The sequence below is a fragment of the Nesoenas mayeri genome, assembly GCF_963082525.1.
Source record: "Nesoenas mayeri genome assembly, chromosome: 6".
Lineage (NCBI taxonomy): Eukaryota > Metazoa > Chordata > Aves > Columbiformes > Columbidae > Nesoenas > Nesoenas mayeri.
The window spans coordinates 36,362,635-36,939,350 of NC_137545.1; the positions used below are offsets into that span (position 1 = coordinate 36,362,635).

At 40.3% G+C, this 576,716-nt stretch overlaps 3 protein-coding genes across 3 annotated transcripts; 1 reads left to right on the forward strand and 2 right to left on the reverse strand.

Annotated features, from left to right (window-relative positions):
* Positions 1 to 1,108: 1,108 nt before the first annotated feature.
* GPR39 (G protein-coupled receptor 39) lies at positions 1,109 to 83,418 on the forward strand (the record flags this gene model as incomplete). The annotated part of the gene is made up of 2 exons (XM_080346318.1): positions 1,109 to 1,976; positions 82,907 to 83,418. The coding sequence occupies 2 exons, from the start codon at positions 1,109 to 1,111 to the stop codon at positions 83,416 to 83,418; spliced, it is 1,380 nt and encodes a 459-aa protein (XP_080202444.1).
* A 348-nt stretch (positions 83,419 to 83,766) lies between these two features.
* On the reverse strand, positions 83,767 to 99,181 carry LYPD1 (LY6/PLAUR domain containing 1; the record flags this gene model as incomplete). The annotated part of the gene is made up of 3 exons (XM_080346505.1): positions 83,767 to 84,002; positions 97,924 to 98,061; positions 99,130 to 99,181. 3 exons carry the CDS (start codon positions 99,179 to 99,181, stop codon positions 83,767 to 83,769), a joined length of 426 nt encoding a protein of 141 aa, XP_080202631.1.
* Positions 99,182 to 102,033: 2,852 nt separating this feature from the next.
* On the reverse strand, positions 102,034 to 341,190 carry NCKAP5 (NCK associated protein 5; the record flags this gene model as incomplete). The annotated part of the gene is given in 21 exon segments (XM_080346974.1): positions 102,034 to 102,303; positions 127,501 to 127,688; positions 130,363 to 130,492; positions 132,517 to 132,653; positions 134,812 to 135,123; positions 151,848 to 151,926; positions 156,176 to 156,353; positions 157,048 to 160,889; positions 161,390 to 161,581; positions 164,673 to 164,777; positions 184,423 to 184,542; positions 190,815 to 190,853; positions 196,984 to 197,052; positions 221,983 to 222,132; positions 239,070 to 239,160; positions 287,648 to 287,781; positions 313,492 to 313,555; positions 339,718 to 340,121; positions 340,124 to 340,277; positions 340,338 to 340,486; positions 341,158 to 341,190. Coding segments are annotated over 21 exon segments (6,840 nt in total).
* Positions 341,191 to 576,716: the final 235,526 nt, after the last annotated feature.

Sequence of the window (576,716 nt, forward strand, 5' to 3'; positions counted from 1 at the left end):
GGTTACCTTGGGAGCCTTCAGTGCTATGGTGTGAAACTAAAACTAAAAAATGCATTAAATTCATTCCCCCTGGGGTGCAACACAGGAGAGGGAAGTTCATTTTCATCCCCTGCTACTACAGATTATTTGAAAGCATGAGTATGACTGGGATTACTAACTTCATTATTTTTATCTAACGTGAGTAGATGAAAATTTAAAGGGAGACAATCGACGTATCTAAATTTAGAGTTCAGCTTATTTTATAACTTCTGAAAAGACTCTTCACAGCCTAAACAGTTATTTAAGAAGCTACCAGTTCATCAGCAGTATCGAAAAACCAGAACCTCCTGTTGATGTAAATCAGTCCGTGGCTGCACAAACTGCTTAACAAACGCAGCTGCAGCAGATGCTGAGGTTTTCATTAAAAGAAATGTAAAGTAGTGAAGAAATTTGGCATTAGTGCATGTAGAAGTAAAGCCTGAAGCCCAGTTAATGTTAAACTTGTGAGCAGGTACTTTCTCTTCAGTGCCTGTTCACACATTCAGCCTGACCACACCAACCTAACAGGGAAAACACCTGTTTGTTCCTGAGAAAGGGCTCCTATTACAGGAAGTGAATTTCAGACATGGTTGGCTTGCCTTTTTTTTTTGTGTGTGTCTAACCCCGTTTCACTGCCAGTGAGGAGGGACAGGCAAGATTTAGGTTAATGGTTAACAGAGCAGCTATAACCACACAGAAACTGTGACTTCCTCATGCTGGGCCTGAGAGCTGTCTTTGCTTGTACAAGGAAGAGGCGAGTGTTGAAAGCAGAGCAGTTCACACCGAAAAGCACTGAAGAACGGCAGCTTCACTAGATAAAGAGGAGGAAAATCCAAAAGGAGCAAGACACGGTTGTTATTAAGAGAGGTAAGAGCTAAAACACTTTCCTGCTCAGCTTTTTGCCTCAGTGGCTGTTGCTAGCAAAACCCACAGGTGTGGCGAGTTGAGACATGCTCGTTACACCTGACTGCTCGGACCTGTGCATCTTGCTGAGAGGGGCAAAGCAACAAAGGATCTATTTGCTGTAAATTGGAGCACCTGAGAAGGCAGGAAAGCTCTTCCTTCCTTCTCTCTGACCCAGGGGCTTCTCATGGCAAAACAGACATCATCTTCAGAGTGTTCTGATCTCATTGACCACAGCCATGTGCCTGAGTTTGAGGTGTCTTCTTGGATCAAGATCACTTTGGCCTTAGTGTATGTCTGCCTCTTTGTTGCGGGCATTTTGGGCAACAGCATCACTATCAAAGCCACAAGGATCCTGCAGAAGAAAGGCTACCTGCAGAAGGAGGTTACGGACCACATGGTGAGTCTGGCCTGCTCTGATCTGCTGGTCATCCTGCTGGGCATGCCGATGGAGTTCTTCAGTGCCATCTGGAGTCCCTTTTCCACCCCCAATGGCAATGTGGCTTGCAAGCTCTACTACTTCCTTTTTGAAGCCTGCAGTTATGCCACAGTGCTGCATGTGGCCACCCTCAGCTTTGAGAGGTACATAGCTATCTGCCACCCCTTCAAGTTCAAGGCTGTCTCTGGACCCCGCACGGTGAAGCTGCTCATCGCCTTTGTCTGGGGGACATCTGTCATAGTGGCTCTGCCCCTGCTCTTTGCCATGGGCACAGAATATCCCCTGGAAGCCATCGAGGGCTACCAAAGTAAGACTGCCTGCACCACGCCTATGCCCAGGCACCACATCCCTGAGCTGAAGCAGAATTCAACCATCTGTACCAGCCTCTCCTCCCAGTGGCCCGTCTTTCAGGCCAGCATCTTCAGTGCCTTTGCTGTGTACATCATAGTGCTGGGATCTGTCACCTTCATGTGTCGCAGCATGATGAAAGCCCTGATGATCCATAAGGAAGGAACTGTGGCAGTGAAGGGTGGACCGAGACATGAGGAGCAGTACCTAAGGAAAAATGAGAGCTCGGAGGGCAAGAGCAACAGGAGACAGATCATTTTATTTCTGGGTAAGAGCCCTGTCTTCCTCTGCCTCCCCTGCCCCCTTTCCACATGGGAAGGAAGCCTAGAAGCTTTTATTTTATTCCAGCAAGTTTCCTAAAGTTGGTGATGCATGGTTTGAAACCAGTGCAAATTGCGGGAGAGGGATACTTTTGGTTGCAATTATATATTTTAAGAAACTTGATTTTCCTTCATGTACTTTACTCACTCTTTTTGTTGTTAGAACAAGTGGGAGAGAAGAACAAGGGAAAAATCCATTTACAGTCTGTTATTTATGTTGTTTGATTATACTGCATGCTGCAACATGCGTAACAGGGTGCTGCTGCTTGGCCTTTGGGGTAGCAATAGGCAGCGGTTGCCTGGATATTAAGTAGCCCTATTTGCATGTTTTCCCATTAAATTACAAATATGTGCATATTTAGTAAGGCTCTTGATGGGAGGGAAGACTGTCTTGCAAGATCTGAAGCTCATCCCACTCTGAAGGTACATCCCTGTTAATGTGAGGTGCTCCCTGGAGGGTACTTATTTAGCCTCAGCAGTTGTGTCCAAGTGTTAAGAAAGCTGGGCTGGAGAGTTGATTTGGTCTTGCAAATTGCTGTTGCACTCTTTGAGGTTTTTTTTCCTGGATTTATTTGAAGGCCTATAACCTTGGAATTATGGTTGATTCTGATCTCTCTAGCCACATTTGTCAGATGAAAACTAATCAAGCTGTCATTTCGCCAACTTGGAATCTTGCCGGGCTGTGATCCATGTAGTCTCCGCATTTGTTGATGCTCTTAGAGGCACCTTTAATCATGTTCTGGCTGAATTACTGCTAGTTCTTGTTTTGTTGTGTTGCTTAAGATCATGCTGGATATAATAAATGAAACATCTAGAGTATGAGTGGACAGTAAACCTAGTATTTCTGTGTTGCTTTTTGGTGCCCCAGTTGATATTGTGGGGTGGGGGGGTTGGAATTGAAACTCATGGTCTGTCTGCAGCTTTAAGTAGATGAGCTTTTTTTTATGACTTTTTTTTTCCTTTTTTTTTTTTTTTCTTTTTGTACTTGAGAATTCTCTGTTTCCTTTCCTAGTCCTGCCTTTGCCATGGTCTGTGGTTGGGATGTGAAGTTGCAGGGTAAGGAGTGCAGGGGGCATCCAGCTCCTTTTCTGCTGCACCTGTGTGAGAGGTGGGAATATAGTAAAAAAACCTGTCTTGAAGTCAAGACAAATGACTCAGAGCTTTGGGGAAAGGGTGGAGCTGCACCCTGTACCAGCAGACAGGGTGACGAAGGCTTCAAATGGGAGATGTGACACTCCAGGCTGTATAGAGCTCTTCCTTGTGCTCAGGGTGTCATCTAATGTAGAAATAATCTCTTCCTGCAAGGTGTCTGCCAGTCTGGGATGAGAGGCCTCATGTCTGTGTGATTAAAAGGGCTCTTGGTATCCTTACTCCACTAAAAGTACTGATTTTTGGGTAGAGGCTTGGCAGCTAATGCTAAATACAGCACGTTGCGCAAAGCAGGAAAAGAGAGAAAGCTCTGCTCTTTAAGTGCTACTGTGGGATCCTTAAATGTTTGTTGATGTCTCTCCCCTTGTAAATTATATTCCATAGCTGCATTAAAGCCTCGTCTAACATCCGAAACCTGTAGCAAGTTCTACAGGTTGAGAGGTGAAGGTAAATTGCTGTAGATTTTCTTCACCTCCTTGATTATTGTTCTTGCTTGCTGATGGTGTAGTGTGGAATAGGGCAGACCTGGTGCTGCTCGCAAAAGTGTTAAAAAGCTAAATGAAAGGGATTCACTTGTCCCTTAAGAGAATCTGTTGCTAATGTCTGACGCCTTCTCTGTGCTCTCAGCTTCCTGGAGCCAGTAGGTACTTCTATGAATCCTCCAAAATGATTTCAGTGGCAAGATTCTTAATGTGAGTCTTGCTAATTAGCTTGGGTTGTGAAATAAATTAATAAACTGAGAAGAAAGAAACTGTGGCCTGCATCCCTGAGAACAGTGCAAAGCAATTTAATTTGGGGATTTCATAAGAGTGATGCTTTAGGGCAGTTTTAACCCGGAAGAAATGAACATATAAATTGTTTACAAATTGCTGAATTTAACTATAGTGATTTAGAAGTCCTCTTTGTTTTTCATTTAGCAGACAGGTCAAATTAAAACAAATACTTGCACATTCCTAACATATTTCACTTTTAATGTGAAATGTAAATGCCAGTATATAGCATGATGTCTTCGAACATCTAACAGCAATAAAAACATTTTAGCATTTTCATCTTCTAGTTGTTAAAGTGATACATTCTATAAAAGAGATTAAATTCATAAATCTCCTGACGATGAGAAAAAGCTAAATAGAAGGGACACAAGGGGAACCTGGTGTGTTTTAGTGTCATGTTATTGTGTGGCATTTGAGAAAATTCACAAAAATTAATTGCAAATGTGAAAGACTACTTGCTGTAGATAGTGTTGGTACTTGCAGGACAGGCTCCAAATGGGGTAATGCATGTATGATAGTGGAGGAGGAAGGTGGTAAGGGGCCAAATGAGGAGAGCACAGCTGTGCTGGGAAATTGAACTCAGGTGAGGAGGGGCTTTTGCCCAAGGAAGGTGGCTGTGAGGGTCAAATCCTTCAGCTCAAAGCCCAGGCTGTCTGGTTGGGGATTTGAAGTCCCTGATGTAGAGATGTCAATTCCTTCTGGTTTTGGCTACCTTACCATGATGGAGAGGAAGGACTGGCCCACTGGCTGCCAAAATAACTCCATGCATGAAGTTGGAGAGGGAGTACTTCCAGGGGCTGTTCTGCTCACATTTTGGTATATTTGTCCCAGTGGAGGAATGCAAATTTGTCACAGTGTTTTGGAGAAAATCAATTCAGTTGTTATAAAGTAAGCTGTGCAGTGCTGTTCCTTTCAACTTCCTTCCTGCTATTGCTGTTGGCTTCAAGAAAAACACGTAAGTCTTTGCTTAGCGCTTCTCCTCCTGAAATTAGGCATTTTGTGCTTTTGGGTAGACTGGGGCATACTTTCTGCAATCTCCTTGTGTGTAATTTATTTAATCATCTTCTGAGTCATGCACTAGAACTCCAGTGGGTGAGCCCATCCATGTGAGCAGTGTAGCTGGGACTGGTTGACGCTCTGTAACTTCCCCGTGTTTGTTGAATAGCAGGGAAAATGTAGCTGGACTGGGAAAGGGGAGCGGTGTGGGACGAGCCTCCACACAAGCTGCTGGTGGGGTGGGCTTTGGCAGCAGCAGCTCCATGCCAGCTGTGCCTGCTTCTTTGCCATGGCTACATCCTTCTTAATCTAGTCAATAATACAAAGGCACATTTATACAAAAGCAGCTGCATGGTTTATCATCAGATTAAATCTGACCTTAACATGTGCTCTACAATGAAGTAAGTTTTGACTACCCTAGATGAAAAACTTATTGTTTCTGAAGCTTCTGTGGCATCTTCAGTATTATGCTTTTAGCAAAAGCATTAATTATTTTGTATAAAGCAGCCTTGAGCCTACCACAGTAGATACATTGAAATAAAAAAGTCCTTTAGTGTTGCTATACCCTCTGCTTTTCATTGCAGACACTTCCAGTTTGCCCCTTGGAGCAATACTCTCCTGTTTGCACAGCAGGAAGGTCCCACTGCATGTGGCTACTAGGCACTGTGGGTGGTGGCCATTTGCCAGCCAGTATCCAGGCAGAGCCTTTCAGTCTCCTGACTGTGATGCAATGTCTGTCCATCCCAAGGTCTTCCTTCCAGAAGAAAGAAATATCAAAGCAATCTGGCTGCTATGAAAGTGTTCAGGTGGATGCATTGAAGAACTGTTGTAGCTGCAATGGTTGGCAAAAGCCAGAGATGCAGCTGGACCTATCTAATTGGAGACCCTGCTGGTACCAGCCCAGCTCCACCAGTTCCCCTGTGTCAAGTGGGACAGATAATTTTCTCCATTGCCTCTTTTCTATCACTACAGAACTGTAGTTTTTCTGCTTTGGGGACTTTTGCTGTAATATGAATTTCACCTGCATACTTGGACATCAAATATCCTACAGGGAAGGGAAGTGTGTATCATAATCTATGGCAGCACCTCCATCTGAGAAAAGCAGCATGGTGGTGTTTTGTGTGTGTGTGTAGTTTGGGGTTTTTTTAAATTATTTTTACATTTTTTTTCTTTCTGACACTTAAGTATGTCAAATATACCAAGCATCAGCCTGAAGGCAGTAGTAGTGGTGGTTTTGTGTGACATAGTGTGGTACAGGTAACTTCAGGTCTGGTCCGTTTATAGAGCAATAGCAGTTAGGGGCTTTACTGAGACTGGCAAGGGATGCAGAAGGAAAGAGAGTCCCTGTCTCCAAATCCAAGTAAAATGGGCAGAAGGGAAGGACTGGAACAGCTAGACAGAAAGTGGTCAGTGACTTGATCAAGGCCACAAATGCCATGGAGAGTCACAAATGCATCAATGGGATCTCATGCTAGTGCCCTATCTGCTGGACAGCCCGGCCACTCTCCTGCCGCTTTTTTGGTGGTGACTTAAAACAATGCCAGGCTGTTCTATAGCAATACCAATGCCACTGTAAGCACCATCTGCACCTGGCCATAAGCTAAAGCTAGAAAAAAATTTGACTCAGAAAATAAAAAGACCTCTTAGAACTTAAACTGGAGCACATTTTTTTTTTTCTCCATATACTAGTGCTGTCAGGTTAATGTTTTACTCAGAATAAAGGTATTGTGTGTAGAAATAGCCTTTCCAAAGATCACTAAGGAAATGTATTTCACAAGGCACTTGGCAAATGGGTTTTCAGGAGGCAGATTACTTCAAGTGGTTGTGAAAAATACATGGTTGTCATCTAGAAGATGACTCAGGCACAGTACAACTTGACAATGGTAGGACTTCTGTTACAGGAAAATTAGATGCTGCTTCATAGGCTGAAAATTGGCTGGGTTTTTTCCTTACTGCAAGAGGTAAAGCTTGGGGATAGAACAAAACCTGATAGAATAACCTAAATGATCAGACTCCAGAACATAGCTCCAGCACATGTTCTTTAAACCAGGCTTCATTGACCCTTCTTGGTTCATTTCTTAAACCATTCTATTCAGCTGCCTTTCTTCAGATACTTTGTTGGAGAGGTGCCTCAAGATAAATACATTGTAGTCTGGATATGATTTTAATCTCTGTTTTATACAGTGTTTCCATCCATATATTACCCTGAGCAGGGCTTCAAATTACGCAAGACAAGTGGGAGACTAAAGGCCCTGGAATGGGTAGCAGGGCTTGAGCAGGGAGCATGAAACTCTTACACCAACAAACTGGGGTCTGGCCATTCAGCTGAATGGGACACCCATCCTCTCGCACTAGTAAGATTTTTCTTTTAGGTGCTGCTTGCTGGAAGAGAGATAAAAGCAAAGGATTTACCTACTAGTGTTCAGTAAAATTTGCTTTCCTCTTCTCTGCAAAACTATTAACCTGGTGTCAACAGCAAAGGTGATCAATGCTGCTGAATGCTGGTAGCACAAAACTGAAGCTCAGCTATTCAGCAGATGACAATGCAAAGGCTGCATTCAGGGGTTGTGCCTTCTTGGGTCAACTGTGTACAAACAACCTCCTCTGAAGAGCTGTGGGACTTCTGTTGGTTTTAAGGAAAATACATATCCACAGTAAAATAGGCTCAAGGCAAACTTCCAAAATCCAGATACCTGTATGTTCAGTTTTCCTACATTGTAATTTAAAAATGAACATAAGCAGAAACGAGCATAATTTTCCTCTCTATTGTACAGAAAGCAATTTATCTACTGCTGCTTTTAACTGGACTCATGTAATAGAAGATTGTGCTTTTGGCTTAAGTAGACAGTCTTCCTTTCCTCCTACACCGAGGGATGGCAAAATGGTACAGAGAGAAAAAGAATGGAAGAATAGGGACTAATTGAGGCCAGCACCCCTAGGGTATTTAAGTCTTCTGTAGTTTTAATGGAAAAATCAATGTGTGATTACACTTTGCATTAAAGTACTTAAAAATTGCTTCAGCATGAAAAGTCTACAGCTCTAAAAACAACCTAACCCTGCGAATACTGTAGTCATAGAACCAAATTCACCACTAGTGTAATCCATGTAATTCTCCATATGTGATATCCTGGCAGATACAGTTTCTTTGGATACGTGACTACTGTCTTCTGGGCACAAGAAGCCCATGAGCACAATGAGTGCTTTACTGGTGCTTAGTGGAAATTGCAGCCATGCTTCTGTCTTTCAGCTGATGCCTACAAGGGAACTTTATTAATATTTCACCTGGTCTGACAGTGAGCTGTAGGTGTTGGCATGCTGCTTCAGTGTAGTGTACCCTGCAGCATGTACAGGGCAAGTATCTTTCCACTTCTTTGTGCTCTACCATCTGTGTTGTCCAAAGGTTAAGTGGACAGCTGTGATTTCTTAAGTACTTCTGGCTTATATTGCCTTTGCCAAAAGTCTTTAAGCCTCATTAAGGACTGTTACCAGTGTTGTCCTTGAACTTAGTATTATTAATAGTGCTCTCTCTTACAAGCTGTAGATTATAAACCTATCAGCCTGTGATTGTTCTGGCAACCCTAGGTATGTGCTAAGAAGGAGGGAAGTGCAGGCAACATCCCTTCCTGTGGCAGCGTAAGCCAGGAAACAGGCAGGGGACTGATATCTTTGGGGAGCTGAGGTCTGGCTGTGTCATCTCAGTGTCTGGAAAACACACTCTGTATCATGGCAAACCCTCTCTAGGACATGTTCTCTTACAAGTAGAAGCCTTGGAAGCTGTCTCTTTCTTCTAATAGTAGATAAGAAAGCACTAAGATTTATTTACCTCAAAGTGGAGAAATACAGATGTTGTCCCAGGTATGTTCTAGGGTTGTTCAGCCTGGAGAAGAGAACTCTGTGGTGAGACCTTATTGCTGTGTTTCCATACTTAAAGGGGGCTTATACGAAAAATGAGGACAAACTTTAGCAGGGCCTGTAGTGCCAGGACACAGGTATGGTTTTAAACTAAAATTGGGTAGATTTAGACTACATGTAAGGAAGAAATTTCTTAGAGTGAGAGTGGTGAAACACCGTCCCAGGTTGCCCAGAGAGATGGTAGGTGCCCTATCCCTGGAAGCATTCAAGGCCAGGCTGGACAAGGCTCTGAGAAACCTGGTCTAGTTGAAGATGTCACTGTTCATTGCAGGGGACTTGGACTTGGTGACCTTTAAAGGTCCCTTGCCATCCAAACTATTCTATGAATCTGTGAAATGAGTCGAGGGAGATATATGGTCCGCAGACAAAACACAGCAGCCCTGCATTAAGTAACTGTGTCCTGTCAATTTTAGTCTACTGCCTTCATTCTTCGGTCGAGAGATTATTGTCTTAAGCATTAATTTTCTGATTTCTCTCTGTTTTCTTGCTATCTCTTCTGAGCCAGGCACCATGTTAAATGCAGATTGCTCTTGCAGCTTTCCAGTTAGATAGGACTCATTCGTGGCAAATTCACAGATGATTTATTGAAGTCTTCACCTGTGAAAATGAAATGCATTATCTATTTCTCTATTGTTTCATATTCCAATTAAACCACATTTCACAAAATTAAATCTTTTGTTTTCCTTGCTGATGTTAAGACCATTATCTATAAGAATGATTGCTAGCTTGTGAATTTTAATGGAAGCGAGCTTTATTTCTGAGCATTTATTAGTAATGTGAAGCTTTCAATTTTATTGTATATAACTTTTTGGTTTCCTAAAGGCAACATTTGTGTTATAAACTGAGAACCAACCAACTGCCAACCAGTATGTTAAAGATTATTTTCTTCCCTTTCATTGTTATGAGTTCCTAAAGCTATAATTTTACTGGGTAGGTAGTACAGCTGAAAAACTAGTAAGAAGGAATTTTAAAGTTGTGTTTTCCACTGAAGATAAACAGTTAAGATTTCAGCTTACGTTTGGCACAATGTGCTGTAGCGCTCTTTTAGCCTTTTTTGAGGGCATCATAAGAATGTCTAGGTTGCTAGATGCCAGCTCTATATTTAAGTGAGAAAGCAGTTATCCTTCTGATCTCTCTGGATGCATGAATAACATCAAGGCCAAAAGATTATGGATTAAATGAGTCTGCCAAGAATCTCTTAATCATATAAATAGTGACTTACAAGGAAGGGTGAAACTGAGAAAGAGGCCTAGTGTTGTTATGAGCTAACTTTTCCCTGTTTCCCCTTAAGCTATTTTTAGGCCTCTGGCTGCAGTGTTTAATTCTTTCTTAAAAGCACTTGCTGTGTTTGTTTTTATGAATTTCAAAAAGCAGGTATTTCAGTTGCAAGTGCAGCTTATAGGGTTAGAGTTAGGGATCTCTCTGCGAGAAAGCATATACTTGGTATGGAAACATGTAGAGAGAGTTCTGTGAGCACTCAAACACATGGCATCCACCTACAAACAGGTGTGCATATGTAATAATTACCAGGAAACTAAACTTTACACCTCTGTCTGGGTTTCTTTATACTCATGAGTATTAGAGAAGATAACATTGCTTAGCTATCCATCCTTGTCCTCACTCAGCATAAATGGATTTATTTTCTCAGGTTTTATTAGGTAGCATCTGCACAGATACTCAAAAAGCCAGTCTGCTCCAATCTCTAGCTGAACCCTGCAAAAGAGCTCAGATACAGCCCCTTTCAGAGGGTCTTCTAAATACTTTGTTCCTGTTCACATATAATTTCTGCAAATCCACCTTGCTTTGCTCATCCATATTATATTGCCTGCTTGGCTTTTGTTGAATGTAATGATAGTCTTACATAGTTAAAAGAGAGTCTGCCTCAAGCTCAGGCTCTTGTTTTAGTGGTGGATCTGGCATGGTGCTATCTGAAGGTGATTTTGATTTGAAGATATTAAAAGACTGTCCTGATTGCTCCTTCCTAGAAAAATCCCTGGAGTTCAATGTGTGTTTACCTCTTCTATTAAATTGCAATAACTACAATTATTCTAGCACTCCTTCTATCAAGTGTAAAATTTAAATTGTGGAACTTGTTATGGAGGCCAAATGTGAAAGTGGGCTCCAAAAGAGTTTAAATGTAACCTTGAAGGATAGTGCTGTCAAGAACAAGATATAATCTCGACTTCAGAAAGTCCTGATACTTCTGAGTGCCAAAACCTTGGTGTGAATAGCACAGGAAAATCCCTCTATGCTTGTTCCTTCTCCCATAGACGTCTATGTGGGATCAACATAGAGAGAAATGAATGGGCAGATGAGTCCTGGGTCTGTCCCAATATATTTATTCTTACTGTGAAACTTTCTGTACATGCTGAAATAGGTAAGTAATCAGTCACCACCTGCAGCCAGGTACAGGAACGTGAGCTTTTTAAGATGGTAGAACAAAAAGTTAGTTTGGACAAGAAAAAAAATCAATTAAAATGGTCTCTCTCAAATTTTGGTTTTTTTCCTACACTCTTCTGACTCCCCAAACATCAGCTTTTCAAGAAAAAAATGTATTTGTTACTGGGTGTGGGTTTTTTATCTCTGTGTATTTATGTGTGTCAAAATGTTTCTCATTTGATTAGCTCTGGTATTAGTTTTTTCCTTACTGTGCCTCACAATCTGTCTCTGCAATAGAGACAACTTTTGAGCTCCCTGATTTTGAAAATAAAACTGAACTTAAATTTGTCCTTTAACAGCATTAAGAATGAAGGTCCTCACCAACTGAGTCTCTTAGTAATGCTTAAGGATATCTATAGATATGTTCTTGAAACTGATATGACCAGCAATCGGACTTTCAAGTTAACTAAAGATTGCAGTACCCTAGCAATAAGGTACACAGAGATTCAAACAGTGTTGTGGACGTGACTTCAATGTGTCAGGTTTAACCATTAGATAAGAACTAACATGATATGGTGAAGGACAAACAGAAGTCAAAAGCAAGCACACTGGTCAAGTTTGCCCATGCCCTCCTGACAGTGAAATTGCTAAAAGCTTTCTAACTTTCTGTAACAACTTTATTCAACAGATCTGTCTGATGGGTAGACAGAAAAGCAGGTCTAAAATGGATGCAAAGGGTTGTGTCACAGATGTTCAAAAGATGGTGTATAAGTGATCTTTTTGTCTTGACAGCTGAAATACCTGAATTCTAGTGGTAGTGATGATGGCACCAACTCCTGCCAAAATCTGTAAAAGTATCTATTGGTATTTGCAGATGTACACACACCTTTGAAAATCTTGGACAATGATTTTATGGGGGTAACTTAGCTACTGAAGTATAAGGGGTGTATATATATTTTTAAACTTGGAACTTTTTTCAAAAATGTAATATCTAACTACCCATGTTGAGGCTGGAGAAAAGGGCTACTAAGATGACTGAAGAATGTGAAGACAAACCTTTAACAGAAGCTAAACCCAGTTTGTACTTTTGAATGTAGCAAAATGAAGAACACAGCTGGCTTTGAGTTGTTTGTAAGTACATTGGGGCAGTGAGTACCAAGAAAACAATCTTGCAAGAAAAAAATCTTGCAAATCTTGCAAATCATTGTGCAATGAATTAGATGCTGTGCATCTTTAGACACTGCCCAGGGAGCCGAGCCTGTTTAAGTTAGGCTTTATGTCAGGGAGTTTGCAATTGCCTTTGCTTCAGTTGTAGAGCTAAAGGACTTTCTCTCCAGCATGCATGAGTCTTCCTCTTAGAGACTTGAGTCTGAAAGTCATAGTATCCTTGATTAACTCTTAATTTACAAAGCTTAAAATCCATGCTGAGTGTGGATTTGCTAATTGGGTCTATTAAAATATAAAAAAACCAAACCACACAAACAAACAGAACAAACAAACAAAACAAAAACAAAACAAAAAGCCCAAACAAAAACCAAACAAACAAAACCCCCAGCAACAGAACAGCAAAATGAGAAGGTTCTTCTGCAACTGCTGTCTGCTGGTGTGGTGGGTGCAAAGGGCCGTCACTCCTCAGCTGGAGCAGTCTCTGAGCAAAGCCAGAGTAGATCTGATCAGTCATTGCCTCTAGAGGTTTGTGAGTATATACCTACTCTCCCTCACTGCTTCTCTTGTGCCCTTCCTAAAAGATTTTCCCCACTTAGTGTACTTGGAGGCAGCCTTGGGAGCTCATTGTTAAAAGTTAATGTCTGGAGATTGAAACTTTCCATTGTCTTGATTCCTTTCGCTCTTTCTATTCCTGGTCATGTACACGTCTACTGAATTCTGAAAAGCTTTTTGATAGCAACTTGAAATTCAAATGTCCCCTTTCTATCTATCTTCTGGTCCAAGCCAACATTTAAATGCATTCTTTTCTATTATAAAGAACATATTGACAATTTAGGAAACATTGTCCTGGAGTGCAAACGCTCTGAGATTACAAAATATTGTCATGTTCTCTGCATTGATCTAAATGATAGCATTGGCACAAGAACTAATAGGTCTATAGAGGCCATGAATGAGTACAGACAGAAATGAGAAAATTTCTAATCATGAGAAGGACATGTTCAGGGACAGCCTTAAAGTGGAGAGCTGGACCAAACTAGTTTAGTTTCTGGGGCACAGAACACGATCATTTCTGCAAGTCCACAATGCTGCTACCCATGCTGGGACTGGAGGCAAGTCTATGGCCAGAAAGCTTAGGCCTCTACTGGGTTGGAAGGAAGAGGTTATGTATGTCACACCTTGGTGTGGCACTCTGTGACTCTGTATCCTCCTTCGGGAGGGTGCTGGACTTGCAAAGAAGGCCCAGCAAGCTTACCCAAGCTGAACATTTTCTTGGTAAATACCTGTTGCCAAAAGGAGACTTCCAGAAAGCTGACCTTGGACCTTACAGCTTGGTGCATACATGGGTCCCTGCCTGTGCATGAAGAGTCCATTTCCTCGGTGTTTTGGGTGCAATCAAGGGCAAGATTATCACCTGTGCTGCTACTCCTCTTGCTGCTACAGGTCTACTCTGCAGCCTGCCTTGGTACATTCCCTCACAACCTACATGACCGTCAGTCTCTGGTGTTCAAAACCCTGCCTTTGAGTCCATATCTCCAAGAGAAAATTGCTTTAACCTTATTAAATGGAAGAGAAATTTAAAATGTCTTAATGTTTATTTGCTGACAGGCAGGAATGTCCTCTAAATTGACCGTCGCAGCTTGAACACGGTGCTGTGCAACCAAATTGTAAGCTCTTGTTGGCCTTCAATGAAACAATGTTAAGTCTGGGGAGTGGGAATATTATTTTGGCCTCCCTGGTTGTGTGAATAGCATTCTCATTTTGAAGTTTTATACAATGAAGTTATATTTGATATTTGCATAATTCAAATAGATGAAATCCTCAAACAGACACAGAAGACTTGATTTCATTAACTTGGGATGCAGCCATTCCCATCTCTCATGCAAATGGAAAGTGCCTTTCCTGTAAGTATACTTTAAAGATTCATTTCTTTCTCTAATCAAGTGGTGAAATCCTACTCACAGGAACCAGAATTGATTTCTTTTCTCTTCAGACTGAATAGCACAGACCTTATTTGGGTTCGCTTCTGCCATGAAATGTAAGATTAACCCTTCTGCGTGCTGCGAATCAGCTAAATGTGTTTGTTTGCTCCTCCAACACACTGAAAATGTACATGGTGCACTTGTCCTGCAAATGTAGCCATCAGATCAGGGAAGCTCTGCCTATTGTCAACAAGGATCTATTCTTGCTGAGACCCTGACCTTGAAAGCTCATTTTTAAATTTCCTTCTGGGCCTTGAATGCTGTTATTGATTACGGTTGTTTTGCTTTTAGTCTTTAACAATCAAGGTGAAGAATTGCTCCCAAATATCTCAAGATGTCAGGAGGAAGGCAGCTTCCCTGCATCGCATAGACAGTGTCAAGGAACCACAATGGACTCTCACAAGCCATCCACAAAGCAGTGGCTTTTCTGGTTGGAAATGGAAATCAGACAGAAATGCTGTTCTCTCAGAGCTGGCACCTGTGCCTTGCTCTCTGTGGGAGACCTCTGGGGGCATGAGAGCTCCACTGCATTAATGTCATTTAATAGGCATCAGTGGAGAATTATAGGTAACCAGTGTTGGTCCAAGTAGTCTTTAGAAGTAGTCCCACATACTATGTAGTCTGAGCCCAAGGCTGGGACTCATGTCCATAGCAGTGCTTAAGTGAATGTTCTTCTCTCTCTATTGCTGAATTGTCTGCATGTTTTTGTACACTATTTTCTGGTTCACCTTCTTGGTAATAGAGCTCTACGTTTTATTTTCTGTCTGTCTGATGTATTACTTTTCAATTCAATTGTCTTATGTTAGCTGAAAATGGTAGCCTGACCCCTTGACCACTGTGGTTCTCTGAAACATTTCCCAGTGCTTTCATTGAAAGCAGGATGCTTTGCTACATTCTGTTGAAGAGCTGCTTTAAAATTAAAAAAAAAAAAAGAGAGAGAGGAAAATGTATTTCTTGGTAATTTGGGATTCTTAGTTTTCTGGCTCTCTTTGTCTTAGAACAAAAAGTAGTCATTGGGGAAGGCTTTTGCGTGCAGTGAAAGTGAATTGATGGTGTGCTCTGCCCCTCCTGCACACTAGCCTGCCCTGTCGAAGAAAGCAGCAGGAGGTCAGCTGCACTGAACAGCTCAAGAAAAAGTCCTGGGTTTTCCTCTTGTAGTAAAGGAAGATTTTACTCTGGCACTAATTAGAAAACTCTTCCTTAGGTGTATACACCTTTTGTGGTATTTGACCTCTAAAATTCCTGTGTGGGGATGCACACTGGGCAGCAAGCACTGAGCTTGCTCTGGTGTTTTGGTTCCTACATCAGATGTCAGCTGCCTTTCACGAATGAGTTTAAAAGTTCAGCGTAGTGGTTCCCAAGAGCTTTAGATCAGTCTGGCTTCACTGCTTCACTTCATTAAACCTTGCACAGCTCCTTCAAACCTCTGAGTTGCCCACACCGCTGGGGCACACAAGGCCTGATTCCTTTGTTTGAGCTGATACCAGGTAGCAGTAGGCTGAGATATACTGTCTCTGCTTTTCTGGGGGTTCATGTGACACCCAAAAATGTGGCTTTTTTGGCACCAGGGAATGCTGAAATGGTCTATATACACATACACACATGTCTGTGGGTATATATAGGTATGTATATACATATATAGAAGTGTTGACTAATTAGGAGTAGCCATTATCACCAAACCATTTGCCTTATCTCAAGGTGCGTTCCTCATGCTGAGCAGCTTCCTCACACTTCAGAGTCACAGCAGCCCAGAGCCTTCTTGAATGGCAACGTGGTACATTTTACAAGAAAAGCAGCCCAAAATAATGGGGCCTGAAACAATCACTTCGTCTTTGTGTATCTGGAAATTTTGGAGGTTTCATTTCAGTTTTGGGGTGAGTTTTTGGTTTGGTTTGATTGTTTTAGTCTTTAAATAGAATCAGCTCAGGGGCCCCAGATCCCATCCCAAGCAGCCACATTTTGGAAAAAGCCACATTCAGCAAAAGCCCCTAAAGGGCAAGGCAAACACCAAGCTTGTCGGGGTGCACTGAACATCAATGCACTGAGTTCGGTAGGAACTAAAAGTATTTCAGACTTTTGGTGAAAAAAACCTTGTCAACTGAACTCTGCTTTCAAGTCATTTCAGGTCAGGAATAATTGCCGTCTTTACATCATCATTTTCAAATTGTTTCTCCCTTGAAGCAACACTGAGAAAGTCAGTGTCCCTAAGGTTCACATCTTCATTTAATTTTCCTGCTATTTTAATATATCAATAGTTCTGATCATTTTTGCTCAATATGGTTTTGAAGAGAAAATTCTGAGGCGTGAAAAAAAAATCTGTTTAAAGTGAAACGTCACGCATTTGATGCAAGGACTAATGTTCTATAGGAGGAATAGAAACAAAAATCTCATGATAACCCCTCTGCTTTCCTAAAATAGAAAACCTGCCTAGTTAATGAATATAAATGAATGTACATTCACTTCCTTTTTTTTGAGGTTACTAAAGCTGATTAACATTAGGTACTACAATTTATTTAAAGCAGTTGAGTAATTATTCTGCTTCCTATCCCATGAACATGCAACTTATTTATTACTGAGGGGGTTTTTTTTGTTTGTTTAAAATGTATCCTTGAAATCACATTGGGGACAATCTTTGTCATCAGAGTTTTAAAATAAGTATTTTACAGTGAGTAATTCTGGTATACAAGCAAAGAAGAAAAATTGGGCAGTGATATAGAAATTCGATACACTGTGATGCATTGTCTTACAGGAAAGGGCCTGAAATCCTTAGGAGTGAAATAATGTATTGACAATTTGGGGTTACACAAGTAGAATTCAATATACAGCATAATTAAATTAGAAATTGATAGCTTCAGCAAAACAAAACAGTTTTTCATATAAAATTTAAAACCAGTGAAGCTACTTTGCTTTGTCGTGACACTGGGTGGATCAAGGGGCTTTGCCTGCAAATTATTTTCCACCAGATCATCATAAAGTGACTTGTATGTGTTGGCCTTTCCTGTTATGTTAGTCTAATGAGAATTTACTCTCTGCTTGCTAGTAGAGGCTGCCATAGCTTCTGCTGTGTTGTTAAGCCAAGCTGGTTAAGTTACTCTATCTAGGTCTATCTTTACTAAAATTGCCTTTTTCTCCAACCATCCATCCTCAGGATTGAGAAAGACAGAAGTGGGCAGATTCTGGCTGCAGTCAGAGGTGGCCAGGAGTGGTGCAGTTATGAGGACTTTGCACTCTTGTCCCTTATTGTCCCTTTTGTTAAGTTAAATAAGCTTGCTGTTGTACAGAAATCACTTTAACCTGGTTAAAAGTTGTCCTCTAAGTCTGCATAGCTTGAGATACTACAAGAACCTTCTTTGGGCTGGGAGCACTTTAATTCCTCATGCTCGATGACTGTAAGGGCACGTACAATTGTGTATGAAGGAAAAGAAACGGTGAGATTCTTAAACTCAATATTACTATTTTAAAGGTAGTATCACTGTTTTTTATTAACTACCACTACGAAATCAATATCAATATGGAAATTCTATTTCAGGATTAACAACTAAATCATAGGCAACTCTAGCCAAAATAAAGTGTTGATGTGAGCACCATAACTGAGCTGAGAGTTTCAGTATTAGGTATTCCTTCCCACAGGAACACGTGTACAGCTCTCATTAATATTTGCAAGTTCTGTGTATCTACCTGTAGAGGAACATACACCACTTAAAAGCAAGGGGAAAATCAAAACAAATCTGCTCTGGAAGTTTCCCTGCTAAAGCCCTTGAACCTCATCTAAGGGGTATTATGGGACAGAAACAAGTTCCGCAGCTGGGGAACTTCATGGCAAAGTTGCATTTCATCCTCAGACCAGTTTTAAAAAGACAAGTTGAAATAAATCTTCTGTATTCTGCAGATGTGCAGACAATTAATGAATAAAATGTAATTCTGCAAGCAGCCCATTATGGCTATAGTAACAAGTTGAAAAAATTCAAAGCAGCTCATGCTGCTCATTTAGAGTCACCAGCTTCTGAAAGCAATGATATGTCCAGTAGCCTATCCTGACATAGCAGGAGCTGTACTTATTTGTACAAATCTAGGTACTTCAGTAATGTATCTTGCAACTTATTTGTTACATTATAGTATTTTGGAGCCCAATCTGAGATGAGGGGCCCCTTGTATTATGCACTGTGAAGACAAGAATAACTCCTGTCAAACCATATGCAATCTATCTAGTTAAAACCAGAAAAAATGGTAAAAGGGAAATTCAAGATATACAGTTGATCTTCTGTAAGTTTCATTAAAACAGTGGTTGCATATTAAGTGCATATTTTGAAACTACATAAGAAAAGTTTACTTACTGAATAAAAGTGGCCCAGTTACTTCTGCGAACTAGAGGCTACATGACAACCAGGTAGCAAGTGTTAAGTAACTCAGTTTTACATTTTCTGAAAATGCGTGTGCAAGAATCTTTTTTGTAAAAACAATTATTTTTCTTTGAGTCCATCATTACCAGGGGCTCCATTGTGTTGCATTTTTAAAGTTACTCCTCACGTGTTAGTAGATGAAAATGAACTGCAGGAAGTTGTCAAAGCGAGATGGATTTGAGTAGCAAGAAATGCTGCTAGTAGACTTTTGTTGTCAGCCACCTCTGATGCTGGTGTTGGAAGATGAAGAGGATTATTTGCACCAGCTTGTAGCTTCTCAGAGAAAAAAAAAAAACTTCTGTGTATTTGCAGATTAGGCTAGACATAGGCTTTGCTTCTCTGAAGAAAACTCATTAATATAACTTGCATTGAGGCTCTGAAGTGCAGCCTGTTTGTATTTCTCCCTTGGCAGTGTTAGAAAACCTCATCTCTCCCTGATCTGCATTTGAACAGTCTTCATTCTTCTCTATTTTAGATAAAGGACTTCTCTGCTTTAAACACTTCCTCTCTTTCTCTCTCATTTGAGCATGGAGATGTCGGGAGTTTTGTTGTTTGGGGGGTTGGTTGGTTGTTTTTTCATCTTGAGCCTGTGCAGTAGTCTAACTATTTGCTTTAGGGTGTCTCTGGTTTATCACTGATGGGCAGTCATAGTTTCAAATGCACTGACTACAGCTCTCCTGGGTGAGTCTGTTTTGTCTGATTGTGTCTTGGAGTAACACAGAGACAGCCCCTGCAAGCTTGTTTGTTCATAGTCCTCACATTCAGACACACTGGTGCATTAAATGTCTGTGCTTTATGCATTTAGGATGGAAAGTTTCCCATGACACGTACGGTGTAGACTTATAATTTCCAATAAATTTGCAGTTTCATATGCAAAAGAATTATATGGAGTGTAGAAAAATTAAGAGAGCAATGAAACTGTACAGTTTAATTCAGGCACACATCACTCCACAGGAATAGCCATTTGTCTGAGTGATTTTGGTGTCACTTTAATGCTTGCTGCACAGCCAAATATTTTTGACTTTTGAAAAGACCAGCATTTGATGCTAATAGTCCAGGTTTTCTGAGCCCATGACACCACAATGTGCAGAAATTAATCTGAAACTTCTTCTTCCTTTACGTCTTCCACCCATATGCTGGGTCTAGGTCAATACTCAATGAACAAAACATGCGGAATCTCTAAATGGGATAAATGCGTACAGTTTACTACTGGACCTTGGTTGAGACTAAATGTGAGTAATCAATCAGTTTTTGGAGACTGATCTCCCTTTTTGCCCTACCTGCAATCCATTTCTCCTCAGCTGGCTGAACAGCAGTCTCTGAGTATGTACCTGCAAATAATACAAGAAATTGTTTGAAGCCTTCTCTCCCCGAGTGTCTTCCCTGCCTTTAAATTGGTAGTTTATATGTGGAAAATATTATTATATTGACTGTGATTCAACAGAGGGTGTTTTCTCCTTGAATGCCCCTAAGACTGAAAGTGATTTGTGAGGTGTCCACCAGTTTATGCTTCAAAGACAACTTCCTCTTTGTAGCTTATAAAATCCTATAAGCCAGAAATGTCTCATGTTCATAAAATCTATGGCTCCCTCTTGCATCCTAGCCATAAGAGTTTTTATAGGGCTCTTGTGCTCTTCCTCAAGCAGGCAGGACAGTTGCCTGAAAACAAGCACCAAATCTGTTGACTGGAGGTATATGCATAGTCTTACTGAAGAGCTAATATTGTCTGCTCTCATGTTTTGGAGTCAGGCCTAATAGGACTTTTTAATTCTCTGGTTGGAGAATGAGGTGGCAGCTTCATAAAGCTGTATTACTCGTTAACTGTTACAGATGAAGATAATCTGAAACACAAGAACTATCAATAACAAAGAGCACTGGACAGAAGATTTTCTGTATGGGAAATTGCCCATCCACAGCATACTAAAGATTTTATTCCTTTCATAAGTCAGGTTTCTGACGTCACCCAAAGCTTTTAAGACTTCAAATTTTTATCCTCCTGTCCAGCTGCCTGTTTGTTTCTTTTTGAGAACCAGGTAAGGGTTTTCTTTTTGAAACACCTTTTCCATGCCCCAGCACTGAAGTATATGCATATATTTTGCTTACAGTCTGGCTACAATTCTTTATTGTTAAACTTACTTGCAATTAGTGTTCTAAAACCGAAACTAATTTTACCCCTTCACAGCTACAGAGCTCACAGCAATTGTCTCAATGCTCAGTAGTAGCAAACTCTGTCCCCCATTCCCCCCTGCTTCCCCAGATCAAAAGTAAATAGGATTTAATTTCATTCCCCCTGCCTCTAACTTAAGTTGTTCTGTCTCAGTGGCACCATCACCATGACTTTATTTAGGAAGTTTCGTTCTTTGCACCTTTTGAAATATACATGTTTACTAGCAGTAACTTTGCTAAATTTGTGACCCTTGCAATTGGGGACTATGCCCTCAGGGCCTCCGTGTCTTTGCTATGGAAGCATTGGACAGAATTTCAAACAGTGTAGCTGGAAGAACAACGACCTCCTGAGTATCTTTTTCTTTTAAAAAGCAGCAGAAATTATTTCAATGACACACACAAAGATTTGTGTTGTAGAATAGCTGGAAATAGGGTTTCCCTCCATTTGTATTCATGACAGCTTCTACATATCCAACTATCAAAATCTATTATGAAGAGCTGTATTGTAGTGCAGAATAGATTTTTATGCTTGTCATAATACAAATCTATAGGTAAATTTGTCAATGATACATCCGCTGTCATATTGCCACATTTCTTATAGAAAATATTCTTAATGAAAACTACCAAGTTCAATATCCTTACTGTGCAAGTCTGAGTTCATTAGGTTGCTCAGTTTTAAGAAGCATGTTTTAAATTGTCAGGGTTTTTTCAGTTCAGAGCAAATTTAGAAACACAACATTGAAACTAATTTACTGGGCTAGTTACTTTCTACATCCTGGTTTTTAATAAGGTATGTGTGGCCTGACAAGCTTCTTTCTATGACTTTCAGTGCTAGATTTTTTTTTTTGTCCTTCTTCCCATTTATATGAGACGTGTCCAGCCCATGTTAGCAGTTTATTCTGGAAGGAATTTTGACAGGTTGATGAAAACTCAGCCCTCTTTGATTCCCATTTTGAAGCTAGGGTTTGTTTGAGCTCTGACGCTGCCTTCAAAACCTAAAAAAGAAAAATCCTCTGTGTGCTTTTGTTAGAAAATCTCCCAATGAAACCTGTAACTTCCTCCTATGTTTCTCCATTCCCTGTTATGAGCTGAACTGGGGCTGAGGGTGGGGTGACCATATGCTTATGGAGAGAGAGTGAGAGGGGGAGGAATGGGTGTAAAAAGGGACACACGTTTGCTACAGAACTGAAGCTCAGGTTGTTTTTTTCTTATCAAACTGAAGATATTTAGAACAACAATTTTGTTGTTGATTTGGTTTGCTGTTTTGTTTGTTGTTTTTTTTCTCACAAAGATTAAAATAAAAGTTCCTGGTCTCTTTAGGTCAGCACTTCAGAATGCACAGCCCCTAATATATCAAGAAGATAAAGCAAAAAAGCATTGCTATGGTGGTTTGGTCTGGTCTGTAAAATCAACAGTTGAGGTGGTCCGAGTTCCTCCTGCCCCATAAATAGCAAACCCATGTGGGCAGGGGAGAAGAAAGAGCTGAGGGCACAGCCTGGTTTGGGGGTTTTCCAGGTTGTATCACATCCCTGGAGATGCTACGTATCACACTAACCTCACTTCTCACATGCACAAGCCCAGAGGCATGCACCTGCTTTGGTACCAGAAATTAAAGCTGTCACCCTTGAGCTCTGACTAATTTCCTTTCCAAACATAAAAATGACATCAACTGTTGCAACACAAGCTAAGTGATGCCAAGAGGAAAAAGAAATCAGCATTAAAAAGATGAAGGAGGAAAAGGCTGGGAGTGCTGTGTTACAGGTGCTCTGGGGAGGTGACAGGCCCAGCCACACCGGAAAACTCAGGGTGTGTGAATGCGATGGCTCAGCCAGCACAAGTCACTGCCTGTTGACTTGTCCTGGGAGTGGCTGGGGAGCCACCCAAAGAGTGTCTGTATTGAAACAAATGACAATTGCTATTCCCCTCACATGGTGCTTTCCAGAGTCTGGAGCTCTGCAGTGATTTGCAAGGCCTAGTTTTCAAATCAACATGCATTTGTCCACTTGAAACCAAAGCTTATGTATAGACACTGCACTTTGCACATGCAAACAGCCAATGAGGCACCTGTGCAAATATGGTTTGGCAGTCTTGAGCTGGATCTGCCCACAACTGTATGCCTGCTGTATCTGAGATTTCTGTTAGGTCTCTGCATCTGGTTTGGGGTTCATTCACCTTTCCTGGTTGTTCCCTGTCTTTGCATACTCCATCATAGCTTCTGGTTGGCTTGTAAGCACATGCAAAATCCTGCAAATTAGCTTGTTTGTGAGACACAATGTGTAGTTTCCCTGCTGAAGGATTTGCACTCCAAAGAAAATGGCATAATTCTAGTTAGATGAGCCTTTCTGACTCCATTTTACTGGGATTCTTATGTGTTGTTTTATTTTTTTCTTCCCAAATTGCCCTGCGCGTTAAACTACTATTCCACGTTCCCAGTCATTCAGTACACAGTATGGCAACAGCATTCAAGATTAACCCAAATTAGGTCTTTGTCTGCAACAGAGACAAAATAAAAAGAGCAAACTAGTTTAATTACTCCACCTTCAGATGTAATTCAGTTGCATTGTACTAAGAAAAATCAATGCTGCTGGGATGTTATGAGACAATTAGTAAGGTAATGGAAAATACTTAATACCCCTCATGTCTATGAAAGAATGCTCTCCCCTCTGCTTCAGAGTAGTCTTGAAAGGGTTTTCTGAATTGCAATTCCAAGCAAGAATATCTTTTCCCTTTGGAAATAGAACAAAATCCCATCACAGTCCAAAATGGTTATTTACAGTTTGGAAGTCACACAGTTCAAAGAAATCACCTTGGTCCAGAGCCAGCCCCAGGGGGCTGATCCAGTTGCTGTGAGAACTGTCCTCCGGGAACAAGGAGTGATGGGTTACACTTTCTCACCCAGCAGGTTTGATTGCACCCTGTTTTTCCGAGCAGGCACATCTAAGTGTGTCCTCTGGCCTTTCACAGTAACCATTCAAAATAATTCACAAATATCTCAGGCACTCAACATGTGCCACAAGTATCTTCCTTTATTGTGTCAAGGTGGAGGATTTCTTCCTCTTACGCTGTGACAGCAAAGTTAGAACAGCAAATTCACCTGTCACTTGCCAGCTTATCTTCCTAGCACCCCTCAGCTGTAAAGGCACTTGCCCCTCAGCTACAGGGGCTGAGACTCCGGCTCTGTTCCCAGCTCCTCTATGGTCCCACTGAGTGACCTTGTTCAAGCTGTATGGTTTCCCTGTGCCTCGGACACTTCTGCGCCGTAGGGATAACAATTTCCAACTCCTTTGTAAGTGCATTTTATTTGCTGCAGTAGAGTCCAATTATCCTGGCTTTGGCCACTGCAAGAGTTATCAGCTACCAGCACCCGCGGGCACAGCAGGGTGAGCTTGAGCACATGTGTGGGCATTAACGCAGATTTCCTCACTTCTCTTGTTTTGAAGTTCTTCTCTTGGGGTAAGGTTTTGGGGATTTTTTTGGTGTGTGTTAGTCTCTCAGCTGCGCAACTCCCATTAAAAGTCAACCTCCCTGTGCAACTCGATTAAAAAACACCACCCTGTTTAATGTAAGATTAGTTGAGGCTTTTGTACTTGCTTTCCTTGGGACTCTAATGGCAGCCTGAAAAAGAAAATCACCCCTGAGAACATCTAGCACTTTGGGTTTCAAATAAATGTAATCCAATTACGCAAGTCTAGGCCATGCAGAACTGTTTGGTCTGAGGTATACATCAATCTAGGAGAAGCACAATATACTGAACTGAAAGGAAGGCAGATTGGGCATATTTCTTAATAGCATAACACAATGCAATTGCCAAAGGAAAGGCATATGCTTCTGTCCTTTACTACTCAGTGCCTGAACTGAGTAATTTGCGGGGGGAGAGGGATTGAAGTCCTTGCAGGGAGGGATTTTAGAGGTATCTTCCCTGGAGGCCAGTTTTGTAAAGGCATACCATCTGGTGCATTCAAAATGCAAAAAGATTTGTTCTTCAGAAGTCTGAGCCAGGGATAAAAGTCCATCCCTGCCAGGGATGGCTTAGCAGTATCCAGAGAGAGGGATGTGTTTTATCACAAATAGCGAAATTCTCCTTTTCCTCCGCCCTTAACCTCTAATTCAAACATCAAATAGACTGATCTTACTGTAGCTGCTGGTTTCTGTAATGAAAGTTTCTGATGTCCTTGCTTACTGTGAACTGAGCAATGAAGTGTTTCATTACTATTTCTGCTTTGCTTCCAGGCACCTTCATTTCACATGGAGGTCAGAAAGGGGTTAAACACAAATACTGACTTTATCCCAAGCAAAGCCTGTACCGGGACTCAAACTGTCTACTCCTCTCTCATATTACTGTGGTGTAGAAGCTTATGGCTGCTCAGTTTTGGCATCTCTCAGGCCTGAGCTGTAATGATTGAATCTCTTTGCAGGTTTAAGCATTTTTTTGCCTCATGCCTTGCAGGTTAGATTTCAAATTGCCTTTTAGAGGAACAGTTGGATGTTTAGCTTGCCTTGGAGACATCGTTGGCTCTGGTGATAGAAGCCCTCAGTGCATTGCTGTCACAAGTGAAGCTCTCTGCAGAGGCTGCAGACCTGCAGGAGGCAGCTGCTGGATCATGCTTTCTCCAAACACGAGCTATTTAAGGCAAGGGGTGATGGTTTTAAACTAAAGGAGGAGAGATTCAGGCTAGATACGAGGAGGAAATTTTTTACAGTGAGGGTGGTAAAATAACTGGAACAGGTTGCCCAGAGAAGTGGTAGATGCCCTGTCCCTGGAGACATCCCAGACCAGGCTGGACGGGGCTCTGAGCAACCTGATACGGGTGAAGATGTCCCTGCTCATGGCAGCGGGGGTTGGACCAGGTGACCTCTGAAGGTCCCTTCCAACCCAAACAATTCTATGATACAGTGTGCTTAACACTTCTATTAGATGGGCTCAGGCTATTTGCAAATTCACAAACAGAATATGCTAAGTAGAAGTTAAAATTTTACAACAAAAGGTGACGTAACCTCTGGATAAGAAAACACTACTGCATTGTGCCTGGATACTGAGGAATGTGGCTCTCGGTGTAGCTCATGGCTGGGGCATGAGTTTCCCTCTGGAAGCTGGGTCTGGGAGCCATAAGACACAAATTTTGAGATACAGATAAATTATGCTTATCTGTAGCTATTAATGCCATCTATATCTGTGCCTCCACAAAAGCAGCAAGACAAGCACTGTGGGCCATGTCTGCTTTAGCTTAGCAGAGCACAACGCTCCTGTAGCTCCCCAGGTCTCAGGTATCCTGTGTGCACCATGATGTGGTCCCCCTGGACCGCCCTCCTGTCGCTGGTGTCCTGGCAGCCCTGCTCCTGGCTGTTCATGTCTGCAGAGCTTCAAACTTGTATTTATTTTATTAACTTCTCTTTAACATGGAACAAACTGATGTGCTAGTGAGATCTGAGTGCTGCCAATCCTCTTTCAGATGCAGCTTTTTGGTCTAAGCAGATATAAAAAAGCTAACCTTAATCAATTACTTTATTTTAAAACACACCTTACACTGGCTTTTCTCATACTAGGACAAAAAAATCCCATCTGCCAAGTAGAAGAAGCCTATACAATGTCATCTTCCACAGATACTTCTGCAAGTGAAAACTCATAGAAAATAACTTCTGGTCTATTCCTTTAAATTTCTCCTGCTCTTCCTCCAGACTGGTGGATAGACTTTCCCATGTCTTTGAAACTTGATAGCTTTAATCTCATTCCAGGCTTCCTTCAATTTGGGCACCTAATGTGTAATATCATGGACCTCAGAAGGTAGTAACTCACTGAAAACTTATCTGGCATCTTCCTGATGCCCTGTAGCTAACAGATGCTTCAGCCTTGAGGAAGCAAGCTGGGCCAGAGTGGTGATGCTTTGCTTTGTGTTCCCTTTATTTGTTCCTTATTTATCTCAGAAATTCACTTGATGCAATATTATTGAGTTCTAACAACTCCCACATTAAATCTGTGGGCTTTTTTTTGTCACTAGTTTTGTGATGTTTGCTTGGTTAAGCACTTACCTGGGTATAACCACCCCTTTGAACATTGGTCACAGCTTCTGCCTGCCCATATTATTCCTGTCAGTTGAAGGAGAAGAGAGCACAAGAGCAAAATCTGTTTTCTTACTATGATAACTTATGTGAACAGGCAAATTAATGCAAAGTAAATGTGTTACAGAGGAACAGTGCTAACAGAGCCCTGGCGTTGTCCTTTGTGTGGCCATGGTAGGGCTGGCTATTTTGAATAAATCAAATTATTTAAACTGAGGTTTTCCCCTGATAAGTCTTTTCCTATATTCTTTGCCTGTCCTTCCTCTTGCTTGGAGGATTTTTGTACTTGACAGAGCTCAAGAACTGAAGAAAGCTTATTAAAATGTAACTTGTACGGTACAGTTTAACACTGCTCTTCGCTTTCCTTGTGTATATGTTCCCTGTAACACCCACGTCAACTGGTAAAGCACTGTGTCAGTAAGGCCAAAGGAGCATAGTCACTATCAAACTTGAGAGGATGTATTAAAGCCCTCTGAAAACCTATTAAGGATCAAGTTAGAAGCAGTAGTATTCTTCACCTACCTATTCCATTTAAGCTCTTTTCTAACCATCCATGTTGTAAATATCTCTGACCCAGAGGAGTGTTTCAAGTGGAAGTCAGAGCAAAACAAAAAATGTTGCTTAATTTAAGTCTTCCTCAGAAAAAATGTGTTGACCATTACAGCAAAATGCCACAGCACCATTAACAGCTGTAAATACCCTATTAATAAAACACGGTTATTTAGAGTGGTTAGCCCTAATTTGTCATGCTGTACAAAGGACGTGTGATTTAAAACTTTTTTTCCCCCACCTTGTCATCTTGAGTAAGGAAGATCTTGTGGATTAATGGTGAGATGGTGAAGAGGAGAACTGGCAAGAGAAGCTGTTGCTAGAATAAATTACCCTGAACTTTCCACTTTAAAAGTCAGTAGTGCTGCTTTTCACCTTCCTTTCATGGCACCCTTTCCTCCTTAGCACTAAGAAACCCTCTAGAATCTCATTGAGGTCTCAGACAGAAAGGTAAGCTGCTTTTTAGCTTCTTATGTGCCTGGTCTCCTTTTGTGCCATACGGGGTCTTGAGTCATTTTAGCTGTGAGGGTCAAATTTCCTTTCTGTCTCTGGGGATATGACACTTCTAGCAGCCACTGAACTGTTGTTGGTGATGAGCAGGGAAGTGTATGAGTTGATGTGAGTAAATGCCAAGGCTGTAATGATACAGTTTTCCTTCTGTCTCATTCCTTCCTGGAAATGCTCGAGACAGGCAGGACATTTCAAGTGTCTGTAACTGAAGGTGTTAACGTTTTACTCAGCTCTGTTTAAATGGGTGACCTTGAGCATATAGTCCACTGTAATTCTATATTGCTCAATGTTTGATTTTGTGCCTCTGCTCACATAAACTTCCGCTGGAGTTTTTTCAGGCATAAGTAAATCTGAAATGTACAGATCATTGGAGGAAGTATTGAACCATTTACTTGTAGAATAGACATAGATTAACTGGGAATGGATCAGTGTGCTTTTATCAAATAGCTTCGACAGTAAGACTAAGAATTTCTTTGGGATAGGAAAAGAAATAATTACAGTTACAAGGAGACAAGGGACAGCTTGAGAGAGCATGGTGTGAGATGCATGACAGCCTGCATCCTCTAAATGGAAGTAAATATTTGTAAGCAGACTTCAATCCTCCTTGAAGTGAAATTTCAGAAGTAAAACAAAACACTGAGGGGGTACACAGGGAAAAGAGAGTAGCACTGAGCTGCGCTTTCTCCCCTCACCTGCCCAGGTGCTGGTAACTTGTGTCACCAAGTCTCTACCCCCCGGTGTGGTGTGGGGAAGTGTTGCTCCCCCTCCTTCCTTCATGGAGCAACGGCAGCAGGGATCGATTTGGAGGGAGAGTCCTGTGGCCCGTGTTTATTGAGCGGGTCAGACTGGGAGATTATAGTGGTTCATTCTACCTTTCCAATCTAATAACCTGTTTTTATCCAGTTACCCTCTGGACTTCAATTTGAGCTACTATTGGATCAGAGCACAAATAAATGACAGAAACCCTCATGACAGCATGCCAGAGGACATGCTACAAAACCGGAATTAATTGAAAATATGTATTCTAAGAGTGAGAGATGGGCCTTTTTTTCTAATAGACTTAGACTTGGGTATTATTACTGAAATACTGGCAAATTCACTCGTCAATGTAAATTGTCTTGCTGCATCTGTCAACAGGCACCTGAAGCAGTAATAAAGGCAGAATAGCTCCTCATAAATATCCAATATCCTAATTATCAGAGCTTGACTTAACCAATGGCAGGGTAATAAAAATGAGAGTTTTTTGATCTTTTGCCATGAAAAATGCATATGTGTTTCTTTGAAGACTGACTGCAGTGTCACAACTTTTGTGGCAAATAGAGCATGAAGCATATTGTCAAAAATATGGTTAGGGAATATGAAGCCACTAAATATTTTATCTTCCTGGCAACATACTAGTAGAAAAGTATGAAACTTAAATCTATCAGGTTCCTCCTCCCACCTCCCAAACTCTTTTAATAATATAGAAATTCACATTCCTGAGAGAAAAACAACACATCCATTTTCCAGTGTGCTTTGATATAGTGAGCATCATGAATTATGTAATGTTTGCATTGGGGTTTAAAATGTCATCAGTGTATATCTCCAAGAATTGTTTAGAGTTTGCGTATTATGAATGTCCATTTTCTTCCTTTTTACTCAATCGATCGATCAGCACACAGGCTGGTTGAATGCAAACCTCTTCTGACTGGGTGTCCCAGGGGCAGTGGGAGATGGGGGGACAGGAGGGATCCCAGCGAGGGACAGGTGGTCACATCTGCTGCCAGAAAGCGTTGTTCCTCCTGGCAGGGTGAGGCCTCTGCATGCCATCTCTCTCACACAGACACTTTGTCACCGAATCTACTTTCTGAAAACCTGGCGGGACGTCCTGCCTGCTTGGCTGCGGCAGAGCCAGCACCGGCCCAGCAGGATGGGTGCCCTGGCTTTGCGGCACACTGGCCTGTGGGTCAGGCAGCCCTGTGATATAACATGGGCCAGCAAGTTGAATTTCAGCCATGAAATCAACTCTGTGGCAAGGAACAAGCCATGTTCTTCTCTGTAGTTTGCATCTCTCAAAGAGTGAGTGTGGCTATGGTAGCCTTTCACCTTCCTCATCACTCTGTTATGAAAATCAAGCTCTACAATGTATTTCTCCTGTGGGCTTTGTGGTATGGTGTGAGACTTTGCTCTTAAGAGACCCTGTCTTCAATTGCTAGCATGGCCTTTGACTTTGCATGAATAGGGACATGATTTGCTCTGTGTCATTCTTACCTGTCTTACCTTGCTCTGACACCTGATTTTGTTATTAATGAGTATTTGTCTCCAGGTGCTGTTAGGGGGAAGGTAGGAACTGTGGCGCTGGTGGAAGCAGTCATCCCCTGGGTGTCTGTTCAAAGACCCCTCCAGCAAAACAGTGGAGTAACACAATTACACTTTGAAGAGAGATGGATGGAGAGGCTCCAGGAGTAACAGGATCCATCCCATTTTTTTCATCCTGTGGCTGTTGCTGTGGTTGGGAACATATGACTTAGTGAATTGCTGAAAATCAGTACTAAAAACATGAACCTATACTGACCACCTGGATATATGCTGTAGTTCATATTCTAATCTATTAAAACAAAGCACCTTTTTACAGTGTAATCAGGACATATTACCTTCATGGCAAGGATATGTAGGGCTCTTGACTGACTGCTGACGTTCACCTGGCCCTTGTGAAAAAGGTGTGTTGATTGAGAAAGTGTCGGGGTCTTAAAGTAGCTTTCTGCTGTTCATTATTATGTAAAGGGAAAAGAGCATGTGTGTGCCATGTTGGTTGGTGTGAGGACTCCAGTTACACAGCTGAATAACCCAGCCTTCTGCTCTCCAAGTGACTGGGTTTTCTGTTACACCAGTGATACGAGGACAAATTATTTCAGGGTAAGAAGTCAATTCCTGCTTTATAAGTAGGGATCTCTAGACTTAAATGATGCCTTTTCTCTCCTCGGTTTCCTTGAAAGAGCCAAATGGAGGTTTCCCAGACTTTGTCCCACATGTGGCTGTGGTCACAACCTGTATCAGTGTGATGGAGAGGAGACCTGGCCTTCCTCTCGGGGAAGATGTGTGGAGCTCATATCCCCCTTGCAGTCTCAGTGAAAACTCTGGTGTTCGCTGAAATTGTCAAAATCCTGTGCATCAACTACTTCTTGAGGACACCTGGAAACAGGAATACGTGATATACAGATCTTATTGGTGAACTCTGCTCTTCTGGTGCTTTGTACGATGGTGCTGGCATAAATATATTGCATTCACTATCCTCCACATTGTTTGAAATAAAAGGACTTCGAACACATAGTAATGTTTTGACAACAGTGCTTTTTGGGAGGCTTTGTAACAGAAACTGTTGCTTTTTTGATGACAAAAGCTTACAGATGAATGTGCGTAAAGCAGAGGAATCCAATTTTTCACAACCTGGGGAAAAAAAACAGCTCCTTTTCATAACACATCACTCATGCTCTAAGTGTGTTCACCTCTCTATTTTAAAGCACGAGAATGCGTAAAGCTGGGACAGTGCTGAGAGTACGTCCTTAGAAAGGATAGTCTGTCATCTTGTCTCTGGCTTTATACTCCCTGTTGAACAAATCTGCCAACATGACACTGGATACTGATGAGCAATTTGTATGATTATAAAAATAATGGCAGAACTCCATTGTTTTGCTATTTAATTCTTAATTTACATTTTTAATGTGCTGTGTCCTCATTCATATTACAGGTTTTACTCTTCTGTATACTTCTATAATAGAATGATGGGGCTTTTTTCTAAAAAATAATTATGAATACTAAAGAACTGTTATAATTGCACTGTGTTTGAATTAAGGACTGTGCCTGTCTTTTAAGATATGCTTCCTTAGGAAGGGAATACATTTGCAAGGGACAGGGCAAAATAGAGTAGGCATATGGTGCAGAATAGGTATGGTTTGAAGTGTTCTGCCTGAGCTACAGATTGCCTGCCAGTAGTCAGATTGGCCAAAAAAATGTAATAAATTATGGGGACTGGAGACTCAGTCTCTGAATGGCCCATCTCAATGTATTTATTAGTCTCCCCTCCCTCCCTCTTCCTCAGCCCTCAGTTTTTGATGAGAAAGATGACATGTTTTTTGCCAACCCAAGGAAATAAAGACTTAGCAACAGTACCTTCATTCTCTGTATCCAAGCTGTGTTTTTAAATTGCTGTGTCCAGTAAAACTTTTTTACTGGACTATGATTCGTGCTAGAACTAAACTGCTGGTAGCTGGTTTGGTTTTCACCTCCAGATCGACTCACCCACAGAAAGCATCCAAATATCAGTGTATTTTTGTGCTGTATTCACATAACACTTGAGCTGTTAGGGGAGGCAGGGAAATACCATGTCCACTGCCGAAACAGAGGCTGAGGGAGCTGCAGCCACCCAGGTCATGCTCAGTCACAGAATGTCCTGAGTTGAAAGGGACCCACAAGGATCATCGAGTCCAACTCCTGTCCTTGCATGTGACAATCCCACAGTTCACACCGTGTGCCTGAGGGTGTTGTCCAGTCTCTTCTTGAACACTGTCAGGCTTGGGGCTGTGATACCTCCCTGGGGAGCCTGTTTCAGTGCTCCAGCACCCTCCAGGTGAAGAACCTTTTCCTGATGTCCAACTTAAATCTCCTCTGGCACATTTTCCTACCCTTCCCTTGGGTTCTGTCACTGGTCACCAGAGAGAAGAGCTCAGTGCTTGTTCCTCCTCCCCTTGTGAGGAAGCTGTAACCACCATGAGGTCTCCTCTCAGTCTTCTCATCTCCAGGCTGAACAAACCAAGTGACTGTAGCTGCTCCTCATACAGCTTCCCCTCCAAATGTTTCACCAATTTCATAGCCCTCTTCTGGACACTCTCTAGTAGCTTAACATCTTCTTTATCCTGTGGCACCCTGAACTGCACACAGTGCTCCAGGTGAGGCCACACCAGTACAGACCGAGGGGGATAATCACCTCCCTGCCCAGCTGGCCATGCTGTGCTGGATGCACCCAGGACATGGTTGCCCTCTTGGCTACCAGGACACACTGTTGGCTCATGTCCTGCCTGTCCTGTGTGGGAGCTGGGAGCAAGCAGCCCAGCCATGGGCTCACTGCAGCCATGAGCAGCAACAGGTGCCACCTCCTGCATGGAGAAAACAGAGGTGTAAGTTGCTGTAGAGAGGACTGTCTGTGAGCACTTTATCCCACTAAATAGATCATCATTCCTGGTGATTAATGACTTATGGAATATCAATACAGCGAAAACACTAATGGCAGGTTTAAAGGATAATTTAAGGACTTTGCACCCAGAGAAATTACAGCAAACAACTCAATGTGTCCTAGGCTGATAAACTTGCCACTGTGAGAAACAAATGCAAAACACAGGAAGAGAAAACGGATCTGTTCCTGAGAGCAGTGTATGCGCAGGACACCTCAGTGCTCCCACCCCAGTGCTGTGGTTCCTGTGTCCTGCAAATGCACTGAGGAAAACTCATTATTTACAATGCTTTGCTTCAGCAGAGTACTTTAAAATTGTGATGAAACCTTTCATTAGTGCATGCTTTCCCCCAGCGGGGACCATGTATGTGCCTATGCTGAGCGTGCAGCAGCCCATGAGGGTGCAGTAAAGCAATTTTTGCTGTGTAATCGCAGAGGGACTTGCAGGCAGACTTGGAGCAATCCTCTGAAAGTAGGAATTAGACTGGAAACAAGTTTTTACATATGCAGACAGACCCACGCATTTTTATGAGGATTCATTAAGTTGTGGTAGAGATAAAAGGGCTGTGGGGAATGGGAACCAAGTTGTTCAATGGAAGAAATAGGATATTGATTTGATTTGGGACATATAATGAACAGTGTTGAATCAACCAACTCCTCTTTGGGAGGTACTCCTGGGAGAGCTTTCTTGGAAGTTTAAAGCTTGGAATTTGTTCAGAGAACCTGGAAAATAAAAAATACTTTCAGTGAGGCTTCTCACTATGCCGCTGAGGAACTGGAGACTCGCAGGGCACAAGTGGAGGGAGAGGGTGAGCAGAGGGGATCATTAAAGGAGAAGCCCACAGCCCTGCAGTCTGGCTCAGCTCTCACTGAATCCCAGGGTTACCTGTTTGTATATATCCCTCTCCTCCCTTTAAAATCGCTGTGTGCAGATCACAGGGTCATTGGGGCGGTGGGAGCTGGGAGCAGAAGCCCTCCCAGGCATGAGGGGAGCAGAGGAGAACTGGCTGTGGGGTGGGTGTCACCTGCCCATGCCCCATTGGGAGAAGGATGGCACAAAGCGGGGCTTTGGGGCAGGAGCGAACGGGGGCACAGGTGCCCAGCCAGACTGCAGGGCTTTTGTTCTTGTTGCTGTCACAGCACAACTCCCAGGGCACACTGAGCACTTGCAGGTATTGGAGACAGAAATGCTCAATGAAGCCTGGACATCTGGGGAAAAAAGACAAATCTTACTGAACTAGTCCCCTCGTTTGGCACTGACACACCAAAGTTAGGTGTTTGGGAGAGCTCTATGGTGAACATAGTGACCAATTTGTGCAGTCAGCAAAGCATACCTGCACCCTGTACATCAATGTATCTCTCACTGAGCTTTCAAGGTAGGAAAAGATCTGCAGAAACTTGTTTGACCCCTGGCTTATTCTATATTTGTTGTAATATTTTATGATCACAAAAATCTGTGATGAGCCAGTGTACTCGATGGGCCTTTTTCATGAGCCTTTTTCTCAAACCTGCTGAAGTTTGGAAGGAAGTGTTACTGTGTCATTTGGGGGCATTTTGCTGCTAAACGTTGTGTCTGCAAGAATTGTAAAGTAAAGCTCTTTTAAGTCTCTTGTTCTGAACAAATATTAAAAGCTGAAGTCTGATTTAGGAACCCAAGTGGTTTCTTTTACTGAAAAATATTGATGTTGGGTGTTTGCAAACTGGAATAATACTTGTTCTTGTGAGTAGTCCCACAGGTTGCTTAGTAGGAAGATCTTTGTAGAGCACTAAACATTTTCTAGGATGAGGAGCTTACCAGGCAGTTATTTGAAATGAGACTGCTGTCGTTAGATCTGTCTCTAAGATACCCACACTGGTTTTAAGCTGATGTGTTTACCTAAGAGACGTGAAAAAATTAATCTACTCCATTTTGAATTCGCAAGATTCTGTGCATCCTGGACAACTTTTCTTGGATCACTGGAGATCTGTGATATATATCTTAGACCCTAAATGCTCATTGTATGGATTTATATTCTTAATTAATTGTTCAATGCTTTATTGTATTTACAATGAGTAGCCACAATACTGCTAAAAATCAATGGGGGGGCGGGGGAGGTTGAGGGGTAATGTCCAGATTTTGACTTCTCTTCAGTCTACCAGCCTTTTGAAAGCTTTGGTGAACGAAGAACTGGGGCATCCTCTAAGTCACAAGTAGGAGGAGTTTGCCGTCTTGGTGGCACTTTGTTTTTGTTCTACACATGTGAGAGGTTTATGAAAAGAAAGAACATTATTCAAGAGAAATTTCATAAGCCCCATTGAAAGTCTCTTCTCTTCTGTGTGACTTCATATAGCCATACTTGCTTCAGAAACACTAATAGATTGTTCAGGAATTTTTTACAAGTGTCTCTTTCAGTGATTTTCCTCTGAAAAGCAGTGTAAGAGTGCCTGGTAGTGCATGTGGGAGTTGCAGGTGAGATTCTGGACAAGAGCTCTCTGCAGACCTGCTCATTTAGAGCATCCCCCAGGACTATTGGGGGGTGTCATCATCTGGAATGGTACAGGGCGGCCAGCTGCCAGCCCCCTGGGGCCACTGAGCCAGCAGGCAGGAGGGGTGGGCAGTGTTTGGCAGCTCTCAGCAGTGTTTGGCAATGCAAACTCGCTTTCTGTGCTTACCAAGTGGCTACCTCGAAGGCATCCAGGGCGGGAGGGGGATGCACTGGGAAGGGTTAATACCTGCTGCGTGTGCCATCTCCAAGGAAATATATGGGAAATGCCACCCTTGGTTCCCTGGACAAATGCTCTTTTGCTTCTGCAGAGCTGCATGAGGTGTAATAAACTGTTACTGCAGGGAGTCTACTGAGTGCTTTAGCTTTAATTCAAAAGATGTCTTTAATCTTCCTGTTGCTTTGTGTAAGTTGTAAATTACACAACTCTGCAGAAAATTATATGTAAAGTAGGATTACGATCCTCATTTTTATTATGAGACTGTCTCTGCATGGTAAAACCCCAATTCTTGCAATCACTTAATTTTTCATTTCCTCTCCGATTCACATTTCCCTTATTAAATTCCTTAAAATTGGGGTGGATTATTGAAATTTGGATATTCTAAATTTATTTATAAACAAACTAGCTACACAGATGCTGTAGACATCGACTATATATGACCATAATAGTTGAGGCTGACGTACATGTAGCAGCCTCGGTGTGCCAGAGGCTGCTCCTGTGCACACAGCGGTACAGACCAAGAGCTGCTGGGGCTGCAGTTGGAGACGGCCACCAAGGCACAGGGCAGCAGGGTACTTGGTGCTACAGCAAGTGGCACCCCCACACCACCCACTGCCAGCCCTCAGGGAGCTGGTATGGGGTTCAGGGAAGGTTACAAGTCAGATTTTGAAGCAGAGCTGCAGGCTTTTATGGGAAGGCTGCACTGGGAGTGAACAGGGCATAGCAACAGAGGGAGCATCTCAGAAACTTGGCTGCGGGGTGGCAGTGCTGGGGTATGGCAGGGGCTTGATAACATTTAGACTTTTACTGTGTTCTTACTGAGTTCTGCGTTTCTCTGCATCCTCAGCATTTACTGCTTTACTGGCTTGCAGTGGCTCTGACAGGAGAAGAAGAGTGTGATGGGTGAGATGAGGGGCAGAGGGCTTTCCTGAGGGGTGAACTTGAGGTCAGAGTGGCAACAGAGAATCAAAGGGAGGGGAAGAAAAATATAAAATCCTGACAGGACTTTCTGTCCCTGATGCTCCAAATTCTTGCAGGCAGCGGCGGGTGGTTTGGACAGCACAGATGCTGCACCGACCAGTAAACACTTCCCTCTGGGAAGTTCAGCTTCCCCCTGCTGTTGTTTTTCAACTAGCACTGGAGTTATGGCACTAATTGGATCTTTGATTTAAAATGAGAGTAAAAAATCACCTCCAGCTACTATGAAGCAGTGGAACAGGCTGCCCAGGGAAGTGGTGGAGTCACCATCCCTGGAAGGGTTTAAAAGGCATATAGGTGAGGTTCGCAGGGACATGGTTTAGTGTTAGAGTTAGGTTATGGTTGGACTTGATCTTGAGGGTCTCTTCCAACCAAAATCATTCTGTGATTCCATTATTCTCTACTATGCAGTGCCATTTTCTTGCCAGCTGGGTGCCATGGTGCTGTAAGGGGAGGGGAAGTGGGAAGGGCCCAGCGAGGACATTGGGATAACTCCTGACAGCACAGTGCAGGATGAGGGATGCCTTTCGCTGTGGGATGCCCTGGGTGAGACTCAGTGAGTACCTACAGGCTGTGCCCATTGCAGCACTGCCCTGTACCCAGCCCCTGCTGGGGCCAGGCTCTACAGGGTCCCCATCATTTCTCCCTTGCATGTCTTCCTTTCGCCTTATTCCTTTCTGTTCCCTGATCTGTATTGTAACACCCTCTCCTGGGTGCTGAGACTTAACAGCTCCGGCCTCTGAAAAGCACAGAAAGGAAAATCAGGTTTAGGTGATGAACTGCGGCGTCAAGTCATGAGCAACAGTGAAGTCCTGATCAGTCTCTGAGTCAGAGGGTCCCAAACGGCACCGGAAAAATATGCCAGAGACCAGTCCTGTGGTGGGGATGGATGAGGCTGCATCTGCCTTAGGCGGTGGAGGGAAAGCCGATTTGTTTATCTGTGTCCTGGCAATACATAGTTGTATGAATGGCAAGAAGTAACAAAGGAGCTTGAGAGAAGTAAGGAGGCTCAGTAGGACAGGAGAGAAACTGAGGGAAATGAAGAGGAAATAACTCAATACAAGAATAGGAGAAGATATAGTGTAGCACATTAGGTGCTAGCTCAAATAATGTGAAGATCTTCAATGGCTTTCTGAGATTTTAATCCTAAAATAAAATGATTTACAGTATTGCATTATTTCACTGCTAATGTTGAGTGCTCCTCGAATGTTTCCTGACTGTTAGCCATTTCTTCCCACCCGCCTGCCCCCACCCAGGCTGAAGTTCTTGTATTTAGCATTTCCTTTCTTTCCTCTTCCTTGCTTAGTCTCTCTCTCTTTTTCTAATTTAAGCAAAATTGGTTCAGCTGTTTTTGATTTATGCAGGCATGGGGAAAATATGTTTTTCCCATATCTTCAGAATAAAATATGTGCACTCTCATAAGTCTAAGCTGACTGGAACTAGCAATGTCAAATTAGCTTGTTTATAGCCTTCACTGGGGAGTTCCAAGTTTTGGAGAAAATTGGTTCCGTGTTTTTAGGTTCTGAATGCGTTGCAAGTCAGCGTTTTCATGTACACACATTAGGTGAGGTTTGCTTTTTTCTCCTTCCTCTAACGCTTTTAACCTGAATCAGCTTTGAGCATTTAAGGATGCATTGCTAGGAGACTCTTACATTCAGTTCAAGTTGTCTTGCTAAAGCACTTTGGTCACACATGGGTGCAGAAAGTAGCACACTTTCCTTCCTTCTAAATAAATGTCGATGAGAATGCAGGGGGGAATATTGAATAATGCAAGCCTACTGTTTCTAATGCAATGTTAACCATGGGAAATACTTAGTTTTCAGAATGATTGGATTTGTTTCAAAGACCTCTAGCACAATGTTTACAGCAGCTGCTGAATGATATGCTCTGTAGCACACAGTATCAAACAGGTGTACCTATGAGTGCTTTAAACACACCAATGCGTACCACCCCGTTGCATCTGTGTGTTCTTGGGGGAGCCCTGTGCGTACCACCTCGTACCTCCTTCTGGAACTGAATTTGTCCCTGCAGTCCCAGCCACGGCCTCAGCAACCCGGCCAGAGCTCAGACCCTGCTGCTTACTCTGCTTCAAGACTTGGACTCACAGTTAATAAATACAGAACCTTCTTGAGACAAGTATTGGCTGATGTTAACTCTGGGAATAGAGTGCTAAGAGCTGAGGGCTAAAAATATCAAGCAAATTAACCTAACTCAGAAAGTCCTTACCCAGCCTTTTAGCAGTTCCTGGCCTACTTGCTTAGAAAGAGCTTTGCTGGGTGAAGACCCGGCTTCCTCCTGTGGCCATGCTGAGCAAATGCTGCTGCCCCCTCCCAGCCCACACTGCCTCTCTCCAGCTCTTGGGCTTTAGGACCACCACCTTTTGAATGTTAGCATTTCCTTATTTTTATCTGTACATGTTATTTTTTTTTCTCTCCTGTTTAAATTGATCCCTGGCTGCCTTCAAGTGCAAGCAGGTGATAGTACAAAATTTAACAGGGACTCCTATTTGCACAAAATATTTAATGCCTTGGAGCTGTTTTCACTGCAGAAGAGGAAAGAAAATGAGTTGGAGGCTCGCTCTCTTCTCCTCATCTCACTATTCTTCTCTAGCCATTGAGTGGAGCCCCTGATGCCCACCCCTGCCGCTTCCCTCCCTACCCAGGAGGCAGGAGGAGAAAGTGGGGAGGATCACAGCTGGCACAGGAAGGGAAGTGTCAGGCTTGAGGCACATGGTGAAAACCCCTGTAAAAGCAAAGACAAGTCCTGGGAAGGATGGGGTTCAGGATCTGAGTGGCACAGAGGGCATGCAGTGGGCGCTGGGCAGCACAGCATATGCCCATCCACACGCTTTGGTGGCTGCTCCCAAACCCCGGGGAAACACCTTTATACTGCAGTGATTAACCCAAGTGGCTGCATTTGCATGTCTAGGAAAATGATTGAATTTTGTGCTGTATTAACATACTGCATCTCTAGTGTAAAATCTGACAGTTTAACTGTGACTTGGAAAGACAGTTCTTTAAGTCCTGGTGGAGGTATTTGACTTTTGTACATCACAGTGGTTATTGGTAGCCCTTCAGCATAACCTGCTTCTGTGCAAATGTATCCAAAATCCCTCTCTATCATCATTAACATTTATCATGGTTAATGAAATTACTTACTTAATCATCTTAACCTTGATGCTACCCTCGATAGAAGTCCTATGATATATCTGTAAAGGAATAACTACACATTTGATACAGTTGAAAAGATAGCACTAATTTATTTTAGTCTGGTTTATGATTAGTACTGCACAGTGTGAAGCACTCTGCGCTGCTCTGTGCAACACTTAAGGTCTATAGGGTAAATAATTGCTGGATTTGCCATCCCAGAAACTGTGTGTACGGCACTGTGTGTGGTGCCGTGATTTTAATTTCCAAAAAATATGGGTGTGCTTGAGCAATAAAAAAGCAGTTACATTTGCAGTAACAGGTGTTTGCGTTATTGCCCCTGCAGTACGTGTGTGCATAACACCTATTGTGGGTACTGGCGCGGTCCCATTGTGAGGAGACACTGAGCTGAGATCAGACTGAGAGGGTCTGCAGCAGTGTGGAGAGGAGGCCAAGGGGCTTCTGGAGTGCCAGGTATCGACTCCAAAAGAATGTCAGAAAAGGCTTATTCAGGACTTTACACGCTTCTTTTCTTTTAAAATAAGTTACCTCCAAAATTTTTCCCCTTTGGCCAAGAGAATGTCTGCTCAGAGCCCATATTTCCCCAGTAAAGATGCCCAGATTTAAAAGCTGCCTTTGTAATTGTGCCGGGCAGTTTGACAGTGAAGCAAGGTATGCTGTATTATTTTTGGTTCTTAATTTTAATTTAAGATGACTTTTTCAGCTATACCTTAATCATGTAGTGCATCTCCAATCTACAGAGAGGACTGGATCATTAGGATAATTAGAAGCCATTAAGAGTATAGGATGATATCACTATAAAGCTGTACAGATGTTCTGTATTCTTCACGTCTTTATCAAAGGAGGAAATTTAACATATGTCAAGTCCTATCGGTGGTGTCTACTTTATTCTTGTAGCATATAGGAAGCTCAGAGAGATTTGTCATGCTAAACTCATTTTTTCCTTCCTTGTATTCCAGTAAAAAGATGTTTTCTTTTTAAAATGAGTAAAGATACTTTTCTCTCGCTCCATTACCCCCTCCTAGTATTTGGGCTCAGAGGTATGAAACCAGGAGCTCTTGCCAGTTGTTATTTCTGTCTGAATTCCAACTTGCCATTTTGTCTCTTGCATTTATTCAGCCTGCAATCATCAATTCTGTGTTACATGAACCTGTCTAACCTGTCATATTTTACTCCCGTAAATGGAGGGGATGGCTCCGTGTAACCATTCCCATCTGTGGTAGCCATGGCACTGGGACTGGACCTTGTGTACCCACACGTTTGGGCTGGGACAACTGTCCCCACAATATGGTCACACTTTGAACGAGACTTATACCTGGGTGATGCTGGATACTTCTGTGGATAAAGCCAGGTCTTCATGGTTTTATATACTATTTTCAATGAAATGTTTTATTGTTATATATTCAGAGAAACGTGGTTGCTTTGTCATGTCGCAATACATAATATTAGATTTTGCCTTCTCTCAAATATATATTTTAAGGTTGTTATCATTTTTAGCATCTCTGAAATAGATTTCTAGATGATTTGAATGGATACCAAAAGGTATTTTAAGTCTTAATGTTAGATTTGGTTCATATCTTTCGCCTGCTCTCTCTTGCTTGAAAGATGCTTTCAAAATGCAGAGCTCTGGCCCTATAGCTGAGTGATTGGCACAAAGATTTAATAATCTCTTTTGTCTTTATGGCAGTTCCATTTGTAGCAGTTTAAGCATCAGTCTCCAGTGAGCCTGAGTCAAAAACTTTATTTAATATGAGCCAGCTGAATATAATATCCCATTTCTTTGATCTCCCCTGTTTTAATTTGCTTCTTATCAGGTACCTGTAGGGCTAATAGATACGGTTGATGGTTTGCTGCTTACAGAAAGATCTCATTTAAGCTGCATGGATTATTGTTGGTGAGATATTGTGGTATTCTTCTCATTATGGATGTGGGAGTGTAGGTTAGAGATGTTACTGGTAACAAACACTCTGCAGCTGTTGGGGTAAGGCTTCTGATTCTGAATCTCCTTCCAGAAACTTCTGTAAAATATAGAGAAGGAATGTGATGAATGTTATCCAAATTAAGTGCCTGTTGGTTAACACCAGGGTTTGTACCTTGCTAGCCTTAATGTGTCTGCGGAGAGGTGCTGAGTAACCAGAGGCATGCTAAGCTGTCCTGACGATCAAGAGGCTGTGAACACAAGCAGCAGCAGTTGGGATCGCTGGGTCAGGATCAGGCCCCTCAGGCACCCCTGCCCTCTGCCTGGCCCAAGGTCTTGGTGTGGCACTGCGTGCTGCTCTGGGGACATCCCTGGTTAGTAGTCTTAGCTGTGAAGGTGCAGGGAGAGTCCCCCTTCTTTGAATAGTGTCAAATTTGGGTCTAAGCAAGGCAAGGGTGAAAGAAATGCAAAGAAGAATGGAGTGTGGCCATCAGGTGTTCCAGCTACCTGCATTCACCTGCATGTCTCCTTAGCCAGGGCCAGCTTTTGCAAGGAAATTGTGTCCCAAAATGCCTTTTTCAGAGGCAGCTGGGGAAGAGAGGAACATCTAAGCCCCAATTCTTCTTTTGCTGTATCACTTGTTACTTGAAGCAGCAAGAGGCAAGTAGTGCTTCAAAATCCCTGGAGGAATGCATCTTGGGAACCAGTGTAAAATGCAGGAAGGATGAACCAGGCTCAATTGATGTTGCTATTACCTGTGCCCACCAGAGATATAACATGCTGATTGCATTTCCCTTTGCCTGAAGATGAGTGTTAAGAATCAGTGAGGGTAGCTCAGTCGCGGTGTCCTCCTCATCTGTGGAGACCACCCGAGCATGTACTTGTAGAAGAAAAAAGCAGAGTCTTTCACGTTGTGGATTTTCATGCTTCTGTTCAGCAGTCTGATAAGGACCTTGGTGCTTGTGAAGTAGAGATCAGGTGTACGCATGCACGCACAAGTACATTATACTAATTAGAGGCAATTTAAAAACCAAACTCTTCTGCACTATTTAAAACACAATAAACAGCTTTGCTCCCTAAGTGTTAATCATCTCCTGCTGTTCAGTCTCTGAAGCTAAAACCCTCTACTAACTTCAAAACACTCTCAGTAACCAAGTGTGACATCAAGAAAAGGATTTTGAGGACTTCAGTCTGGGAAAAAACAGATGTGTTTAGGAGAATAAAATCACTAAGGTCTTTGGATCTACAAAGAAACTCCAGACAAGAGGAGAAGAAATGAAAAAAACCCTAGTCAGTGTAAGTGTAAGTGCTCTAAAATTAGATTTCTCCAGTCTCCACTGTGTGGGTGCCCGCACACCTGGGAGAAGCGCAGCAGGGCAGGGAGAGGAGCTGTTGGTCCGTGTGTGTTTTGGGGAGCCCCTGCTGTGTGCCACAAGGGGAGGACTCACGGAGGGGATGTATGTCGCTTTTCCTCAAAGTTCTGACGCGAGAGCAGGCGCATACACTCTAGATCAATGATGTGAGAGCTGTGTGCTCCCAACACATTTCATCATCGGGAAGCAATTAATTATCTGCCATATAGATGCACGTCGTGCAGCTGGGGGTGTGGGGCTGCTGGGGTCCTGAACCCGCTGTGGGGTGATGCTGGCGGAGGGGTCCTGTCAGCCAGAGGGAGCTGGTCCCTCCTAGTCTGGCCCCGTCACCTCCTGCTTTCTCAGCCGCTCCGAAGAACACATCCTGCCACACCATCACCATTTGGAGATGGAGTGTGTTATTAAACTGAACCTAGAAATAAAGAAAGGGTTGAAAAATTGCTGCAATCACTGACCCGCACATTTATTATAATTGAGTCCATTAGCCTTAATTTTGTAATTTCTAAATTAACTTTGCACATTTACAAATGGCCTTAATTGCTTGATGGAGGGAATTAGGCTTTAACAAAGCTAAATGCATAAAAACTGTATCAGTTACATCAGTATCACTGGGCCCGTTTGTAATATAATGCTGCCAATTTAGATCAAGCAAATTGTTTAGAAAACGTATTGTTGAAGGTTCAAAGTTACTTTAAGTCATTCTAGCTAGTAAACAACCAAACCAAACCAGACCACCACAAAAAAACCCAACCTCAACTGGATGTTTCCATATCGGGTTCCTCCCTATGCTGAAGCCTTGGTGCATGTTAAGCACCTATTCTAAGCACTATTTTAGTGCTTACAAAAGGCATTAGTGTGCAAACATTGAACCTGAAATTACTTCTCTTGACTAACAGTAGCTTCTCTGCATCAAAGTGCTCATTCATAATTTGGAGTCATTCCCTGGAATGTTGATGCCAGTCTGTGAAGAAAGTTCAATTTTTGTATTATAATCTTCAATGTGGCTTTCTTTTGGACCTGCTGGAAGGACATTCCAGTTTCCAGTCCCACAGCCTGATGAGGGAAGGACATCTAGACAGGAGCTATTTAATCTACAGATGTATATTAGAGGATTTGGAAACAATGTTCTTAGAGAGCAGTGCTGGAGAGCAACCAAATCCCTGATCTTTATTTATCTCTAGCAAATCTAGGGAATAAAAGAAGGTTCCTGCAGCCCATTAAGAGATGTGAAGTGACAAGTGGTTTCAGAGGGCTTATGGGCTCTGCCCACTGGAGATAGCTGGAAGGCAGTAGATGATAAAAAAATCAGTTGTCTTTCAACTTCTGTGCGTGTTTGTTTTTAAGTTCACATAAATGAAAAAAAAAAACCCTTCACCCTTCTTGAAAACCTTACTTTCCTTTTGAGTACGATGCTGAGGCTTGAATTCAGTCCAACTGGCACATTACCCCAAACTGTTGCTGGTTGCAACAGTTGCTGTTGCTGGTGTCCATCTCCTGACATGAGTCTTTTCAGGGCATTTTCATAACTGAGAAATGCCAAACTCTAATGCTGAAATGTCTCTGTTGTCAGTGACTGCAAGGTAAATATTTTAATGTTTTCCCTTAAACTTTGATGTTTGGCGTTCCTCACAGGTAGGCTTTCCTGAAGGCACTGCGAACTGTAAGCCACTGTATGAAGGATCAGCTGCTATGGCCACAAAATTGCTGTTGTACTAAGCTTCTTAGGGCAAGATGTTAAGGTTGAAATTTTACTTCTGAATACTTTTATTTGAAGTAAGAAAGGATATGAATTAGAAGTTGTAATTCTCTCATCTTTAGAGAAAGTAAATTGAAGGGAGTAGAAAAACAAGGCTTGGAAAGTAATTTATTCAAAAGAAAAGAGAATATTATATATTTGGGTTTATTAATGTACACCAGTGGCATCTGTATTTGAGAAGAAAGTGAACATAGAGACTTCAGCAGACAGCTCTGGTACGACGTGTGATGTTATGGTATATTTGATTGTCAGTAGTACTCTCTGACTGCCATCAAATTGGGACAGGCAAGACCAATTTACAGGTTTTTATTTGAAGATGGCAAATGTTTCTTTGCAGATGTGGATGCTTTGATTGAAGCTTAGAAACTGAAGGCTCTTAATAAAGTAGGCAGCAACAAGAGGGGTAGCTAGTTTAACTACTTTTTTCCCTTCCATCTTCCATTTCAAATTATCAGTGCTGTTCTCCTCTTCCGCACTGAGATGAACTCCCTCCACCTTTCCTCCCCTTACTGCCTCTAAAGAAGACTTTCTCTACCTGTAATTTGATGGTAGGGGTGTTGTTGAAGGCAAACAGCAGAGCCAAGGCTATGACCTAGTCTGAACTTCCAGATTATTGGCTATCCTGAGGTTGAGCATTTGTGGCTACATCAGAAATTTCCCTTGTGACTGGATGATCTTTTCCTGGGGAAAGTTTTGTTTAAAACTGTACATACATTTATACAAAAACTTAGGTTCAATACATATTTTTTCTAAGGCTAGGAATGGAGAAAACAAACCTCTGATAGAGAATCCTCTGGAGTTCTGGTCCCAGTGGGACCTGGGTTATTTTCAGAAAACACGGACCTGTTTAATGAGATTTTTATTATTATACTTTAAATAACTTATATTGTTGCTTACTCAGCCGGTTATGAATCTGAAATACCTCTGAGAAAAGGAAAAAAACACAACAAAAAACAAACTCAAAGAACCAGTGTATGGGGAACAGATAATATTTCAGATGCTGATGATTTAAAAGATGTCACCCATGAGCTGTAGCATTCAGGTGCAGATGAGCTCTGGTGCCCCCCACATTTATGCTGCTACATTACTAGTAGCAGGAGTCAGAGAGGGAGTTGAGGAAATCTTTACAGAAGTAGCTCGTTCTGCTGTCACTGTACCAATTTCCACTGCCTAATCTTTCACCTCCACAGCCTCTACTGGATGCTACAGTTCTCTGAAGTGCAGAATAGCAAATATTTCCCAGTGTGCAAGGATGTATCCCAAACCCATTAAATCTTTCAGCTCAATTCTTTTGTTGGAGTACCTGGCCTGGAGGTTATAGCATTAATTTTTTCTAAGCCCACTGAAGGCTTCTTCAGTTACAATTACTGTAAGGAGTCTAAGAGTCTATTTAAACTGTGCATGACCCTTTTGTCTTGATTGCTGACTGACTTCATTTTCATTTGGCTTAGGTTTTACTTTATTTTTGTTAAAGATTGAGACGTTAAAGGCTACAAATACTAAAAGTTTATAGAAAATGGAAAGTAATAGGAAGGAAAGGGTCTAGTTGAGGATTTCTAAAATGCAGAAAGGCAGTTTCTTAATTTTTTTTTCCTCTTTTTCTCAGAGGTAAATGAGCAATGAGAGAGAAATTAGAAGGTCTTCTTGAAGTTTTATTGTCCTGCTCCATTAAGTAAAAAGCATATGCAGAGTTACAGGAAACTGGGCTCTCTGAACAAGACCTATGGAGAGCTGTCATCTCAAGACGGGGTATAAATGAATATAGGTGTAGTCATTACCTAACTGGAAACTACCTTTCTGATTTGCTAGAGGTTGCAGTACAGGTGATAATGTTCAGATTGGAGGCTTTAATGGGATGATTTGTACTGCATCCATTGATGTCTGATAACAATCAACATCCTTTTCTGTTTAGTAATACAGTAACAGCAGCCATGAGCTGTGATTGAACCCCAGTGTGGCCTGAGCCGTAGAGCTAAGTCCATCCTCCTCCTTCCTGCATCTCTTCTGCCCTACTACATCTCACCTGCGTGATGCCTGTTTCCTGAAGAGGCTTGTTAGCTCAGAACAACTCATAGGTGTATAAGTTTGGTCTCTCCATGGCAGTGGTATAAGCTGGAAACCCCCCAATTAAATGTGGGAATTCTGTACCCTAGCCAGCCCTAGAACCACTGCGCTACCATGCAGAGAAGAAATGCCTTTCTCTTCAGTGAGGCTTGGGAAAAGCTGGCACTATATTTTGTGAGGCACCAGAGGTGAAGTGCTCTCTGGAATTTGCCTCCTTAGGGGATTTTTGGGGAAAGGAAAAGCCCCTTACTGGGTCCTCAAGGGACTGAGTGCATGGATGTGACCCCAGTTCATTTCAGACTGGGGAATCAACGTGACCCCATGGTGCCCCATGTGCTCCCACACCTGTGACATCCCACAGTGGCCACCACGCTGGGGCTGGGCACCTCAGCTCAGAGGGGCTTTGCAGCTCCTCTGTGACACTGACATTGAGAGTTCCAGACTCAAGAGGTCTTGGTGACTTTCACCTATCCCAGGTCTTTTCATCTACGAGTCTGCCAACCATAATCTTTGAGATTTAACTTTTTGGATTTAAATAGAGCACTTGGTTTTCATACTTAGAAGATAGAGGAGTCCATGACACGTATGTCCACGACATGTATGTCCACTATAAGCTCATGACTTGTAGAAGGCAGAACTGCACATGAGCTACCTGCGGTTACAGGGGTTTCTTTCAGGCTTCTTAGCAATGAGGCAAATGTGATCCAAGAATAGAGTTGCCAAGAAGCTGGGGAAATGGACGCTTTTTGTGGCAGTGGGCTTTCCTCTGGGATACATTGGGCACATTGGAGGCATTCAAGAAAGGGACTCCAATGGCAATAATGTCCAGATGAACACAGGGATGGTGCGGTTTGGTTGCACAAGGATATCAGAATAGCCTCCTTATTTAACCCAGCATATTGAAAGCGGAGAGAGGATGTGAATTGTTGTCTATAAATACATCAGAGAAGTAAACACCAGGGAGAGAAAGGAGCTAGTTCAGCTGGAGGACAGTGCTGGCACCAGAACAAATTGGTAACAAATTGGCCGTGAATAAATTTTGGATGGAAATTAGAAGCAGCTTTTTAATCAGTAAAATGGTGAGCCTCTGGAAAAGGCTTTCGGTGGGATTTTGGGGGCAAAAACCTAACTAGTTTGCAGATGGATCTTAATCAGTTTATTAAAAGGATTCTGTGATGTGGTTGTCTCCAATATCAAGGGACTGGGCTCCTTGACCTATACGCCCCATAGGTGCTATGTTCCTACATATTATATTTAGTAATTCTCTCTGAATTGCTGAACTGCACTGACGCCAGAGAAATGCTGCATTCTTCCAATGCAATGTTATTTTTCACAAAGCATATCAAACTGTAAATGCACAGGGATAAGCATAGTGCTGGGTACCTTTTTATTTAACCTACTTTAAAATGAAACGTGGGGACTAAATGGCTTTAGTCACTCAGAGGACACTGGCCATATCTCTCCTCGCTCCATAACTGATTTCACTTCTGAAACTTGTACTTCCAGAAAATATTGGCTGCTCAGAATTGGAAGTGTTAGAGAATATATAATATTCAAGGTTACTGCATGATTAAGGACAGCACGCTGCCATGGCATACGCTAAGTGTAAGCACAGCCTTGTCCACAAAAAGACCAAAAACTAATCATTACTGCTTGCTGCTTTCCATAGTGTTAGACACTTCAAGCAACAGAGAAAGCAATTTCTTACTTAGGAATTGTTTTATCTTTTTTCCTTTGAGCATCTAAAAGCATCACTCTCAGGACCCTCCTTTCTGATCGATTGATTGGCAGTTGCAATGGAAAAAGCAGTTGGCTGCTAAAAAAAGCCCAGACCCCTCTCTCTGGTTTTGTACTTGGGAATGTGAGCTTTAAAATGAATCCTGTGAGACTAATTGAATGTGATTGGCATCTGCCACTGATACAGCGAGGAGAGGAAAGACCTCCATTCCCGACTGAGACAAAACAGACAACTTGCAAAAAGCTATTCTTTTTCCTTCATTCATCATGTCTCAGAGTTCACAACAATAGCTAAATAACAGAAAAAAATGTCTCCATTCTGAGTCTTCATTTTGAAATGCTAAAAAGCAAATCAACAGCCTGGTTCTTCCTAGGCTAAGAGGTCACAGAAATTAAGTCAAAATATGATGAATGTACCATAATGCTGAAATTCCAGCAATGATTACTGTGTAAACATTATAAACAACAGTCGGAGGGAATAATTTGTTTTGCATTGAACAGAGTGCTCGAGTTGTGACTGTCAGCAGAATCTAATACTGATCCCAAAACTCATTTTTATTTTAAAAAGGTTGTAATAAGGAGATCAAAGAATGTGAGAGAAGAAAGAAAAAATCTAAATACAACCACATATAGGCTCAGAAATTATCCTCTGCATGAAGAATGTGCAATCATGAAATGCAATTTGTTTTTGCAGGTTTTAAAAGATTTTGTGCATCTTGTTGACTGTTGCGTGTAACAAAGCTTTTTGCATTTGAGTGCTGAATTCTGCTGGGCCACCCTGATGCGGGGAAGCATGTGTGACTCAGAGCTGCTCGTGTTGGCAGGTGTGCAGGTGGAGGGGCTTGTTCATGCAAGTCAGATCTGTTTTGTGTCCCCAGTCGATAATTGCCTCAAATGTCGACAGAGCTCTGCTACATCAGATTTGAGACACATGTGCCAGTTACCTCTGCAACACACATAGAGCAGCTGCTCTGCACATATGGAAACATTGCTGGTTTGAGGCTGTATCTGCAGCAGATACCTGCTCAGAGCACTAGGCATTAGCAGTTCAGTTTCTGGGAAGGAAACAGTAATCTGCTGTCAAAGTACATTGGATTGGTAGGTCTCCTGCAATGACTGGAGATTAGCCCCAGATTTCCCAAATGTTCCAGTCCCTTTAACCAAGTTATTATTTATTGATGTTGGAATCTGTTTTCCTTCTAGCTAAGGGAGAAGTGTTAGCAGGGGAAACCTCAATTACGTGGTGTTTTGCAGGGCTTCACATTTGGAGTGCTTTTCCATCTGATACTCTTGTTCTCTGAAATGCATGGCAAACTTCTTCAAATTTAGTTTGTTGAGCATGATATAAAAATAAGGAATAAAATACTTATTTTTTTAAAATCTCCATTTTTCCAGGGGAAGAAAGGAAATATGGCCCAATGCATGCTTAGGACTCAAACTGGAAAGTGATCTCTCAAACTTTAAACGTTTTTCTTAATGTAGGCACAACTCATTTCATTACCTACTAGGCCAAATTAACGTGTTTTGGGCGTTTCTGTTTGGTGATGCTGTTAACACTCTTGGGTCCTTTGGTATCTATTTTCTGCCCTTTGCAGCCTGACCATGCAGCAATGAGCTTGTGTAAGGGCCCAGCTAAGGGATTTTGACACAAGAAGTTATTTCTGAAAAACATGATGTTGGACTCATCTACCATGGAGCAATCTCCTGCTGCAGTTGATTTTCCTTGTCCCCTGGCAGAGGCTTGTAAGGAAAAGGGAGTGAGTGGGTTTCAAAGCGTCGCTTTGAGGGTGTTGGGGGAGAGGTGCTGCCACAGGAGGGGTGAAGGGAGAGGGTACAGCAGGGGCCACAGCTCCCACCACGTGAGCTGCTCTGCCCCACGTGTAAATACCCAAGTCAGGAGCTAATGCTGAAAAATGGTGAGTAATGGTTGACACTTCATTGGCCTTTTTATTTCCAGAGTGAGAAGGAGCAGAGAGGAGCTGAGATTTTACCTGGGCATACGCCCCTGGAAATGAATGCTCAAGGATAGCCAGCAAATGCTCTGAAGCTCAGGGCCCTTGGAGGCACTGTCCTCTGGGTTGTTGTTGCTCTAGTTAAACCCCAAACTTCCTTGAAGTGTATTTATTCTGTTTTCATTTCAATGTTAAAGAGCAGCAGTATTACAAATGTGCAGTACTAAAGCTCATAGCAGCCCTGGTTGTGTAACCAGCTGCCATACTGTAGGTACAACAATGAATTTTAAAAAGGAATGTAAGCAACCAAACACTGCAAAAAGTTCCATAGGGTTTTGAAAGGTTTATTGAGTAAACTGAGTTCAGTTTGCGAATGTTCACAGTGTGAGGAGATGCATGAGACAGAGAATGAATTTCTAATTAAAACTAAGCAAAGTATAAGAAAGCCTGATGCTATGAGCAGAGGAGATGTGGACACCAATGTCTCATCTGCTAGTGGGGAGTCAATGCTGACTAGGAACAGGCTGCAAACGATGTCCCAACTTGGCATCCCTTCTTTTATTTGCAGTAAGGGATATGTGGGATGGAGAGGTATTCATCTCAGCAGCCTGGGAAAAAGGTCTGTTGAACACTTTGAGTGGATGCAAACAAAGCAGAGCAACATTAGCTAAGGCTGTATTCTGAGAGCTTAGGTCAGTCTGAGGCATTCAGTGAGGATGAAGCCCAGGCTGGGCAGCCCTGCTGGAGCAGAACAGGAGGCTGAGCAGTGGCCAGGGAAATGGGCAGTGATGTGGCTGGGTCTGGAAAAGAGCAGGAAAAGAGGTGCTGGTGAGAAGAGGACTTCAGTTTTTGTTCTAGCCAGACTGCTTGCAAGCTGACAGCTGGACATCCAGGGATATGACTCAGCCTCTTGCTGGGACACATTGAGACAGGTCTGTAATGGAGAGGCAGATCTGAATTGTCAGCATGGAAATAGCAGTGGAATTTGTCCTGGCAGCAGAAGGGGGACCCAGCACAGATCTGTGCACTCCTATAGGAAGAAGAGTGATGAGCTGATTCATCCAGTGATTAAATGAAACAGGAAAAAAATCAGAGTCTGATCTACTTTGGGGTAAGGAATATTTTCCATTTAGCAAAACTCTGTAAGTTTGAAAATAATAATTTTGCATTTTTGAAGCTTTTTCTTGGAAAATGTGTGCCCCAGATAACCAACAGCATCACTTGCTAGAAGGACACAACATCCAACAGGAATGCCCAAACATGAAAATTCACCCTGTGACCAAAGAGCTCTTTCCCATCATCAGCAAAAACAATATGGCACAGGTAGAAGGGCTATAGAAAAAGCTTCAAAACAAAACTGCAAATGATATGTTTTCAACATGCTGATTTGTTGGACCGGCAGTGATGATCAGCTCACTTGTGCAATGGTGCCTGCAGCAAGCTCAGTGGGCTGTTTATGCCCTTGCAATAATGGAGATTTTCTTTTCATATAGCAGGAGCTAGAAAACTGGAGAAGAGCAAAATAGTGTGGTTGGTGTAACGTTCATCCATCGCTCTGCCGCAGGTCCTGTATTCAAACATCAAAACCTACACATGTATTAATGGGGAGGCAAAGATCAAGGAGTACTGGCAGAGCAAATAGCGTGGTGGCAGCTGTACGCACCAGGCCTGCTGCTCCTCTCAAGCCATAATCTACAACAGAGAGAAATGCCCTGCATTGACAGGAGGTATATTTGTCACCATTCAGTAGCGTGACATGGCTTTTAGCAGTGGCGTGTTGTGCTTGCAGCTATTCAAAATCCCATGTCTTATCTTGCCTCAGGTTATCTCTCCCCATACCTGTACCTACAGATCCCTGTTAGGTTTGGCAAGTAGAACAATGGCCAGGAGCTGGCATGTGCTGAGCTTCTGCGTACACCTCCTGGGTGCTAAACCCTGCTTGACTTCCACAGCAGCTGTCAGGCTCGTGCGCTATGGAGATCCACAGTGAGCAAATGCACGCAATAAGGAGAGGGATTGCTCCAGTGACTGTGCAAGGTCCTTCCAGTGCACCAAAATTCCAGGATAAGGTGGGCAAACAGGTGGCCAGATGCCCTGGGCCAGGTGGGGCTGCGAGCAGGATTCCTTGCTAAGCTGTAGCATCCTGATGCTGGGAGGAAGTTTGCCTCACATGTATCTTCTTGTGCCGCTTTGCTTTGGATTTTTTTGAACTTTTTGAGTAGCCTACGATAGCTGTGTAAATTATTAAAGCAAACACAGAGGGCTTGCTTGTGAGAAGGCAGTAGGATGCTTTGCTTTGGAAGATGCCTGGGTCTGGCAGTAGTCTTGGTGGATTCACTAGCTGCTGCAGCAGGAGGTGTGTGGTGGCAGTGATGTAGTAAAGGATTGAATGGGTGCCGCTGCCTCCTTCTTTTCACTGAGAAAAGCTGCCTTTGGCTTCAATATCTTGGTGTGCAGCAAAACACAGAGGAAGGGATACTGAGCTGAGTGCAATCTGTCCCCCAGACCTGCTGGGTGAGAAACTTCATCAAAGGTGGAGCAATGGAGACCCAAGAGCACCAGAGACTGCAAATGAGTTTTAAGGCCAAATCCTACGGCTTTGGGAGTATCATTATCTTTTCAAAGCTATTTCTTAGAAGAAGGAATTCACAGAAACCCAGATGTTTGCATGCAAATCAGTCTGTCAGAGGAAATCAACAGGAAATAAGACTTGTTTAGTGTTTTCCCCTCTGACCCTATTTTTCTATCCTGGCATGATCGCTTGGAAAGGCTTCAGAATGCTTAGGTCTCCCTTGCCACAAAAGCCAACACAGTTGCCATATAATCAAACAGAAGTGCAACAGAAATGTTGCCAGACTACCTTCTGATCATTGGGTTTACTGGGGAGGGAGGAGAGAAAAACCTGTGAAAAGCCATCACTTGAGCAGCGGCGAGAACTGTGTGTACAGAAAACAGACCAAACTGTCATTACTAACCTAATGGTTGCATTGCTGGAGGGTTGCGGGGCTTTTTTTCTATACCAACCAACTGCTGGTTTTATTTACACTATCTTAATTTTTTTATACCTCTTGTTGTTTTCTCTTTTATACAGATAAATAGCAGATTCCCAGCAGCATTAGCTTAGGGACTCTTTGATATTTCCCATGTGCAGTCACAGAGTGCCATGGAAACAATTGCTGGTCCAATTGCAAGACCTTTTTTATTTAAAAAAAAAAAAAAACCACCAAAAAACACCTTTCTCCTGGTTCCTCAGTTATTTTTTATGTTAAAATATTTTGATGTGTGGGAGAAACTTTTAGAAAAAGCAGCAGCAATTGTCTTATGGAATGTAAGTAAATTGCAGAAACAATATCTGCTACAGTACTAGCAAACTATGTTATTAAAGTAATAAAAGTGAAAGAAACAATTTGTCGAGGACAGAATAGAGGAAAGCGCGAGCAGAAAGATAGTTAATGAAAGGCGAGTAAGGGTTTGGCAGCCCTCTACAGGGCACAGTGAAGCTGGCAAAAGTCCAGCTGGAATATGTTTGCTAATTAACTTTAATTCTCCACTTCTAAATTCAGACTGGATTGCAACACTGTCATTTCCCTGTCATACGCATTTCTCTTGCTGAGTTCTTCTCCTGAGCAGAAGTTTTACACTGAATGGTGAGGAAGTAAATAAATATATAAAATCAGTAGCCATGAACCATTTCAGTTTTCGAGACTACAGGATATGCTTTTTAATGCCCCTCTCAGAGCTTCGCGTTCAACTGCGGGAACTTCATTAACACGCTCATTAGCGCTATCTGATTCACTGCTGCAGCCTCTCACTGGGAGCTGTGAGCAGCAGCTGGGAGAGCGGATCAGCTTGAGCTAATGCATATGTTAATAACACTAATGTTGTAGCATTTGGTGCTGCTGAAAGAGCGAGACAGTAAAATATCTGCGCTGTCTCCTGCAACACTTAAAAAGAAAAAAACAAAGACCAATGCAACATAAAATAAAGCTATCTGCTAGGAATGTTTATAGCCAGTATTTATAGATTAGTGCAGTATGTTGGAAAATCAAACACCACAAGGCACACATGAAGACCCATTCAATGAATTATTCAGGAAGATCTATTGTAAAGTGCTCCACTGACAAGGAAAACAAACTAATGTTTCAGCAAGTTGAACTGAATCCGCCACGTGTGACCCGCCAGCCGTGCACCGTCAACAGACCTCTCTCCGCTGGCACTAACCGGGTTTCCCACCTGCTCACGGGGCGTTGCTGGCGGTGGCACCACGGCGGTGCATCTGTGCCTGGGGCCGGTGCTGGAGCTCCTGCGTGTGGTCAGGCAAATTAGCACCTTCTCCACAGCCAGTGGGAAAATGAGCCAGGTTGTTCTGCTCCAAAGCTCACCTGCGTGGCTCCGTATTTGTAGATGTGAAAAATATTTGGTCTAGCACTCTGCGTTTGCTGTGCTGAGTGAAATGACCGAAGTAGGCAGAAAAAGCAACCTGTTCACATTTCAGCAGTATTGTAGGCATCCCAGATGTGTGGGTGTGTGCAGGCCCGTTTGAGTCCAGTCTGCTGTGAATTCCAGTGGTTCCACCATGCAAGGTCAAAGTAGGATCCAAAGTGATGGGTGTTTTTGATTTACCCCTACTAGGCTTTGTGGCTTGTGTCCTTTTCCTGTGGCCTTAGAAGGCCAACATGTGGATCAATGATTGGTGTCTGGTGTTCTCTGCTCATTTCCCACTCGCTAAAATCACGTCAGTGTCACTTTAGCAAATTGCACCTTTGGACAGTGTGGGAGAGCTCTGCCGACAGTAATTGCTTATGGAGGAGACAGAATTAGCCATATGAATAGTTTAAAAAGGCGGCTAGACTTTAATAAAAAGATCTTGTACACACTGCCTTACAAATGTAACTTAATTCTGATGTGAAAGGTGGTCTCAGTGCCTCTGGACACTCACCAGGGCTGAGATACTGAGTAATGTGCACCTCTCAACTCATAAATAAGTGAAACATTAATTTTGCATGAACTCCTTATAGCTAAAATAAGTTTTCACCTGTCTCTGCCTGACTGCAATATTGTTACCTGGTTCCTCTTATTCTCATGGGATAAATCTTCACTTTTGGCCTTCAGTGTATGCTTGAACTTCTGGATTTGTCACGCTATTTACTGTGGTCTTGTTTTCCTGCACATAGTCTCTGTTAAATACTGATACATTTTCAATTATTTTTTTAATCTGATAAAGCTTTCAGCTAATTTTGTTTGAGCTAATAAGCAATCACCCTTCCACACTATGTTTTCAGATCTTTTATCTGGAATCCCAGTCTCCATTGCAAATGCTGCTTTCTGCTCACCCGCTGAGGCTTTGCGCACCGAGATGAAGTAAAGCACAATAGGGTCACTCAGTGACTGTAAACTTGAAAAGTATTTGGTCCAGCACTGGGCATTCTTTTTCCCTTCCGTATCTTTATATTCCATATTTGAATGTATCATGGTGCTGTATTGATATTGCAGCGATGGTGCTGTATTGATATTGCAGCGATAGTGCTGCATTGATATTACAGTGATACTGCCTTTGTACCCACAACATCTTTTGTTGCTGTAAACAAAAGATGCCCTTCAAGTGGCGGTGTGGTGACAAAATCCCAGGTGCTCTGTAGAGCTGTAGTGTGTGAGGAGGACTGGAGTGAAAGGGATGTGGAAAGCCTCAGCTCCTTCCTTCTAATAAATTCATGCCTGGTCTGAGCATCATTTTGGGTATAACCTGTCAGGAGAAGGCTTAGCCAGCGGCAGCTCTGACTGAGTCAACAGCAAATTACTCAGTGACCTGGATATGCTTTTATTGGTACAGGGTGAATGAATTGTATTTAAAATTATGGGAGCTTTCCTATTTACTTCACAAAGTAAAGTGCTCTGGTGTTCCTCATCAGTCTTATGTGGACAACTTGCCTCATGCCGTAACTGCAAACCCGGTTTGTGTGCTGCACAGGTGGGATCTCGCTGTTACAAACCTGATGATTTTCTTTTCTGTGCTCTGTAATTACCAAGTTCAAATAAGGGCCAGGACCCCCTCCGCTGCCCCTGGAGCGCTGGGAATATTGATGTCACGAGGGTGTATATTGTGTGTACTGACCTCTGCTGCTGAGAGGACGTGTATGGGAGGTCAGAGCTGCGGAGCCCAGCGCGGCCACTCCGTCCATCACAAGTCCCCGCAGCGCCCGCTGTGTCCTGTCTGCCGGGCTGGGGTCACTCCTCTGGGGTTTTGTGATGACCCATCCTGCACAGAGTGCTCTGCTATTAAAGCCAGCATGACTATAGCATGTTATGAATTACCTACTGTTTCTGACACATATGGAGACCTTGCATACAAAGTATCACCACAGAGCCAATTTTTACTGTTGAATCAAATCCCTTAGAAACTACTTTCTAATGGAAATTATAATGAAACTTTAATTATAACTGTGCTACTTGGTTCCCTGAGCGTACACATCCCATTAGATGGTTTCTGCTAAGATAGTGACATCTTTCAAGCTCATTTCCAAGCATATTAAAAAAAAAGATTATATTTTACCTGTGACACGTTACAACTGTTGGTATTTTTTCTGGGTTCATCAAAATCACATTAGCATCAATCAGAGATGTGACCAGAGAAATAATATAGTTCCTTGGGTTAAAGACTTAACAGAAATAATTGCATGAGCCAGAAAATATTTTTATGTAGTTTTAGATTTTTGATTTTTAAAGAAATTTTCAGTACAGTAAAAGGACTTGTACAGGTATTTTTTTGGAGGGCAGTGTGCAATACAGGTTTATTCAGGTTATTAAGCATATTGTTCCCGCATGACTAGTAAAGGAAAAATATGGTGTAGTCTTTCCTCACTTATACCTGTATCATCATCCTAGGCAATAGTTTTGCAAAAGGGATATTTAACTTATTTTTAACAAATGAACCATTCCATTAGCTTCAGTTACAGGATCTGTGGGTAGGACTGGCCATTATTAATGAGATAATTTGTAGAGTGGCTACAGATCTTTTCTGCCTGAGAAACACCAAGTAGCGTAATGATTTGCGGGTTAAATGCAGATCGCCGCGTGTCTCTGTTAAGAAATAATCCAGTACTATTCCAGATGTTGGAGTGCATTGGAGTCCGAGCTTGTGCTCGGCTGGGGTGTCCCCTCGTGCCACCCTCTCCTTGGTGGCTTGGCTTATCGTAGGGCTCTGTGCATGGAGGCGAGAGCTGCCAGAGACATAAACAGGTCTTGAAAGGGATTCATCTCTTTAGCCTCAGCACTTTGGGGTGTAGCAAACTCATGTAACACCCCCGGTAATGATGAGCAGCTTTCAGACAGGCGCCCCTGCGTGCTGGTGCTGGATGCAAACAGGCAGGTCAGCCCCAGGCACCGTCTGCTCTCGGGTGTTCCGTGACTCAGCTTGTCTGTCCAGGGTGGCGAGTGGGATTCCGGGTTGTAGAATGATGTGGAATTGAAAAAGAAGAGAAAAAAACCCCAACTGGTGCAATCCTTCTGATGCTGCTGGCTGACAGGGATGGGGGATGCCTTTGCAGCATTATAACATTGGAAAGTTAGGAGAGATTTTTCACTGTTGATTTTTGAAAAGGAGAAGAAAAAAAGGCAGCTGCTCTAGTGCAGGAGAGTGTAAAAAAGGCCGATGTTCTTAGTTTAAAATAGCCCCAGAAAGCAATTACTCTTCTTGTGGGAAGTGCAGGATTCCTGGGTACTTCTTAAGCCTGTCCTGCAGGTACAAATGTGCCTTTTAAAGTTTAACCTTGTCTGTGAATCCTGCTGGGAACTCTGTTTTCTCTCTTTTGCTTTGTTGCTGTATCTCCAGCTTGTCTGTGTGAGCAATGCCAGATTGCAGTATAGAAAAGTTGACATTACAACTTGGAATAAAACCTTCTTCCCTTTGCGAGGCAAGGAGCTTGCTTTTTAGAGATAAGGTTAGCATCTTCAGCTCTAGCAGTACCCTCGAGTTAATGATTATCATATCCCAAACGCAGAGCTAGGGGAATGAAGATGGTGCCAGCAAGGGGAAAGATACTGGAGGGATGTGCTGCCTTTGACATGACAGCATATATCAGCTGTGAGCTGAGGGCTTGATCTGTTATTTAGTGCCTACAATAACCTGGGTGTTACTTTGAGAGCTTTTCCCCCTGCTTTCATTTCAGCTTTGTATTCCAGCTATTAATTTATATAAGATGCTGGGATCGGGAGAAGCGAGGAAAGATAATTCAGCTCAAATACCTCACTACAGGGTCAGGCCTTTGGTCCTTGTCGCTAAGCAAAGTGACAGGGGAATTAATAATGAGCTCCAGGACAAGGTAGATGTAATGTTTCCAGGTTGTGTTACCTGTGCTGTGTGTTCCAAACTCAGCCAGTACTGAAAAAACAAAATTAAAAAAAAAAAAGGAAGAAAACCTCCCCCTGTGTATGCTGCTCAGGCAAACATTTTAACATCTGGAATAGCCAGCCGGTTCGTCAGCTTCCTAATAGGCACTTTCCTTAATGAGCTAATTGGTTGCAACACAAAGTGGGTGTATGAAGTTGGTGTAGGACGTTGCTGCACAGTGGCTGCACAGACACCATGGCTGTAACTGCTTGAATCATCTCACCTCACAGAGGTGCATCTTCACAGGGTCTCAGAGGCCCTGGTCTGCTCCCTGCCTGTCATTGTGCCCTCCCCAGCTCCTGGAGAGGTCCTGTCCCCTGAGGAGCACACAGGGCAGCAGTGTGCCCTCGCTCCTCACTGCCCCGGGCTTTGAACAGGCAGCTGTCTCCCCTCAATGCCTCTCACGGGCACAGGCAAGATACAAGTCTATGTACCGTCCTTGTAGACAGAAAAAACCCAAACATCTCTGCACCTGACAGTCCGTGCACAATGGGTTTTACGTCTGCACTGTCTCAGGAGTATGAGGTTTTGTCATCTCCGTTGTTCCTCCGTGCACAAGGAGACTGACATGCAAAGAGCAGGAGCTCAGGGAGAAGAAGCGGCTATGGGCTCTCACCGGGGTGCAGGAAAAGGTGGGGGGTGCAAAGCAGATTTGCACACACCGCATCCTTTTTCGCGTTGCTTGTGCAGAGCCAAACTAGGAGAGGAATGATGACTAAATATCAGGCAGGTCCAGAAGGGAGAGACACAAAACCAGAGCAGGGATCAGAAAGGAAGAGATGCAGATTCCCCCTGCCTGCACACCAGGGAGTTTGGTCCAGCGCAGAATGCACCCTGTGTGGTGTGCACCCAGGGCACAGGCACCCTGTATGGTATCTGGCCACTGGGGCCGTGGGGAAGGCGGAGAAGCAGGATCGCTCCCAGGAGAATCAGCTTTCAGGGCCCTCGATCCTCCCCTGCCACATGGGGCAGGGACCTTCGGCCATGGAGCAGTGAGCGTTGCAGTGTTCCTGTGCAGTACAGTACTTGGTATGGAGCCCATCCTGTGCTCTGCCACTGCAGAGACTTTCCTCTGGGAACAGAAACTGATCCTGGATGGAAGTGCTCTGTTATTTTATATATATTGGAGGATTTCTCATTTAATAATTTTGTCCTTAACATGGCACTGTTATCTCATGATCTCCTGATTTCAAATGAGCCTGTCTTATGGAGAATCAATATGCATGGAAATCCTTACAAATCTGGGAGAAATGCTCTTTGTGTCTGCATTTTGACTTTCTACTCAAGAAACTTCCTTCAAACATAAATATGTACAATTCCAGTAAAAAAAAAAAATAAAATACTCTGACATATGCATTTTGTTTAAATTAGACTCTAAGGCCCAAGTTTTAGAAACGAATCAGGCCAAAATCTTTAAGGCCTCAGTACCTGATGTCATAAGCCTAAGTCCATGCTTGCAGATTTACCCCTCCAAACATCCCCCAGGGCCCCTTCCTGTCCCACATGCAGGCACCTCCAGCTGAAAAGCCCTGGCACCAGCAGCCTCCCTTCTCTTCAGGGAACAGTCTGGAATCCAGAAAATCTCTGCAAAACAAAGTGCAGATTTTATTATACAACTTCTGAAACACAATTTAGAACACAAAGTGGGGGCCAGCTTCTTTTTAGCTTCTGAAGCTACTGTGAAGACAGATATACTTTTTCTTAATGAAGTATCTAATCTTATATAAATGCCCCTGGTTTTAATTGCTACAGTGTGCCCAGGTGGCCAAAACCATCAACAGCATCCTGGCTTGCATCAGGAATAGTGTGGCCAGCAGGGCTAGAGAAGTGATTTTGCCACTGTATTTGGCACTGGTGAGGTGCCTCCTTGAATCCTGTGTTCAGTTTTGGGCCCCTCATCATAAGAAGACATTGAAATACTGGAGAGAGTGCAGAGGAGATGACAAAGCTGGTGAGGGGTCTGGAGCACAAGTGTGATGAGAAACAGTTGAGGGAACTGGGGCTGTTCAGCCTGGAGAATAGGAGCTGAGGGGAGACCTGATCACTGTCTGCAACTGCCCGAAAGGAGGTTGCAGCATGGACGGTGTTGGTCCCTTCTCCCAAGTAGAGAGTGATAGGACAAGAGGAAATGGCCTCAAGTTGTGCCAGGGGAGGTTTAGATTGGATATTAGGAAAAAATTATTCACAGAAAGGGTTGTCAGGTGTTGAACAGGCTGCCCAGGGCAGTGGTGGAGTCACCATCCCTGGAGGGGTTTAAAAGGTGTTTAGATGAGGTTCTTAGGGATGTGGTTTAGTACTAGAATTAGGTTATGGTTGGACTCAATGATTGCAAGCGTCTCTTGCAACTGAAATGATTCTATGATTCTATGATAGTATGGGAATAACAGAGGATAATACTGACTTGTAGGTTAGGGGCGAGGCAGGGCAAACCCACCTGGCTTTGCAGGGAGGCTCTGCAGAGCCCCTCACAGAGGGGGCACTCTCTCCAGTATTTCAGAATTACTGTGACAGTGAAACCTGATTAACTAGAAGGACAATCTGATTACAGTGCAGACAAGACCAAGATTTTGAGTTAAAAGAAAAGTGTGTATTGGTGCACAAGCAGATACAAATAACCAAAGCCTCTTAATTTGTGGACTTGCAGAGGAATATCTTTCTAAGGTATGCTTTTATAAGCATTAAACAGTTTTTGGCACTCGTGATAATCGCAAGGTCCAAAAAACCAAAGGTAGAAAATTGCCTTTTTCTGGGAAAGAACACTGTTAATATTGAAATCATTAAAGCAGCCAAACTGTGTGAAGGGCATCTTTATTCCCCTTTGGCACATCATGACTACACTTCGATCAATGCAAGCTACATCTCCATGATTTTCTTTGTCTAAACCAGCTTTGATCGACTCAATTGCACAAATTTTTTCACGCTGCCTCTGTAGTAAGGATGTGTGCGCTGGGCTGGTAGCCTGTCCTTATCCATGTGACTCTTATGATGAAGAAATAAGATTTAGAAATGAGATTTTTAGAGGAAGAAACAACACACAGATCTCAGTGGATTCAGCAAAAGGACATGATTGTGAACTGGAGCCACTGGGGTTTATTCCAGCCAGCGGCACAGGGTACCTGTTCCTTTGCATTGCCACTGGCAAAATGTAGCAGCTTCATCCATTTTCAAGAGGGGAGCCATAAACAAAAGACTGATGGTTAAATGGAAATGCCTCCTGTGGTGATGGGCTGAGCAGGCTGAGTGCAGCCACGTTTGGGGAGGTTTTGGTGGGAGCACCTGCAGCACCAGGAAAGGGAGCGAGGGGTCTGTAATGGGGATGATTCAACAGGCAGGAAAAACCACCTGTGTCTAAGGGATGGGCAGAAAGGAGGTTCAGCTGCTAAAACACTTTTGGTTTTAATCTCATGCTCTCACTGGTGGCTTTTATTCTCTCTCCCTTGCTGCTGTCCCCAGCAGAGCAGGGTGCCCGGCCTTGCCCTCTCACCCACCCCGGGCAAAGCAGAGAAGGACACAGGAGACATACAAAACTCTGGCATGCACAGAGAGTAAATCAGGGTGTTAAACAACACCTCTGCTCTCAGCTGGCTAATCTTTCAAAGGAAAACATTTCAAACGCTGAGAGAGATTGTGCAGTTAGCCGGTGATGCAATTACATGGCTGTAAGCTGTAGAAACTCTTTCAATGTGGCACATATTAAACCTTTCAGAGGTAGTGCTTTGATTTTTAATTTTACGCTGTTGGCAGGCAATCAGGGTCTTTAATAGTATGGGGGCCAGAGGGAAAATGTTTCAAAACAGCAAGGATCTTATCATAGTGTGCAATTAATGAATAATTATTAAAAACCAGAAATAGCTGGAAGAGCAGGCAAGAGCTGGCAATGCAATTCTCTAGTTTCAGGCCTATAATGAAATCTCAAGAGAGGGAAGTGTGATATGCAGCTTTGTGCAATTAAAGCTGGGATTTTTTTCCCCCCCGGTTGGAAGATCAGTGGTCTTGAAAAAATATACCTGTCCCTTGGTTTTGTTTTCAAGTCATTTAGTTGTCATGGTAAAGCATTTAACATCTAACAAGCATGGGGACATTCTTCTGTAAATTATGGAATTTGGGGTTTCTTTTTTTAAAAAAACAGTAAGTTTTGATTTTTGTTTTTAAGATGTTTGACAAGAAGTCTGTCAACATGGTCTGAATGTGTTAACCATGGGAAGGGGCTGCAGCAATGCCCTCCCATTGCTCTGGCTGGTAAATTTGTCCAGGAAGACATCAGAGCTGAGAAGGAAAGGCTTCACGAGGACATCCAGGTCTGTTTGATGCTCTGCCATAGGATAGTGCTTTCTCTGTGATTTTGGAGAACTTTCTTTACGCTCATAGTATTTTCTTATTACCAGTCTATTAAAAGAAAAAAGGCAAGAAAAAGTACCTGTCGCATGCACTCATGCAGGCCTCTACAGTTTACATGGGCATTTATCTGTTCTACCTGTTGTCCTGTGCTCAGGCAGGAATTACCTTTCTGGTTTGTGTCTGTGTGTACCCAGCACAGTACAGCTGTGATCCTGCTGAAATAAAGCAGCTTCTTGTCCTTGGTGCCACTGCTGGCGAGTCCTAACTGTACACATTTGGATGTGGGACGCTTGTTCACCCGGGGACAGGTGCGCTCCCCAGCCTGGTGCAATGTCCTGGTCCAAACAGCTCAAGCTATGTGTCAATTAGGAGGCAACAGATGGTGTCCATTGCTCTACTAGCTACATTGTCTTTGCTTCAGCATGATGTAAGAGCCCTTTAAACCAAAACCTACCTTATAGCCTAACCAAAATAACACGAAATGTTAAACTTCTCCACCAAGGAGGCCTTTGGAAGGAGTAACCGTGACCTTCAGATCCAAGGTTATACATTTTTGTTTTTTCTCAAGGGCAGTAATGGCTCTGGTTTTTATCACTAGTCTTGTTTTCCTGGTTAAAGTAAACTTATGGTTTGTATTTTCACTTGGAGAGAATAGAACCTTCTTGCTTGGAAGTGGGAACAATGGGTTTTCTTTTAAAGCTGCATAACAAATCTAATACTTAAAGGTATAACACTCCTGTTTTGTCACCAAATCCATCTGTGGCAAAGTGAGAGTGGCTTTGGCATGCAGACTTGAAGATGCATTTGCTTGTGCAGCTTGTTCTTTTGAGTACTTAACCTCTTTTGCTCACTTCTGTTTCATTATATATGAACTAAACACAAAAGAAAATATTTACAACTATCAGGCATTCCTGCATGCACTATTAAGAGAGCTTTCCCATTAGCTTTGAGATAGAACAGCTTAAATTGGGTGTATATGTGTGTTTCTTGGCTGCAAAGATGTTGCATTCCTGCCTCTGGTGTTATTCCTGTTGCAGTGGCAACCTGCAAGAGTGCCAGATGTTGCACCCTTCTGTACCAATGTGCCCTAGTGCATGGCTGGTATTGACAAAAACAAGCTGGGAACTGCTTGGATCTGCACTGAAGGGGAAAAAAACCCCTCTCTTGGTTCCTTGGAAGGCTTTCTGGCTTGAGCACACTTGTATATTTATTTAGACACTTTGATTGCCACGGAGCATGGCAGCTCTAAAGAACTTCGCAGGCTAGAAAGTGCTTCAAGAAACAATTAGATTTCCCAGACACATTACACTGAAAACCAATGGCACACTGTTGGGGAGGGTGCCAAATTGGCTGGTGGGGGTCAAGCAAAACCCAGAGCGGATCAGCACAAACGAGCTGTGGCATTTTCTTGAAACAGCTTCTAGGAGACAGAAGTCAGTCCTCACCACGGCGCCTGGTTTCCCTGTGCCAGTGTTTTGTTTTCTGGCCTCGAGTCTTTTTCTGTTTTTCTTTTCTCCCAGCCCCAGTGCAGCTTCTTTGCTCCGGGGCACCGGGAACACAGTGTAAATGTTTGCTGGTGAGAGAGGCTCCCAGAGCCCTGTCCTGGCCAGGGACAGGGGCTTCCCGAGGACACGTGGGAGGGGGGACCCTCACCGAGTTTTGCCAGCCAGTGGGGCGAGGGAGCTGCTTCTCTGCATAGGCAACTGCAGGTGTTAGAAAACGGGCCTGTTTTGGCAGAGATTGGCTGTTTCTGACTGTAATCCCAGGCAGGGCAGCGGTGTCCCAGTGGTGTGGTGTGCCCGTGAGTGCTGTGGTACCAAACAGGAGCGGTGTGCGCTCCGTTCTGCACATCTCACTGGTGTTGGGGATGGTCCAGCAGCCTGGGGAAGCGCTTTCAGCCTTGTTTCCAGTTCTCACCAGTCTGTGAGGGTGGCAACCATCGCTCTTCTCCAGGTGTTTGGCTCAGGTCTGAGAGGTACCTGTGGCTCTTGGGCTCGCAGGGAATTCAAATCAGGTTGCTGATGTACATTTGATCCTGAAAGACCTTCTGAAGGCAGTAGCTTTTTTCTTTCTTCTCCTGTAAAATCATCAAGGCAGAGTGTGCACCAATGGAGTTCGTTACAGTGTTGTAACCGGCTTCAGCTCCTGTCATTAATTGATAATCTTGCCAGATCTGCTATAATGCAGTGCCAGCTCAGCAAGCTCCAAGGAACCCTTGGGTAAAGTGCTCTCCATTTTGAGACCATGGTTGGCAGCTTATCACTTGATTTATCTCCTCTTTCCAGGTGTGGAACTAAAAGTAAACTGTCATTGTAAATCACTAATTCAAGCAGAGTGAGAGAACAGTGCACAGTTTGCATATCTCAATACCACTTAATTAGGGAAAAAAAAAATCCCTCGTTCTATACAAATGTACAATGCAAATCCTTTCTCTTAATGAATCAGACGGGTAAAATGTCCTTTTGAGTCTCACATGCTGCTGCTCATCTTGTTACAATAGTTTTTTAATTTTGCCCCTGGGACCAGGTCAGGATGTAGATTTCTTTAAACCCCAATCCAGTATGTGTCTCAATCTGGGCAGGAGTCCCTGCCCGCTGCTGGCACATACACCAGCACCGACACCTCTTCACCCAGCCTTGAGCCTGTTGACCTTATTTATTAATTTTTCCATTAAAAAAACCCTTTTGTTCTTGCTAATTGTGTAACTGCCATTTTACATCCTAGTAGTCCTAGATGAGGTTGAGCTACGTGTCTTCCCTAAAGGTGTTCTCGTCTGGCTCTTGTTCAAAATCAGCTTCCAACTGCAAATCGTGCTTTTGCATGACTAGACCTTCTTCTCTGCCAGCCCGTTATTTCCTTGAAGCCACCACCATGAAAAACAGAATCATTTACTGGATCAGAGGGAATAACATTTTCTTGTGGCATGCCGCTTCAGAAAAATAAGTGATTCTTGATACAATCACTGCCTTCAACCCTCCTCTCTCACCGTCCGCCTCTCCCCTTCTTCCATTACCCTTTACGCTCCCGCTGTGCTGCTGGTTGACTGCACCTCCAGCATTTGCATCTTGGCCCTCCCTCTGCTCTTCATCTTGGCGGTATAAATTGCTCCAGCAACCTCATAATTTTGATCTGCAATCATTTTGCTCCACTAGTTGATGGAAGTGCACAAACCAAACACTTCCTTTCTTTTCAGACCGGGCTGACTCCTGGTGTGCTGATCTCAGAGTAACTTTGGAGCTTTGTGAGGTGCCACGTGCGCCAAAATGGGGATTAAAAGTTAGAAGAGAAAACATCCCTTTTAAGAAAACATCCAGTATTTCTGTTCCTACTTCTTTCCTTTCAGCACTTGCTGGTCCCTGTTTAAACAAAAAATTATAAACCCACTATCCTGTTATAAAATGAAATATCCTGCTTTAGAAAAATGAGCAAACAGTCACACCATCTCTTGATTTATTGATGTGATTTTTCTTTTTCTTCCCCCCAAAGGTGGTCTCTAACAGGCTTTTCTGTTGTGGCTAAAAACATTGCATTGTACGTAAGACTTTCTTGTTCAGATCAATTTGCTAAATTTTCATTTAGTTTCAAAGTGGTTCGTTTTGTTGAGGCTTCATTTTGTTCAGACTAGCGGCTCGAGAGGTTTCCTGTAGCTTAGAGAGATTGCTTTTGAATTGGTACATTATTCAGTCATGAATTGTTTCTTTAGTATATGAGCATCTGAGTGGGGTTTTTATTACAAATATGAGTTTTAGTGCAGAACAACTACTATTTTGGCCAAATAAAGAATGTAAAATTAAGCGTGAGTCTTCATACTATGCCATGATGCTTTTCTACACTGTGTGCATCAGGCTTTTTTTAAGTACTGAGCGAAAACCTCCTGTGGGGCATAGTAATATGATTGACTGCACACAGAATCTAAAAAATAATACAGTATATTGTAGAAATATGGCTACACTGGTAAGAACTGAAATTGCGTTCCTATTTGCAGAAGATACAAGTGAGTAATTTTTGGTCTTTGCGATCAGCTACTAATAAAATAGGTCTTGAGCTGCATTCTGATCCTATGGCGATGTTCTGAGTGAGTGTAACAGGATTTCTGCAGTCACCGATGTAATGATGTGGCACAGGGTAGCAGAGCAAAGCGCAATCCCGGTGTCATGCATCGGCCTTTTAAAATATGGCTTTCCTCGGTGTTTCTTGTTGTTTACCAGTGTACATGATTGCTTGTACCTACCTTGAATTAGTTTCCACCTCCACAGGATTTCTTTGTCTGATAAAGGCAGCTTGGGTAAATGGAAAACACTAGGAAAGAAACTGTTTTTTGAAGATGCTTTCTCTGGATTTAGGGGTATTCCATAGAATGAAGATTCCTGTAGCAAATCAGGCGACATTATTTGCTTGATGTATGGCAGCGAGTTATAATAGATGACCTTGTGTGTTCCAGCTGCCCTGGTGAGGAGATCGAGGGTCCCACCAGTGCCCCAGTGCAGATCTCCTGCCGTGTTTTGCTGTAACAGGCTTTACCGGTGCGGTCACCAAGAACCATTGGTGGGTTCACCGGGGCAGCCCCGCAGCCCGGGGTTCACTGAGCACGATGGCTGGGCCCTTGGCTCTCTGACTGCGAGGAGATAAGAGGCTGCTTTTGCTCTGATACCTTAGGAGAGAGCTGCTCGTCTTTTACTACGTGATGTTAAAGATGTTTGTTGTCACAACAGAAGGTGATTTAGACTTTTTGTTTGAATCTCGGATATTTTAAGAAAAATGAGTTGTATTAGCTCTTGAGAGTTAGGGTTTCACTCATTAGTAGGTTAAAACTTTACAAAGTTCAAAAAGAAGGTATCTAAAAGTTTATCTTCACAAGTCGATAGGTCTGAGTAGGAAAACTTACTTCAAAGTAAGAGACCGTTCTAGGAGGAGGATAAGAAAGGAAAGTCTAGTGGATATAGCTATGTTAATGGGGGCAGAGAAGCGATTTAATTACATAGCAATGTTAGAAGCAATAGGATTATCTGTTTCTGTCATAGTATGGGCCAAACTGAAGACCAGCAGCTGAACTTAAGATGCTATATAAATGCATGGGAAAGTCCCCAAATGCTTACAACTGCCCTCTCCATTGCTGTGAATACCAATATTCAGTGGTCTACTTTTTCTCTTTCATAGTCATATATTTATTATATGTGAAAGGGTTATTGTGAAAGTCTTCTCTCCATCACTGTGGTCCTGTGTGCCCGAAGTTGGTGCCAGCTGCATGAGGCTGAAGCAGAAATGTGTTTTCTAATTTACAGGAGGACAAATTTAGTCCTTGCTAAGATCCCCTGCATCTTCATTGTGCTCCAGAAAACATCATATTTATCATCAGATTCCAGAATTTATATTGAATGAAATGCATTGCCCCATCTTGATTTTTTTTTTTTAATAGGATTTGCTCTAAAAAGCTCTGTCTTGTTCCCATATTTTCTAGGAGAGAGGGAGAGAAGCAGCTGCTGGGTTGTTGGAGCTCTCACTTAATTAGTTTTCTCGGGTCTGCAGTAATATCTTATAGTTCTTAGTATTTCTTGGAAAGGTGCTACAAAAGATAGAGCTGCATGCTCCAATTCCACCTGGAATACTCTAGTTAGCTGTGGATTCACCTCAAGGAAATAAAAGAGAGTTGAAAAGCCAGCAAAAATGTACCCTGTGTGGCTTGGATAAAGAAAGGAACTTGCACTGTTGGTTGGGGTTTTTTTCTGAAGTTAAAAATCATTATAAGGGGGCTTACTTCAAATGAATTATATATAACTAAATAAGCTGACATCTTTTACTAATACTGAGATACAAGACTGCGATTGCACTGTGGAGGAGAAGAAGAAACGCTGCCTGGTATTTGCTGGGAGCTATCGCTGCGTGCCGGCCAGCTGAGAGGTTTTGGAAGTCCCCGGCAGGTATCTGAAAGCAAAGTGCAAATATCAGAGCACAGACACAGGGCTCCCAAACCAAACGGTGCCCGTGTGCTGGCAAATCCTCCTTCAGCTGTTTATTCGAATGCCATTTCGCTGAGCACATTCGCCTTCTCACCTGATATGGGGAGACTTCAAATTAGGCTTCTGTGGCGAGAGGGAGGAACAGTCTTCATCTTGTGTATGCGTTCCTTGAAAAGGTTTGAGAAATACGGTTTTGACATGTTTACACTAATTACAATTCTCTGGACAGCTCTGAAATGTAAATATTAGGAGATTCAGGTGCTAGCGGAGGAGAGACTTTGCTGAAGTGGAAATAGCGCTGCTCCCTGGATGCCTTTCCAGGGAGGAGCTGCAAACAACCTGTGTGTGGCCAGGACTTGCTTCTTAGTGCAAATTCAAGTAGCTTTGCCACTGCCTAAGGCTTTGATCCAAATTACCAAAGGTTGGGCCTAATTTAAAGAGTAAAACTGCCTTGTTGTATAATAGTTACTTTATGTTTTCCTCATCGACGTGGTAGCCAGGATGCGCTTCCAGGAGTCAGGCTGGCATTCAGTCGTCATTCACCCGTGGCATTGGAATTGCTGCTGTGGCTGGACTGGGGGCGGCTGAATCAGAGACTCCCCCTCTCCCCACCCTTTCCAAAAGATAGACGTCTGTTGCCCCAAAATACCTCATTTCATTGCTTGTGACACTGTTTCCAGGTAAGAAAGTCTTCCTCGCTCTCCTGCAGATTATGATCTTTCTTAAACCTTAAAACAAATTGCTTCTGAAGATGTGTGAAACTTCAGCTTTTGTTTTGACTGCATTTGTTTATTGTTTTCCCTCGAATACGAGGAGGAATCAGAGCAGAAAAAGGCTCGCTGTTGTCAGAAACAGGGCTGTTTAGAGGAATGTGAGAGTCCTCCAGGCTGGTGGGAGGTGGGACCTGTTTGCACCCACAGTTTGCTACAGCAGCTGCATCCCCCTCACAGTCCCCTTACAGCACCCTGCGCCCTGCTGCACAGCATCCACCCTCACCTTCTGCTGGACACAGCCTCACCTGTGCCAATAAATACATCAAATGTGTTGTCTTATACAGAAGAGCTGCAAAGGTGTTGAGGGTTCAGATTGCGGGGTGACAATAAAACCCTGGCAGATGTATTGTTAACCCCCTCTCCCCCCCACTTCCCTCCCACTTCCCCCTTTCCCTCTCCCCCCTTCCACTCAGGACAGGCAATGGGCAGGGAAAGAAGGACAGAGAGAGGAGAGCTGGAAAAATTAACAATGTTTTACTAATGCTACTAATAAGAATAGAGAAAATAATACAAAATATACAAAACCAATCTTGAAAGTCTCAGCAACCGCAGAGCCAGCACCCGAAGTCCTGGACTGGACTCTGCAGCCAACCGGAGCTGGATTCAGTCTCTCACTAGGCCTCAGTTCGCAGGGTCGACTAGCAAGGTCCTCTCCTAATGTCGGCCATAGGGAAAAGGGACGAGATCCTCGTGATCTCCCATTTTATATGAAGTATTCACGTGAATGGGATGTTATACACAGTTGGTCAGTTTCTTGGTCACTTGTTTCTTGTCGCCCCTCTCGTGAGATGTCCATCTATGCTTATCAATAAGTTTGCATTCCATTGCTAGGTTTACCAAAACATGTGTCTGGTTCTCCAGGAAAATGCAGTTAATATGAAGGCTTTAGCTGACAGGCAAATTCACTAAAAGAGAAACTTATTTTTAGCAAAACTAGGACATTCCACCCCTTATAATATGCCATTCACTGAATGCTTAAACCTTATCAATACAATCTAATTAATCACTACTACTATATATATATATATACATATGTACATATATAGTGGACCATCCTTTAAAAAGTTCATTAAGTTCATTTTGTCACAACAGTCTCCCAGGGCAGGAAAAATGGTACAAGTGCATCTCACGACCACTGTTTGTGGGTTAAAGACATCAACTTCAAAGAAGGTGTCAGGCGCCACTCGAAGAAGCTAGCTCTTGTTTCATCATCACTGTCTTGACCTGAAAGACACTTATTAAATACTGTTAGTATAGCAATTCATATCCTGCAGTTCAGTACTGAATATTTTCACCTAAGCTCAAATCCCCCTGAGGTATACACCGAACTTCTCCATCCTTAAGCATCACCCACCAGGTGCTGCCAGGCCCCTGGGTAAAAACAATCCCACGAATGGGCTTGCCTTTGCCTGAGGCAGGAGTAACCCAGACTGCCTTTCCTAACAGGTTTTTCATGTGTACTACAGGGACTTTATCTCCTTCTACAGTCCGTAGAATTTCTGATTGGGCAGGTCCGGCTCGATTGGTTGATCCCCCTGGTGTTGACCAACCAAGTGGCTTTTGCTAAATGTGAATCCCAGTTTTTAAAGGTTCCACCACCAAGTGCCTTTAGTGTCGTTTTTAGCAAACCATTGTACCTTTCAATTTTCCCAGAGGCTGGTGCATGATATGGAATATGATATACCCACTCAATACCATGTTCTTTGGCCCAATTGTCTATAAGACTGTTTTTGAAATGAGTACCGTTGTCTGATTCAATTCTTTCTGGCGTACCGTGTCGCCAAAGGACTTGCTTTTCAAGGCCCAAGATAGTATTTCGGGCTGTAGCATGCGGTACAGCATATGTTTCCAACCATCCAGTGTTCGCTTCCACCATTGTAAGTACATAACACTTACCTTGACGTGTTTGTGGAAGTGTAATATAATCAATCTGCCAAGCTTCCCCATACTTATACTTTAACCATCGCCCCCCATACCATACAGGCTTTAACCATTTCGCTTGTTTGATTTCGGCGCAAGTTTCACATTCATGAATAACCTGTGAAATAGTGTCCATAGTTAAATCCACCCCTCGATCGCGAGCTCATTTATATGTTGCATCTCATCTCTCAAAAGGCAAGCCATGGGCAGTAGAGGTCAGCTCCAGAAACAGTCCGCGTGGTGCAATTAACTGTTGTGGCCAGATTGTACATCAGGGTGGAGGAAGAAGCAGGAGGTTTGATCCAGTGCAGCACTTGAACTCTTCTTCCTCCCATCAAGGGAAACTGAGGTACAAGCATCTCACTGCACTGAGACCATCACTTTCCTTGGGGGCAGAGGAGACAATAAATGGGCCTTCAGTCCCAAAGCTCAGGCACCGCTGCTGCCCCGTCTGCCTCTCTGCTGTTCACTGCCTGTATCTCGCGTCCTGTTGCGGGCTTTGGCGTAGAGTTTGGGTAACTGCACATAATTTTTATGGCAATTTGCTTTGGTTTCTCTTCTCACTCAGGCTGCTGAGCATAAACTTCAGTTGCATTTGTTTTTTAAAGTAGCTGGCAAGCAGGATTTTGCTGCCATTTGTGCATCAGTAATTCCATTTTCATCTCACTTGCTAGAAAACTGCAAGTTTTCTTCATTTGAGGATTTTTGGGCCAAAAATCTGACTTGGAGATTGATAATATCTCTCTTGTTTAGGAAGAGTTTTGCTGATTCCCCATGACGATCAGTTCCATATAACATATATCTCAAGCTTGTCTTTCTGGCGGAGCTCATGAGTATCTTATGTATTTGCCGAGCTAATATATTGTCTTTCCGTATTTGTATTCTGCAGTAGAATGTTCAATGATTTCTCCTGCTGAATTGCAATAGATGAGCTGTTTAATGTTGCAACGGCTGATTTTGTAATGTAAAAACAAAAAACCTCTCCATTCCAAATTGTGTTTGCTAGTTAGAACGCAGAATTTAAATGAGATTTATATGGAAGATGTATTTTTCCCATTGTTTTGCCAATGCAGAAAGAAAACAAGTCTTCACTCTTTTTAAAAGAAAATCAAAGCAACCATGGCAAGAATTTGTTTTGCAAGGCAGAAGCATCAATATAAACTGAACTTGCTCCCTTCTGCACATTTATGTCCATATTAATGTTTTTGAAAAGTACTTTTTCAATGCAGAAAGAACAATTTCCAAGAACCATGTCTTTTCTGACAGCTGAAATGTTAAAATTTCTAAAAGGAGCAGTTTAAAATATATTTATTTTACCACGGTATGTCTTCTGGTCCCAGGTCTGTGTATATTTCCATAATACCCTTGAGCTTCTTTTCACCAAAGTAGCCCTGATTTGAAATTTCTTTTATGACTTTACTGGAGAATTGTCGTAGTGAATGGAAACAAATTACTCCAAAGTAGATGCCGCATTTTGTAGCTCTTATTGACAAACTGCAAGAGACGGGCACCCGAATGGGACAGAGTTGACTGTTGCTTCAAATGCCAAGTTGATATTTGCTGTGAGACGTAACGATTTCATGACTGTTTACCCAGCTCCGTGAAGGGAAGCAGCACGGAGGGCCAGGGCGGGTGTGAAATGCTCTTGTTATTATGGCCTTTTTGTTTCATGGCAGCCGTGGCTGTGGGGACGTGCCCGAGGGTCCCTGCACTGCAGGGGTGCTGTTGGGCACCCCACTTCCAAAATGAGTTATCCAGGTACAGTGTCATAGACTAAACCACTTCTGTGCAAAGTTGTGTGCATTGAAGACTGAATTCTAGCTCATGAGGAACACTAGGATGGAGTTTGCGGTGGGAAGATTAAAGCTGAGGAGCAAGATAAACTCATATTTGAAGTACAAATTTTAACATAACAGAAGAAATAAGTGACCATTAAAGGCAGGAACTTGCGTGGGGAAGATTTTCAAAGGTGCTGTCGTCGCTGCATAACAGTGGCTATAAATGTGTTAACGTCTCCATAATAATTTTTAAGCAGTAAAGCTAACGTGATTTCCTCTGGTAATGTTGAGCACACATGGCTTTTAAAAGCATATCATGGCTTTAATCACTGTTTTGCAAAAGGGTCGCTCGTGTTGAGTAACGATAGCTCTGTCATTCCTGGAGAACTTTTATCATTTTACTGGTGTTTGCACTGTGGAATGACAGTATTTAAAAATATTTGAGAAGCAAAACTTGACCCTGTTAAGAACTGAAGATAATCATCAGACATTTTAAATTGCTAAGGAGTAAAACTGTTAACACATGTATCCTCTGTGATTATATTCTCCGCGTCTACGTTCCCCTGACAACTTGTGGTGCACCTGGTGTCACTCTACCTAAGGCTGAGGGCTGTGAAGTGAGAGTGCAAAGCAAAACCAGCTTGTTCTTGCGCAGGGTTCTGTTTGGCAGGGCCTGTGGAGAGCTGTGCGACAGGATTCCCACCAGCGGTTAATGATTTAATGCTGCAGAGTCAGAAAAGATTTTAGTGGAGTGCCCTGTGCGTCCCAGCTGGGTGGATCAATGATGCACAGACGCGAAACTTTGGTTCAGCTCCATGTCTCTCATAATTGTCTCCTTGTTGAATGGGAATGTTTGTGTTTCTCAATCCAATACACTGTTTATCCGTTGTAGAGGACTGAGGTACAACAGAGGCTGGAGCATCAGCACTCTGCAAGAGAACACAGGTATTCTTCTGCAGGTGCCTTCAGCATTAGTTTCTGCTAGAGATCAGGTTGTTGGAAACACGGTATTTGCCTCTCCCTTTGCCCCTGTGTAGCTGGCAGGATATTGCTGTGCTGGATCCAGCCAGGAGCAGCTCTGTGCTGCCACTCAAGAATGAATGTGTGCAGGAGGGCAGGGAGGACCCGAACGGAGCAAATTGTTGAGTGATGCAGGGATTTCAACCGCAAAGAGGAGTTGTGGGCACGCTGTTGTTGTTTTGACCCAATGACAAAACACTGGGCCAAAACATCTGGCGAGCCAGTTTGGGCTCAGTGATCTCGTAGCACCCTGAAGGGTGCTGGATGCGGGGGAGCATAGTCCAGCCCGGGCGAGGGGACGTGCGCTTCAGATTCTGGTAACATCTGGGTCTCAGTGATGATTCACACTGGCAGGTGGTCACTTGTGAGATGAAGTATCAAAAGCAGCTGCGGGTCATTTTCTGATGCCAGAAGTGGCAAATACTTGTGTGAAATTCTCAACATGCCGGACAACTCCAGTTATCTATGGAAGCTTCTAAGGAAAAACATTTCCTGTGTTGCCACTGCCTCGCACTTGAACACTTTGCTATTTTGAGGAAAGAAAGGCTGTTTATGGGAAGAAAGCGTGCATTGCTTTAGCATTTGTGATTTGGCCAGACTCTTAATGGTGTCTTTGGTTGCAAGAAAGACAACAGCAACCTATTAATTAAAACATGCAGGTTTGGTTCATTTATTGCACCAAGAGGCGACTTGGTTCTTCTCAGTGCCTCTCATGCATTGCATCACTTTGTGAGACAGCACGGTCCTGTCACCCAGCTGTGCTCGCTAATGAGACGTGGTCTCATTGTACAGCACCCGGGAGGCCGGGAGGAGCATCGTGAACACTGGACAGACCCCAGTCCCTTTGAAGGCGATGGAAATTGCTGGCTTGTTGTTTATTTGCTGGGAGCTGTTGACAGGATCAGATTTACATGGAGCTGGTTTTCAACTGTTTGTCCCAGGCCGTATGCTTAATCCTTCCAGCACTATTTATAAAGATAACTGGTTTGTTACTGTTCTGCTCAGTTTAAACCCATTCTGAGAAAGGCTGTGGTGTGTTTACCAGCACCTCTCTGTGTGGCTGGAGATTCACTTGCTTGTGCTGGTGACAAGAATGTTGTCTCGCTGCCTCCTTTGTCCCTGTTCTCCCTCCAGGAGCAGGGGCCGGATCTGATCTCGGTTGTGCTTTGCCCCGGGAACCCCTGTCTGTGTGCTGTAGACATGAGGTGGCTCCGCAGCAGCGGCAGCGACTCGCTGATGTGCAGCGATGAGGAAACTCCTGTGGTGTGAGGAGGCTGCACAGCGAGCCCTGATCCCGTGTCACATCCCCGTGTGAGCCTGCAAATCTCCCTGGCGGTTAGAGAAACTGCGATGGGGAAATCACCGGGAGATACACACTGGCCATCTCTTCTGCCTATAGTTACTGCCTGAGTAGGGATAGTTTATTGTCCCCTACCCTTCCGGAGAGGCATTTTTGAAAGGTTAATCTGTGATTCTGAAAGTTGAGGATAAAACGAACAGAGTTGCTGAATAATTTGAGCTTATACAAAATGCATGTGGCAATGCACGTATTGAATTTTTTCAGGGACTATAAAAATTTATTGTCCCTTGAACTAAATATTGACACTGACAAAGATGTATCAATATTTATCTCTCAGGTTAATACATTTTTATATTTACCTCAACATACATCAATATGTGCTTATTATTATTATAATGTTTGTCCTTCAACAGAAGAAACTTGTATGTGGGTGAGAGGAAAAGAGGAGTCTTTTCCTGTTTTAAACACCAGGTGCTTTACCTGGCACATGGAGCACCCTGCAGCCCCCATTCAAACCAAACCCTTGTTGACAGTAGTGACACTCGATGCACTGAATACAGGATTGATTTGGGGAAATGTGAAGTTAAGTGCTGCCAGTGGAAGGGGCAGCAAACCCACCACTTGTGTCTTGCAGACTGGGTGCTTGGTGGCACTTCCCGTAGTAACTCTAAGAGCTACTTCACTGCCCACAGAAAGGGAGGGTGCTGCAGGGGGCAGGACGTGAGCTGACAGAGGCTTTGGTTCCAAGCTCCAGCTGTGAGTCGCTGCCTATGAAACGATGCTGTGATGTTGAACAGGGGACAGCTGCAGATGTTAGGAACCCTGAGGTAAGCCAACCTGAGGCCTGTGTTACAGGTGGCCCTCTGTGCCTGCATACCAACTGGAACTTCAGTTACGGGCTCTCTAACACTGTAGAGAACGCAGTGGCCTATTTGAGCCTCCTGCATTTGTTCTAAGCAGCAAGTTCGTGGTCACTTCACTGTGTCTGAAGGACTATCTTTCTGATCTGTCCCTTTGCCTTTTTATCCTAATTCTTGATCTTAGAGAACAAGAAGACAGAAGTTTCCGAGCTAACGATGAGGGCAGGCTGCACAAAAAGGATGCACGTCTGCACCTGAATGTTGTAAGACTTGGCTGGGATCTATGAAGGCCTTTTAGCTCATGATTTATAGTATGGGGACCTATTTCTGTGTAGATATTGGCTATGACAGACACATTGGAAGTTCCACAGAAGAAATGTTGCTGTTCCCGCTGGATCTTGCTTTTAAACCTCCTGACGTTAAACAACAGGGAGCTGAAGTGGGGGGCAATAACCAGGCTGGGAGCAGCAGTAAGAGGTGTGTTCCTCTCTGCCCCACCTGCACACCCTTCTGCTCATCAACAGCTGGGTGCTGTTGCTCAGACAGAGAGGGGTTTGAGTGACATGGTGACCTGGGGGGTGGCTGAACACCATTCACCAGAAGCTGTTAAAAAGCTGAAAGTTTGGATCTGAAATTCTATCTGGTTGCTGTTAAGCTAGAGAAGCTTCTCTGAGCTGTTACCTGCCAGAAACAGCTCTGGTAGGGAACCCTTGAGGCTGGAGAAGCGCAGTCTGTGTCACTCCTGCTGCCACCGGCTTGGCCGAGCTGTGCCAACAGCCACGTGGTGCCATTCTGGTTGGTTTCTTCGCTGCACTCACAAGTCAAACTCACAGCAATGAAAGGAACAGCTGTTTGTAAACTGATATTTAAATGACAATTGTCAGTAGACAGTAAGCATATGGCAGCTGACTTGTACGTGCAGCAGCAGAGGCACAGCGCAGATGCTGGGAGACAGCACTGCGTCGAGCTGCGCTGGGGAAGGTCATCTCAGTCGCTGAGGGCTGCCTTTTGTGGCTTTTTCTTAAAAGCCAGAAAGACAAAAAAATAATAACTTGTAGCTTTGTTTCTAATGAAAAGCAAGATTTTTGCGTCCTGATTAAAATAACAAGCCTAAGTATGTGCTAAAAACATTGCCTCCTGAAAGTCACAGTTATAGTTAGTACTGGAGTATCTGCTTTTTTCCCTCTCAAGAGTTAGTAGTGACTGATAGTATTATATGACCATCAAGAACCTGATTAGCAAGAAAGTGCATTTGCTTGTGTTTTCAAAGCCGTTTGTAGCAGAATCAAATACTGACCAAGTGTGTTCCTCATGATTCGTGTTGCTTTATGACAGCAAACTTAATAATGAGGGATGCTCTCAGTATTTTCTTCTTTCGGGACCCATGGTTGGAAGGGTTTGTGAGTAAGGCATAGGGCATTAAAGTCACGTCATACGCTTGAATATAGATGGGCCAAATATGTGAAATGAGCACTAAAAAAAATCTCCCTCTGAACCAACCACATTGCTGCCTGCACTTGACTTTTAACTCATAACTCAGTAACCATATGTTTATATTCCTCTGACAATTGCCATTTAAATGTCAGTTTACAAGCAGATGTTGAGACTCTGCCTTTATGCCATGAATTAAATCACAGAAAAGCAAAGTTTGAGGTTGAACGCTGCTCTGGCTCACGATGATGGGTCGCAGCAGTTGGGCAGACGTCGCTGCACCGGGGTGTCAGGGTTCGGTGCCACCGGAGCTCGTACATGGGGGTCACCTTAACAGCCTCGGTCCATGGGCTATGGCAGCCAAATAAAGCGTGTTGTTGGCATTTCCTAGTGACAGTTATAATGTTGTAGACGGTTTTGTGGGATGGCGGGCAGACGCCAGGGTGGAGGGGAAATGTTGGACTATAAAAGCAGATGGGTTTAAGTGCTCAGGTGCAAAAAAAAAAAAGACAAAAACCTATTCAATAGAACAAGCAAAATCTGGAAGGGTGGAGAAGGAAACCTTCTCTACCAGACAGTTGCACGTACTTAAAATCCTTCCCAATAAAGTTCATAATGAATTTAGTTCAGTCCCCTATGGCCCAGAGGAATGTTCCAAGTAATATAAAAGAAGTATTGCTAAGGAACAGATGACTGCCAAACTCCAATTCTGTGTCAGCGATGCATTATTGATATTATTGGCACTTAAATGTTAGGTTTCTTTTACTACATAAATGATCCTTTGCCACATATTAAGAATTAATACTGTAAGAAAGATCCACTTTTGGGAAGGTACAATAACAATTCCAAAATTTAAATCATTGTTACATTTGTATGCTCTGTTGTTAAAGAGGTTTGGGGTGTGGCTGCTTCTGTTGTTGTTTCTCCCCACCCCCAGACTAAAACAGTAGTTGAATGTGATAATTCCTATTTTGGGTAAACTACTTTGTGGCTCCTTTATGGTTAGCTTTAAAAAACAGTTTTAGTCAAGGATCTTTACATCTTGTTGTTGTTGTTATTGTTACCTTGAAATATCTACATCAATGTTAAATGCATTATAAGATCAAACACTTAGTTTAAGGTTGAGATATATTTGCTTAAACATAATCAACCAGATAGCACAAAAGCTCCTGGCTGCTCTTGGCACAGACTAATGCACTTTTGATGATTAAACCGAGTGATTCAAACGTGTGCTGGAAACTTCAAGCACCAGTGAGGTCAGTCGCTGGACCACAGCATTGTTTTGTTTAGAAACGTCATTACTGCATGGAAGATAAATCTCTGCTCTCATCTGGTGTGTCACTTTGGTGCTGTCATTAGGAAAATGGGGGAAAAAAGTGGAGCCACTGTAATGAGAAGGAATGGAAGGGAAATTTGGATATGAGATGAAATGCAGAGGAGTTTAATTCCTAGCAGGCAGCAAGCTCTAGGGGAAAAAGCATCCGCTTACGTTCAAGCTGATATAATGTTCTTTAAGCACCTTCTGCACGTTACAGTACAAGATAAACTTCTACAGCCTGCGTACAAGTTCCGATTGATTCAGTCAAAATATTTAATATGCTAAGGGCTGAACATAACACTTTTCTTCCGATGCACTTCAGTTCACTTTGTACCTCCAAGCGTGAACAGTTGGAAAAAATACTGTGAATTTCACAGCATGTTTATTTCCATGGTGCATCTCCTTTGAATCAAGAAGTGTGGTTTTTTTTTCAAGTGTAAAAACGAACAATTATGCTTCCCTGGAAAACAACAAAGTTTTACGGAGATATCCAGTCTCACCCATGCAGTGCAAGGGCACAAGCAGCTCATTTTCACTCACCATACAGGCAAGGTGTCTGAAGAATGTAAGATGGAATCTTATGCATTTGTCAGTTTGAACTAAAAAGGAAGGTCAGTGGCAAAAAATTCAGCTACAAGCTAAAAAAAAATATCACAAATGTCTAAGCACTGCATTCGCGCTGTGAAGCTGAATGCACGCATTGTTTGCTCACAGTTTTTCCCAGCAGCATTCATAATGTAGGAAACGATTAACCAGCATGCTGAACTATCCTGTTTCTAACGAAGAACAGAAAAAAAATTACACTCTAGGGCTTATTTTCTTTTCCCTTGAAAGAGATCATCTGGGGATATTTGACAAGAATTCTGCAGACCTGAGTTTGTGGGCTTTGTGTCCAAGTTGCACAGGACAAAAAGCCACAACGCAGCAGCCACATTCCTTCACTGTCTCTTTCTAAGGCCTGGCACAAGTCACCTGCTCAGGGCATTTTATTTTCTGTTGGTCCAGGCCAGGACTGCGGCCCCTGTATTTGGGATTCTGACAGCAGAGAAAAGGCACTGAAAGCTAGAAAATTTGCAGGACTAAACCAAAATTCAGATCAGCTGATGCCACAGGTACTGAAAAATGAGCAGGGGAAGAGTAGGGCAGCCAAGCAGAGGGGCATGGGGTTGTGTAGAAATGGGAAAGAGAATGAAGACACTGGCTGAGGAGAGTTGTGGTGGTTAAAGAACAGAAAATGGCAAAGGTAACGGCATTTATCACTTCCCTGCTGAGAACAGCCTTCCAGGGCTCTTAATCTAGCGCTTTAAGTTGAAAATAGACTACCTCCTCACCCCGCCAAAATTATTTTGACATTAAGTAATTACAGAAGCAAATGATAAAAAGACAGCTTTTATTTGGTATCTCAGTGAGATCATAAATTAGTTTAATTATAGCTTTCATTAAGAAAATGAATTAAAAAAGAAAAACAAAACCATTTCATATTTTTCCTTGCTTGGGGCTGGTTGTGGAAAGCATTTGGACATACCCCGTTTAACTCCTGCCTCTCCCACCCTCTCCCCACCCCCTTACATTCATGTCTTCCCACTAGTGAAGTATCATTTTCCTGGCTTGAGAAATTAGTGCGTACTGTTTGAGAATTGCATTCCTACAGTGATCTGTTCAATGGGAGCAAGCTGACTTAGTCTAGACAGGTAAGAATGAAAACGTTTCTGTGCTTCTCTTGAGAAAGGAGGCTAGACACTGGAGATTAAATATAACCAATGCCTACTGAAGTGAAAACTATGCACTTTTGGGATACTGTCCTATTGTTTTATGCCTCTGCAGCAGGGAAACCAACCTGCAACAACTCCTCCCTCTACCTGTTTATATCAGGCATGCTTCCTGCAAAGAGAAAAAAAGTAGGAACAGTAAACTGGTGGCTGTGTTGTTTCACAAATAATGCTTGGTGGGGGGGAGCACTAAGTGGAGTTATTTTGTGTACCTGGTATTTCATGCAAGATGTCAGATTTCCCATGCTTATGTTGCAGCAGAAGTGGTGGAAGCTCCTTCCCCCTGCTCTTCCTCCTGCCCAGGACAGCCCGCTCACATTCACCCGTCTGCTTCTTCGCTGCTGCAACCCTCGGGAACGCTGGTCCAGAGGCAGAATTGTCAGACATCCACCACTTTAGTCACCCCCTTTTTAATGCTATTAGTGATGCAGAAACATGTATTTATATTTACATATAAATACAAAATTGTCAGATACCACATTTTTAAACATAATTTATAATCTGAAACTGCTTACACTTTCATGACTAGGCTTGGGTTTTTCTCATTTACATTCATTATTTAATTCCACTGGAATCTGATTTTTAAGAAAGCCCAACATATCTTAATTACCATAAAAAGATCATACATATTTTACTTAAAAATATCTTCTGTAAGAGGAAATTTACCAAAAATAACACTAAATATATTATGCATACATTTTTTTTTAAAGTACAAACAAGAATCTGATCTCTTCTGGGTATTGCCTGATCCAATATGGCTATAGGTTCTATTTATTTTGTTTGTTTTCCAAAGTAGAGGGAAAGACATAAGTGCAAGAACACAAACCAAAATAAAAATGCGTTCTTTCCAAAGATACAGATATCAATGAAAGAACACTTTGAAAACTAATAAATGACAACGGGTACAAAGAAGCACTATCCAAGCAGTATGCAGTGTTTTGTCAGAGCATGTGCTGCAATGACCTTGCAGCCATTATTAAAAACAACAAAAAAATGCTACTGGCAGAAAAAGCTGTCAAGCAAAACACTGAAAAATCAGTACTATGTCCTAACAAGTAAGTGCAGAACTGATACTAAGTATTTGATGGGGTTTTTTTTCCCCATATATGCACACTTGTTTCTTCCTCTTTCTGTTTGCAGGACTGATTGTTGCAACTCTTGCAATATGCTGGATGCCAAACCAGGTTAGAAGGATCATGGCTGCTGCTAAACCAAAGCAGGACTGGACTGTGCCCTACTTCAGAGCGTACGTCACTCTTCTTCCCATCGCCGACAGCTTCTTCTACCTCAGCTCGGTGCTGAACCCCCTGCTGTACAACATCTCTTCCCAGCAGTTCCGCAGCGTGTTTCTGCAGGTCCTCCGCTGCCGCCTGACGCTAGAGCACGCCAACAAGGAGAAGTTCCTCAGAGCCAACCTGAGCTCCAGCAAAAGGAGCATCAGGTCTCTACGCCCACTGCTGTTCCTTTCCTCTAGGCGCAGTTCTTCTACAAGAGGCAATAACAAAGTTTTCTTGAGTACTTTTCAGAAGGAGACCAAGTCTGATTGCAGTCCAGAGAAACTACCAGAGCCCAGCTTGGAAGTAGTGCCACTAGAGACTAGTGCAGAGCCCAGCCCAGACGCACAGAACGGCCTTTGTGAACACCAAGTATGACTTCATAAGGCAAAGTTAATGATTAGCAATGAACTTAATACCATGGAAATTAAAATGACCAAGGAATTGACTGCATCTTAAAAGGAACAACACAGATGGATTTGTTTCCAATTATGCACAAAGGCAGGAGCTCTGTATCCTGCTGCTGGGATTTTTAAGTGCGCACTGGAAACTCAATCTGCTAACTGAATTCATTAGCTGCCAAAAATATCAGCCCCTCTCTCCCCACAAGCACTGAACTTCCCTTGCTGTTGACAGGGATTTGGAAACAAACAGAAAATAATTGTGGTGTCTGAAGAAAGGAGGAAACAGGACAAACTGTGCCAGGGCAAAAAACTTGCTTGAAGTTTAGCAATACAAAACCAAAAGAGCCATTTTAAGGAGCAGAATGGTGGTTGTCACTTGTGCCCTCGGCACCACGCCAGAATTCCCCCTCTTCTTTGGTCGAGGTCCATTGCAGAGCGGAGTGTTGCAGCAGCTGATGCAAACAGAGTTCACCTTCCCGGGAGAGCAAAAGGACTGGTACCCAGCAGAGGCTATCAGACACGCTGCCGAAGACGCGCAGGATTTGCGATACATGATTCCTGTGACACAGAGCAAAGGTTACTTAGTTTGATATGAACACGGTTTTGCTTTACAACGCAATTCATGCTTGAAAACTTGAAAAAGGAGTTTACATTTCCAAAGCAGTGCTGGTGATTAAGCCAGACACCTCAGCTGTGACACAGCTAACAGCTCTGCGCTGCAGGAGCAGCACAGTCACTCTGGTTTGGATTTTTCTTTTATTTGATTCTGGTTGGAACCAAAAATATTACAAACTTGATTTACATAATGTATATCAAATGATGCATTTTATAACCAGAGTTGTTAATCTTTTGGAATTAGCTGTTTGAATAGCTATAACTGAAATGCAGTTAGTTTGAAAATGGGTTTTGTTTCTGTTGCTGAACATGTCTGAGTTGTTTAAGGTGTCCACAAAATTACAGTTTTCTATGCTATTAATTTTTCTTTAGAGCATGTTTTCCTGTTCTTCTTCATTTGCCACACAGAAACAAGTAACCACAATTGAAAGGAAAATGACTATCAAATGACTATCAGCAAAACTTTCATCTCCCCCTCCTTTTTTTTTTTAAAAAGAAAAACTAAAAGTACTTTTCCAGGTAATCTCAGTTCTTGTTGTCTTTGAAGCTTAATATCCTCAACAACAATTTCCATTTCTACAGAAATGGCTTTTCCAAGTTGAATGTCTTCCCTTTTAAAATGTAATTTAATGTAATCTAATGTTAATTAACAATCAAATTTATAATTTCTCAAATGGTTTTTACCTGAAAAAAAAAATATTTGGATGCACATAGCTGTTACTTTAAAATGGTTTATAAGGGCATTAAAATACACAGTCGCATTTTCCCCTGTCACACTAGAAAATGGTTGTGGCAGTTCTACCTCCCATTATTCTAAAATTTTCCTGCAAGTGATACAGTAGAAATTGTGTGTTGGAAAAACAGAGACGTAACACATAGATAATGGAGGTCTGCTCGTATGGCCTTGCAGTTACGAAAAATGTAAATATTTCTAAGGATAATAAAATCACTAATCTTTTTGAATATGGGATTCTCAAAAGCTTTTTTTCTTCTGAAGGGTAAGGGAGCAGGATTCCCTCGGAGAATGGTGCTTCTGTATCCTGTAGCATGGTCCCAGAATGTTTTTAAATACAAAGTGATCGAGCCATTTTTTTGGAGAAAGTGAAGCAGGAGCATGACCTGCAGGTACTGAACTTAGAGTACCTGCAGATAGTTGTTCAGTCCATGGAGACTTTGGAAATAAGCCCTAGAGCACCTACACAGTCCAGTAAACACCTCTGCAGTAGTGACTGCTAACAAATGCTGTGTATGGCAGCAAAGCACTGGGTTTGGGTTATGCTCAGAAAGAAGGATTTCCTGTCTTCAGAAAATTTTAATTAAAGCAATTCTTCTATACTGTCACAACATTGCTGTCATCCCCAAAATAAGGGGATTTCCTTGTTTTGTCTTCTCCCTCTGCAAATCTAAACTCTGGAACATGTTCTAAGGCTATCTGTCTAGTTAAACTTATGAAGAGAAGCCCTCAAGTCAGTACTAAATCTTCCTCTGTCTCCAGTGAGCTTCAATCAATCAAAACAGCAGGTAGAGCCTTTTCTCAAGAAGGAAGAAGAGCTACAGGCTGTTCTAGTAGTAACAGCAAACGCACACAGACCAAGAGGCATAGTCTTTATTACTATAGCTTGCAAAAAGAAGAGAGCTCTGGTTCCGTTGACAAACCACTGCTGTCAAGGAGCCTCAACTGTGCTGCCACTGATCAACTTACAATACTGAAATCTCAGCTGATATATTCCACAAAGGTCTTTGTCCATGTTCCTCCTCCAAGAGCAGGGGCAGACGTGACCCTTCCTATGGCTATGATTAACTTTCTTCCTTCCCCCTGGAGAAAGGAATCCTGTATTCAACAGAACTAGGCACCTAGGCACAGCAATTGTTCTTATATCTCTAATCCTGTACCTTCTCATCACAGATTCCTTCCCTGCAGCTACAGCCACCCACCAAACTCAGGCATTCCTCAGCCTTCTGTATGAGCAGCAGCGAATCTTAACTTCCTCCTTAAAGACCAAATCTCTAAAAATTTTTTTAGAGTGGCAGATTTCCTATTCCCATTGTTTTATGCATCACATTCTTCCTGCCATCTCCTTTTCACTGGATTCCTGCAACGCTCTGTTCACAATTTGAACTAGTAAGTGATTGATTAGTTTAGATCCCTGAAACATCCTATACTTCGCACTTTTCCTGTTGATTAGGAGCCTAGAATTGGTCAGTATTGTGAACAAAAAGATAATGCCATCTGAGGCACATTTTCACCAGACAACTTCAGGAGAGCTCCTGCAAAAAAAAAAAGTCCCACAGCTTGACTCCATGATTTAAAATAGTGCTCTTCTCCAGGAAATATTCCGCAGAATAATCCTGACCTCCTTTTGAAGTCAAAATACAGTACACCTACACAGATTGAAATTTTACAACTCAAAGTTTCATGCACAGATAGACAATGTTCATGCCTAAGTAGAATAATCTAACTAGTAGTAAAAAAATCCCTCTGTAATGTTTCTCCTGTTGCTTTTCAGTAAATACATTTTACAATAGGAAGTTCCACTCCCAAATAATTGTTTACTTCCATTCCCAGCCCTAGTAATCTGAATAGTAACAAGATTCTTTACATAATTAAAAGTCAGCACTTTTATCAGGTTTTCAATAGCTACTTGGCCAAAGACATACCCTTCACATCCAAGTCTTTCTTCTTTAAGTCCTGATAGCTTCTTTTGAGCTCCCAAATCAGCTGTTAGCATACACTAATGCTGCTTTTTCCAAAACATCAGCTATGAACTAAACTTGATCAGCATAGAAAGGCTGCACTTTTTCTCTAGTTCTGCTGTACCCTTATAGCAAGATAAAATGAAAACGGGCATGGAAAATTGATGGAAAAAAGAGAGAACGCTAGCACTACAGGAATGACATTTTTAAAACACTTCAACTATGACTTCATTTTTTTTTTTAACCACAAGTGTGAAAAAGTAATGATACTTTCAATAGCATGAATTAAAGAAAGGGACAAAAAATAGTCTTAAACCTTCTTCCTATCTTATTGTGATTCTGGTTTAATTGTGGTAGGAAATAACTTAGTACAACTGACTTCCATGGATTGATGACACAAACAGAGCTCACCTTGCTCCAGTAAACAGGATCATCCATACCATACCAACCATACCATACACCCCAGTTACTGCAGCTCACCTAGTGAGCTCAGTTCGGACAGCATTGTCCTTTCCAGGTTAGCTCCGGAGAGTAGCTGCTTTTACAGCTCAAGGATGCCTTTCCTCAGACTCCTCTCTCGCAGTAGTTTATTGTACTGTTGAGCCAGTTCTGAAACTATTTGAGATCTTCCTGAATCAATTGCCACCAGCAGGCTGAACTGCAGACTTCTTCAAAGTGGTTATCTGCCTCACAAGACTCATACCACAGACATAACTGCTAATTACCAGATATTCTTGCTTGAGCAATCAGCTTGATACATTCATTAAGACATCATCTAGAAATATAATTGCAAACCTTTCTGGGAGGTTTTCTTCTACCTCAGATTGTTCCAAGTTGCTGACTAGGGAAGAAGACTACTCATTTTACACTCTGCTTTTACTGGGATGTCTCATTCCCAGCTACCTACAGTTTACACTAGTACTCAATATATTTACCAATAAACAACTACTATATTTACTGCCCAGTCTCCGATGGATGAGTAACAAATACCTCACCCTTTTTCATGGATTCAGCAGCCCCTGACAGCAACATGTGTTATGAATAGGCACAGAAACTATAATGATGTTTTACTCTGAAATACCTACTGCTGACCAATTTACTTTTTTCCTTCAATTTGGCTTCAAGATTTGTGGAGTTGACTGAGGATACAGTTCAAGTACTTTTAAGAGAGGGGAATACACAAGGCTGGAATGTCTGCACGATAATGCAGTAATACCCTCTCCTTCCCCATACTCCTACTACAACTACTAAAAAAAAAAACCCCAAAACAAACAAACCAACTCCAAAAAACTCAAATCCACAAAACCAAAAAACAACCACCAAAACAACATTAAAATGGACTTAAATCAGGCATTGCAAATTTACTCCTAGACTGAGTAACTTGCCCATCATTATATCTCTCTCTGCCCCACCTGTGATCACACATTTAGATAGTGTCGAGGCCCCAACTACTGTTTCTGCAAGAGTTCTGTTTCATTCTATGCAATGAAGTGATGAAGGTGTAAATCTCAAGGCTTTTCTAGATTTCCTGCTTGTCGTACTAATTTTTCTCACCTGGATCCATTCTATACACATACCCCACTGCCAACTGCCAGGCTCAACCCCTCTGCTCAGCTGCAGTCTCATCCTGTGCCCAACATCCTGGCACTCTTTTGGCCACATGCAGCTACATTCAGTCTTTATAGCAACAAACAATTCAAGCTACAATTTATTTAAATCCGAAAGTAGAGGTCTTCTACCTACCCTGTCTGCAGAGCCCAGTACATGTTCTCTTGAATAACAGCTTAACTTGTTACTAGGACAACCAAAAAAGGTGACATCACACCTACTTCTTACACTCTGTGTATGCAGGAAGCACCAGAAGATCCAAGCTTTTCTCTGTTTGAAAAGGACCTCAATTAGGCACTTCCGATTCTTGTGTTACAACAGGTACAGACAAAAAAAACCAAAAGAGCAAGCATAAGCGTGACTCTCCAACCACAGAGCCAACCGTAATCCTAGCAGTGCGTAAATTCAGTTTGCACCTGTCCTCGCAAGACTGTCCTTCAGCAAAATACAGTCTCTGAAGCCCAAATAGGCAACTGGGGTACCACCTTCAAGATCAGTGACCTGATTTCCAAAAAAGACAGTCACCTTCCCACTCTGTGACCCAACTACTCTGAAACTGCTTTCTGCATGGCTCACCTCACCAGGAAATTGCAGCCCTCTGCTTTACCCTGGAACACGGCATCCTTGAGCAATGACAAAACTGCCTTTTCAAGACTGGACCAGGAGCTGGAAGCATATGCAGAGCCATAGCTTCAAGTATGTACAGAAGTTTTATACCTTAAGTAACTCAAAGTTAGCAAGCTGATCAAGACAAGTGTATGACTTTGGCAGAATTTCTCCACTCAACTCTTTTAGATTTGGAGCTTAATCTTGCCCATCTCCTCCAAGCAAACAGCAGAAAACTGGCCAACAGCAGACAATTCATATTGTGGCACACACAATCCATGTGAAGCACCCAACAGTTGTCCCAGCTCAGGTGTGAGCATGCTTTCATGAGCTGTATGTCATTTGTTTTGGGTGTTCTCTTAATGATGTTCATGAAGACAAGCCCAAGGACCACATATACGAACTAAAACTTTCCCTTCGTTTCAGTATCCTGGATAGTTCCTATTATCGTATTTCACTGAAACTTTCAATTATCTGGTCTTGGCGAATCTGCAACTTTTCCTTCCTATTGTGTTTAGACTTGATGTCTGCCTATCTATGCTTGCATTGTGACTTTGATTATATATTTCCTCCTTTATTTCTTGCACTAAACTGTCACTTGCCTCCACTCCACTTGAGTGACATTCAGCACCCAGTAGCAATTATAAAAGATCTTTTTGGGATGTCTGGTGAAATCTAAAATGAGAACTTATACTAGCAAGAACAACATGTAAACATTTAATATCCCTTTCTGAGGTAAATAAAATACACATGTGACTATTTCTGGACTTTACTATATCAGTAATGTTCAAAATTTGATTCAGACTACACACAAAGAGGTTTCTAAATAATGTGTTTTAGTTTCCATATTAGGTTTTATGCCCATCTATTTATGCCTTCAGTAGTTTTGCTATGATAACTGTCCATTCCTTAGCTAGTACTTGTTCACATACATCAGACAGTGACAGACTGCTAAAGGCCCTGTTGTGATTTGCTCTGTATTTTATAGAGAAAGTGAATGTAAGTATTTTATCTTAGAAGGTGACTGAATGTTGAAAAGCAATCATTCTTCTGACATTGTGCTTCCCCAAAGTCATGGGTTTAGTCAAATCTTGTTTTTTATTCGTTTAAAATATGAATTAAGCTTCCCCAACACAAATCCATTCATCTGTGATTGTAAATACACTGTTAAAAAACAGTTTAAGCCAGTATAAAGTATAAGCATATTCAATCATGTCCTCTGTGTTTCATGATTTTACACTATTCCTATCCTCATCTTCTCAGCTTTCTCTCTGGAGCGCACAAATGGTTTAAATAATTTGCACCTTGACAGAAATTTTATCATGAAATTCACTAATTGCCTTATAAACAGCTAATTAAATACTGTAAGCAACCATGATCAGTGTTTTCCAGATTTAAAAAATGGAGGCACTGGGATGAAATGACTTGAAATTTACTGCAAAGCTACATTACAGACCTCCTGATTTTTAATCCTGTGTTTTATGACTGTAGCTGAATCCCCTCTCCCTTTCATGCATTCAGTAGACAAGATAAAAAACTGAGAAAAAACTTCTTCTCAGTAAGGGTGACAGACACTGGAACAGGCTGCCCAGGGGGGTTGTGGAGTCTCCTTCTCTGGAGACATTCAAGACCCACCTGGACATGTTCCTGTGCAACCTCACTTAGGCGTTCCTGCTCCAGCAGGGGGACTGGACTAGATGATCTTTTGAGGTCCCTTCCAATCCAGAACATACTGTGATACTGTGATACAAACCATCCTCATGCCATTAGGCTCTTGTAGAGTATAAAATTTCTATTAAAAAAACTCCCAAAACTAAACTAAAACACCCCCCACCAAACCCCAGCTGCTTGAACTAGCATCTTTTCATTGTGATTTTCTATGAAAACTTACAACTCCTCCATATATTGAGCACTTTTAAGAAGTTGTACTTTTTTGCAGAAACTAATAGAAGGCTTTTGACAAAGCCTGGCTTCCTCACTCTCCTTCTGACCTTAGCTGATGTGACATCTTGCAGAAACTAAATCATCTTACAAAAAAAATGGACAACTGTTGACCAACAGAGGACAAGGGGTTTGATTACCATGGTATCTAAGTCATGCATTCTAATTCTAGTACTGGAAATATGACTCAAACCCGCATTGTTAATAATGTAAATAACAGCACAAAGTAGCCTTTGTCACTGCTTGTAGCATCACAAAGCAGAAGCAAGGCATTAAACTGCTTAAAAATGCCTAGGCTGAGAAAGTTAAGTACAGCTGCTAATGGTAGTATTATCAATTTTTTTTTAAAGCCACAAGAGGCTACAAACCAGAAGCCAAAGCTCAGCTTTAACCCACATATCTAATTCTTTTGTTTTCTACTGTCCTTATTAATTTCTCTGCTCTCTAATGTGGACTTACAGTCAAGCACTAAAATACACGATCTTTCAAACAAAGCTGGGTCACAGCCTTCCATGATCTGTGTTTTCCTGATACAAAGGTATCAAGATTTAAATGACCTTGGATATCAAGACCTAAATGCACTTGATCTTCTAGCAAGAAAGGTGAACTAGGAGTTCATTTTCAGAATTCCGTATGAGCATTTTTCTTGACAATCCTCATCTGCTGAATTGAACTGGAAAGCCACAGTCCTTATGCCATTACAAATGTTAAAATGCTATACTCTTCTAATAAGTCCCATAAATAATTTTACACTTGAGCAGTCTTGTTACATCCTACTAATTAATGTCCTTAGCAATTTCAATGGAATGGCTCATATGTTTACACTCACATGCCAGTATCTTTGAAATCCATTCAGCTTTTATATCTCTAGCTATTTTCACGCTTACAGCTTTACAGCCTGTTCAGAGTATGGACTTGCCCAGTGTTCATATTACTTTTTCCACATTCAAAAACTTATTGGTAATTGGGCAAAATAGGTAATATCAAGTTTTCAAAAAAAAATATCCAGACTACAAAGGAAAAATGGAAATTAAACCAGTCTGGATTAATTAAAGCAAGCTTGCCAATGGTTTGATAAGGTGACTGGGAGCTGAGATGAGTGATATGGTCAGGCGACAAAAAGTTTTTGAAAACAGACTCATCTGTGCATGAAATGCAATAGGAAACTCTTATAGGAGGTCTAAGAGACTCCAGGCTGTGGGCACTGTATCCTCACAAAACTCATTTGTATACCTTTCATACAAGTCTGAGAAATAAACTAACATAAAAGGCTATTGTCCATGTCCTGTGAAAAATGAAATTCAGTGGACCGGATCTCACAACTTCCTTAAAATAATATAGCCCTTCATCACTTGGATCTTTGTTATGACTTTCAAGTCATAAACTACTTGAACTGGTAACTCTGCTGTTGCTTTTCAATATTTAAAGGCAGTCAGAACTCAAATCTACTACATACTGTCTGTAATTCCTCTGTAATTCCACTTAGTCCAGTTCATCCCATATATGGCTGGAAGTTTTCTGAGCAACCCAAAGGTCAGAAGGAATTGATTAGTAAGAAAACAGCTTTGGCACCTGAAAAAAACTGTTTCTGGATGGTGATATGTCCATAGCTCCAAGTCTTCAGCATACAGTACAAATTAACAAAATATATTCTAAGTCTTATTCAGCATCAAAAACTGACTGCGTATTTCCAATATTGGTTACTATGCCTTCATTTCATTGGGCACCTGGTAGCATGAGATACAATGTTGTATGTAACGACTATCACATGCCAAGTTTTTAATTTTGTTTACCCCAGTAAAGATTTATTATATTATACTTTTTACTTTTATTAAAAAAAATAAAAAGTTCTTTTGAGCTATGTTCACATGCTTTGACCAGAAGAGACAGTATAGAAGAAAATCAAAATTAAAAAAAAACCCAAAAAACACTGCTAGCTCAGTGGATGTTTCTTACTGTTTCTAAATGGATACTAGGGATGCAGCTATTACCTATAAAACTTTAATGCCTACAGTGATTCTGAAGACATTAAACTTTGTTTGCTGTTTTAATCATTTTGTCAATAAATATACACCAGAGTAAAATTCTCCCTTGACACAAGTATGCAATTAGCATTAGTACTAATGGATGCTACATATGAAGCCAGAAAAAAGTACGTGCTTCTGTAATCCTTAACAGGCACACATGAATCATAGCAGCAACACAATGAGAAGAGTTACATACATAAATAAATAAAAGGATAGGCCAGTGGTGAGATTATGATCTTGTTCATGAAGTTCCCATGCACTACTTTTAAGTACACAATTACAGCAATTGCTTTAATTACACTGCCGGATTATGTACTATGTAAATACATTAAAAGGACCATTGTAAACCAAAGAGAAGTTTCTTATTGCAGGTTAACAGAAATAGTGAGGTTGTTTCCTAATTCACTTGCTAAAGGAAATTAATAAACAATCTTAGTTTTATATAGATGAACATTTTAAAATCTCAGTCTTGCTACTGTGGATAATTTTTTTCTTTGCAAAAGTTAGTTTCTAAAAGTACACTCACAACTACATTAGAGCACAAAGTAGATTCTTCAAAACATAGAGATGGCAGGTTTACTTATGAGTTCTGAGAACTTCAGACTGCCTGCTTTCTGGGCTGATTGTCTCATGCTTTATTCCTTTCTGATCTATGCTCAGTGCCAGTTTTCATTTTGCTCAGATAGTTCTTGCCTTCAGTAAAAGGTAAAGTTCATTATCAGTATGTTTTCTATGATATATGTATAAAAGCATATATATATTATATACTCATCTACATATCATCAAGATGTTTCATCTGATATATATACCATGGGATCTCTTTGTTCCTACATATATTCTAAAAATGCAGGAGCATGGGAAGGAGAGAGGCACGTGAGAGATGGGAATCTGCCATGGGTATTTCCGCAAAGCATCTGCAAGTGGAATTATTATACACAAGGACTTGGTCAAACATTTCATTTACACAGTTTTAAAACACCTACTTATCCAGTTGAAGAATGAGCTAGAAACATATCCTTTGGGTTAATTTCTGTGAGACAAAAATTACTTGGTGTAGTGCTCAGCACCACTTCCCATGCTCACCATTCTTCCCTCTAAAGGAAGAAAGCACTGACTTTTTTTAAAAAAAATATTAAATTAAAAAATTCATTTTTAAGATTTTGCATTGCAGGCAAAATAAACTACCCTGTACTTCTGTATCTCTCACTGGAAGAGAGCATTAACATAATTGCATAAAACTTGTTCTACCAAAATTTTTAAATACAAATCCACTTAAAGTGAGAAAAATATTGTGTCAGTTACCTGACGGAGCCTCCAATTCTGCACACTGACAGATCCCCAAAGTGCAACTGAAATATAAACTGCCATAGCAAAGTGCACATTTTCAGGGGAGGCAGAATTACACTAGTTCCACATAATCACTTAATCGGATACATGCTTATGTAAGGCTCAATTCTCAATCCATTTTAAAATTGTGAAACAATTTGGTTCCTGATACTACAAACAGCTGTGATGCCAAGCCTGTTGATCTAATTTAAAATATTAGTGACCAATACCTACATTCTTAATTACTCACACCAAAGGTTGTGACAGTAACAGCAACTTCTTAAGCTCTGGGTTAGGAACATGCCTACACTGCTATTATTTCTCACCTGAAGCAGAAAAGTACTTCCTAAGAATGGTTCTCCAGAAACTGAGACAATCTTCTGTGAGAACACAGTAACATTTGAAGCACTAACCCCACTTTTACAGCAACTGAAGAAGAGAGGTTTCTGACTACCATCAGGCATAAGGAACTATTTACACCACCATATTTGAAAACCGCATAGTTGTAGTTCTCCGCTGCATTGGTTGTATAAAGTTTAATACAGAAATGAAGCTGCACCAAAGAGCTGTCATTGCACAACTCAATGAACACTAACAAACACATAAGGAAAAAGGCCACTGGCTACAAGCTGGGCACAATATTGGAGGCACACCACAAAATGTAAGTCAGCCACCCCCTGATAGCAAAACACACACACAGATTAATGGATACTGCAAAGGAAGGGTGACTACATCAATAGGTTACTGATTCAGATCATGAACTTTATCTCAAAATATTGCATTTAACTTTAAAATAAGGTTTAGAAGAACTTGTAACATTTAGCTCACTGGCACAGATATATTTTATTAAGGAGAAAAATGAGTTAGTCTATAAAAATTAAATTGCACTCCTTTGGCTGTATCTAGTCAAGAGGAAAAACTCTAATTATGAGATTGTGTTGTCAAATAAATGCAAATTCACATCTTTCATATTCTGGGTTAAAAATTCAAACTCAAGTCAATTATAAATTTAAATCAATATTTGAAAGACTTCAGCTTCCAATGATAAGCAACAACCAAAATAATCAAGTTACGAAGTATACTGGTAGAAGTAGAATGAATTATTAAATAAAACTTGGGAGAATAAGGCATTTATATTACACACATTTAAATATCAATTAGGAAAAAAACCAATAAAGGATGATGAACTGCATCATCTGTTTTTACAACCAATCCTCTCTAGAACTGGCTGAGGATAACAGAGAAACTAAACTTGCAATGTAAATTTCAGCTAATTTGAAATAGTTAGGTCAAAAATTTAAATTTATTCACTAGCTGAAATTTACAATCTCTAAGCTTAAAATGAATAAGAACTACATTTATAGAAGGAAATTAAATAAAATAAAACAGTGGTACCTGCTATGCACAGCATGTTAGTTACCTCCTAAAGGGAAAATCCAAGGATCTGCCCAGAGACAATATAAAATCACACAGAAAAAAGCCCACCCAGAAGTTTAAGAGCTCCTTATTTACTATATTGCAAAACACTTTCTTCCTAGAAGGAAGGACAAGTTATGCATCAATGTATGTCTAAAAATCTACCCAAACAGTTCCAGTTTGCATTTTCAATGTGTCACAGTCACACTGGCTGTACTGCAGCCTGCTAGTCTGAGAAGAGGTGCTGAACTGACTGTTCCCTGCCACACACACAGCACACAAGTGGCTGTCCCCTAACCTAGCTGCTTACCCAGAAGAGTTGCACTTCAATCTGTGAGGGGTTTACTTGACTGACAACACTTTTCTAACCTTCACCTGAAGGGAAGATTACAGATATGTTTCTGGAAGGCTTGATAGAGAGTGAGCTTGCACTGAGAGGAAAACACGAAGGAAACAGGGAAGATATTTAAAAAAAAACCCCAAAACCCAAACAAACAAGCAATACCAAACAACTGTTAAGAATTAAATGAGAACTGACATTTTTGTCTAGGTCTATATACCATGTTGATAGCCTTTCAAACTGCCACAGCATCCATTCAAACCTATTAAAAACACTATAGAAGCTGTGGTGTACAAATAGCAAAGCCTTCAAACATTCATATAGATATACCTGGACTTTAAAAGTACCTTGCAAACTGTAACTACCTCGCATCCCTGATACCTTTCTCACGTAAACTTGAGATAAAATACTCAACAATACATGGCTTCAAAGAGACTCATCTTTCTTTAAAAATATAACTGTTTACACTGGGGAGCTTCTCGATATTTTACAGAAATACAGTCACTGTGGATGGTGTTACCCAGGATAAAACAGTACCAGCAGTTCAGCTACCACTCTTGATACATATAACAACAATTGTTATTATTTTTCTATGATTCCTAATATCGTGATCTCAATGTACCAGCACAAATGGAACTTGCCGATTGATAAGCACTTTGAAAATACTAATGAACAGTTTCTTAATGCAAAGAACCAATGTCACTGTTCCAGACAGATGGCTGCATACATTTGCTAAGTAGAGAGGCATTCTGCTCTTACTGAAGGACTCACTGAGAAAGGACAGACTACAGCTTAATTTATATTAACAGCAATTGTTTACATCAGTAAACTCCATGGTCTAAAGCACTGACCGCATGTGCGAGATACACAATCCCAGAGAGCAGCTTCCCCTTAAATGAGGGTTCTGAAGTCCTGATCTGCCCTCTGCTCCTTAAGCACACTCCTTGGTACAGAGGTCACACAATGAGCTATTCCTGGCTTGCCCTTTACGATATCCAGTGTCTTAACAGCTGGCTGCAGCAGAGCAGGACTCTACACTGACTAAGACTCCCACAAACACATTTCCTTGCTGCCCCACCCACTCCTGAAGTCCCTAATAGAACTGTAGTCTTCTATTCACTTAGATGGCTACAAAGCAATGTAGCGGTCTAAAAACTGCGACAGTTCTCTGTACAACTCAAAAGTCTTCTATGACACTGAATGAAAAAAGCAATTTCTAGCACAGTTCAAAAGACACCAGAGGGGAGACACAGAATCACAGATAGTTTCCTTTCAAACACATCCATCTCCAAATATGCTAACTGAATATTAATTACAGTATGGGAAAAAAAAAACCTTAGACCTAAAAAATTAGTATGATAAATATATCCACTTGTTTCCTCCCCTACACCCCAAGTTCCCCAAAATGCTTTCTTTATATCCTTCTCTCCCTTTTGCTTGATGTTTTCTTTCATGGATGAAAGCAAAGATGACTACACTTCCCTTAAGATGAACTTTCAGAGAATATGAATTGCTAAAGTAAATAAAAGAAAGGAGGGAATTACTAATTTAATGCTCTTCCATCTCTTGGGGAAAAAGCCCATGTAATTAACTGTAATGAGATTAAACTAACTTGTTGTTATTAATTTCCCAGTGCAGGAAAACTAAATCTGAGACCCATAAGACTGTGTATTAGCAGCTTTATCAACATTTGGCTTGCATCCTTCAGTTTTTACACCATTTTTTGAAGGCAAATTATTAACTTTATTGAGTTGCAAAGTCACTTAGAAGTAGAAGAAATTGAATCTGGTCCCCATAGGTAGGAATGCCAGATTCATCTGTCACTGAAGACAGTAAATACGTGGAGTCAAAAACAACAAACACTATCCAGCACAAATAAACAGATGTATAATTATTAAATTCTTACCAAAACTTTTTTCCATTACTTCTTTCTGACACATATCTTGAACATTCACTGTACAATTCACGATGAACTCTGGAGCAGAGCAATCATTATTTAGCTGGAACTCCTCACACTGGTAGCATTGTATTTGCAAACCCAAACCTGGAACAGATAGAATTTTGCTCTGAATAACAGTAATATTAAGGAAAAAAAAAATCAACACATGCCATAAACCTTCCTCATCTTTCCCTCATCTCATTTTGCTGTTCCTAACTGCTCGACAGCTCAGCAAAAGTATGACTTTGACAAAAATAACGTAAAATAACAGCGTTGGCCACCTCGCTAAGGCTATACCTTATATGCTCAGCACCCGGTACAGAATGAGACTGCTTTCCGTGGGGATTTCAGGGCGGACAGGCAGCTCTTCCGCCGCTCCGGCGCTGGGGACGCTACCGCCAGCAGGCGGCGGGACACCAGCCCCGCACCACTGGCCCCATGCTGCCCTCAGCACAGCGGGTTAAAAACTATCCGCGCTTCAGGGAGAGCAGCCCGGCTAATAGACAGGCTTCGGCTCTTATTTGTGCCGATGGGTTTACTTAGCTGCTAATTAATTACACGTGATTTAATTACTATTATGCCATGCACAATTACAGCTGCAGAGCATCCTTCACCTCCCTCCTTTATCATGCAAACGCGGTGCTCCACACGGCTCTCCGGGAGCCGCTCCTCCCAGCCCTCCACCCGGCTCCTCGCCGCAGCGCGGCGGCTCCCGGAACCCCGTCGGGGAGCAGCGCATCGTCCCGCAGCGCGAACCCCCAGCCTGTGTGTCCCCTCCGCAGGGAGCGCCGCGGCGGCCGGACCGAGCCCGCTCCCCGCAGGGCTGACCGCCAACCCGCCGCCCAGGGCAGGTGTGCGCGGTACAGGCGGTCAGCAGGCGGCATCCTCGGAGTCTGGGACCGGCTGCTGTCTGCGGAGCTCGCCTCGCCCCGTGGCCGGCCAGCGCTGCGGACACCGGGCCGGGCTGCACCCTCGCCGGCGAAGGGGAGCTCTCCGGGCCGCGGGCAGGACGACGGGCTCCGCTGCCCCGCACCATTCCCGCTGCGCGCCCGGCGCCAGCTCCGTCGAGGGACTGCGAGGGGATGAAGCCTCCCCGCGGCCACTGCAGGCAGCGCCGGGCAGACCGAGATCGCCGGAGGCGCCTCCGGGGAGGAGCGGCGCGGAGCCCCTTACCTGGAGCCAGGCACAATCCCCAGAAAGTTGCAGCGAGGAGAAAGAGCCGCATCCTCCCGGAGCCGCGGCCGCCGGGCTGGCGTGCAGTCGCGAAGGGGCATCAGCAGGAGGGAGGCAGCAGAGGCGCCGCGCACTTGTGCCGCTTCCCCGCCGCCTCCGCTGCGGAGAGGCGCCCCGGGAGCAGGCGGGGGAGCCCGCCCGGCTCCCGCCCTGCCCAGCCCCGCACCGCGCTCCAGCCTCGCCGGAGTTGAGCGCTGAGACTGTAAGAAACTGTACGAGAAGCGAGAGCTGGGGGGCGGCTCCCCCTCCCTCCTCCAGCACCATGTGATGCCGGCGGCGCGGGGCGGGGATCCCCACCAGCCGCCCCGCGCCTCGCCTGCCGCGCTTCGGAGACCGACAAAGTTCAGTGACGGAGGAAACACCTCACTCCTGTGCCCGCACCGCCAGCTCGGCGCCGCACTCCCGAGCTCCCGCGACCCTCTGCCCACCGGAGCGGCTCGCTCACCTCCTCCTCCGCAACTCGGGAAGCGGCTGCGAGGCGCTTCGCCCCGGCTCCCCCAGCTTGCCCGCCCGCCCGAAGCCCACAGGTGGCTGCCGGAGCGCAGCTCTGGGCGAGTTACGGGCCGGGCGCGAACAGCGCAGCGGCCCCGCCCGCAGCCGCCCCGCACAGCCACCTTCCCGGGAGGGACCGGGGGAGGCCGCGGCCCCACGGGTGGCCCCTCATGCCGACAGGCGCCGGCCTCTCCCTTCGAGCCCCATGAAAGGGAATTAAAGCGTAAAAACGCGCGGGAAACAGGCCCGAGTGGCCGCGTACGTGTTGGTGCGACACCGCCGTGCTTCCCCGCGGACACCCGCCTGGCTGGGGGCTCAGCAGCCCGCCGCTCGCTGCCCGCGGGCGGTCCCGGGCGCCTGGACCCCTCTCCGCCGGCGGGGCGGGCTGCTGCGGCGGCCGTTGGCGGGGGCGAGCGGGCTGCGCAGAGCCGTTGGCGGGGCGGGCTGAGGCGGCGCGAGCGGCGGCCGTTAGCGGGCCGGGCTGAGGCGGCGCGAGCGGCGGCCGTTAGCGGGCCGGGCTGAGGCGGCGCGAGCGGCGGCCGTTAGCGGGCCGGGCTGAGGCGGCGCGCGCGGCCAGCAGCCGTCGGAGGCGCCGGGGCAGCGCCCGCCCGGGTGCGCTGAGGGAGCCGGGCTGTCGTGGCTGCGGAAACGTTGTTTTTCGCGCTGTTTTAACCGAGCCTGAGGGGGTGACTCGTCTCCCCCCCGACAACCACGTATTTCTCCTCGGTTGTTTCACAGTCTTACCTGCAAGGGAAGAGTCTCAATCAAGCTTAAATTCCTCCTCAGCCGCCGACTCGCGAAATCCTTCAAATGGCGGAATCCCAGCGGCACGTGCGCTGGTCTCAGGTATAGTCTGCACGTGGTCACGTGTGCGGGCGCCTCCTGTGGGGCTGCGCCGACCCCCACCCCGAGCTCGGGGCTCACACCGACCCCCACCCCGAGCTCGGGGCTCACACCGACCCCCACCCCGAGCTCGGGGTTCACACCGGCCCCTCCCGAATACCCCTCTTGAAGCACATGTATGCAAGAGAACTTTTATTTACCAAAGATGTTTCAATGAAAATTTCTTAAAAGTCGAAAAAAAACCCCGATGCGAATATACGGCAGAAATGACTCAAAATATAACAAATTGCACAAAATATTAACACTGATCGTACGATATTTCAAAGATTAACAGGCATGTGCTAAAGAAACTGTAGAGTCTAGAAATATCCCAAATATATCTAGTTTACAGATCGCTGTACAAAAAGCAGTTATAAATACTTCACATCTAGAAAAAATACACAGAACCTTTGAAATAGACTTTCCCTTACATATAAACAACCTTTGTAGAAAAAACAAAAACACCCAATACACACCACCCCCCCTGCTCCTAGATATGTTTGAACTGGTTAGCACCAACATCTTTAAGCGAATCACAAACAGGAGTTTAGGGTTTTAAAAATTATTTTAGCACTTACAATTTAATGAAGACCAAAACGGGGACTACAAAAGATAATACAATACGGTACATTCAGAAAATGATAGGAAATGAGTACAGAGGGGGTGGAAATAAAGAAATTACACTGCAGCCAGAAGGGTGGTTTGTGTTCTCACTCATATGAGACTCCCGGTTGTGTCAGCAGTGAATTATTTGACCCTGATCTTTCAAACAGTTATGCACATGATTTATGAAGTCAATACCAGCAGTATCAGGCCTTTTAATTGATTCATTTTCTTGTCATGTCAAAAGTCAAAACTCTTTCAAAATAAGACACCTGTTGTGAAGTTTTAATAACTGAAATGCACATTTCCCTATAACACCTGTATGGAATTGCACTAGAATTAAAAAATAAAATCTGTTTTGTAAAAGGGAGTCTGAGAAAGTTTATTACAGACAATTTGGCAGGCTCAGGTTTATGGTAACGCAGTGTTTCTACATACAGCTTTAAGACTAGAACAATTATAAATCTTTTTTAAAAATCTACCAACTTTTCTTGTCAATATTAACATTAATTTCTTTAAGTTAGTAATCTGCCATTACAGGAGCATAGCACCAATGTAATAATTATTGCTGTCATTTATCCCTACAAATATATTTTCCCAAGATATTTACATCTGTACAAATATTCACAAAAGTGCAAAATTAAGACTTTTCTTTCTGTGTCACTGTTCACCATGTTCAGTGTTGGGTCTCACGCGGGACGATGACCGCGTCTCGCCTTTCTTATTGCTGTGTGGTGAACAGTACGAACACCCCGCTGTGTATACGGCCATTCAGAGGGAGAATTTTCACCCATCCTTCTCCCCCCTCACTGCCCGCTCACCTTCAGCTCCGTTATGTGCTGCAGTCACAGCCCACTGGGAGAGTCCTCACGCGTCGTTCGAGCCTTGGCTGGCGCAAGAGGAGAAGCTGTCGTATAGAGAATCACTCAGGGATTCTAAATTGTCCACGTCGTGCCTACCCAAGCTATTCAAGGAAGCTTCCTTTGCTTCCTTTTGTCCTTCAACCTCGTTCAGACAGTTCTTCTCTTTTTCTAATAAAAGTACATTATTGCTGTTAAATTTATTGAAAGACTCCAGGGAAATTTTAGATAATCTATTCTGGGAATCCTCTTTTGTTTCTTCAGTTTGCTTCGATTTCTGTAATAAGCAAGGGAAATATTAGAAACATATTTCTTACAAAAAGTTATCCTACTGTACACCACTAATTTCTGTCTTTCCAAAGTTCACAGGGTTAACAGAACTAGATTGTTAGATGCTTATATCTCTGTTACAATTAAATAGAACTTTAATGTTCATTTTAGGATCAATCATAATTTTAATGATTCTGCTGAGACAAATAGGACCCCATTTACAAAACTGTTAAGTGCAATTAACGTCTTAAGTAGCGGATCCTAGGTATGCATGTGTTAAGCACCTCCAGCATCTTCATGGTAATTTGTATCTTCTTCTTTAAGAATACGTTGGGGGGTATGTTTAAATGGGTATTTGTTTAAGTAGAGTTTGGAGCCTACTAAAAACAAGGGTGCACAGACATGTTCAGAGGAGAAAAATAGCATTTTCGATAAATTACAGACGCAAACAAAGCTTGCTAGAGAATAACCTCACGTTTTGCATGTGTAAGCCTATTGATTTCCAGAGATCCAAACCCTCTCTAATAGACAAGAAAGGAACAAGACAGGAAATTATACTGAACTCGGCCAATCCCCACAGACCAGAATCAATCGGATATTGGCCAGGCCTACTCGCAGAAGTGGTGTAATTCTCCTGGAACACCGGACGATGTATTAGCACATTATATTAAAAACGCACTGTAGGATTATACAGGAGTAATTTTATCCCTTTGTTAGCTACCTGTGTTTTCAATCAGAGATCTAAGCAAGGAAAAGTTAGCGAACTGCACAGGGAGCAGTTCAATAAAAATGACCTGCTGTTCATATACAAGGTGTTTCAAAATCTGTATAACTAACTCCTCTTACAGATAAGGTTATCACAGAAACAGGAGATAACATTCAACGTCTTATAGGACTCTTGCAGAGGTACAATGCAAGAATGCTAAGAGATGCTGTCAGAGTGCAACCCATTCCTCATTTTTGGTGTTACCATCAAACAGTGAAGACTGAACCAGTAAATTAACAGAAATCCATGATGAATACTTTGGTTTAGATAGAAAATGAAAAGGACACCGAAAAAAAAGCACACCGAAAACAAAGCATGGCCAGATGTATGGATGATGTGGGTCACTACATACACAGTTGTAAAGGGTCATTAGAATTTTTTGAAAAATTCAGGTTTCAAGTACGTCAAATGTTGCGCACGCTGTGCTGCTTATCCTTGGAAATCTTGGGCAAGAGGAACACAAATTGTTACACAGTTTGCTTCTTTACGATAAAAATCACAATGCCAGTCCGATGACTGCTTAATTTGTGATCTCATCATGTTTCATAAGCCAACAATGTCTGGATTAGGTGAGTTTTTATCAAATGTTTCAAACAAACTTAAAGCAACAGGAGATGCTAAAGTCTAAGTAAATGAAAATTTTCTGTTTGGTTCATTAATTAATCTTCAGCGTAAAAAAATTTAGGAGATGTCATGCTAGATTCTGATTTTAGATGACAGTTAAAACTATGGTCTCCAATATTTGTAGTTACAATGTTTTCTGCAATAGAGGAATATAACTCTTGGTAATGGGAACAAACATAAATTTAGGGCCCTTCAATACACATTTTCCACAATTTCAGCTTAAAATGTTCTTCCCTTTGCCTTCATTTAAAATATTATACAACATTACTGAAACAGTTGTTTCACTTCTCTGTAGGCCAGATGAGAAAATTCTCAGACTTGGCATCAATAAAGTACATATTAGCACTTTTTGCTCTTCAGAGTGCTAAATCTAAAACACATTTTATATAGCAGACTAAATGATTTTTCTTTGTGTGCATTTCTCCCACTTCACACCTTTATAAATTGAATGTTGCTGCTTAGCATAGACTTAGGGCTGCAAGAAGTCAATACTGGTGTTAGTAAGGTCTATGATAAAACTTTTATTGATTCAAAGAAGCCAATTTCAACTTTGGGGTAGGAGGAGCAGAGACACCCAGAGTGTTTGCTGCACAGAGCAGTCCAGATGAAGTATCAAAATAGGAGCAGGTTTAAACCACAGGACAAGACTGAAGTTAATTCAGTGGTATATTCTCTATCTATGCAGGATCAGTAATTTTTTATCCCCTGCAAACACAACCTTGACTGCAACCCTACTTCAATCACACCCTAGTTTGTTATTTAATATAAGGCTAACATCTTATAAAATATATTTGAGAAACTTCAGGGAACAAAAGTATTCTCCACAAATTTTAAGTAAAACCATTGAATCAAATGAAATTGAAGCAAACTGAAGCCCATCAGTGAAACCCACTGGCAAAAGATACACAGAGTAGTGAACAGTACATCTATGATACATCAAAGATTAAAGGAAAAACTAATTCTAAAAGTTGCAGCAAAATTTATTACTAAAATACACAACTCAGAAATAAGCTATTGATATTTTTTTGGACACACAGCTGTCCTTTTAGATGTCTTAATGCCCTGTTACATCCTTTTGTAAAAAAAAAAGAATTTAAAAAAATCTTTTAGTTTCTTTAACACATTACTGCAATAGTATGCAAGTATGCAAAGGTAATTCTCCTGTCATGTGAAAAGCAATACTTTGGTTTTTTGTCATTTGAAGTGCGTGTAATCTGTTTGGCTACAATACAGTGTTTCAGGCCACCTACTGCTCATTTTATAATTGGGTAAGAATGTGACATCTTGATAGGACTTTTGGTAGGGATTTAATATTCTAGAACTCTACTCAGATATCAGATGTACAGTATGTACAATATGATCTTATGATTTTATTAGTACATCTGCACCTAAATAATCTGTTAAATTGTATATAGAATAAAAATGTAGTTAGAAAGTTAAAATATGATATTCAGGTCCTTAACACATTGGAGAAAACTCACATTCCGAGCTCCATAAGCAAAGATGAAAAAACTTTAAGCAGAGATATATTAATATAAGAACCTGCCTAATCAATGAATCATTTTCTCCCAGAATAACAAAATTATGTACATTCCTAGAGTAGAAAAGTCTCTGCTAATTTCTTTAAAGTTGATGTGTCAGAACAAATGTTACCCCAAGTTCTTTAAGAATTTTTTTCTCTAGTTACTATAGATACAATTTTGAAAAAAAATACCAAAGAGTATTTATTTAGATTCATCCTTAATTAAGTTTCTTATTTTTCATGGTAGTCACAACAGCTGCTAGATGAATCAAAAGGCAAAATGAAAGCAACTATAATTAGAATTTGCCTGACAAATTGTGTATGTGGTTAAGTAGTGTCTTTGGTGTTTTTCATGTAGATTTGTTAATAACTTCAGCATAGTCCCAGATATAACAATGAACAAGAGTGAGCCCAAAGATGTTAGCATTGTGCATTTTAAAATAATTAGTTCATTAATGCATTTAAGAGCCACACTAATGTGAACCAGTAGCTTTTGCTGCAGACAGGAACATTTGGCAGCAGATCAGATGCATTTTGTATTCACAAGAACTGGGTGCTATTTGGTAACAGCATAGAGAGCACCCAACCTCTAGGTCACAGGTTCCAATCATATCTTCCTATATTAATAGTGACTCTCTGCATAATGAACAAGTGGTTTTATCACCACAGGGAAATAAAGGACTTGGTGATTTTGTTCAGTGTAGCCAGAAGCACTAAGATGGGACCAACAGTACGTGCTTGCTCTCAGACAGGATCCTTCTCAGAAGAAGGACGTAAAGCCATTGCAACCTGAAGGGGTTGACTTTGCCGCTGACTATTCCGCATCTGTTCTACGAATAAATAAGGTGTCTGCTGCATCCAGTGTGGTCACTATATGTTTCCTTAAATTTTAAATGAAGGGATAAACTTAAAAATATGTAGTAACACATTTTGGTCTAAGAAAAAAAGAAAAGGGGGGGCCTCTGTGTGGAAAAGGACTGTGAATTTCACAGTGTTTCTGTAAAAGTGCTGGCCCATCACCCTAAGGCAGATCAATGTACAGCTTGTTTTACTTATATTAACTATATTTTTGTATAGAAAATCCATACAATTTTAGCCTTAGGGTGGGGGGAGCATTTGTTGTTCTAGTCAGTGTAAGTGGAGAGCTTCCCATCACTGGAGTTTCTTAGCTAGTCAGCGTGGGGTGCTTCATACCACATGAGAGCAGTGACTAGTTGTCAGGAGAAACTCTACCTGACATAATAGAGACATTCATCACGAGTCACATCACTTTGAAATACACTCATGAGTCATGAATCAGAATAATGTTTCCTTGTTGGCAACATCCTAAAGGGAATAACTAAAACCCATTAGTGATATAATAAAATCTGGCATGTCACTTCAAGCACAGCAAATTAGGAAAACAAAAGTAGCCTGCAGTTACACTGATACATTATAAATAGGTGTTATTTCTACATTAATACATCAAATTAGATTTTTTTTTAAACTTTAAAAATGAAAGGTTACATGTGGGTAGAATGCATTTTCAGTGCTGTGTGATCACAGACTAGTCACAGCTGTAGCTGTTCTGAACAGCACAACGACATTGCTGGTCTGATAGGAAGGAGCAGGGAAGGATGGGCAGGTTCAGGGGTGCAGAGCACCCCACCGCTGGCACGCACAAGGGCTGCAACAGCAAGTCCATCTCTTCTAGATGGTAACATGCAGAAGCTCTGATTGCCTGGTGGTCGGGCTGTGCTTATAAGGCATGTCAGTACCCAGAATTAGCAATGAACCATTCTGCAGGAAAAATGCATTTTCCAGCTAAGTTTAGTTAACCAGCACTTCGGAGTGCTCAGAATCAGGTACATACAGTAATAAAATGAACTTTATTTTTGTCTCCCATGCACTGGTCAATTTAGTTTTCAGATTAACACAAAAGCAAGAAGGGCATTGCTTCAAGTGAAGTATAAGAGCAAAACAGTATTGGGTAAAAACAACTAAATTGCTATGAGAATTAAACATAGATCAACAAAATCAATATTTAATTGTATAATTCAAGGTCTTTCATTTCAGATCTGATCTCTAATAGGAGATACAAAATATGTTCACTTTTTATTTTTTTACTTATTATTTAAAACTTTATTGTGAAGGAAAACAATTTTCTTGATTTTTACCCTTTAAAAAATTGTTACATACTTTGCCTGCATATGTTCAAGACAAACTTGATCTCACAATGCCACTGTTCCTTATTTTAAATCCAGAATTTTACCAATTTAGATGTCCTCTAGTCCTATAATTACTTTGTATTTATGAAACAATGGGTCTAAATGGGATATGCAGCTGCAGCATGACATAGGTTGCTTATATATATGACCTGTGGAGCAGAGCATTTTTGGTATGTTCGCAGCTTCTTGTAAAATAGGTGTATTGAGATAGGGAGCAGTATTCTGATCATGGTGTAATCAGAAGTAACATCCCACTGAACTCCATGGTGTTACAGGACCAGTCTGCAGCAGAAAGGTGTAATGTAAAAGGGGTTGGTTTTGAGCTCCTAGGCAGTATCTCTTTCTCAGGCAGCCAGGGCCTAATGTAACAGCAGCCTCTCTGCAGAAGGTGAACAATCTCCAGATTTCATTAAACATCGGATGGACAGGCAACACTCTGCAGTGAAAATAGCTGTACAGTCACATCCAGGAAACTACAAAGGTGGAAGCTGTAACTGCATGACCTCTATGGTATTACAGCTGAGCTAAAATGCGATGTTTGAACTTTCTCTTTAAAGCATAACCTTAAATAATAAGTTAAGCCTTGCTCTCTCTTGTATATTGTCAGAAGCTTTAATCTATTTTCTGGTCTGACAGTAAAATAATTTTTTAAATAATGAATCACTTTTTTCTACTTGAGCAGAAATCCCATGATTATTTTGCTGTAGCAGACAATGGCATTCTCAAAGGCACACCATCAGGTTTTCAAGATAAATAGTAAGTGCCAGTTTATTTTCTTGGGAAAAAGTGCATTGATATAAAGTGTTTTAAAGTTCATTAGTCTGTTCAGCAGTTTATAGGAAAGCCATATATATATATAGGTACATATCATCCGCTTATGGCGTTATGGGTAATATAACAGTGACAAAAGAACCAAAGCCTGCCTTCTCTATTTAAAAGTATAACAATGTACAAATATATTTAAGTTTTAGTATCACAAGGACAACATTTCTGATGATCCTGAATTGTAAGCAAATTACCTTAGAGGAAATAAAGCTCATTAGCACAAACTGTGTACGATTCATAACTGCAGATCTGGACAAAACAGCTATCACTTTAATGAATAGGTTACTGAGGAGCTGAGACTTAATGTCTATAGCTTGAATTCTTGTGTGGTTTAGGAGATAAAAGATAGTGAACTGAGCTTTATGCTTTCAAAAACATAATTTTCATAATGATGAGCTGACTAGGTACATTCAGCATTCTAATGCCAAGAATATCATCCTCATCATTTACAAAGTATATTATTATTTTGTTGATATGATAAGACTGTTTGACCCGATTAGGTATATACCAACCCTCTTTGAACTTTTGCAGAATTTAATAAACCAGGATTTTCAGGTCCTGGTTTCCAGGTCAGGTAAATCTAGCTTTTTACCTTCTGCTCTGTCATGAATGGAATGCCATAAATATAGTTGTTTTCTCGTAGCACTTCAGAATAGCCACTGGATGCATTGACTATGATTGGACAAAGTTTATTTAAAACAGAATATGAACTCTAATTCTAAGTGGCAATACCTTGGAAAATGGTCATGATGCAGGTGCTCAGTCAAGTGTGTTGAGGGGAGTTACTAAAAAGAAAAGCAATTAAGCAGTGGTACATTCTCCAACAGGTACAGCAGGCCTCATTCTGTTCACATGGGCGGAATTACCAATTCTGTTTCACACAGAGGGAATCTACCCACTAAAAGCAACACTTACTGCAATCAGACACTCATCAAAAGGCATTAAGGAAGAAGTATCCTTGGTGAGAAAGGCAGTTGATACTCAGTTAGTAGAACCTGATAGACTGAAAATGAACTAGACTTGCATAGGATACACTTTGCAGAGATCCTTTCAGCTTTACTTGTAGAGGGAGTTAAATGACAAAATTGTTCTGATTTTCTGGAGATGGGAAAAAAATTACAGTGCAAAAAAATTCATATTGAAAGATGAGATTGCTGACAAAGTTACTGAACTTGACGTAACCATTTGAAGTTAAATTCTATTCCTCAACAGAATTATGTTGAGGGTTATGTTGCCAGTGATAACTTCCTGAATGGTGCTGTAACTGTGCAGTTTGAAGTAACTTCACTGTTTCAGTCTTCATCAGACTATTTCACCACAGAGTGTTTAGGTATACAGAGGTTTGTCCTAGTGATTGAAAGTAGTTGTTCCTACGTTGATGAAAGTAAGAGCGATTGTTTCAATAAATAAGGGGCTTTATAAAAAAAGGCTTACAATTTTATCGTAGATTAGAGGTTTGGATTATTTTTTTTTTAATTCAGATACTTAATGAGAACTGAATCATGAAAAGGAAAAAAAAGTATAGTTCAAGAAAGATTTTTAAAATCTAATACAAAATGCAGTCCTTAAAGAGACAGACTCTATCACACATTAGACTGTAGAAAAAATTCTTCTCAAACTGGGTAAATGCAGGATCATATTCACACAACGTATAATCTCACTGACATTTTCAGTAGTTGGGGTCATTTTTGTGTATGACTGAACTGTTCTCAGACTACTATTCCTAAGTATTAGCTGTGTTCTTACCTGTCTTCATCTTACACCTTTGGCTTTTTTGAACAAGACTATTTATTTTAGTAATGACAAAGACACTTATCCTCTCACTCTCTAGTGATGTCTGAGTTCCTGGCCTGCAATGTCTGTATGTCAATCTCCCAGTACACTGATAGAAAATGGAATTGCACTTCAAGACTGTACTACAAATGGAAATTGGTAGTGGGTAATGATTTTCCACACTAGTAATCCTCCCTTTTGAGTACTGGACTAGATTCACCTTAAGTTAGCCTGTGACTATCCAAGATACATTGGCTGACCTAAGGGCAAAAAGACAAAGCAGCAGATAGAGAAGGAGCAATGTTATGTGGCAGCATCAAGAGCCAATTGGCAGTATGAAGAAACCATGCAGAAATAATTCTCCCAGCTATGAAAATTGTCTTGCTGTATGCACTGTGCTGTCTGCAGGTGCATTCAAAGAGTTGGAATCTCTGCTGGAAGACCTGCAAAGGAAAGAACGGGAATGTCCCTTCTAACAAGTTTTAAAGATGATCCATAGAGGTCATTTAAACAAAGGAGTGAACTCCACAGCAAACAGTTTTCTCTGTTTTAGTTCCCAACGAGGACGGTCAGGAAGAGACAAACAACCTTTCCAGACCCAACAGTCCACCTCTGCGTGACTGCATGTTTAGCTGCTGTGGAAGGAGCCTCCATGTTTGCATAGGTGGTGCACACACATCTGAATGATACCTCTTCTAAGCTCTCACCAAACGGAAATACAGAGGTGAGAATTTTCACATTTGGAAGCAAGATCTTTATTCTTAAAAAATTCTGCATTAGCATGCTTCAACCCCACCCCAACAAAATAGGTTTCTTTGGGAGCCTGAAGTTGTCATTCTCCTTCCCACTCCAGATTTTAATCAACTCTTTACATATCAGATTTTTTTACCTCTTATGAATCTAACTCAAACCCATTGCCCTGTCTTTTCCCCTCTGTGACACCTGGCCTCTGGAAGGCACGGATGGAACCCCCCAGGTGTGCTGTACTCTATGAGGACATGGATGCCCCTTCTCTCAGTAGGGGTGAGGGGAAGTAGGTGGGCAATGGTGTCATGTTGTGCACTGGTAAGGGCTCCTGCAGGCAGCACAGGAAGAGGCTGTGGCCCCAGCTGCCTTCCCAGTAAACCTGTTGCAGCCTGAAATACACGTGTACGGTTGTCTGACCCTGTGCAATGAGACTACGAAAGTTCCTTTGTAATCAGAGAAAACTGGGACAGGATAGATGCAAATCATGATGCTGGTTACATGACTGTGCTCACCACCTCTTCAGCTGGCATTATAATCTGCACAATTTTCAGTACTGATTCCAGCAAAGCATGAATTGCAGAATGGAAACCTATGTTTATGTTCATCTGCCATCAAATCCTACATAACAGCACGGTTATTTACATGTACCTTCTAAATTTTTGCAAACAATTTATCTTTGCTGTAGAGCAGAATATTTTGAGGGACAGAGGCACAATATGCACAAAAATCTGAGCAAGAGTTTCGGATATAGGCTGCAGAACAAAATTAAAGTAGAAGGATAAATCCTCTCTTGCAATTTTTAGTTCATTTCAGTACACCAAGTTGTATCAATAAAGAGCCCATAGTATAAGTCAGCTAGAAAATAAATGCTATGAAGGATGTTCCATTTTATGTTGTTTGAATTTGATTAGTGATTAGTCTTGGCGGTTAAACCACATGGGAACAGTAATCAAGGTTTCCCTACTGCGGTTCTGTAACAACTGGAAAACACTGTTGGCTCATGTCCTATACCATGATGGGATATTAACCTAAAATCTAATTAATCTATGAATAAATTATGGTTCTAGAAACATACTACATTATAATCAATTTTAAGTGAGTTCCTAACAGAAGATAAGATGAAGAAAAAGCTGTAAAATTACCAGAGGTTGATAAATTCTGTTTACTATGACTGATGATTTTTATGGAGGATAATTTTACAATCCATCAAACTTTTGTCAGTTCAAGAATCATGCTGCCAAATGTATGCAGTAAATTAATTTTTAAATTTACATATTTATTAAAAATCTTATTGAAAACAGCAGGAAGTAAGCCTTGTTTGAATAATAAAATAACTTGTTATTCTACTGGAAAGAAAACAAAAAAAACAACCAGCCTTCTATTAAGATGATTTTATAGTAAGGCAATAATTATAAACAGCTACATGAATTAGTTAACCAAACAATGTATTAAATAGCCAACCTCAAATTAATCAAGAATTAAAAAAAAAACTGTTGGAAGATAATCAAGTAAAAAAAATGTAATTTAAAAGCTGAGAAATTCATGGCTGAGTTTCAGATGTGCTTGAGGATGTGTTTGTTATCTCAGGCCCACTGGCAGGAGCTGCAGCATTCCCTGTGAAAGTGTGGGGAGCTGCAGGTGTCTGTCCGCACAGCTGACCCACGCACGGTGCTGAAGAGAAAAGGAGGCTCAGCAATCCTCTTGTGCACATGGCACCAGGAACATGCCCAGTGCCACGTGCTGCTGGCTCCAGAACTCATGCTGTCACCCAAGCCTACGCCTCTTCTCACTGAAGTCCACTGCACCCTGGGCACCTCCAGCTAAAAGCTGGACAAGAACCACAGAAACATCTGCTGAACATGGGAATAAACAGAGACAACAAAGGAGCAAGGACCACGGCATGCGGTAGGATGAGGCTTAACTCATGAAGAGAGCAGGAACTACTTCCCCACCATTTATACAAGGAGGGATGAAGAAGAGTGCCAAAATGGTGGAACTGGGAAGGATCGGGATATGATCTGAGAAGCAAGTAAGGCACCTCAGAGACCAGCCGAGCAGAGTTCTTGTCTGTGTCTGCTTGCAAGGTGTCATTTCAGTGTTACCCATCACTTCTGTCACAGAGATTTTCTGCTTCACCTTTGACATGTTACTCCACTGCTGTGATTCCTGTGCTGTTCATATCCCACAGACATGCCCCTGGAATCAAAAGACCACCAGAGGCAGGTCTCATGTCCTCATTGTTTCCTTCCCTGGTCTCACCTCCACAGTTACTGCAGTTTTCTTTGCCCACTACTACTGCTGGGGCCAGCCACTCACACTCTTGAAACGCCTGCTTTGTGTATGCAAAATACATAAGCCGTCCTGTTGGCATCCATCAGAAACAAGACTTGCGTAACAATGACGATTGTGCTTCCTTGCTCAGCCTTCTCACTTGTCTCATGAGAGACCAGAATCAAGGAACAAGCCTTCTAATTTGATTTATAGATTATGGAGTACCTGGTATATGTTCAAACACGGCAGTATGCCCCTGGTACCTGAGAGAATCCGTGTCATTTGGGGCATCTGCCGCAATTACTATGAGAAAGCACTATGCCTGTGCTCGGGTGACAACATCAAGAACAGAAACAGGCTAAAATTAGAGTTAATAATTTATCCACTGGACTAAAAAACATCTTGATGGAAAAAATATAGATCGTAACTAATCTCATGTTTACCAGACAACTCAAGGATACAGTCCTGGGCTGAAAATCAGTAACTGTGTGAATTAATCCAAAAGGAAATGAGAAAAACAGGGCTACCTGCAAGGAATAGGCAATTAATGTAATAAATGCAGATTGTAGACGATATTTGTTTGCCCAGCTCTAAAGGACAATTAAAAAGAAACATTGTGAATTAGCAGAGTAATACTGGGCACCAAGATGACCACTGCTGGAGATGCAGGTGGAAGTTCCTACAGCCAGGGTATTTATGAAGTGTGCCTCCTCACAAAATTAGAGCAGTGATATATGTTTTTATTAATACACATATAATTTGGTTGTGATCTGAGGGGAACTTCAGTTAATTTATGGGCTTAGATTTGTTTGCTTCATCTTTTAGATACAAGTACATCTGTTTGTGGTCATGAGAACCTCTATCCTACTTTGTGGTTCAGCCAGGCATGCAAAATCTCTCTCACTCGGATCTGGCAGGAGGCATTAGCGGTTGTAAGCCCCCTGTGAGGGGTACAGCCTCAAACCAGAACGGAGTCCAAGGAGAAGTGTGCTGGACAGACCTTTGCCTTCTGCCTTTGCCTTCCCTGGATACCAGCAGGGTTCAGGTTAAGCAGCTAACAGGATTGAAAAGCCTGGTAAACATTTGTGCTGAGCCCAGCTGGGCTATAAAAGTCCCCTCTTAGAATGCGAGGTGTTATTTTGACAAGGCTTTGGAGGCTTTTTGGAGAAAAGGAAGCACAGTGAAAATACATATTGGGAAACCCCAATTCTGTGGGGTCTGTTTGGCTGTGAGAAAACCTTTGTTGGGAATGATCAAAGAAGGAATTTGGTGTGAGGAACCAGGACAGGCTCCTGTTCCCACAGTGGGCTTCCTGCAGTGACAGAATAATGTATTTTTTGTATTGATTTTGCTACAATTTGTGTATAAATAAAGAAATGTATACGTGAAGTGAGAGCTAGCCACATGAATGGATTTTCTCGACAAATGCTTTAGAAGATTTATTGACCTTAGCAATCGAGAAATGTTGCTGCAGTATTAATGCTGCAAACTGCTGTGACACACTGGTAATAGAGAACATGTTTCTATGCCCAAAATACAGATTATAATATTGTTAATATAATAGGCCACTAGGAGGACTAAAATACAACTGGAATTCAAGCAGACACAATGTAGAACTAATATGCACTCATTTTTTTGAATGACCAAAGATGATACAAACAGGAAACTTGGATAAAAAAAAAATAAAGCAGTTCCCTGGCCCTATTAGCGGATGCATAATTTGAAGAGTGATGCTGAAAATGAACAGGCATTTGACATTTATTGGAAAAAAAAATCTTTAAAGTGTTGATTTCTTTGATATTTTAGATTATTCAGCATTCAAATACTTGTAAGCATGGAATAAAACTTTCCTTTGTGCGCAGACAGAGCCCTGTATGGACAGCAGGACTGCTGAAGGTGGTGCAGTTCTGCTCATGCAAAACTCTTTGCAGGATCAGAGTGTGAATTTGCTTCTGACATTCTGAACATGCCTCAGCAGAGGCGCGATGTGTTTGTGGTTAGCCCTTGTAGCGCAAGGTCCCATCCTGAGCAAGAATGCCTGATGAGAATATTGAGTGATAATGATTATTTGCTTAGCAGTACTATGGGGCCTTCAAAGCCCTCAAGCAGCCTCCTAATAGTACTGGATTAAATTCTAAATGCAGATGGAAGGTTTTATTTATATTCTTTATTTAAAAAGAGGGAATTAAATAGCAAGAGAACTTCAGCAATTTGGACAGTCAGCCAGAACATCACCCTGACCTCCACAGTCCTGCACTCCTCACTGCTAAGCTTTCTGTCACTATTTGAATGTTTATTCTGTTCTTTGCAGGCAGAAAATTCTCTGTGGAAAAACAGAGGCCTGTATCGTTTTCACTAGAGAGCATGTGAAATACTCTTCAACATACAGGACCTGGCATTTTATCCAGTGTATGCAGTAGTTAATCAAATGTTTTGCACTGACTTCAGTAGACTTTGGATCAGTCTCTTGATGCATTAGAGAGATAAATTATTTAACTTACTGAGTTCCCCTAGAAACAAAATATTGAGCTGCAAACAAAGCTAACAAACACCAAATGGGATACCATCTGCTGCAATGAACGGAACATGACCAGTTTCCCCCATGCTTGAGATTGTTCCAAAACACTATCTGAAATAGGTTTGTTAAACTCCCAACTGTCTCACAAAATTGGCTTAGCACAGGTTAGCAAATGCTAATACCACTCTCAACAGCAAGCCAGACTCCAATATATCAATTGGAGCTGTCTGTGATTTTATTTCTGTTGGACTGCCCTGTGTAAAAGCTCAGGGATTTTCTGCTGTCTAGAGCCTATAGAGCCTATGGAGATATTTCTGTTCATGCACTGTGTCTGAGGGCCTATGGACACCGAGTAGTTTCTGTCCCTGAGTAAATATGAATGGTAATTATCTGTATAATGACGCACTCATCAATCTGGATTCTTCTATCCTTTGACATCCAGACTCCATACCTTATAACCTTCTGGAGGAACAGGATACGGAAGCAAAAGAGGCTCTGTCTCCCACCGGAATGGCAAGAGATTACTTAAATGCCAGGCCCAGAGCATTCCCTACTTGGTATCAAAGATTTTAGCTGTGATGAAGAACAGTTCCCAAACACTCTCACAGGACCAAAGGAGACTGCTCTACTAAATGCAGTGCATGTGACACTAGTGGGTGCCATGAACGTCAGCTCACTTTCCACCAGGAAAACACACTAATGGAGCAACCAAGTAGTTTTTACGTAATGTGAGGAAAAAACGCAATAGTATTTGATCTGTAGAACAAGATTAAAAAAAAAAAAGTCTCCATACCTAAATTTCTGCATAGCCAGACACTTCATCTTCTGGTATCACCAATGCAAGTGATGGAACTACCATGAGCAAAGAGAACCTCCAAAGACTGTTCCCTCTTTAGGAGGTAACCAGAAAGGCTATAGCTCTCCACATTCTGCAGCTCTTTTACATGGTGACTGATGTTCTTTGGCTTGTTCTGCTGACTCTGTTTTCATCATTGTGCTACTAATGATGCCATAATACAGATTCCATGTTTTTACAATGGATTTTATCTATAGAAATGCTGCATTATATATGTTGAACTCTATGGAACCTTGGCTTGTTATAGCAGTTCTCAGAAACATGAAAAGGATGATATTCCAGTAATAGTAATAATAAAAATATTTTGTAAAATTATATAGATTTATAGTTTTAGTATTTTCCAATTGCTCATACTCCAATGGTATGGAAAATGCAATCACGAATTGGGTTTAAAAGACTTTCATTATGATATGATTTTAACTGTAACATCGTAGAACCAGATTAAAAAATACACAGTATCTGTCCTTCCTTCTAACTCAGGGGAAACTGCCTGCTGAGGTTCCATGCTATGGCCCACAGAGCCAACATACAGGAGGAGGGTGCTAGAGATCAAAACTTCCAGATAGAGTGAGAATATCTAAAGCAATTTTCAAGCACCTATGTGAACACCATAATTTTCACAGGATCCAAATACGTGAATGTCAGAGACATCAACAACTGCTGCAGATTTCTAGCACCTTTGAAAACCGGGCAGCTGAAGTGTCTAAATATGAATTTAGGCACAGCCACTAGGAAAGGAAGCTTGAACAAAACAGCCTTTATTTTTAGTGATTAGGGGCCATGAGCAAGAGTCTGCAGCTCTTTCACCAGCCAGCAGGAATCATGTGCTGGCTGCTCAGCTACTTTTGTTCCCTGGTTTCAGGCATTGTCTGAAAAGCTCTTACATATTACCAACAAGTTTCCCAGTCTGCTAACTTTTCTATGAATACAGTGTCTTGGTGAAGTTTGGATACTCCTGTTTTAAGAAATATTATAGACTATTACTGCATGATTAACAGTTTAATTTTACAATGCTCAGCAATATAATATTTTCATATTTAAATTTTTTCATTCCTACCAATTTCTGCTTTACTTTTCATCAACTCAAATCCATCTAATAATGCAATCAAGAGGTACAGCCAACATGGGTTCACAAAGGGAAAGTCCTGTTTAACTGGTTTTATATCCTTTTATCCTTCCAACTGAGTTCTATTCTATTCTTATTCTATTCTATTCTATTCTATTCTATTCTATTCTATTCTATTCTATTCTATTCTATTCTATTCTATTCTATTCTATTCTAATTCTAATTCTAATTCTAATTCTATTATACATTCCGGAACAGAAAATGAATTGCGATTCCAGTTTGCGAGCAATCTGAGGTCTTCTTTTAGAGTATGCTTTACAGAGCACTCAATAACCCATAGGATATGTCCATATGTAATAGGATGTCAGAAAAATAACTTTTAAGTGTTTGACTGGCAATTATTCAGATAATTCTTCAAATAATCACTTGTGGTTTTATTTGCTGAGAATAACATTAGAGTAGTTAAGGGAAGTTCTTAAGGCTATGGCTTTTTATAGCAAGTAAAAGGGCTAGTGATCTCTATTAACAATCAGGCAAGGAATGGAGTAATCCAGAGAAGGCGGCACTAATAGGAGCAGAGATAGCAGGATGTGTCTCAGTCACTGATGGATTGATGGGCAGTTCAGGTTGGGAGGACTCTGATGTGTGCTATGAAACTTTATTCGTTCCTCAGCCTTTGTGAAACATAATTAAACAATTAAGTTACATAGCTATATCTTTAAAACTTCCCAAACTTCCTTGTGTTACTTTATTGCTAATAAGCCTGCTAAATCCCATGATTATTTCTCCTACCAAATACAAATATTACTTCCAATGAAAATAACATGGATGCTGCACAAGGCATTCATGTACCAGGGCCTAACACTAAAGATACCGTAAGAAATATTTCACTTTGGGACTTGCTGTTAGTTAGAGTGTTTGAATTCCCCAAAAATATTTAACAAATACTTTTCTTAAGGATTTAGACAATCTGTGTGTGGAACAAATTTAAACACCTACAAATTAATTCATTACGATTTTTGCAGATATTTGACATAAAATTTGCCTTCTTTTCAAAGAGTATGTTGATTAGGATATTATTATCTGTGTACATATAAAAAGAAATAGCATCCTTTTAAAAAAAAGCAATAGTTTGCTAACATATTTTCAGCATACTGGCACAGTTCCTGCTATCATCAGCTGTATAACTTACTCCTCATGTATTCTGCTCAGAACAGGACTCTCATACTAAAAGATCAGTCATTTCCTACCCTTCCCTGCGTGATGTTTGAGTGCTTTATGCAAAACATATCACTGTTATAGATGGAGAAGGCAAGTTTCAGCTGGAAAAACAATTCAAAAAAATATTAGAGCATTATTCATCTCATTTAACTCTGCTAATCAGATGCTACTCTCGGAGTCAAAATATTTTCTAGCTTCAGAAAACAAACAGTTCACTGACTACCTCTCTGCCCTGCTGCTCTCATCTTGATTGAGTCAATCCAATGTTTATTGTATCCAATTTATTTTTTAGCTTTTTCTTTTATTACTAATATAATTTCTGCCATTAAAACAATTATACTATCTCACAAGCTTACTAATATTTATCACTCATTGCTGTTAATGTGCCCAGAATTCCATTTTGGCCTACAGTATTATTATAATATTCCAATTTAACACAGAGAGAAATGAAACCTAAAGCTTTATTTCCAACGATGGAGGACTGAAGAGTGTCTGGTTACAAATGGCAGAAACATTAGTGCACTTCGGGCCACGCTGCAAATCACAGCAGCTCCATCTGTCAAACCTTTGAAAAACAGCTCAGAATATTTTCCACTCAGAAAACACTAGCAAATGATCATTTTATTCAATACGTACTTTTGGTTCTTATCAGACTAAAGGATCTACCTACTTATACCCAAGAGCCATGGTGTATTTTAAATCCTGATGTAATCTCCAGTTACATAGGTAAATAGCTATAATAGTGCTCAGGGTGTGTCTGCAAGGCACGGTGCAGTGCGATGTGAAGATATTGGTGAGCCAGCTCGGTGGGCTGGGACCAAACTCAGTGGGGTCTCATCACCACTCCGCTTATTTCAGCCACCCAGCCCTGCTGAGAAACAGCCTGAAGTAATTAGGCCACAAGGAGCTGCGCTACCACTGCGCCCAAGCAGGCTGACTGTGAATTAGCTCTGTAGAGCTCTGCCTTGCTCTGGGCATTTGTACACGAGCAGTTTTGGATCGTTTCTCCAGGGACTCCAGCAGATGAGCTGCAGGACGTTTTGTGACATCTGAGCCAGTGTGTAAAGTGGTTATGCGACTCCTACATGCTGAAAAGACAAGGCTCTCTCTGTAATTTAAAATTACTTGCTGAGAAGGTGAGATATGGGGTTTCTGCTCCAGCAGTCTACTCAAAAAAGGGCAAAGCTCTCCCCTCCTTACAGCGCCAAAGGAGTTTATTCAGTGAGCACAACACTCCAGCTGTGGCCACAGGACAGCTCAGTGTGTTGCCTTAAATCAGACAAGCCCACACATCTGCACCTGGCGCTTGGCAAACCACACAGGCACACTTCCCTCGGCGCTGGGGGGATTTACTGTTACATGACATCGTGCCATAGGCACCAGAGCTGCACCTACATGCCAGTGATGCTCCAAGTCCTTAACTTTCCTCCCGTAGCTCCAGCTTTTCACTTCCTCCGCGTCTTCTCTGAGACTCACATCCAAACTATTCTCCTGTTAGCCTTGCACACCATGTGTTTTAAATGCCACACAGCCCGCTCTACTATGCCAAAGACTTTCTGTCCCTCACCAATATCCAAATACTCTTTAAATAAAAACTGTGTTAAAATATATTTGAGTTAAAATGTCGCCACCTACTCGTCCCCATAAATACACTAACCAAACATAAAATAGAACTTTTACACCAGCTGGAGGGCTAGTCAGAATGGGATTTGGTGGCACAGCACTAAAACTACTGAGTCCATTAGTGTTAGAAGCAGAACTGCATCGGCAGATAACAGCTTCCTGTTCTTTTAGGGTATGTTTTTCCCCAAAATATCCCTTGCATACCATTAAAAAAGATATTTTCTCTGATGGACTCTGCCTTCCAAATGTCATTTTGCCTTGCCAGAGCCTTTTAAAAACTTTAAATAGTTATGGAGAACGTTATCATCCTTCTTGCTGAGCTGCTCTCCATTGCTTGATTTTTTACTAAAAGTCTCAGCAGTGTAAGAAGCCTCAGTTGTTTCACCTGCAAGGCACAGGGAGAAAAATGAGTCTCTATATAACTGCAGCTTTTTATTGTTGCCAAGCTAGTTCCTCAGGCTAACTGTAAGAATGTTCTTCCAAACTACACAACATTTCTTTTAAGTGATACACGTCAAGTGAGACTTTGGTCCCAGGAGACTGCCTGGCAGCCTTCAAATTGATTGTTTTGCTGTCTCTTCACTTTACTTTTTGGAGGCAACTTTGATGGCAAGATACTAGAAACAATGAGACCTGATTAGGAATATAAGGCTTGGTAGCAGATCTTGGAACGTGAACCTGCTCTATGGAGGGGGAAAAAAAACATGCAGAGATGTGGGATTTGTTGATGTTTGGAGACATCTTAGCCTATTTCTAATTTCACATTTCCCCACGAGTTGAATCATAACCAAGGCTAGGAAAAATATTTTTAATTCTGTACTACTCCCATGGGTGTTATGGTAAAATCTGTTTTCTTATCAGATCATGCTCCTGTGGTTTTTGTCACTTACATTGTCAAATACTCCTATAAAATTCCCCTGACAACAGATCTTACATCAACTTGGGTAATTACTCAGACAGCCTTTGCTTTGACGGAACAAGTATTGCATCATTCATCTGAGAATCAAAACCCTTTGATTAAACAGAAAGGAAGTCTCACAGCCCCAAGCCTGTCAGTGGGTAAATTCTATTGAGACAATTTTGACAAATGGCAATGTGTAGCTTAAAGACCTCCACGCGTTCCACATGTAGGGAGCCAGGAGGGGCTGCGGTGCAGAGAGCAGCTCCTTTAGTATCGCAGTCCGGGCCCAGCGAGGCCTCACGTGAGTGCTCGCGGTGACCCCCCCGTGGCTGTGGCAGCAGACGTGACCCTGCCCCATGGTGGCAGCACCAGCTCCAGGGGCAGGGGGCCAGGCAGCCCAAGCAGGGATGCGGAGGCGAGGGAGCGCGGGGGCTGCCTGTCTCTGGTCGGGGCTGCCGTGACCAGGCTGAGCACCGACCCCAGCGGGTACGGCTGCAGGGCCCGACACCACCCGGAGAACACTGGCTTGGGTCCCAGCCAATGCGAGCACCCCGCTCCTGCATGCTCCTTTTTTGGGTGAGGCAGTTTGCTCCGCTTTCAAAACAGAGGTGCTGAGACCGAGATGGACATCCAAGTGCGCTGGGTCATCTACTTCCCTTTTGTAACACTGCTCTTTTTAAAACTGCTGCTGGATCTTCTATCTACACCCTGTGCTAACGTGATCTGAGTTTTGAAGATCTCATACAAAAGAATAAATATCGTAAACGTTGTTTTCGGTTTCTGTGGCAGCGAGGATGAAAGGATAGCTGGTCCTGACTGATTTAGAACCTCTGCTTCTAGGCTGGCATCACCTAATGTCTACATTAATAAACCACCTCCCCAAACATACGCAATGATTTTATATACTAATTCCTTACATGAAAGAAAAGCATTGATCTTAAAACTCACAAGCCAGGTGAATGAGTCTGCAGACTTATTCCCTATCTACAAATTGTGCAGTGGTAATATCTTTTTAACATCTTAGTTTCATCAGCGCTAGGCAAGGAAATATAACCGATTCCTTCCTCAGCTTATCATCTGCCTCTGTCTCAAGCCTGGCAAAGAAAACAGCAAAAAGAGGCGAGGTTTCTGGGCTTGATGAACAGTAACTGAATTATACAATCAGTGCACAGAAATCCACAATCAACTAATTCCTGGATTTGATCCAGCCAGATATTTTTGCTTATTGACAAGGCCCACACCTCCCTCCCCACCCCCCGCCCTGTCTTGTATTACTTTCTAGGATAATAACTTGTAAGAGTTACTTCAAATTCTGTATTTGCAGTAACACACATGTAGTACACAACACGCTAAGACCCAAGTCATCTGGAGCATTTGCTGTTTTCATTTTGGTTGTACCATGGAACAGGTATTGCTGTCCCCAATTTACAGACAGTGAAACTGAGATCCTGAGGCCAAGCAACGAGCCAAACACCACCCAGTGCTGCTGCAGCTGCACGAACTCTTGTTGTTATGAAAGTATAAGCAAGGTAATTATTTAGTGCTCACCTGGGCATGCACTGAGATGCAGTTTCACTCTCTAAAACACAAATGGTGGCTACAATAGATGTTTTTTACTAGTTCCCCACAGAGGACAGCTTGGGGCAATGTTCATCTCTTCAATTTTGAGTTGAAAGTTTGGCACTCAGTACAAGCGAGCTGCATAGACTCCCTTTCTCAGGTCAAGGCAAGGAAACAAGTAATTACATGTCAATACCTCCTTCCCACTCTAAACACTCAGGATGCAGCTCTTCTCAACTGCTAATTGGACCTAAATAATGTTCTTATTTTTTTTTCATATGTGATAAACAGAAACCCCCCCTAAGCATACCTGAGAATGTGACCAAGAATTAGTTCTCTGTGAAAGCAGAGTGCACATGGTCTCCCTGGAACTACTTCAGACATTGAAATACGGAGAGTGTCTTTTAAGAGGGGCTCTATTTAAGAGCCTAAGAGCTTCCCTCTTTCAGAGAGAATAAGGCACTCTCAGAAAGTTCATACCCTAGCTCAGCACATACTGATTTTGGTAGGAGACAAGATGCAAGGTGAAGCAGCTCATGCCTTTTTTTGTTTTCCCCTTACTCTTGTTCGGTGTAGCCAGCAGAGGTGTCAAGGCTGCTTTAACTATTGCTGTAATTCAGGAATGCTGGAACATCCTCTGTAGTTTCAGCTTAATGTTCTGGGATCCTTGAAGGATGGCAAGCGTTGTGCAGTTACCAAACTTTCTTATTTCTAGTGCTTTTGCACTCTGTTAATACAATGCATTAGAAGACTTGTGAGCACAATGAGTCAATCATATGGCATTAACTCCCAGACAGCTCACTCTGCTGTAAAAAATCTTGAGTTTATCTGGGAATGCCGCCACGTCAGCCCCATTTGTGAGTGCAGCCAAAGCAGTTCTCTAATTTTTCCTTTTCCTGTATTTGCCATCAAGCTCTAACAGCTACTTGAACTGAGACACACAGTGGTTTCAGCATCTGATCTCCTTCACGAATCATCAGCAACACATACAAACTCTGCTGTGTTGCATAAGACCATAACTTCACATTGCACATCCAAGCCTCGGAGAGAAGTCAAATGAGCCCCCTAGTTAAATTGCTGCTGTACTTAACATTGTAACTGTGACAGAAATGTCACATTACTCATGTATGTCATCACAACTGAGGGAAAGCGAGAGGGTTTAGAAACTTGTGATGGGTACCAACCCCTTCCACAAAGGAGCTTTTCTTTAAAGTGCTCATCAAGTCATGCCTTGAAATACAAGCAAGCCTTGATGGTGACTCAAATTAGAGTAATACACCTAGGGACAAAGGAAAGCAAGAAGGACTGTATTACAGAAAAACAGTATGTGATAGTTGGTTAAGGACAGAGAAGAAAACACATTTTTGATGATACTTTGGGATCATAAGGATGATTAAGTAATAAAATCTTTGACCAACTCAGTTACTTCTCCAAGGGAACAAAGAAGACAACAAAAAGTCTTGTGCCATTTTTCATTTGATCATAAACTAAGTTAATAAACAATGGGCCTGGGTGAGGGAAATTTATCTTGTTTTCTGAATTCCTATGAGAAAAAATAAATCACTGAGCTTTTAAAGCCTGCACAGTAAATTAATTGAAATATGAAATAATTTTTTCATTGCAAAAATGTGTTAGCAATCATGACATCAGCAAACTGCTCAAGGCACTACCAGCTCCTGCTACAAGGAGGGGAGCAGCTGTGTGGTGCAGACCTCACATGGAATAGGTGTCTCCCAGGGGTGACTGCAGTGCACTCTGGATCAGGCACTATGAATGCTTTATTAACTCAGAGAAGTTTCTGTTTAATTAAAATTAATTCAATTGATACATGTAGAAATTATTGTTTCTAGTTTTCAACATACGACAGAAGAAAAATATACCATGGGTGTTATTTTAAGAGGAAGTTTTATGTCCACGATTCAATGCATTTTATTCCCTTATTTGAAATTGTGATTTGTTTTTCTTGTCCAAAATTCTGCAATGTACAAAAGGATGACATTATTTCAGAAGATGATAAATGTAACATCAAATTGGTCTTAGTGCCAAGAGAGTTTAACCAGGAAGCTGTTTTAAGACTTGGCAGATAAGAAACTGGAACTGTACATATTTCTCCTTTCAACGTGTAAAAAAGCCTTTTTTGATTCCTCAAAGTGTCCACTCGGTGTCCCTTTATCATATTCATTGCCCATTGGTTGTTTCTCTTCTGAAACTCCTGCACAGTACTTTTTGTGCTGATAAAACTTGTGTATGTACTTTGGCGGTAATGCTGGTGAATATGCTGGGTGAGGAGACAATTCAAATGACAATAAGTCTGGGTTAACAGAGCTTCCTGCCAGAATTTCTCATTAGAGCACCCAATCTGAAGCCACTACCGTACCGGGGCTGTACAGAGCAATTTAATTGGGCCGAGGGGCTGACACAGCACACTGCTCTTCTGACAAGCAGAGTAAACTCATTCTGTCCATCACGACACTTGGTGTTTTGTAGCTTTTTTTTTTGAAGGCTTCACACACACCATTTGGGAATGAAATTCAAAGCACGTAGAATGGCCTTTTTCAAAATGCCAAATATTCTGTATGAAAGCTGCATTTTTTCCTCCCTCAAAACCTTTTTGTTGTTGTGTTTTTAGAGTTGTTGGCCCTAAGTGCCTCAGTTTCTCATGTCCCCCCTTTTTTTGTGGGTAATGTTCCCGATGAGACAGTTCTAATTTAAACAGACCGTGGGTCTTCTTGGGTTGGACAAATTACAGCTCAGAAAAAATTCACCGTGCAGGTTCAAACAAGGAGTTCAGGGCAACCTGCTTTTCATGGTTACCGCTTCTCATTTGGCATTCTGAAAAGTTTAATACTAATAGGCAAATCTCTAGTGCTTTATTGAGCTTTTGCTGTTCACCGAGAGGCGATGCTGTTTTGAGAGCTTTTGCAGATCCTCAAAAAGTAATCTCAAAAGCCCCCCGATATAATGAATGAAAACTGCTAGTGCTGAGTTACACCTGTTGCCATCTAGTTTAATGATAAGATTTTTATGAGGATCCTAAGGCTATTTCAATGAGTTTTGTTTAAGTTTTGATGCTGATTGGGCCCATTGCAGAGATGTCATATACAAAAAATGCACAAGAACAATGAATTAAAAGTAAATGCAGCTCTAAGCCACTTTTCTATAGTGGATCCAAATCTAATTGCTCTGTTAACAGCAAAAGACCTTGGCCTTCAGAAGGCAGAACTGATTTTTTTAAAAAGTATACACACATACATATATAATTCATGTCATCTGCATAGTTAAGCTATCAATTTATAGATGTTCAAGATGAGGAATTAAGTGGTCGCTCAAATTATTTTCCTTCATCTATAATTTTTAATACTCTTCTGCTACCTTTTTTTTTTTCCTTTTCTTCTTCCCAACTATGAAGCCGGATTCTTTAAAATTGTTTTTTTCTAATACCATGCAAATATATCCAAATTGAAAAATATTCTGGGTACTAGTGAAATTGGGTTGATTGGGAAACGTGGCAGATACATTTCAGGATTTTTCTTCTGAAGTTTGTGAATCAATTTCTATTTGGTTAAGCAGGGTTTTCATGCCAGTGGAGCTGGAATACACAGGGGCACTGCCAGTTTGTTCCACACATTCCTTCTGCACATTTGGCCCAGATTGCTGCAAGCTGTAAGGCTCTTTGGTTAATCACCTCTGAAGTTACAACGCACAGTGATTTTCTGAAACTGAAAACTGGGGTCTGGGAAGAGATAAAAATGCTTCTCCACTTCTCAACTACACCAGCAATGCTGCAAAACAGCAGCTCATTCATTATTTTCTGCTACCACCTTTGTTTATACTGTAAAATACCAAAATGTACCGAGTGCTACACACAAAAATGAAAGAGCTTATATTTCAAAAGAAGAAGAGCTGGGGAAACAGACTGAACATGGAGGCAAAGTGATTACAGGGGATCATGGCTGGGTGGCTCTATTTTCAAACAAATAAGCTTGTTAGCGGAAAGGAGAGAAAAAGTGAGATAGAAGTGTGAGGATGAGAGGAGAAGGCATGAGAAAATAAGGGGAAAAGAGTAGGTTGAGCAGTTGCTTTTCAGGATTACTGAGACTGCATGATGTCAGGTTCAACATTCTCAGAGACAGAAATAGCAAGGGGAGAAAACAAATTTGTTTCAGTTTAGTGTCAAGATCCACTAACCAGATCAAGTGTCAAGATGCACTAACCAGATCAGGACCGATCTTCATCAAAATAATGTTTGAATCCCTCAAATGAGGAGCTAACACCAAGAGTTATTACAAAAGAGACCAGAATATAGCTAACTTCCACAGCATAGTTCCATTTGAATGTTCAGGAATACTACTTCAGATGTTTAAGTCATTTACTGCATGTTGTTCTATACATATTACCTAACCGTATGTGAAGGAGAAGCCTTAAAAGAGAAATTCTATGTTTTCTTGCTAGCCTTAAATTTCAGCTCCTCTCTAATGGCAGAGTGCTAGCGCCAGCCTGTCTCTACTTGTCAATTTTGGAAGTCTAATTCAATGACAGGTGAGCATCAGAATGTAACATGCTGTTCTAACAATATTTAGATCTTTACTCTTCTGCAGGTCATGCTGGTTTTTTCAAGGCTGCCTGGTTTTTGTAATTAATCAACACACTGAGGAAAAAACAAGAGGCAAATGAAAGTAATCGTGAAGAAAATGAGAAGTAATATGAAAATCACAGTAACTCACACTTGGGCTGTCCTTGCCCTTGCTGTCTTTACTGGAAGCTCCACTCAGCTGCTCGATTAAACTGTAATGTGTTAATTGTTCGGGTCCATTCTCTCCAAAACAGCCATAGAGATGGTGTTGGTATAAATCCAAGATTGACATTGGGTTCCCCAGATATGACTTTCTCTGATTTTGTTTTTCCTGTTCAGCTGTAAGAGATGTTAAAAATAATATCGTTATGCCATCTTTAATGGATGAAATGCAGTCTGCATACACTGTTATGTAATTTTACAATTTAAAAATCTATTTCAAATGTTTTAATGTATCTGGAATTCAGTGTAATAAAAGCATTAAAATACTAGCTCTTAACTCTCCAACCAATGCATATACAGGGGACTGTTCATACTTAATATTCAAGGTGAAGGAGATGGTATGAGACAGCCAGAATTAATTTCCTTTGTTTTTAAATTATAGATGAGATGGTTAATTTGGGGGTATTGTTCTACTTATTTATTTGCTGTAAGTTTTTGTTCTTCTCTCTTAATAGCCTTTCATGGCAGATGTGCTAAGTTCCTTCAGCATGTCTTCCAGTTTTACTATATTTGATAATTCTCTAATTTTCTCTACATTTTTAGCTAATTAATACAGCAGTATAAAAAAATAAACTGGTACGGTTAGAAAACAGGCCCTACCCATTTGTTCTAGATCCTACTGTAATACATGGAATATTAGGAATAAAACCTCAGCTTTCAAAGCCTAAGGCTGAAAACTCTTTCAGGAGACAAAACAAAAGGGTGAATTTTTCTGGAGTTCATGAAAACGTGCAGCAGACAGAGGCTCATGTAATCAGTAGCTTCTTTCCTCCCCATTCTTGTTACACAAACTTCAACTCTACCTTGTCACCTAGAGCATTAGAAGAGCTTCTGCCTCCAGCACTTCTAACAGAATCGCATCAGGATAAAACCTTCATGAAACCAGAACCAAAACATTTTCATGGTTGAAATGGAGGAATATTTGGGTTATTCCCTGCTGTTCTACTGACCTTCCCCATAACATTGGGCAATGCACTGGGGGTCTCATCCAAAGCCCACTAAATCAATGAAGGTCTTATCATTGACTTTCAATAGTCTTTGCATCGGGCACTCAGTCTGCCAGTCTTTCTGTTCCTTGCTCATACATGGAAAATGAAAATCACTCCAACATTACAATTGTGCAACCAGTGAAAGTTCATTAATGTTTTAGGGACTCATAAAATAAATATCATTATCTACACATATGAAAATATTCTCTGTGAACCAGTTTGCTGCAGCCCCTGCCCCATGAGGATGTTGTCAGGTTATATCACTTGTGTGCAGAAAGAAGCTAAGATCTTTGAACACGGAATGGAATCAAGTATTGTTATTAATACAATGTCAGAACTGCATTTATAGAGCATAGAACAGAAATCCTGGCCATAAGGAATGACCATAGCAGAAATACGTTTGCAATAAGGTTTTATAATTTTTCTATTTGTCTCAATCACAATTACAAATTCTAGTTCTGTTACTAGCCCAAAAGTTAGGCATATACACAAAAATAATGATTTGCTGTGTAAAATGGTGACTTCAAGTCATGCTTAGGTATCATTAAACTTTGAATATGCTGCCATTTAATACAACTGCTTACACGCTTTTTTTTTTACAAACTGTGATTAATTAAAAAAATTATCTACCTCTTTAACAAAACACATCTCTTTTGTATTAGAACATGATCTGTAAAAGGCAAAATCTGTAACAATAAGTGCTTATGGGCTGAGTTAAATGACTTGCAACATTTCATACAGATTAAAAAGACAAAGTTACAGGAGTAACGTAAATAAACGGTTCAAGCTTCCTACTCTGCTCTCTCTGCGGTGGAATCGCGAAAAATGGATTAGCTCTGAAAATGCCAAATGTTTCAGTCCAACTGCCAGCAGATACTAAAGAGCACAGCATGTCTGCCGACGGTATCTAGCCGCCCATGGCATTTGAACGCATCCATCACTGCACTATCTACTGTAGGTGCTAATCTCTGCTAGGTCAAGCTCTTTGCTGTGCAGGTCAGCACAAATCCTGTGAATCACTGAAGCTACTGCTTAAGCTCTCAGAGCTTCAGAGGTGCTCAGACCTCGCGCTGGCCTTTGCACTCGCCAGAATTCATCTCCTGCCGGGAAGCCATGGGCTGCGTGGGCACGGCCGTGAGCCACGGTCCTCCTGTGCCCGAGGGCACACTGAAAGCTGGCTAGCCGCACAGCAAGCTGGGGGTCAAGAGAAGGCAGCAATTTCTTGGGTTATTAAACACCTAGAAAACTAATAGCTCAAGAAATTCACTTAAGGTGTTCTTATCCACTGGAATTCAGTAAATTCCAAGTTGCCAGAAACTCTTGCAACAAGGTTTGATACTTGAAAATGTCAATATATACATGGAGGACAATGAGACTTTGCTATGGCACCACAACCAACATCACTTTGATACAGAGGTTGGAAAACTATGGCCTTGATCATTGTGTTATTTCAACTGGCTAATATAATTACAAAGGAAAAAGGAGAAGCTATCTTTATAGCCACCTTTTAACTTCTGCAATAATGTAACTGAAGACTTCTTTTTACTGCCACTGCAGGGATTTATGCCTGAAAACCTACAAGTTAAGCTCCTACTAGCAAAAACTGTGGAAGACGGGAAAAAAAGATACACACATAAAATAAAAAGCAAAAAGTAATAAGAAGCTAATGGAAAATTAGACCGAAGAAAGATCTGGGGTTAGAAAGTGAAAACTAGATGGAAAGTTCAATGAAGGACACTATCTGCTGCTGAGTCAGAGTGGAGATGAGGGATAAACATTTTTATGTACAAATTTTCAATTACCTTGTTTGTTGTTCTTTGTTAACTCTATTAAAGTCTCCTCTGCAGTTCTAAAATAATTTGTTTCAAACTCTGGCTCCGGCTCAGTGTCACTGCTGCTTGCAGAATAAGTACACACTCTCAGAGCTCTGTCCTGTACAAATAAGGGTATTGCAATCATTCAAATGATGCATATACATCAAAATAATGTCGAAGATGGTATTAGGAGTGGAAGGTTTTATATTCATCATGTAGTATAAATGGACAGTTCAGCTGGAAAAAAATCTGCATTACCTGTTTAACTAACCACTTCTTCTTCAAGTAAGTAATCATCAGCCTGCCATGGGGGAAATAACACACTCTTGTCTTGCCAAGTCCCCTGAGGCAGTCTGGCAGACACAGTCCAGATTTTACCATATTTTCCACTGTGACATTGTTTTCAAAACCACCAACATTGTCAGATAATTTCATCCACCAAGTTTAATTTTAAAACATCTCAACTATGTTTACTACAGTGTATTTGTAACATGGAAAATTATCACACAATAAATGGTTTGCTGCAAGCAATTCTAGAGACAATTAGGATTGCCAGTAGACACTACTCATGCTTTCTATACCAGTAAATCCTAAGTTCTTCCTAAATTCATGTCTGTCATCCTGGCATTCACATTACAGTTCTGGAGAGCCCTTAATTCGCAGCTGACTCCTATCTCATTGCTCTTTGGGAAGCAGCACTAAGCATTTTCTTCTGGGAGTAAAGAGGAATTCTGGGAGCTCTGGATGGCTTCTGATCACGGAAGGCTCAAACCTTTCAGCAGCTCAGTACAACACAACCCACAAAATGGGTATGGGGAAGCTAAGGCTGATACTCTTCAGCTAATGGCATCTACAGGTGAAAATACCACCTACCCTCCTAATCCCAAGTGCCTATCAGTGGCTCAAAAGTGTTTATAGTTCTGTTTTTCAGAGAGTGATACTAATTTTGCCCTCTTCCCATCCATGGTGGCGTTTTTAACTGATGCAGAGGGACATCCATTTGACAGGAAGCACATAGTCATAGAGAGCGGACCAGACCTGAGGATACCTGCATGTAGCCAGGTATGGCCAACATTACCCGTAAAACTGGGAGAGTATGAGTCATCTGTAGTCCTGAAGCCATTTAGACACATTCACACGTCAGCTACACCCACAGTGACCTTCTGACTGCTAGGCAGACTAATTAGCGGTAACACACGGATCATGGTTTTGGGACTGGAGGTGCTCAGTCATGATCAGCTCCAGGTCAAGACCACAGCACCGCGGTTGTTACTTGGAATCCTACACTACTGCACTACATAGGATTCACCTCCAGTTTGTCAATGACATACAGGACAGGTAATTTTATCTCTCTCTTTCTGTTCTAAATATCCAGAGCATGGGCCACACAAAAATGTGGGATATTCCAGTCAGTAACTACTTGGATAAAGAGGACATGCAAAAAAGTTACACAACAAAATGTTTTTAGCCCCTTGTAACGTAAGGCTTGTTAGCCAGCAGTCCAACAGCTTCCCCTCTTCACGCCCACTTTCTTGATAAAGTTTTCTTCTCTCTTTGCTAACCTGCTGACCCTGTACTTCTCATGGGGCTTAACAGTCTGGCATTCCTGAATATGAATAACTTGACAAGCAGCAGCAGCAGCTTTTACACAGGTACATGTATTTGCCTGTTGGTTCTTTCTGAAGTTTTCATTAAAAGACTAAAGGACAGACAGATCATTGCAGGGATTAACCAAGGATGGGTATCTTCCCATTCACAATACTTTCACAGCACATCTGCTCCAACACTCATACTACATAACCATACAGACAAGGAGACCTGGGCCTGGGGAAATAAAGAGATGAGAATCTCATGGAAAGCCAAAAAACAAGATCAAGTTTCCTGAAGAGAACAACAGGGTAAAAGGTCTCCATTTCCTTGTCTATAAAATGTCTGTCAGGATGTTAATTAAAACATGTTTGTAAACCATCAGGACAAATACCTTTGGGTGCTGCATTATTATTATCAATAAATAATGAGAATGCAAATGAAGGGCAAGAAAGTAAATGTAGCTGTTAGATTGCTAGTTACTCTCCCCACTATATTAAAAACATTCACCACAATACCTATCTCATTTAATAGATTACACTTCTTAACTTATACCTTTGTTTTAGTGGTTTTCTTGGTTGTCCACTCTGGAAGGAGTTTTCTGTTTTCCACCATTTCTTCAGTATGCTCTAATGAGGCAGAGGTCACAGAACTCGGTTCTTGTTCACTATGCTTTGCAAGGTTAATTATTCCTGAATTGAGAGAGACATTATTTAAATTAGCATCTTCATGACAGTGTTTCAATTATAATTCAGAAAAAACTGAGGGCAAGTCATGATACTTTCACGATGTCAAATAATATCTTACAACTTATAGGAACAACATATTAACTTACTCGAACAATTCTAACAAGTACTGTGGCAGAATTTGATCCAAAGCCTTTTCCAGTTAACAAGAGAAGACAAAGGCATGAATTTAAATCCCTCTATTAGTTTGAAAATATAAACTCTTTCAAATAAGAAAAAACATTCAATAACTACTTCTAGGCATTGTAGGATCTGCTTTGCTATTTTATATTCTCAGAGAGAGAACAGTCTGTTAACATAATTAGCAGTACCTTTCTAGCAGAAAGCTAGCCTTTTTATTTGCTATATTTGCACTATGCGAAATCAGAACATCAAAGAAGATATATGGTACACATGAAATAAAGTGATAATTGCAATTTGGATGAGAAAGTGAGGGAGAGAAGAATCAAATGAAAATATTCTAATAAAGAATGAGTTGACCCCACCATCTGATGTATACTACTTTTTTTTAACATCTCTTCATGACAATTTAATTAAGATACAAACCTTACAAGGTTGGTGCAGTGAATATTAGCATTAAGATCAGAACAATCTTACTGCTACTGACTTCTTATGAAGCAATTCAATGCTTGCAGTTTCTGTTCAATTTGTTATAATGACAGTGTTTAATCATGGACTCGACTCTATAGCACACTGCTGAATTGAGGTCACACATGTGGCTATTCAAGCATGTAGCGTATAATCTATAACTAAGATTTCTCTCTGAATCCTTCTTAGCTGTACCATAATTAACAGTACATTTATTTAAAAAATACTAAGTCTTAAAATAACTTTTATTTAGCTTTGATTTGAAACAAGTAGGGGAGTCTTCAATGAAGCATACAATGTGTATTTGCAGTCTATTATACCATTACAATACTGCACGGGGAATATCGCTAAATCAACTGCGTTCTAAGACGTTTAATTAGAATTTTTCTGTTATGCATCTTATGAACATACAAAAGAGACTTCTTTCCTCCTCGGCTCAATATACAGCAGCTCATTAGCAGAACATGTATTTGATGGCCTTAAACTAAACTTAAACTTGATATTTAACCTTATATGCTAATTACATGGAATCTCTCTTACAGACACAGTGACAGAGATTTATGCAAGTTAAACACTCACAACTTTTATAGCAGCAATAAACATGCTGACAAAGTGCTAACAACCATAACCCCAATAAATACACAACGTTGCATTTGGTCAAGATAAAACAATTCTCTTCTCCATTAAACCAATTACTTTTACTGCATTTGGTACCATATCAGCCATGCTGACTACAAAAAATTCCCTGTTACAAATGCTATAGTTAATGATTTCTAATGTTATTGACAAATATATTAATAACTCACAACCCTTCAAAAGTGCATATAGATGGGGAGTGTGCATTTATAAAAAAATGCACAGAGTTCAACAGAACTATTTAACAATACAAAGTTGCTTTGCTGGATTGCTAGTCCTTTGATTCCTTCGTTAGCTTTCGTTCCATAGTTTGAACACACACATATTCAGTAAGTGAAAGTGAAGTATTTTATGTTTATATACAGAAATGTTTTTGTATTCTGTAGTAAAGTAATGAGAGTCTTGTTTGAGGTCAGGGCCAGGTATTCACTGGGAAAGAATTCATGCATTGAGGCCAAATGAGTCTTTAGTTCACATCTGGCTGCAAAAGCAAGCCTTTATGAACATATCTTTCCTATGTCCTGACATGGCTACACTTTGTACTTTGCTGTGAAGCTTGACCCTGAATATTACTGAACATCTGCATTCTTATTCAAGTCAAATTCCAAGGCTGGCATATGTTCTATCTTCAATTACCGTTTCTTGAGAAAAGGGTTTAAGTATTTAGCACATTTTTCCTCCTCAGATAAGCATTATGTGTAACAAAATTTCCATATGGCTCAGGTCACAAACTTGTTAACCTTATGCATTCATAAAAAGAATATTTTCTGCTTCGCATTTAACATTTCTGTTATCAGATGTCATTACTACAGGACTTGTGCTAATCAAAACACATATCAGGGCAGAAATAATGTGATTTTCAGTGTAATTGACATTTTACCTGAGGAAGCTGGTTTTGGAAGGCGACTTTGAAAAGGTCGTATACCTTTGGCAGTCATGGCCGGATCAGATGTTGAGTGACTAATGAGACTTTCCACAGACTCCTGGCTCTTAGCTGTCGAAGGCACTTCTCGCTCAAGAGTTTTGGATTTTACTGAAGGAGCTGGAAGAACTTGCTCAGGCGGTGCAAAGACTCCTGGTTCCAAGGTTGATTCTTGCTTAGAAAGGTGTCGCCCTGTAGATCGGTTCCCTGAGTCGGGGAGGGGGAAGGTTCCAATCCCACTGTCCAGCGTCCTCATCTGGCAGCTAGACTCTACGATACAGGAAAATCGTGTGACAGGGTGGAGCTAAAGATGTCACTGATATTTAAATACAGTGAAAAGGTCTGTGGGAAAAAAGGGCACCTTCAAGGGAAGCTTTCAAGGAAAGAAAATCCTTTTGCATTTTGTGACCTGTCATTTGTATGCTTTTGACACAATACATCTAACTGAATACAATGAAGTACCATTTTGTGGTACAACTAAACTAGCTAACAGATGCCAAAACATTGAAACTGGCGTGCTTCAGAGTTACAACATAATAATGAATAAGAAGTGTGTCCTAGAAAGCGATTACAGCTGGAATTTTTAAATGATTTGGTCTGAAGGCCCACAGAAAGTCTGCAGAGTGCCAATGTGAGGGATTGAGTAGCACAATGCATTTCTTCCTATGTAAGCCCACACTCCACAAAAGCTTGGCCTCTCCATACCTCTGCTTCTTCATTGTTTCTCTTACAACAAGGTGTAAATCAAAATGTATCATTTATTCTTACAACCAAACTAAGACCTACAGACTAGAGATACCTGTCTTTCAGAGCACCCCTAAATCTTGGATAGGATCAGCTTTGCCTTTGTTTACCTTGGTACACTCTGGTTCTGCGTATCTCATTCCAGGTAAGCGCACACTTCCCAACATGATACCAGACAGGGAGACCTTAGGTATCTGGTCTGGAAGCCATACGATCACACGCAGCCCCCAGCTCATCCACCCTGCTGGAAAGGGGCTCTGCTGACCATGGGACAGGGAAAGACTCAAGTGCAGATACGGGCACGTTGCTATTCTAGCAACTCGGATGTAGCAGCACCACCCTGCTCTGTCATTTTCTACCGATTCCCAGGGATTTGCCTCCTGTTTGTATAATAAGCAAATAATATCGAAGGGACTATGATGGTGAGGTCCTTCTGAGAGGGGTAAACACCAAAGAGGGAACTTCAGCAGTAATGGTTGGAAAATGAGCATAGTTTAGGTTAAATGTCTGGAAACATCCCTTGACAGTGAGATCTCCAGTGTGTGGCAGATGCTCCCAAAGGAAGTAGAGAAATTTTCCTTTGCTTTTAACAATTTAAGGCTACACTGGATAAAATATAGAATGCAGTGAACAATTGTACTCAAGCAGGAGATGCAGAATATGACCCAATATATCTTTTCCATCTCTATTTTCTGTGTTCCTATTGATTTTTTTTTTCTATGATATGACCATTTGTTATTTAAGTCTGTTGTAGTTAGCAGCCCTCTGTCAAGTCATTTTCATTATTTTTTCCTCTGCAGTGTTTCTAATACTCTCAGAAATTTGGAAATATTTCTCCTCTATGGGATTTGCCTGGTTTTGAAATAAGAAAATTAACATGGTCATTTTCTGTTAATATCTTAATCTCAGTGGGCCTTATTTGATAGTAAGTAAGAAATTACTTACAGATAAATAAAATGTCTGTTTACATTTCCTGGTTCCTGTCAAAAGAGGAGCAGTCTATACTTACATGGTCCTCATTCCCTTATCACTCAGGATCAAAGACTGCAAGTCATGATGAGCACATTAACCTCACAGGGCCTGGCTGAGCTGCAACAGCAAAACCAACTACACACTATCTATTAAAAGGGCAAAAAGTGACTCTGATTTCTCTCAATTACTGCATCTTGTCTAATTATATCCATAGGTAAAAGAACATAAGGTGTGGAAGCCAGGACTAGCTGGCAACTATGTTTACCATCACATTTTTGAGCTATTGTGCCGTAATGATTTTAGAAGTTGCTGAAGGTTAACCAGGAAATGTAAAAAAGATAATTTGGTTCTGCTGTGTCAAAGGGAGGCATCCCAGGCACTGAACCCTCTGACTCTAGTTAGCTTTCCCCTAAGATATCTATTCTTTTGCTTTTGAATAGTAAAATACCTAGAAAGAAGTGGGTAAACTGTTCCTCTCAGGATATAACAGAGTGCAGAAAAGTAAGTTAACAGGCTAGGTGTCTGTCCTTCCATTTACGCTGTAGATAATAAAGCTTAAACAGTGCTCATGGACAGGCAATGCTTCAACTAGTGACTACCAGTGACAGAATTAGTAAAGAAAGGAAAAAACAGAATAAGAAAAGACTTCTGTTAGTTTCCTCTTGGCCAGAAGAAAGACATTTGTGCAACACTGGTTATGCTGGCCAGGCAGAGTTCTTCAGCAGAGACGGGGACTAAATGGGAAGCATCACAGAAAATAACATCCCGAGAACAAAAGTCTGAAGTCTCCCCTCTGCTGTCTGGATGGTGAATGCTGAACCTGATTTTGCAACATGTTTCCACAGGGACTCTGAATGATTTTGCACTGTTGTTTCCTTTTCAGGAATTCTCTAGGAAACTATGAAGTCAGTCCCTCCTGATTATTACAGGAAAATTAAGTAGACTCAAAGCATATACCAAACAGCAAAACTAAGACTTTTGCTCAGGGTGAGCTTGAAGACGGACACTATTGTATCTTCAAAGGTCGTGTTTCTTAAAATGACAGAAGGATTTGTCTTACCCAGTGTTTCCCTGTGTATGTCTAGGAATGGACCAAATCAAGAGAAAGAAATACTGAGGGCCATACTTCCAAAACTACAGCGTCTTGCTGCTCCTAGAATAATTGGGAAAGTGATGGAGGAGCACACCAGAAGTGTCACATTTAATTAAAAGAAAAAATAGTTTTAATAATTTCAGTCTTTCTTCATAACGACTTTATCCACGATAAAGGAAATACACCATGTGGAAAACATTTTAAAAATAGCTCACTAATTTTTAATTCTGCACAAGTACAAAAGGGTCTGGCTGTCAAAGTGCTCAAACCTCAGCAGCTCCCACCGCGACAGACTCCTGAAAATCCTGTGACTCAACTATGTTGACCAATCCTCAAAAAAACAGCCCTAAATTCACAGAGCATACCACAAAATTCTTCATGGATGTTACTTTTTCACTACTAAAAGTAACTAATTCATAGAATCATAGAATGCTAGGGATTGGAAGGGACCTCGAAAGATCATCCAGTCCAATCCCCCCATGGAGCAGGAACATCCAGATGAGGTTACACAGGAAGGTGTCCAGGCGGGTTTGAATGTCTGCAGAGAAGGAGACTCCACAACCCCCTGGGCAGCCTGTTCCAGGCTCTGGCACCCTCACTGAGAAGTTTCTTCTCAAGTTTAAGTGGAACCTCTTATGTTCCAGCTTAAACCCATTACCCCTTGTCCTACCACTGTTTGTCACCGAGAAGAGCCTGTCTCCACTCTCGTGACACTCACCCTTTGTATATTTGTAAACATTATTCGCCCCTGAAGTTATGTTAAAGGAATAAAAAAGTATCTCTGAGAACAACTGGAATTACTGAATCAATGAATCTTGCATTGTTTTTAAACTTCTACGAAGCAACTGCAAAAACAGTTACACATCTCAGTGACAGCTTTCAAACTGAACCGTCCATGGCCCGTCTGACTTCATCAGCTGCACTGACACTTGCAATGACTGTTATCAGCGAGAGCTGTGCAAGACTACATAATGAAATATGTAAAAGTTAAACATCTGATGCTGCGACAGTGCTACACAATAGATGAAAAATGATTCTGCAAAACATTGAAGTTTGAAGAGAGTTATAAATGAGCTTAATTGCTTTTGCTTGTGAATTTTTCCTGGCATATAAGGCCAATTCCTTGCCTCATTCTGTTTTGTTTTGCCTCTTTCCCCACCAGGGGAGAAAGCAGCTCACTCAATAGTATTAGTTTTTACAGCGGACACAGACAGACTCACCATCTGTCATTTCACTGAACAATCAGACTAGAATCCAAAGTCTGAAACAATGAAAGAGCCCCTTCCCTCCCTCCCATTATGTGGACTTGAGTCTGGGCAGAAAACGAAGTCCCTGGGAGTCCTACTGTAGAGAAACACTTCTCAAAACTGAAAACAGAAATAAGGAAACCTTTAGAGAAATCCTTTGGAGATCACAAAACTCCTGACTGCATGGGAACCTTTTTATGACAGGGTGCTCTAAGAGCTTTTGTGAACAATCTGAGGAAGACCTTTAGCGTTGAGAAGCTTCTCAGCCACTAAGCAAAAGGAGTTAACACTGTATGGAAAGTTTCCTGAACTCCCTACTCCTCAATAATTTTCAGGTTTAATATTTGCACAGGCAAGATGATGCAGTTCAAGTCCCACATCAGCTGGCCAACGTGGTCATTTCTAGAGTTGGACAGATTTTCTTGTATTCCAATATCTCTGGTGTTTCACCAGAGTTTTCTGGTACCAGTAGACTCTTCAACATGGTGTCAGCACCCAAATTAGATGCAATAAAAAGCATATTTGAAAATTGTGCACCATTCTGAGGGTATGGACATGAGGAGAATAGAAAAGGCTGGTATCTATCAGGAATTCTAAAAATTAGATAATTACTGGGGAAAATTACAATAGCAGCTCCTTCTGTGGATTTTTTTACATCTGCCTCTCAAATATAAAAATTAAAGAGTTAGAAGTAAACATAGCTCACTGACAAGAACTGACAACCTAGAATTCATTAAAGTCCTTTAGGGCATTCGCCTGAGCACAGATGATTTAAAAATGCATCTTAAATACCAGCAACAGATCATTAAACCTAATTGTTTTTCGGCTTCTTTATTTGTTCTGAAACATTTGCCGCAAACACACCACCTCTAGCCCAGAAACTACCCTGGGTACAAATCCTTGGAGACCAGGAGGGAACACCCAGGGAAGCTGGTGTTGGTTTTGTGCTCCTTCCAAGGAACTGGTATCGGTCACGCTGAGAGTGAGAACAGCTCTCAGTCAGACCTGGTACCACATTGTTTTACGTTGTTATATATACCCTTTGACTAAGGGGGTTATAATACCACTTTATTGTAAATAAACATTTAACTGAATAACTCAAGAAGGTTTTGAAATGTTTCCTCAGGTAAAGATTCACATTCTAGTGAAGTCTTTTTATACTCTATCTTAAAGAGCTTCACAGATGCTTAACCTATTCACAAATCACACACCAGTCTTTCTTTACATAGGGACTGTTATGCTTTTAACAAGTCCATATATTCACTGACAGTTATTTTGACCATCTAGTTAAAACGATATTATGATGCTTAATCTTCCATAAAAATCTTTACGGAAACCACAAGATCCAAAGTTTTGCCCACAGAGCTAAAATAAGGCATCAATCAGCAATTCTATTAAGTGAGTAAACTGTCTTACATGCATACATAATATTATTCAAAATGGCCAGGCAATTCACCCACTTTGAATGAAACAGAGTGAGACATTTCTGGATGTGGACATACACAGAAGTGTGTATGTCACTTAACTTTGATGGCCAATCTATCTTAACATCAAAAATAAACAGCAATAAAGAGGACAACTGTAGTTCAGGTAAAAAAGATGACAGGTAGTTCTGCTTACATCAGGCTTTCTATGTATAACGCTAGCAGCATAGTTAGTAGTTTTCTTTCAAAGCAGCATCTCACCTCATGAGAAAATGTGAAATTCTCCCCTGTGCTCATCACTACAGCTGGTTTGAGATCTTCCTCACACAAATTTTCAAGTTTTGGACGACAAAACTGTACATGATTGACACAAATTTCAGCTGAAACCTTTGAGTAACCACCAGAATTTTCCGCAGCAAGCCGACATTTTCAGGAAAAAAATAGCAGTCAAAAATAGCTCTGTATCAGGAACAGTTTTTCTGGGAAATTTCCAGCAAGCTGTTTTCAGAAGCACAGACTCACTTAAGCCTTGAAAGAAGGTTTTGAGAGACACGTAACACTTAATGGGCTTTCTTCAAGGAACATCTAGGCCACTAAAAATGAAAGGGCATAATTCCCATCAGAACAGAATACACAAATTCTAACAAATTACCTTTCTTCGCATTAGAAAGTTCAAGACTCTACTAAACTGACACAGGGAATCAGAGAACATGTAGTTGTTTTCTTCTGAAACACAAAAGGAGTATAATTTTTCCAGTATTTTGAAACATGCCAAATTATTAATTAATACTTTTTATTTTTTTTTCAAATGTAAGCAGGTCTCTGCAATATTGCTTTATTAGTTAATAAACATCTTTAACATACATGTGGCATTGGCAGGAAGAACCTAAACTACAGATGGCAAAACAGATCTCTTTATTTGCACATCCTTCTCTTCATCTGCAATGCCAAAGCAACCACAAAAAAAATGAATGTATTTCTGCCAAATCAATGTCAATTTTAAGAAGATTATTCCTTCTGGGTTTACACCATAATTTGATCCAATTAGTTGAAGATGAATGCATTATTGTTTTCTATCTAGATCTAACTAAACTAAAAAACCCCAAAGGTTATGGTAGGTAAAACCAGGAGAGACACAAGTCTTCACAGCTCCAGTGCTCCCATGGGTACCACACTGCTGAAATGGAATTAGCTCTAATGGACACTAAGGAAGGGTAAATGGGAGGAGGACTGTGCAGTGTGCTTTCAAATGATGGATCTACAAGCGAACTTCACTCGTGGCTTCTTGAATCTGGGATTACAATGTATGCTTATTTACAATAACAAAAACAAACGCAACAAATCCAGACTTTACCAACTTAGTGTTCTTTCTATTGCTTCAATATGTCATTTGTCCAGTAGTTTTTCTTCAGAGTTTTCCATGACCACAATCCCATATTTGAAAAGTATTTTCTGAGTCAAAATAGATAATTGCTGCCTCATTTTAATTCCAGTTCCACCTTAAAATACAGTTCTACCAGTAAATCAAAAGATTAGTTTTAATTATTAGCAAGTACTAATAATCTTGTACTCCAATCTGGCAGTTATCTATGTTTTGGTTTTTCATAAGTGCTTCCCATTGCCCTTAAGGCATTTAGATCCCCCTCTTGCACTCTTGGAAAGAATGGCGGCAAGCTACTTGGAACAGGGTTGTTACACAGAACAAAACTTTGAATTAGATGGAAAAAGAACTTGGATAACTCTTGGAATTTTCCACTCCACATCTCTCAGTGTCTATTAAACACACAGGTATTTAATGCAGCTTCCAGCTGGGAAAGTCCCACAACCAGTGATGTCTGGAATGATCTTTCTGTATTACGCTGTTTACTTTCTTTCTAAAAATCAACTTGCTGTTCTCAGGAGACGGGATATTAGAACTAGATACCATTTCAGTACTACTAGAAAAGAAATATTGAGACTTAGAATTCATGTGAAAAGCACCTTTAAGCTCTGTGTAAAAGGTAATTAAATGCAGCCCAGCTGCAGCCCGGCTGTCAATGAGACCAGCCTAGAAATACTTTGAGGAGCCAGCCCTCTTCTTTTTTGGCTGTATAGATCCCCTTTGGTTTTACCTCTGCACTTGCCAATCAGCCTTACAGAAGTCCAACTATCTTTCAGAAATCCTTGTAGATGAGTAATAGGTGAGAAGAAAGAGCAGTCCTCACATCTGATGCAAGATGTGAATCCAAGGTAAGCAACAGCTCTGCTGCAGTGCAGAAATGTGGCTTTTCCAGGGTTTTTCATTGAGAATAGCCTTCTGTTTCCCTTAGTACCCTGAAATGTCAGGGGTGGGAGCCAACGATTGCACACCACCTAAGGAACATGGTACTGGGGATTGCTCGTTCAGGGCCTGGATGAATGCCGGCCTTCGTTTGCCATTCTCTAATAGAAAAGACATGTCCCATCTCCCAGAAACTGAAGCCCAAGAAAGGAGGGTTTATTATCGAACCATGCGCTAGCTAAGGGCTGCCTCAGCCATGCCTTTTCCAGGTAACCACAGCACATCTCTCTCTCTTTATACCTCGGTTCTTCTTAAAACACAGAGCTAATCACACCTCCTCCTTACACAGTGACATCGTGAGGATAAGGAACCCAGGAGTTTGGCAACCAGTACATAACCAACCTGCAACCACCTGAATGAATAACGCTTGTGTAGAAATAACTTTACTCTAGCTCTTTTGGAGGCTCTTCAGGAATTAATAGCAAGCTGCAAACTACTTTTAAGAAACAATAAGGATGTTATTTTGCTGATATTATTAGAGGTTTGACTGTAGTTGGGCAATAACTGCTGCTTTAGACTGCGGTTAGAAAAGAGGTCACACTTTGCATCCCAGATACATGGGCTGTGCACAGTGCCCACGGGAGCATTTGCTGCTGGTATTTGGCTGCTCCATCGAGGGTTTCTGTTCACCGCCTCGTGCATTTGAAGCACTTAAGGATGGAACCACCGATTTACATGCTCTTAAGAAACTCTCCTAAAAATTGGAGTTGGGTTTCACTCACATTGAGACACGTTCTTTGATTTCTATTCCCAACAGACAGGACTAGTGATAGTGCTTTAGGCATAAATGCCGTCTCTGGTAAGCACAGACCAATACATATAAGTGCATAGGAAACTCGAGGCTTTGCAAATGCACATGAGAAAATACTATATTTATTTTAGTAACATCACTGCTTTTTGTTTATTAGTACAAAAAAAGACTGAAGTTAAAACCACATGAATATTAAATGAAGCTTTAAATAATTTACTTTTAGTTCTGCCATGCAGACGGCTTTACTTAAGGGTGCCACTAATAAACAGTTACAAATACACATGCACACCTGAAACGGATTGATTTTATTTCTTAATTAATGAACTGAAAACTCATTAACAGAGTGAGCACAGAGAGCTTTGAGTAACTTTTAAGTGAACTATAATCTTTCAATTCAAGTACTCAAGTTCATCTTCAAACCAGCTGAATCACTGTAAAACTAACTGCATGGAAGCAGAAGCTGGTAAGAAACCGTCATGATTTAAGGCCAGAAGAATGAACAGAGATTTTTTTCAGGAATTCTATTTTTTTGTGAAAAAAAAAAAAAGTATGCAATGTTACATGGTGTTTCAAAACCATGTTGAAGATAGGAAGAAGGGTAATGATTCACCATAAATGTATTTGTTGATTTCTTTTTTCCTCAGAGCAGATTGTCCAAACACTGAGAAATTTTCAAGTTCACCTAGTATCAACAACAATGAATTGTATAAGTATTATTTCACTATTATAGTGGTTTTTCTTTCTAAGAGCTTGTTTTTCTATGACATACTATAATGGCTAATTGTTTAATCAAATGTCAACAATCCAGGTCTTTTACTGAAGACATGAATCAAAGCTCCTCAAACTCAATTAAAAATAGCAAAGACAATAACAAAGCCAGGAGTGGGCATCCTATCTTCAGAGTGAGAATTTGGTAAGGCATATGCCGACACAGCTCAAATATAATTGATAATTCAGGTGAAAATGTATTTTTTTCTAAAAATTGTACTAGCTGTACTTGCAGAAGAGGAGCACGAAGTCCATGGTTGCACAGTTGAAACAAAGGTTTATAGTAACCCAACACATACTCATTTGAAATGCTTTTCAGTTTGCTCCATTGTACGTCAGGTATATAAATTTGAGTGAATAGGAAATGCATGAGTGAAGCTCCACACACACATCTACAGATGGCCCTCGCCAGAAGCAAAACAACATGTGAAGCAGAAAAGGTTCAAATAGAAGGACTCGTACTGTTATATAGAATACTGGCATGTACTATTGTGTTCTAAGTATGATAATCAGGTGCAGTCCTGATTTGAGTGATAACAACAAATATAGATTGGGCCAGGCTGTAAAGCAGTGTAAATCAACACAGCAGCATTTACTTCAGAGTTGAAGAACCCAGCCATCCTGTTTAATTGACATTTTAAGCCTGAATGAGACCAGCAGATTCTTCGTATCTTGAATAATGATTAGACTGTATCCCATATATAACGTGTAAAGAGCCAGATTTCTTCTCATTCAAGTGACAAAATTTGGTATTTCTGGGTGAATAAAGGCAAAGAAGGAAATTAACAGCAAATCATTGTGGCTAATAAGGAAGTGTTGATCTAAAATATTAATTCTCTCCACAGAAGGAAGACAAGCTAGACAGTAGGCTGCAGCAGTGCTGCAGAAGAATTGGCAATTAGACAAGTGCTCTGTGTATTATCTTTTAAAGTACAAAGAAATTATTTGTCTCTGCCAGACTGTGAAGAAGGTAAGCTGACATGAATTAGAACATACTAATGGATGTTAGTTTCTTATTATTCACCTTGGCAAGGTTCTCCATCTTCTTCAAGGAACGTCAGTAACAACTAGAAAAATACACAGAAAAGTTTCACTCTATGATCATAAGCTCCGTTAGACCATCATTTCAAAATTAATCTCTGCACAAGAGTCAAGAACACAGCACAGCAGACACTATTCATCCCATTGCTAGTGGCCCAGACCCACACTCTGCTGTTCCTCTCACAGCTCTCACCATTCTGCAGAGTAGCCTGTTCGCCTTCTCACCTCTCCGAAAAATACGCAGTAATAAAATTGCACTGAGAAGACACAGAGCAACTCAGTAGAAGAAGAGGATATGTAATCAGCTTTATGCATCACTGTGAGCTGTTTCTGATGAGCAAGTCCTGGGATGGTAAATGCAGAATGCTGCTCACGCTGCCCTGGAAGGCCACCCGACAGTGTCACCACACCACATCTTCAGTAACGTGAGTATTGCAGCATAAGAACACCAGACAACTAGATGTTGTGTAAAGTCTCCAATAGAAATGGCACACGGTCATGGACAGATTTAGAACGATATCCTTGAAGAAATTCAAAACTCAGATGATCAAGTCCCTGAGCAAGAAAACTTCCAATCTATGTGCTTCTAAGGGTGTGTTTCTACATGCAAGACCATCAGTTCTTGCAATGGCTGCTGGTTATTAAACAAGATTTCCACTCAGTGATGCCTCATTTTAGCTACTCTGCTTCAGAAAAGAAAGTAACGGACAGACACAGGTCATTTCAGTGGTGCTGAAGGACCAGAAAATGAAGATTTTGAAGTACTAAAGGGGAAGAATAGTGCTTGATAATTGCATTAAAATGTAAATCCTTTGGGGATACTCGAGGGAGGCATGAGATGGCATCAACTATGAGGAACTGGCAGAGGTGTTTAGGTGAGTGATAGTACAAATGTAACTGCTTTTTACCCAGCCGAGCTCAATTCTGTTTATGCATTTTCACATGTCTCCTGTCTGAAGTGTCCCAAAGACATGGCAGGTAAGGACATTGTGAGGTGATCTCCCATATCTTCCAGGCCCTTTATGGCACCTGGTTTTGAGGCTGTTGTTTTGTTTTTTGTTGAACAAGTTTGGATTCTGATACCGCTAGAGGCAAGCAGCTTAGTTTAGTATTTATTCATTAATCTTTGTTTTAGCAACTGGGACGCTAGTCCTTTGGATTAACATCCAGGCTGGTTAGATGCAGCAACTGAGCATGTTGTTAAGTTGCCTGATCCTCTGCAGTCCCATTTCTGAGTTCCAGCCCAGGAAGCATAATTACTAAAGCAACACAGTCAGCACCTACAGGTTAAACACCCACCTCTCAGCTTCCACATGCACACAGGGCTTTAGAAAGTAGCTTTGTTACCGATGCACAAATAAATGCATGCATATTTGTGCCAGCATTCATGTAGACAGGATTCATAACAAATCCAATAGTTTAGCACAACAAAACATTTTTGAGCATGCGTATTGGAAATAGGAACAGACCCAGGTTGGAAACGGATTCGGTGAGAACTGGTTTCATCTGATGGCTTTTACAGACAGCAACCTCACAGGCAGGGACTTCTAGGTACTCCACAGCTTTTCTGGGTGGTGATGGGGAAGATAAAACAAACATTTTTCCTCTATCTGATCATGTGTAAATGAATGATTCAACTGCTACATCAGTGATAGGATGATTGCTAAATGGCTCTTCTCAACTTCTATCAGTGGCCTGATGAAAGGAATTAACACTGACAGTGATAAGTTGTTTCCTCAGGCATTGAGACTTCATGACAAGAGAGGGGTTTTTTTTTTTTATGGTCAAAAGATATTTTATCAGTTGAATATTGTTCTTCATTAAATGTATTAGAGGCGTCCAAGGATTTGCTTGACATTTAAGCAACTTCTGGATTATCCTTTTGCCTCTCCAGAGTGATGTAGATCACCTCTCTTTGCTGAATGCACAGACTGTAATGCAGATCAATTTGTTCACCATCTTTTCTCTGTCACTTATTCTGTTACATTTATCTCAGTAATTCATTACAGAATGTAAATGTGTTTGCTCAAATATGTCAGGCTTAATGGACATGTTTTAGGATGACGCATGTCAAACTTAATGTATTTACCACATTAATCAGGCTTGTTTCCTGTGCATCTATTTCCATTCCCTGAGAATGAGAAAACATGAATTCGATGGCTGTTTACTTAGTACTCCTGTAAAAACACCCAATGTTTTACCCATAATGGTGGGTAAAACCAAGTCTTTTGTTTGGGGGTGTGCAGTATTTTTTCTTCTCTTACTGGAATCTTGGTGCAAGCTTATTAAATAAGCACATGAACCGCTATTATTTTCATCAAGTTTTGGAACAGGCCATTGGATAACTTATATAATTAATTATTATGAGTATGTACCTCAAATGGCACATTCAGAAATAAAATTTGAAGCATACTTTTCCAGCTCAGGTGATCATCAGATCTAGATTTCAGAAAGAAACCAAGAGAAAAAAGGTAGATGGCACTGGAGCAAGGATCTTTTGATTAGAAATGATATGAGTATGGAAACAAAAGGGCAGGCTCTACGTTGTGATCTAGATTTGTGGGGAGTCAGATAGTAGAGCAATAGTGGGCATGACACAAGCAGAAAAGAGTGACCACCACTTTTAAATAATGCGCGTGAACATACAGGAGGGGAAAGGTGAGAAAATAATACCATGGCAGTAAATGGGTATATATGCTGGAAAACCGTGCAGAAGAACCAGAAAGAAAAGAGGAGTCAGAGACAAAATTATCTGGGGTATTAGAAAGAATACAGGTCCTTCTCCTCATAGGAATGTCTGCTTATGAAGTGTGGTTTTTTAATTATAATATATATAGTTTCATAGTGTGGCTACTGGATGCTGAATAAAGCAGTATCAGAATACACACATAAGGCTATCATCTTTAGTATTTTGATACCTCAATACAAGTAATTATAATGCTGACATTCCATTTTAAGACAAACCCACATACATCTACACCATGTTATATGTCCTATGTTTGCTATCAGTACCTCTGTAAAATTGCTACCAAGTTGCTAGCAACTTTCTGTAAAATTGCCTGTGAAGGACATCCCTGGTTTCTACTGAAAATGTAGCTTTGATCACTTTTCTTTCCTGCATATAAAGCTGAAAGAGGTGGCCTTTAAAACACAACACAACACAACACAACACACATAAAATACCAACACCGCTTCCTTTCTGGAACATTAGGCATCCAAGGGATTCAACCAAATGTTCTCTAAGAAGACAAATCTCCAAAAGTTGCTTAAAAAACAAACCTTCCTTCTTCTGACCGGAATGCCTTTAATTTAAACTGCAAAACCCTTCTACAAAGTTTTTCTTGGAAAGTGGAAAAAATGACGATAAAGCCTTCTATAAGGCAGATGATTATCGAGAACTTTAATGGAATTGAGCGCTGGGCTACAGCAGAGCTACAAAAGAATCCCTTGACCTCAGTGTATGTTTTTGTTCCAGCACAAAGCAGCGAAGTCTACAATGCACTTTTAATGTTGCTTTGATAGTGTGCAAACCCAACCCTCTATCTAGCCAGAGACTTTTCAAAACCCTTTTAAGGGTCTGCAGGTGTTTTCTCTGTACTATAGAAATGCCAGTATCCCATTTAACGTTGGATGTATCAATTTTGAGCAACTGACCTCTAATGAAAAGTTGACAAAAATTAGACCCAAGTCTTTTTTAGAAGTTTCAGAAATTCTGACTACATTTATCTTCGTAATCTTTGCCTGGCTCTGAATTTCACCTGAAATACTCCAAACAAACAATGTGAGTCAATGCTACAGTCAGATAATTTCTTTACAAGACTCGTGAATCTTTTCACTGTGGATTCTAACGTCAGCCTGCCTCAGGGAATTAACTTGCCATACAAACCCAGCAGGCATCATCCTCTGCTTCCAGTGGAGCAGATACTACCAACAACACTCAAATATATTTTGGATTGCTACTACCAATTTTTGCGTTATCAAGTATTTGCTTTCTAGAGTACCCACAATGCTCACACAAAATGCAGCTCTGCTCAGATTTATTTCTTTTTTTTTTTAAATTTTGACGAGTGATGTCAGTCAGAGGACAAAACCCACCTGCAGCGATGTCACAGAATCGTTTTGGTTGGAAGAGACCCTCAGGATCATCAAGTCCAACCATAACCTAACTTTAGCACTAAACCACGTCCCTAAGAACCTGATCTAAATGCCTTTTAAACCCCTCCAGGTATGGTGACTCCACCACCACCCTGGGCAGCCTGTTCCAATGCCTGACAACCCTTTCCAGGAAATTTTTTTTCCTAATAGCCAATCTAAACCTCCCCTGGCACAACTTGAGGCCATTTTCTCTTGCCCTATCACTTGCTACTTGAGAGGAGAGACCAACCCCCTCCATGCTCCAACCTCCTTTCAGGCAGTTTCAGACAGTGATCAGGTCTCCCCTCACCTCCTGTTCTCCAGGCTGAACGCCCCAGTTCCTCGGCCGCTCCTCATCACACTTGTGCCCCAGACCCCTCACCAGCTTTGTCGCCCATGTCCCTGCTGTGAAAACTCAACAGGCTTCCTGCAGTGCTGATACAAACCTCTGCTGACGCTCAAAGAGGAAAGACTGAGTGTGCCATTTTCTGAGATATCAACGCTTTGGTGATTTACCAAACCACATGTTTGAAAGCTGAATAATAATAACTTTTTGGATCCAGTTTCCTTTTCACTTTGTCACCCCAAATGGGTGACAAATGGTATATGCTTTTTGCTATTAATATACTCAAGCTTCATACAAAACACAATCTTAGCATATATTCACCAGCCGAAACAGGCTGACAAGAAGTCTCTGAGAAGGTTTCAGATCTACTCTTGAATTTATACTCAGGTGTCAAAGAAATGGGGTTTTATATTTTTTTTTGTCACAGATACTTCTATGTGTAAATATGTTCATTCACCATAGTAGATTTCCAGTGCTCATTTTATCTTTAGCAATTTCTAATTGAATCAAACAAGTGCTTCTGGCCAAAAGGACTGAAGTTCAGGGAGTACATCAAAGCATGGACAGTTCATCTAAAGGAATTATTTTATTGAACTGGGAGGACTTTTGTCTTCATTACAGATACATATAGTCCTAAAGAGAAAACAAGGCTATGAGCCTTTTAATTTGTGTAGGGACCTGTATAGGCAAAAATACTTCTCCTTCATGGTGCCTGTATTTTAGCCTTAACAGCTGAATATTATAAGAAACACAACTGTGCTCCCAAGACACAGGTTTACTAGAAGGGAAATTTTCTATTACTGTGTATTCTTGTATACTTTCAATTTAGCAAATCCAAAGAGTCAGCAAAATACTTAAATTTGTTCAGCTCAACAACTGACAATAAATTAAAAACATAGCAACTGGCATTTTACGCATTTTTTGTTTAACACACCCAGGATCATTTCATTATTAGAAAGTGATGAGCCAGCATTGTCTTACACGATACCAACCTTGAAGACGGTTCAGTTATATGTATCTTGCTTATTAACTAACGGGGCAGAACTGATGTTAATTTAGGTATTTTACAGTGACCACTACAGCAACATGTTTTTCCTATTATTTCTTTACCGTAGTAAAAAGCACCTTCCCTGCTTAATCATAGCCTTTCTATATCTTCTCTACGTTCAGCTCTATTTTGTTAAGCTCAAAAACAATAGAACAAACTCATTAAAGTACATCTACAAAACCACAGTGAACTTTGTTTTCTTGAAACAACTGCTTCTGATGATGAAGAATGCCGTAAGAAATTAACTTACAGCCCACTTAAATTGTCCAGATTTCATAGACGTTCCTGTTCTGGAAGAAGCCCCAACACTGTGAAACTGTCAGGAAAATAACAGACCAAAAGCCTCCACCCGGACCTGCCCTCTTTGATCAGACTAAGGACCTGGCTTAGAGTTTCAGAGTCTGAAGAAAGGACCTGGCAAGAGTTTCAGTCTTGAAGAAAATCAGCATCTTTCTATGAAAACTTTTGTATCAGAAAAATGTCAGAACCTTTGTTAAGGAATTTGGTGAATCTGAGTGAGACCCAGGATAGTTTGCTATCCACAAAGAACAACGTGGACATACAGTAGCAGAAATACCAATGTAAGATAAACAGCCTGATGAGAGAGGAATAAAGCACAGTGAGACACTGCGTTAGGAATACTCAGGAAGTGCACTCGGAGCCATGCTGCTCACTCCCCAGGCTCGTGCTTGCCTTGCTGAAATAAGTAATTAGCGGTACATTCTGCATTAGCACTCTCTGTGCTAATGTTAACAAATTTGCTTAGACTTCTACTATTTTTATGGTGCAAATACTACCTATTGCACATAATGTCTCCCATTATCGAAGAGTTTCCTGACACTAACCACTAGACCCTCAGAGCAAACTTCTTGAGTTATTCTACATGGTTTGACAAGGCAGAGCAGGGATAGACGGCAACCTGTGTTGCACCTTTAAGAGAGGGCATTGACTGGAGAAAACACGACAGTTTCCTAACTGGTCCAGGAACAGAGCTAAATGAATGCCAAAGCTGACATTAGCCGAGCAAATAAATAACAAGAATTAAACATGTTTTTTCCCAAGAATTGAGACAGCAATAAAATCCAGTGTAAAATATAATTTTGTACCTATCACATGACTCTGACATGTAGTCCTTGTCATGGTGTCCTCCTCTTCTTCTTGCGGGTTTTCTGTGACTACTTTAGCCTGTACATAGTACAACAACAACAAAAGTGAAGAACATCTGTGACTCTAGGCATGTTGCTTCTTGACAACTATAAAATATCTTTTCAGAAATAAACCAGAGTAAAGTTACAGGGCAGCTAAGAGTGGAAGTTTATAGCTTCTCTCATTCCATGAACAATATCTGAGGATAACAACTTTAACTTCATTCAAAGTCACAATATGCAGCAGTCAAAAATACCCTTGGAAATGCAATATCTCAAAAGGAGAAGTCTTTTTCTGCATTAAAAAACCAACGAATTATGCTCAGGTCTTCTGACCTCTTGCTTGCTTCTCTCAAGAAATACCATGTTTCAGATTCTATGCTAAAAAAACAAGTTTAAAAGCATTTTTTAGCTAAACAGAGAGAAAAACTTAAGAGTGCAGTGTATACTAAGAGCCCCTGTGTTATTCAAGTGTGTGTTATTCAAATCTCCTAGATACTCTGTTTTTCAGATGAAGGCATATTTTTGCTCTGTTCTTCTGCACTCCTATTTCCAAAGTGTATATATAATCTGAGTATCTTCCTATCAGACAGTGAAAACCCCTTCCATTACATGCCATCAGAGGCCATAATTCAGATCCAGGGACATATTTTCCTGCCATGCTACACAAATCAAACAGAAATGAAGACACTTTCAGGGTGATGAGAGCAGGAAAGCCAGCACTGCAGAAAAAATTACTTTCAATATCTCAGAGATCTTAAATTATTTGTTAATCATTCTCTGCTGTTTTAAACCACTTACAGCACATTCATGATAATGTTAAGTATGTTCTGTAATCTAAACCAGTAGAATTTATCATCATTTGCCTGACGTATCTTTGATCATAGTACATATTCTGCTTGTCTGGCTTACACACGTAGCACTATTGGCCTTTTGTGAGTAGCCTCAGTAAAGAAAGACACGCTCTCTGTACTTATAAAAGTGCATTTATAATCTCTTAATCCCAGGGATTTGATTACGTTTTTTTTCTTCTGAAATGATGCTCTTCAGGCTATGGAAAACGAAGAAGAGAGGGTGGATCATTTGGCATCGAATTACGGATAGAACAATTTCTCACATTTGCAGACTGCATGGCGGTCTGTGGCTCACTGCTGATGTGCCATTTCACAATATTAGGATAGATCTCTGGGTATTCCCCAAACACACAGACTGCAGACAGACAGTGCTATACAGAACTCTCAGTGTCTTGATTTCGGTGCCACACTTCCACCTCACAAAGTAAAGCGCATGGCTTTTCTAAATTACACTGGGCTGTAATAAAATCACAAAGATGAAATGAAACAGTGCGGCACAAAAAATGATTGTATCTCACCTTAAGCTCCAGCCAAGGACATGAAAAAGTATTGGAAAATGTGGAATATCCTTGGTGTGGGCTAAAGGATTATGTATTTCTGTTGGCTGGCCTTTAGAGCAAAGTGCTTTTTTGATGAACACTAACGGGAAGCGCATCCCTCTGAAGGTGAATGCACAAGGCCGCCATCAGCGGGACATTGCTTTTTCCATAAATTCAGTGGCAGTCAAGCAATAACATTCTTTGCAAGAACAGAAATCAGAGGTAATTGGTGCATATGTTATGGCATAACAATGCCCCAAGTCTTTAACTGGCACATCATAAGGGAAGACATCTAATAATCAAAACTTAAATAGGCTTTAAAGGAAAAACTTGCTAGAAAATAAATGCTAAAAAATGCTCTGGCTAGGATTTTAAAAAGCAGAATATATATATATATATATATATATATATATATATATATATATATAAAATATGCAGCTTTGAAATATTGCAGCTTCCGCACTGAACCCCTATGATCGAATGCACTTTGCATTGTTCAAAAAAGAAAAGACATCTTCCTAGTTTAGGGCTTTTCAAAAGATTCATGCTGTTCTCTCCAAAAGCATTCATTTTGTCTTTTTACAAGCAAAAAAAAAAGGCACAACAGGCCATTCTAGCGCATGCGACTGTTTTCAGTCACAGATATCTCCCAGTCCTTTGCAATCTGCTTCAAAGTAAACAGACACCAAAGAATAACTGGAAGTGATAGTAATAAGATGCATGAACTTTGAATTTAAAGACTTTCCATTGGTTTTCTTGTAGAAGTTTGGAGGACAAGATGAAATATCGCATGCTGTGGAATCTCGAGGTATATCTCTTTCGTGAGTTAGCATTAAGAACTGTAAATATGTTTTTATCTCATTATTCTAGATGTCCTCTGTCTTTTGGCACTAGATATTTCTTTCAGGAATTAAATGCCACAAATAACACAATATGAAACTCAAAAAGATGAAGCACATAATGTAACTCAATTTTCAAAACCAATACAAAAATATTTTGACTCCCAGCAAACAAAAGACTATATGGTATAGGATAGGTAATGCTTTTTCCCCAAGACTGACATGTCTGTTAAAACTAAATAGTATAATTACTATTTCTCCATTATTTATGTATATGAAGGACAATCTTTTTAGTTCCCTGGTAAAACTAAGTGTGTTTCTTGAAGGTATACTTGAAATCCTAAATGACTATTATTTCTGCATTTAGAAAGACTTCACAAAACGACAGACAAAAAGCACAGGAAATTATTGCAGCATTAGAAAATAATACGTTAGGAAGAAATCGTAGAAGCAATGTGTAGAGTTTTTTGTACTTCTGTAGAGTGAAGATATACCCTAAGCTGTCAGGACCATATTAAATGGGGCATAGTTAAACTGAGTGGCTCTGATAAGGGGCTCTGCTTTGCTATCAAAGTTCTAGATCAGTTGGATTGAATTTCCTGCATATTGCACATTTCCAGACTTCCATTCTCTCTCTTTCCTTTCAGTGACACTACAAGGACAGCCTTAGATATGCTTATAATTTGTGGTTTTATAATGCAGGAGACATCTACATTTTCAAAGAAGAGATGATACTACAGGAGTCAGGAGTAAAAAGTTTTCCAATACATTCATTCTGCATATGTTCCCCATAAGTTTTAAAAAATGACCTTGCAGATGTTCTTAGGAAAGACATCTGCATTAAAGTAAAACACATATTTGCCTGAAGCTGAAGCCATGTATGGGATACTTTAACTGTAGGCATCCTAAACGTCAGTACTAAGCTCAGAGTTTTTCCAGTTCTCATTATGAAGCTTTTTGAAATTTGTCTTACCCTTGAAAATAATCCCAAAGAATTTGTATTTCAAATACTCTCAGATGAAATAGTTGCATGTGCTGTACTTCAAGAACTCAGTTTTGTCAAAAGTAATAGCCTCAGCTTTATGTTCGGTATTTTATTTGGCACAAGTTTTAAGACTATTTGTGAGAATTGTGATTAATGTTAATATTCATCATAATAATATGGTCAAGACAGGTGTTAGGCATGAGAAAAGAATGCTCATCGAGTTAAATCATCTCTGCTCTCCTGATGCTTCAACTTCAAAACATCATGGCAAAGGCCCTTTCCAGGCAAGAAGTTGCTCACTAAATTCTAAGGTTAATTATTAGAAGCTTCACAAGGAAGGGCATCCATCCAGTCTGACTTTAGGCTACAGTCCTGGACTCTGTGTGGGCTGCAGAAACATGAGCCACTCCTATAACCTTTCAAGAACCAGAATCTAGCAGCTAACAGAAAATAAAATGTTTTTTATTCTAAATTGTGACATTCCTACTCTGTGGGTAAATTAAAGTATCAGCTACAGGTAGTACCTTATTAAGTGTAAAACTATCTACAGGGCATTAACAGGGATTTTGGTGGTACAATGAAAGATGTGGGTCAAATGTATATTCTTCCTTTTGAAAGGCTTCCTCCTACGTGATAAATATTCCCAAATGAGGTCAAATACTTTGCCTTTTCCCCACCAGCAGTGCACATGTAAGGCTTAATGGCTTGTATAATGTTTGGAGGAATGTTCAACACTAGCACGCAATTTTCAAGAAAAGGGGGAAAAATGAGAAAAAGAGAAGAAAATGTTCCTATTATTTCACTCTACTACAGTACGATTATAGCATCGTTGTGCATATATCTCCACTGGAATTGAATTGCCAGCAAAAGCAGTAGTATCTTCATGACTAGCTGTATAATCTGGCCTATAGTCAAGCTGCCAACTTTTGTATTAATTCACAATTCTCTAGCTACACAAAGTGTTTCTATCAAGTACAAACAGTTATTATCCTGTTTGTCTGTACTGGCAATAACGAACACATCCGGAAGTTAAAAAGAAGGTAATAACATTTTTCTGTACTAAAGCACTTACCAGGGTCTGATTCTGCATTTCCATATCAGCTTTTGTGTTGCTGTTTTTCTTGTGGTTTCCTTGAGAGCTGATAGAGTTGCCGTGAAGAGAGGAGCCCTGGGAGCTGCCCTTCGACACACTCCTGTAGGAAACATTATTTGATCCACTTTCTGTCTGCTGAGCTGCTTTCTTATCAACTCTGCAGGTAGAGAGTGATTCCTCTGATAAATTACATTGCCCTTCTTCAATCACTCTACTTTTCCATTCCTTTAATGTTTAAAGTAACCTCTCTGTATCTTTCTGTCTCTAGACCTTTGAGTGATAAATGTTTCTAACTAGCCTTGATCAAATCTGTCACTTGCAATTTCAGGTAGTATATCAATTTAGTCTTTCACATATAATGATTTATATTATATCTGGGACTGCTGTGGGGCAAATGTGAAAACACAGTATAGCAATTGCTAAGTTCTTCTGTGACCAAAGGTTGCAGTAGCCAGAAATGTAATTAATTCTGACTAGTTAACAAATATATGATTGGTGGTTACGATACATGAAGATGGAATACATTAAAACATGTACCTAATTATCCTTCAGCTTTACACGCCATCTGCCTAGATTCTTGATTCTAGAACCATCTGAATTTCTATCAACTTGGATATAACTTGCCATTCTTTATTTCAAAGACCATTGGTTGGTTGACAAAGTAACATGAACAAAACTATCACCTCATTATTAATGTTTTTTCCTATAGAGACTAAAGTCCTGATAATGTACCTACTGATCACTACTACGCATTCCCTGTCTAAAAGGAATATATATTGAACGTGGCATCTGAGCCACTGTAAAGCTACAGTATGCACAAACATATCTCAAATGGTGTTCCAGAGTTTTACCTGTTTAAAAGCTCTTTCATAAAACTGTCTTTTGGTGAGTATGTCGCTGTGGTGGAACCTTTGACTTGTTCACATTCAATCTCACCAGGCATGTCTTGTGAAGGCTTCATCATTTTGCTCTCCATGACATCAGCTAAAATGTCACCGTTGTCTGTTTTCCTGTTAATTTCATTTTCAATTTCACAGTGTTGGTCGGTTTTCTTTCTTTCTTTTCTTCTTTCTAATTTTGCCTGCTTAATTCCAAATCCTGAAACTTTTGCATCTTTTTTTTCTACCTTTGTTTTAGGAACATCAGTTTTCCTGCTACTCAATGCTGGGAGCTTACTCTTTCGAAAGCCAAACCAACTTGCTATAGAGGGCCCAGTCTTTTGTTTACCCTCCACAGTGGGAGACTTGGCTTGTCCCTGGCCCTTTTGCACATTTTCTTGGATGCACAGCATGACTTTCTCCTCTATTGAAGGTTGTAGAGCCGGTGAACTCAGAACATCAGTAACCTTCTCAGAGGCTTCTGCTAACTTTAAAGACATTTGCTGCCTTCGTGACTTCGTTGCTTCTAGTTTATGAGGACACTTTATTCCATCCGAGCTTTGAAATGATGAAATTTGTTTGGAAGATACAGTTGCTGACCCTTGTAACTCCAATTCTGCTGGCAGAACACTTTTTTTACTTAGAGCTTCGTGTTTAATACTTTCAGTGCTTTTCTCACTCTGGACAGATAGACTACGTGCATCTTTCTGAGAAAATGGTTTGCTTCCATCGCATTTTGAAGTGCTGTGAAAGACGTCTACTTTTGGAGATGATCTGAAGGGCAGTTTGCTTGGGCTTCCATGCTGGCTATTGTAACTATTTGTATTTCCAAGAGAACTTTGTCTAGAATAAGAATTTTCTGTGGTTTTAGGACTATGGGAAAGAGCCTCTGGTGTCACCGATGCCGCAGGAATGGCCTTGATTTGTAGTCCTTCTACAGCTGAGTTCTGCCTTGTTAGAGAATTTCCTCTGTCAGAAGTGTTTGTAATAATCTGCGTTCGTACTTTTGCGAGACCTTCTGTCACAGGGGCAGATGGCTTTTCCCCCATATGAATGCTAAAACTCTGACTACGAGCCTTTGCTCCGTTCATGCCCAGAGCTGGCTTCAAGTGTGACTTGTTGCTGGAAGAAACAGATCTCTTAACTAATTTGTTTTCTAATCCATCTACTCTGTCTACCACCAAGTTGCAGTTTTCATGTGAATGAGGTGATGCCGTATCCATGCTAAGTCCCACAGTAAAATTATTTTTCGCTTCGGTATCAGACATAGAGTCTTTAAGTTCAGCATCCGTTGCACCTCTGGTGGTTACACTTACAGAATCATTTTGCTTGTACTTACTTGAACTCACGTTACTTTTGGAAGCGGCGTTTATACTGTCTTTTTCCTGCTTCCCTGGTACAGTAGAGCTCTTTCGGAGAAGTTGGGGAGATTTGACAAATAATTTCAGGCCCACGGGGAGACGGGTTTTCATTCCTTTCTCATTAGAGTTTTGGGTAGCATGTGCAGTGTCACCACCATGAAACAGTGTTGACAACGGGGAATTGTTTACCTGAGATAGTAAAGGCTCACTTGTGCTTGTTGTATGACACTGAGGAGTTGCAGGGAGAACGTTTGGCATCTTTTGTGGCTGATCCATCCCACTGTCACTGCAAATATCTTTTTTGTTGGAATATGTATCTTGTGAAGAAGTTGTTTCCAATGATGCACAACCTAGAGAGAAGGACCTGGCTGTTTTAAAATCTGTGTTGGAAAATTCACGATTCCTGTGGAGACCCAGCTGATTAGGGTTTTTTGGGCAGACTTGCTTTGTGGAAGCTTTGGAAAGTCCTTGGGGTTGCTGAGATACGCATTTATTTTGCATAATTGCTTCTGCATTTTCTTGGAGGTAAGATAATTCAATTTTGGCTCCAGAAGATACATTTTTTGCTTGCATTTCATGACTAGATTGATTATGAAAGCCAGAGTTCACAGTTCCTTTTAATGGTGATGATTTCAGTACGTTTTTTGCTGTTTCACTGGGACCAGTTCCTCCTGACTTTACCACTGCAGGTGGTGAATGAGCATAATTAGGCCGAATCAACAGGGATGTTGACCTGCCTGGAGGAAGGGGTGGGGATGGTGATCGGGCTTGTACAGTTGCTAAATCACAATGAAAGTCTCTGGTTGGAGGTTCCCCACAGTCACTGGGCTCTATAAGGTGCTGAGGCAACAGTGGTGACGCTGGACTCTGACTCTTTGGATACTTCGACCCATCGCCTCTGCCTGGACGTTTCAAGCCGGGCAGGGGATGGGCAGGGGGCTTTGGAACCTGCAAGTCAACTTTTGAGTCAAAATTACGAGGTGGACTTTGTGCCTTTTTGAATCTTGAAAGTTTTACAGGTGGCAGAGCAGGTGATTTTTCAAGGGTTGCAGAGCCCACTGACTGGGCTACCGGTGACTCCTCACTCTCTGTCATCGCAGTTTTTTGGGGAGAAACTTTACCTCTGCTGGGTATTTTAGTCATGTTTGGCTTTTGATTGATTCCTGCACGCACAGTGGAGCTTGAATTGGCCTTGTATGATACATCATACACTGGCCTCACTAGTTTTTGTCGTGGAGTATTTTGCAGTGTCACTCTTGCACAGTGTGAAGATTCACTGCAGGTCACGGGGACAACTGTATTGTTATTCCCTGGCTTATCTTCAAGAGTCTTTTTCTCGGTTTCATCTTCAGGTCTTTCTAAAGCAGTGTGGTTTCTAGCACTGGTTCCTGTCTGCAAGTCAGTTATTCCCTGAGGTATAAGTTCAGTATATTCTGCACTGGACCTAGTTTGTGGCTGCTTGATTGAGATTTCATTTCTTGTTACAGTGACAACTCCAGTTTGATGTGAGCTGAATTCGATAGGCTCACCATCCTCAGCATCAAATATTATGGTAATACACTCTTCAGAAGAGGTCTTTTTTATAACCTTTTGTTGTTTAATGAAATTACATGTCTTTGGCCCCATGTCTGAGTGAGCAGATATCTGGTTTTCCTCTTTGTCCGTAGATACAAACTGAGAATTCTCCACGACTTGAAGCACGTCAGAGGTCTTTGTGTAATTCTCAGTAAAAGGAGTTGCTAATAAATCTGATGGACTTTTCTCATCACTGCTTTCTATATGCAATTCATCCAACACTTCATTGTCATCCGTATCTGAAAGCTGAAAATTAAGGTCCTTCCAGCCTATACCAGCATGGCTTTGATTTAACTGTAACTCAGGCAGCTTTGCTCTGGTGCGTGACTTTGCTTCTGCCTGAAATCCACTGACAAAACTAGTCAATTTTTCAGGTCTTTCCTTTGAATTAAAATATGAACTTCTTTCTGGCAAATGTTTCCTATTAGGATCCCAGTCAAAGAGACTGTCAGAAACGCTGTGAGTTAATTTGTTACAATAGGCCCTGCAGTCTTTGCTTGGAACCTCCGGCAGCAACAGTAAGGATGAAGAGTCATCATCTGCATCATCATGCAAATCTGAATCGTAGGAGAAAGTTTTGCTATGTTCAATGCAAATACTTCCTATTTCCATTGGCTTACAATGAGTCTGTTCGTTATGGCTGCCACATTTAACTCCAGGGGAATATATTCCTTCATTAGAGTTCATGCAGTCTTTGTAACCCCATTTTGATATTACTGAAGGTGATTCAAGTAATATTTTTTGCTTCTGTAATTTCTTCAGCCCTTCTAAGATATGGTTTTCCTTGATACGAGTTGGAGGTAGATCATCTGCAGGACTTGAGAGGTTGCTTGGGAGTGAAGAACCAATGCTTATTCTTTTATCCCAGCTCACGGACGACTGTTAAAACAGAATAAAACTCACATATTACCCACAAGTGCTGTTAATAAAGTGTGCTACCATTTTAGTAAAGAGATTTATGAGTTGCATAGGGCATTACATTTCATCCATGGCTATTAATAGCAATGTTCTTTTTTAATAAAGGATTTCATAGTGGTGTGATGCCTGCAGCGCATTTAAAACCTGTAGGAAGAACAATATGAATGGAAGGATTAAGATAAAGAAGAAGAACAATTTGGACTGTGAAAGAGAGAATAAATGTCAGAGTAAATGAGGAAACTGTAAGTAAATTGGAATTATAAAAGAATTGTTAAAAAAAATTGAAAGAGGGGAGAGAGAGGAGAGAGACGTTGGGGAAAGAACTTACTGAGTTTAGTGACAACTGTTTTAAGTACAAAAGAGAGGAGAAAGTGAAAAAAATTCTAAAATAGACAGCTTTTCAATTAATCTTGTTTCAGATGAACTCAAACTAATACAGGAAGAAAATTAATTTGATTTACCCTTTTGCTGCATGTCTTCCCATCATTCCAAGTGTAGGAGGAACCACTGGAATACTCGCTGCAAGCGCTTGACAGGGAGATTTCACTGCTACTGCAGCTGCTACGGGGATACAGGCGGCTCGGACCTGTCACATTTAGTTGACTCTGGCATTTCAAGACAGGTATACAGGATTTCACATTCTGCTGGCATTCCTAAAATATCAGAAAAAACAGAAATATATTATGGCTGGAAAAAGATCCTTTAAATTCCCCTTATTTAAGAAGGACAAAGACGAGGCAAGTAAGCTACTTACACCTTTCTATTATGCCATTAGTGTATGATGAATTTAACACAGAGAACTAAAGTAAAAATTGGTGACATTTTCATTTGTTGGGGGAAAGCCCCACAACCCTCCATATTTTCTTCTTTATTCTCAAACCTCTATTCTGCTCTTCTTTTGCTGAATATTATTCTGAGTCTATTTGAATTATCCTTTGTACATAAGCAGGGTGCTCCAGTAAGATAGAGAAAACAAAGTTATAAGAATACAAGTGCACCTTGACAACTGCATTATAGCCCTACAAAGTAACAGATGAGGCTGTACACCCTGGACAAGGTAAATTAATTTAGTATCCCAACCAGAATGTCCACTGAGAATGAAATCTCTCCATTACAGTCTAATTTTGGTTTCCTATCTAGTTCAAAGCTTTGTCTAAGAAACTCTCTGACGTAGGACAATCCATCTTTGTGTCGCTCGCAGACAGCTGAAGCCTCTTGCTTATGCAATTTATTGACACTTTATGGCTGCCTTTAGTACTTGTGTAGTTATCGCCCCTCTCCAAATGCAATTTCAGCTGACTGTGACTAAGTGCCAGCTTTGAGGAAGAGAGTAATGAAGAGCAGATAGCACTTTAGGTAAAATATTAAACCTCTGCAGGAGTATCTAGGATGCCTTTAATTTGTTTTCAAACTAATACTCTTGTGCTTAACAGTGTTAGCGCTTCTTTAATGTTAAGTGCCTGCACCATTCTGTTATGCTGTTCTCCGGTTTCCTTACAGAACCAGATATCTTTTTAATTATCAGGAGCACCAGAGTGACATGTTTCTGTTTCATAAAACTTTGCTTTGGATTACATTAAGGCAGAATATAATTGTGCAAGCTCAAACAGTACTTATTGATTTTTGTAAGTAGATATAGCCCAAATTAATTTTACTTGGATCAAAATTTTACCTTTATATTCAGGAAGACATAAAATATCTTAAGTTACAGAACTCACAAAACAATTACCAAAACTGTATATGCAGTGGCCACAGCATCTTCAAGCAAATCTCTGGAAAAATGCTCATTTTATAGGTACTTCTCATACACTAACATGTTTGTTGGGCTTCTGCTAATTTCTTCCATTTATTCCCCCATGTCCTCCCATTTATTACTGCTAGGGTTGAACCTTTTTTAGTTAAATGGGAGAGAGCGGAATTTTTACTGCTAAGGAGTTCATCAGTACAGCTCTTCATTGCTCAGCTGACATAATAATGTTCTGTTTTTGACAAACGTAACTACAGGGCAAATCATTATTCTCTGTCACAGGCAACACCTATGAATGGGAAAATCATTTAGAGGTAGCAAGAGCACATTTCACCTCTGGGAGTTATTGGTTCATGTTCTCCTAGGAAGTTAAATGGATGCAGGAGGAACAGCCTTTAAATCCACTGGCTCTGGGAAGAATACATCTTTCAGCATCAGAGGCAGGCCGATGCCTGTGTTTTTGGCTCTGAAACAGACTTCCTTGCTTTGTTGAGACAAATTACTCTTATTTCTGACATGGTGGTTCCCATGGGAGACCCTCTCTCATCAGCTTCCTCAGCTATTGACAGCGTCAGTCCCTGTAAGGTCAACTGTATAGAGGCCAATGGCAGCGTCTGCTTGTTCTGGCTCTTTCGTTGTCTTTCAACTGTGGCATTGGGAAAACATGTCATGTCAAATTTCTGCCCTTTACACTAGGCTCGTCCCAGTCATCACAGTGCTTGAGGGCAGGATGCCTGTAATCTCCTGCAGGAGAAAAGTGGAGATCACAGCACGCTGACAAGTGCTGCCTTCCCTGCCTGTCACCTTCCACCCCAGCCCCGCACTTGGTTCCCTTCGCACCTAAATAGAGAAGAACGTCCTTGGTCTTACAGCTTTAGCAATGGGAAAAATGAAGATACCAAAGCAAAGCAAAAGAACAGTATATTACTGTAATTTATTGTTTAAGAGATGAGGAAATGTGAAAAGGTATCCTGCCATTACAGATTCTGAAGTAGGATATTGACTGAATTTCTAGATTGCACTCAGATCAGTAGAGTGAAACTTTCTCCTGCAATTTGCCTTTAGTCTCTAAGTTATCCAAGAGAGTACTTTGAACAGAATGTTTAGGATGCACTAATTAAACATATTTAACTTACATACGGTTCTATTAGCTGACATGGTGAAATTTTGTTTTTCTGTAATCATGACTCTTAAGTCATTACCTTTAACGAAATTAGAGTAAAAGGCCTGAATGTAGTATTACAATTTGAATACACAATTTTTGCTAGAAATCACAGAAAATCGAATCATACTATTAAAGACACAAAACTCTACATTAGAAAAACTTAACCTGAAGGCTTAATTACATACAATGCAAAGGGTTGTCAGCATTTTTGTGAACCTTTGAAACAATGCCTTTTTAGTGAAGTATGTATTACAGAGGAGACGACAGTTTTGTTGACACTACTATACTTCAAGATCAAAGCCATACACAGGTTCAATGTTCTGTTCTTATCCTCTTTGTTTCCCTCTATCTTTATGTGACTCTTGTTTTTCAAGCTCCTTTTCTCTTTGACAATGAGACATGAAAGCCACACTGGCTAGCGTTTTGCCAAATAAGCACAAAGCTAACCCCATCTGGAAAAAAAAATGCAGATCCCATGAATTTTTAACAGTTCATACATAATATATCATAAAAGTAGGATGAATAATACGGTGTATGGGCTTTAATAAAAAGCTCCTTGACCATTTCTCAGAGATTCTGAGATGTAATCGATACCCAAAAAGGTATCTTGGGGACATTGCTAAGATTTACGCTTTTTTGCACAGAGTGACACTATCTGCTTACTATATCAACTAAGGACACAATATTGAATTTCAGAGAACAGAAGGAAGAAGTATTGTTATCTGCCTCAACAGTGCTTCAATTCAGAGATCAGGTTCATGGCTCATCCCTGACACGAGAGGCGAAAAGGAGGGTTCCAGATGAGGGGTACAAGGACAGCACAAACACTCACATGAATCTGAGCATCGGCGGTTCGAGATTGCATCAAGCTTCTGTTCCGTTCTACTTCTGAAAGCAGCTCCCCAGATGAGAGGTCCAAGATGCGTGAATGGAGTTTCTGGGGGGGCAGAAGGGAATGAGTCATAAGCATTTGTCAAATATGCAGCAGATCAGCATTTTTAAAATTCTGCACTCCGCTGTTCAATTTCAAGGGAAATTAAGACCCCACAGGTAAAAGAGGAATTGTTTTAATTTGAAATGTTGCTGTTTGTGCTTACTTTGTCCCAGATTTCCTGTCTGCAGAACAGATCATTCTTCATCCCAAACAAACTCTACTTTTTCTTCTAGTCACTATTTTGCAACTTATCATTACTTCACATGCAACAATGACAAATGAACATGAGTCCCACCATCATCCACAGAGTTTGTCGGGTTTCAGGAAAAAAGTATAAAAATGAACTACAAAATTAACATTTATAAATCAATCAACATGATAATGTTGTTTTATTTACGAGCTGTTACACCTTGAGTGAATGATTGCAAAAGTGACCCTATTTTTAAACAGCATCGATCTGCTGAAGGCCTCCTTTGCACACATTTTAACTCAAAGTCATTAATGTCATCTGTTAGGAACAATTAATGTGAATAGAAAATAATTGCATCAGGGAACTAGGGACTCAGAGGATTTTGTGCATTAATATTCACATGCAGTTCGATTATATGCAGGTTTTTTCAGTTTTGCTTGGAAGGATGGCTAAGCTTGTGCCTTTTCCTCCATGTTCACCTGTATACTAATTACTAAGGCTTTCAGTGTGCATTAAGCTTGATTTGTTTTAATTGCAGTTTCAATAAAATCCATGATTTATGTGAATGCCTTGGCCGATGACTTCAAAAGAAGAAATATCTGCAGTCTTGTCAGTCATTGGACCAACATATCATGTAACGCAGTATGGATCTGACTCATAGTCCATTGAAATAAATGAAAAAGGACTTTAAAAAAAAACACAACAAAAGGACTTTAGATGAGGCTCTTTTCATTTTGCCATTAATTCTGCAGGCTTGCAAACTGAGAGACCACATCTACCCCATCCTCAGCACTGGGGCACCCAGCCTGGAGGAACAAGGGGTGCAGATCCCATCAGGGCGCTTGGCCAGGGGGACCCTGGGAGGGATCAAACCATGGGGACACGTGGAGGCCACGCAAGTGGCCCATCACTTTGTCCATCCAAAAAGCCTGGGCAAAGACAGAGAAAGAACCTGTAGCCACAAATGCCTTTCTACACTGTGCAGGAGTAGGAAGGGCAAGACTGTTCTTTGAAGGGCCCTGAGACATCAGTCACGCAGTATTTATGCCCAGCTGCTACCCAGCCCGCTCTCCTGGTACCCACTGCAGAAACTCATCTGCCAGAGAACAAAGCAAGTGGCTGTTCCTATAGCCCCTGTTATCTGAGTGCTGTGCTTCAGGCAGCTATGCCAGACAATCTAGCTTTCTTTTAAAAAAACTACTTATTATAAATTTGGGAGTAATTTCGCAAAAGTTACATATTCATCCAGGAGGTTTCTTCAAGGAGCTACTATCTGTTGCAGACAGATTACGGAAAATATTTTCAATTATCATGTTCTGTATAAACATAGTTTGTCCAATATATTGTTGAATAGATTAAAATGCCACAAGCACTCGGTATCCAATATACTTTTCATTATAAATACTAATTACATCCAGGCTATGTGTTTTTTAACACCAGTGATGCCTATCGCCTAGTTATTCGGTGTGTACCTTTTAAAGTGTTATTACTAGCGTTACTGCCAGGTGTGTGTTTAAGATTTAAGCTCCAGGTAAAATACCTTCCCAAACTCACAGATTTAGTGACTTAGCACAAGTGTTATTCTTGACAATATTTCCAACTATATCATTGAGCCACAAGAGAATTCCCCTGTTTTCAGAAACAGGACCCACTGATATTATGAACAAGTGGTGTCCTCGTGCTTTGCAGAGGAATTAATTACTTTCTCCAGTGAAACCAGTCACCTGGAAGTTACTACAGTCCAATCTTTGCATTAGAGATGATGGCTGAGATGGATGAACATCAATACTTCAACGTTTATTTTCTTAGAAAAAAGTATCCTAGAAATAGTGCTATAGGAGTTTGACAACTGGCTCTTTCCCTCTTTCCAGCAAGGCATTTAGAATACTTCATTACTTAAATGGGAATGTATATGCATCTCAATAATGTAAACTAAATATATCTCTATAACATCAAATGGAATTCAGCGTGTTGGTGCTCTTGTCCATATCAGATCCAATAACAGGTTTCAGCCCAATTGGAACAGGCAGAAAACAGAAGCTATTTTTGCCCAGTGCTAAGACGCAGCCCAGCAGAGCAGCCTGTGCGCAGCTCAGAGTGACGGGGGTCCCCAACACGGGGATCAGAAGGGCTGGGCTGCATGTGGGTCACGCTGCGTTTGAATCATCTTCACCGGCGTTAAACAATACGGGTCCATAAAACCATAATAACGAAGGTGAATCAGAAGACTAAAATGATTAACCAAGACGGAAAGTGTATTCTCAGGGTGTATAATGTGATTATATTTCTGTATCAAACAGAAGATCATCGCATTGGGAATATTCCTCCCCACACAAATGCAAATAAGCTAACAGACACGTGGCCAGCACAATGACTAGCATTAACAAACAGCATAATAAAGTTTGAGATCATTAATTAAATATAGTCACACAGCATTGAAGCAAGTCATCCAATTACAAAAGAAAAATGATAAGAAAATTGTTTTTCTTTCATTTATTTTTTCTTCTCCATTTTCTAATTCAAAAACGGGGAAAACTCTACTATTTGTTAAAAAACTCATTAATGATTCATTTAAAATCAAGTAACAGATTGTGCTAACTATGTATCTTGATTCTGATTTCTTCTCAGATACACAAAATGTACTGTGTCCTTTATGGTTATTTGCAGATGACAGTCACATAACTAGATCAAGGAGTTACTGCTGCCTTGAAAACTGTACAATATTAAAATCACTGTTGATGCTATCGTGATGCAAGCCAACAAAAGGCAGACCAGAGCACAGAATGACCTCCACAGAAAAGATCACATTGGTTTAAATGAATGCTTAAATATGAAAGTGAAGAGTTACAACTATAAATCCAAGTCACCTGCACCATCTGTTGGTACTCGATATAATGATAAGGGGAAAACAGGCAATATTTGTACATAGTGGGGAATGTCTGGGCTCCTCTGAACCCAGGAAACCACCAGGAGCATTGGATGGCAGGACAGAAAACCCCTATGGAATTGCAGCATGAACTGGGCCAACGTGTTTGGAAATTACCCTGTACTGAATACTGCTGGGGAAGGTGCAGAACAAAAGTTCACAGCACGTCAGCTAGACTGGAGCCACGTCTCTACAGCAAGTGGGTGCTGAGAGGCCAGGGCAGAGCACAGAGGGCTCTCTGTGGCTGCCTGTGACCAGCAGCAGCAAAGCTCCTCCTGCACCTGTGAGATGGATGCAGAAAAGGCCGTGCCCTTTGTGGCTCAATGTCAAGATTAACTCCCGTAACCTACATAAAAAATAAAAACAAAGTAATTGATAATTTAGGTGGAAACCTATTATATCAAGTGCAATAGGAAATACAATTATCTGGCAGGCAGATAACCAATCCATCAAACAGGAGGCCAGTTCCCCCGCCCCCAGCAGCATCCTTATTAAGGCTTTCTAGGAAGATAAAGGAAGGCCACTGCCTGCTGCCATGAGGCAATGTCACCGAGAGACTCCTCTAACCATTGTGCCTCTTGACTGTTATCTGTGCAGAATATCTATCAGTTCCCATCTCCTTTTTAAAATGTCTGATGGCCTGCAGCATTGCCAGAACAATTTTCAAAGAATTATGCCAAACTGTACACGGCTCTCCAATATTGGATGAGTTAATTGCTATTAAATCAATTGGCTTTGCTTTTCTCACATGAGCCAAAGTTCATCATTCGCAAGAAGGCAATTGTCTCTTTAGGTTCTAAGGGGACATTTTCATCCTGGTGCTCCGTGCCAGAGGTGTAAATGTTTGTTTGGTGCGTGCGGCCACCTCAAATCTTCGCTGTTATCTGGGGCATCACAAACCTGACCAGGCACACTGTGCACTGCTCTCCCGTATAACCTGAGCACTGTAATTGCACTGTCAGGGAAACCCTTTTCTTCAGCCTTCACATGGCCCATTTTTAATAATTCTCTGCATAAAGAAGATTCCCCTCAAGCCCACAGGCAGCAACACCACCTCTCCAATTCTACCCGTTGTATTGAATGAGTTAAGCCTTAGTAAGTCCACCAAAAACGCGCAAAAAATGAGCAACACGAAAAGAGTGCTGACATGGTGATCTCTTTATAGGTGTGACAGAGGCTCATGAAAAACAAGAGCTCTTTCTAGCTGTTGTGTTTTTTTTTCACAATCATCTGACTTGTCTCACTTTCCTGCCCCCTTGTTCATCTTTGACTGTCATATCCATTAGATGCAGGGTGCAGCTATGAATTAATCACATCTAATTTAATGTTTTCCCTTTGTTGTTGTTTTTCCTTCCTATTAGACTGACTTTGCTAAAAAACCTAGAAGCCTGGTGATACGGAAGATGCTAGACTTTAAATTCAAACCCAGTATTAATAGTGGTTTGTCAGTTTTGCTGGCAAATCCTCCAGGTGAGTTTACTGAGACTTAACTGACAACATCCAAGACAAAGTACAAGAGTACGATATTACAAACATTTGTATGGAAGATTAGGGTGCTAAAACTACATCAGAAAATCCTGTTAACAAGGCAAATCCAGCACAAAAATAAAAACAAAGGTTTCACTCGCGTCTGCTTCAGATTTTTCCAGGCTTGCCGCTCTCTATTATTATTGAGCCATCCAGAGATGGCAAAAACCAGTGAATTAGATTCCAAAGTAACTCAGAAGGCTGGAAACCTATATCCTAGGGTATAAATTGGGAGGTATTAAACAGACATTTGATGCATAAACATAAATAACATAATCTCTCTGTATTCTTCAGAGAGTTTACAACATTAATGTAAGCCTAAAATTACTCCTGTTGCAAATCCCTTAGTTTTATTAATTTTTATAAACTGCTTTAAATAAAAGTTACATTGAAATACACAAAATAATCCTCTCTGATCCTAGTTTTCATTTTATAACTCTATCAGTGTTTTCAAGCTCTGAGGCTCCACAGTGTTAGTTCTCATCTTAATAGCACTACGGTAGGAGTCTGTAAATATTGCAGTAACAATAACATGAGCTAATTTAATTTCTTAGGAAAATGTATGCATAAGTTCCCTGTGGTTTGTAATTACTGTAAAGCCAACAGTTTACATCAATGACTTGGTAATCAGCTAGTCAGAATGTAAATAATTAATGAAAGGAAGGTTTTCAACAAGCTTGCTCGTGGAAGATGCCTTGGACTACGGTGAAACAGCAGTTTTGCGAGAATACCGCTGAAGAACAGTGGAGTCTCTTATTAGCACATATTTGTGTTTTATTTCTCAAAAATTTGCTACAAAACAGTAAATGTTTTTTTGTAAATACCATTCTATTAATCTAATACTAATTAATATGTTAATTCCACTTTGCTAAATGAGTGCCAACATCACATAGGTGCTACGAATTATGGGAACACCAAAGAGTGCAAGGCAGATCCTGCACACCCTGGCACCTTGTTCCACTGCACACAAACCAAAACATCTTTTCCTAACATTTCAGCATGGTCAGAACCAGCCTAGGAAACAACTTCATACTGAACTCCCATGAACGAAAGAACTATATACCATTAATCTTTTATGGCATGTCCTACACATGCTATCTATGCCTTAGCAGTAAAAAGGTGGGCTGTTTTTTATTAATTCACTGTAGTTGAGAAATGCTTTAACATGAAAACACAGTTGAAAAGTACTGATGTTTCAGTCTCATACAACAGGCATTGCATTATCAATCATTACCTGATTAAATGCTGCTCACTAATTTGAACATGCTGGTAAATTGTTGATATGATAGCAGTCAGTGATATTCCTGGTAGCACTACAGAATTTCGGTCTTTGTGATTCCTAGCGTTTAAGAGTCATTTTCACATTCACTTTCTGACTATGTCCCAAAATCATCTAAAGGAATTAGGCAGACCTCAGTACGATCTCGTTATTGACATTTATGTTGATCGATGTTGGCTCTTACAGAATTGGAATCTACAGATCAATTCCCTTATTAGATTCGTTCTCAGTGCTGCCATGATCATTTTATCACAGAAGCTGCTGCCATCAAATGCTGCTTTATCACTTTATAATGGGATAAGCTGAAGCTTTCCTCTACCATATATCTGGAAAAGAAAACTGTCTGAGCTCTAAATATTTCCTTCACGGGTTTTCAAACATATCCTTATTAACTGCATATGACTATTTTAAAAGCTATTTGAAACTCAGTTTACCTAACCAATAATTTTTGCCCACAAGAAAATTCCAGTTCTCCGTATGGTAGGAAAAAAAAGGCTAACACTGGAGACTGCCCTATTAATCACCTTCTTCCTGCTGAGCCTGCCAGTCAGATGACAGAAAAAAAATACGGCTAAGAAAGACAAAATTAGTATGATATGAACAGACAAACACACATGAAAACACTCAAAAAGCGCACAGAACAAATACACACACAAGGTTTGTCACAAGTGTTTTATCTGGTTTTGAAACTATGCATGGCCATGGTATTTTTGTAAGAGTGGTGTTACAGCTCCTGTTGAGAGAGGAGTTCATCGCATTAATTTAAATCTCCGATAAAATAAATTAGCTTTTTTATTGCCGGCTTGAACTATGAGGCTATGATTGTTATGTATTGCTACAATATAAGTCTTAATGGCATTTTAGCCCTGTGGTGGTCAAACAGAAACCATTTCAAACCTTCTAAAGGCTATTAAAACATGTGCAGATGTCTGGAAAATTAATACTATTATCTAACTCTAACCTTTCGCCTGTAGGAAGAAAAGGAGAGAGAGGGCTCAGGGAAGATGCTTTAGATCAATACATGACAACAGAGGAGGGTAAGCACTGTTTCACATGGAAGTTCATTGGCTGCGAACTGGTGATTCAACTGAGCAGATTCATCCTTATTTGGATTTCACTGAAATCATTCATTTACTCAGAAAAAATAATTTAAAAGACATGAGCATCATTTTTAGTCCTTCCTGACTGCTGTTTCCAAGGTCCAGCAAGCTAGACACTGGAAATGTTCATTCATTTAAATGACAAGAGCACGAATTTGTCAAGGTTAATGTTGAACAAGCCATATTTTCCTTGCCCTACTATTATGCATTTAAAAGGTTTCTCCATCCCTCCACCCTCTTTTTGTGTGTATGTGTAATACTGTTGAAATGTCAGATGAACTGAAAAGAGTTTAAAAGTAGGAGGAGGATTTCAAGCAACACTTTTATCATTTAAAGCTTTTACACACATATTTTCTTTCCAACTCCAATGCCTTTTTTTTTTTTTTTGGCTCTGACAGAATAATTTCAAATAAGAAAAGAATTTTAAAGGTTTTATTGAATACCTGGATAGAAGATACTTTCTTCTACCCTTTTTCCTCAAAGCACTTACTTGAGGTATGATTTAGAAAGAATAAGTGGGCAGATTGCCAGCTGCTAAGCATTATTGGCTCTACTCCTTGTATGGAAATTAAAGTAATTTTCTGCCAGATCAGGAATTGTACTATAGACTTCCCAAACTTCTGCTGCTTTTCAGAAATAAAGCTTCCAGAGGGTCACAGTGCCCATGGTGTTGTAGCATTTCATTCTTGAAAATCCCAAATCTGACCACAAGGTCTCCAAATGGCAGTGCAAGCTCTGCAACATTTGTTCTGATACACAAAAATCACTGGGCTTGTGTGCAAGACAGAGTACAATTCTGTAACCTGATGGTTTGCATAAACATGTCAAATCCTGGCTTTAGACCCCTGTAATTCTACTGACCTACTCCAGAGTGGTGAGAAATCGCAAAAGGTTCTCGCAACGAGCCTGGCCTTGCAAGCCAAGAAATCTTAGTATGGCTGAAAGACAGGTGAGGTGGGAGAGCTGGTGCTGGTACCAAAAAGGAGCACGCACCATACTGGACAATACGAGGATACAAACCTGCACCACCCATGTCCCCCTGCACCTTGCTGCTGGTGCTGCAGCCGGCAGGAATACCAAGAAATGGCAAATGAGAAACGCCAGTCGCTGCCCGAGGCCAAGCTGTGCTCTTGCAAGGGAAGGCAGTGGCATCTGGTGACACTGAAGAGTCTCCTGTCCCACCCCGCAGGCAGTACAAGGGCAGCCTGTCCCCTGCTCGCCCAGCTGGGAGCTTTGCCTCCAGCCTCCATAGATGATGGCTGCAGCTGTTTGTGCTCAGAAGAAGTGGTACCAACACTTGATTAGGAATCCGTGCCCCTGTGAATTGATCGTTTTTTCACGGCAGATAAAAGCAGGGCTTAGGAGGTATTCTAGAGGAATTTCAAAAGGGGTCAGCTCCCAGTTCGGCACCAAATAAATAGCTGGATTTTTAAAAGAGCTCAGCACAACGCCTGAACACCTGGAAGTCTGGTCCTTGTGCATGAAGGAATCCAAGACCTAAATTAAAGGTTAATTCCATTTGTTATTCCCCCATGAACTGGTGAATACTGGTAACAGAGCTCAGAGTATTCATATTTCTAATTATTGCCAAGATCTCCTAAGGACCATTTAGTGGAATAAATACTAAAGTACAGTGTTGACCTCTGATTCATGTGCACACTTGCAGTATCTATAACCCACGACATTTGTGCCTAGACCTGTGCCTGTTTCTTGTTGTAAAGGAAAAGTATACATGGCTTGTTTAGAGAAAAAAACAGAGTTAAGAGTAAGCAATAGGAAACTCAGAGAAAAACAGATGGAGTATTTCTGCTTTTAAAATATGACTGAATACAAAAAATTAGAATCAGAACAGTGCAAAATGACGTAGTTGATCTCTGAAACTGTATACCAGAAAGATGAACTGAAGAGTGGGTGTATATTTGACATTTTTAAAGCACTGATATTCATTCAAGATGCCATTACTTTGGCAGTCTGGTTTCTATACTTTTAATGCAGTAAGATGGAGCTTAATTCATAATGTTGAAGATGTCCTTGTAATGCACACAGGACACAGACAAATCACAGCTCATCACTGCTCCTCCCTGCACCCAGACATCGGTGAGTGACTAATGAAACACGGCTGCTCACATCCAGAGGAAGAAACGAGCACGAAAGCAACCTAAAAATGCTAAAAATACAGAAAGACTCGAGTCTGTCAATATCACATTGTTAAAGATTTAATGACAAAGGTAACTTTTCCTTTTAGCTTGTCCTTATCAAAGATGGTAATTTAAGAGTTAAGGCACTAATGGACTCTTCAGTTTCACTAAGCATCAACGTGCTGATTTTATCTCGCAATACAGTATTTCACATTCTCAGCGAAGTCAACAGAGATTTAGTCAATAGTGTCACGGCCTTTGGATGAGGATTTGAATCTTACCAGTATCCAAACCATCATTAAAGAAGATAGGTCATTTGGGAAACAAAGGAGATCATTAGTAAAATTCAATACTAAAAGGTGGGGTTGGTTCAGTAGGTGTTTTATGATTCATTATGAACAACATTTTATTCTAATTACTGCTCCTTTCTTCTATGTGCAGTATCCATAACAGTATACAAAAGTATATCACAGGGAAATTATTTTTTTCATAACAGATGGTGACAAAAAATATTGAGTAATCTTAGGTGCTAAAAACCACTTAGCGTAATGTTGGTTTGATTCATTTGATGGAATGTATAATTTAAAATTACTAGCAAATTACACTGACCTGATGTAATTTGAACACTTTAGATGTTCCCGGGTACTTATTGGCATACCTATTTTTGAGTAATAAAGCCATAATTCCACATTGCTTCATGTGTGCAAAGTGCCACCGCACTTAAATAATAGTAACAAAAACACAATTATAAAGCAAAATATAAATGAAGTTTTATATGTATTGAGTGTAAAAACAGATGAAATTAATCCTTTATCTATTGTTATTTGTTTCATACATGCACACTTTGGCATAGTTACCCTTCATTTAAGCTTTAGTCTTAAGAAAAAAACATACTTAGCTCCATTAGTGCAATAAGAAGAAAATGACACATCTGTAATAATAATGGTTTTATTTCTATAGTGCTTAGAATTTCAATAGTTTCCCGCTTTACCAGAAGAAGCAGCCCTCTAAATCTTTGAATCATTTAATTTTATGCATTCTATTGGTACTTCATTTGGGAGATACGGAGTGTGAAATATGCACCATGATGAGAAAACAATTATCTAGCACACCTGTATTCTCCGCACATCGTATTTAAACAGGGCTTGCAGTGGCTACTATTTTATTCCACTGTGAAATCCAAAATGAGGAGGCTTTAAAAGTTGACCTGCTGACATCAATTTACACTTCTATATGTAACACGTGTCTTGTACTTACCACACCACATACTGTGATAACATCAGACAAATCCATGCTAATTTTTGCTATCAGAATGTTTCTTTTTAGAAAGGAGACAAAAACGACCGACTCTTGACTTAAATACACCAAATATATATAAAAAAATTGTAAGCTTCAAAACCAGAAATGTATCAGACAAAAAAATGGATCGCTTGGTCATCCAAAACATAAACACAAGTAGCTCATAGAGTTTTTTATAAAGTTTACCATCTAGAATAAAGCTGCCTCTAACCAGCCTCTTTACTTACACTTGAAAATTTATGCAGGGATTTACCTGTGAAGTTGCTAATACAGCTTTCTAATAGATTCAGTAAACAGAGCAGGCTGAAGGCATCCAAGAAGTTAAGCATTGTTATAGGTTAAATATAATGGTATGGAATAAAAAAGCTTGTCTTTTTAACCCTTACTAGAAGTTCAAAGCGCAGGGCAAGTTTGGAAAGGATTATAGCAGTCCTATTCCATACCTTGGAAGTCCTTCCTTTTTTCTGAAATTCATTCCCATACTGAATGTACACAATAATAGGAAAAACCACAAAAAACGTTCTTGTACTTAATGAGCCTGCCACATACTTGCTTAGGGTTCCAAATGCCGTATTGGATTCCTGCCATCATGTGCATCATCACTGATAATAAAAATCTATGCATAAAATAAAGAGAAATCTATGGTTCACCTAGTGTCAGTTGCATATTTTTCTTTGTCTAAAAAATAGGCAATAAAATCTTACATTGGTTGTTATGGTCTGTCACATCAGTGCAGTCCCCCAGTTTTCTTGACATGTGCTTACTCTGAAAAGCTGTCTTTGCTCTTCAGAACAATGCCTTTATATTTCTTCAAAACTTAGAAAATATTGCTCTCCTCAGTCAAAATCATTCATAAATACTTCACCAAAGATCATTTGTGGCTTTCCTAAAGAAAATTTGCTCATTTGATTTACTATTTTGCGTATCTCTGTAGGAAGTTATTATCATTAGGATGATGGAAAAGCTCATTTTTAGTTTTAATATCTGAAAATTATGTATTTAAAATTGTATCAGAAAATGTCGTGTTTGTGTAGATATGGAAAGCCTTTCAGAGCTTTTCTTTGGAAGCTCTCAAGTACTTGGACATGTGAAATTCTAGCAGCCGAGGGTAATTTTCTCTTAACAGCATTATCATTCTCATCAGAACTACATGTCTAGTGAACTTTGGTTAATATTTTCTTTTTGTTTGAGAGCAAACTGGTAAGAATTTTGGTGCTGAAATAAGTGACAACAGTCTGACAAGGGGGAGAACCAAAACACAATCTGCAGATGGGGCACACCTATCAGGTCAGTTGATCACCCTCCCACATAATAAAATACTGTTCTCCACTGAAGCCCTTAGCTGTGCTTTGATTGCATTAGTTTCAAATGTTGTGAGGGACAATGCCGTACCTCTCTACTCATACATCATGCCACCATCTATAACAGAAATGTTTGTGATGTTCCTTTATGAGCCTGAATTAGATTTAGATACAGCAAATCATTTTGGCAAATCACAGAATGGTTGGGGTTGGAAGGGACCTCTGGAGACCATCCAGTCCAACCCAGCTGCTAGAGCAGGTTCACCAGAGCAGATCACACAGGAATGTGTCCAGGTGGGTCTTCAATGTCTCCAGAGGAGACTCCACAACCTCTCTGGGCAGCCTGTTCCAGTGCTTAAAACGTTTTAAGAATGAAAGTTTTATAGTTTCCACAGTCAGAAAAGATCATGACAAGATTCCCCTATGTTACAGTCTGGTGATGTTGAGAGGCAAGAAGAGCCACCTGACCCATTTCACTGAAGGGACCTCACAAAGCTTCTTAGAGGTCTACACACCATGGATGTGATTTCGATAGTTACAAGCATGAGTCCCTGTACCTAGAGATGGCCTGGAAAGACACAGCCAGCGATTTTCAGTGTGCTCCCAAAAATCTGCTTCTCTCAGAACCTCCTTCTAGAGCAGGCTGGATATCAGATATCAGCCTAATTCTTTTAAGTATTATGCTTCTGCTGTTCATGCAAAACTAGAAGTCATATGGCTTAACTTAGGGACATTAGATGGAGTTTCTACAGGAAGGGGCTATTTCCTTCTCTCATCACAGACTTTGGTCACCCATTCATCAAGCAGCAGGCTCTCATGAACACTTTATTTCTCTAATGTTTCTTCAGCATGTATTTGGAGCTGCAAACAGGGCAAGTAAGAAATATGGTTGGTAATGTATTATTACATGTTGATGATTTGAGCTGAGACGAAACAGAGATTCGAAGCTTTGTATTTTAGTTTTCTCAGCTGGTAGGTACCAGTTTACTGAGATAATGCAAGACTGGAAATAATGACACCAGCATCTTCACATGAAGAAATGTTCCTTTAACTTGTTCTTGAAAGTCTCAAATATTTTTGCATATTCCTTACTAGATCACTATCTTGACTCCTGATACACAGCAGTGTTCTTATAATTTCTGACTGCTACAAGACTGGATGTTCTTTCTTGGGACAGGGTCTTCATGACAGTCATTGTGCACGTTTGGTAGCCTTGATCTGGAGAAAGCATTCCATCAGGGTTATGGCCTGAAATCTTTTGAGAATGGCTAATCATGTGAAAAACACCACTAGGTGCTCTACTGGTAACATAATTCTTGGATAAAGTTTAATGTACCAGTTTAAAATTAATATATCTCAAACATGCTTTAAATGTATACAATTACCTTTTTGTCTGTTGATACAGCCCTTGAGATTGTCGTAATTCTCAAGCAGTTTTCCACAACTGCTGAAACAATTAGCAGATTCAAAATTAATTTCTCCTTCAACCCACCAGTCCTGATACCCAAGTCAGTAAATATCACTGCAGATACTGTGACATCTGATCTATATTTATATGTTTACTGCGAAGGACAGCATGTGTTCTGAAGCTGGAACTTTTCAGAAGATTTGCAGGTAAGACTACCCTGACAATCTGATGGATACAAAGGAAAAAATGTGAAGCAAGAAAATAAGCAGGTCAACTGCAGGAGTTTCAAAACTTCAAATACAATTTGCTGATCTTGGTCTCAAGTCTGTCTGCTCCATGAAGAGCCCAGAGGCACAAGGCAGCACTAGTAGCTGGCTTCTGTCAGATGGAAATTATCATGCTGCTGCTCAGCATATAACCACCAGTTATTTAAATATACCTTGGACTGCTGACAAACTGTTTTCTAACAGTGTTTGATGATCTTTAGCTTTAATTTCAAACCCTCAGATACTTACTTTCTGAAATACTTAAATATTTCATACGTTTGATTGCTGTAAAGCAATGCAAATTTACTTTTAACCTTCTGCATTCAGATATCATCATGTCTAACGATGTCTGAACCAGGGGTCAGACTCTAAGGCCAGATATTCCATCTCCTTTTGTCAGGTGTTAGGGCAATTAATTGTCCTCTTTTTCTTCCCATATATAATAATGTAATTGGTGCAATTTACCCCTTCCTGCTAAGATGTACAACTGTTTCCAGCTAAGTATGTAGAGCTACACTCTCTCTCATATGTCAGGGCATAGTTGTCAGGTTATTAAAACAGCTAATATCAATGCAATTATAACAAAGCAGTTATTTAAATTGACCTTCTGAGAATCCAGTGGACTGTGCTGTGGCATTCTAGACAAAATTTTAGACATAAAATTAAACAATGTGGATGCTCCGTGAGTAATAAATGGAACTAATTTAGGCAGAGAAACACAAGGAGAAAATTAATGCTTCAAGAGTCCTCCCTGCTTTGTTCTAGAACTGACAAAGTAGAATTTTTATGATGGAAATAAAATGGCAATGAAAATATAGTTTAGGATCAGAGTTACTGTAAATCTTATGATTAGGAATATTATTTTATACTTTACCAACTATGAGAATTTTATTACTTATTTAATCAAATAAATCAATTCAATAAATGTTGCTACTTGCCACTTTTTAAAACATTTCACTGAAGGCTCCCTGCATGCTTTATAGAAGAACTGTGACAGTTTTCATCCATGGGAAGAATTCAACTAACAAACATGTTGAATTTATGTGAACAGAGAAACATTATAAAAACAAATTACTGCAACATCTATCAGAAGGCAAACCCCGACTCCTGTTATCCTTCGTAACTTTATACAAGTCATCATTGTTGTAAAAGAAGCATATGTAATATCAGAATTGGGTTCAATGTCATTAGTTATTTTTTTTAGGCAGGACTGGAAAAATAAGTCTAGCTATAACAGAAGGAAAAGGTCTTTGAAAACATCTGTGTCTCAAGACTGAGCAGCCTATACCTGATAAAGCTAAAACAAGTATGTGAGACAACCTAGCTAAGAAGTGGAAAAGCTGTAATTTGGTGATTTTAGTAGTTTAAAGTTTCTTTGAAGAAAACACTGCATCATTTTAAAAAATAAGGCAAAGACAGAAATACAGTGATACTGACATTCACATTTAAAAATATTTCATAGATGCTATACATAGCCATAGGCAAAGCAGAAGTGTTAAGTTTCATCTAAGGCTTCTTACTCCTACTCTTGTATCCTCTCTTTAGATCTATCTTATCCCTTCAGCAACACTCTGTATATCACAGAATCTCAGAATGGTTGAGGTTGGAAGGGACCTCTGGACATCATCCAGTCCAACCCACCTGCTAAAGCAGGTTCACTACAGGAAGGTGTCCAGGTGGGTTTGAATGTCTCCAGAGAAGGAGACTCCACAGCCTTTCTGGGCAGCCTGTTCAGGGCTCTGGCACCTCAAAGTAAAGCAGTTTCTCCTCATATCCAGATGGAACCTCCTGTGCTTCAGTCTGTGCCTGTTGCGCCTCATCCTATTGTTCAGCACCACTGAATAGAGTCTGGTCCCATCCTCTTGACACCCACCCTTGAGATATTTATAAGCATTGATGAGATCCCCTCTCAGCTTCTCTCCTCCAGACCCAGCTCCCTCAGTCTCTCATTAGAAAGATGCTCCAGACCCCTCACCATCTTCGTATTCCACCACTTGACTCCTTCCAGTAATTCCTTGTCCTTCTTGAACTGGGGAGCCCAGAACTGGGCACAGAACTCCAGATGCAGCCTCACCAGGGCAGAGTAGAGGGAGAGGAGACCCTCCCTCGACCTGCTGGTCACACTCTTATTAATGCACTCCAGGATACCATTGGCCTTCTTGGCCACAAGGGCACCTTGCTGGCTCATGGTCAACCTGTTGTTGACCAGAACTCCCAAGTCCTTCTCTGCAGAGCTGCTTTCCAGCAGGTCCAACCCTGACCTGTACTGGTGCCTGGGGTTGTTCCTCCCCATGTGCTGGACCCTACACTTGCCCTTGTTGAACTTCATCAGGTTCTTCCCTGCCCAGTCCTTCAGCCTGTCCAGGTCTCACTGAATGGCAGCACAGCCTTCTGGTGTGTCAGCCCTTCCTCCCAGTTTGGGATCGTCAGCAAACTTGCTGAGCGTGCACTCAGCCTCTTCATCCAGATCACTGGTGAACAGGTTGAACAAAACTGGAGCTGGTACTGACCCCTGGGGAACCCCACTAACCACAGGTATGCAGCCAGACTCTGCACTGTTGATCACGACCCTCTGAGCTCGGCCATCCAGCCAGTTCATGACCCATCTCACCACACGCTTATCTAGCTCGCACCTCCTGAACTTGCCTGTGGGGATGTTGTGAGAGACTGTGTCCAAAGCCTTGCTGAAGTTAACATAGACAACATCCACTGCTCTCCCCAAATCACCTCCACAAATTCCCTTCTTAACTTACAAGCAGTTTCTCTCTACCAGATTTTAAATCTTAAGTCTTTTATTCCCAACTATTTCTCCCATTGCCAGATGGAATACAAGGTGGCTCACTAACGTGGAGTTCCTGGTTTTCTTTTCCCAAACCTCTCTTGCTATGGCAGGTGGAATTTCATCTCCTTTTAGCAGCTACATTAACCGAGGAAAATGAAGGCTGTTTAGGCAGAAGCTACGCCTCTGTGCTAGTTTTTAATTAAAACTATTGCTCTTTCTCAGATGGTGCTGAGACAGAAACACTTTTCCAAGGCTTCCTTGATTTAAGAAGAGAGATTGGATTAAAAAAAAAATAATTTAAAAATACATGATCAGGCTGCTCTTTATGTATCTATCCTGATATCAGCTCTGTAAAGTACATCCTTCAGCTAAAAAGAATATCCCCAGAAAGACAGGATAGCTCTACAATACTAAAGAGGTGACACACACACACACACACACACAAAGCTCGAGTTATCTCTTTTTTGCTCTTTACATTTTGCATCAGCATTACTTAATCTTTTCATAACATGAATGACACATCCTCTGTGTCACTCGCCCCACAAGCAGTAAGCACAACAGAATTTCTTGTAGCAAAGAACTTATATGTTAATATACATAATCGCATGCCTCAAGAAAACATGCATATTTCTTTTAAAATTCTATTAGGGCCCTCGATTTCATGAGTACTTACACTTCTTGTAAATGCATGCAAGGGTAATACTTCCAATAACAGTTTTACAGTGAAGGATTCCTGAAGCAGTCACAAACAAATTCAGAACACTGTACCAAATCTTTCATTAAAAAAATATGAATGATCTGATTTCTAAGACGATGACATCTGTATCATGGATTGTTTGCTTAAAATCAAATATACAAAAAATAGGTTAACAGTGATTTTTTTTTAAGAAATCTATGTTTCTGTTTAAATCCAAGATGTCAAGAATGATTATGGTTTACAAATAAGTTTACTCTTTAATAGAAGAGTCTTCTAATGTCAATTACAGAATAATTTGATGGTGATATACAATCAAATCACAGAAGCTGATATGCAGAAAAAGTAACTAATACTGTTTATTTTTAGGTTATATCCTCTTCTGCAGCATTCTTTAGGATTATTAATTATACTGTGTGAATACTCATACGATGAGATTAGCATGTAAATAATATTGAACTGTCTTGTATCAGACAGCATAGGGAAGGTGAAATCAACACCACGCATGTGTCGTCGTGTCCCCCCCACGCCCGTCAGCGGTATTTGCCCATTCACTTCTATTAGGGTCATGATTGAACAAGAATGTCCTTAATCACGTATTTAGTACTCTGCTGCAGAATCACAGATTTAAACAAATATTTAGCTACTGCTCTAAATCTGGCATGTATGCATTTCCAAGAACACATAGTCCAAACTGTGCTTCAATTCTATGCAGGCACACAACAGTATTTGCTTAATTTCAGGCCTAAGGAAATACCCTTTTCAGATCTTACGTCTCAGACTGCAAGATCACAGACAGCACAACATTTATTCAAGCCTGGAATACAGTTAGAGGATAATAAATTTTGGAAACTTACAAATTTACTGAGTTTTTTTAGTTTGGTTTGGGGTTTTTTTGGTCAAAAAATGACATATGAATTGTTTGAAGAGATGTTCTTCATTTTCTGACATACACTGCATCTCGTTCTCTGTGTTTCCCCCCCCAGGGGGGTTAAAATCTGTGGACAGCAAGAGCAGGGACATAACAGCAAATTTTGCTGCTGTCTGGGAGACCTGGTCTTTGTGAATCATCTCAATTCTTCCTCCTCAGCCAATAAAGACAAAGCAAGTGAAAAAGGGGGAAAAAAAAATCTATACACATTAGTCCCTGCCAAACTGTGCAGGAACAATGATGTAAAATAGTCTGAATCCCTCAGGAAAACATGCTAGATCATTTGGTTCTTTCTTCCACTTGATGCAGGTTCATCTCTTTGAACTTTTTTCATAGCAGTGACATAATCCAGTTTCACAGAACTCAAGTCAAAGCATTGATCCCACTTTTCAGATGCTATCTAAAGTTTCTATAACATTCCCAGAATAACCTGGCTTTATTATTGCCACATAAGGAACCGGGAAGAAGAGCCATATCTGTAATAAAGAATGTGCAGTATATGACTTAACCCAATACTGACATAGACTAGAGTGGGAAGGGAAGGGAAGGGAAGAAGAGAATAAAGGTCCACGCTGTGGTAGATGTGTCTGAAACTCTAATTGGATAAAGAGAAATCATTCCTACACAGCAGTCAACGAAGGATGAACAAACAGGAAAGCAAGCAGGGGGCAAGGAAGAAGAAATCAGAAGACACAATGTCCTGACCTAGCAACACCTAAATCAACACAAAATCAAGAGACAGAACAAGAACCTGAGGATAATGCGAGAACCCAGATCCTTGTGGTGGTGACCTGGCACCACTCTGCCTGTGCATTAGAGCTTCACAGTAAGCACAGCTATTTGTCCTCCTCGTTGAGCACCAGTGGGTGAGTAGACCATGTCTCCTTGGTGAACAGCCCAAACTGATGAGAGGTACCAGCCCTTAGTTGTGGAGGAACAGCACAAGGGCCAAATTGTACTTGGAGATACAGATGCTCAGCATTAGAGGATTTAAATAACATACACATTTAACATTACTTACCTGACATGACCCAAAATTTCTCCTCCAAAATGAATGAATTTTTCTCTAATAAGAAATAAGATATATTGCTAAAAGCAGAATTTGCCCTATTGTTAGAAACCTGTGAAGTTTTAATTAGTCCTCACTTATTCTTCTCCTACCTCGTAGTCAGATTTGTTGGAATATCTACAAAGCAATTCTACTTCTACAAAAGAATGACAAAGCGATGCATTCATTCACAATAATGGACTTTGCCAAATGGAAAGGGATACTGAAACATATCTTATTATTCCAGAATGGCAAAGGAGTGGGAGATGGGTCAATTGGTTTCTCAGCTATGTCCTCCCATAAAACACTGGAAAAAATAATCACTCTAAGCCTGTGAAGATGTACTTAAGTCCTTGTAACACATGTGGCAAAAGTTAAATAAATGGGCTGTCTTCTCACAGGAAATTACACTGTTCACCATCAAGCAGAATGTTAAGGAATCTGAGCTTCTCCCCTGCAGAGGGATAATGAACCCATATAATTCCATTTATCATAGTGAAGAAGCACCTAAAAAAGTAAGTTACTCTGCGGGTGTGCTCCTTTCTCCACATTTGCACATAATATGTAGTCATAGCTCATTGGCACACAGTTTCAGTTTCAATGGTATCAGATTATAGATAACGGATATTCTTCTAATATATTAAATCTATCAACTGTCATTTCCCTCTTATTGACATAAACTTAAGAAGAAGAAAAATATTTTATAATTGTGAGAAATATAAAGCTCATAGCTTGCTTTCTGCAAAGGCCATTTTGTACCTGAAGAAGGAGGTCAGAAGCTGGTTTGACTCTCTGCTGGAAAAGCACACTTAATGTTCGATTCTGTTGTTCCAAATCAAAAACTCTCGTTTTCAGCTTTATACATTCCTCCCTCAGATCCTGCAGCAGAAGGGAAAACAGAAAGATTAGAAGGAGGTTACAGAAGCACTTTAAAAGCTTTAATAATGTCAGATACTAAGAAGAAACACATACACAACTTTTAAAATAGTACAAATCAGAAAAAATGTGCTACTTCATTTTCTCTGGTTGTTTGATTATCACAGGATAACATTAAAAAAATCTTGTAATGAGAATGAGTTTCATTTTGCAGATGACACAAAGTAGAAAGTGGCAATTAAGATATGGATATTGTAATAAGCATAAGCTAAGGAAGAAGCATCAGCTATACCAAACTACAAAAAGTTCAAAGCGATATTGTGCCTTCAAGGTGCTCTTCTCATTCCCTCCTTGCATTTTCTGGAATAACCAAGTCAGCATTGCTGGCTGGCATACTCTGGATGCTCTGGATCTTCCCTGCTGTAACCTGCCACTGCTGAGCTGGCCAGGCCATGGTCAGATGTTGCTGCACCAGACACATGTGGTTACATGATCCTGCCTGACACTTCCAACATGAGGCACCAAAAAGCCTTTAAACAGGCCATTAGAAGCAGAGGTGGAGTGTAAAAACCACTGCATCTTAGAGCATAGGACATTACAATTGAAACTAAAACCTGCAAGTCTTTTAGCTGAGGCTGAGACAGGTTCATCATGAACAAGACGTTAATGGATTTCAGATACAGCATGCATGTATCTATCTATCTATCTATCTATCTATCTATCTTCAATGTAAAACCTTCTTCTCCTTGCCACTCAAGGGAACATGGGATTCTACCAGAAAGAGGGTTTTGGAGAGAAAGCAGAATCTGACACTCAGACTTCAAGGATAATTTGTGCAGTTGACCATTTTGAAGTATGAGAGCTTCATAAATCAAGAAGATAGGTCTCCCAGTAAAGATTACATGTAGAAATAATAAGCTACAGCCATATCTAGCTTTATCATAAAAAAAAATCTCAAAAATACTTTCCCATGTTCCTTTCAATTTAGGCCAGTTGCTGCCCTGTGGTATTGCCTGGCTGATATTACTTTCCACCATATGAAGGTGGAGAAACAGGCCTCTGGATCCCGATATGCTGCCCTGTCAATACCATTATCAACATGACGGCTTAGCCTTATGAGACAACTTAGAGGAGGAAATTGTAGTCAGATGAGGCTTAAATTCTTGCCTACAGTTGCTCTAGTCTCAACTGTAAGCAGCACTGAGGTTAGAAGAAAATACATTCATCTTGAGACTTGCAGAAAATTCTGAACATCTTTTTATGCATGTATGTCCTGATTTTGTTAAAAACCAAGATCAGTTTCTCTTTTAGTGAATTTTCCTTTCAGCTAAGTTCTTCTAAGTAAATGCACTTTTCTGAAGTTGGCTACATATTTTTGTAAACAGGCACAGCAATGGAATGCAAGGTCGCTGATAAGGATGCCCGCCCCACAAGTGAGAGAGGCAAGGAGGAGCAAACTGAACAGGTGACTAAAACTGACCAACTAAGTATTCCATCCCATCCACGTGATACTTCATATAAAAATGACTATGGCCGGCATCTGGAGAGGATCCTGCCACCCGCCCCTGCAATCTGAGGCCTAGTGATAGATCCTGCATCCTTGAATCCAGTTCCGGTTTTCTGCAGAGTCCAGCCCAGGGCTTCCAGGTGCCTGCTCTGCAGCTGCTGGAGCAGTGCTGAACTTTGCTGGGGAATTCAAGATGGGTTTTGTATATTTTGTATTATTTTCTCTATTTTATTAGTAGCATTAGTAAAACATTTTTAACTTTTTCCAACTTACAAGTCCTCTCTCTCTTTGCCCTCCTATTGCCTTTCCTTACTGGGGAGTGGAGGGGCTAAGCAGGGGGGAAGGGAGGGGGTTAATGAAGCATCTGCCACAGTTTATTGTAAGCCTTGCAATGAAACAGCGACAACATAGTATGTATCAGATGTTATACTACTGGATGAATTCAGTTACTTTCTCTTGACAGTTTCTTAATATTTGTTTCAGGTGGCTGTCAAATGGCTGTTCAAGTAAAATTGCCAGAGCCTTCCAACATCACCCTCAAAAAATCTTGAGTTTGATGTTTTGTAAAGCCTTAAAGCTTTGATTTCTGTGACTGAGACCTCTGATCTCTGGTCTTAAGGCAATCTCTGTTAGGAAACTGCAAGCATCAAGACCCATCATTATCTGCCTTTCACAAATAATCAGAGAACTTAAAAGAGCCTTAGCTGTTAAAAGTGTTTAACATTTCAACACTACTAAGTGCACTGAAAGGGAAAAATTATTGACAGAAACTGACAAAGTTGAAAGAATTAAATCTTAGCAATGCCTCTGCTCAAAACCTTCCTATCTTACAGTTTTAAAACCGTAAGATTTATGTTCCAAACTTCAGAGTTTCTGTGAAAAGTGAAATGTAAGGTACTGGATTACCCACCCCGATGCTATAAACTGTGCCAATGGTAATGATACACATAGTCCAGAGGAGAAATGAGACACATTAAGGTAGCAGTATTCTGGTAAAATAAAGTCTGAGTTTAGAAAGTCGAAGCCCTAAAATTACCAATTAATACAACTACCAAATGTCTGAAGCACATAATTCCTCTCCTGTGGGCAAAACGACCAGCTATTAAGATAGCAATCTCCCAAATATCTAAGGTACCCCTGCGGTCTCACTATAGTAGTCTCAAAGCATGTCTCTATCCTCACATTTTCTCTTCAGTATGAGAATCACCCTTTTCCAAAACAGGACACGATGCCCTCCTCAGAGGTTCTAGAAATATGCTGAAATATATCTGAAGATACTTCTTCTGTTTCAACACTTAATTCTCTCCAGTTCCCAGCACTCTCATGTGATGTGAGAAGTGTTTGGGTGGAAGGAGAAAGGATGGATGCTTCCAGTAAGTATCAGAGTATACAGGTCTGTCTCAAATCATATTGCTGCTTTTCTGAGTTAGATTTCCCAGAGGTAAATTTCTCTATTAGTAAGTGGTAGAAAATCCATACAATTTTGCTACATAGAATTGCGAAATTTTGCTGTGTGGCTAATTCAGCACAAATCTCAATTTAATATAGCTTTTCCATAGTCACAGTGAAAAAAAAAGCCTCTCATATTAGAAAAATTCTATATGTATTGTAACAAATTATATACTTGAAAAATGCACATTTAAGACTGTAATTCCATTTCAAGGTTTCAGTGACATTGATAAATCACTCAAGCTTTGCTCACTCAATTTGTGTCACCGGAATCTCCCAGTGGAATCACGGTCTTTCCACATACTGGTGAGTACACAGTGCTTTATTCATTACATTACAGCATGTACTTGATTTAAACAAAAATTAGTCCTTGAGGGACAATTCCAAATTCACAGCAAGGCCTACGCAGTGTGCGTTACTGTAGAAAATCACTCTTCTCCATTTTCTGAAAGCTCTCAGCTTTTCTTCATGTCTCGCTCTGCCCCAGAGGTGTGTTATCTCACTGTCGCACAACTTGCTCTGTCTCACTGCTTGGCTGCATGACGCTAGATTTATCTGTTTACTAGTTACTATTCGGATTCCAATATCTACCTATTTGGGGCTGAAAAACCCAACTTCTTTATTGTATGTCATTGCGTTCCTGTCTTTTCTTATAAAAGGACTTGTATGAATGGTGTCAGGAGCACTGTAACAGTTAATAATCATTAGCATTTAGAAGAGTACCCTCTTTCCTCTTTCTATGGATATTAAATTAGCTGTTATTACTCAGTAATAGGTAAGCAGCTGTTAAATACCATCAATACCAAGTAAATCACTTTATTAAATGTATTAAAATCTGGTTTTATTGTATCCGTCTGAACTCCTTGGTTCCTCTGGGTTTGGGAGGATTCATTACTGAGAAAGTATGTAGTCATCAAAATGTTTGGTGCCTTTGCAAAGGGACTCAAGAAGCTCCTCTCTTCATTTGGGAAACAACCATAATATTCCCAAATTAGAGATTAATATCTTGAGATTAGCCCTCTGGTAAATGTTTAATCACATACGGTTTTATGTTACAAAATGTGGATGAGGTTTTTGTGTGTATTAATATGAGAGAATGTCTGCATTTCCATTTAAGCTGTACTGAAACACAGATTTGGGATTTTTTTTTTTTCTTTTAAATAGATGAAGTTATGTTTCTAAAAGTTGTTCCAGCAATAGCTCTGCAGACTTGTGATACACAGACCATACAGCATATGTGTATACAGAGTACAGGAAGAGTAATACAGCACCGATAGCAACAGTGCAAGCTTCCCCATATGTTGCGGTTTGCACAAATCACCTCCAAGCTACAGTACTTCTAACTGCTGCAAGGCAATATCCCCCTTCTCCAGTAGAAGGCTTGCTGTGCGTCAAAAAACCATGGGATTGAACAATGATACTTTCAACCTTAACCCGTAATAACAGCTGTGAGGCTGTTTTGTAGCCACGGCTGTCGGGTGAAGAGATTTAGGGAACGTTATTACTTTTGGATTCCTGATGCAAGCTTGGGCCACAGGAATGTATTATCTGTATACCAGGCAGCTGCATTCTCCAGAGCCTTGTACTGCTCACCTACAGGTCACCTGGACATCTCTACCTTCAGGGCAGGATACCCATGAGCAGACTTAAGGGGGTCAGAACATCTCCCTGTGCAACTTTTCATCTATCCAGAACGTCATCAAATTGATTCACAAAAATTCTGCCCAGTAAGGAGGTGAGAAGGGTATCCAGCCTTCTGCCTGATGTGCAGATGGCCAAACGCAACCTTCCACTCACTGAGGTGCAGAGGGCTGTGGGTGAGGATGTTTCCCTACCCTGCTGTTCGGGGCACATTCCCCACTTTTAGGAGTTTAATTTGCGGAGCTCAAGGTCATTGTGTTCACATCTGAGCCCCGCAGCAGCACCCTTGCAGCCACGCCTGCACCCAGCCTCCTGCCTCCTTGACCCTGAGCTGTGTCCTGACCCCCTGGCTCGGCTCGGACCCACCTCCTCCCCACAGACTGGCCCAGTGGCCACAGGACAGAGCTGGACCCTGATTGCTGCCCGCAGGCCTGACACCTGGAGCTCAGCGTCCTGTCTGCCCTGCTGTCACCCTCTGTCCCTGCTCTCCCCCTTTTGTGGGGTGCTCTGAACGATGTTCTGCTGTTCTAAATGATGTCCATAGTGGAGGCTCTGGAGCCAATCCTCAAAACCTAGTCCACTACTTTTGCTATATATGTATCTATAAAGCTTTTGGTGTGAGGCAGAGATTTCTGATTATCTTAGTGTTTCTTGCTGCATTTTAAGACCATTATTTCTTGTCCTGTCATTCAGTGTAGACAAGACACTTTATATTCTTTGTTGCACTATCTGTGCTAAAAGATTGTATTTATGTCTCTTTCAGACTCATCTTTTCAAAGCTAAATGATCCAAAGTATTTTAATAATGCCACATTCATCAAGTGGTCTAGAACTCACAAAGGATCATTTCATGAATACTGAAGGATTCATAGCTTATTATTACAGATCTTTATATTTTGTTCGCCTTCCTCCCCGTCCCCCTCAACAAAATGAATCACTTTCAACTCAAAGACCACTGTTTTGTAGACTTGTCCTACCAGTTATTCCCTCTCTGATTATTTCTGCTTATATGTATTATCCTGCTTTTCTCTCTGTTCAATCTGTTTCATCTTAATTTTTTTTCCAGATCACTTCTTCATTTGGCAAGCCAGTTTTCAATTTCACTCTTCCCACTAGGTTCTATCTGAAACAGCCATATTCCATATCCAACGATGTGGAGTGTGAACTGAAACTTGATGTGATCCAGAACAGACCTTTCTAGAAGCCATAGTGAATCTTTTCATTCTGCCAGGTTTGCAACCACTCTACAAGAATTTTGTCTGCGCTGTGCTGCTCTTGCTTACCCAGAATGGAGCAGCAGGACATGGAGCCTTCTCTTTGACGCAGAGCAGCACACGCCCACACCAGGGAGTCTTTCCTTCCACAGCATGTGATTGTGCCAGCTACTGACATGCACTGTCATTTATCTGGTTTACGTTCCACAGGAACGGACTGTGGGAGTGACATAACTCACTATGGACAGGGAATGGAAAAATCACCATCTGGAGGAAGGATTTGCAGTTGCTACTGTCTCAATAGAGGTAAGCGATGAAAAATGGATATGGATCCTATATGATCAAGCTTTAAAGATGTACAGTCTCACAGATTTTATTCACTTGGGTAAAAAAAAAGTATACTATATATGAACAATGAACATCTGCAAGCTTTAAGTTATATCACAATGCCCAACTACAACTTACCTTTTGAGTAAGTAGAGCCTGAACAACCTGATTGGCTACCTGGAATAAATAAATAAAATAGATTAAGTATGTTATAATGTGTGTTTATATATAACAATACCTTATTTTGAGGCTTTACACTCTGCTTTTTATCTACAACCACCACCAATTTATTTATTTTTATTTTCATTATTTACTAGTATTTTCACCAGATAATACTAATAAGAACACATGAATGCACGTTAACTACTTCTGTCCTAGTCATCATTATAAAGAAACGTGTATCATACCAATTGCAGTGTGACATGACAAACATTTGGTTAACTTCTGTCATCTCTTCTTTGGACTAGATTAAAATGTCCCAGTCCTATACGCAGCTGGTGTGCATCAGCATGGATTGACTGCATTCACTAGAGCTGATTTTTACCAGCCGAGGATGGAGTGCTGAATGTTTTCATGAAGTTTAATTGTTTCTTGATTCAATATTGACAAAATGGTACATCTATCATGACAAGCAGAAACCATAAAGTGCCACAGAAAATTAAAGTACCTACTGTCATCAGAATGTGGCTGGAAGGCATTCACACCACATAGCATAATTGACTCGAACGAGATTACACACCATTGATTAGTAGAACTATATATTCAACAGGGAATTTTCAAAGTTATTTATTTCATACATCCTTTCTAATTTATATTTACCAGCAGGCATAGGGGCAGGGCAGGGGAAGAAGGAGGGGCAGAAACAGGGACTGAGATAAGATTTGCTGCTGATGATATCTAACTTGTTTGTTACGTTTCTAATGTAATTTAAAATTATCTATGCATATATTATCAAACAATGTGTTTGCCTGTATCTTTGCTCTTGTATTTGTGCAGAGCAACCAGAGATGTCACTCTGTGCAAAAAATACAGTGTTCATGATTTCTGGTTTGGTTTTGGGCTTTGAGAAATTACAGTAAAGCACACGCAGTTATCACCCAATCTGCATTTTTTATTCTTACTCTCGGAAAATTCAAGAAAAAACCCCACACCACTGATGTGAACTGAGTTGTGAGGAAAGAGTTGAAACGAATTGATTTCTGTAAATCAGTTCTGTTAGATCCAAAAGTTACATTTGATTCACACTCTCATAAAATGGCCCAGTATCAATTTTCTTCTCCAAACTGGTCCTTAACTTAAGGAAGTCCATGGAACAATGGCCCCATAAAATAGCTCTATACATGATTTAACAGAAGACACAGACTAATATTAGAACAGTAACAACCATCAGAAGTAAATATGTTACAGTTTTGAAAAACCATGTGCCTTGCTCTATAGGCTTTCAGGATCCACATCCGACAGTGTTCCTTCTGGCATGTACTTTTAACATCTGTTTGCTCTACCTGAAAATTGGACAAACCATACTAAATACATTAATTCTTTACTCTCTGACATAGAGTTACTTTACCAAGGAAGAGCTAAAAGGTTCTTTGAAGTATGTACTAGTCACTCACAACAGAATAGCCTACAAAATTACTCCTATAGCTTTATATATTGCACAGAGGAGTGTAAATGGCATAATCTTCCAAATGGGAAAAAACCTGAACTTGACAATGCATATGTGACAAATTTTCCAGCCTTGACTCTATGAAGTTAAGTACCTAACTGAAAGTACCTGCCAGGGATCCACAGCGCCCATAGATCTCAATAAGAGAGATATGTAACTCATTTCTTTATGAAATGAAGTTATTTTATTCCAGTATCTAGCAACTTGGCAAACTGTGTTGCTATTACCATTTAAAGATTTTCAGGTCTATATTCTGGATTTGCAGCAGGAACAGAGGTGGGAAGCCTTCAGTGAAATGTTCTGCAGTTACTAAAATTAACTTAACAGTCAGTAAGTGAAATCATATCCAAACTTTTGCATTTCAGATGAGGCTGCCATTCCACTCCTACAGCAGCGCTAGTGTCCAGATGGAAATAAACTGATAAGCTAGCAGATCAACTTCATTTTCACAAGAGACACCACGATAGGAATGAACAACATAAGCCAGCACTACAAAACTGATGGTTGCAACTACCAAAACCTGAGGAAACTGAGACCACTGAAGGCAGAGGGAATGACTTCTGAGATGCAGAATACGTGAAATTCCCACTGATATGAAGCAGAACTGCGGCTCAATCTGAGTAAAAATCAGGCTGTAAGATGACTTGACCTGTGATTCATGCAGCTAATCAAGGTGAAATAAGGAATACAATAGAGATGGTTGGTTTCTTAGCATGCTATTATGTAGGAGATGACACTACTTGTCTTCGCACTGCCTGCCTTTCCTCTGAATTTAATAGCCAAGATCTTTAGATGAGGTTTCCTTTTGTGGATTGCAATAAGAGAGAAAAGATCCAGCTTCACTTTTTCCTTACAGTTATGTTTACATATACATGTTATAAAGTGGTCTTAACAGAAAAGGTATAAAAGCATTAATCAAAGAAAAGAGACCTAGTGTAACATCTATTATACCTTTTACAAATATTGAGGTTTTACACAGCTGCCTTTAACGTATGGTTTCACACACACACAGACATTTCAAGTGTACTAAAATGAAAGGTCTTACATTTTACTCAAATTTTAAAAAGAGAATGCCTTTTGAGGATAACTTAGTGTTTTTGTGTAGCTACTTCTTAAAATATCAGCAAAATTATCACCTGCCCTAAGTTGCACAATCTCCTGCATGTAAGTATGGTGAAGCTCGACAGAAATCTCAGCTGGCACAGTGATGTGAATAAACATGACATTACCACTTACCAATAAACCCACAGCTGAATTCCAGGATAGGAAACTAGGATTAAGCATGTTAACCTCAAACCCCAAAGGTACAAGACAACCCTGGTTTTTGCATTACATTTTCAGAGACAGAAAGATATTTCTATGGAGTATTTCTGAAATTAAATGAGCTCTTTTCTTATTTATCAAGCACTGGAACATTTCAATGACACCTTCTTTCAAATACTGTTGTAAAGTTGTTTATATCTACACTTCAGAGATGAACAATTACTTTAAAAATCAGTGAATATTTATTAAAATTCATAAAGGACTCACTTCAGCTTGACCTATATTCTTTTCAGATTTTGTTTCTATGAACATTTGAGTTTCATTGAATTTTACCTTGAAAATTCTTACAGAACGTGCATTTTTAAGTCATAGGTGCAAGTATTCATACAATATTAAACATGGGATATTATATCAATCAGAAGAATGATGTGAAATAATTGATTTTTAAAAAAAAAAGAAAAATGAGAGAAAATAATGGCAGGCACAGGTTTAAAAACTCATCTCTGGTATCTTCTTGTCACACACAGACAGAAAAATCACAGTGGTTATTTTTACATCCTTTGTATGCAGCCTAATGCCCACCAGCACCCCAGCAGAAAGCACCCTGTGCATGGCAAGGGTCCTTACCACACCGCTGGGGAGGCCTGAGGGACCGAGCAGGGACACGATGGGCAGGGCGGCCACATTAAATGATGCCTGAGTGCCCTGAGCAGGCTTTGCCTTTGCCCAGGGGAGAGACGCTGCAACATGAACATGCTCAGCAATGAGTGAAAGATGGCAGCATTCTCCCTATAGTTATCAAATGATGTTCCCAATATTAGCTCAAGGGCCTGTCAAGCAACCCAAACATGTAACTAGGCAGAATGGCGAGGGATTAGCTTTGGAGGTGAGTGCTCCCTCTGTGTCAGTCCACGAGAAGTTCAATACACTCAGAGCTAATTGGACTGCAGAGGCAAAATTAAACTAACAGAACTAGGAGGCACTCCAGTTTTTTGGTGGCAGGCTTAATTGTCTCAGGTTTGGGCATGGTCACAGACTCGTGCTCTCAGGAGCGTCTCTGTTCCTCCCTTTAAACCCATCAGGTCTCCCTGGGGCAAAACAGAGCTGTAGCACAGACTGTAGCTCTGGAGGATACATCTGCTCCTAAAAACTACTAAAGAATTCCTGAAGCCCAAACTAAGGACGGCCTGAAGAGATTTTCACCTTCAAGAAGTGGGTATGGTTTAAGGAGAGTTATGAACAGAAGAAGCACCAGACTTAAAGTCTTAAAGAAATTTTCAAGTGGAAGACTTTTTTTCCCATGACAATATTTAAGGAAAGCATTTTATTAAGATCTCCAGTAATAACTGCTGTTTGAAAAGGATTCTGTCACATGCAACACATCCTCAGAAGACTCTGGTTCTCACAGTCATTGATTGAGTTACTCACTAATTACCTTTATGTCTCATCTCCTTTTCTCTTTATTGTTACTATCATAAAGCAGGGTGAGAACATGCAATTTCTTGTGAAGCTGCACCAAGGGAACATACCCAGGTGGGTGCTAACCTGGGACTCCTGTAGAACTTGCAATTATTAACCAAGGTTTTGTTGCCTGAGTCACTGGGTCAGTGATCAGAAAGGCTGAGGTCCAAGTTCATGTCAGCTAAACCAATGCTGGTTACAGTGCCACTGCCAAAGTGTTGTGGAGGCTAGAAGGGGGAGGAGAAGGAAAAAGTGATGCCAAGCCATAGGGAAGGACAAGAGAGGTCACCGCACACAAAACAGAAGACAAAAAAAGAGGAAGAAGACAAACAAATAAAGCAGGGAGGCACAAAACCACAGATGATGAGAAGCAGTTTCTCATTACAAAGTTGAGACAGTGGGAGAAGATGGATACAGCTGTGATAATATGGGAGGACTGAAAACGACCAACATAATGTTGAAGATAATAAAGTTCAGGGAATAGTTTGATATAATTATTCACTCTTTAGACTGCAACAGCATGCAAAACCCACAACCCTGGATCAGAAATCCATCATGCTACTGCAAACACAATAAATCATATCTTCTGTCTTTATAACCTGTATGGAGCATTTTGCTGGAATGGACAATTATGGCGCTTTACTTGTTTCCAAAATTAATTATGTAGGCAGATTTTGTCCCAGACAATCAGAAAATAATTTTAAGTTAAGCTCTGTAATTTAAACTGAAGTTAGTAATTATATGATAATTTCATCCTTATTACCAAGATATCCAAACATCATTCAGGTGTGCACTGAATGCAGTGACTCAGTCCAATGCAGACCAAGGCTCTGACGCTATCCCAGTGCCACAGAACAGACAGGATATAACCAAGCGAAGTGTATCTGCAAGTCCCTTACTCCAGCTCCTTGATAAAATTATGCTATAGTGGCAAAAGTGAGGATTTGCTGATGAAAATCTGCACTAAACTGGAGGCTTCTTGCACCGTAGCTGTATAGCTCATGCTAGTAACACTTCAGCAAATGCTGATTAAAAATTTAAAATGCTGGTATGAAGAGATGAATTGTCACCTGCTATGTGTGGTTTGCACACTCATGCACTCTTTTCTCAAAGGTACAGCTGGTGTAGGTATTTTTTTGTTTGTTTTGTTTTGTTTGTATGTCAGCTAACTACTTACACATTCTTATTATAGAATGGGTAAATGATTTCTACTCAGAAACTCTTCGAGCTACTAAGTCTTAAAACTATTTTAAGCTCTTGCGTATAGTGAAGAGCCTTATTTTAAGACAAATGGGAGGAACAAGTAAGAAACAGTATATATATGGAGAAAAATGGCATGCAATAGGAGATACTAGACATTTCTGGAACGGTGAGCGTTGCTAGAGTGCTCGGACAGTAACTGATGGGTGAATTCTGTAACTGGAAGGTCTGATCAGAAGCTGAGCTGTGCAGTAGTAGAAGGGAGACAACAGCTAGAGAAACCCAGCATAAAAAGCTGTGTATGTAACCCTAAGGGGAAGATGAGATATTCCCTGGTTACAGAATATACTGCATGGGAAAGCTGGGGGATTTTTACCAGAAAAAGCCACTGTCACCTGTGTTCCACTCTACATAAAAGAAGTCCACAAAACCTAATAGGAAAATTATCATTTTCTCACCCTAATGAAACCAAACCTGTTCCAAATATTGGTCACAGGATTATGAACTTTTCAATGAAGAGATGTGGTCAAAACAGCTTACAGCAGAGGTCAGAAAGAACAATACCTATGACTGCCAAAAACACGTTCCTGGAATTAATTAGAATGAGGTAATAGTAGAAAATTGCAGAACAATGTCGACCTTGTAAGAGAGGGAGAGATTCATTTCTATTCATTTAATTATAGTACCAGGTAAGAACAACCTTTTTATCTACCTTACCTCATCAAGACATCTTTCATACTGCTCTCTCTGGTTTTCATTTTCCAGAGCCAGTGCTGAATTCTCTGCCTACAGGAAAGCAGAATAAATAAATACATATGTAAATTAATCAAGGGGGATCTTGTACTGTATGACATTTCATAAAAATTCTCAGGGTGCTTACTTTGGGCACTTCCTCAAGATCCAGAATAAAAGCACTATACAATTTATTTTGCTACAAGTTGCTATTTTGAGTAAAAACAGAAGCAACATTCGTTTATGAGATTATCCACACCGTGCATTACAATTTAGAACAATATCAGAGCAGATACTCCAACTGTGTCCACGATCTCATCTTGTCAGATGCAATAGCAATGAAACATTATAGAAAACAGTGGTAGATCTTTTCTTACTCCCCCTTTTCTGTTTAGAGTGAACTTGCTGAGAAAGCCACTTGGAAGCAAACAGAGGCAGTTACTATTGAAAGGAAACAAAAGGCCATCTTATGTAAACTTCTAACTGTGGCAGCTCCTCATAACCCTGGTTTCTGTCGTGGGTAACTCCAAATGCACTGGTCTTACTATAGCTAATTGTGAACTGCACCCCTTAAATGAACCAGATAAATGTATTAGTCTTTACTTAAAAAAACAATTCCTATCATTTCAATAGTGAGAGGTATTTTACTACATCTAAATGCAATCTTAAAGTCAGGAAGTTTTTCTCTCACATATATCAGTTTAAATATGCTTAAGCTTCCTGTATAGTAGTGCCTTTCATCCATCTTTGATTTCAATTACACTCATACTTTTGCATAGTGCAAACTTCAAAACAGCACAATCTGGTATGTAAAATACAGTAAATCAATGTATTTTTCTATATGTTATGACTTGATGTTAGGAATTCTTTCAGTATTAGAAAATCACTGAAGTGTGCTGTATACAGTTGCATCAGAGCAAGTTTCAACCAGTTTGCTCTTGAAGACAGAGAAACTAAAGCCATATAGAAAAATCTATGAGTTCAAACTGGCTTTAGAAACCTTCCTCCCCCCCACGCAAAACTTCACATCACAAAACCGTAACATCAAAATCAATGCATCCACATAATGACAACTATTATACAATTTACATTATTTGCTTCACTTTAACCTTCTGTCAACCTATAAAAGTTAAACAAATGCTGTTTCAAAAGAATTGTGGTTATACAAATCAGCAGTCATAAATATATCCAACATCTGTAATTTCAGAGAAAAAATTAATGTGTGTACTGTACGGAAAGATTCTGTGGAAAGACACACAGTTCTCTCTTCCTTGTTAAGAAAAGTCAAAGATTCAACAAAATGAAAATCCCAAAGTTCAATAAATTAGTTCACCAACAACAATTTCAAATGTACCTAAATCCTAAAATTAAGATTAGGAAGCAAAAGTAAACAAACATAATTATCCAGCATATTGGAAGAGAGTAACGAATAAAAGGGAGGTAAGAAGCAAGGGCATATAGAGCTTACTTATTTACAAGTCTAAATAAACAACCGTATGGAATCAGTGCTTTATCTTGAGGGTACCATCAAAGCCAGCAAAGGTGGCAGAATGCTCTGCATCAATTTTTCACAATGTCACCTACCAATGGATTCAACATATGGCTATAAAAAGTCTATGGGTGATCCTGCAGAGAGCACCGTGAGATGAGGCAGCAAAAAGTACAGATGCAGAAGAAGCAAAGTAGAAGGAGAAACTGCAAAAGCAGCAGCAAGAAATCAGAAGCTGGAGGGTAAAGAGTCCTCCGTACCGAAGTGCCTTTCATTTACAGTTACCAGTTTGCTTTTACAGACTGTTCTTGCATATTGATTGATGAAAACAAAGAGATGACTGCTGTATAAAAATGCATTTCTATGAGTTAAAGATTTACAGATTATTTCTCCATGACTATCACCCTAAAAGGCCATCCAAAATAAATTCTTCTTACTGTTTTGAAGCAATCATTAAAGGATTAGTCTGCATAGTGTTTAACTCACTCATGTTGGTATATCTGTGGGTTTAATTGCTTTAATTTTCATTTTCACTAACATAAAAATAGATTGTATGATTTTATCTTAAAATTGTTAGGGCAGACTTTTCCCATATAGAGATATGTAGAAGAACTACGCCACGTAGTTGTATTACCCCAAATACCCAGAGAACTCCCTGTATTTCTCTTACTCCATTTTTTAATGCTGTGAGGCTGTAAAATGGAAGCTAAGTCTTCTTGGATCTGTTAGCTGTATCTCTGATTTCAGTGAGCTACTCCTTTACAAACAGGCTACTGAAATTAGGAAATCTGGACTTGACAGCATTATAAATAAATGCTACGTTTTCCCTCTTATCAAGCCACAGTGGAAACATCCGTATAATAAAACCCTTTTTCACAGCACTGGCTTTGAAAGTGTAGTGAAGGGATGTAATGCAGTCAACGTTAGCTTGACTTTTGTGCTTCTTGATTGCTGAGCAAATCATGCCTATTTATGTGGCATTTTTGTAATGAGGACTGCACTAGAAAGGAACACTTGACTGACTTTGCTTAAGATCCTGTGCCAGTACCCACAACACAGGAAAACCAGTACTTGATATACTAAATCACTCTATATTGCAACTGAATACTTGATAATAATCCTCATTCCCCCCAAACTATTCATTTGGAAAATTTGTAATAGCACTTGTGGTCTCAAAACCCTGCCTCTTAATCTAACCCTTCATTTATTTAACATAAACCGCTGGGTTTTGATGTTATTGTAGGCCTGCTTAATTTTTGCTCAGAGGGATCTGTTTACCTCCAGTATTGCATATTCTACTCATCTTTTGCCAGTTAAGCAAAGTAGGTCTCCTTGGAGGAAACCACTATTACATTTTAGTTTCATTTTTATTTTCAGGCCGTACTTAAACCAAGCTAAGGCACAATAAGAAGCCCACACTTCTCACAGCGTGAAAGCTGTTGCACACCTGCAAGCACCCAGAGGCAGCACCCTAATGCAAGCACCCTAATGCAGCCCCTTCTCCCATAAACAGCCTAGCAGGGGACTACACAGGAAAAAAACTCATTACTGAGAACAGTACTCTTAGATATCAACTGATTTCTATAGTGATTTCTTGTAGGTATATCTGTCCTCTAGGAATTTATGTATATTTTATGTTACACATAGAAATAAACTGTCTCTGTCCTTCAGGTTCACAAACACTCCAAGTGATGCAGCCCAGCGAGCTGCTGCAGACAAGCAACACTTAGCACCAGGCAAGCCTGGCTTTTCTTGGGCTCAGCACGCAAAGTACAGTATCATTCTGTCAGCCAAAAGTAACTGTGCCAGAACTTACCATTCAATGAAACATTACATGTTGCTTTTGGATCATTATAGATTCATGGATTCTACAAACGTCAAAACAGAGTTGCTTCCTAGTTCCAACTGGTAAGAAAGCACTTTGCACAATAGTCTCTCCAAACACTGGGAAATTTAAAGATTTCAGTTTTGACTTGGATAATGCTAAAAAACCTTCAACTACCTTAATTACAGGCAACTTTGTTCTGAATTGAGAGACTGACTTTAGGGAAAATCAATTTGAAAGCAAAAACTTCAGACTACTTTGTAGAAAACAGAGGTTGCCTTGTATTGATACCCTTGCTAAGAGAGTCATTGCAAAAGACTTTGTCAACAATGATTGTAATCCCTTTCTCAGGATGGAAAACACAGCCCTGGTAATGATGAAGTTTATCTTTAGGTCAGCTAAGAGCTTTCTCTCCCCTTCACAGATGTTGAAGATCACTCTGGGTTTCCTCCTGCGGGGAAGCTCTTTGCTCTGTTTCATTCCAGGCTGGCAACAGGCTACACACCTGATGCACTAAGGTCTAGTCCTGTTTGCCAAAATGAGTAAGAATCTGACATTTATTTCCATTAATGTAGACACAAGTCAGGTGGAATGAAATAAACTGTATTTGTTTCACAATACACAATGTTTCCTTAAAACTTCTTTGCAGTAAGAGGAAGTTCCTTGGTTCATAACGATTTGTTGTTCATTATGTTATAGAAGAAATAAGGAGACAGACAGTAGCCTTAACTTTTTTCATATCTCTATAACCATGTTACATACTGGACCAGTAAAGGCACGACAATTCATCAGAGCTTTTAAAAAAAATCTAAAATGGTTATAATTAACTTTAGGATAGCTGCAACACCAAAGCACAGGAAGCATCCATGCAAGCAGTACAACCACCTAAACTTCAAATTCTTGTGAAAATACATCTTCACATGAAGTCTAAAATGCATCTTAAATATATTCTTAATGTGGTTATATCTACTTTTTTGTCAATGAACAGCAAAAGACGACAGCTTGTTGCATCATAAGGAAAAAACAAATCCAAACCTCCCATACCCTTGCCCCAACACACAGGGAAAGGTTGTCTTGAAAAGTTATTCATTATCAGTAGGCTGTGGGCCAGAAAGTGCTCTGCCCCTTCCCAGCTCACCATCTTTTTTCCTGAGTTTACACAGTCAAAGTACGAGATCTCCCACCAGTCGCCCTGAGACATTTTGGGGGTTCAGTCCTCACCTGCACTCACAGATCACAGCACCTTTCAGCTGAATAACAGCACCAGACTGCAAATAGCTGAAATAAATACGGATTTATATTCTTACACTGAAACAGACGTTCAGGATTATTTCTTCATTCTCTCTTCTTCCTTTAATGATTTTATAGAGAATTATTACAACAGGCTAAGGATTGTCTACTTACTATACTTTGTTCAGCATTTACTGGTGTTTGGTGTAAGTGGCAGACACATTCTGATGTCTAACAATGTCATGAGACATCCATGTCTCCTCCAGATTTGCCTCTCTAAGTGGCACTTGAGAGGACATCTTTCGCTTAACATCCTGCAAAAGCCATTTCTGTGTGCTTCTTGAAAGAGCAAACTGAAGTGCTTGAAACATGTTTGAAAATAAGATTTGGATTTAAGGCTCTAAAGTGTCTTTCAAAAAGTTTAAACTTCACCTTGATTTATAAAGTCAAGAGAACAGGAACAACCGCATTTTGTTATCTAGCTAGGCTGTTTCAACTATTTATGAATTAGGATGTATTTGGTGCACTGGTGTCTTTAAGTGAAGAATTATTTCTTGTACCTATTAGGAAGTCTTAAACAGACAGTCCTCCACACTTCTAGAACCACAACGACATTAATTAAAACACTGAACTTTCTACTAGAATGTATGAATAAAAGAGAAGCACATAGAAGACAGTTTTTCTTACTCAGCCATTGTAGAACTGAGACAAAAGGATGGAGGAAGGAAGAGAAGAATAGTATGTATTTTGCACTGAGGGAAAAGGAGATCATAGAATCATAGAATTTGGATTGGAAGGGACCTTTAAAGATCAACTAGTTCACCCCCTTGCCATGGGCAGGAGATGAAAGGTCTAAAGGTTGTACGTCAAGTTAACAGCTCAACGTGCTTTGAAGGTATCATCAACAAAGGTCAGGAGGAACAGAGTCATGACAGTGAACTTTAAAATCCCTGACAGAATGTACAACACTGCTTACCACGTGCACTTCTTTGTTATTCATACTAAGCCATTTGTCCATTTATAGAAAGCTCTATTGATTTACACAGACACTCATTTGTCTTGCCCTGTGCAGTGTATTAATAGCTGCCCAAGCACTTCAAAAGTGCTCAGCAGTGTTTTTCCTGCTTTCAGCTTCTGGTTTTGCATGTTTTTGTGGTCACAGCTTCGTACAGCGCACATGAGAGGTCAAAGACAAGGTCAAAGCCTTTTGTTGGTAAAGTAAGAAGTAATGCTGTTGAAATCTTTCCTTAGGTCCTTAGGTATTTTTTTTTGGTAAGCTGCTCTTCTAGGAAGAGTTTACCACTTGAACCATCTCATCTTGGGTCACAGGAACCTGTTTGTATTATTCTGTACATGTTACAAAGAAAATCTGTCCTTTGAAAGACGAACCCAACAAACTGCCAGAGAAGTTTAAGAGCATATTTATGCTGCTTAGAAGTGCTGAAAATCACATTTGTGTTTTTAAATCAACAGAACTATAGCAACAAAAGCCTTAATTAAATTCTAGCACTATAAAAGCATTTCCACTGGCCACTTACTAGTGCAGATTATATTGCTATAGATAACTCTTCGCCAGGAGTAAAATGGGAACCTCATCTCCCAACCTGCCTGTCAACATTTGGATGCTTCCACCTCCTGTGTAACAGTTTCCACCAAGGAGCAACACTGGAGCAACCCCGGAGCATCTCCCTGCAGCCCATGTGTACAGCTTTGCTCCCTGGGCCCCATCCCCAGATGGGAACCAAGGCTGGAGAAAGTCAGGGACTGATGAAGTATGCAGTGAATTTAGTGGACTAATACTTAACAAAATATCACTGTATGTTTTCTCAAATGCCCTAGTCTTAACTATTTCTTCTGCCTCATAGAGATGAGGGAAAAACAACCAAACAACAACAACAACAACAAGTTAGTGATATGATGACTACCAGGCTTTTCACACTTGCTTCAAAACACATGCTCCCTTAGCCATCTGCATCATTTCCACATAAGCCATCTTTTTTAGCATAACAAAATAGCCTATTCTCTTTAACCACACTTAAAAACCATTTGTCACATTTTATCTGAAATACTCAGCCAATGTTCAATTCACATTCAGGTAAAACGTGGCATAAAAGCAACACATTTGTGATGTTAAATAATACAATATAGAACGACACAATTATTAATTATAATTCTGTCTATATAAAGACCATATTAAACCTTACTGAGGAGTACTGATAGGGTTCGTTGTTGCAATTTAAAATTTCAACAGTACATTTTAAAATTCTTTACTGACACAAAAGCAAAGTGACATCAGAACAACCCACGAAGGGATTTCAAAAGCAGCTTATCCCACAGGCCACGCTATGCTATAGCTGGGCTAGCAAAAAAATGGGTTTGTAGCCTCATAGAGGGCGTTGTAACCTTCTTCTTCTAATGTATGCTAGAAATCAGAAGATATTTATTCAACATCAGAAAGGCAACCGCTTAAGATTACATAAAAACTTGGGTTTAAATATTCCCAATAAAAAGCACCCCAAGGTCTGCACAGCTGCATATGAAGTTTTACCAGTTATTGATGACCTGATTCATGCATTTAAACATGAATTTACGTGCAAAATTATGCAACAGCTTTAAAAATTGTATGAATTTCATGCTGAGAGAGATCAGAAACTAGAACTTGCTCCTTTATCTGCAGGTCTGCAGCAGATTGCAGGGAGAGACTGAGGCAGGGCCCTGTGCTGGGCTCCCCAGCACCCAGCGCTTGTCCGGCCTCCCGAGGGCTTCCCAGATCCCACGAGAGGAAACACCACAGGTTCAACCAAAAAGATGAAGCCTTCTTTTTGAAAGATGGGGAGAATCAGAATGTCATCCTTCATATCTGCTTATATTAGATAAACAGAGGAACTTCAGGAGTTGAATTAAACAAACCAAAACCAAATGAGATTCATACACTACTGATGAGACTGTCTGCTAAAAATGACTAAAAGTAAACCTCATATTCCTCGTGAAATACCTATTTTTTTTTTAATTATTATTTTTCAGAAGTTGGGGCCAGACATTTTTAACTGGTTCAAGAATGGTATTTGTCTTTTTTATTTTGGTTGACTCTAAAGTAGTTAAGAATGACAAGCCTTTACAATTGTCACCATTTTCCTTTCTGACACCACAGGAATGTCTGGACTTGACGTTATAAAGAGAAGGTTAGGAACAGATCTAGCAAAACAGACTGCATTGCAAGCAAGGGCTTATCTTTGAGCAAATAAATATCTCAGCTACTCAGAGATACACAATAGCTTTGTATGTTTGCCTGCATGCAAATTGTAGAAAACAGCAAATTCCACCGTTATTTACAGAGAATAAAATAGATATACAATATATTCATAAATAAAGCACTACCAATACAGGCCTTTAAACAAACACATGAAAATAATGAAGGATGCTTTTTTTCCCCAAAATGCTTCCAAATGATCACATATAAAACATTTTTTATTAGGATGAGGATTAAAGGAGATCTAGATAAGCAGAGACAGCATAAATCTGTGTATATTTCCTGAAGCTAAAGACATACGTAATACACATGATGGTCTGTATAATGCATATACACTTGATAGAGCATAGAAGTATGAGTATGGCAAACCAGAAGTCCCAGCAGGACTCCTATGTTTTAGCACTTATAGTCTGAATAAGGCGCTGAGCTGCGTGCCCCAGCGTGGCACACGGTCTGTGCACAGACCAAGACACTCACTTCCCATAAACAATATTCCTAAAGAGAAGCAGCTGCTCTGAATGAGCAGTAGAAGGGCCAGCCAAGGAAAGGCTCCTGGGCAGACAGAGCCGCGGCACCACGCGATGCCAATCCTGCCGTGTCTTGGGCTCTCGGGAAGGAGGAGGAATGCTAAAACTCACCCACTTTGCCCAAAACAGCCCCTTTCTGACAGCACAGGGGGTCTCCCCAGCAGCATCCACACAAATTTAAGATATAAGACTGAATTTTTATGCAAGGAACAGTGTGTTTGTGTTGTGAAATTTATTTAACTTCTGATTTTCCAATATTTACAACATTTGGTGATCCTTCCCCTTGCAAACCGTGAACCAGCAGCAGCTGTTCCATCTCATTCTTTTTTTTCTTTCTTTCTTTCTTGTTTTAAGTGATTTGTTCCCTTATGGAACTGTTCTCTGTTAGCAACTGAGAGCATTTCACTCTGACAGACTTACTGTGCCTCCCCATGTAATATTAACAGGCAGTTATTTCTTCTGTCAAAGAACTAAAAATAAAATCCCTGGTCCATAGAAGAAGTATGAGATCCTGAAATTGTACGCGAAACTCAGATTCTTGCAATTAATGGAGGCAGATAAAGGCAAGCAGCATGATTAATCCTAAAGGGCATTTGGTGTTTGATATCAATTTCTATTTAACATGTGATAAACATCTTTGCATTGAAAACTCTTATATGAATTAATCTTATCACATTTGGCCAGTTGCACTTGTTTCAATTTTTCTTGCAATCAGACCAAACTCTTCAGGAAAAATTCTAATTCTTTGAAATTAATAAAGAGTAGTCGAAAACCACTGACTGTCCATATATTCAAAGCTGAAGCTTGGTGAAAAACTTTTCATTGTGGCCACTTTGAAAGAAAATACTTGCTTTGATTTGAAAGAAAACATTTTGCAGAAGATTTGGATCACATTTAAAACCGACATCGAAACCAGTACAAATATTTCTGGGGCTTTGTGTAGTTCTGAAATGATACATATGGCAACCACTTTTGAAAACATTCACTTGCTAATGACAAAAGAGAATGTTTTTGTTTTTAAATTCAGGTCTTGAGGAAAACTCACATACTTCCAGGAGAGTTTTTCAAGCAGTCAGAACGGCAACTTTAGTATTTACTTTAAATGAGTTATCCTTCAAACCTCTGTGATTTTGCCCATGAGGTTGCTGCCACAGTGACAGTTTTCTGCGTTCTGTGATTCCATTCTCCACACCTTCCTGAGCCGCATACTCACCTTCAAGGTTAATCTGACATAGAGTTTGAAAAGAATAGGGTATTGCACATCTTGATATGAAAATTAATTTTTGGGCACTTTATTCCAAGAGATCTCATTTGTTATTTTTCCCCACTTGTCTAGCTGAGATGTTCACAGTAAATACAGGCAATACAACTGGAAAACAAAGCCCAAGGTGCAAACAGTTTGTCTTTACAAGACACACTTCAATATATAAGTACAGGTATAAGCCACAAAGGTGCCCAAGGTCCCTAAGCCCAAGGTGCTCATTTTCTTCAAAAGCTGAAATTCAAGAATTTAGCTATTCTATTAATTTTCCTTTTCAAGTTTTGGCAGGTCACACTAAAATTTCATTCAGCATTAGAAGATAATTAATTAAAAAAATGAATTATTTTTCTTTAAAAACTAAGATAAATTAAAAATGTTAGTCAATGGAATTAAGTAGAAAATCTTGGAATTAAGTACCAGGAAGCCAAGAGTTACATGTATAAATATATATATATATATATATACACACACTTTTTTTCTACTTTCTAGAAATTCTAGCTATGAAGAGCAGCTCTTCTACTTTAAAGCTGCTTTTATGCATTTTTTCTAATTTCATTGGAATTAATATGAAATATAATTTCATATGTCAATGCAAAAAATGGCCCTAGTGCTACAACTGGTACGTCTAGGCTGCTCCATGGACCTGAACTGAAAGGCTGTTATTAAACAATAGTAATCAGTTCAAATTTGGAGGTAAATTCAGCACCAACTTCAAGGAACATCAACACCAAGCTCCTCCCCGGGAAACTGAGCAACTGAGTTTGCTTGGGGTTGATGATAAAAGGAGAAGATTCAAAACTTTAATGAATTCCTGCGTTTCTTCCCGTGTGTCTTGTAATGTATAATCAACACCACACTTAATTGTCTCCTATAACCAGTTATTTTGTCTCTCACCAGAAGGTGAAAAAACAGCTGTTTTGCTCTGTCTTCAGAGAAAGCAGATGCTGAATTTTTATCAAGAAATATTTTTTCCTAATTATTTATCTTGAGTTTCTTCATTTAGTTCAAACAAAAATAATTATGAAATAAAATGATGCAAACTGACAGCCTGGAAAACTCTGATCCCACATGCTTAAATGTCACATTCACTGGCTGTGTGATGGGAGACTCACATCAGTTCTCTATTATCCAATGATTCTCTAAGTAGGAAAACCTCATTTTTTCTGCTGTAGGACTTCTTTATGAAATGGAAAACAATATACAATTGGTTTTCATTTTTAAAAATATCCCTCGAGCTTATTTTCATTTGAATTCTGGTAAAAAGAATGACTTTTCTTCACTACACTGTGCTACAGATTTAAAGTCTTGCGTGATGTTATAATTGATATTGTCACAAAATATTCTTAAACGTAATAAAATATAAAATACATTCTTTCCCTTCTCCTACGATGAATCATTTTACTCTATTCCTTTAAAGACTTGAGAGTTAAAAGGTTTCCACCACAATAAGCTATTAATGTCAACTGTTTCACAATTCATAACACAAATTTATAACAAGTTTCTCTGTTTCTAACTATACGGGAGCAGGGAGTTATTTCCGAAGGCAATCTTTCCTGTGATTTCACTTTCTTCATCAGAAGTCACCCATAAGTCAATTGCCCCAGGTTTTTCAAAATGAACTTCATTTGATGGCTTCTGTTATTTCTCTCCCTTCCAGCTAAGGAGTCGCAAAGCAAAGCGAAGCAGAACAGGTACCGGTGCTCCCTTCTACGCACAGGATCAAATGCCATATCATGTACAGCAATTGTTTTGTAGCCAATAGCTAACTTGTAGTAACTGAATCACAAAATTACTGCTCATTTCTTGCTAACTGAAATAAAACTCTATGTGCAAACATCACCCTGCTTCCCCTGGAAGCCTGGAACGTTCTTCTCTTTTGTTTTTACAGGCACAGCGAGTAGCAAACAACATCCATTCCACACAGCAATACATGGTAGGTTCATTTCTGAACTGACACTTGTTAAATTAAAAGTTCTGATTCATTTTCTTTTTAATCTCTTAGAGTGGAACGGTGAATTGTCAGAGTAATTGTATTTTGCTTAAAAGAACAACAACCCAGACTCCAAAGTCGGTCTCTTTCAAAAGCGTCACCAGTTGGGAGCTGTGTCTGTTTTGTGCTCACTCCAGACAAGGCGGATGATGAGGGATGAGGATCCCTTACAATCTGTCTAGCGTGACGGTACCAGAATGTCATCCTGACATGTCATATGAAATTTCTCCTTTTGTGTGGCTGCCATCGGGTCTATCTACAGTGGCTTTTTGGCTTGGATGAGCAGTGTGTGTCCTTCTCGAGTGATTTTTCTGATCATCACGCTGACCAGGCTACAATTCACACTGCAGCATGGCCTTGGAGCCAAGGGACTGGGTTTCTTTTATAATGCACAAAATCGGAAGAGGAACCCCAGCCGCTGCTGAGCTTAATGAGAGCTCGGCAGAGTAAACTCCCCAAAATGCACACAAAGTGGACGTCAGGTCCTTAGAACAAACAGCTTAGCTCTGAGGATCAGCTCCTGGTACAAAGAACTCTAAGAGGTTATCTTCAGATCCTACATTCACAGCAATAGAGCTAAGGAAGTCAACGGCCAGGACCAGAACGCACTCCGTAACATCAAAGTAAAAGATAAGCCTGTTGGGAAGACTTTTTCCTACAGAGAGAGATGTGCCAGAGGCTTTTTTTTCACTTGGATAATTTTACAGCTTTTGTACCCGATGAAAATAGAAAATATGAAACTACAAAAACAAACATTAAAGCCAGCTGCATGGAAAGTAAATTCTATTTTAATTATATATTACTAAGTGTTACTGCACAATGCTAAATACTTTCCAATTGTTTACTTAACCTTGCTCCTCAGCATATAAAATTTATCTCAGATTTTCTTCTCTGTACTTACATTTGTTGTACTTACATTGTTACAGCCTAGGAGGTTCAAGAAAAGTGTTAAATTACACACTTTGGGAGAAAGTAGCAAACTGTATAAGTTCTTATAAAAACAAGCTTTGGATGACAATAACGGACTCATACAGAACACACATTAAGATGAAGTTGATGGGATTCGGTGGTGCTCCAGTGAGAAGCTCAAGCATGAAAAGCTCAGCAGCAGCAGCACAAGAGCCCGGCTCAGATCTACATAATGAGCCAAATCCACATCACACACAAGTAAGTGCAACTCAAGTGCAGCCACCAGAACTGCACCCCACTTCACCTGTCCCAATTTGATAGCCAAATACACTAACACTAGTATAAAACATGAAATATTGCTGTTTCTTAATCCAAGCTGCTGTTCAAGAGCAGTATCAGTGATTGATCGATTGGCCTACAGGGAAAATGCGGAAAAAGAACAAAAATAAATCAACGTATGAAATACTATGCAATGTAATATATACCCAGGATCGATCACATTACCGCTCTGTCAGATTGGCCTGCAATTGGGAAATATTCCTGCCTGGCAGAGGTCACTAGCAGGGCAAATCAGTTGCTCAAAAACCATGATAAGTTCTCATCTCTTCTATTCAATTTCTCTGCAAAAAATACAGTTTTTGCCTAATACTTGCAAGTTTTTACAATGAACTAAGAATACCTCTTTTTACCCATCTAACTGGGTAACATCTTGAATAGTTGCCCTGGGGTCACTGTGAAGTGCAAAGTATTTGATAAAAAGAGCACAAAGAAGACCACAACTGGAATAGAAAAGAATATATTCTGCCACGGCAAGAGGAGTCAAGAGGAAGACACGAGTTCTTTCCGTAGCACTGAGGGTATGTCAGTACTACACCAAGCAGCTCTATGAAGATCCGTGAGCGCTGGCTCAGGTTGCTAATGCACTGTTGCAATGGGGCTAATGCCCTGGCTTTCAAGAAGTGTTAATTAGTTCAAAAGAAAACTATGCCATGCAGCTACACTACCTGAACTATCTCGCATGGCAGGGAACTATATATATATATATTTTTATTTTTTTTTTCCCAAAAAGTTTGCAACATGGCCTCTTTCGCTGTTTCACTCATCCTACCTTAATTTAATTAAATTAATGCACATAGGTACAGAACAGCTATCTCTGCATGGCACTAGGGAGACACTACAATGTCTAACAAAATTGGGTTTGTGTTGATACAGATCAGGTTTTAGCTTACAGTTTAAGGTTACACTCATTGCTTATTTAAGAAAAAGAATATTACAACTGTCATTATTGGTAGTAGCAGTTGCAAGTATAACTGCTGTCCCCAAACCAAGGTTCTCTACCCGGTGTGTATGCATATGAGCCAAAATTAACACTCAGAGATGAGATATTGTTTATTACATAGTTGCACAAGACTGGATACAGGAATAAAGCCAGCACACCAGAAAGAAAAGTAACAGTCATTATATACAAAATCTTATCCCTACTCAGGGCAGTCCTACAGAGCCAACTGGTGACACATTTGCCTATTGGGTACATAATCGTTTTGGCATACAATGATATCAAATGCAATACAGAACTGAAATGAATTTTCAATGAGGAGGCAACAGGCTTTTCTCTGGCACATGTCTAAGGTCGAAAGAAACAAACTCCATAATTCTTAAACGAAGAAAAAGAAGGAGCTTTTAGGAGGTAAGTAAGGAGAAACTGTTTCAGCCATACGACCTCTTCACTGAAAAGCCTATCTGCTCTTTTCCAGCTTACCGTAACTGTTACGAGAAATGCTAACCAAGTATTTCAGCAGAAGAGATGCCATATAAGAATATTTTAGCTGCTTCTGTCTAAGTGCACAACATTTTCACACAATGCCCAGCCCTCAGACCCATTTCTTCAGCTGACCTGGAACTGCTGCTGCAGGAACTTTACAGAGGACTTTGCTTAGCAAAGGAACCCATTTGTCATTACTCTTCTTCTTACAGTTTACCAAAAAGCTGAATGACAAACCTAGGTCTTATCTGCTTCCTCTTTGCAGAAGAACTTTCTCCTAAAGAACTTAAACATTAAGACCAAGAACATTTAAAATCAGGACTATTCGGAGGAACAGACCACTTGACTAATTGAAGAAAATAAGGAAACCTGCAGGTTTATTGAAGGGAAACAGTTATAATGAGTGAATGAGCACTTTTCTTTAATAATTTCCAAGTCTTGGCCTTGCAAGAGTACACAGTGACCAGAAGAGGGATAGGAAAATGGGCGCTGTCACCAGGTGTGATGGAAGGCCAGCAGTTCTCCCAGGTGTTCCTGTAGGAAGGGAAGAATCCCTGCCCTCTAGATGGCATTCTGTGCCTGTGTATCCCTGATGCGAGTGGAGAGCCCTGCCAGGCAATCCGAGCATTTCTCCACTGCACGGGAAACATGGGCACGCACGTCAAAAAGATCAGCTGGCAGCTCTTGGTCTCAATGGGAGGGTGACAGCTGCACACTGCTGAGTGCCAGAACAGGGGCTGTCCTGGGGCAGAGACCCTGCTTGAGCTGTTTGATGTGGGCAGCAGAGGAAAGGTGCTCAGCCCGAGATGAAACAGAATGGAGGATCTCCCTGATCCTATATGGGGAAAGGTAACTTAAAATAGGAAGGGATGGGCAATGTGTGAAAACTTATAATTAAAAAAGAGGAAATAAATTGTCCTTATGAAAAAACAAACCTCTCGCCCCACTTGGCATTTAATAGTACTGCAGATCTTAACTAGACAACTTTACATTAAAATGTATGCAGGCATAAACATCCATGCACGTAAGGTTATACTGTACGCATGTAGAGCTGTTTTTACGATAAATTAAAATTAAATAGTTAAGTGAGTAATCCAGTATCTGTGGAACCATCAGTGAAAAACAGAGTCACGTGTAATGGACCAAAGTCAGACTATTCCACATTTGATTTATCTGTTCTCTTTATATATTTATAACTAATCTTAAAATCTGTGCTTGTCACCATGACAGATTAAGCAGACTTAAAAATAATCATTTGAGTATTTTCTGCTGTGAACTATTAAAGCGGCTGCATAATAAAGCCAGTGAATATTGAAGTTCATGAGTATGTTAATCACATAGATTTCACATGTTAGTTAAACATATGGCCAAGACGGGAGCCAAGACCCTTATGTGCAAGAAGTCAGCACAGCTCCAGTAATTCTAGTGACATGACTGGAACTATACCTGCCCAGAATCCCAGCTATAATGTCCAATTCTGTATTTCTACAAGACAAACAAATAAATCACTATCAAATTAAGAAAAAGTGCATCACCACTCAGACCTCATTACTGTTTCATCATTTTCCAAGGCCAGTAAAGAGAAATGATTTTGCTATGTTAAGAGTTGTAAGGGATTCGGCTCTAACAGCTGAGGTAAATTAATTGGGATTTCCTATGGAAAATATGCACAAAATACCGGGATCTTCTTCATAATGCTAGTTTGACGTGAACTGCAGCTACTTATTTAGTTTATGAACTATACGACTGTCATTACTGTCAGCCAAATCGCATGCATTAGTATGTAAATTAAAAATACAAGGCATGATTCTACAGTCTCTGCCACACAGAATCTTTTGGCTGGAAGAGCTGTCACTGTGAGCAATGAGAGGGCTCACAGAACGTGCTTGTGTAGAACCGGGGCTGCAGTGCACACCCGATAGAAACTATTTAAAAAACCTACCGAGTCTCACTCTCTGAAATGATAGATGTGTTGGGATAAACACAGTCACCTAGATCTATAACACGGTGCTGGAAAATCTAATTTCATTCAGCAGGGAGAGTGAATTTTCAATTGTACCATATGCCTGATTGCTAAAAAAGGTAAGTTACATTATCTACTGATTATGTGCAAGAAGGCACGATACATGGAAGGAAGGGCACTGAAAAACTATCATTATTTAAATTATAAAAGTCAGACTGAAATATCAGATTCCTTCACTGCAACCTACCAAGGACTCTTTGCAGAACACAGTTAACATTTATTTCAATAGAGAAAATCTGACAGGTTTAATAAAACCAAGACCATTTTCCTTGACTTCTGTGACTCACCTTTTCTTCACTGACTACATCTATTTCTCAGACCTTCTGGCACCAAATCATTATTCCTGTAGCCATATTCAATACTTTGAACTATTTAAAGAGTGTTTGCTTTGTCAGCCAAGCACCACGGAGCTTTCTCTGTGGTACCTAACTGTAAGAAAAGAGTCATCGTCCTGGAATTCAGAGTATCATAGAAAAAACTGAATTTATAAGCTGCTTTTACAATAAATATACGTAAATACTTTTGGTTTTGCTAAAATGAACATTAAATGCTTATCTGTGCTCTCCTTATTTTTTGTAAAAATTGCAGAGCTTAGTATACTATCTTGAGGATCCTATATTTTATGTTTTCACAACAGCACGCACCATCATTTAGGAAAATAATCAACATTACACATAAACTAAAGCATCTTCTAAACAGTATCCTGACTAAACTATTAACGTGGATTAAAAACCACAGATAAGAGATGTTTCCTCCATTGGCAAGATGCTGGATTCACTGCCCTGGAAAAGGATATTTTATGTCATTCTACCTTAAGAAGGTACACCTTAAGTTACCCACTCTGCCTTTCTCATGTGCCTGTACCTTACTTGGATAGGCTGACGAGCACTGAATTATCTGATGCTAGAAAGCTAGTAACTTCTATTAAAACCTAAATTGACAGCATGAGCGGGCTAAAGGAGAAAAATCCTGATATGCAGAAAAATTCCCTTTATACAAATAGTTGATGGGGTATGACCTGATGTCACACTGAAAACAACTAAACGCAGTTTTAAAACTTCACAGAACAGGACCACTAGTTGGAGCACATTCTGTAGAGCACTTGCTGAATCAGCACATTTCAACAAATTTACTGCTCCATGGGTCTCTCAAAGTAGAAAGCAGAGCCAACCTGAAAGTTTTGATCTTTTCAACACGTAACAAAAACTCAGAAGCTCTGCACCTTGTGACCCAAAACATTTAACTTCTGAATCACTGCTGTAGTGCTTCATATGAGATGCAAGTCAATAATCTTTGTTTTTTCCTTAGTTAGAAAACAATACCATCTGTTACTCAGACTAAAATTCCCAGCAGGTACCACGGTGGATTTTAGAAACTAAGTATTTTAAGCTTTCATTGAACTGAATAGTCAGAAATGCAGATATGCGTGGCCTCCTCCATGCCTCTGCCACCAGTCATGGAGTCAATGACTTGATGGACAGACTTATTTGTATTAAGGTACTCTTCCACTTCAGGAGATGGAACTGTTTGGTTGAACAGTGGACTGGCAGTCTCTCTTGAATGATAACAGCAAAGAAAATCTTAACAGCTCTTCCTACATCCAGTGGGCAGAGCTATTTCCAACCTCCCTGTGAAAATTCATAGCCCTACTAGTTCATCTTGATTTTTTTCATGCCAAAAATGAAATTGCCACGAATTTCAACTGGCTTAGGAAAAAAAAAAAAAAAAGAGTACAAGTAGAGAGGAAAAAAGGAAATTCCTTTTAGATGCCAAATATTTTACATGCCTGCAAGAAGTACGTTCTCTTCTTTTAAATACTCACTACACATTAACTGAATTTAACTCTCTGCCCAGAAGAGGTTTCTATTAGTTTTCATCTTCTATATGAAGATATTATTTCTACTAACATCCCAACTGATAAGATGCATTGACCACTGGAAGCTATTCAGTCTCTGTGCCAACTGCAGAGAACGCAGCTTCACGCGCTCGTGGGCAGCAGCAGAATGGATGGAAAAGCCACAGTGACCAGCAGGAGGGCGTGAGCTGCAGGAGGGAAGGTACAAACATCTGGGCAGATGTTGCATTTAAAGACAGCAGCAGGAGTGGGTGAGGACAGATGGCAAAGAGGAAAGCACCCCAGAGCAGCAAGGCAAGGAGAAACAGGGAGCAGCCGTGAGATCTGGGAATAACCGAGCCACTGAACACCTACGGTTAGAAGAGTTCAAGCAGCAACAGACTATAGAATACATTCAGCTTGATAGTCCTTGTTTGGTTTTAATTCAAAATTTACTCAGTTATTGGGAAGCTAAAACCGTTTGCCAATACTATTACCACTGAAGAGCTGGAATAAACTGGGCTGTTTTTCAAACCAGTGATGCAAGTCAACGCTGATGCATTATCAGCCACTGGGTGAGTTTGCAAATAAGACTTTCCCAGCCTCATTGTCTGATCCATGGCTATTAAAAAACCACAGTTCTTAGGCACAGTTCAGAAAACTAATTCTGAAAGTCTCCCACTGAAAAGATTTAAAAGTAAAATAATCCAATAATTAGGATTAAGTAGGTTGGCCTTTGGTGACTGATCAGCATAATGAAGGTAGTTAGGTGGATGGCCAAGGCATTGGGCTAGGAAGAGGCTTCTGGCTGAATCAGATTAAATGCATTGGCTAGAACAAGACTAGTTGCTACAATATTTCAAAGTTTTGGATTTTTCTATGCATCTAGGTAAAGTGATTCAAATTTCCTATAAACCAAAGTGAAGCAGCTGATTTTCAATAAAGAAGTAGTTTTTCTCACAGTTCTTTTCAGAAACTCAGGCTCTTTGCCCCTGCATGTTGCATGTTTCTTTCCATGGAAAATAATATAACTATTAATTTTCTACCATTTTACATTGTAGAACATGGAAAAAGAGGGAAAAAAAGGGAGGGTATATAATGTAAGAGTAAAACAAACATCAACATGCCCACTCAAAATAAAGTTATCTTCTCAATCCACTAAAAGGAAATATGTACCCTTCTCATATTTCTTTTTTATCTTTTTCTAGTTCATTGATAGCATGTCCTTCTTCCGCTGCAGGGTAGTAAAAACATAATATCGGAAATACTTGACATACTTCCTCATTTGTTTAATGGTGATGATACAAGGGAAATTACCCCTCTAATATATTTGAACATTTAGCTTATTATCCTGAGCGAGTTTTCTCCCAAAGCTCAATTTATTAAAACAAAACACATCTTTCTATGATGAACTGCAAAGGGTAAGAGGGCAAAATTCTATAATTAAAATCAGAGTGGTTTTGTCGCTCTTTCCTAGCAGATACTGCTTCTACTGCAGCTTAGTTTACTGAAACTTTCATTGACTCTCACTCACCCGCAAGCAATGAGATTTTCACACATGAATTAGGCTTTTCATTTGACAACATCAAGGTTACAATTTAATGCTACCCCTTGACTTCTGTGAATTCTTGCTATTTGGTGAAAAACACAAGGTTGTGAGCAGCCTACAATCATTATTTTTTGGGGCCAATGGAACTAGTGCTCATTGCAGAACTTCTGGGAGGGGAGGGGGACACTCAGCAAACCAGGGGAACCACTTCCTTGTTGACAATATTTATTTTAATTTGGATGTAAATGCTGCATTTTTACCAAGGCATTAGTTGTGTGCCACCATAAACTAAGAATCATAGAATCATTTCAGCTGGAAGAGACCCTCAGGATCATCGATTCCAGCCATAACCTAACTCTGGACCATGTCCCTAAGAACCTCGTCTAAACGCCTTTTAAACCCCTCCAGGGATGGTGACTCCACCACCACCCTGGGCAGCCTGTTCCAATGCCTGACAACCCTTTCCAGGAAGAATTTTTTCCTAATATCCAATCTAAATCTCCCCCAGCACAACTTGAGGCCATTTCCTCTTGTCCTATCACTCTCTACTTGGGAGAAGAGACCAACCTCCTCCATGCTACAGCCTCCTTTCAGGTAGTTGTAGACAGTGATCAGGTCTCCCCTCAGCCTCCTCCAGGCTGAACAGCCCCAGTTCCCTCAAGCGCTCATCACACTTGTGCTCCAGGCCCCTCACCAGCTTTGTCACCTCCTCTGCACTCTCTCCAGTATTTCAATGTCAAGGTGGGTAAATCCTCTCTTCTGAAGAGTGGATGCTGCCCCCACATAACCAAGCTCACGAACTCCCAAGGTGGCGGCACGCTGCTCATCTAATGTTTGTCTCCTAGACACAGGCACTGCTCAGCCCATAACAGATGGACACCTTGTCATCAGACAAACCTATTGCACCACAGGATGCCGTGTACGTGCCTGCTCCTGCCATACAGATCAACTCATGAGCCTCACAGGCAGAAGCACACCTGCCCTCTGCTTACGTGAAAGCCTTGTAGTGATTTCTGGGGGGAAGGGCTGTGGGCTCTTCAGAAATGCAGACATGAAGCCAATCCTGTGGTACCAAGGCACAACTAGATCAAACAGACTGTACAGGATGCAGGAAATCTACAGCTGAGATGTGAAATGGATCCAGTCTTCTTGAGTCTTCATCCAACATCTACTCATATTCCCCTTTCTTTTTGAGGAACTGAGAGGACGTGCAACGTGTGAAAGAATATAACCCCACTAACAAAATTTGTGTATCTTACAGAATCTCTCTTTTACTGGCAAAGCTGAGCATCGTCCAACACAACCTCCATTAAGTACTCCTGGGTCGTTTAGTTTGGAGCAATCCCACCAGCTTACTTTCTTCATAATCAACCAAAAGCAAACACTTTCTAAGAAAGCTGCACTGCTGCACTTGCAAAGAAGGAAGTCGGGTAGAGCTGCAACATTTCACACCATTAGACGTAGTTAATTCATTATCGTCAGTGCATAAATGTCTGTGCCAATGACAGACTTTAATAAGCCTTCAAAACTGACACAGTATTTATCACTGATTAAATTTTTAAAATCAAAGTAACTATGGCTTTTACAGACATGTTTAGATTAAGACTGACACTAACTCAGTATATCAGTTTAATTCACTTGCAATTATGCAGGTGCTCGGGCAGCCTGTATTTCAGTCGTTTAAGGCTAAATTGGGGCAGAGGGCCCGCAGCTCCATCTTGGATACTGAAGCTCTAGGACAGTCTCAAGTCCTTCGTTAATACTGTTTTTCAAATATAGAATAGTCTCAAAGCTTTTCTCTGCACCGTGACTATGTAAACTCCTGCTGAAACAAGAAATAGTATACAATGAGAGTCTGCACAATATCTAACATACCCAGGAGGGTGAATTAAGGTTTTGTGAAAAATTTCCAACTTGTATGCATATGACTTTGGAAATACAACATTATTGTTTTACTGCAGTTATGTATAAACCTACATATACCTGAAACTAGTGTATGGGGGTCGATGCACGTCCAGAACAAATTCTATTTTTCGTACATTTTCCACTACCATTAAAAAAAAAGGCAATTCTTCTGGTGATGAAAGCAGATTTAAAAAAAGAAATTCCACCAAGGAGTTGATATGTTATTCACTGTACTTCATTAATATTTCATTTTTTTGCAGCACTCCAAACACACATAGAAGTTATCAGAGATTTTTTTTTGCTTTGTAATAGTTAGAAGGCATTTGATCATAACTGCTGAAGTAAATTAAGTGGCATTTCAAGAGCGGCCAACTAAAAATGCTAAAGGCACAATGGAGTTTTGATATCCAGGAAATCACAATTAATTTCAACTACATGAAATGGGATACGAGATGGTACGAACCATTTGTTATTTGTCATCTGTTTCATTTGATTAGAAATGTATGGTATTTATCAGTCAGTAGAGTGCAAATAGAATTTGCTGTAAATGATAAAGGATATAAAAAGATTACAGGTAAAAGGAGCAATGGGAGAATACATATATCTATTTCTTATCAAAGTGTATGATAGCTTTCACTTGAGCTGACTACCAAGACACTTTATTATACTGATTTGTATTATTCAGTGAGAAAATTTCTAGATTAAACAGAAGTTAATAAAACCTAAAAGGTATTACAGAAATTTATTTGGCAATACATTTGACAGTATGCAATTATTAGAGAAAAAGGAAAAATAAAATGTTAAATACAACGGCACTGATATAGAAGCCATTTACAGGAAGTTTTCTATGAAAATGAAGCCTCCCTTCACACTTTTCACACTTAGGTTGGATAATTTCCTGGTCCATATCTAACAGTCCAGGATTACTATGGTTTTCCTGAAGAAAACCACCACATACCTCACGTCTACTACACCAGTACTCCAGGAAGGGCAGAAGCAATTTATTTCATGTATGGAACACGAACTCTTTTCCATACAGATACTCAAATTGAAAGAAAGGAAATAATCTATTTTATTGTATATGTACCAGCTAAACCAGCCATTTCTCCCTGTGCTCCTGGATAGCTTCTCTCATATGGTACTTTATTCACTTGTAATTTAGGTCAGATTTATCCAACTTTTTTTTGTTTTAATATGATCAGTTAAGAGAATGTATTAATCAGTAAAAAAACCCTAAAAACTTAACCTGCTGAATATGAAGTTTTATATAATAAAAGTGTTACACCACTTGCTCATACGTTTCCCTAGGTGTACCTCACACTAGTTAGCAATAGGGCAATGAATACAGGTAGGAGGAAGGATGGAATAATTTTCCGATGGTCTAACAGACTAAGCTACATGTTGTCATAAGCTACACTTAAGTAACAAACTAATATGAAGAGATATTACAAGACTTCTTAAAAGTGCTGATATTCATGAAACTATATTAATAAGTGTTAATGGATTAGGTCTCATATTTTAACTATTACTTTTACCAGGCTCTGTTTATAAGTGGTCTTCAGATTCTACAGTGCACAGATAGACCAACTTTAGTAAGTACTTTATTAGCCTTGTTGATTTTATTCACTGTGTATGATACAGAACCATTTAATCACGTAAAGTAAGATTAAAGATTCTGACACCTGGAACTAACAAACAGTAATTTTTTGTTCCTTTCCATATAGACTAATAAAATATTTATAATAATTATTCTGTAAACAGTAAAGGATTAGAACTGCTAATGGCACGCAACTTAAAAACAAAGTATGTCTCTTAATTAATGAACCATAGAGTCTTTGACATCACAATTTATATTCTTCAAGAGAAAATTCAAGTGCAAGAACATGTAACATTAAACAACACACAATTAACAATGGTTTGTTTCAATTATCTCGGGTCATAATTAATGTTGGCCTTGCCATTCATCTTTCTCCTCTGATTGCTCTCTATACTATTTATGTAGATTAATTCTTGCAGTACTGGCATTCACCAATATGTGGTTTGGAACAAGCCACTGCATGACACTGACATCAGTGAGGAGACCTGTTCACTGACCTTCCAGAAGTAGATTCTCTCTGTCCATAATGTCACATTATGTATCAGGCCAATTTGCCACGACTAATAAAGACCGTGACATTATTGAACAACTTCCTATCAAATGAAGACGTAAAGAACTGCAACTGTCACGCAGTCTGATTAAAAACAAGCTGAAGCAAACACGAGTCATGCATATTTGGAAATAAAAGACCACAAGGAACGTACAGTTGTTCTCCATCGACAGATAAAGCAAGACTACAATAAACTGTATATTTTTCAGGGTTTTATGGGCCTCAAAAATTTAGTATCATGTTTTTCTTTCCCAAGGTAAAATTAGTTAATTAATATGAAATATGTTTATTTTACACACAGCCTAAGATTTTAAAGAAAAATTGGAGAGACTGCTTATACCTTTCAAATTTCAGATTCTGTATTTAGATCCAAACATGATTAAAATTGTTCATGTTTTGCTTTTAATGAAGCCTACAACTCAAAATAAAAACTGCGATACAAAAGAGCTATCACACTTAACCAAAAATGGACTGGCCCAGTGATGAAGTCTTTGTTTACTGAGACCCTACATAGGCAAAATGCCACTAAAGCATTCATTTATCCATACATATAACACTTCATAGATACTTGAACAGAGGTGACACTCAATGAGTAAAAAATATGCCTTTGTGTTAGTTCACAATGATACTAAAATATGCACAGTCTTATTTTTTAATACACTTTGAAACCCATGCTTCTATCAAGAGCACAAAATAAGCTCATAGCTATAGTGGTTACAGTCTTTCCTAAACTTTGGAATTACCACAAGGTGCATTATTTTGCACACCTTAATCTTCCAGAAATGCAGTAAAAATGTAGAGTGTGCAGTTCTCCATGTGGTCTACAAGGAAATAGATTTTCCACAATCTCGCAGTAAAAGGACCTGAGCTCTCCCAAGCAAGCAGTCCAGCTATTAGAAGTTGAGCAATAAACTACAATGAAGCAACACTGGTTTTATGGCAGTTATTAAACCACCTATATTAGTCTTACAATATTAATAATTGAAACAAAATCAGTAAAACCAATTTTTCTTCTTAAATGGCCTCAACAGAATTAAAATAATGTATGAAGTTCTTTTTAAAGATATCTGATGCTTAACACTGGAGAGAGATCTTTTCAGTGGTACTAAGGTGAAGCTTCTTGTTCATCCTGGGTAAATGAATAATAAAAAACATGCCCCATATCACCAGTACAGGTGAACTGTGAAAAATCAGATTTATACTACAGGGTGATTCAGTGCCTACAACTGAACAAGGCAGGGGGCAGGGTGGTCTTTTATGTGTGAAACCATTGTACATCTTACCTCCAGAGCTTTCAAACGCTCTAATAGCAATTTGGTTTTCTCCTTTTCTTGTTCAGTGCTGCTGCTTTCACTTCTTGAATCTTCATCTGCCGGCGTGTGAATTTTTTCCATGCCTTCTTTACGTTTCCTACTGTCTTCTGACAGCTTTTCCTGAAATGATTTTTTAAAAAGTCATTACTCATAGGTGGAAATGAAGTTAACTATGCAAATATCTTCAGATCTCCCTTGTACATGAACGACAAAAAGATGGATCAAGGTGCTAGTTGCATTATTCCAGTACTAAGTAAGTGGAGTCATGAGGGTCTATGAAACATCCTGCTAAGCCAATTCTGCAGAAGTGAATGCACAACTTCACTGCTACATCTACATAAGATTTTTAAAAAGTGGAACTCATTATCTTTTTAATAAAATAACTTGCATTTTCTTTGAAAGTTGCAATAAAAATTGAGAATACCAGCCTTCAATTGAAGCATTTTGATGCATATAAAGCAGTTTGTTGAGGAAAAGCTAACATATGTTCATGCCTAATGTATTTCACCTTTCCTCATCTAGAGCTAGCATTTGAATTATTAAATAATGGGCTGAGAACCAAGCTACCACCTGAATACTGATTTAAGATCCACACTAAAATATAACTGGAGAGAATCAAGCTGACAGGAAAATTTCCAGAAGTGCTCCAGTCTATTGCAAGTCAGTCAGATTGGGTTATTTGCTGCTGCTGCTGAGTGGACTATGGCTGCTGAGTTTTACAAGAGGTCTATAAAAATCATAGGACTGAACAGTGAATCCTACTAACTCCATTAATTATGTGTTCAAGTTCTGTGTTGAGAGAGAGAATGAGATTGAACAAGCAAAACAGCGAGACTACAAGCAGGCGATGTAAAGTATTGCCCAAGGCCACAAGGCAAGCCTAAGGGGAAAAAAGAGCTGCATAGACGTACAGCGTGAATGACCGTCCACGTGCAACACCAACTGCGCGATCTCTGCCTTGGCAATCACGTTCTCTAGCTATGGAAGCACATGCAGTGTGAAAACTAATCAGACAAATGGAAAACATGAGGTAAATCAACATTAAATAAGGGGTGTCAACACTAACCTAGAGAAGTTCTTTAATGAGCATTTGGAATTCATTATGTGCCTTTTTGCTAATTCTTATAAACAAAGGCACATACTTTCGTGATCTTTGGGTTAGTCTATAAGTGAGATGTATTTCCTGTAACTATTACATAACACAAGCTTTGACTAGGCATAAAAATATGCATTTTCATGAAGAAGTGATCCAGCTTGAATAACTGTGCATATATCTGATAACTCTTGGAGAGTTAACAGCAAGGCATTATCTTAATTAAAACCCATAAACACAACTGAATTAAAAATCAGCACCGTGAATCACATTTCTAACAATGTCTTTTTAAAAAATTAACTAGCTTAGAAATTGACTATTACCCTGTTAAAACTTTAATCAAGGATCAATTTTATAAGCTATGGGCTTAATCACCGACTACTCTTACACAAACCATGAGGCCCAGATCTCATTCTGAGCCCCAAAACACAGACGTCAGAGAGTCATTTTGTCAGGTTTCCAGCAGAAGTGTTATTCTGATCACAAAGGAACCATAAATACAGTAGTTGGTGGAGGGTTTTTTATTATTTCTTTTTTCTTGCTCGCTACTCACTGGTGCAATGATCAAGCATCTGTAAAAGAGCCATTAAACCATTTTCCCTTCAAGTTGCCCTCATGAGTACATTCACATAAAACACTTCAATGAACTCAGGGAAAAAAACTTGACAACGGTATCTCTTCGATGTAATTCAAACACAAACAATCATTTTTAGGAAAGAGTGTGGCATGAATCAGATGTGACTAATGACGGAAGAAAACAGAAACATCAGCACAGGGACACCTTTCCTGCTCAAACTAGAGGGCAGCAATTTCAAAGGACATGTAGAAGAAAGCAGAGCTTATAACATTTCATCACAGAAAGGGGAATAATGCAACTTCTCTCAGAGTAAGTCCCAGTCACCTAAAGAAGTAACCCATTCATTTTCTAATCACAAAATCTTATTAACTATGCAGACGAGTGGAATAATCAAGAATATACATCCTGGTTTACTATGATGAGCACTAGAATATTTCAAGATACTACCGTTACTCCTGCTTGGGTGTTTAAGCACAGCTCATGTATTTTCCAACTAGTTCATTTCTGAGTAACAATAAATGAGTTTTAGTGTTTCAGGCATGGGCTAAAAAGGTCCCTGATATGTCATGTACCTGGAAAAGCTGGAGAAAAGAGGAAAACATGATTAACCTTAGAAATTATTAGTCATGCGGTTTGCTCACAGTGCTGTTCTGCCACTTCGACCAGTTCTATCTGGGTGACGTACAGAACGGGTAGAGTGGAAAATCCACACTCGAGAAAGCAAAGAAAACAGGTGCTTCTGAAACAGTCTTTGTGCTTAAGTAAGAGGGAGGATGACAAAGGCTTTGGAACAACAGAATCCTCTTAAGAGTGAAAAATCTGCTAATTTCAAAGGCAGCTGCCTGCGGGGGGAGGCAAGCAGGGCAGAGAGAGAGATTTGCAAGAGGAGATGTGTATCTATCTCCTGCATGATGTTCAGCAAATCCTACAGAGAGCTCTAGAGTGAGCACGCTGAAGGCAGCAAACAATGGCACAGAACAGCTTATTCCTCTTCCCACCCCCCTAGATTCCTACACTTCTTGTGTTACCTCAAATAAAGACCATCTTTTGAATGTTCTGAACAATCTCTGTCGTATACCTCACATACTGCACAATTAAAGACAGGCTGAGTTTTCAAGCTGAATAGCAAAACACTCTCCAGGTCAGAAGTCCAGCAAAGGCAGAGTAAGTGCTATCCTGCTGAACAATGCAGTTTCATTTCTGTGAAGAGGTGACAGATGGAAAGAGTGCACTGCAAGTAAGCTGGACAGGTGGGGGGGAGACAAAAAAAGCAACAACTCAGCTCTTGGTCTCCCCAGACCAATAAGAGTTTAAGACACATGCCTGTACCACAAAAGGATGCAAACACAGCAGCCTGATGAGAATTCTACACTGAAGGCTCATCTACATCTCTAATGCTCTGTGTCAACAAAGAGACAATAAAAATATTAAATATTCAAATCTTACTAAAAGGAAACTAGGATTATGCTGCTCACTGCAGACCTGTTCCCAAGGAAATTAATGAGAAGTGTAGAATCAAGTCCCACGTTGTGTAAGCTTCTCAAACTCGTTTAAACTGTCATTGCTCTTCTGAAACCAACTGTATTTTGTAAATCTAAAATGACATCCTGCCCTGACCATTATTTCTAAGTATTCGGTTTGTTCTATAAATCAAACAAATAGTACGCTGATGACAAACCCTTTGATCAAACACTATAGGCCCTACAGCCCACGGAAAACAACAGATGAAAACAGACCCTGCAGTCTGGAAATGGCAAAGCTTTCTAGAATCAATGGGATGATATAAATCACTGACGACATTGATCTATGAAGCTGTATAATGCAGTGAACTGACTGAGACTTATCAGAAAGCTGGTTTTCAGCTAGATGAAGTAGGAAGGAACAGTCTAATAATCCTTCTTTCTACTAATAAACAGAAGTAAGAACAATAAATTAATAGAGCAGGAAATTCACCTGAAATTCCAAATGATCATTTACTCGAATTTGTAGAATATAAAGAAATACATAGGATATAAAGCAAATCTTCTCCCTTCCACCAGCCTTTCAGAACGCTGCAAGTCTTTTTGTTGTTTATAAACAAAAGGAGTAACTATAGTGATGGAAAAGATCATATGGAAGCTTTTAAAAGATAAGAACCAAACTGGCTATTTCAGAAATTAACTCCCCCTTCATCCCAAGAACGGCAAACGGCTGCTCACCGTCTGGACACAGCGATAGTCACTGGGTGACTTTCCTCTAGGACTTGTCACCTTCTCAAGGAACAGACATGTGTCAAAGGGACACTAAGCCAGCTATTTCTTAACCATTATTATTTCAGAAATTATTGTACTTTTCAACTTTTATTGTTGGTATCATCAGTTGTCTGTTTTTTGCCCTTTCTTCTCTCTTAAGTTACATTTCACGAATGACACTACACACATAGAGGAAAAAAAAAAGGGGGGGGGGCGGAAATCAGATCACTTTGGAATATTTCCATTTGTAATTGAGTAAATGTTAGATGACAGAAATTGAAAAAAAGGTAGCTCGCAAAAATCTAGTCTAGATTTTCACAGTGAAAACCATGATTAGGCACTAATTGGAATAAGTACTCTTCTCTGATAGTAACGACTAATACATGACATAAAATGATCATATATTATACTTCCCCAGGTAATTCATGTTCCAACGTTTCCTAATTTGAGATTTTACAATGCAGGAAAACTACCTTTAAGCAAAGAGTAATAATTCACACCATTAACCGGCAGCACAACAGCTGCCACTGCTCTCAGCAATGGGAAATGCAAAGTCCTGCACTGGGGGAGCAATAACCCCGTGAAGCAGTGATGAAAAGACCAGATACAACAGATACTGTCTACAACATAAGAAATTGCAATAAGATATTGGGATTTTTATTGTTTTTCTCTCATGAAGATGGTCATATTGGTCACTAGAACAGGTTACCCAGGGAGGTTCCTGAATCACAGAGGAATTGCAGAGTTCACTGCACAAGTGGCTTTAATAATACAACACAGCACAATGTAATCCTCATGTCACTGGATCTGGACTCTACAGCACCGATTATAAAGAGCAATCTTTCACAGGGACACGTGACAAAATTCTGCTTGAACCAAACAAGAATTAAAACAAGATCAAGATCTTTGAAATGCTGATTTTCCCAATGAGCGCCGCATGACATGAATTGCTTGTCTGGAAACTGATAAGTAATAATTAGAGATGACATCTTTGCTTATAGAAGTTAAAGATCATTTTCATATGATAAACACAAGTCCTCCAGAGAAGTGAAGTGTTTCAGATGCAATGTGGTAAAGATCCCTCAGATACAAATTATCTCTATTTCAGTTTGGGGTGTCAGATCATGATGCCTGAGTGGTGTTATTTTTTTCCTGTTTTTCCTTCTCCCTCTCCCCCCCCTTTCAAATTCATTTCAATTCTTCAGCTTCTGAAATTCATTAAAGACAATGGTTTTATAATGGTTATAAATTAAAATTCTTCTGAGAGTCATGCCTGCAATTTTCCAAAAACACACTTTAATCACACTTTTAACCCAATAATAAAATATATGTAGGATATATAATTAAATAGTGCTTATGATTGCTCAGAACCACTTAGTTGAGAAAATAACCTCCAATGATTCATAATGTAGTTATTAACAGATCATATACAGAGGCAATGGTAACAGGCATCCAAGAATCCAATCAATATTGAACCCAAGCTAAGTGGTTAACTCAGCATCTCAAATCATTTTGCACTTTCCATGGTGACTCAGGAGGACTTTCAAAATAAGATATTTACAAAATAGTGAGCCATATGAAACGAGGATTTTCAGACCATTGATGAAGATAAAATCTGTACATTAGGGTTTCTTTGTACTTCTATGAAAAAAACAGCTCCAAGCTATGCACAAGTAGCTCAGTCTGAGTGCACAAGCTGAAAAAAAGGCACCTATTGCTCCAAGGACTACTGACTTACAATTCCAACAAGGTTAAAATTGTTTTCCATGGTACCTTGCTCCCCCAGCACCATGACCTTTTTTTCCTTTATGTAATTAACACTTGTTTACTGTGGCTCAATCCCACATGATACTGTGGCAGTATCTTCTGATATGCTTTATAACCTGGGTCATTCACTGAAACCTGAGGTGTATAAAAGACACTTGTATGTTAAGTCAGAGCAATGCGAAGCTGGTGACAAAGCTGGTGAGGGGTCTGGAGCACAAGCGTGATGAGGAGCAGCTGAGGGAACTGGGGCTGTTCAGCCTGGAGAACAGGAGCTGAGGGGAGACCTGATCACTGTCTGCAACTGCTTGAAAGAAGGTTGTAGCATGGAGGGGGGGTTGATCTTTTCTCCCAAGTAGCAAGTGATAGGACAAGAGGAAATGGCCTCAAGTTGTGCTGGGGGAGGTGTAGATTGGATATTAGGAAAAAATTCTTCCGGTAAAGGGTTGCCAGGTGTTGAACAGGCTGCCCAGGGCAGTTGTGGAGTCATCATCCCTGGAGGGGTTTAAAAGGCGTTTAGACGAGGTTCTTAGGGACATGGTTTAGTGCCAGAGTTAGGTTATGGTTGGACTCAATGATCCTGAGGGTCTCTTCCAACTGAAATGATTCTGTGATTCTATGAAGCAATACTGAGGAATTCACAAATTATTTCCTGCAAGATGTTTGGTATAGGAGTAGTCACTGATGCCACTGTGACCTATGTCTGTCCCATCTGCATTTTTATTTTCTTTATTTATTTACTAAGGGGAATCCCATTACACACCATAACCCAGGTCTGAAAAAAATTATGTAACCAAGCAAACAAGCTATAATGCAAAAAAGTTACATGCAACTAGACAGTGCAATCTAAATTATCTCCGAGTATAAGGCTACAAATATGACTTCTGGTTTACTTGGCTTACTTCTGTCTGTGTACTCAGCTGCTTTCTCTTGCTTTATTTTCTCCCCATGGAAGGACAAACTAAAATATAGCTTTGCTTTAGATAGCACATCCGCAAGTGTAATAATAATATATTCTTGTTTAGCTAACAGCTTTTGTTCAGAACAAGCTGACCAAAACTGAAGGAAAAGAAAGGAATGCACATATATCACAAAATTTTATAGAAACATCCCAAATTGTTCACAGTTTAACATTATCATTGCCAGGAAAATCATATAAAATTCTTCTTTTTCATCTCTGGATTTCACTTACAAAGTGAACAGAGCGAGCAGTAACATTCCCTAGATTAAATATGTGAGCCTTCTACCACTCACATATCAATCTAAATGTACTCCACATTACTCTTCACTCAAAACACTCCTCACTAGTACCCACTATCACCCTACTGAACAGTTCTGCAGTAACATTAATAAATTTCCTGATGATGGTTTTATTGGCTGTTCCATGCACCAGAAACACCTATTTCTTTTGAAAAAAAACAGACCATGAAGGACTGCAGAAGAAAATCTTCACAGTGAAGTTCACTATCAAGAGTAAGATCAGTAAGAGCAGATGGAGTTTCTCGTCTTCAGGTCCCCAGCTGAATGTCAGTCTGGGGTGTCAAAGTGAACCACAGTAGCCTAGTGACCAAATATTGCTGTTGACACCATCCTGTCTCCAGTGAATGGATATTCACCTTACCAACAGCACTGTCCCCCCGGAACTTTGTCAGCGGTGCAATCACAGACGGGCCACGCTGAGATGACTCTTCCAAGCCAAGGTGCAGTAACTCCTCATGTTTGCTGTTCTATTGCCTTTGCAAAATGTTAGACTTCAGCTACACCCAACAGCAGCTACCAGCACAACAAAAAGATTGTTCTAGAAGCTAAGCTCTTCTTCATAGGCGCATATATGATATTATGAGAAGAATAAGCAGTGATTTTTTTCATGCAGATATTCTCTTATAAATTGGTTCATTATAGTACCATACTTAAAGTAATCATCCTTCCTCCCAGGAAACCCGTGTGCAGCATTTAAGCTTTCCTGAAGGAGTTTGTAAGTATTAAAGTAACTACACTTGACTAAAGTGACAGTATTAAAATATCTATCTTCAACTGAAGTACAAACAAGCCGAGCTATTCTGAAAATTAAGTTCAATAAATTTTATGTAATAGCAATTAAGGCAATAGAATTATTCTGGATAAAAATTGCTAGAAATAAACCAATTTTTCTTTCCTTTGCAGCCCTTAACTTTTTTTTTTTTTTTTTTTAAATATAACGTTTTTTCACTACTTGGATTAAGGGCAAATTACTCTTTTTAATAAAATGAAAAGCTTTGCGTACATCTTTTTTTCTTGCCACCAGAAAGTCTCCTAAGGACTTACACAAGTTGATCCAGTTTTCCATTCATGGTTTCTTCAGGAAATACCACGAAGAGGCTCCAAAGGACATACCTGAAGAGGAGTATTAACTAGTATTCTGGAATGACAGCATTATATTCACTAACTAGTTCTCACCATAAACACAATTGCAGAAGCTAATCTAAGACGTTACCTGTGGGGCTAGGACCAAAACATATAGTATATTATTCCATAACCAGGTAATTCTTTTGCAAATGCCAGGGAACAGCTGCTTTGACTCGCAGTCTTGTCAGGGAAACTTCTGAAAGAAGCTCAGAAGGCAACTTCACACGAAAATAAAATGTAGGAACAACCATTCTGGATCAGATCAAAATTTCAACTTTTCAAATATGTTATTATAGTTTAGCTTAAATATATCTAAGTGAAATTAAAACCAGTTTTCTTCATCAGCAGCTTTTGAAAATTTCAGAAAAAGCACTGTTTTCTGCTGGTTTGAAAACATAAATGTATAACAATTCAAAAAGCAGCTTAAACTATCTTTTATGGAGATGTGGAAATGGGCAGAGAGCAAGTGACATGGCCATATATAAGACTCGACTTGTAATTCCAAGGAACGTAAACTGGTTTTTCAACTTCTCTCTCCAAACACTTCTCACTCGACAGCTGATTGCAGTAAATAGTCTCTCTATATTATTTCTTATTTGTTATCCTTACACAGAAAATGTAAAGGATTTGATAGATAAAAATGCTTTAATTAATTGCAGACCCTCTTGCCTAATCAGAACCTCTTCAACACCAGCCCAGGATGGGCAACACTGTGTCAGGTCAAAGCATGTCTGGATCCTGGTGGGCATCTGGACAGTCTACAGGGTGGTAAGACCTGATTAAAACAAAGTCTTCTTTTGATGAAGAGCCAGGAGACACACTGCAGACCTGGGAGCTCTAAAAGCAGCTGCTAGTTGGGAGATGACAAGACCCTGGAGATCTCATTGCTCTGGCAAGACACTGGAAGCGGCACTGGTCCCAGGGTGAGTGTCCTGCCGCAGGCCCTGCCCACCAGTGAGCCTGGCTGCCCATAGCCCTGGTTTATAGAACCACAGAATCATTGCAGTTAGAAGAGACCCTCAGGATCATCAAGCCCAACCATAACCTCACTCTGGCGCTAAACCGTGTCCCTAAGAACCTTGTCTATATGTCCTTTAAACCTCTCCAGGGATGGTGACTCTACCACTTCCCTGGGCAGCCTGTTCCAATGCCTGACAACCCTTTCCATGAAGAATTTTTTCCTAATATCATGAGTGAGAAGCACATGCACATCAAGAACAAGTTGGCCCTCACATACAAAGATACTGGCATTTCTCCAAGCAGCAGACAGATTATCTTAAAACTTGTATTTGCTATAAACTCCAGGAAGTTATTCCAGTCTCTGAGGACTACCAAGTAGAGGCATGTTTGAGCCATCCTCTTTTCTCTGAAATACATCTCCTGATTGAGAAAAAAGGCAACCAGAAGAACACCATTAAGGGCAAGATTAAGGCTGCAGACAACCTGCTGTGCATAAATGGAAAGTCCCTGTATATATTAGGATGACCTTTATCAGTCAGGCTGTGAACCGCATCATCACCTCGCTTTCCAAAGAGTGTCTTTGAATTTCTGCTATGCCTGTTTCATACGTATATGGCTCAGGCAATGTATATGGGCTGATTTTTGTGGATTCATTCCAGAAGTAAGAACTAGAAGACAGATATACCAAAGAAAGAAACACTATGTTGTAGAGGAAAATCTAAATGTACAGTTATAATCAGTATAATACAAAATACACATCGGCCCATCTTTGCCTCTCATTCCTGCAGATATATGGAGGATTCTGGAAAGGAAATAACAGCTTGTTTTCTGAGGAACAGGCACACAAATGACACATTTCAGTTATGAGACTTTGCTGTGTTAAACATAACTCCGTTGCTTTGTTATTGTATTACAATCAAAAAGGGAAAACTATCTGCACATGTGTTCCTCGCAACAAAACTAATTTTGAACAGTGTCTGAGGAGCACCGTCACTCTCCTTTGGGGGCTTGGGAGCAAGAATCCAACCTCAATTTAGTTAAATATAGGAACAAATATTAATCATAATTTTTGCACAGTGGTGGAAAACTACCAGAAGAAAAGCCATAAGGCATTAGTTGTTATGGAGCTAGCCCTGGATTCCTCTGTACAGAAAGCAGCAAATGCTTCTGTCCTTGATGGTGTGGGATTCCCTGTGGAGCTCCCAAGAACGTGGGCAGCTTCTCCTCCGTCCTTCTCTGGGAGACACAAACCTGCTAAGCTTGGGAAGTTTGGTTGATGCAATCTCTTGTGTGCATTTCCAATCCAGAGATATAAGTTTGATTTTAAGGATAAATTTCTTCTTTTTGCAACTGAAGTGAGCATCAAAAATCCTGTCTGTATTTCAGCTAGGGAATTCCACTAGTGCCTTTTTTCCAATTCATGGGCATGCCCTATCCATATCAATGACCTGAACATCAAGCTTGTATAATTTTGTGGTAAAATGAAATTATGTTGCCAACAGACAGAGTTTTTCTTCTCATGAAAGAGCTGTTGACCTCAACGACTGTGCAAATTGGAAGTGACAGTCACAACTGTTCCATATTTGAGTCTCACAGAGCACGAAGACAAAAAAATGGGTTGATCTGGCCAACGATACCACCTGAAACGTGCCTGTATCTCTTCTACAGTCACACCTTTCTGATACGTGCTTTAGAAAACAACTGGCAAAACACTCCAGACTTCATGACTGAGAGCCAGAAGCCTTGTAGGACCAGAATTATTTTATCTTTGTATTGAAGTTATCAATATTGAGTTTTGACAGATAAATCTTCTTTCTTAGCTTTGAATAAGGCAGCACATGTACGTATTTATACCCAGCAAGAGGGCAGGAAATGGAACTGAACTTTGTTATGTTCAAAGCCACTCCTCCCGTGAAGCTGCGGTGTGAGCTGATGACTGCAGTGCTGGTGGTGCCCTTCCCACGGGACAGATGTGGCGCTGTGTGCCATTCTTCTCATGGTGCATGCTAAAGCCTGAGAAATCTCTTCTGAAGTCGTTACTTGTCAGAATCTTGTCATCCCTCCAGAGTGAGAAAAAGTACAGAGCTGCCCCACAGCCAGCCAGTCAGCTCTTACTTGGCGAGAAGAGCCCATTAAGATGCTTAGGCTGCAATTGCTAAAACCGTCTGCCACCACTTTGGTGTGAGGGGAGTCAGCTGGGTGCCGAAACAAGCACTGGAGCAAAAATGAGACAGGACACAAGCCACTTTCAGAAAGAAATGGAAGGAATTAAGTTGCCCTTCTCCATTGCACCCAGGGCTGAAGAAACCTGAAAAAGTGTGCTAGTGTTAAAGCCACCTGTAATCTCCACGGAGCCTTTGAGCCAGAGTCCTCTTGATATAGACTCAACAGTGCTGACGCCAGCAGAGAGATCGTTCTCCTTGACAAACTCCCTACCCCTTTACTCATATCTTTCTGCTCTTGGATTTGCTCAGTCAATCTCAGAAGACCTGCACTGTCTACCATGATGAAAATCCCTCCTGCTAAAAAGCAGCCTAGACCAGGTCAGCTGGTGAACAAGTGCAGTCAGAGACACTGCGCACTGGCACCGAAGTTGAGGGATGACTGGGCCTGTGACGCTTGACAGGGTGACTTCCATGCCAAAACTCAGGATTTCTGATCCTGCCTGCTCCCACAGCAGTATTTGTTTGGAGTGCGTATCTCAAAGCAGCACACTGGGGCTCGGAAAAGGTTACAATGCCTGCAGTGACGAGATTTTATTTCCCTAAGGTTTTCATATGAATGCACGTACCAAATCCAAATTTCCAACAGCAAAAACTCACTTCCCCATTTTTGAATACAGAACAGCACAGCCCCACTTGAAGACCATCCATGCTCTACTTTGAAATAGATTCTTTTTCCACTAAAAGTAACAACATGTTAAGCAAACTCCTTCTGGAAAATAAGCCTTTTTTCAAGATTACAAGGGAATTTGAAAAGCCTTTTTTAAAAAAAAAAAACCTTCATTATCTGTCTCAGTATTTATAACAGTTCCTGTTACCACAGAAGCGGCAGCTCACATATACTGAATGACATCTTAAATGTCCCTGAGATAAAATGATATGTTGTTATCCTCTTTTTACAAAGGTTAAAGATGGACAGACAAAGTGAATTTGTCCAAGGAAACAAAGAAATGTGTAGTGAATGAAGAATCAAAATGTGGTCTGCCAAAGACACGGCAGCTCGCCCTTCCTCTCCAATGGGACTGTACCATGTCTGTCCTGGGCTTTAGTGCACATATTGACAATTCCAGAATTATAAAAAACATGCTCTCCATCTATTTTGATCACTGTACACTGACATACAGTCAAAAGGAGTTTAAAAAAAAACAGAACAAAAACAACACTGAAAGACTTTGAGTGATCTGTAATCAGGGCAGACTCTACCTAGATCACAGTATCACAGTATGTTTGGGATTGGAAGGGACCTCAAAAGATCATCTAGTCCAATCCCCCTGCTGGAGCAGGAACATCTAGGTGAGGTCGCACAGGAACATGTCCAGGTGGGTCTTGAATGTCTCCAGAGAAGGAGACTCCACAATCCCCTGGGCAGCCTGGTCCAGTGTCTGTCACCCTCACTGAGAAGAAGTTTCTTCTCAAATTTAAGTGGAACCTCTTGTGTTCCAGCTTGATCCCATTACCCCTTGTCCTATCATTGTTTGCCACCGAGAAGAGCCTGGCTCCATCCTCATGGCACTCACCCTTTATATATTTATAAACATTAATAAGGTCACCCCTCAGTCTCCTCTTCTCCAAACTAAAGAGACCCAGCTCCCTCAGCCTTTCTTCATAAGGGAGGTGCTCCACTCCCTTAATCATCTTTGTTGCCCTACGCTGGACCCTCTCCAGCAGTTCCCTGTCCTTCTGGAACTGAGGGGCCCAGATATCCAGTATTGTGATCAAACAGGAAAGAACTCTAGGTTTCGATATCCAAATCACAAACTTAGAATGATAGAAAAGAATCACAGAATCATTTAGATTGGAAAAGACCTTTAAGATCATCGAGTCCAACTGTAAACTTAGGAAGGAAAGCCTGCAAGGTGTTTGTTTTAATGTCTTGGGTTCAAGTACTGCACATTCTATTTCTGGAGATCACTCTCCCTCTTAGATAAAGCACTTGTGTCTTGAATGAGAATAATATTAATACGTGAGGTATTGCTTTGGCCTTTCATGGCCTTGCTTTTAGGTAGACAATGCCTCTCAGAAGCAACATAAAAGCTCTTAGATACTACAGCCTTTCAGTCAAGTCAACTTTTAAGCAAGAAATACAATGGTTTATGGCAATTCAAATCACACATATTCTTGTCTACATTTACGTGCGCATTCATTATAAATCTTCTCTCAGTTATTACTATGTAATATGATAACAGAGAACAATTTATTTACAACCCTGCTTCTAAATTCATTTACTCTAAAGAGAACACATCATCCATCTGTAAGCTGAGCAAATTGAATTTGCACAGAGCAGCCAGCTCTATAGAAAGGCTTAGAGTAGTTTGCTTCAAGTAAGAACCCCAGCAAGACCTTACACAATATTGCAATAACAGTGATTTTCTGCACTCCATCTTATTTTCATTTGTCTAACTATGCAACATTTAATGTTCATTAGCAAGAATATTTATTCTGGATTTAGGCACCTTGATATTATAATAACAACTCAATTTCACACATCCCAGAACAATAATTAGATTTGTAAAAAACAAATAGGTAGACAATGGTCAATAGATCAAAAGCATTTACTGCACAGAGGTACTTTTATGACTGTTCAGATATTAATATGAACAGAGTTCATGCACTAAAACTAACATATCATGGTGTCCGAGAATATGCATATATGTTGATAAGTAACACTGGAGACCACTTAGGTCACGTCCTCTTTTGTTATGAAATATGCAGTTGTGAAACTGCAGTATAATCTGATACTCTGTTGCAGCGAGCACTTATCATATCATTCTGACCACATCAAAGTAGTGAGAGAACAGCTACAACTAGAATATGTTCTTTAAGGCAAATGATTGTAAAAGTCGGCTTTCAGAATAATGGTAGTGTTTATACATCCAGTAAGTTTTTTATATGTACACGAAGATATATACATGTCACTTGGAATTCAGATCATAAAAATATGTTTTCATGTGTTAGTTCACATCTATATTTCGCTTACAAATATTATACAGGCTGATAATATGAACATCATGTTCCCAAAAACCTGAATACATAGGTGTTTCTAAGAAACATTGCCTAGGTTGTACATTCAAGATCTATTCCCATTTGTGAATCAACCTTATAAATATATTAAAAACTGTCTGAAGGAATTTAGAAAGACACAAATGAAATGCTTCCATTGCACTGCTGATGCCTCTTGCCAAACCTGGACATGTATTTGCAATAAAATTCATCACATATTTAGATGATAGTTTTGTCCACGATTTCCATACAGTTGGTTTCAATAACATTGATGATTCATATAATGCTTTATTAATATTTTTTCAATGTTGAAATACTTTGTAAACATTTCAGATCACAGATTCCTTGCCAGCTATTTGTTTGGAAGAGCCTTCCACGTATTAGCTTTTATTGTCACATGCAGTTGTTGCCTAAATCATACTGCACAGTTTTTATTGTGTGACTGAATAACAAAGACACATCAAGTGAACCCATTTCTGACCTGCAGAGCAGGTAACCATAGAAGGGAAAGAATGGGCTGGTTTGCATGTGAAAAGAGCCATTCCTTGAAATATTCACAAAGCAAACTATCTGTTCAGAAGTTTGTCATAAAAGTGAACAAAAGGCATGTCATGATGAATGAGTCAAAGAGACATGCCAAAAAACCACAATATTCATGGAAATAGTCCATAGTTTTGATCTGTTTTCCTATATAACCTCATCTGGGTGTTCCTGCTCCAGCAGGGCGATTGGACTGGATGATCTTTTGAGGTCCCTTCCAATCCCTGACATTCTGTGATTCTGTGTTTTACCCATCACAGACTGGTATACGATGCAGTAGCCTTGCTGTTCCTCCAGGAAAGGAAGGTGCTTTAAGGTCCTGGGACAGAAGTGGCTCCACTGTATAAGAGAATACGCTTTGGAGAATATGCCCTGACTACCATGCTGCAGATTCAAACAAAACCCCACATCCAGAAAGAAGGGAAAAAAGGGGCAAGAGAGCAGTTTTCTGGGTGGAGGGAGTTGTTTGCTAGAGCTGAAGAAAACCAAAGAATTGTTGTCGTTATCTTTAACTGGGCAGAACTACCTTGTTCTTCTGTTGGTCAGAAAATAAACCCTAGATATTTTACACCAAACACACCACAGTAACCATCCTCCTGGCTGTGAGGAAACAAAAACGCTTATATGTCAGTACGGCCTCAAATGAGAAAACAAAACAAAACCCACAAACAAACAAAATACCAAACCACAAAACCCATCCCCACAACCATAAGCAAACTCTCTTTTTCCAAAATTAAGAAACAAATAAAAGATGGAGGAAGAACTCAAATGCAATACAGAATCACTGCAATTGGAAAGCTGCACACAGAATGCCAAATTTCAAAAGACCACACAGCTATTTTTTTTCCAGCTTGGTGCTTGAAAGAAACATAAAGAACACCCAAACCCTCAGTTTGATGGGAAGAAACTGAAATACGGGTTTGCTTTTCTTGTTGAGACTGCAAAACCAAAACCCAAAGAAGCTAAAACCTAATCATGGTACCACCTTACTGTGGTTTCCGTGGTAAGACAGCACACAGAAAACCAGACACTAAAATCACTCCAGCGCTCTCTTATAAACAGACGAGTCACCCCCTAGAGGAGGGGCTGCCACAAGCCCCCTGCAGAACACCCACTGCAGGGGGCAGGAGGGAGGAGGAAAATATGGATTTAAACTCTGAACCAGGTTTCATTTTTGCATCTCAAAATGGTAGTGAGTAAAATACACATGCTTTTATTACCAGCTTCTTAAAGCAAAACATTCTATTATAACTTCACCAAAAAATTTAATTTGTCCTGAAATTAAATTTTACAGGCTATCGTTTTAACAAGAAAAAATGATTATTTCAGAAGGTTCATCTAAAAGATTCTTTTCCCTTCAATCCAAGCTTAAAAGGAAAATTTAATTACAGTGATAAATACTCTTTAATATACATTTTTGTTTAGCTTTATTGCTGCATTTTTAATCCATCAGTTGTAAGAATGGACTAATATAACTAGAATTTTTGAAAAGTGTTTTAGCTGAAGGATTGCTAACTAGTATAGAATTTAATATATTTTTTGAGCATTTTATGTCTTTATAAGGAATACTTATTCTGTTTAAAAAGGTACAGGATTGGACCGACTTTATTAAGTGGTTTCTTTAAGCATTCATGTGCAGAATACCTTATTAACTGGGATGTATCTCATTCCTGCTTTCTACCACCTCAGGTTCACTGCTTCCAGAATACAGCAGTACATTAGGAAAATGGAAAACTCTCTTTTCTCATAAACAGCATAAACAGATCTGCTTCCCTTTGAAAAACCTCTAAAGTCTTTGCCCTCCTAAATTCTACCCCGAGAGACTTTCTCTCTGCCCAAGTGAGGTTGATAAAACACACCTGCCCCAAGCAGTGATAAGAAACTATGGAGCTTGATAGGGAAGCCTCACACCTAATAGAATATAAGTGGATAAAATTATCCATCACAATCTGAATGTCAAGTTGTCAAAAGCTTCTGTTTTCTGGAGATGCTGGAATATATTACTTAAAATATTAAATGCTTTAATAAAGTCTTCAAAACTAGTTTCTCTGTCCCCTATTAACTGTGAAGAGCAACAACTGCAGATAACGCCATGACATTAAAAATGAAAAGCTCCGGTGAGAGAACACTTGGGAAAATGTAGATAGTAGCAACCACCACTTACAAGTATTCATAACTAATAAACAAATAAAGGAAACAATGCCAGCCACATTTACCTCAACAGTGCGATTTTTGTTTTAAAGAACTTTACTATCACAAGAATACAGGCAATAAGTTACTAATACCTGATATACCTTCATGATATTGACAGTGCCTTCTCCATGCTGGCCTGGGGATCCTTGGCTCTGCAGCAGATTTCTCACTGTCTCCTCCATTCTAGAGAATGAAAATATTTATAAAAGTCAACTGTATGGAAAAAAAAATAAATTAAGAGTTGCATTCGGTGTTTTTGTTCTTTACAAGAGTCTAATGCATCCATGGCTACCATGAAATTAATATTTAAAGACCATCCTGGCTTTATAATGTTCTCATACTCCATGTTATGAATAACACATTAAGGGCACTCTTTTATCTTTCGAATATGCACAGTAATTAGTTGTATTGTTAAAACCCTACTGGAGCTTAGTTACAAAAATTATAAACAAATGTGTGCAAAAGACATCACCTTGTCAACAGTGTAACCAAACACCATGATAAAATTACTGTCATTTAGGAACAAAACCAGTCAGATTTAAAAAAACAAACAAACAAACAAACAGAAAAACCAAACACCAAACAACTGCTGTATTTCTGGCCAACTGTCAGTTTTGTGCAATTTGCAATTTAGACAGACTGTCAGATACATTACTAGTATTTACTCCCTATGTCATAGGTGCAGCAGTGTGTGCCAGCACATTTGTTTATAGAGGCACAGCTGCTGAACACACTCACCCTCCTTCTATGCCCTTTCAAAGGGATGTAAAAAGCAAGTGTTGGCTACGATCTGGTACTACCAGCTCATGAAAACGTAATCAACTTCAGTTCTATCAGTGAAAGAAGGAAGGTTTGCACTTTCCTTTTATAAGGTGTTAATAGACACCATTAAAAGTTGTCTTTGATCTATGTGCATTATTAAGCATGTGAAAACTGATAATAACACTAACCTTCCTGAACAGAATAGAGAGTTCTGCTCCTTCACACAACAAGACCATTGGGAATGATGGAAGCCACCTATGAAACACTAGTCCCATTCAGGGTGGATCAGAAATTAAATCCTATGGGCTAAGGAGGTGTCACCAAGGCTGAGCACAAACAAAGGGTCTGGGTTCTATAGCTGCTCTGAGCTCTGTGAGTGTGGGTAAGAGCAAGAAAGGCATCAAAAGCCAGAGAAGGAGTGATGGACACAACAACGAAGATCTCAGGTTTCGCAACACAAAGTGCTGAGTGCCAGTTCCAGCCAAAGGTCCCCACACTTCTCACCCGAATTCTCACCCCTGTACAGCTGCTTGTTCAGCTGTGCGGATGCAACAGCTCCTCTCACCCTCACTTTCATGTTTTCTGTTCTTTCCCTTTTAAATTCTCTCAGTCCCCCAAAACCTGGAAGAACAGCCCAGCTTGAGCAGGGCTGGAGAACGGAAGCTGCCATGGCTGTGCAGGAGAGAGAGAATACCTTAAGAATAGCTTAAGAATGCCTTAAGCCACATTCCCAGATATGCTCCAACCTTGAAAAAACAGCCAGTATTCCTAGGTACATCTGTTTATTTGTACCACAGTTAGGAAAACATGAGTTCTGTGTACCATCCTTTGCAGATGCAGTTGAGCAGCACTATAGCACTATTCACAGTGTATCTTTTTTGTTGGTTTGGTTTGGTTTTGTTTGTTTTTAAGGTAACAATCCAGCAAGACAGCAAATAGTAGCTAACTGCTCTGGCCAAAGGCCAATAACATTATACTTTATATAAGCCTCATAGTCTTTCTGTCCTTTCAGTCTTATCAGAGTGAATGGTATTGGCTAATTTATCAATAACATGATGTTTTGTTAGGTTTTCTTCTTTCAAGTCAGCCAGCTATGCTACTTTTCAAGAAGCCAACACTGGGTATTCATTCTACTCAGATGAACACTGACATTTTACTTATTCATATGATGGGTTTTTGTCATTGATGTGCAGACTTCTATACTGCCAGAATGCCCACAGAGTAGTTGGACCATCTGTTGACCAAATGTGAATAAAAACAAGCCAGCTCTAATCTCTAGTGCAGACAGTGCTGCAATTTTTCAGTTGTGGATTGGAACCACTTCTGCTCATAGGATGACCTTAATCAGCTGCCTTTTACACAAAAGAACAAATCATTGCAGTTTATAATATAAATTCCTGTGCAGTCCTCACCAAAAGATTCCATTTATTAAAATGCTTATAATTTAGTTTTTAAATTAATGATGTAATAGGATTCTTAATTATTGTGTTTATATATGCATACACAGTTCCAACTCTAGTCCTCCATAAAGCTCTTACAAATTAACAAGCAAAAAAAAATCACGTACCACTAAAATTAGAGTTTTTCAATTTAGGTCTAATAGTATTAATGAAAATATAGCCTAGTTGCATATTAGTATCATCAGTTAAACCAGCTCAGAAAAAATACAAAGAATTCTTTAATTGAATAGGTCACTTCATCTTCAGTCAAACTCAGATGGTCTATTTTGGATTACAAGGCTACCTTGTTCAAATAGCCTTATAGGGACTGGTGAGCACAGTTTCACATGATGATGAGAAACACCTCCCATCAGCACTCAGATTTCTATGCAACAGGATAATCTTTGCAAAACAAAAACCAGCTCAGATGCAATTGAGATTTTGTTGTTTTGCTGTTGGCAGCTATTATAAAAGTTGGTAAGAGTTGACAGCCATAAAGCTGAACCACAAGCATCACTGAGACACTGTCTGTGTGGTCACGTCACTATAAAACCAGCACTGAGGGATCTTACAAGCGTTAGGTACCCATGGAATCCGAAAAAGGAAACAAGGAGGTGGAACGTGCTTACTGCAAAGCTCAGAAGGCCAATGCTCTTGCAGTTTATAAGCTGCTGCTTCTTCATTAGCATCCCAGTTGTCCAGTTTTAGGAAGGACTGCTTAACCAAATATGGCACAGAATTATAATTGAAACTTGTTTCTAACAAATTAGAATCTTCGAAGCATGAATTAATGGCACCTTACTTGAGAAGTGATTGCTATATTATGATCTAGAATATTCTCCACAGTGACAGTACATGCCAGAAAGATTTAATATAAATTCTTTCAAAGAACGCAAGAATGGTTGAGCCTCTACAAATTTAACTTGAAATCCCATGTTTTGCTCCCTGAACGAAGCTTCCAAAGGCCATGTAAATATTGGAAGTGAAGTAGAAAAATTAGGAGCCTTATGAAATTCTATTTCTACACATCAAGCTATATTTCCCCCCCTTCTGGTAACCTCGCAAGTTTATTTTCTCTTGACCATGATTCTAATATCCTAGATGGACTCACTCCAATATCAAGCACTTGCCAATTACAGCTAGAATAGCTCTCCCCCACGCGTGTATTTTGCCTGCTTGCTGGCCTATGCTAAAAACCCTGTTATTCCAAGGAAACTGTGCATCTTATGTAACTATCAAGCTGTTACAATCCGCAGAAACAGTCCCTAAAGCTCACCATTCCCGAGTCTACACCCTTCAATTGCTATTTAAGAACATTTGTTTTCCCCTTTCTTCAGCGCTCTATTTACTGTCTTTTCAACTGAAGCATCTCAGGTAGTACCATTAATTTTCTTTCTTACATCTATTATTTTAATAGAAAGTTGATGTTTTCTTAAAACTGAAGTGCTCTTTTAATTATTTCTTTTTTTTTTAGAATATGTTTTCTTAGGGGAAAAATAAATGAAACCCATATTTGACAGGTTTCTTAAGCTTCTTGACAAAAACGCCAGCTTAGAGTAGGGAAACAGTCCTCCACCAGTCCTGTCCTAGGGATAAATTTCTCAAAGTACTAAACAGAAGAAGAAATGAGGCACTATGAGACCAGAATCTGTTAATGGAATATAAGAGTTTAAGGAACATAAAATATTAATGCTATGGAAAGCACTGTCAAAATTTCATCTGGAGTATTATCTACAATTATGATCACCAGTGTTGAGGAGTGGCTCATTCAAGAGAGGATTTGCTGAAGAGGTTGTTCACAGGAATTGAGATTCTGTGTTATGAGAAGAGACTAAACAACTTACCTTGCTAAACTTAAAGAGACCAAAGGCTTAGACAGGTATGACTTCAACAGAAGAATCAGTGAGAAAAAGTAAAATGAGAAAGAAAACTACATCAACCCAATGCCAATGACTGACAAAAGGTGGGAACATGGTGGTTACAAATACATTTAGGCTGGAATTAGGATGTTTTTAATAAATGAAAACATAAGACCCTGAACCAGCCTGCCAGGTAGAGTAACAGAATGAGAAATCTGAACAGTCTTAAGCCAAGTTTGAGCAGTTTATGAAAATAATTACACAGTGGGGTCAAGAGCTGAGGACTTGAATTTATGATCCCCAGGTCCTTGCTGATCTTCCTCCTGAAACCAAATCAGTCATTCCTACATTTAAAAAATTATATTTGTCCTGTGCTGTCGAAAGAATACCAGGAAATCAATCCAACTGCAATGGACAGTTATTTATTTGGGTTTTGTTTCTGTGCGTGTTTCCAGGCAAGGGGCCCAGGGCAATCTCTAGAAAGGAGGAAACTTCATTCCCTGCCCAGGGAGCAGCACACAGGGCACAGGTGCTCAGGTGTCCAAGCCAGCAGAAGGAAGATTCCTCCGTATTTTTGCTGCAACTCAAATATTGTCTGGAAGCCAGGACCCACCTGCAAGGACCCACCAAGCTGTAGGAGACTTGCTTTTAAAGCTTCTTGATGTTATGCTTCTGACAGCTCTGCTGCCTCCATCTCTTGCCTGGTCCCGCTGCTGCCACTCACAGTTTCATCCAGGCCAGGTGAGACAGATTCTGCTGGGGTTGATCCATCACGGGTAGGCACTCAAGTTCCCGACTTTCTTCCCAGCTTGCTCAGGACCATCATTGCATAAACGCACACCTACTTTGTGCCGTCCCTCAGCAACGCTGAAACCCGGTCAGAAAACTTGCCAGCTTCGTGCCTCCCAGTTCTGTCATTTCAAGTGGACCAAGGCCATAAACTATTTTGTTGGAATCACAGAATCGACTGGGTTGGAAAAGACCTCAGAGATCATCAAGTCCAACCCTTGGTCCAACTCCAGTCCATTTACTAGATCATGGCACTAAGTGCCGTGTCCAATCTCAGTTTAAAAACCTCCAGGGACCGTGAGTCCAGCACCTCCCTGGGCAGCCATTCCAATGCCTGGCCACTCTCTCTGCAAAGAATTGCTTTCTAATATCCAGCCTAAATTTCCCCTGGTAGAGTTGAAACCCATGCACCCTTGTCCTATTGCTGACTGCCTGGGAGAGTTCTCTCCAAGAACAGATTTTAAGACCATACAGAAATTAATATTTCCTCAAATATACTAATGCAAAAAGGCACAAGAGCTCTGTCAGCCCTCCAACTTTGCAGAGCCTTTCCCATATATTTCCCACTTTCCAAAAAGTTATTTAGGATTTATTGATTTCCTTCCTTGAGAGAGCATCTCATAGCATCTGCCACAGTAATTTTCTGTGGGAAGAGGATCTTCTCTGACCAGCCTCTTAACAGTGTAGGACATGCCCCTCTGTCCTGTCTGACTGCAGAGGAAACCCATCCTCTTCTCCAGTCCTCTGCAGCATCTCCTTCAGAGGGGTGTGATCTCCCCAGACCTAAAACCCTTCCTTGACAGAACTAGCTTTCCTTGAAATAAATCCTTCCCATAGATCCTGATCTTGGATTCTCGTTCTAGCATAGGGAATAAACACTCTATAGCCCTTGCTCTGTTCAGCCATGTCCCACACAGCCCTTTTTACGATTCTCCCTCCAAGGGACAGGCAGCACATAGTTGTTCCAGCCCTAGAAGGTGCATGACAGTTTCAGCCCCTTCTCCATTGACCTAATTCCTTCAAGATTTCCACAGGCTGGCAGCTACCTTTTGCTGGGTGCTATCACCTTCCCTTTGCATCACCCTCAAGCTGAGGTGACAGTACTCGGTGGTTATTTCAAATGCATGTCACAAGAATTTCTTCAACTTGGTAATGACTTACAGAGACATGTCCAAAGGTTTCTATAGAATCTTTCTGCAGCAGTTGATGTTTGTATTTCAGCTTTTTCCATCTCCTCATGCCATGCAGCAGGTGCAGGGCTCTTCTTAAAATCTTAGAGAAAAATGCCAATAACATATATTTCTCCATCTTTATCTTGACTTACTTTTGTGAAATTAAAATTCTCAGGTGGGTATTTTCTTCTGGCTCCCAAAGACAGTGAAGGTTCCTGCCTCTCTCCTGGGCAGTCTCCATCTTAAGGCTCTTGACTTCTATTTTTAGTTATATCCTCCCTGGAGATGTGGCCTGCGTTTCAGCTTTGAGCTGACTGACTCCTCCCTACTTCATGATCATGGACTAAGGAAGAGCTTCCCGGGTGGTTTCTCAGCTCCTGGTTCAGCTGTGAACCAGCCAGCATTTTTGCCAGCTGGACTTAAGTTGTCTCTTTGGAGACCACAATCTGTCTGGCTTTGGTGGCAGCCTTCTGTGCCTCTATCCAAGCCTTCCAGCTCTCTCTCCAAACCCACAATTCAGCCAAACAAAAAGCTTCAGCCTGACTCAGCTCCCAAATAAATCTGTTTGCTCACTTAGGTGTGGGCTTATGTGCATCTCACTCCCTTCACCACTCCATTCAAAGCTCTGCAATGGATCAGGTGAGGCTTTCTTCTTACAGTGAGTTCCTCAAACTACGAAAAAGGATTCAAAGTAGATAAACACACTCTCCTCTCTCAAATTAAAAAAAATATTAATTTTATATTAAACACCTAAACATGAAAGTGGCTTTACAAGACATAAGAGAAACAAAAAGAGCTTATCAACCAGTAGTTCCTGTTCACTGCATCCTTGCAGGAATGTCTTTCCTTCTGCCTGGTTTCAATCAAATTTGTGGCTCTCTGAGCTGCAGATTCCTCCTGCTCCCCTCTGGCCCTGAGGATTTCCGTTACCCCCAGACATGGCTGCCTGCTCTCCTCAGCTCTCCCCCTGACCTGCAGGCTCGTCACCAGACTGTGTGGTGACCGGCCAGCCAGACCTACAGCCCCGAGCCCCCCTGCTCTCCTCCGTGAGCCACAGTGACCCCCGGATGAAGCAGCCTCTGCTTGCCAGGGCTGTGTCCAGTGCGCCTAATGCAGAGAGCCTGCAGCACGGCGTCAGGCCATGGCTTCAATGGGTAGGGAGCCCAGACACAGACACAAGCTTCTCCAGAGAATTTAGATACTGAAAATGGATTTAAAAAAAACCAAAGAGATTGAAAAAGAGAAAAGTGAAAACAGATACATGATAAACCTAAAAGAGAACTGACAGATGGGAAATGCTGAGGCTTTAAACCTCAAGGGGTTTTCTCCACATTTTCAGTTCCGTTTAGGATACAACATTGGTACGTGCCTTATAGCAGTGTGCTGGGCAAAGTATACAGAACGCACAATATCCATGCTTAATATTTCAGTTGGAAAATAAAGTAATAACATCCTTTATAATAGTAACAGAAAGACACATATATAATGTATAACTTATTCTTTCTGTTCATCAGCACAGGTGCTTACCAATCCAGAAATACCAAGGCACCAGTCACAGCCCTTGCCCCACCGTGGGCTCTGAGCAGCCAGTTCAACCCCATGGCAATCACTAGTGGCAAATCCAAATTGCACAAGCCATGCTCTTTCCACTTATTCATGATAAACCCTTCTGTTAAAAACAAACTCAAAGAACACCCAAACTTTTGCCTGAAAGGCAGGCAATCTAACAATGAGCAGCACATAAAATAAAGTATCTTCTGCATGATGAGGGCAACTATTGCAAGGTCATGCTGGAATGAAGCAGGTCTCAAGCTCTGTTTACAAAAGTGGAGAAGGATCCTTCTCATGACTGGATGACCTACGAATGTGCTCGGTTTGCTAGACCATACCATCACTTGAAAATTACAGAGTTGAAAGACTGAGCACAACATTTTCCTAGTCGAACCACTGACCATTGAAAGCACTGGAAGTTTTCAAGGTATCCTCAAAATAATGTATGTGCCTTGAGCCTCAGATAAGTAGGGTAGGATTTTAAAAGACCTCAGCGTTGGCATATCAGCACTGCCACACAAGTCTGAATTCTGTTATCACGCAGTGGCAGACCTGACATTTCTCTGAAACTGCTCTACCTACCATCTGAGCCAGGAAATGTTGGAAATGTTTCCATTGTCTCTTTCAGCCATGCAGATTTCCCTCATCAAACTTATACCTACAGCAAAAAAGTTTCTGAACTGCAAGAGAAACCAGTGGTAATGTTTACTTCTGTGTTGACAGATAGACAAATGCCATATGGACTGCATGGGTGTCTTCCATCACCACCCTTGTATATGATTTTGTAAGTTACAAGCATGGAGGATTAAACGAAAAACAGCCCAAGATTAAGCCTCACAGAAAAGCTTCTCACAGGCAAGACAAGGGATTTTTCACATGGAAGGGCTGTCCCTCATGCAATTCTCCAATAACCTACTTGGGACCTTAGAACAGGAGATATTTTCATTAAACATAAATGGATAGACATGTACAGAAAGCTAATTCTTGAGAAAGCTTAAACATATGCTCTTAAAGTCAAACTTGATTCATGCTGGAGGCACCAGAAATAGTTATGGTGCTTCAGCGTGACTAAAAGAATCACAAAAATTACAGTCAACTATATGATCAGACTGCAAATATGTCCAATTTCCTTTTTTGTTGTTGTTTTCTACACGTAAAAATGGGGTTTTTTGTATTTGAAGATACATAGATACATGGATAGATATATCTACCAGCTCCTCAAAATATACATATTTAATTTTGCATATAAGCACCTGATATAGACAAACTTTTAAGTTACTTGCAGGAATGTAAAGGCCACTCAAAACTAAAAAAGCTGTTGTTCCATTCTCAGCTGCAGCTTCAAGGTGATACCAAGACCACCTTGACATAGCTACATACATTTCTGTGCTTTTTCCATGAATAGCAAAGATGTTATATGGAAGGAGGCAGCTTTTGTGGGGTTGAAGTAGGTAAAAGAGAAATGCAAGATCAAAATGAGTTCTGTCATCAAAGAGCACTGGCAGAACCTTCCACAAGGAAAACAAATTGTTGTTATGCATTTTCATGCTACATAGCTCAGCATGAAGCTTTCAGGCTCAGCCTGTGCAGTGTTCTGGGAGACACCAACCTGTGCTGTCCAGAGCGCAGCCGGCAGTTGGAAGAAAGCTAAAAAAGACAACTAACCCTTTTATTTTGGTTTTGTTTTACTTTTTGTTTGTTTTTCTCCTGCAGAAAGTATCATTATTTGTTTTCAGCCTCTGTGATTCCTCAGCAAAGGTTTTCTTAGGCCATCAGATTCTGAACTCCAGCCTTAAGCTCTACACAATATAAAGTTATTTCACTCTCCTCTGCAAATCTCACAGGAGTTTTCAGATGGTTCAGCTGTTGTAAGCAATACTCTGGAAGATGGGTGAATATGGTTTTCTGTAAGTAAAACCCCAGCTTCATGGAACCAGTGAATAATAGTATTATCTTTACTATAATATGTTCCACTTCTTAAATTTACACAATGACTGAGAAATCCATTGCAAAGTATTGACTTTTCCAATTAGCAAACAACTGCAGAAAAATCCAAGGATGATCTATCTATTTTTCGATCACAGTTTATTCTTCTGAGAAATCACACTAGCTTTACTTACCATAACTCACTACATGCTAGTAAACAATTAGTAAACTCAATCAGAAAGATCAGTGACTTGAGGGCTGATCCCAGGACAGACTTAGTCCCTAGTCCTAAGAGGTCCAAGGTCTATGGCTTTTGCTGCTGTGGTCGTGCAGGTTAACGTAATACACCGTGTTTCCATCTTACAGACAAAGGGAGGTGCCAGTTCACCAGCACGGCTGCTATTGGTGACTATGAGAACCCAGGTGCCAACTGTTCACCCTGCTGGGTCTAAGCAGCAGATGACATGTCCTTTCTATACCGTTTTGTTGGTATGACTCTAAAAATTTCCAGTTCTTTCCATGAGTGACCTGAGCTCCATAGCTTAAAAGATATTTCAGTAACTCCAAATAAATCAGCAGGTTTGCTGCCTCTTTACTGATACGTTTATGTTTCACACACTTTATATAGCTTGTGCTAGTGCCACTCAATCTGGAATGAAGCATAGCATCAAAAGCTTTGTTCTAGTTTTGTTTGGTTGGTTTTGTTTTGGTCTGTTTGTTTGTTTTTTTAGCATTCTAACATTTCTACTCTTCTGCATTAAAATGTAACCCGGAAGATTTGTGGGACAATATAAAGAGATATTTATACCTCATCATTCTATAATTGTTTAGCATTAAAAAATTGCAAAACACTTAAAATGTATAATTCTTCTGATTAAGTGGCTAGTAAGCATGCATATTATTGCTGTGCAGAAACATACATAATTCTTTTGATTAAGAGACTGCTAAGCATGCATACCATTAAAGTGTTCAGAAAGTTTCTTCATATTGAACACGACCCAACAGGCCCTGATGCCTTCAGAGGCAACGACTGTGAAGTTTATTAAATTTGTGCATTTTTTTTCTCTTAATATGTTATTTGTGAATTTAATGCCTTTAAAAAACTAACTCCTAATGGAGTGAAGTTTATTCTCTGCACCTTTCATGTGTGACTAGGATCTTCTCACATGACAAACCCTCCACATTAGCCTCCAAATTTCCAACTTAAGAATGAAAAAAACATATAAATAAAATGCTTCCGTGTGTTTTCCCCCAAAGTAGATCAGGAATGACTACGAGGCCAGTGAATGCCAAGTATCTCCTCCTAAGCCTGAAGAATGGCTCCTTCTGTGTGGGTTTCTTGGAGCGCTTGCCTGGCACAACACAGTTTCCTCTTCTAATGGTGCCCGGCACAACAGGATTTTACCCTTCTGGAAGACAGATTCACTAAATGGCAACATATATCTACTACCAAACAAACCTGAGGTGTAGAAATAATTGTTATTCCAGTCTTAAATTTCAGGTGATTAGAAAACAACCACAAAAACAAGTCATGTCAGAGACCTAAGAATGAAAGCTTACTGGTTTTAGATTGCCAAACCGTAGCAGCACAGCAAAACGGCCTAAACAAGTAATATATGGTGAGAATAATGGACACCAAGGACTCAATTACCTGTATCATTAGGTAGTGGTAGTCTCTCTGAAATTATATTGAAAGCTCTTCAACAACCAAGCAGTCGGTAATGAGGCAATAAAATACATGACAATGCACACAGAAGAGGGCTGGAATAGTATCATATGCAGCATCATCAGCTTTGATGCCAACACACAAGAAAGGTTAAATTAAACTATTTGTGAACTGAAATCCAGAAGGATCTAGATATATTTTGGCATTAATAACTTTTAATGTTCTCACTTTCTGTATGTGTGCAAACCTAAAAAATGCAAAAGAAGATGAGAAAAGGAAGGGAAGAAAAAGATGCAGAAGGTGCAAATGAGATACAAGATGAAAGAAATAACATCTGCACTAAGAAAAAGGCAGGGTCACTTTTGTGCCTCTATGTTAAGCACCATAAAGCACTCCCCATATGTTTCCAAACACATTACTCTGCCACAGCCATTATCCATTGCATGAAGTAACAACAGGAAAGAACAGACCAGAATACACAGGCTCTAAATGCCAAATTTGTCACTACTGAAACCCAGCTCTTCAAACTGCATTATCCCAGAGACTAACTGAATAAAAGCAGTAAAAAGTTTACATAGGATTTGCACTGAAATATATAATACGAACATTGGCTCTTTGCTGCAGGTATGTGCTTCCACCACTGCCGGCTCCCATTTTCACCTTGCTGAAGTCAGGCAGAATGTTATCCCTGGATCAGACACAATTCATAGGTTAAAGACATTAAGTTTTATGATGCTAGAAATCCAATGAGTGGAGGAAAGGACACTTGAGGGATGGCCAACTGTCAACATGGAAAACAAAAGGAATAGAGGGGATAACAAAGGAGTCTGGAAAGGCATATCCCATGATTTTGGCCCACGAAGTAGAGCAACTGGACAAACTGAGAGATGGATTTGGATAACAAAGAAAAAGGAAGCAATTAAAGAAGGAAAGCATGGAAAAAATTTTGAGAAAGCACCTTAAGGAAAGAATGGAGGGAAGAGAATAGCACAGGATATGAGGAGCAGAAATAAAGGCAACAGTAACATAAAAGATGTATGAGAATTTCAAGGAAAATAAGAAAAAAAGGACATGAAAATGTAAATAAGATGTAAGAAAACAGAAAAAGAATAAAGGGGAACAGCAATTAAAATGTAAACAGAGAGAAGTGAAAGGACACCTAGACACCTCTAAGGTACAAACGTTTATTTTAATTATTTGTAACGTATCAGTACTTCTTTTGCAGAAACAGGAGAGCTATTAGCTAGGACTTCCAACTGCAAACCATTTAAGAAGGATTTTTAGTGTAACTACAGCCCTAAATGGAGAATCACAACATCACTCCCTCCTCCCTGTTCAAGCACTCATTCTTTAATCATCTGTCTTCAGCACAGCACGGGATACATTTTCAAACTGCTCTGCAGGATTTTAGCCGTGCGGCTCCCATTGTGTTTAATGGGAATCCTGTGGACAGAGCTCTGTGTGAGGCTTTCAAAACGTACTCCAAAAATCTCTAAATAATGCACTAGTTGAACATTACCCTGTTTACTTCTCATAGGACATGACTAAAATGAAACAAAGGTTATAACATCCATAAAAGTAGTATTTATTGGGAAACTCATCAGTGTTTCCTGTAGGGAAATTCTTCCTCTGTAAAAATATTTAACATGACTTTTTGGGATTTACTTTTTCTGTAACATCTAAACGAGAGAACAAAATCAACTCAAACCACATTTGCTTCAGAAAGGAAGATCCAGCAGCCAACACATCAGCCTAAGATTCAAGAAGCACCTCTTCATGGCTTCACACTGTCATGGGATACCTTTGTGGCTTTGTTTCAGATTTTCCTCTGAAAATTGATTTCACAGTTTCTATTGCATAACAGCTTTATGATGATAATAAATACCAGTGAAGCATTAATCAAAGATTCATCAGCTACAGAAAAACGCTCCAATATTAACTCCCTCTCTCCCTCCCAGAGTTTAGCCATGAAAGAGCAAACATAACATACAGAGCCCTGCATTTGTAGCTTCAGAAACGAATTTTAAATATAATATTAACATCAAGAATTTACTATAAACTGTTACCTTATCCATGTGACTTGTGCTACCATGCAAGTCAAAGATCACCTTAGGAATCCATACATTTATGTTAAGGTATCTAAGAACTGCACTCAGCAAATAAAATTCATCAGTCCTGAAGAAGTTAACCTGGACTTGCAGAACAGATACTGGACACAAAAGTCTTCTATGAAAACCCCGGGAAATACCCATAACATAAGAAGTTCAGCATTTTGCAAGATCCTGAGTTTATGTCAGTGGAATGCAAAAAAAATAGATGACTCTAGAAACTACAATGTCCACTAGCTTCAAACTGTATGGGCATGAATTATTGCAAAATTGAATAACTTTGTGCAGAAGTCATTCCATTGAACTTAACAGTTCATTTCATAGAATCAGGGCCTTTGCGACTTAAGTGAAGAGACAGCATGTATTTTAGCTAATCTGGTGGAAACAAAGCCTCACAAGCCTGCCTAACTAAGAAATAATTTAGTAGTTGTCCTGAGGGACTCTCCCCCCCCAAGCAAGAATCAATAAAATGATCCTTTTGAATCCTTAATTAAATATTACAAAAACAATTATTATCTTATAATACATCATTACAAAGCAGCAGACCTGTTTCTGAAAATCCAATTTAGATATCTATGTCTGGGAGGGGAAAAGGGCAATAAAAATAGAATAAGCTGGAATGATACATGAAAGAGAGGCTGGGCTGGACATGCTGAGTATGGAAGGTAAGTGCTGAACAGCAGCGTCTATAGTACCAAAGCTTTAAAAATTTAATTTGTTTCAGAAAGAAAGGACAATTTACCTTCATCTCAGCAAAAGTGCTACATAGGGCAGGAAATCTTGCACATGACCAGGGATTCCATTCATGTGAGAAGCTACATCAGGTCTTTTTATACCCATTGCTGGGCAGAGGGAAAGGTAGGACTCCGACTCGGTTATGCAAACAGTATAGGAGACATCAAAGACTCTTGCTCGCTTGGCTACAAAGTTAAGCTATGTTTTATGCCATAGTTATAATAATGTTTGTGACAGATGTGACCCAGTCAGCACAGCCAGCTCTGGGAGTGCTCTGGCTCACAGAAACCAGCACAGCCCAAAGCTCCCCTTGCGGGGGCTGCAGGGACTTTGGCTCTTGCCAGCCCAGGTAGCCCTAGATAGCCAGTAGGTGATGGGAGGCTGAAGGAAAATAAAGCAAGAGGGCAAAAATGGTACCTCTGCTAAAGCATTGCGTCTGGAGCTGACGCTGTGTTGGCACAGCAGGGCAGTGCTTATCCAGTAGATCTGTACACTGGTTATCTTCACAGCAAAGTCAAGCCTGCTAGACACAAATGCAGGTCATGTCATCTTGCAGAAAAATCTAATACTGGGATTGACTGGAAAATGAAATGGAATTATTTTAGATCATTCCTTTTCACTTTTAAAATAACTGCTATAATAGCAATTTCTAAATGACGTGTATTTCCCTGTTTTATTAGTGTCTCCTAAACAGTGTATTTATTTCAAGATTATTATAAAATAAAGATGCTGACGGTCTTTTTATTAGCACAGTGCTAGCACAGTATTTTTGTACCTTTGCTAAACTCATTGCTAATGATTCATTTCAAAGTAATTTCAGATTAGTAAAATCTGTAATAGATTTCCTTAATCTTCATAATCTTAAACTCTATTTCACTGGTCATGCCACTGAGCACATTGTATGTTTTGAGAAAGTGCCTGGCCTGCAAATGGCAAAAACCAAACCTGCTAAAAAACCTTTTTCTTTGGAAATGTAAAAATCATAAATCCGACAATATTTGGAATTGCTGAAGGGGTATGGTAACTCATTTTTCAGTAAAGGCCACATTGTTCTGTAAAACAGAGGCTTTTTTGTTTTGATATTTACACTGATGCATCTCCAAATGGCAAATAGTCCAGTGGGAAGAAGAGAGAAAAATCTATATCTGGTGGGTGATCACTTCCAGCATTTGACTCCTAACATCATTTGCTAAAGAGAAATATTTTAAAATTTGAGCAAATACAACTTGATTTTATAGATTATATCCACACCTCTTTGAGCAAGTGGAAAGCTCCTGGAGTTTGAACTCATCTGAGAGCAAATCTTACAGTCTAACACTGACAAAATATTACAGAGAAAAGCTATTGTTAACTCAAAATGTAAGCCATCATCGCCTCAAATTTTTATTGAGTATTATTTATTATCTACTAGAAGCCGCTGTTGTTAAGAGAGTCGTTTTATGGACCTGCTTACAAACAATATAAATACAAATACAAACTGGAGGAACCCAAGTGTTAGCAAGCATTAAGGGCTGAAAAATAGTTAATACATCTAAAAGATTGTATATTATCAGATCTAAAGGAAGAACATACTTCTAGTACAAACGTGCCTTGTAATAAACAAGTTTTCAGTTGTGAATATAAACCCCACGTTTTCCTACATTCTGTAGAATACCTGATGATATAAGGATATCTGATATTCCTTTACTCTTACAACTGAATTCATCACTACGATCACAGTTAAAAAGTCAAACATAATTTTCACTTGTTCTAGGCACCAAGAGCTAATGATGGGAATGTGCACTTGAACAGTATCTTACAGTTACACAAATATCTGCCCATCACAGAAGTTTTTAAAACTAGCAAATGGACTATATGTGTTGCCTTTTCTGAGTCTACTTTAAACGGGCATAGTTTTCACAGCAATAAATTTCCACCTTGGGCAACCAAGGACATTGTAGCAAGCCTTATGTTGGGCAACCAAGAAACAAAACATCCCAAATCACAGAGCACTTCTTACACTCCCTGTTTTGTCCTAAAAGGTTTCACATTTTTGGTAAAAACAGGCACAGGAAAAGTGAGTCAGTCAGTCAGAAGGGTTCAAACTTCTTTTTACATTTGAGTGACAGGTTAATAATTAGTTAAGAACAAACCCCAGCAGCCCAGCTTCATCCTTTGCTACCAAACCACATCAACTATACTTTGCCTCCCATTTTCTTTAATAATGGGAAGGCATTCTTTTACATCTTAGTTTTTTATGGTTTGGTTTGCTTTAATCTTTGCTCTGTAATCCCAATATTTAAAGAGTAATGCAAAGGTGATTTATAAGGTTTTTTTGTCTAAGCATTATTTTTTTTTCTGTGACTTTAAGAAACACATGAACAGCACACACAGCACAGAACCAGAAATACTTATTTGCACTGTCAGTACAGCTACAGACACCATCACAGGATGAGAGAAAATAATATTTAAATTTACAGGCAAGTTGATTAACAAAAAAGCAGGTTTCTTCTGAAGTTTGGAGTTGGTTTTTTTTACCAACTAAATTTGCAAGTAAGTGTGACAATGATAATAAAGCCAGATGGATACATGACTTGCTGTTTACCAGGCTGACTAACCCCTCAGTCAGAGCAACCAGCCAGTCATTCCACAGAGGGAGGAAAAGTTATGGATGGACATGAGCTGCACCAACAGATTTAACTGCTAGAATATTCAAGGACCTATTGTATTTGTCATACTCAACATTTAACAAGTATGCCGGAATATTACTCCTGAAAGTTTGTTTTCAGTCGGGAAACCACTCAGATGCCACACAGACAGCAGTATAAAACCAGGACAGGCAGGTAATATCTACCAAAGTATACTGTAAGGGTGCCTTGCCTTTAACACTAAGTCAGACAGACAGTGTCGCTCCTGACACTGGTGTCCAACTTCGATACAAATTCAGAGCACATAAAGCTTATGCAGGTCTCTGCATTGCTGCTCAATTATTGCAAACCTTCCCTCTGTACTCCCAGCAACGCCAGACGCAGCCGTCACCCCTGTGTCTGGGCTTTACAGGCTTTATAACACCTGCTGCCGTCCCTGCAACACACAACTGGGTTAAGACAGCAGTTGGCAGCATGAGCTCAGGCTCCCCACCAGATTTTTCAAGGCAGGTCTGTTTACAGCAGGTCCAAATCACAAGGCAGGTTCAGCAATTACGGTTGTCAGAGAATAAGACACCCCCCATTCTGCCCCGCCAGGTATGAAACAGCCTGTTTCAGAGCTTTAAAAACATCTACCAAAACCTCAAGCTTGTGAGGATATAAGGTGTAAGAAGGCAAAAATGGCACCTGGTAGGAAAAAAAGTTGGAATTCAGCTAAAATTTTACAGGATTACCACATACCAATAGGCAATCTGAAAGGCTCTTCTGTTCAAAGAGTCAGAAGCAGAGTTTACACATCACTCTCCCACAGGTAATTATGGAAGAACAAGGAGAAATCCTGACTTGAAATCTGCTTGGATACTAGCAGCCTGCTCAGATAGAATGTTCATATGAATTCCAGCAGAATGCCAAATACTTTCCTCTTAACAGAAATAGACAGTTTAGAGAAGTGATGAAAACTTAACTCAGATTAATCACACTTAAATAGGATTTTGCAGAAACATCAGAAGTGGAAGGAAAACTGCAACAGCTCACCAAACACAAACCAGTGTGTGCCAGTCCCTTTTTTAGTAATGCTCAAAGGAAAGTGTCATCTGCAGTACCCATAGAAGTTAATGTACAAGCACCAACTGCAATTGTTTTGGGAACAAAAAAAGTATGATCTCCTTTTGAACGGGGCTTTGAAAACTTGTATTCAATATAGATCTAGGATAATTAATATTTTATGACACAATATTGTGCTGTGTTAAAAACACCTTCTTTTAAAATATATGGGAAAAATCATTTTTTAATAATTACAAAGAGATTTAATTTGTCAGTAGAAATGAGCGGGTTACACTCACAGACGAAACATCAGGAATCCACCTATAAAACTCGTGTTTTAAAACAATTATTATCTGTGCTATTTGAATGTGTAGTAATACATAAATGTGAGAGTACTGTAAATGTGAAAGGGTGATTTTGAAGAAACATATTTTTTAAATTGCAGTCTATGCAAGTTATAGAAGTTTAACTTTGCTAAAGAACAGCCAGCTCCAACCATTAATTATTTTAAAATAGCATGGGAAAAATGTTATCACTGTCTATTTTTTCATTCGTATTTACTTTTGCCTGCAAAATTTTGCTTGAGGTTTTCCAGCCATGTAGACTGCACAGATTATACTGAATTACAACACTCATGATTTATTAAAACGTGCAAGTATATATAGCAATGAATGGTCACTTCATATAAAATTTATATATTTCTGCCCACACATTGCATAAAATTATGATAAAATGCCACATAGATAAACGAATGATAGCTGAAGTTTTATGAACTATAAACACAAGGTCAGTAGCGCTTCACTACTGCAAGATAAATGTGACATTTGGACAACGTTGTGAATCACAACTGGAAATGCAATGACCAGGGAATATAAGCTGGCTATTAAAAAAATAAACACAAAATAGAGCAAATCACTCTCACATGGACTTCTAAAAACACACGGCCAAAGCTAATGCTTCCTTCAGCTACTGCTGGAACTGCATCATCCTCCAAAGAATGATGAAATTATCTTCCGAGGCAAGGTCTTTTAATACAATTTTCAATACCACTTATATAGAGACTTTTTATACGATCTAGAAATACAAACAGACAAGAATTCGCTTTAACCAAGTAGCGCCCATTTCTGTCACTTTTCTTTTTTCAAGATGTATCCATGCTCAACCCCATAAGACAGCACGGGCTCCCCTGGCCCCATAGAACAGTTCTGCCATCTGAATAGTGACAAGAAAATACATTCAGAAAAATGTTAAAGTATTGCTGTACTTTAAATCACAGAATCTCACAGAATCACAGAATGTAAAAAGATGTGCACAATAAATATATTTAATTTTTTTGTTTGAGGGTTTTTTGTGAGTGTGCCTGCATTTATGTCTTTGTATGTCATGATGCAAGAGGAATGCCAGACAGGAAGAAGTCACACACGTATGCTTTTAAAATAATTTCCTAATTCAGGGTGTCTCCTAGAACACAAGTCTCAGTAAAGTTCAAAACGGCTCCTCAACTCTCTTCAGTGAGAAAAAGTTCAAAGCTTGAGTTGGCCAGCTGAACAGTGAGATTCACACAGTGACCAGTGAAGACAACATTTACCAAGATACAGTATCTGCAACATTAAAGATCTGCCTTGTTCTGTGCTCGTGAAAGACACAGAGCTGAGGCAAGATACCACATGGCTCCAGTAATGCTGGGGCTTTTTTTCTTTTAATTATTATTATTTTTTAAGAAGCATCTTTCAACTTCGCTACTTTAGTTTCATTGTCATTTTGATTGAATGTTATTTACCGCACTACATGTGCACATTATCAATCTGGCTCCAGGGCCTCCTCCTTGATGCCCTATTTTAAATCTCTATAGAAGCTCAGTCCTTTCACTAGATTACTGTGCCTAGTGCTGACACTGCTACAGACATGACAGGCAGATTTAATTTACTCAAATCCTGAGCCACCTCGAATCTTCATATGAACTTAATGTTTAATTAAAGGAAAAATGGCAAAGAAGAAAGAATTCCCATGAATATAATTTTAAAAGTGCTGCTGGACAGTTTTCCTTCGGTATTTTGACTGCTTTTATTTCTACACTTAAGAAAACGGTATGTCAGAGAATTAGCTTTACTTCTACAAGAACTCATGACTCTACTTCCTTTTTATCTAAGACTTATTGACTGAGTATATCCACCACTATTAAAAGCAAGTTTGGGGATCTTAATGCAATTTTTTCCTAACTTCTTAACTAGATAATACATGAATACTTTACTTAAGAACACTTAATAAAAATCTGTTCACAAACTTCAGTAACACATCCTCCAGGAGATGCTCTGACAGTCTATTCTGCATTATCCTAAAGATTTACTTTGCTTATTACTTTTTTTGAGCAATTTATTATTATGGGTCCAGCCCAACAAACACTGGAGTGCAAATTTTCGAAGTTTAAACATTCACACTGATTTAACCAAAAATTCACACCAGTTTAACAGTAATTTACAACTTTTTCTTTTAAAGACAGAAAGTCCTTTCATTGCTGACTTGTTTTGTTCTATACACTCCATTATGAAAAGAAACACTCAGATATTACCCAAAAGGAGCACTGCAGAAGTGATCACCGATACATAAATGCTTTGGGAGGCTCCTACCTTTTCTTCTATGTTCAGCTTTCACCTTTATAAGCAAATGTTGATGCATTGAACATTAAGAAAAAAATTTACTGAATACATTTTAAGAGCTCAAACACAAGAGGAAAAACTGCCCCACTTTTGGTCCATCCCTGGTCTGCAGCCACTGGGAGTTATCCAACCTTCCCCCAGCCTACTGCACACAGCCATCCTTAGAAAAGGATAATGGGTGATGGAATCAAGCAGATATTGCTGAAAACTATGATAAAAGATGACATAAACACTCCAGAAATACTTCTAATGTCATTAATTCTTCAAAACTAACAATTAACAGAGATGTAAGAGATCCAAACTGCAAGCAGCTTTAAAATTACTGAAACCTTTTGTATCTACTCTCCTTGTGGGGAATATAATCAAATAAATTCAGTTGTAATTACATGAGACTCAGATTCAATTTAATTATTTTAAATGTGTACACACTCCAGGAAAACCTCATTAAGATGGCTCAGCCAGTTTGTTTTCAAATGGGACCGGTAAGTCAACATTTACGATTATCCATCACAACAGCCATCCATTCACTCTGATGGTTCAGATCAATCTGTTATTAGAGTCAATTCAAAGCAGTAAGTAATAATGAATAAAGTTGTTCTCCAGTTGTGTAAGGAAGATCTGATCTCCCGAATAAGAGAAACACACTCTTGGAAATTTTTGTTCCCCTTGCTGCTTCCTACTTTTCATTTAGGATAGCACGTTATGTTGCGGGGATGCTATCCTCACTGTTTTCCTCTAACAAAATGGACTTTAAGTTCTATGGATTCCTACCAGAAGCAGAGTATTGTAAAAAAGAAGAAAAGGACATTTTGACCTCAACTTCAGCGGCAATAGGTTGATTTTAGTGTCCTGCCTGTCTGCAATACATTAAACAGCAATGTCTTGCTATTTCGCCGTAAGCAACAGTACAATCAAGAGATGTTCAGAAAAAATCCTTCACGCATGGCTGTTGTATTTTTCCTTTCCTCCCCTTCCACGTCTCCCTCTACTCATCTTAAACACTCTGTTTCTCTCTTTCTCCGAGTAATTCCTGTAACACAGGACTGAACTGCTGAGAACAAATAGCATTTGTGATGCAGTGCTGTGACTAAGGGAAATTCTTGAGCAATGAAAGAGATTTTTCTTTTCATCTTGGCATCCGAAGAAGCAAAATATGCTTCTTTTCCCACTACCTGGGATATTTTCGTAAGATCAAAATCATTAGCATGTTAAATCTGGTGGTTTGATGACAACAAATGTAACAAGACCTCGGGCATGAACAGGAGCCCATTGTACAAAAGCACTTCTGTGAAGTCAGGCAAAGCTAAATCCCGGGGTTCAGTGGTAGGTCAGTACACAGCTCTTTCCAATCCAAGTAAACAATCTAAAAAGAAAACAGCAATATCTAAAAACCTTGGTTTAAATCCTTATTTAAAATATACTGTTAGTAAACCCAATCCTTTTTTGCATGGCATCTCTCTCTCAGAAGTATCACCAATTATATCGTCCACGTATTATGCTTTCCTGTCTTAGTCGCAACCGACACTTCCAAAAATTATTCATATATTCATCTCCCAAGTTGTACTGAAATTTTATTCTAAACAAACAAAAAAAGGTAAGCATCTTATTCTCAGACTAAAATTCACATAGCATTAAGATGAAATAATCATAGAACACTTCACTCATTAGTTGGTCATTAGCTTCTCCAGATCATCGACATCCAAATGCTGTATAACCCAGTTCCTAGGTCTCATTTTGGCCAGTTCTTGTCTGGAAGCTCTCCGCTCATTTTTCTGTCCTCGATTTTTACTTTTTATTAACGGAGTCATTGGCTGGGAGCCATTACCAAAGTTCTTGTTTTACAGTTCCCTGCAAAGTGTCAGAGAGGTCATTTAGTTTCTGCAAGAGTAGCTGCCCTGAACAGAAGTGATGCTGATAACAGGTGAAAAAACTGAGGAGGGTCTGACTGAGTTCAGTGGAACGCAACCAGATTTAGGTTGAGGTTTTGGGTGATAGAACTTTACTGCCAAGGCAAGTATATTGCAATAGCAGGACCTTCTGTTTAAAAGTAATATGAGTCTGTCTTTCAACTTACAAGTTTCAAAACGTATTTTAGAAACGCAAAATAGTTGCAGCAATTTTTCCACTGCTTATATGTATAGATTCAAACATTGTATCTTCCCCAATGACATGGGGAGTTATGATAAAGAACAACAGAGCATAAGTTCAATAAATGTTCACACATCCACATTGCTCTTACACAAGAAAATTTTGTAATACTTTCAGAAAGCAACAAAGTAGGACCACAATAGTTTTAATTTTGTTCCATGACTAAGTGTGCCCAAGTAATGTTTTTGTGAAACACTAACATCATCCCACAGTAACAAATTGTTAGAAATTAAATAGATGTTAACCAAGTACTTGAACTCAATATACTGTAACATATATAGTTGATAATGTTCAGGGGTTAATCAAGAATGCTTAGCTCTTCACTGCACCTACCATCTCTCGTTACTATTCATGTCATTACTTAGCTGTAGGTCACTCAAATTCCTTTTCCCGGGGTAATATTATAACCTTGCAGGTATTTGAAACAGGCATAATAAAACAAAAAGGTTAATTGTGCATTCTGTCAGGACCATGTGGCATGAGGCCATGGCCTAGTAAATCTCATCTCAGTTTTCTTTGCTATTTAAAGTCTCCCTGTCTGAATGATAATTTTTCATTGTCTAAGCTGCCTAAAGAGTAAGTTTCAAAACATAGTTTCAGGCTCTTTTGCTTATACCTTGGTTTAACTTTTAAAAATCCCTAATTTTGGAAAGTATACTCTTATAGCTCTCTCACCTCCTAATTATTTTACATTAATTACTCTTGTAGTTTCAACGTATTATGATACTAGTCTCCTTAGGACATGGCTACAAGTGAATGCATAAACCAACTCCATAATACATAAATTATCTTCCTTGCTATCAGCAATCAATCAGCACGAGGAGAGCAGCATCGGAGTTGAAGAGCGCCAGATGTGGTGCACGTACTGGAAGTGCAGCTATCGCTTATGCCAAGGACTGAAGCTGTCTTAAAATGTAGTCACAATCACCATATCTTGTGGGGAGAGAAAGGTGATGTTGACCTTTTATGCTACAGCTTTGGAGTTAGAATACACATTCAACAACAGCCATAGCCCGTGTGAAGAATAGCATGAAGGGTCTGTACATTAATGGTTGGGACACTCACCTAGGAGACATGTGGGTAATTTTTATCCAACAATTGCACAGTTATATGGATCCATGTAACATAAAGTAACTCCAATTCTATCTCAAGTGTTGCCTTCATCAAGTGGTCAGAAGAGAAGATCCCCTCCACCATCGTTTCTTTTTCCAGCCAGTTTAAAGACAAATTCTGAGCAGTTTGTCTGTAGCACTGGTTTATGTGCATGAGCTCTAGCAGGTTTCTCACTCAGTGTGATCGCTTTATAATCCACCTTTCTCTGTGCATTGAAAAGGGAACCCCAGCACCTAATTTTTATTCCCTCTGCAGGTATGTTTTTATTTCACTTGAAAGTCCTTTACTTTTTCATATTATCTTCCAACTATACAACAGACAGATAAAGCCCAGAGAAACTGCAACTAATTCGTGCCTGTGTTGCTTAAAGACTGCAAACACTTTCTGACTCCATTTAATATGATACTGTGCATACAGGAACAGTCAGGGAAGGATATTAATATTATCACTCTGTTCCGGTAATTAATAGCAACTCCCCTCATAGGTCTGATAAGCTAGGAAACACATTTCATTTCTTGTCCTTTCCTGCTTGTGAAATACTAATGGAAGAGAAATGGGCACAAGACTCTTGCAGTGACCTTGTATTAGGACTGCAACTCCTTTAAACGAACCCAGAATCAGTACGGACCCGTTATGAGTCTCCAGCAGTAAATGGTATGGGACATCCACTAAAAATTTAGAGAGCATGCAGCTCAATGAGGCATTTCAATTTTATCACAACACATTATTAATGCCAATTATAGCATGAAAGATGCTAATACAAGGTGCTTCGGAGACTAAGCAAAACGCCGATCAATTCCGAAGAAAAGGTTTGTCTCAGTTACCAGTTTTCCCTCCCAAGCACAGATTTATCTGTTGAAATGTTATAGCCTGCTGTACATTTACCTGTCACTTTCAGAGGTACACAGAGCTGTAGAAATTGAAAGCTAGGTATGAGTGTCCCTCTCCAGAAGAAGAAATAACTAATAAATAGGATAAAACCACTATTTTGTAGCCATATTTTCTGAAATAATTTCCAATAAGTTTCCTCTTCTCTCCTATTCTCTATGGAGGAGTGAAACACATCCATGCATAGCTTGGGGTGGAGTGTGGAACCAACAAGACAGACTTGGCCTAAGTGAGTCACACTGAGACGCTGCTGGCTGGAAAGATACTAATGCTGTCTGATACACTAAAAAGACAGCCTATGTTGACGGCAAGGTATATCTATGAGACCAAAGGCATAAAACTTCCTTTAGATCCTGCTAAAGCTTACAGAATGAAATATACTTGTCAAATGCTAGACCTCAGGATCCTCAGAAGAATTCTGGTATATTTTAAGGCAACTGTCATTGAGCCAATACAAATGAAAATTATATAATAAAGTAACATGCATGTTCAGTAGTAAAAACAAGTTAATAAAGAAGCAGAATTTTGTTTTATGCTTCCAGTGGGCTGTTATTAAACAACATCATATGAAAATATGAGTTTAAAGTTCTCCCAGAAGTGTATTTTTAAGCTTGTTTGTTTTGTTAGAAATAAAGGCATATAGATGCTGATCACTGGCATGCAACTTAACAGATATGAATTATAAGTCATTGCAACAAAGCTGAGGATTTTAAAAGAAAAAGCTAAACAAACCACTCAAGAAAAAAATAGGATATTACCAAAGAACACGCTGAGTGAAAACACATTTGACTGCCACATGTTCTCTTGGTATTCGTTTTGCCTGTTAAAAGTGATGTGTGCTGTATGAGAGCCATCACTATCAAATCAATTAGATTCCTAAAGGGAATAAAGTGGCCTCTTCCAATAAAAGTAAACAGAAGTTCTCATTAAAAAGGAAAGAGAGACAATAGGGTTTGACTTTCTCACTTTATATCTCAGTATGTGCCATCCCATGAAATAAGTTTAATGGTACAGGGCTGGGGCTACGTTCAGCAAATCCACGGAACTGGAAGAGATCTCACTTGTCACCAATATCTCAACAATCATAAGGAACATGAGATCGACAAGCTGCTGAAAATCATTTAAAGAGCCAATAAGGTTTGATCTAAATAATTTTAAGTAATTCTGATTATAACAGCATCTATATTACAAGGGTAACTAGCCATAGGGAAGAACTTGAAGTATGAAGCTCTGCTGCAGTTGGTGGGAGGTTTTTCTTGATAGAATAAAAATTTAGTAAGAACATCAGAAATTTAGTGAGGATATCTGGCTTATATGCAAAATCACAGAAAGTATTTGAGATATGACTTTCTTGTACATGGCAAAGCTTTTGCTTATGGACTTCTAACAAAGCTGACAATGGGCAGCAAATTAAATGCGACTCCTGTATTAACATAACTCGCACGATATTCATCCTTGGCTGGAAGCCACTGACTTTCCTCACCTGCAACTTCCCCTCTTTAGCAATAGCCACGGGGATTGTTCCCCATCTATATTCATGTATATATTTCAGTACAAAGACAGGATTCTGAAGTATTATGAAAGGCTGGTACATGTGCATGTTAATATCTGCCTATGAATTATGTAAGTGCAAGGAGAGCCAAAAAGTGTATCATAGGATATCTACTTACCTGTATTCACATAATGTCTCACAGTATGGCTTCACAGCAGAAAGGTGACAGCCACAATTCACACCTTTTAGGTTTTCACTGCTGTTAACACCAAAAAGAAAGCTCCTATGTGAAATGTATTTGTTCTTTCTGGTTAAGTACCTTGCTTTATTTTTCTCCAGATGGCCACAGTGGCATTCAACTTCTTTATCAACTAACACCTTCCCCATGTGTTTCTTCTGCATTCACTGAGAGAACTTCTTGAAGCTATACATGAAAAAATTCCATTTTTATCCTCATGTAGCTTTAGTAACTGCTGCAGACACCTATCTGTCTTTGGACAAGTTGATAAACCTCCACAAAATCTGAGCATGGTAGGACTCCGCTCATCTACACTCTACTAAGTTTCAACTTCACAGTTTAGAATCACTGCTAGAATATTTAACTGAATATTGCAGAACCTCACAATGAAGACTTATTCTTGCTCTTTACTGTATTTGTAATACATTTGATACAATCAACAAACCTTATGGCAGTTACATAAAACATTTTTACTTTTTACACTTGCAAGGGGCAGTTGGGAATTATGTGAACTAAAAATATTGAGATATTGTCATGTTTTCTCCTTTTTACTCATGTCCATATTTCAGCAATTACAAGTTAGAGGTGTCATACTCAACTATGGATAAAATACGTGACATCTTTCAGTTTGTGGGCTTTACCCTTTCAACTAAAATAGTTCTCTAAAAACATCTCAACTTGCTATGTGCTTTACAGACATAGAAGCAGATTTCATGATTAACTGGAGAAGATTTTGTATGACTAATTGGATAAATTTGGATTTCCCCATATAGTCTCTTCATTTTCGGAGCTGAACATCATCACTTCTGTTTTGACAGAGGTTTATGGTCAGTGAAGAATCTCCTGCACACAGCACTGCAGTAAGGAATTCTTAAACACCAGATTTTAGAACAGGTAACTTCCCTGCTAGAACAAAAGACATTCATGATATTTTAAGCATATGAAAATTTATCATTGATAGGACTTGGTTTAACAAATTAGTACCTTTACCTCAGCCTCAAATTATCATTCAGAAGACAGACAAAAACTGAAATGCAAACTTAAACCATCGAAAACCAGAAAATTTTTTAAATAAACCTTAGAATAGCGATAGCAAAAAACCCGTCCTATTTAGAATTCTTTGAGTTGTAAATACAGATAAGTTCTTGTAAGTCTAACATGTGAAAGCTTAACACGTGAGAGCTCAAACTGAGCAAAACAAGCCTACACAGTGATTCCTGTCAGAAACCATTAACTTCACCTGCCAAAAGCCACTGTTGTAGCTGAAACAATCCCCCAGAATACAGTTCACCAGTTAGAGAGGCTGCACACTTATCACAGAATTCCTCTGCTAGGAATTCATGCAGAGCTGAGACATATAGAAAAGCCTATAGATAATTTTTCCCGTTTCCCTCCAGCATCACATGAATTGGGTGGAACAGACCCATGTAAGCAGCACTGTTAGAGCTGTTACATGACCAAAATAGCCTTTGGTATTAATGTAAGTGCAGAAGTTGAACTTAAAGGGACTGACGAGGAAGAATATAATTCCTGGAATTACAACATCTTATTAAATATTTGTACATCAAAAACTGCCTAGCAGAAGGAAAGAAAATCCCAACTGTAAAGAGCCTGTCATCTAAACAAACCTCTCGCCATCTCACCTCAAGTATTTTTACACAGAACAGCACTGTAGATAAAAGAGAATTTTCAATATACGTAGATATTTCATATGTGGGTTGTTTTTGTTTGTTTGTTTGTCTCTGATGTTTTATTTTGTTTGGTTTTTAATTAGCATTAAAATCTTCGCAGAAATCTGTCAGAAAACTGGACAAAGGAAGGAAATATCCAAAAATACATCAATCTTGTCCTCCCAGAGTCCTGGCAGTACACTGAAAGGAGGGTAAAGAGACAGTGTTTTCCCACAAATGTGTGGAAAACAGACTCATGATGCCATCACCAGGCAACACAAACTTCTACTGAATGACAGATAGGTGATCTAACCAGAAAGAAATGTCACAGTTCAAGGATCACAGCAATCAAGCTGATCTAGACCAAACAAGCAGTCTACAAAATATTAGATTGGCCTAAAAAATAATTACACTCAGCAGGAAGAATTCAATTTACCCAGATTAGTTACTAAAATGGTTGCAGGAGGTAGATAAAATCTTTCTTTAGAAATGAAATAAAGAGATGATTCCAAGTGTCATGCTTTGAACATATAATCAATACTCCCATTACCAAAATTTTCAGTATTAAACTTCCTTAAAATATCAACCACTATAATTTTGTGAGGTATCTGAAATAAAGAGGAAAACCTACTTTTTTGCATGACAAAGTTACTCAGCTAACCTGCATGGGTATGTCTGTATCAAGAACTTTTCATTTTCTAGCAAGCCTTCCTTACAATATACAAACCTGTGTACTGTCTGTTCTGAGACACCAAGAGCCTTTCTTGATACCAAAGCTCAAAACTTCAGGGACTTAACAGCATAGAAACAACCCTTGGCTTTTATTCTACACCTCTGATGACTAAACTGAGCAATTTCAGACAACAGAAGCAAGAAATTAGCATAGAACTATGTCTAGTACTGGGTTTATTAGTGTGAGGATTTTTAAAACTGTTTACAACCACACTCTGTCTTTCATTGCATTCCTGATTACCAGCCTGAAAAGAGCAACATGTAATTGAGCAGCAAAAACCTAAAAAATTTAATATTAACTGTAGGAGTGAAAAAATAATAAAAAAAAATATATAAATAGGATGGATGCTTAATGACAACTGTAGATTTGTCTGTAAAGAAGGCAATACTTCTAAAGATCCACAGTCAGAGATGCAAATGAGACTTATCTGGTCTGTGCGCAGACAGTTGTCAGAAGTCATTGTCATGACAGGTTTTTAAATAATAAGGAATTTAAAAATTCAAACTCCATATGGAAAGGAAGGAGAAGACAGAAGATTACTGAAGTTTGGAAATTAATTTCTAAGTCAACAATAGCATTATCACAACTTGCAAAGGAGATTATGAAAGCCTTCTGAACATTTTTTGCTGCAATGGAATTAGCCCATGATAAATCCATGAAACTATTATAATAAAAGTATCTAAACCGTGGGTAAATGACACTTAAATTTGTGGATTGCATAAATCACACATAGCTACACAAAGTTACATGCTTTCTATGGCATGAAAAATTATGAGACTGCACATTAAACACCAAAAGAAGAAAGAGTTCTTCAGATCAACATTTAAAGTGCTGTAAAAGAGGTCTTAAGACCTCTTCAAATTGATTGCACACAACTGTGAATTCTATTAGTACATAATCAGCTTTATGAACTTCACTGTATCATTCATCTTAAATTTTGTCAGACTTAACACAATAAGAAAAGTTTCTCCAGAAAGATGCAGTACCTGCAAACAGCCTCTCTTAGCATGAAATTAAAGTCAGGCTCCCGTGAATAGGCTCTCCTGGGGACACTCCTCTTGTGCACGTTCCGGGACATTGCCGGTTCCTTTTTCTGACTTGGACAAATGACTTCTCTCCAAAGGCTACTCTGGAACTGCGCTGCTTTTTAAAAAAGCATTAATGTGGCCCCACACTGTGCAGTCAGAGATTCTTCTGCATGTAGCCTTCATTACTCAGACATTTCAAATCTGTTCCATAGCACACAGGACATCAAAACTAATCATTCTGTCTGGTCCTCTGTTTCAAAGTCTGCAGAGCTACTGCTTCCACTCACTACTAGGGAAAACAGGCTTTTTCTTCACCACATGTTTGCTAGTGTCTGACCTACATCATGAAGAAGAATGAATCTCCCACTAATCCACATCCTAATAGCCAGACTTTCTTAAACCTCACACAGGAAAGCCAGGCATGTGACAAGAAGCTCTATTCCTGCCCCCACCTTTTATTTAATATTCTTGCTCCTCAACTTCTTTTTCATATCCTTTTGTTCTCTTTGTAAAAATATATCAGAGTGAATTAATGACATTTATAATCAACCACTGTGTTCATAAATTACAGAGATATGATCTGCCAGCACTCTGTTTATCAGAAAGCTAGATATCTCTGTTGTAGTTTTTAATACAATAAACCTTTTAAATCAGCTTTAACAGAACTCAATCAGAACGTACTTACAGTAAGTAATATTCTATACTGGACTTGCAACTTGTTTATTCAAACACCATCATCTATACCACATCAAATTTTGAAACCCAAAATTATACAGTGGATTTTTTTACTTCCAAAGATTGTCTTCTTAAGCCAATTTGGAAGCCTACGGACTTAAGAGCACCAGCTAACTGGAGCTTTCAGCTTCTCAGTTAGCAAGAAGATGACTGAAAACTTCATTACCGGACAGGCATCTTTGGAAATGTGTATCAGGTAGTTTTCAATTTAGGGTGTCCCTCCTCCCTCTTTATTAAAAAAATAAAAGGTCTTGTATTAACAGTACTGGTGGTTAGACCACACAGCTTAGGAATTCAGATAGGAAAACAGTTTCCTGGCAATGAAAATTCTATTTAAAATTCTTGACAAGAAGCATTTTGGTATTTGCTTCCTCACTAAGCACAAGTTATGTGATTTACCATTCTCGGTTCTGGAAAGGGAGACAGGACACAGAAAGCACCTTCTCTTACCCTGCTCAGTTCCCTGAGCACTGGCTGCTCTGGGTCCTTATAGAAGTGAGTTCGTTGGCTGGGTCTGAGCAAGGCCGGACATTTTCCATGGTATAATCACTGTCTCTGCCTATAGATCCCATTTCATAACATCACTGTGTGATTTTGACTAATCAAAATCAAGTGGACTGTGCTCTTTGTTTCTAATTCATTAACGACACAATTCCAAGCATCATACTTAGTTCTGTACAGGACTCTCTTCAGAGGTGCACAAGGCAGATTTTTTGAGCATGCACATACTTTGAAAAACATCAGGTCTGATGTCCTTCCACTGAGTATGCGGTTAGAAACAACAGGTCAGCTGCCACTTGAACCACTTATATGACTCCTATTAAATGTAATCTACCTGTGAAAGACCTGACATTTGGTTGGAGTCCATTTGTGTCTTTTATTTGCACTCATGATGTTTTTTCACCAGGCAGATGGATCAGATTTGCAGTTACCAAGTTTTTCTTTCAGCGCTTAAATATTTTCCGTTCTGTTTCTTAATGCTCTGTATAATTTGACAGCAATATTAGTTAGTAAATGGTTCAGAATTTCTCTGCTTGCTTACCTGTTAAACATCATTATTTTCATTTAGCAGCCGACAGAGAAAACACATCCTAAGAGATTCTGAATAATTTTCATAATTTTTTTTTAAAGCCAACTAATTTAGATACAGAAAAATAAAGACTGTAAGATGTTTACACAACTGTTTCTTCAGGTCAGAAACAGAAAATTTCAAGCTAAGTACAAACTGAATTATTATAAAGAGATCATACTGTTTATTAGACTTGTGTAGGCTTCTATAACAAAAGACAATATCACTCTTTACAAATCTTGTCTATTTCCATGGACCGGGAAGGCAATGACACTGTTACTACCATGACATGATCCTTCTTGCATTTTTAAAACTAATTTATTTTTCAAATGTAGGTTTTAAATTTCTGAAAGTGTGATTATTTCTCCTTTAAGGCACAGCCCATCTTCCTAACATAATTTGCTAGATGTTATTTCTGCTAGAGACGCACACTCTTCATCAAAACCATTGCTGCAGCTCAAATAACCAAGCTAACTTTAAATGAGCTGGCTCAGATCCTGATCAACAGCACCGCATCAGGAGCTCAGGGCAGATAGGAGAATATTCATCTGGAGAGCGGGCAGGCTTACAGAGCACATGGATAAACACACTATTTCTGGGGCTGTGTTACTCACTGAATGACGGCTCAGATACTTGCACGTAAGCTACCATGACAATTTGGCCTTACCTCTAAACGTTTTGGTGGAAGAAGGAGTGCTACTCACTTTTTGATTTATCTCTGTAGCTCTACAGGTTATTAGTTAACTGTAAAACCAACACTTGTCTTGGAAAATCATAAAAGAGCAGGTAAATCAAGAATAGAATGCCTAAAATGTGCTCTTACGCGTTCTATCTTGAGCAGTAGCATGTACACACACACACAGAGCGGCATATGCATTTAGAGGTTCTAATGAAAAGTGTTCATACAAAACTTTAAGAAATAAAAGAGAGAATATGCTCATCTTTTTTATTTAATGCCAATGCATTCACGTAATTGACAGCAATATCATTCACAGAAAAATCAGCAATGTTTCAGTTTTGTCTATATAGCAGAAATTAATAAAATCAGCAAAAGAACTGGCTAGCACTTTTTAAACGAATTAATCTCAATAGTGCAGGCATAAATTTACGTTAGAATTAAGTAAGAATACATGGAGACTAAACAATATGCTTAAAATGAAATATGTTCTCATCTACCGTATTTGCAGGATCACAAAAATCACCAACCCACTTCAATTTAAGCATGATAGAATGAAATCACATCCCCAAAAGAATTAGTCAAACAGTCCTAATCCTTCATCTTCTAAATCCAGCCCTGCCTCTCAGCCTTCACGTTGCTTAATCTGAAGAGTAAAGAGGACCATCATCTCCTCTGAACTCCACAATGATTAACCCTTCAAAATGAGAATGTGAGGCACAGACTGAAGATTCAAAGTGATTAAGATCCCACATCTGACCTAAACAGTGTTTTTAACTAGAAATGTGCCTTACAAATACAGCAAATGCAGAGCAAATAGCAGTCTCCTGGATGCAAGAATTATATTACTGGCCATCCAAAACTCAGCTGGGTGTTTTAAGTGAAAGAGAATACAGATAACGAGAGACTGGGGGAAGAGCAGGTAAGAGAACACAGACAGGAAAGGCTTCAGGAGAGCAGCAAGAGAAGGCACAGAACAGGTCAGGAAGAGAGATGTGGGAACACCGAGGGTGCTGGGAACTCAGCCTGTGCTTCCACTGCCTGTCAGGGCACTGCGAAAGCAAGCCCAGGCATTTACTCTCAAATAAGTCACTTATAGACGCCTATAGGCACCTTACTGAGTGTCAGCTCTATTTCCTGGCAATATACTCCTTCCATCAATAGTAAGCAACTAAGTTCAACATGAGGAAACTAGGAAGATGGCAGGAAGAGACACACAATACCTGTGAAACTGGTAAGACCCATCTGAAATGCAGGTTCAGAACACCTATATTCAAGAAAAATTAAGTTATATTGCAAAAGACACAACAAAGAGGCTAAAAAAAAAAAAAAGGGCAAGTTTAATCTGGTAAAGCAAAGGTTTAGTGGGGACAGGATTAGTGAATATGTATTTATAAAATGAACCTGACATAAGAACAAATATGCATAAACTGAGCAGTAGTGTATGTACCACAAGGAAGAGCAGTTCAGTACAGAACAGGTGTGCAATGGCAATAGTTGGGCAGAACACCCATTCTGCAGTGGTTGTGACCAGGTTATGGAAGGATTCCGAGTCATGATTGCTTCTGACAAGGTGGGGGATGGCCTCGTTTTAGACCCAAAAATTTATGGGCAATAAATACCTGTCAAATAAGTAGAGCAAGTCAAAGAGTGGGCTAAGTTACCTGATTATAGTATGAATTACAAATTATTCTCCACCACATTCATGTTGTTTTGTATTTATAATAGAGTAATATCCACATTAAAATGCCGGATTTTTTAAAAATAAAGACTCCGTGTCTTTTAGATTTAAAACATTATTAGTTACTCAATAACCTTCATAAAATGGAGGGGAAGGTTCTGAAGAAGCTAAACAAAATAATAAAGCAGAGAGTTTTTCTCAGAGCATAGTATTTAATTTCATTAGAACTCCATCACTGCCAACACTGCCCCTGTAGCATGTGCCAACCTAGTGATAAAAGGTTATTTCACATTTTATATACTCCAGATGGCAATGATTCAGAAGGAATCTCACTCCTTAGTTCAGCAGGATTAGGAAACCTCTTACAACCACCTCAATTGACATTTCTCATCCTGCCAGCACTACAATGGATCATGATGCATGTGTTTCACGTTGCAGTTGCCAGTATAATTGTCCTATTACAAACACACTGATTGAGAACATACACAGAACACTGCCATAAACATTAAATATGTCACAAAATATGCAACAGAGGGCTCACGATGAAATGCAGGCAAGTCTGGAATGGGAAAATATTGCTTGTTATTTTGCAATGCGATAAATTTCAGCAATTCAGCACACAACTACAAGAGTTGAATGAAACCCAGAACATTTTTACAACAAGAACACTCACTGAAGTATAAAACTACTGAAACCAGTGACCCATTATTCATCCTTGTATTACACTAAAATTGTCTTCAAAGATACAGAAGCAGATCCTAGTGAACTCCATGAAACTCAAATATTTTTTAGAAAATTTGTTTCCCTCATTCATTCTTTAACAGGCTCTACAGTAAATTCACACCAACATCACATACTCTCCCACTATTCACTACTGCATAGTCTTAGACATAATGAGTTTTTTTCTCTGAAGGATTGAGACCAATATGTAAGAACTGCATTTCACAGTAATTTGCCTTTTAAGGAAGACATTGACAGTTGGATTGGTTTTGGTCTGTTTGGTTTTCTCTTCAAGAATACAAGCATTTACATGTACTTGAGAAGATTAAGAAATACTTTGTCTTGAACAGAATTCATATTCCAAGACACACTTCCATTCAACAAGCCAACAGGAGAGTTCTCCACTATAGACCACTTTCAACATAGATCCATTTTTATATAATTTTAACTATAATTTTAGAGACAGTTGACTCCCTGGCTTTGTAATCTACTGATTCCTTTGCTTTTCAGAAAGTAGTACAGGTGGTCAGAATTTTCCAGCTTCTTACTGATTTCTACAGTAAAAAGGAATGTGTACTAAGGCTTATTGTTATTTGCTTATCATCTATACAATATTAGTTTTCTTATAGGTAGTAGATACAAGCTGGAAGGAATCTGCCAACAGAAGACAAACAGAACACAGCGATAAAACCGCAGTCAACTCAGCGCCTCTAAAAAGGCTTTAGGATGAAGGATGAAACCTATAGCTAAAGACAGAAAAAGGTTACCTACTGATCAGGTGGCACAGTGTATCAACCCATGCCACATTCATTCCGTTAATGGACTCTGCAGCTTGGAAACACCGATAAGGGCACTACAACTTAATGATCTAATCTGTATTCCTAGAGAATGAAAACTTAGTCCAAAAGACACAGTTTACTTGGATTTCCAGTGGATGGAAAGATGTGCTTTCTCTGCTGTGTATTGGCAGGAAAAAGTGCACACAACTAAATCCCACAAATACAGAAGAACAAGAAGGAGGATTAAAAACACTTGCAGAAAAAGGTATGTCAAGTTCTAAAACGCAGCATGACTTGCTGTGCCAAAACAAGAGACTACAGAGATCTCTGTTCCCTTGCAACATTCAGCCTCGTCGTCTCGCACCTCCTCCGAACCACTTTTCTCGTGACAAACGCCACACTTCCTCACACGCCACCTCTTCCTTCCTCTCTATAATGGTGCTGAAAACCAGGAAGAGTAAAATCCCTTTTCTTGAAGAAAACAATTGAACTGGGATTCTTCAGCTACCATGAAACAGAATAATGCAAAAGAAAAATTTTCTCCCAGGCACATGTAAACTAAGGCCATTATCAACAACCAAAATTACTCAGTGTTCTCTGTGACGTGACTTGTTCTGAACAGATTTGCAGTTTCTCTGCACCCTTTTGCAGCAAATCCTTATCTGTCTGTCACAAGAGGAGCTCATTGTTTCATGCAAAACAATATTTTATTGACATCCTACAGACAATTTTTTCATAATAACCTATCCACAGCTATTATATTGCATGCTTGGAGATAACAGATGATTTCTGAAATATGTATTTAATTAATGCTATTTAATACACAATTTGGCTGAAGGTAGTAGTGCCCAATTTGTAAAATTTGAAATTATAAGGCAGGCACTACACATGGAATTAAAACTATGTTGCACTGAAACAATCATTCAAATCAGATGACATTTTTTTACAGTATCTGCAAACTGAAGCACACATTATGACCAAAGATAATCACATTAAGATTTTTGGCAATGCTTTAGCATAAAAGCTATCAGCAATAGAAGACAGTAATTGCTATTAAATTGTACCAGAATCCCTATGGAGTTAGAGATTGTAACCATATTAGTCATATAAGTTCAGTATGATTAATGACACCGCAAAAAATATCAAGATTTTAAGCAATAAACCCCTCATAGGCAAATCCCAGGGTAATTACTTAGGTCCACTCCTGCCGTGAGCCAGACATATTCAACTCTCCTTGTTGCATTTTTAGTGCAGTCAGCGAGCACCCTGCAGGACCTGGGGAGGATTGGCCCACACATTTTCCTTATTTATTTGAACAGTATGAATCACATCAGGCAGTTTAAAACTGTAGCATTTGTCCTTCAATGCTTTCTCCATCCTTAGAAGGGAGATGCCTGCTCCTTTCCAGGGCACACTCCCGCTGGTAGGTCTAGATCTAAACTCACTGAGAACCCTAAGCCTTTCCTTTAAACAGGAGTGAAGATAAACCTCACAGCTGTCCTTACTAATTCTGATGCACTAAATCCAGGCTTCTTTTCTTTTTTAAATCCCATTTTTCTTCTAAGCAAGTTCCATTACATATATCAAGAAAATGCACAAGCAACATCCATGCAGCAAACTTCTTATGCCTTCGGGGCATAATTCCCCGAGGATGTACAAACAAAATGTAGTATCAGAGTAAGGGATGAATAATTAGAAGAACTAGGTCTACAAGCCTTTACAAGAAAAGAAAATCCAATTGTATTAATGTTTATAATATACTATAAGGAGCAAAAAACAGTTTGCACCTAATATAATAGCTTTTCGACTTTAAATATACTCACTGCGACTTTTAATAATTATATTTGAAAGGTGCACATAAAGGAAAACACACACCCAAAGTAGTTTGAAAAAAGGAAAATATTAAAACTGAATTTAAGTTGCCCTGTCCCATTCTGAGGACTGACAAACAAGTGAAGTGCTGCATGGCCTGTGAAATTACAACAATACTGTGGAATAATTACAAGTTCTAAGTTAAAATTAAAATTACCGTAATAATTCTGCTGTGACACAATCCAATCTGTGCAGACTACAAATTGCTACTAGGTTGAAAAAAATATATTACCACCTCAAGTCAGGCAGCTAAATTATTCTATTTCCATTAGTCAGTGTAGGTACTTAAGGGGTTACGCAGAGCAGGATGACAAACTGTTTATATTTACAAATGATGTACTGGTCACATTCAAAGACAAGCTCTTTACTTGCACACCAGCAGTAGAAAGGCAGCTATGCAAACTTTGAGTAAAGATATTATTCTACAACAATTTCTCAGTGATGAGAGCAAAAGTCCCATTCTATGGGGCCAACCTTTGGACACAACAGGTGATGTCATGTCGGGGGCATCTTAGTGCATGTTTTCTTATACTGTTGCCCATACCATTTCCTTTATAAAGAAAACCCTTTTCTCCTCCCTGCCTCATACATACATGAAAACCAGGAAACCTTGCTTTGAAATCTAGACAAGACAAAGGATCCCCCTATTATTCTGCTCAGAGAGATAACATTCAGGATTTCAGGTTCTTATCACCTGGACCACAAATCTGTTATCTGGACTATTTAAGGCACCAAACTCCTGAAAGCCCTCGTTTCCTTCTGCCCTTAATGAGAGCAGAAGGCACACCAGTATCTTAAAAGGCTGGACACTTTTCTGGATCGGATTTTACCTGCTTGTAATTAGAATGGAAGTGTAGACTCCTCGTTTCAGTTTGTTGTAAAATAGTGAAGGTAAAACTTAGACTCAGCCAACCAATGATCCTTTGAAGATTTCAATCATGCTCATAAAAGAGCAAGTATCAGTATCAAGATCATTTGGTTTTATGTCAGCTTTTTAATCATAATATTCCCTCACGGTTTAATTTGCTCTGTACCTACCACCATCAATCTGAATACACATCACTGCCCACTAATGATACACTTAAGAGTTTATAACACAAGTTTTATAGTACAAGAAAATTATTAATGCAAGCCACCTCAAGCATCTAACAGAAAAACAACCACAAGAATTGTGATCATAAACTCACATTTCTCTCTGACCCATTAGTAAAGAGAAACAGTCTATAATCTGAAAATCGCATTTCACATAGGGCTTTTAAGTACAGGTTTACAATTATATGACAAAAGGAACCACAAGTGTGATGTGATCAATAAATTAAAATCATGGAATCAGAGGATCAGTCTTAACTGACATAATACATATTGATTTTTGAAATATGTGTCTCTTTGACTCTGCAAGAGAACTACTCACGTTCAATACATTAAGTCTCAAAGCGTTGGCAGCACACATACGCCTGGCATGAGCAACCGTAAGACCACGAGTTGAGAAAGGGATGTGCAATGGACGTTTCAAAACTATCCTGTCATTTCCATTTCACATCCTCTCCCTTCCCAGGAAGGGGTAATTAATAAAAGGTACCAGTGTACAACACTACAGGGAAACAAAAGACATTAAACAGAGACTGAGTCATTGTGTTGATATAGAAAACAACTCCAGTAGGCAATCCTGCAGCTCAAAAGTGATTGATGATTCTAAAAAGACAGCCTTTAAATTTACCACTGTCATCCATGACAGACTCTAAGGTAACATCTGTTCTTTGACAGCTTTCTTCTTGCCCGTTATTCTTACCTAGTTTTACTTCTCTAATCATTTCGCTGGGACTACATTTCCATTTACACACATGTCTGAATTATTGGATTAAAAAATGGAAATGACAATGCTCTTTCAAAGGTGACTCTCTGTAGCATACTCTACTATAGGATGCCAGATCTTTACCACCACATTGTCCTTCTCTCACAGCTATTGCCTCCTTTTCCTTTTTAATATTTTGTCATACAGATATTATTAAATGAATATAATCTTTTAAAAAGAGAAAGGTACACATACAATCTCAAACAGAGAATTTTTCCATATTCAGGTTCAGAGGGATGGATCTGGCTTTGATCTTTTGAGGTCCCTTCCAATCCCAAACATACTGTGATACTGTGAAACTCTTGAAGACTTCTACCCCACCAAAATTAAAAAAGAAAACTCTCTCTTATTTGTTTTGGTAGGAAACATGGCAGAAAGAATTATTGATATTTTTTAAAGCACTTACTTCTATGAAAGGCCTTCTTTTTTGAAACGGAATTTTCCGATTATATGGAACCAATACCACTTTTCAAGGTATGTCAATAGTTAAGTCCATTAATGAGGGGAGAAATAATACACAGAATTGAAAAAATCATGTGGCAAAGGCAATCTTCCATTTTAGTATTTTTAAAGCATACATGAACTTTCAACACATACAAAAGTTATTTACAGTTTTATGACTGCAATCTAGACAGACGCCTGTCACCTTTAAATACATTGCCTATTAGCATCTTTCCTGCAAAACATTGCAAAATTATTCTAATACATTTGGTTGGAAGGAGGTCCTAATGGGTCAAGTAGGAGATTAACCTCACACTGCAGGACACAGGAATCTCACAGCTTTTTCCATCATTAAAAAGTTTTCCCAAAGCAGATCACCTGTAACAGCCACTAAGGATGTAGCATCTGATTCTGGCCATGTTCTAATTTCAAAAGCACTTCCAGAGAACCACTACAGAGCACTGTTAACCACAGCAGTGCTTCTCAGAGTACATAAATTTACTAAAAAAACCTCTTGCTGGTAGAGTTTCTCAGAAGCTACTTATTAGAGCACAAGCAACTGAACTGAGCACAGAGACTGAAATTGTTTAGTCTTTTTCATGAAGACTATTGTGGAACCATATCTAAATTGTACTAGCAACAAATCAGTCTAATCTTCTGTGCGCAATTTCTTAGTTACATATAAGTAAACAGCACTCCTTTGGGACTTCAATCATTTTTCAACTGCCTACACACAAAATTGTCAGTGGTTGGTTGACTAGTCGTTGTCTGTGAGTATGATCAAGAAATCCTGCCTGAACCTACTATCTTAATTCTTGTAACTGCTTACCTTCCACATTTTATCTTGCAATTCCAGATCACCCTTGTCAATCTGTATTGGTAGATGTACACTATTGTTTTCCTTTATAGAAGACTAAAACAGAACAGCTGCTAAGCATTCCTGCTTTGTCACCTGTTTATAAGCCATTCTATCCTCCTATCTTCCACATGGTTTTCTGTTTAAAATTACTTGTCATCCTTTCATAATCTTTGTAAAAATGCCTTAGTTGTATATAAATATTTATAGATAATAAAATAAAAAATAAAAAATAAATAAATAAATAAGTGACCTAAGTATGAAGGAGTTTGGTCTTTCACATTGGGGGGTAATAATGCATGGGAGGGGATCGAGGCAAACTATGAAGAAAAAGAGATCATGATCTTCCAGTGTAATCAGGGCAGGTTCATTCCTGAAAACTGGCTCAAAATTAAGAATATAATGTTAAAAGAAAGCATTTAAAAATATGTTCTTTCAGACCACAGTTAATCAATATCAAATGGCTTAAGGGAAAAAATAAACTAAATGAAAACAAATTATTTTCTGCTGATCTTTGCAGTTCTTTTTCTGGCAGATCTGCTGATCTTTCTGCTGGTCCTTGGAATTAAGGTTTGTATCGTGTTTAACAAAGGAAATTTTTCATTAAACATGTGAAGAAATGTGTCAGTTTTGAATAGTCTCTTCACCTTTTATGGCACCAAGGAGTTGCAGAATAGTGCATGACACATCACTGGCTTTCCTAATTTCCTGTGTTTGAAAGAAACCAACTATGGCAATTTCCACAGGAAAGAAACAGTCAGTACTTTAACTTTGCATGTTCAAATGCAATTTTAAAAACAGATCTATAAAAACACCAAACCAGCAATAAGTAACATAAGTCCTCCTAAAAAACACAGATCTTACAATACATAACTGCACATCTCTTAGGCAGCAACGTTACTCAGTAATAGAACTCAGCTCCTATATCAGCACTGCCCTTTCATAAATCTAAACAGGTTTTACAATGAAGAATTATCTGTAGCTAGAAATACCTGCAAAATATGCCTATTATTATGCACAAAGCCACAAACTTCAACAGGTACAGGATATCACAGTACACAAGTATCAAACACGAACCTCAATTTCTTTAAACGGCAGCAGCAAGGGAGTCAGCAATTCCACCAAAATGAGGTTTTCATGTCCTCTGACATAAAAGGGTCTGTAAACTTAAAAACTACATCTGCACAGGAATCCCTGCTCTCACTCTCAAGCACAATATTATTTGGTACATGCTTCCAGGAGCCTCATTCAGTGTCGGTGGAGATCTCTCACTTTGGGAATGAAACAGCACATAAAAAGAGAGATGACTGATACATACCACACACTACCCAACAAGGGCAGATTCCGCTTGGGCAGGACCGCTCCCATGGTACAGGAGTGCAGAGAATATTCAAGCCATCTTTCTATTACAAAAATTAATGCATGGAGCGGATTATATGTTGTGTGTGGACCTGTACAGGGGCGTCAATAACCCACTGTTAAATTGTGGTAAATATGTTGATATATTGTTTTTATGTTAGGCTCTGTCCTGAATGTTTTAAAAGACAGGGTAAACTAAACAATTACACTGCAACGCAGTACTACGTTGGTGCTAATCTATTACATTATGCAAAGAAAAAAAACACCACTATATCCTATTAAACTGTAGTGCTAGCTTGAACAGAGGAAGGAAGCAGAGTCTGATAAATCAGTAAAAGGCAAGAGATGCTACCTTACAGAAATGCAAGTATGATACATACTGTCAGCATATAAATAAATACAAACCCAACTCAGGATTTCCTGAGCAGACGGATAGCCATGCTTTTGTCTGCAGCAGATCAAAATTACCTGTTTCCCTGGAACCTTTGAAAAAAAGCTTTCAGCAACCAAGAGCTGCCATGGAACACCACCACATGATTTACTAGTGCATCAGGGTACTGAAATAGGGCTGGTTCTTAATGTAGCTTCAATGCCTGAAGGGTCCACAGAAGATTGGGAACTGCATGTACCTTCTATGCGCATCTTTAATAATGCCCGAAGCAAAGCAATCCGCTGCTCTCCAAAAATGTTACGTAAGTCAATATACGTCATGCCCTATAGTCTGCTCTTAACCTCTAGTTCTTGTATGACTTCTGTGGGTTGGGTTTGTACTGGTTCTTCAGCCCTCTGCAGTCACTCTGACCTCACTGCTTTTGCTCTTTGTCAACTTCTGTAGGAAATACGTATTTCAGCCTGATGGTTTCTAACATCAGAATGAGAACAGTAGTTAAGAAAACTGAGATAACTTATTCCTTGAAGATATTTCTCGTGTCTGTACGTATATTCAAAACCACTGTACTTCTACACTGAAGAGTAGAAAAAATGAAGTATGGTACGAAAATTCACAAAATTCCTTTTTTTTTCTTCTTGTTGTTGGTCAAACATGTTTAGTACAAACTAGCCTGTGAATTCAGTGAGATTAAACTCCAGAGACAAGTTGGGGCAACCTCCTCTTTGGGCTTAAGTTCACAAGTTTAGTAAAGTTTAGTAAAGCCTTTCCTTTATTTTCTGCTAGATGAAAACTATTCACACAAAGCTCCTTGATCTTACTTAAAATAGTGCTTGACACTTCTGAGCAAGGATTAGATGTGAAATACCTAAGTTTCATACATGCACATAAGTAAAAATACTGATATACTCACCCTATCAATGCTAATCTAAAAGAAACTTCATCTTTTTACTCTGTCAATTCTAATAAAACTACAAGATCGATACCCTAAGCATGAGGTCAAAGCACTGGTAAAACAGTATTCACACCACATCCTGAGGCCCAGCAAGTCCAGCCAAGAGCTCCACAGTCCCCCAGTGAAAGCACTCTGGCCCAGCAGCTCCAGAACTGGTGCCTGTGAAGCAGACACCAGTCCCACCTCCCTTACAGCACACACGAGAGAGGCCCCCCCAGCATCCCTGCCGGGAGGGACCCCACGCTGCAATGTGGGAAAAATGTGAGGAGGAAGGAGCAGCAGAGATGAAGTGTTTTGAACTGATTGCAGCAGCTTCCCCACAACCCTGCCGCCCACCATGCTGCTCAGGGAGGAGGTAGAGGAGTTGGGAACAAAGGAATGAAGTTGAGCCTGGGAAGAAGGGAGGGGTGGGAGAAGCTGTGATTAGTTCTGTCTTTGTTTCTCACTATCCTACACTATTTTTAATTGGCAGCAGACATGGGGCACTTTCAGGTCAGCAAGTTGTGTTTTATACTTATTCACTAGTTTTCTTTGTAATATTTAACACAGCCACACTGCATCCAGGTTTGGAGCCCTCAGCACAGGAAAGACATGGACCTGTTGGAGGGGGGCCAGAGGAGGCCACCCAGGCTATCAGAGAGCTGGAACAGCTCTGCTGTGAGGACAGGCTGAGAGCTGGGCTTGTTCCACCTGGAGAAGAGAGGGCTCTGGGGGGAACCTTATTGTGGCCCTTCTGTACTTTAAAAGGGCCTACAAGAAAGATGGGGACAGGCTTTTTAGCAGGGCCTGTTGTGATAGGACAAGCGGTGACTGTTTTAAACTAAAGGATGGGAGATTCAGGCTAGATATAAGAAATTATTTACTATGAGGGTGGTGAAACACTGGAACATTGCCCAGAGAGGTGGTAGAAACCCCATCCCTGGCCACAGTCAAAGCCAGGCTGGACAGGGCTCTGAGCAACCTGATCTAGGTGAAGATGTCCCTGCTCGTGGCAGAGGGGTGGATCTACATGAGCTTTGAAAGTCCATTCCAACACAAACTATTATATGATTCTGTGATTCTATGACCTAATAAAATCAGGCAGTATCTAGAAATATAGGGCGGAATGACAAGGTCAGCCTTTGGTATAAATTCTATCTTTGTGACATCTACCTCCCCCACTAACCCTACATGCAGACCACTCAAGTAGGATAATAAGAGATTACTGCAGAACTACACAAAGGAGATGAGAAAAACTTGCAGAGAGCTCCTCTGTAATCTTCTTCTGAACTAAGGAGTGAATTCCCACACAGTATTTTACTCATCCCTGTTATGACAAAAATCAAAGGAATACCATCAATGGCTGCCAGAAGAGCATTTTAATCTCCCCAGAAACTAGATTAAAATGTTATTAATGGTTTTAATTGGCATTTAATGGGCATTAGGTAAACTGGCTAACCACAGGGTCTACCAAGGCATCCTACTGGTTTATACTTTTCAGACACGGTCTCTGTTGCGTATGGATTAACAGTCATGGCGGTGAGGCCACTAAAGTGCAAGCAGGTGGTGACCGTGAGATCAAGCAGATGTGATAGTGTTAGAAATGAAGATGTGATAATGCAACATCAACATGCTTATGCAATGTAACAAATCTCTTTATCACAGCTACTAGGAAAACAGTTGTCAGTTCCATTCACCTGCCAACAAGTCAGAATGGAGCAAGAGGAATTAACAATAACTGGAGAAAGCCAAGTAGGATGTGCTTAAACTAACGGGTACACAGCCCTTTTATGTGAAGTGTTATCAGGTTTGTAGCAGTCATTTTTCCCCTTGTCAAAAGTGACAGGCTCAACCCTACGGTCAATATTAATGCGAGGAGAACGATGAAATACAATCAAATGACAATTGCACTCATCCTATTTGCAGGACCCTGGCAGATCAAACAAGGACCATTTCCTACTTGTCCAATAACTTTCATTCTTAAAAGCCTGAGGCAGTTTCCCAGTCACAGACATTTGTACCTATAAACAGCATCATCTTCACTGAAAGAATTCCGAAATTTACCCAAAGGCGGATTTTAAGATTTGGTACTAGCCTCTTCAATTACTGTTTACACATACACTTTACAATAGCATGTTTTATTGAACTTGCGTCATTTAGGACAAAATAGTAATCAAAATCTCTTAAATAAAGCTACCTCTTATACTGGTTTAACAGTTAATCCCAGTTTGAAGTCACATGTACTGTATGCACTCAACAGACAACAATTTCTATTGCTTACTGATGTACAGTAGAGAAATGTAATCAATTTATATTGCGTATATTAGTGTGCTTTTTAGAGTGATACTATAAATCACACCTACTGCTTCAGGCAGGGTTGTTGCATTCTGTTCCTACTGTTGTAGGAAGATGATGAAAGCAGGAAAAGCAGAGCTGAAACCAAGAACGAGGAGGTACATGAGACACAGTGTATTTTCTTCTCTAATGTCCAAGATACAAGAAGTTCAAGGAGGAACTAATGTTAAACTGTGAGCAATCTAAAGAAACCCAGAACCTGAACAAACAAAAAAGAATTAACTTAATTTCTTCCAGAGCTGAATAAAGAGACAGCAGGTGTCTTTACTAACGTAAATCGGGACCCGCTGGTATAATACATGGCAGTTTCCGACAATCCAAAATGGACAAGTCAGACTGCACGACAGTGTCTTGGAAGAAACTGGCCTGTCAGGTATTTCCAGGGTCAGTCTTCATGCATTTGAGCAACATTCATCTACACACGGTCACGCCAAAAACGGCCTTATAGAATGTAACAGAACAGCTGCAGCAAAGCAACAGATCTCAGTGGTTTTGAGGAAGAAAACATCAAGGATTTCACCTCAAGGTGAGATTATAATACAGCAATGCAAATATGACTGCATCCAGCTGCAGTGTGAAATTCTAGATTTAGCATTAAATGGTTCTCCTGCAGGGCCTTCCCACATCTTAAATATATTCACCTCCAATAAAAATAGAAAACAAATTTAAAACTACATGGATACACCACAGTACAATTCTGGAAGAGAAATTTGGTTTTAAAAGCTCTTTCTCCTTCTTTAGCAACTCTCACACATCTATCAAACTAACCACTGTGTCACTTAAAGGCTCTGGCAGATTTATACAGATGTTAAGAAAGAGAACTTCAATTTGTTTCAGACTCCTAGCCCGGAATATTGCTTACTTGGTAAAAACAGAAATGTCAATCGATTAAAAAAAATAACAATAAAAAAAGCTTGCCTTCTGAAGTCCTCCATCTCAAACTATATGCTTATATGTGAGATTAGAGTTTTCACACAATTTCAGGCAGGAATAGGTAGCTTTCCTCCCCTGATTACAAAGGTCAACTTACCGCTTTCTACCAACTATCACATTTCATTCTCTCAAAGATGAAGAGGAAATATTTTGAGATGCAAAGAAACATCCTCCAAATGATAGTTTAACCTATTGCACTGCAAGTATTATGTAGGAATGTAAATCCACTCAGTTCAGGAATTATGCAGCTTTAAATTATTTATGCTATAATATATGTTCTTATTTCAGTCTATCTGCATCTGAAAGCCAGAACATTCGGACTCAAAGTATTACTCTCTAGCCATCTTCTTCCAAAGTACTTTCATTTTGCTTGATTTTAACATCTTCTCCCATCATCACCTGTCTTGTCCCATTTAATTGTTCTCAATTGGAGAAAAAACGCTGAAATCCTTCAACCAATACAGAATAAGCAGCATAAAATTATCCATTTGCCAGTTTCACTATTTGCTCAAGAAGGGTAAGAAAAAATACACCCATTTAGGGAGAAAGTGCATTCTCTTCATAGCATTTGGTCTACACTAAAATAAAACCACAGCCTGATGAAGCCAACAGCAGTTTTCATTGTTGGTAATAACAGGGTCAGACTCAGGTGCCATTAACACAAAGTGATATTTGAGTTTCCCTTCAAACAGTAGAGCTAATGTGCAGACAGCCTTACAAAGAACATAATACTGATTTAGATGGCGTTCACCTCTATCTAAATCAGAGGTACAAAACTAAAGAGACAAACAACTTTAATCCAAACAACTTGCATCGCTCTGCTTCTAAACAGATCAGAGCAAGCTAGACTGCAAACAGAAATGGAGGAAAAAGAATGGATTAATTTGAAGATAGTGGACTTCGGGGATCCTAATTAATAATATAGTTATTCTTTTCAGAAACACCGCAGAACTGAATCAGACTACTGCAGCTGCACAGAAATAATGAAGGATTATTCTGAAAAGACCTGAATATGCAGCAGTTAGATTTTTACCAAGTTACTGGTTGGATTAGTCTGGAGATTGGCTTCCCCTCACGCTTGCTTTTCTTAATCATGGCTGCATCATCTTCAAAGTTTATTTCAAAGGTTTCCAGTTATTGTAACAATAATACTGTTCTAAAATCAAGACCTCACGAAATTCTTCCGTGAACAAAGATTAATACATAATAGAGCAAAATATTGTAATCAAGAATACCCATAGGGTGGATTTATTTTGTGTATATTACTCAGGGAATCTCAACAGAATAGGTAAAAATTGAAATGAAAGAACATAGAATAAGAACAACAAAACTAAAAAATAAGTATCCTTAGCATTTCTAGCGAAAGAATTTCAGACTTACTTGAACACTTCAATAGTTTTGTTACAATCTGAAGAGCATTAATGGAAGCTTTCCAAAACCAAAAGAATAGATCAGAACAGATTATTGCAATTAACTGCTTTTGCAGCGTTACCTAGAAACCCAGTCTCAGATCAGAGGAGCAGCATGGTAGACACTGAGGGAAAAAAACCCCAACACAGAAAACCCTAAAAATCCCAACAAAAAGAAGGAAAGAAAACACCCACCCCCCAGCTTGTTTTCACCATATTAAACTGAACTTGAACTTTTCAATGATTCAAAGGCCCAAGGGAATGAGTTAATATTCAGTCTTGATGGAAAATACACAACATAAAATTCCATTGTCTCTTTTGATTTTGTTTTGACTGTTTTGTTTCTGTTCATGTGACAAAAACAATAAAAAATTCTATTTGATGCACAAGATCTCATCATGCATCACGAAAATAATAAATAACTCAAATCCTTACTGTGATTGTATGAATGGTTTGTCTTAAATTCCAGTTCTAAGATGGTTCCCTTGTAAGTGGAGCTCTGTTCTAACACTCCATTCTGGTCCAGTCAATGCAGGAAGAGATGTGAAGCATGTCCAAGCAGGATGATTACCCAGCTGGGAAAAGGCATCACTTTTTTTTTCCCCCTTTATTCAGATTGATCAAACCCATTCTTCCTGGTTAACAGAAACAAATATTGACCTATCAATAACGTGCACTTTTTGAGAAGATCTGTACTTGGAAAATCATTGGGAATTCTAAAAAAAATGCAAGATCTCTATAAATGAAAATTTTCCCAATTAAACAGAACGATGGTATAAGCCTTTCAAGTTTTACAGAATGCTAACAATCATTTAGCCAAAAGCCCATAATGTTTACAGAATTTCAGATGGAGAGCAGTTTTGCCTTCAATTCCATCCATTCAAGGTAGCAACAGGTCTGATCAATCTTTTTGCACCAAAGCTCGTCCTTCCCATATTTTGCACATAGTTTACTCATCCAACATACCTGGAAAACTGCTCTTGCAGCCCACGCATCTGAGCTCTGCTGCGCTCCGACTCCAGTGTCACCTCCCGTAATCTTTTTTCACTCTCAAGTCTTAAATGTCTTTCTTCCTCCAACTCATGTATCAGCTTCTCACGCTGAAAGACCATAAAAAGTTATTTATTCATTGTACACATAGAACATACTTTGGGCAAAAATTTAAAATTTAATTTGGGAAAAAATCATCAAAATCAAAATAATTACCCTAACTATCCCATCATGTTTTTGTATAGCAATGTTACACAGAATAACAAACTAGAGATGGAAAGCCTTTCAGAATATGCCCATCACGCTGGGCTCCTCTTACTTGGCTCAGACTCACCAAGGTCAGCATGCTTAAAACCAAACACCCACTCTCTCATTCAAAGCTCTTTTTATTTACCTCCACTGAAAATAAGTGTAAAAAACTGTATTTGAGATACGTGATCTGTCTGGCTTGAATGCAGACATGGAAAGCACGAAAAAAAGTCAAGAGGACAACTCGTAACCCATCCCTTAATGTTTCAGTGTCATGAGCAGAGAAGGACCTGTCTCTGCACCGGTGCCTTTCTTGTTTTGGCTGAGAGGAAGATCCCTAGCAGTAGGACAGAGTCTATTTGAATCTATTTACTGAAATTCTACAACAAAGAATATGTTTTCAAAAACTGAGTACAAATCACATATGAGGGAAATACAAATGTCATTAATTTTCCTAATAGTTCTCAAAGGCAAATAGCATACCATTGTTGCTAATTCTTACAACATAGGCCAAAAAAATGCAATCTACAACATAACTGCACCACCTGGGTAAATCTACATACGTCATGTCTTAATTTTTTTTTAACATCAATTTGAGATATAAGAACATCATATAAAAGGGTATCTAATGATTTCAAAATTCTGTTTTAAAAGTAGCTAAATGCAATTTAGGATGAGCAGGGGAATGAATAGAAAAGTTATAAAATGCTTTAGAAATTTAAAAAATATGATACAGCCTTTTCCATGTGACCCTGTTACATGGAAATTATATTAAATGAAATTTTTCTTGTGCATTTAAATTAGATAACAAATCAATTAAAAATAAACCCAAGCACTTTACATTGTACTACATTATACTCCGTCAGCAAAGGGGTTCCAATGTCAGTTGTCTAAGAAAAGTGTAAGTCATTGTAAAGCTACAGTGCATTCACCATCTATATGCTTTGAAAAAATCTCTGTGCCCATGATGCAGCGCGATTTGTAGCCTGTCAGACAGTCTGACGTAGTTCCATTGCTGACCTAAATTTTCAAGACCTACGTGCAAAAATTTATCTGGAAATTATACATACCTTTGTTATTTTCTAATGAAATTGCATCTTAGTGTTAAGCCATCAAATGGGGGAGACAGATTATTTTTACAAGTCTCACAGCTATAAATCTTACTGAATAATAATTTACAATAGCAGTAACCAAGGGACCAAAAATATGAACATTACCAAGTGGAAAAGAGATATTAAAGACAATGATAAATAAGCAGATGCCACAAAGGGAGGCTGCAAAGGATTAAATGCAGTATCTATAGGCTTGTGAAAAAGTATGGGGAATTACTCAGAGAACAGAGGGCTTCTGTCTGGTTGGCCATATGTAATGTCTGGAAAAAGGAAAACTGCAAAACAAGAAACACATTACTGAAAAATAAACACATTTTTCTAACTAAATTGTCTAATTACTGTCCTTACTGTTACATAACCATGTTCTGCCAGGTGGTGAGTAATAATCTTTAGTTTGTGCCAAGCGAAGAGCAGAGAGTGCTCAGCACCAGGCAGAAGATACACTGCAGCTGTACACAGAGTACGGCTCACGAAGGGTAACTCAGGCTAATGACATGGGAAAAATATTCCAAGCAGTTAGTATTTCTCTAGCTTAGATCCCGTCAATGCCAGCTTCAAAAAATGCACTGTTGCAGAGGTCCTTGCTGAATACTGTTAGCATCTTCTCTGATGGAAATATTTCCCTGCTGCTAAAGAGACATCTAGAGCTTCCAGAGAGGCAGAAGTAGCAAGGAAAATGACATTAAATACATAGTTAGCACCCAAGGCTTAAGACAAGCTTTCGGAAGATACTGGTGTCTACAGAAACTGGGCTTAAACCCAAATACATAGCTGTCTCTACAGTAACTAATAAGTCACCTTGGAGGATAATCAGGTACTGCTATGAACCCCTGAGCGCTCCAGTTCACGCGGGCTGTGCCTGAGCTACCTGAGGCAGTAACAGCTTAACTATGATAACGCACTGAAGACCAGAGATTCAGCCAAGCCTTCATTGCTCATTCAGCGTCATTACTGCCACGATGATCTTACCCTGACAGAGCAACTACCTCTGCATGTCTGCCATGCAGACTGTGCTGGTCCTCAGATAAACCTTCTTTCTACATTAAGCACAAAGCCAGATCGCTACAGTGGGGAGAGACAAAATGTGACACTTGAGAAAGCAGAAGAGTATCCTGTGCTCCAATCTCGCCACCAGGATGTTCTGCACGTTGCAGACGGCTCCACTGACCGCCCTGCAGAACAAGTGCGCCCTGTCGACGCGCACAACTGTGCTGCCGCTAATCACAAAACCACCTTTTCTAGAAGAGCATTGAATACACAGCAGAGATTCACTAATCCAAACTTTTCCCTGCAGGTCAAAGAGCTGTATAAGCTTCATTTACCCCTTGCTGATAGGTCAGAGAAAGCTGTTGCTGCCATTTACTCCTTCTATTCATGTGAGTAAGTGTGTATTATCGTCCTACACAAAAAGATCAGCACATCCACATGATTTTTCTTTTTTTGATTTACAAAGAAGCAAAGACCTGAGAAGCACCTTAAGAACAGTACCTATAAACCAACAACAAGATCACATTACAAGAACAACAATGTCACAGAAATGCAGTGTATGAACATTAGGAACTTCTGGAATGAGTTAAATGTCCAGTTTCCAATTCAGCCACCTCATGGGCAAGCATCACGACACAGTATTAGTTATATGAGCACGTACTGTTGCTGTACAAAACTGATGCTCCTTCCAGGGTAAGGGGATGAACAACTAACAAGTCCCAGGCTACAAGACCAGAAACAAATGTACTAGGCTATGGCCCTGAAATTCTGGGTTCTCTTCCCAGCTACCAAAACTTTCCTGTAGGAATGGGGAGAAGACTGCCCACAGGGTAGCTGTACAGCAATAACACCATCAGGCTTCATTTTTATGCTTCTTCACAAGAATTTATTGGCAACCTTGAGGCAGTTCTGCCATTTCTTGCATACAGAAAGCAGAGCAGATCTGCCTTCAGCCAGATCACAGACATTAAATTCTGCAGAGGGTGGGGGAAAGGGAGTGAGAGACCACCCGCACTTGGAAAGTTCTAAGTCTCCAGGACACAAAACACTCAAGTATACTACACACAGAAAGTAGCTCCCAGCCATAGCGATCTTATCTACAAGAAATGAAGGGTACATTTCTATTCAAATCCAGAAAAGACATAGTGAAGTGTCAGAAGAGAGAAGTGAGTCTAACCTACAGAAAGGCCAAGATTAAACAGTTGTGAGTTTGGGGTTTTTTTTTTTTTTGGTCTCCTGGAAGCAGAGACCAAATCCCTGAATGCTCCATAAATTTTGCATTGCCATAGCATTGTCATAACCTCCTTTATAAGCTCCTCTGTGCACTTCATTCCCGTGCAAAATAACAGTATGTGAAAGGAAATGAACTAGCCAGAAATGGTTCAAGGTTTTATAGTGAATGTAAGCTTACTGGAAAGGGATACAATTGGTGTGACACGTGAAGAAAAGTTTCAATAAAAACAGAAAGCATAATGTGAAATGCATTAGTATGTTTTAACACCAGGAAAATCACTGCCATATTCCAATGAAGATATATGTGTTCCCACTCGCCAATTTCTCTTTAATCGCAGCTTCTTCTCTCCATAAGCTCTGCTCATACTATTTTCCCTGCTTCCTCTCCTTGCCTCCTGCAGCACAGCTATAACCTTCTCCTCTTCGGAACAGAACCCTTACTTCGCTCTTGCTTCCCTTTTTCAGCCTCTGCAGACTGTCTGACTTTATTCACATCACCCTGTCAAATTTCTGATAACTTTCCAAATATGCAAAAATTTTACATGAACAAGCTAGGGTGAAAGACAGGGTTAGCAAACTCCACCAATACTTTTGTGCAAGTACAGGAATATTGTAATACTTGAACAAATACTGTTTGCAATTACTTTTTCATGAACATTTCAGCAATCAAGTTTCACTGGCTGCTCATTATGCTCACGAGCCAGCGTTCGCACTTCAACGTGTTCCTTTTCGTGTAGCTGTAGAAATGTTCGTGTCAAAATGTTTCATTTCTCATCCAGTCAGGGACACGTACCACACATTAACTTGTCTTCTCAAAGTTAAGGAAGGAATTCAATTTGAGATCCTCATGATCAAAACAAAACACATGAAAACTATTTACGGCTAGACCGAAAATAGCACAAGTCTTTGACAGAAATATCAGAATTGCTCCTCAACACTCCATGAAGAGACAACGCTTATTTTCTGAGCTCCCGGTTAATAGGCCTGACCCAGTGCAGCCATGTGTCTCCTAAGAGGTGCTCAACCCTTTATGTCTCCAGAGTGACACCCAGCACGCAGAGTGAACATGCAGCACCTTAAGGATTTTGTAAGGAAAGGCTGCCTTCTTACCTCTTTTTCCTTTCCAGGCTATTTTGCTGTCAACTTTAAATTTAGACATGGATGACACTGAAGCCTTCCAAGTGAGGCACCTGCAGTTTAACTCCTTTACCTGTCACTGCACATAAACTCAGCAGACGGTTCGAACGACAGGGCCGGCTCCATGACAATACCTCCTCAGAGAAGTACTCAACGGCTTCTCTTCACCAGGGTCAAGCACCTGACTAACTCAAGTAGATTTCTTATTCCATAACCCCCTAGTCTCAACTCACCCTTTTTTACAGGGCTGCTTCTCTCTCCTCCTCAGTGCTGACGATTTTGTGCCCTCCCTGTTAAAACCGCTTCCTCGGCAGCTCATTCCTCCTCACCTCTCCAACCAAAAACGTCTTCCCCTGCCCCTCCATGATGTGCCACCCTAATAATCTTACTTTTTCTTAATATCAGTGGATCAGATGTGCTGCATGTCTGCGGCCGGGTGCTGCCCGCGGGGATCTGCTGTGAGGAGAGGCTGAGGCTGCCCGTGCCGGTCGCAGCCGGTTCCCGCCGGTTCCGCCAGCACAGGGCACAGACAAGCCTGTCAGTGGCACCACTGACACTGGAAGGGTTTAGCCCATGGGGGGACCTTGGGGACATCTCCTGAAGGGCTGCAGCCTGTGGGGGACCTTGGGGACATCTCCTGAAGGGCTGCAGCCTGTGGGGGACCTTGGGGACATCTCCTGAAGGGCTGCAGCCTGTGAGGGACCATGGGGACATCTCCTGAAGGGCTGCAGCTGTGGAAACCTGTGAGGAAGAACGTCCTGCAGAGAGGGGCTGCCATGACCTCAACCCCAGCCCTCCGCAATATTCTTGACTTTTTAATTGTTCTTTCACGTAAAAATCATACTACTCCTCTGCTCGATGATGTTAGCTATATGTTAAACCAAAATGTGGCTGTTCATCAAGATTTAAAATGATTAAATAACTGCAAGTGCAAAATTAAAGGGATTCAGTGTACACAGACCATGTGTACTATACAGGGTGTTGCTGCTCAGGAGGGAGCAAGCGCTATATATTCATAGGAACTGGTCCCTCCGTTTTCTGTTTAGCTTCTTTTAGTCTTACAAAAAGCAGTTCTTAGAAACAACTCGTTATAACTGGAGTGATTAGTTCAAATATCAAAAACATCTTAAAAAGAACATAAATTTAATCTCTTCTCATCTTTAGGGTTATCTTAAGTGGTGAAAAGGGCCATTGTTTAAATAGAAATAAGATAATAAGAGTCTTCTGTATTCTTGAATTTGTTCTTTGCTTCCTCAGTGCATTGTAAAAAGGGTTTTACTATGGTACTACTAATTATGCGAACATGGGAGCTGGAGCGCTATTTTGTCAAAGAAAGTCTACATGAGAATATTTAACACAGGCTTAACGTTGCTCAAAATCAGGCTAATAACCTTCACATTAATTTTTTAACAACTATTTTAAAGCATTTGCTAAAGAAGGTCACAATTTCTGCATAATTAATATTGATTTCAAACAGATACTTTGCAATGAATTTAAATGAGGGGAAGAAAATCATATACAATTTTTTGTTTACAGTTAAGTCATTGCTAACCTAAACTGAGTATATATGTATTTATTTTTAATGCATTTTCTGATGCTATGCATCTGATACCTTGCCATAAAAGTCATAATTCAATAGAATCATAGCCTGGTCTGTAACACACCATCCTACAACCCAGAGAGAATTAACTGGCCACAAAAGCAGACACCACCAGAGTAGACAACACTGATTACAGAATTAAGCAAATAAATAGCAACTACTAGTAGCACAGTAAAATCAGTTTTTCTAGCAAGTCAGTGCCCAATACTCTTATGAATAAATATGCGTACTCAAAGTTATCAAAAACACTGTTTTATCCCCCTGGTGTGCCACTTTTGAAAGACTGCTGCAGGCAGGAGACATCAGCCTGGGATAAGGGATGAGAGAGGGATGGTGAAACAGTTCCATTTTTCAAGAATTAATTATGAAATATTAATTGAAACAGAAGCTGGAATTTGCAACTTGGTCTCCCAGTTGGTTACTTTAACAAAGTAACTCATCTTTTCCAACGCAATGAATATTTAATTCCCCCAACATAATGCACGGTGATCAAATGGTATTTGTTCAAGTGCCACAGAGTTTACCTGAGCCCCAGCTGCCCATGGCCAAAGCTGTTGGTTAAGGCAAAGTCTATATTATAGACATTTTGTAAGAGCTTGTGTTTGGACCCTGCAAAAACAAGTCGAGGAAAGAAATGTGATTACAACAACCGAGAGCAGATATCTTTTTTTTATTATTTTATCATAAATTGCACCAGAGACTGTATTTTCTTTCAAATTAAAATGAGTCAAACTTCAGAGTGTCCTTTGTTTGCTCCTCATCGATCGCTGTTAAACCAAATGTTTCTCATTCTGTAATCAATACTTCTCTGCAAAAATAAACCGAGGCACTGACAAACAACTTTGCAGCATGTTGCAGCGTTCCTTGTAGTGGACTTTGATAGCGCAAAAAAACACTAACCCAAAAAAAGAAGTGCGTTGCTTATTGTGCTTATTACAATTTTTACAGGCTGCTTACAGCTGTATCATTTTACTGTAACAAGACTTTATTAAATTAGCCAGCTATTGAAACCAGAGCTTTCCAACAGTAGCAGTTAATACGCCTTTGTCCCTCGTTACTGTTTCCAGCTATATTGGGAATATTGACAAATACCCTTAAACACTCAAAGCTTTCCCAGGGATGAAATTATAGGTGTTTTTAAAGCACAGTGAAGCATTAAGGTATGAACAGTAATAACTTAAGCACTTCGAGGGTTCGTGGAGGGAGAGGTAGCTTTATTTGTACATCTCTTGAAAATAAGAAAGTTAAGGGTGAAGTGTGACTGCTTTGTAATCAAAATTAATTACCCTTTCACCTGATACAGATTTGTACTCCAGAGGCTAAAGAGGAAATTTCCTTGATTTATATTAGGCCTCTACTTTTTTACCCAATTATTTTATGATGTAATCATTTTTCCTAAACTCAATGCCACTAAAGCTCTGCAATCGCATGACATAAATAGCATAAAAAGCACTATCCTAATTTTAGGCTGGTATCTTCAAGCTTCTTCATTCCAGTAAGAAAAAAAATGATGCCGCTTTAGAAGAGGATTCTGCTTTCAAAATGCCAGACTGCCAAAATAAACCAGAAAAATCCAACCGACACTAAATGATTTGTATTAGCATTTTCTAAAACTGCCTTGAAAACAGTTAAAGTAAACAATTTGAAGCAAATAATTTATTTTCCACTATGAAATTTTAATATGCATCTATATCTTTGGCCTCCAATCAGACTAGCACATGTATCCTTTGCCTACCAGATGTAAACTGCAAACTTTGCTTGGTTCTAAGATGAATAGCAAGATAGGAAAGGTTTATTATTATCAGTGATATTTTAGTTATAGTAGTTTACATACTTTATATTCTTGGGTGATAACATTGCTCCAAAGCAATTCAAGTAAATTAGAAACTGTTTCTTGGTGTACCTACTCCTTCTGAAAATAAGATGCTCGTTTTCATTGTGCACTAGCTCAAAATTGCCACCATGTGGCAGGACAGCAACTTAATTCAGCATTATTTATACTGTACTGATATGGTTTTAATTGCATCTGTACGATAGAATAACTGCTGTGCTGAAGCTCCTTTATCATTGCAAGCCTACAATTAATCTGAATTAGGCAGGCTATTACACGAGCAGTACTATATATATAGTTTGAGTTGTGATAACATTTATTTTACAGAAAAAAATAATTAAGTAATTCATAAACCCTTTCAGCACAGAGCTAGATGGCCAGCGGCACTGCCTGCCCGTGGCTTTCAGCAGCTCTGGGGTACAGCCAGCCCCCCGAAAGGGAGCTCTTACCACCCAACAACGCTTTAATTCTGTGAAACATGCAATGACGGGCTACACTAAATTGGAGTCACCTTTTAAAAAAATTAAATACGCAAAAAAACCCACTCATAGCCTTCCAAAAACTAATCAACTGATGTCAACTACGTGGACCCCTTTTAGCACTTTTCCCAGGGACACACCTACAGGCACAGTTGTTATATAATACACAGTCCACAACAGCAGCATATCGAATCACTGAATGGTTTTGGTTGTAAGGGACCTCAGAGATCATCTAGTTCCACCCCCTGCCATGGGCAGGGACACCTTCCACTAGAGACCAGGTCACCCAAAGCCCCGTCCAACCAGCCTTGGACACTTCCAGGGATGGGGCGTCCACAGCTTTTCTGAGCAGCCTGTGCCAGGGCCTCACCACCCTCATGGGGAAGAACGTCTTCCTTATAGCTATTCTAAATGTACCCCCTTTCAGTTTAAAGCCATTACCCCTTGTCCTTTCACTACATGTCCTTCTAGAAACTCCCTCTCCAGATTTCTTGTAGGTCCCCTTTAAGTACTGGAATGCTGCTAGAAGGTCTGCCCAGAGCCTTCTCTTCTCCAGACAGAACAACCCCAACTCTCTCAGCCTGTCCTCACCTGTGCTCAAGCCCTCTGAGCATCTTTGTGGCCTTCTCTGGACTCACTCCAACAGGACCAACAGGTCCATGTCCTTATGTTGGAGGACCCAGTGCCGTACTTCAGGTGGGGTCTCACCAGAGCAGAGCAGAAGGGGAGAATCACCTCTCTAGACCTGCTTGTCACGCTTCCTTTGATGCAGCCCAGGATACGGTTGGCTTTCTGGGTTACAAGCACACATTGCTGGCTCATGTGGAGCTTCTTGTCAACTAGCATCCCCAAACCCTTCTCCTCATGGCTGCTCTCCATTCATTCCCCCCCAGCCTGTTTTGGTGTTTGTGATTGCCCCAATCCATGAGCATGACCTTGCACTTGGCCTGGTTGAACTTCATGAAGTTCGCACGGGCCCATCCTTCAAGCCTGTCAAGGTCCCTGTGGATGGCGTCCCTTCCCTCCAGCGTGTCAACCACACAGGCAGATGCTCCTGCCCGCTTTCTGCGGGAGAAACATCTGCATCCCCAGGAGCTGTAATTCCCCCAGCTTCTTAAAGGTCATCTCTGTATCATAACTTCAATGTTGAATGAAAGTAAGCAATACATATTTTAATAATCCTGTGTCTCATTCAAATTCACAATTGACAGCCCAATTTCAAAGACTCGTATTGATCTTCAGTTCCTAGCATAATTAATTTTTCCATTTTAGACATTATTTGCTAATGGGGGAGGGGTGTAGAGAGAATTCTCTTAGTGAACTTGAAAGTGCCACACAGTCAGATCATGGCTTTTTTTTAATTATTAATCTTAAAAAGATAATGCTTTTAAAAAATGAATTTGCGAGTGTAATTGAGCTTCTAATAGCTTCTACAGACAGTAATTAAAGAAATCTCATTTCTCTAAATTAAACATAATGAAATGTTTTTCAAGATCAAATAACAACTTAGAAACAATATTAAGACAGATATAATTTGTATGAATACCTAGTATTTGGAAGTGTGAGAGAAAAACCTCTGTCAATACTAAAAAGAGAAACAGTGGAATTAATAAGTAATATCATGTATTTTTTTTTAGCAGAAACATCTTAGATTATAATGGCTCATTGTAATTCCAAGCCCTTTGCTACATTTTTTTGGTAAGTTAGTTTGCACTATATTAAAATGTCTAACCAAGCATAAAGGTGTTTGGTTATTACACCAGGTATATAAAATCTTTTCTTATTGGAAACAAAGTTTTATAACCAATGTAACTTGTTTACAATGAGCCTTTATTAACTCAGTCGCAAACTGACAAAAATCCCCAGTCTCTGCCAGTTTGTCTCCCACTTTTTTTGATTCAAGAAGATTTACAATAATGGTGTTTCAACCATAAAACAGCACAAAAGAGTGTGTGTAGACAGCAACTTGCAAGAGAATACAGCCAGCCCACCTGGGCCAGCAAAGTGTCAACCGTGTTGATTCACCTACAGTTTTCTATCAGATCTGCAATTCTCGTATGCTTCCCAAAGGGATTTCGGTGTAGCAATGTGTGAAACACAGAAGGTAAGGTTGTCTAAGGTTGTCTGGAGGAAAAAAAAAGCTCCCAGTCATAGAAATACAACTGAGGTTTTGCAATTCAAGGTTTTCATCAGAACAGAACTAAATCTTTGAATAAATAGAAGCGGTACCAAAACATTAAATAGTAACACAGCTACAGCCCGCATTTATACATCCAGAGGCTTCACAGACTTGAAGAGCTACATCCGTAGAGCTGAATGCTCTACTGATGATGGATCACAAGCCTTTCAGTCACTCTCTGAGATTTATTTAAATAAATGGGCCATGGGACTGAACTCCTCACTCATGGAACAAAAAAAACAGGAATAAACAAACCCAGGTGAGTTAGAAAAGGATCCAAATTCAAGAAAGTGCCTTACCCCATGCGATATTGCTTGTATTTAGCAATCAGAAACTCCACCTTGGATCACAAGAAGTCTGAAGAATTTTACTTTAATAAAGGGGCTGGTCTGCAACAGATCAACCATTTTAAAAAAATATATATATAAGTCAAAACCTCAAACTAACCCTAATATTCTGCACAGGAGAAGGGCACACTAACTGGCATTTCACTGCAGAAACCTGCTCTTGGTACACTTCTACCCTTCCTGCTGGTAACACAGAAAATCATTAGGCCAGCTTTCTTTAACTTCTCTGCCTGAACACCTCTCTCCTGTTCAACAGCATGTCTAAGACTTCAGAACTTAGTTTCACTTGCAGTGAGGGCCAGAAGATTTGCCCAAAGTTCTCGCAAGTGCATCACATGCTCTTTGGACTTCTTGTATGCACAGTAAAGCTTCCAAAACAACTGTACACTGTACAGCTACGGGAGATGAGCTCTAGGCCATACAGTTTAGGGTGGTTTCCAATCTGCACTTGATGAGATTACATTTAACTTGTGATTTGGCATGGTTTTGTTTTATAGTTCAGTAATAGATATTTGCTGTCAGTTTGGATGAAATTCCAGACTAGGTATAAACTTGAAGAGGGCAGAGATTCCTTGAGCTCTATAAACCAGTGTAGTTCCACTTGAAAAAAAATTAAGAAAGATTTTCAAAGGTGGTTTTAAAAGGCAGGCAGTTTCCAGATCTCATCTGCATTGTTTGGAGTGTCTATAAAAGATGATCCCAGGAATTACAGCAGCCAGTAGTCAGCTACGACTCAGAAGATTTATTCAACCAAGGTAACAATATTTTTATATGCCACTATACAAGCATTACTGCAAACCAGTAATTCTGGCATACTTGGAAAAGCTATGAAGTCTAGACAGAGTGGGGGAAAAAGAAGCCACGAATCTGTAGTCATGCTGGACTTTGATTCCTGAATCACTGATGCCCATCCATTTAAGGACTTGCTGCAGTAGAATAGTGCCCCACCAGAAACATTAATACAGTGCAGTCTGTCAAAAGGGTCAAAGACAAGGAATAGGTAAAAAGACAATGAAAGGTGACATGTCAATCAAGCTGCACTGTTTATACCTGCTGTTGATTTTAACCTATGGAATTCATAGGAAGCAATACAGTATCTGCAGTATTTACTCCTATGCTTTCCAAACTATGCGTGCACTGACAGGACACAGTCCCAGAGTACCAGTGACAAGGAGAACCCAGCCACCAGGTTTCTTCTAGATCCAGCTGCAATGGTGGAAGACATCACTGCCCCAGTCTGATCACTCCCAACTGGAGGCCACCAGCCTTTCAAGTTGGCAGAGAACTGCTTGAGGCTCAGGATGGGGCATGAGCAGGTGGTTTAACTGAACCCACCACCAAACGTGCTTTGAAGAAACCTGGTGGGCTGTACAATGAAGCAGAAGATGGAGCACTGGTGTTATCCCCAATGACTCTGCTGCAGGGAGGGTGACATCCTAAATGCCTCTTCCTTATCTGCCCGCACCCACAGTGAATGGGTTTTCTTCCCTGTAACAGACCAACATGTCTTTTAGATGACGTAAATGGTTTCTTTTCTCAAGGACTGAATGCTCACAGACCAAATGGGCATGTGGCTGAATCAAGCGTTTCCCAGTTGGATCTGTATTAGTGAGATAGGAGCTGGGCAGCAGGACACAGACAGGATAAACATTAGAACAAAACCACACTTCTAGGAGTTCTATTTGGCTTTAAAGGATCAGCCAGTGGAACTCCATCGCTCCAGGGAGTTCTGGGATTTACTCACAAGCTGGGAACAGCATAGTTCTTGTCCTGATGCTGGGGAGCATTAGGGCTTCTTCACTTTCAGGACTTATCACAAATGTATTTGTATTCCCTGCTAATAAAGTTAACTGAAATAGATGTAATAAAAGAACAGTCTGCAGTGCCACCAGACTCCCCTAGATCTGGGATATGCTGATATTTTAAGTTTTCACACACACACTTCTATTTGCCTTTTCCAGGTGACACACTCAGCACCTTGGGCATCACTACTTTGCTGCTGGCTACCTTTCCATACCGCATTTCTTTTTCCCAAGCTCTTTATAGCATTGCTCATGAACATGTCAGATCTTATTACAACTTTTTCTGTGTTCACTTGTAAAGTCCATTTATGGTCGGTAAGTAACTGCAAAAAACCAACACCTTATTTACTCAGCTGCTCCTTGCATGTATTGCAGAGTCCTATCACTTTAGTTTTCTGACAAATGTACCTCTTTATCGTATTCACTCCTCTAGTGCTGCAGGCACTGCTATAGGCAACAGGGAAGTGCAGTGTGTGTCCATCGCTTGGCGCATCTGAAATGGTATTTTTAACAGAGCTGCCACTGCAAAATCTTCATTAGTGCTGACGATGCACACACACAGGAAACCTGACTCGACTTTCAGGGCCCAGACTGAGTTTGCAAGTCTGGTACCTGGGAGAACTCGAAAAAATAAAATACCAAGTCTGAATGCTGTTTTTAATGCATTCAGTGGTCAAACTGAGTAAGTGAAAGACTGTGTCTCCACTTGATACCATTCTGCAGGTTCACTTTTCAGTAACAGGTCCACTTGAATGTCTCTTCGTGTTCTAGAGACCAAATTCAGCCCAACTCTAAGCGCCAGCCAGGATCTACTCTTTTAGTTCCCTTTCCTTACTAGAACAGGTAGGCTGGATAGACTTCTACAGCAGAGGATCAAAACCAGATATAAAAACTCTGACACTTAGTTCTCTGCTCTTCATTTCCACATTTAACTTTTTACATAGGATGAAACTGTTTTGTTGTTTTTAACCATAACTTATTCTAATTTATTAACTGCATGTAGTCACATACACATCTCTCATTAAAGTCACAAGTAAAAAAAAAAAATTTGCTTTTTTTTCTTTTTTTTTCAACTTAAGAGCAAGTGTTGACAATTACAAGTGTTAGTTTGATTTTCTTGAAGAGAAAAATGAAAAGATGTTTCTTTTTCTAGAGAAAATAACTACTAAAACCAAAGAGTGCAGCTTTCCTCTCTTCTGCCTCTTCCACCTTCAGCACTAGCTGAAAAAATATCCAACAGAAGTAGTTGCAGCTATCAGGCTGAGCAGAAGTCCTATTCCTGGACAATACAATATATAATCACCTAATTAACATAGAGGACTTTCTATGTGCCTTCTCTACTATGTAGAGCACTAGAATATGAGCCAGGGGAGTCATTCTAAATTTTTGGCACATTTTAGCCAGCATACCAAGGTTGCACATCACTTCCACATATGGTTCCCTCATCTTTCGCAGTAGCACGTGCTCTATAAAAGTAAGAGAGTGAACCCCCCCAGACAAAGACAGCTCAGTGATGCTTTAGCCCTCCTGGATCATGGCCGTACCAGTTTGTTTGTCCACTGGGTACAAGGAGTATGGAGAGTGAGCTACCAAACTCTTTGTAATTACATAGTCTCTAAGCTTTAGCAAGAAGCAAAGTTTGCTGTGCATCTGCAGAGCAGGAAATTTGCTCTTCAACATTGCATCTGCAGACTACTGTAATATATTGCTACAACAAACAACTTGCTATCACTCACTCAAGACATAAAATTTTATATTAAATTCAATACAGGTGAAATATAAACAATCTTTGTCTATTGGAGGCTGAAAAGAAACACCTTAGCAGCACTGACCATGCAAGCCAAGCCAAGAAGAGCTGGGATTGTGGGAATTGGGGTGCACAAGTGTTTAGTTCAGCCCTTGTAGGGGCAGAGGGATGAACCCATTGAGTTCATCATGAGTTCAGACCATTCTGTGATTCTGTGAGCACCACTGGTCCTGCCCATTCCCTGGCATCTAGATGCAAGTCACTAGCTACCTGGAAAGAACAAAGCTAAGAAAAGTTTCTCCTTCCCATCCCTGTTAGATTAAACACATTTCTAAAAGCTGATATTCTTGTTTCCTGGGAGTTCACAATGATATTTCTGCTAACCTGTTTATATTCCTTCCAAAGCTCTTCCTCTAGAAATGTGTTCGATTGCACATGTTCTTCACACCCTTGACTTCCACTTGCCGCCTCCTGAATTTTTCAGCTTGTGAATAGGTTTCCCTTATAAACTAATGCAAGATACAACCACTGGAACTCTGCCTTTATAGACTATCACAGTCACCAACTCTCAGTTTTAGTATGAAAATATTTTTCAGCTTCTCATTTAAGGCATGTACTTTCCTATGATATCTCCTACATCACAAGTTTTCCCTTCTGAGGTGATTTATCATCAATGACATAGGGAAATCATACATAACGCAAGATTTCCAACAACAGCCCGGGAATTCTGGCCCGCTCCTGTAGCGACAGCCATGGAAAACATTTCTTAAATGGAAAACTCTGCCAGTCACGGCCGCAGGGCACTTGTTAATAGCTCCTACCAGAACAGGATGCTCCTGAGAGATGATAATTTTTCTCCGACACTCAGAAATAATTTCTAAATAAGCACTGTCACCATGGATGCCAATCACAAATGTGCAGCGTAAAGATGTAATTACAAAATGACAGTTGTATGGACTGTGCATGCTGAGCCAAATCCCCTCTCAGCATTCGTCCTCGGTAACCGGGCTGTGATTGTTCGTGGCACATCAGCATCCAGGGCTCCAAGCAGCTCTCGCCACTATTTAGATGCCCAGTAGGACCCTGCCTGTTCCCCAAAGAGTCCACTACCTACACAGGCAATCAGACTAACAGTGGAACAGTCAGAATAAAACCTGGCTTACAAATGAGCAATTTAGATCAGAAATTAAATGCTTTCCAAGACTATAAAGGAATTAGGTGGCAAAAGCAGTAACATGCCTTGCAGGATGCCAAGGTTAAAGTCTATGACCCTAATGAGTATAGTGAACAGGGTGATTTAAAGTCACCCAACCAGGTACTGTGCAGAAATCATGACTTATCGGTGCCGTTTGGAGAAGGAACAAAAGCCACGTCGCAGCCAGGTAAGGTCATGTATCAGGCCTGGTACTTTTATTAGTTTCCAGAACAACTACGGAGTGCATCATGCCAAGCGGTATGGAAATAACACAATCCAAACATCACGGTCATTCCCACAGTCTAGACAGTCTCCTCTCGCAGGACATGCAAGCAAGTCTGATCACCAGTTCCAGACTCGGAAAACTATGTCATGAGATCTTCATTATGAAAGATCCCGTAGAATATCAAAAGATGCCTTATCACAATGCAACGGACACAGAGCCAAAACAAACACAGTGTGTAAAGCAAATTCCTGACAAAGCAAAAATTGAATTAAAGTTTGAGACTGGAGTCAGGAGGGAAAAGAAAGAAACAATCACAGTTGCTAGCTCAAGCTATATGAATCTATACATAAGTCCAGTATAGGAAAACATTGTTTCTCTACTATGTTTTAATACTTCCTTTATATCTTGAACAGAAGTTGCAGAGAGGGGTGATTATGCTCTGCCAAGAGAAAAAACAAAACAAAAAAAACCCCCAACCAACTAATCCAATGGTGTTTAATGGCACAAAGAATATTGCCAAGGTCACAGCTTGCTCGGATGAGCTGCGAATGGTTTTCACGTCCACCTGCAAAGTGTTCAGTGGTTGCCAAGGGGCCAGTGGTCTCTCTTTTACTCCTCTCCAACAGACTTTCTGTATATATATATATATATATATATATATATATATATACACACATATATATATATACACATATACATACACACACACATACATATATGTTTTGTCTCTGCCCAGAGGGACCTGGACAAGACAACAGCACCTTACCATGCTGTCTTGGTGCCACGGAGCAATCACGGTTCAGGAATCTGTTGCGCTCAATACTGAACAAAGACTTGTTGCAGTAACGAGTCTTTACTCTAACGCGAGACAATCCAAAGCACTGCTCGAGTTGACTCGTTCCAAGGGTCAGCACCGACTTCACGGTACAAGCTCCGAGAGCACTGCACTTATTTAAATAAATGGGCATTTAATGGAAGCAGCACAACTGAGCAATGCTCTTGGTACATAAATTTTGTCCTTCCTTACACAGAAATTTTCTCTCCCATTTGGGGAAAAAAGGTCATCCTTCTGGACCCAGACAAAAACCTCTAGGTTTGCACAGGGACTAGTGCCACATATCACAAAAAATAAAAAATCATTAGAGCGATTTTTAAGTTCACCTTCAGATGACAACAGCAATGAAGAAACTGAAGGCTGTACTCCCTATTCAGCAGTGGAAACACTCACCCACACTGATAAGCTTCATTAGACTGAGGTGAATTTGAGGAACTGGTACTTCTGTACCATCTCACCCTCTCTGCCTTGCTCTAGCTACATTTTACAGAGAAATCTGTAATGAGCCCAAATCACAAGTGCAACATTTAATGCACCGCATAGAACCCCTGGAAGAGCTGATATGAAGATAGAAACAATGGGAAAAGGCTGGAATTGTTGCCATGGATATTGTAAATCAACCGACTCAAACCAGTAAGACAAGCGTTTTTATTTGGTCTTACAAGTAGGTCTACAAGATTTAAGAGCAAAACCTGAAAATACTAGAAGATAGGTTTATTTTTAAAAAATACGCATGTACTAAGTCTTAAGATAAATCAATGGATTTTTCCTCTATTCCCAGAACTAAAACATGCCAAACCTTTTAGATGGAACACACAGTTGCTGGTAAGTCTTATGAATACTACACTAATAGTCCACAAAAAGTACTTATTTCTTTTACTTGTAATATGCTAATTTCCCCAGCTACTTCAAAAAAAGAGTTGCAACACCAAGTATATCACAGCAGTTTTACTACTATTGATCTGTATGAATTTACCTTCCTAGTTTGCATGAAATTCAAATTGTTGGCCCAGTGCATACATTCACCTTTCCTCTTCAGAGTGTCAGACGTCATGACTAATTCTGTCCTAGTCCAGATCCGTTTTTTGCATTAGATAAAACCCAGGCATAATTGTTCTGCCTCTTCAGCCTGCAGATCGGTGGCTCTATTCAGGTCATCCTTGTGAAAATATTAATCCAGTGAGCATGTGGCTTCTTCCACTCAACTCCTGCCATTGCCTGGAGGAGCTCAGGATTGCAGAGCTTAACCTTTGATATGAAAATGGCTGCAATTCACTGTTATTAGTGCATGGGCACATCACTCCTATTAGGCAGTGAGGCATTGCCTAGGGCGGGATACATCTGTTTCTAGTCGTAAAGCGGGATTTGCTTCATGCTGCAGCCAAGTGCCCCCGTGATGTTACACACACCCGCGGATGCTACGGGACCGTGTGTGCCCCCGCTGTACTGCAGCATCCTCTGCCTTCCTTACTTAATGTATACATGGCTAGTTCTGCTCGAGGGCAATTGACTTGATATGACATACTTTCTACGGATTGCTTCTGTTTTACTTTCAGACCATATATAAATACATTTTAGTGAATTTTTCATGTGTTCAGTGTTTCTTACAAAATTCTATTTGGCTCTTTTTCCTTATGCCGATTAAATACTTGCAGAAACTTGTTGAAGAGACAGATCGCTTCAGTGAGTTCCAGTTGAGGGACAAAACTTATTTCTGCTCCTTTGGATATAAGCAATGCTCCTCCTTGCAGTGCCGGTGCTAAAACACCATCCTCGGCGAGCAGAGCAAGAACACACCAAACTCAAGGACGGGGTATCGCTGCCTTTGCGACGGCAAGTACCAAGAGGCCCTTCAAAGCCCTGCATACGTTAAAATACTGCAGCTAATACCTTCCAACGCCACAAAACTCCCAGTGAAGCCAAAAAGCTTGTCCGTTCTCCAGCAGGGCTGTGGAGGTGGGTGGCGATTCCAATGGCTGCAGCTCCCTCTCCTGGTGCAAAAGCCCAGCCGGGGAGGCACCGGCCGCAGCATCCAGCACGTCCCCGGCTGCTCACAGCACCTCTGACACCGCAGGCAACAGAGGCATAAAGTACATTGATCTGTAACGATTTGGTGTGTAATCTGATGAATAAACTGGACGCTGGAATTAATTAGTCAGGAAAGAGCAATGCTGGTTTTGAGAGGGAGAGGACTGCGAGCAGAAGCCATCAGGCTCTGGGTAGGGACTTTTGTTTCGGGAAGAGCGAGCAACTGGGTTTATTTTGTTTTTCAATGCAAAATGAATGTTGAAAGGTCTCAGCGAGTTTAAGTCATAAAGAATCCTTAGATTCATAAAAGGCTTAAAATACCTTGAAAATGCCTACATACCCTGAAAATGTCTACATATTTACAGATTTGAAGTAAGCAACAAAAAAATACTCAGAACACAAGAACTAAATAATAATAATAATAATTAAAAAAACCTTTTCTGTTAAAACCACTTATGATAAAAACTGCAAAGCTGTGAAAGAGGATATTTGGGCTAATGACATATGAACAATTAATGAGGTCCAGGAGCACCAATCTAGGCTCGTAAAGGATTTCAGTAAACATGATTGATGCGAACTAGTACTAATGTCACTGAGTTTCCGTGAGGGCTGTATGACGGAGTTTCTAAGAGAAAGGAGCTAGACAGCATGGCTATCTGTGTATAAATACACAGCTTCACAGACAAGACCGCACACGGTCAGACTGCTTCTTTCCGCTTTAGGATATTTAATATTCAAATAGACATTTTAAAACAGCGACTTTGCCTCTCTGTCTCTGCTGCCTTCTAATTAAAGCATAGCTAGACGTTTTCATAGATGTAAGGACTCAGAAGTTGGGAAAGACAATTTAGCCTTTTGTACCTCATCTTTAACACTTCATTTATTACTAAATACCATCTATTTCTGAATGACCTGGGTGCTCCTGCGGCAACAGCCTGCCCAGCTGCTGGAGGCGATTGCAGAGATTCATCATGACGGTGACAAAGGCCCCGCGCGCTGCTGGCAGGACATTGTGCTGCCATCTGCAAGAGCCCAGCTCACGAGCAACCTCAGGATTCCCCCTGCTCTGTAAAAACAAGGCACATAGTGCAGATGTTAGAAGCTGGGCCTGTGACCATGCTGCCCGTGCTCCTTTTCAGAGGGCTCCCTGCCAGCTGATTGATGGGGCTGCATTAACATCAGCTGTGGTGACCACAGAGCCGGGCTGGTGGCCCGAGACTGAGCACCCTGGCGGTGCTGAGAGCCAGGAGAGGGAAATGCAGCTCCCAGGAGAGGTGAGAAAAAGCACAATTTCCTACGATCATGGGCTGCCACTATAATTCTGCATTTCCTACAAAAAGAGATGGAGATTTGACTTCCTATTTTCAACTTCATTTCACTCAGCTCAACAAAGCATCGTCAAGCTGGGGTCTCATGTCCTCTTTCTTGTCATCAAAAACTAGCAGCCACATTAAAAGTCTATATTTGAGTGAAAGCGCAAACAACTAAAATTCCATACAAACCAGCCCAGAGTTTGGAAAAGCAGAGAATATGATCAGACTTTCTACTGAATTTAATACAATTTCAATCAAGACCTTTTCTGCACTTCAACACACCCGTCTCCATGTGAACGCTCCCATTTGGCAGCGCATGATGAGGAGAAGCAGCAAAGATCTTTTCAGAGCTGATTACAGTACAACTTGGGTTTCCATCTAGAAAAAAGACCAGCTTGCACTTCCTGTGGCTTTGCAAGAGGCCATTACCTATATCTAAACACGCTATGTTTAAGAAAGTTGTAACAAGGAGAAGTGACTCTGTTCCTCGTAATAGTGGCATATTTTACTGACGGTGCAATTTTTTTCTGCCTTTCCTTTTTACTTCTTCCACTCTTTATCTAAAAACTTGCAGTCTCTACTGTTTTATAGCAAAAACTGTTTGTAAAGCAAGAATTGTGCTGATCGCATCAAAACTCATTAATATAACTTGTTTTTCCATTATTAGCACCATCTGAGCCTGTTGAAAGCCTTAACCAGGGCTTTAATTTTTCCACAGAGAGCTTTAAATTAATTAGCGGTTTACATGCTAACAAAGAATCTGATACATTCATAAATCAATCTAATGCAGAAGGATTACCAGAGGGTGGAAACCTATTCAGTGGGGACCTCACATTCACTTAACACGGTGGGTTTTTAACAAAAGGGTGCAGGTGTGGAATAGACGGGTACCGCGAAGAGCCCGCGGTCATCACTTTGCATCACTTAAAGACGCAGCAGGACACCCGGTAAATCAGAGCCTCGGGCCCACCCTAAGTGAAATCCATGTAGATCTAAAAGGCAATATCATCCCACTTTAACCTTCACAGCTAAATTGCCAGAGTGGTACAATTTCTTTTGTGTAGCTTACAGGCCACTGAACTAATGGAAAACGCAGTAGAACTAAAGGACTTGGATGCAGAAGTACCAACTAACAAAACTGTGTAACATATATGTAAATAAAGGTATCAAATATATATTTTTAAATGGCTTTTTTTCTGAGTAATTATTGAATTAATCGATTTATTCAAATATGACATAATTGTGTAAACTTTTGGTCCGTTTCAGGTTTCTAGGTTTTCCTAACACAACACTTAGTCTGCTACCAGAATTCAGCTATGTAACTGTGGCAACATTTTGCTCATATTCTTCATAACCTGGCGCTATTCACAATTAAGAATATTTCATAAAAAAATAACACTTTTTCTGGTCTTTTTCTGTGTCCTAAAGGTTCAAAGTCATGGATTCAAGGTTGGAAAAACAAACAAACCAACCAACCAACCAGCAAAAAAACCCCACAAAACAAAAACCCACACAAAACAAAACCAAAAAACCAACCATAATGAATAAAGCAGTTTTCAGTCTTCACTGTATTTTGAAATAAATTTGTGATGTATTTTGAAAGCTGCTCATTTTAATAATGGAATCTCTGTCACCACAGACACCTGCACAGTTCTCCATCAAATGTAGCACAAACTGCACACACATGAAGTGATCACCTTCTTTGCCTTTACAAAAACGTCAAATATCCTTGATGAGTCAAAAGAAACATGACTAAGAAAACTCCCAACACACACACGGAGAAATTAAAGGCTATAAGTGACAGAAAGAGCCACCTCACAATGAAATAAAGAAACCTGAGCAATTGTCAGGTATTCCCAACCTACATTTATTCAGTTCTCCTAACTCAAGTCATTTATAAATACATACTCAGTCCTATAGATGAGGTATCAGATTTTTCATAAGACCACATGGAAAAAACATATTACAGGTTATTCATACATTTCTGATCATAAACATTTATCTTGCAATGAAGTATTCATTTAATGTTTTCTAGTACCATCCAATAAATACCTACTTCCAATAATAAATCATTCATGAAAAATGTAACTCTGGGACATATTAAAAAATACATTTCTTACAGGGAGTGCTGTGGGACAGACACTCCAGTATCATATACAGTACATACTGTCTGATCCTCAACCTCAGCTGAAGTCTCCGCAGAAAAACATCTCATAAAACGCAGTTCATCATCCCTCACCATATGTTATTTATATGGATGTATGAACCCATTTCTAAGCAAAGATACCACAGCTTAAATAGTTTCTACAGCACATGCACCATATCTATTTTTTGTTATTGATTTTATGTACACATCTGCATCGCTACAGTGGTTTCTGTGACGCTGGGCAAACTCAAGCACCGGGAGCCTTCCCTGCTCATCGCGTCCAAGGACCACAAGCAAAAAGGCAAGAGCTGGCTGCAGGTTAATGCAAAGGCTACCTGACAGCTATAGGTAAACAAATCCTAAATAGCATATTCTCTACTCAATTTGTGCTGGGAAGGCATTAGAGGAACGTATCCACAGCTTTCTCGTGCTGTGATCAGAAAGGTGCCCAACGGGAAGCAGGAAGGTCGGGGCAAACCCACCGCACCGTGTGTCCCCCCAGCACACACAGGGACAGGCACACGCTCCCTGCTCACCCTAAAAACAGGTGTGGGTCGACATAATGTGGTCACCTCTTACCCTCATGACCCATCTGTGACTGCAAAACCTAAATAAAACATTTTTTAAAAGAAGCAAGGAACAGTAGCGCGGTGTTGGATGAGGTGCCCTCCTGCGAGAAGAGGCTTGTGTGACGTTTTGCGGAGCTCCGGGACACGGGGTGGCGGCAGGTTGGCAGTGGGGTGGCAGCACAGCCCCTCCAGCTCTCTGCCCCGCTTCACATCAGGATAAAAATGCTCTCCACAAGACTGAGAAAGGCATTAAAGGTGGCAGGTGCCGTACCGGCGCTCTTCCCAAATGAAGGAGTTAGTTCACTGAAAACCTTCATGCCAATCTATTAGAAGTAGCACAACAAAGAACGAAACAGGAGTAAGCAAAGGCAATTAGCTAATTAGTGATTAAATAAAGCTGTGGCCTGTCACTGGCAGGGGAGCTGCAGGGGCTGCCACCCTTTCTATCCAGGGTCACAGCCGGTGACAGCACAGCCAAGCCCTGGGGCGCCCTGCAGCCAGCTGGTACCAGCCCCTGGCCACCAGCCCCGCAGGGCCCCGAGCCGTCCTGGGGGGCCGTCAGTCACACTGAAGAGCAGCACATGGGATTCAGGACCCTGCTGGCAGCCAGTGCTGCTCCAGGGGAAGCCTTGCTGTTTGCCAAAGGCTTGCTTGCTCAGAATCCCTCACCCAAATTTCGCTGTGAATCTTTCTGCAGTGTTTGCCCCAAACCTGGTGTGTGTCACACCCCAAGAACGCAGCCGGCTCAAGTCACTTCATCTCTGGCCTCCCCTGCGTTCAAATACTCCATCTCCTAGACCCTTACTGCTCCTGTACCCCTCACAGCCAAGCAAGTTCATTAATGTTAATTAATAACTGCTGTGTTACATATTAAAATCACCAGTTCTGAGCTCTGAGACACAAAGAATTTTCCACACATCAACAGCTTCAAAGCAACTGTCTCTATGGGCACACTTGTCCTCAGCCACAGTTGTAGGATAATTGTGGAAATTACCCCGCTGGGAAGAGGAGAAAAACTACCTAGTATTTACCTTGGGGGAAGATTGTGCCCCCAGAGAGCAACCTATCAGCTCCTAATGGGTTACAACACTCGGCCTCTCAACAAATTATACAAAATTACCCTGTGGTTAGCAGGGCTGTCTGATTAATCCCGTAAGCCCACAGTACAAGGCAGAAGTAGTGCCTGACCCTCATGAGATGAGACCACCAGGTGGGTGCATATACCAGCAGCATTACCAGGTCTAGGAGGTTAATCAATATTGCTCATTTCATAAAGTCTTGGGTTATCTCACTAAGTGTATTTTACACTCAATATATTATTTCTATGCCTCCAGGGGAAAGCTAGTTTAAAAAAATTAAAGGAAACATTTCAAATAGAGTAAACAGCACTACACAGACTTTGAAAATTGTTTATACTGAGAAGTAGAATGGAACTGCAAAAGCAATACCTGATCTTTGCTATTCCTCCTCAGGCAAAATTCCTCCTGGAGGCACCAGGAGCTTTATCTCAGTCACAGACTCTGGGATTATGGCTTGGCCTGATACAAGTTTGTTTCTCAGTTCCTCCAGGACTTCTGCCTTAAAACACACACATTACTCAGTGGCCAGTCTTCCCGACTGCTTAAACGCCATCTCAAAGTGTTCTGGTGGCCACCCCAACCACACTGCAGATCCATGACGGGGGCGGTGGGATGGGATGGCCAAGCTGGGCACCCTGTGGGGGCTCGGAGCACATCAGCAATATCTCCCTGAGCAAATCCTACTCGTCTCCTTCCCTGCGAGGCATTTAGACCCCCCAGAAGCCCCTGTCCCAGCAGAGGCCCCTGCAAGGCATACTCAGCTCTGCTGGAGCTGCCGTGAGAGCTACGGATTCACGGCAGGTTTATCCTACCTGTCACGTAGGTTTCTCCAGATCTCATTTCACTGTATTAATCACCAACAACAATTTATAAAATACCCTCACTGGAGGCAGGAGGGATTTTAAGGACCCCGCGTCATACAGGTAGCAGAGTTTCTGCTCCCCAGACACCCTCTACAGCTTCGCCCTCCTAAATTAAACAAACTTGGACCAATTCTTTCATAGCAAACCACGCAACTCAAATCAGCAGCAGCTTCATGAGAACATTCAAGGGGACTGGTTTGGGTTTTAAGGTTTTTGAACCAGTCTGCTTTATCCCATGGAAGCCTAAGACATTTTATCTGAAGATAGGGACAAACAAATTCCTTAACAGATGGGAAGAGTTCCTTCGATATTAAGTAATTAAGCACACTTAGCACATGTTGGCTCCTAAATGAAATTGTTTTGTGCAGATAAGGCACTCTATAAATTGAGATTTGCGGTTAACCAAAAATCTGCCATTTCAACTTTTGCTCACAAGCCTAATCTCACAAATCGCTACGTGAAAAATGAAGATACAGGAACATTACATGATTTACAAAACTATCAGATTGAGGGGTTTTTTTAAGTTTCCATGCTTGCATTCTTCCATTTTTCTGCTGAGGGCTAACAGGCAAGTAAACCTACTGCATTTTGATCTAAAGCTGCTTTCTGTGCTTGTCTTGCTTCCAATTCCAGTAAGGACCATCAGCAGGGAAAAGGAAATGGCTTTCTTCTACTGCAGCTCTTCCAAGGAAGCCAAGATAGAGCCTTGGATTTCCTCAGATTTATTAATACATCATTGGCAACCCATCATTATGTCCAAGACAGCCTTAATGCTTCGGTGACCATCTTCTGCAAGACAAACGGCATCTAAGGCCTGAAGCAGTAAGATGAGAGTTGCAAAGCAGCGAGTTGGCGCAGCTTACCATTGCTCCTTCACTCCGACTCTGTGCAACTTCTCGCTGCAGCCGAGCCACAGACAGCTTCTCCCTGCGGAAAGAAGAAAAGCATGTGAATAGCAGTTCATCTTCGACCAGTGGGGAGAACGCAGCGCGTCCCCGTCGGGGTGGCATTCCTGCATATCACTGAGGTAACCCCCTGGCAGCCCCGCTCTCCTCGCCATGGTCCTCTGCAATATTTAGCGTCTGCGTTATTGTTATATTTTGTGGCAGTTTGACAGAACTGTCAATAAATCAACTGGATCTAAACATCATTTGCTCCGTTCAAACAACAAAGTAGCTCATCGCCCCGGCGATATGGAAACAGACCGTGCAAATCAGATTGTGTTATTTATTTTCCTACGGCCTTGCACATGGGCTTTGTTCTGCAATATATTAACACAAGCTAGAAGGCTGTTAGATCATCAATAAACATATGCATAAAAATGGAATTTTAAGAGTCTATTCAATTCCTTAACATATTGTGCTGCATTTTGCAACTACTGAATTATTAGGTTTTTTTTTAATCAGCCTTTTTTTCCATACAAGATCTTTGCCCAAATGTTTCGCTCAACTGAAGTAACAATTCGTTTGCTTAATTAAGGATTTGGCTATTAAAAGACAGTTCATCTGAAAAGTTGTAAGAAAGGGATAAAAGTAGGGGTTTGGTATAAGGTAGAAAATGAAAGATTTTCACAGTGGGAAAACAGCACATATGACACATGAGAACTGCAAACTCGAGACAGTGGAGGATGCTGCAGGAACTGCCCAATGCAGGAAGGGTACAGAAAGAGGGGAATTTGCTCTGAAGTTCAACAAAGCAGAAAATACTTTACAGAACAAGTGGGACTTAAAAACCTACAATAATTTTTTACATATTTAAGAAAAATAAACACCTTTTTTTTTAACTAGGCTATTTTTAAAGAAGAATATATATTTTTGAAACAAAAGTGCCCCGCAGAAATGTCAGAGGAACTGATCAATACATGAAGGATTTATCAGTACACAACGAAACATAAAATTTGCAGATGAATAAATTATTTGCAAAAGACAATCAGCTTTGAAAACTTTGAGTAAAATGATTTTTAAAATTAGAATATATCCCTTATCTGGCGGCCCATGGTCTTCCCAAGGCTCTGTAACTGGTCCAGTCATTGACTAGGTCACCCTTGTCCAGCATGAAAAGCTAAATGTTCTGCAATATTTTATTCCTGTTCTTGCAATAAAAGTAGCTTTCAAACCCCTTCCGCAAGTCATTTCTCAGGAACCATTTCTGCCAAGGAAGGCAGATCTGCATGTACCTAATGACTGCAGGAATGACAGCACTCCTGGTGCTCAGCCATAGCTCGACAAATGCTTGGGTCACCAAACCAGATACCAGGCACTGCCGATGTTGTGACTTGTAAACATATATGACGCCAAAACTCCTAAATAATGGCAAAACCTGAAGATGATACAGCCACAGTCCAGTGGAAATTGCATTTGTGTTACTCCAGTGTGGTATGAAGATCCTCTCTAGTGCATCTGAAAAATTACTGAGAGTTGACAAGTGGCATTAGCACGGCATTGATAGCCTTAACGTAAGTATCCTAAAAACAGCTTCTAAAAGACGTGTACCGCCCTCCCTCTTCCTTGCTTGGATACTATCAGAGGCAAGTTACAAAATTGGTTAATCCTATTTTAAGGATTTAGTTCATCTGCTGAAAATAGCCCCTTGCATTTTTGCACCGCTTCAGCGCCCTAATATGTTTCAGTGAGTAAGCAAGCATACCCTTTGAGGGGGTTTTGACTTTCTAATTACAAAACAAATGCCTAAAGGTATTTTATAATAAAAGATGCGGGTTGAGGGAGAGGGGATAAACAAACAAAAACCCCTACAAATCACTCCTCCTACACTTCCTGGCAGTGGTCTGCAGATATTTATTTAGTTATTCCTTCTACAGGAGGAATACTCCTACTTTGCTCTCCCCATGTTACCTCCACTATGGTATCAGTTCCCCATTTCTGGAATTTTATCAGAGTACATTCCATCTGAGCTCCGTCCACAAAAAGGGCTCCTCCTCTGAGGTTCACAAAGTGCTTCCTTAACAATCTTCCCAGCAAGGGAGAGCAAAGATTGGAATTCTCATACTGTGTTTACAACATCGCTGCTATTAGGAACAGAACCACTTCTCAATAGAAGAAAACGAAAAAGAAACCTGAACATCACGTACGAGGAAAAAAACCTGCAACAGTGGATACAGAGGAGCCATCTGTTCCAGCAGTGTCTAGAAATCAGCCAACTTTGAGGCAGCCAGACTCTGTGCTCCCACTTCACACAGGTCCCAGAGCATCCTCTCCCTCCCGCCGGCACTCGCGGCCGAAGGAGCCGTGCGCTGGCGGGCAGAGCTCCGCACATGCTGCCATCACCTCCCCGTGCCCAGCGCCACTGTCACCCCCCAGGTCACCCCAGGAGCTTTCACCGGTGACGCCCTTGGCCCATCACCCGCAGCAAGCCGTTGCCACCACTCTGTACAACCGTGTGCTGGTACAATGGGTGAGAAATGTGGTCAGAATTCTGTTGCGAGCCAACATTTAACACCAATTTGCAGTGTTGGAAGTTTTAATGTAAGATACATGACAAGCGAGAATAAGGACTTTCATGTGTCTAAGCACAACCAAATCAACCTGTTCGCTACTACCCACCATCTTAGTCTTGATTAAGACAGCATCTTCAGTGACTATTCTCAGCCCTCATTTTTTAACACGGTGTAACAATTGGATAAGCATTTTACTACCACTGAGCTGCAAAAATAATAAGCTTTTAGCTGCTTTAGTCGTTGAGATGTTTCAAATGCAAAGAATATTTGACATGCAGCTTCGAAGTTAATCTTGTTTTTTTAATCTTTGCTTTTAAATAGGAAAAATCAGTAACATTACTTTGTTGCTATACAGTTTTATTTATTTTTAATCAAGCATGTTTCATCCCTATAGCATGATTAATTAACAAAGTTAATTAGCAATTACAGCCAACCTGCAAGAACACAAAATCTTCTCTGAGGATTTAAAAAATTAAAACATGTTCATTGAGAAGTTCTCATGTTCGCTTTTGAAAAACACACCAAATGATAAAAGGTTTACAAAAATGCTTTTTGAAAGCATAGTTTATGCTCTTAAGTTCGAATATTTGCATTGTAAGTGGCAAAATTCCCAGCCAAGGACTTTGCAAAGAGATAATTAAAGGAGCCAAACAAGGATTCAATTATATCCTTTCCAGATGGAACCAAGCACACAAGCATCCACTGTGTGGATGGAAGAAAGATACATTTCAAGTCTCAGTATCACTAGTAGATATTGCAGTAGCTTGTTCTAAAAAAACAACAGTTTGAGGAAAGCACATTTAGTCCAAGAAAAACATAAACGTGCTAAATAATCCTGCAAATTCTGAACTCTCCTTAAACTAAAACTTCTCCTTCACTCTCCCCATCAGTTCAACTCATTCAACTCCCAGACAAAAAAACCTTTATCATATGACAGTGACACGTAACACACATGGCTTGGGGCTTCACTACAAAACTGTGATACCTGAACTCCTCCCAAACCACAGGGATACAGGTGGGTCAGTGGACACAGCCACAAGCCCCCGCCTATCACACAGTTTTGAGCAAATGCTGATACTGTTCCTGATCTGGTAACAGATGCTCAGATCAAACACCGCAAGAAAAGCTACTCTGGATGTGTGAACGCCTCCCTTTTGCTTAGTTCTCCTTCTTTATATTGCTATTTTATGTCAATACAACAAAACAGAAAACTCTGGCAGTGAACTTCAGCTTCCCAAATTTTGAAATAAGATTTTCATTTTTATTTTGAAACTTCAAATTGAGAAGCTCTTAAATACAGGCCCTTTGCTTCTCCATCTAACACAAAAGTAGTATTACTTAAAATACCTTCTGGATAAAGTTATGAAATAAAGGTGGATACAGTACTCAGTGTACTGAATTATATCCATTTGACAAAACAGACATACAGAATGAGGACATATCTTCAGTGGTAGATGATGATTTTACAGTTTCCATGAAGAAAAATAAGTTTATCATTTTAGTGAATAACACAATCAGAAGTCAAAAAGAATGGGAAACATCTAGTAGCATCATCCGAAACGTAAGCTGATGCTTCAGCGACCCTTAATCTCCACGACCCACTGGGAAGACAAGGGCTGTCAAGCGCTGACATGGTCCGTTCCTGCCGTGCTCCCACGCCGAGCCTCGACCTGCCGGGCTGCACTGACACATCTGCATTTTCAGCGCTGACACATGAAGATTTTTAACTTTTCCTGTTCCCTTTTTCCTAAATAAATTACTATTTTCCTACACAGGGAATGAAGACAGAGAAAATGTAATAGGTATGATGGCTCCCAAGTAACTCATTTAATTGTTTCTCGCCTTTTTTTTTTCTCCATGAAAGTGATTTCTTCATGTTTCATCCTCCCTTGGAAACTTTCACTCCAAAGTGATTTTATTTAGAAGTAGTCAGTTCTGCATCATAACACAAAGCCCAACTTCTCCTTTCATTTTATAACATTCACTGTTTGTAAAGCTGGAAAACAACCACTTGACCCATTTCTTCAAGCTTTGAAAACACTGTTAGCATTTGTTTTATGTTTGGTGATTGTGTGGAGAGTGACCAAGCTCTGTGCCAGCGAGTCCTTCTGCAGGTTATTTTGGAGCAGAGAAAGTCAAACCGAGTTTCCCACTCCATGCTATAGCTGCAAGATTCAAAAGGTGATAAAATGCTGCGTTCATACAGAGGTATGGCAAACACAAAAACAACTGAGACTCAGATTCTGAATTTGCAAGGTGCATTGCACCTTAGAACCACTTCCTATTTATCACCTACCAACATTATTTCTCTATAACTTCCCCTCCCCATATCATCACTTGTCACCACAGCATTGTTTTTCAAACGAACCAGAAAAACCACTGCTAAAATCCATTAAACATGGATTAAACATCGCACGGTGCTAACAACTGACCCAGGGGCAGGGTGCTAGACTGAGCGGAGAGCCGCAAGCCCGGCTTCCTGAAGCCCCCGCTTTTCCTGGGAGGTTTTTCCCATCCATCTCTGACCAGGCTTGACCCCGTTGAGTCTATGAGATGTGACAAGGGAACAGCCGAGGGTGGAAAGGCTACAGTGAACTAATGCGCCTCTTTCAGCTCCTATTGCGACGGCAGCGGCGATGCTGCTGCAGCCGTCCCTCCGCTGAGCAGCACTGACACCGGGGCGCCTGGTGCTGCACAAACCCCAGCGCCGAGCGCGTTCTGAAGCCGGCCTTTCACAGTCACAACGGTTTAACTACATCTGGCAATAAAAGAGTCATCTCGCAGAGAAATATTCATTGCAGATTTAAAGCGGAGCAGAGTACGAGCTTTATTTGATTATTTTTACAATAATTGCAAAGACTGGAGTTACAATAACGGAAGTACTAATGCTGTCAAGCAGAAGCAGAATAGATAGGATGAGCCACCAGCAAGGCACAGGCTCCTATTTATTGCTAATTTGTAATAAAAGATAAGCGTACAGAAAACATAATTTACATTAAACTGCTCTTCTACTAGACATGATACTGCCAAATCCAGACAAGCAGAACAGGCGGTAACTTATTTAAACTGTATTTTCTTTGGGTGACACTGAGAGCAGGGAGAAAAAAGAAAAACAACAACAACAAACCACACACAACCCACACCAACACAGAATTATAACTATAATCTAAAATAGGGATCAGCAATCTCCAGAAGCTCCTCACCGATTTTCAGGGAATTTTAATGCATATGAAATGTGAAGCAGAAGTTAAAGACGACCATCTGGTTACTGTCCAGAAGCATCCAGACAAGACACCAAATATTATACAAAACAAATAGCCTGGAAGAAGATAATGGGCACCGCAGGGCTGAGTCACGTACCTGGTCAGACAGGAGGCGGAGGAGAGGGGAACGTAGCAGGGCCAGAGCCTCCACCAGGAACACACAGGTTGCCTTGGGCTGGGGAAGAGCGGCAGAGCCACAGCGGAGGAATTACAACAGGAAAGGCTATCAGAGGTCCACGGCACACGATCACGGGATTGCTTTCACGGCAAATGACTCTCCCAGCAGGGGCAGAGCAGCTGGGCACCTCAGCACCTCATTCTCCCATCCTAAGCAATGACAGGGGCCGGACGGCCACGTGTTTCCAACAGAAGCATCTTCTCTCACATTGACAATCTTTATTGCTTCATTGACATATATTGTTTTCAACAGCAAAATTATTGGTGCAAGACTGCACACTTCAACGATTCACCGATATTTCAGACATTTCAAATATATGGACTTTTTTAATGTTGGGGTGTTTCCTTCCACTATTAGCGCTGACTCCACAACACAGTCCACCTCTCAAATTCTGTATATATTCAGGGTAACAGTATTTTTTATGCTGAGGGTGGTGAAACACTGTCCCAGGTTGGCCAGAGAGGTGGTGGCTGAACCATCCCCGGAGACATCCCAGGCCAGGCTGGACGGGGCTCTGAGCAACCTGAGCTGGTGAAGATGTCCCTGCTCATGGCAGAGGTTGGACTAGATGAGCCTGGAAGGTCCCGTCAACCCAAACTACACTATGATTCTATCAGACATAGGGAGGTCTAGACCCAAAGTCTAGAACATTGGGGTTTGTTTTAGTTTTTGTTGTTGTTGGGTTTTTTCCTTCTCTCAAGCTTTGAGATGGTTTTTAACCTTGGTAATGTAGAAAACTCAGCAGGAGAAAAGGTCTTTTTAAATAGAGACCTTTAAATAACGTGCATTAGTAACTGCTAAACAATTAGAATGACAATAAATAGAGTCACCAACCTCCCTTTCACTTCCTTGACATGGAGACAGTACCAACCATCACAATCAATGCAGTTGCTAGGTTAAGAAAAAACAGGCAAAAAAAGTGATTCTGTCTCCATGATGCACACATTCAGTTGTAGGATAAAAGACCGATGTCTGTATGACACAATGCCAAGTCATCAAGACAACTATGAACCATACCGAGCAATCATTTTACAAACCCCCAGGAACATCTCACTTATGACCATTACTCATGAGATCATGCATTTGGTTGCAACTTCTTTTTCTCATCTATTCCCCTGAAGCCTTTCTTTTAGGATGACATTCCAAGCGGAAGAAGAAAATGAGTGGTAGAAAAAAAGCTGGGGTTTTTTTATGAAACAGAAAAATAGAGGGGAAAAAACAAAACCAAAACATTTTCCTAATAATTTCTAAAGTGTGCGGACAGTAGTGAGAGATACTTACAGATTTATGTTAAAAATTAGCCCAAAGACAAAACAGTAAACTGCAGCAGGCGAGGGAGTCACACCAACTTTATATCAACTTGAATACAACACTGAGTATGAAGCTTCCAACACTCAAGTGCCAAGAAACACCAAGTGAACATCACTACAGTATTGAACTCCGAAATACATCTGAAGTACAGTTTTTCACACTACAAATTAAATACTCCCACCATTACGTATACCTTGCATTTATCAAAAAGCATTAGTTAAGCTTTTAGCAAGACCAAATTCTGTGCAGATTGCTCCCTGTTTCAACCCACTGGTTTAATGTATCCCCTAAACTACTAAAATACACTACTACAAATCAATAAGCACAGGATCTAACTCACGATTTTATTATTAAAAGTGGTACGTCAACCATAAACCTTGTTACCTCTGTTTTGCAATTCACACCATAAGATACCGAGCAAAAGCAATTTGACAAATTCAGCACTATTGTAGTTTGGAATTTCTGAACATAAGTGATTGCTGTATCAATTTTAATGTTACATTAACAGCAATATTTGTATCTAATGCTGCATTATTTCTGATAAGTTGCAATCCAAGAAGCATACAGTGGGAACTTATATGATTAGGCAAGCTGTCAAGTTCTCAAAGACTTATCATCATGGAAACCTCAGTGTTCAAACAAGAAAAAAAAGAACCAAAGCACTAATAGAAGTTAGTTTGGAATATTAATTCAGCAAAAGAAACTTTAAATTACAATGTAGTCAGTTATTGCACACAGATCCCCATCCTTTACTGCAAGAATGGACTGCTTGCTCCTCTTGCCAGGTGCTATTTAAGATATATTTTACACATAAAGAGTCTGTTTAATGAAAGCCCTGAAATGCTCTACAGTGGTATCAAATTTCTTTCTGAGAACTCTTTCTCAGCACAAGGCCTACAGTTGGAACTTTCTAATTAAAACAAACCAGTAGCGTTTATCTTCTTTTTGACAGCCTCCTCAGAGCCACCGCACCATTCGTATGAGCTTCTCTAAGCAATTCTACACCACTACCGTTCCCCTTTTGCACACTACTAATCCACCTGCTGTACAAGTATATGGTCCACGAGCCCCATTTCCTTAAACAGGATGGTAAGACAGACAGGCTGGTGAAAATCTCCCAGTCTAGCTTTAGAGCACAGCTGGGTTCAAAGTGGGTGATGAAGGAGATGCAGGGTCATTGCCACATGATGGGGGGGTCCCATGGGGAAAAAAACAACAGTTGAAGCCACCACCTTTTGTCCCCTCTTATTTCCAACACATACAATTGCCGTTCCTCATTTCACGTGCCCACAAGATGCTTTATTGGTCCTGATCCCCAAATACATCTGCTCTTATTGCTGGAAGTACGGAAGCCAGTGACATCTGGAGCTGACAGGGCCTGGCAACGCATCAGTCACCAACACAAGGAAGACGCTGCTACAGCAGATGCCACTTTTGAAAGAGTCAGATTTTGATTTCTGTGACTTCGTGAAATTAAAAGTAACGGTGATGTAAACACAGCCGCTCTCCCTACAAAGCCATCAGAAGATTTTTTTATTTTTAGTGTACATTCAAGAAAGAAGAGAGAGAGAGCAAGGATTAGTAAGAAACACTATGTCTAAGGGCACTTTTCACATCTTGCCTTTCTCCAGTGTATCACTTGGCAGTTCTACTCTTCTATAGATCTAAAACCAGCCTTCTGCTCCAGGTTGTGCACTGCATGGCCATTAGGGGAACTGTGGTTGTCCTCCCTCTGTTTAACTGCTCCTTGCAGGGTCTTTTGGCTTGTGAGTGTGTAACATCTTCCCTGGGGCTCTGCTGGTCATTCTTAAGCTGGGTCAAGCCATTCTCTAGACTAGATAGAGTCTCAGTTCTTGTCTTTCTGGTTGGGGTATTCTCTGTGGTTTGAAGTACTAGATCCATAGAGCATACAGATTTACACTAATTTTACTGCACTGTTTACTGCTGTTAGTTTTTGGAAATATTCTGGAAACATCTGGAATATAGAACTTGTCTCCTGATAGATTAAGAAATCTCTGTTTTCCAACCTAGACAGTCATGAATCCTGAACCTCTTCTGCCATTTCTAGCAGAAGATAATTCCTTTTTCCACTAAGCCTGGTCTCAAGAAGACCTTGAAAAAAAGAAAAACAAAGGAAGAAGCAAGCAAACAAGGTTTTCTTTTTGCAGAGAACTTGAAAGTTGAGCTTGTTAGCTCAACAAATCCCCCAATCACTGGTTGCTCACATGTACTTTTTCTCTGGAGATTTCTCACATGGAGATGATGTGCTGTGAAAATTCTTTTGAAAGGATATGCATTTCCCTAAAGGATTTTTAATGAGAATTTATTACTCATGAAAGATTCAGTATTGGCAGCACTTCAGTCTTCAGTTAATGATCTTTGTTTATTAACATAAAATGCATCACGCTGAACAGTAGTGTAACTTTCCCAACCAATGCATCAAAGCACAAAAGAATTCTCACTCCCTCAGTCTCACCCCCTGCAGCTGCATGAGAGGGTGGTAGCTGAAATTTATGTGGTTGTCCTCTATGAAAATCAAGTCAGAACCTTTGTTCCACATAAAGCTGGAAATCATGGAAACATTTTTTTCACAACCAAAATTACTCAGACATAAACTAACAGCAATGCTAGCAGGCTGCTATTAGTTCCTATAGTGTCTATCCATTCATGCAAACCATTAACCAGTAGTAGAAGACCTTTGCTTACTCCCAATCCTAGTTGCTCCTAAATTCCATGGGTAACATTCATGCCAAGTGCTGATTCCACATGCTGTTAGTAAATGAGCGGCTCTTGAAACTCATTGAATTTGCAAGAGCGATGAAGGCTACAGACAACCGGGTCTGTTTCAGACACTAAGCACAACAGTTTGGACACTAAGCTCAAGCAAACTCTTAGTTTCCACTACTCTTTTAATAACCAGCTTTCCTTTTGTTCCGCTCAAGTGATACACTCAGCTCTCATTTGTTTGTGAGGAGGTTTAGAAATATTTTCTCCTTGTTCTCTACCAAGCTTTTCAGTTTTGCTCTTACAGTTCAAAGAAGATATCTGATTTTCATTCATTAATGGTTGACCTCCACCTGTTTTCCACTCCTTTCCTCCCAGACCATCACAACATATTCCTGGTATCCTTTGCAACCTCATGGGTTTTTGGTTTTGTTTTGGGGGTTTTGTGGGGCTTTTTTTTGGGGACTGTGGGTGGTGTTGGACAGTGTGATGTGTTTTTATCCATCCAGAAAGCCCACAGCATCAGGACTGTTCTCCTTAACAGACTGCACTCACAAACTGCCCTTTCACATCTCTGAGTTACATTTCTTGCACACTCTATAACCCTCCAGTGGTCACTCATGTCCTGTCCTAACTGAACATTTAAATACTTTTAGGTATTCTGCCACAAACTGCCAGCGAATCTGCAATAACCTTCCATTCAAAGAGAACACAAAAGGAGAATAAAAATTGTTCAGAAAGGTTGCTTTTCTTTATTGCTTAAATTGGGGTCTTGTGGGTTTTTTCCCCTGTAACTTCATTTTGCACCCTCAATAATAATAATATTCTTGCCTTGAGACCTAGAAATAATTCCAGTCCAAGGGACACATTTCTGCTGGGGACTGTCTCCATTTTAAGGCCAAAGGCAGCTGAAACTCAGAGTAGCATTTTGTGTCGCAACCCATCCTTCCCCAACCAGCTCACCTGAGAGATGAGAGAATTCCCTCTCACATCATTTTACAAGACGGCAAATATACTGAACTGTGAGATGCCACGAACACCCTCTGGGCACAGCAGAAAAACAGCAGCACCAGTTTCCATGGGTATTAACCCCTGTGCCACGACACTGAGCACTGGGGTTGCAGAGCATAACACGGAGTACTTGTAATCAGGAAACCATCAGAATGGGTCCAAATATATGCCAAACCAGCCTATCAGACAGATAGATAAATATATAGAGAGGGAGAGAAAAAGAGATTTGCTTTCTATACAAGGGAAAACAAACATGTAAAGCACATATGAATACCTACAGGACACGTAACTTTTTATTTTTTAAACATGCTTTGGAGCAACAAACAGTAGAAGGGGAAGAAAGGTTACTGACATGATAGAAATGTGGTTTGCAGCACACAATTTAATAATTGGTCAAGACTGAGCACATATGCTGAAAGACATGCAATATATACAACATTGCTGTGAAATCAGCTATTCTGTTTTACAGGTACGTATCCATGACCTCTACTACCAAAAGCATTAGTGCATCAATTAAATTATTTTAACTTACATGGCAGTAGTGGAAAACAAACCAATTATGAAAATAGTTTCAAATGGCCATCCATTTTTCCTAATTCTGAAAGTAAAAAGCATGTTTCTCAGTTAAAGGACATTTCAGATAAGTTCTGCCAAGATCACCTTTTATAAAATCATACACTTTTGGTAAAAATGTAAAAATGGATGATTTGTACTTGAAGAGCAACATCTCATTTAATGATGTGCGGCAGTTGGTTCTCGGGACACATGAAATTACTATTTTCTAAGAACATTTCTCAAATGTGTACATATAGTATATTTTTGATGTACTGATAGACAATAATTGTCACTTAGTTTTTAGGTTCAGGAATGCAATCCTGTTTACTGACTCCACGGATCTGAAGAGAGAAGGTAATTCAGCCACTTCTATAAATCTCTCTGAACTTCACTCACTGTCTGGTTTTGTGAAGAGGAAAAAAAAAAGTATGAAAGCTAATAACAGATAATTTTTTTAAGTGACAACATAACAAATTTCCTTGGAAAAAGTTATAAACTGCTGGGCTTCCCTCCATCTTCCCCCGGGTGAGCGAACATGCTCCAGTATGCCTTACAGAAAATAATGTGCTCTAAACCACGTCTCACTATGTCCAAAAGTGGGTTGAAAATTACTTTGAAGTATCCTTCAGTAACCCAACACACGAATTCATATTCATGCAGCCTTACAGCAATAAAATCCGTTCCATGCTAATAACTGTTTCTTCTATCGCTCTGTCTACAAAAGACAACCAGATAAAGTCAAAGGCAGTGGCTTCTGGCTCATTATGTGTTTTGACAAATTAGATGATTAATTGGAACCTCACACTTGAGCTTCGTTGTCTCAGTAGACCTTAAAGAGGAGATAAAAAACTTGCTTTGGAAAGGACAGGGATGTACAGGGACCCCAGTCCGGACTGAGAGCCACTCAAAGAGCGACACTTGTACCGAACCCAACAGCGACTGGCACACACAGGTTAACGTTAATATAGAAATTATAGTTGTCACTTTAAATAATGGCCACAGCATAGGGTAATATATTCAAAACGCCATCTAACATGTTCAAGTAGAGATGCAGAAACTGAGTTACCAATGACAGTTTTACCATATAATACACCAGTCTAACACTTAATAACACTGAAAATGAAATCCAGAGCACATCAGACATACTAGTGGAGCAATGACAGCATTTTCGTGTGTATTTATTAAGCCATTTGAATTCACGCACAGTCAAATCACCACCTCAGTGGTTGCCTAGGGATGAAACAGAGAAGACTGAATAGCAACGGGCACAAGATCCACCTGAGTTACTCAAGTTGTTCTACTGAGCTTGATAAAAAAACAACTCACACGTGGTGACCTGAGCTTCCTTCAGTACAACACCTTTAAAACCTGCTCTCTGAATATTATATAACAACATTACCAGATGAAACCTGGGTACTGGTTATCCTTCCAGCTAGTATAGCTCAACAAAGTTGGGACAGAACCGTTAATTAAAACTTTTCCAGTTGTTCATGATGTGACTGAAAATCTTATTACGAAAAACTGTACTGCCATCATTTTACAAAAAAACCACCAAACACTCCAAAAAATGACCACATCCAGCTTTCTGTTTAAAACATGAAAGAGAGAAGCAAACACCTTCAAGAAATCCCAGATAAAACAACCCTTGAGGCTTTTAAATGCTTTTCCCCACAGACATCAGCCAGATCTGTTTTCATGAATAAGGCCAGTTTCTCAAAGCTCAAATAGCATCAACTTCAATGGAAGTTCAATTTCAGCAAACAAAACAAGTAATTTAAAAGATACAAGTAAATAAGGATTATGACGTGTTAGCGTTGAGGCGTTTCTAAACATCAAATGTATATTAAGAAATACCTAAAATATTAACTGTCTAATGTACAAAGATTTTCAGCAGTTCAAACATCAACTACATACTCCGACAAAGCTGCATTTCTTCAGTTTCCACAATAAATGCATGTTTTGAAACCAATTTGATGTTTGAATAAAGCTCCCTACCACTTTTCACAGCGGAAAGATTGCAGCATTGTATCTGGGTAATGAACTGTGCTCTGAAATGACGATTTATACTCATCACCACAGCCTGTTACATCACCTTTGGTAGTAAGCAAAATAAAAATCACACATGGTCCTCACATAGCATCACCGCAAGTATTACCTCATTTACAGAACCAGGAAAAAGTCAGTTGCAAATCCAGGTATTGATTATTTCAAAATTTAATTCCCCAATCAAAAAGCTATGCCAAGCAAATAAACCCAGTCAAGAGCATTTGTCAATTAAGTAAGTGAGCCTAATCTTGATTTTAAGTTACTTTGATATTAGAGCTCATAAAACTAGAACCGCACTTTTAGTACCCGTGTTAATAGAGGAAGAAGAAAAACAGCAATATATAAAACTGGTGATAAATTTTGTAGGTGAATCTCCTACATCATTACATGGCCATGCATTTAGTTTATACAAGACCAAAACAGCTGACAGAAAGCACATAGATGGGCATTTTGAATTTTTGCTGCTTAAAACTAAGGTACATATTTACCTTGAACTCATGGGATGCGGGTAAAGCTGATATAGGCACCCACTTTAACATACGCCACCAATACTTAGCGATTTTTTAGACAAAGTCAACAGCAGCAATCTCCTTGATTCATCAGCAAAATTCTAACAGTGGCCCTGAACAGCATTTTACAAGAGTGCAAAAAGAACTGAAAGTACTTTTCTATACAGAATATATGTTATGCAAGGCCTAAGCTGCTACACAGGTGTTCCGAGTTTTTCCAACTCAGAGGATCAGTATCTAAGAGAAGTTTGGTTTTGTTTTCCCTTCTGAAAGTCTCCAAAGCAGAAGAGAACCGTTCTCCTTTTTCATCGTGCTCCAAGAACAAACACCTTTTTTTGATACACTAAGATGCTTCCATGTTGACATATTTTTCTTAACAAGATATTGCCTTAATTAGTTATGTTTATCATTTGGAGGTTATCTAGAAGACATGTTAAGGATTTTTTTAGTGAAGCAGAAAAAACCCATATGTTTTCAGATTGCATATTATTCCTTACAATAAAATCAGTACCCGCTCATCGCTGCACATTTGCAGCTGCACAGTTGACACTGAAAGCTGTCATCATCTAATTTCACACGGGAGTGAAATACTAGGATTCTAGTCTGCACAAAATACCCACAAATTCATCCCTTAATGAAACATTGTCAGTGAGAACAAATAAGGAAGACACAGTAAGTCCTGCTCTGCCCACGAAGGTGAGGATTTGCATCAGCAGATCTTCCACTGGCCCCTGATTACAAAGTTCTCACTTGGCACCAGTTCAACATCCCAGTGCGTTAAATTCTTATACAGCTACATGTGAAACTCAAAATCATTTCAGGCGGATGTTCAGCAAGTCGGTCTGATCAAAGTTAATCCTACAGGGTGAGGCTATCGGTGAGAAATCCACCGTCCCACCAGCCCGCGGGCCTGTAAAAATCTCTTTTGCTTGTGCCTTGCTGGCCGGCCAAAAAATCAGACTGGTAGGATTTACCAGAGAGGAAAGGGAAGAAAAATGCTCTCACTGCCACAAAGCAAAATGCCCCTCTGAACCTTCAGACTTTTAGTTTATTGATCTCCTTTTTGGTAGAGGCATCCAGCCGCCATCACACACTGGCTGGAGCTTTGCAGTTTTAGTTATAAATCTGCTCCTTCCTCAATGGTCAGAGGATTCTTCACGGAGTTCACTGACCAACCATCAAGAGGCCACAGTGGAGAACAGGGCCACGTGTTCACCTGCTCAGCTGTACCCCTGACACCCATCCTCTCTACGTTTTATTTCCTCCACATTTTCTTCCTCTAGCTCTCCAAAGCACACTGCTTTGTCACTAGGATTTCTACACTACTGAAGCCAACAATTCTAATTCACGTTTTGGTGATGTCCTCCTAAGCAAACTTGGTTCAACCATGAAGTCAAAAATTACAGTTAAAGCCATTTAGTAACATCGGCGTACCATCCCTTGCCATCCCAGAATAGCAAAAACCTGGGAGTGAGATCCAACATTAAAAGCTCTGAAGAAGTTAGAACGCAAGAGCTGTCTGGAAACATGGTAACAGCCACTGGATCCATAACCACAGACAGAGCCTCTTCCGTTATTTTACATTGAGAAAATGAGAAAAGGCATCATAAATTTACACAAATTGCTCAAATATGACGATCTGAGTACTCAAATACTTATTTCTGCCTCAGTGATCTACGGGAAGTGTGCAGTTTGAGCTGGCAATACAAGCACATGTTAATGACTCCCAGCTCCAGCTCCAAACGGCGTGCCCTGAAGCCTCATTGCAGAGTGAAATGAAGACATCACCCATGCTAACCTCAAAAAATCATCTCATACTCAATGCTTGTTTTTACATAACATACTGCTGTAGTATCTACTGCCCCTTTTATGCTCTTCTGTACACAAGAGGTACAAATAAATGTTTTTATTTTAAACCAGTGAAAGTTTGAGAGTTTTTCTGACAGGTAGGAATTTTTTTCCATCTCATTTGCAAAAGGAATTAAAAATCTAGATCACAACATCCAACAAGAAGCAATGGTGAAAGTCATGGCCAAGCTTGCTTAGTCTCAGAAACAAAGTTGAGCAGTTTCGGGACCTCGTCTTTTGAGCGTAGATAGCATTCTAGCATATCAGATGCTGCAGTAATGGGATTTTGTAAATCCAAAATGCATTCATATTGTGTACATAAAGAAATCTCTTGATGTTTTACTTTAATGCTCTTTTTCATCATTTGTACCCACCATGCCCCCCTGCTTTCAACATCTAATAACCAATACATCTGATGAAAATTAATTGTCTTGACAGCTTGCATAAAAACTATAAAGGTCCAAGGGAAAAATGCTGTGGCAGCATTTTCTTTCTCTGTAGGACAGTAGCTATGGAAACTATCTTTAGAGGCCAACTGGCCTTCATCCCAGTACAACACACACACAAATCAAAATGCTACTTTCACTGGGTTAGTCAGTGGCATGAGTCTTAATTGTCAACCTCTACAACATTGCCACATGTCAGCTAGAGCAAAATATTCATTGATTTTGTTGGGAGCAAAGCTGATTTAACATTGTACTACTATTACAGATATAGATAATGCAGAGCCTTACAAACTCTGCTCATATTGATAATTATTACTATAATCTGTTACAAAAAGTATAAAACATGTCAAACTAAAACTAAAAGATCAATGTGCAAATTTTCCATTTTTTTAATAGAAAAGATTTTGTTAATTATTATGATAGAAATAATTTAGTTTTATCCTCAGGTAAATTCTTGCAGCCAAAGAGGAAATCTCTAGTCTTACTTAACTGTCACATTTCACTAACTGAAACTCCTACCCTTTTGTAAGGGTTTTATCCCATACAGTTAGCCTGAACAAAAGCTGTGATTTCTAATACAATCTGACAAAAATCATATTTTTTTATGAATGCTGGGAGATTATGAAAGGTTTTCTCTCAAAAGGTAAGACAAAGATGAGCCAGAGGCTAACTATTGCAAATGCATGCAGCAACTTCCATTACCAGCCCCTGAAAAGTTCCCGTAGAACAGCAATCACAGGTCATTAATGAGGCACTCGAACTTCTGAAGAAATGTGACTTTCATCCACAATGGTGTTCAAAAGATAGTGAGATATCTCAGTCATTAAGAAAGCTACCTACAAGGAAGAACGCCAGAGTATGCATATATCTCAAGTAGACAGACATTTCCATCTTTGCATAGGTTGGTATTTCACAACCATATGACTTTGCAACACTGCAGTACTACAATACCTTTCTTCGGTTTTTCCAGAAAACTTCTTCTGCCCACACAGCAATTCTTATTTAAACGGCGTATGGAGACTACCCAGGCAGGACAGAATTATGCAGATCAGGTTTATGTTCCGTCAAGAGCCAAATTCTCCCCAGTGCCACAGGACACTAGCTGGGTGTGGGTCTACTGGGGGCCATGGAAATGCAGCATCTTAAAAGATCTGGCTGGCAATGCTGGTACTTTGAAGTGTACTACAAAAAACAAACAGCAGTGTATGAATCCCAGGCTAACGTACCATAAGACAACAGGGCTGGCTGTTGGCCAGTTATCCAGGTAACCATTGAGCATCCACAAATCCGATTATAGTTGCATTCAAAAGAGACTATGCCTATTGGCAGAAGGTAACTACAAAGCAAAGCATGTGCCAAAAATACAGGATACCTACAAAACTTTAAAGTTCAATTTAGCTCACAGATTACAACCACCATTATCCATGGATGTCTAGATCTCCATCCTGCTGCTTCCGCAGAGAAGTTGCATTTCACCCTCTCCTTACCTCAAGGGGTAAGAGCTCGTGCCCAGGCAGGCTGGATTCGCAGCAGCCCTGTGCTGACAGAGCTCCACTGCCCGCTGGAGATACACTTCTCTAAACCAACCACTACGCTGGCCAACTCAGTTTAAATTGAAGCCAAGCATGCTATTTTCAGACCACTAAACCCATAGGGATTATTATAAATATCAAAGTAGGTCAAGATCACATTTGTTGCTGCGTTTTCTCTCATTCACAACTAACGATCAAACAATGACCCCTGCAGGTCCCTCGTTTGTGGGCACAGCCATCCCTTTGGGGTGGGCAGGGAGAGGTGCCACAGCCCCAGGGAAAGCCCACACCATATAATACTCACTGGCCATCCCAGTCTGTCTCTTTGTAACCTTAGCCACAACCTTCACCAATCTTGATTTTTCACAAATGAAAGCTTCTTTGTCTTACTAGAGGAAAGAAGATCTTTGAGCTGTATTTATTAAAGATCTAGCAATTAACGTCCATTCCTTCTTTTTAATAAATTAGCACTGTGTCGAGCAGCTTCCTCTATAAAGTAGTCTCTCAGAGATGTGTATTTATTTGCACCATGTATCAGACAGTCAAAGAAAAAAAATTAAGACCTTGAATGTAGTCTTAATCCAAATTGTTTCACTGGTTGACTGCTCGTCTCACCATATGGGAAAGGAGCTTTAACATTTCCTACCCAGACCGCACTGATGGGATATTCTGTAATATGACTGTTAAAGGAAAAGAACAAACAAGTTTTCTGAAGGCAGAGAGAAATCCAACACTGACTCGAATAGGAAGAGGGTGCAGACCCCCAGCTGTAGAACTGTGATTTCATCCTGTCATGTAGGAGCTCTGCATCTGACATATTGACTGGGGGACTGGAGGGAAGAGGGTCATGTCATGCTTAGATCCCCTTGGTGCCATCAATAAATCCATGCCTGACTGGAACCATGGGTTATATTTCACATCTAACAACAGTTCTCATTAATTTATGTATTACCCTTGCATAGATTTATCAGCAAAAGATTGTAGCAAAACACAACAGGACTATTTATTATGATGTGCCTCACACTGAGGTTTGATCCTGCTACTACTAAACAAACCAGGTTATGTTTCAACCAACTTGGATCTGACTCAAAACTATGTGGAACATGTCACCATCATAAAAGAGAGAAGATTAACAGAATCGAAAGGACAGACAATAGGGCTTATGTGCCAAAAGCCTGACTTCTTTTCCTGTGTTAATCTCATAAGAGACACCCATGACTGAAAACCTTGTCTTACCATCCTTAATACTATCACAGCTATGCTACTGCCAAGTGAAGATGTTAAGGAGATCAATCCAGACTATAATAATATTTATCTAAGTACTGCTATAAACATCTTTCTTAGAAAAGCCTTTACGTGACAAGGGAGAGATACACTCACATAATGCTACGTCCCAACCTATCCAGCCTTAACCCTAACACAAAACCCACAATCAGCAAACAAAATGCACAATAAGTACTCAATCATGTTTTCATTATTCTATGAAGTGAATCCATCAGAGACCACTGCCATGCTTTGCTTTATGTTAAGTGCATCCTAAACCAATGAGTTAGAGCATTAGCTTTTATCAAAACTATTTTTAACTAGCTATGAAAAATGTGATCCTTTCTTTGAATCAAGTATCTTGGCTCCAGAAAACAAGCCCCAGTAAAATCAGAGATACCACACTTGCTCTCTTCCAGTTCTACAACTTGGTTTCCATCCTTATGCTGTTGCAGATCCCAGTATCTTTCTCCATTTGTGATTTCACACTTCGTAACACCTGTATCACAACCCTTAAGACCTGACAGCCTGTTCGAATGCAATTTTTTTTCTTGTTCATTTAGTTCTGACACTTTCCTAACACAGCTTTTCAAACCCAACAGAATATCCCTTTGCAGTTAAGTATTTTCTACCTTTGATTAATTCATGCAAATCCGCAGTTCTCCTCCTGAACACAACTTCACTGTTTTCTTCCAAGAAGAACTAAACCAAAATCCAACAAGGCCATTTGCTTTTCCCCTGCCAAGATGGTGTTGATCTCCCAGTCCATCCTCTCACCCACTCACATCATCTGCCTTACTCTTCCCTAGTGTTCTTCTGCCCCTGTTCCTTACCACATAGGTCTACTAACATCTTTTCTGGCTTAAAACAAAACAAAACAAAAACAAAACAGAGTCATCCTTGGTCCTACTTCATTCTCTGGGATCACTGAACACAGTCCAGACTGCCACTCATCCTCACCCTTTTTATCCATGTCTTTCCTAGCAAATAAACAGAATGAGCATTCAACCCTCTTGTGCGACTGGACTTCAGGAACCAAGCCCCAGTTCCTCATCAGGGAACCAGGAAAGCCCACAAATCCTGGCTCAAACCATGGAGTCCAGAGCTGGAAACCCTGGGATGTTTTGGGAGTTTGTGGTTTTCCGATGCAGTTTGGCCAGAGGCAGACCATGCTCACAAGTCTGGAGACACCAGCATTCGTAGGCTACTGATACCTAAAGGTCTGCTATGGACCGATGGCAGCCATGGACAGTCATAGCAGTTTTGAAGTAACTCTTCAGACACCTCATCTTGTGAGAACATCAGAGAACAGAGGTCTTGATTTCAAAGGAAATCTGCTCTCTGACCAATGTTTCCTCACTTTTCCTTGTACTCTGCAGTCTACTTCTCTTGTCATTTGCTGACCTTTGTTTCATATGTACATTGCGAGGTTTGGGGGCCACATTCTTTCTGATCATATTTTAATCCACTATGTGCATTGCCAGTGGTAACTTAATGTGCTGAGGGATACTTTTTAGCTGAAAATTTGTCTTGCATCAACAATTAAGGTCTTGAGCACACCGTTCATGAGATTGTAGATTCCCTCCCGCTGCTGTGCACCAGGACAACAACCAGAGTACCCCAGGTGTAATGTAGACACAAGGTCCCCAGCAGTTGACCCCCTGGTGCATGTCCAGGACCAGCAGCTGGTGCAACGTATAGGGCCCACTGGGAGAAAAAGTAGAGGTGTGGTCCTGGACCCACAAAAGATCACACCAAATAATCAAGTTCTTTTCTTATTTGTGCTGTGTCAGTTGATAATACTGATGCACCTCTTGAGTCCTTGGCTAGGCCTCTACTTCAATGCCAATGCAAATGTAAATAGCTTATTTTAATAAGAATGAGCATTAAAAATCAAACCATAGCAGCATATACTGTAATTCCTCATTTTAAGTAACTCTGAAAATGACAACTGGACACTGATACTAACTTACTCACCTACAAGAGACAACCTATAGCAGTAGTAGTAGTAGTAAAGTCAATGTTACGTGGGAGAGCACCCTGCAGTGATAAACAGAGTAAACTGTTCCTACTTAGTGAACTACAAATACCCATCTAGGGCTTAGATACCAGAGGCATTCCCAGCAGTCCCCTGTATTACCACATGTGCTACTTACATGAAAATATATTTTATATGTAGTAAATTGTTTGTAAGTGGGCATGTCAGATTATCATTAACACCAACAGGAATTATTATGGCTCAATCTCATTTTCAGTAGCCACCAGGAATCACTTTACTGCAGATGTGAAGACGGCCAAGACATTCCACATGTTGAGTACGGCTCAGTTGGTAGCTTTGGATTACAACCAAAGTCAACAGAAAGATGCATTTATGGCACTGGGTTTGGTTTACACTTTCCGCTTATTGCATTTTACACAGTTATGTTTTTATTAAGGATATAGCGGCAGTCAGTCCGCAGGGTCATCATTTTACAAACTGAAGACTGGCTTTTATACCCAAGACTAGAAACACATCATGTAACGCAGACATTGACAGCGGGCATGAAGAGGTACACAGGCAATTCATTCAAACAAGGAGAAAGGGAAAGGGCAGAACAGTTCTAAAAAGGCCAACTTCTATTACCACAGAAATGGTTGTGCTTACGACAATGAAATCTGGAATCATTCTAAAAGCTTAAAGCATATAGTTCATCTTCAGGAAAAAGAACTGCTGAGAATAAGGAAGCGGTGTACTTGGGCACAAGTAACATGGCTATCAGCAAATATACAATGGGATGAAGATTTTAGCTTCCTGCAGTGGCTTAGACCAACAGCATGGGCAAACTCTTGGCACAGAGAAGAACTGAAAAGTCTAAAGGATTCAAGTGAACATAATGAGAGAGCAGCTGTATTGTCTATTTAGAACAACACAGGGCACCAGCAGCCAAGAGTCTATTTAAACGGGCTTATACACAATGCAAGGGAAGTTATTAAAAGATCGAACAAAGATGCACAGGGAAAGCAACAGGTAAATGTTTGGCTCAGATACTCAGAACCACATGGAATTAAGAGAAATCCTAAGAAGAGAGATATGGAAAAGAAGATGGATTGGTTTTGTTCTTTCACAGCATAGAGCAGTGCTGAAAACTTTGTTTCTGGGATAGTTCAAACTTTTTTTTCCATATCTTGGTTTTTCCTTCCTGATCACACTTGCATTCTGATTACTCTGAGGAATAATTTATGTTTCAGGTGTGAACAGCCAGTGCATACGCCACAGCAGAAGAAGTACTTGACTCTCCTTTATGAGCCATTAATTGCTGTATTTTAAAGATTTTCTCCTTCTGAAAAAAACCTTCCCATTTTCATTTCAAGAGAAAAGTATAGAAGAAAAATAAATTCTCCAAGACCTAGAGAACTCCAGGGCCTATGACTTTTAGAGGAATTTTGCATATACGAGTCTTCCTGGCAGAACACCCAGTCTTCCTCTTCATGTTTAAATCATTTGAATATATTTTCAAACAAAAAAGAATGGAATTGTCTGATTTCTTTTTTTTATACCATCCACATCAGCTTGGTTCTGTATCCATCACCTAATATCCTAATACTACCAATTCTTTGCTCATTCCTAGGAGCTTCCATTACACAATGTAAATGAGATCTAAATATCCAAGAGTTACAAACAATAAAGAGCATTTTGCTGTAGTAATCCCTCCAGACCTTCTTCAGAAATGGAAGCATAACTGCAAAACCTACCAGGCTTCTGGTTGATGTTTTTACATGAATGTTATTAAAACTGCCATTTGCATCATCTGACTTCTGAGCAGTGGCAATTCTGCATCAGTGCTCTGACAAGCTCAGCTTCACCATGGGGCAGCTTCTGGTGCAAAGAGCAGCCTCACACCTCCAGAGAACCATAAGCCAAGAGCAGAAACACAATTCCTGCTGCTTAAATACCAGTCTCAAGCCAGCTCCACCTTACTATGCAGCTACATTTTAAATGAGAACCAAACTAATGGCAGCTACCTACCGTAACTCCCAAGAATAGGAGCAGAGCAAAAGGGGATTGGGGTGTTTTGGGTTTTTTTTGTACAGCACCTCTTTGCGAGCTTTAATCCTGTGAACAACTACACTCGCTTAATTTTACACACAGAGTAGCCTATTTCAATGGTGTAACTCTAAGGTTAAGCAGGTGTTTAACTGGTTGCAAAATCAGGGTCTTAAATGGAAAATTAATCAGTGTTAGAAGTAGATTTATGCATAACACCTGGCTGCTGCTGCTGTGTAGGGATTCATCTGGCTGAGTCAAGCAGAGGTGCAGCAGTAATGCTCTACAACAGTTGTAACTAACCTTACACAGCACAGAAGTGAAGTTAACCATTAATAATTATTACAGAAAGGGAGGTTCTTTGCTTAAAAAGGAAGGCCACACCAAATACCTGCACAGCATACATCTATACCTCACTCCAGCAAGAAAAAATTAAGTGCTACAGGCAATTAACAGCAACGATGCAGGTGCGAAAAAGCTGGTCAGAATAACCTTCCTAGGAAACTCTCTAACACTACTAAGGTACAAAGAGACCAGATTGAAAAAGTCAAAAAATACAACATATAATGGGACATAATAGCTGAAGGACATAATGTTCCTGTCTGCAGTGTCCAGTGAAAGAGGAACTACACTAGAGATAACTGAAAACATTCTGAAGTTTGGGGTTTTTTTTTCTCATTTTTCCATCAGAGCTCAGCACTGAACTTCCAATTCATCCTGAATGATCAGCACACTGCTGCGCTGGGGGGGTGACACCATATGGCTCCCTTTAACCGCGTAAATTGTACGCTGTGACATGAATGGAACTGCTCCATGTAGACAGTCAATCACCAGGCTCCAGGATTTGGTGGAATAGAGATTAGAGCTGCTCTGGGAATGAGCGGGGGCTCCAGAGAAGGGCAGCACAGAGTCCAGCTCAGGCTGCTGTTCTGCACCTCTCAAACCTGCTGGGTCACAACCAGTTCTGGGACCACCTTAACCTGCGTGACTCAGAATTTTATTAGAGTATTTTTAACACAACGGCAATCTTATCATGTACTTTTTCATGCTGTTCCCCTGCACAGCACAGTGAATTTCAAGTTTTGAAAGAAACATGTAAATCTACAGCAGCAGAGACCTGATGACATTTTTACCCTTGCTACTGGCAAAGCCTCATCTAATGCCAGCAGCACTAATCCTGGTGTTCACCAGCAAAGGGCCTAAGGCATGGTAAATAAGGGTACAGGTCTCTTTATCCTAAAAGGGAATACTGTATATTTAGCTGACATGATCTGTTTCTTCTTTTAACAAGAACTGGGAAAACATTTCTGGTATTTCAGGCAAAAAAAAGCATGTTTGGTCCATCACCAATGACCACCATTAAAGTTCACAGAAAATAATTCCTTAGCATTCCGATTACTGCCTAGTTGTTCCCCAACCACATTTAAAAATCTAGCCTGCCCATCCCAGCATTTCAGCACAATTTTTATTGACCTACTAACCTGTAACTCTGGGAAGCCTGGAGCTAAGAATGCAATAATGACTAGCAAATACAAGTCCCCAAACAGAGTGTAATAACCTTAAGTAAACTACTGCCAAGCAAAAGTCCTGCAGATCAAACAGTTCCCACGAAGCCTTATGCTATTAACTAGCAAAAAAGTCCCATGATATCTCCATAGTCGTGCCCAATAACAGAGCACTGCACTCTGTTTACTTACATAGCTTATCTGCAATCCAGTAATGTATACACTCAATCCTCAGATGTAAATCACTTGTCTATTTAATGTTACTTCACTTGCTAAAAACTTTCTACTGATAAACAAGGGGTTTATCTGGAATATCAAGTGTTAAGGGACGTAAAAATTTACAGTGGATGTTTATAAATCAATTCAGGAGTCAAATTTATATTATTATGTGAAGAAAAATAATTGTACATACATTAAGTTAGCAACAATGTAATATTTATAGGGCTCTGCTTTCTTCCTAAAGGAAAATCCATGGCCAAATCACACCTACTCTACCTTATTTCAGTCATTTTCTGGGTAAACCGATGTCAGAAGATAGACAGTAGATCTAACACGCTACTAAAGCCACCAGAATCAACAACTGAAAGCCTGGTCAGACAGCAGCGGGTCACTCAGCACTTTACATTTACTTTACACCCTATTGCTTTGTGTATTTTAACTCGAACTCATTTCAAAAAGACCTCCTTTCTGCCTAATGTACTTCTCCCATTAGTACAATCTCCCCCTGGTGATTTGTACAATGTGAAAGACTCAATCTTTGAACAAACAGCAATGAAAATTAAAAAAAGAAATAAAGCTCGTTAGGATGCTCCTGCCAGGCACACAAGAAAACCCGCAGCCTCTGAAGCAACAGGGCTCCAATGCTGACACCACCAGCTTCCCTCCCTGCGCCACAAGATTGGAAACGGAGGAAAAAAGGCGGACTGCACGTTCTCCCCGGCCGAGGAGGGGCAGAACCCCGCGGCGGGGCCGGGCGCGCACAGGCGCGGTGCGGGGCTCCGGGGCAGCCGCCCTGGGGAGCAGCGCGGGTGGCTGCCCCGGGGAGCCGGCTCTCCGCGGCCGCGGCGTTCTGAGGCTCCTCCGGGCCGGAGGCAGCCCTGCAGGCGCGGAGGGCGGCCAGTCGGCGCCGCAGGGCACCCGGCCTTCCGCACGGCGCTGCGGCGGGCGCGGCCGCGCCGGGCTACGTGGCTGGCGGGGCGGGGAGGAGGCCGGGCCGGCGGCGGGGAGCGGCGGCAGGTGCCTCCCCCCGCCCGCGGGCCGCGCCCGTCCCCGCGCAGCTCCGCGCCCCCCGGGCGGGGGAGCGGCGGGCGCCGCCGGGGCCGGCGAGGGGGAGCCGGGGAAGGGGAGGAGACGGCGGCAGCGGGGCGGGCAGGAGGCGCGGCGGGCAGGTGAGGGAAGGGAGGCGCGGGCGGCTCCTTACCTGCTCGGCGGTGGAGCATGCTGCGGCGGGTGCGGGCGGCGCGTCCCGGCGGGCCGGGGAGCCCCCCGCTGCCGCCCCCCGCCTGGGCAGAGCGGCTGCCGCTCCCCGGGCCGGCCGCCCCGCCGCCGCTCGCCTCTTCCGCTTTGTTCCGCCGCGGCGGCTTCTCCCGCTCCCGTCGCAGCCGCGGGACGCGTAACATGTGCCTGGGGAGGGCGGGCGGGCGCCCGGGGTGGCACTTTCGGCGGGGCGGGGAGCGCGGCGGCCGGGACCCTCCGCCCCCGGCCCCGCGGAGGAGCGGGGCTGTCAGATCCAGCCCATCTGCCGCGATCGCAATCGGTCGCAACTGAATGGCTCCCGCAAATCTGCGCCGGCAGCAGGGGCTCGCCGCGGCGGGGGGGGGGGTGGGCCGGGCGGGGGCGGCCATTGTGTGCGGCGGCGAGGCCGCCGGGGTCCCCCGGGCTGGGGGCGGCCGGCGGGAGCTGCCCGGGGACGGGGCGGCCGGGGGCGGGCGCCGCGCAGCGTCCTCCCGGCGGGCTCGGGGCAGCTGCCCTCGGGCCGCCCTTGGCCGGTGCGAGCGGGAAAAAGGCCTCGCTGTGCACAGCCCGAAATGAAACGCTCACCTCAGGGTGATGCCACCTCGGTTGCTTTCGGAGGCTACGAGCGATGGCTCTCGGCGCTGCAGAGCCGCCCGGCCCGGGGTGACCCGGGGAGCGCTGAGCGGCCGCGGCTCTGCCCGGAGAGGTCGCCCCGCACGGCTGCTGGGGCCCGGCTGTGCGACACGGGGTACAAGACTTGAGGTGGATGGAGAGCCACAGCCGTGCACGGCGTGCTTTTAAGACCTCGTGTTTAATGGATAAAGAATCACTGATAGCTTTGTCACCTGGCAGTCAATAAATTGCAAGTCAAACAATTTACCCAGTTACAGTAGATCACACTGGTGTTATTTTTCAATGTGATCGGGTCATTTCTAGCTACAATCCACTTAAGAGAACCTAAGTGCAGAATGTGCAAGAGCTCAGGCAGCATTTTCTGGTTTAATTAGAGAGCATGTGAGATAGTAGTCTTCAAAAGAAAGTGAGAAAACCTGAGATGATACAAATGAGACAGCTGAGTATGCTGGAGTGAAGAGTCTGCAAGCAACACAACGTACAAAGTAACTCCTCATTATGCTGAGGCAAAAATTAAAGGGTAGAGCTGTATCTGAGAATGACAAATGAGAATAAATACTAGCAAAATAAAGCTTCAAAAGTGAAGGTGGCAGGAGTTTTGCTGGATTTTTAATGTGAAGGTTTCTGAGCAGAGGAGTAATACGCTCTCAAGAATGAATAAGTCACTGGAATTAAATATACCACCAGAAATAACACCCGGATTTTACTGAACAGTTTGGCTGTAGCTGAAAACTGTGTGTTTTTGAGAAGGAACGTCTTCCTGTAGTGATACCAAGAAAATCTTTGCAGCCACATGCATGACCATGGTGTGTTGGATAAACCAGCAGCCAGGTGTGTTAATGGCATTCCTTTTGTCTAGTACAGAATGGGAACCTCCAGAATTATTTGAATCTGTCCCAGTGTCCTTTCCAGGACAGCGGCTCACACAGGCACCTCGGTTTCTCCTGGTGAGACACAACGGCTCAGTTTTCTGAGGGGCTGTCCTAGAGTCCTGAGCCAAAGTCCTTGGATTTGAGTGTAATTGGGTCAAGTATAAAGCCTATACTATGTTACAAGTCTGAGTAGATGATAAAGTGATGTTCTTAAATACTACAAAACCCCATGACATAAAGCTGCATGAGAAGGGAACTAGCCAGAATGACAGATAAAAGGTCAGATTCTCCAAATTCAGTAGAATTTGGGGTCTCTAAATGGATTCCTATTCTCCATTAGAACAGGGTTTGATTGTTTAAACCGTGATCCTGTAGCAGTCACGTAGTACTGAAGTGATGTCTACAGATGTGTTTAATTGCTTTGTTGTGCAGGGAAACACTTTGAGCAACTCTCCTAAGAACTAATTTTCATTACTGAGTTTAAAATATGTTAATATTCTGTTTAAATAGAAATGATAACATCCCAATAAAATATAATCACATTATAATGCCTGTTGCTTGCACAGTCAACCTAAATCACGTATCCAGATTCCTTTATAATTAGTGATTAAAACTGCAAAAGCTAAATGGTTTTTGATGCCTGGGTAACTTAAGGGTGGTTACACTGGATCTGCCCAAAAGGTCTGTGTAGCTCAGGATCATTTCTCTAACAAGGGCAAACCTCGATGTCCAGAGAAAGGTACAACACTTTGCTGGAGCTCAGGGACATCCCAAGCCCTCTCTGTGTTTAGTACATCTCACTAGATCACTTCCAGTCTCCAGCTGAACCCAGGTGCGCTTTTAAAATCTACGATAGCCTCTTGCAGATGCTCAGAACGTTGCTTACACACTGCATGAAAAATCTCTGCCTTTCATTTGTTTTTCTATATGCCACCTGTTAGTTGCAACCATGTCCTGTATTTCCTGCATTCAAAGAAGCAGCAATTTGTTACTCTCCATGCTACTCACGTTTTTAGCTGTCATTCCCCTGGCTAAGTTACTGCTTTTTCAGACTCAGGAGTCCCAGTTGTCCCATAAATGAAGCCATCTCATGCTTTTGATTACCCTTTTCTGCCCTCTTTCCGAACTTTTCCAGTACTGTTGCACCTTTTCTGAAATGGGGGACCAGAACTGCAACTGGTATTCAAGATGCAGTAAAATCACCAATATAATTACGATTCTTTCATAAGTGTGATTCTGCAGATCTTAAAATCCTGTGCTAGCCTAGTCAACAGGTCTTTCTATTAGACCACAAATTATTGCACAGAAAGCTTTTATTTGAAGACCACATCTATGCACAGTCCTCCTTTCCCAGATTCCTAGTGAAGTCATTGAATTATTTCAACAGATATGTTAGATTAAACAGGACTATGGGAATGAAAACATATATTGCCAGTTCTTTAATTATTTTGAGGTCCAGGCTTACATCCACTGAAATCAAAAGCAATGGAACTGGTCTCCTACTCTGTAACTAGAAGTGATTTAGAACTTAAAAGAACCAGTATTTATCTACAATTTAAAGCTATAATTACAGCTTGAAAGTTTTTATGCATATTGAGCTGTACTGTTACTGACAACTGAGATACTGTTCTTCTGTATCTCTTTAAGATTAATAGTGTCTCAGTTTCATACACAGCAATAAGTACATGTTCCAAATCATTAATTATTTCTTGTCCCTAGGCTTGCCCAATTTTATCTAGCATAGACATTTATAAGACGATACACTAGTCTTCAAAGAAAATTCATGTCTTTGCTTACCATTGCTTTGGAGCACTACTGAAAACGCAATGCTCATACTTCAAAACACTAAAATGAAGTAGGTGATAGCAGTAGCGCGATACATTAGTGATAGCCATCGTTTTAAATATAGAAACTTAACTGACAAATGCAGTAATTGCTCAGTATAGCAACTTTTTCATTTTCTCAGGGACATCAATCTGCACAATGGCACCTGATGGGGACACTCACTGAGCGCTCTGTGCTGGTAGCAAAATCACTTAATGGATCAGCCGCTCGAAGAGAAGTTCCGGAGCAAACTGGTCCCTAATAACCGTGTTGGTATTTCCCAGTACAGACGGGTAAGGAGTACAGGAAGACTCACAGTCTGGCTGCTGCCTTGTGCCGACATCTGTTCCCATCAGCTCCTTCTGCTCATGGTTATGATCAGCCTAAAAAGGATGCTGTAATGGTTTTCTCTTGACCTCAATGCAAATCTAGAATTTATATCTTGCAAGAGAATTCTGCACTTTTTGAATTGACTGAAGAAGGGGTCAAGTGTTGCTATTTGCCCATTTACACATGGCAGAACAGAAGCGAAGGGAAATCCCTGACGTTCCCATCACTGGGAGAAGGACAGCATCTGGCTATTGTTTTTAAGCATTTATAACAGTGTTATTAGAGAAAAGAAGGACTGAGAGTGCTTACAACTTTGATCCGTGTTTGTGGACGGGTCTCCGAGGGCTCTGCAGGAAGACAGGTACTTCCTTTGCATTTGATCTCTCTTCCCCAATCAGGAAGAGTGGAAGACCATAAAAATACAATAAACTTTACAAGAACAACACTGTACGTACTTGTTTCTCTCAAAAGGGCTTAAGAGGCTCTTGACTTGCCTGGTAGAGGATTGAGAATTTGCTGAATGAAAAACAATATTGGATTTACTACGGCATTATCAGGAACCGAACTGGGAAGAACTAAAGAGGTGGCATCAAACCAGCGTCAAACCTCCTCAAGTACTGAGCCGTACAGTCATCTGCCTGTTCTGGCACCACGTGGATGCAGATAAGCTTATCCCTCTGCAACATAAATTACAGCAAACTAAGTATCTTGCAAAAGCTAGTAACTCCTTACTGCTAAGCATTTGCTGGAGATTAATCTAGGTTTCTGGTTTTTGCTTATTTAAGACTCTGCTTAGCTAATCGGGTGGTAATAAAACTAAGAGGTCTGTATTTTGCAAGTTTTTATTCATTTTTGTAAATGTCAGGGGACTATCTACATCAGCAAGAGTTTGCACATTCCGAGCTATGCTGATTTAAGTAAGAAAAAAATATGCTCAGGTCTTTAATATCTGATGAATGCTGCCTTATATTTGAAACCTTGTCCCCAGTGGAACCCATTACAATAATGTTTATACAGGTTTATGCTATAAATGCACAATATTTTCCCTAGAGCAGATTATGTTGGAATTTACTCCTGATTAAAAAAAAACAATGTGCAAATGCACCATATCTCTTGCTATAGAGATAATTATGCCCTTTTATTAAGAAATAAAGCAATGGAAAAGATAATTTGTCAACATAAAAAGGGCTCATACAGCAGAACAGATAGGCAGCAGGCAGAACTGATAGGATCTCCTGCAACGTGTGTAAACGAGGAGCCAGCCAAATCCTACAGAATTAAAGGGAACTTTGAGAAAGCTGTGAAGTACCTGCCCAAGCTCTTTCATGTCATTACAGTCAGCATCGGAGCTACACAGGAAAAACCAGGTGAGCGTCCTGGACAAGCGTCGCTACAGATCTAATCTCCACTTCTGCCAAAATATGAATGCACCCCAGTGCGGGTGGCTGCGCGGCTGCCCAGGGCACACAGCGCCCGCAGAGAGGTGCTGGTGTCGCAGGAGAAAGCTGTACGATGACAGTGATAGATCAGTACAAGCTTAACCTTAAATAATAAGAAGAGGTGATGTCGCAGCAACACTTTGGTTGTACAGGTGTCCTGCTTTCAACTCAAAAAGGTGTCCTGTAATAGGCCCAGACAGATGACATGGGTATCTACATTCATGATTTTCTCTATATTAAAAACCAGTGCACCCGCACAGCAACACCAATATACTTTAAAATAAACTGCCTCAAGACACAAGGATGGGCCCCTTCCCTCCTCCTGCCCTTGCCAGTACACATCTCCTGACAGGGGACATCCTTCACGTGGGCTTCTGTGCTGTGGAGTGACAAGGGCCAAGGACAAGAGTTGTGAGTGGACACTTCCAAAGACAGGCCTCCCCTTCCACACCTCATCATGCAATGAACCACAGACACAGGAAAATGTTCCCTAGTCATGGAGAATGGCATAAGATTGTCACTGAGCCTTAAAGCCACTGCTTTAAGCCATAAAACCTTTTAAACTTCCAGGCAGTGATGTGGGAACTTCATTTCCCAGAGAGGAGTGAACAGGCTGACAACACGCAGTGCTGTGGCATGAGCAATGCCAGCCTTATGATTCACACACTGACCTGGGACACAGCAAAACTCTGGCTTAGGCACAGATCTCTTGTATAAGCTCCATTACTCACAATATTCAGAATTTTATTTTTCTCCGTGAAAAGGGAATTATGTTATTTCTTGTCTCATCCTCGAGGCTGAGGAGATGAAAACCATTTCTCACTTTGTGTATAGACTTGAACAATGAGGCCCTGTTCTCACTTGGGGTCCTGAAGTCTTGCTTTAATGTAGTTTAGGAAAAATAAAAGTGGTTGAGCATTACAGAATGAAGCAGAAATGTTCAACTTGATTATTTAACTTTTCTTTCACAAGTGAAACTGCTTTACAGGGAAAGGTGCTTACCCGACTTGCATGACTTCACGTACGTTTCATTGGGCCCTTCTACAATGGCCATTGGCGCTGCCCTGTTTGTAGACTTTATTAATGAAACAGATTGCTGATGTACCATTCCTTTAAAAATAACAAATTCATAAATTCTTTATTTCTCTGTCCTTAAACTCACCCCACCATCCCAAACCCCATGTCACAGCCTGTCTGTGCACTACTCATTTCTATGAGACATTTGGACATCCTGTTTTTATAAGAGTCCGAATTCTCATTTGTTGCCTTGATGCAAATCAAGGTTTTCCTCTGCAAATAGGAAACAGAAGCTCTGTGTATAGATATGGTTTTCCAATCTTAGAGAAGACTTCAGGGCAATGTCGCTGTTACTCATAGGAATTATTCTTTGCTCTGTGAATAATTCCAATAAAATAATTGAAATTAGCTAAAGAGTGAAATATGACTCAACATGAATAAGTGTGGCTGTGCCTAGACATTAGTGAAGGATTAAATTCAACACCAAATAATAAAAAGAGACTACAGAGAAGTTTCCATTTGGAAATGTTTGATTTTTAAAAAGGACTAGATATTCTCTGGGCAACACCAACAGATAATTGCGTATTCATTTCTTGTGGATGGTGATGTTCGTCTGTTATTTGGTTTCCTATCTGAAAGTTGGGGTACAGTGTCAGATGAGCCCCTGGTCTGACGTTGCCCCCCGTGCGGTACTTTTGGGTGCGCTCAGCTCTGCGCCGAGCCCGGAGCCGCGACCTGAATCAAAGTCTGTGCTTCAGGACACACGGACAGAAAACCTCCCATTCACACTCAGTTTCACATAAAATCAGCTCCAAGTATATTTTTTTTCCTAACCCTAAGTAGCCACTGAAGTAATACGTGTATCTGCATACACACAAGAGTTTGTTCTTATGAAAAATCTAAAACAAACAGAACCATGCCAAGATCATACATTTCATTTTCCAGCATACAAATGAGGATCTAATTTACTCTGGGCTGTTCATGCATTTTGCTTTTAACAAACATCCATATGTCAAATAGATCTTCCACATACTTCCCTGCTGGAGTTTTTTTCCTTTCAACTTGGTAGGGAACATTTGAGATCCTTATTCTACCCAATATATCTAAAGAATATATTTTGCTCAAGGCCTTCTATTTTTTAATTTAAGAGAAACAAATCAATTCATGGCCCTGGCAGTCTCGCTATTATGACAAGCGTACATCTGTGCAAAAATACCCCAATCCCTAATTAATTACAGGATGTTATTATCATTTTTAAATTTAAAAGTGGTTAATTTATTTAGTTTTATAAACATGATCATATGAAGTTACTTTTTAAAGGACACTTTGCCATCTTTTGTCTGCAGTCTTAAACTCTAAGTAGCTTAGCATAGATACAGAGATATTTGCCTGTATAAAATATATTTTATATTCAAAGGGTTCCAATTCCTTTATGTAATGACTTGAATAACTGAGGCTTGACACTTCACTCGTGACTCATGCAGCATCGATGGGCAGTGTTAATGGGAGTCTTCTCCAATTAAAGGAAACAGACTGAGAACCGTATTATTTAAAATTAATACTTGTTATGAATGTAGAATGCTAAAATCATCACAGGTCATATTCCTCAATATAACACAGCACATCAAATTGAGCTTCATTTTAATTCAGCTTAGCAAATACTCTGAAAAATATGCCAAATCAGACTTAAAATGACTCATTGTTGAAGGAGGTTTACTTATTGATCAGGAATTAGTGGAACTGATAGATTTCGAACAGCTATAAACTTTTGTGAGATGCCTATTTTAATTTGTTTTAAAAACAGTGATCAGTCTTGAATATTGAGATAAATTATATTTGAATGTGCACTTCTTTACTGCATCTTGCAACAAGTGTTCTAGCAGCTGTCCAGTCCCTTCCCTTGATTACAGATTTAGTATTTAGAGTGGACTTACATAGTCCATAAGGTTCATTTGTAATCTTTAATATATTACTTTTCAGTGATCTTATTAAAAATATGATTTATAAGGCAAAGACCAAAACATTTGCTTTTCTGCATACTCATTGTCCACACTGCTCTCATCCAGTTCAGTCATGAAAAAGTATCTTTAACCAGTGTGGTGTGAGATGGGCATTGTGCCGGGGAGTCCGAGGAAGCGAGCCGCTTCCATTCACAGATAATACAATGGCAGTGCCTTGTGTGGCCTGTAACTACATCTGCACCCCTCACTGAACCATCCAAAACTACACTCAGCCAAAGAAAAGAACATTTGGCCAAAAATCAGATACATTTTTAATTGGTATCCTAATGCGCATATTCAAATACTAATCCTTGAAGCAGTATCTGAAGCGGTGTTGTCAACTCTGTTAGATGACTTGCTAGCCTTATATGTTTTTATGTACATTTTGGATGACATTTTTCACATGTAAAGCCACAAATCAGAAGCCCCAGCCTTAGAGAGACACATATGCTGTTAGAATGTTGGTTGGAAACATCTGGGTACCTGTGGTGACTGAATGACTCTTAACTGCCGACCTCACTTCTGCTTTGCCATGGCCAGCCTCACCTACAAACACTAAGGAACCTAAAAGGAATACATCCATGGGGTTTTTTTACAAATTCATCATATATATCCACTGCTATATCCAGCAGCGTTGTAGAGATGTCGCAAAGAAAACCAAAAACCACCATCACCACCCCAAGGAAAAACCCAGCCAAACAAAAACCTGAGACAGAGATGAGAGGCAGGTGTTAGTGGCGAATAGCACTAAACTCCTTTCTCCTGGCGTTATCCACTGGCAAGATGGTGTCACAAGACAGGTGGACTGAATATCAAGAAGCAAAGAAGAAAAAAAGCTTATGCTCTTAAAAACCACACCAAACCAAACCAATCTCTGCCTGCTGATCACAGGCTACAACACTTTTGCAAGATAATTCATTCCAAATACAGTCTGTAACTGACATAAGTATCATAGACCAGAGGCAACTTATCAGAAACTTCCAGAAAGGGTTTAAATGGGGTTTTAGCCCCAAGATCTGTCTGCTTTGACCTTAATTCCCCTCAGCCCAAGTTACTTGTTACTCGACAAGAAAAAGATACTTGTGCAGAGCATGACCTTACTTAGCTGGGGTAGCATTTGGTTTTTTTCACAGTCTTCATTACTGTAATATCATACATAGAGTTATTCATTTGTTTGCCATGCAACTTATTCCCCTAAGATTAGTCCTTTTCTAGTCAAGCAGTTTAAAGCTAATCACAGTTGTTATTTTAATCTGTGCTCACCATCAAGAATTCTTGCAGAGCTATTTTGTTTCTTAGCAATTATGGTCTCCCAATGGAAGTTTCTGATTACAGCAAAAGGAACCTGTTTACTACTTGCCACCTCTTTAGTATACAAACATTAAACCCAGGAGCATAGAAGCATGCTAATGCTGGTGATGAAAGCATGGCAAACCTATTTACCAAACTCTGGTTCTAAAATACAGTGATGGAGAAATGCCACGCCATCTTCGCACATTTGTGCTCATCCCCCTCTATGTTTTTCCTTACTATAATAACCTAATAAGGTGCTGTGGATCCTTCATTCATTTTACAATTCTCTTGTCTGAAATGCAGGATATCCTCACTTTAAAAAATTCACTTTAAAAAATATGTATATGTCAATATAGTAACTAAATTAATGCTGTATGTTTTACCTACAATTCTCCTAGCTTTTGTATATATCTTCTTCATTGTCGACAAAACAAACCTTTAGGTGGAAAGTTATGATAATGGAAACTGCTTTCTACAGTAATTTTTATTCACTCTGTCAGTAGCAGCAAAGTGACATACAAGGCCTGAAAATATTATCTACATCAATATTTAATGAACTGTGATTGTTGTCTTATTTTGTTTGGTATGCATTAAAAAGAAATGTTGCCATTGTACTTTTCTTCCTGTATCCATGAGGAGAGGAGAAGGAGGAGAAGGAGGAAGAGGAGGAGAGGGAAGCCAGGGGAGGGGAGGAAAGAGTGTAGGTGAGGAGGGGAAGGAGAAACCAAACCTCAAAGCATTAAACGGTTCAACTATAAAGTCACATATAACTTTATTGGCAATTCTATGCTATTCTGTTCTTAGATTCAGTTTTCTACTTCTCTTTTGCATTCACAATGCCTACTCACAAAGTCTAAGTAAAATTATCCTAGATATGGGGATAGTCTTTTCTTCATGTATGCAAGTAATTGCCTTCAGCATCAAAGGTTTGGTCCTGGTTCCAGTAGTACTACTAATAAAATTCCCTCAGAAGGTCTTAAGAGCAGGCTCTGACACTTGGATATTTAGGCAAGCACCCTATGCTGAAATACCAATTCTTTCTTCCGTTAAAGGAACTAGTCATTGCTGACACTGATCTATGGTTCAGGACTTAAAAGTTATGTTCTATTGTCAAGGTCAATTAGCAAAGACTGCAGGAGCAAATTTCTGCATCTCATCTTGATTGTCCATGTGATTCTGCCATAAGAATTATATATAGTAATACACATTAGCTGAAATAGATAGAGCATTAAATGACTATGGGAGAAACAACACTGCAGGGGGGTCCCCTACCCCTGACCCAATTCTGTCCTATTTAAAGTTATTTCCAGACAGGGTAGGGCAGAGAAGTCTAAAATAATCCAGTGTTCTGGTTCAAGCTGACACACTGAGATGCACAGTCACTATTGTGCATCATCTCCAGTGATAGATGTTGGTGATGTACATCGACAGGGGTCAAATTTGTCTCAAGTTGGTTAAATTTATTTTCTTTAGACTTGGGAAAGGGAGGAACGACTAACAAGTCAAATATGCTATCATTTGCGTCATTCTTCATGTGAAAATAATAATTGTTAAATGTTCAGTATAAGGAAAGTGCTGTTAAAAAAGTCTGCATCTCCTCATACCAGTGAGGTACCTTCGCTCGTTGTTGTAAAGGTTTTAAACAACAGAACATCTGAAGCTGGGCTAAAGGTCTATTTTAGTAGAAAGCTATAAAACGTGACCTAACCATAGTCAGTTCTCCTGGGACGGCAATTACAGCAATAAATGTTCCACAGCAGATGCTAATGCCGTGTATAAACAGTCGTCCTTTAAAATGAAAAGAAATTTTTGCCCCCACATGTCTTTTAGAGTCCCATTGTACGGTTGGAAATGTAAGGGAAATGTAAAATTGATATGCGAACCATGACATCGGCTTTAGTCTCCTCTGTCCTAGCCTGGCCGCGATAAATCTGTCCCGGCCGTAAGTAACGCTGAAGGAGCTAAATGGCCAGAATTTGTGTCTGTCTTTTTTATTAGCTGGCCGAGAGTAAAGTAGAGGTTATCGGTCAATGTCAGGTTCAGCGCCCAGTGACCCACTGGGTTAAAACTGTGGTAGTCACAAATCAACAGCATAATGAAGTTGGAGAAGAGGGCTATGCTGATTTATTAGGACATCTGTCTGGCTGCAGCCAGCCTAGTCCTGCCCTGCGTAGCGCGAGCTATTAGCATAATCCCCGCTATAAAGCATCGCAGAGCTTTAAAAGAGAGAAATAAACTGTTCAAAGAAGACCGGCAAAACCAAAACGGTTTATCTTGTAATGCTTATTGTAAGTCTTAACATCTTATGCCAATACCCTGTAAAAATTATATTAAAAATAAATTAATATTAAAAATAAATTCCTGTCTCCAGTTTTCCAAACCCACTGAATTTTCCTCTGAATGTCTGCTCATAATAAAATAAAGTCTATACCCCTGCTACCTTTCAAAGACTTCTTCATCTTTTAATCTTTTATTATTCCTTTATATCTAACCATGGTAGTGTCATCCACATATAATATTATCACCTTCATTCTTACAAAAATAATCTCCTGAACTCTGTAATCTTAAATGTAAACTTCAATTGTTGCTGCCAATTATGTTTTACTGTTTCAAAAGAAAGCAGGTATTAAATATAAACTTTGTGATAAAGTCCGTATAGTAAATTGTGTGTGCTGCAGATGCTGTAATACTACTTTATGCCCTATAGGCTGAAAAATCTGAGAGACGGGTACGAACTAGTACTGTCATGTCACTTTTTTTTGTACATGAGAGGCATTCACCTGAAAAATCAGAAACCATTATTTCTTCCTTGAGAAGAACTAAGGTGAAATAGGTGTTCAACTATGCAGATTAAATTATTCCCTGAAGATTACTATATATCAGGCTGTATATTAATAAAGATTGTCACCACTTATAGAGTTAAATAGTGCATTTAAAAATATATATATGGCTGTGAATGTTGAATGAATTTCATCACTGGTATTATTCCATTTCCTCTGTATTAAATGTTGTGCCCGATAGGAATTTAGCTGCTAACTATAAAAATATGAAATAGTAAGTAGTTAAGGAATAGATACTAAATACTTAAGAAAAGATAAAGTACAAGTTTTTCAGACCAGCTGTGATAATAACAATTCTATACAAATTAAAAGTCTAGAAGAATTAATTTTAAAATGATCAAGAGGTAATTAACTCATTAAGTACGTGAGACTTCTGAGGCTTCTGAAGATTAGCTAATTTCTTGGCTACCTTTACCATTTCCTATCAGAACAGACCTGAAACAACAGCTGCTGAAATACAATAAAGAATCTATAGATTCAGACGTTTTTGCTGTCACGTCACTGTTACAAATGATGCTTGAGAAATTTTTGAAAGATGCAAACGAAGATACTTAACGAAGGCACGGCAGCAACACAACAGCAATACCACTGAAGTACAATACATAGAGGGCATGTACCAGACCAGAGCAATGCATGGAGGTTTGCGAGGTCCTGAAACCATCTCACCAGGGGACATGGCTCTGCTTAAACCGCAGCTACAGTTGTGTGCCATTCAGTGAAAACACTTGCACGCAAGAATATAAGACAATTTCGTAAATTGAGTCCAATTAAAAGAATCTGAAGTAGAGGTAGCTGCTCGGAAACTTGAACATGAGGAAACCTCTGTGTGTGTAACACCCTGATGAGCAAGGGCAAGATTCAACTTGTGTATAATGCCCTACTTATTTCACTTTGGTAAGATTTGCTAGTCCACAAAGAAGTGGAGAAACTGAATACCGAATCATTTATATGAACTGAAGAATTAGAACTATGGAGTGCAGTATTTTTTCCAAAATAGAAACATAAATACATATGTATGTGGATAGTACTTGCCTCCATAAGTTCCAGCGTTGTTCTTCCAGCTGAGTCACTAAATGTTCTATGTATTTGTTTGAGTCCATATATTCCTAAATGAAAAATGATTAAAAGGTTAGTTTTTCAATGTTCAAAGCATTTCTAAAACTTTGAACAAAAGACAGTGAGAGTCAGTTTGTGGAGTCCGCTTTCATTTTGCACCCAAGGTTATCCCATATACATAGAAATTAGAATAACGTAAAAAATGATTAAAGCCAAATGTGGATTCACACCAAGTGAACAGGGCAGCAGCCCAATACACTTTTCAGAGATTATTTGAGAGGAAGAGGCAGTGAGGATATGCAAGCTGCACAAATAAATTAGAGTGCATATTATATAAATACATATCCATATTCTAAGCCCAGACTTATCTTCCCTGGGTCCAGACTGAAAAATAACTTCTCAAGAGTGCAGTCACTGTTTTGGTGCACATTTTGCTTACCTTAGGTATAAATCAAAGTGAACTGAGTATCTGACTCAAATATTTCTTTCATGGATGGTATGAAAAATATTATAGCATGTACCCTATTTGAAAATGAAACTATAACTCAGCTCCTATATCATTTTCCAGTTCAATATTTGCAGATGTTATAACTTGCAACATCAGCTATATGAAAGCTACTATATTTGTGTCTAGACAGAATTTCTGATAAATTATCATGATCAGATGAACAATTTGGATTTTTTTCTTATTGAAGTCTATTCTTTAAACTCAGTGCAAAGAGATGATGTTTATTCTCAACAGAGAAATATGTCCATAATAGAAATATACCACTTCATTTCCAGGATGAAAGCAACTCCAGTGTTATTTATATAAAATATTTCAGAACGAACCCACAGAATAACATGTGATATAATATGATATATTTCTATGACAGCAGTACCAGCACGGCCACATTACTATTATTCTGAAAGCCTATGAGTAATAATATAACTCTCTTGAAATATTTCACCAAAGCAAAAATACGTTTCAAACCTCATACTTCAGGAAATAACATGTATTAGAGTACTCTATGGAAACGAATCCATCTTCCCTTTTGGAGACAAAAGCTCTGTTTTTATAGCCCCACTGTTCCAGCTTTGGGCTCCTCACAAAGTCACTTTGCGGGGTTCTTGTTTGTATTAGGAGTTGCCTCTTTACTATAATTATTTATTTTGTGTACAAATGTGGATTTTTGTTGCAAAGTAGTTGGTTCTTCTGAGCCATTTATGTTCATGACCAGGAACAGGAGATAGCTACCACAGGGATAGTGCATCATCGTGTCTTCTCAAGGTGAGGATAAGTGTTAGCTGAGTTTAATGATCATAATTTATATACAAACAAACATTATTGTTTTCCAGGACTAGAATTTTTCTAAGTGATTCTGTGTTTCTGCCTACAGTAATTATCGCATTGTTCTGACCGAGAGATGGGTTCCTCATAGGCTATGGTGACACAGAGAAATGGTCCCTGGCAGGGAGGGGACAGGAGGGTCAGACGCTGCTCCCCAGGAGCCTCAGCCGTATCCTGGTCAGACTGTGTGACATGAAAACCTCTGGGTACTGGGAAACTTCCCATTAAACTCTGTGGTTGCCTCAGGCTTAAATTTTAATTTAACTGCTGTAGATAGATTTATTTTGTAGATGTTACTTTCAGAAACCGTCAAATAATGTAAATCCTGAGAAACACCATGAACTTCAGTGGCATTAATATAGCTTTTGCATCCATGCTGCTTGAATTAGATGCTGGTTTCAGCGTCAGCTGTTATTCTCCCTGTTACTCAATTGAGTTGAATTTTACTTGGATTACACAATGTCAATTAAGCAGCAAGCTTCTTCTAAGCCAATATAAGTAAAGTCATCCTGTAATGCACATACATTGAAGTTTAGAAAAATTATACCGTACAAATATATGAGGATCAGTTGCAGTACCAAGTTCTTTAAAACAAGCTGCCTTTTTTCACTTAATATTTTTTACTACATCGAACCTGGTATAAATTAGTATTAATATGTTTCTATCTTTTTAATGTAATATTAAACAATATTCCTGATTTATTCATCAGTGCACTTTGCCCTAAAGGCAAGGATAGGATCAGCAGTTTTATTCCACATAGTGGAATGATAATTTAAAAAACTCATTCTGAAGCAATTTTCACAAAAATATTGTCTAGAAATAAAGACAATGGGGAAAAAGAAAGCAATGTGTTTATCCTGCATGACTGCTGCCTTAATGTTAAGTTTTTCCTGCGGCAAATCAGAAATATTATTCAATTTCTCTTTGAAGACCTTCAACTCAGGAGTATGTAATCTGTCCTTGTGCAAAAGCAATGTAAAAAACCAACCATGATTTGATAGAAATACTGTGATTAGAAGCACCTCCTTCCTCCTGTGCTGTTATGGCACATTCACGTGCCAGCCATGTCCCAAGCAAGCCATCTGCTTCACACAAGGGCTCTGTTCCTAAGCCCAGGTTTCTGCTCTTTTCTGTTATCAGTTACCCCAATAAGCCAAATTCTGCAAACCCTGGGTCAGAACCCAGTATTATCATTTTGTCAACGTTAAGCAAATAGTAAATAGTTATTTGAGACTTAGAGCAACTCTGTGATTTAGAATAATGTAGCACATTCAATGAAAGCATAAAATCTGAGAAACTAAACGATATACAGTTTAGTAAAGTACTGACATTTTTCAGTACCAAGTAGATCACGCCGAGAGCAGTAATACAAATATTCTGTAGCTTTGTTGGAGCTCTGTATGTTAGTGTATTTTTATAAAGCTGATGATATTATATAGCAACCCTGGAATCCCCATCCATGCTGTTGTTCACAATCAAACAAGACTTCAGCAGCCTGAGCTGCACTGGCCCCGCTTTGAGCCCCCTCTGACCTCCAACGGTTCCTCCCAACCTGCAGGATTACCAAGAAGTCCGTGATTTTTTAAAAAAGTGATGTTTTTAATATCCTTTCCATAATGAGTGAGACCCGTCCCCTTCTCCATGAGTTAGCTTCCAGCCAGGAGGATTTCACTCCTCTATCTACCCTCCTGTGATGGCATATGTTTTAAGGAAAAGACCTTCTGTAATATGTCGAAATGCAGTAGAAAATCTTTCTAACAGCTGCACAGATTCTGGCATCCAGGAGGAGTTGGTATGTAAATGTCACATACCAGCTCATCTAATTTAGAGAGCACTAGAGAATTGCTTTACCAAAATTGTCGCTCCTTTGAGCTGAAGCACCAAGCCTACAAATGTACCCAAGTATGTTTTTTGACAGAACTAAGTATCTAGCTTTGCAATGCTTAATTATTCTGCTTTTTTTTCGTTTTCTTTGTTAGCTGGATGACTGTCAGGAAAAAACAGGGAAGAGAAAGGAAATGAAGTGGCTCTGCTAAGGCCCAGGATCCACTGCTCAGTATTTTGGTTGGTTACGTGGGTATTTGTTCTGGCACATCCATGTTGTTGTGCTGGGCAGCGTATCAAAAATTATACAGCACACAGAACATTTTCCCATCCATTGTTACAAAGCAAACCCTTTGGGCAACCTTCGGCCTATAACACAGGAATCCCTCGCTGGAAGCTGGAGGTGATAAATTTAAGCTAAAGAAATAGCACATAGTCTCTGCCTCTCTTAAGGAACTTGCACAGCTTGGTATCAAAGACAGTTTAATGAGCTTAGCAATATGTGAAAAGGATTAAGGATACAGTCGTTGATCCAGCAAATCACTTGATTATGTACTTAATTCAATAGGGCTACTCATGTGCTAGAAGTTAAGCGTGAGCCTGTACCGGGCAGCGGTCCCTGGGAGGCGGGCGGTGGGACTGGCCGCCCCGCAGCCGGGGTGCCCCGGCCCCCAGAGCCAGCCCCGCACACCTCGGACTCCCAAACCCGCACTCCTCAACCGGGTACATGGGGACACGGCAGCCCCTCTGCCTGATCCTGCCTCCCCCGTTCCAACAAGCTCCCAAAGCACGACCTGGGTGTGAAGCTGAGATGCCTGAGTTGGGCAGAAAATCGGGAATTTGGGTAGAGCCTGGGCCAGCACTCGCGTTCCTGCAGCCCAGCTGTGAAGCAGGGCTGGGAGGTAAAAGTCCTTGTGCTGCTTTGACTGAAAATGAGTTAATTTTCTTCATGGAGTTAGAAAGCTTTCTTTTTTGGAGCTAGCATAGTCATTGTTTGGATTTAGTTTGCGAACAAGAAGATAACACCCCTGGACAGCGTTAACGATTTTAATTGCTCTGTTCTGAGAGCCAAGGACGTTCTGGGTTCTCTGCCCACAGGTGTGAGGCAGCTGGGAAGGGGGCATGGATGGGGCAGAGCTGGCGGACATCCAGACGGATCAATAAGAGTATTCTGTGCCATTAGTGTCATGCTTCATGTTTAAGGAGAGTCAGGATCTGCTGTCTAGTGCTGGAGTGACTTGGAGTTGGCACAGGGACCTGTCCAGGAGAGTTCTGTTCAGGACTTAGTTTAGTTCAGCCTTTTGCCATCCTGCCGGTTTGCAGAGGCCTCTGGGCCTTTCTGCATCTTTCTCTTTTGTCTCTCCCGGATCAGCAGTTCAGGACCAGCTGCTGCTTCCTGGGACTGGCTGCTCGGTGTGAACAGAGTTCATGAGGAATTGCTCTGAGTATCTTTTATATTCTATTTCCATTTTTATACATATTATTAGTAGTAGCAATATATTAGTGTTATTTTGTTATTTTATTAAACTGTGTGTATCTCAATACACATTTCTCCCTTCCTTTTTGATTTTCTCCCTTATTCAGGGCTGGGAGGGATGAGCAAGTGAGTGGCTGCCATGGTTATATGGTATTATAGCTCGGGTTAAACTGCGACAGTCAGACTTAGCCCTGCAGAGCCCAAAACGTCCCTTTGCCCCCTGGCACATCTAACACTGCTCCTGGTTCAGCTGGGCTGGACGCTGAGCAGAAACCCTAATGCTGTCCACTGCACCACCAGCTCCGCTAGGATTTGTATTTGAAACCAGACAGGGAAACATCAGCGTGGATTCAGGCTCTGATGCTTCACAGAGGAGGATGTTTGTCCTTGGGGAGCAGAGAAAAACATGGAACGAACAACCTGATAAACTTGCAGACAAGTTCCTGTGAGTATCTGGAGCCGTCCAGCTCTGGAGACAGAGAACTACACAGAGAGCCCACAATCAGCTGCTACAATGCAGAAAGTCATATTTTCACAGGGAAAGGTTATTAAGAAATCAAACAACAACAAAGCTGTCTGCAGCCAAACAGCAGACTGTTGCAATTAGGAAATGATGTTTGCAAAGCAACGAGTGGATAGGATTGACCTGTGAAGGGGAGATCTAAGCTGTGACACCAAGTGCGGAGACACGAGTCATCTTTGAAGGAACTTGGAAGAGTGCCCTGGAGTAAAGCTTTAGATCCAGGCAGACTGCCTTCAGAGAATATTTTAACTTTTGTAAAATATTTATTTTCGTTATCATCCTGCTGCATAAACCTTTGATAGAAAATAGGCTTTTTTCCAGCAGTCCAAGAGGACATATATATATATATATATATGTATTTTTGTCTGGACTATGTTTTTCACATGTCTGAAAGCATTGTAATTGAGGATTGGAGCGAGTTGTCTGTTACGCATTACTCAGCTGCACACTAAAAATAAATCAGGTATGAAAAAAGACAAAACCTCTTTGCATTACATGTTTTTGTCACTCCCTTCAATACCACACCTGGCTGGACTGCTCACCTTTGGTGCTAAATAGCAATTAAAGATAAACCAAGTGGCTTAAGAATAGAAGATCTTTTAAAACTGCAATTATTGCTGATTGATTCTATCCCTACCTAATTTCAACATGTTATTTGAATTGTCAGTTTTACTAACAACTGGCATAGAAGTGTACATTTAGAGCATCTGCAATGGAGCAGAAGGCTGGCAAGAGCCCTCATGCACATACTGTGGAATTACACCATTATGGTAAAACCAGTAATGATTATTTTAATAAATATGTTGAGCAAATTTCTTAATTGTTCAGAATCACTTAAGCCTCAGTGAACAGTTCATATTACATCTCAGCTGCAGTGATTAACGCTGATTTACTGACTCATCTGAAGCCAGTTGTTTTCATAAAAAATCAGCTGTGTTTTGCTCCTGCTGCGGCTGCTCAGCTTCTGCTTTGCACCCTGTTAAATGGCACTATATACAGAGGACAGCAGAGTTTAATAAAGCCTGAAATAGCAAAAGCTCATCAGCTAACGGACAGATTCTGCACCCGGTGCACTGTGAACACAGGGATGTGGAGAGAGTTCGCAGAGGAACGGTATCCGGATTCACAGCTAGCATCCACTGCTCCCCTGCATTTGAATTTTTGCCAGGTTGTTCCCGGAGAAGTACAAGCTCCGGGATAACAACGTGGGTACAGTGCTACTCAGTGACACCTGATGTTCACGTTCTTCCCACACAGCGCCACAGAAATGCTGTAGCTTTACGCTATCTTCCACCAGCTTATAAAACCTTCTGCTTTCCATTAAGACATTTTCTACAAGGAAATCTCATGGCTCGGGAAGGCACATGCAGGAGACATGTACAGTGCAGTGTTCCGTGAAGCTCTTCCCTGGCTTAGAGGACCGTAGCTGGAAAGTGAAGAACAGATTGGGTGAAAACCACTGCCACCATTCAGATTTTCAGATGCTTGGCTGGCTTGAGTCGCTAACCTTTTAAGGGCTACATTGGTTTTACATGTCAGTTGTACAATCTACATGGGCCTTGACATGAAGGCAAAGTCACAGCAGGTAGGAAGGCAGCGATGATGCTGGATTTTACTTCTGGAAGAGGAAAAGCTAAAAAGTTGACCTAATTGAGGTGAATTAAGTTAAAGTAGATTTACAGTAAATCAATGAAGTATCTCGGTACTGGGAATGAAAGAAAGAATCCCAGAGCTTCCCAGCTCCTACTCCATGATGCTAAGGAGCGAAACTTAAAAAACAAATATAATGTGTTTCAGCTTTCCAAAGGGAAGCCTGATGTCAGATTCGGGCAGAAAAATAGCAGAGCAGTTTTCAGCTGGGCTGCATCTGCTGAATTCCACCTTTTTGACACAAGTGAAGTGCTATAATCTCATAGGATGCTGCAAAATTCATAATACACTATTGTAAGACCTTTCCTTCTAAGGAATGCTGGCTCTCTTCTAGCAAGAACACACAGCTTCATTTCCAAGGTACATGAGTTCTCAGTGTTCTGATTCCTCCCCAAAACCAGATGACTAAGCAGAATAATCCTTGCCATGTCGCCTGCACGTCTGTATGTCTGCATGGTTGTATGTCTAACCCAAGCCGTTAGGATCAAGGCAAAAATAATGGAGAAGCTCCAGCAGATGCCCATGTTTTCCATGGCCCTAGAAAATGTCTGGCAGTCGTAAAGCCACTGTACTGGATCTCATTTCAGTTTAATACTCTGACCCCTGACTTTCAAAGCAGTTAATAGTTTAAGCAATAGCTAGGTTAAAAGACAAATGTCAATTTATAAAACAGTGTGAGAGCTGTCCTTTTTCGGGGCAATGAAACAGAGCACGAGATAAAGTAGGTGAGTGCTAGGATAAGTTCCTAAGATCAAACAGATAGATGAAAATAATCTTTTACATAAATTAGGCACTTGGACAGACAATGTCAAACTGGGATCCATTAAAAAAAGATGTGCTTATTTGACAGATTCAAGTATTTTTCAAAATAAGATAGAATATAAAGTAAAGTAGTGGGGAGTAAAGTCAGAAACCAAGAAGATGGATGAAACATAAGAGGAAGAGATAACTAAAACCAGAAGGAAGGACAGCAGGAGTGAGTAAGTACAGTGAGCATGTCTAGAACTTGACACATTTTGGTTTTACTAATACCTTTTACTCCCAAAATTTAGCATTCCTTAGGCCTAGAAGTCTATGCAAATAACAGGCTCTGGAAGTTTTGTCATTTCTACTGTGCAAATTATTCTGTTTGGCTGTATAAATAAAGGAAACTGGATATTTTGTCCACCAGGCAAATCCATGCTGGTTTTAGCTGATTTTCCTTCCCTGATGGAAGTATAAATCAGTAAAAGCAAATACAAAGCATTAATGGGAATTTACTAGAATTATCTTGAAATAGAAAAGGATGATACCTTCCCAGGAAAGAGTGAATTTATCAGACATTGTCGCGGTTGAGACAGACAAGCGACATGGACCAAATTCTTTCAAGATGAAAGTAATAGATGCCATTTATTGCTACAAGTGCATTTTTATACAATTCTGCCAGTTCATGTGTCTTTTCACTATTGGTTACAAGTTACAGCACTAACATCTCATTGGTTAATTTTTCTATCATCCATGTTATTCTTCTATCCCCTTCTCTCTCACAGGTACATCTCTCCTCTCTCCGGATACTCCTTTACTCCCATCCTCCTCAAGGGTAAATCTTAATATCTCAAGGCTGATCTCTACTCTCATATTTTCTGTCAAGGATTCCACAGACCCGCTGCAGTTTCCCACAAGACATCCTCTGTGTCACAGAGCTTTTAACACCAGTTCACAGCTTCACTGAACACCACATCAGAGGTGCACGCTCTTACTGCAGCAACAAAAACCAAGATCATATAGAAGTGTGTTCTACAGCATCGGCAGCTGGATGCCCTTGGTTTGTATTTGGGGCAAACCAGGAGATCCTTTTGGCAACTGGTCTGCACAGAGGCTGAGTGTCCGTGGACACCCATCTCTCCAGATGTAGCTCCTGTAAATGGAGCTCAAGCGGGCTGGGGAGGGCCTGATCCCGAGCAGATGATGGTGCAGATGATGGGCTGCACTCACCCATGCTAGTCCCAGAGAAAGGAAAAGCACCGAGAGCTCTTTGAGCTTCTAAACTACCAAAAAAATCAGCAAGGCCATTGCAGCAGCCAAGGATTTCAGTGGGAAATGGGAAAAACCTGCATTTCTTCCAGGAAAAGGAATGGATATGGATGGGCAGGTTGAAACACAGTGCCCTGACTGTGTCTCCTGGGTGTGTTTGGGGCTGCTCTCCCAGTCACCTGAGTACATGGAAAGTTCTCGTCCTCAGGCAGTATAAAACCTCTCCATATAGTGAAATACAAAACAAAACCACAAAGTGAAGCTTAGCGTAGTGGTACATGTGGCAGTGCCCAGCTGTCCAAAGTTACTGATGATTATGTGTAAGTTAAGGGGGTGTCAGAGTGACAGAAATGTTCATATGTCAGAAATTCCACCAATGAAAATGCATCAGTGGTACGTAGGGCAGTAGGAATATACTATATTGCTAAACCAGACACTCTTGGTCAAAAGAAAAGATGAGTGCAAGAAGAAGTGCAGATTTTATGAGTTTGCTGCTGCACAATGTGCATATTTACATGAAATAATTAGCTGTAGCTTTGTTTATGTCAAATCCAATTTACATTAATAAACTTCACCCAGCAAAGACACTGATGCTGTAAGAAAATGCGCAGAAAGGTTAGCAGCCATAAAGATGCAGAGTAAACACTGGAGCATTTAATTAATCAATTTCTGACATTACCAGGTAATTACAATTTGGATCATTTCTTGAATGTTTTTTGTGAATATAAATCAGTCACAACACAGAGAAGAACTGCTGGTTGGAGGCATTTGACTTGTGTAGACATATGGCACTTCCATGTGAGTCGCACTGACTAAAGAAGACAAGGAGTTCTAATAAGGATAGAAAAACATTCATGGGATCTACTTCAGAGTTGGGGAAATCTAATTCTAAGGCTATTACAGACGTTTGGGATTCAGAGATAAAGGTACTTCATTCTTGGTATTTATCAGACTTGTTAACTCATTTGGAATAACGTTATCATCCACCCTAACAGCAAATACCTTGGGACTTTAAGCTTTCTACCATTTTCTTTCACTGCTTCATTATCACTTGTCCTCAAATATATTCTGGCAACTTCTGACAAGGAACAAAGTATACACACAAAAATCAAGTCTGTCTTCATATGGTTTTATATCCACTTCCAAAAAAACTAAATAAAAAAAGTAGACACTTGTCAGTTCAATCATTGTATTCATTCCCTTACTAACACTCCATAGTAAAAAATACTAAAATATATAAACATAAGAATCTAATGCAAAATTATAGGGATATCACACCAGTGACAGCAAAATGCTTCCAAGCACCAGTGGGCAAAACAAGGCAAGCAAAAAAAGTTCTGAGAATTTCCAGCTTCCATCTCCTGATTGAAGTAGCAAAGGAACCCAGGGTTTAGCAAAACACAAATTCTTAACACTTTAGGGTTTGTATGAGTGGAAAACAGAGAAATCGGAGATGAATGGAGAGAAGGCTGAGACCTCCTTTCCAGACAGGTCTCTCTCGCTTTCTCCTGCCATCCCTTGTGTTTGCCATCCTGCCGGCACACTCTGCTCTGGCCACAAACTTTTTCAAGCAGAGGAGGGAACTTGTTATAGCACTTATTGAAAATTAATCTCTGTGTTGACAACTCTGCTTGCGATGGCCCGCATGTGCATATCTCTAGTCAGGAGAAATTCATTGCAGCACTAAAAATGTAGCAATGCTCAGGAAATCTCAGAAGTTGCTTCTAGCACTGTGCCTCATCCTGCCACACTGAATTCAGTGGAACTCCTCTGACTTACATCCATCCATCTCACCTATACGATCCATAAACATACACACACCAAAAGACGACAGAATATGCAAATAAATATGCTCCTAAGCATCCCCTGTTCACTGGTTTATTTTTTCACTCTATGTTTGTAGAGCGAAAAAAGAAATTAATCAGAAGCTAACACACAAATATGCCTTTGCATTTTGATAGTTTTATGATAAACAAAGCAGGGAGCGCTGTCAGCTCAGGCTCTACCTGAAGCACATTTATTGCCAGCTGTCATTACCAGGGCTTGCAGCTGGTTCAACTTAGGGTATTGATAAATTGTAGGACACAAGGGAGTCTAAGGCATTAATCAGTTGTAAAGTGTTGCCCAAATCACGCTCTTTCTTCAAGTAGAATTCCCCCTAATTTCCATGAGATATTCAAGAAAATATGAATGTTCATAAATGCGACAGGATTGGCCCTGCTTGTATTTATTTGCACAAATGATAAAAATAAAAAAATCACTGCAGATCTCTGACAGCCATCCGCTGTCACCGCTTGCAGTCCCAGCACAGCGCTGTGTAACCTGACTTTCTGGGGTCAGGGGATTAATCCTAAGAAGTTTGGCATTTCCTAAGTGGTGTATGGGCTAGACGGCATCATGTGATGCTGGTTGGAGATAAACTTTAAGTATATCAGGGATTTAGTAAAAGTGGATTTAGTGAAGGAAAATGTTTCACTTCACTGGTAAGCTATAAGCAGAAAGTTCAGAAAGTCCCAGAAAGAAAATAAGAACTGGAACAGTTGTGTCAGCAAACAGCATACAAGTATGCATTTATGTTGTACAGGCCTGCTAAATACTTAAGCCCAAGCAGTGCCTTTAGTCATACCCACTAACCTGCAGTGAATTCCAGGTTGAACAGAAAGCACAGAAGCACTGAAAGCACAATTTCTTGCTGGGCTGCAACTCCGGCCCTGCTGTCCCCACCAAAGCTATGAACACTTACAGACATACAGTAGCAGTCGGGTGCATTGGCAAGAGCTGAGCGTATGTGGACTAAATGGGATGCAAAAGGACAGAACAGAGAAGTGCTGGGTGCAGTTCCCAGCTGTGCTCCCAGAGTTGGGGTCTGGGGGACACTTGTGTGGCCCTGCAGTCTGAGGTGCAGCAGGGAGATGTTGCACTTGCCTGAACACAGATGCAAATTGTTGAGTTACATGTGTAGGAGTAACTGAGCATAATGCAAAGGTTTTCATAAAGTGGAAATTGGTAGTTTTTCATCCTTGCTAATGTTCCAAACAAAGCAAAGAACTGCCCCTTCAATTCCCACATATAACAATTGTATTAATAATCATTATTATCTTGTGCAATCACTATTATCTTGTGCTTTTGTAAGAGGCCTGATGCATTATTAATGTTTTGTCTTGGGAACTCTTGTAACTTCAGTATGCCATGTACATTAGATGCTAAACATAATGACACTACTCAATTGAAAGAGAATCTATTTCCTTTCCATGAAAATTAAAGTGAACCTTTAATTTATTCAGCATTTTAGAATTCACAGGTACAATGCGGTGCCAGTGAAATCAAAGCTGTAATTTAGCTCCTGCTTAACGCCAATAATATTTCTGCAGTTGAATATTGCTGCACTGAATTGCAGATCCATCTCAAATGTTATGTACCTAGAGATATTAGTTACAGTTATTGCAAAACATTCTGTTTATTCAAATAAGACTGAAACAAAGATAAACTGTAGCATGAAAGGCTTGAAACTACTTGTTAGATAAATATTCATTGTTGGTTGGTACACAGGATATATAGTGAGAATTCAAATTACATTATAGCTTTTTGTTTTATGAGATATATTCCAGTTAACATTCAAAAATGTAACTTTAAAAATGCCTTTCATTTTATGTGTGAAATACCAAGTGAAATACTTAGCTGTCCATGTTTCTTAAATCATGAACCTTTCAATCCACAAGGAACTTGAAGTGAATTAACAATGAGAACATCAGCACAAACCTTTATATTTCTGTTAATCTAATTCTTGTCATTAACTGCAGCTTACTGGAAAAGTTCTTTACAATATTTAACTGAATTACATCTTTTACCATCATCAGCTGGAAAACCTATGGCAACAAGTGCTGAGTCGCGTCACCATCCCTGCTGCGCTACTGCCGGCTTTGTGATGCTTAAATACTGAGTTTCTCTTTTGGGAAGCAGAGGCATATACACCATTTTCTGCAGAAGCCTTGATTCTCAATGGTCTTAGATCAAGAGGGCAAATTTGAATAAAATACATATCAGTCCTGTACCTAAAAGCATTGTTTTTCAAACAAAGGTGACGTTGCATTTCCCACGTATAAGCGTGTCACAGGTCAGCTTCAACTGGAATCCTGCCGACCTTGATGGAATTAACTGAGGGCATTTCAGTCCAAAATGAAGACAGACAAGAGATGCACAAAGTAATCAGCTTTTCCTCTCGATTGTCAATGGGTGATTTTTAGAGTAATTGTACAAAGAGATTTTTAAACATTGGTTTTTAAGAAGTGTCATATTAATGACTTGACATAAACACTCTGAGACATACTGATATCTTGCTGTCATCTAACATTTGTTAAGCATCTCATGTTTCTGACTATTCCAAACTAATGGCAATAATTTATATACAACAGAAGGGTGTAAATACTGCATCTGAACTGCGTAGGTGCTCCATGCATGAATCACAGACAATTTACCATATGATCCTTGCAAGGGCTGATGATTTAGATTAATTTCCATGAGCTTTAAGATGTTTACATGCATACTCTAGATTAGAAATATTCAGCTTATACTAAATCACAGGAGAAAAAAAAAATGCAACTTTGAGAAACTTTAAAAGTTAAGAAAGATGCCAGCCCAGAAAGTGTTAAAGAATAATGTGTTCCCTTTCAAATCTTGATCATCTCGCTAATGTGCGGTTCATACATATTATTATGGAGAAGGCTGATTAGTCCTGAAGCTCTGCCCGATCTCAGGGCCCTGGGAGGCAGCACGTACCAGGGTGATGGGACAGGTCTTGAGGTCTCTCCAGCTCCCATGGGAAGTCTGTGGAGACAGCAGCAACTTCTCAGACCTCACTTCTCACAGAAAGAGATGCCTACCACGTAGGTGTGGGTTTAAGGTGTTACGGATATCAAGGTAGTCATAAAACTGAACCATTATACCCATTCAGCCATACTCATGTAATCTCCTGTGGCCTCACTGTGAAAAGTGCTGAGCATCTGCAAGTCTCATTGATATTGCAGAATTAAACTTATTCAGGGGAGGAAAAGCAATTTTCAAACTTTAGATACAGTCCTTAATCATTCATTTAAAAAGCATTTCCATAGCCATCAACTTGACAGTATTTAAATGAAAAGCATCTTAAAATCTCTTGTTTTCCAACAGGAAATGTTTTCGGGGATTGGCATTTCACATGTATAGAGAAATTCACAGTAATCATATTCTGATGACAAGTCCAGGAGAGGATTTACATCTAGCGGGAACGATCTAATTTATCTTTCATACAGTAATACCCAGTGGCTATTGTGAACATTTCATTATCAAGGAAATTAAAGACAACACAAGAAAATTAATGTTTTAAGAGAAAGTCATATGGCCCATTTAACTCTTCTTTTGACTGTCCACATAATGTAATAAGATAATTTGCTTCTTTTCATATGCCTGAGTAATAGAAATAACACTTTTCATAAATCATCTACAAAAGCTTTAAGAACAAAAGCAACCTAGCCAGTACAAAGATTTCAAATTACTTCTATATGAATGTATATCGTGTACTTCAGCAACCCCACTCTCAAAGAAAAAGCCCTTGCACTGAATAATAACCTGCCTCCTCTTCTTTCCAGCTGTTTCTGTTTGAACATCAAACATCCTCATTGCACAACAGTACAGTCCTCTGGTTGTATGGGACCCAATGGAAATTTTGTCGCAAACTGGAGCAGGAGCACTATTTGGATGTGGGGATGGTGAGCGCTATGAAAGCAGAGCAAATGCTCTGAGCAGGAAGATGCCTCAAAGTTTCATGGTTGGGGACTTGTAGGGAAGCACTCAAACGAGATGGGATGAGAGGAATCAGCCTCATGTTGTGCAAAAGGAGATTCAGATTGGACATTAAGAATTTTTTTTCCCTGGAAAAGGTTGTCAGGCATTGGAACAGGCTGCCCAGGGAAGTGGCTCAGTCGCCATCCCTGCAGGTGCTTAAAAGATGCATAGATGAGATTCTTATGGATGTGGTTTAGTGCTAGAGTTAGGTTATGATCTGACTCGATGATCCTGAGGGTCTCTTCCAACCAAAATGATTCTATGATTTCTCTTGTCTCACCTCCCTTTTGTCCAAGCACCCTTTATGATTCTGAGTCTTGTAAAGGAAAAGCGTTTGTCCAAAAGGTTTTTGCAGTAGCAGGGAAGGAACAGGCCCTTAAAGGAGCATGTCTCCTGTGTGCACCTGGGATGTGGCTGAACCAGCCCCCTGCAGAAAAGGCCCTGGACTTGGTATCCTGATGAGTTCTCCTGCTGTAGTCTGTCCTGATGAGGATGCTCAGGACAGGATTTCAGATTACACCCAGCCCTGCAATGCCACTTAAACAAGCGTATCTCAGAGCTCGGTACGGCCTGGGTCTGTCAGTCCAGCCACTCTTGCCTGTGTCACGCCTATTGTTGAAGGGAGAAGCACAAATCACAAAGGAATCAAACCAGCACAGAGTTAGAGAATTTAAACATCTACAGATGCAGATAGGCACCTAATGAGATTTTCATGAGAATGTGCTCATTGTGCTCGCCTAGAGATTTCTGAAATCCCTCTAGACTTCTGGTAAATTTTCAAATCTGTCTCTCCATTCCTTCCGATGTATCCAGCAGCTTTGCTTTTCTCCAAGAGGGGAGGGCAAGGAAGCCCAGCATATAAATTCCTTTCCTTTGATACTCGCATTCATACTGCATAAGGTAAAAAATCCTCCTCTGTACATATTTGAAAGACACAATCATTTATGCGGATAGCTGAATTCTGCCTTATATTACTTTGCATTCATGCATCAGATGCCTGGGGCCAGAAGGACATGCTGAATATGAGAGTATCTGTCTAGCCACAAAGTAAATACGGGGAAAGGGAAGGATTAAGGCAAGGCAAATGAGTCTGGCATTTGAGACTGCAAAGCTCTGCAGCTTCTCCTGCGATGCCAAAAGAGTGAAGCATTTCATAGAGATTATTGGACTGATCTCCATGCTGGGGAAACTGAGTCGCTGAAGAAGTTCTGTTCCCTGAGTCATTCTGGCAAGACCATGGTTGAAAGCAAGATGTCCTCAGTCCTTCCATTCCTTTAGTCTGATCACATCCATCTCCCTAACCGGGCATCAGAGACATCCCAAGTATGTATGGGTATTATACATGCTCACACACATATCTACAAAAACCAAGCACATTAAAACAGTGTGTATTTAGTTAGGATCCAGTGACTTAGTCTTACAGTCTTGAAAACTGGAGAGACCCTTTCCAAAAGAGAGTTGCATGGTCAGCTTTAGCAATGTCTCAGGGACAAGCAATTTTTTGCTGCTTGGACAGATTGTACTGCCTGTGCTAAGGTGTATCCTTTGATAGACCTCCAGCTATACTGGGTTGTCTTTTAAATTTTGATGAAAGAGACATTTAGATTGTCTCCTAAAATGCTCCTGATTACAGCTGCTTCTTCCAAATCTAATACTAAGTTATTAATCAAAGCAGAGTTTTCTGCTTTCCACAAATCAGTAATTATGATTTAGCTATAATTAGTGCTACATGGGGAAAACTTTTGTTTTTAAAACAGCAGCATTCAACTCTTAACAGATACAGTACATCAAACTCCAGCTGTAGCTTGGAGTTGGAATAATGCAGAGATGTACTGTTCTCCTGGGAGACCTGAGAATTTCCTCCTCATCTAATTTTAATTTATAGCATTGCTATGTTGTAACTGCTTTATCTGAAAATGGTTATGTACACCAAAGATACGAGACACATACTAATATCCACCAAGAGGAAATTCTTGCACATGACTGCAAACTCCAGAAGTATCTACTAGCTTATAATCTATATGGGAACACTAATTAGTATTTTTTGCATCCTGTCAAAGCTTTGGGAAAGTTTGCAAAAACAGGCTGTTTTCCAATGGATAGCGCTGCAATTCCAGTGACACAGGACTACAATATTAGGCTAGATTTCACCATTTATACCACCAATGTACATTATTATTTTCATCAGCATGTATTAGCTCCCAGAGGGATAGTTCCTGCCTTGGCCACCCCAAGGTTGGAGGAGAACCTCAGTTTAACCAAGTTTGCACAAAGAACTGAGTTTTGAAATGAACTCCAGGTTCAGAGTCTACGTGAACAATGACAGAGAAAGGGATGCAGTCAGGTATCGATATCAGATGTTCAGTAAGAGAGGTAAAATATTATTTACATTTATTAAAAGGATGGAATGGCATGTGTCTGCATTGCTAAAAGTGAAGAGCAGCATCAAAGCACTTTCCATGCTCATCCTCTCTGCGGAGCGGCCCGTTAAGCTGCTGCCCGTCCCCACGCCACCCGCCACAGACGCTCTCCCTGCTCGGTTGAGTTGTGTCGCCCAATGCAAAACCAGTGAGGAAAAGGAACAGTAAAGAGTTCACATCATTCTCTGAACCTGGAAAGTTTCGGTTAAAGATTAAATAATATCATCTGGGGGCTTGTAGCTCATGGACAATATAGCTTGTCAATTAATGTTTTAATTTGGTGTACTTAGAGGCTCGCTCGTGCCTGCAAATGGCTTTTCCAAGTCACAACTGGTGACATTTCCCACCTCCTCATCTATTTTTCTCCTGTTGCTCCTGTTATGACTAAAAGCAGCAGGATTATATTTTTCTCTGTGGGAAACACGTCACCTGCTGTTGAAAGGAAAGCAATTATTGTGTCCTCGCTAAATCTTGGGCCTGTTTGTGGAGAGCTTTAGAGCTTAAAAATATAAACATGCCTGTGTATGCCAGTGGAAGTGCTCAGGCACTTCAGAACCCCAGCTGGGATCCCCCAGGACATCACCTTCGGCGCCTGTGAAGCGCAGGGAAAGCTGCCAGCCCCGCGTGCCTTTCCCGTAACTGTGTCTAATCGATGGAATGTAAAAGTGAATGATGTGCTCTTGGTTCCTGCGCAGGACACCTCAAAACATTACCTGCCCCCTCTCCCCGCCTTGTTCCAGGAGTCAGATTATACTTTTCAGCTTTAGTCAAACAAGATTTACGTCTGCCCTGCATTTGTGCAGTTGTTTTCACTCCTTTTGTGTGTTTTTATGGGGCTCTAAACCTGTCTGACAAAGGGACAGGTATTTTATTTGCACACTGTCAGATGCTGTTTCCCTCTGCAATCTCCTGTTATCAAACAGAAAAAGTCTTATAATCAAAATGAGAAATAAAGCAACTGGAAATTTACATCTGCAGTTGGCCAAAAGCAATAAAACAACCAAACTCTCAAAATGTGTGTATTCATATATATATGTATACAAACACACATGAAAGGATGTATAAATGCATGCATGCAAAGAGGCAGTAGCTTTTAATACACAAAGTTTGTTTCTTGTGAGTCCATTGCTACCTAGATATTGGGGTTTTTTTTTCCATAGAAGTGAACAAAATGCATATAAATACTTGAAAGGGAAAGAGCACAAGAATGACTAAATTTATGAAAAAAATAACCTTACACTAATGATGGAAGCAAGTTTTGATCCCTGTCCTAGGATCTAGGGACGTGGATCTAGAATCACTTCTAGGGAAGGATCAGCAGCCTCAGTATCGGGCTTCATTTCATGTAATAAAAGTGTTCTTAATTTTTACTACCGTATGATCTCAGCCAATAATAATAACAGTAATGAAGATCGATTTACCCTAACATAAATTAAACGGTTACTTAACACTTAAAATAGGGATAATCTACAAACACATTTAGTGGGTACTGTCTATGTAACTGTGGTATTTTGAAGAAAATACACACTTATACATATTCTCACTTCTAACAAAGCATGCAAATGCAAGCTGGAAAGCCATTTTTTCCCATGAAGCACTACATGTAGTGACCATGTTTACAGAGAACAGTCTACTTGTAGGCACTTTTACAGTATCTGTCTTATATTAACCATGTTGGATGGACCACAAAGGTCTAGCATGTGTTTACTCAGATAATAATTGTGCTGATACTTTTGCTGTCTTCTATATCTTAAGAAAAATGGATGTCAGAGATTTACTGAACCCAATTCATCTACTCCATTGGTCCTGTCTCTGAGAATGGCTGGGCCCAGCTATTTCAGACAAAGGGAGGCAAGCCCCAGGAACACAATAGAATAATTTAGGCTGTAAGGGGCCTCCAAGTTATCTGACGGGACCACCCCATGCAAAGCAGGGTCAACGTCAACGTTAGAGCATGTTAAAGAAGGTCATATCCAACCAGGTTTTGAATGTCTCCAAGAGTCCACAGCCTCTCTGGGAAACCTTTTTCAGTGTTCAATCACCCTGATGGTAAAAATTTTCTCCTAATATCAAACCAGAATTTCCCTTCAAGCAACTGCTGTCCATTGCTTGTTCTTTCACTGTGTACCTCCAAGGAGAGATTAGCTCCATCTTGCTCATGATCCTTGCCTTAGGTAGGTGTGGACAGGAAAAAGATGCCCCCTCAGCCTTCTCTTCATACACTTGAACAAACCAGCTTCCCCACCCTCTCCCTCTGCTGTCCCAAGCACATCTTGGTGGGCAGATCTGGACCAGCTCCAGGATGTCCAGTATAGACCAGTAAAGAACCACTGTGCAAGATGGACTCCTCTGGCTAGGCAGCTCCCGCTCTGAATCACACAGTTTTATATTAATTCTTCAGAATGCCTATTTTATGTTAAGTAGCTGTGAATATACCTAGAGACACATGAATGTCTAAGTCCTAAATCTACATTGCTGCTGAAATCTCTGGTAAGCAATGTCACAGATGAATTACTTGTTAAATTCTATAGTGTTTACAATATATTTTCTATCACATTTCTGTAAATTTTGGATAGAGCCAGTTGACATCGAAAGACACACACAAGGCTTTTCAGTTAATACACATCAGGGAAATTTTACCCCTATGCAAGCTAGCGCTGAATTGAGACTCAAAGAACAGTATTCATGTAATGAACTAAACATCTTCCCCTGTTCAGATAAGGTACACTGGCTGCGCTTCAATGTATAATTACCCAAAGAAACCAATTCTTGCTATCCAAGAGCTAAGCTGAGGTTAAGAAGGAACACTGTATAACAGAGTATATACAATATTGTCCCAGGTTTTCCCTCTCCCTACCATGAAATATTTTTTAAAGAGTATTCTTTTATCACAAAATTAAATATTGTGCTTTAATATAGTTTGTTATTAGGAAAGACAGTGGAAAATTGCCATGCTGAAGAGCAGCCTTCTGTTCACCGAACTTCAACGATCCTTATCTCTTTTATTATAGAATTTCTTGTCCAGAAACAGATCAGCAAAACCAGAGGGCTACATGCCACACATCATTTTTTCCTTCACATGATCTGCTAGAAACAAGGGCTTTTAGCATTGGGCCAAATTCAAACACTCTGGCATATGCATAGGTAACTGTTCAAAATTGCAGCCCATGAAATAAAACAGTATTTAACAGCTTGACCTATAAAATCCTTCCTAAGCTGTGGCTTTGAAAATAAATACAGCATATGGTCTTTGCTGATACATACCGAAAGTTTCAGTGATAATATAAACACAACAAGGCTGGGTGCTTCCTTTCCAAATCATATGAGTTGCCAAAACCTATAGCATATGCATGTACTCTACATTTTATTTCACTTCATTTCTCTTCTGTTTCTCTTTTCGTAAAATACTCTGGATAAATTGACTTTTGATTTCAGGTTTGTTATTAGACTTGCTTTGATCAGAGAATCACAGCCATCTCACTCTGCCCTGTGAGAGTTCATGTGGTTCACTACATCTCTTGCAACAGCACATTGTAACCGCTGCTTTCTAAATTCACATGGCCTTCTAACATTGAGTCAAAACTAGTATCACGGTCATATCTACAACAGATTTGTACCGGGGACTACAGAAGAGAATTACTGTATTTCTCAGCTGTGGCTAAAAATGGTACCAGACCACTAATCCTTTCTGTATGGGCAGATGGCTGTTTGATGTATGTACTCATCTACAAACAAAATTCAGAAATTCATTTGGCTTTATCGCCATTCATTATGTGTTATTGGTCTCTCTTCATTTAACATCAAAAGTGCAAATAAGAGGACTGCCATTCTTTATGTTAATTGTTCAGTTGATTATTCATGAATAATAACACTTAGCATTTATATAGTTCTTTACATCTCTAAATTACTTTATAAATCTTATTTCATCAAAAAGTCTCAGACTTCTTAGCAGAACTTACCTTCTAGGAGTAGTGTCTAACCAAAGGGAAAAAAATAGTGTCACAGTGTTATTTGTTAAATATTTAGTGGTCTGAGGTACCAAAGCAACGGAGTGCATGAGCTTTGACAAGGTTTTGCGTATTAGTCTCATGTGATAAACTCTTCTGCATACATGGAAACAAGCAGGCCACAAAGGGGATAAGAAAAGAGCGAAAGAGCAGGGAACCACTATGCCACTAAAGATTAATTTATTGAAGGACTTTACACCACATCTACTGTTACCTGACAGCCCAGTGCAGGTCAAATATCAGAAAAACTTCACCCGCGTGGTGGTCCTAAGGGTAATTTCACCCACTTTTGAGGGCGAAGACTAGTCACGGATAAATTGCATCTCTGTACCTCTCCATCCTCCCTTCTGCTTGCTGAGAAACTGCTCCTGCTGTTCAGCAGATTTTTGTTAACAGATTCAGGGTAATAATCTTCCAAATCAATGTCCCCCTCTCCTGCCAACTTCTAGAGCTTCTTGCACACATTTTCGTTGTATATGGCTGCTAAATTACCCAACATAATGGCCATAATTAATGAGACCAGGGACTCAAATGAGCACGCTCACAAAGTTATAGATGTCAACAAAATGACCTTGTAATAAGAAGGGAAAAACGTTAAGCTGAATGCTGACATAGGGAGTCAGTGGCCATGTAGTTCAACGCAGTTGTTCCTGACTGGATGCGGCTGCCAGCCTGGATGCCTGTTCTGCCAATAGCTTCCCTTTTGCATTATTTCCAGTAACTGAAAAAGTTTAAATCACTTTGGTGTATTTTGCAGGAAGATTTAAGCATGGAGTTTATCGAAGATGCTGCAAAACCAACTTTCTGTATACAGCAACCTGTTGTCCCCTAGGCAGTGCAAAATAAATACAGGTTGTGTGTCTAAATGGAAGGCAGTTTACATCTAAATTTGTATGAGAATAGATTTTGCTGATAAAAATAGGACTATCTGGGCAGTGGTCACTATATCACAGAGCAGTGACGTGAAGGAATTCTAGTCCTGTCTGTAGGGAATTAAACACACCTTCCTGCAAAGAACAGATGCACAAACACACACATAAAGGGGCTAATGCCTTTTTCAGTTGCTGGCCCACCACAGTCACTAGGCCAGCCTTAGTTCTACGTGTTGACACGTCAGGACCAGCTGTGCTCCCGCCAGCTCTCATTAAACACGAGGTGACTCCACAGCTGTTCTCCACCTCTGCGCTGCATGACAAAACTCACTTGTAAAATTTGTCTTCCATGGGACAGCTCACTTGAACGTCACTTAGTGCTCAAGCATTTGCCAAGCTGAAAATTCAAGAAGTGTGAAAAGGAAATCATTCACTGATATCAGTTGTACAACCAACGCTTTAGCAATCATAAAAACAAATGCAGGCCTCATGTGCTATTTAAGTGAGGCAATTAAAAGCGATGGTCCAAGTGTCAATGATAGCTTCTAGGCCTTGAACAAAATAAATAAACCTATTCAAATAAGTGGATGCTTAACCTCAAATCATCATATGACATATTATTTAGAACATTTCTGCTGGTTTGCAAATGACAATGTGATTGCAGTATAATTTCTGTCATTAACTGTCCGGAAGTCAAGAAGAGCCCAGCGGCGTAAGGTAAAATTCAGCCTCATACCTGTAAGAGCAGTCGGCCCAGGCTGCAGTTACACTATTTTATACAAACTTTCCACCCAGTGAATCCAGATAGAATTTGAATTAAATGCAGATGCCACGATGTCATCATACCACAATTTTCACATGGTAACAAGCACAGGTACAGTATGTTATTAATAAAAGTTAAAAGTGAGATGGAGGAGCAAATACAAAGACATTTCCCTACCTAACATCCTTGTTTGCTTCGGACCAGCCAGCCCCCTAATAAACAGCAATATCCTTGCAAAATCCTTGGAGAACAGCTGTGATATCATTTATATTTATTAGTTAAATATGTATTAGAAACCAATGGCTACTTTAAGGGAGGGTTGTTTGTGGTTTGGGGGATTTGTTTGTTTGTTTGTTTGTTTTCTTGGACAACACATTAGCCAGTGCACCCAACTGCTTTCAGAAATCTTTACATTATAAAAGCAATCTTGTTATTTTTATGATGCAGTTGATTATGTGCAAATACATGGATTTGTCTATATCAGTAGAAGAATTTGTTCATACAAACATATAATTTTACAGCACCCCCCAAAACTGTGCAGGAAACAAAGCCACCAGTTGTACTTTGTGTAATCAGTGAGTGATACTGAGATTTCCAGTCTGGGAATGGCAACTTGGAGCATTTTAAATGAATCTGATGTTCTGTTTCATCTATATGTTAAAAAGTCAGGGCTCATCAAAGTCATCTCCAGTCAGATACTTAAACTTTGGAATTATGGAATGGTCACTTCCTGGAGATTAAAACATCATTTCTTTCATGGCAATCAGTTAATGAGGAGGAAGGAGTCACAAGACTACAGGAATTGGAGGTGCCTGCAATTTTAGGGGCATCTTTAGTCTGTGCAGGCAGATTCTTCTCCCATGTTGGCAGAAAACTGCAGAAACAGAAACACAAGTATGTGCAATTATTTGCAAGATCAGGATTCAGTGCAGTTTTCTAAAGGAAAAATTGATTTCCTAAAACTTTAAGTGTTTCACTTTGGGCTGTATTTCTCGTCGTCTTTGTTTTAAGCAGGTTTTATTGCTGCAGTAGTTAGAGACATAAGTCTTCTTGTGAGGTTCTGGAGAACATTAGCCAAAAGCTGAGTACTGTGAATGTTTTATTTCATCTCGATGGCTGTTAGTGTTAGGTTAAATATTAACATGCAATAAACCCCTATGTTTAAAATAAATAATAACGATTTAATTGACAAGAAAAAATTCAAGTGTCTCATTTCTCTTTTGCTTGATGGAAAATTTGGTCATCGACTCCACTAACAGTAAAATGGTTGAAACAGCAAGAACAGTAGCAATAGTCAAGCAATACATCCAGACCATAAACACTCCAAAAAATCTTCTTTACCAAAACTGTTTTGATTAAATAAAAGTGGTTTCCTGTATTAAATAAATATGCAATTAATCCTTATTAAAGTTCGAGTGTGTGTATTAGATCCTTGCAACACAAGAAAAGAAATAAATGAATTAACAGCCTGTTTTAGCCATCTTGACATGATTAGTTTGTAGCATCAATTGTGCAATGTACCAACTGCATTATGACTTGCTGAAGAGTCTTGTACATTACAAAACATGACATTTAGGCCCCCGTGCATTTTTTGTTCCATTTAAAAACCAGTCTCATGGGCTTTTACTTAATAAAAAACAAATACCTTACTCTAGTTGTAAGTCATAAATAAGCCTGGGCTTGGGTCAGGGCTAGCAGAGGGATCTTGGACTCCAGAGACAATGAAGAAATGCCAATGACATTTGACATCCTGCAGTTTTTGTGCATGACTTCATGGGGCTGGGCGGGCGGGCTGGTGTGATTGCAAACAGTTGAACACGTTTCACTGGGAGCCCCGGGAGCTTCATAGGAGGTAATGAAGTGCAGGCATTCAGAAAGAAACCCTGAAGACAGATCATGAAGATCTCAGGAGGAACTTTAAATTACTCAAGAGAGCCCCATTAGGAGCGAGCGCACCCTTCAAATCTGACCTTTTCTGAAAGGCTTTTAACCTTGGGCTGTCCCCAGACTTCCACGTGCAATAACCTGACAGCTTTCCCTCTTCCTATATTTGCTAAGTGATATATGCCAGATGATCTCTACTCATTTCTTTGAACTAAAATGCATAAAAGACTGTGATGAAGGGAGGGTGGAGCTGGAAAAATCTGGTTCCCCTGTTTTCAGTAGCACTGGCCACAGGTCTTTCAGAACAGGTAAGTTTTTAGTGCAGGAGTTAGGGAATTCCTGAGTCCCTTAAACAGCCGCACAGTTCCTTTGCAGGGCTTGTGATAATTAAAAGGCAACACTGAACCCAGCTGAATTTTATCTTTTATCTAAGCATGTAAAAAATTCCTGTTCAATGTAAGTGACAAATATGTAGTGCATTGCTCTCTCCTTCCAGCAGAACAAGAACAGAGTGAACAGTAATACAGGTGCTGGTGCTGTTGTCCTCAAGGAAGGGGAACTGGGGCTGGCAAAGAGCAGGTGGCACACCCCTATGAGCTCCCTTTTCTATAAGCTGTGTTGCTGGCAATGATGTGGGGTAGATTTAGACTTCAGTGGGAGGTGTCAGTGCTCCTGGGCATGGGTTCATGCGGCCCTTTCACTGAAGGCTCAAGATTCCAAGGTTTTGGGGAATACATATGACCTTTCATAAAACAGGGGGGAAAAACGCAGGAACCAGTGTTTGCCTGAGAATTACCTCAATCCCCTGCTGTCAGCTCCAGAAGGAAAGTCCATTATTACACCTCTGCTGCTGCCTTGAACAAGTTTCTACAGTGTAAATGAAACAATTCCTATTAGCTGCCCAGGATGGTGATAGGTTTGCTCTTTACAGGAACAGCTCACTGCTCTCAATTGCCTCATCATTGATTTTCTCTAGGCCATGCCTCTCCTGTCATACCACAGGCAGAAATCCTCCTTCTGTGAGGTTAGTCCAGACACCGTGAATTTTACTGCTGCTGAAACTCACTTTATCCCAGTGGAAATTTGCAGAGATGTAGCTAATGGAAAATCTCTTTACCTTCTCCTTGCTGGCTCTGCCATTTGCTTCCTGCAACCCACCCCACTGTGTTCCCACCGAGGGCTTGATTTGTCATCGGGAAGGTAAAACCCCAGTGCAGAGCGAGGCCGAGGCAGCGTGAGCCCCTCCACGGAGGGGACATCGGCCCTATCACAGCTGCACAGCTGCTCAGCGAGAGGTGCTGAGCTCCCTGCGGCCCTTCAGATACGTGTACGGGTGTCAGGAGAAAATTAAGAGTGAGAGAACCTGGAGAGCTCACAGGATAAATGTGATTACATTTCTTAAAGCCACTAAAACTCAAGAACCTGAACTATATATATATATATATATATATGTATATATATATATAAAGTAAAACATTTCGCTCCATCCCACTCAGGCTCAGAATTTCTTTCACACTGATATGCCAAAATTAGAAACACATTTTCAGAGAAGGTCTAAGTCCCAAATAGATGAGCTGCCTTCAGAAAGGCAGCTCTGTCCCTCCAGCCTTCTTAGTTTCCTCTGAGCAGCGATCTGTTTGCCCAATTAGATGTTTGACTACTAAAAATCCAATCGCAAGGAAAGCAGTATGATTCATATGGCTATACACTTTTTCTCCTTCGCACAAAAAGAAACACAGACGCTAACACCGGCTCATCTGCCTTACAACACAGACACAGAGCCATCAATTCCTCTGTCTGTCAAGCTGCAGCCAAACTCTGCTCCCCTCCAAGTTGAAGTGCGGTGATACCAACACCGTGACTAATTGATCTTCTGCTGGGGTGAGTCCTTTGACGCTGTTCTAAGAGCAGTTTGAATTTGTTGGAAACATAAGACTAAAGCAAATCTGAAGTTTAAAGATCAGATTGGATCGCTTGCTGCATCTGCAGTAACTGAGGGGCTCCTGACTGGTAAATGTGGGCCATTGTTTTCTTCAGTTGTGTGCACAAAGTATCTAAAATTGATTATAAAAATTGTAAACTCACATTATTAGTTACAGTTAGTCAATGTATGAAAGGTTTGCATTGTACTCTGATCAGTAATTACCCGTTATTTCAGATTCACTCTTGTGACTGTCACTTGTCCGTGAATTATTTGTGGTAAGCCAATTTATCATAAGGTAATAATAATGCCTCAGAAGTGGCTCAGAATCTACTCACTGTCTGGGCTTAAATATTATGTGTTGGCCCTTTTGTGCCTAAGAAAATGAATATTTTAAAAACATTTTTAAGTAAAACATTTATTTCGTAGGGCTCCATAAACAACTTGCATTGGCGTTAGAGGGAACTTTGTGCACATGCTCCTGTGCCACAGTAATAGAGTGCTTGAAACAAATGCTTTGTTGACTAGGGGGTTTTGTGACTACTTAGCATTATTTTCCTTTTTTTTCTTTCATTTTTAAAAAGTATTATGTAAAAATCTGTACACACATAAACTCGGGTAGCTATGACTGCCTCCTCCATGTTTTCTCGGCCTCTCTCTGCCTATTTACCCACTTATCATCGCCCATTACCAAACTGTGTACATTTTGGCACAGGGGCATTGCCTCTTGGGCATTGAATAGCTCACATTTTGGAAGCTCCAAAGGGTTGAATCGAAGGATTTTTCTGTGCAGTTCTCAAAGATCATGCTGGTGAGTGGCAGCAGGCTGTACTGAACTTTGGGAGACCTCCTCGCAAAGCACGTGTTTTGGGCCCTTGTTCTCACGTCTGCTGGAAACTAAAAGCAGAACAGAGAAGATGTGCCCAGCCTGCAAAGGAAGCGAGAGCTGTCTTCCAGTGACACGGGGTGAGCTGCAGATATTCTGACCCTTCCTCCTGGAATATGAATTACTTTATGACTATAAACTATGGGGCTAGAGTTATGGAAATGGGCCAGAAGGTTTAAATCGGAACCCAGCACAAAACACTGTTCTCCAGAGAGAATGTGGTAAGTGGAATATGGGAAAAATCAAACAGATTGGGGATCTCATTTATACCCGTACAAATCTGGTTATATGTACTGATTCTTCTGTACGAAATTTGCGATCAACACCCTGTTTCCCCAAAAATAAGACAGGGTTTTAAATTAATTTTTGTTCCCAAACTTATTACCTTTTTACATGTATAGCTGCCTGGACACTATTTAAGTTGACTTTTAAAATGAACTGTAACTAGGGCTTATTTTTGGAGTAGGGCTTATATTTTGAGCATCGTCAAAAATCCTGAAAAATCATGCTAGGGCTTATGTTTGGGGTAGGTCTTATTTTCAGGGAAACAGGGTATGAACCCTACTTGTACCTTAAGTTAACACATTTGGTGACGAGGACAGGACAATCCTGCCAGGTACTACAAGGGGGTGGACTACTGCAGCAGCTCAGAGTGTTCCCTCACACACTCCCCAATTCCCTCTGTTTCAGTCCATGTAACCTTTGAAAAACACTGAAATAGTTCAAGTTGATCAAACAAAGTGTCAAGACCACCAAGACAAAGTAGCAGGAAAATGTATTTGGAAATTCCTTCTCTTTTGGCAGAACTGCTGAAAACCTTTTATCATAATAAGAACTACAAAGTAGCTTTATAACTAGTTTCTGTATAAGGCAGTCATCATGTTTGAAAAATAGCAAAACTCCTGTATGCTTTCCGAGCTCTGACATCAAATGTTGGGAAATAAAACACATATATCATCTAAGCACACCATGGAACAGGATGCAGCGTCAACACAGAGCCAAACAAAAAATACAGAGGATTTTTTTGTTAAGATAATTATCAAAATGCTGTGTAAAATAAACATTCCTTGAAATAAAATGACAATGTTTTGTCCATCTTTACCTTTGCCAGCTCATTCTAAAGTATTTTAGTAATGAACATGAATGATTATGAAGGTTGTCTTAGATGGTTGCCCATTGCCCTGAAGAAAATGTTTATGACCTGAACAGATTAATTATATTCTCCTCTTAAATATCATTCCTTCAGGACTAGTTATTGTTGAGTGTAAATGTGCCACTTTATATGCAAATAAAATGGACTGAGAGTGAAATAAAACATTCGGTACATATCTACTGACAAATCATCTTATTATGTTTTATATTAGCAGATGGAACATCTTGTGGTATGAAATGTTAATAGAGTTCAACAGGATGCGGTACTTGCTTCCTTGTTTCTAGAAAACCTTAGTCAAACTTTCAATTATTTTCTGTTAGCCACCTTTGCTTCATTTGGAAAGGATTTTAACTCAACAGTTAGAAAAAGTGATACCTCCAATGCAAGAAAAATATCTAAACCCCATTAATAGTTAATATTAGTAAATCTATTTAATAGAATTGACATAAATAAAAAATAGAAGCTAACGTAATCTTGAATGCTCTATCAAAAGGATTCAATCCAACTCATTCATATTAGTGAAAGTCAATAGAACAAAAAAGCAGAGAATCGTGAGATAAACCTCTCTTACAGTTAGCGTGGCTCATTGTTCAACTGCCAAGGGTTTCCCACCTCAGCACTACACTCTTGGGTCAAGGGAATGTTTAGATATTCATGAGAAGAAGGAATCGCAAGACAGACTTTTGTCCTTAGTCTTGAATGTATGTCTGAGTATTGATCACCATCAGGCTACATGGTGACAGACCATTGGGGATTCTCAGGTATTTTAAACAAAAAATAAAAGGAAATTGCTCGCACCTGCAGTCACAATTCATCAGTAGCCCAAGCACCTCTTGAATTACTACTTGCCTATACTATTTGTTTAGCTTGTTACTCATTTTTATAGAAAAAGGTGCTTTGGAGTTAGCCATGCCATTTGTTTCTAAGGTGCCCAAAGCGACAAGCCCACTGCCTGCCATCAGCCATAAGGAAAGTGAAGATGTTCACCAGCTCTTGGAAGATATGGCCTTTGGTTTTCAAATGAAGGGAAGATCCAGGAGATCTGGAGAGGAAAAGATGATGTCTCTAGAAGACTGAAAGTCTAAGGGCAGAGAAATGGTTTAGTTTGATTCTAGCTTGGGAGTTTCACATAGGATTCAAAATTATCCAAATTCAAATTGCTCAGGGACAAGAAAAACATAGATTAGGAATCATGATCTCTTCTTGGTTTAACTTTTTGCACCTATGAACAAAAACAAGAGTCTTGAATAAGGCAAATTAGCAACGTGACTGTGTTAACTGGGCAACATACTAAAACCAGCTTTGCTATCCCCATTACCTGCTGTTTGAGGAAGACAAGTTTGGAATGAAGTTGCATTGTTGCATAGAATATTAAATGTAAGAAGTTATCCGTTCTTTTGGTCTGGATTGGAATATATCTTTGAATTTAAATAAAATACATAACATTAGTTGCATGGAAATTGTCAAATGATTTTTTAAAAATCAGTTTAGTATATTTTATCCTCCTATATTTTTAGCCAAAATTTTAATTAACATGATAATACCATTTTTTATATGGCATTAGTTAAAATCAGCTGAAGTCAATGTCAAAGTACCTGACTGAGTTGAGAAGAGCCAGGTTAGACGCAGAGCACCGGATCAGGCCATGATAATTAAAAGAAAATCACCATCAGAATGATTTAATCATAGATATGTCTTGACATAAGATTATTGCCCTTGAAGCATGAACTTAATTATTGAATCTGCTGCTGGGAATCCTCAAATACTATTGAAGCTCAAAGTACTTAGAGCCTCTGAGATGCCCCCACTTCTGAGAGGGACCCGCTCCAATAATGAGATCATCGGTTCATCAGCAGAGGAATATATAAACAGGATGTACAATCTCTGTGTTTCATTTACAAAGCTAATGTGTTCGCTAATGATACAGAATGATTACATTCACAAGTGGGTTGGCTGTTCACCTATGATGCCGTGCGAAATAGTGTAAGAAGTTAAAAACAGCGCCGTATGCATTAAAAAATGATTTCTCTTATTCTCCCATCCTCTCCCTAAATCCATGTGCAGTTTTGAAAACATCAACTATGAAAAGGCCCTTCTTTCACCAGCAATCTGATCATATGAAAGGTATCAGCAGTCTTTGAATTCCGAAGAACAGATTAGAAAATAATCAAATAGGTAGATATAGATAAATAAAGATGATGACAAAACTCCCCATAATGTTTTTAGGCTCCCATTAATCAATCTGTCCAAATAGACTGGAACAAAATTTAGAATCATCCCCCCAGAAGAAAAAAGAAACCTGCTGCATTAAGGTCTTCCATGCCAAGTTACAACTCAGAGATCATTTTTATAGCTATAATAATCCTATAAAAGTGGGGTAAAACTGCTGCTGGCATTCCTCAAACTGTTGTGGCACTATCAGGAACCTCTGTATTATAAGGAGATATTTGAATCCATCATCTCCAACTTCCAGATAATGTACTGACCTAGTCACCGCTCTCCACAACACAAAGCAGGCAATCTTTCTGTCCTTTGTTCATTTTTTACACATCTTAGAATAGTTGCATTTCAGTCTTCTATACACCATCTACTCCCACATCTGCACCACACTATATACCTATTCTTTACAATTCCTGCCATGCTTGTTTTTGTTGCTACATTGAAATCTTGTGCATAATTATGTGAGGTTGCTATGGAGATTATGTGTGATTTGTCATGAGGAAAATCTATTGTGTTGGAGATAATTCTGCACACTAATGACTGCCAAATCTTTCTTCTCCCCCGCCTCAGGGATTAGGAGAAACTACCTGCCTGCATGTTCACAGCTACAACCCAAACATTCTATAAACAGAAAAGTTTGTGTTCTGCACACAGGACAAGAACGTTACTATCTGAGGCAGATAGATAAAGTGATGGCTTCACAAAATGTTGATGTCCATGTTTGTGAAGAATGTATCAGAGGGAGTTTTAAAGTGTCCATAAACTTAATTTTTTCCTTTGGTGAAAATGTCTTTGGTCAACGTTCATGATTTCCCATGAAGAAGATATTGTGAGGTATAATTTCAAACTAGATACAATTTAATGGACAGAATTTTGAAAATGATGTAGGCAGCAGTACATTGAAACGTTAACTTCTCCCTCCCAAGCTCCCTATCCTTTTCAGAGCTGGGAAAGCTCACAGTGTGATTGATGACTGCACATCAGTCACAAGCCATTCAGGCCATCCAGCTCAGGCTGAACAATAGCTAGAGGCTCACACAGCTTTCAGCCAAGGTCACGGGTTAGTCCTTCCTCACCCCAGCAACTTCCCTCCTTCCTCAGGCTGGGACTATCTCAGAAAGAACACGTATTTGCATAGCAAGAGGGCAGGAAGACACAGAAATACGTCAAACCTTTCCACCATGGAAGATCCAACAAAGAAATCACGGGGGTTTCATAGGAAAATCCCTCCCATTTCAGGCAGAGGTAGAGCACAAAGACAGCAAGTGTCTGGGAGTGAAGAAATGTACTCATAGAAATAGGGATTTCAGAAGGAAAGTGCAATTCAAGGAGTTGTTTAAAAAAAAACACCCAAAACATGTTCATGTGCCAACTCTGAAGTACTAAAATCCAAAGCCTCAGACAAGTCATGGACCCTGCAGTTCAGGTCATCAGCACGCAGTCGCCATTAAGTTTAAGCAGGCATGGTATCCTTTACTGCCCTGGTAGGGCTGGATGGAAGGGAAGGGGTGAAAAGTATAGATGCAGAAAAATAATGAGATCTTTAAAAACTTCAAACAATTCATCATCATCTGCCATTCTTTCATTCCTCCTAAGTGACACTCATCATTTTTACTGCTCTCCTATAGATCACCTTGTAAGTTTTCCTTTTCTGCAATTAGTGATGAATGCTTGCTGGCCTAAGCATTTTTCAAATCACCAGCAACAGAAACATTAAGATGCAGCTTGTAACAGAAGGACAAACACAGCCTGAGGTGGATGCATCTTTATGCAGAGCAACTGCTGTCTTCCCCACATAATCTTATCTGAACCTGCTGCTCAGGACTGCTGACTGCGAGCACAGGAAGACAACTGAAATGGAGAGACTCCTTAATTAAAACCTGACTTTTGATAAAAAATAGGACTACCACAGCCAAGTCTTTGAAAAAAATCCATTTGCCACCCTTTCACTCAGTGATTTAGACTTCAGAAGCAACAGGACTTGGAATGATTCTTTTGTATCTTCCCTCCCCTACGTTGCACGCTTACCATGCAGCTAGGCTGATGTTTGCAATACTTTGATTGCTGCCCTGCCATGCTCTGAAGGGTAATCTGCTTCAAAAGCTGCATAAATTGATTGGCCTGACTTTGGTGACATTAAAAAAAGCAGAATTGGACTTTGCTTTGGTGGTTCGTAATCTTGCCAGAACCCTCGAAGGAATTAACAACCTCATTATGCGCAAATGGGAATACATTATTCTATGTATTGCTAATGTTACAACCGTGTTGAATAATAGAGCTTTTAGTATTTGAAATGCTCTTCTATAGCAACTTTTGAAGGTAGTTGATAAAATATAGTCAGGTGAAGCCAATTATTGACTTTAACAAAGCTGTTCTACTACTCTATGCATTTTTAAGCACATCTTTTTGTGGTTACAATTAACGCAGAAGTCTGAAGGAGTTCTTTTAAAATAAGAATAAATGAGAGAAAAGGGAAGAATGGAGGTTAAACCCTCAGCTGCGTGCCTGCCTTGTTCAGCTGAGGCACGCAGGTTTTCAAATACCGCATACAATTCATTGCCTCCCAGATAGACACCAAAGATGTTCTCCAAAAGAAAGGGTGAGTGGAGGTGATCTGGAAAGGGCTTTTAATCTGTGTGATAAATTGCCAAATGCCATTACATTTAATGAGTCACATCAATGCAGTGCTGGAATAGCAGAAATAAATAAATAAACATATAAAGCTCTAGCAAAAAAAACCCAGTATAAACAATTACATGAATTAATAATAAGAATCCTATTAATGCTTGCATAATTTAGAGAACTTAATGAACCCAATTTTAAGTTTTAGTAATGTGTATTTGGTGCTTTGAAGTCTAAATTTCTACAGAGACCTTAATCCTCCTTTTCCCTACTTACTCCCCCCACTCACCCCCATTTAAGGAATGAGGTCTTTTGGACAAAAGCATGAAATTTAATGGAAAATTGTATTTTTCTGCAGAAGTTTAGAACTGTATTGTTAATCTCTGTAGAATACCCAGTGGCTTAAAGAAACAAACCTATGAGGAGCACAGAGACATCATTTACATCTGTAACAGTTGAGAAAAATGTCCATGGCAACGCTTGGAAACCTGGTAGAAGAATCTATTTTTTCCAGTATTCAGATTCTAATACTGTTGTTTTATTGAAATAACAGACTCTTGAGGAAAAGCTTCATATTTGGCCAAATGTTAAAGAAATATTCAAAGGTGAACCATGATGCATATACATATTTTCAGGAGAAGATTTTCACACTTTAGCAGCTTCATATAGGAAACCAGATCCATCTTGACCTTCAATGGAGAAATGAGGTTATTAGTTAAAGTTCTCCTACACTTGTATCTAAGCAGCAGATACTGTTTGTGCATTTCCAATAAATAATTCCTGTTCTCTTGGTGATTAAAAAAAATAAGGAAGTTGTGAGCAGAAAATCAGAGTTGTGAACAAGAGGCATCATTAGAAATAATGAAACCCAAGTCTTCGGTAGTTCCGCAGTAGAGAAATAAGAAAAATGTGGTGTTTGGCATCAACATCTGTTTGCAGAAAATATTTGTTGTAATTTTCAGGTACTGGTTGTGGCAAATTCACTTTTGCCCCAACTCCAGAAATGACTGTAGTCAGCACTTGTGAATTACTGGTTGTTAAGGTACTGGTCAGTGTCTGGGATGAAATCTTGATCCCCGCATTGATCAATGTCTCAGCAAGGTCACGATGTTGTACTCCCACAACAAGGGTTTATTTGGCTGATCATAAGTCTCTCTATGAAATTCATTTAGTGAAGTAGTTTCCAGATTACAGTGAGAATGACAGTCCCACCTTCTGCTTTCCGGACCCAAGCTGAGATCCAGGCTCCTAAATTTGTTCCACAACAGGCGAGGACAGAAAAGCAAACACCTCCAGGCTAAGGCAGAAACCTGCAGGTAGTTAATGTGCAGTTAGGTAATGTCAAGACCTTGCAGGTTACCATTTGCTCTGTGATGTGCTTACCCACTGTCTATAAATAATTCTTTAAATCTGGTTGTTTACAGCTGACAGCCAGGCTGTCAGAAATAGAAGTTGGACTTCAGCTCCGGCAGCAAGTGAACTTCTTATGAAGGGTCTGCTCTGAGGCGTGTTGGCTCAGTCTGGGAAATGTTCCTGCACATCACCTTTAATCATCCTGGTATTTATGGTGTATTTATAACCTCAGCTTTTCACCTCATCTCTGAATAGGGGGATTCAGGTTTTTCAGGCCGTCTTTTTGACACATCTGACTAGGCAGCATATTTGCAGGAGATCACTTTTGTTTTGCCCGATGAATTTGGGGCATTGTTACCTGAGAAAATCTTGCATATGGCACAAGATTATTTTATTTACCTTTTCTTAAGTAAATGATAGTCTGGAAAAAAAAATAAAATAAAAAAGATTGAAATTGAACTACTAAAGATCTACAATATCTACACTGGAAGAGTGCCATGGACAAAGAAAGAGGGCAAGAAGTTATCCTGGAAGGGACTAGGTTTTGTGATATGACTGCAGAAATAAAATGACATCTAAAAGCTCCTGGTGACGTCTGTTTTAAGTTGCAGTGCAATTGATGGTGATGTCACCAGCTGTCATCAATCATAGACTTACACTTGAACAAGGAAAGAATTCACGGATAGGTATTCTCTTAATAGCTCAGAGCAGTGATGTTTTGTGCTGCTCTTTTCTCCTCCTCAAGGAGTGTACTCTGTTCTGCTTTGAACTTCTTGTCTTCCATTCCGTAAACGTATCAGATCCCTCTCATTGAAGCAAGTGGTAATTATCAGTTGTGAGAATGTATTTAAGAAAATGTAAGATATGAGAAACTGCTGATGAGCAACACATCTCTGGTGAGGGCTGTAAACTTACATTTACAGTTACACTTCGAGCTAAACTAATAAAAACAAGTAAATAAAAGTAAGGTAGAACTTGTTTTACATGCTCAATACGTCGAATGTAACAAAGCTCAAGCTCAACTAAAAAGCCATACATTGTATGACCAACCTGATCTGGGTGAAGTTGTTCCTGCTCATGGCCAGGGGGTTGGACTAGATGAGCTTTAGAGGTCCCTTCCAACCCAAACTATTCTATGATTCTATGATTCTATGCTCAGTCCAGTCACACAAGAGAGTAAACATTGGAGGTTTAAGTGATTTTCAACAAAGATAGTAAATTATGCAGAGAAATATCTGAGAAATATTTCAATGAAACTTGTTTTTAAATGAAGTATTTCAACTTTCTGGCCTGCAAGGCCAATGGAAGGACAGCCTGGCTGTGAAAGCTGGTGCAAGAGAGCAGCAAGGGCCTTAAGAAGCTGCCTCTGCAGCCGGATACTGGTGAAGCCTTTGTGTTGCTGGCTGGGGTGAGAGGTGTTCAGCCAGAAGAGGAGAGTTTACATTGCACTATGGTTATCTCAGTCTGAGAGGGTACAGCACTCTCAGATTGTTTCAAGTCTCTAAAAAACCTGCTCCTGATCACCTCTATTTAACCTCAGTTCGCTAAAAACTGGATATACCTTTCCAGTGACTCACAACACTATGTACCTTGTTCAACTGCAAAGCAGGTACTACAGCTCTACATATCCTCTAAGGTATGAAATATAATTCAAAAGCATTCAGACTCATCCCAGCTCTCCTCCTTCATTTCAGCAATATTTTTCTCACTCAGTTGCTTGCAAAAGCGTAAGCTTATTATTCACTGCCCGACACTCATCAGGAGATTATCATGTATTAATTTTCAAACCTAATATTGCATTTCTTCCTTGTGATAAAGTTTCTCAGAACAGAGAGACAGAAATTACTTTAGAGTGGCAATTTGTAAAGAAGATTAGCCTAGAAAAGTGGATCTGAAGAGTTTGTTTCTAATTATTTCCATAAATGAGCTTCATAGAAAATTCTAATAGGAAGTTCCGATAATCAAGCAATTTATGCCAAAAATAAGCTCTAGTATTCTCCACATTCAGCTACTGAATTTATTGCATTAAGATCTATAGAGATTTGTGAGTAACATTAGAGTCCTAAAGTAACAATGAACATTCATTTTATTATCCATTTTATAAAGTACACACTTCATGTGCTTGTGTTTGGCTTCTGTGTAATTGTGCCTTATACCAAAAGGAGTTTGATCACATTAGGTGGACTGTGTTATGCATCTGTGATCAATTCTAAGCATTATTTCACAGCTCAGTGCTCTGAGCACAATAAGAAGCAGCTAAAGGCTTTGGCTATCATTTTGCATACGCATTAAAGTTGACCTGGAAAAAAGTAATGTCCTGCAACTTTCAGTTTGCTCATGATGGAACAAACAATAATTCTGGGATGCATCATCTTCCCTCAGCATCAGCTTTCCAAATTTCAGGATTACAAGATCAAAGTGACAGCACAGAAAACTTTGCACGTTGTGCAGGTTCAGCCGGGACCCTGCACCACACACGTGCCCTACTTTCAAAATGTTCAGCATTCACTGCCTCCATTTGGATCTGAATTACACAAAGCTCTAACACAGGAAACCAATAATGAACACTTGAACACCACTGGACCCATCACACACTTCATATAGGGCAATTTTAGGACCATATAAATGTAGGAGTAGTTACATCTATACGGTCCTAAAATGATATCCGGCTCTTTCGAGGCAATTGTGAGGCTGATGTGGCCCCTGGTGAAAATTAGCTTGACACCCCAATATAGGCTCCAATTTTGCTTTTTGAGACTTTCCGTTTGTATTTCTAGCATATATCTATATATATACCAAATAGGTCTCTGTGAGCAGCCACCCTGCCAGTCCCTGTCTAGCCCTTATCCCAAAGCAGAACGGTAGGACTGATAGCACAAGGGGAAATGGGTACAAAATGGAACACAGGAGGTTCCACTTAAACATAAGAAGAAACTTCTTCTCAGTGAGGGTGGCAGAGCCTGGAACAGGCTGCCCAGGGAGGTTGTGGAGTCTCCTTCTCTGCAGACATTCCAACCCGCCTGGACACCTTCCCGTGTAACCTCATCTGGGTGTTCCTGCTCCATGGGGAGATTGCACTGGATGAGCTTTCGAGGTCCCTTCCAACTCCTGACACTCTATGACTCTGTGATTCTGTGAAGCAAGGTTCACATTGAAATACCAGCTGCGATGTGACACTAGGCACACAGTGACAGGCAGTGCTGTGATTCTGGAGGTGACAGCCCGGCCAAATCCTGCCTCCTGCTTCCCAGACAGGAGCATCTGAGGCACCTGATCTCATTGAGGAGAGCATGTTAAATACTTTCTAACTAAATAGGAGATTTTTTGCCTGTCAGGACTGTAGTCATATTTTTAGTTCAATGTTACTAGGAGGGAAAGTATTTCCACTTTTCAGTCTTCTTTGTTAATGAAAATCAGTCATTACATCTATTATTCATTTGCAAGGCTTCATATTTTTGTCTTCAGTGATGCAGCCTCAATAGCTTCAAATGAAGCAAGCATGAAAGAACAAAAAAAAAATGAAAGAACTGCTGGGACTCGTTGAAGTATCCCCTATTCATACTCCATATTTGCACATATGCCCACATATGTCAGAACTGGAAAACATGGAAAAACCACCCAACTGCAGCTCTTCCTGGCCTATTTCACACATCTTTCCTAAGCTACAATCATGGTCCCCTCCACCAACTTATCCAAGAAACTCAGGGCATCTAAAAGGAAAAATAATAAACCATCAACTTTATCTTTCTCTTCTCATTCTACAGGTGAAAAAGCCTAATTTACTGTGTGTCCACATGTGTATTCGACTGAGCCAGCTGAGTAGGCTACATGTGGGATGAAATTACTGATGTAAATCTAAAACTGAAGAAACAAATTTGACCTTTAATTCTGGGAAGAGTTGATATCATCAGTATTTTACATAGCTTCTGGCAAAAAAATACATCTCCTACAATCTCAAACTTCCCACAGTAGCAAAGCAGCTTCTCAGCAATTTGGGGTGCAGCTCTTTGGAAGATGTTAGCCACGAAAGGAGAAGCAATCTCAAAGGTAGCAGGGGCCAGTCAAGAGGTGGCTTCTGAGGATGAGGGGTCGAGATCTTGGGCTGATCTGTATACTCAACAGAGTCAGGGTGATGTCCATTAAGACATACTATGTGGGCTGGCACTCCACTGGGAGATTTTTCAGGCTTCATTCCTATATATAATGCACTGTAATAATCGATATTATGAATCATGAATGTGTTCATTGAGTTGGCCAGATGTGTGCCCAATAGCTTGGGTGACAACCTGTGGACTGGTTGCAGATGAAGCTTAAAAATCAGCTGCCAGAGAGCACTTCCCACAAGTGCATAAAGCAGCTCCACGCGGTGGAGTGCAATTAAAAGAAAAGGCCATCGTGCTGTTGCAGAAAGCATCAATTATACATTCATCAGTCCTCCAGCAGCCCCTTCGCTCCTGCCAAGGCTCCCTCTGTGCCTCTCTGTCTGCTTGGGTTGCTGCGCAGGAATGGAATCAGCTAACAAACGAGGAATTTAAGGGCTAACGAGTAGCGCTTTGTTGAATGCTCCTTTTGAGATAAGTTCAAGCATGGTCAAATTTGCTCACAAACAAAGCTGAAGGGCTAGTAAAAACACTGGAAGGAAGAAGAGAATTGTAGTGACCTATAAGATCAGGACACATGGGAACCTGCAATTATTTCATCCTTTGGAGTGAATTATCAGAGAGAAAACTAATGTAAAAGGGTACCTAGGATGTTTTGAGAGATTACACAGAGGTCTGGGGATATTGTTCTGGTATTTCACACAGGTGTGACAGAACCGTGTTGTCATTGCCAGGAAGTGCTTTGTGGGATTCTAGGACAAGGAAAACAACCCAAAAAAACTTACGGAAAATGTTCAGCTTCTGCTGGTTGTAAATTGACACCTGCGCTATGAAGGGGAAACATTCCAAATTGGAGATGTTCGTTTATTTTAATGCCATATGGCAACCATCACCACATCTGGTAGGTGCAATACGTAATTCAAGCATCTTTTAGAAAACTGAAAGGAGCTGGAATACAGAACCTTGCCTGGTGCTCCCTGAAGGCAGGCAAGAGCTTGGGAAGAAGCTGAGGAGCTGAAAATCTTCATTTTCTGTAGTTTGGAGGAAAATATACCTTTTGTTTGTTTGGTTGGTTTTAGTCATGGAGTTCTCTTGTAATAAATACAACCTTACATTGGTGAAAGGGTGTTAAATCAAGTTTTTCAGCAGGAATTCAACTGCCAGCTACTGACCGCTTGTTGTATTTATTTAACCTTCATAGGAAGAAATGTAGGGCTGAAGCCACTGCAGCCGTGCCTACACAGGTACATCATTCATGAGCTTTCTGTATGTGACACGAGTACAAAGTGAACGGAGTATCATGGATGTTGGAGATAGTGAGAATAGGGCTGAGCTGATTTTACAATTATTTTCTCCATTTCTTCATGGAGACAGAGTAATCATTTTCTTTCCGTTTTGCATACTGAAAATAAGTTTTCATAAGCTTTTTCTGCAGCTAATCCACATTTTATTACTCTCTTCACTAACTCTGAGGCAATATGTAGCTTATTTTAGTGAGAATTCACTGTAGATTATGGTAGCTTGAAAGTAATGTGATGAAACCCAAAACCAGACCGAGTGCTGGAGATTTTCCACTTCATTTCAAATGAAAGGTGTGCCAAGCTCCCAAATATTCCTACGAAGGCAGTCAAGCAAGTGCAGGATAATACAGCACCCGAGTTCTGGTTGTCACAAATAACTAAAATGCCAAGCCAAGCAAACTTTGTTCATATAAAAATCTGAACAGCAGTTGGATAAAAGCTCACAGAACCTCTGTTACACCTCTGATTTCTCTACCTGCTTTCCCAGAGCACCTTTCGGGGTACAAAGAACAGCTGAAGTAATCTACCTCCTCGATCCTACATTGAAATGTGTTGGACAAAATGTGTACACAGCATTTTAAAAAGCATGAAATGGATATTCAGTAAAACTACCCACTTGGTCACGTTCATTCAGATTAAATAAGAAAGACGTAAATTAAGTAAAGCTACTGTGCTGCTTTTGTGCACACTGCAACACACTTCAGGAGATATTAGTTGTAGGTTTTGCTTAAGACTGGCCCCGCTATGACAATTCAACTGCAGAGCAGCGTAATCGAATTTATTTACTCTAGAAAATTATCTACCAAGTCTGGCTCAGTAATACAGATTACAGCCATTTACATATGTTTGAAATACTGCTTTAAAAGGTAGAGAGAGAACTTTGTGAGTCTCTTCAGAGCATGTAATCAGTAGAGCATGTACTGATACTGATATTCCTCAGATATTCTACTGATACTCATAATTTACAGTACGAAGAGAGAGAATCCATTCATCATGGAGTAGATTATTATTAATAAAAACCACTATAATTCTGTAACCTTCAATTATCTAGGTTAGAACAGATCAGTGAACTGATAAACACGGCTGGGGAATCCAGATGTGCCTTTCTTTACCAGAGCCAAGCCTGCCTGCTCTGCCCCCTCAGATATACAGTTAAGCCCTTTTCTGGAATAAAAAGCAGCTCAATAGATGTAGGGAAGCTACTGTCCATGTGTTAAGGCCTTTGGTAGTACTTAACATCCAAACTTTTTATAATAAAAAGATGTTATAATGAATGAATATAGTTATCATGTAAATGCACATTACAAAACAGTCTGTGGTAGAAAAGAGTTCCTTCAACATTACCTAACTATTCTATCAAATGAAGATTTTTATATTTAATCTGAATCCCATGTTATGTATTATTCATTATTACAGTCACATACTACCCGCTATTTAGTTCCTTCTCTGTGTGACTGAAGCACTGTTGGTGTCAGTGGTGCACTGAGGATCTACGGCCATTCAACCAAAGCAACGCATTGTGCTGGGGAGATGATTTAAATACATGACAGTAGGTACTCGGGTATCCAAACCCTCCAGTCTGAAGCCACAAGCTGTGCTGAAGGGCAGAATCCCAGGCGAGAGCCCCAGTCTCCTGGAGGCAGACGGGGCACTTTCTAATTCAGTAACTTCTATGTTATCGCTTGTCCTATTTTTGTTTTTCATACAGAAAAAGCATAACTTATTTCAGTCTAAAAAAAATATTCAAGCACCGCAAAGTACCTGAGAAGTGTAATACAAGATATGAAAAAAAAAAAAATGATAAGCACTGATTGTTTTTATGGGGGATTTTTTATTTCCACTGATATGCTCACATCATGGCACACTACTCCAGTTTTTTAACTAAGACTTTGGAGACGGCCATGTTCCACCTTATTTTGTATTTGAAAAGAAAGCACACACAGATCCTTGCAGTGAGGTCCTTGACCTCAGCTCAGGTAAAACCGCTCCCTAACCTGCAAGAGGTTGATGACTTCCAAACCGAGGAGCAGCACACCAAAAACAGAAATCATTTTTAAGTTGTCATTTTAGTCTGATGTCCTTCGTGTGCTTGATACCACTTAAAGTTTCATTTCATGTGCATTTAAGGCATAAGGGTTCTTTTGGTTAGATACTCACCAAGTTTTCCTAAAGCACGGAGGGGTGCAGCCTTCCGGGGCTGAGCTGTGTGCAGAGCTCCTCACTGGGACGGGCAGGGGAGAAGGGTCGGCTCAGGGCTCCCATCCCACCCTCACCCTTGGGAACCTGTGTCCACTGACACGTTGCGTCTATCTGCTCCCTTTCCATCTCTTTCCTCTCTCAATGTTCTTTGTAAGTACTGTCATTTCCTGGTAGCTTGCCATGCTATTTGTGCTGTTTTTACTATTTTATTTACATTTGAACTTCCTCTGCTTTAGAATTCTCTGGACATATTTACATTCACATCGAAGAGTAACCCCCCTGGGTGCAGAGCAGCACGCTGGGAAGCTCTGGAGGGCTTCCTGCTCAGGGGGGCAGCTCGTTGCTGTTCTATTTTAAACTCGATGTTTGTTAGTTATCTCCAAGATAACATCAGATGCCGACTTACATGGATCAAGGAGAAGAATCTAGTTCTCCTTCATTAGAAGTGTTTGCCCTATTCTGCCTGAAGCCAATATAGAGTAGACATAACTTTCAGAGCTAATGAATGGCATTTCAAGGAGCCGAGCTTTAGCGGGGAGCATTACTAGAGTTCTGTCATGAAAGTCATTTCTGTCCTTGCTGAATCCTGGATAAACAGAGGTTTTAAATGCTGGAACAGTGTCAAGGGGTTTATAAAGCTGCCACCATTTATTTACTTGTGCAGCAGAGTTTGAAAGAGTCTAAAAGAGTATGTGCTTGTAAATTACTCTGCGGAATGGTGGACCAGAAGATATGTGCCCGTTTTGGGTAATTAAAAGGGAACCAAGGAAACTATTAGTAACATACGAGACCTGTGTTATTAATACCTCGTGGTATTTCTGGTGTTGAACAGGCAGTATCTTCAGCTTCACATCTTCAGCCCCACAGATCCGCTTGTGACCAGAGATACCTCTGAGCAGATCACAGCTTCGTGCACAGCACAGGAAGAGTAAGCAGTCCATCTGTCTGCCAGAATGAATTCTGATTTTTAAACATGGTTTGTCATATTTAATTCCAAGCAAGGAGCACAAAAAGTAACAGAAAACTGATAATTGGAGTGTGAAGAAAACACAGATTAATGTCAGGCGAGAACAGAAAAACCCTAGTGATGCTGGCCAGATATTCTATTCCTGGTCTGTCTTTGTACAGTGTATAACTGACTATGTAAGATGTGTAAAACACAGAGCTTTGGCAAATAAAAGACTTTCCACTTCTAATTTTCCCACTCTACTTTCTCCTTGTAGTTATATGTCCTATAAAAGGAAGATTTATTGAGGCATGTTCCAATAAATGCTGTGCATTAGCTATAGCTATATATATCCTGAACATTTTAATCCTTGAAGTTCTGTACTTTACACAAATTTTTATTACAAGAGCCCAACTCCAGAGTTCTTACACTAATTGTTCCTTTACCACAATCAGTGAAGCATTTACCAGGGTTAAAACTTATAGGTAAAATCACTATCAATCTCTATGGGAGCTTCAGTCAGAAAATAGACAGAAAGTTTGCTGTGCAGCATGGTCCTCTTGGCAGGACCCTAGCCAGAGGATGCTCTGCTACAAAGGATGAGCCAGAGCCTTCACTTTAGATAACCAGTGAAATTAAAAAAACCTCTAAAGCAGAACTAGAATGTACCCATCTATTAGGTACTGGCAGTGATCATAAGTATTTTGTCAAACATGTTTGATTTTTATTTTAGGGAGAATAGCTGTCCAGAGGCAGCTCTGGACTCTTGGTTATGAGTGTCTGGATGCTGCTTCCGAATCGGGCACCTGACACGCAGCGAGCAGAGCGAGGCAGCTCCATACTGGGCCTGGCAGCTGCTGTGCAGCCCCATGAGAGGCACCTCCACTCCTTCTTCTGAGAAGGTTCCAAATACACCAGAAATGCAGCACCCCACACCTCATGCAGGGCTCTGGGCTCCACAGCTATGGAGGGCAGACATGACAACAGCCCAGACTTTTATGGGCCCCTGTCTTAAATGGCCTCTTGGAGGACACAGGAGAGCTCTCCAAACAGATTTTCCCCCTTCCCTCATGAAGATGTTGTTGCACTCTTGGCTCAGGCAGCAACAGGAGCTGAAGAAGATATTTCCTGACCGAAGACAGGAGCCTTTATCAAGCCTTTCTTAAGGGTCAGGTTTTGAGCCCAGCTGTTCACACTTAGGAACTGAGAGAGCATCCGTACATCACCCCTGGGCTGGTGACTTAAGGTGACATTAAGCACCGGAAGATACAGCTTTAGCCCAGCTTTTGATTTGCACCATCCCAGCAGAAGCCCTGGGAGCACTGCATGGCACAGCAACACACGTCTTAACTTTCGTCACAGGCTGATGAGTTCAGAGAACTTAGGGGAAAAAAACACCAGCTACCTGATAGATTTGCCTCAGGATTGTAAAATTCTAATTAAGTTTTTCAATTAAGTTATTAAAAGTATGGGTTAAGCTGAAGTCCTTGTCACCAAACATGACAGAGTATTAAAACATTACACCACAAAGCATAAACAACAATGTGCTTCATTTGTCCATTCAGTTTACAGTCAGCTGAAAGACTATTTAAGTCATTACGCTTACAATGCCACTGCATTAACCCATCTCTCAAACAACACAATACCCAGACATTAGCAGACCTGTGAGGTTTCCTAATGCCTCCCTGGAAAGATAAAGAACTTCTGATTACTATGTCAAAATATTTCGTAAAAAGTTGTTCACAGATATTTTTTGGTGGCTTCTAAAAAAGTGTCTTATGTCAAGCCACAGTTGAACTCTGTGCAATGCGGAGAACTGACGGGAGCACTGCTGTCTGTCGGTGACTGATAGTGAGGATAGTGATGAAGGGCAAAGAGGTTTGGCTGATGTCAAAAATGTGATTTCAGGATGTCAAATTTGAAAAACGATCCCACAGGGAACACAGCCAAGACCTGGAAAAGAAGAGGAAAGATCACAGAAGAACACGAGAGATGAAAGATCACAAACAGCAAGCGTGGAAGAGGGAGAGGTGCCTGCGCAGAGCCTGTCCTGCACAAGCCGACCGCGCCGGGCAGCGCTGGAGCTGCGCCCGGGAGCCCAGCGCTGTGTGTGCAGCCCTGAGCACCGACAGTACTCTGCAGCTCACATAAAAATAATAACGTTCTTGAAACCACATTTTATAAACCAGAGACAAATCCAGGATTTAAATGTATGTCAGGACGGGAGTGGAAAATAATTTATAGGAGATTTCCCTCTCTGTATTACACTTGTTTGCTTTTGAGTATTGGTCCATCAAACGTGACAGTGAGGGCTCTTACTCCTAGCTCAAAAATGTTTTAAATTGGGGGATTTCTTTGCTGAGATCGGGTGTCTCTACCTGACCTGTTTCCCCAGGCCTTCCAAGTTTCTGCAGAACAGACTTGTATCTCACACTGCTTCAATTTACAACACACACAAGTGAAAACCACTGCTACTGGTAAACAGACTTTCATGTGTATGTGTACATGTAGCATGTGAAGCAAAACTTCCATTTTGAGAAAAAATATGTAACATATTCAAATGCAGGTAAAGCTGAGCACACATGTAGCATGTGAAGCAAAACTTCCACTTTGAGAAAAAAGATGTAACATATTCAAATGCAGGTAAAGCTGAGCACACAGGGCAGGGAGCACCGCTGTCCTTTAGGCCCACAGGCACCTGCTGTGTCATACAGTCCAAGCCACCAGCGGTCCAGCAAAGCCCATAAATTAACATTTGCTAGCTAGCAAAACAGCTCAAAACCATGTCCCCAGCCATCAGTAGCTGTTACAGGGAATATCCACCTTTTAGCAGCTGCATTCCATGGGTATCTTTTTTTGTCCTGTTTTTCCTATACTTCCCTTCAAACAGTATTTTCTGTATTTGCCTTTTTAGGTGGTGGCATTGACTAGTAAATATTTTGCCAAACAGATGTTTGTTTGATTAAAATAATGGGGGAGCTAGATTGATTTTTGTGACTCTATACTGTAAATAACTTCTCTGCTTTTGAATACCCACGAATTAAAAACAGGAGATGGGCAGTAATAAGTCACTAAGTCTAGAAACGTCTGCAGTGGCTCACCTGACAATCAGCATGTTCAAATGTCATATAGAGAGAAACAAATGCTTTGAGCCAACTGGACCTTCCTGCAGAATATCTGAAGGCTTTAGCTGGCCTGTCATCATATGTGCAATCCAGGCTTTTCTTTCCCCATATGTCTGGCAGTCTGTAGACAGACCATATGGAATCCCAGCAAACTGCAGTAATGAAGGGACCGTCACTGTCCAGGGTGAATACGCTGAAAGGTCAAACAGGCTTTGCCTGCTATTTGTGACGGGACTTTTACCTGTCAGGTGCTACTTGATTGTTTTCATAAAATGGACAATAATTGGCAAAGCCATTCTTTACCCTCATATAGAACACTGAGTCCCTAGTACAAGTTAAGCTTTATTTACAACTAAGTAAAAAACCCCTTCCATCCTTTTTTGTTTTTAGAAGTAAAATTCATTTACTATACACTGCTGACACACTGCATTTCTGTTCTTGCTTCTGAAAACACATAGCTATTTCTGGAATTTAGTTTCCTATTAGACTTTGAAGATATTGAACATATACCACATAATACATCTTTACAAATATCATTTTATGTCATATTTTGTAGCCTGAATTCTGGGTTACATAGGCAAAATGAACACAGTAGACTGAGAAGTTTGAGAAGGATTCAAGTCACATTTAAAACCTAAAATCCTTAAATTGGATTTTAAAGCCCCAATCTCAGGAAGGAGTTGCTGTGCAATTTTCTTTCTGTCCTAGGCAGGGCCAAGGATAAGAACTCAATCCAAGGAAAATACAAGTTGCAAAGATTCTTTTCTCAAAACTCAGACTGATTTGAAAGTATATCCTACACAGAGATATCATGATTGGGGAGAACTACGTGGTACTGGAATATCAAGAAAGTGCAGCAACTGGATCAGTGTTATATTACTGCCACAGAACCAGAGACATCCCTGTTTTTTTATGGGAAGGTGGCTGGTTCTGCATGAGGATAACATCCTGCACTGATGGACACATCCACGTTTCTCTCCTGGGCAAAATTCCTTTCGATGCTAAAGGGAACACTACCAGAAACACAACATATAACTAAAGAAAAGTGTTTTCTGTAGCATTTGCAGGGAGAGCCCGATGAAACTTCTTGTGTCTTACCCAAATGTGATTACATTATATTGCCTGCTTATGTTGAGTGGTTATTAATCACTTTTAAAGCCAATTTGTGAACTTGGCTTAGAAATCTGTTCTTACAACATCTTTGCTGTTCTCCTTGGCTTTGTTTAAATTGATTAAAAATACAGTGAAAACATTACCAAAACAGATGTTGTCTTCTTTTTCCAACTAGAATGAAAACTCATACTACCTTGTTTCATATAGGAAACTTCACATGCAATTTTGTTTTCACCCATTTAATCACAAAGTGAAATTTTTACCCCCTCAAGCTTCTATTTCCATAGTTAAATAAAACAAGACACCAAAGGAGCATCTTCTGATTTTGAAAAAACCCGTTCTTCCGCCAAACATTTGTTTTAGCTCAATCACACAGAATAGCTGCAGGGTTTTCACTGCATAAATAGGAGTACAATATCGACAACCGACTGAAAAATAATATATAGGTCTGACCATTTAAAGTTAAGTTTTCCCCAAACTACGATTCTTTCTTACAAGTTTCTGAGAAGCAGATGAAAAGTAGTTCTGGATTTGTTCAAAATGTTTCATATGTCTCCATAAGCAAACATTTTCTCCAACTACAGTGAAACAAACAGGAGAATCACATCAACTTCATTATATTTATTTTATTTCGTAACCTCTGGGCCAGATTCAATAAATGCTTTATCTGATTTTAGTCTGTGTGACAGAACATTAAAAAGACATGGTATTTATTTAATTTAGCACTCACTACTTTGTGAGCAACAAATGATAACTTCCTGCTGACTCTTGTTTACTATGACTTATTCATGGGAACTGTACTTTAAATAGCTGAAGTCCATAGGATGTCAAAATCTGGAGCTTGCACTGGAATGCACACAGATCTTATTAATTAACCAGGCCTGGGAAAATAAATGGGATAGAGAAAATATATTTGGGCTCTGGATTCAGCATGAGAACCAAGTCAGCATTCAGATCCAACGCCAAAGCAGAGCTAACACACAAGTATGCATGGAATGAGTCCCTGGCAGTGGCTGTGCTGAGATTCCTGCTCTGACAGAAATGTCCTGATATTTAGTTTGTTTCCAGCCAACTCAGAGCAACTTCCTTGATTTCTTCGCCTACTGTTCACCCGGTTTAGACCCAGGGACCGATATCCAGTCCCACAAATCCGAACCATTCACCCAAGCCAAGCAGGCTCCCTTTGGGGAGAATGTTACAAGGAGAAGAGCTCCTATTACAAATTGCCTGTGAATCACTGAGTGTCCTGCATAAAGCAAGGAGCCTGTCTCATCATCAGTAGCTCTCTGCTACCTGAGAACTTGTTTTCATACAAGAGGTAAAACTAAGCACACTCTGTCCACTTGCAGCAATGAAAAATGAGAAAGCCTTGAATCTGATGCCTTGCCCCACCTTCACCTTCAGCTATATTTTGTCCACCTGCAGATATCCTTCCTTATACTTGCTTATTGACATTTTTTGCAAGAACTGCCAAACAAATGAATAAAAGCTATCTTACACTCACAATATGGCTGGGCTTTGTTTGCAAAACAAATGATCCTCCAATAAAAGCCAAAAGAAAATGTAACTGCTCATTGTACTGACTATCCTGCTAGGCCTTCATGACTCTTCCCTGGAGAATGGGCCGATAATCCCTGGGTTTTTTAATCAGATTTCCAAAGTATTTGCACAGCTTTGATGCATGGGAACAGATGTGGGAGGTCTGTGCATTCCTCCCAGCAGACAGTCTTCCATGTCCACACTTCTCCCAGTAATTCACCTTTCTGCATTTTAGATTGTGCTCTGCAAAGAACATGCCCGAGAACATGCACTTCTGCTCCAATCTCCATCTACAGATTGAGGGATATTTCTTCTCTATGTTTTTCTACATGAAGTTTTTGTTCAAAGAAAATCACTGTCCTTTGGAAAGCTGGAGGGCACGTGAAAGCAGCCTCTCTATATTAAGAATCCCCAGTGGGAAACCCATAGTTGCATTTCCTTCTGCATCAGCACCAGGAAAGCAGGAACGTGAGGTCACCAACAGCAGCACAGAGCAGACAACCCACAGTCAGGCACTTGCCCCAAGAGGGTTGAATTCAACCCAGCTGATCGCAACGACCACTTTGAATGCAACAGTTATATGAATATGATTTCTATAGTATCTCAGATTATTTTCCTTAAATAACGTCTTCCCTTTCCCATGCCCATATATATTGCTGCATTTGGTTTTAGTATTCTTCTATATTTGTAATCATTCCTTGAATAATGTTGCTTGAACTGTATCACTAAACTGTTTGTAGAAAAGATGCCATTGCATTACTTGCTATACATAACAATGTCAGTTCTTTATGTTGGACTGGATTCCTCATCCCATTTTTCCTTTCTGAAAAACTATATTCAGTTTGGAAGCCTTTCCACGTGCAGAATTCCCCCCTGGATTAACAAGGCTGATGTCAGCACTGTGCAATTCTGGGTTAATCCACAGTAACTCCCCTGATCTCAATAAAGCTGTAACAGCAGAAACCTCCAGTAACGCAACGGTGAGTCACACCCAGGCAGCTCCACATGTGGAAGGGTTCTGGACATGTCCAAAGAGTAAATCCACAAATGCTTTTCATTTTTTCCCAAATGCTGGCTGCATAACACTGTGAAACAGGGATTTGATATGCCAATGTATGCTTAGAAAACTTACACAAGAGAAAAAAAACAAAGTAGATTTTCATGCTAGTGATCTATGGACATCAGTGATCTGAAGCTGTTTGAGATACTAAAGGTTATCAGGTTATAAGGCAGTAAAATTGATTAAATTTTCCTAATGAGATGAAGTCACAGCATATTAATCCTTAATCAAATAGTGTCACAAATGGCCTTCTTCTCAGTTTGGTACCTGGGCTATATCAACATGGGACAGGCTCCAAGTCTTTTATCAAGCAACGTGCTTGTAATTTCTGCTCAAGAACAAACCAGGAATTCAGTGTTCCTCCCAGCGTTTGCAGAACCAGGCAATGTCGATTGTACATCAGTTTGCATATACATGTTAGACTTTCCTCTTTCCATAACCTTCTTTTCTTGAAATGATTAATACTGAGGGACTGCTAACAAAAAAAGAGTGCAGGGAATTTCCCAGCTTCAGAAGCAAGAAACATCAAATTTAATGTGCCCAGCACTGTTCTATTTAAAGCACTGGTAAATGAGCCAACAAACTACTGTCCATGAGCATTACATCACATGTTGCCACATTTCTCTGAGGCTATATAAAGCTTTAATATGTTCACTAATGAATTGCATGGTATGTTTAGGCCATATGGCACACTGGAATTGTACAGTACAATGCTCCAGTTATGGGGGTACATAACAATCAATATCTGACGTCTATATCATCACATGTTTATGAAACATCTCCCAAGGAGACTATATGTTAAAATAAACAGTGAATATTTTTTTGCTTGCTCTCTTGTGTGCTTGTTACAATTTGGGTTGTATGTTATTTGCTTTAAAATCATTTGTGCTAATAACCCAAAATGCCAACATATTTTTTCTTCTCCTCTACGTCCTAAATTCACTGCTGCTGTGGGAATAGAGAGAAGTTGATTGGCTCGTGTTATTTTGTTTCAAAAGTTCCAGCTGCTGACTAATTACCCTGTTGGAAAAGCAAACACGGCTGTTTCCCATATCTACACTACATATTCATACTTCCAGATACGAAACTACAGGAACCCAAGGCAGTTAATATGTCAGGTTTTATTTACATAGCTCTCCAGTTATCATGTGGAGCAGCATCTCTGCCCAACCTTTTGGATTATAAATGGACTTTGTGAAAGATAAAATGCTAGGGAATGGGTTAAAGTATGTAAATAAATTGAAACAAACACATAAACAGAAAACAGAACACTTGGGCTATCTCTGTGCTTTATGGTAAATGAAGCTGTAATCTCCTAATACCCCTGACAATGAGGTTTCTCCATTAGCTAATAGGTGGTTTTAAACACAGACTTACAATAATTCTACCAACTAAATAAACATTTTAAAATGAACACACACATACGTGCATAATCATTCTGATTTACAAGCCAGAAAAGGTACCACATTATGTTTCATTGCCTATTTTTCAGTCATTAAATTTTGAGCAGCATAAGCCTGCATGCAGCTGTGTGACCCACGATGAAAACACGCCCTTGACGTTAAAGCAGCTTTGAGTTTTCCACCCAGGTTCCTCCCGAGGTGCTGCACCCACAGGAGGTGCCTTTCTGGGCCAGCAGACCTACCTTTGCCAGCTGAAGAAGCGATAAGGCACGCAGGTCATTATCCTGGCCTGGATCATTGGGGTTCCTGCAGCTATCCATTCTGGCTGTGCAAATCCTGGACGTGCTCAATCACAAAAGCAAGATTGTGCTTTTCTCTTCAGCCCGAGCGCTGCTGCTCTTCCGCTGCTTGTCAATATTTAACTAGTTTGTCAAGTTGGATTATATCGCCTGTCCTAAATCCTACTCCTTTAATTCCAACTAAATGGGTGTGCTTCCAACGCAGCCTCTTAGTCAAATATTGATAGCTTATCAAAGTCATTTGTTTGACCTGAAAGGTTTCTTCCTGGGTGCATTATCACATATAGGTGACAGAGTTGCCAAACCAATGCACCAGAGAAACCAACATGGTAAACAGCCATGCTTTCTGTGTTCCATAGCAACACGTGCAGAAAACATGAATGTTTTTAGGATTTCTGGATGATTATCAGCCATAGAAAGAGGACTATATAAAAACATCACTCATAGCAGTAGGAAGAATTCCAATCTACACGTGTTTTTCAACAGACAAGTATAAAACTACATGTTTTTTCAGACTCTTTTTTAAAGAATACTGAAGGAAGTGCTTCCACAGGGCTGATCGCACCCAGCAAAGCTGCAGCCACTCTGGCCCTGCAAACACCCAAACATCCCCCATGACCAGACCTATTTCTGCTCATTGCAAACAAGCCATTTCTGTGGCACTCGCTGAAGACGCAACTACACACTGCTATGAACTGCCTTGTAGGAATTCATTTTTGTTCCACTTCCGTACATTTCTTCGCAGGGTAAGTGTGTCTCTCAGGCACGGGCGGTTTGCCAACGCTGTGCTCAGTGGAACAAAAGTTTGCTTCCCAAATATAAAGGCACTAATAATATCAAGCAGCAAAAACAACGATGAAAAGCCCATACACTGCTTCAAGCTACAGCAAAAAGTCAATTATTACCAGCCCACTGCAATATTTTGTCTCAGGAGGTAATTTTTTTTTAAAGAAATGTTACATTATCTTAGTTATTTGTTGGGGTAAAAATGTTGGGTTTTAACAGCAAACTTGGCTTATTCCAAAAAGGGATAGGATACAAAAAGGCTATGGGATTCAGAATAATATCTGTTCAACCAAATGAGTGCTTGCAAGGAGCAGGGAAGGTACAAGAAGGTGCAGCCTGCAGAGTCACCTTTTCCAGCTAAACGCTGGGAGTTTGTGGCTGCAGGGCAATTTCCCACATCTTTGATAATACAGAACATTTACACCCCTGTGAAGCTATTCACAGTTATCTAATCATTATTAATAAGTCAGGTCTGGAAATGTCTATCTACACATGGCTATACACGTTGAGTTCCCGTAATAACTCATTATAACTGTGCCTGACCCAAAGGCCACTGAAGCAACTGGAAGTTTTCCTGCTTGTTCTTCAGGCTTTAGGCTGGGCCAGGCTCCACAAACAACTTAAAAACACAGAACAAACTCTCTGTGACTGAAAACATCACCAGGTGCTTCGAGGCTGATGTATAGAGTCTTATCCAGATTGATTTCAGAACACCAAAAGCTCACATCTGCCATTCAGATAGGTGCCTGCTAACCTTCAGGTTACAGTTATCAGCCAGTGAAATTGCATATGCTGTACAATAGTTATTCTAGATATAAAGGGACTCTTAACCTATATGCAATCTCTTGAGCAACTTAATTCCCCACCCCCTTCCCTGGTGCTTCTCTGCAACCCACAGCCTGCACTGAAATAGCAGCTGAGCCTCAAACAGTCAGAAGCGATTTTGTAGTTCTAAATCCAAACCACGCACAATTGCTCTCTGAAACCAGTGGAACAAATGCTACTTCCTCGCAGCAAGATATTTTTGTCTTTGATAAATATTAACTGACGTGCAATAGTCACAGCAAAAGCAGCTGACCCATATTTCATAACCAGTGGAGCTCTGCGATGGGGAAGTTTCCTTTGACACTGTCATTAGGAGCGCTCAGCTGCTGCGGCCGGAGCCGCGTCCCGGAGCAAAACCCCTTCTCGGATCACTGGGTGCAAGATCACACACGGGGCCGCAACAGGAGGAAACGCATTGGAGCTCACCTGACAGGTTTTAACGTGGTTCTCCGCATCTTTTGAAGTGCTTAAAAAAGAACAAAAATGTGGAGACATTCTAGTTACGTCGTATTAAATGTTATTTTTCACTGGGGATACTCTGTAGACTCATCACTATCAGCACATACAATCACAGGGTGGAAGCAGACACTGGGAGAAGGGGAATTTTGTCGCAAGGACGGTGTATGACAGAGCTCACCCAGCTGCTGGGATTACAACATAACATACAGCAACTTGTCATGAGGTCATTTTCAGCGTAACTGAATTGCTGTTTTCAAAAAAATATCATTGAATGTACCGTTGGTGAAAACTATTTAACACCTGAAATCTGCAGATCGGAACAATGATGTTAGAGAGCAAAAAGTCTTCAGAACAGACTATATTCTTGAGCCTAAAATGTTTTTTATTATGAAGCTGAAACACTACTCATGTTTCCAGGGTTGCACTGAAATTTGGGTGTTTTCTGCTTTTTCGTAGATCAATAATTAGATTTGAAGTTTGCAAACAAAAAGAGTAACAGAAATCCTGAAACCAGTCAAATTCTGCCTAATATTTTAAGTCATATAAAATACCGTGAACCTCAGAAGAAAACACTACAAGTTTGGTACAGGAAAATCTTTGTTTACTTCATGGGGTTCTCACTGCTTCTTTATTATTTATTAATTGGAGTATTGCAGGAGCTTCCCCAGCCAAGCTGTTGGGGCTGCCAACGTGAATAGCTTTCCACATCTGCTGCCAGCTGATGTCTCCCCTGACGCTATTCAGAGCCAAAGACCAAAAATTTCACATAGAGCAGAATTAGCTCTTTAATAAATGGGTCTGTGGAGGAGTTCAGCCAAGTAGAAAGCAGCTGTTTCAGCGGCCACGTGGCTTCTGGCAATTGTCTCCAAAACTTGTCTTTGCCACGGCATCCACGTCAAGGAGTTACCCGGTGCTTCCGTCGCAAGTCCCCTTTTTTGCATTATTGAAAGATATTTTAAGTGAAATGGGGACCTTGAAGGCTATATTTACGTTGCTTGACATTCTGTGTTGTTGGGGGAATGAGAGTAAATTCTGACCTTTATTTTTCAGTGAAGATTTTTCATCATTTTCTTGAAACTCATTTACACATGTTAATGGTTTTGCCCATGCACAGAGATGTTTTTTTCCTGGTACACACTGCAACAAAGGTAACTTCTCTTCTGTATCCTAGACATATCAATTGAGGTCTTACTGTTTTACAATGACTGCCGAGCTAACTCTGTCAAACTCCCATTGCCTCCAGTGGAAATTTGTCCAAAATGAAATGAAAAAAAACTGGACCATGCTCTGTATTTGGGAGAAAAATGAACTGTCTTGGTAGCTGCCACATTTGTGTGCCAGAAATTGTTGTGTGGGATTTTAAAAGGTGCTTACTTTTGGCCTTTGTTCCCAGTGAAATCAGTCAGTGATTAAACTTCCATTGACCTCAGCGGAAACAGATTTAAACTTGCATTAAGCTTTTTTAAAATCCAAATGTGCAGGTTTTACATATTGGACAACATACCTTTCCGACCACTATTGTAATAATAAACCTTGTTCTCCATCAAATGTATTGGCAATGCCTCTTTTGCAGTAGATGTTGGAAGACACTGGAAAAGTGCAATTGTTTTTCAATGTCATTTAAACAAATTGCACATAGTGCCATGAGCTGAATAAGACAGTCTTTTATAGGCTCACAATGTTTTCTTTGTCTTAAAACATGCTCATTAAACTTTAAATGGTTTACACCGTGCAGCATCCGACATAAGTGCCGTTCTAACACTGCCATGTCTGCCCCATCACACGACAAACCAAACATGACTTTTTCATGAGAAACAATAAAAAATCTTCATCAATTATTAAAGGTTTCTTTTCAGTATATATGGTTGAAAAAACATCAATGAAAATAAAATATCTCCTCCTATGTGTCACTTATGCACACACTAAATACTTTAGTTTCCTTATTGGAGGCCCAGCCACCCCAATACCTCATTTAGAACATTGCCTGAACATCCATAGATCACTTTTTTAGGCATGAAGGAATTCTAGACCCTCACTGCGGTCCTACACACAGTTATGGCCTTGGGCTAAAGAATAAATACCCGCCTTTCACAGAATGCAGTGGGCAGTTTAGCATTTCCAGAAATAAAATAATAACTTTCTCCATATCTTCGATTTTCTTTTTCTTTTTAGAAAGAATCAGGTAGGTATAAAAAATATCTCTGGAACATGAGACATTTCTGAATGCAGGAACGCTGATAGAAGCGCCGGCCCACGCAGCGTGGTGAGGCGATGAGTCCCGCGCCCAGCGCTCCCTCACACCAGTGGGAACACTCTGCCTGTGCAGCCTGCAGGGACCTGAAGGTCGTTCTTCTGTATAAGGACATTTGCTACAAGGTCATTAAACTGTTTTTAAACCGACAGAGAAAACAAGGGAACTGCTTTCCTCTTCTGTGAGCTTCTCTGCAGAGCATCACCACATCCCTTCCAAGCTCCTGCTGCCTTCTGCCCACACGAGAACCTGAGCAGTGGACACTTTTTATGCTTTGCCCTTCACTGCCTTTCATCAAGAAAGCATCTCAACTTTCTTGAGGTGTAAAAGACCCTCCTTGATCTCACTCTTCTTATTTTTTCTCTGTTCAAGGATGCCCGGGGAGAATGATGAGGAAATTGGTTGTTTCCTTTCCCTAACAACTCCCACTCATGTCTCCCTGTTTCCCAAGAGTGGCCACAGTAGTGCTTGTAAAAACTTATCTCCTCGGTACCTCACCCTACACATCCTGTACTTCCCTTATCTCATCCAAGGTACAGCACCTCAGCTAGTACAGTGAGTATTAGCTCATTCTGGGGTTCTGCAGTCGTTCTGAGGTAAATGTGTCACCCAAGAGCTACAAACACCTTTTCCCATGGTATCCATATATTAAAGGCTGGAAAATCTAACATCGAAACATTGGCCAGCCAAACTTGGCTTAATGCGAGACTGAAAGAGATCACAGCTCAGGGAAGGACGGCTGCAGGCCATAAATGCAAATAGCTGAGCGATTAACAACATGTTATACCCATAAAATTTAAATCAAACGTTGGTCAGCTGAAGGTCATTAAAGAAAGAAAGTCCCTTAGTTCTCCTTTACTTTGCTCTGAAAGGCTGATACTCAGCAGTGGGAGGTACAGCGGACTAAGGAAAACCACACAGATTTTAAAAAGATTTTGTTTCAAAAAAAAGAAAAAGGATTTGCCGAATATTATGGTGAGTCTAATCTGTTCAAGGAAAGCAGTAATAAACTATAAATTAACAGGAACAAAAAAATCCTTGTTCGTTTTAGTGACTATTGCCAACATGTATCACTTACCTGCACTCAGAGAGCTCTCATAGCACAAACGTTATAAAAACGCCAAACTTTCTAGAGTGCTCTGGATACTTTGCCAGCTTTTGTAAGCAGAGTTCAAGAAATGTGAAACTACTTACTGTCAACTGGCTGCCTGCTGACTCTGAATAGTCACCTTTTACAAGAGCTAGAGGGGATTTGAATGTTGTTTCTACAAGATTTTAACTCAGAGCTCTTCACAGCAGTGGAGGAGGCTTTGCATACCTAAGTGCAGGTTCCGTCAGCTGTGCAACACATCAGGTTGTTGCAGTATGAAATAGGTCCTGAACAAACAGGACCTGCTCAATTTGACCGTTATCTCCCATATGAACCAGCCTTTTTTCACCTCCACTGCTGGACTGAGAAGGAATTCGATGGATTTAAACCAAATGGAGAAAAAAATACTTTAAATCCATTATGAATATGCCTATCACCAAGGTACATCTTTGGTATCTATAGTAAGATAGAAGATTACAAACATTTAACTCCTAAGTTCATTTAAGAATTACAGGCTAGTGAAACGAACTCAGGGAAGCTGAACCTTTTGGTCAAAGTTGCACATCACCAGGGTAGATACAGAAAATGAAATGCTGATGAGCATTTGGACAGCTGGAGTACAAAATAGCTTCTTTGGAAGGTATTCCAGCTTGTGACTCTTTCAAACTTTGTCAAGGGATTAGTTTTCTTTAGCAGCTACCAAACAACAGGAAAGATCAGTAAGAGTCCAAAACTGGCCAGCTGAGAAGCATCTATTAACATCTGTCCCAGGTTTTGATGGCAGAATGTTTGAAAAAGTCCAAAGAGCAATGAGCCTCTACACTGAAATCATCACATTCTGTACATTCACGTAAACACTGACTTAAGTATGTTTACAGCAGTTCATATTTATGAACATATTATAATACTATTGCATTAACTTCCTTGGCTTCTTTATAAAGTTAAAAGTAAAACAAAACCATTCTGGTCTTCATCTGGGAAGTTTTTCTGATGCTGAGTTTATTTTTCTGTTTATTGCCAAGGAGGAGCCTTAAGGATGTGTAAAGTATCTGTTGTGACACACAGCGCTTTCTTATTAGATCAAATCTAGCTCTCCATAGACAGCAGATAATATCACAAAAGGGGAACCGTGAGATGAACTCACAGCAGAATTAGAAAAAGAAAGGATTTAAAGCTGAAGGATTTGAGGGAAAACATCCATTATGATACACTTCACATTCACCATGAGGCTGCCCTTGGGAGGGAGAGAATCACGAAGCTATAAAACAGGGTTTAAAATGGGCTTCCCAGGACCTGAGGAACAAGCAGACCTCCATTAGACAGACTTTTGACAGGTCTCTAAGTTAGGATATCCTACATATAAAAATAAATATGGCTCTAGCTGACAGACTATTGTTTCTATGGCAGTGTAGATCAAGACCAGTCAGAACTCTTCGACGACTTAGAAACCAAACTATTTTCTAAAACTGCAGTGAGCACAGAGTACAGGTACGGCATTATTTGTAGCTTGGGGTTGGTGAGTGCCAGCTGCCTCCTCTCCTCCAGCCTGCGCTCCTGGGGCTGGGCAGGACCTGCAGGCTGCTCCCTGCTCCTGTTGGGGGGCACATGTGTACCTGGGGCTCTTAGGGCTTGGCAAACGTGAAACTACCCGCGCACAAACCAACAGGTCTGAGCCAACAAGGCAAACATGACAAATCTCAAACACATGTTTACAGACTGAAGCACAGGAGGTTCCATGTGAATATGAGGAGAAACTTCTTTCCTGTGAGGTGCCAGAGCCCTGAACAGGCTGCCCAGAGAGGCTGTGGAGTCTCCTCTGGAGACATTTAAACCCGTCTGGACACATGCCTGTGTGATCTGCTCTGGGTGTACATGTTTTATCAGGTGGGTTGGACTGGATGATCTCCAGACGTCCCTTCCAACCCCAAAGATTCTGTCATTCTGTGATTCTCCTGTTTTGTAAATCAGTTTTATCATTTTTGTCATGGTAATGTTAATTATTGCTTTTTCTCATTCTAACCATGCAGATATAGAGGAGAAAACTGACTAATCCATTCAGCTCTACTAATCTGAACCCTGTTTTCTCAGCTACTTCAGCTTCTATTATTCTCTTCCCTTTGGGGAAGACTCTACCTTGATTTTTTGCAAATCTCTGGAGAACATTTGCAGCAGGACAGCTTCCACCATATGAAGAAATAGGCATTGGAATATTGCTCTATAAAGTCAAAGAGAAGGGCTGATTTGAAAGTGATTGAAGACTGAGAGCTAGAGAAGCTTTGAGAGTGGAATATACAGTTTTACACAAAAGAGCTCCTTGTTTGGGCTCTCTTGTTGCTTTACCAGATTCCAAAGGGGTTTACCAATAGGAAAGAAAAGCAGAAGGGGTGGGCTGAGCTCAGGGCAGTGGTTTTAAATCAGGCTGTATTCCCTTAATCTCTTGTTTCTAGAAGAAAATCCAGCAGAAGGGATAGAAATCCATGGCAATGAAAATATATGCATTATAACAGTATCGGTAAAGTATCTATTTATTTTGGAATGCCCTTAGCAAGCTTAATATGAACCAACTGAATTTAATAAAGGAAAGACTTGTTTTCTTGTTGATCATTCATATATGGAGGTGCATCCTTTGCTCTCTAGATTTCAGCCTCAGACTTGAAGCAGAAACACTGACTTCTCTGCTGCAAGTTTTTTAAACAGAAGGTTATTTACAACAGCCAAGTTAAGCAGCAGAATGCAGCCTCGGAAGGCAAAGCTGGGTAATGCACCATCTTCCCAGTGGGTCAAATTGGTAATGAATACATATATAAGAGCAAACACAGCACCTTAGGTCAGAAGCAAACTGTTGATTCTTGCAGCACCCAGGTCTCCTGTAGGCAGCCCAGAGAACCTACTTTCACTACAGGTTGCAGAACAGGTACAAGGTGGAAGGGGGTTGTGTGAGGGAATGGGAATTGCGCGGAGCGTCTCAAGAGCAGTGAGGAGCAGGTGTTCAGTGAACTGGCTGCCTCCTGGACTGCGAGCCGTACAGATCTTAGCTCCAGGAGCATCCTCCGAGATCAGCAAAATTATTTCAGTGCATTCACAGCTCGTCAGAATGGTAACACAGGGTTCAAATAGGGAGATTTGTTTGTAAGTGTAGTAAATTCTTCTCCCGCTACTACAGCTGTGTCAAGGCTTATGCCAAGTGGCACTTGAAGCTGTTCTGCTGCCAAAATTTGCTGTCTCCAAAGCAAATAGGAATGAGCCAATGTCCCGTGGATCTCAACTGTCAGTAGCCATCTAAGACAGAATAGAAGATGAGCTTGCAGAAGAGGCTGGAAATCTCCATAGGAACAGTCAATTCAGAGACACTCAACGAGAAAGAGAGAGGGAGGTTGTATATAGGATAAACACAGTTCATTTTTGTGTCCTGACTAATATTTAGGGTCAAATTCTCCACTGGGATAAATGAGAGCATCTTTAGCCCTATGTTTGCAAAAAATCTTGACATCATTGTATAAACCATATTATTTGAGATGATAAATCTGGAGTCTGTTTTCTTTGCCATACAGTTTAAGGGCCTCTAGGTTATTGTTTTCAAGATTTTAACATTAGACAGGCAAGACACTTAGTCACACTTCATCTTCATTCAAATTGAGACTGCATGTAGTTCCCTGAGTCTGGGTTTTAGGGAATGAAAGCAAAACCTGGAACCAAACACAAGGCAAGTAACGAAAGCACGAGAGCTAGTGGCTGCAAAATCTGTCCAGCTCACATCAGTGGAAATACGTGATTTTCTGTCAGCTGGGGACCCAGCCCTCAGTCTAAATATTGACTCAGTGTTTGGTCCTGTGGACTGAACAAGAAGTTTCATGAGGCATTGCCCAATGCAGTTGAATTTGGAGAGCTTAAAAGCCTCCGCTTCAGCCTTTATGTGATCAAAGTTGAGAGCTCTATTTCAGTTTGGTCCTGAAAGCAGTCAAAAGATCTTACAGCTGCTGAAAGATTTGGGGTTTACATATGCTTGCTGCAGCACATACAATCTAATAAGTATTCTCCACAAATACAAGAAAAAAATATGATGCTGGAGTTATACTTAAAGCTGGACAAAATATTTAAGAATTATTTTTCCCCTCAAAAACAAGTGATTTATCTGATTCATGAGAAGGAAATCAAGCTTTACCGCTACACCTGAAGTGAAAATCATCTTCCACTCTACTGAGAGCTTTGTGTTTTATTTGGCCAACTAGGTATTTTCTATAGGAGCTCAGGAAAGAGGCAAATTACAAGAATTTGAACATTTCTCAAAAATCTTTCAAGAATACGGCAATATTTGCAAGATTTGTATTTTTAAAACATTAAAGTCACAAAAGACATTTTCTGTAACCAAGAAGAAGGCATCAAATATCATATTTTGCACTAGATGTGTGAGACCCATCTTATCCCAGGACCACAAGAATAGAAGAGTACATATTTCTGCTTAAAAAATGTAGTGTCTTCAATCCATTTTCATCTCTACAGCCACTAAAAATCTGAATTTTCTATAACATTTTTTCTCTCTTGAGCCTGACCCTCCATTCTCAGCATACAGACTGTACTGCAGATTTCAGAAAAAGAATGAATCCTTATCCCAAGCAATTGCCTATTTTTCTCTGATATTGAGTTTGTTGGCTCTGAATTTCTATACTGTTTTTCTAGACTGGACTCTGCTCTGCCAGTGATATGCTGCCACATACACTGAAGCAGATCTCATCAATGTACCATTCTCTGTTCTCATCCCATTTTTGTAACTGACATAATTAAGGTAAAAGGTTCTAGTTAATTATTTTCTTCCTTAAAGGGTTGTTGGAAGATTACGGAAAGAAGACAGGTACATTATTGTTACCTGTAATACCACTGACTCACTCAAAAGCCATCAAAACCTCTCTCAGATCAAAGTTCCTTACTGAGAATTTACACTGTGCCGTATCCTAATCACTACAGACTGCGATCACAAGTCCTCAGGGCTTAGAAAATAAAATCACTTTTTATCTGTAACCTTTTGTTGTTGCTGATTTCCTTGACTGCGTAATTCTGGCTTTAAGTGCTCTGGTGCACCAGCCTCCATTTACCAAGGCGTTACCCCAGCAAAGGGACAAAAGCTCCATCACCCCCAGCTTGGAGAGCAGCCACGGATTGCAGGAATTTTTTCCAATAGAAAATATAAATGTTTTTTGCTACTCCTATTCTCAATTTGCCACATCTGCCCAAGATGGGATCCTTTCTGTTCGCCTAGGAATGACAACAGTGAAAGCAAGCGCACGTCTGTCCCCAATTCACTGCCCTGGTTCCTGACACAGCGTAATGGACATCGCCAGTGGGGACACTCTCGGGTGAGTGTCACCATCTGTGCTGAGGGAAACTGCCTGAACACAAATGGATGGGGTAAAATGCATGGCAAGAAGAGGAGAAGACAATTTTATATGTTTTGAAAGGCTGCCAAGGATTTCAACAAAGGGCAATAGATGCATTGCCTTTGATTAGCTCGTAAAACCCTATCTTACCATCCTGAGGAAATAAAGCTCTACTTAACAGCCTCTGCTCTTTCTCGTGGAGATGGGCGGAATTTATCTCTGAGGGTTCTTCACTGAAAACAAGCCATCATTCATATCCTGAGAAATACTAGGATAATGAAGAATTTCATACATGGTGCAGATACTTCACCCAATTTCTTTTTGGAAGCTTATTAATTATCAGGGCTCTCTGAGAGGTTTGTACATCATGACAGAATCTGCTTAAACAATCTATGGATGTGTGATAATGCTCGTTATTTTCAGAGTTTGGAAAAACAAGCCCATTCCTACCCAAAGCCCTGTAAACCAGGCAACCCCGTCACCACAGCAGCACCCTCGGTCAGTCTCGTGACTGTGTGAGGATCTGCAATCGCTAAATACAAGACATTCTTTCTGTATTTCCTATTAAGCAATACAAAGCAGCAGTAATTGTTTACCATGGATTCAGCTGAAGGCCTTTATTTTATAATATCTGCATCCCAAAAGCCACTTGTTTGCACTTGTCTTCAGAGACGTGCTACCTTCTATGAAAAGAACACAATGGCAACAGAGCCCCTGGAGAAGTTCTGCATCGCAAGAAAAGGCTGAAGCGTGCTTAGGAAAGGGGATCAGACAGGCCCAGCCTTAAAATAAACAGAAGAAACCTGCAGCTTGTGCCTGGTCCTCCTGCCCCCCAGCTCCTGCTCAGGCACAGAGGGGAAGAGCAGCTTCCCAGGGCCATCGCCACCTCTGCCTTCCACCCGAATCCAGCCGGGGACACAAGGTGCCCCACATGCAGCTTCACAGAGATGCAGTTCATAGACCCCTGAACCAGCCTGAAAGAACACAGCCCAATCATTTCACAGGGAGTTTGGTCGGAGGAGGCCCATGAGGCTCATTCACTTAGGAAAAACAAATCGCAGGACTGCCTCCTGCAAGGCCAGTATTTACACAGGGACATCATAAACCCAGTGGGTTTAGCTGATCAGTCAAGGGGAATGACTTGGTAAGGCCAGAACAAAAAACAACACTTGGGAGGAGCTTTATTTCATTGTCTGAAGGTTTCTCTGCCGAGTTTAACCAGCCCTGCCCTCCGCTTGTTTAGGCAGCTTTTCTTTGTGACAAGAGACTTTCACACTCCAGCGTACACGAGAGATACAATTTTCAGATGCGCTGAGGTGACACGGCCCCAGCACCGGCCTCGCTTTGCGCAGACAGGATGTCTTTAGGTTCTGGTCACTGCTGTGTGGGCTTCCAGGACAGCGATATCCAAAATCGACACACTTAACACTGGGGAAGGGCGATATTTGAAGGTTAGAAAATTATATTTTATGAGTTTTAGTGGTACATTATTGGATACCGCAAATAACCAGTGTATCCCAAACTGAGGTGCTGCAGAAAAGCACAATTCTCCTTTGTATATGGTACCAACAAGCATATAGAGAGTAACTCGCCCTATTTTTAGGTTTGTCAGGCATCCATCTTTCACTTCCCTCTATTTCTATCTCTGCTGGCACCACTTCCTGAGCTTTGCTAATTAGTGCATTGAGCCATACACATGGATATATAAATATAGATTAGATATAAAGACCTTGTGTTTTAAGAACAACCCTAAAAATAGATGGTAATTGTGTCTAATACAGGGCACTGTTCTCCATATTTCCTTCCTTGCCTCCATATTGTGAGCACAGTATAAACAATGATTTTACCATCATAAATAGTTCAAGTCATTCCACAAGGTATCAGCAATCCCAGTTAGACATATTTCTTCCCATCACTGTGAATTTCCTGTTTTCTACTACATTTTGGGAAAAACACTCAGCCTTGATGCACAAGGAATTGAAAAAGGGGGGTTTGTTCCTCATTCCCAGCATTCGGAGTTCACCTTGTACACTCTGAGCCCAGACCCACACAGGTTCATACCTCCTGAAGTTTGTACTCTCATTTCAAAGCACCGTCCTGCAATTCACGCAGGGCTGGACAACTTATGGTACTTGTTATGAAAGCACCATAATGCAAGTTTATTGGGTCCATAAGTGACATATGTCCTCACATCGCCAACCTTGAAAAATATGTAATCCATATTGAATAAAACCCTGAGCCATCTCCAATACTATTTGCTCAGTTTTCAAAGATCATTAGCTGGTGAACAAAGGTTGAGGGAAAATCGTATGTAATGGATAAGAATAACACAGCACAGATGTAAAGTTTCTGGTGGATGATCCACTAAGTTTTTACAAACATTAATTAAGCCTCACATTTTCCATATGAGGTAGGTAAACACTGTCACTCCCTTGCTCTCAGATCTGTAAAAAAATGGCCAGTAAAAGACTTGTGACTCATAAGGCATCAGAAGAGCCAAGAGGAAAATTAAGAAAGGCTCAGCAGCCAGCCCACATTCTAACAACTTGAATTGATTCAGTCAGTGATGGGATCCCGTGCTCTACTCATGCAGGGTCAGGTCCTGTTTCTCTTGCCAATGAGAAAAGATTCCTGGCTGTATTTGACTTCCAGTTTTGCATAACTATAAATAATCTGCTACATCTCATTCTTGCCGAGTCCAGTCATCTATAATTTCTGACGTGACTTCTTTCCTCCTCCTCTACTCCACTGCTTTGATTCTTAACCCCTCTGTTCTTTGCAGCTTGGTATTACGAGAAAGCTCTGTAGGAAGGGAAGCTGTGAACCAAATGATGAACATGTTCAGCTTAGAGTCCGCAGCTGCGAGAAATTCAACGGTAACAAAAGCCAGCAGGAAAGTGTTTAAATTCTCCCTTCTGTCCTCAGACCTGGAGATCAGCAGGGTGTAAGTGATTCACGGACACCGTACCTCTCATCTTCACCAGGGGATGAATTTTGCTTGAACACCGCACTCATATCTCACAGCTTTGGTCTCCATTCCTGCCTATTTTCAGTTCTGAGATACATCCAACAGAAACTATATCTAGTAATAAATAATAAGGCACATTTGTGCTAACTTTCAAACACAGCTGTGTACCTGTAAATCGTAAGTGCTGCACCAGGCACACAGAAACAGATGCCACAGGACTCCAGATGAATACATAAGCAGAAGAAGCAACAAGTTAATATATTGCTACTCCAATTTTTCTACACTGATGGGCTTTACATATCATATAAAATTGATAAACAAATTATTTTATTTCAGGAGCTGGTCAAAGATGTTCAAAACTCTGTCCTCAAGAGCACTTTTGAACTGAATTCACTAGCAAGATGCTTAGGACAGTAGTTTTGACTAAGAAGTGCAGGTCTGTAATCAGAATTACTGTGAGGGTAATTTTATATCCAGTTATTTAATCTGAGGTTCCATTTGCCTATGTTATTGAGAAAAACATATTTTTAACTCTTTAAGCCAACAGTTCTGCTGGACCTAACACTACTATGTTCTCTTTCAAACCTTAACAAAACAATCGCCAGACAATATTTCACTGCAGCATTTGTCCTGATGCAAACACATATATATTTGCCAGCTCTGAAATTAGATTCATTGGATTCATTAGATTCATTGGTAGTCGAAAGAAGGTGGAGGATGGTGATGAAATAGATATGAATCCTGCACCTGAGTGTCAGGGTACAATTAATTGTAGGAGCACCACTGCCGTATTTTCACAATCAGATGCATTAAAATTAGCGGTACTTGTGTCATTTTTTGAAATATTGTATTAATATCTACATTCCAGCATGGAGTTCCCATTTATTTCTATATGAATTTGGCGTGCACTGCTGAGGGCAAAAGAGGGTCAAGTCACCTCCTGACCTGTGCATCAAAGTCCTGCATCATTAATGAGATGAAAAAGGGAGCACCACATTTAGGCAGGCGATCCAGCAGAATGAACCTCTGGAGCTGGAACCATGTAGTTATTTCCACTGCATCAATATTTCAAATACATCAGGTTCAGAGGAAAGTACACCTGCCAAAACCAACAACAGTTTGGCTTAAAATCAAAACCTGTAACCTGCAATGTATTAAGTGCCAATATTCTTGAAATGCTTCCTGTTTTTATGACTACGACCTGCAATTCAAGTGCTATCATGTAACAAGGGTAAGAAGACATTTAAAAAACAAAGGTAGAAAATGCAGCATACCAGACAGATTGTGGCTTAAGAACATTAAGAAATCCAGAGTCAAGCCATTGCTCATAAGATACCATTTCAATAATCAGGGTGAATGACCTAGACAAAGAGATGGCTTGTATGTGGTGGTAAATATTCTGCTATTTTCAAAGCTCACAAGCTCCTTTAAGACTGACAGTGTTGGAAAGCTTGAGCTATCTTGTGCGAAACAGGCTTCTGTTTATTCATCTATAACATGTTCTGGGATCTGAAGAGGTGTGTTCAGCCTTTCAGCACAGTGTTGACCAAGCCTAACTTGCTTTTTCAGTTGAATATTTACTGAATATTACATTTTACTCAGGTTCTTCTTGCACCAGCATGACAGTGCATTGCAGCTGCCTACCACTGTCAGCATCTCATTTCTCTGGATGGTGAGCCAGAAATTAATTTCAACACTCTGAGATTAAAACAAAAACAATAGAAAGTGTAAGACCTGGACCTCCCACATTTGAGACCCAAGTGTGGTTTGGACAAAATGAGGAATTGAGGAGATGTCATTGGAACTGACAATTTGAGTAAGCCTGAGATAAGTGGTTCTTGAATGCGTCTCTCCCTCCCTTTGCGCTGAAGCTTCCCCACTTTGCACAGAATACTTAACTAAGCAGAAATACTTTCTTGTTCTGCAGTGGGAGATTTAGATTCCTATTTCTGTACCAGTGGACAGTCAATTATTTATACAAAGTAGAAGAGAGTCAACAGAAGGGGCTGTGAACGCCCTGTGCAACGTAATGACCTATCGCTCAGAGGCTACGATGCTCTCGAGGCAGAGGAGCGAACTGAACCTTATAAAAGCGGGACAAAATCATCTCGTTCTCCCTGGATAATGTAGATAATGTAGCTCTTCTGCTGGTTTGCCTTTTTTTTTTTTCTGAAATGAGAAGGAAAATTTGACCCAAATTCGCAAGCAGTTTCCAGGCAACTGAACTTTGCCAGAACATGTAACGAAGCCCTGAAATGCTATTTGCCATCCTGCTGTAAAAACTTAATGGACTGCAGGCCCACCATGAGGTCAGCTAAGGACAGCCAGCTACTTCAGAAACGCAGGGAGGAAAATTTTCTGCCACGGAGGAATCAGTAAATACTTATCATGAGGATGTATTTTCATCTCCAAAGGATAATGATCCAGATCTTGAAAGTGATGGGAACCCTTCCTCCGCACCATCTAGAATCTTGTTTCTATTTTTGCTGTATGAAATTACCACTAATTCCTTGCGCTATCTTAGGATCTAGAAGACCCACTTATTATCCAGAACCCTCACTGGCTTGATGCTGTGTAAGCTGTGGATTTGGAGCAACAGAATAAACAGGGATTTCAGAGTAGGAGCCATTCTAACTAATTTTTCAATACATGGATCAGTAAAGACATGTTTTAAAGGTTTTTGAAGGAGAGCAGTGAAGTATCTTTTGGGTATTGCTGCAGCGTTTTTCTGAAGTATGAGGAAGACCTGGGAAGCAGTACGGATGCCTTTCAATACTTCCCCAAGCAGAGTGGGGAGTCGAGCTTGACACTAATGGAGGCCAGAGAGCCAAGGCAACCCTTCATGAGTGGCCTTGAGATGTATGTTTCCTTAAAATGCATTTAGGGAAAGGCGAGCTAAGGAAGGGCGATGAAGAGAGAGACGATCTTACTGAGTGAGCAGAAAGAAAAATGAGTCCTTTTGACAGACTTTTCCCTTCTGACCTGGCTAATAAATTACTGAAGGAAAACCGAACTGGCCGCTGTTGCACCCTCTGACCATTATAGCTTAGAGAAACCCGTGTTCCAGTCAGGTTCACCCATTTCCCTCTGTCCTGTTGGGGCTGGCAGACCCTGGGGATGCTCTGCTGTGGTGGCTCAGCCTCGCGCACCCACGAAGATCCTCAGGACTTGCAGTGAGGCTGCTCCTCTTGAACATCAACAGAATGCAGCAGCCTGAAATCTTACATTTAACCAATTTATTTAGTAACAGACTTGTATAAATTTCTAATTCTGGATAAAGCCATGTTAATTAGCCCTTGAATTAAACGATATGCCAAGTACTTCCAGCTGTCTTTTCCCAATTCTTCCTAGATACACATGTAAGAAGATACAGATACTTAAGAGGATAATTGCACCTCAGCTCTTTGTGTGTTCACAGAAGAAATCCCCTGTTTGAGCTCATGCTTCCTTCTTGCGTTGAGACACCCAACAGGGCAGCTCATTGCAGAACTGGGGAAGAGCATAAATAATCTGTACAGTTTACTTTGTTTGCCTCACTGTGGTTTTAATTATTGGTAGTAGTCCAGTTCCTAAACTATATTCTTTGTCTTGAAGAACCACACATTTAGAGAGATGCACTAATCAGTACTTAGCTAATGTGCAACTGTGCACACAGACAAGGTATTATAATGACTTGGGTAACTTATCATACTATTCCAATCATAAATCAAATCAAGGGAAAAAACCTAAACGAATGCATATGCTGAACATTCAGTGAGAAGTTAGGAAAAAGAACAATACTTTCTCTCTCAATTTGGTCAATAAATACAGATTATATTGTTCAATAAAATATCCATCAGGAAAAAAAATATGTACTGTTTCGGATAAAAACACTTCATAGACAAATGCTCCTCCAACTGTTTTTTTTACGTTATGGTTTGAATGATCATTCTGCACTGTAATATAATTTTACATCCATTTTAATGGTAGTTATTCTAAGGACACTGGTAAATTGCATAACTTAAAATTAATATTGTCAGACACTATGTAAGTTTTGTACTTTTATTGCCCATTGCCATTCAGCATGGAGGGCATAGGAGAGGAGATCTTCTTTCTTCAATTAAATATATGGCTATTTAATTCTTCTGCAGTCAGTATTCTCTTTATGGTCTCTCAAATAAAGATGTGGGAAACAGTTTGTGTCCAGATTTGCAAGGCAAAACAAAACACAATATGACTAGTGCCGAGTATTACATTCTTCTGTATGTCACAGTGAGTTAACTTAATTACGGTTCATTAACCCCAAATCCAGTTTCTCATTCATGTACCCAACAGTGTGGTATCAAGTCATCTCTCATAACTTCAGCATGATGTTCTTACATCAGTGTGGACTTTTTTTATATCAGCATACCCTATAGTCCTTGCATTTTTCATTATATTTATAAATGGAAACACAGCACATTATAATTAATGATTTCAGAAGCTAGTTCTGAAGAGAAATAAACTGGGACTATCAAATCTCTTCCCTGAGGACAGAGACAGTCTGATTAAGTGCTTCAAAAAGTTCCTTTCAGATATCTTTTGCAGAAAATGCCCCTGCTGCGTCTGCCCTCGGGTTATTAGTTTCACCTGTAAACAGTTCACGGCCACTGCTGACTCCACTAAACATTTTCTTTGTACTTCAATCTGCATTTTATGTGAACTCTGGAGCTATTAGCCACTAATATCAACAGCATTGCACAGTCTAGGAACATTTATTGCTCCCCTGCTTAGTTTAATGTTTCTGCCTTAGTACCGTAATATTATTAATAGTCACAAAGTACAATAAAAGAAAATTAAGTGTTTATTTTGTTTAGGCTTTCGCCACTTTACCTGCAGCCTTTTTCCATTACATTTGCACATAAATGAGCATACACTACATTTTTTAGATGCAAATCAGGGTTTAGCTCCCCTAATCATATTGTTCTATTTTCAGTCATCTTCCAGGCCACTTTATTTCTTATTGCAAATGCAAGTACATTATGGTAAATTGATACATATATATATTTTATATAAATGCATAGCATGCATTAGGTGGCAATTCGCCTTGCTAATAGGTTTCATTTGTATATTTTTCCTTCTTTTAAAACAAATATTTTGGAAAAAGATGGTCTTCAGTAGAGGCATGACATAGTTTGCAGAACAAGCTCATATCGCATGCATGCCAAAATAGCCTAATTGCTGCCTGTGATACTGCTTTATTTCTCCCCTCAGTTTCATAGATATAAAACAAAAATTAAGCATTTAATGCCTATTAAGATAGGCATTGATTCAGATATATTCCAATCTGATGTGAACGTGATCTGGGGACAGTCGGCCTCAAATAGACAATGCAATTCTGAAGCGTCCACTTTCTCAAGAAACATTGGCCTCCGCAGGCAACGTGCGGATAAAAAGCGAGCCAAGTCACATCTGGCCACAAGAATATAAACTACAGCGCTTCCCATGGATATACGCAATTATGTGTAAGAATAGCATTAACCGCATTCTTTCCAAAGACCAACTCAAGTACAGATTCCTAATAAAGAAACTAGATGGCAGATAAAATTCAAGATTACGTGGTTAATGAGTATGTAAAAGTGCAGCTGCAAAGCCTCGTTTGGTGCGGTGCAGGCTTTTGTGTGGCACCGCCGTGGGCACAGCTGCCGGCGTCCCAACAGACACTCCGGGAAGTACCTGGAGGGAAATGGGATATAAAATAACACCTTCTGGGGCCCACATACTAACAGAGTTAAAATTTAACCAGCCCCATAATCCCTTTGCTCGTCTAGATAATTTAACTACGCACGTGGCCCTGCCAGCTCTGTGGAACTTCACAGCCAGGCACAACGGCAGCGTGAATTACCCAAAGCACACGCGGCTTTGCTTGTGAAAGTGCAGTTCCAGGGAAGCCTGATGGGCCCTGATTTCCCAAATGGTCCTTGGAGTGGCCTCCAGCCAGCCTGGCACCAGCATCCAGTATTATTGGACTCTGCATCTCAGTTCAGCTCTCCATGGTTAAAGCTTCACACTTCTAAGCGGCCTAATGAAAGACAGTAGGTGGCTTCGACGTATTTTTCTGAACTGTCTCTAATTTGACAGTATTTTTGCAGCATTCTGGCGCTTATATTATATGCCAGGAGTCCGGGCATCACAGGGAAAGCATTAGGTTCTCTAACCTTGCACTATGAATCCAGATTAATAGCCCCAAATTCCCAGTCTCAGTGGACTGAAAAGAGATGCTTTGAAATGCATGCATTTGTTGGACTACATTCATTTGTACACATAACTAATTATAAAGTAATTAGTATTATCTCAATACATCTAAACAGGCAAGCAAGGGAAGACAGAACCATTTATTATAGTGACAAGGGGAATCAGTATTTTCTTATCATAAAAATCCAAGTTATCTTGTTTTCTTTTACGTCAGTGTAATTAATCACTGTAGTTAGCATTCATAGATAATAACACCCAGTATCTGCTTTGATGAGACACAAACAAGCATATTATGAATCACTTTACATCCAGACCATCTTAATTGCTAAAATTACTATCTTCACGTCTGCTGCTTCTGTAACAGCAGTTAACTCGATGAAACGACTGAAACACCCGCATGGTTTGGCAACCAGTGTGGCCACTGAGCTAATATGGCAATTGTCATTCTCGTTATGAAGCCATATTCTTCCTTCATGTACAGTTGCATCCAGCCAGAGTGGTCCATGGGGTGATACAGGGCATAAACAAGGGCATAATCAGGCTTCCTACAGTAGATGACTGAAGGAGCCAAAACCACTGTCAAATCCACTAATTTACTAATCCCATCTAAATAAACCTCTTAACTGGATGGAACACAAAGTAAAATCTTACTTTTATCTTTAACTGAGTAATAAAATAAAATTTAAGAATAAAAGAACCCTTATCAGTTAACTGAGATTGTCTTCAATTATATAAATACAACTGACTAACCTTCAGGGCTTTTCATTAACCAAGGTTCATCAATTCTAATCATCTGACACTCAAATGTTCTAATGGCCATGCCAATGTAATTAAACTTACCAATTCTGCTGACAAAGTTCTTAGGTTACAAGCACCATTATCAATGTAGGATAAATAATCTTGTATCACACTGATTTCACAGATACTGTCCTATCCCATTAATATCTTAGACTGGTGACAGATTTTATTAATGAAATTAATCTTCAAATACGTACTCAGCCGTTACTTTCTGTTCAGAACTAGAAGTAGCCACCAGTTTGCAATCCCACGTGATAGCTTACCATGGTTAATAAACACAATAGGAGTCCTGGTAGAATTAATCATCACCTTTAATCAAAATAATTAAGGTTTTAATCTTCTAAGGGTAATTTGTTTGACCCCATCCTAGCAAACACATTTTCAGGCATTCTGCTCTCTGGATTGTGACTGCGGGCAGGAGAGTCGGGGTGTGAGGAACAAATCCAGCAGCTGCTTTAGAGTGTCCTTTGTATTGCACTGATATCCACATGTGAGGTACAAAGATTTCTCACCACAATAACTTCCCAGTTAAACTGCATGTTTGCTGCATACAATATGTCCATAAATTAATTTAAAGAGCATATAATATTATTTATTAGAATAACTGCAAAACATTCTATAAGCTACTATGCAGCTGCAACTTCTGAGCATCTGCCAGACATTATAAACTGTAAAAGTTTAATTGATTTCCATTGGGCTGATCACAGAGCAAAATCACCCTCTAGTTCTGATGTGGTTTTCCTCTTCCAGAATCACTATGGGATATTTAGGAATAAGTTTTCAACAAGTGGTATCTCCTTTCTTTCCCCTTTCTTCCTTTTTTATATATATAAATATTTTTTAATAGATCAAGAAGCAAAGGGTCAGAGCAGATCTTACACCATATGATAAAAACACCCTACAGCAATGCGATTTATACCAAAACACAGTCTGAGTTTCCAGCATCAGAAAAGGAAAGGAAAGGACAATCAAACTGGGTCAGATCCAGGGTTCTGCAAGTGGTCGGCAGAAGCTGGAAACAACTGATGTAAGAAGATGGCAAGCGTGTTGTTGTACATCCATGGGACGCTTTCAGACAGTTCAGGACTCAAGTTCTTCTCCAATTCCCAAATTAAATTTTCTTTCTTGACTGGTACTGAATATTGAGTAGACACCTACTGAGTAGACATTTTAATTAATCTATCTATCTATAGTAACTTTAATTCCTCATTCGTGAACCATAGTACTTAGTTCACATCTGAATATATTTAATATCTTGAATACTTTTATCTCAACACCAATCCCTATAAGAATCACATTGTTCAAAAATTAAAATACAGTTGTAGAGCGTGCCTGAGAAATCAACGTGTCCAATGATCTTCGTTGCTTTCAGACATTGAAAAGCAGAAAAAAAGCGATATTCTAAGAATGTTGAGGGTTTGTTTTTGTCCATTAGAATTATTAACTCACTGGTATGGTCTGATATTCTCACTCAAGCAATCCCCGTCTTTTTGCCTGTATGCCATAAATAGTTCGAAGGTAACCAACAGGAAAGTTAAAAAAATAAATAAATAAGAAAAAAATAATGAAGACATGCCAAATATTTTTGCTTATGAGCTCTTAAAAGTTACAGGTTGTAGTTTTCCTGCTTTGCTTGCAGAATTTCTTCTGACAGAATTGCAGGATTGTGCCTATATTAAAAGGAAGAATAATAATACTAATTTACTTATATCTTCTTGTATCTTGTAAGAGTTGCTAAGCAAACTCATACTGAAAATCTGCATCAGTACTTGAGCCAACCAAGAGTAATCATAAAGTTGAAAGCAGACAAGGGTTTGGGTTTAGTTTGGTGGTGGTGATAGTTTTGGGTTTTGTTTGTTTGTTGGGTTGGGGTTTTTGTTTATTTGGTTGGTTAGTTGATGTTTTTTTTCCACAAATAAATTATTTCGGTAACTACACGGGCATCTACCTACAGTAGCTTGGGGCTGCCACAGCTTAGGTCTTAGCTTACAATGGATTATTTGTATATTGTTTGACCTAGAGCTAATCCTCTTCAGAATATTATCTGTACAACTACGCTGGAGTCAGTAAAGCCTTGAACTTGTAGACTTAAGCACATGATTTCTTTATGCACTGGAAACACGCTGCTGATGTTAATGTGAAAAGGCACAATGAGTAATAAGTGAAACATATATAAAAGTGTTTGTAGTAGGAGAGCCCACGGAAACATCATCCAACTCATAGATTTTTGGTATTTGCTATAAATGTCCATTCCCACACACATTTCAAGAACATTTGACATTTTGTAAACCACACTGGTCAGGATGTAAAAGCTACACTGACAGCTCAGCACAGGTCCATGGTACAACTGCATCACTTTGTTAGTTCCATGTGACTGTCCCCATACACTATGTATGGTTTGAAGCCACTCGCTCCCACAAGGGTATAGGAAACAGCTGCCTTGATTCAGCCTGAGCATGGGGACAAGAGGTGGCAGGGAAGTGCAGTGTTATCCCAGAGAAATGACTAAGAGGTTCACCAAGCTACTTGAAGAAGTATATGGCAAATCCAAGAATGCAAGCCTGACCTCAAAATACAGCCACACTTCTTTCTACATGACTACTGAGTCGATGCACATGTTAAATACAGTGAAAAAATCCTAGAGAGTCATGCTGTTCCCTTGATATTCCATCGTTCTCAGTTGAGTTGTTGGAAAATGCACGGTAGCAAAGCTAGGCACTGAATTTGTCAGCAGTGGAAAGAAAATCAGAAGCAATTAGAGAGCAATATTGGTTAAAATTATCTCAATTCTTAGAACTATTTCCTCCCATAACCCATATATAAGGACAAATTCTGGAAAGTCCATTCAGTTCTTATTGAGCTTAACAGGCACTCACCCACTGAAGTGCCTGGGAATTGGTTTTGAAAGGGCCCGAGCAGCAATGTCAACTTTTGGCCCAAACTCAGCTGGAAACAAGCCACAGCACAGACACAGTTGGCCCTCAGGACATGATTCCAAAGACCTTGACAAACTTAAAATTAAATTTTAATTATCCCTGTTCAGCTTGATTTATAATAATTGTCAATATCTGTGGTTTGAAATAACACATTTTACAACATGATCAGTCAGAGAAAATATTTTCCTAATGACTAAATGGAGGAAGAGTCTGCAGTGAGTCCAAGAATTATATTATCAATCTCATTTATTATTTTTTTAAACCATAACACACAAACATTTTGGAGACATTGATCTGAAATTGGGGTGAAAGGCTGAAGAATACTATGTTTTCCTGGTTTGGCACCCAGATTTAGGAGCCTAATCCTGCAGACACAAGACCAGCTGAGGCCCCGGGAGTTCACAGAGATAATTCAATGGCATTTGACACGCTCAGAAATTTTGAAGAGTCCAAAGAACCATACAAATTTTACTTGCCAATTATTTTTTAAAAATCATTATGCTGTGCCAAGAGTTGATAATTTATAAATTTGGACCAAGATTCTTGTGATGTTCTTTACAGCAAGTAAACACACAATCACTTTGTACCCACGATAAGTGCCATTAAAATATTCAGCTCTTTTTGTCCCTATGTAGTTGCACAGGAAAGGTGACTTTTAACACTGGGCTTTCCAATTTCTCAGCTTCTGGGCAATATTTCTGAAAGAAACTGCCATGACTTAAAGGATATCAGTCAGAATAACAACCAAACTCTCTTTCTCAACTGGTGTCTGTTTCTTGCCGTCCAGCAACAGCCACTCGCAGAACCACAGGCTCAAGTTGTGCTTGTGCCAGGAGTTTTCTAAATCAATTCTTCAAGTTGCTCAGAAATCGCCTGCTTCCCTGCTTTGAATCTATCTACAAAGAGATTACCGCATATGGTTTTAAAGGAGACAAGAAAAAGGGCAGATTAAAAATATAAGAGCAACTCAATTCGTGTGAAATAAGAACTGCTAAGCTACAGTGAAAATAGATTCCAAAAATGTCAGCAGAAGAGCATTCAGAGGCCATAAACCACAGAAATATTGCAGTTACTGTCCCTGCTTGCAGTAAATGGCTCACCAGAAATAAATCCTATCATTTGCAACTATTATATTGGCAGGTAACAGATGATGAACATATCCTCAATGATTTTTTTTCTTCCTGCATAAAATGGATAAAACCAACATACATTTCCATTTCGCTATTTTGCAATTTGACTCTGAAATTGCTTCTGCCGTGGGTCTGTGAATTCCCAGCCACTGCTTGATTCATTCTCACCAGCAATCACTTCAGCCAAAATAAGATATTATAAGCTTTTGCAATTTTGTTTTCTTTTTAACGGTAGCCTCCTGGAACAACTGAAAAAAAAAGCTATTTGTTTTTCATAATACCAATTGAATGAAACATTTTGTTTCACGCCTCAAATGTTGCCTCATTTACAACATTCATCCTTTTGAGCTACAAATAAAATTACCATCACCGTTCTTTTAAATAACCAGTGTAAGTAAAACTTGCAAATCCTGAACTTCATATACAATGGAGAAAAAAAAAGAGGACCTTCCAGCTTTTCTGCATTTTACGCCTCAAATCAACAGGCTTCCTCACACAAGTTCTTTAGTTATTCACAAACACAAGCCCAGAAACCCCACATATAATCTTGAAGACTGTATATTAAACTTATTAGCACATACTCTGCCTTAAAGCAGAATTTTTCCTTTAAGAATTACAGTACTCTATTTTATAACAACGTTTTTCTTCTCCTGTCACCCAGGCAGAAGAAACATGAGAAGGTGAAGAAAACCTTGGTGGGAGTTCACTGAAAGACACAGGAGGGTGAAGGCTACAGCTCAGCTCCAGACTTTTTGCCTGTGAGAGTAATACAGCTTTAAAATGTTTTTTGACAGCCTCTTTTGATGTTAGAACATTATATATATATATATATACACTGTCCACATATATGTAACACTAGCAGCTGTGATGGGCTGCACCAGCGTCAGGTAGTTCTGTGCAGGACCTGTCCTCCCAGAGAGCAGGAACAAATCACACCCCAGATTCCTCATTTTGAGCTCAGCCTCACAAACCATGGAAATCCTCCTGGTTTCTAGGCTGCCGGCCTAATCAATGAGTAGGAGCAAGAACAGGCAAGACTTAAAACAGCAATTCAAGGAAACAGAAACAACTGCCGCTGCAGAGGAAGGAGTCTTTAATAGCAGAAGTATACACATATTATTGAATATTGAAATTCCACTAGGCATTTTTGGGGAAATGAATCAGTGGGGGTTTAGGGGACAACACCATTTGTGTTCCCAAGCCTGTGGGATCTTCTGATAAGACAGGGAGGCAGGGTCCTACTCCTGAATAACTCTTCCCTGTGCTGGAGGTATTTGCCTCTTCTTTGGTCATCCACAGGAAAGGCCTCATATTGCCTCCTCCAGAACTGGCAGAGCTGGGCCCCCGCGCAGTGCGGGGCTGTAGGAGCAAAGGAGCAGGAACAGCCCTGGCATCCCCCTGTTTTGGGGACAAGGTCACCTGTGCAGGTCTGGATGACCAGGTCTGCAAACCTGTCAATGCAGGCAACGCAATACCATGCTAGTATTAACACCTAATAATTCTTCTATCATTTGATATTGCTTATTTCTAGAACTGTGATAATACCATGAAACCGGCACATCATCCATTATTAGAGAGAAGCTTTGTGACAACTATCTTTTAAAGTAGGAGGTTTCCATAGAATCGGATCTTTAACTGTATGTTCTCACAGTCCAAGGTTCATTAATTCAACAGCCAATTTATTCTTTTGCAAAAACGACACTCCAGAAGCTACTATTTGAACAGAAATAACATTTCATAAGAAGCAAACTCCACAGGAAAAAGAATAACTAGCAGATAGTTTGCGCTCATTTGATAAAATTATGAAATTGTAGGCTTGAATTGAACAGACATCTAAGAGAAAAAAATCTGTTTGGAAAACAATTTCTGCTTTCTTATAGCTGTTTATTAACACCAATAAGACAGCTATACAACTTCGGGTTTAAATCTTCAACTGCTTAGCATCTTCCCATCAAAGACAGTGTTGTAATAGTACTATGATCTCAGGATCTGTAGCCTGAGTTGAGAACAAGATATCAAAAAACTAAGGGTTTTTCAAGTACAAGTTAAGTCATAAAGTTAACAAGTAAAGTTTTTTAATGGCACGTCTAAAGCATCTTTCCATCTAAATCATTGCTTCTCTTCCATAGGCAATAATGAGCTTTTTCCAAAGCAATTTCCTAGTGAAACACTAAGAGGTAGATTTACTACATTTATCTTTCAATTCTGTACCAGAAAACAAAACAAAACAAAAAGATAAAATATATATCAGCTACGGGGAAGCCCACAGCACAGGTGTCTTCTTCAGGGACATGGGAAGGATCTTCAGCAAAGAACCTGGACCAAAGCTACAGCTACAGTATTCACATAGACTGGCTCTGAAATGCAGAATCTTTCAATAGAATGGGATGAAAAAAATCTTCAGACTGCTTAAGAAAGGAGATCTTAAAGCAATTGAGTCAAAAAGATAGAGAAGTCTTTGGATCACTTGAATGGTGAAGGTGACCTTATTAATGTTTATAAATATATAAAGGGTGAGTGCCATGAGGATGGAGCCAGGCTCTTCTCGTTGGCAAACAATGATAGGACAAAGGGTAATGGGATCAAGCTGGAACACAAGAGGTTCCACTTAAATTTGAGAAGAAACTTCTTCTCAGTAAGGGTGACAGACACTGGAACAGGCTGCCCAGGAGGGTTGTGGAGTCTCCTTCTCTGGAGACATTCAAGACCCACCTGGACATGTTCCTGTGCGACCTCACCTAGGCATTCCTGCTCCAGCCGGGGCATTGGACTGGATGATCTTTTGAGGTCCCTTCCAATCCCAAACATACTGTGATACTGTGATACTGTGAGCGGTGTCTTGTGGAAGTCAGCACTGACACCATATTTATTTATCCAGAGCATAAATGCCACGGGAGTTTGAGTTCCAGGGGACAGCTTCACCCCAACATCCAGCATCCTCATGCCATTCATTTCTTTTTCATTGGGGGAATACTCCACTATGGGATACCGAACTGCAGAGGAGAAACTGAAGTGTTTTGATACATCCCACTGTAAAGCCTTCAACCGTACGTAAGGGCTCCTGTGGGGTTTTTTGGGGATTGATTTTATCAGTCAAAGAACACGTCAACATCACGACTCCTGTCCCAAGCCTGTGAATCACTCAAGCAAGTTCTTAGCGGAGCGGAAGGCAGCGTGCCATGGCAACACATACACACGGACGGACGGACAAGACCTCTTTTGGCCTTGAAGTATCTTGTCCAGATTTAAACTCCCGGGCTATTGGCTTGTCATCAGGCTGCCAGTTGTCCAGCCTCAGATGGCAGCCTTCCTTCTTCTGTTAACTCAGTGCCTTCTGTTCCCAAGCAATGGACATGGGATCTTTACAGGAGTGACGAATTATTTGATGCATATCAGGAAGCTTTTTAAATGAACTTTATGAGATGAGCAGGAGGTAATCATAAAGAAGTAAAAAATAAATGTTATTGATTGAAGTTTGACTCAAAACCCATGTCTCTCAATTGAACTTTTTGCCATTTTTAATGGATGTACACTCTATAAATACATCAAATGCAATGGCAGACATTTTGAGCACAAATATCAAGTGATCTAAGTCATGTTAAATTAATTTTTGAAGTTCTGTTAAATAAATTGGATGGGTCAAGATAAACACGTAAGATTCCACACTCCCTTCAAGGGCCACAGGAAGAACTTTTCATTACTGTCACAAAGCTACATTGATAAATTCCATGGGTATTTGGAGCAAACAGCATAACTGGGTGAGAGAAGCATGCAGGGAACAGCATCTCTGAGTCCCTGGCATCCCCTCCACCTGTGACCTGGATCCCACTTGAGAAAATAGGATTACTTAATGCTAGAACAGCTTTTCTGAGTCCCAGCAGCTCTTGACTTGCTGTCCTAGCCTGCACAAATATAAAAGGTAGCACACCCAAACATAGATGTGGTACTGGACCCTATATTGGGACGGTAACCAGCACAGGTCGATGAGAGTTGAAGCTATCCAGTGCCACAAACACCAAGATTTCCCTTGTTTTCCTTCCCTTTTCCCCATCCTGTATCTCCTCCATCCTTGCAGCTGAAAGTGGGAAGCCCATTGGGATGTGGGGAACCAGCATCCACACAAATACATCCCCATGCTCTTGGGATGCCACCCCTACCAGAGAATGGAGATTGTAGAACCCAAGAGGGTTTTCCAGTCTGTCATTCCTAATACCTTTTACTACACATGGGGCACGAAGGATACCAGAAATGACACTGCCACGTATCATCTTCAGTACGTGGAGACTTATAACACACTCAGGAACAGATCCGTACCGTTGCTGCATGTACCACACTTTCATTTTATTTTCATTTCTCCCTTAAGTATTCAATATTTAAGCACTACCAGCCTAACACATAAGCTTTATGAGCAATGGTGTTTCTTCAAAAGAGACAATGTCAAGGATTTGGTACCAAAACCTACTATTTTTGCCAGTAAAATTAAGTCCTCTGCCACTGTCATGCATTCCTGGTACGTACACAAGACCTTTAAACAAAATCTATGCCTCATCTTTTGCGGAATTATTTCTTCTCCTGTCAACAGTACATGCAATGACTTTTGAGTGGAGTATAATCTAAAAAATTTAAGTTCAGCTTCCAGTTTTTGTAACCTTATACAATCACTGCAGTCATGTCTTACTTGATATCCGTTGACTATAAATGTTTTTCCTTACCTAGAGGGCAAAAATAAATAGAAACAGAAGACAGAGTATAGCATTTCAAAAGAAATATTATAGCTATTAGTTCCACAAACACACTGTACCTAACTCAGAACGAAATTCTGCCCTCAAAAAATGATATGTCATTTATAATTATGTGTGCATGTGTACATACAGAAAATGAAGGGGACAGAAAATATAAGAAGACAGCTTAGCCCCTGAATTTTATAAAGCAATATCTATCTCAGGTGTCTGCATGTTGTGGAGATATATTATACTGTTATCTCTGTTTAACAAGACTTAGAGTGTAATGCAAATAGAGTTCATCAACAAAATGAATTAATTATTTTACAGAAAAAGTTAGAGTTTATTTTTGCACTGACTTTTAATTTTAATTCAGAGTGCTTCTACCTGCTCTGGCTGTCAACACTGGTTAAAATAAAACAGGCAAGCAGGAGATCTGGATCAATTTTAGCATACTTTATACGACAAAAAAGTATAACTTCAAAACAGCTAATAGAAATCTGGCAAAATATTCATACATTGCAATTTTATTTGAATACGATTCACAAATCCTTGTGAGTTAAGTATTACTATTTCTGTGATATGGAAAGACTAGCTAGAAAGTCAGCGTCAGAATAAACTCTTAGCTCGTGTTTCTGTGCGCAGCCCATTCATGTCCTATGGCTCCACTTTGAATAAATCTCCTGTCTCAGCAGATGTTCACACCATTTATGCCAGTTCTCCTAGGAAATGTAACTTGCATGTGATGTGACAACGGCACAACCTAAGTTATCCCACAGTGGATGCAAATTCTGCAAATAGAGTTTGGCAAGAAAAGTCTCAGAATGCAAGATTTTAAAGTTCTCCTGTGTGGAACTGGGAAATGACAGAGACTTTTATACATAAAAATCTGACACATTTCAGCAAGAAATGTCATAATTTTTAAACCGGCATTTTGCAACAGAAAGAAAAAAAAAATGAATTATATTCCCTTTATTCTACTGGATGCAATACAAAGTGATAAAGGTATCTTAGACTCATCACATGGTCTGCACTGGTTGGCACAGTCCTTGAAAACAGTTCCCCAGGACTTTTTTGAGATGACTGGAAAATCCATAGCTAAAAAGTAAACTGTGGATTTCCCCCATTTTTCCCTCTTGATTTTTGGCCCTAAAGTGAAGAACATGATGCAACAAGTTGCCGTGTTTCAAATATCCCACTTTTCTTCCTGTTTCCTTTGTTCTTTTATTTTCACTAGATCACCCTGGTCTTTGATAGATCACTCCGAAAGCCCCATTGGGATTCTAAAAGCAAAAGTACATGCAATATATGGTAAAGATAAAACAAATAGCTCTAAAAATTGCTGGAGGATCAGCACAGTGCTGATAGAGTAGTGAATGAAAAGACACATATTCTTTAATGTTTCATTGTGACAGTCCTGCACCGAAGGCATGGGAAAACTCAGATGAGTCACACTGTGTTATAATATTTATCATAAATCAATGCTATTAATGCAAGCAGACAAGACAAGTCACAATCTGATGTGTGAGTCTAGAGAGAACAGGAACAGACAGATTTTCTACAAACCAGCTTAACAGAAAATAAATATAAAAGCATCTTTGTTCTTTGAAACGGCCCTCTCACCGGTGAAAAAATTCACCCACTATTCATACTTATTTTAGAAATTCTTGGTTTTAAATCAGTGTTGTGAGTACAGCATTTTGCTCCGGCTAAAAGGTCCAAGGAATTGGAAAGCTGGTACATTTCCATTAAAAGTACAGCGGCTCTTCCCTCTGTCCCCACAGTCAGGGAAAGGAGAGGAGCTCAAGGCAATTGGCGGCTGCACTAGATGGTGAAATGATTCTTGGTTCTTCCCTTAACCACCCTTCCTTCCCTTCACACAACTCCCCTTGCTGCTTTTCATACGCTGCTTCCACTTGGGATGACAAAAGTTTGTTCATGTGTCAAATTAGTGGTAGCCACTTCCACCCATAAAGCAGAAGGGACACATCATAATGATACCCTGTGTGCTCCAGAGCACTCTCACAACATTACAAAGCACTTCAGGAAAGGCATCAACTGAGACACATTAGCCACGGTAAAAGGCCAGCCATTAGTGGGAGCAGTCACTCATTTCTGGTCTCTTTTCACCACCATTTTGCCCGTCATCTTTCAAAAGTTATGCCAGATCTTGCTTTCCCTGGTTGTTTGCTTACAAAGAAGAATAAACTGCTGCAAATCTCTTTTCCCGTCGAGAATCACACTAGTGATATTGTGGCTCCACAGCATTACGGAGCTGAATAATGAGGAGAGGTGACAACCAGGGCATGACACCCAAATCCAGTTCCTTGATCCTTAACCCTCTACAACTGTAGAAGTACTGGATTTCATAGGCAGCAGGACCATCATGATCCTTAAGTCTGACCTCTGGGATAATTAAGGCCATAGAATTTCATTCAGTAAATCAGTCAGTGGAGGGAATTAATAAGGGATGCTTGATTCTGTCTGCTAAAGCAGCTCTTGAGAATACTGAGGTAGCAGTAAGGTTAAAAGGAGGGTAAGGTTATCTGTTGACTGTTCCCTTCCAGACAGTAAAAACTGGGTTAACACTGTACTGCCCAAATATAAAAATTGGTAGGCTTCGTCCACAAGCTTTTATCCTCATTTATCTGCTCAATTATCAGCTCTCCCAAGTTGTATCTATAAGGATGGAGCCATCACCCTGAAGCCCTGAGCGACTGGCCAGCTACACAGCAAACTTGCTTAAACCTAACCAGAGTCCAGCCCAGTCCTGGAGCCTGTACCAAGGAGATGCGCCGATCAATCCCTTGCACCAACTCCCTTCTAAAATCCACTTTTATATAGTCTATTTTATATTTGTTTGCACAAATGTGTGGTGCCATGAGCTTGGAAAGTTTGTCAGCAATTCACAGATGGCCACAATCATATCAGCAGCTTTGGCAGGGCTGCGAGGTCCAACCAGACATGTTCAGTTTGGTAATGCTGAATCAGGGTCAGCCTTGTGCAAGAGCCAAAGACCACCTGCCCTAAGAATTTGGCTTTTTATTCTGAATTACTTCAACTCCTGACATTGTTTGGGAATTTGGGACTGATAGAATATACAAGAATAATGCCTGAAAATTGCATTTGAATTTAATGTTGTTGCCACATCTTATACAAAATGCAGCTTAAAGAGGAGTGTTCATCAGAGTTCTGAGGCTAGATCCAGCACTCCCCTGCTTTCCAGGGTAGCACATGTTGCCTGTTTGTCACGAACAAAAAGTAAACTGTGTGTTATTCAGTTACAGAAAGAGCAAAAGATGCAAACACTGCTGGGGATGCACACTGCCTGTCCTTACTGCTCTTGCCCAGCTCTGCACTGCCTAGGAACCTCAGTAGGGAAGGGAAAGTTAATGGAGGAAAACAATGTTTGAAAAGAAGTTTTGCAAGTCTTGTCTATCTTAAATACTAGAAAAACATCATAGTAGAAAAATATTGTATAAACCTTGCTTCAAGGATTACTTTTATTCTTGCTTTATAGGGATAAAACAACGGCAAATGAGTAGAATTGAAAAGAAGAAAACACTAACAACATGAAATTTACAGGAGAGAAAGCACAGTAAAAAACACAGTAGTATGTCCTTCCTTCAAACAAGTACATAGACAGAAGTGTCCACACTAAATGGTCCAGAACATGGGCCAGTTTATCCAATGAGAAGATTCACAATGAGCTGTGAGTTGTCTGCATTTTAAACAAATGAAAAGTAGCCTGTTGCAAAAGATGCTTCCCCCAGTATGAGATCCCTCTTGCACAGCTTTCCTAATTCCCGCTTGGGAGCTTCTGAATCACTTCAGCATGGCCAGGCTGGGGACATTTGCTGGCTACAGGAACAGCAGGAGAGTCCATTCCCCAAACACCCCGTGTGTCCCAAAGCTACAGTGAGCACACCCACAAGAACACAAGTCCCTCGCACAGCTCTGACCCTTCCTTTTCTGCCAGGGCAGCAAAATACTCCAAAACCCACACCTGTACCTGCCCCAGGGCATCCCACAACCATCATCTTTCTGCAGCAGCCTGTGGTCACAGTGGTGGTTCCTTTGACAGCCATAATTTATCAGGAGGTTCCTGGAAACACCTAATTTCACTTGTTTTCAGAGAGGCCTTGGTGATAACTGGTCATGCCCCAGGCCTCCTAATTCGACCAAAGGTTACATTCTACCATATCAAATGTGTCTCCTGTGTAGCTCACAGGCTCGTACTCATCCAGGAAATTCTAACTTAATGATATTTAAAATACTGCAGTTACTTCTCTCTTTATATGTACGGAAATGCTGCAGCTTTGCCTTTCTTCCATCTGTACCATGATATGTTGGATGCACTCTGTGTGTGCCCATTTGGCAGGAATTGGTTTGGATCAATCGGTTATCAGCCATTTGTTTGCTGTTTGAAAGGCCCCACACAGATGCTGGATGTTTTGTTTTCTTTTCCTGGTTGCTTTCACACATGAAGCTGTAAGGAGATGTAGACTGAGCAAATAAAACCAACCACTGCTTGGGTCAGGGCTGCCTGTGGCAACCTGGCATCTCTGTGCCTTCCTCTGCTTGCAAAATAGCTCAAGTGTTCAAAAGCTCTCGTCCCATCCCATCTGTGCATCCCAGAACAAAGCTCACCCTCCAAACAAATCTCCTTCATCTATAACTTATAAACTTTGAAGAAGACAGACAAAATTTGCAATAAAAGAAGACTTTTCTTGTGAAGCTGTAGTAGAATTACTGGCAAATAAGCATCATTGTCTTTACTGGATGGGTTTAGACCCAATTTTGACCATTTTGCACTCCAGTGGCCCTTACAGACACCATGGCAAAACTCTCCCTTAATCTCATCAGTTCTGGTTTAATTATAGGCTCTCTGAATCCAAAGACTATTTCCCATCAAGTATTCCATTGTTTCAGCTCTAGCACATTAATATGTTAAATGAATCCATTAAATAAATGAAAAAAGTTTCCAGTTTTTAAACTATGCTCATTTACTTATTTATTTTATCATTAGAGGAAAATTATTCTAAAATATTATACCTGTTACTTACACTTTGTCAAAACATTAGGTTTAAAATAAAACCGCTTATAGAATCATATTATGAACACAATTTCTCTTTCTGCAGCTTTATCTTTTGTGAAGCTGAAGATTCAGCTTTTGTAGCAAGGACAGTCATTATATTTTTGAACAAACAGAATTCATTTGGTGACAGTTTTATTGCTTGTTTATCTCAGAAATATTTGCTACAAAGGACATCATAGAAAATTGCAAGAAATCAAAATACTGAATGTGTTTTGAACTGCAGTACATGGAAGTCTACAGTTGGAGTGGTATTTGTTAAAACAACGTTCTCTATTCGCATCGTCACATCCAAGAAGGATGTTTGGGTTCACAAGAAAAAGATGCTTGGGTTAACTAGAAAAAGCTGGATCTTATTTGTTTTCTGTCAAAATCATCGGCTGACTAAAGCAAGGCTTGAATCTTCCTGACATCATAATTCCACTGTATCCCAGGATCCGCACACAACTGAATAACTCTACCTGCTTGAACTGCCCACGTTATTGCTTTCGAAGTGTACAGAAGCAAGGAGTACACTGTAAATTCAACAATGCTATAGGATATTGAAATGTCGCATTTAAAAATATCCCTCAAAATGCCTTTTTTTTTAGGGGCAAAGGTCACATTTTTGACATTATTTACAGTCAAGTTGATCAGATTACTTATGGAAAAACAGCCATGAGACTTATTATACCCACAACCACCCATCGTGATACATGTTATAGTGAAAAGATAAGACCAGCTCCAGCGAGGGGAATGACTGGGATGAGAAATGCTGAGTACTACATATGGCAGCATTTCAACCTGCAAACTCCCCAAACATCAAGAGTTAAGATCAATCTACTGTCTCTCCCTAAATCCTGTATTCTCCTCCCTAGAGCAGGAGAACTGCAGCTTGCAGGAGCACTAAATCAGCAAAGGGACAATACAAACTTTAAATGGATAGGAGATTTCGAGAGGTCTGAGAGAAAGTAATTCTATTTCCTGCTAGAAAAATGTAATTTCTTACTTGACTCTGGAATATGAAAAATCAAAACTCTGAGTGGTCTGCCCTTGTAATTTCATTCAGTATAATTCACCTTATAATTTCTCTGGTATTCCTTAAAACTGATTTCAATGGGTGCCTAAGCAGCACAGCTACACAAGCTCTTGAGAAGTATCCAGAAAGCACACAAATGGAATGCTACACTAACCACCGTAATGTCAAAGATTTTGGTTCAAATTTAAATAAACTTTCCTTCCCCTGGATCCTTCTTTACCTCTCCCCCCATTAAAGAAGAGCCTCTGTAAATGAACATGGTATATGAATTCCTTAAGCAATCACCTGCATTTAGAAGTTACAGGTTCGTAAATCCTCTTCCCCATCCACTCTGCACTGTTTTGAAAATCTGAACTCCGTGGGCACAAGTCACCCAAGAAAGAGCCACACGCCCCAAGGCAGCAAAGGGTCCCTATTCAGCAGCAACGCGTTTGAAGGAAGAGCTGAAGCCAAGGCTGAGCTGGGGATGTTCACGCAGGGTGAGTCAAACTCCATTCAAAGTCACAGAATAACAAATTGTAACACTATCTGACTTGAAAGGAATGTTTTTTACATTATTTTGTTCTGGAACTTGTAATAACCTGACATTTCTTAAAATATAAAAATCGAAGTACAAAGAGTCCAATTAAGTAATCCTAAGACTATGAAACCAGCCAGGTGTGGCAAGAAAATTCAAATTAACACTCATCTCAAGCTTCAAATCAAGTGTCAGTTTGTTCCTTTTTATTTTAATTTATTGTAGTCAACATTAGTTAAAGCTGGAGACATTTGTTCTCTTGCTAATGATATACACATAAACTCCCACTTACATCCCCTTGTTCCTTCCAATTAAGAACTTATTCTGAATGTTTCAGCTCGAAGGCTTATCTGGCACAGATTATTCACTGTATCATATGGATTCAGTTTCTTATGTCTGTGAGCTCTTTAGAGCAGCAATTTTCTCTTTGTTTAGCGTATTTTGCAGTGTAGAGCGCTAAGCAAGCTTAGGGAGTGCTATTCACTGAGGCATGTTTGTGCTCGGTGGATTTGGCGTTGCCTTGTGCTGGGATGTTTCAGTCTGGGCAAAACCCCTCTCCAACGCAACGATGTATAAACTCCAGGCCGTCTGTAAGTCCATCTGTTTCTTAAAGAAATCTTCAGACTAAACACACACAATTAGTGGGTCTGGGAAGCACTGTAGGTGGAAATATAACAGGCACTATATTACCTTGGTATCCCCTAAGTATACAAAACAAGCACCAGCTCACTGCTTATCTTCCCTGCACAACTAATTGCCTTCCTTACCACATGGTTTTGACACATCTTGTGTGCTCACTGGGAATATTTAACACCAACCGAGCAACAAAACAACACCAGTTCCTTGACTTGTTAAATTCAACACAGCTTGTTGAAGTTAACCATGCCATCATTGCATTATTTCTTTACTTTTCAGTCTTACTGAAATAAACTTTGGAAAGTATAAAGGCAGGGTATTATTCCTCTGAGAACCATGGAATGGGCTCTCCTTGCTGATGCAGAACATGTAATATTTTATGAAAGCATCACATCTGTTTGGCTCCCAGCTCCGTAATTCCCAGGCTCTCTAGACAAGAGAAAGGGATATGGGATGGATGCTCCCTGCTGCTGAGGGGTTGGTGGGATAGGAAGGACCTGCAGAGCTGTTCAGATACCAGCAAACTGCATGTGAGCAGGGCTTTGTCAGGTCAAGCTTACAGTCAAACAAACCAGCACCATCTGACATGGTACATGTCCCACTGAAACAAATATCAGGTAACACCTCAGCAAATCAGCACCATTAATCCTGACACCTTTTCCTTTCTCCTGTGTCAAGCGAGCAGGTAGCACCGCAGCTCTGGACTAGACGGGGTACTGGCACTAAGCGGTGGCCAAGCCCAATGTCTGCAGCACATGGTACTGGAATTCATGTCCTACAAAGAGTGGCACACATTTTGGTCTTTGAAAATCATATGCCCTTCATGAGAAAGAAATGCTTTCTCTAAGAAAGTACAGGGAATCTCTTCAGTTTTGCTTCGAGAAAACTTTCTAATCATTACCGTTGTTAAGGGAATGGGAAATGGGTACTTAGCAATTTTCACTCTTTACAGGTTTTTCCTGGAAGAAAGGGAAATTTAATGTAACACTTATCTTCTGTAACACTTGTCCTCCTGACTCATACATCAGACCCTGAGCAAGAGATGTTTAGATAAGACACCATAAGTTGTTAGAAGGACTGTGTAGCCAAGGGGTGAAAATATTTGTGCTCTCAGTTGACTGATACAGGAGCGGACTTGTAACACCTACAGGTTATAAGACATCTGAACCCGGACTGAAGCCCTAGGTGACTGGAAGGGTACTTACACGGAACACTCGATTTCTGAAGCTGCTATACAAGCCAAGCAATCTGTTCAAAACATCGAAAAAGGCTTAAGTACTTAAGCTATCAACTCTTCTTTCTCTGATAGAGATCCATGAAAACCAGGGACAAGAGTACAGAGATGAGATTTCCACTGAGGGAACAAAGCAATTTCACAGCGCCACGGGGCAGGCTCCTGCCTTCACTCCCACCAGCATCAATCTGGGGAAAATTCACCAGCCTGTCCTTCATGGAAAAGCATTAAACCTGTCCTTAAACAGCTTCAGCTAAAGGCAATAGTTCAGGTTTCTAGTCTGTTGACCTGATTTTTGTCACACTTGACTGTTAAACTCTTAATTTCAGCTGATTTTAACGGTATAAACTGAGATATCTTAATTAGCATCAGTGCCAATTATTATCACGTAAGAGCTTGGTCCACTGGCTTTCTTAAAATGATTCTTGATTTACTCTGAAGCTTATGGGGGCGAAATCAGGCCCTGTCTCTTCTTTACATCGAAGCTTCAAGCTCCAAGCCTAATTTTGAAAAGGAGGTTGGCAGAAAAGTTCGTCTGTAATATGCAGATTAGCAAGGCAGAAAGTGTGCCGGTTGGCATTAAACTTGACTTCACTCCCCTTCTTTTGCCTGTCTTAACCTACCATATCATTTAATCTGCTCTTTAAATAAACAAGAACTGGTTCAGGTTGCTTATTTTCTCTCACAATTGCTTCTGGTGCTCCAAGATCACACTAAAAGTGATTTAAAACACATATATTTTATATATGTTTATATGTTCTCTATCTTGCCTGTAGGGATTGATACTTTCCTAAAATTTTACATACGATTGTGTATGAATGAAAGAGCAAGTTCAAAGCCCAAGTAGCATCCTTAGGACTTCGTATTTTAATAAGCATAACAGGCAGTGATAAAAAGACCTATCGGTCTCCAGTCCTAAAGGAACAAAACAACTGAAAAGACAAACTCAGAGAGTCAAAACAGGTAAGCAAGGCTTAGAAGTTTTCTCCTTATTTATTTGCGACAAAATTGCAACTTTTTATTCTACTTTTAAGTATGGTACATCTCTGTTTTGAAACTGGAACCCTATATCTCCAAACTTCTATCTGTATCTCCCCAAATATGTTCTGAGTTTTAACCTTAATGTGAAAAGAATGAACTTAATATAGGCTGTAGCATTAAACTTAGTTCTATTTCATACACATTGAACCACTGAACTCTATCTCTGGTTTATCTTTTAATCCTACAGGAACACACATGACAAAACATGGATGAAACCAGCCGCCTATGGAGTCAGCCCCCTGTAGTACTGGGATCCCAGTGAAAGATGGGTACCAGAAAACGCCAGGCTCTCTCCTGACTTTACAAGTGACACTGTTACACCCTGCAGCAAGAGACCCAATTATGGTTGCCACCGTTAGCCAAGGTCAGAAAATTACTGAATACTATTAAAAGTTCATCCACAGTATTTACCTCGGCAACCTCCAGCAATCTTGAATTCCACTGGGGGACAATATATTGGCTTAGTTATTGCTTCTGATTTGAGATGGGCCCTAAGCTAAACATATTAAGCAATGTTTAGATTCAAGGACATGGGTCAACACAGTTTTAATTCACAGTAGTTCTTTCATTTCAGAAAGTGTCTTATTTCCTTCTCTTGAGTATCGGTCCAAGAAAAGGCAAACAACAATGAGCAAGCCTACCGAACGGTATCATTAACCTTGGCTGATTACACTGACTACCCGCCCTGGGACTGCAGACCATCACAAACATAAATACCGGGGGCTAGTTTTACAAAAGGATTGGACACAGTTATGGTTGTTAATAATATATGTATCTCTGCAAGGTAAGTTGAGGCCTATAGGTAGGAGTTTCAAATGCACCTAAGTGCAAGAAGGACATTCAAATCAGCACATTGACTGAGCTTTCCACGTGTGATTGAACCTGACAGCATCTCTGCATAGAGTCACACAACTATAGTAACTAAATTGTCAGTGCAAAAGGGCTAAAACTAGAGTTGACACTATCAGCAGAAGGCTACAGGCAAAAGCATTGCAAAGGTATTTTAATTATCTTGAAAAGTAAGCATTACAAATTCAGAGTCAAAGATTTAAGGAGATATATGCATGTTAGGGTATAAAAGTCACAGGCCAGCGGGAAACAGCAACACGCTCTGGCAATGAAAAGCATTTGGCATATAATTGTGACCAACAATAGTGCTGCCTACAGCTCTGTATTTGGTTATCCTAATTTTTAAAACTTTTTCATCTTCCTAGCTGTGCCGAGCATCATCCCACTCTTGTCCCATCCCAGTGGGATGTAGCAGTTATTCTGAATAGTGCCTTTTCAAGAAAGAACTTACACTGCTTTATACAAATGGAAAAACACAGCGTATATATTTACCATTTGGAAGGAAGAAGAATATTGCACATGAGCCTCTGCTGAAGAAGAAACTCTTAGCTATGAAGAACAGTGTGAACAAATGTTACATGCACTTTCTGTAAGCCTGACATTTTGGAAAGTTCAAAGAGTTGGTACTATTCTTCTATTAATATAATTTTGTAAATTATCCCACAGTCCTGAAATACTTAAAGGATTTATTTTTTAATTAATCTTAATGTATAAATGAATTAACTAATATAGTTGCTTATTTCAGAAAGTTAATTTTGTACTCAAAAGAGTAGATGCTATAATTTTGGTGCCACATAAGGTATTCTTTATAGATAATAAAGTAGTTTTAATTGTCAAATCTGCATTAGCAAAGTTTTAGCAGATGAAGAATACTTTGATCCATGCATAATTACAACTCTTTATCTTGGCGTAGTAGGTAAGGCTCATGTTTCTGCAACTAGCAACTCCCTGTCAAACACGTCCTTGTAAATGTAATTTCTGGAGAAAAGGTGGCTTACCAGTTAAAACTTTCAAAGGAACCAGTGACTTAAGGTTTCTGAAAGTTTCTAGTGTCCCACTTAAGGGGACCTGTGTTTCAAGATTTCCAACATTTCTGTAAATAAAATACCCAAACTTGAATGCCCAAAGCAATACACCTGCAGCCTCTAGTCAACTGAAAATCAGAAGAACTAAGCAATTATAAATCAAAAAGCTTTAGTTGCTAAACAGTAGTCATAAAACTGCTGAACACAAAAAACCCCTTAATTACTTTGAACACATAGGCTCCACCGAAGGAGATTCCCAGGTCACTTAGGACTGACTTTGAAAGGACACAGAGGGAAATGCCAGCAGGAAACAGCAACATGATGACACCAGTGGTGCCCGACTCCCGCAAGGACAGTAAGTGGGCGAAGGTTGCGAGACAACCCCCTCAATGATGCTCATAAAATTCACAGAATCACAAAATGTTAGGGATTGGAAGGGACCTCAAAAGATCCATTCATATGGCATAGAAATATTGGGATAGTCCAAGACACAGGCACGCAGGGAGGGAAGCATGTTTAAAACTTTCCAGGTTTAAACAATGCTATATTCAGAAATAATTCACTGCCTCATATAGGTGTGGCGTGCCGATTTCTGGGCACATTTAACTGCATGTCCTTTAATGCATATAGTGAATTTTGTACAAAGTTTGGAATACCACGTAGCAGCCAATCTGAGAGTCTGTGAGCCAGCTACTGCAATAATTCAACTTGTGCTGTTACCCAGACATAAATCAAACCCTCTGCCTCCTGCTGAGACAGCAAGACTGGAGCTTTTGCTGAATTCCTACAGGGATTAGAAAAAAAGCCTTGACAATGTAGTTGATGTGGTAGTCAAAAGAAAGCTTGAAGTTGCAGATGAAACTGAGATTACAAGGTGGCTGGAAAGTAAACAACAATCCCATCAAACAGAACCGCCCAGGGAAGAGGGTTGGGAGGAACCTGCTGCTTAGCCAGTGACAGCCAGCGTGATTCAGTATCACAAGATCCAATTTACAAAGACAAAACACGAAAGAAAAATCCTATCCAACTCTCAGTAACAGCAGGAGGAATAGGTATGTGATACTAGTTGATAACTAAAAATGTTTGAAACAAAAGAGCTATAGAATAAACAGAGTATACTAACTTGTCTAATTTAGAAAGATGCACATCAGGAAAAAGTCCACTGAGGTTCCTGGAGTTTAAGGGATGTAAAAGACATGAACTGAATAAGATGGAAACACCTACAATATCAGATTCCCCACTTTAACCTATATGGAATATATACTTTTCTGTCTGAGATATCTAATTAGTGCACCTGATGTTTCTCCTTAGTACAATAAAACAATAGATAGATTGGCCAAAGGTAAAAGCATCATCTTGTATTTCTAGTGACTACGGTAGAGGAGACCGCAGTTTCCACAAGAAAAGTCAAAATTTTTGAAGGAAAATGCCAATATCCCTCTTAAAAACCAGACTTCATTAAGGATAACAGAAAATTTTTGATTTCTGGGGACAATTTATACTAATTTAGTGCACCACCCCCCCACTTATTACTGTGAGTCAGAAGGTTTCCATTTGTACTCTTGAGCACCGTGTTTAGGGTCACACAAAGCACTGTAGTTCACCTGCTGAGTACCCTCACCTCCTCTGGCCTGTGTACTGGATAGGGCCTAGGTTGCTTCTCCTTGGCTTCCCCTCCAGAGGGTGACAGCTGTGTCACCCGGGGCTCCACACCTGCCCCAGGGCAGCTGGGCAGCGCGAGCCATAGAAATGATGCCTCTCCAAAGGCATTGCAGCAAAAATGGGAAGGAAGTAAATTCCATTTAAGAGGAGATATTTTCAACATTTCTAAGCAGAACAATAGTTTTAGTTGAAAATAAATATCAAAATAATGAATCAAATTTCCCAGGATGGAAATACCCATTCTGTCCCAGCCTAGTGTTTAAATCTGAGAGGAATTCTGCATTACAGCTCATGGAGTCACTTGATTCAAGCACTTGTCTTTCAGGAAAGCCATTTGAAAAACATATATATTTGAATCTGCTTACAAATCAATACAAACAAAAGAATTTTCATTAAGAGTCAATCTTGCTCTTTTTGACTAGGACTGCAATTCATGCCGTAAAAACTTTGAAAGAAGTTGGAAAGTAAATAGCACTTCAAAAAACTATTTCAAAAGACTATTCAGTGAATAATACACTGGAGGTGAAAACAGATGGGCAGGATTTTGGAGAGCCGTGTCCCATATGTGTACATCACCAAAGACACATAGGAGCCTTCTGAACAGTTACACGTTGGTTTGGGATTCAGTGTGAGAAACCACTACCCTGAAACACACTCATATTGTGAGTTATCTTTGCCAAAACTCATAAATTTGAGCAAAGGGAAAACATACTGGGTGTCTGGAAACAGTGGAGGTAATTCTTCCCTTCAGACCTGCTAGAGATTTTCACTATAATGAAAAACTCTAAGGTATTAGTACAGATATAAGTTGGGAAACCATTTCTCAGCCAAAATTACTTGGATGTGCTTTGTACGCTAGAAAAAAATACCCATTGAAATCATAACAACTCTGTCGATTTACACTGTTAGCTTCCCATACAGCCAGCTGTTTGATACCCAATTATTTTAAATGCTTCGGGATGATCCCAGCTCACTTCCTATCTAGGTCAACCAAGGCCCTAAAAGCACAAGCAGACTGGCAGGCTCAGAAGCCAAGAACAGAAGTGGGTAGAAATAAACTGCCAGCAGAGCCGTTCCCAGCAATTAGAGCTCGACAAGCACACATGGGCTCCCTAGAAAATACTAATGTCTGGTACTGGGGTATCTACCCTTGAGTGGCCCTGGCCCGAGGGGTGCTGAGCAATAGACATATTTACACTGTGGAGTGTCACGTAGCTCTATTGATAGCATGAAGCAGAGTATTTTCCATGTGAAAGATTTAGCCAGTTCTTCGTCAGCTTGGTTTTTAAGCAGAAAACACTTATTTCATAAAGGTAAAATGCATAGTGATTTAACTGAATTTTTCAGTAAGACACACTTTATCTAAAGATCAAAATTGTAAACTTGTGGAGCAAAACTATGTACATCATGTCTTTCAGTGTACATCATCTATTACAGCTATAGAATCAAACGAGCAAGAGAGGTAAAAGTGTATGTATATATATATACAGAACAAAGCCAGGATATTCCAGCTGGGACTAAACCAAATATCAAAATCTCAGAATTTTTGACACAGGCTGGAAATTCTAGTTTGCAGATAGTTCAAAATTATAGCTTCGATTCAAGGCTAGCCCACATTCACTGTGAGCAAGTGGATAAAATAAGCAAAACTCAAGAACACCAGGGATAGTTGGCTATACCTATTTGTAAAATAAATCTATCTTGATATGCCAACATATCTTTTTGCAAAGGTATTTTTTCCCTTTGTATGTTTATACACACACAAGTCCACGTGAGAAACGTAGATCCTTCTAGAGATACAATATTCAAAAAGAGGACATTTGAGAGGGTGCCATGACTGAACTAGTAGAAGGTATATTCATTATTCATTCTCAGTCTTGCAAGGCAGGGAATTATATCAATGCCATAAAACAACATAGGACATAATCTCTCTCTTCTGCCCAGGATTGTATTCAAGCGGAATCAGGCAACTGTGAGAGACAGAGGCCTGTCCTTCTCAGGCTGTGTGTTAAGTTTAATTGCTGAAGGCATGAAGCATTTTAAAAGGTTTGTCAATAAAATCCCTATTTAGTTAACCCCAATCTCCTCAGATCTCTTGTTACAGGCAGCCTTCTGCTCTTAACATCTGGGCAGGCAAAGCCTCCAATTACACTGCTGTATTTGGTGGCTTAATAGACCTAGATAAGGGTCCCCAGTATATCCATTTCCCTTGGTAACTGCTTATCTCTGGCTAGTCTGATGATATGCAGCCTTTATATCACAGCGAGACACATAATCATGTGGCAGGCCATGCAGCATGTGTGCATATTCATGTTAAATCCAAAGCTTTCCACGACCTTTCCTCTTCTGCGGCTGGACTTACACAGGTTCACACCACTCCAGCTCCTCTATCCTGTGTCCATGCCAGCACCTGTGGGGAAGAGGGCAGGAACAGGCAGGAGCAGGCAGGAGGCTACTGAGCTGGCTGGGGACCAGATGCAGACACTCACCAGCTATTCCCGGAGGCCCCAGGGAACATTGCAAGTCATCAAAACTCCTCTGAATCATAGAATCATTTTGGTTGGAATAGATCCTCAGGATCATCGAGTCCAACCATAACCTACTCTAGCACTAAACCATGTCCCTGAGACCTGTTCTCCTTCTATGACCAGGTGACCCACCTCGTAGATGAGGGAAAGGCTGTGGATGTGGTGTTCTTAGACTTCTGTAAGGCCTTTGATACCGCATCCCAAAGCATTCTCCTGGAGAAGCTGGCAGCTCATGGCCTGGATGGGTGTATCCATGATGGATAAAGAACTGGCTGGAGGAATGGGCCCAAAGAGTTGTGGTAAATGGAGCCATATCTAGTTGGCAGCCGGTCACAAGTGGTGTCCCCAGGGCTCAGTATTGGGGCCAGTTCTATTTAATCTCTTTATCAATGATCTGGATGAGGGGATTGAGTGCATCCTTAGTAAATTTGCAGATGACACCAAATTGGGTGAGAGTGTCGATCTCCTGGAAGGTAGAAGGTCATACAGAGGGATCTGGACCAGCTAAATCGTTGGGCTGAGGCCAATTATATGAGGTTCAACCAGGCCAAGTGCCGGGTCCTGCACTTGTGTCACAACAACCCCACGCAATGCTACAGGCTCGGGGAATCGTGGCTGGAAAGCTGCCTGGCAGAGAGGGATCTGGGGTGTTGATTGACAGCCAGTCATGATGTGAGGCTCCATCCAGAATAAAGATCTACTATCAGTCACATGGTTCCATGACAAGATCTCTCCTTAATATATCCCTAAGTGGATGATATTGAAGAAAACCTATAAAAATCAGCTCTTAGCACAGTTGTCTCCTCTACACCAAGATGAGCCTATGATCATTTTCTTCTTATCCTTGCTATGTGCAACTGCGAATTACCACAAACTTCCCTCATTTGTCAACTTGAACATTTGACACCCATTCCTTGTTGCTGCACCCAAATTTTGTACTGTACCATGCTAAGGTTTCTTTCTTGAATCTCTTTCAAAACACATGCAGACATTTGCCCTGTTTTTCCCTTCATTTTCATTTTCGGTTCCCCCTCTGCAGCCAAAGCAGTGCCTTTAAAAGCTTTTTCGAAATAATTTGGGGTTTAATATTTTCATGTTGCAAGTGTCACAAGGAATATGGTGAAATTCTTTTTTTGCCTTTTTTCTTGCTTTTTTTTTGAAAAGCCAGTAAACATCATTGCCCTCTGCTTTTCTCATTCCATCTGCCAGTTAATTCACAGGCACTAGTAAACCCATCTTTTCTGTTCTCTGTACTTCTTAGTTTTTCTTTGCTCTTGCACCAAGTTCTGTGACAATGAACAAGGGCAGATCAGCTACAGAAATTTCTCTTAAAGCTTTTATTTTAACCTTCAAGTCTCACATTTGTCACTTCATGTGCCAAAGGCATGAGAAAGCAAAAGCCAGCAGCTTGTCAAAGCAAGCTCCCCAGAGATTTGGGTTCTGTTTCAGCTGTCACCCTGTCACCATATATACCTATTGATGTAACTTCTGATGTGCAGCAACAAATGGTAAATAACCCCTCTCTCGGAGCACACTTCTGCCTGTGTGGGAGTCAGTGCTTTTGATCAATAAACCACTGATGCATCTTCCAGTAGGAATATTGTTCCAACTGTTGCTCAGGAACAACACGCTCCATGCAATATTTCCTTGTTTTCAATGCAATATATGAGCTTTTTGCTTTTATTGTCTCTTCAGGCAATATCTTCTCTAGCTTGCTATACAGCTATTGTTGTTTATCCACCTCTCCAGTTCTTGCAAAGGGTCACTGGTTTCTATTGGTATAAACTAGCTTTAATCAAAGTAACAGGTTACTATCTGTATTACTCCAAGCAAGGATTACAGTTCTTTCCATGGCACTGGCACCTAATAGAGCCATTTCTTCACATTATGCCCTACACTTACTTCTTCTAAAGTAATTCCCCGGGCTCACTGAGTCCTTTTGAACTTGCAGCCCCTGTATATTTTAGTTATGGTGTTAGGTTTTGCCAGGCTGCTCCAGAGTCCAAGAATGGCACTTAAATAAACTGACTGCCCCCAGGATGGCCAGTGCTTTACACACTTCTTTATTTTCAAATCTCTCTTCTGCAAATGATATCCAAACCAGATGCCTTCACCATGGAAATGCTACATGGAAATGCCATCATCCTTCTTATTTGGTGAAACGGGTGACTATATGCTGCCTTTATCCAAGCTGACGCAGACTGTACTTCTAATACCGCAGATGCACTGCTGCGCTCGTCAGCGATGTCTTTAAACCCATGCAGACCACAGTGTTTCTGACATTATTAGCATTAGCGATATGCTGATACCAGTAAAGCCTGAGCACTGCTGTCCCATCAGTGGTTTCTCCTTACCCTTCCCCAGCTTCTGCTGTGAACTGACCCCTTCAAATGGTTCTTTTCTTCTGTGTTTTCTCATGCCTGACATACCAAAGCTCTTGTTCCAATTTACACTTTAATAAAAATGCAAATGCAGACAAGTATGTGCTATTGGCAACACCTTCAGAGATAGCTCCATTTTTGCAAAGTCCTGGTGTTTAAAGGCACTGAGTGTGCACAACAGCCAACCTTTTTCTCTTCTGTTCAGAAGTTTTTTACATACTCTGCCCACATCGGGATTTTCTTTTTCACAAAGTTTCAAGCAGATTTCAGGACTGTCTATTATACAGACAGCCGATAGCAGTCAGTTTGCCATCCTCACTGTCAGATTTGCAGAACAGTGCAAGCAATACTAACGTTGCCATAAGGAACAGACTTTTCCGATATTCCCTTAGCAACTCAGTTTGCTGAGTCCTTATGTCAGTTCGATGTTTTAGGGTTTTCCCTGTGAATGTGCAAACATTAACCTATTGAGTTAGTAGCAGTACATGAATTTTGCTGCTGTTCCTTCCTGTATTCTGTCTTCTACCTCAAAACAACACACTTGTCACCTTTATTAAACTGTTCTCCTTGACATATGCTCCTGCTGTACATACTGAATGTTACAGATGTTTTCACTTGCCTCTGCAGCACACTGTGGAAACTCTTTGAGGTTTCCATTCTGCATGTTTTCTCCAGTGCTGCATGGTGCTTCTGCACTGCCTCATTATGCTCCTGGTATGTGCTTCTTTTCTGTTGCTGTGTACAAGCAAGACTGAATAAAATTCTAAATTAAAAATGCACACACAAATAAAAATCCAAGTTTTAAGAAGACTGCAAATAGTTGTAGATTCATAAGGAATTTAGCAGCAGTTCTAGGTGGAAAAAAAAATCAGGCTACAGACGTTATAACATTAGCTAGCATCTGACAAGGCAGTATTTTTAATGCCACCTTTCATTTCAAAATGCTGAATTATGTTATGTAGTGATGTTAGACACATTGTGAATGTCACAGTCAACTAGCAAGAAGTCATGGTATTCCCTTCGCTGAATTTAATTCCCACATCCGAAGAGTCCCCCTCCCGCCTTGCTGGCGCAGCGCTCTTCACAGCTTTCATGTAATGTCGCTTTCTCCGTGGCACCTTTCATCTGAAGATATCAAAGCAAACTACAGACACATACTAATCAGACTGTTCTCAGAATACTTATGAGGTAAGAAATTATTATAACCTCCCATCTATTGATGAGAAAACTGAATTAGAAATGTATTCAACTGAGTTAGAAATTGATTAGAGGCCACAGGTTTTAGCCTCAACCCCCAGGCTGGCTCCCAGCCCCGTGCATTACTCATAGATAACACACTGACATTCCTCAAAGGTCTCCGATTCAACTTAGGTGTTTTCACACATGCCAATAAAACTGCAGGTAGACTAGGTGAAGGTATTACTCCCACACCCCAGTACAATGCTTTACATTATGCTGCTACCCTTATTACAACCAAGTGGTGTCATTAAAGCAAATCCTGCAGGGCCCCACGGGAGTGTGTGACCGGAATGAAAGAAGCAGAGCACAGTTCATGAGCCACCACAGAGGCACTTTGCCTCAGCTTGTTTGCAGAAGAAAAAGCCTCATTTTCAATAAAACAAAAACTTTTACTTTGATAAATGCTGGCTGCTTCAAAAAGATATTTTGTTCTCAAATCTCCCCAGCAAAATGCTGCGGCGGCTGTAAGGCCAACCACGTGTGCGGTCAGGCTGGGAATTACCCACACAACTAAAAAGCACAGCTTGAAACGTTGACTTTGTCCTGATCAAAAGGGCCTGAGGGACAACTGGACCCTCTGGATCAGGCAAAGGAGAGGGGGTTTGTCCTGTTCAAAGAGCACCCCAATGGACAGAGCAGCCAACACAGCCCCGGTGGCACTGGTACCTTCTACCACTCTCCTCATCCCACACAAGTCACTCAGAAGCTCGGCTTTGGGTCTCTTTAGCGTGTGGGTTTGTTGCTTTTTTTTTTCCTCCTCATTTTTCTTTTTGTTGAAGAACTTGGTAGGGAAAAGCTAAAATACAATCAACCCTTTCATTAGCCTTTTTAATAGCATTCCCTGTCTAAACTGCCTCGTCCACATACAAGATAATAAATTGAAAATATTACCAAAGAAACCTTGTCACATCAATAAGGTCTTCATTATACCCATATTATAATGAAACTCATGCTTTTTATTAAAGTACATTTTTTTATTTTCTTATGTGTTTTAATCTTAATTTTCTTCCTATATTTCAACCTGAAGTGGAAAAAAAGAATACGTAAAGATCCCTTTCCATCATGTTTTTACCTAGTTTCATTCACTAGTTCTTTTCAACTACATATGCTAAAATGAAAGATTTAAGATGAAAAAATTATTCATGAAAACATTTTAAATCATGAAATATTCACACTATTTCACTCCTTAAAGCTGTTCTTTTCAACAAAACCTAAAGGATTTAAGGATGTAAGCAGCATGATGAGGCAGAATGCTCTTTAGAAAGATCTGTTTCTCTTTTAATAGCTATCCATCCCAGTATAAACAGAAAACAGTCTGACAAGAAGATATGTGACAGCTAAGCGTTGTATTTCAAAGAAGTATATTCCATCAACAATATGAATCTTGCCGTTTATTTTAAAGAAAAGTACCAGGGCAATAAGAGCAATGGCTTTGGTCTCAATTTCTTACACAGCAATCCAAAGGATACAGAGTTCCTCCTTGGTCTCCACCCATGGTCTATCTTATCATATTATGATATAATATCTGTACTAATGTCATCACAACATGATGGGATGGAAATTTGTTATTTAGAACCAAAAACAAATCAGAGATTTTCTTCAGTCCTCCTATCTCAAACCAGTGTGGTTTTCAAAGTTGTATTATTTTGATTGCAATCAATTTGCAGAAGAAAACTTTATAAAATCAAAATACAGTATTTTCACTTGTAGATCAGACGAAACAATAAGGTGGTATAAAGTTATACTGAAGCTGTATAATGTATATCCTTCTTGGGTGGTATGTTTTGGTTTTTAAATATCAGGTAGAAATTACAAAGATATTATTTTCTTTAATTGATCTCACAGGATTTCCTGTAAGAATCGTTACAAAATTAATATCATGCAATTTTTTGTGTGAATATAAAGCTATAAAACATCAATGTCACTGCCAGCTTACCTGCCTTGTCTGCAAATGTGAGTGTCTGGGTGTATAAACCTCCAGTCTGTTGCCCAGTATTGGAAACCTACAGAGCAGGAACAGCCATTGGCTGTGCTAGAGATTTCTGGAATCATACCTGTGATATTATGAGTAAAAGCTGATAAGGACCTAATTTCATCAAAGCCAACAGCAAGTATCCCCTTTGACCTGGGCACCAGTTGTATCGATTCCTAATCTGGCATTTCCTAACAGTGGTAGGATTCTGAATCTTGATAAAATACATGGCTTCAAACTAGTAGCTTCTAGTAAAGCATTAATTCAAATATTCATGAGGCCCATAGCCACTCACTAAAAGAATATGCACTATGAAGTACATTCTGTGAACGTATTTGTGCCTTTTTTTTTTTTTTTAATTTTTAAAGGGTTTATTTGCTCTCATTGTAAAGCTTATCGCCCCAAGACACCAGCTGGAAAGGTGTAGAGTAGTATATGAAACAACACCACTCCTTTACCTGAGGTGATCAAAGAGTAGTGGCAGTGCCTGTGGTGTAGGGAAGAGTGTGTTAACGTCTATGGCATTCCTCACCGGCATGTCATTTAAGGAGGTTTCTGAAATGGACCCTCCTAATCTAAAGCCTAAAAATCATTGTTTGGTGGGATAGGCCTGAATACAAAACACACTGATTAAATTTATGTTCATATTTTGAAGGCTCAGATCCATATTCTCAGGAGTTTGAAGTCTTGCCTTTTTCTTCAGAAACAACTCTCTCCTTTTCTCGCTCTTCCATCAAATACCATTGTAGCCTATATATCCCGAGTGTAAGAGATGAGAAAGAAAGAGGGAACTTTTTTTTGTTTTAAAGAGCACTATGCAATAATTGGAGATTAAATCATGGAAAAAACATTCCAGAGGAAGATTACAATTTGATGCACATGGGAAAAGCAGCACAGCCAGGCAGGGAGAGGAATGTTATCAGAAACGCCTGTTTGTATCTCGTGGTCCAGCGTACAAAAGTAGAAATGTGTTTCCTTTAAACACACAGAAATCAGAATTCTTTCTGAGATATGATAATGCTGGCAGACTCCGCCAAACAAGGAGAAGCTGGTTTTGAGCAAATCGAGGCCAGATTTTTCAAGCAGAGTGTCCAGCCCTGAATGCCTGAGAGATTAAACACAAAACCTTTGGGAAGAGATACGAGAAGAGAGACGTAAGGACTTGCACAGGCACGTGACTGGACTAAAACATAGTGTCCTGATTGAATCTGGTTAGAGTGGATTCAAGGAGATTGAAGACACACATATTACATGAACTCAGCAGTTAATAGGAGGTATGATAGAACAGGAACTTGGGGAAAATTAGAGGTAGTTTAATATTTGTGGCTTTCACGCAAGGAGCAAAACCGGTGTTAATCAGTGATCCCTAGAAGCTGAACCCAGGCCTTGTGGCTACCAATGCCAAATCCACCCGCTCCCAGCACTTCCCACACCAGCCTCAGCAATGAGTACTCAAAAACAGAGGCAGGACTATTAACAACATCCAGGAACAAACTTCTTCCTCAGAAGACAATCTCTGTGAACGTCAAAGAGATAGCACAGGCTTTCTCGGCTCTCCCAGCTTTGCTTGTTTCAGTAATTGTTACAGTAGTGTGCCGAGTACTTGACACTGATGTGTTTATCATCTTAAACAACCGTTCAACATCTATGAGCATTTTCCACTCATGTCCATAGGACAGCTATAAAAATTCCTTGTTAATCTCAGCCTTCATTTGAAAACATTAACTAAAAATAAATCTAGAACACAATTTCAATGAATTCAAATCCTACGTACAGCAAAACCAATTATTTTACAACATGTGGCATTTACGTTTCTTTCAGGTGATATTACAGGTGTTTATACGTTCACCATGGTGAACAAATTATTCCTAGTATCCTCAATAGCAAAACAAGCACTTCTGATTAGATGACCTCAGCTGCCTACAGCTCCCATACACTAAATATAAAGCAATACAGTGTAATCCCACAGAGGCTGAGTAGGATTTTAATTACAAGTTTACTATATTGGTCTGGATTCCTTTCTTTTGTAAATCTAATGAATTCAGAGACATCCTTCTATATGATGACGTTTCTATTTAGGATGCTGTAAAATTCCTCCAGCACTTTTGCTCTGGAGAATCTCAAAAACGTCACAAAATATGTGATATTGTCATGAATAGAGAACATCTTTGCAATGTACATCATTATGACAATTGCCTCTTAGTAACGATATTTTTATGGCAGAAGATGTATTCAGTAAATTCAGTAAATATTCATTCTTACCACAAGACTGCTGTCCAGAGAAAGTCTTTTCCCAAATTCCCTTTTCTGTAGTTGTCTCTTTCTCTCCATAGCTGAGATTATTTGTTTTCCTTTAGATCAACCAGAAATGTCAGGCTGTTTCCTGCATCACTGGAAAATAAAAAATAAGAATAATTAAATGCACATTTCAATACCCTACTTAACAATTTCTGTCTTTCATCATTAACTTTGTAATAACCCAGCAGCTAATGACTTTGTGTCTATAGTAGGCTGTGTTCCAGGAATGAATTTTCTGTGCCAAAAAGCTAAACTCTCCACACAGAAATATTATCAGTATGTTTGGGTCACTTCTCAGAGGAAAAAAAACCCATAAAATCTGCTACTCCTGTCTTTATCAATACCTCCCGTGTTTTAATGGTGTCTTTTGAACTGGGCTGGGAGCTGGATTTGCAGAACGAATGAAGTACCTGGGGCCAGGGAGACGGAGGGAAACAGTTCATTTCATATTAACTGCACTCCTCAGTCACCCTGCTTGTTGGCACATCTGCGCTGCTACTACGGTGTACAAATTTTGGACCTAATCCTGAAGATTTCTAAAAGCTTTCAACTCCCATTATCCTTAATGAGACACAAATGCCCTCAGCACTTTCCTTTTTAAGGTCAAAGATTCTGCTGCGATAATCACACAGTCCCGCTGCCTGTACAGTGAAGTTCTCACAAAGGGAATTAGTCTTTCCAGTTTTGTGGGGTTTGGTTATACCTGGCTGGTATTTTCTGCAAAAAACAAGCCACAGGTTACAAGTAACAACTGCCAACTCCCTCTTTTCCTAAATGTTCCCGTTGAAAAACATGTTTGAAAGCTTTAGCTTGTATTTTAAGGTAGCATTTATTGTGTGTGAATCAGGAACATGGGCAAAGCTAGTTAATTTATTTAGGATTTACAGAAAGTAGTAGAATAATAAGAGAAATCAGACTCTAGGCGAAATTAAGGCAGGCAGATATGCTCATAAATGCAAAACCAAATGCAGGAATTTTCTCCTGCATCTCCTAGTGACAGCATTTACTGGAGCAGAGGGCAACATCCTGGATCTCTTAATCTGGGTGAACTCCCATTAAGGACAAAGAGATTTCATTACAAGAATGTGCTCTCATTTTTTAGACAAGATTTGATGTGGAAGCCTATTTTAAAAAAAATCTAGTAAGCTTGACATATTTATACAGTTCTATTTAATGCTAAACCTAGAGAAATTTATTGCGTTGAAAAACAAGATTAAGCAAAAGACAAATCTGTCTGTTTCTGACCCTTTTTAGTTATTGTGGACAGCACCTTCAGCCACAGAGAGCCGGGTGATGCCTGAACACCTCTGGGCTTGGCTGTTATTCCCAAAAGAAGCCTTGCATGCACCCTCCAGATGTATTTGCATACCCACGGATAGACTCGACTCCTCATGCACCTGTGAACAATCCCATCTGTCACTGTGGTGGCAACCAGCAGATAAAACCACCACAACTCTTTCCGAATGCTCTGGGGCACATCACAGTCTGAACACGGGCCAGGAACAGGCCCCTGCAAGGAGAGCAGGAAACCAGCTGGATGTCAGAGGGCTCCTGGACACAAACTGGGATCATCAGGTACAATGTGGGCACTGCAACTGGGGCTGCCCTTGTAAAACTCTTCCCACAGGGAAACTGTAATTGGTGCAGCTACCCAGCCACACAGTGGCCATTCAGACTTCTGTTAAACACCACCTGGTGTCCCCTGTACTTGTTTTGCACTTCTGGTATACACTTAAGCAAGACCAGAATTCAGGCCATTTTCTTCAAAAGGGATCAAAATTAGGCTCTATACACATTCATCTACAGAACACATGCAATGAGAACATGAACACAGAATGGTAGGAAAATCTCAGTTACTTCACTGTGATCATTGCTGCCTTGTGCGTTTTTTTCCAGGTTTATCTCTAAGCCCCTGTTTCCTTTTCATAGTACCAATCCTAAAGCTGCATGCATTATTTAATTCAGCTAATAAGGAATCTCAGTGGTGTGCTATCACATAATTACCATTGTTTCCTGATTAGCTATCATGTCTCAAAAGAAATACTACAATAGGTTTGAACAAACAGAGAGGCAATGCATTACACTGTTCTTGTGATTATGCCAGAAATTAGCAAAAGAAAGACCTTACGTAATCTTTATATCATTCTCCTCGGCATTCATCACGCCTGGAGAGCATGACTTCCACTGAGAGAATTTTTGTTGATCGGTGAGCACAGAACCACTTAGGAGTGAGCTAGTGAGAGATACAGTTGACACCAGTTCTCCCCATAGACGGCCAAGTATTTAATATTAATAAATGTCTGAAGTTTCTGTCTGCAGGTATTTGGTGGAACCACCCCAAATCCTAGTCTAGAAGTAAAAGGAGAAAGGATTATTCCCACATCTTATGTGCTATGCTGCCTTGGCCACTTCAAGGAGCAGATTTACTGGAGCCTTACCTAACACAGCATGTGCACCTACTCATGTAATGGTGAATCAGCCTCTGACCCGCAGACGCCACTCCTTCCCCAACACACACATGATAGAAATTCAAATCTTTGAGCATGTTACCATTAGCAGGCTGTCATGGATCTCTCCTGAAGACTGAACAACCGAAGACTGAACAACCTAAGGCCGAACCGGCTTCCAATCTCGAATCAAAGGTAATTATCAGACAAGATAATACCACACATCGCCTGAACCAACATATGCTGGTGCCTCAAAGTACCCAACTCAGGAAGCCTTTAAAGAAAACCCATCAGATCGAAGTACTTAACAACAGAACAAGTTTCCACCTTGGAATGGTCATTTTTGTGCATCATACTCCTTGTCACAAAGAGAAAATGATCCTCCCAGGTAAATCTCTCTTCCTCTGAGACCAAGCAAAACACTAACAATTCAAAACAGAGCCAACACATCCCCTGGGAAGCTCAGCAGAGGAGAACAGTTGTCCAGATGGAACAGTCTTAAAATATAAAAGCACTGAGAATCAGTTTGCCCAATCATCAGAAATACTATTTTTGTGTTACCAAGAGAAGAAACCGTAGAAATTTATCTGCCTTCCCCGATGAATTTGCTTGGTGATATCTTTACAGCAGAGACTCCAGTAACCAGCATTCAGACCCTGACGGTCCCATTTAGCTCAGCTGAACTGTGAACTATAACAAAGTCACTTCTGATTCCTGGCGTCTTCGCTGACACTGCACTCACATACGTACATTGCCCAGTCTTGGGGGGCACATCTGACAATTCTTTGTGCTGCAGGAAACTATTCCACTGCAGGACCCTTATCCAAGGGACTATAGATTTCATCTGTGCTAAGCACATCGGGAAGGCACTGAAGTGAGAGGCGCTCAGCAATTAAGCCTGTATCCTCAAGAAGTGATCAGTCTAAAAGTACACAGGTCCCAGCTGTTTGCCTACTGTCTCCTCAGCTTTGCGTCGAGCTCAGGGAAGATGGTTTTGTAAGGAACACAGAAAAAAACTCCCATGGGAAGACCTAAGTGGGATCTTGCTTCATTACAGTATTCTCTCACTGTTCATAAAGCCAGCAAGCCAGAGACATCAGCTTGATTATATATCCTAAAGTACAGTATTTTTAGTACTCAGTACAAGAATGTTCATTACTTCAGGAGATGGCTCTAAAACTATGCCCTGGAGAAATGGTATGATTAACATAGAAAAGCACTCTCTAAAATCTATGCAAGAAATTTTCTTGGATTATAATACCTTCTTCATTTCTAGTAGTAGCAAAGGATGATTGATGTATATCGCTTTAGTTATGAAAATGTATAACATTATATTCCTCAGATACGCATCCAAGATATTTTCAGACCATTTGAAACTGCACTTGCATTTCAACAAAGCTATGCCAACAAATGCCAGCTGGGAACCAGCACACAGTATATCTCTTTGGTAACTGGAAATGGATTATATTTATTTTTCTGTCTCTTACAAATTAGTACAAATTTAGCAGTTGTGACACAAGACAAAAATGACAGCTTTGTGTCCTTTTGTTTAAATTCAGAATGGGTATGATGCAGCCTCCCCACCCTCTGCTTTGCACACCTGCCCAAAGGCAGAACCCCCTTGGGCAGCAAGGGCTTCCCTCTCAGCACTCTGCTTGTCTTGCCCAGGTGTGAACCAGAGGACAGGTTTTGTGATGTGGACATCAAACTGTTGGGTAACAGAATGAGGCCAAAGTTATACAGTGATCACCTTTGAGCACTTTTTTTCTCCTCTGGTAGTCCTGCTTGTTCAACAGCCATTCTTTAAGGCTGAAAGGGAATAGCCAGAACTGCTATTATCTCTCAGCAATGAACAGAGAAGGAAAATAATATCACTAGCATAGGTCAGGAAGCAGCTATGAGAAAGTAAAAATTGTCATCAATGCAAATGTTAGTTAGAATGAACAGGTGACCTAAAGGTGAAAGATTTTATATCTCATTACCAATCTCTGGACTGATCCAGTTTCTTGAGAACCTAATTGAATTGAATTGACTCTGTCATTGTCTGGCTGCATTTCTTTTGCTGACTCTGGTGCTAACACCACTTGCTTTTGTTGTGGTACTTGTAGGAAAAGGAGTAGAAAGGACAGTACACTTTGTCTGGGACTTCCCACAGCTGGAAGGAAAAATGTTGCAGAATTATGGGCTTGATGTGTATTCAATAGATCAAAGACTGCTCAGTTCTATAAAATCACTACATTTATCTTCCCGGGCGTAGGCCAGTCAAAACCACTAGGTTTGTACTAAGCTTTTGAGTATTTCCCTCATTTTTTAAAATGGTAGAGTGTTCAAACCATCAGAGCACAAATAGCAGAAGCCCCACCTTCACAAAAGATGAGAAAATTCTGCTTAGTGATTAAAGCTGACCTACAAAAATGGTTTCATTGCCACACCCCTACCTCTCCCCACCATGGTATTTAGCCTGGTCATGACTTTAAGCGATGAAGTGGAAAAACAATTCCAAAATTCTCTTTTGAGCTGATGCTTCAAACTTCAACACTTGAGAAACAGGAAACTACAGCGACATCTGCATTTCTGCAACCTGAAATTGAGCTAAGGGGTTTTGTTTCACCCTCAGTGTATTTCATAGCAAAGCTGTAAGCAGGGCCTGCTGCCTAATGCCCAATGCTCCCAGGTATTTGCTTAGACTGGTCAGCAGTTTGTTGGCGCTAATGTATGCACTGTACATTCACACCCCCTGGATTAAGTTGCTATTTAGATAGGCAAGCCACATTTTTGCCGAGAGGGAAGGAGAATGTGCCATGTGCCAGCATTAATGAGTTAATTAAATTAGAAAAATTCCAATGCAGGAACCTAAAATGCTTAGATAAGTAGAATACTATGGGAATTACAAGGCAGCAAGCACAGCACTGCTGTACCATTGTGCCTACATATCTAGATACTCTGACTGGCTTTCAAAAATTATATTAAAATAAAACATGTCAAGTCAGAGAGAAAATATTTTGATAAAAAAATACTCTTACCTAGTCCTCTCTTTTTTTCTGTGGAATAATTCTGTTTGATATACCGCAAATTCCTTAAAATGCCTAAAACTGTTCCAAAGGATGCTGGAACGGTATAGGCAGTGCACAGAGCCAGTCATGCCCTGCAAGTTATTTTGTGATCCCAAACCCTCCCTAATCCAGTAGTTCTCTAATTCAGGTTGAAAACTGCCCCGTGGTGATCAACAAGGCCGTGATAAAGCAGCCCCAAGGAAGTGTGGGAAGGGCCGGAGCTACACAAGGAACCTTCTCATCTTTGCTGTGATTTTAATTAAGAATAATGACACAGACACCTGGCAGCCTGCAAAGAAACTGAAGGCTGACTAATTTGAGAGGCAAATGCTGTGGATCCCTCCTGCCCTTACCCCATCCCTTGAAAGGGAATCAATAGAGCACATAGGATGGTCTCTAGCAATTTTTGACTGGTGATCACTTGCCAGCAAAGAACACTCTTAGTACAAGGTTCTGGAAACATAGCATTTAAAATAAAGTGTCTCAGCTACTAAATTCCACCCTGTTTCAACTAGTTTTCAATATACGTTTACGCTTTCTTCATGAAAGATAATCTTCCATTTATTCAGCAAACTAAACCGCCAGTAAAGCTTTCTATAGCATTGCTTCTAGGATTTAAACAAGTTCAGATTAAGGGCTTAAATCTAGCAAACCTATCAGTGTGCTCAAAATAATACCAGGAATTTCAATAAATCAGAAAATAAAGAATATGGCATTAAAGATGTTATTTCTATGACAGCTGTCAAGATGAATTGCACAAGAAGCATTTAAAAGATCTATATCTCAGTATCTCACCAGGTTAATTAAATGGATGCATGCATTCATTTAAGAGGATAAGGTGGGTTGCAGTGACATAAAGGGAGAGGGTGCAAGATTACGTTCTTTCAGCATTAACAAGAATGGGTTGAACTGATATCATTTCCGTATTCTGTAATAAGCATGATTCATCCATTGCCATTTTCAGCTCTCATTTTCTTTCTAGCAAAAAAAAAAAGCCTATGAACATTTATAGACTAACATAATCAAAGCTTTAACCTTTTCAGCATTTTCTGTTTGGATTGGCTGCCCATTTTTATCATGGGCTTCTAGGGCCATGTTGTAGGGAAGAGAAGAATCACCAGTAAATTATACCAAAGAATGCTGGAAAGGCCAAAGGTTTACCCTTCCCTCTTTGCTTTATTGGAACATACGAAGCATTAATATCACGCAATTAAATTATTGAGATAAAATGAAGAAAGATAAGCAGACAGAAAGCATGAATCTGATGTCAGGATAGCAACTGATCTGCATGGAAGAAAAGGATATATTACAGTGTTATCATCAATAAAAAATAGATTATGACAATGGCATTTGTGTGTCCTTAGTTTCTGCACCAAAATCAAATCCTTCTGAATGTTGTAAGGCCTGCTGCCAAGAAAAGGATATTCAAGCAAAACTGAGGTTATTCAGGTTCAAGAAAACATTAGATCCAAACCTCCCATTTCTAGGGTGAGCTTTCTAACTACTAATTATTATATATTCTTTATTACTACATCCTATTATAAATTATATAGGTCATTATATGGATTCCCTGAACCACTGAGCATGCACCCCAGCAAAGTTGTGCAATGCAGGCTGTTAAGCTGCAGAAGGCACGGTCTGAACACAGCTACTGCTGGGGTCTCCAGCACGCGTCTGAGAACCACAGCTGGGCTTAGCTCAGGAGTGGGCACCTCCAGGCACCTGCGAAAGCTGAACTCCAGGACCTGCGGAAACATCACTCCAGTACCTGCTACCGTTCACACACCTAATGGGTTATCTGGAGATTTAAAGGTTCAAAAACAAATAGCCCATTTATATCCCAATAAAGATGCCTCTAGAATTTTCTGGCTTATGGGTGCTAAATATGAAATGCTAAATGCAACTTGTGTAATCTAGGACATCATTATTAGAACTAGTTGTTTCTCATGGTACAATAGCTGGCTGGCAGCAGAGAGCCCAACAGGAATCTCATTAGTTTCAAACACTGAATTACAAATTGTCATCAGAGGAAGAGGCATCCAGTTTAGGACTCAAATAAAGATAATTACCAAATTAATATATACTAATCTAAGATGCTGCAATGGTCAGAAAAATGCATGCAATTAAATCCAACATCTGAATTGGTCTGACAGACAAAGGCTGAGGGAGCTGGGTCTCTTTAGTTTGGAGAAGAGGAGACTGAGGGGTGACCTTATTAATGTTTATAAATATATAAAGGGTGAGTGCCACGAGGATGGAGCCAGGCTCTTCTCGTTGGCAAACAATGATAGGACAAGGGGCAATGGGATCAAGCTGGAACACAAGAGGTTCCACTTAAATTTGAGAAAAAACTTCTTCTCAGTAAGGGTGACAGACACTGGAACAGGCTGCCCAGGGGGGTTGTGGAGTCTCCTTCTCTGGAGACATTCAAGACCCACCTGGACATGTTCCTGTGCAACCTCACCTAGGCGTTCCTGCTCCAGCAGGGGGATTGGACTAGATGATCTTTTGAGGTCCCTTCCAATCCCAAACATACTGTGATACTGTGATACTGTGATAACTAACCGGAGGGAAGAATTTAAAATATACAGTCAAGTTTCCTACATTTTGCTCTGAATGATTTGTGCTTTCTTCTCATTTTTCTTTCCTTGGTGTTAAGGCAACACTCAAGAAAGTCCAAGAATTCCAAAGCTACATGTAAGACCTGTAGCAAGATCTCTTCTGTAAGCACTAGTGGATTGCCAACTCAATTTTTGAAACCAGAGCTGGTGCAATGTGCCTAAAGATCTCTTCTCTGTGACAGATGCATTTCAGTCAGCATCTCCTCTGCCTGCCCATCTGTCCTAATCATAGTCCAGAGGGACCACTAAAAATCATCAGTTCTTTGTGTGCGCTCCACCCCCTCCACCTGCGCTGCTGAAAGGGATGACGGCTGCAAGGGTCACAGGACGTCTCCGTGTCCGAACACAAGCCCATCAGAGACCAGAGACTGAATGTACTTGGGAGCTTTTAGTCACAATTACCTCTCTTCTTTCTCACTCATTTTGCAATCTGTGCACAATGAAGTGTTTTGCTACAAACATTTTCTATTCATAACAGTACATTTTGGTGAATGAAAGCAGTTTTGTGAGGTGAAGTGTCCCAAATGAATTCTAGTCAGTTTGGTCCACCGCAGCAGCAGACATGAAGGGAATTAAAGATCATATATTTACTGATGATATTCCATCTCATGGATATAAGGAATTATTAAGATCACCTTAACTTAGTGGTAGTGTTCAGACATCTGGTTTTACTCCACAGAGCACTGGGCAACCCTTCAAAATGTTCATGTGGCTCAAAGGAAAACTCTTAATATAAAATAAGTATTGTACAAATATTTCCTCAGTTACTAGTAACATCTTCAGCGCCCAGCTCTGCACATCCTCCTTAGCAAACCAAGGTCATTTGCATTAGAGGGAATATTTCAGTGTCTAGACTGCAGAATTTGTTTCTAATGAAGCTGGGGCTTTGTGGGTTGTAATACGGTGTCTCACACTTCACCTTGCTGTACAGGCGCTCCCAGTGGGCCAGGGCCTATCCTTACGTTACAGGCAAGAACTTTGTAATGAAGGTATTAGCTCAGTAATAGCTCAGAAAAGAAGCTAAATCAAGCTCATAATCCCTTTCTGCCATATGAAAAATAAGGGAGGATAAGGTACAGTGAAATATCTGGCATCTCTTCATGATCCAGGCATAGGGTAAACCAAGAAAGGGCTCAATTTGATTATCTGTGGAATCTGAAAATATCCCCTCCACCCCACCACAACTGGAGTCCTCTCTGGGAAAGAACAAGGGAGGAAAGACAGAGTTGATCTCATCCAGTGCCATCCAAACCAGAACTCAGCCACTGGTTTGAAAAAACAAACTGTAGCAGGGGAACAAAATGAGAACACGCAGCCTCATTAGGCGGAGCAGCTCCAGGTGCTTCCCAATATTGACATCATGTGTGTTTTTATTAGAAAATTTCTTCATATATTACTCATTTTGCTGTGCAAATACCTTCACTGAGTGCTGTAAATCTGTATGGTTAGGCCAGCTATAACCACAGCTCCTTGGGCTCTGCAGACACCTCTGTTCACTGCTACAGGAAGACATATCAAATGGATGCGGTACTGGAGCAGAGTTTGGAGGTGTCAGAACTAACTTAGCTCCTGTAAGCACTGAAATCCTTCAGCTGGCTCCCCAGCTCTTCAGCCTTTGCAGAAGTTACAAGTTTTCTCTCATTTCAGTCAACCTAACATCACCTGAAGGAATTCAGCTCCAGCGTTCCCAAACACACTTCAGTGACATCTCTCCTTCATGCTCATGCTCACAACTGAAAGGCAATAGGGTACAGACTCAGCTCTAGCACCTTCCGTTTTGTTGTGGGATGTATTCTCTATACATCAATGAGCATACTTAAAGAAGAACTCCAGAGAGATTTCAACAGCCAATGCAAAATCACTTTATTCTTACACGACAGAGCATATAGGACTATGGGATATCAAAATCGCAAAATTAAAAGGAACAGCTACACATTGATTAAACTCCGTCTTCAGCTTATGGCCAAAAAACTATTATGAAAACATTAAAGATGAAAGATCTTCTGTTCTAAGTCATATTTCCTTAGACAGTGACAGAACACTGAACAGTGCCAGCATATCAAACAGCCCTTCACCTGTTTTTTCTCTGCAATTCTAGAGCAGTCTCATCTCAAACGCTGAATTCAGTTCTGGGCCAAAAGATTATAGACAAACTTGATGGAATTCAGACAATGGCAGCAAAGACAATAAAGTATTGACTTGGTGAGAAACGATTAACAAGTCTCTTCATAGTAGTTTCAAACAATGAAAAAGAAACTAAAATGGGAAGGAATGACCATATACACTAGTTTGAGGGATGTATAGTAACACTGGAGACAGTGAAGAATTGATTAGGTTATTGACAATAAGCTGAAAAGAAATAAAGAGGGGGAAATGATGCTGAGTATCTGACGAAATTACCTAAAGTGAAATCCAATATAGATCGCTCCCTAGAGAGCCAAAGGAACACTTGTCATATAAAAAAATAAGGCAGGATGCAGTACAACAAAATACACTGAAAGTGAGGATGCTGCCAGGAATGAGTTGTCTGAAGACCCTGGTGTGGAAGAAGAGTCCCGTCTCTCCTTCTTCTCAGAGCCTTTATACATTATGGTGGTTGATCCATGTTAGAGACAATCAGAGGGAAAGGCTTTTGCTTTGGGGGGAGAAGAAAAAGATCCAGTCCATCCTTCCCCCTGTGCAGTCAGCTGCCGGCAGCGCTTACTCCTGTTCTCAGTGTGAGGACTGACTGTCACACACTGATTTCTAATTTTTCCATCTGCCAGAAACTTAATTAAAATGTAAATTAAAAAAACATTCATGAATTTCTTCCTAAAATGGCTCATAAGTCTCCTATGTTTCATGTCCTAGTACCAGCAGGACTCATCTGCACTCAGTTCTACCAAGTGAAATGGGAGAGAACACATAGCTTGTCACCACAGATAATAACCCGACACATTGTGATTACAGATACAGTACTATCCAGAAAATATTAGAAAGAGAGGAGGGATGCCATTAAAAGTCTCTAGTCTCTCTCTCAAGGACCTGTTTATCTAGAATGCAAAGTAAAAATCATTAAACTACCAAAAGTAGCACAAAAGAAAAAGAAAACTACTGACATTTCAGAAGTTCGTCATTCACTAAGATCTGAAAGACAGCAACAGTTGGGTTGGCACGGGATTATTCTTTTTCTTATAGAATTCATGTTAATGCCTCAAATGGGGCTTCCCTCCCCACCCCCTTCCTCTGATTATTTCTTGGAAGTTACACATGCAGGTTTTGACAAAGATTTTAAGATTATAGTTTATGCACCTCTAGTCTTGGAATAACAGAAGTTATTCAGTGTTACTGTTTAGTTTGAACTTTGGCTGGGAAAAACAAGTATTTTCAGTGGAGGAACGGAAAGCATTAATACACTTTAATGTTCTAAATGATCCACTTGGAGTTTTAAAGTATATTTGGAGACTAAAAATAAGCTTTTAAAGTATTTTGTTCTACATAAAATGTATTAATTAGGGGTTGGGGAGAGAAATACTTTGGGACATAAGCAAAGAAGGAAGTATACTTGGTTCATTCCAGGTAAGTCATAAGTGTTTTCCCATATTTTGAGTTTTTAGTTGCTCTCGAGTGGGTGGTTTAGTTTGATTCATTGATTTCCACTGTCTCAGTTTCTCCGCTATACTTTGAAAGTAATAATGTGTAGGATACAAAAGTGCCACTTACAGAATAATTTCTCTTTGTCATAGACAAAGGGCTGGTGCTCTGTGTCATTACTTTTCTCTGTATACCAGATGTGTACATCACTACGCACCCAAACGGGAATGATTCTTACTCCAAATTCTGACCTATGCAGCAGAATACACTCAGTCCTCATGCAGCTCTTGGCTATTCTGCCCAAATGAATGTGATTGTAGAAATGCAGCTAGGACAGAACTAAACCCCACAAAAAGGCAGCAAAGAGTTTGCCACTAACCAACTGAAAGCAGCTACATAGGCCACGAGCCAGATATTCTCAACTCCATCCACAGATGCAAACCCAGCTCTCCTGCAGGGCAAAGCAGGAATCACCGAAGCAGTATTTTTGAAAAAAACAATTTAGAACAGGCCCTTTTTTCTGTAATAGCTGGGGGTCTTAAGCAGGATGCTGCAGCCTTTAGTCCTGTTCACCTTTGGTTTTCCCTGCCGGCTCACAGTGATGTTACCTGGAGATATCAGAGAGAAGAGAACAGCTGGAGGAGACTCCAGGAAGAAAGGAGAGAGCCAAGTGGGATCTTTATAGGACTTCTTGCCCAAGGGTATGTCCCAAACCCACAAGAAGGTGTCATATTCTTCTTGTCCTCTTGGGTGATGGTCCTTTGAGTTAAATCTCAACCTCTGCTTTGCCCCATGCCTGGGTAAGCCACCCCATCTCACCTGAGTATGAGGGGATCTAAGGGGATCTAACCTCCTACTCCTCCTACTGCTGCTGGTAAAGTTTGATACCTTGGCGGGGTTGGGGATCTCTAATATGCTCCCTGGAGTTATAAGCTCCTGAACTACACACCCAAACTCAGAACCCCCTGTAATGCAGCAGATCCAAACCTGGAGTTCAGGTAGAGAGGAATAAGTAAAACAAGTCAAGAATAACTTGTTTCCACAACAGACAAGAGAGAGTGGGTTAAAGTGAGACTTCAGTGCTTCAGCAGGGAGACAGGACCTGTCACTAAGATTATCTCCCTGCCAAGAGCAAGAAGAACATTACTTAGGGTTTGTGGTATATGCCTGGCTCTGCAATGTTGTGCTGCCCACGGCTGTGTCCCTTAAGAACCATTCCTTCCTCAGGGATGTGCTGAAAACTATCACCTAGTCAATAAATTCTTATCTATGTCTGTTTAAAGCTTCCTTCTTGTGACAGGAGGTTTTTGTGGTAATCAGGAAGAAAAGCAATTCACTTGATTAAAGATTGGTAAATATAAATGACAGAAGTGGTTTCCTATGAACACCGTGATGTATTCCCAATCAATAACACCATGACAGAATTGCAGCTTAAGAGAAGTTTGTTATTAGCTTTAGGAAAGGTACATAATTAAATACAACACAACTCTACAGATTCTCAAGCAAAGAGACAAGGAAAACAGACAGCTCAAGACTTTGTAGAGTTTGCTACTGTTGTCTCTTTGATTCATCTGGTGCTGTCTTTCATTTACTTGTCCAGTCTCGAAATAAAGATCTTCGTCTCAAATGTTAGGGCGAGCAGCCAGTGACACAGAGAGCTGTTTATTAAAACGTTAGACCAGGTTTCACTGTAATACTTTCCTTCAGTAGCAGCTACTAGCAGGTGTTAAAAATCCTTAATGATTTAGCTGAACTTTTAGTAATTTCTAAATGTTTCTCATGTGTAAGTGCAAAGAGCACCTAGGCCTTTTACCTCCAGCACGATATGGGGATTGGCTAGACCTGATTATTGGTAATTGGGATTTTAGCCTTTCACCTCTGGATCAGTGTCACAAACTCAGACCACGTTGGTATTGAATAAAAGTCATTTCCATTAACTGCCTGTTCAGTGACCTCTGTGAAATATTACAAGTTCGTAGTGGACAGGTGTCTGTATAATTAAAATGCACTTTGCAAGCACAGTTGGCACCCTGGAATTTTCTTATTACAAATCTATAATCTGCTCCCCCTGCTCATAAATGGAAAGTATTCAGGAGCACTGAGATGTCATTTAAAAACAAGGAGGATACAGTGTTCTTTGTTAATCCCACAAACAAAGTTCCTCTGTTTCTAGAGCAGTTTTGAATCCCCAGACAAATGCTTTTGTGCACTGCAAAGATTATTATTCAGGCTCACAAAACTCATGAATTACAAGTAAAATATCAACTTTAAAAACTGATAAAAACCTAGAACTCTGGAGGTTACATTGCAAAATCTCACAGCCAAGCCCTACATATGGCATTCAGTGTAAAGGGAATCTATCTCCCCACAGGATCAACAAAGTAGAATCACAGATGATGTTCCATGTATCCACGAATCTGCATTAACTGAGTCAATATTCCCAGACATTCACGCAGATCTCAGGTGGTTTTGGCAGCCAAAATTACACAAAAGGGTTCTGATAGGAGAAAGTATGCCCAATCTCAACATGAGGTGGTTTCTCTGACTGGGAATCAAGGCAACAGTTTTATGTTCCAGTAGGATTTGGGGGATGGACAGGGAAACAGCACAATGTTTTATGGTTTTTTAATAAGCAGGCCCATAATTCAAGCCTCAAGCCTTTAATCTGTTTCTCTTCTTTAACCCATTCAGAGGTTTTGTCAGAGAATCTGTGAGGAAATGTTCTCTGCTGATTTTGCTTTCTTACAGCAGCTCTGAAGTAAGCAAGGCAGAGCACTTACGGCCCAGGGCTATGAGAGAGGCAGCTTTGGAGAACTGTGGGACGATCGGAGACTATCATGGGAATGTGTGCAGACTTGCCAGTGACTCACATCTGTGTGCAGGAACGAAGGAAAATGTTATATGGAATCCAACAATAGGGAAGGACATTTAAATACAAATAAATCCCCAGTAGTGAAAATACATGTGCAAGATATTTCACCTCTCTGAAAAGAAACGTTTTTTGGTCTGACCTAGTTCAAGATGTTTAAAGATTTATAAGAACATAAAACAACAGTTGCTAAGCTTGGCACTGCTGTGCTGTAGGAGAAGGACTATGGATCCATTTAAGACAGGAACCCTCATCTCAATGTGGGAACACAACAGAGATTAATTAGCTCAAGAATCGAGTAATCTTAATTTTGTGAGAAGATGAAGAGAGACAAGAATCACACAAAACCCCCCCAAGCAACCCTGAAGTTTTCTAATGGTCCTACTGGAGACCTACTAGGGAAGTTCTACTAGAAATTTTCTCCTACTAGGAATATTCTTCTTAAATTGTTTTTCTCAGCCACTGATTTCCTCCGCAAGTGGCAACAGAAGCATAGGGACAAAGCTACTGCTAAGCAAATCTCAGCATTTACCCCTCCACTCTCTGATTTATATGTATTAAAATTAGCCTCTTTTTACATACATTTCAGTCAGAATGGTTAAAAGGAAGAGGGAAATCAGGAATGTGTGGAATCAAACCAAGTATTCACACAACCATTGTTAAGCACATTTCTGTCACCTTGTGCAGAAGAACATCTACAACCTGCTCAAACTTAACCACTAACCCAAAAAGTTAAAAACTGAAGAGAGCCGCTGTTAACAAATTGCAGATGCATGAGACTCATCCAGAAAGTCCTCACAAATCAGCAATGAGGGGAAGAGAGAGCAAATCATGCAGAAACTATTTAATCAATGAGTAAAGACAATTATAACATCTGTTAATCTTTTGTGTAGGTTATAATTAGATGCTGCGGAGGAGTAGCCTTTAAGGGGGAGGCAGGGAATCCTTTAACATCTGCTAGAAGGGCAAACACTGTGCAATAAATGACTTTAAATGCATTCAGCAAAATGAGAGCTGTGCAGAGTTCACAAAAGGCCTGTATAAAAGATTGAGGATAACAAAATATTTTGCCAAAGGTCAACTCCTGCAGCACAAGAGCCTGAATAATGACTGCTAGTTTAGAGGCCACATCAAAAACAAATGTGATTGTACCTCTGAAAAACAATTCTTTTCTCATTTGTGTCATTATAGCCAAAGCACATGCTGCTGCAGTATATCACGTCAGCTTAATGACTTATTAGGGCTGTATCTATCTACATTGAACAATTTAGAATAAACAGGTAGGCATGATGTATCTTAAAGACCAGAATTCAGTCTAATTAGACTGACACAGAACTCTGTTGTACTGCAAAAGTGATGCGATTCTGATTTTTAAATAATTAATCATTCAGTAGCTTCTAAAGAATCCAATTATTTACTCATTTTGCCCTCGAAAACAACCATATGTTTCAAGCTGTTACGCACTGAATATGTGAGACCAAGAGGGAGTCATGTTACCCAGTTTAACACAGCCCTCTACTGGCAAATAACCCCCCACAAGCTTATCACTATGAACCATTTTGGCAGATCATTTCAGAGCAGCTGAAAAGATCACACATTTTACAGCGAAGTTACACCAAATATTAGAGTACAGCAGCATAGATGGGAGCTTTAGGAATTTGCATACATTAAGCCATCAGTTAATCTCTCTGGAGTTGTTCCTCACTATTCCCTTTCACGCAGCAGATGCAGCTCTGGCCATCACACAGCGCTGAAGGCAACGGCCAAGTGCTCATATCATATCTGGTGGAGCAAATAATTTTAGAAGCAAATGCAATCCTTTCACTCATGTCAGATTGTGCTGTATTCCTCAAGGAGGGCCACTGATTCCCAACAGGATCAATGCACACATGCGAGTTCAGTTTGCACGATTAGGTAATACTTGGTATAGTGAAGCAAGCTTGATATAGCCCAGCTGCAAAAAGAAAACTGTTCAAAATACAAGTGATAACTACCACCAAAAAGCAACTTCAGTGGAAAAGAATTCCTGCATCCTTTTTTTCCGCACCATTATTGAAAATCCACAGCGGCAATTCAGCATAGCTTCAATCAAAGTGAAGCAGACAATGAAATCTGCCTCTGTTGCTGCATAAAGTAATTAACTCTTCCCATTTGTGTTATGTCTGAGCAACAAAGAAACAAAAGGATACGGTAAACTGTTGAATTTAACAATTTAGATAGCGATGAATTATAATAATCAATTAGCACTGTCAAAGAAAATGATTTGTGACGTGTATTTGATTCTGCACAGACCTATTGTGTGCGCACACCATCTAATGCTAGTTTGGCTCTGGAAAACAAATAGTGCTGTCCTGTGGAAAGCTTATCAAACAGGCAGTTTAACAGTAGCAATTGTTCTTGCTGTGTGTCAATACTAATAGACCATATTTCAGCACCATAATTTTTATCCAGTTCTTTATGATCCACCCTGATTTTCAGGGTCTGCATCATTCATAGCCCATAGACAATGTTACTCCCGGTTTCCAGAAGCCACTGCTGCCATACAAACCAGGTTTATGTGATTCACCTGAATGCCAGTCAATGGAACCATAAAAGATTTCCAAATATCTTTCACAGAATAGCTATCTAACTTTTCATCCCCAAAACACCATGACTAATTTATGTAACCATCAGGGAATACCTAATATAATTCAGGTTTCTGCATGTTACATGAGCAGTATCATTACCCAGTAGAGAATAGAGTATTACAAGTGTTAATGGTTCTGTTTACATTGTACATTTATCCTGTTTCAGTAATAAAACTGCATATTGGATGCTGTAACTTCCAAAGGTGTTCTGGCAGCTTTGGCACGGATAACTCCCATCCTGCCAGGAGCTGAACACGTGCAGAGGCGCACAGGAGCTGTGGAGCATCGCGCAGCATTTGGCCCGGGCTGCGCTGAGCTCCTCCGCCAACTGTGCTTCCCTTGGGCACCTTTGTTCTGGGGCTTTTATCCCAACCGCAGCCCCACTTGTCAGATGATGACAGGCTGGAGTCTGCACTTATTCTATTCCTTTTCAGATGGTGAGAAAGCCCAAAGAATTGACATTCTGCTGGCAGTTGTCCCCATTAATGCCATCCCAGAGCGTTATCAGATTATATACTGTATCCTTGGGCTAATTTCTCAGACCCAGGGAAATTTCAACCAGGAGATCCCTCTGCTGAAAAGTGAGTTTGCTCTATATCCTAATTTGCTACACTGGAATATAAGAAAGAAAATGTAAATGTGAGAAGGGAAACCTAAGAGAGGAAAATGAAAATTAAATACCCCCAGGCTCGTCAAGTTTTGAGAGTCTGCTTCTGCTCTTAAGGTAATTAGCTGAAGATTTGCCCTTGTCTGAAATGGGAGTGGAATTGCACACTTTACATTTACTGGGGCAAGATTTCTACTTGTTTAAGCACTCTAGGCACTTACACACAACTCATGCAAAACAACAATAGCAGAGAAGTCCATGAAGTTTTCTTACAAAGCAGTAAAATTCACATTTGCAAGATTAGGACTTGTACTTGAGATTAATTGAACTGAGAAAGATAAGCAGAACCTGAGCATTTTTTTAAAATCTCACTTTATTCTAATTATTTCTAAGATGTTGTAGGCATTTGCCAACGTGATACCTGAATAATTTGCAAGTGTAAATACCCTTATCAGTTCACAGCAGTAGATCATCATTATTGGCCACAAGGTGACAGAGGAAAGGAAAGGCTGGTGCACAGAGTCAGTGTGGTAGGGGTCAAACCACCCAGCCTTAAACCCGTCCTTGTCCCCAAGGAACGGCTCTATCACAATGCTCTGCTCCTCACTCTTTCACTCAGTGGAAGTTTCTGAACCACAAAGAGGTCTTTTAAAGATCATACAAACTTTTTGTTTATGCCATTTCAGGAGGAGGATGAACACCTTAAGAATAAAACTCTCTATTCCTATTTAAACACCTATTTAAAACCCAAAGGCCTTTGCTGTTCACTTGGCATCAATGCAGAGCTAAATTAAGGGCTTTTTTTTCCCCTTTCCTCCCCAGGAGGATATGCTTCAATTCCAAAGACAGCACAAGGGCTCCTAAGCTGCAGGATATCTCGACATGCCAAGCCACATTAGAACAACAGAGACAGACTGCTGTAGAAACAAGGTCACTCAAGAGGGACACCTGCTGTTGTAGCCCCCCAAACCCTAATAGGAAGCCCCAAAAAATCTGTTGTTGTGTAGGACTGAGGGGCCTTGTAAACAACATCAGTCTCAAGTAAAGCAAACCAAAACCAATAGTGCTAATAATTCAAGAGAAGTCCTCCAGCTCCTATTTAATTGATTTGTGCTGACTTACATACTTGCCAATCATAGTTTTCAGATTTCATTCTTCAGAAGTGCGCTTAGTCTCCACAAAGACTGATCATTAAATAGAGGTAAAGTCTATGAGTTCCTCATACACTGTGCTGTGATCGGGATACTCCCTGGTAAAGCCACTGCAACTGAAATTGCGGTAATATAGAACGGGCTTCTGGGCAAGAATTGAAATGAGAAGCAGGAGACCTGGGGTTTATTGCCAGCTTTTGAAGTGGGTAAACTAAGTTTTAATAAAACACATCAATGGGCTAGTTTTCCCCCTCAGTAAAACGGGAATAATTCCATGACAATAACAGCTAGTTATCCTGAAAAGGAGTTAACCACTGGTCAGTAAAATAGTTCTGTCCCACAAAGGGCAGGCAGTATAGAAACATTTTTCACAGCTGTTACCAGTGTACTAGTGCTTCTGCTCTGATGCTTCAGGATTTATTGGATTTCTAACATGAACACTCATAACAAAAGTTACTGTTTCTCACATAATTGACAACTCATTTTATCCAGAAGATTTTAAAGTACGGTATGAGTCTCTCTCTTAAACTTACACACCTCCAGAAGTTGAAAAGGGGCTAAAAGTAAAATAGACAAGTTTTGCTTTAAATCAGTACCTGCATAAGGAGCAAAACAGCTTTTAAAGAAAACTGTACTAAAAACTATAAGGAAACTATATGAAAAATTCAAGTTAATTTTGAGCACTCAAATAAATACTATGAAATGATAAAAGAACGAGGTAAGCCAGGCTAGTTTTTGTTCAGTTAAAGATAGCACTCATGAGATTTTAACAATCACTTAAATTAAGAGAGAGCCACTTCAGTGTAATCTCATGCAAACAAAAGCCAGATTCAAGTTTTCATTTGTCCTTTCCTCTGTTGCTGAACCACACTCAGATGCACGGCTGTAATTACTCCTAACAACTACATACTTGCTGCTCTTTTAATTAAAGCAAAACTACAAATAGCAATGCTGACACACTCCTAGAGAAAATAAGCTTTAGAGAGATAATAAAAACACCAAAACAGCAAAAGTCTTACTTGCAGCAGTTCAGTCAAAACATGCCAGCCCTGGAGAGCTCAGAACTGTAAGAAGTCTTTGCAGTCCAGAAATTCTCTTGAGTTTATCCAGTGTTTATTTACGCAGCTTTAAAAGTCTGTGGTTAGAAGAACAGAGTTAGCTTTCTACACCATCCACAGCGCTACTGAAGTCCTCCAGCAACAGCAGACATGAAGTTTTGCTGATAGTTGGGTTTGCTGCTGCTATGTAGTTGCTCAGTACTTGTAAATACAAGCTCTGTGGACAAAGTCCCAAATGACATCACAGGCAGCTGCTTATTGTTGAGTCTTTATTAACCGACTGTCAAAAAAGAAAAGCGAAGAGGGGAGAAAAAGCACAAACTATCTTCCCTGCAGCATAATTTGCATCTTAGTAGGAGTTGCAGTGGTACACATATAAATACTTCTGTTTACCCAACTGATGTTTTCTGAGAATGAATAAACACTGTTTGAAGAGAAAGCAGAAAAGTAAGAACAGCTTAAGCAGCTTCAGCATGGAAAGAGCACAGGGGGGAAAAGAAAAACTAAAAATGCCAGCAGTGCCTTTTTCAGATTTTACCCTTGCCTTCTCCTAATTCTGCTGTTTATTTGAAACTTTTTAATGTAGCTAGGGGTGCAAATCTGCATGGATTTTAAAGCACAGAGCAGATGACCTCAGTAAGTTGAAAGTTTCAATTCATTCCTAAGTTTGAAAGTTAGTGAGTTACAAACCATGATCTTTGCCAGATTTAAGACAGCTGAATTTCAGCTACAATATGTTTTGGAGAAAAGTCTCTCACGTTCCAAAGACAAAAATTTATGAAAGCAAGAAACACCATTAAACATAGCTCTTTACTAGGCACTAAGGGTATAAATACTGACCTTTCCTTCTCAGAGCTGGAGGTCCAAGACTAAGCAGCCTGAGCACATGCTCAGTTCCCAGCGCAGGGCACTGGAGAACCAGTTCAGCTACTAACCCAAATCTATCCTCTGCCATTGAGAGCTCCTGCTGAAAGAGAGGGGCTGGGGCGCTGTGCCTTCATTGCTCAGAAGTCAGTCCTTTCAACTCACAACTTCAAAGCTGGCAGGGCAGCACCAAGGGCTCTGTTACCTGTGCACCCTTCCACGCAAAGAGCTTCAATATTGGGAAACACCTGGCCACTCGCACCCAAACACCCGAGACTGCGCATTCCTCAAACAACAAAACAACTGAAACTTGAGCTCAGCGATGAGCTGAAGCCAAGTTTTTACTAAGTTTTTAATTGCTACGTATAAGAACATCAGTCCAAATTCTGCCTGTATTTACAGAGAGCAAATCAATCCTGGATAAGATCCTCAGCGGATGTAAATGAAGCTAGATGCAATGACACACCTGAATGATAACAATCAGCACCAGCTGAATAGTTTGCTTTTGCCTGCAAGAGTGACATTAAAACTAATTGCGTGACCTTAATGAGAGTTGCCTGACTTTCTTGGTGCTTGCCCTGAGTGACAGCAATACCCTGCTGCCATAGGGCCACTGAGCTTGCTGGAGCTGCTCGCATCGGTATCGCTACCTCTGCTGCTTGCTGCCTTGAAAACTTTAGTTTTGCTTTTGAGGGAGATCTGTTATAAATCCCCATTCATTTATTCCTGTCACCAGTCAGCCTGTAGCATACAAGAAACACCACAGTACGTAACAATGAGTTATAATTACCGCCCTGACTCAAACCATACAGGGTTGCGTTCCTTCTCCGCTGCAGTCAGCAAGGTTTTATATCTTGCTCATTAAGAACTTGCTAGTTTAATCTGGGAAATCTTGAAAATACTTTGAAGATGAAGTGGGCTATGGGAGTAATAAGTACTAACATAAAATAGTCAATAACATGCATTTCCAAACATACAGCTTTAGTCTCAGCTTCACAAGTGCTGTAGTGCAGCTGCTCTATTAAAGCAAACGTGAACAAGGCCATGTGCTTACAGATGCAGCTCCATAAGTGTTCAGTGCATCCCAGCAGGAACAAGGCCACCCATAGGATCAGCAGAAGACTTAGGTTTTGTTTAAACCTGAGCCTGATTTACAGTGTGCTTTCTCAAACCAAGGAGAAGATTCATTTTTTCACCTGCCATTAGAAGCATTTATAAAATTGCAAAATACAGGTTACCCTCCAGCTCATGATAACAAAACAGGCAGACACACACCTGTAGAAGAAAGGAAGAGTATATAGATGCATAAAATAAGGAAGCTCCTGATTTAACTGAAAAAGCCAAATGTTTAATGAAATAAACAAGGACAAGCCTTAAGGAAAACTGCAGCTTGTTGGCAGAATTTGTATTAGTTCGCAAAATTTAGCACTAACTAAACTTTCTAGAAAAATGTGACTGCGTTTCCAGGCTCAGCACACCCGGGTGAGCAGGATGGGGCAGCAGACACGCTGCTCACATCTCGGTCAGGCAGCACTGCAGAGCCAGTGGCTCCAATAGCCTGAAAGCAACTTTTCAGAGACTCCCAGCTAAGTAAGTTCTATCTCAGACCTTTTCAGAACTGGTGGATCTTGTAAAAATAAATGTGCAATGAAACAAGTATTGAGATTTGCGTGTTTAACCGGCAAGTTATGCTTCCCAAGAGGAGAATTCCCATGCGGGTGGACAAACAGATTCTGCATTCTTCAAATTACAGCCCTTATTAAGGGAGGGGCCATTAGTTCACCCTGTCAGTGCATTTATCCATCTAATGGCTATTCTAAGTCATAAGAAGATATAGCTACTGGCTGAGCAGATACAGCTTATTTCTGGCAGGAATACCACAGCTTTTGTTAGAACAAAATTCACAGCAGAGTTCAGTCCTTCACTGGCTGCAGGTTGAGTGAAAAAATAAAGAAGCTGAAGTCATGAGATGCAGTAATTGCTTCTGGATTCATGTGCGGCTGCCTGAAGTCACGCATCAGAGGAAATAATTCAGCTTCATGCTGCCTCTTTTTCAATGGACAAACAGGTAAGATGAGATATAACAAACTGATCTAAGTACACACAGAGATTAGTAAAGCCTGTCAATTAACCTCTGCAGTCTAGAAGGCCTAAATTGCAGGACACGAAAATCCCAACAGATTGTAAAGTCATGCAATATAAAATAATACAATGCAATGTAACGTATAATTAATCCTAGACTGTTGTATTTTTATTCCGCAATAAATACTCAGATTACTGGAGAGCAAATTTAAAAAATAGTAAAATAAATTACAGGCTGCAGAATTCCCCCTCCTTGGAGTTGCACATGGTTGGAAGTCTTGAGCTGGTTCCTAAAATATCATGGATATTTCTTCCGAATGACACCAGGATACTGAAGAGCAAAATGCTCTTTGAAAATTACTATTATTCTCACTTCTGCCAACACAGCTAAGTGTGTCTCACAAAACAAATACCTACAAGCACGTGGGATCCTCATGAGTTAGCACAGTAAACACTTTGCTAAGCCTGGGGTAGCTGGCAGAGAGGATAAACAACAGAACTAAGGGAAAATATGTGGAGAGAATAAAAGGATGCGTGTGGGGGCGGTGTATGAATCTCCTCAGATACTCACAGTCAGGAAAGGGCCTTCAGTTGAAGCATTTTGATTAGGCTGGTAAGCTTTTGATCACAAAGATAGCTTGGTTTTTAACCTTACAAGCTGATTTTTCAAAGCTTTTTACCTCCCCTCCATGTCAAGAATAGGGGAAAGGTCTTTAGCAAATGGAGGTTTTACTGCTCTGGAACAAACAATAGCTCTCTCCTCTTTCACATTAATTAATTAAAGTTTCAGATAAAGTGGCAAATAACACATAACAACAATCATTGTCTTCCGATCGGCCATTCCACCACATTTGGGGTCATGGGATATTATCAATCTGGTCTGTCCTTTTCAGATGTGCGTGACACCTGGCACCGCTGCGATCGCCCCTCCAGGAGCTCCTGGACACCTTTCTGTAATGACCAGCCTGCTCCTCAGCAGCTAAAAAGATGATATTCTACCTCCGGGAAGAGGACATTTGTACAGAAATATTTACTCTAACTCACATCCTACACTATGAGAAATCCCGTCCGCAAGTGTCAGGATGAAGCCTTGACAGCCTGTTCTGACGCATAAGAAAATGATGGCTAAAATGAGCTGGTTTATCTGGCCTTTTCAGATGAGCTGTGAACTAAAATGAGCTTATACAATTTTTCCAGCCACAGCAGTGATTTGCAATCAATTTCTAAATTTTTTTCAGTTCCCTAATTTTTGCTTCAGTAGAATTTTATGAAGAGCATTCATTGGAGAAAATTGATGGGATGTCTTTAAAAGACATTGGCTTTCACTATAAATTGACTCATTGTAAAATACAATATTAAGCAAATCATACAAAGTCTGTTTTGAGTGTTACCACTTGAAACTAGAAGAAGTAGCTAGGAGCTGGATTTTGGTCTTAAAAGAGAACTCAGAAATGTTTCAAATGTAATTACTAATGTAAGTACCTAGGACTGGCTCTCATTAATTCCATGGGTTAAGCCATTATTCCTCCCTTGCCTTTGCTGTTGTTTCTGGAATCAAGCAATTGATTCAACCACCAGTGACCTTATCCACAGTTAATTGAAATCAATGGCATTAGTGGATTCTGGAGCAGGCCCAAAACCAATGTATGTTCAAGGGCTTTTGTATATCCTTAATCACACAGATAAGCCCCTGCAAATTTAGATTCCAATGGATCCAATCATTGAATCAGTTATGCAGTGTTTAACTTCAGATATGGGCAATGGTTCCCCGCTAGTTATCGAAAGTGGTCTCTACTACGAGGAGAGTGTTATTTCCATAGAATCATAGAATCATTTCAGTCGGAGAGACCCTCAGAATCATCGAGTCCATAATCTATTTCTGATGGAAACGTGTATTTCTACAGGTGTCAGTGTTCCAGCAAGGTTGCCACCTAATGGGAAAGCTGACTAATTTGGCTCTCCTCCTGACTTTTTGGACATGTTGCTGTGTGTCAGAAAGCAGAGGTATCGGCTTGTGAAACACACATTCCTCTGATGCAAGCATCTGGCTTCTTGGCAGCCAAGTCGTGACAGGTTCTGCAGCAGCTGTGATGGCTCCATGCTCTTTCAGATGGTTAAATAGTCTTGGTTTTTAGCCTAGCTGTTTGCTTTCTGCTGCTCTCCTGGATGAAAGCCCATTTGCCCTCTTAATCAATGAACTGGCCGTTGGACTAAAGTAATCAGTTACATTTTTGTACATGTCAGAGCAGAGATTCTTGCCCAGAGACTGCCAGTTATACAGCCCTGCACTCTTGGCTCGATGCTTAACCTTGATCTGCTCCATCCTGACACCTTTACACACCAAAGGAAGGATCATATTCCCAAAGTGAGAGCAAGCAGTAGAATATCTTTCTTTATCCCTCAGTCGTAGGATTTCATAGCTCCTGCTTTGTTGCAGGAGATGGTAATCAGATCAAACACAGCAAATAAGGAATAGAATTTATTTATTTCAGATGGCTTTATAAACAGTCCTCCCAAGTGCATGCACCAGATGGAGATAGGAATCTGGCTGGAAGCTTCAGCCTTACACTGTGCAGCACAGAGGTAACAGCACTTCGACTTATTAAGAGAAAAAATTCTTCAGAGAAGATTGCGTAAATCGGAATTAAATTTTATTTAAATTGCCTTTAAACATATTATGCAAATCCACAATATAATAAGCAGTTCCAAGCAGTTCTGTGAAACAAATGAGCGCATGACACTCCTAACACTGAATGTGATTACACAGTATTAAAAAGGACTTTTCACAAAGATACCACAAAGATCAAAAGCTGCTGTCTACCTCTCAGCCATTTGTAAGTCCATCTCCACCTTTTCACTCCAAATGATAAGCTGTGTCTCTCTGTGACAGAGATCCTTCCTCCTTTTTCCCCTTGTATTGCTGCTTGTGGAGGAAAAATAAGTAATGAACTGACTTGGGCAGGCTACGTCCTGCCTTACAGGCTTTTACTCTTTTTTCTTCTTGTGCTTACCATATGCAGCTTTTTGTGGGGTGCTACTGCTATTTGTACCTTCACCAGAATAGGGAAACTGCATAAACAGGCCAGTTCTTGCTCCTGCCAGAGAGAGATCTTGAGGAGGGAATAAACCTCCCCCACTACCTGCCTTGACATGTTTCATCGATCCCTTCACGAGGATCTAGTAACAATGTGATCGGTCCTATCACCCGCTCTGTTTGCTGAAGTACACACACAGAGTTAATCAGTACCCACAAATAGCTCTGGTCACTGGCCAAAATGACGCCTGTGGAAACAATACATCAGTGTCACCATGAGTCCCAATCACACCAGGTCACATGTAGCCAAATGAAGTGACCCAAATTGGCACTCAGCACCGTCTTTTCCCAAAGGCTGTATGAAAACTAGCCTAAAACTGTTTGAGATATATTAGTATCATTTAAAGTTCTCTTTAGGTCTTTCAATTCTATCTTCAAAGCGGGACAGGGAGGAACCACTACCAGTACGTGACTTATTAAACAAGAGCTGCAAGAACATGCCTCGTTTTAATACCATTTAATAATTCCATATTGTGACATACAATATAAGTTGATAAAAGCATCCCATTTTACTGAGTCACTGTTATCAACAAGAGTCTATCTGGTCTCTTAGCAGCCCTAAGATCCACAAAGAGTTGATCCATATCACAGGTAAAATATTCAGGGGGTAGGATAGTTGCTTAAAGCCCAGGTGGAGCCACCAACAAATTAAAGTCTAGGAATTACTGGTCCCAGTACTGTCACCAGAGCCCTGGACAATACCATGAAGTCTTACCCAAAAGTGCAAGTCCTCAGGCCTCTCTCTGCTGTGCTCTTGAAAAATCCTGTGGTGTTGCAGAAAGCAATAATAAACTGTACACACACTAGGATTTCAACAATATGCTATGATTACTTTAAATCTATGAAATACAACAACTTGTAACAGCCAGCTAGACACTTTCCAGGGCAGGAGACCAAAGTGTGCCTTTGCAAAAAGGATGATGAAACAGCCTGAAATTACTTTTGGGAGGAGAAAGGTTTCTTAGTCTTCTTGCAAGAAAAAACCTTCCATTCTGTTTGTCTGGATAGAAAAGGGCAGGTATATCAAACGAAGGTTGTTCTGGTTTATCACACCACCTTCTCTACTACAGTACTGAAGAGTTTATTGCATGCTATAAAGAGAGGAAAAACTCATCTTGTAATCATATAAACACAGTGAACAACACAGAATAAGTATCAATTACTTTTGCAAGTTTCAGTGATAGCCTCAGCCCCCGAGGATAATTTCAAATGGTATGATAAAGACTTCAGTTAGATTAAAAACATCAAAAGCAAACTACCATTCAAAACCAAACAATTCTGTCTCTGCTATGTAAGTTACAATAAATTTTCTGAACTGGCAGATTTCCCTCCTAGCTGTTCAGCTGTTCCTTCCCCACAGGTAAAACAAGTCAATCTGTTTGAGAGGACAATTTGCCACCCAGCTTACTTAATGGCACACATAAAAATAAAATGACTGAATAATCTTGATGTCAAAGAGCTGTTTTAATGGGAATCCATGGTTAAAAGAACCAACTGCAATAGAGAAATGCAATCAGATGCTTCTGACTTCCATGTGAATTAGATCTAAACAAAATAACTGTTTAACTTTTCACAGACTCTCAGACTGGTTGGGGTTGGAAGGGACCTCTGGAGATCATCCAGTCCAACCCACCTGCTAAAGCAGGTTCACCAGAGCAGATCACACAGGAAGGTGTCCAGGTGGGTTTGAATGTCTCCAGAGAAGGAGACTCCACAGCCTCTCTGGGCAGCCTGTTCCAGGCTCTGGCACCTCAAAGTAAAGTTGTTTCTCCTCATATTCAGATGGAACCTCCTGTGCTTCAGTCTGTGCCCGTTGCCCCTCATCCTATTATTGGGCACCACTGAAAGGAGTCTGATCCATCCTCTTGACACCCACCCTTGAGATATTTATAAACATTGATGAGATCCCCTCTCAGCTTCTCTTCTCCAGACGCAGCTCTCTCAGTCTTTCCTCATAAGAAAGATGCTCCAGAGCCCTCAGCATCTTCGTAGCCCACTGCTGGACTCCCTCCAGTAATTCCTTGTCCTTCTTGAACTGGGAAGCCCAGAACTGCACACTGAACTCTAGATGTGGCCTCACCAGGGCAGAGCAGAGGGGTAGGAACAACCTCCCTCGACCTGCTGGTCACACTTTTCCTAACACACCCCAGGTACCATTGGCCTTCTTGGCCACAAGGGCACCTTGCTGGCTCATAGTCAACCTGTTGTTCACCAGAACCCTCAAGTCCTTCTCTGCAGAGCTGCTTTCCAGCAGGTCCATCCCTGACCTGAACTGGGGCCTGGGGTTGTTCCTCCCCAGGTGCAGGACCCTACACTTGCCCTTATTGAACTTCATCAGGTTCTTCTCTGCTCAGTCCTCCAGCCTGTTTTGGTCTCGTATTTTACGTGGAACTTTTGTCAAATTCTTTAACAGGTGTCTGCATATTTGTTATTGACTGTTTACTTTAATCCCACAATCCAAATTTTGTTCAGTGACATTAGTATAAACACAAACAGGACTAACAGACAACAATAGATCTATGATAATTTTTTATTCATCTGGAATTAAACAGAATAAATTTCTGAAGCATACTGGGAAGTTAATGTAGCTGAATTTTCCATTCCCTTTGTGCCAGTGTATGCAGCTATGGAAAGTGCACAGAAGAACAGAAGACTGGTGCTGGATGATTCCAACATAGTACAGTGCAATGACTTGCAGAGATGTTTGAAGTAGTTTTGAGTAAGTTCCTTTGGTTCTGGGAAGCAACTTGGCCATGTTAGCTCCCTGGCATGGAGCAGAGGGCAGGAACACCCCCGGCAGAGCCCCACGGGAGTGTGGTCACAGTCCTGCCCCAGCCCAGCACGCTGGTTCAGAGCCAGCTCAGTTATCCCCACGTGGCACTGCCATATCACCACCTGAAGGATCAAAAGTGTCCATTTTGCTTTTAGAAAGAAAAAGCAGAAAAATGCTTTATATTCACAGTGTAAGTCACGAACCAAAAAGGCTTTCCTAGTCGTAGTGTGAGCTCATTTGATTCATCCTAAAACATCGTTCTTAGCTGGAATAATAAAAGCAGCTCTGAGGTTGAGCACCGACTTTGAAATGGTCTGTGACAACATGGAGTGAGACTCACCCTTGCTTTTTGATCAAATGAAGAGCTGGGGCTCAGGCCAGTTACCTGTCTTATTATACCCACTAAAGAAAAAGAAACTTATGTGCATACTGACCAGCACTGTGAGCGCCTGCTCCACATTCCCTTGATTTCAAATACAATTTTAGCAATTCAGATGAGCAATTCCAACCTGCTTGCAGAAGCTGAGTGCTTAGTTTTCATACCCTTGTGGACAAATGTATTAATGACAGGGATTAGTGGTCACTAACAGAACCACTTGCTTTGTATATTGGGTACATTCTGAAAATATGAACCCTTTACAGTTTTAAGGCGGATATTCTTGCTCTACTTTATGTTCTGGGTTGCTTTGCTCAACTCTTTGGATCAAGTCTGGCATGTTGAGCAAGAGCTCAGCGATTGCAGACACCTGGACCAGCTTCTCTGACATCTCCCCTGCCTGCTGCTGCTTCCCTACCCTCCAACACTACAGACACGGCAGTTCCCAGTATGCAGAAGTGTATCTTACTCTGTATGAGTTGGCATTATCAGAATTGGTGCCAGAGGTATATAGAAAATGTTTAAGAATTTTAAATAAGGCCCAGTCTGCTCATTGTCCACAATACCGACAACTTCCTTTCAGAGCTCTTCCAAACATCCCAGCAGCTGGGACATTAATAATTTCTACAGTGCTCTAACTTTGGCGCTTGTCTTTAAACAGATGGAAATTATTGTTATGCAGCCTTAGGACATATCAAGATCTCTTTTTGTTTCTGTAAGGAGGCCCAATTAATACCTAGGACTTTCTGCCACTCAGAGGATTTCAAAATATCAGGATTTCCGCCAGAACTGTAATGCTGGTGTGTGCTTTCATGATATAATCTAACTATAATTACTTAAACCAATAACAACATAAGTAATGATAGTCATTCTTATTCTATAGGAAGCTTAGGTATTTCACTATATTAAAAAAGCATCAACTATAAAAGACTGCTCTTTCCCATTGCAGGGTTAGTATTACATCTTAGCGTGGTCTCCAATTAGAGTAATTTGATTGAGTTAGACAGTCTTTGGGCTGGTCACCATGAAAGTTTTGCTGCAAAATAAGATAGGACAGGACAGTTGTTGCTCTCTGCAACCTTACCACGTAGAGAGCATTAGAAATATCTACACAGAGAACTGATGTGGAATAGCTGTTTTGTAGTTATTTACTGCTAATTTTGCATTAATTTCTTCATGCAGACAAGGAGGTAAAACTAGGTTTCTATTTTTAAGGTTTATTTCAGAAGCTTTTATATGAAACTAAAGCCAATGAAAAACAGTATTTATAAAACATCACTGATTAATAACTTAATTATAGCGTATTCACCTGGCAAGACCTCCAGAGTTACTATTTCGCCATGAAAAAGTCAGTTGCTTGAAAAGCCTACATTAATTTTTGAACTTTGCCTTGTTCCTGAGAAGTTTGCTCTGATTCTTTACTATTTTAAGACCAAGCAATTCTGGGCAAATGATAGGATTTAATTTCCTCCTAATTAACTTTACAGTTCACCTTTCTCTTTTTTCTTTTTTTTTTTGTTTTTCTGTTTTTTGTTTCCTCCATCTGCAGCATTAGGAACCCCCTGAATTAAATCTCAGTATCTTTGCTGAATGCGATAGAACTGTTCTCTAACCATGCTACCTAACATATCTGAACATTTCAACCCATCTCACACTCGTCCTGGCCCTCACACTCCGAACAGATTGAGGTTGCATTAGTGTACCCAGGTACATTACAAACCAGAAAATTACAATCAGCATTTAGCTGCACCGATGTTATTAAAATATAGCACAACTGAATGGGAGCAAGCTTGGTATCTTCTTTCCTCCCTTCCTCTCCTCAGAAAGATGCAAGGACCAGATAGTTGGCAAGATAAACAGTAAATGCCACTGTAACTTAATGGGGACTGTGTACCAGAAATGGTAAATATAATGACAGGAATTGGTTCAATATTACAAGTTATGATTTTAAAAAACATATTTCATTACTACCATCAGAAACTGTGCTAAAAATAGGTTATTGAGTTGCATTTTTTCTAAATGACAGATAACAGTAGGAATGCAGCATTCGCAAGGAACTGTTTGTACTAGGCACTGTATTTCCTCTCCACCCAACAGAACTTCCAGAAGAACATCATACAAATTTTGCAAATATATCAAGGAGAGAATTGACACCAAAGGCTGTAAAAACTAGATCATAGACATGCAAGTATATGCAGGTGCTATAAGCAAACTGTGTTTTCTTCCTGCCAAGAAGGCCTCTCTAATCTCCTAGTTAGTGAGAATGTCCTCATTGCTCCAATATTTTCCCTGCAGCCACAACAATTTTTCAAACACATACAGAGCTATTTGAATTTATCACCTAGAATGACAAACTTAGCAAGTGACAGTGGCCATCAAGTCCCTTGAAGGCTACATACATTTTATATACATCTTGCAAATCAGTCTACGTATTCAGGTTCTCTGTGCAGTTATTAAAATCCTATCATCAGTTTTCAAGAAGGAGGAGGAAGAATTTGGATTTTAGCTATTCCTATAGCCCTGACTCAGGCATAATTCTCCCTAAACTGAGTGTAGAGTCAAACCTTATGGGGAGATTAAATTACTTCAGCTCACTGCTCCACCACATCAGACCTAGAGAGCTGGTTTTGTTTGGAAATGTTTGGTGTCAGGAGCTGAAAGCGCAAGTGCTTGTTCCCCAAGCGGCTGCTCAGGTGAGCTGCCAGGCTGAACCCAGGTGCTCGTCACTCCCTCACAAGGAAGACCTGGCTCTTATGCCACTCAAGCCAGCACAACTTCAATTTACTCAAAATAAAGGCATGGTCATGCCTTCTATACTTACAGAAATGCCCCTGCTTCCGCTGGGAATAGCAGTGTTGTCTGCTGCTATGAATTAGAAAACCGGTTGTCCCAAACAATGTCAAGGTGAAGGAGAAACAGCGCAGCTCGTCACCAGCTCCTGGCCTGGCTGGGCAGCAGGTTGGGCCCAGCTTCTCCAGAAAATGCCAAGGGGGCATCTCAAAATGATTAATCCCATGTCTTTCAACTATGAAGTATTCCTTTTCTATGGATAACTGTGGAAAGCAGGTGCCCTCAAGGTGGCAAATTCTGGAAAGTATTTTTGAGGAAAATAACACAGGTGTTGGGGGAAAGGCAGCATCAGAGACAGTTCTCAAGACAGATGTTCACCTGGAACATCTTCCACCTGAGTATGTGTGAGTGCTCCAGGGATCTATCTGGCCACCTCACCTGTGTGCTGCATTTGCAGTGATCTTTTCTTTCTGCCTGGGAATTACACAATGACCAAGCATCTGTGCCTTACCACAACCCTCACCCCTTGCTCCAAAACTTAAGCTTTAATTAAAAGTTTCTACACCTTATGCCTGGAAGGAAAACTTATCAAAACATGAGCAGAACATAAACCTTCAACCTACATAAAGCCTGAGAAAACAGCTTGGAAATTCTGTCATTCTTTTTAGCACGAAGCTGTGACAAAATAACAGCCTTTCCTAGAGGCAGCCTCACTGAGAACACCAGCTTTTTAATAAACATTAAAGTGCAGTTCTTGGGGTTTCTTTGCAACCCTTCCCAAAGCTGGCTAACAGATTTTGCCTTCAGCCCTACTGCTTCCCCCTCAACAATCCCAAATGGAAACCTGTACTTTTTTCCTCTCTAAATCATCTTCAAAAATAAGATATTAACAGACTACAATAAATGGAATTGAACAACAGTATAATGGATTTATTTATTAGAGCTTTCCTAAAGGCTTGTGTTTACAAATTTGCTTAGGTGAAAGCTTCCTCCTTTCAAAAAATCTTGAGCTGTGAATGAAGTTTCAGAAAATGCCACAAGACATCAGGGCTGGTCTGGGCCCCTCCACCAGGGGCACAGAGCTTGTTTCATTAGCATCTGTGTCCCAGCCTCTTGTCCGTATATTTGAAACCACGATTGAAAACCCGATCCAAAGCCCATTGATGTCAATGGGAATCCGCTACCTCCCGCAGGATTTGGAGAAACGCACCACAAGCTGCACCACGCCAAGCGCGGCCAAAGGAGGGGCACTCCACAAAGAGCATTCCCAAACAAGACCCAAAACCACAGGGGCAAGTCACTCCCTGCTTGTGGCTGATCCCTATCGGGCAGTCCTGTCTCAGACAGCAAATCTCCAGCCTCCAGGGAACGGCAGACAAACACTTTAGTCACGGCACGCCGCGGAGGGCATACAAAACCAGTTTTGTTTCAGGACAAAACCACAGAAACAACGAGGCGCAGCAGCGGTTTCACAAATCCGCAGTCACTCATGTCGCAGTTTGGCATTACACTGGGGCTGGTGTTGCACAGGGAGCTGCCAGAAGCCGCGGTCCTGCTCCCCGCGCCGGGAATGCCCTCCCGTCTCCTCTCCTGTCCCCCATCACACAGCCGACAGGTGACTCAGCTCAGCTGAGCTCAGCTCCCGGATGGAAATCATCACTGCTGCGCAGGCACACAAAATCCATCTGTCCGTAGAGATACACACACACGTAAGCTCAGCAGAACCACCCTGCAGCCAAGTAATCATGGGACACTGTGAAAAGATGGACAGGATGAGAAAGCCGCGAGGAATGATGGGGCAGAGCCTGACCAGCATGCACAGCCACAGCTACCCTAGATTAAAATGAAGTTAGGTTCAGATGGGTTTCCAGGAAAAAGGGTGCAATGTGATCATCCATTGCATATCATTCAGCACAATGAGGTGTGCTGTGCTTGCACAGAATAGCCCCAGACTCTTGTATATTGGTTTTATTCCCTACTCTAATGAACAAGATAAAGCTGTTCAGCTTTCCCCATACAAAAATCAAATTTATCGTCTATACTGAGCCAAGTGTATGAATGTTGCAACCCCACCAATATCCACTAAGGAGGGCTATAGTAGACAATTATTTTGCACAGATTGGCTTTAAAATCTTGGACACCTGTACACTGTTAGAAATCTGTCCAGTGTTTACACCTTTCAGTCAGTTACCTAATTACTCGAAGTGCCTTCATGGGATTATATGGGGGAAGAGGGGAAAACAAGGTGGAACTCAACGTATCATCTCCTTTCCTACCTTAACTGAATGCCAGAGATTTTCCCCTATCCCCATTTCTCTTTCTTCATTCCTGCTCAGGTACGAATGACAGCACCCAGCAGATGTACTCCTGGAAAGAATGGAACTTCCTTCACTGTAGAAATGCTGCTCTTTTAAAATGCTTCAAGCTGCTAAGTATCAAAATATACAAGTTTGACGGATAAGTCCTCTCCCTACGTAGCACTCAGCAATGATAGAAAGATGAATTAAACTCTACTATACAATATGCCAGAGAAAAAAGAGAAATAAAGCCAGTGGTCCTCACTCCTTTTAATGTAAATACATTTTCTAATCTCACATTTCCAATCACACCTTCATAGGCTGGTTGTACACAGGGTCTGATAAATCCTGAGCCAGTTCAGGATTAACATTCACACTGCTAGAAGATCAGTCTACAGAAGTGAAAGGTTTGAACAGGTGGGAACAACTCCAGTTTGCTGTCAGGGCAGCGCTTTGTTGCCCCACACAGACCTGAATGTCTCCTGGACCAAGGCTGCTACGAAGATGGGAATTCAGCTGAAACACAAGGAAGCTGCACTTACTTTATGCAGCTGCAATCAAAGAATGATTCTCACCTGAATTTTGTCAAGACACAAAAATAAATTACCATATGAGTCACCATTTCGAAGTTTCTTACTAAACCAGAGCACACACAAAAATTTTACAAACCACTTTGTGCAACACAATTTCCAGTACGTTGCCAAAGACCCAAATTACTCAAAAGCTCCCAGGCCCAGGCCGCACTGCATAAAAGGGAAACATTTGTGTTTTGAGCTCTACCCATTCTATTTGCCAAGAGCTACTACTGTAACCACTGAGCACCTCGGAGGATTAAAGAGTTAATAAAAAAGTAAGAAAACGTACAATTACATAAAATATAATCTGTCAATCAGATATTGGAAATGGACTATGAAGATGGCAGCATAAGAGCATGTACTTGTACCCAGAGAACACTTTAAACAGTCGACCGTGGTTTATATATGCTGCAGCTGTCACGCACGCTATTTCTGATGTTCAAGAGCCTATGCATACTGTCAGTTGAAGAAATTTCTCGTTATTTGCTATTTTGTAGATCTGTAAATCACATAAATGCTCATATTATTACCATGTGCTCTGACAGTTTGCATCAACAGAGCATCTCAGAAGAACTACAGGGATGAATTATTGATAGTATCTCACATAGCTGGCAAACATTTATTTGAAATGCTGTGATACAGAACCTGCCTCTTTTCAGTCTCGAGATCAACCCTAATGTAAACTATGGCGTACAACACATAAAAAATATATAGCCTAGCTCTCAATTCATGATCTCATTTTTATCATTTGATGGTTCCTGTAAAGATTGTTTATCATTTATGTGAAATGCTGGAATCAAAATATCCTGTAGCTGGAAGTTGGAAGTCTCAGTAACTGAGTCAGTGTGACTCTTTTGGCCTCCTCTCAATACACATTATTTCTTGTATTGAATAAACAAACAGTCCCATTCTGTAATGACAAAGCAAGCCAGGATTTTCCCATATTGTTTTGACAGATGTTGTCCAGGACTGATTACAAAAACCTGCATACCTAGTAAGATATTTACTGCTGCGATTTTCCATACTGTGAGTGAACTACACGTAGAATAAACTAATGTCATAGGAAGCTGCGCTAATGAAAAGCCTCTGACTATGGAAATAAAACTGGAAAATAACGTCTCTGACTGCAGCAGAATCTATTTCTAAAGTCACCAGAGGAAAAAATATGTTATTTGTTACACTGTAGTAACAGGGCACAGAAGACTATGATGGAGATAAAAGACCCGATTATCAAAACTCCTCAATGTCTGGTTCAGGCACCTTGCAGGAAAAGATCAGATCTTTTTCCAAAGGTCTCATTACTCAGGAGCTCTGAGAGAGAAGAGCCAGACTAACCTTCAGCTGACTGCTACTCAGTACATTCAGGTAGCATTTAGTCTATTAATAATGGTTTTGTGCTCTGTTTTTGCAGGGAGTTGGAAAATGCATCAAAGCTGGTGAGGTTCAATTATAGCAAATTATTTTAAAGGGTTTTCTGGGCTTTGTGTTGCAGGGGGGATGAGGGAGGATGCTCTTTAACTCATCACACCTGTGCATTATTTTAAAAACACAATAAATAAAAGTAGACCGATGGCCCATTACAATTACATGCAGAATCGTGGAACAGAATTATTTTCTATTATCAGGTGTTAACGTGCCCTTTGTAACTGCTAAAAGGAAGACTCTGGAGACAGAAACATCACGAAGCTTCTTTTTGAATATTATTCTTCTGGTCTGTAGTCCCCGCTGGCTCTGACATTTACTTGTTAGGTAGGAAATTACAAGTGAGTGCCAAGAGGACAATATTCTTTTGAAGCTAAGGGAAAATGAGACCTATGGGATAAGGGGCACCACAGCGAGAATATTTTCATCACAGCGAGGGTATTTGGACCAGCAAGTTTATACAGCCAACAGGTGTTTTTGCAAGCCCAGGTGACTAATAATGCTGGGAATTAAAAACCTCTATCTCTGTATGACTGACAAAAGAGATATTCCATAACGTCTGTGCAGAAAGAAGAAATACACAATCAGATGTAAAAGTGTATTTCCCCGGGACTTTTCTGGATTCTGCGCAGCCACAGAAAGATGTGCATGTATGTACATGTACACACAACAGTTAGGACTGAAAGAATAAATATAAATAGAAAGACATCAACAACACATTGCACATTTACAACTGAATCTTTGAAGGGTTGGTTGCAGGATGATCCTAACATCATACGAGCCAAAAGTTCTAAAAGTGGAAAAGTTCTATCTGTGGAAATGTATCATTTGATGGCTTTTCTTACGTTGTTTGACTTCAGGTGTGCTAAACAAGCCCGAACCTGAGAATTTTGCAATGTTTCACTTTAGAAGTAACTTTAAATGAAAACTACAACTGAAAAAAGGCTTAATTCTTCACCAGTGTGAAGTAAAGGTGAAATATATTCACACAATTCAGTGGAGTTAGCATCCAGGAAGTATTTAGGTGGGATATCTTAGTATCTTAGAATCTCCCAGGCTATGAGCCTAAGTGATTTAGGCTTTCCTGGACATCAAGGATAAGACCCACACCCCATTTTTAAATCCATAAAATTTTCCAATGATTTGTATTACCATTAGACTACAGATCTGATCCAACAGAAATCTCACAAAAGTGGAAACTACCTTCTTAGTTATTGTGTCTCTCTCCTTAAAACCTTAACTTTCTTTATACGAAAAATACATAAAAAGCATTTGTTCAATAAAGACTGTACCAAAAAGCCAAAAGCAATCCAGCTGCTTATTTAGGCCAGACTCATGTCTGTGCCATACTCTGGGGAGGGTTATAAACTGCCTATCATCCCTCCGTGCCATAAGTAGAGTCACTATGTCATTCTTCCCATGCAGAAGAAATTACAAAAGGGCCCTATTTAGATGACATCAGTTTTTATTCCATATACTAATTGCCCAGGAATAGCAAGGTAAAAAGAACATGTTCTCCCAGTGGAAATTTTGGGAATAACACTGAGCGAGTGACACTCTACACGTGTGCTCTGCCCTCTCTTGACACTGCAGATCCTTTTCCAGTTTCCAAAAGTTTCCAAGAGGAAGCAAAGGGAGTCAGAGATCTCTATGTGATGTCTCGGTAACATTTCATGAGACGATAGTTCACTGGGATTTGCACATCTAAAGCACCCTCCAGGGAAGCTGGTGAAACATCTCAGTCTAACCTCCTTTCAGGACCCAGCACAGTAACTGTATTTCAGGCGCCAACAGCTGCTGGTGTCGCTGGGAAGATGCGAGGGAGGGCAATGGGACCTGACTCTGCCCAGCCCCGTAGGGCCAGGTAATGCCTCAAAGCCTCTCGCAGAAATGAAATGCTCCCTTGAAGTTATTTAAAATTGAGATCTGACTTAAGGAAAAGGCAAATTCTTTGGGGGACAATATTATTGAACTAACAGAAAAAGAAAACTTATGGCAAATATGCCTACAGATGAGAAACAAGCAAAACCTTTACTAAAAAAACAAAACCTCCCTTGAAATAACACATTCATCTTCCAATAACTCCGAAATCAGCCATGCTTCCAGCTAAAAAAAGTGTCATTGAGAGAGACACGTGATGACACTCATAATATTTGTAGCTGTAGGTTGCATTAGGCATTTGGAAAAACCAGCATCGGGCTAAATCGAGCTTGCTCTTCGTTATCTGAATTCTAGATCTGAAGCAGCCGTGGCAGAGCAGGGGCCTCTCCTGTCACATTCATGGACCCCCATACTAAGCTCTTTAATGATGGCTGTTTTCTGCTCCTCCTTTTTTTCTTTTCCTTCTTTCACATCAGAGTCCCCAAGAGTCTATAATGTGCTACATTTTAAACCTTTACTTCATGGTGCCTCCTGAACCCATTTTAAAACTCGAACTTCATTTGATTGAAGGAGGATGATGCTTAGTACCCCTGTGGAAAAAAAATCAATACTTAAATCCATCAGCAAGCGATTCATCTTCCAGATTAAATGAGTGTCACCAGAAAATAGTGAGATACAACACCCACCGCCCCCCCTCCCAAAAAAAAAGGCAGGCATCATCTTTAACTTAAATACCATAATTTACACTGTTCTGGTCACCTTCAGTGATTATTACTGCATGCAATGACAGCAACGTAAACCACAACCAGCGTGTGAAGGCAAGATGCCAAGGAAGCAAAGTAAATCAAAAAGGAATGAGAATTTCAGCTAGACTGACAGCAGAAACGCTTTCCTTGAGCGATACATGACAAGAGTGAGAGACAGGATGAGCTCCGATTGATTTCCTTGCAATTATATGAGTACAAACAAGAGGGCACAGCATTACTCATTATACCACCATCTTCCCAGGGGGTTATACACAAATGAGGACTAGCAAAGCAAAGCTGCAGTATCCTTGTAAACAGCAATTACAGCAGATACACACAAACTGGGTCACGTGTGCTTCACCCAAAGGCTGGCTGTGTAAATTCGGATTCCAACTCAAAATACATCTGTCTTGCTAACATCAGACCCTCAGCTTCATGCTACCCAGCACAATATATTTTACACAGTAAGCCAAGTTGCACGAAGGTGGAGTCAGGCTCTTCTCAGTGACAACCAATGGTAGGACCAGGGGTAATGGGTACAAACTGGAACACAAAAGGTTCCACTTAAACTTGAGAAGAAACTTCTCAGTGAGGGTGACAGAGCCTGGAACAGGCTGCCCAGGGGGGTTGTGGAGTCTCCTACTCTGGAAGCATTCAAGACCTGCCTGGACACCTTCCTGTGTAACCTCACCTGGGTGTTCCTGCTCTGGCAGGGGATTGGACTGGATGAGCTTTTGAGGTCCCTTCCAATCCCTGACATTCTGTGATTCTCCTCCTCTTTCCCACACTTCCCAAACCATATGAGCAGAACAGTCCCCTCAAATTCATTTCCATGACACCTTCACTGACAGGGCTGAGTGCAGAGTGACAGCAAAATGCCATTTTCTTGCTGTTCTGGGAGTCCCTGCAGGCAGCGCTGCCCACCAGCTGTGCCTGGGATGCAGCCGGGGCGCTGTGCAGGGCCACGCTGGTGGAAAACCACAGGTTAAACAGCAGAAGATGTGCAAGTCCGTGCATAAAGAGGGAGACTTCACCCAGCTGCTGCTGCTGGGCCAGGAATTCAGGTGTGGGCTTTGCCTCCCAGCAGTCCAGGAAGACTTCTCAGAAACTTGAATCCTCATTCTGTGGGAAGAGAAACTCTGGAGGCACTACAAATACAAAGCAAAAAAGTGCTGTTGGCCACAACCACTGCGCTCCAATTGATCCAAATAAGAAATACTTGTAACTATCCAAGGCTGACAGTAATTGTAGGAAAAGTTTTTCTTAGTTGAGTCTACACAGCTGATGCCTCTTCCATGAAAATTTCCTGTGCTCTCCGGATTTCTTTCATATTCATGTTATGTTACTCACATAAAGTTGTCATTTGAAATTATTTTAGGCATAATATTTATAAAATTAATTCAGTAAGAATGCTTATTGCAGAGAGATTCCAGTTCTGACTGCTGAAACCAGTCGGTCCAATCATTTATGGCAGTAAATAAATGTTATGAAACTTCATGGAGAAGCTATTATCCAAATTACTGAACAACAACAGAAAAGCCTTTATTATGGTCCAGGAATGCATTTCTGGCAGAGAAAATAACATTTGTATAGAGTATCTTTTTATAGATTAGTTAGAGGAAAAAATGACTGCATTGATGTACTGCAAACTGTAGGGATTTTTTTCTTTCGTGAGGAATTACAAGTGACATCAGTTTTCATAATATCAGAAGAAGAGAATATACTTTGTTGAAAGAATTCCAGCTTTTTTATTCTGCTAAGTTGTGTTACTGAGACAAACTTTCCCATTGTTTATTGTTTGCCAAGTTCTGGCTCTGATGTACATAATGAAAAAGTGTTTCAAGATCTCAAATATTTTACTGAATAATTATTTTATCGTTTTCTCTCAAGCAAAGCAGCAAAATGACCCTACTGAGACCTGTGACAGCATTTGCCAGGGGCTTGAAGCCTGCACCTCCTGTGCATAAAATAAAATTGTCCATGATGTCTCAGCAGACTGTTCTCAATATAGTTATTCCTGGATCATGTCAGTTCAGGCAATCCTCTTCAATGGCCAAAAACCTTTTGTCCAGCCATCCTTTCAAACTGCTGTTGGTCTTGAGCTTATGGTGGAATCCTGATCTCACAAAAGTCAGCAGAAGTATTTCTTCCCCATTCTGGACATCGTTTCTGTCATCATCTAAAAGCAAAACTACTAAAATCTTTGACGAACTTACTCTCACTGCAGAGGGTCATTTAAGACCAAATGCAGAACCTATGTCCTCGCTGCCGAGTATCAGCAGGATTTCACAGCAGAATGTGTTATGCGGCTGTCTGCCTAGTGAGCAATGTCACACAAAATTACTTTTTATTCCCTTTTCTTTATTAAGAAGAACACTTAACAAAAGACAAACTATGCTGTTGACTCAACCTTCAGCAGGTGTTCCACGAGCCGCAGCTCTATGGGAGGTACAGAGCAGCAGCTCCATACAATCAGTAAAGATTATAATAGCTCAAAGAATATAATCTGTGCAACTGTCAAAAGGCAGGACCATGCTCACCTTTTGAAGAAGTTCTATGACAAGGACTCTCATTGTATTGAACAAAATTAGTTAAGAGCTTCACACTCAGAGGAATCATAATGTTGTGGTTGTCAAAGTACAATTAATTAATTATGAAGATTTGGAGCCTTTTTTTTCCAACTTTGTTCATTCTGACCATCAAAATCTTGGTGCAGGTGGCAGCAGAAGCAGCAGTGAGGTTGGGATGAACGCAATGGGCTTGGGGGTCAGACGTAAACCAAGCATGTGGAGTATCAGCAGAGTTCTTGTGCTGCCCAGCACCTGCTGTGTGAAGCTGGATCCTCTCAGTACTAACAAAGTCCAAATGAAGCTGCACCTAGATTCTGGTGTCTTAAATCATACCGAAGAATAAGTTACTCTTAAAAGCCACCTCAATCTGTCAATAAAGCATGTTCTTGGATGACACCGATTGTCACAGCTGCACTGAGGCTCAGCAAGCAAGCTATGGCAATAAATCCCATGTGAGGATCCATCCCAGTGATAAAAAATAAAGTACTTCCTCATGTTTGCTTTGCTCTTTTCCCTCCTCCCCCCCCCCCCCCCCCCACCTTTTTTTTCCCCTCTTGTGTATGGAGAAAATAGCTTTGTAGGGGTGGGGAAAAATCCCACCAATTAAATGTTCTGGCACACAGATCAGCCCGCTGCCTTGCAGAAAGATCAACAGTTTGACCATTAAAGAAAATGTGTCTTTGCTCACAGTACAACCTGTATAAAATTCTTAGTAATCAATGGTAGAAACACCTCACTAACAGGTCTTCCATGAGGGAGGAGAACTTAGCTCAGAAGAAGAGATTGAAGGCAATCTTAAAGAGCTAATACAAACTTCAGGGCTATAAATTGGGTTCTGGAGAAATTGTAGTGCATGCCTCACATTGCTAGAAAAGATCTTGTCAGAAGTACCCACATCTTGATTCAAACACAGTCTTTGTGTTGCACAACAAAGCCACGGCATTCCCCAGAGAAGACTCTATACTTTCCTCCCTATCTCCTTTAAATGAACAAAGAATCCATTTACAAATATTTAGTTTCAAAATGACTCTGTTTTGGCACTCTATCACAGTCTCCTGAGGGGACCAACAGCAGCACAGGGAACTTGCTTTCTGTTCTCATCTCTCTGTTGTTGAGAGCTAGTCAATAAAATATTCTTTCGGCTTTTACTGTCGATACCAATACATGACGTTTGCATCGGGCACGTCAAGCCAGGCAATGAGAAAGCACTTTACAAGAGCTTATTTCACAGAACAGCTGTAAATGCACATCCCACCCATGCAAAGAGGACCCCGCAGCACCATGTTGGAGCAGGGAGTGTGTCCGAGCTCCGTGTCTGCAACCCCTTCAGCCTCTCAGCCCAGCGCTGGCCCAGCCCAGCTGCATTCACATTGCTAAGCAAAGCAGGGTCACATTAGTCTCTACAGGATTTTGTAAAACATCACATTTTACACTTAAATATTCTTTGTGACACGTATTCCTTTGTTGCAAGAGTGCATAATAATTCATGCGTTTCTTGGAAGACAAATATGCATCACAATATTGAAAGTAAGGTGTTAGCAACAAAAATGAGGAAAGAAAAAAAAAAAAATCAGCTCTGTGTTTCTCCACAGGAGCATCAAGGAGGTATAAACTCATTTTTAAAAAATAACCAGCATTAAGAAGCATAGCAATAGTTGTTCATTGCACATTGTAATGTCAGGGTGTTGCCAAAGTTAAAAGTGTTGCTTTGAATGTGAATGTGGTTCCAGGAATACATGTTGTCTCTCACAACCTTTTGTAATGGGTCAGTTTCTTTTTAAGACTATAAACACAGGTATTATTTTGATATTGTCTGCATATATCCCCTACGGATATAGATGGGATGGAGCAGAAAAAGTAGGAACTACACAGCTACTGTTATTTTATCTGGAAGGGTGATTTGGAAAGAATAAAGAATTGGCTTTTCCTTTAGGATCATCCACAAAACTGAGCCAGTGTGGGTGAGAGGCCGGAAAATAGAAGTAAATTACTTTTCTTCCAACAAATGAAGGAAATCAAGGCAGTTCCTTCCTTGGAGCAATCCCATTTATACAAATTGGTGTCTAGAGACAGAGCCTAACCCTCCAGAAAGCAAGCCCGCGGTGCTGAGGCTGGCTGCCCTGCCAGGCAGGCTTCTCCTGGGCTCATGAGACAAAGATTTCATGTAACACATGTGGGCTACCACAAAAGTCATATAAAAACTACCCCGAATTCCTGCTTAGTGGTTCCTACCATAGAAGACAGGAAGGAGACAACTCCTTGACTTTGGACAGGGAAATGACTTTGGTCCTGCTGGCAGGGTGTATGTCTGAAACAATTCCATTAAGGCTCAGGATCCATTTTGTGAACCACAGCCTCCCGCACTTATTACCAATGCCTTAAAATCTCATTTAAGTGTGATGTCCTCATTTATCAACTCTAGTTACCTCAACAAGATTAAAGTTCCGGACTACTGCCCTGAACTGTCCAACTCCAGGTAACTATCATAGTGTTTTCTTTCAAATTGCTTTCTGTAGAGGAAAAGATCATCAGTATCTTCACTGCATGCAGTGGTTTTATTGCTTAGCTGAGGGGCTGGGAGTTGCCTGTTATGCCACCAAACTGCATAAGTAACTTTGAGAATGTTAATCTTCTGAGTTTATCCATAGGTTCTCAGATGCATAGTGTGAGATTTGAAATGATCACTTTAAAGCCTATAGACCAAGAACTAGATTCACCGTTGTGATGAAGTTCTGCAGAGACAGGACTGCCAGGGCTCTTGCAGCTTCCAGATTTTGAAGCACAACCTGAACCAGTCTTGCCAGTCCTGTAATTTGGGTAATTAAAATATAGCTCTAAGTTTGTGCTTTGTCATTGACTATTGACTATTTGTCATTGCATAGTCAATGACTATTCATCTCCCCCTTATCTTACAACATAAAACTGTACCATGAAGAATAAAGACGTTTACCAAAGCACTAGCTCCATAAACACTAACAAGTGCTCACACAGCCCTGCCAGTAAGAGATCAACTGCAACACATTCTGATTTGCCCGACTTACCTTCCACTATTTCCTACTGAAAATCATTCCTACAAAAATTACACTCCTTGTGATATACACATCTGGCATACATTACTCTTTCATTTAGGTTTTCCACTAACCATATTAGAGAGAGTAATATTTCTTCTCTTCCCCTACATATTACACAACTCTATGTTTGCTAATAATAATCTGTCCTGCCAACAACGTGTCCCTCAACTTTCCCAGATGTGATCCTTAGAAAATACTTAGCAAATCAGTGACTGACCGAACAAAATGGAAAAATTACTTCTAAAAATGCCACAAAACCAAAAATCCCAGGACTTATCCTTGGGGGGGCTTTATTTTGTAATAGGAAACATGCCCAAAGTGCAAGAACAATCCACGGTGTGGCTTTATGATACCACCAGCAAGGGACATAGAATGATCTTTTCTTGTCCTTTCCAAGTAAATTATTAGTTGGAGAAGAATGATGAAAGAATTGGTCACCTCACTGAGGACCAAAACTTCCTGTTTGATAAAGCTGAAGAAACACAAGTACTAATGCAGTTTCTTCCAGCAATCTCTATAAATACACAGTGCAGCAGTTGCACTTGCTTTCAGATCACAGGTCACAAGATTATAAGTAAACTATAGCACAGATGAATGGAAGACTCCAGGGGTTTGCACTCCAAGCTAACACGCTCCTACACAGAACCCCACTGTATACAGCATCATTCTGTCCTTGCGTCCCTGTGCCAGGAGGACCGTGGACCTCAGGACCAGCTCCAGAGACTGTGGTGGAAGAGAGAACAGTGGTAGGGAAACACAGGTCATGCAGCTACTGCCATAGAAACCAGTGACAAACATCATGGTTATCAGGGCTGACATAGGGCAACAGCTCTCTTAGGCCGATACCTTCACTTGGACCTGAACATCATACATGAGTCATTATCAAGGATTTGACTGCAACACAACATAAAAAGCAGAGGCCTCTATCCTCACAGCTCCTGGAGAACACCACACATGCAGGAAAAATCCCCCTTCTGCCCAGGTAGAAGTTTCGCTACAGGTTGGGTGAAACTTTCCTCTTTATCCACTAATTAGCTTGGCATCCCCCTGCTGCTGTACCACTTCCCGTAAGTATGGACCCAGGTTCTGTCTTCCAGAGTTCTCTGGAGCATAAGGAAAACTACAAGAGAAGAAACAGTAAATCCTACTTAATGTTAATCGATGTTTTAATGTAGAAACCAAAGAGCACTTTGTGTTTCAGGAAACCAGCAGAACAGCCATTCTATAGTCCTATGGGCAGTGTAACTATTACAGACTCCATGTGAGTCTTTTAATAAAGGAGGGTATATATTCAGATACCCAAAGATTTCAGAGTTTGACCTGCCAAAGACATTAAGTAGTAGTGGCTTTTACTGTAGCAGAATCACGGAGTAATACCACCCAGGGGAAAACTGCAGGAAAGTTCTCATCTGTTTGCCGTTATAAATTATGCTGACCCTTCGGTTGGACTTATGTAATTTTCCCCGTGGAGACACACCAAAGTTGTACAACTTCTCAGCAAGTCATTCTGGGGAGAAGCCCAATAGAAACCTGCCTGTGTTTTGGCAGAATTTAAGGGCTAATATCCCAGGAAACAATCCAGAAAGCCAGCTTTCCAAAGGATATTTAACCTTGGGGACACCTAAAGATTTTTAAGTGTTCCCGAAGTATTTCCTCCACACGTGTGCACAAGTGCGCTGCAGTTTGGCAAGTTTCATGCGGAGCTCGGTGTAAGCTCCTCCAAGCCGTGGAGAGCAGGCAGCGCTGTGCCCACAGCTCACAGCTCCTCAGGAGACACTTGCTCACAGTTTAATTGTACAGCAAAGGAGGCTCCGGTTTGCAAACAGATAAACCCCAGCCAAACTACAATGAGATCAAGAAGGAAATTCAGAAGTGCCAATATACCCTCTTAACCTGCTGGTTCGTAGACTTTCTAAGCACATCTCTTGCTTTCCTCAAGGTAACTGGTATATTAGATGAATCACTGGACCTAGGAGATACATCCATCACTGCACATATGCATAAAGGAAAAGGAAATGACATGAAAAATGTTATTATGCAGGAGGAGCTAGATTCATCTTTTGATTTATAGTGAGTCAAGCCTGTTTAAGACAGAGGTTTAGTTTGAAACAAGTTTTGTCATTGTTAGCCCTGAGTTTCCATTAAAAAAAAAAAAAAAAAAAGACTACTAACTGCCTTCTTTTTGGTGGGTCAACACTTGGTTATCAGCTTCCTCACTTAGCAACTTTAGAAAGGGGTTATTTCGTGTTTTGTTATAAAAAGTTACTCATATTACACTGTTCTACTGCAGACCTCAAAAATCTCCTAAGCTAGCAGTTTATTAAAAGTCAGACAAATATAAAAGCAATATCTGTAAGTATTACCAAACTATGGCACTCTTAGCTGTTTGGGTCTATCCCACTCCCTTATCAACAGCTAATTATTCATTGCACTCTTCTGTACTCCTACTGCCTCTGGGCTTCTATCAAAACTCTAATGCTGTTATAGACCAGGTGCTTCCAAATATAATGTATGTACATTGTATTTTATTATTTTATATATACTACATATTTCATAAGCATGCAAACATATCTATCTCCATAATACTAATTGCAATTAAACACATATCACCCCTAATTTTGTAACAGTGGCTGGTGATGAGCAGGACTTACCGAAACAAAGTAGGTTCAATCTATTCAATAGATTTCCCTCTGTGAATAATTTCCTGTCAATAAGAGTATTTGAAAAAGAACTCAAATCCCTCAATTTAGAGATTTTTAGTATTGATTTTCTTTAATTTTCTTGTTTTTAACTGCATTACAGTTAGTTTCACAGTACACGTGTACTCATGTTTATGTTTCTTGACAAATGCCTTTAAAACTTGATTTTATAATTTAATTGACATCAATTTTGGCAATAAGCTTATTTCTTATGAGCCTCCCTTTGGCACATGCTCTGTGCTACTTACACTTTAACAATTAACAAGACACATTTAACCGAACCCCGACTGCTGCAATATGATCTGTTGCTATGAAATTTGCAGGAGTCTTTAGTCATAGTTAACAAAAGGGAAGCCAAAACAGACAGACTGACCATGACATGCTGGAATAGGAAGAAATCGGGGATTTAAAATTATTTCATATTAATTTCATGTAATAAGACATAGCAACAGGTAGAAACTCCTACTTGTTAATTCTGGAAGGTATTTTTCTGATTTCATTTATTACTGCCTGATACAAATAAGAAAAACCCGAGATAACATAGGAAACACTTTTCATTCACCTAATTTCAACTGTTTGCTTAATACCAAATGGGTAAAAACAGTATTCTCGGACAAAATATTACATAGAAAAAAACCCACTCTGAGCTGCCCATGAAAATGTTTGTTTCCATTTCTAAAATCAGCAAAACGATCTACTAGACAGATTAAGATAAAGTTTTACAAAGGTACATTAAAAGAAGCAAGATTTGTAATCTCACTTTCAGGCAGATGCGGGCATGACTGCAACACGTCTGGAAAGTACCGACATTCAAACGCAGTTGTGAATTAAAATGTCTGTAAAGGTTCGTGCATCCATGGGACGCAGTATCCGCAGTGACCGCACACAGCTACTTCCTGGCTAATGTCTTTCACCTATTTACATGCTCTGTTTTATCAGCTGAGCTTTTTCTCAAAACATGAGGTTAAATCAAAAGTGTTAATGGCATCTTTCAGTGCTACCAACCGTAAAACTCTTTAGTAATAACATTTAGAGCATGAAACAAAAAAAATCTGTCCTTACTTACAAGGTAAAGCAGAAAAGGAAGGTCATTCATTACACCCCATTCACTATTTTCTGTTTGATTCTGTAAATATTATAGTGCTACTGAGAAAAAATATAATGTCTGAAGTTCTCAGATCTTCCTTCAGAGTTTTAATAATTTGCTTCCCAAGAAGGGGTTTAACAAATGCCACACTGTTCTGTCAATATTTGTATGCAGCACCACATAGGGCAGGCTGCCAAACTCGCATGGTTTAAAGAGCCAAGGGTGGAAAACTGACACCCTGACAAACACACTCCCGCTTTGTCTCTTTTAAGGTGGTGGTAAAAGTGTCATCTTTGCTTCTGACTGCAGTTTCGGAAAGCCCTTTGATTGCTTTACTTCTACAGAAATGCATTATTTAATAATCTTCGTTCACCAAACTTCAGGGATTCGTTTCATGCCCAAACGTTTCTTATGCAATTATAAGCCTTTTGCTCTCCACCAGCTGCACTTTAAATGTATTTTAATTGGCTGGAATTTAGAAGGAATCCATTTGGCAGTCATTTACATTTGAAGCACGCCCCTAGCAGCTGAAACAGGCCCCAGAAGCAGCCCGATTACTTCATCAAAAGAAACTGCTTGAATACCATCGACTCCTACATAACTACAGTGAACTCTATTATATAGGTGTGGTGATGTAATTAATAATTCTCTGCTAAAGTTTTGCTTATACTAAGAGCAGTATGTATTACCAGCTGATACATTTACAGAGCAGTCTGCAGATTTACAGCACCCAGGATCAGTTTTCAAACATCATTGTGTTTCCAGAAAGAGGCCTTTCTTGTGGTTTCTCTCTGTCTGGTCTAAACAGCGATGTGGCCCTAACACTGGTTTTATTGTTTCTATACTTGCAGCACACCAAGAATGTTACCAGCTGGATTTTTGTACATAATATTATGTTAAAAGCTTCTAACTTGCCAGTTATTCACGGATCAAAGTATGAACTAAGTTTAGCACGTTACATTAAGAATGGGTCATTTTTCCATTTCTCTTCACTTTGGAGTTCCTAATGTGTAGTGTAAGCCAACTTTGCAGAGCCTTAATTTGATGTAGTAAGTTCACCCTACCCTGCAGTTTGTAATGCAGAGGTTTAAGAGTTGACAGCAGCAGGGAGAGCTACCAACAGCTGCTCAGAAAAAAAGAATGAGAAGACATTAAGGAGAGAACCACAAGAATTCACACCATAAAATGCAATATTTAGGATGAATGTAGTGACATTAACAAGTCAGATTTAAAAACAGAGACACATTCCAAGTGATGCTGATTGAATGCATGGTATCTCAAAAACCCAGAGCTCCACAATCCATGAAAGCTCCTGTGAAATGGTAACTGCTTGAGAGTTCACTTATCATCAGTGTACCACGGAGGATGAAGGAGTGAAAGAAAAGGGATTATTCTCTAGCTGAAGCACAATGAGAACTGTTTTCTACATTTAAGAGGTGAATAGTTCTTGAAGTGAAGTTATGACAATACTTGCCGCCTACAGAGAAAAGCAGCGTTTCAAGTGCATTGTATGAAAAGGAGAAGGATTAATGCCACAGAGAGGGACCATTATACTATAGAAGAGCTGCATACTTTAATAATTTGACTCCATCCAACTCTCGAAATTTCCATAGGTAACTGGCTTATACTCCCAATAAGCGAAAACCTGGAAACCCTATGTGTACTGAGGTCTTAGGGGAACTTACTGGATGTACCACTTGAAAAAATAAAAAAAAAATAAAAATAACAAAATAACAAAACATACAAATGGCCAATGCAGATGCTAAATTATGAGAAGCCAAAACATTTGTTACCTTTTAACCACCTTACAATAGTTCACTGAGAGAGGGCCAAGCAGCTGTCCAGACTGCATCGTTATGGTAACCCAAGGGTATCATACTCACTTAATGTATTTCATCCTCAAATATAGTCATGACATACAGAAATATTCTTGCCTTCCTCCTTTTGGAGGCACAATACCTATGACCAAGCAGGGACATGAACAGAGATCTTCAGTGCTTTCCTTCCTTCATTAGGTCACGCATTTATAATTGTCCCAAGTAGAGACACTTGTGGCTGCAACCCAGATCAGAGCTGACCCAGGATAACAGCTGAAAAGCACCAGGAAGCATCTTAGACCTTTCAAAGCCAAAGGAAACAGAAGTAGAGGCAGAAATCCAGCATTCTTTCACCCTCATCCGCGCAGAAACAGATTAGAGAGCCGCTCACCTTCATCTCATCTGTAGCCTACCAAAACAGATGACAAATGTCCCGCTGAGTTCAAAAGGTGATACGGATGGGAGAAGAAGAGAAGAATTGAAGAATTATTTGTGACCTCAGCTATACATGAAAAGAAAATCCTAGATCATTAGAAGCAACCAAAATACACCATATTTGAATCCTTACTCACGCATCACTGAAAATTCATACTTTTGCCTACATGACTTTATGTATTTAAAAAAAATAAAAATCTTCCTGATACAAGCACTAGAGTGTAAATATCCGGGGAAGGATCAACATGAACTGTGTGGCGGATGAAGAGACGTTCTAGACAGGAGGGCAAACGGCAGGCTGTGTGACAGCCCGCTCCTGTCCGCTGGCCTCTGCCGAGGGGCGAGCGGCAAACTTTGGGAGGAGAAAGGTCAGTGCTCTATTCACGCTGTCACTGGGAATCCCCTGCGTTGTCATGGGCTGCCTGATGACAGCCATGAAGCCTCGATGTGCCATTGATTGTTAGGGGACATTGAAGACAATCGGCCATTATTTAGCTTCAATATCTATCTTCACAATCATTTAAATGTGAAACACTGGCAAATGTTTCCAAAGAAATGGTAGCGGTGTGATTTTCAAAAGAGGGGAACTGATTTATTCTCAAGCCTCATGTGAGATTCGAGTCACAGCCACAGTAAGCCTCAGAAAAGCTGTACACTAAACTGATTTTCTGGTAGCAGTTCCGCAGGAAAACCCTTGCATTGACAGAACTTAAGCATATGAAACATTTGCTATTAAGACAGTTAATAGCCCTAAGCACAGTGAAAAGGAAAAACATTACTTTGAAATTTCAGAAACTAATAAAAAAAGGCAGAGAGAGAAATATGGGTGCTATCAAAGGAAAGATAATCAATCCTTCAACAGCAGAGACATCAAGCAGTAAGGAATACTTCCACCATGCCTAATGGCAATTCTTTGCTGCCTTCCTTCCCTAACTGCTGTTGGCATTCAGCTGGACGAGAGAAAAAAACCCAAAACGTTACAGTAGTACACACAAGGAAAACCGAACTATAGCAAAGGAGAAACCCCACAGTGAATGAAAAGCTGGTTTTCTCTTACGCAAATGCTATGCATCAATGAACCAGTTTCCAGTCTAACAGAACCATCTTCAAGAGGTAGATAAGGCTATTAGTGTAACTGATATCTGGTTAAAAATGAAGGAGGTAAGGGGGATAAGAACGCAAGCATGTAGGATTTATTAAAATAGCAGCCCAAGTGAAACATATGACAAAAGACAAGAAGAATGATGTCTCTGAAGAGGACACTAGAAAAGAATATGCCAACTAGCCAGCATGCCAGAAACCAGGAGGTGGAATTATTAAAATAAGACTTATTGCAGGCTTTCAAAAACTAGGTGAGAACACCAACCACTCAATTATTTTTCTTCAATGAGAAGACTGCCCATGTGAAACACTGTGAAGGGAAGTAATTGGATGATCAGACTCTCCTTGGTCCCAGCTGAGGTGGGCAGGCGGAAGCAAAGCAAAGGACAGTATTCACCAAGTGGGATTACCTCCAAATATTTTACATCACTTTCTGCCTCTTCATCTTCCTTCTGTACATCGCAAGACTTCCAGATCTGGGCAGGCAAATGTAGACTTAAGATCCACCGGCCTATAATATTTTCCTAAGCATCACCTAAAAGGTGTCATAGCGCATGCATAACTCCATCATGCTATTGGTATAATCTATAGGAAAGGATGTATATTTATGAAAAGACACTTCCTTCACTGACCTTCTTTTGAAATCTGGTTCTGCATCCCTTTCTCTCTTCCTTGAAGGTACTACATCCAGTTCAGCCCTACATATACAGAGGGCATTTCTTCATGAAGACCGTATAAAAAAATCCTTAAACTCACAGCATGGATGCCAGGTCCTTGGTACAACTGTACCCCACTACACCACTCCTGCTGTGTTGCACTGCTTACTCATGTTGACATGTCCCCGGTAGAAACAGAGCTTAACAAAAGCAAGATGTCCAGTTATTAATGTGTCTTATGCTTCCAAATAGCAAAGTTGAAGCCTTGTAAACAAAAGAATGTATACAAGAGATATCTGATTTTTTTAGATGGCGGTGACTTGACTACAAGACCTCGATACTGTGCGGTAGTGGAATGGGTGAGGGAGAAAGTCACCTTCCTTGTGCATTAACAGCTCACCTTCTTCAGAGCAACAGCAACAGATTTAGGGCTGATAGAAACCAACCCCCTCCTCTGCAGTAAGCAGCACTCAGAAATGCTTCCATGTCATCAGTCTGCTAGGAGTTCAAATGTCATCTGTCTGTACCTCCTTTGAAGCAACAAAATCTCTGGAACTGGAACACAGGGCATGTTACGGAAATACCAAGAGCTGAGATGATAGACACCCTTTGACAGATCAGTTCCTCAAGCTAAGATGCACACATTGTTGGTCTCTTATCTGCTACACACACTCCTGCGACAAGGTATTTGCAGCACCATTACGTTCTTCTAAGTGGGCCCCAAACAGTGCTAGATATGGAAAAGGTTTTTCAAAAAATAACAATTATTCATGTCCAAAGCAAAATTCATATTCCTGGCAAACCTGGCTATGCACAAAGTCACATTACTAACCATTAACATCAGTTTGGAATCTTATTATTATATCAATGTCCATGGACTTCTTACCATCACTTCTCAGTTTTTCCCTGCAAAATCTTATCATTTTCTTGTCACGTCATATCACTTGAAAAGAGAAAAGATATTTTAAATACAAGTTTGTGTTCAGAATTGCTGGAATCATATGTAAATCACTGCTGTCAAAGAAGGTAGGAGTCTGGACATGAAGAGGAGAATAAGACCAAACATGGTCGATATGAAAAACTTCAGACGATTTTGCAAGGGCACGGTCTGAGAGTTCAGGTTTTCAAGGCAGAAGACAGGCGTGTGCAGGAGAGACCAAAGGCTGTGGGATAATGCAACTGGCTACAGACAGGTCTGGACAACAGAACTGGCTGGAGGGCAAAAGTAAACAGGGGTGGAGCAAAAACAATCCAAATTATGCATCCTGCATGGATGCACATTCACCTTCAGGGGAGTCCGTCTGCTGCCCTGGAGAGATGTGTCATCTTCAAGTGAACAATATTTACTTTGATGCATTAAGACAAATGTCATTTTCAGTTGCTGCATGCTGGCTTACCTTAGAACCAAGCACATTCACATGTCAAGCTGTGACAACTTGAAAAGGAATATAAAAGAATATAGAAAAAATTACATACAAAGTATCAACTGGTCAGTCTTCCCTCATAGATAACATGTAACACCCCACTGCAGATATTTAAAAATATTCAAAATGTCTACTACTATTTTAGGACTTTTCACTGAGGATTAATTTACAGGGGCGACACAGAGAAGTCCATGGCTGCTCATTCTTATTACCTTCACCAGCTCAAATTTCTATTAAGTGAACAGTTAGGTTGAGGAAAACTAATTGATACTCAGCATAGGAGATTGAGGATCTCTAGAAAAGCTGAATGCTTTGTTTATGCACATTCCTATCCGTCTCTTGGTCATAAGCATTCACAGCTTGTAATAAAATAATGTCTGAAAGTTCATTTCAAGGACATTATTGTCAATAAATATTAGAAACTATGACATTCTCATTAGCTTAATTAAGATAAGACAACCTGCAAAGATTGGAGGGTTTTTTAATTAAACTATGGATTGGAACAGCACAGAATGGTAATGCACGGTGTTACCAATGAGACTGATTAAATACTGACTTTTGTGAAATAAGGCTCTGATCCAGGCCACCAGCCGCACCAGCAGATCAGGACCACCGCTGTTGCGGAATTTCTGTATGAACGCAAAATTCTATTATTTCAGAAGAAAGTTCCAGATAATACTTTAATCACTCAAGTTTTCACCACTACTTAGCAATAATTATGAGTGCATATATTACGAATCTTGTTTCATATATTTTTTTAATAATAGCACTTGGAACTTTATACAGTATCAGAGGAATCAGCATCTACACCTTCCCAGAAGGCAGACAAATAGCAAATGTCATACTCTCATAATGCATTTAGGCACTGTGTAGATGGGACATAATTAATGTAAGACTTAATTAAAGCTTTTCTTCTCCAGAGACGGACAGGTAAAAGATAACTTATTGTATTCTTGAGTACAAAAGAGTCTAAAATTGTCTTCATGATATCACAACTGTAGAGTATCAGTACAGCAAAGGAGAAATACAGTAAAGGTCAGGAGTAAGTTTTACTTCTACCTATTCCCGTTTCAGTCTGAAATAATTTCTAATCCCTTGAAACAAAGCAGTCAGGATCTATTCTGCTGAATATGGAAATCTTGACTTCTGTAGCGCTTTGCTAAAGATGGCACAGGTGATCTCTTCTGCTGGTGCTAAACTGTACTGCTTTCAGTGGTGCACCACAAAAATCCACCTGGCTGGAACCAGCCCCTTCAAAGTGTATCCTTCGGCAAGTTATTTAACTTTCTTGGTTAACAACAGGGTTTCTTTATGGCAGTACTCACCACTTACTATCTGTACATACAGAAAGTACAAACAAAAAGGGAGCATCAGCCACCACATCACTGAACGCTATATAAACTTAGTGTTGGTGGCTTTATGTTTGGAGTGAGATCTCTGAGTTGATGGCTGGCCTCAGTGCCCAGTGCCATGTATCTCAAGAGACTGAAAAGCAAAAAATGAAACAAAAAACCCCACAAACAAACAAACCAAACACAGAATAGCAGCATGTGCTGAAGTCAGGACTTTAACATGAAGTCCCATTTTAACCCTCAGTCACTCTGGTACCTGAAGCACTGATTCAGGGCTGTATAGAAGACTTTCTGCCTACTTCTATTCTAATTTGTGGCTCCATCTCTTAATTGCATTTGGCAATAACGGTTCTCTGAAATGCATTACACATATAGATACCAGCGGAAGCAATCTGCTACTCTGTGTTTTCAAGAAAGCACCTAAAGATAAGATGTGGTAAGAAAAGATGCCACCAGTCTATTTTCTTTTCCTCAAATGATTTTGGTGGCAAGAGACAAGGAATTTATCTACGAAATCCTCTGCTGGAAGTAGTCACAGGAGCTGAACGTTGTATTATTACATAAGAAATAGAATTCTTTAAAAAGTCTCTTTTATTCACGATGCTTTACTAATTTTTCTTGAGCACAGGTGATGTTTTAGCAGAATTTCCTTCATTTATAGAAGCATGGGAAAGAAATTGGGACAAAGAGTTACAGTATGACTCGTAAACAAGTCCAAATTTTCTAAGGTCATAAAAATAAAGGAGGACACAGAGCTGTGTACATCAGCTGTAAGACCTTCCAGTTGCTTCACTTCTCCTCCAAAAGCCAACGAAGCTTTCTGAACATATTGGAGAATGATATGGTCAATCCTTCTGCACCCAGTAATTATGTGGTTGATTTCTGAACAAACTGAGAGCACTGTAGGATAGCGGTATTTACAAATGTTCAAATTAGTGGACATGAGCATATATAAACACTCCAAATTAGAATGAGAGCATTTTGGTCAATGAACCAGCAAATGACAGGAAGAAAAAGGCAAAAGCGTTGACAAAAAAAGGTGAGAATAAAACAGCCACAGGCTGAGAAGAAGCAGCAAGTTCAGCATTTCAATTTGCCAGACCTGAAATTCAGGTTTAAGGAATCTTTTTGCTTCCTCGCATCATTCCTGCATTTTCTGAAGCCCGTAGGTGCTATAGTATGGGCAGCTGAATTTTCTGTTCTGTTCCTACTTCCGAGATGCCAAGAAGCATTCACCAGATCAAATGAGATTGGTGCCAGGACATTTTTTGCCCCCTGCCTTCTTGACCACACAGCCTACATACAGCTTTTCACGGATGGGTTTTATCTCAGTTCAAAATAGTTACTTAAAGCATTTGCTGATGACAAAGCACTTTTAAGCACATTTTTTAGTGCAGGACTGAGAAGGGACAGCTGGATGCCTGCAGGAACAAATGTGGGGTTTGTTTATAGCTGGAGTTTCCAGAGCCTCAGCAGTGATGCTCTGAGTCAATGCATCCTTCAGCTCCCCAGGGCAGGACCATGGAAGCTGAGGTCAGATTAACCCTTCTCCACTTGCAACAGAGATTCAAACACACTGTGCTCCTGCAAATGATCACTTACACCAGCTTTCTCCTCCAGAAATCTTATCCAAGGATCTGCTGTTGATATACATTGACAGTGAATCAGGCCCTGAGGATTGTGACAGTGAAACAACACTTAACTTTTAAATATACTGCCCAGTTGTGCACTTATTAAGTTTAAATAAACTGCATGTCTAAGGCCATCTTCTTCCTTGCATGACAAACTTTGCTTTTAATCTGATCCCTAAATAGACCTCTCCCATTTGTATTTAGCCAAATATTTTGCTGTAAAACTTAAACAAGAGGAATGATGATTCACCTGAGTTATAGCTATACATCTGCAGTAACTGTTCGCAATGATGCTTGGATGCTCAACACACCCATGGGATGGCTTGCAAAATAATCCACAGGAATGTATGTTAGAGAAAAACAGCCATAAACATACCAAGATGAAGGCTTGACTGGGATTTAGTCAGTTAAAACAAATATTTTTGCATTGAGCAATTAGAATCACAATTAAAAGGTGTTCTCTTCATGGTGTTGTACATGTATACGGTTCACAAAAAATACATTTTTAGCTCCTAGCTCAGTAAGTGCATTCTTAAAAATTGCAAGCAGAAGGAGCAGATAAAGAGCCCGAGACCAGGTTGGCCTTGTATCACACGTGAAGATTGATTGAGTCAGAGCAATTGCAGTAACAAGCATCTCAATCATGCCTTAGGCCTTGCTAGAAAAGCGCTTTTAAAATACAACAATAGAGACACTACTGCTGATACAGGCAAACTACAGTGTCTATCATCTGGATCTCCCAGATGCTCAGCTGTGCTCTTGTGATGGATTGACTTGTCTGTACCACCAGAGCACGTGGGGAGCACTTCATTGTTCTGTTCTTCTGCCACTATTCTTTGGACTTAGTCCCCACAGTAATTGGGCACTGGCCTGCATGAGGCCTCAATAGCATCACTTCTTTCTTGAACTATCATCACTATGTTCTAGTGATTACTACTTCTTTTTTTTTAAAATATTAAAAAAAAAAGACTGTACAAGTTCTGCTTTTCATTGCTCAGAAAGCAGTTGAAAATGAAGACCCAGACTCTAAGCCTTAGCAACCCTAGCAGATATAACATATTTTATACCCTATTTTTATTCTACCGTCATGTTGCAATTAAAAGGAAAGATTTGCCACCTCCTTCTTCCCAATTAAAAATTTCCAGATGGAAGTTGGCTGGACAAGCCAGATAGCACTCAAAAACGAAAAAAAAAAGCGCTATAATGAAATGTAGAGGGAATTTATCTTGATATTGTCAGCAAGTCAAGTTGCAGGGGAGTATGGAGTTACATTCATCCAGCAAAACAGCAATACTCTGTCTACAGCACCAATGCAGTAGCCTGCAGCTGCACGGTGGGAATTTACAGGGATTCAGCAACCTTTGCATATGGAAAAGCTACACATTGCATAGAAAATGTAATAGGAGGATGCATTCATTTGGACAATGATCAGAGAAATCCCAGGACTACAAATCACTGTACAAGTGATGCCACAGCTTTGCAGCACAGGAGGTATATTGGTCTGTAAGGATCTCCAGGTTGTTGGAGTTGTCTCCATTCTGTGTTGTAGGATGGATTCCATCTGCCATGGAGTTGCTGCCATAATTCTTATTTATTCTGACTATACAAGAACACTGGACATCGGTGGGACTCAATGTCATTTCATAGAAGAAAAAGATGCAGAAAAGCTGACCAAGCCATAGACTACTGAAGTTGATATGGGAGAGGAGAAAATGTAATGTTTTATAGAAAAAGATGTTGGAGCTGGAAGACTGCTGCAGCAACATACAATGACCTGAGTGGAAACTAGACCTTTGATAGATGAACGAGAGGGAGGACGGGCTGCGTGATGAAGAGTTTTGCTCCTTCTGTTCCATCACTTACTCATGTCACCTCCTAGTGCAGAAAGCAGTGTCTCAGGGTTGCTGCTGGTTTAAAGATAGATCTGCTGATCTGTGATTTAATAATTATAAGCAAAGAGTGTATAATTTGTTAAGTTTCAGGCCAAGTCAAGTCATATTTCCCCAGCATAGCAAATACACCTACCCCTCTGGCAAGAAAATGAAAGATGTACGAATCAAGAATAAACATGCACTACTGGAGGACACACATTGCATTTTTAAGCTCAGACGCTTAGAAGCTTTCACTACGAAGCAGTTAATGATGGGCCAAAACCCCAAAGGTTTTTTATTCTCCTTCAGCAGCTGTCAGCTTCAGCTGCAGATAAAACAGGATCCTGATTTAAGCTGCACAGATAAATCCAGCAAAGCATGCAAAGGTTAGATCATCCCCACAAACCCTGGTAAGTACCTTACACACAAGACTATGGTGCTTCCCAGTGTACCTTTTTCTTCTGTCTTACAAATAGCAAAAGCATCGACTTTATTGTGTCTGGGAAATTCAGTTGTCTCCGTAAATCTGTGAACTTGGCGCGAGAGTCAAAAACCTTCAAGCAGTTGTGACAAATTGAGACAGAATTTTAGCAGCGCACATCTGTGTGCAGCCCCAAGTGCACAGAGAGAGGCCACTGGGGATCTTCCCAGTAAGCGGACTGGTATTGTTTCCTTCTACTGGCTTCATTACCCGCTTGATTTCAAGCAGCATGTTGTAATTTGGCTCTGTAAGCAAAATGCTTGAGTTCAGATTGACAGAGCCTGTGAAATCTGAGGAGAAAGTAAGAAAACAAAACTTCTAACCTACTCAAATGATTAAATTTGCACCAAAACCAAGATGATAAGATTAATCTGCAGATATTTTACGGGTCTCTACATAAGGTCTTATAGCTGATTTACTGACAAGTACTGAAGGAGCGAGGAGAAGAAAATCACTTCACAAACACAACAACATGAAGATTTTCAGACATTGAAAAGTCATACATTTATCCAAAATAAGTGTCGTTTGCCTTAATGTACCTTCCTGTCCTCTAGCTTCATTTGAGTTGGAAAAGAATTTGATAAAAGTTGGTATACTTTTGTTATAAATGATGCAGTGAAAGAATGATTTGATTTATTACTGGAGCCTGAATATGTAGTCATTTTTTAAAAAATATGGATTAGGATGATGACTTTTTTTCATTTTGCAAGATCTATAAAGGAAATAGAACATAGTTTTAGACATGCAATGAAACCACATTGTACTTCTAAAAATCTCCATCTACATGAATGCTAGTATTCTTCATATTTCAAAAAGAAACATTATCCAAAAAAAAAACACAACAGGATATTAAGTGATTTAAATCACAGCAAAACCTTTAAACTGACTCAACAACCAGCTGTGAAAAAAGGCCAGATTCTAGATGAAATGAACTGTAACATATTTACAAAAGAAAGCAATGAACATAACCTTCGACTTTCCCTTAGGCCTCATAAAAGAGATTCAGCTGTGATTTAAGAGAGCTGAGGCGGGAAGGTGTCACAGAGCACAGCAGACCCATTCGGCGAGGGAAACAAAATCAACAACACACCAAAACCAAACCAAACCAAAAATTTAGTTACTTAAAACATTATAGGCAAGATTATTTTCAATTAACTAGACATCTTTCATCCTCTCCTCCCATTCTAAAGAGTGCAAAAAATCCATGCAAAGTATTCTTAAGAAAAGAAATTTCAAATTGTAGAAGTACTCATTGCAGCACAGAGACGAAAGCAACAGCAGCCCAAGAGGGGCAAGTCCTGCTCCATCCCTCTGCCACTGACATGGAATTCAGCCCTGCACCAAAACCCTCACTTCTCTGCAAGAGGGTTTGCGGGTACAGTCTGAAAAACTGAGGGTAAACTAGAGAGGAATTCTGAATTTATTTAGCGGTTATTTAACTACTTATTTTACCATAGCACTCAGCACCTTCCCATGTATACAGAAAGCCACTGACCCAAGGTACTAGAAGCCAAAGCTACACTCCAGAAAACACTGAAACACTCAGGTTTCAATCAAGTTCCCCAGATGAGCCTTGCAGCCTTTCCTTTACAGTAAAAAAGGCACTGCCTGCCTTTCCATCTCACCGCGAAGTCTCAGGTCAGGTGGACCTTTTGTAGCTGTTTCAGTTCATGTCCACCTAATGTCACCCACTCCATTTCTCCTCCACTTATCCAACATTTGAGCAGACATACTAGCCCCACTTCCAGTTTATCAAACACCAACACAAGCCTTCTGGTAAACCTGTGGGATAGCATCAGTCAGATCCATCATTAGAGGAAATACGCTGCATAAGACGTTTTCGTATTTAGTGAAGAGGAAAAAAGAAATCAAGAAGCAAAAAAAAAAAATCAGTCAGGTTCTCTGTGAATCAGTATGTGGTTTGAAGTCTGAATTCCTTAATAATAATGTTTTTGCTGACACATATTGTTTGTATTTACCTTCAGAACTGTCTATGTTAATAATGAGTAATTCCACTTGGAAAATATTTACATAAAAGTATTTATTCTTATGTCACTGGCAGTGTCTTCTTTAAAGGGAAAGAGCAGCCAGGTAATGACTAATACTGCAGCCAGTTTTAATGTGCTGCCCTGGGATATCCCGCCAGAAATCCCCCCCCACACAAGGGCCACGACTCCAACCTCCGTTACCACCACCCAGCAGGCACGAGGCTGCACTGGCCGCCGGTTTTGGACAATAAGCTGCATTCTGCCAGCCAGACACAGACTCCCGAAGTTCCCACCACTGCGATTGTTTTCAAAGCTTCTCCAGTGTGGCCTGTAATCACAATTTAGATACATGGGTATAACATTTACAGGAAGAATTAATCCTAAATTCAGTCTACACAGACATTTTAATTGGGAGACAGAGGGAATGCAATGCACTGTAAAGTGGGTGGAAGGGATTAATGTTCTCTTCTGGAAAGACAGTCTGGAAAGACAGTCTGTAGAGAACAAAAAAAAGTTGGGTTTATATTGATAGATTTTAGACATGAGGCAGTAAGTATCACAGTGGCTCTGAACTCAGGCCAACGGAGACAGCAAAGCTGGAAAAAGCTGAATCATAGACTCATAGAATAGTTTGGGTTGAAGGGCCCTTCCCAGGTCCCCCAGTGCCCCCCCTGCCATGAGCAGGGACATCTTCACCAGCTCAGGTTGCTCAGAGCCCCGTTCAGCCTGGCCTGGGATGTCCCCAGGGATGGTTCATCCACCACCTCTCTGCCCAACCTGGACCACTATTTTACTGAAGTGGACATCAGTCACTAATAATTCAACCATTGTCCTCCTGCAGGAACTTTTTCCTTCCAGAAGTTTGGAATCCAAAATCAAGTTTTCATCACTGAATTTTATACCCAATAGGAAAACCATCCAAGAGAGCAGAATGATGAAGGTAAAACAGAAGGATCCTTACAGAATGCCATTCCTATAAATTATTGTCTATAATTACCACCAAACAATATCTAATCACTCTTTTAAACAACAGTTTGCATTTGCACTGAAGGGTTTGTAAATTATGTAGTAAGGATAAGATTAGAAAGAAGTTTACTGACGCTTTTGTTTTTCAAAGCAAAGACGCTTTTGCTCTTTGCATCATTTTTAAAGATACTCTGCTGTAGGTAAGAAATAAAACAGTTTGTGTTTGTGTTAGGTTTAACAGGTAAAATGCAAATGGTATCAAAGCTGCCAATTGCAATAGAATATCTCTTTCTGAAAACAAAGATGTTGCTTCTAAAACATCTTGCCCAGGAAAATTTCTTCACTTGGTGTTTGCTGTAAAACGGCTGCCCAGTTCAGGCAGAAATAAGCTCTGCAAAGAAGGTGGGAAATCATAGTTAAATAACAGAGTGGGCTGGAAGGGAACTTCCCATTGATGAAAATAGGGAGTAAAGACAATGCAAAGTGCTGCTGAGCACCAAGATGAAAAGATTTCCCAAAGTTATCAAAGTAGACTACAGGTAAACCACCCCACCAGACTGAGATGCAGGATGAGGCTGTGCCTATCATACTCATCTGAAACTGAGAATGAAGAAATAAAACTAAAAGGAAAACAATAAAACATTACCCACATCATGTGTTTTTCTTCACAGCTGTATCCAAAGCTGAACATTGCAGGAATTCTGCAGATGTCTCCCTTAAATTCCTAGCAGAAGATAAACATCTGCTGGGGCTGAAACAGAACCAAGTGGACAAATATCTCAGGTTGAAAATGCCCAAAGGACTTTGCATGTCTTGAGTATCTTTTTGGACTCTTTGAGTGTGGGAGACGGTGGTGAAATACAGTGTGAAGCAAAGCCATTTAACAGACCCACAATTAAGATATGCCCTAGTCTCTAAGTCTAGCTTCCAAACTCAGCAGGTTCTCTGTTTGCCTTGCATGACTGAAGGAGAAAATCCAAACATGATCCATTACTTTCCCTTTTGAACTTGCACTTTGAAACATTTCCAACAGCCTGTGCAGGAGGCAATCAAGAAACTAATGAGATCACTACATATGGCCTTTGGATGTTGCAGCCATTGTAAGCCCCCAAAGCCACACTGCCTGCTGTATATCACTCGTTAATGACATCTGTCTCTTCGAAGGACAATCCATCCAGCAGCACCTACACGCGAGAGAGCCAGTTGTCTCTGTTGTGGCCGGGGACAAAAGGCTGACACGGGCACTGTTCACGCAGTTCAGTGACAGATTGTGCGCCACAGCATGGCTTCTCGCACCGTCTTCTGCTCAAAGTGTCACGCTGAATGGAGTGGGCCATAAGCAAAGTATTTTCCAAAAATCTATTGTCATTTCTGAATTATGAATGGATAAATGGCGCAAAAGGCTTGCAAACATTTAGTCGGTGTTCTTAGTCGTCCTAAGATTTCCCAGTTGCTTTGCAGATACAGAGCCAGCTGGCAATTGTGCGTAACCTGTGCAACGGGTTGTCTAATACCTTGGTTGTCTGGCAGGTTGTATATTTGATGATTTATCTGTGGTTACAAATCACACTGTTACATTGTGCTACTTTTATAAATGTTTCTATGCCTACATTTAAAAAATGGCCATGATTTCCAGAAGCGAGCAGTCCACAGTCCTCTTAGGTGAACCAGAGCTAACAAAAGAACAGGTCTTGTTCCCTAAATCTCTGACAGTTTGCACAAGAAATGGATGAATTTAGGGAAGCTGGAAAGCATTGCTTTCAAGAAAGGTGACACCAGACAGATGCTAGTCATATTCCCTTATTTTTTTCCCTGAGACACCCAAATATGAAATGAAATTCACCTCTGCCATGAAATAATATGCAAACTCCTGTTTCTCTGCCTTGAAATAAAGCTATTTATTATTTCCAGGGCAAAATACACAAAGATATGCCCGAATATTGCCATGGGCATCTTTAATGAAGATTTAAAAGACATTTCAAATGAAAACCTCCCCTCCTCCCTGAAAAGTCAACTGCCAACAGCAAATATTTCTGCTGGCAAACACTTTTCTGCTCTATAAAATTCTTCCCCATTAGGAACCTCCTTCCCCAAAGGCCTGGTAAAAAGGGTTCGAGAGAGCTCCGTGAATATTGTCAAGTGGAGGCTGCACTTTGCCTTAGGGTCAGAAGAGACCATTAGATCATCTCATCTAACACTTGCATTTAAAAACACCCAAACAACACAACAGAAAAAAAAAAAACACAACAGAATTTCACCCACTCATTTCTGTATACAGTCAGCAAAATGTGTTTAGTTAGCAAATATCTTCCAGAAATTCATTCCTCCATCATTGATCATCCAGAAACAGAGTCTCCATTCAGAAGTTCCCATATTTTTATCTCCATGGAAAAATGACATGACACATCTTAAGAAATATTTCCTTGTAAAGAGCTCCCCCTGTTCTGGTACTAGGATCTGTGTTTGTATTTCTCAAATGCCTCTCTCTGAACACAGAGTCATCTTCTCAACAGGATATATTTGAATGTTAGGTGCATGTTATTGCGCAACATTCAATGTATTTGTAATGTAAGAGCCAATTTGTTATAAAGTTTACAGTACGCCCATCAGTACCTGTACCATGCTGAACATATAAGATGGACGTATATTCCAGTGGTATTTAGCCTAAGAGTGAATTTGGAGACAGATCTTGATTGACTCTGAACTATATTGATTTACCTTCATCTCTAAAGTAAATGGACTCCACCTGTTATAGCCTCTGGTATGGTTTCTATGCTAGCCAGTTAATTTAGCTGCTTGTGGAGAAGTCTTGCATTTTTAATTACACAAAAAAGTCTTAAAGTAAACAGAAAATCATTCTGGTTTAAAGTTATAAAATATTTTAAATTTCCAATCAATTCATGTCTTACTGTATCAATATTAAAAATCATGGCACTGGCATATAACTTTCAAAGAAAATTTATGTTAATATCTTATGTATTTAACATTATAGCACATTACTGAACAGTTTGCTAGCACTGCACATTTATAATTTATTACTCGCTTTTTGCCTCCCCTGACTTCCTGGAACATTTCCCATTTGGGGGGAAAAATCCAGATTGGAGTTATTTGTCCATGAAGTAGTTTAGGTCTCTACTTATCAGCATATGATTATCTTGGCTGTGGGTTTGTATAACTATGTTGGTTTCCTGAAGTATACAGAAGAGAAGACATTTCTGCCTTTTTGAGAGAAAGCGTAATGCTGATCCAAAATGACATCCATTGTCCTCATAAAAAGATAAATGATAATGAGGTAGAGAATAGAAGGAGAAGCAGAAGTTTAACCAGGAATAAATCCAACAAAAATGGAAGAATGTGAGCTTTGGAAAGGGTAGGCAATATGCCATGGATTTCAAAGTCAGCACAATTAAAGCTTGTGTTTGGTTATGCCCATGGCACAGTGCTGCATCACGGGCCAGCCAGGGTTACTGGGAACTAATTGTGCTTGACAGAAGCCATTTGCGGGACTGGCCTTCACTGGTCAGATCTGACACCTTGTAAACAGCTTTAATATGCGAAATCTGTTTTGTCTTCTAGGAGTGTTTTCACCGAAAGAAGAACTAAATGCCAACATCATCTGGAAAAAAAAATTCCAAATGACATTCTTACCTGAATGATAGTCCCACTTGCTGTTTGATGCTGTTTGCCTACAATTGCTGTAAGTATTTCAAAGCGATCATTGCCAGTACTCTTAAATATGCATCCTTGCCCACCCAAAGATAATGAAGTGCTTTGCAAGCACTGGCTCTTAATCATTTGGGGAAATACATTCATCCTCAAACACCACCCTTCTGAGGCACACATGGGAAATTGCTTTCTCCAACACTGATGCATGCAGGCTTTCTTAAGGAGATATATAGAAGTAGTTTTAGATGACACAGCCATCTTATCTCTGCATAGCTTCATTATAAGCTTTCTCCTGTGTCAAAACCTGTGCAACCATCTCCAATAGGCAGATGTTTTTTCTCTGGGAGACAAAATAAGGAAAAAAAATTACCAGTTTACTATAATTTATGGAAAAAACTCCATCATTACAGAGGAGACTTCATCTTTCACAGCTAGGGGAAAAAAAGTAAAAGCATCACGTTGTGCCTCCAGAGGGAGGCATCCTTCATCACTCAAACATTACATAACCAGCATAACCCATTTGCCCCCATTCAATTTCTGTGCTAAATAACCTGCACTGACTTGAGGTTTACACCAAATCACGCTCAAAATCATGTGCTAGCCAGGGAAAGAAAGAAGTCGCTTGTATAAAATCAGGGTATCAACATTATGAACACATCTGCGAAAACCTAAAGGAAGACACTGCTTTCTTATAGGGCTCCAACGGATTGTTTCTGCTGCTCCTACATAAGGACTCTGTATAGACAGTTCAGTGCTTTACACGCAGCATAACAATAATTCCCCACAAACAGCTACCAGATGAAATAGATCACACTAACGCATTTACATGCACACCAGTTCGAATCTCAATGGATACCAAAGCATTTAATAAATTACAGCCTGTGATAAGCTGACAGAATAGATAGTGAACTATGAATATCAATATGAAATTGTTTCCAGGTTGCAGAGCAGTAATCGATTATCTGATACTGTATAAAAGCAGAATAATCTCCTCTCTTTAGCTACATAACTTCTTCCTCTCTGGCTGGAAGTTTGTGGGTTACATGAGGTTATATTTCCTCTGGGATATAGCCACACACAGAAGGATTTTGTTATTGCTGGGGACACAAACAATGAGCATGTTTTAGGATCCCAACATAGACGAGGAAAGTGGTCTGTTCTGAAGTGCAAGTAATTACAAAAAGCCCCTGTCCGTGAGGGCTGTATTCAGCTAAACAATTAAGATCATATTGTCTTCACTCTGTCTTAACTTGTTACATTTTCTTAAACTGTCCTCTTCGAAATATGATAGTTCTAGTGAAGTGAACAGAGCCCACTGAGCACAGATCAGCTGTGGATTAAAGATGAATTAAAGTCTTAATATAATTAAAGGATAATTAAAGACTGTGCCTCAAGAAACCTCCAGACCAAGTGCCTGTCCTCTTATCTGGGCAGGCTATTAAAGTCATTTCTACAGCTGTACTTGCAAATCTGAATACATAACATCAATGTTGCATTTCCTCTTCAAATCTTTTCAAAGTGCCAACCCACTGCCTCATTTTTACCATTTTTTCCATTTCCACATTTGTCAGACACAAATTATTCCTTATGAATCGGAAATAGCTACTTTTTGTCAGCTGATATTTCTCCAGATGTTTCATGATCTCACATCTTACTAAGGTCTCCAGGATATTGCCTGCCAGTAAGTTTAGGCACATAAACCTGTAATTCTCTGGCTCTTGCCTTTCCAAATGGCTCCCACTTTGACTAACAGGTCTCATCAGCAAGAGCAGCCAGAGGAAGCACATGTACAGCCCTTCATAAGTCACACACACTGTATTTTTCATTCATTCAGTTACCACAGTATTTTCAATGGTATATATCAACTATATATACTGGCACAAAGCCTGCTAATCCAGTGGTGAAATTGGAATGAAACAGTTATAAATAAGAAGAGAAAAAAGACAGAGGGGGAGATGTTTCCCACACCTATCATTTGAAATCTCATCATTGAAAGAAAATCTCTGTCTTACAAATAGTCTTTTGTGTCTGGTGTATTTCAAGTTGCTACTAGTTTTCAGGTTATGCCCTGAAATGAGCCAAAATGGTAGAAAGAGCAAGATGTGACAAGAAAGCTGGCAGGAATCCAGAAGACATAATTTGCACAGTACAGATTTGAGACAGCCTTAATATTGGGGATAACCTACTGGGGGCTTTGAGGTTGAAATCTTAGACATTGAAATACTATTTATGCTAAGACCTAACAAGTATTTCTGTAAGGGTGGTGTCCTTGCCATCTATACAATTGGCTTAGACCAGGTAATGGTGAAACAACAATAATGTCAGCTACACAGAATTAGTAAATCCTTGTGTTCTTTGAACTAAAAGACCTCAAGTATATTCAGAGACAGCACAGATGTAGCAGAAAGTTAAGTATGAGTGATCACCTTATAAAAACATTGCTGGCACTAGACAGCTACACAAACTCTCCTGCTGCTTCTGCTGCTATTCCAAATTCAACTATGCCTCTCTGTCATTAAATAGTTCTCTTTCAAAATCCAAGGCTTTGCATAGTTTTAGAGTACAAAACAGCATGTCTGTGCTTGTGCAGACACTTCCCTCCTCTCCTCTTCTGAATGTTTGAAAACTCCAGACACAGTAATTTCCCTATTTACACATTGATTAAACATCCTTGTTACTCGCCAGTTTCCTCTGTTGGTTCAATCAGTATGCTACAATGGAGATTACTTACATTATTCTAAAGGATGTCATCAACATTTTTGAAAACTGTCAAATGATCATTCAGAATTCGACTTCACATAGATTATCCTTGAGCTTCTGTACACAGCAGACTCCTTTAGCTCGTAGATTGCAGATCTGTGCAAGATCCAGTTCAACCAGGTTTTCAGGTCTTCTCCTTTCTTTGCACATTCCTGATGTCCAGCTTTATGTTGTTGCTCAGGGAGAGACACTTGCCCCATTCCCTAATTCTTCCTTTTTCTCAGCCTGGATTTAAAGCTTCAGACCGTGTCTGTATTTTCAGTTAGGAGTAATTCCAGGCTGTGTCTAGATTGCTGTCTTTAAGCATAAGCATCACAACACCCAACCTCAGGTTTATGCTTACATTTTTCTGTCTTAAAACTGAACAAAACTCATTTGTGATGATTCAGCCCAGGTTGATGTCAATAGCCAGCAAAAATTGGTACTTCTTGTTGGTTCACTAACTATTTAGTTTTAAGACCTAATTCCCATCAAGTCCAGGAGTATCTCAGCCCTGACTCATTTTTCTAATCTAGTTCTAGGAGATTAAATTCTTCCATTATTGTCCAGCTAGCAATTTTACTAATTTTCCTTGTAATCTAGTAGATTACTATACATTACTATTTAAGTATGACACCACATCCAACTCCACCATCATCTCTGGTATATTCTACAGGTAATTTCTTTCAGAAATTCCCTCATTCCTTCCTCTTGTTGCCTCAGACAGGCTGTTCCTGGTTGACAGTCCATCACCTACTACTGGGAGCCTTTTACCCCTCACATGCTATTTAGCTCTGTTTTCCTGCACCAGCCGATCTCTCCATCATCCTTCCTCACATTCACATCCTTCCATTTATTAATCTTCCCACAAAAGTATCTGCTATCTAGATCCTCTTGAGCACTAGCTATCTGCAACTTCCAAGGCTTATGACCAGGCTCATGCCCCTCAATAGTACCTCAAAATTCTATTAGAAATCCCAGGACTTTCTTTGATTGCATTTCTACTTCATAATTTCTTCTCTCCATGATGTTTATTAAGTGCTCTTTCATACCAGCTTCATGGTTCCATAAATCCTGTACCCTGTAAGCTTGTTTGCCGATGTCATGTGTTCATATTCAATATTTCCTAAAGCTGCCATTCCAATTTTCCTTATCCTTACCAGAAAAAGAGGGGGGGATGCCCCCTCTTTACTTATACAGGCACTAAAAAGCTCAAATAAACTCTCACATATGAAAATTTGCTGGCTTGTATGACTTGCTAGACTTCCAGTGAGCACAGTCTGTTGTGCTTTCAAAGTCCTCTCCCACAGACAGCTCCCGAATAAATATAACCTGTGACCACAGGCAGGAAAGAGGTGCCAAGCCTGTCAGCAAAAAGCCTCCTGCAATGTAGCACAGAGGACTCCACACATAACCAACTGCTACAGGTTGATGGCACCATTCAACACAAAAAACCTGCTCCACAGACACCCTTTGTGCAACCCCTCCTTCCTAATGCTCTGCTCCCACTGCTCAGTTGCAGTGAAACGTTTTTCTGCTCCTCCTGTTAACATGTGCTTGGGAAGGATCGTGATCCAAGGTGAAATCTTGGCATCAGGCAAGGCGAGTGGCCATTAGCATCAAAGGAGGTGAGACTTTGCCCAGAGGTTCCAGTGCCCAAAGGAACCGGCACAGTCATCTTGTCATGTTTCTGCACGCAGAGCTGGATTAACTCTGTAGATTAAGGCACTCTATTATCTTCTGAGTATTTACACTTTATTTCATCTAATACCAAGTATGAATTTTGTAACTAGCTATTGCATATTAGGCTGCTTCATTTTCATGATTTATGTTGCTAGTCTCTTGGCATGTAGTTGTTAGTAAAGTCTGTAAAGACAGAGCAAGCCATATCTATCATAGAGGTTATTACAAAAAAGTCAGTGCTGCTGCTCTCTAAAATTTTTCACGGAAGATCTGCATATCATAAAGGGTAAACTTACCTTCACTAAGAGTTCTGAAGTATGAAAACATTTTTACATCGCAAAAATAGGTCATTACATCTTTAAATTTTTGATAAGCTTTTCTTCTCTAGCTTTACTTCATTAAAAGTGTCCTAAAACTGACTAAAATTCCATGTAAACTCTGTAAAAAATTGTGCCTTTCAAAGTTATACTTGCATGATATTTGTGGAAATATTAAAAAAGCACGTTTAATGCCTAGAAATTAGGATGAAGTCACAGATATACAAGGTCAACAGTTTTCAGGAAAATTGTCTTTCTTGTAAAAAAAAAAAATCCTCCACTAAAGAAATATAACTTCAAATATTTTTGTCAGTCCTGTCAACTACAACACGAATGGAAACTCACCGCACTCCTCGTCTAGACACTTCAGTGCTATTAAAATTGTAATTCAAGAAGCATAAAAGCCCAAGGAAAATGATCAAGACTGACCTCCCATTAATCATAATCATTAATGAAAATAAAAATAATTGCATTTATATAGATCTCTAGCTACTGGATGAAAGATACAGATTCTTTGACACAATTTCCATCCAAATCATTACGAGCCCTCTTCCAGGGCAGGATAGTGGATGACAGCCATCCCCCTGCATAGCACTTTCTCAATTTAGTAGAATGCTACTACATATTATTATAGATCTCCTTGGGGATTTTGTCTGCATCATTTTCAGTTCACAAACCCTTTCCTATCTGAGATCAAATTACCAGAGAGATCTGTCCTCCTTAGTCTTGACTGGTCTGCCTGGGCCCAAACCCAGACAGTGTGCAGCACTTTCTCTGCAGACAGAGACCAGGACAAAGCGGCACCACCAGAACCACAGAGCCCCAAATGGACAATAACACAATAACACCAGCTCCCAAGAGCTTGGCACAGCAACAGCCCTGACAGCACTAAGCGCAGTTTCCTCGCTTGGAAAAGCTGAGGAAACCCAAGTTCAGAGTCTTCAGAGCCTTCACCTACGTGAACTGACCTCTCCCTCACAGGTGGGTTTCAGTCTAACCTAGACCTTCAAAGCCCAGCTGTCCAGTTCAGCCCAAGTATTTCACAAGTCTGTGTGCAGTTCTCCATACATTTCTTTGTGTGGCTCACTGAAGGCCTGAGGGGCTGACGACTGAACAGGGATGTCTCCAGCTGATTGCCAGCTCTTGTTCCTAAGAAAATGTCTGATTGTTTTAAAAATAAGATACTCATATTCTATGGCCCTGAGCAAGCATTTGATTTTCACAAGGGAAATAATACAAAAATGATGATAAATTGTCCAATAATTCCCCCAGTAGGAATCTGGAGAGAGAAGACATCAAAGAATTTAAAACCATGAGTAGGATATGCAATTTAACGGCACAATGATTTTGTTTTGGAAGAGTGTGTGTGAAATGTTACTGTTAACTACCTCTTTTTTTGCCTAGGTTACTTCTGCTGAGCATATTCATTCACAGTGGCCACGCCATGTGAAACTTGTTCTGTGAACATTGCTGCAGCATTCTGTAGCTCAGTGTGGCATGCCCTGAAAGCAGGGATTACAATCTTGCGGCCCAAGCAGGGTTTACAAGCAAGCTTTGCACAACTGCAGAAATAAACAGCTTCGTATTTAGTATGTCCTTTAATCGCCGTGTGAATATCAGCAGTCTGCTGCGCTACTTGCTAAGAGTCACAACTCACCATGCAAGTGATGGGAGAAGAAGAAAAAGGGTGCAGCCTCTTCTATTTTCACATTCAGGGTACAAGAATTATCCCAGCTCCTGTTGACCTTGCTAACAATTTACACAGCTGGTGAAGCTGTCTGTGTGGATGGCTACAGCAGCACATGCATCACACTGTATAGTCATGGTTTTCCTTGTACAGAAAAAGAATAGGTAGCCGTCATAGCTGAACCGTTATCATCCTTCTTGATTTGAAAATCATACTGCTGAACTGCAAGAGAACTGAACTCTCTTTGGTGACACCTGGCTGTGCCTCGTGACATTTAAGTACGATGAGAGAAGGACAGTCATAAAACACCATGTGAAAATCCTGGATAAACTGATGTCAATGCCAAACCTCCCATTTAACTTTAGAAGGGTCAGAATTCTAGTTTTAACCTTGCTGAAATGCTGACACAAAGCCAATGCCATCCCCCCCCAAAATAACAGATAACTAAAAGTAGTTCATTTTCAGCATTAAAATTAGTACTGTTAATGCCCGCCAGATTAAAGCAGAATGAATCACAACAAACTATCCAATCCAGACAAGACACAGATGTCAGGAAGGCTTCAGAAAAGTTTAGCAATGATCTCTGAAACACTCCTTTTCATTCCTGTTACTTTGCAATTGTAAAATACTTTTCATAGCCAGCTTGAAACATATCCCAATACCAGCTCTTTGCCATGGTTCTGCATAATGCTGTGACAAGAGAACTAATTGAAAGAAATACTGTAAATGGCTTCACTTACTTAGACAATATAGGCATTCATTTTACCCCATGGTATATGTGAACCCAACAGCACAAAATCAAATAAAACTCAAATAAAAACCTAAAGAGCCCAAAGATGCTATTTGTCCACATGACAAGACTTATTAGAGGATACAGGGAGTGGGGTGCTGTAGCCTCAGGAGAGAGACCACTCATTCTTTTCAGTCACCCAAACATTTAATTCTCATCCACCTAAGCAGAGGGCACAGAAGAGATGCAGACAACACTTTCCCAAATTCTCCCTGTTTGCATGTTGAATGCTCCCTCGCTGAAATACTATTTTGCTTTAAAGTTGGTTTTGCATCTTCATATGGAGCAACGGGGCTGGGGTGCTCACGTCCCATTGCAGCCAAGGAGAAATGTGGGCACCCTTTGTGACCCTCTTGTCAAAAACTCCCTCCGAGCTTTTACGTTTTTATATGGATTCAAACTCTCTAGGAATACTCTAAATTGTTACTCATGCTTAATGTCTTCATGCAATTCATCACCAAATATACCTCCATTATGCATTCAGAGCCTACTGTTCATTACTGAAAGTTATTTACCTCAGAGATAAAAACACTAGAAAGACTTATTACTTGGTGTGAGCTTTTTGACAAAGTACTTATCTACGTGCATGTAAGCAGCAGGCATTTTTCAGTGGCCCTTATCTGTACCACTGACACTGTGCAGTCTGGTTAGGTTCTGCAGGTAGAGGGCTGTGCCTCTGTGCCTGGTGTCCCGTGGATATTTTCAGAGCAACCACTGCAGGGATGGCATGAAAACAGCGCTAAGAAACCATTACTGACTTCTTAACTCTTGCATTTGGCTTGGGTCAAAGACATAGCACTTTAGTAACAATACCAACATTTTATATTTACACTTTAAAGTGGTAAATCAGTTTTTCTATATTCAGTCATTAGTATCTTTTGATTATAAATGACATGTATAAAAGACATCAAAATGAAGCCACTGCTAGAAATCCATATTAAATGATAGATATTCTTGCTGGTTTTTCAGGTCCATTGTATGATGTTTTGGTGCACCACAGCAATATCATTTCTGACTCAAAAGCTCTGTGCAGTGGATTTAGGAAGATAGGATAGACTGTAAATGGTCTGAAAAAAACCCTGAGAAATTTGGGACAACTTCATTGTGAACAAACCTCTATTCAGCCACTGAGTGTAACACAGTGAGTGACAGCTCATACAGAACTTGGCAGGCTTCACAGAAAGAGAAATAAAAGAAAACTTTTGGCCCGTGATAAGCTTTATGACAGGGCAGTAAAATCTTAATTGAGATACACTGAACCATACAAAGGAGTTTGCATAACACCATACAGGTTTAAATGAATCGACTTAGTCAGAAGAAGATGAAAGAAACATCCTTTAATGATAGATACTCTGATATTTTTTCTTTAGTATGAATTTTTCTACTTGCATTGGCTGATTTTCTTGCCTATTCTTATCACTTATACTACGCATAAGTGGATAAATTCTCATCTTTCCTGCCATTATTGTAATTATTTTGACAAGCTTTAATTGCACTAGTCATTTTTAATTTCTCTTTTTATAGGAATGGCCTCAAAGCTTGTATCATCTTGCCTTAAAAATTGTGTTACCCCAACACAATTCTAAACCTGCTGAAATCCAACAGATGTTTAGTTCATTACTGCATATGGAGTCTGGGAATAGCATTTGCCATAGCTGTATTTCAATGCGCTCTCACTACAGGATTTGGTATGGCAGGATGATTTTTATAGAAATTTAGTCATCTGTAACTATAGAACTGCAGATTTTCAAGCTGAAATCAATAGACTTCAGCACAGCTCAGATGTTCACGCAGACATACCACCTGAAATGGTCACGTTGCAATTAAAAGATTCATAAAGGAAATGAAAGTAAATACTTGATGGCAGAGATGTATTTTATATCCTCTTTTGCAATAACAAGACAAGGCAGCTGTGAGGACATGATCTGTTGAACTTGTCTGTCTCAGAAGGTGGCACATGATTCGGTGTACATTAAATAATGCCTGTACAAATGACTGCATGAGCTAAAGAGTTTTAACTGCTAACAGCAGCATTTCTAAATCTAATATCAACCCTAACTCCAACCCCAAACCCAGACCAAGCTTTGCCTTTATCTACCTCAGGAATTCTTTCTAACCCAGATCTACACCTGTGGTCTAGACAGACAAGCAACAGCCCTAAAATCACAGCAGATGCCCATCCCTGAGCTCCAGCACCACATGCCAGAACCCAGGAACCCTACAAGTCCTAAGTCCCTGTTGGTCCCATCAATAAATGTATCTCATCAGCCTCTGCCAGTTCAGGCTCTGTCTTTAATGCTATCCCAAGGCTAGCTCAGGATTCTTGAAGGCATCTACCCTGTACCTACCCCAACAACCTTGAAGGCATCTGCCCTGTACCTACCCCTAGTTCATCAGCCCTTTTGACCTTCTGCTCTGCCCCCTACTCTTTATTCAGATTTGTTCTACACATACTCTAGACCATGTTCGGTACTCTGAGCCCATAACAATCACTCACCTTCAAAGGTGCTAGAAAATCATTTATGAAATAAAAGGAAATTCAGTCAAGGTTGTTTGTGGTGTCTCCACTTTCTGTTACACCAAGTAGTAGCTGCATGGAGTACTATTTTGGAATCATGCTGATACAGTATCTGACTGCTACTGCATAAATTTGAAACAAACAGGGCAATCACTATATTCCAAAAACTACTATGCCCTCACTGCCTGATCAGAAAACACCAGGCAAGGATATAGGTCCTCCTGAGACAAGGTACAGACTGAACTATTTGCTGTCATTTTCTCTTTGGTTACTTTGATTACAATTCCCTTCTGTCAAATAGTCCTTAAAGTTAGGAATTCGCTTTGCAGACATATCATCCTGACCTTTTGTTGGGGTATTGCTGAGCCTCTTTCATCAGTCACTGACGCAAGTTCTCCTACAGGATAAAGGATCACATGAACACATGCTTTCTTGATTCTTTCATTTTAGTTCCCATTTCCCTATTGAAATCTGAGCTTTAAGGATGAGACAAGCCACTTCCCCCTTCCATGGGTTTTGCTCTGTATTATTGCTTGATTTCTAAATATTAAAACCCCACGTTTCTGACATATTTTTCAATTTAGAGAGTGACCTTCATATCTGGCTGCCATGTGAAGTTCATACAGTATTTCAATTCTACCCAAGTCGTACATCTTCCTTTTGAGGACTTCATTGAAAATTCTTCAAAATTTAAAATCATTAACACTTTCTGTCAGTTATGTTTGCATAAACCATTGCCATTACCCAGCAGCAAAAAGATGAAAAAGATGTATCCACCACAGTTGAAAAGAAATTGCTTGAAAAACTTTTACCTTACCTGGCTTTGACCTCTAAGTGGTTTTATATTTAATTCTAGAGAAAAAGAGGAGAGGAAGAGTTGAGAATTCAGGGACAGATTCTCACCTTGTCATTTGACACTGCTTCACCGATTTCAACAAATTTATTTGCTCAATATCAGATGTTGAAGTGACTCTCAGTATTTAATTATTAGGGCTTCACTTCCATTTTCGCATGGCCACACTTTTAAAGAGACAAATACTGTCTGAGAGAAACAGAATGAGAAGGAAGGAGAGTGTAAAACTGTTTCCATGGCGACACTTGAGATAACAGTAACGGCCTACCTTGCCTAAAGGGATAGGTAAGTGAGTCTAAAATATGTATGTAAGAGAAATACTTTCAAGGTCCTTTTTCAGTTTAAATACATTAATTTCAATTTAGGTACTGCCTGAAAACCCTAGAAATTTTGAATCCTATATATTCAATATAAAGAGCAAAGAACATCTGTTTTACACTGTGTAGAATGATTTAGGTGAGAAAACGTTTTCTGAGAAAACCCTAGGATCTTTCCATGGAAAGTAATCAAGACATGACTGCATCTTCCTCAGATAAGTTGCACGGGTTTTGCAGCATTTAAAAGTCCCACCAAAGCAGCAATGAAATTGACATCTATACTATCTTGCATTTTGTTTCAGCATGTAAGTGGTTGACTTAGAAGGTCTAAACAATTATTGTGTCATCTATTGGTAGGAAAACAGTTTCTGAGTTGCCACACCAACACTCTGTGCACTAACACCATGAGAAAGCCCTGTGGCTGCAATAATTTGAACAGCAAGGAAAGGCTAGTGGCAAGGCTGGCAAACCCAGAGCAAACAAGAAGGCTTGAAAAATATGGAGTAAAGAAAGCTATTAGTGGAGAGAGACAGACAGCATTACAAGGGTATTTAAAAAAATAGATAATGCTTTGGGGGGGGAAAAAGGCTCAGAATAGATCATGGATAATGCTGAGATAATTCTATTCCCCTTCCCAATGGGAATGTGCTCACCGTCTCAGGCTCAGAGGCAGGAGCCGTGGCGAGGCCGGTCGAGGTGATCGCCCCAGCCATGCTGCAGGACGGCTTAGGAAATAGACTCTGGACTGTGGAACCTTCAGCTCAGTGTACTTAGACCAATCACAATTTTCCCAAAAGCTTGCTGAAAGTTCCCCCCAGGGGTTTAGCTGCTGTGCACTGAGGCTATGGCTACACTTCCCCCACCTCACTTCTGCTAAAAAAGCCTCTCTCCTCAGACAGCAATTAGAAATCCAATTAGAAACCGCAAACCCTGTTCAAATCTTTGCTGCAACTTAAGTGATTCCTTTTTTCTTTGAGGGGAAAGAAATAATCAACATTTATCTCCAATCTCATGTCTTCTAAACCACCTGCTGTTCTCATTACTCTTCTCTCAGCTCTTTCTAACTCCTTCTGGAAGTGCGGTGCCCAGAGCTGAAGGCAGGATTCCAGCTGAGCCTTCACCAGCACCGAGGTGAGCAGAGTAATTACATCTGACACTCCTCCTACGACATTCTGGAATTATATTTGCTTTTTTAAAACTTCATCATGTAGCTGGCACACAGCTGAGTAGCCAAAGCCTTGTGGTATGTATGTATTTGATTTCCAAAAACAGAACATCACTTTATTTTCAGTTTAGCCACTGTTCCGACGCCATCCTTCAACGTGTTTCATTCCCCTCCTCTTCTGCATTTTTAGCCATGACAAATTTTGTAACTGCATTTGCTGTTTCATTATAGAAGTTGGTAAAGGAAAGTGCTGACCAGAACTGAATATACAACACATTTGGGCTGCCCCAACTGCAGAAACCCTCCCAGTTCCATACTAAGCCACTGCTCATCACTCAGACAGATGAACAATTGGCTTTAAAATTTTTTTAAGAGCTATTGTGTGATGGCAATGACCTCTAGAGCAGCTTACCTAGCTGGCTTATGAGAAACAGCATTTGAGACCGTCAAAAAAAATCTTTACCTAAAAGGTACTTTAAAACTCTCAGATATATCAAAGATACTTCTTTCACCCAGTCAGTAGTTCAGTTATTCTACCACAATTACATTATTTGTCAAGATAAAGGTCTTGATTTTCTTAGCTCAGAACTCATAAGGAATCGAAGTTTGACTGACTGCTCTAATATTCACTAGATCTTCAACATTTTTTCACTGTAAAGGTAATTGTTGTGCTAGTTTTTCTCCTCTTACTTGGGATATAATTCATACAGATAGCCACTAATGGTTGAGAAATTGTTCCAGTGAGCTCCTTAGGTATTCTAGACCAAGCCTGAGGTTCACTGAGAGCTTTAAGTAGACAGCACACCTATCCCCTTATTAAAATGAATTTCATTAAGCATCTGATCACAATTAAATGTTTGGTGAAAACCAAAAAAAGGTGGCATTGACTATTCCAGTCCTGTCCGCCTCACCCTTTATTTCCCCTATTAAGCAGGGAATCTTTTTTCCTTATTCTTAATATACTTATAGAACACACTGTTTATCTTTTACACCCCTTCTCAAGCAAAACATGAAGGACACATCCCACTAAATAAGACCAACATGACTGAGACTCATATAACTGGGTACTTCTCATTTTAATCCATAAAACCTTTTTAGACAAGTCCCAAATGAACGCTTGTTCTCGTGCTACTGACAAATATCAGCTGTGGATCAGCTCAATCGAAGTAGATTTCACAGAAAGGGCAGTTCAGCAGCTACCACATCTAATTCCCCTCACACAGAACCCACTGCAGAGAGCTCAAAGGAGACATTTCTATTGCACACCAAGTGTCACTCTAATCTGCACCTTCTTGTTAAAAAGTCAAAGCTTGGACTTAACTATTCCCTTCCTCGCACTTCAAAACACACCATGTTCTCCGGCATCAGTGTGATGAGTGATTTTTGCCACAGACCTGTAGGTGTGTAAAAGTATTTAAACCACTATTTCAGGGTTAGTCCTTTTTAATTTCTTGCCTTCTAGGATTATTATGAGCTTCCTTCAATTTTTTTCTAATATTCAGCTACTGCCATAGGGCTTCTCGCTTGTACCCTCTTCATAAATTGCCAAGTAAGTGCTTAAACAGGTTTTTAAAAGTCATAAATTCTCTGCAGAGTGGTAAATTATTTATCACCAGCAGGTATCTGGAAATTAGCCTACATATGTCTGCCCAAGAGATAAAGAGACATAACATTTTACTGACTGCTAGAGAAAGGCTGGCAGCACTGAAGAGGGAGCTGTCAATAGTTATGCAGCGAAAAAGAAAAAAGCAATCAGCTATATTCTTCCTTCTCTCCTTCCTTCCTTCCTACCTTCCTCCCTTCCTTCCTTCCCATACTCCTCTGGTTACTAAGTATGATTTTCTAGCAGCTCATCTTCTCCAAACTGGCTGCAGAATCACTGCCCTTTTGAACCCAGCCAACAATCTCGTTTGAAGCACCTACAGCACCAAGTGTGACAAAGTACCAGTGCGCTAACAGCATTTATCAAGTGCTTAAGACTCCCTCTGTAAACTTCTATAATCAATACTCTACGTTCTCTGCCTGTTCAAAAGGAGAAACCGAAACAGTAATGATATTGCTCGTAAAAAATGTTCATACCAGCAGATCCTGCAGACGAGGTTAAAAGACTATGAACTGTGTCTCATTTGAAATGTGAATGTACTTGAAGATTACTCCTTTATTCTTCACTTTTGAGGTAGGTTATGAAAGTGAAAACAAACAAACAAACAAAACAAAACACCACCACACCAACAAAAACAAAGCACCACACTACTAGTTAAGAATACATACAGTTTTGATAGATTTTATTACATTAACATACACTTAAAATTCTTTGGCAATTAAGTATTGTGCAGTCAAGAATACAAGCACTGGGTTTCTTCTTCAGGAGGCCTCATTTTGCCTCAATTTGTGCCTCACTCTCTCCTGTCTCTGCCACGTTTAACAGGCAGTAATTGCTATACTACAGAATTACATTTGAAAGCTTTATTCTAGTCACATGAAATCTGATTTAGCATTCCAGAACCAGAAACCAATCTCAAAATGAACAAAAAACTAAGTATGACATTGAATTTTTGCACCAGTAAACAGTAAATGAATGCAAAGTGTTATGAGAAAGTCCCGTGCAACTAAATGCAGTGTTATATGGGGCTACATTATATCAGTGTATATACCTGAACTAACTTGGAATCACCTCATCCAAGCCTGAGTTGGCAGCACAGCGATGTCACCATGCCTATAGTATTTATCCCAAGCCAAACCACCATGCCCAACTGCAGTTAATGGAGCTATACTGCTTCTGGGACCAAACTGCCTCAAAAACTACATTGTGCCATGTAGATGTACACAGAGCAGTGGCAAAAGTGCAGTTTGAATGGATAAACGGTGCCATTTTTCAATTAAGTGACTTAATGGATGCAGCACTTCAAATCTGTTCCCATGGCAATGTAGAAACAGCAATGGAAATACAGGCAGTTTCCTCTTAAACTCGCAATACAAGGAGCAGAACAAAAACCTTTTCTCCATTTGAATGAACAAAAGCAGGAGCATTTCCCAGTGCAAACATGTAAAGCCAAAACCTTTCCCATGTCCTGACCACAGTAAAATTCATGAATAAACAGAAAAGACTTGCCAACAAGGTCAAAAAACTTGGGTTTTGCTTTGTCAGAACAACAGGGGTTAGGGCCGATTCACAGAGCACATCCTGCTCTCTCATTCCTCCTGAGCTAAAAATCAAAGCACTGTTGGAAGAAGAGTCCCAGATGTTCTTTCAAGACAGTGAATAATGGGAGAGACAGCCTGTAAGGTAGCCTCAGCTTTGCTGATTAGTCACCATTTTCCATTATGTTTGGAAACAGCGCAGTAGAGGAAGCGGAGATGCACCACATAAAAAGTGATCATCCAGGCTATCTTCAGTCCTGAGGTCAAACAAAACACAGGCAGCTATCACATGCTCTACATCCAAAAACCGGACAATTCCAAGACAAGTAAAATGCAAAACAATTCTTTTAGTTCCCTTTGCTACCTTAGGAGTCTGCACTCTTCCATCACTCCCAAATAAAAAATACTTCTTAAGCTGTTAACTTCATTAATGGAGGAGATTTCCTCTGGAAAAATATATCCCTTCCACATCACCCTACTGAATCGTGTCAACTCAGTCCAGTCTGGCTCAACCTTTGAAAATTTAGGGCAAGCCCCTAAATGAGGTATTGAGAAAGCAGCAAGGCTGCATCATTGTGCTGTGATTGAAGCGAAATTAGGGATCAGCATAGGGATCAGTCCAGATATGTATCTCCCTGTCTGCTGTAGCAGACCATTACTAATCTTGGCATTTTGCTTGTACCTAAAAACACCAGTCAGCAGCAAGAACTCCATTCTGCCACACTTGTACTTACAACTGTCTACAACCATGTCATGCACACAGAGCAGACACACTGAAGTAGTACAACAGGCTGTCCTGTGCACTGAAAAACTAAACTAGAAGGTCATCCTTTTGCTAACTTTCTGAGCTCAAACACCTGAAAATCTAGTGCACAGACTACTTTGCTGAAGTACTTGCAGCAGTAGTGGTAGTTTCATAGGAAGATTCCTTAACTGCTTCCACTGAAACTGCTGTACTCTATCTGGCTTTCATCAGAACTGGAATTTAATCAGAAAGCTGACCAAAGAACACAGATGTTTCATAGCATTTTCCTGAAGGAAATACAGAGATTCAAAAGGAAACAGCATCCTGACTTTTAATGCTATGTAAAACATTGTTATCATGACAGATACCATCCATTACCTGTTCTCTATCCTCATAGGCCTACACCAAATTCCCTTGTTTCACTTGCAGAGTCCATGTAGCCAGTTTCCCCATTATTTTTTTCCTAATGGATTTATATTAAGAGCTTAATTTAGGCCCTGCTGCAGCCATCAGATCTAGGGATCTAGAGCTGGCAGTAAATGTGGATCGAGGCATAGCTTAAGTCTAGAAAATGAAAAGCGACAACAGATTTTTGAAAACAGCTTCCCAGTACAAATACCATTCTGATTACATTGTCTGTTAACCTTATCAAAAAGTCCTTCGTTGGCCTGCCTTATTTTTTTCTCCTCTGCACTAGTCATGAAACAACGAGATGCATTAATATACATCCTTTCAATGAACACAGAGTAATGTCACTGTGCCCTGCAATCCAGGACACTGTTGGGCAGCTGCTTTCCACCTCATACTGCAGGACACAAAGCTGAGCAGTAAAATGTGAAGGGCTCCAACAGAGGAGATGTAGGGCTCCTGCTACCCTGCCTTTTAATTAAATCATAAACAGGATTAAATGGAACTTAACCTGATTCCATGGGAAACTCACACCCACTCCACAGGAGTGCATCACTTGCTAGCAGTCAGCAGTGTATGGACGTCTCCTTTTATTAATAAATGCTCCTCCATCCCAGACGCTGTTTGTGTGTCTGTCTCCTTGTCACTCTCCACATGTGGCTTTTCTAATCTCTTGCCTCCAAACCCTCAAAAATCCATCATCAAGTTATTCTGAATGAATTAGTACTGGATGCCTTTGCACATGTAAGCTGCAATATATTCAGACATTCACAATATGTTCTTGAATTTTACCCGATGAACGTGGCTGGATGCTTTTTGTTAATATTAATGAGACAATTATTTTCTTTTTAAGGGCACAGAGGCAGCTTCTCTTTGCTGACTATACTGTGACAGCTCATACTCCTCAGCCCTTGTGAACCCCGAGTGATGAGAATTTGGGATGTTTACTTTTGCAATGGTTTTCTAACTACATGAGATGAATGTGGTTTGGAGACACATTGTATTTGGTTTCTCACTGAAAGGACTGATACCTTTTGCCACTTCATCCCTGGTGTAATGTTAGCTGCGTCAGTGGAACTTAGATGGCCCAGATATGATTTATATATACACTGTACAAACTACAGCAGTAATTTCAGATCAAGAATATCACAGTGACCTTGACATGCCTTCTGTTCTCTGTTGTTTTTAGCAGTTTTAATGAATACATCTGTCTTGAGCAAAAGATCAAGATGTGGTCCCTTAGATTATCCACACAGATAATGGCTTCCAAGTTCATTTTAAAACTGCAGTGAATGGATTTAAGAGTTATTATGAACAATTCAAAGATGGTGCTTGCTGAAAGCCTGATTACGCTCCCAGCCATCATTTTTCAGACGTGGGGAAATCTGTTAAAGCAAATCTCCAATTAGGATGCTTGTGTTCTTTTAAATTAATGTTTCGTTTCAATTTTGTTTCCAGTTCCTCCTGTCATTTTCTGAGGAATACATGTTTTGAAATCATTCCTTTGATGAGGCACAGACAAGAAGCTTAGTGTGCTTTGATGTGGAAAAGGAAAACGGACCCTCTTTGTTCCTATGAAACTAGCTTGGAAATCAAGGAACGATCATGATCACTGTAGTTAATGCAGTTAATTTTTTTCAACCAATAAAGAAGGCTGGATGAAGCAGTTTATTCAGAGAGTTATGAGCAACTAAGTAAGGATGACACCATCCATAATTACCCAAGCTTCTATTCCTGTTTTTCTTCAAAACCAAACTATGTTTGGATGGCGAACTTAGCAGGACAAAGCCATGCCAGCTAGACATCAAGAGCTACAAATCTCTAGCATATCATTCCATACATATGCAACCTTTGCATCTCTTAACCAGTAAGTAGCAGGACTGAATTACAGTGAAAAGTCCATCTTTGGTTGTATTTATTGTTCTTCCCTGTACCCCACAAAAAGAAGAGGAAGTGACTGTGGACTTGCAAAGCACTTGTACTTGACACATCTCAACTACGCGGATAGGGAGCAGACTTTGACTGCAGATGAAATGCAATCACATAAGGCTGTAAATGTACTTTGGTGTGTGAACAGAAGCGGTCCAACTGTACAATCACAATCTTCCCCTATAAATACACATCCCTTGATTTCATCTACTAGAGAAATCAGAGGCAAGGTTCAAAATTGACCCAGCAAATTCAAGAACGGAAGTATTATTTATGTCAGTGTAAGAAGGGTCAAGTCTACTCTCTGCTGATGGGGAAGACACCCTGCTATTGCAAACTGCAAATGTGAATATTTCAAACCAGAGGGTGTTTCAAAAAGATGGACCCAATTTGAAATGCTGCCTCAATGTTGGGGTTCCATGTGATCTGTCCAGGACTTGGTGCTACACTCTTGGCCCCCAAGATTCCCAGACATTACACCCTCCAACTTTTTCTTGTGAGGATTTGTCAAAGACCATGTTTTCCTGCCACCATCAATGACTAACCTGGATGATCTCAAAAACACAATCACAGCAGTGGTGGCCTCAGTGGAAGAGGACACGTTGAGAGGTCTTTGGGACAAATCCAACTATTGCCTTGATGTAGTCCATACAGCAGGTGGATGGAACATAGAGCATTTATAAAAAAGGTTATTAAAATTTGATAACTCATTAAACCATTTGTAAATTTTTGTGTAATTGTAACATGTTGCCATCATGAAATATACTGCTTTGAAATTGGGTCCACCTTTTGAAACACTCTGTATATTAACCTGCTCAAAAATTGTGAAACAATTTTGTCTATCTTGTTAACTTCTATAGCTGTCCACCTAGAGTCAAAGGAGGTAGTTGCTATAAGACTTTGTATTTTCTGACCTCACTGCATTAAGAAGCATTAGCAAAAACATCACATAGCTGTATCTGGTTTTCATATACAGCATGATGCTTCAAAGTGAAAGTCACATTAAAAATGGATTAGACTAGATGTGCTAAGTGCCTACAGCAAAGTGCAGCGTGCCCTCAACTCCCATGGACTTCTGTGGGAAAGGAAAGTACAAAGTGCTTCGCAAGAGTCAGTCGGTTACGACAGGTGTGTCTCCTCTTACTGTTTCAGCACTTTCCCAAATGTGTCCTGTATCAGTAAAATGAAGAACGTCTCCTATAGTTATTATAAGCTAGATCATATATAACACATAAAACATTTTTTCCTCACATGCCTTGCTCAGTAAAAGCTACACTGTTTAATTTTAGAACAAGAAATACCCAATTCTGCTAAGTTTTACTCTTCCTCTGCGCTGATTGTACGCAGCAGAGAAGGCTGCTACTTCATGCTACTAGGGAATTTTTGATGCTTTTTTGAGCAAGTTTCTTTCAGGTCAGTTCCATGTACAGAGTAGGCTGAGAAACAATATTTTTAATAAAAATGTGCATTAATCAAGCAATTAATTTTTAAAAGACCGTCTTAGTCAGCAAAAGGTGTCATAATGAATGATTCATTGTCACCCTGATTCCACAACCCACCTGCAGCTCATCATGAAGCTCTAAAGTAAACTCTTCAAAGAGAAACTAACACTTTCAGATCCAAAAATACAGAAAGAATGAAAGGGAGAAACACATTCCCTCCGTTGCAAGTCAGTTTCTCCCTGCAAAAAGAGAAACCTGGAGCACTTACATTTGGGGAGCTGTCATGTTCCTACTTCTATAATCTTTTCTGTTTCTTTGATCTAAAAAATCTCAGCCACTGGAGGCTAAACCAATCCAGGAGATTTACACAGCTTCTCTGTTCACTCTTGGGTACTTATCACATTCTCTACTGCAGGCACTTTTTAACAATTCATTTTAATTTCAATCTGGAAAACACAGACACTATTACGGAAGAGGCATTAGCAGGGGAGATTGCCTCTCTTAAACCCCCGCTGACCTCGGGATTAGGAAACTGAGACTGGTCCCGGCTGTGCCACAGATCCACGCAAATTACTCTAGTGCCGTGTACCTCACTCCTACATAAGGGCACACAGTTTCTTTTTACGTTATGTTTCATTGATGAAAAGGGCCCAAATTAGTAATACCACACTTTGGTTAGGCAACCTTTTTTTCCTGAAGACAATTCATTTTCGGAGAGGAAGTGCCACTAACTCGGGTCAAAGACAGCCCTTTCGACCACTGACACAGCTCTTTGCATCACAAAATACACTTTCTGGTAAAACACTCGTAGGCAAAGTAGCAACGGAGAGAGGTAGCTGTTGCCAGCAAACATCCAGCAAAGTCCAGTACGCAGCCGAAACCCTATCCTTCCTTGCCAGGCAACCCCTGAAGCAGCACCTTAAATCCCAGAGGGGCCAATGAACAACATGCCATGACAATCAGTTACATGCTGGTAGATGCATAATGCAGAGCCACACAAAAGAGAGGTGCGAGTAGGAGTAAGCCTAAGGGTACGTGCCATAGAAACACAAAGCCTTGTATTTTACCTATCTGGAATCAGAAAATCCTTCCAATACACTATCAGAAAAACTTCTAAGAGTGACAAACGAATTCTGAGCCTGCCATTTTGCTGCCTCCTATATGTACACAGAGACCCCTAGCTGCAGTTTTGCTTAGGACAAGCATTTGCCTGAGAATACCACTTAATATCATTTTAATTGAATAGTCAGGTTTCATTTTTAGCAGTCACCACATGAAGCTGCAAGGCTGTGTAATGCCACTGCTCTAAACAGAATACCTGGCAAACTCTCACAGACTCCCAGTGGCACAAGTTTGTCAATCATCTATGCAGTTCCAACTGAAGCTTCCTGGCGAAAGGTACTAAAATGTACATCATTCCCTACGGAAGTAATCAGAACAGCCTGTCTCTGAGCAATAAGATATCTACCTCAAAACCCTGTGAAAATGGATGTATCATCAGGCATTATTTGATTCTTATGAGAGACACACTGGGAAGCCCTTTAAAAGTCAGTTACACAAGCTTTTATGCTTAGTTGAAGTGCTGCCTCCCCATTGCTTTCAAGTTACTCAGCTCGCAGGCAGTCCCAAAGATAGGATGTGTGTAGCTCTGGAAGCACAATGGCAACAGATCTGAGAGTGATTGCACAAGGCAGACTCCAGAACAGCTGTAGGCACATCTGCCCCAGAGCCAACCTCCTGCCTATGGAGCTGCCAGACCAGCCTAACTGTGCTGGAGCCTAACTGCACATGCCAGATGCCTACTGCAGCGCCAGATGTGCCTGGGCATACGGGTCCCTACATGTTCCAACCAGCCTCCTCCTGAGGGCTGCCCTGAGGCCAGACGGAACAAATGACAGATGTGGCCAGAGCCAGGAACAAGGCGGGCCAGGTCTGGTTTGGGAACAGTTTCCTTGTTCCCTTGTTGTTCCCACTTAACTCTGTGTTCACATCTCACAGTAGCACTACTAAGATTCCCGCTTTTCTCTGTGCTCTTGGAACAGTATTTGTTGTAGCTCCTCTCCTCCTCCCTCGACACAAACAGATACCCTTACTGATTCAGCAAGGAAGCAAAGGCCATACCTGCCCTTACACTTCCAGCTGATTAGTGTGAACCCCAAGAAACACATGATCCTGCAGAAGTGATATATGTTTCCTTATTTCTCTGGCTAAGACAAAAAAAAAAAAAAAAAAAGATTTAAAATCACTTATACCTTATACCTTCATAAGATCAGCATGTTCAGCAGGAGAGCTGCTTATATCAGCTGACTGACTCAACACAGTAATGAGCTTTTGGCCAGGTGATGGGTTATGTTGAACCCTACTGGATCAACGTGAAGGGGAAAATGCTCAGCTTATTCGAGTTCTCCATCCTCTATATGTAAACAGCAAGATGCCAAGATAGCCCACATGCACTATATAAAGGAAATTCGAACTAATTCTACAACATTATATTGCCTTTTCCTATCCATCTTGATTTCTTTCACTTATGCTCAATATGTTAGAATTTTAGCAAATAAAACCTGACAGGGAGAAAAAAGGCTGAGACCTCATTACATCTTGTTTCCAAATCTTCTGCCAGTTCAGTTAAACTCAAACAATTTTCACTGGTAAAATATCTTTTGGAGAAGATCAATAGCATGAAGTACTGACTGTCTTTGAATGCAAATATCGATAAGCAAAGCTCTAAAGCAAAAAATACTGAAAAATACATACAAAAGGCAAAAGAGATTGTGCTTGAGTGTGCTACTGAAGTGGAAGAGGTATGGAAGATAGACAGGGGAATGGGAGACAACAGTCCTGTTGAAACAGTCCTTTCCTATTGCTGGAAAAAAAGACTATCATATTATTGTTTTGCCCTAATTTAAGGAAAAATCTCAATATCAAAGCAACCTGTGACTTGCTCCCCACAGAAAATAAGCTCTGCAGGGAGGGCAGGAGCACCTGGCCAAGGGCAGCACATCAGCTGCTCCACATTTCCACCTGCGGGAATCACAGAGGAGCTCTCTGAACCACTTTCTATTTAGAGACACACAGCTGCGTACCACACTGCAACGTATTGACCCATATCTGAAGATAACCAGGCAAGCAGGAAAAGAAGAGCAATGCATTGTAAGGCCTGAGAGCTGTGCTGGATTCTTCCCCATCGCCCTAGCTAGAGTAAAGGGAGTACCTACCCCTCACAAGTCAGCTCTCAGCTAATCCTAAATGACCTGGTGCTGGGACCCAAAGAGCTGGAGCTGGTTAGTGCTGAGGCTGATGAGCACAGCTGAGAGCACCAGCACCACCTCCTGCAGCCACACAGCCTCCAAGTGCAGCCCAGCAACTCTGTGCAGAAACCTGCTGGGCTAGAATGTGCCAACCCAGCATAACTCCTATGGATTCTATAGGCATATATGACATAGTCTTGCCTTATTACTCTTCACCAGAGTTTTTAGAAATGCATTACAGTACAATACAAGCAGTGGTTTGGACATCCATGGCTGGGAAACGCTCTCTTATAAAACAAGCAAGCAAACACCATGGTGAAGACTGACTCACTTAGTTCATCTGCAGCCCAAAATCGTTTTTCCAGCCCAGAGTTTGTCACACAACACTTCAGGCTGAATAACAACCTGATCCAATGATCTCCAGCAAAGGTTTCTAACTGTGAGTGAGCAAACAGCTAACTCCTCCCTCTGCTTATTGCAAAGAAAGGCATTTACTATATGTGAACACAGTCAAAGAAGAAATGTCTCATTAAGGACAATGGTAAGATGTATTCGCATTTCAAATGAGATACATTTGACTTCCTAGACTCTAGCGTACCATGAGGAGGATTTCCTGCTAGCTCTCCCAGTCATTAGCAAGAAGTCACTCATCTGACACATCTGTCTATAAAAGAGACAGATCAAGAAAGGGCCTGGGCTGCTGAAAAGAAAGCATTTTGAGATCTGCAAATGAAAAGCGCTAAAGCACAAAAGTAGGTATGCAGGACAGTGGTTATTCATCATCCTTGCCTTCTAATAAGACAGCTTTCCAAACACCTAAGCAATTTCTGAAAACAGTTTCAACAGTTTTGATTAATATCTACAGGGTGGCATTATTGCTTTCCTCGTTAAAAAAACATAGTATAATTTAATACCGTCTATAAATGTGTGATCGAGGTGTATGTTAAAACATCTTTTGAAACAAAGCATTTCTTAGCTTCATTACAGCCTCCAAAATGCTCTCATCAGATCTATGTAACTTTAGAAAAGCATGGACTGATAAACAAGATTAAAGGACTGTGAGGCAGCACATCTTCACCCATGGTTAACAGAGGGAGATTTAGAACTCTCATAAATTCTTTAATGTATAAGTTAAGTATAAAAATCACGTGTAAGTTGAGTGACATGAGGTCTTGAGAAGCAGCTGACAGTTGCTAGAAATTCATTGCAAAGCATATGAATTTTGACCTTCCCTTTACAACCAACCAAGTTATCAGCAAAGGCCAAGTACTTGCCATTCTGCTTTTTCCTGCTTCAGGCTACAAATCTTAATGTTATCTCAATATGCATTATGAATTCATGCACTTCATTAGGAATAACTAGGCAGGGAAACATGAAACAGGCACTTTAAATGTCTTCCAGTATTTCTCACATCCTGAGGAAGAAATTTAGAGAGCTCATTTACAGTGGGTAAACATGAGCTCTGCAGTAAGGGTCACTCCAGAAACGCAACTTATTAACTTGTGATGTGTAGAACATCAAAATGTATTTGAATAAATGCGTTTTAAAAAATAAATATTACAATTGCCACCGCAAATATTGTTGCATTTATTCCATGTTCATTTTCTAACTCCTGGAGAACCAGAGCGAGCTCAGGTAAGGAACACCAGCTGCGGACATGCCCACGCAAGCCCTTCACGGGGTGTTTTTGGCCCCCCTGCCCCCCCCCCCAGACCCCCAGCGCCCAGGGCGGGCGGGGCCGGCGCTGTTCCCAGCCCTTTGCTGCCACCTGGCGGGCAGCGGCCACCGCAGCGCCCCTTGTAAAGGGCGGATATGGAGGGAGTGTCCGTCCGTCCATCCGTCCGTCCTTCCAGAGCTGTGACACAACGGCCTCAGCCCGGGCCTGCCTGCCCTCGCCAGATGGCCCCGGTGTGGCTGTGAGCAGAGTGGGGAGCGGGGCACAAAGCTAGAACAGTTTACAGACAAGAAACCACGGGGCTGAATCCAGCTGGCAGGGGCAGCCCTGGAATCACTGGGGTACAAACACACTGGCGATGAATGGATTTCATCCTCTGTCTAGATTATTTAACAAGTGAAGGATGGGCACCATAGGCTGTTTTTCATCCAGCCACCCTCTGTTCTCATGCATGCAAATCAGCACACAGAGGATTTTTATGCCTGCTGTTCATTTAGAAGAGAGCTAGAAGAGTATAAATTCGTCTCGGCTCTTCACGCTTCTCCTGTTCACAACGGGTCATAATTTTCATTTATTGTTTGTGCTGTGCTTTAAAACTAATCACACTTTGCTCTTCTAGCTTTCCATTCCACTGTTTTCTGTTATTGCATGAGAAATGGCAACTCTTTTCCAAGAAGTGACTCAGGAAGCAACCCGAAGGAATAATGTTTCAGCTGATGGGCAGTCTCAGCTCCAGGGATGCCTCTCCGTGAACTCACGTGAGCAAACAGCAGCTCCGACAGCATCAGGGCAAGGGAAAGGAGTTTTGTCTTCCGTTATCTTTAGATGTAAAAACCAAAACAAAGAAGCAAACTATTTTCATGAACAGTGGCAAAATAAGAAAGAAATGTGATAATCTACTACTCTGGGTTTGATATTGAAAGGGTTAAAATAATAATGCCAGCAAAACACTGAGAATTTTCTACTGGACTAGTTTTCTGGTTTCTAACAGATGATTTTCGTTATATTAAAATAAAACTGCTTCAGGCCACACGTTTTGGGGTTTTGTTTTTGGTTTTTTTTGTACATTATCCCTAACTATATTGTTTCAGAGCAGCCTGACATGGCAGGAAGCTGCTGCGGCACTGCCAAGGCACTGCTCTCTAGGATCGGCACTTTCAGCCTCCCCCTTCCTCTCTGGGCCAAACTCCTGCAAAACTGCAACTCTCACAGTTTGTCTGAGAAAAAGATCTCACGGATACAGTGGCTGGGAGTTTGGTGGGATGAGAAATCTCTTTCTGAGAAGCCCACATGAGATGGGAAGGCAGAGTGTAACGCCAGACCACATCCCCGGTCCCTCTGTACTTGCACTCCTGCCACCAGGCTAATGCACCTCGGGTTTCCCACAGCCTGACGGGCACCACGGCTGACACCCTCAGCTCGGGCATCTTTAATGTCATCAGTATCTGCCAAGGCATTTTTTGTAGCATGACCCACTAGGACAAGAGGCAGCAGTAAGCTCTTAATACCAGTTTTGCTAAGGCAAACCACAGATTAAGGCTGAAATGAAGCATTTCATGACATTCTAAACAGAAAAGCAACAGCAACAGCCAACATTACATTCCAGAAAAATCCAACGCTGTGACAGTGTACAAGAGAAACAAGGAGTTTCAACTTTTAAAAATTCGTTTCGCAGAAGAATGGGTTAAAATAAGAGGTTCTTTTCCATGCATCTCATTGGGGGAAAAGGGATTCAGAACAAAGTGAATGCTCTATGGAAAGATTTTAAAAGGCATTTTCTGTCTGAAGAGAGGTTTGATGTGTTCCATCTTCTGTTGCTGTCAGTGCACACATACAGGAAGTGCTTGGATAAAACTGTGTCAAAACATCAATGCCAGAACAAAAGAAGAGCTCTCTGCAGAAAGGCATAAATAACACCTGCAATGTTAGATAAGTCTCTTATCTAAACCTATTTCTTACTGGTGCTTCTACTGTGGAGCAAGTGGCAAATCAACCTGAAAGGTGGCATCATATCATTACCCAAGACAGCAATGACTGACCTCAATTAAATGACTTGGCTGAGGTTTACAATTAGAGGTGAAAACAGGCATATTGGTTTGAGTTCGGGTGGCTTTGCAACCAAGGAACAAAAGGGTGATGAGAGTCCCCTGGTAGCAAAGTCTGCATCCATTTTTAGCATTTCATCAGAGACACCTTAAAAATTAGTTAAAAGAGGGTTAGGAAGAATCACCAGACTCATGTGGTTGGGTCAGCTGGACATGACTCACTACAAAGTGTATTGCTCATTTTACAACTGTAGTTATCACTGCTGCCACATACATTTTAAGAGCAAAGAGACCTATTCAACAGGACACGAGCTTCTGTGTGTTAGCATTCTGTGAATCTTTTTTGAGATATTCAGAAAAGCCAAGTGCAAAGTCTGAAGTTACATGCTGATTTTCCTGCCAGAGGAGGTGGCATTCACTGTGAAGGCAGTACCAAAAAACAAGTGATTGTTTTAAATGACAGATTTGTCAAACAATAAGTAATTTCTGAAAGCTCATCTGAAAGCAATAACTGGAGTTGAACCAGGTCATGCCAGAGGATCCCAGTAATTCACTGTAAGGAACAGCATGCATCATTTTTGGTTCCTGCAATTATGTGGGCTAGCAGATAATTAAGTAGAAAGACCTCTGTACATAACAGATCTTTTTACTTATTTTGTTCATACTGCCCTTTGCTGCATCTTCGCTCTATACACACATGAAGAGCACAGTGTGTCCCAGTGGCTGTGCAAAGCGGAACACCTTCTCTCAGAGACAGAGGACCAAGGGGATCCTAAAACTGAAGAACTCATTATAATGCAGCACCTCACTTCAGCATTTAAGAGGTGCATGCTCCCTCACTGGAGCATGGAGAAACAATCTTAGTCATAGGCCTTAGACAGCTTGACAGTTCTCTGATAGGGCTCACGAAAAGTGGCCTCTCATTCTACAATCTGTCCCTCAGGGCTGACCATAGTTGACTTTTACTTTATGGCTTCTTCGCAGAGAAGATCTTAGAGGAAGGTCACAAGCCATTCAAATTATCCTTAAGTTTTGTCATGGATGTTAGCTGGCCAAAAAATTTCCACTTTTTTGCAACACTTCTCTACTGGTACTGGTCCCTTCTCGTGAGCATAACAGGCTTATCTGTGAGTGAACAGGCTGGTGAGCCTCAGGAAATATGGGAAACCTTGTAGCTACATGTAACAAGAGCATTTGCAGCTAAAGATGGGAACCTCAGCCTGGTTTGGAACAGAATGCATGGTTTTTTCAATCCAAAACCACTTGGTGGTGTCGTCTAGTGAGGATTTTCTGCTATAGAGTGACTGCACAAAGACCTTAGAACCTACTTACTAGGTAAGAAACATCGACCAGCTAACTTCTCTCTGGAATATTGGTGCTCCTTGCATCTCATTTAGCTGGGAGAAAGAAAAACCAAACCAAACCAAAAAGTTGTGATGGGAAAAGGTTTCAGAATAACTGAAACTATCATTCTGAGGCTAAATGGTCTCACACATTCTTAAATGAGGCGTGACTGGCCTTCATTCTGCTGAGAATTAAATATTTGAATCTACAAAGTATAGTTCTAAGCCTACCTCAGTACACAACAGGAACAGGAGCCACTGCTCTTACACATGCTTATTTCAAGCTAGATAGCAAATGGCTCCAAGCCTCTCCTAAAACTCCTTAACCTTGGATGGAATCTCCTGAAAGCAAGGAAGCACATTTCAAAAGCAGCAAAGCATTTGAGGGAGTGAAAGCTCTTTAGGCATTGATGTGGCTTAATAACATTTATATTGAATCACTAGAGAGAGAGAGACAAGGGGGAGTTAGATTGACATCTTGTTGGGAAGGCATCCACAAACCGTCTGATGGTTGTTCCCAAAGCTGAACTACACAGAGAAAGACAATCACTTGGTGAGAGGAACAAGGTGACAGCAAGAATATTACGACTAATGCAACAGATGGCCCTTAGAGCAGTTCTGGCACTGAGAAGGGCTCCAGCTTTCCAGGTAATATAGTGAAAAACTGAGGTACTGAGCACTGGGATGAGAATGTTTGTACTGATGAGATGCCTCTACAACACCCAACTCTATCCAAAAATTGTCCATTTTTAATAGATACAAGCAATATTCGCTTTGTATGATTGATGTTCTCCTGTTTCAGTACGAACTAGTTAAAAGCAACCAGCTTTTCTTTGAACTGGAAGAGAAGGGAAGAGAGTGGTTCCGAGATGCAGAAGCAACTGAAAAGTATTTGAAGAAAAGACAGACTTTGATCTGAGACCACTTCCTGACTAATACTGCAGACTAATGCATGTTACCATCAAACACATACATATACTGGTAAGTTTGCATGACGGAGCTTCCAGTCACTACATCTTTTGTGTAATCATGCCAGCATACCCTCATGCTATTCTACAGATAAATTTTAAATGTAGCAAACACACACTAATGGTATATATTGGGCATAAAGAGAAGCCATCTGAAAGCCGGGTGTCAAAGCTGAAGGCTTTTTATGATGGGAGGGAGGAAATGTCAGGACAGCCTGAACGGTGCAGAATTTTGAGTCATGTACATTGTCCTACTCTGAAGCCAGATAGGCAATAAGTCCTTCCTGTGAGAGGAGGTAAAATGGAGTTTCTTGCCACAAAACAAACTTGACATTCAAAAACTTTCAAATCATCGTTTTATAAAGCTCTGAGAAGCCCATTGACACAGCAGCATTACAGACAACCAAGATCCACAGAGGTCATGGCCCAGCCTGGATTAGGATGGGAAGAGCCTGATATTCTCCACACTCATTTTCTTATTAGCTGACAGTGATACTGTCTAAACTTACATGGAAGCTCAAAGTGCAGAACTTAACAACTGTGGAGAAATTTTGACATTGCAGGATATAATTACATCCCACACAGGTTAAGCAAAAATTTCAGAATTCTGTGCTGAATGTTTTATTTTTGTTTCATAGAAAGAAATATTTTTAGCATTCCAAATATTCCATATAAAGTATCTGTGTCCCAATAGCTGAATAACTTTATTGTTGTGTGTTTCCAATCTTATCAAAATAGGTAACCTCAAAAATTTTTCAGAGACAAGACTACAAGCAGAGATATACCTCAACTGTTGAAATCAGCATTTTGCAGTGGAAAAGTATTACAATGGGATGAATGTTCAACCAGCTCTAGGTCACAGCAATTATAAGGACATTACAGAAGATGAATTCTCCAAGCTACCATTAACATTTTCAAAAATATTTCCTTCACCACTCATTTGTTGCCTTCCTCAGTAATCGAGGAAACATGTCCAAATCCTGCACGTGCACACTGTCACATACTGATTTACTCTGAAGCAACAATATGCTTTCCCTGTCCCTGCACATCACAACTCACTCTGCCAACAGAAAGCAATGCCAGTGCAGCAGGATGCAGAACAGTTCCCTGTGACAGCTGTGTGATTTTAGCTAATCGTTAGATTCACGGAACTTCTCAGCCCTTTCTTACCAGAGGAAAAGTCAAATGGGAATACCTGAAGGTATTCTGTTGTCTCTATAGATTGTTGCAGGTAAGAGCTGCAGGAGTCCAGAAAACAGTGCTCCTGCAGTGCAAATCAGTACATTGCTGGCAACTCACGCTCTGTAAGGTGTGCTCAAGTTGAGTTCTCAGATTCAAATCAGCACCAGTTACAGAGCTGTTAAGCTGGGTGCAGCTTCCCCAGAAACTATTGAGGGACGTTTTCCTTCCATCGAGGTAGCATGGGGCATCATTTAGACCACTAAGCTAACACAAGAAATTGCAGCTGAACAATCTGTTTAATCACAAGTTCTTGTGTGACCTTGTACAATTCCCTCTGTTTTTACCCAGAACATACGCGTGTCGTAATAGAAATGGATGAGACAGACAGGCAATGCAAGTAGTGATATCCCTCTGACATGCATCTCTGCATAATAGACTGTTGTTTCTTTTCCTCACAGATTTTACCAGCAATAAAACCTTCTACCACACCCAGCACTTCCCAGTATTGCATGGAAAGTAGGTGACATGGCAGTGAGAGGCACCCCTTGCCTGGCAGCCCATCCTTCATCCACACTGCAGTGGCATCCAGCCCTGTCTGCAAACATCACATTCCTCAGTGAACAACTGCAGACTGATAGGGCTTAGCAAAGAAACTATTCCCCTCCATTAGCTTTCACCCCCATGCACTGTTCTCCGACCCTATTGTCAGTGGGAAACAAACAGGCCTTTTTGGAGCCAGCCACGTCTGCTGCAATGTGTTACCAACAGCCTCACTCAAACTAGCTTCGATTTCCAAATCACGTCTGCTGTTCAACTCTCCCTACTCTCCACACACTCCAGACACTCCAGCTCTGCACACATTCCAGCACAAACCAGTCTGGTGAAGCCAGGGCAGCTTTCTTGACTGGCTTTTCCGTTGGCATAATGACACCATAATGACAGTAGCAAAGCTACAAAGCTTGCCCTGGCCACCACATATCTGTGTATATCAGTTTCAACATTTTAGATAAATACTATGTCAAAAAGTGCCAAATACTGTGTAGAAAATTAGTTTCGGAGATATGTCACAGCTTCTCCTCTTGTTATCTAACACACCCAAGATTTAAGTTTGATTGTAGTGCACTGAAATATAGACAGTGTTACATCTTGTTAGCAGGGGTAACTTACTCTTCCAATATTTAAAAATATATGAATGGTAAGCAAATGGGAATCTTTCTCAACTCAGAAAGAAAAGTTTACAGCAACACTGTTAGAACAAGGAGTACCCAAGAGAGTGCATTTCTTTCTTTCTCCTACTAACAAGTGGTTCCCCATAAACTATCTGAAGCTTTAATGAAAGATGCTTTAATAGAAGTCAGCATTTTCACTCATGCAGTACAGAGAGATTGTAAAACCTGGACACCTTTGCTACATGCTTCAAATGCTACCCTCCCACTTTAGCAAATGAAAAACAGAAACAGAAAGATCAAATGCCTGTCTGTTTGACCACCCAAAATCAAATGAGTACTCACCTACAACATCTAGGATTCTCTATTCTTGAACACTAAACAGCAGATAGTTTTTGTTATCATAAAACAGAAAGCTTCCAAATACAATAAAATGTAAGAGCTCATTTAGAAACAAAATGTCCCCACCATTATGGGCAGATCTCTCTAAAGGGATAAAAAGACAGAACTTCTGTTTTTAAAATCCTGAGCTAAAGAATCCACCTGGACAGTCCAGCTTGTCTCTGGGTATGAATTTGACCAACCACTTCAAAAAGTGGTGGCTGACAGAAGAATCTCAATCCTATAAGAAATTACCAGTTCTGGAGAACACTCTGCTTGTTTTAAATTCCACTTCTTGCAATAATGAGGGAAACACATATCATAAGTTTATTTACATATTAAGGTTCACTGCAACAAAGAGCACATTCCATTTTCTTGCATGGCAAGTAGCATTTTTCTTTTAATCTTCTTTAATTAATATCCTTCAGCTGATTTTTAATTTGCCTGTATATTATGACCAATGGGCGGATGATTCATAAACTGATACAGCATTTCAAAAACTCTTTAATCAGTGGTTTGCATTCTTAATTATTTTGAAACTTCTACATTTGTCAAAACCCGCAATGCATTATCTTCATTTGTATTATGCCTGAAGGAGAAGAGTCCACAGTACGTAAATGAAGTTTTGATGGAGCCTGAGAAGCTGTTGTGAACAGGTCCTTCTCCTTTGCTTGCTTTGTACTTGTTCTTCACAAACATAGCTGTCTGAAGAAACATGGATTTGGCGTGTTTCCTACAGATTGAATTGCTGTGGATACCCCTTGGTGGTTCAAATTGTAATTTAATAGAATCTCTATATACCTTATATATACCTTAAATAAACCAAGTGCTGAAATATTAACCTGTGAAAGAAGGATTTTACTTGATCAAATTAAAAACTTCAATACAGGACAGCTTACTCAATAATCAGAAACAAAAAATACCCTTTTTAAGCAATAATTTGTTGACGGTCTAGGGTTCTGTACAAAGCAAACGCTTGGGACTGATCTGCTCTATGCACCTCCGCATTGAGCTTGTGGAACTGAGCAAACAACAAGACAGAAGGAAACAACTTCCATTTGATTCTCAGCTCAGCTCTCAATACTGCACACACAATTTATATTAAACAAATATTAGATAAAAAAGCAAATAAGCCTTGGAGCAGAGTCTAGACCCATTCCAGCCAAGCACCTTGAACACCAGACGCCACAATGATTTTCATCTCTATTTGATCTCCTTTTGGCCCCAGGAATACTGCACTGTGACCCAATTTTTAAGTGTGGAAAATCAGACTGGGCATGAGATTTTCCCCTCCATATATAGCCTAACACTGAGAGGCTCTTCTGTGAAAAACAGAGAGATAATTACAGCCATTCAAGTCATTGGCAACTATATTTGGGATCAGGTTGTGAACTTTAGAGCATCAGCTCCATTCAGATGCCATAAAACCCCTTAACAAGGAAAAAGATCTCACATATGGATAGCACTTAGCATTTCCTATGTGTTACTTTAAGTGTCTCTGCATTCAGCACACATCTGAGATACTACACTGAATTATGCTTTTATTTTGTTTTGCCCATTGTCTCTCACTCCCTTTTTCTTTCATAACAGTTCTCACTTCTAGACACACAGCTACACCTCATGCTCACTACACTACTTCTACAGCTTTTTGAGTGTAAGCCAGTCATTGTGCCCTGTGACATTCACAGTGCATGATATCCAAGGAGAAGAGGCCTGAGCAGAACTATATATTCCCTCTGATCTCAAAATCTGAACTATAAAATCTAGTTTTTATAAGAAATGAATTGTCAATACATAATTGAAAAGCACTCCAGGACAATGGTTCTGTTTCCAGGTGTATCCACATTCCTTTAAAATGGAGCAATCATGGGCTGCTTCAATTCATCTTAAAATTTAAATATAGGCAAAAGTAGATCTATTTTACATTTTTGTCTCTGAAATGCAAACTTTGGGAAACTAAGGAAACTAGTTAGCAAGGTTGTTCAGAGTAACACAAGTGTGTAAATAATTAAAAAATCTGAAACCGAATCTTGCAAGAAAGGAAAACTCATCAAAATAGACATCTCAGTGTAAAATATGTCCAAGCAGAGAGCCTGTACAGGAATGGAAAGGGCATTCAGTGTCAAAGAGTGTTCCTCAGGTGGGTTTAGATGGGCTTACAAAGAAAACAGAACCCTGCTTCTTAAGTTCCTACATATAAAAACCCTGAAGAGAAAAGAAGTGAAGCCTTTACCCTGTCACAATGCGGCGGAGTCAAAGGTATCATTTAGGTTTGGCCTAGCAATTAAATACAGCTTTTCTTCTGTTTTCAGTAGGAATGGTTACATTCAGGAGAGTAAGAGTAGGGCACATCATGGAAGTGAAGCATTTAGCACATCCTATGAATTACCAAAATTAAGACAATAATGACAAAACTGAAAACAAAGGGGTAAATTGTCTGCATCCAAAGGTGCAAAAAAAAAAAAAAAATCACCGGTACAGTAGCTAAGATATTTGCTCCTATAATTCGACAGCAATACACTATGACCCAGAGCAGAAAAACATGCTTATGTCCATTTTTTAAAGGAGCAAGTGAGGAGGTAGAACTGGCATTTTGCAAGACTTTAGTACCATTACTGTAGAAGGAGTAAATCTAGGACAGAGAAGTAAATGAAAACTGTGACAAAACGCCACACAGTTATATCAAGCTAGTTTGTGGCAGTCTGTAGTGTCTCTCTTCAATAAGACACCTGATTTTTTAGACAAGCTCAATGAATTGGAACTAATCTCTATAGACTTAAACCAAGAACTGCTTTCACTGCCTCAAGGGAGATTAATTATTTAAGTGGAAAAAATTGAGATTAAAAGAATAACTATTAGGTGGGTAATAAGAAAATATTATAACTGTTTATACTATTGGGAAGAAAAGTGGCATCTTTCTGAAATCAGTGCCAGTCCTAGTTCTGCTTAGGATTTTAATAAAGATATTGGGCCAAGGGGAAGACGGTCCAAGAAGCTGCATGGTGACTTTTTTGCCACAGTGGAGGCAAGGAAAGCGAACAATGACGGAAAAGTAGAAGTAACATACATGCATTTAACTAAACTAGACACTAGATGTCACTGTAAAATGTGTTGAACATAAGAGAGGGAAAAATATACCTGTCAGTAAACATGGTCACCACCACTCAAGCTCCCAAGCTACACAGTGCATTCTTCATAAGGAACCAGGAAATCTTAGTTGAAACAGTAAAATACTTGAAGAATTAGATATCCATTAAAACTTTGGGTTTTTAATGTCCCGGGTGCTGAATGCTGAAATTTCAGCAGGTCTGAGAGCTGCATTATCGATGTCAAGCATTAACGGGAAACAGAATGGTTGGTCAAAGGTGGCTCATACACATCATACTAAAATGTTTGAGTTTCACTCTACACCTATAAAATGTCGACCTTGGACCTTTTGCCAAGGTTATCTCATTCTAAGTATCACAAAAGCCACTGCTGAAACCAGATCTTTTTAAAATTATTATCTCCTAACAGAAATGCTCAGTAGCAGCTGCAACATACGGCAGTCGTATGTACTTCATTGGAAGTTACAGCAATTAAACTTCTTTCCTCCCTGAGAGAGCATTCTGGACAACCCTCTTGCAAAAGTAAATTTTTAGTGCCATCATGTTTACAGCTCTAGTTACTGCTTTTTACTCTGCATTACTAGCTGGACATTTTAGTTTCTTGATTACGAATGTGATTCCCATCGTACTCCCTTTCTGGCAACAGGTTTCTTGTGGGCCTGGCCGAACTGCAAAATGTAGTAATCTGGGTTTTTTCCGCTTTAATAAACTAAACGGGAAGCTTCTTGTGGTTTGGGGTGTGTTTTACCCTAATAAAAGAAATATTAAATCTTGGTTCCTTATTTTATATGAAACACTCTTTGATGGCTTGCTGATTTAAATACATAACAGATGGAAATCCAGCCTTCCTCAGGTCTGTTCCCCACAGAACATTTAGTCATTGTCTATGTAACAATGAAGCCTCTTTTCTGTCTTTTATTTTACTTCTCATGAATTTATAATATACTAGACCTTCCTCTACTTCTCTCTCCATACTTCCACTTCTCCTCTTTCTATAGAGGCTGTAAATTACTTTTGGTTCTTCTTTTTCACAAACCTGTTCTTCCTATTTTCCCACCTACAGTGGAAAAGGCTCAATTCTTGTGAAAATGCATTTGTTTCTCCATCTCATGCCTGTCAGCTACTCAGCGTAACAGCTGCTGGATTCTATGCATGTCTTTCCACTTTGCTGAGTGCTTATCCAACTGCTCAGTTTCCAGAAATTCTCATACAGTTGCTGATGTTCCTTTCACAGCAGTAAGAATCAGGGGTAAATCCATAACCTCACTGCAATCAACAGTAAAACTCCCGCTGGTCCCAGTAAGATTAGGATTTTTGCAGACTTACACCACTAGCAAATAAAGGAAATAGGGCTTCAGTTCCTGGATTCATCTGTCTAAAGTATTAAACAAAATCATCTACAATAATTTTGGGTTAGTTGTGGTTTAGCAGCTCATTCATACTGGATTTGATGAATGAATGATTTTGTGATTTCTGCTCTGTGGCTGTATTTTTGACAGGTCTCATGATGTTACAAAATTCACACTATTTATTTCCATGCTTGGAGATCATAATTACTAACATAATTACATATAAATTTGAATATAACTTTTAATGAATTGTAGATTAAGTATTTTATGTCGTTTAAAATTTTAATGTACATTCTAATTTTCTTTTTCCCTGCTTTTTCCTAAGTCACTTCAAAATACCATTCAAAGTCACTTGAGCTTGCAGCAGCTATACCAAGTAGAAGAGTGAGAAAGGCGGCATTAGTTCCCTCAAACAACTGAATTAAATTTATATTGTAAGACCATTTTGCCTTTGATGAACTTGAATTCCCACCTATGAACAAAAAAAAAGCCACTAGAAGGCTACCTGCATGAGGGCTTCAGGACTGATCCCAGAACTGAAAAAACAGATTATACTTCACACAGTATTTCTTAGTTCTATATATTATACATGCAAAAGAAGTTTTTAAACTAGATTTTAGAAAACCTCACAAATAATCTGAATTGTAGACCATTGTACTGAGTTCAGCAGGTTGTGCCCTTGCAATTCATATGTATTGAGGGATATATTCTCCAAAACACAAAATCTATAGGAAGTATATTTGTCTCCATAACTAGGGAGCTCAAATACAAAATTACTGGAGTGCCTAATTTAAGCACTACGGCTGGCTGACTTAGTTCTGGTGTCAGGACTGTTTCTCACCACAGATTGTATAGGAAATCAGGCTCTGACAGCTGAGGAAAACTGGCAGACTAAATCCCTTGTTGTTCTTTTGAACTATGTATCATAACACCCAATGCAGCCTTGTATATTAAGCAGGTGGAATTCCACTCCGGTGTTGTATCTCCACAGAAGCCAGAAGAGCCAGAAGACCCTAACTTGTCACCAACAACCTTTGTCAGACCCTCAGGGCTAGTGCAGCATTCTAAATTCAGTTTGGGGTTACATATTTTCAGTAAAATCACTGATAATGCATGAGTTAGGAAAAAAAACACAGTTGACAGTTGGATCCCAGGGTGCTTATGTAGTGCATATCATCAAGGAGGACAGTAGACAAGACATAATTGTCCACATGAGAAAGCTACAAATTTAAAACAAAGGGATCATAAAGCAACCAATTTCATGAGGTCACTGATGAGCATTTGGCCCTCTGGTACTAAATTAAATAGATTGTCTAAATGTAAGCATTCCAAGCTTAAGATACTGAGGAAAAAAAAATCACTAAGCATTTAATGAAAAAAATCCAAAGAAATATATGTCTAGCTTGGATGATGCGACTGATTTAGTGACAGCAGATTTTAGACTTAGGCAGCACAGCTGTATTTCCTTCCAAAGCAGAAACAGAGCAGGCTGGAAAGTTTCTGTCATACATGAAGTTTTAGGATGAGCTTGGTTCTGCAACAAGATTTCAGTCCACTGGGACCAAATTAAAGAATCTTCAAGGATGGAAATTTGGCAATAATTTTGTTTCAGAAATAATATAAAAACACGTTCCAGGTTTTAAATAAGTTATCTGCCCCCAGCAGCACGATGTTACCAGATACTTAGAACTGGGCTCTTAACCTTCCCAATGCAAATCCTAACGTCTCTGGAAAAACTGCCTGCTTGGATTCTCAGGGTTGCCAAGCCTGAAGTGGTTTAGTTGGCAGGTCTGCCTTAGAGCTACTGAGCCTGGAAAATTTAGGTTGCATTGCCAGCGTTCCAGTAAACTTTGTTTTGATTTGGTGGAATGAAAAATCTTGCCATGTATTGCTGCAGCAGTAGAAGCGATAAACAACAATCCTGAAATGTGTGTTGCATGCAGTGTTAACGCACAGGAAAATTAACACTGTCAAATTACTCTGTAAGACAACTAAGTCTGTTGTGCATATAGAAGTTATAGGAACTGTTTAAATGCTTATTCTAAATGCCTTGGTGACCAAGATCTTAAAAGACGACACATTATTTCCATTTCAATAATCAGATGAAGCTTTCCCTTTGGAAATATGAGAGAGTACTATCTTTGCAACCTAGAACAATGTGACATGGTCACGTATATATTTATTATGTAATATATATATATAGCCTCCATAATCTAAAATTGGTTTTTGACATAGACACAAAAGGATTTATTTATTTTCAGTCATTGGTCTATAAACGAGTTTGGGAAATGTCAGAAGCAGCTTTTAGTATTACTCTTATTTGGCAGCTGGTTACAAGTCAAAAACCATTTTTCATTATGGAATGACTAACACGGATAAACTTTCAGGAAATATTCCCAAAGGCAGTTTAAAGGGATTTTGCTATTTGCAGAAGGCACTGTTACTGTTTAATTTATAAAGGTAATAAAACGATTTCTAAATTATTTAATAAGGTAGGGAGTAATCGCAAAGTTAATACTTGTCTGCTTTGTTAGTGGTATGAATCATACACCAGATTAAAGCATTCTGGTCATAAAATAAACAAATATAACAATTTCACCTCAAATAAACATAATTACAAGGAAAAAGGACTTAGCTTTACTGTTTTTAAAGAGAGAAGCAGGTGTTGTGCCAGGACAATGATTTTTATTAGATCTAAGAACTTTTTAGTATTTTTTTTAACACATGCATTCTTACATCTCTTATTCTTTATTATCATAATGTATCACTAATTTATAACACTATTGAATGCAAGCACTATATCTCAGGCTTTTGTGAGTTACCACAGTATTTCTAGGACAGGGTGATCTGAGGGCAGAACCACTTATGGTTCTAATCTGAATATAAGTCCTTGGAAAGAAGCAGACAGAAGAGTAGGAAAAAAACAGAGGGGAGAAATAAAAGATAATTTCAATTCCCTCCATTCTCAGTCTAAAGACCAAGCCTTTCAAATCCCTTATAATACACTTTGAAAAAAAATGGCATTGCTACAGGTAGCAGAGCGTTTCATTGTGGGTTCAGCCCTGCTCTGATGCTCATTGATAGATATAAAACTATACAATCTGCATACGTACAGTATGTCTGCATGTGTGCATAGTGAAGGATTAGGACTGACCATGTAAATAAGACTGTAGAAATCTAAAATAGATTGAGAGCTTTGTATTTTTCATTTGACTAGTGCCTGATGTTGCTGTGTGTAACGTCAGAGCTATTATTGAAACTTATCTCCAGTCAAACACTTTGAACAAAGTGTATCTAGGGAATATTAAGGGAAAAAAAATAACTGTGTCAAATAGCCAAGAGTATTGCATTTTAAAAATAAATAAATAAGCAACTAAACATATAAACAAACAAACAAATAAATTTGTCTGTTGCTAGTAGAAAACAACATCTCCTCTTGTTCAATATTCTTAGTTGCCCAACCAATCATGACTGCAAATGGAAGAGAAGTTTTTATTTGTGTCTTGGATTCATATTTTTAATTAACAACAACTGTTACTATCTACCTTAATCAATAGCTTCAGGATGTGCACAGCTTCCACAAGAACTTCTCGGTAAATTCACAGTGAATCACTCAAACTCAGCGCAACAGCTGCCTATTACAATTACAGTCTAGCATTTAGCAAGTAGAAGCAGAGCGAAGCAAAGCAAAAAAGACTCTTGGAAACCAAGGAAGAGATGTCTTTAAGTGGTGTAGGCTTTTCCTTCCACAAACTGTTCTGGCAGCTGAGTTTCCTAGCCTAGCCACATTGTAGTAAAGTAAGAAGCATGGAAAAATAATCACCAAAGTCAAACCCTTGATTCCCACTGCTTTCATATAGGTTGTGCACAGAGGGGCAGCATCCATTGCCTTTACTTAACCAGTGGTCATACAAAGTCAACATTTATTCAACACTTACCTCCTGAAGCTTCCTCTTACTTGTGAGGATTGTTGGTCTGGCAGACCCAAGTGATGTAAGAGGAGGAAAATGACACTGTCTCCTCAGGCACATTTGGCAGGATACTGCAGAGAGTATTCCAGCCTTCAACTCTCCTGTGGCCAGACTAAGGTTTTTGGGAAGGAAGACTCTTCCCACCTACCTATCTGCAGACATGTCTGTCTCTGAGCTCACCAAACCCACTTCATTTCACTACCTCCCCAACCCTTCTAGCAGCAATCACCAAATGCACCCTCTTGTTCCTGGCACAGCAGGTGCAGGAGGGCTGATTCAGCTGTGCAGGCTACCTTCATGCCCAAACAGCTGCTCCCTATCTCCTCCAGGAAGCGGTGGTAAGCCAGATGAAAGCATCACCCAGGCCAGAAGCTGAGCCACGCTCACCTAGAAGCATTTTAAGGGCCTTAGCTCTGATCCCAGGGACAAAACTTCCCAGGGACCTTACCTCCCACAGCCCAACCACTGGCTTTGCTACCGGTACACATTTAGGCCAGTCTCGTCTCTTTCCTTCTTCCCTGCCCCGTTGGCACACACCAGAACAACGGATGTTAGTGGCTTGTACACATAAAAGTCTAAGTCGCTTATTCATTCTTCCCAACCTTTTTTTTTTTTGCTTTCGTCAATCCATCAGTCAGTGACTACAGCAAACTGCATACACCAGCTCTTTCTGCACAGAGGCATTCATATCCCTGATGAAGCCGCCACTATGATTGTTGTTAATGTGTTAGTACTAAATATATAATATATATAATCTTATGCCAATGTTTGTTTTTATAAAACAACTGTAATATGAAGCTGCAGTTCAAACTAGGAATATGGAAAAGGGCTGATAGGTAGCTCCCAAGTCATGCAGAGCTTGCTTTTCATGATAGGGGACTGGATATCACTTCATTCCTTCACTCCATGTCTCCCACAACACATACATGCACACGTATACATATGCTCTTACCTTGCTGCTCTGACTATTAAAAACTTGCCTTTAAAGGTATTAGACTTGGCTGACTTATAATAGAGATTTCAGAGGTCAGGGTGACATACATGAGAGCTGAGGATAGTCCACCATTAGAAGGATCTAGCTATGAATACTGCAGAGAAGATTAGATTATTTCAGAGTCCAGGCATCTTTAGAGAAGATGGCAAGACAAGCTTTTCTTTAAAGAAGTCCACCCATGACAAGAACAACTCCCACAATACTGACCAATCCCTACTTCCCAGACACAAACACATCTATAGCAAAGAGCAATGAAGCAGGGAGTAGGGGGGAAGGAAATAAACACATTTTCAACAGAAACCTTAGAACATTGCAGTAAAGCACATGCACTAAATGAAATTATTAAAAACAGAAAGTAAATTAATATCCCATATTAATTTCTCAAGCAGAACTTTGTCACCAAAAAGGGGAGAAATAGGAAGATATGTAGTCCTCTTAGGGACTTCTTGTGCTGGGTAAATGACAAGATACTATTCAGAGACTACAGTGTTCAGGGGCAACCTGGAATTCCAGAGTATGCAGCCAGATATTACTTACCCTGACTTATTCTGAAGATGTAGAAATGTAAGTACACTGTTTTCTGCCAACTTTAGCCATCGATGTTGTTTGTACTAGGATGTATGTACTAATTTGAGTTACACGTATATTCCCCAAAGACTTCTGGCAGGTAATTTATCATCAGTGAATGTCACGAAGGCATGCCGCTCCTCTCTGAATCAATCCTTGTATCAGAGTCTTGATAAGTTAACCGATAAATGCATTTTGTCCTATCGCTTTCTAGTAATTGGTTCTCAAAGCTTGCTTTTTTCAGACTGCTCCTTTGATACTCTGCAATACCATAGACTGTCTGAAGAATGAATAATATTGGAGAGCGTTAAACACACTTGTAAAAGTTATGAAGCCATAAAACTCTATTTGATTTCTCTTTCAGTGTCTTTTCTTACAGTGTGCTGAATTTTAATAGTGAAGAGATCTTATGGGCTTTGAATGAAAGACGCTTTTTCCTCTCAAGCCGTGGTTTCCACTGCACTATGCTTGTTGGTATTTCATTGCCTGCAGGATGATAGGATGTATATAGGATTTGTTTTCCAAGTCTCTTATCAATAGTGTTTTGGAACATTTGACCAACAAAATGTATGCTTATTTTCTAGGGTTTCCTTTTCAAACGTATGGTATAAATCAATTCTATATGGAGCTACAGTCACTGTGATGCAGAAGGTACACCAAACCACACTTTTCCAAATAGGGGTTGTATTTGTTTTCCTTTGCCTCCTTGTTCCTGGCAACTGTGTATAGGAGCTTCCCACAAACTGAGTCCATTTCTCTTTCTCTTTTCCTAAGGTGTGACTATGTTGTGAAAAATAGATGGTCCTGGAAAGAAAAATAGCTTTCTTAATCATGTTGCACAGTTTCGATTTCCACCAGCCCATTAACTGAAAATAAACTACTAAGCATTCTAACTGTCTGCTCAGTGTCTGCCCAGTGACATTTACCAGGAAAGACGCAGACAAGACATAGTGACTGGAGATTTTTACAGACCAGAATAGTGACACTGTAATCTTGCTCTTTCCCTCCCTATACCCATCATGCCCTTTTCCAGTCTCTATGTCCTTTTCTGAACACAGCTATGTCCAATACAAGTGCCCCTTGACATGTGTTCAAATCCAAAATACAGGTATTAACATTCACTTGGAATTTAAAATAAATAAATAAATAAAAGGGCAATTTAAGCATTCTCTGGTTCCAGGACATATAGCAAAAAGGACATTACCTCTACTAAGCTCATTTCTGAAGTCAACAGATGGTCTTGCTACATTTAGATCACTTGGAAGCTGTTTGCTCTGTTCTTTGTTTGTTACAGAAAAAACCTTGGAAGGAGTTTCAAAAGACTGTACAGAGAAGGCTTTATGCCAATCCTACTTAAACCAGTGTTTCTGATACAGCTGAAAACAACTTCTACAGTTGTGAGTAGGTGTAAATGTCACAGGACATTTGTAAGTACACATGAGCCAAATTAGAAACAACAAAGGAGGGTCTGATGTTATCACCCCACTATATTTCATGCAGCCAGCCAGTGACAGCAGCCCACAGATGCTGAGGCCAGAGATGCTTTGGTAAATAGAGCAATTTGAGCATTCTATAAATCATCAACATAGCAAAACAAACTTCTTGGAGGCATGTGGTTGTGCCTCTTCCTGACAGAAGGATTGCAGTCTCACTCGAATGTAAATAATTAACTCACCTGAACCATGCTCACAGACCGGTGAAAGGGAGGATACAGCTCCTGTGCTTTAGTAGTGTTTTTATTTTCAAATTATGACCCAAAGCTACTGTTAAAGGCCACTAACAGAAAGAGATGGTGAGTGAAAGATTTGGTTATTTACTTGCCCCTCCTGTGAAAAACTTGAGGTGAAGCTGAGATAGTGGTCTACTTCCTTGTAATTTTTCCTGTATTAGTTAGTGTAGATAGAATGTACTCTCGGCAATGCCCTACACTTCTTATGTAGATTAGCTATTGTCGATAGTCATGTGTCCTAAATTACAAGTTCCTGCTGCCTAGGCTGAATAATAAGATACTTGTAACAGCAGCTGAAAGGAATGAAAATAAGCAACCAAAACCAGAGCTCCTTTCATTCTTATTTTTCTCTGCCTTTTAATATCCAGCAGGCCACAAAATGAATGACAAGGATTAAATTATTTGGCTGCCAGATTATCTCAGTGGCTGTTCTTAGCAGAATATCCATGCAAATCATTGAGAGAGCAGGATATGAGCAGGTGAATCGAACTCTGCAGGGTCACTGCACATCTGACTTTCACTGTATTAGCTGCTCCCTGGCATTAGAAAGACTCAGATAACCCATCTAAATGAATGCTAAATATTGAACTAAATCAAAGCCAATAGATGTGGACTTTGATTGTCTTAACAAATCCAGCCTAAAAGGAATGGGAATTCTGCAGATGACCTACCTGAAATCTCCCATCATGCTTGCACCTGTCCATCCTTTGAGGTACATTTTGTTTAGTTCCTGTAAAATAAAGACATGCCTCACTAACAAGACATACAAGATTATGAAGTATAAAAAATAAAACTCCAAAGCTACCACTATGTCTTAAGAAACCTTAAATTATTATTTCAAAATGTGCTCATTGTTATGGTGCGATTCCATTTTTTCTTTGTTGTGTACATTTTCTCATTAGATTGGAAGGTGGTTTGGAAAGAGGACACTCCCCTCTGTGTTTTACCTGGGCAGTGCCTTTCACCATGAAATATTTATCCCCAAATGGAGATTCCAGGCTTTATTGCTACATGAATAATATATGTAACTTGAGTTATAACCTCCCAAAGACCTATTTACAAGTCAATTTTTCTGTCTGTTCAGCATTGCACTTCCTGACTACATCCAATGACAATATTTTCTTACTTTACAATAAAGGTTGTATTTTAAATAACCCTACTGGCCTATGTATTTACTAACTGTTCTTTCTCCCCTTATCTAAAGTACACCACTTACTTAAATTAAACTACTTATTTAAAAAAAATTCTCTCCCTCTGCTCAGGAAAAGTTGCCATTAGCAACTTAACCTAATGAGCAAGTTACCCCAGTGGATGAGACATCCAATTGTTCAACTTAAATAAAGAGCAAAAGAATTTGCTTTGATCATAGGGGATTGCTCAGTGGGGAAAACCAGCAGAGGAAAAAATTGTAGATTCTCATGAAAAGCACCTACAAAGACATCACCTCCTATATTCCTCAGATACACCTCCACCTTTTATATACCACTTTTGGACAGTCGGACTGTGCTTCCACTCAGAACATCTTAATAGAAGAGAAAAACATTCTATTAAAAATCTGCCTTGCTAGTTTTTTATAGAGAGGAGAAAGAACTGAGACAACACAATTTGTTTGCTTAGTCACTCATAAGTTTTCCCTGATTCCTCTATGTAACTGAAGAGAGGATCATTTCTAAGGATATTTAAAGACAAAGGTCTTAGCCCAGAGATGCTGTCAGTTCTGGAACACTCTCTCTCATGCAAAAGATGTCCAGCATCAGCTGCCCTCTAAACGGCATTTGGTATAAAGAACAGAACTTAGTAAATAGATGTAACAGAGTAAGTCAAGAGCATTTTTGCTTAGTCATCTTGGATTTTTAGGTATTTTTAAGTAAATCCCTCTCTGTGTATTTAAGATGATGTTGCTTTGAGAACATTACTAAGCAATGTTTCTACAGGGGAGAGTCTACTACCTAATAGGAAAAGAAATAAATATGTTCCTCAGCCATTGTGCACTTGTCTTGGTCTTTCTAAGGTGGACTGCACCTTTCAATTAAAAGTCTGACCAAAACACTAAAAGGAAAAGCTCTAGTTGCCTTCTTGGTTATATGGGCTTCACATTTCCCGTTGTCTCTCTCAGAGTCTTTTACAGTTAAAATGTCCAATGGGCCAGAAAAACGGAAAAACTGAAAAAGAAATGACACCTTACTTAAGTCTGTTGATTAGGCTAGAAGCTTCCAAATGCTAAGTACTAAAGACAAGGCATACTTCCCAGCAGTGGAAAATGGAATGTTGAGTTATAACAATTACAAGTGCCATTTCTGAGCTTTCTAAGTGATGAGTGGGCTCATGACAGATAATGTTGACAGCATGACAGCTCTCTGTAAGCGTAAATACCCACCACACTGCTAATACAGCGCGCTCACCTGCTTCTGGCAGCCACAAGAAACTATCGACACATATTATGAGATATTAGAATGGACTTCTTAAATTAACAAACTCAGCCCTGCTATCAACCCAGCTACGTCACACAATCCCCTTCATAATCTGATTAAAGAACATGCCCAAAACCAGCTGGGAAAAGAGGGATTCTTACTCTCATTACCTTTCCTGAAAGGACATTGCAGAACCTCAAATATCTGACATTTAGAAACTTTCAATTTTGTACCTAAATGTAATTATGACCCAATTTGTTCTTATGCCTAATCTTCCCTTTGGTTAAATGGTAAGGGTAAATTCCCCTCTCTGGCGTTTTTCAATCTGTACATCTGTATGCAGGAACTGCATTTCCTCTAAGCCTTTGCTTTGTTAAGATATACAAACCAAGTTATCTTATTCCTTCTTTCTTAGGATAAAAAAGACTTCATCCTAGACTGTTTGCCTTTGTAGGCTTTTTCTGCCTTATATTCCAGTATTAATTAATCCTTCTCAAGCAGGAGCACATGCTGAGAACAGTATATAGTGTTGTATCCAGATCTTATAGGATACATCTGTGCCTCTTCACCTCTGCCCACGCAACTCAACACATTTTTTTTTCATGGCTGCATCATATAGTCAGGTCTGTCATACTGTTACTAATATTTAAGTTTTATCTGCTACTGGCATTTTGAACAGGTAATCTCCCAGCTGACAGCAAACATTCTTTTCTTCTGGTTTTTACATTTATAAAAATACTTCATAGTGCATTTATAACGTTTTATGGTATATACTCAAACATCATATTCACTCATTCTTTAAAAACTGATACTTTAATGTTTACAGAGGCCTGAACAGCACAAACATCCATAATAGAAGAAAGCACTAAAACTATGTATTTGTTGAGATAATAAGGCAGGAAAAACAAACAAAAAAGACACCACTGTTGTAGCTGATTTTACTTTTAAAACAGTCCATTAGATGTCTTTTAGCAAATTACTTACATGGTTATTTAAGCCAGTGGACAGTTCAGGGAATTGGTTCTTTGACTTCTAATAGAATTCTAAATTTCTTTATTTAACTTCTTTTATTGCCATTGGTTGCATCAGACATCTGGGAACAAGTTAAAGAAAAGCCAACAAAAAAAAAGAAGCTTTTTGACACCAAGGTCAGAGAATAAAAAGCTACATTGAGAGATCAAACCTACCACAATGAACAAGGCGTATCTGCAAGGAAAGAAGGACCCATTATTTTTTCCCAGGGCAATACCATTTTTCTATGTGAATATATACAAAGAGCTCAAATTATTCACGCAAACATTTCCATTAGGGTCAACGGGAGTGCAGTGAGCAGGATGTGTAATAGCATTTCTTTGAAATCAGCAGGGTCCAGGAACTCTGTTGTGCTAGATATGGTTTATACACACTGAAAAGTCTTTGGGGCTTTCACAGTCTAAACTATAAAATCTCAGAGGAAGACAGAAACAGAGGCACAGTGCAATTAACACCTTGATGTACCTTCAAGTATATAAACCTCAGTTTCGCCTTGCACAAATGTTTAATTTTTTGCTGGAACAGGGCCAAACTGACTTGACAAGGGTCACATACATAATTCCTGTGGAAGAGTTAAGCACTGAATTCCATTATTGTAAAATTCAAGGCACATCAGTACTCAGCCCCAGAGAGTGAATCCTGTAATGCCAATTCCAGCCAATAACATGCCATGCACATTTACTTCTGTAACAGCAGTTTTACTGTATCTTTGTAAAGTGATGAAAAAGATTAGGAATAATAAAAGAGATCTAACAATACACTATTTTTTCCATTTAATTTAAATGATGGAAAAACCTCTAGAAAGAATAAAAGCAATCTGGTCAGATTCCTCAATGGCATCTGCTATATATTATTCATGTCCCAGAATACTCATAATACATAAAATATAATTTTAAAATAAATGTTGTAAAACTGCTTCACTTACTATCATTTTAAATGTACTTGCCTGTAAGGAATATGATAATATTCTCTATGACAGAACAGAGCTATCTTTTTTTTTTCCCCTTAATCAAGCCAAATATCTGCTAGAACAAGTTAAAATCAAACTCTCCTCTGAAGCAGTATTTTAAGTACACAGTCTTTCCAGAACAGGCAGTTGCATGTTGCCTTTATGAAGTCTCTGAAGTCACAGATGAACAACATGACCAGACATGGCATGAACTGTTTGACTGAATCAAGCACAATGCAAAAGGAAATAACAGACTGTCACATCAGCAAGGAGGTATCTGATAGAATACTCTTGTGACAAATTAAAACCTCTGAGGTCTCTGAAAAGTGGGTAGCAAAGCAATATCTTAAATAAGATTCGCTATTCATCACTCCTTGTATTTGCGAAGTTTTTGTGTGATTTATTTTTGTTGTTTCTTCATTCCTTCTCAAATCATGTATTTAGCAGGAACTGCCAGTCCTTAAGGAATGTGGCATCTGATACAGTATCTGATGCTGGATTTATTTTGTTTGGTTTATAACAAAAATGGATCACATCAGCTACAACAGTGATGTCTTTTGTTTAATTTGCTCAGTTTTAAATGCTGCAGCTGGATTTGACTTAGATCTGTACGTAAGAAGTAATACACTGAGATAAAGACATAGGGTCATGTTCTTTTTGTCAGAGGTAGGCTATTATATAAAATGTGTCTTTATCCAGGTAGTACAATATAGTTGATGCAAATCCTATAGAGCCCTTGTAAAACTCTGTTCTAAGAGTTGACAGAACCTTACAGCACTCAGAATCTCACAGAGATAAATTCTTTGAATAGACAAGTCATCTACACATAAATTTATGCAATTACATTCCAGTTACAACAACACTTAACAGTTCTTAAATACAGAAAAACAGCCATGTCCACCGGATACCACCTACATGACCAACTTCCATACATATTGACATGCACTCGCTTCAAGAAATGCATTATTAAGGACCTGCCAATAAATTATTCTGGATTCTAAATATTTTTCTAGGAAGTGCTGAGAAAATTTTACCAATTGCATAACTGTAGCTAATCTGTGAATTAGTCCAACCCCAAACAATATTCCAGGTTAACTTTTGTCTTCCTAAAACAGCTGTCCTATCTTCACTTCACACAGCAGTGCTTTCTCATATAACTAAGAAAATAGAGATAAATAACTGAACTCTAGTGGTTATGGTAAATTGTTCTACATAGATTGCTGCTGTGTATTGCCTCATTTCCACTATGTTGCTTCACTGCATACTGACAACTGAAAACTGTTCCTTTAGAAACCTCTTTCCACATGCCTTAGTCTTCACTCACCAATAACTTAATTTTTTATCCTTTCAGTATAGACACTGACAGGTCACATGTATCAGACCATAAAGAGTTGTCATGGCAGATCAGACTACTGGTCCATCAAGTCTGGTATTCTGTCTTGACTGTATCTCAGAGGAAGGTGCAAATCCTCATAATGCGACAAGCAACTACGCAATGGTACCCATAAGGGCAACATTTCTTTTCCACTTTGACAATCAGCTTATACCCAGAAGCACAAGATGCTATTATCCTTTAAATAGTTTCCTATGCTCTGCATGACAGACTCCCCTTATGATTGATATCCAACAGGACACTGTTGCAGTTAATAGGCTCAAAATCTAATTTGGTGAAAGAAGAACAAGACTAAAAAGCAAGGTTAGCAGTAAAACTGGTTTTCAAAACTAAGACTGAAGCACAGAGAAAAAGATGGATTCTGTGGCACTACCTTTGTTAAAGTTTTATATGCAAGCTGTGCGATGATTTCAGATTCACACATGACTAATGAGGAAGACAAAGCATTTGGAACACTCATGGAGTCCATGACCTGGATTTACCAGCTCTCCTATAGTAAAACCTGAATACTAGTCTTCAATGGCAACAATTGCTCATACAAAGATACTGCTTTTATTGGTGTTTCCTGGTGGTACTTTGCATGTCAGTTCCCTTGAAAAGGACTGTTTAAAAGAGCAGCACTCATGTTTTACTGAAATTAATAAAAGCCTATGATCCCATTATCCCATGACTCTAGCATTTCTGGATCTACTGCTCAACAATGCACTGCGCTTGGAATAACTCAATTTATATGATTTGCAGTCTATTTCATAATTATTTTCCATAATTAAGAGCAGATTACGCAGAATGTCCCACGGAGATCAGCAAACCATCTGAACTCTCGCTAGTTCTGATAAAAATCATTGAGTTGTCATATGACTGTGAGTTCAGATTTCCTTTCTGTTAATGGGTAGCCATATTTCCATTCTTTGGAATCCTTATTTTTATCCAAAATCTGACACCTCCTCCCTTGAAGAGAGTCAGCTATTCATCTCTGCTGGCATTTGAACTTAAACAGTTGGAAGAAAGAGCAGCAGAAGTAGAAAAATGATCCAGACAATAGTTAGGAAAAAGTAATTTGTATAGAAAATTGAAACAGAAAGAAAAAAACTACATGTTTTCATGGACAAATTAGCAACCTGTTGAAGGTTACTAACTTGATATTTTATACTGAAACATGTTATTTCCCTCAAACATTTGAAAGAACAATAAATACAGGAGATTAATTTTTCTGAGTTTTGTAAATGGAAACAACTGAAAGCAATTACCTTAAGCTGAAAACAAAGAAATTAATGAGATAAGAGCAAAGAAAGAGCTGTTAGTTTCCAGAATATCAGCCAAATATGATATGTCAAGCTCAATAAAGTGTAAGAATTTGGAAAATTCTTAAAAACAGATAAACCAAGGCATTAGCAAATTCGCTGTGTGAGAAGAGATTCTACATTTGTAGCAGGACAGACATGCCCTGTGTGTTTCTATTTGTAACTTCTAAGTCTGTACATGTGAGTAACAGGAGAATGAAAATGTTTCTGAGTTTTTTTAATAAGTAGATATGAATGAGTACATTTACGATTGATTTCCGTGAAAGCAAATGTAAAATAAATATTTCCAAGATGATGGTCATTGGATTCTCTGCAGTATGTATTTCTAAAACAAATATGCCATCTAAAAGGGAAATGCCCACAGGCTTCTAAGTTTGCAGAAGTCAATATTGTTTGTCCAGAGTTTGCTGGTTTTAGTCACTATTTTAACAGCTGTTTTCATACAGGATATTTTCCCGAGAGAGTGTTGTATGGCAGATTTTCAGTGATATGAAAATCTAGGCATGTTGATATAAAACAGACAACTAAAAGTTGTATGTTTTCAGAAGGGACTTCACTGTTTTTAAGCACCTTTACAACAAAAGACCAATCTAGAGCTCTCCAGAAAATTGTCAAACACCCACCAATGCATCACAGAACATCTAAGTCTATGGGCTGGAACTCTGGTCACTTTACATGTTCTTCCTGAAGGAAGAGCAGTTTGAACTTTGCTTTACCTCTGCTGCAATTATCTGCAGTTACACCCATCTGAGCTGATAGGATGGATCTGGTTGTTCCTACACTATTGGTACCACACTGGCTTTTCAACCTCAGCTTCTGCAGGCAAGGGCAAGATTAGATTTACTAAAGTAAACACTCCATCTACCTGATCTGACAGACTGATGTTACTCAGTCTGCAGTATTTTTAGGCAGTGACTAACAGTAAATTTCCAACATATGAAAAACACTTTATTTCCTGCTAGCATCCTTTATCTCATTGATCTACCTCCCTGTAATACACATGAAAATATGACATTTATTTAAACTCTGTGTCTCTTTAAAAAATAAAAAAAAATCCAAGTCTTCAAACCACTAACATGTATATTATTTAGTCAAATTTACTTAAACTGCAGGCATGTTGTAAATCATCTGCTTCTCTCCTGAACTACATAGGTTGCCTAAAAATATATAATGTGATTACACACAGTAAATTAATGGTAATCCTTTGCGTCCCCTAGGCAGACACATTTTCCAGCTGGCCAAGGTCTAAGTGGTTCTCTCTAGGGCCTCTATTGTGTGCAACTGTGAGGCTGCTAAGGGCCAATGGGCTATAACCTGACACTCACAGTCACATCTTTCCAACCTGGACTGATGGAGTCTATATTAAAACCTTTTGTCCAATGATCCTGCTTTGCAACAAATAACAAAAGATACTTAGAAGTTTTTGATGCTGAAATAATATCTCAGCTATAGGCTGAGAGGGGATCTCATCCATGTTTATAAATATTTCAAGGGTGGGTGTCAAGAGGATGGGACCAGACTCCTGTCAGTGGTGCTCAGTGACAGGATGAGGGGCAACGGGCACAGACTGAAGCACAGAAGGTTCCATCTAAACATGAGGAGAAACTTCTTTACTTTGAGGTGCCAAAGCCCTGGAAAGGCTGTGGAGTCTCCTTCTCTGGAGACATTCAAACCCACCTGGACACCTTCCCGTGTGATCTGCTCTGGTGAACCTGCTTTAGCAGGTGGGTTGGACTGGATGATCTCCAGAGGTCCCTTCCAACCCCAACCATTCTGTGATTCTGTATAATATTCAGATCTGTGTGTTTGGATGAAGCCACCCAATCTTTGCTTGTGTTTCATGCTTGTTAGGCATTTGTCTAAGGAGATAAAATTGCCTATGAGAAATATATTCTAGAATGTCTAAGGAAACCAGGAAGGAAAGTAATTGGAAGCCAGGGACCTAATTAGGAATACATTGAAATTCCAGTGTCTCAGTTGTACTAGAAAATGCAAAAGCTTGACTGCATCTACTTAACATTGGGATGTATCTCCAGGGATAAACAAGTATCTCTAAATGCTTCCTGTCCACAGGGACTGGTATGGGTCAAACACTGGAGTGATATGAGAACTGGATTTGGAGACTGTCCTCTTGAATACCACTTGAGTTTCTTATTTTTTTTTAACAGTGGCAAAGGCCAAGGGAAAAAAAAAAATAGATTTAGGCTTACATCAGTGTTTGGACAATCCACTGAACACTTAAATAACAGATGAAAACATATCTGTCCATGTTCTAGCAGACTTTTCATGTAGAAATAGGATTGATTAAACTATACAAGCTGCTGTGAGTTCATTGCATCATGTTCTACATTTAGTCCCAGTTCCTTTCTAGCTGCAGTTCAAGTTGTTTTCTATCACATCTATGAAGCCTTGAATAGCCTGGGATCTTAGTACATTAGAATGCGCTTTCCTTAAGCTTCACTGTAGAATCTTCCATGGATGGCAATCTAGAATACAGAATTTCTTCCAAAGGTGGCAGATCCCGGTA